The following is a 417480-nucleotide window of genomic DNA, read 5'->3' on the forward strand; positions in this document are numbered from 1 at the left end:
TGACTTTTATCTTGTAATATGACCAGAGATAGAACTCTGGATATCATGCTTGGATGCCAGCATGAGAGACTGATAGTATGCTAACCCTACAATTAAAAATAAGCTATAATGTTTTATCAATTTTATCTCAGAGTGTATAGGTACTTAAACATTTTCATCTCTTATAGGGTAGACAGAGTCAATTATTATGAGACTTGAAGTGTAGGTTTAGCGAAAACGGTTAGTGACAGAATTAATGATTGATGAAGATTAAGCGATATATTAAAAATTACGATAGCTGAAATACACAAATTTCACAACTAATAAGCATTTCATCGCTAACAGCCTTTAAACAATCAATTGAAGTGCAAATTTGCCGCTATAAAATTTTCATTACACATACCCGGGCTATAAACGAGCAATCATGTTATTTAATGCGACGACCTTTATTAAAATTATACGACGGATCGGACACTTATTCACGTTTCGAGCCCCTCTCAAAAATGTAGGGCGAGCATTATGTACTAAAATATGGGGCAGGCATAAAACGTAGTCAGCGCGCCTGGTTGCAATTTGTAGGAGACACATCATTTTTATCCGCTATGTTAATATGGAGAACAGTACGTATATGCCTTTACACACCTGCTTCGTGAGTGTAACTTTTAAACAAAAACATTTCATACTGTTGATATACTTAATTAGTCTTAAATACTTATACTTACGTTAAGTTGAACTCGATTATACAATCGATGATACATAAATCAACAAAATATATAAAACGATTGTGTTACTAACTCACTAATAAAAACGTACAGCAATCCTTAAAGTAGGCTGATGTTCGAATAAACGATTTTCCAAAATTTCCTCAGTAAGAGCACGTAGAGTCATAAATGTATATACTAGAACGGAAATCTTTATTCCCGTATTTTACTTACACAGGCGGATCTGACGCCGTATGCGAGTTTTAAATAATCCAACGCCCGAAAAGTCCTGATCGATCTCTCCCCATTCATCACTCAACAACACTATTCAATACAGCGATTTAGTGTGGATATTGATAAAGTTTCAATTTACGGTTATATTTTTCTATATATACCTATATACATATATTTAGAAAACAATACCTTAGCTAAGATAACTTTTGGTCAACGTTTTTGATTTTTTAACGCTGTATGCTATTTGGTGATTATTTTTAGTAATAAGTAAGTAAAAAACTAAATTGAATAAATCATTGAAAATGGTAAGTAATATAAAGAAGTCAGAAAAATATCATGGATAATTATTGTATGTAAATATCACTTAGACTATTTATACTCGTAGTACTACATTTGTAGCAAATGAGTCACATACTGAACGTAGTAAAATCAATTTGAATTCACAGACTAGACGCCATTACACGTAAAACATTTTCGACAAACATTTAAATCGGATTATTCTCGCGGAGCTAGCATTTAGGGAAGCGATCAAATAATTTTACCCATTTTTATTACTCGAAACCGATTTGGCATGTTGATGCTGTGAAAGGTAATATTTACTATATATTCTAGTAGCCGTGTTGATGTGCTGTGTGGTTCCCGGCACTCCATCTCTTTCCCATGGATGTCGTAAAAGGCGACTAAGGGATAGGCTTACAAACTTGGGATTCTTTTTTTAGGCGATGGGCTAGCACCTGTCACTATTTGAATCTCAATTCTATCATTAAGCAAAATAGCTGAACGTGGCCATTCAGTCTTTTCAAGACTGTTGGCCCTGTCTACCACGAATGGGATATAGACGTGACCATATGTATGTATGTAACAATATATTATACGTAATAATAATTTGTCGATGATCAACAGTGCTCAAACGATCAAAAATGGCGAATCGTAAATGGCGCCTAAGGGAGTAGTAGCACATTCATCTGTTGCAAGCTTCCATGCTGCTGTGATGGCTTGGAAAACCATAGTGTGTGCCTTGCGTTGCTTCTATTCATCTGCAGATTGCATAAGTCAATCAAAGAAAATGCATAAGCCTTTTATAAACTTGGGATTCTCCTTTTAGGAGATGGTAAAAAATATGCGCATGCATAGTATAGGTCTCTAATTTGAATTAATTAGGTCCAAATTATTATAAGTGTTTATTAACTACTCATCCTTACAAAAATAAATGAAATCCCACAGAAGAGTCATTATACTAGAACAAAAAATTTCATTCCCATAAGTATTACTCTTTTATGTGTCTATCTTTTTTATGTATTAATGTCTAAAAAGTCTCGTCCTAATAGATCAGTTCGTATTTATAGCTCTGACAGGTAACAGCTACAAACAGCTGTAACAATGTTGTTTTCTGTTACCTGCGTGATACGTATAAAACATCTTTTAATACTATTATGAGCACAATTTGCCAACAAAATATTGTTTTAGAAAATCTTTAATTACAACCGGGCAGGAAAAGTTTGAAGTAGGTACACACGGGTTCGGAATTTGGTGGGGAAAATTGATACGGAAATATTTTTCACTCAAGGGCTCTTACCACACACACTGTAACATAGGGAAGTTATCCTACTTAACTTTGATTTTGTTTCTGTGTATTTTATATACATGTACATACAGGAGATGTTATTGTTGACTGTCTCTCGTTATCGATCTCGTATCTGTTAAAAAAAATAACGATCTATTTGATTAACAGAAACCTGAAACATAAAGACTTTTAAAGTTAGTTATTAGATATTTCTATAGAAGTAAGGCCCGGGAATAAGCTAGTACAAAAATAGCCTTTAAACAAAACCGACTGTACCAAAATTATTCACAACAAAATTTCCAGTTAATAGAATTAACCATGTTATCAATATGCCGTATGGTTCCCGGCACCAATAAAAAAGAAAAGGACCACTCCATCTCGCTCCTATGTATATCGTAAAAGGGATAGGCTTATATACTTGGGATTCTTCTTTTAGGCGATGGGCTAGCAACTTAGCCAAGCAGCTGAACGTAGCTTATCAGTCTTTTCAAGACTATTTTTTCAAGAAAATTGTAACTGACATCAAACATCAACAATACAAGACATCTCTCCGAAATAATGTTGTGATGCAGTAACTCTGTGCTAAGACAAACTACGTTGCAACTTGCTTTTCTCCGAGCAACGTTTCCACAAACTTCAAGTTTACGATACAACTGTAGGATTGAACTGTGGTATACACAGATCTAAACTTCGACAGATTGCTTCTAATACATTTAGAGCAAAACATTTTATTTCTACATAACGTAGCGATAACAATCAATATGACAAAATGATTGCCACTCTAGGTTAGCACTATTTAAATCCGAATTCCATCACTAATCCATAAAGCTGAAAATGGCCTTTCTGTCTTGAAAAACTTTTGGCTCTTTCTATCTCGTAAGGGATGAAGGAATGGGAAAATGCCTCAATAAGGTGTCATTTGAAATAATTTAATTTGAAAATTATAAAGTCAAATACCTTAATTATATTATACAAAAGTGATTAAGAATGAAAGTCGGAGACTTTTTAATTTACCTTTAAATTATACAATCACCTTTATCCATAACGTTAATGAAAGAAATTAAAATACTTAATCAAAAGAAATGCAATCGTCTGCCACCTGTCACATCGTCCATAAAACTCCAAACGACGTCTTCGTAAGTCGAGATGTCGATTCAAGTTATTTCCAAGAACAAAACTAATTAATAAACGAACCTTTCAACTTTCTTATTTTTAATGGGTATTAAGGTATCCTCTGAAATATTGATCAGACGTGACACTAAAAATTTAAAGGAGTGTTAGTGAAAAAACCTCAACCAGATATTTTACGGTTACACTCATTTTTTTTTATTATTTTGCAAAAGGCCAGATAAAGATTATGAATGTGCATGAAGGGAAACAAATATGCAGAGATCGTGGCAGATAAAAAGTTGTAGTCTCTGCCTACCCCTTCGGGAAAATGGCGTGTTTTGTATACATGTATTTTGTAAACTTATCGTTATAAGCTGGACTGACTTAAGTAATCAGCAATGGGAAACGTGTGATACTGCGCAAGACAGTCTGCCAACAGGCAGAAATTGCGGGAGATATTGCTACATATTGTTTACTAAAATCTAGAAAACTATTACTTGTGCCGTGTGGTTCCCGGCACTATTACAAAAAAGAATAGGACCACTCCATCTCTTTCCCATGGATGTCGTAAAAGGCGACTAAGGGATAGGCTTATAAACATAGGATTCCTCTTTTAGGCGATGGGCTAGCAACCTGTCACTATTTGAATCTCGGTTCTATCATTAAGCCAAATAGCTGAACGTGGCCATTCAGTCTTTTCAAGACTGTTGGCTCTGTCTACCCCGCAAGGGATATAGACGTGATCATATGTATAGAAAACTATTATAGAGATGAGCAAGAAAAATATATTAATTCTTCTAGCGTTAACGCAAGGATAAGATGCAACCTTCCTGGTGACGAACTCGGGATCCGCGTAAGGTAACGATCTCTTCTTCCTCGTGGTATTAGTCCCAGTCACATCCTCAAATTTCTGAAGAGCTCGAGGTGCGCCTTTGACAACAATCTCTCCAAGACTATAAAAGGCCATCTAGAATCATCAATTACAACGGTGACAAAAACATCTTAGGATAAAGTTATCAAAAAAGCAAAGACATTTAATAGTGTCAATGTCAAGATTATATAAGTTATGAATTATTGATCTAGCGTTTACGACATTGTGGGATGGTAATGGCGTGATATTATTACCTAAATAAGGAGCGTATGCCTCATAAAATTCTACTTCCTCGAATCTGAGAAATAATCAAAGTATTATTGAGCTATAAATCTTTATCGTTGGTTTTCACGAGGATATTCAAGAATATGTGAACATATTTGCGTAGTTTTCATCGGCAACACGCGTATCATCGATAAATATTATGTGTGGAAGTTTAACTTTGATGGGCCGATCGCACAGAGATAGAAATCTCTTTCAGGAGTAAAATCAAGTCAAAGCTAGTTAGATAACTAGTTAAATAAATGAAATACATACCTAAAAGCACGCCTTCTTCCCAGAGGGGTAGGCAGAGACTACATCTTTCTACTTACCACGATCCCTGCATACTTCTTTCGCCTTATCCACATTCATACTCCCTTCAAGCAACCAGTTTCTGATACTTTTGCCCTGAGCTTTTGCCAGAATATAAATGACACTGAAAATAACCATTGTTTTATCGTAGGCGAATTAATTTTAATGGTTCATTAGCTACAACAGTTGCATAGGACTACGTACATACATACTGACGTCACATCACGCTTATTGCTCTGACTAGACATTCGTATGCATACTAAGACGTCGGATTTCCATGAAATGGGATACCGTAAATTATAATTTTAGACTGAATTGCAAGTAAAATGAGACGCCTAAATTTCCACCTGGCGTAGTTTAATGTAATTACTTTATGCAATATGAGAACGCTCGCTGCGACTGTATTGCAGGTTGTAACGTTTAATGGGATTTGGTTATGTAATGATTGGCTCGAAACTGTTTTCCATTGGAATCGAAACAAAAACCTTCCTATTTTTGTGAAAACAAAAAGGGTTAATTTTTTAAAGCAATCACTTTATAATTTTGTTTATTAAAATCGGAAAACAAATTTTATGCCGTACAGGCATTCTATAGAGTGAGAGAGACATCTTTCATTCTAAAGGTAAAACTAAGTTACCCAAAGGCCTTGTGATGCCGGCAGAGTAGAATAGCACTACTCCATATCTTCCCGAGGGTAAGTAAGAGGCGATTAAGACATTAAGCGGGGAGTGGGCAGCAGCGCCCCCTACGCTGACATGACAACATAGTCTAAAAACAATAGACACTGCGGTCCCAGCCCGCCTGCTCAGCGTGGTGACTATGGGTAAAATCCGCCCATTTCTGGGGAGGCCTTAGTCCGGCAGATGGACTTTTAAAGGCTGTTACAAAAAATCGGGCCCGTTCCAACTTTCTAAGGTGCATATTAGTACGACAAACTAACCGATGGTCTATGGCGGTAAGGAAAGACATCGTGAGGAAACCTGCCAACTTAATGTGTGTCCATGACCCTAGCTTGGCTACGTTTACTTGCAAAGCTGAAAAGTCAGGACCTTATAATATAACTAACTAACCCACTCCTGGATCAGGCTCACAGGTATAGTTCTCTCCAGAGTGATGAGAGCGCAATCGGCACTGACGCCAGTGTGATTATGATGAAAAGAATGTAGGAGTGTAGTCATTATTTTTTTCACCAAACCGACTTTACAAGCTCAACCACCACAAAGAGATAGCTAGTACGGGTGTTGTACCTGATGCAAAGCGGCATCAACGATATCAAGACGAAGGTTGTTTAAGAAAAATGTAGCTATATTCACTTTTGTCCTCAATAATTTGTTAATATTATAAAATGTTATCTAAAATACTTAGTACTTATAAATACAATAATAACATATATTTTTTTAATTTCAAGTGATTTATTTCTTTAGTAACACTTTACTTTTAGTTGTAACTATACAATTATTTTAGGTACCTATTATATTGTTTTCATCAGAAAACTACTTGAGCGATTTAGAACTGTTTTCTGTTGGTGGCCTTTAGCGTAGATATGTTGCCACACCCACGTTATCATCTTCCAACAATTACATTAGCTAGATTGTATTTGAAAGGGCAGTGGTTGTAGCCATAAAATGAATTCCATTTCTAAGTAATCCCGCAAGCTATAATTTTCTACTCAGTTTACGAGTATTTATTAAGGACAATCAAAGATATAAAGTACTAGCAAGACGGGCCACTTATAAAAAAAAAACAAATATATTATATCAAACGTGAACGAAAACAATGAGATTTAATTTGTTGGACTTAAGAACACCTTTCTGAGAGGGTGTTGGGAAATACTTAATTATAAGAATTTTATCTCTTATGGACGAACTTATGCTATAAAATTGGTCTACAGATATTGTTGTATTTTTTAAATAAATAATGACATTATAATTATTAGAGTGACAAAATGGAGATCGGTTATCTAAAATATTTTGCAATAAAATTAAAAGATTCGTTCTTAAATTTATTAAAATTATTTAATGAGAAATCACCTCATTTGAGTGATGTCTTAATTTAAATTATTAGCAAGCAAGCAAATTAAAAACCAAGAATTAGTTTATCAAAATTTGTTTACTTCTTGTAAATCTTCACAAGTTTGATGAAGTTTTGGTAACTTCTGGAAAATTTGGCTGAAGTTAAATTTCATTGGTTTATTTTATTTGAGTAGCAATAACAAACTTAAGAGTGCTCCCAAAGTGAAATTCACAGAAATTTTGCATCATTATTTCTCTCTATCAACATTATGTTTTCTAGTTCTTAGCTGTTATGCTTCGAAGCCCAAAGTCTGTTCAACTTTGCATCAAAATAAATTACCATAATGGCTTTCCGATGAATCCCCTAATTATGGTTCGATTTCACGAGACGTTCCAATGCAAAACAAAACACGTTCAGGCATCATTTTGTAATTATTATTATACGAATCTAACATTTTTTTTTTAAACAGAGCTAGCAATTTATCAATATTTGTTTTCTCTTATGGTGCAATAAAGAGTTTTATCTATCTATCTATCTATCTATTTGAATATCAATTCCATCATTATTAAGCCATACAGCTGCACGTGAACGCGGCCTTACAGGCTTTTCAAGAGTGCTGGCTCACCTTCCTTGTACGGGATAAAGACGTGATTAGATTTATGTAATGTACTAGAAATACTTGATGTTAATGCTTCATTTGACTACTACGTCGATTCCCCATTAGCGAATCGTTTAACCTATTCTATTCTAGCGGAAATCAGACAACTATACATAGATACATAGAAATCGATTATCAAGACAATATCAATTCACTAATTACTATAAAAATATGTGATCAAATAAAATCTTTTATTAGTTTCGTATAAAACTGCAATAGTTATTTGCTATTTTTAATTGGCTATCAGAGTAATTTGAAACGTCAAACGATCCAATATCGTTGTACAAACTGCGGTAAACCATAAACAAATACTGCGAAGCACCAAGCCACTAACCCTGACTACTAATAATAAAATTGTAAAACCATTTACATATGAAATAGCATTGATTGACACTTTAGTGGTTAACCCGCGGAGCCCGTTGGGATTTATTTAATTGTATTTAAAAATTCGCATTTTAAATTAAAATTGGTATATCCCAACAAATCCATGATCTACGTACTAATTTTATAAATACTAAAGTTAATCTGTCAATCGTTCTGTCAAAGCTGAACAAATTTTGATGAAGATCGCATTTCCATGCGAAGCCCCGGGAAAATATCATTGAAACGACTGACTTCCAAATAATTATTATTAAGGATATTAAGTATTTGTTATTTCTGTCCAAAAAAGATTTAGATTTTAGCTTACATACACATACATACATAAAATCACGCCTCTTTCCCGGAGGGGTAGGCAGAGACTACCTCTTTCCACTTGCCACGATCTCTGCATACTTCTTTCGCTTCGTCCACATTCATAACTCTCTTCATACAAGCTCGGCGGTTTCGGGTACTTTTGACCTGACCCTTTACCAGGACGTCCTTAATTTGATCAAGATACGTTCGTCTAGGTCTTCCCACTCCGACCTTTCCCTCCACACTCTCCTTGTATATCTGCTTAGTCAACCTGCTTTCATTCATCCTCTCCACATGACCGAACCATCTTAACATACCCTTTTCTATTCCTGTAACTACATCTTCTTTCACATCACAACATTCCATTTTAGCTTAGATTTAAATTTTTCAAGGCCATTATTATAAGATGAACCTATAAACACCCTAAAATATCTGGAGCATTACCTGTACAAGATGAAATGCAAATAAACTTTCCACCTAAGCAAACATTGTACATTAATCGGTCATGAAAAATTATGTGGTTCATCCATCACCACCATAATTTTGAGGCGGCCTTAACTCTTTCTCATTGGTTATTTTAATCCGAGCGGCGCGAGCGAGCGTAGCGTATTTATCACAGCGGTATTAAATAAGGGTCATAATGGAATAACAAATGTGCCGTCGACGGCGACAATACAGCGCTATATCGCGGAAACCTCGAGATTTACCCATTCACCTCCAGAAATATTTCCTGAAAAATTACTACAGTGATGTATTTTACGCCGCTTTTTTACGGAAAATAATCGTTATAAAGATGTCAGCAAGATTATTAAGTAAGGGCCGTGATATACTAAGCTTCATGAGTTGATAGTACCTACGTGCCTACTCATCCAGTGTTTATGAGGTGGGATCTATCAATAAGTGACTCATCAATATTTTCACAAATAAGTATAATTAGTATCAATGATGTTAAAAATGTTTGGCAGCTATATTTCATTAAAAAAATGTATAAAATTAACTGTTTCAACGTTTTTGTAAGAAATGCACATTGATGTAAAAACTGAATACAAGAATCGAATTAAAAAAATTGATAACATTAAAAAACTATTAAATCATTTTTAGTATGGGCTCTTATACAGGTTATGCTTAATTACCGCTTTTTCAACATTTCCCTAATTTTGTGTGAAAACTACCCTTGTCGTAGTTATTTTCGCTACATAGCGTACATTAAGGCTGTTCCACACGCGTCGCGCGTTATCGCCGTATATTTATCAGCGTCGCCGATAGCTGCCTCGCTAAGCCAACGATAAGTCGCTTTGCTGTATTCTCTATTGATCCCCTGAAAAATTCCCGAAGAACAAATAAAAATTAAAGATAATATCTAGGTGAGATCAGCTGGTTCAAGCACGTGGAGACGACTGAAGAATCGTGCTGTGAAATAAGCAAACGTGGCACAAACAAATGGTCATTGACTAATAGACCTCTTTATTTATCACCTCGAGCGTAAGAGAGGAATTTTAGGAGCTTCGGAAAACCAGAAAATGAGTAACATCTAGTAGATATAAACTTTTGCATTTTATAATGAGTATCTAACCTATTCTAGAAGGAATATGAAGTATTTCAGTCGCACGAGTTGAAAAATTTAAATTGTAACCTGCCTAGGAACCCCCGACGAAAGATGTGTATTGTGTGATATAAGTTTGACGGGTCTGTGTATTTCATCATAGCTTCTGTACGCATGACGTAATTTTTTTTTTTTGTTCCTGTATTAAATTTTATGTGTGTTATGTTCTTTGGTTTGGTGAAAATCAGTACAAGTGTTGGATTACATATTCTGTCACGACTCCCTCTTTTTGTACCTTATACTTTACACTACGGCAAGAAATAGTACGGGTTGTTAAAAATTTTAGATACCTACATTGTCAAACATGGGGTTGATTCCCTAGCTACGTAGGGAGCCTCACAGCACAACACGCGATCCTCGTATGTCGGCGACACAGTCTCGCACGATGTACAGCCAGGATAAAGGATGTTTGCCGCGATATATATTTGTAAGGTGAGGGTGGAATGCCTAAATACTAGGGGTAATGATTTCTAAGCCTTGTATTTGTTTCTATTTTCGCTTGTTTCGGTAATAATCGTCCACTAAACTGAAAAACATGCCAGTCTCGGAAATTATTCCTTTTTCATTTTTACTTAAACAAGATCAGAGAATCGGGAATATACAGATTGGGAAACAACGTCTATATGTGGTATAGGCTATACACTAAGTGCGTTAGTGGTTTACACACACCAAAAGGATTAAGGTATATATAAAAATTTGCAAACAAAATGCTACACAAACACATGTGTGATGATCTAGACATAAGACAAACTCCTCATTCTGTAGTGTAATGATCTCTAAATTTTAATTTAACGTAACTATGAGACTTATAAATGGATCTGTCTATATTTACCCCGAATGATAAAGAAAAACATACATATTATGACATCTTTATTCCTTACGGCTTAGATAAAGCCAGTAGTCTCGCAAAGACTGAAGGGCCACGAAGGAATGTTTAGCTGAATTGAGATTCAAATAATGACAGGTTGCTAGCCTAGCCTAGCCTAGCCTAAAAGAATAATCCCAAGTTTTTTAGCCCATTCCTTAGTCGCCTTTAACGACATCCATGGGAAAGAGAGGGTGTGGTCTTACTCTAAAGTACCACACGGTCACGGTTTATTAAGGGTAATAGCGTTGGCGACCTAACACAAAACCTACTTAAAGAAATATCAATATCATTTCATTCCAACACTTTTATAGGTAGTTACCTTTTTAATACAAAAAGGACATTAGCCGATCGATCATTACTTTCACTAATCTTTCTAAGGGGATTATAACCACTCGGCCGGAGATAAGAACCGGGCGGCTCGCATTAAGTCTTTCGTTATTGTTCATTAAATATTCCAGATAAGTGTTAACGGCTTACCAAATGGGATTACTTAAATTAATTTCATCTGTAGCGAAAAGTAATTTTAAAAATTGTCAACCTTATTTCCTTTAAAATGCCTTTTATCGCTATACTAACGATGGATTCCCTTTCTACTTTTGTCTCTCTCTCAACTTTTAATATCATCATCGTACTGCAAATTTAGTCCTGGTTACATCGTTTAGGGGCCGAGGGAGGAGCTCGAGGTGTAGTTATGAACACGATTTTAGAATGGATGAGAAAATTGCAAGCATGCAAACAAAAATCAAAACTTTATATTATAACGATATTTATGTCGACATCGTTCAATTTTTTTAAAAGGAATAATCTTTCAATTTTTTTTTCCTTTCCACGTATGCACATGGCTTTACCTGAGCAAAAATAGGCTTGTACTATTTTCTGTTTCCAAGGCGTGTAAATATAATAAAAATAGAACGGTCCTTAAGGAACTTGCGATTAAATCTAATCTGTTACTAAGATTCTGAGAGGAAGAATTTGTAAAAGAAAATTAATTTAATTCCGATACAAATGTATTAGTTTCCTTCTAAATAAAGTCAAAGAAATGTCCTTTTGCATTCATGGACAATCCCGAAACATCTCAATTTCGGAGCCAACCCTCAGGCTTTTCATCTGTAAGATTAATTTTAAATTAGATTAGATTAGGATCCACGAAATCCCCATCATTGTAATTTTTATTTCATTCTCGTAATTTTCCTCGAATATATCCCCGCAAATTTAAATACATGTAAGCTTTAAGAGAAAAATAATTGGTTTAGTTGACTGTTTGTTGTCATGAACATTGGATAAAAAGACTTTCTTCCATTTTTCGCTTGTTTATGTTTTTATCTGGCTCATAAATATATGGTAATAAATTATAATTTATTGTTGAAAATCAACACCTGGGCTTGCAGTGTCATGTGTCCTGATACCCACTTGATGAACGAAAAATGTAGGAATTCTATAATTCCTACATTTTAATCAATTCTCAAGTGCTATAATTAAGATCACTCTCAAATATCGATTTATACTCAAACATCTCCTCATTACAATACAAAATACCTTTATTAACTCTTCGCATCACTACATTCTCCTTAATTAAATGGAATTACAAGCCTAAATACGAAATCCCAGACTAAATTAAAAATCGACGAAAGGAAAGGCAATGCACGATTTAATAAAATGGAGCTCACTAAATGTAATTTATTGAATCTTCTGGAAGCTAGATTTGGTCTATTCGTCTTTGAATCAGTTTAGAGCTAATTCCGCCGAGTTTGCTGATCGTAAAAAGATTTCGTCGAAGTGAACTGTTAAAGTATAGAACTGACTTAAGAATGTTAAATCAGTTTACTTAAGAACGAAGCTTTTAGTGATTTTTGAAAAACGTGGTTAGCCTATCTAATAGATGCATTCATTGATTGAGCATTAAATTTTACATACTTACATACATATAATCACGTCTATATCCCTTGCGGGGAAGACAGAGCCAAGAATCTTGAAAAGACTGATAGGCCACATTCAGCTGTTTGGCTTAATGATAGAATTGATATTCAAATAGTGACGGGTTTCTAGCCCATCGCCTAAAAGAAGAATCCCAAGTTAATAATCCTTTAGTCGCCTTTTACGACATCCATGGTAACGAGATGGTGTGGTAAGTTTCAAGTCTAAGATTATACATTTTTATTGATGTAAAGTATGAAAATTTATTTTCAGTTTGTAACCGAAGAGTTTTATCTAAGTAGACGTTGTTTAATTTATATCTTTACAAAATATTACTACGATTTTTTTGGTAATTTAGTCTATCTTTAGTCTAGTCAACCATAGGGCTCAAGTAGAAGAAGCACAGTAAGTAATCTTACTGTTAGAATTGCAGATTTAATTATTCTCATCGGTCGATTTGAAAACAAATTTATGCAAATAACTAAATTTTAATCCATATAGAAACGATAATATTATGAGCGTATGTGTTTAAGCTTGATGACAGTATTAATAAATGTTACGACGTTGTAAAAGGAAGATTGAGGAAAGTGTTGACTTGTATGGGCGTTAATTTGAATACTTCATTTTATTAGACGTAAAAGAGTTAAGTATCTTCATTGTAGACAACGGTAAAAACGGTTTTTTTCATATTACACCGAATAAATAAAGCATATTACATTTGCTTCATCCGTTTGTTTAAAAGAACAACCTAGAACACTGTGATGTGGTAAAACCAAGCGGGTGAATTAAGGGTCCGAAAATTGGTATGCTATATAGATCCATGGTTTATAATGTCTCCTGTTAAAATACTAAACATAAACAATACTTTGACAAACTTGAACTGACTTTATTTACTTATTTAAACATTATCTACCAGTCAATCATTCAATCACGATAATAACTTTAACTAACCCCGCAGAAAAATAAGAAGGACTTTAAAGAGCCGTTCTTTGGCCTGACGGCTTAACATAGTCGCATAAGTATGTAAAAAAATACAAATTTCCTACACGTTTCGAATACTTTAATAGATTCTTCACTAACAATCTCTACAATTTCGTTTTAGTTATGTAAACAAAAGCTGGCATTAAAAAAAACATACTTAGTATTGTCTAGCATACGAAAGTAATAATAGAAGTACCACTCCATTTAACAAGTGAAAATGGCGCGGACGACGAGTACCTAAACTGAAATAGTCACGAAATGGTATCATTAGGTAGATTCCACACGTGGCCACATAATTGAAAGGGACCGGTGGTTGTGGGTGGATCGCCTCAACATAAAATAGATGTGATAGAAGGTAATCTAAATAAAAAACCCCGAATTTGTGACAAAGTATGAATTATTGTAGAACCTGTGAAAGAGACGATGGGGTACCCGAATGAAAATGTATCACATGAAAGGTGGTTTACAGGGAAGCACGGGTTTTGGTCATACCCACTACTGGCAACTGGATTTGCAAACATCCTAATTCCTACTAATATTTAAATGCGAATCTTTGCAAAGATATGTTGCTATGTGTGTATTTTTTACTCCCTCAGCAAAAACTAATGAAACGTTTTCATAAAACTTTGTAGTAACATAGCTTAGACATTGGAAAAACATACTTAAAATTTATAGAGATATTTTTATACTTTTTTTTGTTTATGCGAACGAAGTCACAGGTAACAATTAATGGGTTAGGTTCCATTGCAAATATTGCCGAGGTCGGACGCTTAGTGTGAAACTTGGATAAGTCACGTTTTCGCGCACCCCGAATTCCTCTCTAAAGAAGTAAGGTTGTAACCGGGAATAGCGCCAGGAGAATGATGATTCTGAGCTTACAGGTTTAATTTATCTTTGTTTGAAGTGTGAAGAACTATGATTGCTCTCCCACCAGCCAGACAAAGAAGGGTCAACGCGGTTATTGCAAGCAACCAACCAACATTATCTATTGCTTTTACTATACTGTGGTGTATGGTTCACAAGAGTGATGTGAATAATTTGTGGCGCAATCGCCTCTCAGGTGCGTCGCTTCTAGAAGCCAACTTTAATGAAGACGCATGGATTTAGGCAATGTTAAACTAAATGTTTTGTTTACTAGTACTGTAAAGCTGGATTTTTAGCATTTTGGTCTTCTTCTTTTGTCACATAATTACATAAATAAATCATGTTTGTTTTTTTCGGGACAAACAGAGAAAACAGTCTGAAAAAGACTGTAAGTCGATTCGATTAAGTAGTAGTACCTATGTACGCAACGATTTAAGAAGTTTTTTTTTTATAAAACCATGGAAATTACGTGGCGTAACGTCATATTCCTGCCAAACCTTGGGGTTTAAGTATCGTTACTATGTTGTTTAATTTTTAATCCATTATTTACCGTTAGGAAAACAACACAAATGGATTAAAATTTTCATAAGCCACTGAAAAATATGGGCTGTTAAATAGATTTTAAAAGCTTGTATTTAACCGAGCCCATATTTTTTATTTACATTAACACATTTTATTTTTAATTACAAGCGTTGTAATAAATAAAAAAAGATTTGCGTTGCAGTGCTCAGTAGGAAATGACGAGAATGAGAGACACTCGACGCGCGGCTAAGCTTCTCAAAGTAAAATTCTGCGAATAAATTCTTTAACAAATTTATGAATAATCTAGAGCCAACATTATGAGCTCTAATTAAGTAGCAATATTTTCAAAAGAACGTACTTGCTTTGAGGTCCACAAGTCTCCGTAGGGTCTTAATTAATGTTGATCTTAAGATAATAAGCCACGTGTTTTTACTAATTGGTGTTAATTCAAAATGCTTTTTTAATTGTTTTACTTATAAATTAAAATGCTTATATTTTTTCTTATAAGCAATAGTATAACAACATGTAATTGTTTGAATCTCTTAAGCCTATTGCCCTCTTGTTAAGCCATACAGCTGAACGTCACCTTTCAAGAATCTGTTTACCCCGCATCTTCTATTTTTTATAACATAACTAGCTTTCCGCCCGCGGCTTCGCCCACGTGTAATTCGGTTATATATAGCGTTTTTTAATGATCTCGACAGGGCTTTTTCTTCCACAGGCTGAAATCTTGTTACAACTGGAATTAAATATAGCCTGTGTTACTCAGGGATGATGTAGCTTTCTAATGGTGAATGTTTGAAATCGATTCAGTAGTTTCGGAGTTTATCGATTACATGTGTAAACAAACTAACATATAAAAAAATAGATTGTTCCTCTTTATAATATTAGTATACATACAAATCTATATAGAAAAAGTAAAGCGAGACAAAATCATCGTCTCAAAAGAAAAAAAAACAGGATTTATAGGACGAAGAGGCCTTACAGGATTTCCTTGTAAACAATATTTTTAGTTTTTTTATTATTTACTCTCCCTTCCGTTCCACCCAGAGCGGGAGAGGTCATTTGATGATTTCCCATCCTTAAAAAAAAAGACTTTGTATGACTAAAACCCACCTCGTTCCTTCAGTTGCCCTTTGCGTTCCGGGGCCACGGTATCTCGTTAGAACTTTCCCGCAGCCCCGGCTCCCGTTTCCCCCCCTTGGGGGTTGACATTTCAAAAATCCCTTCTTAGTGCTCACTTATGTTACTAAAGGAACCTCTGTTCAAAATCTCAGACTCCTATACCGAGCGGTTTCGGCTGTGCGTTAATAAATCAGTCACCCAATCGCACCCCCTAAATCACGATTGGAGGGTAGTTTGAAAAAACTTATAATGTCAAACATATTTACTTGCCTATGTACGTGTTCATGCCAAGTTTCAAGTTTATAAACCCAAGGAATAAGATTTTTCATAGAAACGTTTTTACCCCTTTTCCCCCCCTTGGGGGTTGAATTTCCAAAAATCCTTTCTTAGTGCTCCCCTACATATCCCAAGGAACCTACATTCCAAATTTCAGCTGTCTACGACCAGTAGTTTCCACTGTGCGTTGTCTGTCAGTCAGTCACTCAGTAACGGAAGAGTTTTATATATATAGAAGATAGATAGAAGATTTCGTATTGAGAATGTAACTTACGCTATTTTAGATTGTTCATTTAAATTAACAAATTTTAGATTATTACATAAGATAAATAAAAAAGACCCTTTCACACTCCAATCTCTTCCAGACAACAGTTCATGACTGAAATTATATTTAGCACAAAAAGTGGCGGGTACGTCGCGAACTTTGTGTGGCAAACTTATTGCAGGTAGTTAGGTATTATAGGTGTTACGTAGTATACTTTTCTGTGTCAACCATGCTTTACAAACTCTTTCTGGCTACAATTAAAACATAATATAAAAGAATAACAAATGTGTATCGTCCCAACTAATATTATAAATGCAAAAGTAAGTTCATTTATTTGTTTGTTGCCTCTTTACAAGATCTCTACTTAACCAAATCTTCTTGAAATTTTACGTATGTATAAGTAAAGGACAAAAGGTTTTCTCATCACTGTAAAAACTACAGTTCTCATGGGATTTGCGTAAAATTTGTCGGTGGCGCTAAATTCATGCGGGTGAATCTCCGGGTAAAATCTAGTGAAAACCAAAATTGTTTTTAAGTTATTTCCATAAATATTTTCAAATAGATATAAGGGGATTTGTCGTGATAAAACTCTTTATATAAAGCTTCGCGACGATAGAATTTTTCCGTAAGCGGCTTAACCCACACCAGTCAGGGATTAAATTATTTGTCAATACGCAAAATGGGTGGCAACAAGAAATGTTTCATTTTTAGGAAGCAAGAAGTCTTGAACAAATTTCTTGAACTTAGCCACCTATATCTATATCGGTCTGTCCATCTTTTTCTTCTGAAAAATTCAAGATAATTTGACAAGAACCTACATGATATTTTTAAAATAATACTATACACAAAAATAAACACAAAATAATATATTATCGTATGTATTGATTTGGAGGTTGATATTTCATATAAGATAAATCGAATGTACGTACCTATTTATTAATTTTACTGTTTCGTAATTTAAAAAACAATGACAAATACAACGAAATATTAAAATATGAAAAAACAAGAATATTGACGAATTAAATAAAAACTCTGGCGCGTAGAGCGTGACCTCATAACATTTTCAGGAGCACTCTCTTTCCAAATTTAAAATTATAATGCAATTCTTCATACGGTACCCTATTAGCGCTTCCTTTGCCCTCCCTTCGTTATAAGTTAGACATGGACATGTACTAGTAATGAAGAGAGTCGAGATATGCTGGACGTTTGTGGTTTTCTCTTGTTTTGCTAACTACCCCTTTAGGATGAATAGTTTCCGAATAATTTATGATTTTAGTTATGAAATTCAGTAGTAAATTTCAGTCCTTCATCCTCCTGATGTTAACATTATAGTTTTCGCAGAACACAATCAAAAAAACTTAAATTCTGTAAAAAAATCGTAACTGAGTAAAAGAAAACATCGGTAAAGTATATTTAACCTCAAACTTTTTATAAATCAGTTAAAAATACATCATCGAAGTTCACAATACAGATTGCGTCATGTAGTGAAAACTGATAGCGAGATCGCAAGTATCTGCGCAATAACATACGACATCCCTCGAGACAACGATGAAATGGGCCATTCGTTCGATCGCTTGCGATACTAACAGACTTACGTCATGGAATAGTGAATATAAGGCTAAACAATATATTTTACGAGGGAAAACATTGTGAGGAAACTTGCACGTTTGGTTTAGTGAAGGGTTAATGCGAATTTTACTCGATCAAACTAGTCGAACAAGTAAACGCGAATTTATATGTGATTTAATCAGCGCCAGCTAGTGGTACGATGGCATTAATTCAATTCTATATACATTCTCGTTTACTTGTCCGGATTCATTTGATCGAATAATACTCGCACTAAGCCCACTGGATGGGTAACCATAATTCATATTATATATTCATATGGAATAAGTAAAATTCCAAAATAAAGGTTACATAGGTCACACGAGAGATGCTCTTTGAGAGATGTAAAAACACAGAATCCTAGCACCCTGGGCTCGTTTCAAGAGAATAAAACCCGCAATACGAGGGTTTTCATTCCCGCAATACTAGTGTCATTCAAACGACCCGTCTCCCGAATCCCTAATGAACTTAAATCGAATCTTTGCTAATTATCTATGCTGAATCCTAATTTAAAGAGCTGAGTGAAGTCTGGAAGCCTAATCTAGTTTCGGTAGTCTAGCCCAGACGTGTTGACATCAGAATACTGATCATATTTTGAGCTCGGGCGAAAAGCGCATACGAGTACTCTAGATATGCTGCAATACCTAAATATATAATGCTGCAAATATCAATATACATATTTTTGCAGCCAATTTGTGCAGAAACTTGCCAATTATTTATTTTTATATTTCAACTTTATGCACGAATAATATACAACAGGTAGACTCTGTTGTACTCATTTGTCTCTGTCAATCCTTTATACCAAACTGAGATGTATGAAAAGGTGGTGAGATAACTGTAATATTATTATCCAAGCTATATATTATATTTTAATCACTATATAAACTAACTATTTATGAATACAAAAATTTCTAAAATAAAATAATATTTTAAAAAATACTAAATTTTTATAGAACATTTCACCAATGACGTGGCATGTCTGTCGCCGGTATCAAGATCCATTATGCCGTCTGCGGCGGAACCTTCCAAAGGTCTCAAACCTCATTGAGTCTCATGCACAATTTCACGATAAACCCTTCATGGTTCAAGCTCATTGTGAAAATGCAACCGTGGCCAGACGGTTAATGACATAGTGGATTATATGACGAGAATTAAATGATAGTGTCAATGCGAGGGTAGTGCTTTGCTGATCATGTCAATAGTTTTTATCTGCCAAATACGAGGCTACTTTATAAGTTTCGTCTAGGTAAAGCTGTTTATACAAATTATTATACAAATCATTTGAGTTATATTTGTATTTTATCGTAGCCAAGGTAAGTCAGCTTTCACCTCAATTTTCGATCTCTATATACATATAATATAACGAACCTCTTGCGCTATTATCAAATGGTTTGAAGGCCGAAGGGCACTATATTAGTGAAGTGACGGCATCCATGCGTGTGATTGCTGTGTGCTCGACCGCAAGATGGAGACAAAACTAGTGGACCAACAGACTTAAAAGAAATTGGTCTGAGAACAGTAAGATGCCAATTAAGTACTACATATTGCTTAAAACTTTCAAATCGATTCATTATAAATATTAACCTATATTTGACACATAAAAATTTGCTTATTAGATATCACACTAGAGCCTTCGTCCTTTCTTATTGTATACATACATACATATGGTCACGTCTATATCCCTTGCGGGGTAGACAGAGCCAACAGTCTTGAAGAGACTGAATGGCCACGTTCAGCTAATTGGCTTAATGATAGAATTGAGATTCAAATAGTGACAGGTTGCTAGCCCATCGCCTAAAAAAGAATCCCAAGTTTGTAAGCCTATCCCTTAGTCGCCTTTTACGACATCCATGGGAAAGACATGGAGTGGTCCTATTCTTTTTTGTAGTGGTGCCGGGAACCACACGGCACTTATTTTATATTAATAAGAAACCGACTAAGTTTGAAATTTACTAGACCCAGCAGTTCGGGCTGTGCGTTGATATGTCAGTCAATTTTCTCTTTTATATATTAAAATAATTAATAAAAAGTTCCACTACAATGTAACTACGAATATTCTGATCATTTACGATACAAGTAGAACGAAAATGTGTTCCAATTCCTAAACTGGAATCCATAGGATTTTTTAACTATACCAAAATGGGAACAACGAATGTTGAAGGCTTGTTGCCAAACGATCCGTGTAAATGGTTCAATGCGAGCCAAATCCCTTGTGGTAAAGTCATTTATTACAAGTATTAAATATTTAGATCATACTGATATCGGATTATAGACGCATTAAAAAGCGCCTTCGTAAAATGCAATTTCAGTTATTTTATTTTAACAAAATTCAGGATTTTCACAAATTGGAAAATATGTGAATATTTGAGGGTGCGTTTTTAAATTCTCTACATATCACGTCTTAATCGTTAATGGGACAATGATCACGATGAAGGTCATTATGATCACATCGACAAAGAGAAGAATTGAAAGTTACAAAGTAACGACCCTTTCGATTGTTCAGTATTTACAATCTGCACGTGCAGAGACACAAACCAGCATAAATAAAATAAATTACATTACCAAAATTAACAAAAACGCTACAAAGGCAAATACATACATACTTGTTTATAATATAAACCATTCAGTCATATTCCTATTAAAAATACGAAAATAAATCGATTTAAACATCGAAACGGACGTTACGTGTGCCCAAACATTTCCTCCCGTTGTTCGAGAGTAACGATCCATACGCAGTGCATTTTCAATCAGATTTACATTTATTAGCCCCTCGGCAATATTTAAAGGCGCAGAATAGCGCAACTTACCGCCGAATGAATCCTAATAAAAACTCAATAAATAACGTCCTTATTGCAAGTACATTACATACGTGAATCCAAAAACAAAATGTCTCCTGCCTTCGCAGAATAGCACACGCGACGCCATTTTTATCGCGCGAAAAACTATCGCTGTTTCGCTTTTTATTAAGACGTGAAAAGGGACAGCGATGGTTTGCATGCGATAAAGAAGGCGGCATGCTTCGGGGGCTGCTATCTTGCTCGTAATAGCGGATAGGTACTTCAGTTAGCGGGTACAAATGGGGCGTACTGATAGTCTGATATATAGATAGATAAGTAATGAGTATGTTTTTTGTTATGCAGCAGCTTAGCTGTGAAAATATTTTTAAGTTATGACTTTCGCTTAACACCATGTATAAGTAATCAGATAACTTTGTAATAAGTTTATGTAACTAACAAGCTATACAAATACACACGCTTTATAGCGTAGCTAACATCACAGTGGATTTCTGACTTTTCATGAGAGAGGATTAAAATTTTAACGAGTCGTCGTCATACAGGCTTTTCCCGTCTTTGTGATACACGGCTTTGTTAAAACATGTAATAGGGAAAATAACCAATTTCATTGAAAATTTCGGTTACGTAAAATATCTTACCTTAATGAGCAATCCTGATGATATGTAATATTCAGTGATAATACATGAGGAAAATTGAAGTTCTTACTTGTTACTTTTGATGAAGACTTTTGGCTTTGTGTGTTTCCAAGAAATATTCAGTAATTAGGAAAATTTCTGTGATCGTACTTAGATGGAGTCGTTTTTTAGATTCAGTGAACTGTTAAAACACGTCCTTCAATATATCTTCTTTTTTTAATTGAAAATAAATAAAAACAAATACCTTGTTATGTGATACTTTCTCGTTTCCAAATTAAAATTATTACATACATACATACATACATATGATCACGTCTATATCCCTTGCGGGGTAGACAGAGCCAACAGTCTTGAAAAGACTGAATGGCCACGTTCAGCTATTTGGCTTAATGATAGAACCGAGATTCAAATAGTGACAGGTTGCTAGCCCATCGCCTAAAAGAGGAATCCTAAGTTTATAAGCCTATCCCAAAAAAAATTCTTAAAATTATTCCCTAAACTTTTCGCCACTTTGTAAATTATTCTTTAGGATCTGAATCCTAAATCCAGCACATGGCGCCTAACATTGTGACTACAAACCGTGCTTATCCCAAAAGGGATAAAATCGTGATACACATATATTTATAGTTCTCAATATTAAATCACCTGCAATTTGTTTGAAATAGTGATGTTTTCAAATCTAAACAACGGGTGTACTACAAGTAGGTATCTCTTTCGGAAATTGCGGCCCTCCATATAGCTTCCGTGATATATTCGGGCCATTGTTGGCCCCAACTCGAACATTTGTTATTCCAATGCTACCGTTATTTAATGCGGCCTAGATAAATATTGTGAACCTTTTTATGGCCGCAAACGTATGTGGACTAATTTTAGGCGATTGATAGAATATTTTACTGTTGCAATCTAAAAGTCGAGATCTTACATAGGGAGCCGAACCGGAATTTTCCTCAATTAATTAAAAATATGTGCTTAGTCTGAATTGCGACGTGGATTTTAGCTGCTCTGTGAATTTTGCCTGTAGTTTCTAAGGTAATTTCAACTTAAAAAGCAATTGATCGTAAGTCAAACACCAGTTCCTATCCTACAAATTGAGGATAAAAGGAAACATCATTGTACATGTTAGTAACAATAAATTCTTTATGAACAAACTGCGAAAAGGATAAAAGATGCCTTCTATAGCTGCTTAATCTTATGCAATTGTAGGCTTAACCTCAAAATTCGTATTAGAATAACAAAATTCGTATTAAATTAGAATAATACTACCTTTGTCTTTTCGATATAAATTATCTGTTTGATACCAAAAGTATTATTAAGACGCATATAGAATCGGCCTATCTCAGTAAAATACTTCAATGTAAAGCAGATTCGCTGAACCATTGAAATTAAATTAGACATCAAACATAAGGCCTTTACAGGAATGTAATTATCAAAAGGTATTAAGTGTACATTAATAGAAGTTCTCTTTACTACTACAAAGCCGTCACAAGGCTGGCTCGGCTGAAACTTAGCTTAACATGTTCAGCCAGCTTATGTTTTCACTTTAGATTATTAAAGTAACTATGAATATTTCCCTATCGCCTTTAGATTAAGGTTGCTTTTATGTTTGTGGAATGTTTGAGAAGTGCTAATGTTATTTTGTAGGTGTGAACAAGTAGAGCTAACTGTCATTGTCATGCACCATGCTTGACCTTTGTGCTGCCAACTGGGCTGGACTAACTTGATCCATGCTCTTATATGCGCAATTACTCAACCTTACTTAGTGTTTAACTAAACTATAAATTTACTACTTTAAACTTAACATTTTTCCGTAGGCCTTTTTCTCTTATGAATTGAATCTATTATTTCTCGATTATGAATGACGATATTGTCATATTGTCAAAATTTATATTGACGCTTATGTACCTATACATTTTCTTAGTAACATAAGAAAATCAATCTATATTCTAACATTATGAAAAACAAGGCAGGTATCATACGTACGTCGGACAAAATATAGTCCATCATAAACTTTTCCAGAAAAAACTACGGCATATTAACCGTATACCAATTACAATTATGTTAACTAACAGGAAAGTGCTTTTATACGGGTAATTGGGCGGTTACAAAATGATTAATTACTATGCACGAGCACGTGCGAGGGAGCCTACTTCGGAATTAAGTAAGCTATAAATAATCCGCTGTCAGTGGCCTAAAAAATTAAGGCTTGTTTACAATCCGGAAAAGGCTGGTATTTAGAATTCCGGCTTCTGGACTCCAGTTGACGAGGTTTCTGACATGTCAAATGAACTGTGTTACAAAATATAACAAACATTTTCAATGTATGAATTATTAAATAATTTCTTATGTGTATTCATTAATTTTAAAATATTGATTTACATTATATATATATTATATTTATGTTTGATTTTGTGTATTATCTATGACTGTGTGAATTGGCAAATAAAATCAATAGTCACAAAAATTAGACATTGAAAAAAAAACAACTCAAAAATTTTTATTAACTTGATGGACTATTATTAGGTAACTTTAAAAAAATTTTAAACTATGTTTTTTCTTTGCTATCAGACCAATATCAATAATTTATTCAGAAAGTATTCTTGTGAACTAAGCAAAGTTAAAGCACTTTTACAGATATCAATCGAAGGAAGGTATGGAGGGCGTGGGCGTTGCCTAACCTAGACCCCCGCTATATTTGTTTAATTAATATACCGGGTAAAAAATTATATTGTTGGAAAGATAAGCACAAGATGGACGCGCGGATTTTCACGGACCAATACTTCGTATTCCATAACGGTTTGAGCCTCAACATCTTTACAAAACATTGAATTCTGAAACAAGCCCCGTCTAATGTTTACATAATATTTACATAACAAAGGTACATTGAGTTCCGAGCTCAGACGAGTTATTTTTGTTGTGTTGGCAACAACTGTTGCTATTTCTACTGTAGATAACAAAGTCAACAGAACTGTGTGTGGGGTTGTGCTTATCTAAAATGAGTTGCCTCTGGACATATCCCCGTGACGACGGATCAACAAAATAAATATTAGAAGAAAACTGGAAACTCCCGACGTTTTATAAAGTTAAAGAGCCTGTACACTTACAAGTGAAGAAAGATATCAAACCAAAACTAACAAAGAGTGTCCGTATTTTAATTAGACGATTCATATGTCATAAAACGGCATGTCAAGTTCACATTGGATTAAGATTTATTTGAGAATTGAATAAGATCCTATTCTTACTAATAAACTAAATTATAAATACAAAAGTTTGTAAGGACATGTGTCTGTTGTAGCGATTTGCACTCTTCTTTGCAAAGTTTAATGAAAATTAGTACCCGTTAGAATATTTAGTGAAATAACACATAGGGTACTGTTAGGGAAGCGCCGGGCGCAGCTAGTAATATATAAGGCTCTGATACAACACAGCTTAAAAAAACAACCAAGATATGTTTCACAATCTATGTTTCTTTTTTTAAACAAAAAGTCCATTAAATATACATAATTTATAAAAACGAAATTCTCAACTAAATAAACCTTAAAAAAAACATTGTTAAAACTTTCTTGCGTAAATATGCATGCACCTTATGAATGTACTTATAGTTAAGCCCCTAATTATCCGACATCTCTTGTAAGCTTTAAAAATACATGAGAATATTTTAAACAAAATGGCAGATTCGTTTGGAAGCTGAGGGACAAGTTGCCACCTTTGAATTAATACCATGATTAAGGAATGCAATTACGTTAATGCCTGGCACAATGTCTTTGATAACATGATCAATTACAATCATATACAGGTTGAGAGTATAGCTATTATGTCGCCATATGTGGTGCATACATATTGCAGATATACTTTTTAATAGTGAAAAAATCTATCGTGGTTGGTTCAGTATTTCCGAAGTAGTCAGAATATATATATAATACTGAATTTAAATCTAAATCTTTATAGCATTAGAATAGATAAAGAAGGTATTAAGGATGCGGCTGCTGATGAATTTTCAGTTTTATTACAGTAAAACTTTTATTCGGTAAAAAAATAATGAATCGAAAAAGTGAACAGAATCGAAAATAAGTAGTCTATCGTTATGATAGTTAAAGTATCGTACGTATTTGATTACAAGGGGATTTATTCCGATCATAAGAGATTTTTTTTCTGCTTCCAACGTCTACAAAATGTGGCTGTTTTTCAGTCACTTATTTTAGTAAACAAAGAAGACTTTAATATAACTTGAAGATACTAGTCAATTAATGAAAACTAAAAGGATTAACTGAGCTCGGAAAGAAATATAGAATTATTGAAAATGTCCGTGCTTATTACATGCATTCGATCTTTTTCCTTGAGAGGCTACCTTTTTCCACTTGCTATGATACCTGGTTGCTTCTTTCGCTACATCCACATTCATTCGTTCGTCGGCTCATCGGTTTCGGATATTCGTATAATAAGAAATCTCTTCCTACAATTATACAAACGGTATAACAAATCCTACAGGATTGTAGATCGAAGCATTTTTGTCATTCCTGCACAATAAGCCAGCAGCGCTCGGCGGCGCGTGATCTCATTGACACTAAGCTGAATGTTTCCATTATTCATTGCGAACGGACAGCGGTTTTCATAAGTCACAAACGTGAAATTGTCTGAAAAGAGATAGTTTGATGTTAATATCTCAAAGAAAAAATACAAAGGGACTGTCTTATGTAGGTAATGTAAGTTATTCACGTGGTATTAAAACACTTTCGCATACTTTATCTTGTAGCAGGAGCGATAATTCTACTCGTCCGCCACCAAAGATCGTGTGTGTCCAATTCACGAAATCGTTGCTTGCGCGATTTAGACTTTTCGCTGTTTTTGACTGATAGCGTCGCGTGATTTTGTTCTGACTTGTAGCGTAGAGATGCCGCCACAATCTACTTTGATAGTTGCATCTTAATAAATATAACGAGACAATAGTTTTACCCTCACAAATCATGGTAAAAAGAAGCATGGTATTGGCTTTGTCTTACGGTAAGTGCGCTAGATAATAATGACAGTGAGGCGATAGATATTAAAAATGTCGAAGTGTCGAAGTCACTAAGCCCCCAAGCATTGTGGCGGAAGGTTTAACTGAGAACACGCAAAGATGAGAGACCGGTTTATAAAAATCTTTCTGTAACCAGAACTGATGCCAAAGAAAAATCCTCCTACCCAAGTGTTAAAAATCCTTCAGTTTGAAAGAAAACAATGAAAATTTTAGCACTATATCACAGGTATCAACGCAATAACTCCGCAACAATGTAAGACAAATAGACCGGGATCGCAGTGTCAATTGCACGCGACCTATTTACGGCACTACCAACAATGCAGCCTTACTCCGACCTGAGATGGAACCATCGATTTTGTAGATTTGTAAGAAAAGGTTTATTCTTAAAACGTTATGTATACCCTTATATAAATCTCAAGTTATGTCTCCTAGCCGTATGGGTTATATGAGTGAGCTTCTATGCCAGCTGTGCAGATTGTAAAAATCAATCAAGGGTAAGGTTTAAGCTTAATTTTTTAGGCGATAGGCTAGCATTCTGTCAATATTTGAAACTCAATCTCAAAAAACTGAACGTAGCCTTCCAGTCTTTTTCAGACTGTTGGCTCCGTCTACCCCTTAAAGGATAAAGCAAGGATTCTACGTACCTATGTATGGAAATTTATAAACATAAATTGCGCAGTTAAGAAACAATCGCAACGATATATAATTTCGCATGTAACTAAGGCATGGTTTCGTTATATTTGGTATAAATTTAGATTTTTTATTATATTATATTCTCCATTTTTTTTTCAAAATTATCGTGGCTATCACATTAGATCCGTCCGATGTCCGTCGATTTTCAAAGATGTCTTTTATCAATTTAAGTAATTGTAGCGTAGCATTTCGTAGAAATCTCCAGAGGTGTGCACGGGTGAAATCGTATTTATCCGGGAAATAAGTTGGCACGATGAAAGACAGATAGATCCGGCCGCGGTGTCAATGGAGCTCGACCTACATACGGATGTAACACCACACGAACAATGAAACTTTACAGAGCTAGTATTTGAAATAAATTCGCTTTTGATTTCATTTACAGAATAAATGTTATGTTCTTGTGGGGGAATTTCCGAAATTCTCTATCTGCAACCCTAGACCGACTAGAAGGAAGCTGTATCTGCTATTCATAAATGGATAACGAATTCGAAGGACCAGTTTTTGTAGACATTTTTAGACAATGCTTCATACTGAAGAGCAAGATAATTTTATGAATACAAATGTAATCAAAAGCTAGCACAGTGACCTTATTAAAATTTTGTATAAAAAATGTACCCAATAGTGTATAAATTTTTTGCGCAATTGCGAGACTGACGAACTATCTGTTCGTCAGTCTGCACGAGCAGCCGAAATTATTGAATAGCGAAAAACTGAATTTGGCATACATTTTCGAATATAAATGTATTATAAGTACCTACATATATAAACTCACGCCTCTTTCCCGGAGAGGCAGACAAAGACTACATCATTTCTCTCTTCATGCAAGTTCATCGGTTTCGGGTCCTCTTGAACTGACCTTTTGAAATTGGAAGCACAAAGAGAGAATATCCCAAAAAGTGTACAAAAACAGGAAAAAAACGAGTGTTTCATTTTATTTTAAGAAACCAATAAGTTACATCAAACATTTACCAATTAGTCTTTTTAAAGATAAAATAACAACACTTTTGTTTGTTTATCCCATTTTTATCGAAATGCCGAATAAGGATTTTAAATACGAAATTCTTAGGTACATACCTAATTACCGAGTAAGATCTTGAAATGGCCCGCAGCTACAGGTAAACACGGTTCGTATTTTCGCTCCCTTATAATTGAATAACAACCCCTGCTGGTTCAGCGGATGCTAGGAAAAATAATTCTATTATCTCCCTTCCCCGTTCACTTGGTATGCAATACTTTAAACAAGATCTTATTGTTTTGCGCAACGGGTCGTCATTGTTGGCAAAAGAAAAAAATATGATTGCTTTTAGTCACAGTTATATACAAACTAGCGTTCGCCCCCGGCTCTGCCCGTGAAAAGCACCCTACTTACTTCTCTGTATTATATAAAAATTTCATGGAATCGGTTCAGTAGATTTGACGTTATACTTACTTTCACTTTTATTATATTATTATAGATATGTTTACATTCTTCTTCTATATAGTTCTAGTATAGTTTCTATATAGTTCTAGTTAGTTTCTAGATAAGTTCATAAAATTATGTGGCAACGCTAAATTTCAGTAAACAAAAAAAAAACATTGTATAAAAATCATTACAATAGACAAAAAGTACGAGCATTCTATCCTCATGTTAAAATCGCATTAAATAAGTGTATTTATTCAAGCAAAATGACAAGAATAAAGACTAATTTACAGAAATTAATCTGTTTGTACAGAAGGTTAACTTTCTAAAGCTCTAAAATTAAATCGTAAAATCTCCTCGGCATACATCAAAAGTAACGTAAACGTAAAGGAAGTATAAAAAAGCGGAGAAAATACTAAAACAGCCCGAAGGTAAAAGAATTCAGGAGGTTGTAACTCGAAGAATTTTCTCTAATTACGAGTGCAGGGATACTTTTAATATATAAATTTAATTATGAAAGCTGAAGCTCGCTCGAACGTCTGAAATAAAATTGCGACCAATTAAGGAAAACAAGGTGGCCGTGCCGTTGGATTAATAACCTTAATTAACGGTTAAGCCAGTGTTGCCAACTCCTCATTTTTAACTGATGTCTACAGTTTTTTCGATGGGTAATCAGTTTTTAGTTTTAACCTCATCAAGTTGTTTCCATTTAACAATTTTATAAAAACAAAACTCATTCGACGAATAAATTCAAGGAAAGCGATCAAGAAAAAAATAAATATTCCGCCAAAAAAGTGAGTGGAAAGGGACCTTAATGAAAATATTAGTAGAGTTTTCAAAAGAGACTTCTACAGATTTTTGAGAGCTACAATTTAACTCTACATTGGGGTTGGCAACACTGGCTAAGTATGAAAACGAACCATCGCGACTGTAAACCAAGTCGTAACTATTGCGTTTTAGTGCTTTAGGCCCAGCGATCAAATGTTGATTCTATCTTATAGCACAGTCTAGTCTGCAATTTCTTGACATTTTCCGCTCTATTGAAACTATTTACTTAATTGACTCAGAGAGGTGTGACCTCTTCAAATATGTATGTTAGGTACAAATACACTTGACAGAAAAACGCATTTAAGGAATGGAAACAAAAGGACTAATATTTCACCTGTCTGTACAAGTGCAGACAGATAAAATAGCATTCCTTACCTTCGCTCTCTGCCTGCAAATATATTCAAAATCCAAATTGTGCCACGACAAAGCATTTCGAATTGGAACCATTGTGATTTTAGTAGTCTGATCAAAGTTTGTGTTCCGTTTCCGCTATCTTCAATATTCTAGTTTACACGAAGCTACACTGATTGGGTTAGTAAGACATCGGTAGGATACCTATAATTCTGCAAACTGTTGACCATTAGTAACAGAGAAATGGTTCTTGGAAATATTAAGGAGAGAGATACGTCATTAGAAAGTTTTGTTGCTAAAATAATGAAAAATAAGACGTTATAATATAGACTTTATACGGGCTTTGATTAGTTTAGACACCAGTCTCTCACAATCTTGTTTTATATAGATGCCAATGTTAGTACAATACCTATACATTCAGTCAGAAAAGTATCGGGAATGGATTATTTATTTATGGTTCCAAATTCAAATTTTTGTTTTTTTTGTTGTTGTTAGATTGGCACAACTGTTTTCCATTTTGGCGCGGAGTTTGAGTTGCATCTGTTGTTTACATTAAATACAGTGCTATTTTTAGTTATATCATATCTAGTGTGTATTGCTAATTTCATAATGGATAAAAACATCGAACAAAGAGTTTGTCTTAAATTTTGCATTGCCAATGGAATATCGTGTTCGGAGTCACTAAAAATGTTACAGAAGGCTTACGGTGAATCGACTTTATCAAAAACTCGTGCTTATGAGTGGTACAAAGCGTTCAAAAGCGGTCGAGATGTGATGGAAGATTTGCCTCGCTCTGGTAGGCCAACGTCTGCAACTGAAGTTAACATCGCAAAAGTGAAGGAAATAGTTACTGAAAATCCTCATTCAACTTTGAGAGAGATAGCCACCGAACTTTCTGTATCTCACGAGTCGATCCGTACCATTTTAACTAATAATTTGGGTATGAAACATGTTGCCGCTCGGCTAGTCCCAAAAGACCTGAATTTTTTTCAAAAACTCAATCGCATGAGAGTAGCTGAGGACATGCTAGAACGAGTCAATTCCGACCCAACATTCATGAAACGCATTGTTACTGGTGACGAGACGTGGGTTTACGAGTTTGACATGCAAACTAGTCAACAAGCTTCGGAGTGGCGCCTTCCAACTGAACCGAAACCGAAAAAACCACGCCAAAGTCGTTCAAAAGTCAAAGTCATGTTGACTGTTTTCTTTGACTATCGCGGTGTTGTGCACTCGGAATTCTTGCCGGAAGGTCAAACGGTAAATAAGGAATATTATTTGAGTGTTATGCGGCGTTTAAGAGAGCAAATCCGACGAAAAAGGCCAGATTTGTGGAAAGAAAATTCTTGGATTTTGCACCATGATAATGCACCTTCGCACAAGGCCATCATTGTGAACGAATTTTTAACCAAACACTCAACAAATACCATCGAGCAACCACCACATTCACCAGATATGGCTCCAGCCGACTTTTTTCTTTTTCCTAAACTCAAATTACCACTTCGTGGCACCCGTTTTCAATCGGTAGAAGACATAAAAGAGAATTCGCGGCGAGAACTGACCTCAATTCCGGAAACAGCGTTTAAAAAATGTTTTGATGATTGGATTATTCGTTGGCGTAAGTGTATCGTTTCTAAAGGAGCATATTTTGAAGGTGATAAAATAAATTTGGATGAATAACAAACAGTTTGTGTATTATTGATCTTTTCCTGCTACTTTCTTGACAGAGTAGTATATCTATTCAGTAGTAGGAAGAGATTTTCCTGTCTAAAATAACTTGAGAACTTATTTTATTTTCATTTTACATTGTTATCATAAAGTACGGTTATACTCAGAGAAGGGGGAAAGGATCATTTCGTAAATCTTTATCATTAGTCATTAAACCACACGAGAGGAAGTCTATAATCCATCTGGTGATCCTATGTCAGGAGAGATATGCAACACTTGGACTTCGCGCATAAGATAACCCAGAATCGTCAATTTTTGCGCTAACAAGGAGACCCACGTACGTGGGACGAGAGGAGGAAAAGTTAACATGATGGAAATGTCTTTACGAAATCCAGGGTATATGAGCGACGCCCGATAGCATAGACCTGATGACGCCGGGAAATTATCCAATCTAAAAACTACATAATTTAGAATCTGTATGTTGTATTAGGTACGGGGCAACTCGTAAACTTTATTGCGACCATAAAATCGGCAAAATAATCGGAAGTTAGAATGACGTCCGATTGTAAATAGGGTCAATGCACTCGTTAGTTTTCCCAATAGTAATAATATTGGTTGAATGATTGTGCAGTTCCTTAATACAGGAACAAAAAGATCAAAATATGTGTAGCTACAAAACCGAAATTACGTAATGCAAAAACGTAAAAGTGCTCGTGAAAATATTGTCCAATGTTTCTACAATGCAAATTAGGAACTTTGCACAATGCATTGAATTCTGTGATAGAAATTCAATAATTATATTTTACTTTGGAGAAAATAAAAAAGCGAAGGAAGTATGTAGAGATCGTGGCAAATGTATGAATGTATATTTTACTTTATTTGAACTTTTCTTCGATGACACATATTCTATCATCAAGCCAAAAAGCTGAACGTGGCCTATCAGTCTTTTCAAAACTCTTAGCTCTGCCTACCCCGCAAGGGATATAGTCGTGACTATATGTATGTATGTATATTACAATTATAATATTGGGAGTAAGTAATAAAAACAAGTAACGGTATAGATCAGAAGAAGTGGATGAATATGAAACACATATTGAGCAAATAACAGGAATACTTCATACCTACAGACAAACAATAATGTTTTATCCCTTACAGTAGTTTAAACAGTTGTATGGCTTATCGATGGAAACTACAAATTAATATATGTTATTAAATTTAACTTTAGACCAAGAGATAATATTATTCTCAGAATAGAGAAGAATAAAGGACCATTAAAATTAACTTCACCTGAAAGAGCTAACACTTAAATATAAAAAAGAAGATACAACTATGAATAGCAGAAAATTATGACGACACAATTATTGAGGCAGGGATCGATGCCGTAAAAATAAATGATCATTTTTATGGCAGTGGGGTCGAACTTTACGATGTGGGAATTACAGTAGCCTCACAGCATAATATTACGCTTATCTTCGCTATAATAAATAAAACTACGCGGTCAAGTTCTAACTTTTGTATAACAATTTATTTTGTTTGGCTAAATGATAGAATTTAGATTCAAATAGTGACTGGTTGCTAGTCCATCGCCTAAAAGAAGAATCCCAAGTTTATAAGCCTTTCCCTTAGTGGCCTTTTACAACATCGATAGGAACGAGATGCAATGGTCCTATTTTTACATAGAAAGGTATAGGTTACATAGAAAAATGACAAATTAAAGTATCTTTTTAGAAAAGTTCACCTACGACGTAAAGAAGCCCAAAACAGCGATAATGAAATTGGTCAAGTCAAGTTTGGCTCCAAATTAGCATTCACACCGATTGGCCATGGATGAAATTAACTTGTCTGACCATTTCTACAATCAATACAATTCTGTTCTAAACTTAGCTGGGAATTATAAATAGGTGTGATTGTAGGCGCAGTGATTTTAGGTATGGTATATTTGATCTAGTTTCAAAAATTGTGAATCGTCACATAGATTTAGAGAGAAGAGTTACAAACGTAATTTTTTAAAATGATTATATTTATATTATTCGTATATGAAATGATTTATACGAATATTTATTAGTATGATGAAGTATGATTTATTATGTATGTAATTTTTCTATAGTAACTGAGAAACACATTTCAGGCCTTTACTTTAAAAACCACATTATATATCCGACAAAGTTCTTAATAAAGACCAACGTATGAATGTATGTATGTAAATGATTCCAGATAATATCAGTAATTTACATGTGAAAAAATACTGCAACGATAAAAACAGCAGTCGAAATAATTCATTGATTTAAATTTTATTCCTGCAAATAGAAACACGTGCATTTACGTTGTTACCATTTGCTTTTTCAACGAAAACACAATTAATATGAAAGATTTTTGCAATAAAATATTCGTATGTTTTGCTTGTATGTCGGCACTAATGAATCACAGCTTTTGCTAGCTATTTTCAATGTAAACTGGACAATGTGGCAAATACAAATATTACATTTACACTTCAACAGACTTGTTTATGTTCATCGTTTTACAGCATATTTTTGAACAACATACATACATATAATCACGTCTATATCCCTTGCGGGGTAGACAGAGCCATCATTCATGCCTATTGGCTATGGCTATCACCTGTTTTAATTTTATTATCTTGCGTAAATACTTTTTTTCATTTCTGAAGTTTTTTTAAGTCTACGATATTATCGTATGGAAATAAGTCTACTTATCTTGGCAGAGACGGATTTCAATATATTTATTTCGAATGACGACAAAATTCATTGCGTCACAGGAAAATTGAAAAGACGGATACTAAACCGTAAAATTTCCCGCGATATCTTGCATTATGAACGCACTTTACGAGGTATTTCTGTGTGATATGTACGCGCCAACAAATTGCATTCCTCTCCTCTACGCTACATATTTCGCCCTTCCATACAAAGGGGATATGACGCTGATAATAAATTGTCTATCCATAGTACCGTTGCGGACACGATAGCATTAAAATGACAAATTGTTCTTACCAACCATACCATTTTTCACCGCGAAGGAGGTACGTGTATTAATTCGCGTGATTCAATTTTCGATTGAGGCAAATTGACAGAAAAAAAATGTTCAAACATTTTCATGAATTTACCCTGATTGGCACACGGCTGATTTAGCAAGTTCACGGGGAGCTGAACACAAATCAATATACACTGGTAGTTCAAAAGCAATCGCTTATTAAATTTCATGAATTAACATTGATGTTGTTTAAATAGACATTTCCCCTTGATAAAGAGACCTTTCCGGCTCGATTTTTTTAACCCACAAAAGCAATATTCGAAATATACTTATTTATAGTAAATGTGAGACCAGCTGATTATGATTTAGAACGAAAAAGTGTCTATTTTAAGCAATTTTTAAATTTAACCAACTTTACACAGTCAAATTAAAGTTCGCGTAGTAAGAAATGTTCATATCAAGGTGGTGAAATATAAAGTTTCTCAAAATTACGTGGTGTTAATACGTGACGCACTCTGAATTCGTAGCCGAAACACGCTAAGCATGTCCTACGTGACCCATTTATCATCAAGTTAAGGATATACATATCAAGTCACGAATATATTACATAGAAATTGATGCAAAACAGGTAACAAACAAACAAACTTCCTTTCGCATTTCTAATATTATTTAGAATGAAATGGGATTGGCATTACCTACATAGAAATTGATGCACGGTCCCGGCAGATATATTATATTTTCTATTTATTAAGATGATATTTTAGAAGATATATCACTCCAAAATCGCTCCACTTCACTCCATCTACATTCTTATCAACCACAAACTTATTGCTTTCAAAATAAACGACAAATAGACTTTATGACAAATAGAAAATAAATACAAAATCACGATGTGGGGCATTAATAAGGTCATAAAATGGTAAATCGATGGGGCGACCAGAAAAGCATACAAAACGACCTAAACAAAGAAAGTTGATGATATTACGAAGGGATTAGATCCCACATAATTGGATGAACCGTTCACTTGAGTGTTATTTGTTCCGGGATACGATCAGCACCATATTATGTGCCCGGCTTTTTGTGAAAAACTTTATAATTAGTTTTATCATGCGCTAATTGAAATAAAGTAAAAGCAACAGCGCTTAAAATGCAAACTCATTTCCAGTTCCTAAACGTTGTATTAGTAATAATGTTTCAAAACGAAAACTGTTATAGAATTTTCACCTTATATCCCTTTATTATCATTAAAAGGTTATAAAAGCTACAATGAAACTCCATGGAAACATTTCAATTAATTCAGACTTAACTGAAACTTAAGTAACGTTGGAAAAGCTTTAAGGTAATATTACACGTATAACATTGCTACTAGACACCGCATTAATACGAAGGGAGGAGATAGCTTCGGCCGTGAGCTTTGCTGGAAATGATGTCTGTAAAAGCTTGTACGCATTTACACCGAAGCGAGCACGAACGAAAATGTTCTTAATTAGTAAATGATTTGAAAACAGGCGTAATAGAAACTTTTTCTAGGTTCTTTGCCCTTAATCTAACATTACAGTAGATATCTAATGTTTTAAAGGTAAAAGTGCAACTATTATTATTATTATATTATTTAATCTAAACATTGGACCTGAGGAAACACCAAAATTCACGAGAGACAAATTTTTCTTTTCATACTCATTCTCCTAACTACAGGTAAAGGCAAATTAATATCACACTTGAAGAGCGACGCCTGAAATGGCTAACATCATTAAGTTTTCACGGCGAGTATGCTGGATTGATTTTTATCGTTTTCTTAGACAAAGTGACGGGTAACGGCAAATTTATAAATTAACATATTCGGACACCGAATGTTCGCTTCGGTGGTATTAATCTTACATAAAACCGCTTAAATTCAAATCGTCGTGTAGGTCCCGCTGCGGTCGCGTAGGATTGAATCGCTTAAGCGACAATGTCGTTTCGGTACGCCTCAAATTACTCCAATGGGTTTTCGATATACCACCCATTTGAACGAACCCTTTCATTCGAGTGAGCTGTCGAGTGAGTTGAGCAAATTGACGCAAATATTGTACCTGTGTTAGGGAGTAAAATGCGTGTTTTTGTACCTAACGAAGCAGATAGAGCCAATATAGCCATAAGGTTTTAGATAGGGACAGGTTGCTAGACATCACCTACATTTAATACTGAAATATTGCCCACCATATTACCGCGTAAAAAAATATCAGAAAAACTCAATTTCAGCAGTAAACGCCTTTATACAATCACTACCAGACTATGTCATCGTATGATAGCTCTGGTATAACAAGATTTATACCTACGATTTTACCACCAAACAAAAAGCCAAAGTTAACAAAACTTTCATTAAAAGTGGTAGCAAAATTTTTCATAGTTTGCACCACCCCTTTTTGACCTAAATATTGCGGTTCCTTTCTTTCACCTAAAAATAACAAAGTATCTACCTACGAGAATTTCGTCGGTGTTGATTTGGGAAACTTTGAAAATTAAATATTTTGCCGAGCCCAAAGTAAAGCAAAATATTTTTTGAGTAAAGTTTTCTGTATAAACAATGTCTGGAACTTCTCCAAAATAAATTTTAAACCCTTAAAGGATCGTTTGAGAGATGGAAAACTTTTATTTGAGTTTAAAAACGCAAAATAAAGAAACAATCGTTGTTGTCTTTCAGTTTTCCAAACTTTGAAGGTCCGAAACCTTCATATTTATCAAAAACTTTTGTTATTACATAAAGAAAATATAATTTTACAGCAATTTTAAGAAGAAAAAAGGTTTAGGATTTGACGGAAACACTTGCAGAAGTTTTGCCATTAGTAAAATCTTGAAACCTGAACCTTATATGAAGCATTTTCTAAATATTTTACCGAGACAAAGAGAACTCTTTGCCCTCCAGACTTTTAATAATATACATATATAACCGAAATTTCAAGAAAATTGGTTCAGAAACTAACGCGTTCAGAAAAAATAAACAACAAAAAATTTTCTTTTCCATTTATAATATTACTAGCTGTTGCCCGCGACTTCGTCCGCGTAAATTTCGACTTTTTCCTCGAAAACGTTTTAGCCGGCAAACTCATGCCTTGAGTTCATTCAGATGACAATAACCTTTTTTAGTCAACTGATTTTGATGAAATAAACTTTAAATGTTTTTCTGAATTAAAACAAAGCAATTGATGAAAGTGTTAAGTACACAAATCGGTTTTGTACTTTCGGAGATAAGCGTGATCATACATACAGACAACAAAAATTTGCTTTCCGTTATTCATTCTAAGTGTCCCTGTATCCATTTCAGTCAAAAATACAAAATGTACAGACAAAATATTTTTTGTCTATACATTTAAACTAAATGATGAATGAGAATGAGATGGAAGGCGAAATTGAAATGTTCGAAATTGTGGAAGCACTTAAGAGTATGAAAGCGGGAAAGGCTGCTGGGTGTGATAGAGTGTCGGTCGAGATGCTTAAAGCAGGGAAAGGCGTAGTAGCTAGTCAGTTGTACTGCCTTTTCAATTTGTGTTGGAGAAGCGGCCGAGTACCAAAAGATTGGTGTAAGGCTGTTATCGTGCCACTTTACAAAGGAAAAGGGTCACAGCTGGACTGCAAAAATTATCGTGGTATAAGCCTGCTTAGCGTCGTCGGCAAATTGTATGCTAAGGTATTGATTAATAGAGTCAGGAATGAAACTGATGACAAAATATGGGATGCTCAAGCGGGATTTCGAAAGGGAATGGGATGTACTGATCAGGTCTTTTCCTTGCGGTGCATAGCCGAAAAGTTTTTGGCCAAGAGTCAAAAAGTCTATTGCACATTCGTAGATCTGGAAAAGGCCTATGACAGAGTTGAGAGGAATGAATTGTGGTCAGCACTTTCTATGCATGGGGTGAGCAGTCTCTTAATACGAGCACTGAAATCCTTATATGAGGATTCGAGTGCTTGTGTCAGGATAAACGGAGCGCACACTGAGTGGTTTAAGATTGAGAAAGGCGTTAGGCAAGGATGTGTTGCGTCACCGTGGCTGTTCAACCTATTTATGGATAGCTGTTTGACAGATTTGAAAGAGTCTAAAAGTGGATTAAGGATGAATGAGTTACTCGTCAAATGTCTGCTCTATGCCGACGATCAGGTTATACTGGCGTCATCAGCGGAGGAGTTACAGGAGATGGTAAACTGTATGCATGAAGCTTTAAAAGAGAAAGGAATGAAAGTGAACGTAAGTAAAACTAAAACACTGATTTTTGAAATGGAGAAAGAAATGACAGCATGTAATATTTTGATTGGAGGAGAAAAAGTGGAGCAAGTGAAAGAGTTTGTATATCTAGGATCAAAGTTTACATCAGATGGCAAGTATGATAGTGATATTGAAAGGAGAGTGAACGCGGGGAACATGGTGAATGGAGCTTTGCATGCCTTTATGAGCAGTCAGAAACTATCCAAAAAGGCTCGACTGGCTGTGCACAGGGGCGTGTTGGTCCCGACATTAATGTATGGGAGTGAAAGTTGGGTATGGCAAAAGAAGCATGAAAGCAGAATAAATGCAGTGGAAATGAGAGCGTTAAGGAGTATGATGGGTGTGAAATTGAGTGACAGGATAAGGAATAGCGTGATAAGGGAATGTTGTGATGTGAAAGAAGATGTAGTTACAGGAATAGAAAAGGGTATGTTAAGATGGTTCGGTCATGTGGAGAGGATGAATGAAAGCAGGTTGACTAAGCAGATATACAAGGAGAGTGTGGAGGGAAAGGTCGGAGTGGGAAGACCTAGACGAACGTATCTTGATCAAATTAAGGACGTCCTGGTAAAGGGTCAGGTCAAAAGTACCCGAAACCGCCGAGCTTGTATGAAGAGAGTTATGAATGTGGACGAAGCGAAAGAAGTATGCAGAGATCGTGGCAAGTGGAAAGAGGTAGTCTCTGCCTACCCCTCCGGGAAAGAGGCGTGATTTTATGTATGTATGTATGTATGTATTTAAACTAAATTCTGTTTTATTATATGTATAGATTTGTATGGATTTAATCCATGAAATTTCAATCCTTTTTTACTATTCTTTTATTGCGTTCGCTTCAACAAGCTCAACATTAGGCAATCGTACTACCTCTTCAAGCGTAAAATTCAATACTTATTGTCAATCTCGGTGTGATAATACTAAATATTTTTATTTATCTCACAGTTATCTATAAGATAAATAACCCACGTCCAACTTTTAAGCCACAAATTATTGGTCCGATAAATTCAGCCTGAAACATGCGCAAAACATCAACAATTTCAGATAGAAACTTGACAGGAGGCAAATTAATGAACAGCGGTCAGAGTGGATTTATTAGGGTTCCCTAGGGAGTCCATCGATTAGCGTACTCTAAAGAAATCCCAGCTTTAGAACGTTTCTCTAACAGGAGCAAAAAGGAAGTAGTAGAAAAAGAAGCTGTACGACGTCACCACGTCAGGAATGTTTTAATTGTGCTGCATAGACTTCAGAGTAAAGAAGCATAAAGTTAGGATCAGATAGATGGTAAAATAACGGTTGTGTCCGTTGATATAAATTTAGTGCGTCATATGTTCCGATTCATTTTATCAGCTCCATGAAGTGCACTGAAAACATACCCTTAATTATTTTGTTTTAATTTCTATTTTATAGTTTTCCCAAAAATAAAAATGAAAAGGGCCTAACATATTTTTAGGTATCTAAGTATTGTTAAAATTTCACCATCAATGGTACTGACAAACAGTACAGGTGGTCCAACGAAAAACATTAATAATTTCATCCTATTGGGACATTTTAATATTGGTTAATTTATAAATCAAAATTATGATTTCTAGGATCACTTTATGCAGTTTGTTTTTTATAATTATATATTTTAGCACATTACTTTCAGAATCACATATAACTTAGAAGAACAACGGCGGACTTATACGAGTACCATTAAACGGCTAGTCGGTATTTCTTAATCTGATTTTTACCTCATTTCAGCGCTTCTTAGCGTTCCATAATTCCGAAGTCTATGTCGTGCTGGCGACAGTAACAAATGATGCACGGCGTTGTACGCAGGATTTCCACTATCTTACTTGTAGTGTTATCTCTGTAGTTTCAGATCAGATAAACTTAATTTATGGACAAACTACAGAAGCTGTGTTTATAGCCAACCGTTTTGGTCCCAAAAATAACAAACACGCTTAATACCCAATTACGGACACTTTTAAAATAGAGTGATTAAAATCATAAGTGGGTAATAATCATTAATATTATTGACCTAATTCATTCATTAGTTCAGTCATAATCGTATTTGGGTTAACTACGAATATAAGTAGTTCAAAACACGCAAAATACAACACGATTTACTTGTTATTTCTGAAACGGCCCAATACAGTTTAGATCCTACCACTTCGTACGAACGTGCTTCGAATGGACTTCTAATATTCAAATAATATTCACTCCGTTCGATTTTCATCTTTAGTTCAAACTTCATAAAGAATGAAACAGCTAGTAGTCAAATCTAACTCGACCTGGACGTTTCCTGCTATCTCTAAGGTCTACAAGCATTCCTTAATTCAGTCGGACGTAGAGGAATATTTTTTCCTCTTTCGTCTTTTGATGTAGGCAACTGGCAAGATTTCTTATAGGATAGAAAAAATAAATAAAAATTATTGTATGAATGTTATTGCTTTGATCTCGACCTGTCGGTAATTTTGTATTTGATAGGATTACCATGATTCTGAGAATAGCGCTGGAGGTAAGACGATAAAAACTAAATAAGCTTTTGCGAAAAACAAAGCTATATTTATTTTTTATGCCTACTTCAATTAATAACATGATATAGCCAACAATACGAATAACACATGAAGAATAGTAAAGTCTGTGATGAGTTCATAAATTTTTAACATTTATGATCGCAACGATTGCTAACTAAAGAACTGTGCTATTTATATTCATCAAAAATTAAGCAATAACTCCAAAAAAATATTAGCACTTTATCAAATATTATAACTTATGTAATAAAAACTTAATCTTTATAAATAAATACATCGCGTGCATTATATCAGAAGTCGAACCATCGCATGGAGTATTATTACGAATTCATGGAACGAAAAACTGTGAATAAGTTATGAAACATAATGCAGGATTTAATGCTGTAATTCACAATGGCATACGATATAAATCCTAGCACTTAACGTCACAAGACCCGTCTTTAACGTAGAGAATATTGGAGCTGCAAAATCCACCAATATTTTGTAATAATTGGTACGAGTATGAACGCAACCACAATATATACACCAGAAGTTGACTTTCAGCCGAAATAGCAGTTTTAGATAGATATGGGGACGATCTCTATCGAGCAAAGATACATTATAAAGTAATTAAAAAAAGAAACATTTATTCTGGTTTAACATAGGTTGTTACTGTTACTATTAAATAACTCTGTGGAGGATCCAAGAGTGGTAAACGAAAAAAACCTGTGGCCGTATTTACAACCTCACACTAAACTTCGTGATTACGCATAAGTCGATTAAAAAAGAGATTGTTGGTTGTAGATTGAGAGTACACATTGTGCTTGTGACCTATAGATATTTAAATCAGTTCAGATGACTTTCTGTCTGTACTCGTATACTACGACGGGACGCACAAGTCTCTCTACAAAGCCATCGGCATTCGCCCTGGATCCGTTTGCGCCGCTTCTGAAGCTCAAATCACGTAAGAAAGGGATTTTCTACTCAGTCTATACTGTTGTTTATTGTTCCACCAATCTTTGCTTTGCTTTTGCGAACCCGATATGGATGGATCGGAAGCTTATTTTCTATCGAGTAATTTTAAGCTAGACTTTAAAAAAATTTGACTTGAGCTGTGCTGTTCTAACATTGCAAGCGTCTTTTTGGTGTTAGTTCCGATTGCTTTACAAACACTGAGCGGAGGAGCCCTAGATGCGCCTAAGGCTGCTATTAAACCTGTATTGCTTTCCAGTTTTGTTGATAACAATTTGCGCTGAATGTTACATATATTACTGTGATAAATAAAGAACTTTTGACTTTTAAAAATGGGAACACGCAAAGGTGAGTAATACCTACTAAAAAAATATGTCTTAAGGATCGCTGTGTTTCAAACTATCCCGTATCTTTTAATAGCATCAAGTAAATATTTAAATGACGCAGAGAAAAACTTTATCTAATACACTTACGTATTAATACTTTTACGTAGAATTTCCTTCGGGTAAAGAGCACTGATGAAGTTTTGTCCATAACTTTTTTGTGGTCATTCAATATTTGCCGTCCACCCTGAACCCAGAACTTTGCAAACTTATACTTTGCTGGGTTGCCCCTTATTGTACAATTTTAAACATTCGAAGGAAGTCATACAACTTAAACTTGGACGCAAAGTTATACAAATACATGCTCTTACCAAACTTCTTAGTTTCTTTCCAAGCTGCGATATTGAGGACAAATTGCGATGAAAATATCGTGATTTTCATAACGTTTTACCGTTACCAAATAAGGGCGATTTTGACATGTCAATGTGCTATCGAAGTACAGAATCATGCCAGAAGCTGTTTTGAGAACGACACATTTCAGGAACGCGCTTGTACGACGGACTGCTGAAAAACCAGTTACATGTTTCGTAATGTACCTACGCTCTTCGAGCGAGTCAAGAAAGACTGCGCTGTTAAAGAAAGCAAACGCCAGTGTACCCCAAGTCTGCGATGATTCGGCTCATATATTTGGAAGGTTGGTAGGGCCATGGATGGTGGTGGGCTACTGCGTCCTTCGGCAACGCTGGAGAGGAGACGAGGTACCTTTCTGATCTCGATTGGGTTACGTATTTACACAAAGTGACTTCCCGCGAACCCATAATGGACCACGGTTAAATCATCCTGAAATCTTGTTATTCAAACTAGAAATTACTTAATTATATTTATCCATAAAATATTCTCGAAAGATATATTTTCGCCAGATCCAACTGGCTTCATCCTTAATATAAAAACATCTAAACCGATAATTAAACCAGCAGATGCGTATAAAGAAGTCAACGGCAGTAATCCAATTGTCTTTTGTCTGAAGACTCGAGATATATAGACCAGTCCATTAATAAAAGTAAATCACTCCAATCCCGTATGAGAATGGCACATATAGGAAAAGCCCATAGATGAAATCGTAAAAGAACTTGAGAACCACCGTAAAAATGACAAAAGGACTTGACATGAGGAATCCTTTTCTATTTATGAAGCTTGGAAGGTCGTAAAATGTCAAGCCTACTTAAAAATAGACTATCTCCCTCTTTGTGATTTGCTCTATAAAACCTTTTATATTAGAAATGGTAGTAAGTACTCCTAAAAATGTTTCATTAGTGGAGGACTAACTACGCTAATACTACTTTCTAATACTTTTGTGGCGGTCTGAAAAGATAACACAAGTTATAAACGAAGGCTTTTTAAAAAAATCCTATCTAGATATAGAGTTAGTTTTAGAGGTAGCTTTAGAAATTATACCTACCTAAAACCATTACATATAAATTTTAAGGAATTTTTCCAATTTCTCTGATTTCCTATCAAGGACTTGAACAAGGAATAATCTTGAATGTGAAATTGAACAAAAAAAAAAAACAAAACATGGATTAAACAAACCAAGTATTCACAAATATAAACATACGGTTTTGAAAGTGGAACACTACCTCTATTGCATGCAACAGCCGGATATTAGAAGAAACTTTACCACAACTCAATTTTAAAGTCCATTTGAATCATGTGATGACTCACTGAGCTGAGAGGACGCGAGTTGTTTAATTGGTCTGAAATATGGTCCTAGGAGGCCAACACGGTCGCCTTGTAATCCAAATACAGCTAACATTATAACTCAAAACTAATGCCAAGTGTAATAAGGGATTTGAATAGGTTTCGCTGGAATTAACCTTCAATAACTACATAGGTATCAAACTTTAATTATTGTCTGGAGACTAACTGCATACAGTAATTTGCTTTGACGAAGATGATGCCGACAAATGAATCGAACTATTAAGGTTCTACTTAAAAAGTGTAATGCATTAGTTCGAATCGTGTCGCGGCCACGTACTAAAAAAAATGAAAATTGCTACATGATGTCCTTACGGTAAGAAAAGCATCGTGAAGGATACCTGCACATTCAGCCAAATGCATATGTAACATGTATTAGGATCTCCTACATGGCAGGTCAAACAAAAGTCGCTTTGTGTTAAAATCTGATTTACCCACTCCCGGGATCGTGGTAAACATATGTGTCCCGGGCTGGACAAAGGTGATGATGTAATCTGGACTAACGACAAGCGACTTTCACTGGTCCTATTGGTATAAGATGGCCAGCCATGACCACCAAGAAACCGTGCAAAGGAATGTACTCTATGTCGTACCATGTAGTTACCGTCACTTTAGAATAGAACCACTACATATCATTAATATGGATGTCGTAAAAGGCAACTAAGGGTTAGGCTTATAAACTTGGGATTCATGTAACCGATAGGCTAGCAACCCGTCACTATTTGAATCTCGATTCCATCACCAACTTCTTCAACACTCTTTTCACGTCTATTTGCTCTGTCTACCCCGCGACATACATAAAGTCACGTCTATATTATAGACGTGACTACATATATGTATGTCTATGTCATATTAGCTGAATTCAGGCCTCTATTCAGTAACGGCATACTTACATAAAAATCCGAATTCTGATTTCATACAAGTCGAAATTAAGACACTCGAGGTTATTTTCATGACAAACCTTTTATCTAAATAAACTTAAAATTTTAAACTTATTCAAATTCAGAATGAAGTGAGCTTTAATCGAAAATAAATCCTTATTTGACCATGTAACTTTCGATCCACAGACAAAACAATTGGACCATTTAAACTTTTACCTCGTAACTATATTGAAACTTGTATAACTGTAATGAAATTCAACTGGCAGCACTTGTTAGATACACTTCAGGTTCAACTTTCTGGTAGCGTCAGCAAAACCACGCCACAGCTACGCGAAAACTATGTTGGCTAAAAAACGATAGTAAAGTAAAGTTTATACAATAAATGCATATAATTCTGATTTCACTTTAGCCAATCCCGCAATAGTATATAATTTATTAAATTATGATAAATGAGTGAATGAAAAGCCGAAGCGAAATTGATAAAGTCGGTAAAAGTTCAATGTGTTCCCGTCAAAGAGGCGGCCGGAACGATTTGTCTTGATCAAACTGAGCGAGGGACTTTAGTTATTTATTTCTAAATAGAAACACGACGATTAGGCACCGATCCAAAGATTATGCTTCAGACCTACCCCTTGAATTTGGTCGACGTTATGAAAGAATACAGTTTAATTTATAACTATTGCCTACGCCCGCTGCGTCGCCGCGTAAATCAGGATTTCTTTTTCAATATAATAAATAAAAATTTTTGATGTCAAGTTTCGCAAAATTAATTAATTTCTCACTTTTGACAAATTGGAAAGCAAAAAAGAAAATATTGTTTCTTTTTTAATCACCGAACTTCGCAGCCAGTAAGTAAGACAGTTTTGGATTTTAAATGTCTTTTGTAATAATTTTGGCAAAATGTGGAAACACGTAAAATGATCTTTGATAAATATAATCTAAAATACGATTTAATTAAAGAATGATAACTAGGAATATCATATTTTCAGATGCAAATTTTTACTGTACGTTGGCCACGTTTAATTTACCCAGCATGTTTGAGGGCTGCGTCATAACAGTCTAATTTCGACGATAGTGTGCACAAAAGTTGTTCTACGAATTGCTAACTTTTGCGAAAATACGTGTTTTCGTAAATTCCATAATTAAAGCCTTTTGAAAAAATATCGTTATATTAAGCGCATTCAGACAAAATTTTTTGTTAGTGTTGACATAGACAACATTTAGCATGCATGTATGTTGGGAAATATAGCGGAGTACCTGTGGGAGTACAGAGGATATACCGAAATTCCTACGGGAATGGAAAACATGTCGACGGAAACAGGTAATTTTTACTTTTAAACATTAATATAAAACACAATATATAAAAATATGTTTTGTGGAAGTAATACATAAGACATTTAACACGGAATGACGACATTTTCTTAGCGAAATCCATATAAATCTCAATAAAGCATTTGCTCTATAAGCGTTTTCAGGAAACCTTTCATGTTCCTTGTGTGTTTTATGTTCATTTGAGTGAAACCTCTATAAATCTAGCCGGGGATATGCGTTTATCGGACTCCACCACCCGGATATAAAATAAAAACATTATACAAAGGATAATCCTCGGATCAATGCAAGTTGAACGTCGATGGAAATGTATTGAAAAAGTGATGTGAAGTGAAGTCAACCAATTAACACAACAGAAACATTGACGCATAGAATATCATTTTTTACCCTAACAGGGAAGACAGAACTAATCGTAAGACTCAAAGGCCACGGTTAACCAATTAAATGAGGAATTTTTAGCTTTTAAACGGTATAAACCCTTCCCTTGATTGACTCTTACAACGTGTATGAAAAAAGCATTAAAAGTTCAACATTTCATGTTCTATATCACACGAGAAGATCAGTTTTTTATTAAAATTAACTTTCTTTTGATCTTTAACCTATTCTTTAGATTGTTTGTTTTGATTTGATTTTTGATTTCTATTAAAATAGTAAACATAAATTTGAAGCAGCAAGTAAACTTAGTTTTTCTCTTTTCCCTATGAGACCTAGAACCTTCAAACTAGGATGATGATGTTATTACTGGTATCGAAATACCCGTAATTAAATCACAAGTAGTATCCCTGGAGCATGATCCGACCTCGTTAATTTAATAGGCGAAATACAAAACTCAACGACTGAACATTGCACACTTCAGTTATGTCAAAAATAATGAAACGACAAAAGGATACCGCGTTTTGGTAAGTATTTTCATTAGGTCAGAAACCGTGTGGTTCCCGGCACCAATACAAAAAAGAATAGGACCACTCCATCTCTTTCCCATGGATGTCGTAAAAGGCGACTAAGGGATAGGCTTATAAAATTGCGATCCTTTTTTAGGCGATGGGCTAGCAACCTGTCACTATTTGGATCTCAATTCCATCATTAAGCTGAGCAGCTAATCGTGGCCATTCTGTCTTTTCGGGACTACTGGCTCTGTCTACCCTGTAAGGGATATAGACGTGACTATGTATGTATGTATGTTAGAAACGCTAAAAATGATTTTAAAGCAGTTTAGTTAACAATAGCCCTTTCTCCTGAGTTATCCATAGTTATTTTATTTACCTTATAATTATTTCGTTTCATAACTGAACAAATGTGATCCGGTTCATTTAAAAGCGACTAAAGACCAAGTCACACATTCAACTAAAAAAGATAATCTCGAAACTACCAAGATATGTCATTTCACAAACAAGAATCAATTAAAAATTTGCCCAGAAATACAGTGTAATCTATCCTATATATGTACATATATTCATTTATTTATTTGTAGTTTTTACGTTGTAACAATTCTGCAATTACATTATTTTTTATCATTTAAGCTGTACAATTAAGAAGGCAGGTATTTCACTTCCAGGCATAAATAAATACGCGATATTGGAGCTACTAGCGAAAACATTTGAACTAATGAATTACTGCATATTAATTAATTTAAAGGAATTTCCCAAGGAGAATTGATGGCAAAATGCATCCGACCGTAAAACCTTTAGGTACCCAATGATTTCACAGATTTATCATTTATGGCTAAGTATATACTGTTTGTAGCAAACCTTTGGTACCATTATTAATAACAAGTTCTCTGCATCAAGTATATTGTACTATGGCAAAATATTATATTTTATACAATAAAGTATTAACAAATAACATGCTCGGGGATTCGCTCCCGTAAGAATTTCTAGAAAAAAAAACCTTTGCTTGACTTTACAGGCAATTAGCTTATATACGAAATTCATTTTGTATTTGTCAAGGTGTTTAGCCGTGACACTGACAGACTTTCGCTTTTATAATATTACGGACTTACCATGTTTAATATCCAGAAAAATAAATTTGCATATTTCGTTTCAGTATTATTTTGAAATATAATATTATATGCTAATCAAATCTATCAGGCCCAGAATCCGACCCTTCACGGGATCTGCTTAAGTTAAAGGTCAGACCTTCTCTAAATTATACAATCCTGTAAAAATTCTAGTCTCGCTCCCATGAAGCGCTGTCTCACCCAGTGATTTCTCTGTGGATTTCAATCAGTGGTACTGTAACATTTTTTTATATTATATCATTTTAACTATTTATTATTTTCTCATGCGAAATTTGCCGCTTAATGATATTTGCACAGTAAACCTATTTAAATAAAAATAATCCTATAAAATTACAAGTACTCGCTATGTCATGAGACTTGTGACCCTGCAAGCTTCTCATATATGTAACAATCTCAAGTCTTCTATAGCCTTATTGAGATACGCCTCTATTAAAATAATACCACATTACATTTTGTTATTCCCTAATATTTTTTAAATTAAGGTAATAAGCCCTCTTAATAAAACTATTACGAGGGTTATAAACTGCTATTTGGGGTATTATCATAGGTGTCATTGCTATACATAGATGCCTAAAAGCAACGATCCCGTAAAATTTCAACACACTTAGTGATTTTTTACCCATGTTAGTCAGTAAATACGACCCGCTACCCATGTTCGTACTGTAAACAGGCAATCAGCATAAAGTTCAAATAGCATTATTCAGAATTCAAATTCGCTTATCAACATTGCGTCTCATAAAATTCGACGGCGAGACGAGACGGTTACGATAGGTTAGGAATTCTCCCTCGTGTCATAGTATGAATTAAGTATTAGAAGAACTGTGTTTTCTTCATATCAAATGGAATATTTTTTTTTCTTAACAGAATAAGAGGTGCAGCCTTACAGTTTTGTTAGAAAAATTACCTAACGATGTTCCTTTAAAAAAAATTATAATGAACTTAACAATACATATCGCCACATAGTTTCCAGCAATTAGAAAAAAATACTAAAAATTTGTTCAGAGCGTTGGTAATCGAATCTTTAAGGTCCCCATGCGTGTATCTCATAAGGGCACAGTACCAATGACTATTTTCGAAGTTATGTACATTGGATTGATAACTAACCGATGCTCTTACGGTAAGGTGAAACATCGTGAGGAAAAGTGCACATTCAAGAAACTGAATGTGTAGCCATATGATCTAATACGGGTTAGGTTTACCTGAAAAGGATCCATATCCTTTTAGTAATTCCCGTCTGATCTCCATAGATCAGACGGGAATTGCTTCGTGTAAAAACCTGACTCATCCAATCCATGATCCATGATCAAAAGCACACCCCCGGCTCCTCTTCAAAGTGGTGAGGATGCAACCGGGACTTAAGCCAGGAGGAAGAAGAGACTTAAAAATTTATTCATGGACATCGTAAGAGGTGACTTTAGAAAAGTTTTAAGCATTATTAACAATTGACCACTACTAGACTTAGTCTTGGCCTTTTCTTTGTGGAGGTCAAATGACACTGCATTAGGTATTGGCATCTGGACTCCAATGTAGTTCTCGCTGATGATGACGAAAAAATATCAACGCAATTTTAAACATTCGGGCTGGGTGGAGGAATTCTTCCCAATTTCCGGCAGAATATAACAGGACCACTGCATCTCTCAATATTTAAGTGAGTAGTTTTAGTTTGCTCAACAATTCGCCTAATAAATAAATGCTTCATACAGTCTGCTTTTTATTAACCCTGTGACTATTCTTGCGATTATGTGCCAAAACTACAATTAAAATATAATAGTGCATTTTTTCTTACAGAAGAAAACCTTTGCAGAAAATGGAAAGCTCACTACCAGTGAGATGAAACACATTATAAGAATAGAGTATCTGCTTACATTAACTTCTGACATCAAATTTACTATGCCCCACTATCCCTCTGATTCGCTCCCCAAGGATCTACAATGCTGACGTAAAGAAATGAGGGGAGATAAAAAATTGCCTCACGACTGTGACCGAACGCAGCTGAGACCGTTGCATGTGCAACAAGCAATTTGATGAATTATTCCGAATCCAAAGTGATGAAATTGCCCTTCACAGGAGATTACAGCCCTATGTTGGGAGCCGGTGATTGGAGAGGAACAATGTCGTAATTTTGAAGAAAATAATGACGTTTGTCAAAACGATAATGTCAATATGTTTTATTTACGTTCACAACAGATCGACGTTACTCGTACTTTAATGCTACATAAGATTTACCTTAATGCGGCAATTTTGGTAGCAATAAGTAATTAGTCTTTTTGCGTTTGCAAAATTATTTTAACCGAAAGAAATACCTATATTTTAATAGGTAGTAACATAAAGGCAATAAATCATAATAAATAATAGTGCCGTGTGGTTCCCGGCACCAATACAAAAAAGAATAGGACCACTCCATCTCTTTCCCATGGATGTCGTAAAAGGCAACTAAGGGATAGGCTTAAAAACTTGGCTTTCTTCTTTTAGGCGATGGGCTAGCAACCTATCACTATTTGAATCTCAATTCTATCATTAAGCCAAATAGCTGAACGTGGCCATTCAGTCTTTTCAAGACTGTTGGCTCTGTCTACCCCGCAAGGGATATAGACGTGACCATATGTATGTATGTATGTAATATGTACACTTCGTCAACCATAAGTGTTGGTACAACGCATAAAAATTATTGCACTATTCTTTTCGCTCTCATCAATACAATTAGTACGGAACTTTTATTTAATAATCCGAAGTGTAATAATAACAATACAAGGACAAAAACCTTATTTCCCCTCGAATTTGTAGTCGTATAAAACGCATTGATTGAAAAAGTACAAGAAGACGCTGGCATCCGTACAATCGCTTTATGAAGCGAGGCTAAAGCGAACTACTGAATTGATTTGCATCGCGAACAAAGCCGGGAGCTCGAGCAATGCAGCAATTCACTCCTTGAACTAAATCCTAAGATTAGAACGCGGACGGCAAGCACTATGGAATTTCTTTTAATGAATGTAAAAGGAGATTGCTTTGAGATGTAGTAACACTTTCATTATGAACCGACAAAATTAAATGTTCTCCAGCTGTTTGAAAGGCTTTAAATTTAGTGCAAAAATATTATAACTGCAATTATGTAGTACCTACTCGTCTTTCATCAATATCGCGTTCACCCAATTCACCCAAAATAATCTTTAACTTACACCAAAAATCTCTGCTCCTCACGTTTATTAACATTTATTCCAATGAATATCATATCACGTACTGACAATATATGATCGACTTTCATAAAGTATGTAGTAAAACTTAATTTAGTACCATCAAAAGCATGACCAGATAAATTAAAAAATATAGTAATTAAGTATAATAAAGTCGTAAAAGCCGTTGAAATTAAGAATTCTGTCACTGTATTTTAAATTTTGTTTTCATAATATACTTTTTGCAACCATAAGTGAATTATATTTAATATTTAACATAAGTACATACACATTTAGATAACCAAGAACAAACGCGATACAACAAACCGACTCTACGCAGTCATAATAAGTTAAAGGGTTTCTCAAACAACGCTGTTGCATATGCACTGGTGTAAATAACTTCATTAATTCCATTTAGAGGGAGGATATTGCCCCCGAGTACAACAGAAATGAATAAAAACGTAAAAATATCTAATTGAATTTTTCATCTCAGTCTAGGATTCTTTTGCGCTTTATTAAACTCGTTGAATGGAGCTGTGAGGGGCAATCGGCGCCTGATTTGCATTATGGGGATGAAAGTACAAAGCAGGAAAGGAATCCCTTAAGAATTCAATGCAGTCAAGGGACTTCTTGAGGACCCTGTAGAACGTCCATGTCGTGTTGGAGACACTGTACCAAATGGCACTGAATGCAACTTAATTAAAAGCCCAGACATGTTTTATAGGGCTTCTAAGCGATATCAGCTTCATTCAATGTGCTTTTTTAAAATGAATTTGATAACGTTCGCAACTTGGGGTTATTATTTAGTTTGTTATGTCAAGATGCAATAAAAAGTGAAGAATACTTGGGTAAACAAGTTGTGGGTTAAGTATATTTTCACTGAAGGCGAATATATTTTTCCACAAGTACTTCTAAGAACAATACGTAGTATTAGAGAAAGAGAATAGTATTAGAGAAATAGAATACGTAGTATTAGAGAAAGAGAATAATAAGTATTGTTCCTATAATTTTACCTACTTATATTTTTTTTGAGTAACGATGTTATTTTGCAGTTTGAATATTTGTACTGTTTTTCAAGGATATTCCTCTACAGTTCTCTATATTTTATATTCAGTTTATTTATATTTTTATCTCCCGAACCAAATGGTCCAAGCTTAATAACTAATAATATGGTTATTTATTACTTCTTATTTTTCATACATAGACTTGTGTACGCAATTAAAATAAAGTTTCTTCTTTCGATACCTACGCAACTCTGCAAAAAATTTGGTTCGAAATATCGATATTTCATATTAATCTAACACACCAAATCCCAATTTACCTAACTACATCCACACTTGACCGCAGTTATATAAAATAATTGACAAATAGAGCTTTTAAGTACGATATATACCCACTGAATATTGTGGATTTTACACAATGACACAAAGGCCTATTTGTATCGTCATTCAAGTAAGCAAAGAGCTATGAAATAATAAGAAAACAGAAGTAGAGTCGTGTAAGCAAAATACTACAAAAAGAACGACACATTATATCTTTAAATGTTCTCTAAATACTCTGTGGCGCAGCGGTAGTACGCTTGACTGTGACACAGTACTTAGGTCCTGGGTTCACATCCCGGTCTGGTCAGGATAACTTTAACATTAAATGGCCTGGGTCTTGGATGTTTAGTTTTATTATAAAACATAGTATCTAGTAACACAAGTTTCGAACTCACTTCGAGGCTAACTCAATCTATGCAATTTGTCCCGTACCTATTTATTTAATCTAATTATTTTCAGCTTCATCACGTCTGGTAGCGAAAAAAGGTAAAGGAATACATGATCTACATGGTCTATGTGTCTTGACGATAAGTTACTGCCTTTTTTTGTTACACACAAGGCGACTGCCGGCAAAATGTTATAAAAATAAATGCCACTTGATGGGGATTAGGTATTTTTTAATCCAAACATCACACCAATATTGATGTAAATATAGTATTTTATCAGGATGTTAATCGTTAATACCATAGTCCTCTTAAATATTTATTTGTACATCGTTGTGATTAGGTATATCCTCTTTGGCTAATTCAATCTGTATAGCGAGTCACAGTTCTACACTTTCCATGTTTTTGAAGAGCTAAGAATAAAATATGACGGAGAATTTAGTTTCCCATTTACATAAAGACAGCATAAAAAAATAATATTCTAGGTCGAGGTTTTACGTCCAAAGAAATGAGATTTTGACGACCTATTTGATAGAACACAATAAAATGTATGGGAAAACGCAGGTGGGTTATCGTATAGTTTTATTGAGCTTATATTTATTTATATTTATATGATTAATAAACAAATAATAAATCAATCATTTTTAAAGAAATATAAAGTTCTCCACGATTTAACTCAACGGAAATTTTTACGAAATTTTCCACCATACTCACAACTTTTGTTGATATAGACTTGTCTTATCAACAGAAATATTTTTATACTTTTACTGTAAAATATGTGCCTATTACTATAAATAAGTGCCTTGTGGTTCTCGGCACTTTAGAATAGGACGACTGCACATCTTTCCCAAAGATGTCGTAAAGGCGACTAAGAGTAAGGCTTAGCTACTTGGAATTATTTTTGTAGGCGATAAGCTAGCAACCTGTCACTATTTGAAACTCGATTCCATCATTAAGCCATATAACTTACCGCGGCCTTCCAGACTTCAAGACTGTTGCTCTGTCTATAAAGACGTGATTTTATGTATGTATGATACATATCACACCTGTACAAGATCACGGGCAGACGCTTGTAAATTTTTCTTTATAGACCAATAATACTTTAAAGAGAATTAAGCCGTTTGGTAACACGAAAACAAGTGTTACGCTGTTTGTGTGATTTATACAGCAGTTTATTGACAATGATAAAGGTCTGTGTGCAGTTGACATTTTGTTATGATGAAAAATGGCATTATGTCAGCAAACGCTTCTCGATTTTCATGGCACGTCTAATAATAACAGATATTATGTAGGTATTTTTTTTTATAAAAACCTTATAAGAAGTAGAAAAAGATAAGTTGAAGAAATATATATACGGGACAAAAAAAAGTCCGCAAAGAATAGCTAGATTACGATATAACAGTAGTCACGTAGTACACGAATCAAAGAGTAGAAAACTAACATAAAAATTTACAAAATAAACCCAGAAATGTGCATCTGCTCTTCAAAAATTTTTCAAGTCTTAGGTCCAAGATAACAAAGTCCATTAAGACATTGAAACTTTCATGTTAAATTTCAAATCTCTAAACAATTTAGGCTGTGCGATGATATTTCAGTCAATTAGTCAGTCATCATACACTTTAATATATTCAGATTTAATAGAGGATTTTCACATCCGCTCACACGACCTTCGAATAACTGGGGCATAAAAATGTAATATATTATGAAAACCAGGTAGTTCTGATTGCAACTTGGCAACACCTGCGCTCACACTTTCGTCGGAAGTTAGCTCGACTGATTACGAAAATTTGCTAGAAATTTGCGTTACTCGAATGAAATACCCGTAGGATGGCAACACTATTCTAACTGGTTATTACTTGTTACACTTACAAATATTATAGAAGAAATGAGAAAATTGGCGTTCTACATCCTATTAAATGTAAAGGAATTCTAATTCTAACTACTGTTCATTCTGTTCTAAAAGTTAATACCACAATTTATTATAGAAGGTAAATGCGTAGTCAGAACTTACTACCTAAACTTTGTAAGAAATAAAATAAAATATCGAATAGTTATTCTTGTTTCAACACATCAAATGAGGGAGCCTCCCCACTTTGCGTCACCTTATAGATTCCCCTGACACCCTAGGGACGCATTTTGTAAAACTTGTACTACGGGAGATTTTATCTGACGGAATCATACGACTTTTAAAGCCGGTACTTAGTTACAGGTACTTGGGCTTTTACAGGCTTTGGAAAAAAGATAAAGTTTATATTTCCCGGGCCGTGTTTTTATGTTATGGAAACTTGTGACTTAAAATCTAGCAATTTACGATTCGTTTTTATTATTACTTGACAATTTCTGTTACCTTGGAAAGTTTTTGAAAGAAAGAAAGTGACAATTCATAGCGTCTAGAAATTGGCGAAAATATTTTTGTAATAGACAAAATATGTTAAACTCGCCCCAGGACATGTATATAATAGTGGGTGCTAGTTTAATTTAATACTCAAGTTTTCACTTGCCAACACTACACAAGCCAACACTGTTAGAGTTCAACCCGATGTTCTTTTTATCTATCGCTTACTAAATGATATCCCAAAGCTTCTGTGTAACGGGCCTAATAATTTCCATTAGCTATACAATTTCAGGCAGAGCACACTGGGTGTAACAAAACACCAACTTGCTTATTACGCTCGCAGCAATGTTGATGTTGCAGCTACTTTGTGTACGGAACCGGTCTGTTTTCCCTCCGAAATTTATATATTTACCCTTGAACAATACAGAATTTCGTTACATGAGCTTTGGAAAAATCTTGTTATTTTGGGCCGAAAAAATATTATTCCTAATGTGCACGCTCGAACGATCTGTTATTTTAAACGTAGATAGAAAATGATGAACAAATATTAATATAATGTTCTGGCTCTGGCTATGTAAACATAGATATACATCTATCAGTATTCATTTTCTTAGGAATTTTTTTGGTGATTTATGTATGTAATTATTATGTTCAAATGTCTCTAATAGATGTATTTTAAGATTATTGACCGCAATTTTCAATAGATTAGAACATGGTCTTTTTAGATTAGAATATAGTACAAAGCCAATTCGATCAAGGGTCAGTTTGAAAAAAAAGCCTGCCTTGGATGATTTTTTATCTACATAACTTTTAACTATAGTATATAGTATTGTAAATATCTTCTAACACAACGTCTCAAACTTACATTTGAGGTATGCATCTGTGTGTATTTGTCTCCTATACATATTCAGTTATTTAACCACTTATATATCTACTGTTCATCTTTCTAATTTCCTTTCATTCTTTCATTAATTAGTCCTGCAAAACTAAAGTGGCATCAATGAGTAGGCGTCCATTCACAAATCACAAAGATATGTAAGCCACCGAACAGCCGGTCGGCTGGACCCTCAAATTAAGTTAATTGCAATTGTAATTGGCCGCAGTGAGGGCCGCTATAAAAGCGAAAATATTTTCATTCCGCGCGCCACGCTGTAATGCCATGGAATTACCGAGACTGGATGAGTCTTATTTAAAACTAGTTAGTACCCGCGACTACGTACGTCAGCGTGTTTATGAATTCAGACTTAGGCTTCAACAGGACGAAAACGATTTTTGGCAATTTGTTGTACAGACACATTAAACTATCGCGCTAGAAGGCTTATTCTGTGACCAGGGTGTTTGAAACTCCTCATTTTTGTGTCCTGTGACCGTCCTCATCGCACACGCCGCCACATCACATCCTCTAATTACGAGACGTGATTACATCAAGACGATGAACATTATTATTACTATTGATCCCTGCACACTCCTTTATCCAAAGATACTATACTTATTCTCCCTTTAGGTGGAAGAAGACTTTTATGTTAAGCTTGCAGTCACAAGCTTTCGTCAATATTATTCTACTTCCTGACTTTAGTCCCGGTTGCATCCTCACCACTGTAGAAAGGAGCCCGGGGCATGCCTTTGACCATGGATCCTGGATTGAGTGAGTCAGGTTATTACACGAAGCGACTTCCACCTGACCTTCGCAACCTTTGCAGGGGAACCTAACCCGTATTGGATTGATTACGGTTACACATCTACTTGCCTGGATGTGCAGGTTTCCGTAAGAGCATCGGTTAGTTTTAAAACTAGGCATATGCCTAGGTGAGATTTGAACCTGTGCCTTTTATGCGCATCACGTATTTTAATCCTACCGATTCGACCAACGACGCTCTCAACGCTTTCGTGATATTTATTATTCCAAGAAATATGACAAACTTTGATTGTTACAAATATTCAGTGAAACCCTTCCAGGGCCCTTTGTTGCTGTAACTGGCTGTATCATGTTCCCGAATATAATACAAATTGTTGTGTTTAGTGTTCGTACTAATTACGTTGTATTGTTTAAGTGAATTTAGTAACTGAATGAGCAATTTAAGATTGTTAACCCAAAAATACTTCGAATAAAACTTTACGTAAGCTGTTTAAATTTATATAAATATGAATAATCCGTTTTGAAGTCCTAATGGCTAGAATTGGAGATGTGAAAAAAATTGAGACAATTAGTAGTTTGTGTGATTGGAGATCCAAACTCATTAACAAATTTATTACCTACTTAAAAAAAATCTGAATTTTATTTGTAATAGGTTTAGCCTAGCCTTACCAAAACCACCCCATATATTTTTTTGTACTCCATATTAAAGGTTAATAGTGCAATAAACTGATCGTAAGCATCTTTCTAGACTAAATTTATTTATAAATTTCAGCAAATGTATTATGCTTTTTTACACACAAGCAAATTCATGGTTTAACTGATTTTAAACTTTCGCGTAGCATTATACTATTTTAGTGGTGAGGATGTGCCCGGGGCTTAAGTCGGGAAGAAAATGCTGAAATAATATGCTATGCACAAGTACCCGCATGCAATGCACATCACTTTTTTCTGCGAGTTCACCAGTTTTCATTGGGATACATGCCAAATTAAAATAGTATAAAAAGAATTCTATTTCCAAACGAACAACAGCTTCTACTCAATTAATGCTATTATCTAATTAAGTCGATGGCGGCACGTAGTCTGTTTGAAATAAAAGAAAAATATTATCATTCCGCCGAGGAGCCTCTACAAGATTGTCAGCGAGTGTTAATAGGCTATTCTCGACCATTTTCACGGTTTATTCAAAGGGTTGGACAGTTTTATTCGCTTCGTTAACGGAACTGGAATGTCGGCTCTGTTTATTTGATTTTTTATTTCATTATGAACGTTGGAAACGCGCGGAAAGAGAGTAAAATATTTTTGTTCTGTGTTTACGTTAAATTTTAAATTATGAAAAAAATATCTCTTAGGTATTCATCTTACAAAGGAACTTCTACAAGAATACAATCCATTATGTTTGACGAGTTTATCGATGTTTGTAAACACTCCAGGCTTTTATTGACGAACGACTTGACAAATTTTATAGAGATAGTAATATCAAGAAAAGTAGCAGACAAAAAGCTTAGAAGACTAAGAGAGAGAGAGAGAAAGAGAAAACGGAGATCCGAGGAAAACTTTCATGCTGTTAGATATAAAGATTATATGAACATTTTACTCTAGATACCAACACATAGCGTCTACATTACATTATTGATCATGCTCTGAATCTTCTTAACCATTTCATTACCCCATAAATCAGGAAAATGGGAAATTCGCGGATGCTATGTCGCAGCCATCGTTATCAGTCATTCATTTCTCATATATTCTATAGACAGACTTACATAGGAATAGATAAGACAAGCGCAAACCCTTGAAGCACCGCTGCGAAAATAGTTCTTTCACATAAGCAGGTACATATTATTTGTACGCTGAAAATACCAATAAATATAAGAATACAAAATTTATTTTTTAAAGTCTTTGCCAATAAAACAAATTCATCTCCATATTAAGCGTTCGCACATTTTATTGTACTTTTTTTACACGCAATATAATGGCAGAAAATCCTGATTAGTGGTCTAAAGTATACATACTTGCATACTAATGATTAAGTGTGTCTGTCCACCGCTAAGCCGGAGTACATGAAGTTTTGCATACATATACTTATTGTGAAGTACGGAAAAAGACATAAGGTTCCTTTCTTGCGGGCAAAATTGCGAGGGAAAGTTAGTGTGGTATAAGGCCTTAAGACAGGGTTTCTCGAAATTTGGGACGGGAGACAAAAATAACGCGAGTTTTCGTTTTACGTTGGCGAAGCCTTGAGCGTATTCTAAGTAATTAGTTTATATGTACGTACAGGGAGTCTTTGTTCTCTGCCGTTATCCGAGATTTGGAATCGACACCCGAATTGCAGTCGCAATATCTATGTCTCTGCCCACCCCTCCAGTAAAACCTCCTATGATTTATGTAATAAAGGTTAAGGTGTAACTTATACTTATGACAAGAATGAGTGAGAAAGTAAGACATTAACACAGTCTCTATTCGAATTGTTTGTCTTTTAATCATTTTATGTATATGTCACACGTACGCATACATACGAGTTGCTATAGATACGCTAAGCATATAAAATATTTCATCTTTAGGCATAGGAATGAAATTCATGCCTTATTTGCGGAGTTAGGTTGAAAAATTTTACTTCGGAACATCCATGATACGCTCCCATACTGAGTCTATTAAAATCTGCGTGTAATAACGTGGACATACGTAATGTACTAAAGTCAAAACTGTTGGAACGAAATTTGTTGATAACTATTTTGCTAAATACTATTTCTCTCTACATAAAAACACACATGCGAGCGAATGCAGTTGTATGAAATAATTCTTAAAATTTTAAGCTTCAAATGAAACTTGTACACGAGCTATATTTTTTTAAATCAAGTCAGTCTGTTGGAAAGTTTACAAGTATTATTAGAAATTTAATAAGTCAAAGTTTTCATCTCTATTTACGGGTTCAGTCAATTATTCGTAAGATAAAAACGTTGCGCATTCGTTATTCAAAGAAACTATTTTAAAATATGGTGTATATGCTTTTGTTAAATAGAAAGAAATACCCCTTTTGATACGTTATTATACTAATATCTTAAATGTGAAAGTAAGTTTGTTTGTTTCTCTTCTCAGATTAACCATGACATTTTGAATAAACATTAGTATGGAATACGGAAAAGGGCATGTAGTACTTTTCACGTGGGTGGAACCTCGGGCTAACAAAATTAATAGAAACCATATATATATATATACATAATGATGTAAGATATAACGATGTAAGAGAAATGTGTGGAGTGAAAGAGGATGTGGTGACCAATTTTGAAAAGAGTATGTTGAGATGGTTTGGACATGTCGAGTGAATGGATGAGGACAGACTAACGAAAGGAATTTATAAGGCAGAGCTGTAAAAGTGGGACAGGGCCGGCCTCGTCTAATTTTCAAGTACCAAATTTCGAATCACAACATAGTGTAAAACAAAGCCGCTATTTTAGTCTGTTTGTCTGTATGCTTAAATCTTTAAAATTACGCAACGGATTTTGATGCGGTTTTTTGTAACAGGTAGAGTGATTCAAGAGGAAGGTTTTTATGTATATTAACATTTATAATTTTGCACCCGTGCGAAGCCGGGGCGGGTCGCTAGTGTCTTATAAAAGGGAGTTAGGGGTACCCGTTATGGTCGAATATGCATGAAAAGAGTAATGAGTGTGGAGGAAGCGGAGGAGATCTGTAAGGATAGTAACAAGTCGAAATCGATAGTCTCTGCCGACTCTAATGGGAAACATGCGTGATGATATGTAGGTATGTATGCATATACATATATGTGTATATGTATATATACACATAAATATTACATTAAGTAGCGTCAGTCGAATACTACCTATAATATTCGTCAGATCCGAAGATATGACACGAAATCTGTAGTAATATCCGTTGCCACATCTTAATATCCGGCCCATCTGTCATTCAGGTATTTTTGGTTTGAGTTAATTTGAATTTCGACGTGCAATGTTGATTTTGCCAGTTATAACGTTATTTAGGTGACCAGTCTTAATGCCATTTTAAAAACAAACATACCTTCCTAAAGGTTTTTCTTTCTACTTCTCTTCGTCCTGGCTGCCCCGCATCGTGCGCCTATGATCATGGATACTTGATTGTGTGGGTCAAGCTTTCACGTTTAGCGATCCCATGAGACTTTCACAACCTTTGCAGAAGAACCTAACCCGTATTGGATCACAAACTTTGGTAGCCAACAAGCCATTAAAAAAACATGTCCAAGGTTTACTAGCTACCACACTTGTTGTTGAAATTTACGATAACGAATATTTCGAATAGTACATTTCACATGAATAACTAAATTTCATCATCTCTTTGAAAATACCTCGTATTTGTAACCAGGAAACCTATTTTTGGTTAAGCTCAATTAGTATTTCGACGTACTGGTTAAATTTTGCCAGTTGGAATATAGGTAATTAATAACTCTAATTAAACGGAATTATAGTCTCAAACTAATAATTATTTAACTGTAAATCATAACATTCGTACGTAATATTAAACATTTCCGTGGCGCAGACGTTAAAAACCAGTCTACCAAAATTTTCATCTTTATATATATAGATAAAAAGAAAGATGACTGTCACTTATCTATTAACGGTTATAACAAATATTCTCTGTCGTAAATTTCCAAGCGAAATGTACAACTTTATTATAATTATTTAAAACCTCATTAAAGGTTTTGCTAAGACGACATTACCTTTATAATAAGACAAGACAAAAACACATTGGCTACATCGACAAAACACCATGAAAAGGGGCTCACGGTTTAAGCGCAGTAAATAGAACGGCAATACACAGAATTCAGGCGATTAGGGCGACCACAATATTATTACGTGACTTGCTCCCAAAGCGGACAGGCAATCTCTATAAAGAGGTATTCGGGATCCTAATTTACACCCCCTTTTGCAATATTCTCGCGTCGGTTATAGAGGTCCAGTAGGGATCGAAGGTGCTTACCTATCTATGTAATACCTATACGTCGGAAGATATAGTTTTATTGATTTTTAAAGAATGTTATTAGTAGACGGTGTGAGTACTTCTCGTGGGGTTTATAGGCTTTTCTGTGACATGGTCGGGGTTCCTATGCACAGTCAGGTTATATATAATGAGAGCTTTTCTTATTGTTCTTAGAAAGTACCTAATAATCTGTTGGTATACAAATTATCCGCACCCATTTTTAGTTTTTTTTTTGTTGGCATCGATGTAGGTACGTCTGTTTTGTGATAACCAACTGCATTCGTAAGTCGTGGCTACGAGTTGCGTAGACCCTTTACGTTGCTACAACGATATAATACTCCATGATGCACTGCACATTGGGTTGCTACGACGCTTTAATACTGTATGCACATTGTAGTAGCTGCTACGACAGTAGGAATACTTTGTTTCTCTCCTAGCCTATATAAGGTTTTATGTTATAAACCCCTAGAAATCTGAATATCATTTAAATCTCATGTATGTTTCTAGAAAGTGTAGGGACTGAAGGATGTACAAAAATTTCTACAGCAAACAAACGAGATTCAAAGTTAAGCATTTTGCCTAAGAAAACTCTTAAAAAATATTAAAATAAACTTGGGGTTCTTCTTCTACTAGGAAACTTTTCATCCCGGTAAAAGCTATAATAGTTCCCGTGGGATTTGTGAAAAACCTGTCTTCTTTTATAGGTGGCGGTAAATTCGCGCGGGCGAATCTGCGAAAAGCTAGTCTTTTATAAATATCACAGTGTAGGCGCTAAATGCCACGGCCTTTCGAAATGGAAGGTACTTGTGATATAACTGTCTGTTTGTTGTGTTATCGGTAACATGGCTTGTGCCAGGGGCTTCAATTTCATGAAAATGTCTTTGAAATGTTTTAATTATCAAAGTAAAGAAAATATATTTTTGTGTTGTAATGTCCTGACCCCTTTTTTAATAAACAATGTTATAAAATACTGTGTGATAATAGAGTGGAAGGTGGCAATAGATATTGAAATGTTATTTAGATTGCACATGCTTCCATTCCCACGATTTGATCAGCTGACATGACAACTTTAATAACAGAAATAAGAGGCACGCAACGTTAGTAAAGTTTATTCTTTTGTTTTTGCTTTCTTCATTTTCCTTAATCATATCAACCTATTTCCCTCACTTTTGGTTAGGTCTCATTTCAATATTTCGTATAATTTAGCTGGACCATGGTGCTACAACAGGTGTTTCAGATATTCGATTTTTATACCTCATCGCAAAATGCTGAAAGACTTTCGTTAAGGCGTCATTTCTATATTTATTGTAGTTTAGCTGAAACATCGTGATTCTCCATTAAGTGTTCCATTTTCAAAATAATTCAGCCTTTATGTTAACCGAAGCCTATATAACAAAATTTTTCTAAACTATCTGTCGAGTAGTTCAGGAAATTTACGTGTACAAAAAACAGGCAAACAGTTATTTTTGTTCAAATGTTTATAATTTTTTTATAAATATATTTAATGTACAGAAATTTCTGCCTGGAACATGCACGAAGGATGTGGATTATGGTAAAAAGTCTTACTGCATACAAGAATCCCAAAATAAATTCATGAAGACGATAGGGTACCTACCTAACTCGAAAGTCCTTCTATCGACAAAGACCACCTCTTGTTATCAAATCAATATGATCCACCATCAAAGGAAATCGTAAAGCACGTTACATTTGCACAAACAGCTTGAGTTCAATACAGTTCCTAACACGAAAACGGCATGTATATTCATCCTTTGGTGACGGTCCGTCGCGTGTCAGCTGACGAATGCCACAGCGGAGTGCAGGATTAATGGCACACCATGGCACCATGGACGAAAAGGATTTCTGTCGGAACTGTCGACAACATGTGCCGTGCGGTGTGATGTATCACGCCCTGTTTGTTGTTGTAGAGACAACTTAATTTTTTCCAACTGATTTCAAAAAGGAGTTTCTATATTTGATGAGTTTCTTTTTGTAAGTTGTTCGCTATGAATGGTAACCTCACCATTATCGCTAATCCATTTTCCCGGTTATGTTAGGTTCTTCTGAAAGATTGCATATTGCGGAGGTCAGACCGCAGTCGCTTCTATGGGTACGTTAATCAGGTATTTACACCTATACCAGACTTGTGGCGGTTATTTTACTATCGTGGCTTCGCCCTCATAAAACGAAAGATCCCGTCGATATACGTCCCACGGGAATTTCGGAACATCCTCTTGTGACGTCGTGCCGCCCTAGTGAACCCCTAGGTTTCCGTAAGGATCATACATACCGAATATTAAATCAAGACCCAGGGAATGTCCTGGCCTGTGTGTTGCAATGTCAGTCAATCAGGGTCTTCTTTTATATATATCAACTAATTTGTACCTACGACAATGTAAGGGTACCTACCCACTGTTTGTACATTCTGTGATTTGAGCCTATCATTCCGACAGGCATTTTTACTCGCCATACTATTGTCCTACCTGCGTCCCCGGCAAAAGTTGAATGATTGAAAAAACTCAATTTTCGTGTCTGGCCGGGGGATTTTATCTTTTTTTGCGTCGGTCGGTCATTTATAACGAAGTAAGCGCCCTCTATTCACATCAGCGATTCATCCATCAAGCACATTGTCCCTGAGTCGCCCCAATGGGTTGATAAACCCTATCACAATAGTGGGGACTCACTTCGATTCTTTTAGTTCAGCCTTATGCTGTTGGTTGTATTAATTGGAACAGTATGATAATAAGGTAGTATCAACAGATTGATAAATTGCCCGCATTATAAATCGTCCTCGTTTTAGGATAGAAATAAGACTACTAAATACAAGAGAGAGTACTGTGTTACCTGTGTTCAGCTTGTAGGTACAATAAACAGGAGAAACTAACCTCATTTTCATAGGAACCAGAACCATGGGTCAATTTACATACATATGTATGTACTGTACATAAAATCACGCCTCTTTCCGGAGGGCTAGGCAGAGACTACATCCTGAAACGATACTTGCATACTTCTTTCGCTTTATCTTCGTTAAAAATTGCCTTCATGCAAGCTTGTCGATAGATACATACTCGTAGGTAATAATATGCTTAGAAAAATTACGTACTCGTAAGTACATTGGCATTATTCCTATGTACCCTGAAAATAGTATTTAATTATTATGTTAATAATACTAATCGTTCGCCGCGAACTTAGACCTCGTGAACTTTAAATTTAAATAACGACGTAGCCAAATTTGTTGCCTCACGAACTTAAAAATTATATTGCAACATCCGACATATCTTTTAAATTTCATCAAAATCAGACAAGCGGGTCGAAAGTTATCGCGTTAAAATATTACATTACATACATACCAAAAAAATATTTTGGTCCCAAGTTAATTGATAACATAAGTCGGTTCCATAAATACTTATATCCGTTGTCAATACTTAATAATCTAATCTGTGAAATGTCCACATTATTCCCTGAAATAATGCGCTGTCAATCATAATGCTGGCCTTCGAATTTTATATGTAGAAGCGCTCTCTAGCTATTATTCACGGAACTAAAAAAGTATGGTACCCGCTCTGGCAGCTTCCCTACAACTTTACTACCTAATATCAGTAGTACTTTCTAGATGGCGCTGCAAGTCCATTTATGTTCCCTTCTGTTTCTCTAGATGGCAGCACGTATTTAATTAGTATGTTTATTTGAAAGTAAGTATTTGGCAAAAACAAAAAAATATATGTATAGTAAGTATCTTTGGTACCTATGTATTTAGAGGTATCTGATAAGGTTGGTTTGACACGTAATTATTATGTACACTACTAACACACACTGTCTACACAGGATAATAAATTAAAGTATGTTTTGTTATTTAGCAGTTTACTCCTTCTAAAAACTATGTATATTTTATTTCTCGTGGGAATTTCGGGATGTCCTTTTTTAGTGCTCCCTTGTAGAACTTCGCACACATGCTATTTCAGCTTTTCTACGCTAAGAAGCTCAAAATAAATAAAAGATTAATAACAGCAGGTCTAAAAAATCGGTTTGAGAAATTATTCTAATAGTTGGTAATCCCACTGCTATCCTTTTAAACTACCCAGAGAATATAGGGGTAGTAGTTTCGGCTGTAAATTATTTGCTGTGAAGCAAAAGGTTTTTTATTGTATCAATTGAATGATTTTTTAATGCTTCTACTTAAAAGTCTTACGGTACACAGATTATATAAAACACATAAGTAACCCGCGGTGCTCCGGTAGCTACAATGTAACAGCACCTATAATCGAGATAGAAAGTACATTCAATTTCACTGACAGTAGTTCAAACGTTATATCATTAACTCGTCCAGTAACCTCCTCATCAGGTTTGGATAGGTCATTATGACGAAGGTTAGCCTTAGGCACGCCTCGCCTTTCAAAGGGGCCGCAGATGACATATAGGAGAAAACGTGGAACACTGACCCCAATCTACGATGCGAACCCCAGATTTGACCCGCAGCATTCTTATAAGGAATCCGACCGTTACTTATTCGCCATCGATTAGGGTTGTCATATTCGCAATTTCTTTTTATACCCATTTTTGAACCTTGTTACCGAAACGGGTTATTTTAATCAAACCTTTTCGTTGATGCCGACGAAAAATGAAAGAAAAAGTGGTAATGACGGAGTGTTAAAAACTAATTTTCATTCATCATGCGTATTAATTATGAAGCTGGAAGATCGATGGTATTGAGGGGTTTTCGGCCTTTCAAATAATTTATAGCCACTCGTTAGTTTCGGTTGCTCATAACTGCTCCTTTTAACGATAACGTATAAGCCAGTTGAGTATGTTTGAACCTTATATTTGGTTAAACCTTGAATAACAAGGCCAGATATGTACTGATCCTTGCAAAATGTCTGCTAGATTCGTCAAGCTATTAAGAAATATGGACATCAGACATAATCAATTTCTAAGAAAAAAAAATTAACTAAGTAGTTAGGTAGGTACTTTGAAGACCGGAATTAGTTTCATTTCTTAATTAAATGTATGAGATGTATGACGTACTTATATTTTACAATGCCTTTTCTACAATCCATACATAAATAAGTTTTAATTTGCATTGAATGGTGATTTTCAAAGTTGACAGTTTCATTTCAAATTATTGTTTTCTACTAGGTTTGGGACGGACCGCTGAAGCGCAACGCAAATAGAAAACGCTTGTCGTTTGAATTTACATTCAGAAAAAAATAGACCCTATTTTACTAGACTTTTATGTTTTAATAATTTCAGTAAAATGCTTCAATTAACTCGAATATACCTACCAAATTGAGCAATCAAAACAGTGAGAAGTCTGGCTTCAAAACATTATTTTTATTGTTCTTCAAGTTGATTGGTCGTTGGCGATTGTTCTGTGTTGGCAAAACAAGTATTCGGCAACCCTGCAAATTCGACATCTAATCGCCGTTCTGCATTACACCGTGGGATCCCAACGTATCAACCGCTCGCAAGTACCAAGTCCATATCGGCTGGCTTTTGTACTTACTTTCTAAGGATTTCAGTTAGTTTAAAGGTTCTTTATGGGATTATACTAAGACTATTTCTTTCTTACAACGACAGACTTCTATTTATCCATTTTACAGAATTGAGACTTGACTTGGGTTAAATAAACAGTGTGTGTGAATACAAACCGTAGAGTAAGAAGGCCTAAGACGAACGTACCTGGATCAAATCGGGGACGACCTGGCGAAAGATCAGGTCAAGAGTACCCAAAACCGACGAGCTTGCATGAAAAGTTTTACCTATGAATGTGGCGGGCTCATGACAAGTGGAAAATTATAGTTTCTTCCTACTCCTCCGGGAAAGAGATGTGATTTAGTTAGAAATTAGCTATAGAAAAATATTATTGTACTTCACAAAAATTTGGAATGTTGACCGCAAGATACCTTGCCTTTTATTGACATAAGATAGTGAACCAAAACACAATATTTATTTTCACTTTAAACTCTACAATAATCCGCACAATTTCCAAATGGTGAGTCTATACCTGTTATCTCCTAACCGCAAATCAAGTGCTAGTTTTTATAACGACCAACTGGGTCGAGTGACTCATGAGTTCGTTACCATTCCGACTCGTAACAGTTTTTCTTTTCTAGAACAATATACATAGGTGGTTCATTTCTGTAGGTACTGAAAAAAAGGTTATAAATAAACTGCATATGGCATTTAAACCGACTCTAATAAAGGAGGAAGGCTCTCAATTCGACCGTGTTTTTTTTAATGTTTTTGGTAGAAATAATCCAAAAATTATTAATGGTTAATAAACAAAGTATTTTATTATGGCACCTGTTATTTTATTTTATTTTTTCTACTTCAGATGAAATTGAAAATGTATTGTTCAACAAAAAACTTAGCAAGATCATGAACCTTTTTCTTAGTACCGAAGAAATAAAAAGTCCATTTCATCTTACAAAAAATATGCAGTGGTAATTATACGGACTTGGTATTCCTCACAAATGTAAGGAAAAGCGTAAGTAAACTTTTATTGAAACTATCTGTACGAGCACCTGATGTGCTAAATAGTACCTTTCTAAATTAGAGCGAATGTGAGTGATCGATACCAAATGCACGTGTTAAATCGATAAATCTTACGAATTGGCTCGGCACAATTTTTATTTCTCTCTTCAAATGATAATAAATGTTTAATGTTTTTTTACTCAAGAATAGCTTAATAAAAGTCTACACCATCTGAGATAAAAACATACTCTTTACATAACGAAAGTGACTAAGAGAAAAGTTAATAAGCTTGGGATTATTCTTGTAGGCGATGGGCTAGCAAATTATCACTATTTGAATCTCAATTACGTCATTAAAGCCATACACCTTTCAATCTGTTTAAGACTGTTGGCTCTGTCTATCCCGCAAGGGATATAAACGTGATTTTATTTATACATACATACATTTATATAAATTAGGAGAGAACCACAGCGAGTCAGCCCGCGTAAAACGGGCTAAATTCCCGCGGGAAATTTAGCTTATTTCTTAGTGCACCTCTAGGCTACGAAGGGCCATACATGCCATATTTGAAATCTTTAGACCCAGCGGTTTAGAGTGTTTGTGTGTCAGTCAATGAGGCAGTGTGCTCTTTTATATATTTAAGTACATTAACTTCTTCCTTTAGTATAAATAAACAGTTAAGTAACCTTACCAAATTGCTTTAGAACAAAGGTCATCACACAGTCGAAATAATAACATCAAGATAAACCAATTCTCATACATCTCTCACGCACGGCTTCAATGTGTCGCATGGCGTCAATCTTGGCATCAATTATGTACCGCAATGATTCGTTCGACTTCTCATTTTCAAGCAATTATAACATACTTTACCCTGTTTCTGGTTATGTTTAAAATGATGTATTGTCGGACGTCGTTTAATATAAAGTTTAATGCAAACTGTGTTTTTCCTCTACTTTGTTTGTTATGTTCACGATGTGGTTATTATAAAATCTGCAAGTACTTTTAACGACTGCAAAATGTTTCAATTTATTTATTTATTCAAAGATCACATGATGTCAAAAGTACCTATAGAAAGATACATTTGCTATTGCTTACTATTAATAAACTACTTTCAGAATGAATATTCCTAATATCTAAGAAGCAAATGTGATAAATTTTTAAGGAACTCATGAGCTTGATCTATTCTTGGTTCACGAGACGCGGTACACGTAAGTCATAATGATTCACATACTTTTAAAACATTTGCGTACATATATATTATATCAAGTTTTTAAACCTTAAATGGTAGACAGGGCCAATAACCTGAAAAAGTCTCAAAGTACGTGGCGTAAGTACATCTTTACACGTAGTAGTAACTTATATCCGATCGATTTCTTCAGGTGGGCCTATATAACAACACACCCACCACAATTTCCATAAGATAGAAGGTCGGTTATAAACACTCCAAATTGACGGCCCAAGACCAACCCCTGATATAGTGAATGGATGACCAAACCAAGCCCAGACCGTGGCCTTCTAGTCAGCTGTCCTACCCACAACCATTGAGTCATTCGCCCACTATTTAACATTCGACTCCTGTTGGTCACAAAATACAGAATGTATAGAGATAATTAAGCGTAATAAAGCAACATCAGGCGGATGATGGAACCTTAAAAAATATGTCAAATATAGCTAAGCAGCTAGGCAGAATACTTGAGCTAAATGGTGCAAGCATAGAAATCAGAATACTGTGCGCGCACATATCTAAAGGGCTAACCCTAGTCTGGCAGAAGGCACGGACATGGTTTATTTGAAAAGATAAGGTTTAACATATTAACTATGTAATTTATTTTATCTTCAATGTCAATATCATCTGGTCTCGTGAACTTTTCAGCAAATATTATAATGGACATTCGGAAATTAAGTCCATTAAACTAATGTAAATACAACTTAGGTCCTGCTGAACTTTTAATTCACAAGGTTTATTAAGACACCGACAATATAACAAAAACAGTGTGGTATCCACGCGCCATGTATATATTTCCATACTTACTGTGATTTATATGTTAGCTTTGTATTAATATTAACGGCTTTTTCAACCTTGGCTTTAAAAATTCTGCTAATGTTAATGCGTTGAGACTATTTTTATCAATTCGGTCGAACTATTATTCACATAATTTTATGGTAAATTTAAGTGTCATTGAACATTGACACTTAAATTTACGGATAAAGAAAAATTAAGAAATATTTTACTCATTAAGATCTTATTTATCCCTGTCAAGTGTCCTCGAAATAGGTGTTGTAATGGATCAAAATCATGATATACGAGTATATCTGAATTAGCAAAAACTTTTTACTTCTAAGTTTATATAATTTATAATTTTGCTAAATTTCATTCAGTTCATTATCGCCTTCGAGTCCTGTGATTGTGACTTTCGACTCCATTCTAAGGTTTATTTATTTATTTAATCATATGACATTCAAACCAGTCGCTCAATTATAAAAATATAATACGAAACTATTAAACTTAAATAAATGAATAAATATTTATAAATAAATTAATAAATATTCATAATTAAATGAATGTCTTCAGAAGAGAGGTTTAGAGTTTCTCCAGGGAACTCCTTTTGTAAGGTATAAATATGTATGGATGGATGCCATGCCATGGATGCCTTAAGGATTTATGGATTATTTATTACATAGAAAAGTAACAGGATGTGGTGGAATCCTCCTCGTTACCTCACCAGCGGCGTATGGCGCGGTTAGCATTTGCACGGCTAAATTTGGACTGTCTGCTGACTTACAGCCGGACGTCGTAAACAACAGGAACCATGTGTTAAAACTTACCATTTGCTTTACTGGTTTTGGCGTTACTTTTACTATATAATGAGCAGAAGCCCGCGGCTTCGCAACCGTTAAATCTCGAAATGGGAAATTTGCGTTGGAGTTTCAGGTAATCTTTCCTTAGTGCTCCACTATACTTTCTAATGAACAAATATGCCAAACTGTTCACTATTCAAATCTGTTAGTACGCAAAAGTTTTAACGATAAAACGCTACGATATAATTTGTTCCGCCGCTTATTCTATAGTAGCCCTTTGAACGGCGCAGTAACTTTCATCATAACATCTTTTAGCCCATGTTGAAAAATAAAACTATATGCATATTCATTGGTTAATTGTACTAATATTCTAAATACAAAAGTTTGTGAGCATCCTCCATATTTTTTTTAAGTATCTCTTTCATGTAAAGTCTACTGAACAGATTTGCTCTGGTCATGTGCTGTCTGGCACCAGAATCAACTCACCGCGTGAGTCATCGCTGTGGATTCCATGTCGCGCCGATGAACTTACCTTCGCGGCACACTTCGTCGCCTCCGCTAATTGCTGCACGGTATAACTGACACTGCCGTCATTATGATTATAACATCGACTTGCTGCAGCATTCTTTGCATTGATAGTTATTATATTCACTAGCTTTTACCCGTCTAATTACAAGATAAATACATGATATTTTTATGTACTAGTTTGCGCACGATAATTCATATACGCAAATTTCCCAAAAATCCTCATAGAAAGCTCTACGACCTAGAGCATTACAAGCTTTATAAGAAAATACATACTGGATTTCAACCTATGCGCCCGAGTTATTGCTTTTTTATCAGTCAGATATTAACGCGCTCTCCCCAATGCGAATGCTACATGTCGAAAATGAGTAATTCACAGCGAACTGACTTATCCTTTTAACTCATGTGAACACAAATGTGACTGCTATTTCTGAATGCGTGTGGTCCGCAATCTGAGTGATTGATTGCTAGAAGTGCTCTTGCGTTTTGACATACGATTGTATTCATAGAGAATTGTTCGCGAGAACTCACGAGCGGCTTGGGAAATAAATTCCGAATGGCACTGCAATATTTCACATGGCATTAATTGATGCATATGTTTAAAATGTGTAATGGATATTTATTAAATATTAAAATTTATTTAAACTCCATAAGCGTCACAAGCTACTTTTAGAAATTAGGAATAAAATTTTTTGTTTAAAACTTGTAAGCAACATGAGGTTTAAGGTAGTACATGCATGTTCAATAAAAACCTCATTTTTGCCTCAAAATCCCTAACGCGAACTGACTTGACAAGAGAGACAGACGAGAGAGGATTTCACTCCCGTAAGAATTTTCAAACCAATCTTTTAGTTGTCAATGATGAAATTTCGCCATTAAGAAATCGAAGTAACATAAGATATCTCTTTTTGGTATTCGAATTTCTGATTAACGTTTAAATTTTTTTTAGACTTGGTGAAAACGGCGGTTTCATGTCAGATAGTGGATAAATTGATTAATTCGGGTTGATTAGATCACAGTTGTCACTGTTCATTGAATAATCTTCACAATACAATATAATATCACGTAACAGCATAATTTGTTTCTGTTAGTTTATTTATTTGTTAGAATTATTTATAAGCTTTAGATAAAATCGTGACTTAACACGCGATTAAATAATTTTTTTTATAGTTTTAAGACATTCTTGCATTTTAAACGACTCTGTGAAAAAGCCTCAGATTTTTACTTACAGAATAGTCTGGTGTCCAACCTGTTGCCTATAAAGACAAGATTATCTATAGAGGCCAGGTTCCCCTTAGAAATTTCTGTAAATACTTACGCTTTTGGGAAACTCTATCTTATAAGTAGGTACTAATAGTTTCTTCTCAAAGAATTCGGAAATTTTCTGCGTAGTTTTTACAGTTTTATAGCTGAACCATCTAGTTAAAATTCCTACAAGTGAATTAGACATTGTTATTCATAAATTAATTGAGGCGAAACTCGATGAAAGCTGCATCTATCTTCACCATCCATCACGCTCACATGTTTATGTGATATTTATCAATCGATCCGCCCACTCGTAATATAATAGTTAGGAATTGTTTTTATAGGTACCTAGTCAACCAATTCTTAGTAACTGACTTAGAAAATCAATGCATAAAAGGTTTTTGACGCATTTACATTCCTTTATATAATAGGGACATTTAGTAGCTGGATTTAATTCAAATTGTGATGTATTTGCGAGGCAGATAAAAATCATTTTTTCCCATACTTAAATGTTTGAACAGATTTTTATCAAAATGTCACAGACAGACACAGAGATGGAATTGTATATTCACACGATGTAAATACCTATTTCATAATTAACCAATGGACATTCAACACTTTCCAACATAAACGCCAGTCTTCTGTCGCATATGATTTCTAAGAAAAACCCAGATCTGAAGATCCCGGATCCTAAAAAAACCATACTATATTTTTCCACTTTTATAGTTTGCAAACGATTGGTTGTTAACTTAATTATACATTGAAATTTTTACTGAAGCGTATACGGACGCCAATACTTCCCTAAAGAGTAATTAGAGATATTTAATGTACCTAATTATAATAAATATCACAATTTGTCTAATTTTTCAGTTCTACAACGCCGACTTGATAATGGCTCTCATGAGATCATATATTTGTTGATTAAAAAAACATTTTCTCAAACAATGTACAACAACATTGTGAATGTTATTATGTAAACAATACTTAACAGCAAAAACACTTCATCATTCTGTGAATTAGTAAAATAACGATAGTCACTCTCCATTATGAGAAATTGCTCTCCAAAATATTATGTCTGTCAACGCAACATACGTAACCCCACTGACGCATTCCGAAAAGGAAAGGCTTGTTACTGCAGTTATTTATAATTGAATCATCGATTTTTTAAATTCAATAGCAACAGTGGTTGATCAATCATTTTCTCCGCAAACTTTCACAGCAGATGACCAATGAGTTACAACAACCAAGACCACTTTTTCTATAAACGCATGACGGTCTCAACATATGGAAGTGTTTAATTAATAAACTTTTGATTTTACGCACCTGTCATTTGCATATTACAAATCGTACAGATTGATATATCCGTTCTCAGTCTTTTTGCGAGGATTCAAAAATTTCTAATAAAGTTATCGATTTTTTAGTGTTATGATGACGTTTTGAGTTCCCAACTTCAAAATAATATATTTTGAATTCGACAATTTGTTGTAAGCAAGTTAAGAGTTTATAAATAAATTAGTAAATGCTTAAGTCAAGAGATAATTTTCCAAACATCGCCCAAGTTACGCCAATCAGCAACAAAAAGCGGTCATTATTTTTACAGATTTCCAAATCCAATTGCACGGAACAATAATACAAATAACAATTGCGAAATTAAAACAGTGGCACAGTCTCTTTATGAATCTGTCGAAGACGACCGTGGTCCGGAACGACGGAATGTTGTCAAGTTTATTATTATTACAGTATCTCAACATAATAGTTGTTCTGAAACCTCAATAATTCCAATACTATTGAGAATACCGTAGGGATAATATAACGTTTTGAGATCAAAAAAATCAAATTAACCATAACGCATCCAAAACCCCAGACCAGAAATGGAACTAAAGATATCTAGTGTTTCTTTTTACACATAAGTTAAACAGATCTCTCATGTAACACCTATTTCAATAACTTAAAACATCAGTCATCTCATGAGACTATTTCACAGACGTGAAAATATCACTGCAACACTTGCCAGCACGCCCCTCGGTCTAGAAACGTCACTCATCCGTCCAGGAAGGTGTATTTTACCTGTTGTTGCGTTATTGTTTCGGTAAAAGGATTCAGGGAACACTTCTATGAAATCTGTACCAAAATGATCTAAAAACATCCTGATTTCTGAATAAACTGAAACATAAACGTCGTGCATTAACTTGCGAAATTATTGGCACGCAAAACTTCTGTTATGGAAACTGTATTGCCGGTCTAACAACATCTGGCAAAACGTGAGAACGCCCTCAATGGCTTGAATCACGCGTTTAAAAATAGCTATTCCTATCACAACATGATTTCTTAAAACAGGCAACCAGAATAGAAGCAAAGAAAACAAATGGTTTGTGGTTCTTAAAGTTCCTAAAACTCAAACGGATGTACTTTTATAGAAAAGTTTGTTTGTTGGTTTTCATTTATCATTCTCATTCAGCATTATTGGAGGCAAGCCAAGACTTTTAACGTCAGACCACATTACGTCTTAACACATTCTAGACTACCTATCCTTCATATAGTAAATTGCATCTTAAGAATATATGTATAGTTACCTACCTACCTTAATATATAGTACCTTAATCAGCATAAAAATTATTTTAGAAGCAAACAAAATAAAGGTAGAGTTCAATGGCTTATTAAGTTCTCATGAAGTCAGTGGGCTTCTTAAAAACTGTAAATAACTAAATAGTCATAGCATGCTCTGTGAAACGATGAGATTTATTTCGATAAGTAATAAAAATGATGTGAAGTAATTAATTCAGTCGGATCATCAACCGGCATGACGGAGAGTGTTGGGAAACAAATAAATGATACTAACAGATGTAAGGCTTTATAATTTCTGTAAATCTGAAGCGGACCGTAAGTTAACTTACAGATAACGGCTACGCGGCTATGAGGTATGGTGAATAACGTGATATATTTTACATAACCTTGGGCCTGCTGGAAGAAATTTCTCTAGAAATAAGTAGTGCCCTTGTACTGAATTTCTCTTTATTTTAAGTTATTTTTGCTTATTTTTCTTGTTGTACATAAATATATAAATAAATAACAATTGATAACACGCTACAAGGTATCAGGTTCATGTAATAGTACACCCCATTATGAAAACATAGTTGCGCATCTGTAGTTTAGGTACTTTGTTCGAGTCTGACCGGAAACCACAGGCCGCAGGTTCACAGAAACGCACAAATATTATTGCGTCGACGCCACTTGGTTATTGCAGCAAAATGTAGGCTAACATTTACCGCTACCCGATGAAGTATTGGCAGATTCCTGGTACACGTGCCATTGAAATTCCCTAATCCCGTTAAATTACACTTTAAAAAAAAAAATCGACAACTTCTCTCAAATATTCTTTAAAAAAAATTACTAATGCTCGAAGCGTTAGTAATATTCTTAACTTTCTAATCGCCGTGTTAATCATTCGTCATGATGGGTATTACTTACTTGCTTTTCTAAGGTTTCCTGTGAAAGCTCAATCTTTGGTCAAACCAGTCTACCTATATGTCACTGATCTATTAGCAGTAACTACGATATCGTCGCGTACGCTGTACTCACCTCAAGGCCACGATATTAAAGTGATTTCTAAAATTGTTTGGTGACACAATCAGAAACATTTTCATAATTCCACAATAACGACATAATGAGACAACGCCACATTGTAAGCACTGTCAAACTCATACGCATCTTCCAACTGGGACAAAGCAAATGCATCTCCAACTAAAATAGTAGATTTAACGGTGCTTTAAACAGTCACGGCCATATTAACTTGCATAATGTTTGTTCCAAAATGACTGTAGTTACTTCGAGTACTATCATTAACGCAGAACACAAAACCGAATGTTTATTTAGGTTACAAAGTTCATCTCTGCCTTGTTTACAATTTTCATGCTTTCTTTCTTGCGTAAATATTTTAAATGTAAATACAAAAAGACGTTGCATTTTCTCTTCACATGGAAAACAAACTGTCAACAAAAATAAATAACGATTTGCTTTCTGGTAAAGACCTTAAACAATAATTTATGTAGATCAATGTTCTGTTTTACTGAAACAAAGAAATACTTTCCACGATCGTGTCCGGCAAATCCTTGCTTTTCAAGTGGACGTGTAGTGGGATGGTCAAAAGCAATTTGTGTTAGATATCCCTGCAACCTGAGACAATAGCTGTCGACACGTCGCCGACAAAGGCTCGAGCCATGACGCTATTAGTCAGGCATACAAGTGGCATGGACAGGCATACAGATGAGACACGGAGACACAGGATATTCAAGTCAAAGACATCGGTCAGCGGTGACGTACGCCTCGTAAAAATATATGAATACAGGAACTTACAAGGGGACACAGAGCGATATGGACTTTATTCAATTAAATAACATTTTAAATAAGAGACACACGGTATGTTAGAATGATTTTTTATTGGTGGTTACCGGCACCAATAAAAAAAAATAGGACCACTCCTTCTCATTCCCATAAATGTCGTAAAAGGCGACTAAGGGATAGGCTTACAAACTTGGGGTCCATTTTTTTACGATGGGCTGGCAACCTGTCACAATTTGAATCTCAATTATATCATCAAGGTAAAAAGCTGAACGTGACCTATCAGTCGTTTCGGGACTGTTGACTTTGTCTACCCCGCAAGGGATATAGACGTGACTATTTGTACGTAAGTATGTATGTGATGCACTAACTATAAAAATTTCCAGTATATTCATTTTCATACAACATTTTGCCTCTAATGTTAGGCACAAATAATTTAACACCGCGCCGTATAGAATATTTAGTGCCAATGACATTATTATGTGTTAGTGTACTCATTGTTACTTATATATTGTGAAGCTCAAACAATAGGTTTAAACTTTAACATCTCCGTGTTCTTGAGCTACGATTTTATGCAAATGATTATTTTTTGCATACAAATTATTAACCATTGCTCTCTAAGTTTTGAGAACTTTGACGTCATTATCATTATTAAGTATTTAAAGTAAATAGTTAATAAGAGGCATCATTTTTATGGTTATAGGACTATAGGTATAAATAATATCAGCAAAAGAGCTGATCAGTATTGTTCATTGTAGACTTGACCTGACCATAAGTATACTGCTCTCTCACTTTTTCTTATATGACAATTACCGTAAACTTTTTGCTATCTCTATATTCTTACTCTACCTTACCAACATAGGTTGTATATGTAACTATAATTCACTAAATATTAATAGCTTAAAATCACGACTTTATAGGCAATTTTATTATAAAACATCTGTAACTACGACTGATCCCAAAGATTATAGTGAAAGTGAATTTATGACCAATAAATGCAGCAATAATAAAAACTAGTGGCACATGCACATACTATTCGAGTCATTTAAGGGAGAGCTGCTGGTCATGAGAAGCAGTAATAAACTTGATTTAAGGGCTTATAAATTAAACACCTTTCGATTTTAACTTTCTTTCCTACGCCTATTCCAAAGTTGTGTTTGTAATCTTGAATGATTATTTCATTGCATGGAACCGAGTAGGTTTCGACTATTAAATTTCTAATCCGTTGTATGTTTGTAATATTTCATTGCTAAGGATTGCCTAGCATCGTCTTTATTTTGTGGATAATGGTAACTAATAATGATTTGTATTTGCATTTTTATTTAAGCAATTTAGCTACAGCTTTCAGAATATGTAAATAGATAAGAACCTATGTAACTATTTCCTAGTTGTTTAGTTAGTTCTTACAGAAATTCATGAGGGATTCCAAAATTTTCTTCAGCAGACTTTGATACAGACCATACAAAATATCACACCTCTTTTTGAAAGGGTTGCCAGAGACTACATCTTTCCACTTGCAAACTCCCTGCAAACCACTCTTCATCCGCATTCATGCCTCTCAATCAATTAACTTCTTAATTTCACTTGATACAGACATACTTGCACATCAACAACACAAGTTTCCTGGAATGATTCCCATAACGCTTCGGTTCCCGGTGGCGATGACTCACAGGAGGGTCAAGAGCGCGGCCCGAGTCGGGCGTGTGTCCCAAGCAACAAATAATAATTAATGATAATCTGTAAATAACCAGTAACAATAAAGAATACCTTAACATAGAGCGGGCCTTAACAGGCGTAGAGCACGTCGAAAAATTTGTCTCTGCCTAACCCTCTGGAAATAGGTCATGAAATAGAGTATGGATGTATGAAAGTAACTAACATTCTTTTCGGAAATTCATTATTTTTCTCATGTTATTTTCTTCCATGCCAGCTATCTGGCATAAATTAAGAAGATAAAAAATTAAGAAAAGATGAACATTCCTAACTCTTTGATGCAAGTTGTAATGGGAACGAACGTTGTCCCTGCAAGTATTTCGATTCATTCACCCACCTTATTACCCTTAATACTTTAAAGTACTTGAGTCACGGCCATCTTTATCTATTTTTATCTTTCTCTTGGCACTTTCTTCCAGTTAGGGCCAGCGGAATACTTGATGTAATCCACTCAACTAAATGCAGGACGGCTTCTCCCTCACTATTCTGCCGCCAAGCGATTCTCCAGAATGTATTGATAATAAAAGCATATTTTTTTAATTTGTAGGCACTTGTTGTTTCCCATGTTTGGCGTTAAGTAGTTTATAATTTATTCTTGGAAACTCAGGCTGTTACTATCTTAAACGCTTTCTGCCAATTATTAAAAGTTTATGCATCATAACATTTACATATCAATGGCGCCGACAAAATTAAACTTGAATAACGTGAAGTAAGTGTTTAACAAGTAAACTACGAAGACAAATTATATTCTCTTGAAATATGTGGTTTATTAATTTACAATAAACTTGTAATAATTAAGAACAGATAAATTTACCAGAGTCCTTTTTCAAGTGTCAACATTTAATTCACCTCTCACATTATCTGTAAAAGGAAACTGATGGCTCGAAAGTAAAATCACTTAATTTACTGCTAGTTAAAATGTTAATTAGAATGAATTGTTGAAACCTTTTGATTTATTCTAAATCGTGAAGTCTTTTATGGTACTGTTCCATCTTATTGTTATAGGTTTGGGGCCATTTTTTGGTATAGCCTTAATAAGAAATAATGTACTATCCAATTCATATCATTATTATAATAAACATTTTATTGTTGGAGGCAGAGAGCAGAGACAGATATTAAAATTGTAAATCTTAATACAACATTATGTTAATACTTTGAACTATCCAAATTATCTCAGGGTCCATAAATACACACTGAAAATACATAACTATATTTAGCTACTTTTACGAGTATACTTTCTTTTGTGTTTGATTACTTCATCGTCTAAAACAAAGAAAACTTCGACTAGGTATATAACTTATCCGTCGCCGTCTTTTATGTATTCATCAATCCAACTCCAAAGTGGACATCTGAGTGCATCAATCTTATCTATGAGTAGTCTGTTGTCACGGTCTTTTCTCACGGACCCAGATAGTCACTATCATAGGTGGCTCGTTGACGCCCACATTGCACTTTCGTTTCGAGTCGGCTTCTTAGACCCAGACGCGATAGTCCAAAAAGTAACATAAAAACTGGACGCATGCTCGAACGAGTTATAAATAAAAAATGTAATTGATATTTTTTTTGTGTGTGAACAATATTTTTTTCTTCGACGAAACGTTCTAAAGTAGTGAAAATAGACGTTTCTACAGGTATTCTAGCTTTGGTTTGGTTGGTAATTACTACAAAACAGTCTAAAAATCTAGTTTATCATAGTAGGGATTACATGTAGGTACTTACATACCATATTCGTCCACCTGATGAAAGTTACGTAAAAGTGTTTAAAAAATATAAACAAGTTATAAAAACTGTGCCCATTTGTGTTACGATAGTACGTACTATAATTCAAAGTTCAGGTTCATTGTCAATTAGCATCTTATACTCGTACTTATTGATCTGTAAATTAAATTACTAGCAAGTAGTACGTTGACTAATTCATAGTACTCAATCTAGCACCTACCAATTAGTTTCTTTATAGCAACATTTTCGTAATTCATCCATAGATAGATAGATAAAACTCTTTTTTGCACCATAAGAGTAAAACATACAAAACAACATACCTTCATACTCAATATCACAAATGCGAAAATCTGTCTATCCATCTATCTGGCTGTTACGCCTTAGCCGCAGGACTTTATTTTGAAGAAATAATTATGCATGAACATAGTAAATTTTTTGATACTTCAAAAGTCCGTTGGAATTAAATACGTTAACACTTTAATCACAAATCACTAAAATAAACATTTACGTAAATAGACTGCTAAAGTAATATCTTATCTAAATCACAACAACATCATGCATGAGCATAATTGTCGACAGAAACATATCTATACGAGAACATCTTTTATGCAATTTGTAACAAAATAAATGTCCGTTCAGATTATTCAAGTTACGTTTCCTGCACAATAAGCAATGGAGATAGTATCTTTGTTGTTACCGAAACTGTGCTCTTTATTGAAGACATGACAATACCTTTGACCGACAGTAGAGGACACGCCTCTTATTTAAGACGTTACTATATAGCTTTTTCCAAGGCAGTAGGGATTTCGGGGAAAACTAGCCTTTATTTATCTTCGCCGTAACGTCTGCTATTATCGCAGGTAGCATGCACACAAACAGACATTGTTTACCTACCAATGCAATTTCAACTACTAATCTGTTTAGGACATACAAAGAAATCATAACACTCTATGATAAAATTAAGTTAATTCTATCAATAAATTATCATCGAAAACTATTAGTATCCCAAACTGTGATTCATGACTCAGCGGGCATACAGACTCAGAAAAATATTTAAAATTCATAGGATATCATGCAATATATTTATGTACCTAACTATGTTTATTATAGATGAAATCCCTTTCTGATTACTTAAACAAAGTATATATCCACTTTTAATCATCCACTCGATTGATCACAAACTTTAAAATTTGGTTCTTCTGTACATCTTAAGTTTGTGCGGTCAACACCGTTATTTTTTTCACGGCGCCTGCGCCGGGCTTTATGGACGGAACCTGTTTAGGGAGAAGGGAGGGCCACACACCTCGGGTATGATACTCATGCGCATACGTCGGGTTTCAAGGGCAAAGGACTGTACGTCCTCACCATTCGAAATAAGAAATCTTCGAAGCTTGTAACATATATTTTACTACGAGTATCATGAATGTAAACTGTGAAATAATGAAAATAAGGTGAACTGTATAATGTATGAAAGTCTATCCGTCAACGCGGTCAGTTTATCCTGATAAAACATGATAAGACAAGGTATGGGAAAGTCTGCAAAACTGGGGCAGATAGCACCTGTCGACAATATTAATAACCTTTTGCAGGATTAGATAAATTTGTGTGAAAAGAACATTAATTTTAGGCAAATAACCAACTCTATATATTTCCATATAAATACAGAGTTATACAACGTTCCCATCACTTAGTGGGTTATCAGGCAAAAAAACAAATTAAGCAAAATCTTTATAGCTAAGAACAGCTCCATAGTTATTTAATACCACTCTCCAAACATAACCGTTTATCTAAATACAACCATTTACATCTAAGTGATTACCAAGCGAAAGTAAATACATGGGTATTTCATTTTCACGATATAGATACGAATGTCTTTTTAAGCCACCCGTTGCTTGTACAGCTCTTCTGATGAATTACAAGAAATTATTCTGAGTACCTTCTCCATAATCTTCATCGTTCGCACACTTTCGCTGAGACAGTTTGGAGTCGCTAGTATCATGTGGCGCTTGCGACCACTATGATTTGAGCTATGATATGTAAACAAACTCTTCTTGGACATTATTCGTATAAATGATATAATGTCACACAATACAATGTTCATAATTTTGTCTTTAATAGAATAGTCTTAAGCTATGACGTAAATCAACTCGTAGACTTTTATACTCTCACCAATGGTAAAAATTTTTGCTATCATGGTGACTAAACTATCGTCTGTTTAGAGTGATTACACTGACATTTTCGATCGGCAGGACACTTTTTTGATGAAAATAATGAAACAAAAATAATATGAAATACATTGCAAAAGAATCATCAAAAATATGGAAAGTAACAATAATGGATGTAATTTTCCCAAACATATATGAACCAATATTTTTTATAGAAAATACCGGGGAGTCCAGTAGGTATGGCAGAAACATTTATATGATGTTTGAGATCTGTAAGGCTCAGACGCTAAGCTTATAATGCGACACGTCGCAAATTTGCGCAGAAAGCCACATTAACTGGTCGTGTTGAAGATATCACATGTACTGGACCACCCAGGCGGTACATCTCAGTGTGTCTATATGCTCTATAATCTTATCTGCCTTAATGATCGCTGTGGTCTCGTTATAGGATCGTGTCGCCCATTTTTTTTTTCAATAAATTGCCGGTATAACTTTTATATAACTTACTTTACCTACCTAATTTCAACAAGAAAAGACATTAAAATTTTATTTAAGAACTTTATAACTTGTAACATTAAAACTCTATGATCCAGATCCAGATTCAATTGTCAAGAGATGAAGATAAACCTCTATGTGTTGAGGTTTATCTTTTGACAATTGAATCTGGTCGCAAGTAACAAAATCAATGTTTTTGTAGATATTTAAGTATAATGTTTACTTGATATCAACTTGACATAATTTACCGCGACTGTAGGTCGAACATTCAAAAAATTTACGCAAAGTGCGTTCCAGATTAATACGTGAGAATGGTCAACTGCCTTACAATCCGAGATGTGCGTGCAAGACTTGCATAAAGATATCAATTTTACGAGCAAGTTTAATTTTCTGTGTACTACATATTGCGAAGCCGCTCTTGCCTCCTGCGGTTTAATATCTTTTCAGATAAAGCAATTGAATTTTTTTTTTTATAATGATATTGTCTTTTATAACCTTGTAAGACACATATATAAAAAAAGAAAAGAACGTGAGAAGACCAAATCTTCTGTGCCTCGACACGGTTGTCGCGAGAGTACCGACTATCTGTATCTGAATTAGTGTAGACGTGAACTATCCACTCTACCCGGTAGTACCTTCTAGTGTTAATTATGTGGTTTTGTTCAGACAGACGAACCTTGGAAACATAAAAGATGCTTAATTATCCATGGTCTGAATACTCAAAACAACGAGATTCGTACTAATGATTGTGGTTTAGCTATAGATTGATGAAATCCGGCGGACTTCCCTTTTGAAGAACGGATGTCATTGTGAAGGTTACGAACGTCAGAACTACTTCGATGTTATAATTGTTATGTGAAGAGGTATAAAGCCAAATTTTAATGAGAGTATATTGCTCTCTGCTCTCTGATTTTATATGATTTTTTGCTTTAATCAAAATTTATAAATGCTAACATTAGAATTAGAAGTGCTATGGACTAAATTATAAAAGGATAAATAAGCAGCAAATTTTGCTTTTCGTAAGAAGGAAATACTAAAATAGCAAATATCGGACGAACCATAAAACAACATCAATTTGCCTTCATACGTTTTGCTTCGTAATTTCTCACCAAGTGCGCACTTGTTCGTCTGAGTGTTTGTAGAGCTCTCGCCGTCATTCTCACATATCATTACACAATTGCAAACAAGAAATGTGAAATGTCCGTGACCTTCTCTCCCAAGCTGGCATGTCTTCAAATAAACCTTGGGCTGTTTATTTTTCTTTTACTTCTTTTGATCTTGGTCAGAAATACCGATGCATTATAAAATCACAATTTGTATGGATTTATTTATGCAAATCATTTGGATGGTTGTTGCAAAATAAAATGTTCTTTAGCAATAATTTATCAATTACTTTAGGTAGGCACTTTGTTTTTGCAAACATTGCGTTTTCTATTAGCATAAGCAATAAGTAACACGGCAATGTGCCAACATTTAGTGCGAGACTGTTGTAACAAAATTAGCATAATTTAAAAATCAAATATGTTGTCTTAATAATGATAATGAAGTCTTTATACATCAGTAGGTTGTAATGATGGTTTTCATAGGTTAAGAGTGCCAATCATTTCCAATATTCGCAGATGTGAGATAGGTTTTTTCACCGTGTACTAAATCTCTAAAAAACGGAATATGCTTTTATGGAAATTATAATTAGTAATTGTACTTTTTAAATGATTAATACGTTAGACCCAAAAATCCCACGGCTAAACTTCAAACGTCACTGCCCTCTGACCTGAGTACCGACTTGAGCAAACATGATATGATGGAACAACCAGATAGTGTAGCTCCTACAACAAACTAAGAAAGCTTACTTTAGTTCCAACTTATAAATTAGATAATGTATAGTTGGTGCAACCAACTAGAAATATTCAATATAGTCTGTTAGAATCTTTCCAAAAGTGTTCACTGTATGTAAATTACCAATGATAACAAACACCAGTTACCAGTAAGTATTAGGGATACCGAACTTAATTTTCTTATCAGTTTTAAAACTATATATCTTTTAAGTAATTTGAGTCAGTTCAAAGCTCTTAATTTAAGACCATTGTCTTTGATGTTGACTATGATAGTCGTCACAAAGCAGTTGTATATCACAAGCTCTACTCTAGGCTTACCTCTGGCATACATACCTACATCTGCGAATATTGCAATTGCAACTTTTACAGTAGTCAAAACAAAACATTAAAAAAACCAAAATAACATAATAATTGAACGGCGTAAATCCTAAACTACGTTATAATCCTGAATTTATTATTGACTGACCTCAATATGTTAAATGTAAATGGGAAGATATAAAGAGGTATAATGCTTTTCAATGGAGGGGTTTAAAATTTACAGCAGTCATAAACTGAAACTATAGTTAACTTCGCAGCACAATAATGTGGTACATAATAGACAGTACTTTAGAAGGTAATCGATTGAATTTGCATCCCAAAAGCACGAGGCAGACACCTGATTTCTCAAACGCTTTCTCATAAGAAATTTCGCATAACTAGTAACAAAAATAACGACTTTTCCGATTCTTTTGTAATAAAATCTACATAAATTTTTATAGTACATTTGCAAATCTAAGATAATTGAAGAACTTTAACTTTAAGACTTAGCTTCATCAGACAAACAAAACCTTAATTACATTCAGCCTTCTAAGACTCCTTTTGCATGGCGCACTCGTAACACTGTTGTATAAAAACAAATCAATAAAAAGCAAACCTTTCTCTAATTACAAGTTATCAAGAGTTCGCTTCGGTCCATCATCTTAAAAAGGCCTGTTAACAATATGCTGATTAGGTAACACCACTGACGGTGCATTAATTCGCAAACTACAGGTTGTTCACCTCTCGCTTAAGCTACTTTCTTGGCTTTTTTTACTTTATATATTAAAACAAATCATCCTTTAATGGTAACTGCCCTCACTTTTTTACTCACGGATTTTCTCCTCCAGAACGCAATGATACCTGTCACAATCAGTCTTAGAAGGAGCCCAGGGATGAAATCCTAGAAAGATGATGAAAATTAATCGGTGAAAGATTCAAATATCTAAATCCCATCGAGAGATCTAACCGAGAGACATTATCACAAAAGTAAGTACTGAAAATATTAGTATCTTCCGAACGCGATTAAAAATAACTGGTTGATATGGAGTGTAATTTTCAAATTGTACACTGATAGTTTATACACGGCCTACCGTCTACGCTAATGTATTTTTTTGCAATCATTGCAAAAGATAAGAAAAATTGGTATTGGTGATTGTTTATCACAATAATTAATTAATAAAAATCTACAATTATATCTGACTAAAACTGACACAGTTCCTTTTTTTAAAAAAAAGTCATTGGGAATTCTCCTACATTCCACGTACCAAGATTTTACTCGGTCAACTTCAAAGACCTTATCGTTAAAGTAAGGTCAAACTTGTCCTACAACTTAAGTGAAACCCTCATGTTTTATGTCGTTTTGAAATCAATTGACAATATATCAAAATATATATTTTTATACTCGAATTTGAGATAAGATCACATCATTAGAAGCGTAATTATTATTTGATGGCTTTCCGGATTTCCAAAAGCTCGTTTCTGGGAAGTACTTTCTAAACAAACTACCTTCCTAGATTTATTACAAATCGGGAACCAACAACATTTAATATATTCAATAATAGTAGTTAATGCCCGCGCCTTCATTCGCTGTAAAAGTTTGCTAAGAGAGCTGATATCCTGAATTGACACTTAATAGGGTGCGAGCAGAATTTTTGTATACCTTTATATTTTAAGATTACGATAATGATTAGGTTCGACACTTAACTTTTATATTTTAAATTTGCGATAATGATTAGGTACGACATCCATACTATCACAAACGCATTTCCACTTTTTTGAATTGGTAACAAACATAATTATACCTATATGTATGTTACCAATTCGAAAAGTGATTGATTATAATCAATCACATTACTTTATCGTCATCATTTGCATTTTAGCAAAAATCCTGTACGTCTTACCCAGCAAAATGAGATACCCAGAACATTAATTATGATAATGTATGAGATACATTTTTATATGATAGCTTAATTTTTATTACTACGCTTTTATTAGCTTGGGTTGTATGTATGTATGTATGTAACGGAATCTTTGAGCTTAATTTTCACTGATTTCTAAACGTCTGATCAACTTAAAACTTTGCACACGTATCAAGGACCGATGACAATGCAATATTTTGATAAGAGTTTCTCATTATCCTTATTAAAACTGCCAGGATTAATAAATTCATTTTTAGATCCTTCGTATGAGAGTAAGAGAGACAGAGATAGCACCATTGCCAGTAATCTCTATACAAGAAACCAAGAAGTTCTGACGTATAAGGAGTCCAAAAAGAGATGTAATATATTTCCATATAATGTTACTATTAACCTGAGGCTTTTTTATTTCATCGCATCGCCCCATTTAGAATTACCATTAGAAACAATAGTAGAATTAGTAGAATATTTTAAAACAATAAAAAATATATAAGTAATAAAACAAAAGTAATAAATGAAAATTGAACAACTAAATTTACAACAATACAAGAATAAAGTTACTACCTACAGAACTTTGTTATATTTAATACGTATTTAACATATTAATGCAATTCTTGAATTAACATTAGGTATCTTTTGCCTATTTATAATAGCAACACTGTAATACTCGTTTAAGAAATGAGTGACATTTATTTATGTCAAATAAGTTTTGCAGTAAGTTTCGAATTCGATTAGAAAACCTGTAAACTTTCTTTCTGTTTTTTAACACCGGTGCCTGTGTATTTACCTATTTGCACTTGGTTTTGTGCTGATAACTTTTCGTTATTTGTAGTTTGGAATCTTCCGTTGAGTCGAGCTTTGTTCTTCCGGATATTCGTGTGATTTTATCATCTGAGATTGGACTCTGACTGTGTTCACTGTGTTGTGCAGATAGGACTCCTGTAAAAAGTACCTGATTATTTGAGATAGGAGTCCCAAGTTTGTGTTTGTTTTTGTGAAAGACAGTTTTACAACGAAAGTGACACGATGTCTTCCGATAAACATTGTTGCGTTCCTGGTTGTAAAGGCAGTGGAGGTATGTTTGAAATATTTTTGTTCCTGTATCAATCTGCCTCTTAATCTTGTGGTTTGATTCCTGGCAAGGCCACAATCGAAAATTATTATGTTTGCTGGATAGTCAAAAATATTATTAACAGTGATTTATCACTATAAAATTCTTTTCAACTGGGTTTAACAATCATCATACATACATATAATCACGTCTATATCCCTTGCGGGGTAGACAGAGTCAACAGTCTTGTAAAGACTGATAGGCCACATTCAGCTATTTGGCTTTAAGATAGAATTGAAATTCAAATAGTGACAGGTTGCAAGCCCATCGCCTAAAAAAGAATCATCATTATGAGAATATTATGAGATTTAATCCAATCAGGCCATATATAACTTTAAGAAAGTTAGTTGTGAAAACCTCCGGCGATGGGCGCATGGTTGCGAAAGTTTTTTCTAGTAAGATAGTTATACTAGAAGTGTTAACTTCCAAAAAATAATTGTATAAAAAAACTAAAAAACTACGCGTTTTATTGCTAATCGAACTAAAAAATAGAAAATAAATAATAGTTTAAAAAAAACTAAAAAACTACGCTTTATTGCTAATCAAACTAAAAAATAGAAAATAAAAATTAATGACAAAGGAATTATAAAACAGTAGTAGTAAGTCGAACAATCAGTTATAGTCAATTACCTCTGATTAAAATAATAACAAAATTAAATTTATAAACAAAACAATTTAAATCTGAGTAAAAAGCGTGGGGTGCCTGATGTAGTAAATATTAAAATCATTCTATTAGCATATATTTATGACAAGAGAGTTATGAAAATGAAGTAAAATGCACCCCACGCTTTTTACTCTGATTTTTAAATTGTTTTGTTTATAAATTTAATTTTGTTATAATTTTAATCAGAGGTAATTGACTATAACTGATTGTTCGACTTACTACTACTGTTTTATAATTCCTTTGTCATTAATTTTTATTTTCTAGTTTTTAGTTTGATTAGCAATAAAGCGTAGTTTTTTAGTTTTTTTTAAACTATTATTTATTAGTTACCATGTTAGAAATAATGGTAGTAATAGGTTTCCTCCTACCGTCACCTGGTCGGATTGCCGTTTGGGATTACCTTCTCTTCTCATTTATTATAAGTTCTTCCGGATGTTCAATGCTTCGGCGAGCTATGTGGCCAAAGTGTTGGGTTATTATAAAAGAGGCGCTATACATGTTTAAGCTCCTGAAGTATTAAGACGTCATTACAACTACAAAACATAATTGTTGGGTACCCACGACGGTAACCCACGTATAGTGTAGGTGCGTAGGTCATTACTAAAAAGTCATGTAGGCTGTGAAAGGCAGAACAAAGCAACTATTACATTATTAAGCCACTGTGTCCTTTGGCAAATATGGTTATCTAAAAAATCGTGGAATACGTGCAGAAGCAGATCAGCAGTTTGTAATACCGAATGTTGCAGAGATAAGGTTGGAGAGAAGTAGGCGGTCACTAGAGAAAACTGACCAGTTATAAATATATTGTTCTGAAGCTGTTAAAAAACTTATAATTGGTAAAAATAAGCCAATACGACGAATGAGAAAAAATTTTATTCGTTCACATCAAAATGCGAATAAATTATGTACTAATTATAATATTCTTTGCAGTAAGTCCGCCTTTTGTGCCATTTTCTTATCGCATATTAGTCCAGATAAAGGTTAAATAAAGATTTCATATATATTTGTAATTGAAAATATTGCTAGTTTCAACTTGTAATATTTGCTATCTCAAGAGCACTTTATCAGTAGTTTATAAATTTAACAAATGTTGCTTGCATGAGTGGCTTAGCACTTAGCACTCCGTTATTTATATATAAGTTTACCAACGCTAAGTTATTGTTATCTATAAGTAATCTACCTGTTATTGACGATATGCATATAGGTACTATTTCCTCTTCCGTACTGTAATGTACTAGTATATTCATTGTTCGTTTGAATCCATAGAACTTTTATTGAAACCAATTTTATATGTTTACATAGATTTATCACGTATTAGGATTAGGAGGATAATATTCAAATAATACTAACAATAATAATTTGATAAAAGATAAATAGTTTGTAATAAGTATTTGTTCAGATTCCAATTCTGTCATCATGGAATGGCAAGTTATAGTCGAGTTGAGAGAACGAATAATACAAATTTACAAAGCGAGTGTAAATGCGAACTTTAAGGGAAGGTCAAATCAGTAACGTTCTAGTGAAATATCGGTCATAACTTCAAAGGAACCTTAAACCTAAGAGTTACTATATGGTTAATTAAAATAAATTTCAAAAAACTCTACTCAATAATAGCTCTTACAAATGTGTTAATTGGTATTTGAAACTAAAAGATGATCTATGGAACACATAAATTAATTTTTAAATAGTTGATGTAATTCACTAAGGCCATTGCACAAAATAAATCAGGCGCTCTGACACTTCCGCGCAATTCGTTATCCAGTTCCAAATCGTCGCCTTCACTGATTCTTGTCTTTCCTGACTGAGTGATTGCACATACAAAAAATGGGCACACCTACTCGGAAATAAGTTCACAATAGTCATGCGATCTTCAACGATTGAAACGACCCGAATACGCACAAAAGAAAAGTGAAACCTCGGGTCATTACCAGACTTGATTAATGTTGTGTCATTTAAGATACTAGAATTCTAAATTGAAGAGATTGATTTACATGCACAATGATAAAAATTATCGGTGATTCGTGACATGTAATGAATGCAAATAATATTTTTGCAAGCTTGGACATTGGAGTGGTGCGCGATGCGAATGATGGACATTTGCGTAACGATCCAGTGACAAATTATGGCCAACCTCGACCTTGCCGCACCTCAGACTACGAATATCAAAAACTTACAGAGTAAGCAAAATTTGCAGTAATCCAGCATCTCAATGCGCCCACATGTACGAAACTGTTATTCGACAAATTAAAACACACGCGATTTAAATTTTGATGGCCTTTTAGACTTTATTGCCACAGGTTTTAGTTTAAGGTCGCCCTGTTTTTTGTGCATTATTTTATAACATTAAGTAGCTTCGTTTAAGAATTAATTAACAACCGATTTGCCGTAACAGTAGATTAACCAAAAAAATTTAAAAGTCTACTGAGTCTGATTCTTACAACTATCTTAAACAAAGTCTTTGACTGTATAGCCATTTATTTTGAAAGAAGACCTTGAATTTCCCTGTGATATAAGATTAATATTGATATAATTTTGTTTGGGCAGATATAAGAGTAGCAAATCATCTATTCTATAAGGAGAACAATTTGTCATCAATCGTGATAGTATCAGTAGTGCTTCCAATGCTCGGCTCTGCAGAATTAATTGCTTCGGCTGAATTAAATGTTATTGTGTCAAGGCTAGGAGTAATTTTATTTCATTCAGTACAACGCTATGGTTAGCCATGCCCCACATTTTAAATTAAACACACCCATGATGGTACATTTGCCTGATTGAATGAAAATAAGATTTTATTGTGTAGTTGCAAGATATTTTTTTCTGATTTTTTAACAATGTTATCTCTAATGGAGTTAAGGACGGCGCCAGATTACTCGTGATTCTCACATTCCTAGACGTGTTGGCCAGCAATATTTTTTGCTAGCCATGCTTCCTTCCTTAAGATTTCTGGGGTTCTAATGTAAAGCTTCAACTTTATTATTATTATAATTTATCATCACCACCATCCTCCCGTGAAGATAAAAGTTTTTATTTATTTCTTTTTTTACAATTCTTTTAAATCAAATTTTTTCTACCTTTTGTGTTAAGCATGATTTGTCCTAAGGTGGTGCACACAAGGTCAAATAATGCTTATTCACTCTTGCCTTGAAATTGGCATTCGCATTTTAAAATTATATTTTTGTTAATGATAAATTATTTTAATATTTAAATAGAGAAATCAAGAATTGTATAAGTAACTTCTTATTACTTTTTTACTATTAGCTTTCGTCCGCGGCTCCGCCCACCTAAAAAGCCTTTTTGCACACATTCAGGTAGTTTTCAGGTTTATTAACTGTGAAGACGAAACAAACAAACTTCCATTTAAAATATTAGTTGGTAAGAGATCAATTACACCAAAAAGCTTATTCTTACGAATTGTAATAACAATTCAAGTTAAACTAGCTTACGCAATAAGATATGAAATTCGCTATAAATACTTATGGTACACGAAAATCATAAAAACGCCCACATGCTAATTAAAGACCCCTTAACTCGCCGCACGTACCCTTCAGATGAATGGGCGCCGGAACAATGATACCACCGAAGAATTACGTAACTATCGAAAGTGGTCATGCCCACTTATGAACGATTGATGCTTTATCGAAATTTCGATTCGGAAAGGACAAAAAGTAGCTTGAACATAATACAGAAAGTTGTCACCAAAACAGGAGGCTTCCCATTCGCTTTCGTCGGTCGAGTATGAAAGTACAGTATTGTAACCATCAGGTTTTCTGACCTTGGTATTACAGCAACGGAATAAGGTGCTATCGCGTGACTCCACTTTGTAGAGCAAAAAAGAAATCATACGCGAAATTTTTGCAAACTAATCTCGAATAGATTGATCTAGTGAAAGTTCACTTCCTATAGTAACACTTACGCACGTACATACTGACACACCTAAAAGTATATCTAAATCATTATCAAACTTCAATAATACAGTATTAACAATGAGTTTCGTGGTACAGTCGCCTGATAGTCAGCAGCTATTATTTCCAATTTGATCAATAGATTCTGCAACGAAGATAAATGGACCATACGGTCTCGCGCTTTTAAGTATTTGTTTAATGAATTGCTATACCAAGTTTAGCGACGTCATCTATGAAATAAGTTAATAGCACAAATAAGTGCATATTTATATCTTACAACTTTATTAACTAACCTTACCGCGTCTTTTATATTTCTTTCACTCTAAGTGAATGTTCAAATTTCTAACGCTTAAAATAAATCGACAACCGCTCAATTAAAGTGCAATAGCTACGCATATATAGTATAAATCGCGGAATTACTCCTCCATATAGAGGTATTGGTGGCCTAAGAACTTCTCACACGCCGTTGAATAATTTCACATAGATATTACGACTATTATCGATTCTATCTATTGCTTAAGCAATAAAATCTGCTGGGTCAACGACCGAAATGTTTAGATTTTAATTTGAAGCTTACTATTGAATCGAGAAATACGCCTAGAGCACTGTGCTTCGGAGGCGGCTAATAGCAATTTCTCAGTGACTAAATTACGTAACATTATTTTTCAATTACACGCTCGTAACAGGCATATCTTTGACAAATATCAATGTTCGGTCCAGGGACAATACAAACTTTCCTGGAACTTCATCATCATATAATAACTCTATCAATCAACGAGATTATTCTATTACAAATATCACTGCATTCATATTAGCGAAGCGTGACCGTCGTTGTACAACAATACGCAAGTCCATGGTTGGTGTACTTTCACTGGTGTTATCAGCTAGCAGTGTGAGCCCCGGAGGTCCGGAACCCACCGGATGGTCGGCTGGTGTCGCGGAACGCACGCCTCCACGCCGACAGGTTACATAAACAACAAGCTTCAAGCAGGCGGCAGGATGACTGTCAAAATCTAAGAGTTTTTACATTCTTTCTAACCATGTTGATCATTCTGCAAATTGCTTGTTGTAAGATTAAAGATAAAATGTATTACGTGGGCGCAATGTCTCAGAATTTGTAAAAAGAAACTTAATATAATTTATGTAATTTACAAGTTGGAGGAGGTCAGTTAATTTGTGGTCTAGTCATAAGGAAGTAACTATTTAAAAAAACTAAAACAATGAACTTGTCATTGAACAACAAATTTGTTATATTTGGGATTTGCCAAAAGCCACTTGTATCCTTTATTCATTATCACACTTCTTAGCCAGAGAAGCAGGCATCTACATCTTTCCACTTGCCACAATCCCAGCTTACTTCTTTTTTGTTCCGTATACATACAGTGATGCTGAATTAGCTAGAATCTTTAGGTCATAATGTGAGAATATAAATTTGATGGCATCCAGTTCGGAAATAAAGAAAGACCATAAAACATTTCTCATCTTAGTTATAAAATCTCTAATAGCCTAAGATAAACATCTTTGCGTCAATAAATTAGACTGGCGAATGAACTTTATAGACTAAAACTGGTTTCCCGCTTACGTGAATAACGTAACACAGACCTCCGTAACATTCTATCTATCGAGGTTTTTGTGTATTTTGCTTGTCTTATGATCTGCTTTTTATAACGACGAAGACTTTGTTGTGATTCCACCACAAAATCATCAGCACATTAATATTTTATATCATATGGTCTCCATCTGGCAGAAAGGTTAGGTCAAGACTACCCGAAACCGATGATCTTGTATGGTAAGCGTTTTGAATTTGGATGAAGCATGCTGGGATCGTAGCAAGTGGAAAGATGTAATCCCGTCTCTGCTTACCCCGCCAGGAGGGAGGCGTGATTTAATGTACCTACTATGTTTTATCAAATACAAATTAGGCACAAGATATCCTAATCAGGTTGAAACAAGTATTATAGAGATTATATCCCAATTCGGACAAGTTTAAAACTATTTTGCAGAAAATATCCAAAAAAATGATTTTCAACATAACCGTTAGAACATACATCTGTAATCAACGTAATCTCGTTTGGAAGAAGAAGACCGTGTGTCGCCTGAATAAAAATCAAGATTATGAATGACAAAGCTAACACAGGCACTTGAACGATAACTGTTGTTGACAATTCAGATAAGCTGAATCGTAAGGATATAATCTTCATTCACAGTTATATTACAGTTTGCTGGACAAACATCTATGTAGCTTCACAAGTAGTTTTTTCACAAAATTTTTCTTTTCACTAGATTACTTTCTTATATTATAAAATTCAAATCTTGTCAGTAGCAAAATTAAATTGTCTTACACCTATGTCTTACATATGTGTAAGACAATTTAATTTGTTAATGTTTTGATGTTACCTTTTTCAACTCTATTAAATATTTTTTCAGTAACTTGTGTCTTTTCTTTTTCGACTGATATTTTATATTTTATCTTCCGTCAAAATCAATAACTTTGTCATTCTTTCGTGCCAAGGTGATTACCTTACTCCGGACGATTGTCCGGAGTTACTAGAACGTCTGTTATATGGAATAACTATTCGATTTCACAAATAAATTTCTGCATAGACGTTAAGAACAAGGATAGCCTTTCACATTCAAATTTAAATTCAGATTTTTTATTCATTATTATGGGACATTTTAACATCACGTAATAGTTGTCATATCTTTTGGTAGAAGAAGAAGTGGTAACAAACTGCACTGCAGCATTTTCATTAATAGCGTCAACTTAACAATTGACTAAACTTAGAATAGAATTGTGGACGATAGAATACATTGTTATGATGAATCTGTCAATACGAAATTTGAGTGTCAAATTTAAATAAAATTTTGTACAGTGTGTACTGAACTACAAATCTTTACGAAGTTCCTGCGCCAAGCTTAAGCCAAATGTTTTTATCACTCAGGTCAATCATCAGTCACATAATAAGCCTTCTCACAAAGTACTTTCTTTACATACTCTTTGAATTTCAGGTCAGACATATCAAAAACCGACTCCGGCAACCTATTATAAAATCGTATACATAAACCCATTAATGATTTACTGACTTACTCTTTACATCTCTCAACCTAAATATTTAACAAAATAATTTTATAATTTTTTCAACAGAAGACGTAACAGTCATAACGAAGGCATTGAACTTGCTTTGCTGTGATCATCGAAACCAGAATACTTTCACTGCGGCAGTTATCGCGCGGATGGGTTTGACTACGAAAAATTACAATAATTAACGATTGTATAGCCGTGAGTCAGCTGATGCTCGATAAGAAGCACTCGGTGTCATCGGATCTTGTAACTATTATTGTAGTCAAAAGCAGATAACTATGTTTTAGACATGTGAATATCTATTCTTGCTTAATTCTTCCTTCGTGCTTGTCAATTTGTCTTATGTTCAATTGGACTCGGGAGACATACCTTACTTGCTTGTTTTTCAATTGAGTGATAAATTAATTGACTCTTTACTTCTTAGTATTTTATACTTTACTGTTGCGTTTATACGAGTCATTTGTTATTTTTCTCCAATGAAACCTAAATGATCTTCTATACATCAACATCTACCCTCTTTACAAGAATTTTCTTTCTTTCATACTCATTATATAGCTTATCCTTTTGATCGATAACTAAGAAATGTAAATCCTATAATCTAGGTATTATCTGTTGAAATATAAAAGACTAACTTTCAAACTCAGACTATTTGTAAAAAATGAAAGCATAGATTTCTTTGTGTTTAATGAGACGGATTATCATTCGCACGGTCATGGGAGCGCCTTAGATTTTAAAGCATGTATTTTTGGGTTATTGTTTTAGAAAGCAATTCAATGAATATCTCATTTTAAATATATAGTTGCCATCATCTCATCCGCAAGAAGCTTTACAGCTTGGCATAAATCTACTCTAAAGTTGTCTTTACTGATCCGAAGCGGTTATAAGTCTTATATGCGCGGTTCATTGAAAACAATTGCTATCCATTATATCATAAACATTATGTTACCATCAGTAACGATTAGCACGACTTTTTCCAAGTATTTTAAGCGGTTCCCATTGATCGGATAAACAGACTAATTGAACAAAAAGTCCTCTTAACTATGTTGCAGTTGCAGTGCAAGAAAAACTCTATGATTATTTTTATCGTTACCATCAGAAGATCATCATTGTCTTATGTTAACTTTGCAGCCCGAGGCTATTCAGCCGTGAGAATAATCTTTCTTTATCGAATGCCTAGTATTGTTAAACCGATGTTTGCAAAATTAAGCGAAATCATCAAAATGTTTCGTAGATCTCCGATACGATATACATATATATCAATATAACTTAAAAGCTTTATAAAATTTATCCAATTCTTTAACTGTGGAAGTAGTAAACACCGTCCACACACCGTTCTTATTACTTTGATACTTCCATCATGATGTTTTATGTTCCAGTAGTTACATTCCCATTGAGTCGTGCCGCTCCCATAAATTTCTCTAAATTATTAAATACAAAAATTATGATTGACTGGTAATCGTTACTCTAACCGTTACGTAACCCGCCTACGACACCAAAAATACCCCATTATGGACTATATATTATCGACAGTTAACAAACGCGGAAGAAATAAAAGAAAAATGGCTTACATGCGTATAGCGTATGTAGCTCGCAGCTAAATTCAATCAATTTATTCATTTGCTTTCGTGATTGTTACTTTACTATTAATTTTTAGATAACCCCTATGTTCTGTAAAAACAATCAATAGAATTAAAAACTGCTGGTTTATTTGCAGTTTGTTATAAATTTATAGAAAACTGTTATGATTAGATCCGGTAGAATGATTAGAAAATCCCTTCTGTCGAGGATAAACTGGGTTTTCTTATCTTTGTCACGCTTAACTCATCTCTATTCATAAAAATATTGCCTACGCAATACCTTCTTCCCAGAAATATCTGTAGTGCATTGTAGTACCTTTAGTAGTTACAACTATAAAAGCTGTTTGTAGTAGGTACATGAAATACGGTTCTAAGGAGTTAATTTATTTTTGAATAGCATGCGCTTGGTATAGCGTTTATTGATGAAACGAATTTATTCTTGATTGTTATTTTTCTCAGCTCTCCCATTTAATAAGGCTTGACAAATAATATCACTGGAATCTGGAGATTATAAGGGACAAAATAATATACGTTTCAACAATAAACGCTATACTATCCGCGGTGGGTCCAAAAAATTAGCTCTTTTGTAAAATATTATAATTCAAAACTATTTATTTAATTTAATGAAGTACTTTCGGGATTATAGCCGCATGCAGTATTCATTCTTTATTATTTATTCAGTTAATGTAATACTATGTAAGTACGTCCAGAAACTGTTACATCGGTTAGTTTCGTAACTAACACTCGGCAATACAGACATTTAGTGGGAACTAGTTATTACACTATCGAGTTAACGATTGGAAGTTAACCGCCCACGATCCAAAATAATCAAACATTTTCTTGCTCCATATTAATATTGAAAATTATTATCTTCAAAGCGGCATATGCTATAAAATAAAAACTTTATGACTTTTCAACCTTAACTTTCTTTACTTTATACATACTATAATCACGTATATATTCCTTGCGGGGTAGACGATTCCAATAGTCTTGATAAAACAGTTAGGCCACGTTCAGCTGCTGGGCTTAATGATAGAATTGAGATACAAATGACGGGTTGTTAGCCCGTCTAAAAGAAAAATCCCAAATCCCTATACCTTAGTGTACATATTATTATTATTCTTTAATAGGTGAATTTTCTTTTAACACAAACAATCCAAACACAAAAACACACCCAAAAAAGCCATTACTGACAATTCTCATGAAACACGCGGATATTATATTTCACAAACTAAGCAGAACGATATCGATAGAACAATGGAATTTCCTCAGCCATTGAAGCAAAGAATTAAAAAAAAAAAAGTGCATCGACCTCCGACCCTACGCCGTCACGGATTGATAAGGCGGATTTAATGGTCCGTGTAGCAGGGTTACAATACAAGCTATTGATATGCGCCATTCATACCATAATGCCATTAGTTGGTCGAGTGAGTTATTGGCTTTATTGGATTCAACTCTTTTGTTAGGGTTGAACGATTTATTGAAATTGAAGAGATTACACACCTGATTTGTACGCGTGATGTGATACAGTTATTAAGAGGATGTAAGTAAGAACATGTCTGAATACTATCTTATGTGTTATTACAAGTATTGTCCTATTTTTCGACACATCAAAATATAAAAAAAAACAGTTAGTTGAAGAGACCTAAAAATTATAATGATCACCTAATAAACTGCTTTTAACATGATAAAATCCTTGTAAAGACCACCCCTTTTTAAATAATATTATGAATTAAATCTTATCAAATATTCTCATCGCTTAGAAAGTGACAAATGAATTTTATTATAAAACTCAGATTTGCATATCATTTACATAATTATTAATTAATTCTATATAACACTATCGAGATATCTTCATAAATCTTGACGTGTTAAATAATAAGAATATTGTGATTTTTAATAAAAAACGTTGCCTTTCTGTCATGATTTTTGTCTCTTACCCCAGGAATACACACATGGTACTATGTGTGCGTGTGTTAAAGGGTTATCTATACATACATAGCACAGTTAGACACATCAGAGCGCAGCACCTATATTTAGTTATGGATGGATTCCAGTATTAAACTCACATTTGCCTTTTACCAGTCGCAAAGATTAAACATATGCCGCCCTAAATGTATTTAATAAGTCATCGCCTGGTGCCGAAAACCCGGGACAATGATCACATAAAAACTTTACATAAAAAATGTGAAGGAGCGCGTTTCCATAAGAATCGCATGATAAAAACTTCATCTCATCAATCACACCTCTTTCCTGCAGTAGGCAGAGACTACACGTTTCCATTTCTTCTTCTTTCATACCATCTTTTGGTCCATTCACACACTTAGTTATTATTTACTAATCTAATTTTTTTTTAATTGCTTTGGTGTTAATTCAAACAACCCACTACACGAGAGTGTGCAATACGAGTATCACTCTCGTGTAATGGGTTTCTTTCAAAACCTAAGATCATTGGTCTTTTTGTAATTTTTGCTAAGATAACCAGTAATTTCGTCTTTCTCAAAAACTATTGGTAAGCTATTACTAGAACATTCTACGACTTGGCTTTCGAGATTTCACTGCGGTAAATACAATGGAAACAAACCGCACTTTGCCAGCTCTGAATCGACGGAAGTCGCCACGACGACGCGATATTTTGAGCAAGGCACGTCGGGTATGCGACTTGTACGGTATAAATAAATTTTGTTCCTACTGCTTACGCACAAACAACGCTCAATTCTAGAAATGACCACAAACAAAATAAGACCTATAACTGTTCTATAAGATGAAGACGAGGCTTAGTTTATAGTCAAGTTCCGTCGCTTCTTGCGTGTAAAATTTAATCACGGAAATTTAGTCTCCGTTAAGAAAACTTTGCTTAAAAGAATGAGAATAATCGTACATAATCACAAACTTTACATTTTCATTAGAAGACTTGTCCTTGCTCTCAGATTGTTATACGTTATACTTACCCATCTCAAACCTTTTCCTTTGAATATATATATTCTGCTTACTTTGTTAATGGCTTTGATATGTCTAATTACTTAGGTACTTTTATAAATAACTAGTTAGTTAGTTATATATTTTTTCTAAGTTTTTTCTCTATGAGTCTAAGTTCTTAATTCTAAGCACATTTAATTTAAACCTTTGCAGCTGCACATCTTAAATCATACATAGCGTTAATAGTACAACTATTTTTTAAAAGTACATGAATTTTTTTATAATTCTCTTAAAAGATATCTAGACATATATTATCCTAAAATGACTATGCTAAAGCCCAAATCCAAAGGTCTTGTAGATTTTCCGTTAAGTTTTTTTTTCAAAAATTTAGTTTTGATAACACAACCCACGATTTTTCTATAAGAAACTTAAAATGATCACTCCTTAGACTTAGAACAACAATTGCTATTACGTAATATTAGGTAGGTAATAATAGTATGAGTACCTACTAAGTAGATTGCAAAATCTAAATAGCATACCAACAAACCCTAGTTGACCGAACACCCACACAGGTATAAATAAACACGATGACAAATTACTACAGGGCACAGGTATCTGTTTAGCATTTATCCTTGGGCCGAAACTGAAAGGATATCCGTTTGAACTGTGCCTATTATTTAGGAACTTACTAGGTATATACTTATTGTATATATCGTTTGCAAATAGTTCATAGTTTGAAACGGACAATTATTTATTGTTCTTGTCGAAGTTTCCACTACATAAATATCTAATTGTTTGGCGTCGTATTCCATATAATTGTATATGTAGGTACATATATAATATGTATATGTTTTGAATCAATATGCGATATTCACTAAATGTATGCAAAACATTACTATTTTTATTTATTGTGATGATGCTAGTCGGTCATTGATATAAAGCGTAAAAGGAGATAAATTTTAAACAATCTTAATGGAGTGTGATTAAAACAATCATCTTGTCATTATAACAGGTGTTTTAAAAAGCAGTAGCGTGTCGTAGATATCTTCAGAGAGCGGAAACATTAATCTGATGAGAGAGCATCATAATTATTTAACAATTTCCATTTCATCTAATTAAATATGTAAATAAACTGGATTTAAAGAAGCTGCCAATGAAATTCACACGTTTATTTATAGAATCGAATTGTAAACCGAAATAAAAAGTTCAATAAGTTCCGGTCCCAATTCACGGTGTGCTTTCAAGGACGCGCCCAGCCCGCACCCTACTTCCGTTCCACGAAATAGGGTAAAAGCATGTTGTGGAGCAAAAACGGGTCGTAATAGGTAGACATATGACTCTCGAATAGTTCAGAACCTTTTATAACAAGGTCTTCATTCAAAATTATTTACGCTGAGCAAGATAATTCATTTAATGCATTCGCATATTACAATATTGCCATGTGGTTCCCGGCACCAATACAAAAAAGAATAGGACCACTCCATCTCTTTCCCATGGATGTCGTAAAAGGCGACTAAGGGATAGGCTTACCAACTTGGGATTCTTTTTTAGGCGATGAGCTAGCAACCTGTTACTATTTGAATCTAAATTCTATCATTAGGCCAAATAGCTGAACGTGGCCATTCAGTCTTTTCAAGACTGTTGGCTCTGTCTACCCCGCAAGGGATATAGACGTGACCATATGTATGTATGTACTACAATATTTGTTACACTCCTTATAAAGCTTTCCACATACTTATTTAAACAAAAATAATGTTTAAAAGACATAAAACGTAAGTAAGTCTGTGGAAAATGTGGAAATCTCGGATCTCGTAACGTTAGGAGCACAAGTTGTGCAACAATATACGTGATATCACGATCAATTTAACCATCCAATTACATTGTAAACCTTTTAACACGAGGTCAGAGACAATCGAGGGTCCTCTTCCCGGTTCGCGTAGAAACCGACGATACACTATGATCAAGTTGTCGCATTTAACACTTCACTTTCCCCGCAACCGCGAATTTCGTGCATTTACTCATCTGCCGGCAATCACCAGTAATTACAGACGTGGGGGTTCTTACCTCCACGGTAATAAACTGGGGAAAAGTATAAGTGCCGGATTCATTGATAGATAGTCAAGGATTTAAGTATAGTACTTTCACGAAAATTGAAGGAAAGTGTGCCGTGGGATTTTTTATTAAAAATATGCAATATGCATGCAGATTTCCGTCGAAGGCCAACCACTGCGCGTGCTTTCATCAGTCGGCCGATGCTTGTTTATATTTCCATTCGCATGCCGCGTTCCACCAGACTCGTTTGTCCACTTCAATGATCGGTAAATTCTGAGTGAACGTTGAACGCTGTAGAACGTCTTGTTGAACGGAGGTGCAATGCAATGCGCAAGCGCATAGCAAACGCAATAGGTATACCTATAACCGTATAATATTATACAGATTGCCACTCCCACTGCTCCCACAACATTCATTGCCTTACATGCGACCACTAATAAATCCGAGTGTTTGTTCTATGAACTTGCAGGTACCAAAAGTATCTTAGTCCCGAAAAGCATGTCAGTCAAGCATTTTAATCTTTAAAATTATTTAATAATCAATCAATCTGAAATCCCAATGTGTTTAATAACTTGCGAGCAGTTTTTGCAGTTGAGCAGCGACTTCGTCCTCTCCGAATCCCAGAAATTAACAAACAAAAACACCAATAAATAAAACTTCCTAGAGACCGACGTTGCCCGGCTTTGCTGATTTGGACTCACGAGCACTAATGGTAGGTACCTAGAAGTTGAAGCTGAAGAATTTATTTTTTTATTTATTTACCAATTCATGTAGTTACAATGAATGTACATATGAATAATACAACTAAAATTTAAAAGATACACAAAACTTATATAGTTTTCAGTAATTAGTGCCCAAGAAGAAGCTCACCCGTAGAGCAAGCTTAGAGTAATTAGAGAACAAGCTAACTACTATAAGAGAGGAAGTGATGAAACAATGTAAGACCCCAAAGTCTGAATACAAAAAATGTCAACAGAGCAGGTGTTATACCCAAATGTAAGACCAAACTGGCAGGTAAGTATGTCCGGCCACAATGTATGGCGACCTGGCAACCGTAATTCTGAATTTAGTGACCTTCTATCTTTTTATCAAGCTACCTACAAGCTGGTCGACGTTTTCATTTGATTAAAATAAATCGCCCCCCAACAACAATCGCAAACCGAACGCAGCTAACTTCGAAATAAAATAAAATGAATGTGATGTGAAATGAAATGACTTGCGAGACGGACGAGACGGGAACGATAGGTGGCGCGGTTGTGCTCATGCCCCTCCACCCGCCTGCACACCCGCAGTCGGATCGGACGGAGCGAGAGGCGACACCAGCAAACCAGCTGCGCGTCTTGTGTTTTTCTGATTTTGTAGTGCGGTTGACGTCTTATTATTTTCGTCCTTACTTTTTATACAAAATAAACAAATTGTTAATATACACGTGTCACATATTGAATTGTTGACAGTCTTGTCCTATTATTTGTGGATGTTTGTGACTGTGCGCGAGTGTTCTGACTGTGTTCTACATGGATACCAGTGCCTTTTGTCTGTAAAACAGTGGATTATTATTTTATTGGTGCAGTTTAGTTACTCTACGTTCCTGTAAGATTTGTTGTGGGACCACCAGTGTGAACAGTGATTGTTGTCGTGGCCGGTTTCCGTGGTGGAAACTTTCGAAACGTGAATAAAACAGTTGGTAATGCTTTCTTAGCGAATGCGGGCCCTGCCTGCACGCATTCCGTAGGGAAGCAAGTGCCGGCAATAAGCATTTTACGGTGAGTATACTGCACTCAGGTTCATCGCACTTTCAACACAGGTTGACCTAAAATTGTCGTATCTTGACTTCGATGGTGTCAAATGTCAACACCTATCGTGTGCTTGAATGTGTCAAATTCTATTACTTGATAAAGTCATATGAAGACCATTAGCAGCATGTTGCTATTGCCAAGCCAGTTTTACTCTTCATTCTCTACTCAATATTCCATAACATAATCAGACAATTGCTATTAAATGAGAAAATATTTTGTGACTATTAGGATTATCTGTTCCTGATTAAGGTAACCCATTAATTTCCTTTTAAACTCTACAAACGCCCCTATAGTCTAAATAGACTAACACCAAAATGTTTAATGACCATTAATTAGGTAAGTATTCTGTGATATTGTAAACAATCCATTTAAATCAAAAAGTGACAGATATTAAGCACATCCCCAAATTTCATTTCTGTTTTCCTTCTGAACCTATTCTTATGCTGTCTTGATCATTTTATCTTTACAATTAAGATAACAAATACATGATGAATCGATTTTGCTGAATTATATTTAGACCACTACTGAAGAATGATTTGCGGCAGTAGGTCCCATTGAACTGTTTTCAAGAAAAAATTGGTTTAAAAAGACCACCCACATAACAACATTAATTTCCCAATAAACTAATTCAATTCAAGTAGAACACTGATAACTGCAGTGGAAACAGCTGCACGGTTATTTAACATTTTATTATCACCCCATGTTTTAGTTCCCCCTAAAAAACACACTATACTATTTTTATCTTGAACTGAAATGCAAGCTTGTTTCTGTACTGTTATACCAACTTGCATCATAAAATGAGGAATTTACATGTTAATGCCCTTTTTGTTTCAAACTGCATTCAAGCATATCTGAGAAATACTGTTTCTATTAGTAATTTATTTAACACCTTCTAAAGACTTTGCTCTAGATGTGTTGCTCCAGTGGGACACCACTCCACAAAAGATCGAAAGATCAATTCTATAAATCAACTAGAAAGTTGATTCATAGATTTAGCAGAGAGAGGGGAAATCACAGAGAGAGTTAAAACATACAAGGATAGACTTCAGCTTCACCCACATATACATGCAACTCATTGCATATTCCCATGTCTTTGCATACTTAAAGGAGAGTACCACAAAATATACTCTGACCTGTAGAGGAAGAGCATGTCACTAGACATGTGCCTCACCGAATATCTGCACAAGAAAGAAATATTGCCAAATTAAAAATACTGACAGATTGCAATAGAAATGGAGAAAAAAATTCATAGATAAAATAAAATAATTTTATACCTACACACCAAAGACACTAAAGTTTAAAGCATCCTGTCTGTCTTGAAATTTGGGCAATTTATTTATTTAATCAAATTGGTGTCGATAGAAATTCCCCATGAAATCGGGAAAGAACATATTTTCCGGAGTGTCTAATTCAATGTTTGTTTATCAAACTTCAACTGGTTATTTGTTTCAATTGCAGCATCCCTATATGCCTGATGCTATTTTTTCCCACTGATTAAGAGAAACTTCTTAAAAAAACAATTAGTTTGTAGTTTTACTTCTTACTTGCTGATGTTTCTTTGTATGTAAAGGGTGAGGTTAATCTTTTGTTTCACCATAGCTCCTATAGGAAACAACACTGCTGTTGGTACAAACAGACATGCATATAATCACGTATATATCTCTTGTGCGGTAGACAAAGCCTACAGTCTTGAAAAGACTGAATTTGACGGGAACGGGAACTGAATCAGAGATTCAAATTGTGACAGGTTGCTAGCCTTTTAAGACATCCATGGGTCATATGTGTATCTGAATGACTAGGTAAGCTCACAAATTTTACTAGGTACCTTAGTTTTCTTATCTTTTTAACTGTTGGTTAAAGAGATTAGAAAACTGCTCAAAAATTTGTCATTATCATTAAGAGCTTGGCTTACTAAATATTGATTTAAGTCACTTAGATCCATGTTTAAAGAATACTGATAGCAGCCTACTAATAGGTTATTATTTATAACATTTAAAAATGCCTTTGATAACTCACTTATGTATTAATAAATTCTAGTGATTGGAAAATAGATCTATTTACCAGAATATAAATAGTTTTACACACCTATGCATATTCTCAATGGGTTATTTGACAGAGACAACAATTTGAAAAGACTGAAAGGCCATGTTTAGCTGTATGGCTAAGATGAAATTGAGATTAAAATAGTGACAGATTGCTAGCCTATCACCCACAAGAAGGTAGGTACTTGGTAAATCTCATAATCATTTAAAGAAGCAAGCCAAATGTTCTGTACTGCTCTTATTAAAGGTTACTTGCGTGATATATTTTTTCCCTTAATTATCCCCAAACTCAATAACTGCTCGATCTGGTTTTGTTGACAACAATTTAAGTTTGGAGCATTTATTGTATATATACTTTATACCATTTTTTGCATAATTCAGTCTGTTAAGTAGATGGACGAAGACTTTTTACTTGGCTACTGCTGAAGCCAATATGTCAAAAAATATTAGCATAATCATAAAACTGGTTTGCATTACTATTTACAAAGACCTATGCAGGTATTACGAGTACCTACCAAAAATCGCTGACCGTAGCACTTAAATAAACTGCAGATAAATACGGACAAGCGAAATTATAAGGGTTCCATGTAACCTGCTAACGGAACCCTACAATCACTAGTCCGGATCCATACGATCATATAAAATTTATTACAATCACATAAAATTACGGTATACCACAAATCCCTAAGGTTGTAAGTGGTGTTTACGGCTACGGATGGCCTCTTTTCGCTGGGTGGGCCGCTAATATACCAGTGACCTGCATCGTCAATACGCACACGGGCATTTGATCGACTGCATGATCGGATTTGAGCTGCATACTAATCCTGGACTACTTCCGTGGGGGTATAACGGTCTCCTAAGAAGTACTGATGCCAAGTGCAGTGTTACAAGATTCAGATCAGCAATTGTTGACAAAGAGTTGCAGATGATCTGAATGGTAAATTACAATATAGGTGTTAATCTTTGGGCCATACTTTAAAGAAATTTTTATCGATGGTTCCAGGGCGCCCTGAGTATCCCTGATTCTATGAAAATTTTTAATAACTATACCTAAGTTGTAAGTTCCATTACGTCCTATTACAAATAATTCCTGTCTATAACATTAGCTTATTTATTTAGAATAAGTACCTATTTAACGAATTAGGTTTGTCAAAAGATAGTATAGTAGGTGATTAATTGATCCATTCTATCACTCATAGTGAGTTGATAATGAATTTCCCGATTGAGTTTCCAATTATTTAAAAATGATCTTGGAGAATCTGGGCCTGCTGAAAACGCTAGTTAATGATCTTACTTGCTGTGAAAAGATTTTGCAATATGTTTACGTACACAATCATCATGTCATCTTTAAGAGGCCTTCATATCTCTTTATCGTGGAGGCTACAATTATTCCGGAAATCAAAAAGAACGCTGAAAGGCCTTTTGGAGCGATTATGGAATGTATTATTATCCTTCTATTTCCTCCAAAAACCATTAACAGAATCTTTGTTTTTCTAAATTTTATAACGCCTCGCGGTCAACACGACTGCGTTCTGTTTATTCCCGCTTGCTTACACCATATTCCCGGTTCAAAAACTTACAAAGGCAGCGTTTCATGGAGTTAGATGTTTGTTTGTTATGCTTTCTCGCTTTAACTACTACAGCACGCCACTTTCACGTTAGTAACAGGGTATTGTTTTCATTTTATTTGACGACTCCGTGTGGTGTGGCGAATGGATTATTATCTTTTCTAAGCGCACCGTTAAATATATATTATCACGATTAGCTCGATGAATAGTAAATTGATATATCTATTGATTTCTTCACACCTGTTATTGGTTAGTCAGCTTCACCTACTTAAACTGGTTTTCTTACATTCGTCGTTAATTAAATGGTCGGGCATTAGGCCCGATTTACTTACATAAATCGGTTTTTTACTCCTCATATGAAAATCCCATCAGGATTGTGACACATGTTTTTCTTTTGCATTATATGAATACAACAAGGTCTTTAACTTATATAATACTAGCTTTCCGCCCGCGGCTTCGCCCACGTGTAATTCGGTTATATATAGCGTTTTTTAATGATCTCGACAGGGCTTTTTCTTCCACAGACTGAAATCTTGTTACAACTGAAATTAAATATAGCCTGTGTTACTCAGGGATGATGTAGCTTTCTAATGGTGAATGTTTGAAATCGATTCAGTAGTTTCGGAGTTTATCGATAATCGATTTGTAAACAAACAAACATATAAAAAAATAGATTGTTCCTCTTTATAATATTAGTATACATACAAATCTATATAGAAAAAGTAAAGCGAGACAAAATCATCGTCTCAAAAGAAAAAAAAAAAACAGGATTTATAAGACGAAGAGGCCTTACAGGATTTCCTTCTGTTTAAGTATTTGCGTCTGATAGTCATCATCCCATGTGAATGAGCTGATGATGGAAGGTACAACTCCTCAACGGTTAGGAGTTGAAAGAAAATTCTTACGAAGTTATACGTACATGTGAGGCTATTAGGTTGACCTGATAATAAAAAGTAAATCTCATTAACGTTAAGAATTTAGGTGAAAATGGATGCGGACAAATTTCGTCTCTTCACTTGTTTCCTTTTAGCTGTTTGTATGGGTAGAGTTAACACAAAATAGGGATTTAAAAGCGTGATGTTATTAATGTTATGCATGTATGTACATAATTATGTACATATGTGATTATGTATGTTAAAGAGACGACTGAAAGTTGTCATACAAAGTCTTTTTTTTTAAGGATGGGAAATCATCAAATGACCTCTCCCGCTCTGGGTGGAACGGAAGGGGGTGTCAGACTTTTACTGACTAAAACCCACCTCGTTCCTTCAGTTGCCCTTTGCGTTCCGGAGCCACGGTATCTCGTTAGAACTTTCCCGCAGCCCCGGCTCAGTTTATCCCGTTTTCCCCCCTTGGAGGTTGACATTTCAAAAATCCCTTCTTAGTGCTCACTTATGTTACTAAAGGAACCTCTGTTCAAAATCTCAGAATTCTATACCGAGCGGTTTCGGCTGTGCGTTAATAAATCAGTCACCCAATCGCACCCCCTAAATCACGATTGGAGGGTAGTTTGAAAAAACTTATAATGTCAAACATATTTACTTGCCTATGTACGTGTTCATGCCAAGTTTCAAGTTTATAAACCCAAGGAATAAGATTTTTCATAGAAACGTTTTTACCCCTTTTCCCCCCCGTGGGGGTTGAATTTCCAAAAATCCTTTCTTAGTGCTCCCCTACACATCCCAAGGAACCTACATTCCAAATTTCAGCTGTCTACGACCAGTAGTTTCGACTGTGCGTTGTCTGTCAGTCAGTCACTCAGTAACGGAAGAGTTTTATATATATAGATAATCATCTTCATCACCAGACATCCTTTGATTCTTTAATATTCGATAATGTAATTTCTTAAAATCATATTTAATGAGTACATTATTACTATAACCTAGTAATAAATATTAAGCTTAACTAATCAGATATTTTCTAACTACGCATACCTCTCCGGAAAAGTAAATTAAAAAGGAAGAAACTATTTATTTGGTATTTAAATAAAATTACATAACGAAATAAGAGGCATGATTTTATTTTATGTATTATAATATTGAAATCGGTTCAGTAGTTTTTGAGTTTATTCGTTACAAACAAACAAAAATACATATTTTTTCTCTTTGTTAATAGTGTTAACCACACTATTAGAAAAAAATATGATTTATTTTAGGTACATAAGATGAACAAAGAGATTTTAATTGTTTTAATTTTGTTTTACAGGGAATCGAGCGGCGCGGGTGGCGGGGTGGGCAGCGGGGGACTGCTGACCATGAACGCCACCCAGGTGCAATGCGAGCCCCACGACCCGGTCGTGCTCATCAAGTGTAAGTAGCCAAAAGTCAACAAACATTTTAACGGAAACGAGTAAAAATTTGCTTACTGTGACAAAAAGCCTAAAATACGTAACGTACGGTTTCGTACGTACTAAATCAAGACTGAACCAGATCCGGCTTAGGCCTAAGAGAACCTAACTCGTCTTCATTCATTTTTCGGTTACACATTGTCTAAATAAACTAGTTTCCTCACAATGTTTTTCTCCCATCGTAATATCACGGGTTAGCATTCAAACTACATAAACATATTCGTCGTAATTGAAGTAGTATGTGCCTCGAATGTCGGATCACGGTAATGATAGTCGCGGTGCTTGGTGTATTTTTGGAGTGCGCGAGCAGCGGTCTCCAGTGCATGCGCATGCGTCAGTCGGCGACTGGCGCACGTTGTTTTGTTGCACTAACCTAACATAACTGGTAGTTATTATATAAATTATCCAATAATGGATATAAGGCATTTCTTTATATTCCTTACGGGTCTAGGGGAATTGTTCAATTATATTTTTCAAATAGTGTTCTGTTTGACCCTTCGGGTGAATTGTTGGATGTTAATATCGCTTGTTGTTAAAAGAAAATACAAAATGATACAATCGGTGTGGGACAGAAACGTCCCCATGATTTGTAATAAGTAAGCAAATTCAGGCGAGGTATAAGATTGAGAATAACTATGCATGTATACAAACATTGCAAATTCTGTAAACTTTACTAAAAATCCTGAATAAATTGTTGATTGGAAATAAGGAAAATCAACCAAAATTGCTAGCTTTCACGGTTAGTGTTGGCATTTCTAGAAATAGCATCAATTGTATTTATTTCCGTCACCGAAAGTCCCCCGTTGGGCTCATGTGATGTTAAAACATAAAGATAACAGAAACAACGCTGCTCTAGAATCCTCTGCCGATCTCTAAATATTAAATTTAAATTCACTTCCTTAGTAACTTATAATATCACTAATGTCATCATAAGATTTTTGGTTGGCTCGGACGTTGGCTCATTCTAGACTGCAAAGTATAACGACGTATAAATACCACCAGAATAAAATAGTTTTAAAAATCTAAATGACGGGCGAGGAAACTGAGCACAGTGATCTATTGCCCGCCGTTAATCATGAAGTCTTAATTCTGCGGTATCCATATTTTGCAGCAACGCTCCCAATTGATGCGGGAGGCGAGCGCACAATTTAGCTTTGTTTATGAGGGTAAAATAGTAATAATTACTGGCCTGCCGCCAATGTTGATATTAATTTTTCAACATGGCCGTATAGGCCGACCAATTGTCGCAATTATGTTAATTCGGGTTAGTTTTAAACGGTCCCTGCAGACTGCAGCACGTTGACGATGCATCCTAGTTGTGGTGTGGTGAGAAATTGTGCCAGTGCTGTGGGACGATGCAGTTCACGTTGGTGATTGTCGTGAACAAAGTAAAGCTTTGTCCCGTCATAGAGGAGCCGGTGAAATCTATAGGTATTTAGAAACATATCCCCATATATAACTTTATCTTATTTGACCAACGATGATGAATGTGGGTGAAGCGAAATAAGTAGGCATAGGTCGTGGCAAGTGTGAAACATTTATTTTAATAAATTAGTCTTTAAACTTACTTAATCCCATAAATGTGTCCGTCGGTATAATTTGGTTATAAAGATGAAAGTTTAGTTGAAGTAGTAAAGCAATCACTATCACTACATATGATAGAGTCCTCCTATTTTTTCTGTCTGTATGTATGCGCTAATCTCAGAAAGTGAAAAAATTTGAAATGTTGTAAAGAGAGTTTTCTGAGGAAGATTTATATCCATAAATACTTAAATGTATGCAGCTTAATCAGCAATATTTTACTTGCTAATTCGTTTTCTTAAGACCAACAAAGAGAAACACATTTTCACTCTCTCTGACATACAGGCGAAGTGTTAAATGAATAAAGAAAGCGAAAGCCAGTGAAAAATAATCACTCGTCACTGCATTTTATACTGTAAAATGCCATTAATCATGCATGCCATTAACAAATGCTTTAAGGAGTTCAGTTATTTTTTAATAAGATTAGGCATTTTTTAAAATCATTTGTGTTCCCGTAATTCAAACCAATTTCGAAACAAACATTCGCCCCACATACTGTGGGAATAAATGTTATCACAAGTCATGTCTCGTGGTTTATAACATCGTTATACCAACCATTTCGTATATGTTGTTAGACTAAATTGCTAGAACGATTTAGCACAATAAAAGCCGCGACATAATTTAATTCTTATTCAAACAATGAGACAACCGGTGGTAGGTGGACGCCTGTGTGTGGCAAGAGGCAATATTGTAAGTGACATTCTTAACCATCTGAATAAACGTAATTGAACAATTCCTATCAACCCATTGCCCTTATCTACTCCCGAGATTCGGTGGGTTCCTCATTCGCTACTATTTCAATTGGTCCTAATTCTTGTTACAATGCCATTGGACATAAAACGTTCCAATGCCTGAAAATTTTCAAGAATTATCACTCGTTGTAATAGTTATAAAGAGTTCGTGGTAAAAAAAGAACACAAAACATAACAAAATTAATTTCATGAATGATAAACGAAACTAGCATTTAACATTTGAAAAATAATAATAATATCTTCGCTAGAATGATGACCATAATGATGAGCCAGAGTACCTCAGGGAAAAGTCATACCTACAGGTAGAAAAGTCAATTTAAAAACAATCTGTATTTTCCCGTATTGCTTTCTTATAGTAAATCGACACTGGCAAATAGAGAATAAGCAATTGGCCACTTTCGAATTTGAACTCAAGAAGCACAGTCGTAGCTGCTTATCATAATTAAAGATTTTCCCGTATTGGTTTCTTATAGTAAATCGACACTTTGGCGAATAGGGAATAAGCAATTGGCCAGTTTCGAATTTAAACTCAAAAAGCAGACACAGTCGCAGCTGCTTATCATAGTTAAAGAAACGATCTCAGAAATAGGCCGATTAGGTAATCGATTGCTCGTATGGGAGATTATGCAGTTATCCTTAATTGTTTGGACAGAGAGAGCATTCATCATAAGATTGTTGTATTATTGCGCCAATAATGAAACTCAGTCAGTGGTTACTCTGTTGATAAAGCGCATAAATATTTTCCTTCTTGCAGTGCCATCTTCAATTGTTTGGCATGGTAGTATTAGTGTCTTCTTACTTTTGTTATAAATTTAAAGGAAAACTTTTGTTGATTACTGGTTAGTGTATTTCCAGTGTTTAGTCATCACGTCCAACTCATTTGCCATTAATTAATCATTGTTTCTTTTGAAACGTTTCTGTACTAAAGTTTGTATCCTTACTGGTTTATCCCAATTGGTTTAATTGGTATCGGTTAAGCTTCGCTTGTCATTTTTATTTAACTTCGCCATTTAAGTATGTTTTCAAAGATATGAAACGCTTAGATATTATAAATAACACATTTTAGAATTGCCTCTTTATTCTCATAAACTTGGTGAATTTACAACATACAACAAGTTGAATTGACAAAGCATGCTGCTTTAAACTTAAACCCCAACATTACCAAATCACTGACTCATGTCTTCGCCTGCAGTCTGATAACAACATAATAAACCCGTATAATCCTGCACACAACGCTTTTAGAATTGTGTCAAACTCACAATGCCCTGTACTTGCGATTGTTCGCATGCTCGCCTGCAACGGCCTATTTGCTGCATTCTTATCTCGAAGCAGACTTGATCGTATGAATCATAATCATCTAGGCAGTTGAAACAATGAGTATGTGAGTGACGGGGCGCACCCAACGGCGGTACAGATCTCGATTCTCGACACAGAGATCTCCTGATACTGGCCAAACATAAATCGAATCTTGTTATGGTATTACTATACAACCTGCCTGTACTATTTACGCCTATACATCAGGTTAGTATTCCATCTTACGAGGTTATCGGCCAGTCTATAACGGTATAAGTACCTATTTGTGCTCTATTGCTATCTACGACGAATGTAATCTTCATTTCGTATCGAGCAAAAAGATGAAAGCAGACTGCATGACCGCCCATATTCGCAGTAAGTTATCAACTCTGGGAACGCTATCTCCTGTGATTTATGTTTACATAGCCCCCGCTATCTAGAGTAGTGAAAGGGAGGTCAACACTGTTCAGGATGTGTACGTCTTAATTCCAGCCGCGGTTGAGATAAGACATGATGAGTCGTACTAAGAACTAGGGTTACTCCAGACTTTTTTTGTATATACCCCTTAAATCTGAGAAAAAGTAGAAGAAGAAGTCATGTCTGTGCAACAAGCATGTCCGCTGGCCACATGAGTTTCTCAACCATATATTACTTTATTGTTTGCTTCATGGTTTTCTTCGTGTATGGTTCTTTATTTCGTGCAAAAAAAATGAAGGCTTTTTTTTGTGTGGAGATATTTTGTAAAACGAAAAGTTTATTTAAATCGGCGGATTTTCATATGTGCCCTTAAATAATATCTAGCGGATATAATGAAACCTTATGCTTATGTATTTACACACTTAGATGATGATAATAATGATTATCACAGTTGAGTATTTGACCATATTATAAGCCTATTAGCCTATCTAACAGTTAACGCTGAGACAAACTTTAATCATAAGAAATTCAATTCATTAAAACATGCTGATAAGCATGAATGAGTATTCTTTAATTTCATAACCATTACAGTATTTAAACATCTGCGCTAATATTTACTCTAAAAGCAATTATAAGCAGACTATGAATGGGTCGTCAACCCTGGTCAAGATGGCCCCTAGCCTCGGTACCAAAGTACAATCATAGGCAATCTTATTAACTCGAGATACTATTAACTCCTCATTGAATAGTTTAAGTTAGTTTACGATCAAGTCGTGTAGTGCCAACACGTGGATTTGGTTTCTTTGTATTAAACATGCGTTGGTGTGAGTGAATGAATTAAAAAAAGTATATAAAGTGATATATTTTTGGTGAACTTGCTTGCTAAAATTCGCACCACTGATAACTGCGACAGTGTGAATCCTATTGCTTTAGAAACAGCACTATCTTGGTGATCTAACAATGCTGTGTTACACAATTTAAAAAAATAATTGTGATGGAAAAGCGACGTGAAGATAGTGGAACAATGAAACGCTCAAAAAAGTGTGATAAACTGACTAAAATTAAACACAAGCTGATAAAGAAGAACAAATGTAGGTAATTTATAATCTTTCTTTAAATTTTTTTGAATTTATAATATGGTCATTGTGACCAGATCTAGTTATGCAAGAAATTTCAGATCATATGTGAACTGTCATTTTGGTTGTGGCTTCAATGGTACTAACCTGCTTGCGAGGAACAAATTATTGATTATTTGTGAAGTAATTTTGACGTAGTCTTTTGAAAATTGTGTTGCTTTACTAACTGTTTTGCCAACAATAAAACATACCTACTTCATTATAACTTGAACACGTGGTGTTACGGCATCATGACTTGGCTTGCCACCCACACTGCGTTCAAGGTCTCGCAACATTCATAAATAATTGGCAGTTGGTAAAATACAGGGTGAACTGGAAGTACGTAATTTGTCACATTCGGTTGTATAGTAGGGTATTTGGAAATAAGATTTCTTTTTTGATGGTATCAGGCCCTCGACAGACTTACTGTTACACTGAATACATATTTTTATTTGCGGAATGTAGCAGGCTAAATTTTCCCTAAGTCTTTACCGTAAGAAAATGAATGAGTTTCATCTTTTGCCTTTACTAGGTCTTTTGAGTCCACACCCTTACATCCATTGACATATTGCCACATAGTTATTATCGTGTGGCAACAGCAAGGATTATCTTTCATAAGTAAGTGTGACTTCAAAGGATGCCAAAGAGATTTTACTTCGCATTTCATCTGCGTAGCTTTGGATCCAGAAATAAGATTCGGTGCGTCACAATGTATTTTATTAATATACAAATAAAATACATTGTGGAGGAATGATCCTCTATCTGTAATTAACAACCCATGTGCTTTATAATGACGATTACTTATGATTTAAATATAACTTGAACTACATTCTTTAGAGTGTGGGCGATCAACTGTTTTATCAGATATTAGTAACACCATGAGGCAATATTTAATTTTTTTATGAAATCTCATGGTAACCACTTCTCAGCTAAGTTCGCTTGTTTATTAATATTTTAAAGAATAAGTAAATAAATAATTAAGAAGTCATACCAAGATTGTCAAAATCTCGATATTGTTGCTATGATGTTCGATACATCCATTTGTTTATTTTTCACAATCTTAAATATTCCTTGTTTCTGCATTATTATTAAAGTCATGTTATCAGGTCATTTCAAACTGTCTACCAGACAGCATGGGTACCTACTACGGTCATAAAATGAACTAAAATTGCATGCGTGCGGTCTTCATGCATTCTGTACGTAGAAACACTAATCACGCGTCATGTTTTAATAAGCAGGTCCCGGATGAGATACTTCCTGTGATGTCCCATGTCCGGTGTTTACCCCGGGATAGTCACTGGTTTACTGTTTGACCAGCTTAATTGTTAAGTTAGTTGACACAAATATCTGTAATTGTCTAGAATTACTGATTTATCATGGAAAGCCATTTTAATTTTGATAAATTTTAAAGTTACACACATCGCATCATTTCATGCTTGCATTTCATTTAATACTTGAGACCTTGGCTCTCTGCCAGAAAGCGCTTTTGGCGAATTATAATGTTGTGTATGTGACTGTGAGACAAATTTATGGCCTAGTTATCTAAAATCTTATGAGTTGACGATCAACACTATTACACTCATGTGTGGTGTTACATGTAACATCACACATTGTTTTCTGTATGAAGGAAAAGGTGACTGACATATCTAGCAACCACTAAACTGATTTCACAAAAATTTGACAAACAGATTGCACAATGACCCAGCCACCTTCAAAAGAAGTACTTTTGGGAATTTCAACTGGAGTGGAGCACCTGTCAAATAGCTATAAAAATTGTTTATAATATAAAAACTGTAGATTGTAGGCAGTTTGAACCATATTTAATCATATTCTGTGAATTCTCCTGGAGCTATGAAATCCTTCATTTAATAAAAGGACTTAATTTTACAATAAATTTTTTGATTCCTCGAAAACTTCCCTAATAAGGGAACTTTTTCAACTCCACCATAAAATTTTCTAAATCTTAATAAATTTTCTTAAATTTCTTTTTTTTTCTGCAGATGAACACCGGACTGCAGGCGGCAGCTGGGAGGAGCCGGTTAACTCTGTGCGGAACACCCCACTCAGGCGCTCGCAGAGACTGAACTCCACCCTGGACCATAGGTACGTGAAATTTCTTCATTTTTGATTGATATTGCTTGATAAATAACTAATTTAATTGAATATTAACCTAAGACATAAAAGGATCTTGCTTAGGTTAATATAAAAGTTATACCTTGAAGACCGAGACTAACTTCAAGTGAGTCTAGGTCTCTAAGGTTTTCCTTTTTGTGTTATAAAATATTTATAAAATCAAAAGCAATAGTTGTGCTATCAAAATGTTTACTTAAGCATAATTTTCATGTCATGTTCAAAATACATATTGGTTTTCAAAATATTCTTTAAACGAAGGAAGTAGATCGTATGTTATCAAGTGCAACAGTAAGTGAGATTGATGACCGCTCTAAAATTAGAGCCAATTTTTCCTTTCTAGAGGGGAGGAATAAGACTTGCTTTTAAACCATACTGTTTTATTTGAAGATCAATTTTGGGTTTGTGTGTGTAAAATTTTAATATTTTAAGTTAGAGATGATGATGTTATGATTGTTATTAATTCACAGTTCTCATACCGAATTTTTACCTGATACTGTTACGGGGCCATACCATAGCTCCGAAAACGAATAACCTCTAAAAGGTCACCGAAAACTTTTGTAGATAACATTATTTTATTATTTACATAAATGTACCTTTGCAATAAAGAAAGAAAGCATTGCAAATTTACTGCAAAGAATTAATGCAAAATTTCCTTTAAATCGTGAGGAAGTGTTAGAACATGGAAATCTGGCTGGTTTCACCTGTTACACGCCGCCATGTTGACAGTTGGCATACGCTTCCCTTGGTCTCGGTGTGGTCTCAACAATTAGCGGCCCTGGACCAATTAACACGAATTTCCTGCGCTCAGGGCACTGCCTTCGAAACGATCGTTCACGCGTTTAGCCGGGGCTCGTTCCAAGAAATTTCCGTCTAAACAGTTGAGTGGTCTATATTGAGCTAGTTTAAATAAAATGGTATATTAGTTGAACTGATTCATAAACGATACCACTCCTAGCCTTAACTTGTGTTATTTAACAACTATCACTTAACACTATTATTGTTTATTTATTATTTATTTATTTACTAATTTATGTACACAGAAACATCGCTTCAATGGTTTTTTTGATTATAACTGGAATCTGAAAGAGTTCTAAAATAGAACTAACTTAAAGCAGAATTTTCTTCCCAACACTGTCACTATTAATTTCAAATAATACGAGTATCTATAAATTCATATTAAAATAAAATAATTCTCGAGTACTTGACATAGCGATTATAAAAATATGTCAAGGCAAACTTCGACCGTGTGCATATATTCAAGTGCTGCTAATGATAAGTGATCCGCATTGCTGTTTTTAAATATTACAATGTCTTTTTAAATGACCATCTATAACACAGAACCTTGTTGCTTTCACCCACTTACAATAGGTTTATGGACTTGTTATCGAAACACATATAACAAAGAGCAAGTAACATCCCTTCCGGAGATGGTGTAACAAATTAAATAAAAAAATTGGTAAAAAAACTTTTTAAGTTAAACGGTTTTATGTTAAACATACATTGCAATGTTTAATATAAATGTACTAAAAACGAAAAAATAATAAAATAGATACAGTCGTGGGAATTATAAACATATGCATAGACTAGACTAAAATAAAACCGTGGGGCACGTCAATTGTCTACAAATTATAGACTTAATGTGCGATAGAAGAATCGTTTAATTCGTCGTTAGGCAGTTGGCCCGCAGACGGTGCGCAAATTACTTACTATTTTGCTGGCTAGCGAGGAATCGTTTCACTGCTCGTAGTTTGTCTTTAATCGACAAAACTTATGATAAAAGTACTACTCGCTCAACATTATGAAACCCTAAAACTCGCTTAATCGAGCTTGCTAACTTGTTTCCACATTCTAGCCCTACTTATCACACGTCCATCGTTGTCGGTTGAACAACTGCCTAATTATAGTGTAACATTACAAAACAAACATTTTAATCAACGATTGTAGACAATTGACGTGCCCCACGGTTTTATTTTAGTCTAGTCTATGCATATGTTTATAATTCCCACGACTGTATCTATTTTATTATTTTTTCGTTTTTAGTACATTTATATTAAACATTGCAATGTATGTTTAACATAAAACCGTTTAACTTAAAAAGTTTTTTTACCAATTTTTTTATTTTTTGGTTTTTAGTACATTTATATTAAACATTGCAATGTATGTTTAACATAAAACCGTTTAACTTAAAAAGATTTTTTACCTATTTTTATTTGTTTTTGTAACGAATAAACTCAAAAACTACTGGACCGATTTGAATGAAATTTGACACAGGGATAGACTTAACCTTCAGGAGTAACATAGGCTACATTTTATCCCACTGCTTAGATTTTAATTTTGAATAGTAAATTGTATTCTACTTGTTGAGACCTTTCATTTGATACCCATGTTGATGGGATTGATAAAACCTAAGTTATCCGCCATTTTGTAGAGGCCGCCATCTTGGATTTCAATTTTTTATAGTATATTGTATTCTGCTTGTTGAGCCCTTTCATTTGATACCCATATTGATGGGATTAATGAAACCTAAATTATCCGCCATTTTGTAACGGCGGCCATCTTGAATTTATAATGATAATGAATAAACATAATTATATTGTCACCAAAATCCAAAGTGTATACAAAATTTCAGATTAATCGGTTGACAGGAAGAGGGTGAAATTTGAATTACTAAATTTGACCCAAGAATAAATAAAACAAACGGGGTGAGCTAAATAAAACCGTTTAAAAATAGGCAAGTTGTCGATGGATAAGGGGTTGGTTGAATGTAATTCATGCAAATGAGAATTTTTCATTTTTTTCAGTTTTTTTATATCCACTAAAGTCAGCTATCACATCGCATGCATGAGTATATACTCGTACCATAATGTTTTACTGAAATAGACACTTTATCAGTAGTTTTCATTAAGACTGATTGTTTTGTCATTGGCTACAGTTTTTTTTGTCTCGTAATTGGGGTCAAATGCCTATCAAGTCTACAAGCAAAGGCGGATTCGGGAATATTTGCTAATTTCAAAAAGAAATTATTATCACACCACATTATTTATTCCTGCATGATTAATAGTAGTTATTTCACTTAGTTTGTATTTGGGTATATAGAATACGTAGTAAGAACTTATTATTATAAACTTTACTGTAAGCCTAAATTCTATTTTGTTTTGTTTCTCTGATTGTGTCGATATCTATATATTGATAAAATTGATTCTTCTAACTTTCACACCATCAGCTTTTAATTTTTTTGTTACACATAATGTCAACTGAAATCACTGTACTACGTGCGTTAATTTTTTTTATGATATGTAGTACCATATCATAAAAAAAATTACTAGTACTAATACTAACTCAAATTTGAGAACCATGAAAAATTTTGAATAGCAAATACCTCTCACAGTTGTAACCCAATTACCAACCCGTTGCGTAATCATGCAGAAAACTTACAAAGCAGGTCTTACGCGATATCCTGTTTCACCTACATCGGAAACTAGCTAGATTATAATAATCTCACTGATAACGCTGCAAGTGCCGGAAAAAGTGTGACTTTATCAGTTTTCTTTGTAAATTCCTCAAGCCATGCAGCAGTGCCCTGTCCTGGTATAATTATTCTTAATCCTTAAAACCCACTGTGTCAGAGTTTTTTTTATGATTTTAATTTTCTTTTGACACGTTTCTAAACGAAAATAGCCTTATGTATATTCGCTTAAAATTTTAATTCGTTATTGTTTGACTTAATGATGATCTATAAGTATTTCTGATTTAAAGTTTCGTAACTAATATCAAGTAGGACCGTCCCTGACTATAATTTCTAACAATCTTTTTGTGATCATCACATACTGGGAGGTCTCTGCGCCGAAGACAATGGCCATTTACTATAATAACTCTATCTTATCCGTGTAAACACCTTGCAATATTACGACACAGATAAGCTTATGAGGTAAAACAGTGTAATGCAAAACTGTCAAGGTGCGATATGATATGTTAATATGTTTCTTCTAACCGTTTTTAAAATTCGTCATTAGTCACGATATTGTTTTTTTTAAGCTTCTGATAAGACGTGAGATTAAACAGGATGTAGTGACAAGAATTTGAAAACAAATATTGGGAAAGTAAATAGATATTTTTTAACATTCATTCCTAATTTATCAATTTTTTATCCGTTTGGAATAGATTTACTGGCAAATTTTTTTTTTGCTTATGCATATGGTTCTATAAAGTTTTTAATAAATACTTTCAAAGTTAGCGGGTATTAAATTGTTTGGAACTTCTTCACCGAACCTACTCTATGAAAAATAATATGAAGATCAATACAGAGATAACTTTCATACTGGAGCGAAGATAGAAAAACATGAAAATTTGTAATAGTAAATAGAGATAGCAATACTTCCTATCATAATGTAATAGTGCCCTATGATATATCCATAGGATAAGCTTTAATAATTGAATCAACACAGTTGCACCACTCGATTCCTATCTAAACTACGCCGCTTGCAAATACCTGAAACTATTCATAAAATTACCACGTTCACAGAACTGCACGAATTCCTGGCAAGTGGCAACATGCCAACCTAGTATTCCGATACTGTTGTATTAATTCTTATTGCTCGTTAAAGTTGCCAATAAAGAGGTAAATTGCTATGTTGCTGTCAACGTAACGTATTATATAAAGACTATAAATCGTTAAATTGAAGTAATAATCTGCAAACAAGCAAGACCCGGCGATCGCCTCGGGCAAGGGGTAATACTTAATTGGCATAATCTCGATGGGTTATCGAAAAGGCAAACTTGCTTACGAGATTCGCAAGTCAAACCGACTGACTTGACCCGCGGATCAATAAGCCACCTCCCGTCACTGATCCGTCAATTCTAAACAAAGAAAATCTACGTGATCATATGTGAATGTAAACAAAGAATGCCTTCCCATTTAAAAATTAATTATACAATGCAAACCATACCTTACGAGTTTGTTTGTTAAATGCTCCTTTTAAGGAAACGATTGAATATAAAACTACTTATTAACATTTATGTATGTTGTAAAATGTTTCGACATCATAAGTATTTATTATAATATTAATTTGATCAAATCGAGTACCATACGTTCCCATGTCGGTTATGGGATAATGAAGTTTATTCCTTTTAAAGCAGTGTTAGTCATTATAGAGATATTCGTGTTTAAAGATTTTAAAAGCGAATTAAATGATAAAAAAGAATTAGCGATTCATCTTCTGAATATTTCAAAGAAAAAGGTGATTGACTTGATGAGGTTTCAAAAGTATTTCCGAAATTACACGCGGGTGTTGTATAATACTCATACCCCTGGAAAATTGTAAATAGTTATATTATACCATGTATTAATTTAATTGAATTAGTTACAAAGCCAACGAATGAACAGTTAGACCACACAGAAAATGCGCTTTAACATTGTGGTTTCTATTATTTATAAGAAGAAAACGGTAACCTTGGAATTGCCGGTGATTGTTCTACATTCGGAAGATACCTAATGCACCAAAACACGTTACACAAACAAATCGTTATCTATAATATGTATAAAATTTCGTTGTCTTACACGATTAGGCAATCACAAATAATGTTACCGTACGTACAATAGCCTGACCAAAATGAACTGTAATGCTTTCGATTTATTGTTTATGCTTTAACATTAATACCTACATTCTCAGCAATTGAGAATCTCAGTAATATGTTTTATCTTTTATTTTGTTACCGATCGATTTAATGGACATAGAATGTTCAATAATAATTGTCTATTCCACATGTAACCTGAATCGGTAAAAATTCTACTAATAAGTTACGATGAAAAAGATTGCTTGTTGGTAATGCCATATAATATAAACAAGGATTTTTTATGTCTTAACGAATGGACCAACGACATCTTCGGTCTTTGTTTAGTATTTTGTCAAACTAATTGCTCTATTGTTATTTTATTACTGTTGATCAATCATTTAATTTGATGGTTTGTTTAATCTGCAATTATGGTATTGCTACTTCGTACAATGACATCACCAAAAGCATCGAACTGCCGCTAAATAATAGTCATGTTTCTAGAAAAATATTATCTAATAGCAAATAGGGTTTACTTATTGTATCGAATTCAACTGGTTAGCCAGTTATCTAACAGCTTCAGTTTAGTTTCACCAATTATTGTTGTTTTCTTTCTTTAATTGAACTTCTTCCGCGAATAGTTTAATTGCTTACATCCTATAAATAAAGTGGCATCAATTAAATTAACTGTAATCTTAGTTTAGTTATAAATATTTGTTGTATACTCTCATAACGGGCTAGAGTTTTATCTACGATGATAATGTTCGTCGTTACAACATTTTCTTTTACAATCCCCAATAACTTAAGTATGTAAACAGCGTAGTCGCAAGATAATTAGCTCTAAGGGCCCTTTGTTTTTGTTTATCTAAGATCTTTACATAAAATAACCTAAACATTGTATTACTAGCCTTAAGTTCCTTGTTTACCCCAACTAGCGTATTAATAGATAGTTATCTTGTGTCAGGAGCACTGGACAACTGCGCAACACGCTAAGCCGTGCGCGGGAGTTATGCGAGCGATGGCGAAGCGGCGTTGCGACTCCCGCGCCTCCAGCACCTCCCCCTGATGATGAGGGCGGAGGGAGGTTGGCAAGATGGTTCAGCATGCGAAGAGGATCAACCCATCAATATGACATGCATTCGCACGAATCTGATAAAATTCCGAAATTGCCTGCGGTAAGTTTACTTGTACATCATTATATTTTACCTGAAACCACTAAAGTCTTATGACATATGCTCATTAAAATGTCTGTCCTCAAATTCAATGTATTTTAGTATGCCTAATCCCTCGATGTTGATGGATGTTGTTTTTAAAGCTGTATGGATTACATCGAAAATAGATTCGTTCATTACGCCATAACTCTAAACCCCTCGAACACCATGACTTATTTTAGACTTGTTAACTGACTTGACATGAAGGCGTTTGATAGATGTTGAACTAACGACTACTGTTATTAAAATTGAACTTAATTTATAGCCTTGAATAACTTTTTGATCAACAACTAAACATGACACAGTTTAAAGAACGTACCCCTTTTGTATGAATTTCAATAATGCAGTAAAACGAGCTTTTTGAGTTACACCTAACAGTACTAGTAAATATAAATATGTCATAGACCAAACTTTGACACTCAAGTTAAATACTTTAGCCTTGTTAGCATGAACTAATCCATGAAATCTTTAGTGACTCATCTCGAGACCAACCATGCACAACGACGGTTGACATTAGTTTTCATAGATTTTTTTCAATAGCAAATCAAAATTTACTGATATTGCATATTACTATTATTGTTTTTTAACTTACAAACAAACAATGCTGTTCATTTCGTTTACGTGGAATGTTACAACATCGGGGATAAAAACTATGTCAAATTCAATAAGTCTTAACACCAAAACCAGTTCTGCACTGAACCTCGTTGAAACTATATCAATGAAACAGGCGTACACTCATAAAACATTGGTCATTGACTCCCAGCTGTACAATTTCTGGAATTAAACGAGTCTTTCCATTGGCCTCTATCTTCATTTAACTCGGACTTATACATTTTAATAAGTATATTCCTTGTGAATCACAATTATATGTTAGATGATTCACCATCGGCCATTTAATAGTCAGTCATCAACAAACACAGTAAGCGTGGACGCGTGTCAAACGCGCGCGCAAGGATCCTACAAAAAATAAATAATGTTGATGCAGCCGATCCTTAGATAAACAAATAATGGTGCTAAGTTATGTGATTAACGAATATACATCTTTAAGAGGTGATACGATGATGTCAGAATGGTGTCCAGTACTACCACGCAGCCACGCCGGATTAATGTACACGATTGTAATAGTTTTTTCTCTTCAGTATGTCTTTAGTGAGAATCCGTGAATAACGTGTGTTTTGTAAATGTCAAAAGTTGATTCAATGTTCTATAGATTTCGTAATGTTTTGTACAAAGTTATTGCGCGAAAAAGCTGACTATTCATTGTTACACTTTGACGTAAGTTCTGGGTCATCGCTTTTGGCATTTGCGTTTACTTGGAGACAGTGTGTTTGAGTGGTGACGTGATTCCGCCTCGTGAATTCGACCGGTAATGACGGTTGGCTACGCTAGCAATACAATTTTACGCTCTTGAACACGCGGAGTTATTTTGGACATACGCGAAGTTAGTTACAACTGACGGGATTCCTCTTTCACACGAATAAAACTTTGAATAATCTTAATAATTGCAACAGATTTTCAATGTCAAACTCAAAGCTATGCCAGCGAGCTAAGAACAAATTGCTAACCAGTTGTATTGAGATGTAAATATTGAATTCATGCGTTAGAATCACGTCATCAGTCATATTTGTCCCACTCCACCGGTCGGCGAGGCCGTGGCTTGCATGCAAATCATCACTTCCATTCTGAACTTTATTTAAAGCTTTTATTTAATCTTTTGGATGTTAGTACAAAGAATTTGAGCACTAATATTGCATTAATTGCATTAATCTTAACCAGCAGCGGCAGAATACTTATCTTATATAGGTTTGCCTTTTTGATATCATATTTTCTGAATTCTGAACTAAGTATTTCCAAAACGAAACCCCTATTCCTTATATCTATATGAAGTTATACTATATACTTGGTGTTACCTTTAATGTTTGATAAATAAATGTTTGAAATAAGTTGCTTCAGATCATTAATTGTGCATTTAGGGCAAATTGGGGCGAAAATACATTTTTGTATGTATGTTGTAAATTTAAAGTTATCGCAAGGTCTGAGTTCGCGGTGAAGGACTAGTATTAAGTACTACCTGTAATCACTTGCATAGCTTCCATGACGTTCGTTTCTGTTTCAGTTGGAAGAAGAGCTCCTGTCATGTCTGGGGGAAGTCAGGAGTACGAGAGTACCGCCGCCGTCGCTGGGGGCTCCGCCGGACTCCCTCAGCTCAGTTCAGATGCGCAGGCGGCATGTCGTCGCCGCCATCATTCACAGCGAGAACTCTTACGTCGCGACGCTGCAACGACTGGTTAATGTTAGTAAACTGATATTTACTTTTTACTGATATTTACATCTTAAATAGCTATATAAACAAATGCCCACACTTCTCCTAAAACTATTTATGTAGAGTAATTTACCGAACAACCATATTTTAAACGTTTCTTTGCTTTACATAATTACAATAAATGAAATCAATTGTATTATGTCAACTTAATAAAATGTATCATAATATCAGGCGTCGTGCAGGGTAGACATCTTGGACCTGGGCTTTTTTATTCATTCGCATACAAACTTGAGCCCCTAATGACTTAACAAAAACGTATTATAATGAAAAATAATCTCTTTTTATAAAGTTAAATTAAACAACTGCATCTAAATCATGGCATTGCAAATAAACAGTGAAATACTTATATAGAACTTGTACCTTATAGTACAAGACAGTTTTCTCTTTCCGACCTATTTAATACAATACTTTCTTAACGTGAACCAAACGCTGGCTCATTCACCAGAGGTTACCATCACCTAATACAAAGTTCAAATTCAATTTGCAATATCCTGCACATGCAATACCTATTCCAGCCCGTTAAAGCAACGTTTACTGTGATTTAACATCCTGGTATATTATACGTTAAACAATGGCGCAGTTGCAATGCTCCGAGCAAACGCACGAACGTTATACAAACAAAGTTCGCATTATCTGGATGTAGGGTTTCCATGATTTTCTTTTAGACTTTCCAATGGATTTATGTCCATATCAACCTTTTCTTCCGTTTCAATATCAAACACTATCTGCATGATAATTAATAACTAATGGGAAGAACAAGCTTATAATATTAATTTTTAAAACTATTGAATTAGTTAGTTTTCCTCGTAGCTGATCCACACTTATTTATGAGGCAAGAAATCAATGATTTTATTTCATTGTTTGATTTTTGTCTAAAACAATTCCGAAGTGGTAGCCCTGTTTGGACGCGCAAATAAATGACCAGTAATAACTTACGCACGGACATCTCAAATATTTGCTTTGTGCAAATTGCCAACCGAAATAACTACTGTAAATAGTCTTGGTGGCTAGAGAACACACCGGTTCTGCTTTGACACTGCCAACATCTTATTCTTAGGTACTAGTAACAAAACATTAAACTTCTATAAAACGTTTAATGTTTTCTTCATTGTCATCATAATAGAACTTAATGCCAATATGACATTTTCGTATTGCAAAATTAGTGATACATAACGAGAACGATTTGTTGCTGTCTGGCCCAACCAATACAGATGTCCCTATTGTGTAATGTGAGCCCAACATCGGTTCTATTCCTTCGAGCGTACGTCTTACATCGTCATGCCCGGCCCTATCAGGAAACGGTCTAACATACGCTGACATTTTCCCATGACTCTAGAGAGATTCGTGATCGGGAAGGAAGTCTGATGGCAATAGCCAATTATTTAAGCATTATAAGAGACAGTTGCTATTACGCAATTCGTCAAGTAAATTGATTCAGTGTTGCCACTTTGTTAGCCGTCCGGAGGTGTGACAAGTTTGACAGTGCGCCTAATTAAGTCATAAGCTGACAGGTTGCAAAACAGTTGGGAGATTTCAGATGCTGTTAATAAGATTAGACATATGGAATGTAGTTTGAGGATGTTGTTAAACTCTTGAAATTTGATTGGGACGTGACATCTATTACGTAATGAATATTTGGTTATTACGCGATGAAAACCGTTCAGATACAGGTATTTCCATTATGTACAGTACCTGATTCTTATAGTAGCTGATCCTTTTATTTGTTACTAGCGACCCGCCCGGACTTTGCACGGGATAGCATTTATAGTATTAATTATTCTCAGAAACATTTCAAACAGGAACAGAATCAGATAGAAAATAGTGGGACTCTATATATTGTGCAGTGATTTATATGTTTCGTTCTACATATCATTTAGTGTAAGGTTTCAAAATAAGCCAGGAGCCTAATTCAAGCACTTAAAGTTTACCGGTAGAAATGAAAATTAACAATTTCTATTCAATTTCTAAGGCAACACGTCAAATTAGGAAGACGGTAGCCCGTATGACGTGTTTCCAATTGAGAGCATCACAAAATTGTTTAATTTCCTTATTTTAATTTTAGTCATTAAATTTTATTTCTCCGATGTTTTGATTGCATCAAAGCTTGAAGACCGCTGAGCCTTTACACGTTATGAATATATTTAAAAAAATCGTCTTGGTTGGCTGCCTTTTGCCACCTTGGGAATTTTTCATCATAACTTTTAATATAGTATCGATACTTAACTTAAACTGTAAAATTGTCAAACATCTGCCAACAATTGTTTTAATCAATTAACACTCAAATAACGTGAGGACATTTTTTAATTCTCATCATCCTGGAGTTATCCCGGGTAACCACAATTCATTACCACAAGACTGATTGGAACTTTATCAAAAGTTTCATAGGATTCAATGCCGTATTGAAATTGTTTGAGATCATCACAGCAGAGAAATCACATTAACAATGGGTTAGCACTTACTTTCTCAGCAAACTCATGAATTTTCAATGACACTTCCTAAAACAAAGTTTTGTAACTCTGTACACATGTCAAAAATCCTGCATGTAAATGAAAACCTGCGTGGCCCACTTCTACATTGTTCGCCCACTATTCATGTAACGTTTATTTCACATGGGTTTAGTACCTGGCGTTATGCAAATATTATGAATTGCTAGTAATAATTGCAATTGCTTTAACAACCTGTTTATCATACAGTGTAAATGGTTTGACGGTTAATATTGTGGTCATTTCTGAACGTTTGTGTAGTTTAAATTTAATTATTCCTACTGAAAGAATAAAACTGGTTAAGGTTGTCAAACAAGCCACGCGAAATGTTGTGTTTTGGTAGCATTTCGTGGCCCAAATGAAAATTGTCTATGTACTCACAACACCATATTTTCAAACACCTATCCTTTCGTACCATTATATCAATTCATGCGAAATAACAGATTTCTTAATCCCAAAAGTCGCTCTCCCTACGAGCTGCAAACGGACAGACAGCCAGACTACATGCCGAAAAAGTATTTGACTCATGATTTAGTTGTGGCTCTCGTGTAGATCGTACTTTGTAAATTTGCATATTAGGAAGTGGGACATATTGAATAGTGACTATTTGCGAGTCGAGAGCACGAGGTCAACTCTGTTGTATTAAATAGCGCCATTTAATGTGGCGAATCAGTTTTTGTCTCCCAAACTACTGTTGTACTGTTTGACGAATTGTGTATGTTACTAGGCGGTTGATTTGTGCGAAAAGCATATCATTATAGTAGTCTGGCAAAAACTGTTTTGTTTAATAAGATATTCAATGATTCAGCTGAAACTCAAGCACTTAAAATCGATTGTTTTAGTGTCTCGTTCGTGTTTTTGCATGCGTCTGCGTCTCCTTGTATGCTTCTATGGAACTTGATAATGTAATTATAGATTTGAATAAGTTGCTCGCCGCTGGACCAGCCGTACCATTAGTCAGAACCATGTTAGTACAAATTCGAATCTAAAATAATTCCTTGTTGAGCTGAACAACTTTAAAATAGTGCACTACAAAGTTGAAAATGCGTAGTTGCAATATGCAGGGAATATTATTAACCCATTATTAATTTGATGATTAAACTGCAAAATACAAACTACCGCGGCTTTGCCTACAGGAATTCATTTACAGAACCAATTGTTTCTGTTGATGATTAACCATACAATTTAATTATTACAAACGATTCGAATCATTTGTTTTGAATTAATAATAAAAACACAATCACGACAAAGTAAAATCCATAAACCCGTTAAATTATAAGCGTTCATTTGGGGCAGTCGGGCAAAATAAACAATAAGCAGTAACTGTCAAGTGCTAAAGGTATTACCTATTGTCATCCTTCACCTAGATATCTACCCAGCGGTGGACGATCACCTCCACAGTTATTATGAGGGGTTTTTATTCACAAATACTCATCATACTTATTTACGAAGTTTATGTAGGTATCGATCAAAAATATAACCTTAATTTTTCTTTTTCAAAGCCTGGAACTATACCCAAACTGTAAAACACCAACTTGTTTTAAAAATACATTTAAGTTTGCTGAACTGTTCTAAGTATACTGATATGCAATTTTATCTGGTGTTAATTAGTTTTGTTTTGATTTATGTTGACAAGATAAAAAATTGCAAAATAGAAATACACGTATATTTCATTGTCACATATTGTCTTGAGATAAGACGGGATAGCTGAATAGACCTAAAAGAAAAAACAGCAAACGAGAAAAGATATAGCGTAGCGATGTCTAGATAAATTTTTCTGATTTCTTATTTGAATGACTCGGTTTGACCCTCAGGGCTCATTAAATAATTTCCTAGACATGTGTCCATTGTGCTCCATCAAACCGCGTGACGGTACGTGCTAGCTAGGCGTGACGTCGTGATAAAGCATTAATACTTTTTGTCGTGTCGATTGGATAGACTTTTCGCTTCTAAGAATAGATTGTCACCTGTTATGGTGGTAAAGATTAGGTGGATTTCTGTAGGTCAACCAATCGATAACTTTATTTGTAACTGATAACGTTTTTAATCAGATTTTAATATTTTTAACGAGAAGAAACGTTTCATTTTTGAAAACAAATGAAAACATTTAGGTTTGCCTCTCCTTTTTTGTATGCGCGATTTATGTTTACCGTCGTGTTCTGTCTTATGTTAAGGGCGCATACATGTAGCTCTATTTCAGGTCCTCGCTAACATGGTAGTAAATTTTATATTTACGATGAATACTTCGTTTGTTTTGAGCCTTTGTCTATCCAACGAAAAGTAAATAATAATGTTACCGTTGTTAATTTCAAGTTTCTTTTAGTACATTTCTTCGGTATTGTAGGCTAAGGTCAAAAGCATCATATAACAACTTAATTCACAATACGTGCGTAAGCTCTGCACGCTTCGTGAGTGTTAACAAGCCGTGAAAGGTTTTATTTTAGTTTTTTTTGCTAATATTCTGCTCACGGTTTCGCTTGCGCGAGTGAATGCTCATGCAAAAATAAGTCTGGATATAGATAATTGTTTTATTATTTCCTCTGGCGTATGAATGAACTATTATGTTCAGTACTCATTATTGGTTCCCATACTTGATACCAGTACGTCACCATACTTGATGCCACTGCAACAAAGCTTTAAAAAACGGTGAAACATCCTGCAAATTTTGAGAGATGACTTCAGAATCAGATGACTGGTCGTATGACGGATTTCCATTTTTTATACCCTCGCTATCGCACTTAGGTGCAAGGTTTGACGTTTTAATGACTTGATTAACTTGAATGTCCTTGTTATGAATGGTATTAGCTACACATTATTTAATTATGATTAGATCTCATAATATGGTAAGATTATTATGCTAATTACTTCACTTAGTTCGGTAGCTATTTGCAATTTTGTGTGTGTATAAAATATTATGAAGAAGCCTTGAATTACGAATCATATTGTCAGTCATATTCATAACTAAACCTTATTATAAAGTCATAATTATAAGAAGTCAGAATTAGGAAAAATTTACTCGCTAAACAGAAAACACGAACTCAATAAACAATAACTTAAATGTACATTTCATTGTTTATTAAACAAAAGCAGTGCATAGGCCCTATACCTACTAATACGCTATTCATAATGCTAAGTAGATTTACCTATGAGCGCCTCCTTAGGTACCGCACGTAACAGACAGTAACCATTAAAACTCCTTATAAAAAATATCAAAATCATTAAATGTTTTTCTCATTTAACCAGGACTACAAGAAACCGCTAGAAGAGAGCAGCCCCGCGATCCTGAACGCCAGCAAGATCCAGACTTTGTTCCATCGGCTACCAGACATACTACAATGCCACCTGCACTTCCGCACCGCGCTCGCAGATTGCGCCAGGACGTGGGACCGCGATGAAAAAATTGGTAGGAATTTCCTTAATATAGTTGTATTTCCTTAGCCGTATGGTTCTCAGCACCAATAGAAAAAAGAAGAGAAGAAGGGATAGGCTTATAAATGTGGGATGTTTTCTTTTATGCGACGGGCAAGCAACCTGTCATTATATGAATCTCAATTCTATCATTAAGCCAAACAGCTGAACGTGGCCTATCAGTCTTTTCAAAACTAATGGCTATGTCTACCTCGCAAGAGATATAGACGTAATTATATTTATGTATATATGTAAAATCTGAATATATTTTATGCAAATTGAGCCAGTTTCAGAGTAAGCTTGTCGTGAGAACCTAAACAAATTATGTAATGATCATCTCTCCTGTTTGACCAATTAGATCATGGTTACATATGCAACATTTTCCCTCATAAAAAGCATGAGATATCAAATAATGTACTTAGAAAATCCTGCCAATTGCGTCTCGGTAAAGTCTCAGTACAATAGTTTTTGTCATTCGGTAATCTAGAGATACCGTAATATTGACCACAAAATGTCAAAAACTATTGATATATCAATGTGACTATGGACATCGACACATCATTAGTACATTTTTTTCATACTTGACCTCCAGGCCATTCAGATAAAGATTCATTTTTTCTGGAACCGTCTTAAGAATTGAACAAAGCAACCTTGTGTGTAAGATGAACGTTAAAACAAACAAAAATGATGATTCCTTCCAAGGAAAAAATTACATCTAAAATAACACATGGTTATAAATACCATCAAATAAAAAAGACGAAACAGTACCGCCAGGATTACCCACTAGTTTATCTTTAACTTTGAAGATTTTTTACCAATAAGAATGCAAAAGGTAAAAACTACAAAAAACTTTTTTGTGTGGTTTAGTCATCTTTTTTAACCAGCCGCCTGCATAACGCCTATTCTTATTGAACATAAGTTTAACGAATTTCAATTTGAAGATGATTCTGAAAATGTAATAATGTAAATAAATGTAGCAGTTGTCTGTCCCAAAATCTTTCGTCCATCCATACTAATTTTATAAATGCGAAAGTCTGTCTGTACGTTTTGTTAGGTATTCACGACTGAACGACTGGACCTGATTCGATGAAATTCTGTAAAGATATAGTTGATAAAGGAAGGACAAACATATGCTACTTCTTCAAATGTGTAAAAAACTAAGAAACAGCTCTTAATTATTAATGTCTACGAGCAACTTATCGTGCATTGTTAAACTTCCGTGTTGATATGATATCGCATCTATATCTCTTGCGGGGTAGACAGACAACAGTCTCGAGTCAAAACTGATAGGCCAAATTCAGCTGTTTGGCTCAATGATAGAATTACAACAAACAACACAGAACTTGCAAATATATCGCGGACATGCATGCTAACAAATTTTCACACATCGGTCACATACATGTTTGTATTTATTCAATTTCGTCAATTTTGTTTGAATAACCCGCAGCCGTGTTTATCATATCATAACCTCGAGTCGTGGACATTAAAACAACTGGAATACACAGCATTGCTTCAACATTCAACATGTATAAATTTATTTTGGACGATGTATTTATAACCTTTGAATAAAATGAAAGTACTTCTCGGTAATTTGTCAATTGAAGTTTTTGTCACTTTTTGTTACCTTGAAGAAAGAGAGGCAAACAAAGTATAGGCGTTAAAAGAAATAATGAAGTAAAATAAATCCTTATTATATAGTTAACTAGTTTTTGCCCGCGACTTCGTCCGCCGTAAAAGTTCCCTGGAAATGCTGATCCCCTGTATTGCCATCTACATGGGTGGGGGGAGAAATTTTTGTATGCCTATTTTTAAGTTCGACCACGCCTGTGTTAGGCGTGGTCGAACTTGGAGCGTGGTATCTGAGGAAATCGCATTAAAATCGGAGAATCAATAGTTTTTGGCCTATTGGGCAAACATACAGATAGGCAGAAACTCTAACAATCACATTTTGACTTCTGTTGATCTTATATCGATTTTTTGCCAATATCTTTCAAGTACAAACGTGAAATGGATTAATATTAAAAATAATTCATGGGGCATATGGATATTTTAAGCATAGTTGACGAAACAAGCTTTGTTTTCTTTATGGAGTGAGAAAGGTAGCACATATTAATAAATGTAATGTTCACGAAGGGGTAGGCTAAAACATCTTCTACTTTATCTTCATCCACATAAGTTCCTAATTAATATACATACATACATACATATAGTCACGTCTATATCCCTTGCGGGGTAGACAGCCAATAGTCCTAATTAATATATTTTCCTTTTTTCAGGCGAGGTCTTCTTAAACGCATTCTCGAAAGCAGTGGTGCTGGACGTGTACTCAGATTTCATCAACAACTTCTCAATGGCCATGGAACTAGCAAAGATGGAGTCGAAGAGGAAATCGGCGCTCGCGGACTTCTTCAAAGTCAAGCAGATCAGCGCCAACGACAGATTGTCCTTCTTCGGCCTGATGGTGAAGCCTGTGCAGAGGTTTCCGCAGTTCATCATGTTTTTACAGGTAGATGTTATCTTGTTTTATCATCTCTGTAGTATATGGGTTATCATGCCAGTTTGCTAACTCGGTGATCCTGATGTTCGGATGTGTAAAAAGGTTTTGAATTATCAATGATTATAAAATTAGGTTTTCTAAAAGTGTGCCACAAAGCTTTGCTTTTAATTGAGCCATCCCAAAATAACTATATTCACAGAGCATGACTACTCTTAACATAAGCAAAAATATTTTTTCCCCTCTCTTATTTTATGTCATTTAACTTTGGACCTCTGATAAAAACAATTTATATTTATAACATAAATACCTACATTTGCATGACACAGTCACATTATAATAAAAGAATGAAAGCACAAACAAAATAACATTCTTTCTTATCTATTTGCGAGACAGCAAAAACATATTTATTAGCACAATTCACTTTATTACGACGTAGGTATGTATTGATCATTGATCCCTCATGGGTAAGCAGAGCTAATAGTCTCGGAAACTGGAAAATCACATTCTACTGTTGGCTTTAGGATGGAATTGAAATTCAGAAAGTAAGCAGTTGTTACCCCTTGGCTTAGAAGAATATTTCATTCCGCACTGAAAAACAAGCAGCTGGTACTCATTATGTTAAATTACAATGATAAAATTAAATACAAGATCGTGGCAAGTGGAAAGAGGTAGTCTCTGCCTACCCTTCCGGGAAAGAGGCGTGATTTTATGTATGTATGTCAATGCAATCTCCACGCTAATCTTCTTCTGGTGTCAACGACATACACTGGAAACAGATTGAGTGGTTCTAAAGTGCCGAGGACCACACGATGTCTTTAGAATACAAGAATGATTACGCTTATTAAAGAATATTCCACATAACCTTGCAACCCGTTATGTAAGGTTTAATCACAGTGAGTAATAAGACTTATCGTGACACGCCGCGGCCATTATGTGCCCATTGTATGGGCAACAATGAACGGAAGAAAAAATATTATGTATGTAAAATGCACGGCTGTTTGTCGAAGCTTGTGATGATTTAATAAAATCTGCCGTAAAGATTCATGACTTTGGAATTTCAATCGGAACTTTAGATCACATAGCTAATAAACTTGGGATTCTTTTTTAGGGCTTGTGGGTTAGCAACCTTAAACTATTTGAACCAGCTGAACTTGGCCTTTCAGTCTTTTCGATACTGCAGGCTCTGTTTACCCGTTAAAGCATAAGGCCGTGACGTATGTATGTAGAAATAAAAAACAAACCGTGTGCGGCAAGTATTGTTTAACAACGGCCTGATTGCATTTCCTAAGACTTCATCAATAAAGTCTACTTACATATACTTGGAATGCGGTTGACAACAAAATATCAATAAAACATGTGTGGTAAAGCAATGTATACCTTTTTCAAATAACAAACTTTACGACCAAACAACTGACTCAGCGAATTCTCTGAAGTATTTTTAAACCTTCATTCCTGAGTAAATGCTGCGACCAATATCACTTTATCATGCGATGCGTGAAATTTATACAAATAACTTTCACATCGATGTTCACAGTTTATTTATTTTCTCATTGATTCATTCCGACTTCCTGTTGTTGGCGAGAAATCACTGTTCAATTACATATTTCATAGGCAGATCAAATGTTAAAAGTTCACCAGATTATCACTCATTATGACGTGTCCCGGTTCGCATTCCAATAAAGGTCGGGTTCCCCTGCAAAGGTTGCGGAGGGCAGACGGGAGTTGCTTCGTTTAATCCGACTATTTCAATATTATGTAGAAGCGTGTTTATACACGGACCCCGAGCACCTCTCCACAGTTTTCTCGATATCACAATATCTCTAAAGTAAGCAGCTAGCGATACATGAAAAGATTAAGCAAAGATTTTATGGGTGACGACTATTTAACACCAACCCACCTGTTCGCAAGATTATGTATGCAAATTACCCAATCAATTAATCATTCGCGCGAATAACAATTTATAAGCAGAAAGATACTACTGATAGCTTAATTTACTAACTTTATACCTATATAAGGTTTTTAAAATTCATCTTTATTAGTAATTCGGCATTCATATTTAAATAAGATGGCCACTTTAACCTTTTCTTGGGATTACAAAACTTTACTTTCTAAGCGTTTCTTTGCCATATGTACCTATATGGAAACTTAACTGAAAAGCTAATTTGAATATCTGTATTTATGTATTGATTAATCGGTTAATGACTTTTCTTATTTTGCGGTTTTGGTTGTACGTAACTGGAAAGATGAATCAGCCAGTTCTTTTCCATTAGTTAGTATACCTACTCAGAGGGAATTACGAGTCACAGATTCGAAAAATAAATTATTGGATTTGTTTGCTAATCAATAGTAATTTAAATAATTAAAAAAATAACCTGAAAAATTGCCAATTTATTTGCTCCGTTCCCGCGTTTTAGATGTTTATTCTACATAATCTGAAGCTACTGATAAACAAGTTAACAACCAACTGAAGAGATACTAGTGGGTTTATTATTGATCCGCCTATTATCTCCTAAAAGATTAGAAATTTGATGAAATTTAAACTTAGTATTATAAGTTCATAGATATTTTTTAAGAAATTAAATCATACTCTCTCATTGAACGATCTATAAAAACACACTCCACTTTTAAGAGCTTTAGTATTTAATCTTACTCTTATTTTACAGGATCTTCTAAAACACACTCCACCTGGTCACGCCGACCGTGTCGCCTTGCAGCGAGCATTGACAAGGTTGGAGGCCCTGGCCGAAGCGCTGAACGAAAGGAAACGCGACGCCGAGAGGACGCAGGTAAAGTTCTAGTTGTTTTTTTAACCCTGCTATAAAAGGGGGGCTTCACTTTTATCTTACAAAATTATTATTTTTTATTATTAACGTCGTAATTCTTGATTAGTTGTGATTTAATGAAAAATGTAAGTGTTTACAATTGCACAGATCAGATATTTCTTGTGGCCTATTGGATGAGAAAATGCCGTTTCCTTTTGGGCATACTTATTTGCCATAGCGTTGATGCATTCAAAAGTTTAGTGCTCTATTTTACGTTTATTCCTTATCGTGGTAAATAGCTCGAAATCTTATTACCAAACAGAGTTCTGAGACTCTTATGAAAATAAGAATTCGAAAGTAAATAGGTAACACTAAATGGATCAACCGACAGATAACGTATTCCAATGATCTATTTAGCTGACATTTCAATAACAATAGCACAAGACTATTATGTAAGCTATGTCCTCTACGTGATCTATGTTGCAAAATCACAGTATTGTTATGTTTCTTTATGGCGCGAACTACATGAGAAGTAGTTATGAGATAGGTAACGTTTTGGTACAGGTTTAATTCTTTTTTATAATTTATAATTTAAATTAACAATTAATGTGAATGTGAATTTATAGAAAAGAAACCTGATACGACTGACATATCAACACACAGCCCGAAATCTCATTTACTTAAGTAAATACTGTTTTAATCTTAGTTTGTTTTTTAACTTTATAAATTTCCGGTTTTCTCAACCGTGACCTCCACAAAAAGTGTAATAACATTGTACAAAACATGAATATTACAGGATACGTTAATGACATCATTGTCATTAGTAATACTATCACGAACTATAAAATAAGTCGTTATTGCATTACAAACCACGCAATTTTATTCATGTCAGGATTTTGTATTCAAAGTTTGTATTATAATTTAGACGTTTGAATACTTATGATATTATTTCTATTAAAAGAAATAATATCATAAGTAATCTATTAAAAGGAAAAAAATGGGTATATACCTTATTTCTTTACTTTCTTGTCCAACTTTTTGTTTACCTTTATTCATGGAAACATAAAAGGTGAATTAAAGAGTGAACTTCAAACTATTATGTTATTTTTAGTCTATATTTTGTTATTATATCGAACTTGATTTTTGCCACATTGGTAGTTTTTTGCCAGTAAATATTAATTAATTATTTCTTCTACCCAGGCGTTCCGGGCAGCGTTACGTCGCCTGACCCGCGGGGGCGTGGCCGGCGCGGGGGGAGCGGGCGGCGCGGCGAGGTTCGGTGCCGCCAGGCTGCTGGCCTCGAGAGCCGATAAGAGGCATCTGTTGCGGCAAGACGACCTACTGCAGTTGGTAAGTGGGAGGCTTGGAGTATGCAGATATTCTGGAAGATCATGTGCACGTAATGTGTAAATCAATAATCAATAAATCTTATATGGAAACGTTATGTCCAATTTTGAAAGCAAAAAATGTCTTTGAAAAACCCTTATATTTCTATTTCCATATTCATTCTTATTTATACAGGTATCGTTCAAATTTGAAACAATCAGCATGTGAATAGTGCATTACAAGATTGGGCAGTTTTTAAGCTTCAATGTGGAATAATAAAACGTAACTATCAAAGTAGATTTATCAAGTCCAACTAATTGTAATTGCAGATAGTCCCAGCAACTGTGCATTTTTTTTTTAAATAATTGATTAACACATTTGTATTTATTCCCCAGGAATTCAACCAAATGGGTAGCGTGACGAAATGCAAGCCGCGCCGACTTCTGCTCCTAAACGATTTAGTGGTTTGCGTGTCAGTCGGCGGCGGCAGCGGCGGTAGCGGGGAAGACGAGAGGCTCGGGCTCAAATGGGCGCATCCCGTGCAGGATGTGGAAGTCTTGGATACTGGAACCTCGCCTACGCTTAGCAGGGTGCTAGCTCAAGGTAAAAAAAATAAGTTAATGTCTCTATTACACACAAAATTTTCTCGGGATATCCCTTCAAAAACCTATGACTCTGCAAACTTCCCTATAACCGGAAGATTCACAAATCCAAAACAGTTCAAATGTGTCCAGGACTCGCTTTATTGCTAAGTTTATTCAATCTTAACATTATAAAAAACTATCATTCAATTGTTTTTATTCAACAGGCATGAACCGCAGTGGCAGTCTCCGTTCAAACTCTAGTAGTAACGGGCAACTCAACTCGACTACCGCGGATTCCCTTTGCAACGAAATGTCCGCTCTAATGCACGACTATGAGACTGTATCGAGAATGGCGGACTTGGCTGCTTCACTACGCGCGCCTTACCCGGAGTTAGCACCGGAGACTTTCAAAACGCTGTTGCAAAATATCCAGCAAAGTATTCAGGTAGGTGTATGTTGTTAAAACTCCAGCACAAACAAAAGTGCACGCTATTGTTATAAATCCGTCCCTTAGCCTGCGCTAAGAAGACCTCTTATTACAGTTGCAGCACAGCAGTACTGTCTCTTTTGGCTTTATCGATTTCATTAAGTGTTCAATGAAAACAAATATCTCTCTAATCATTAATCAAAAAAATATCCTTATTCGCACATTATTATAAAATACTTGGGCTAATTTAAGCTTTACAACTTTAATTTATAGCGAAAAGACGACGAGATGGCATGGGTCGACTCATGCTGCCTCCAACTTACCATCCGAGGCCGGGAAGAACCCCTCACATTCCGCGCGAGCGAACCCGGGGCGCGACTCGCGTGGGCTACGGAGCTACGACTGGCGCAACTCGCTACGGCTACGGCCAACACGCCCGCGTGGCGTCTGCCGGCTACGCAACACGCGCCGCCGCACAAGATGCCACTGTTCGTAGCCGCTACGCCGGTCTACTCTTCCAAGTGTCTTACTGAGGTGAGTCATATGACTGTAGCCTTTGATACGGCTACGAAGCTACGATTGACACAACTCGCTACGGCTACGGCCAACACGCCCGCGTGGCGACTACCGGCTACGTAACACGCGCCGCCGTACAAGATGCCACTGTTCGTAGCCGCTACGCCGGTCTACTCTTCCAAGTGTCTTACTGAGGTGAGTCATATGACTGTAGTCTTTGATACGGCTACGGAGCTACGATTGACACAACTCGCTACGGCTACGGCGAACACGGGCGTAGCGTCTACCGGTAAGGTAACATGCGCCGCGGCACTAAATACCTTTGCAGCTGCAACTCTTCAAAATTTGTTACTGAGGTGAGTTAGATGACTGTTGGCTTTCATTTATTAGTCTGATGTTCGTTGAATTTAAATTTGATGTTTGTCTATGTTGCATCGACACAAGGAGTCGCTTGACTATCAGCTACTAAACACATCACTCCCTTTTTCTCTAATTTAACTTAACTCTTGTTATCAGTATAAATCATCCAGCATATTCTAAATCAAGTCCATAATTTCAGGTGCGCTGCGGCTGTTTCTACTCGTCAAACGGCAGCTCCCGCGGCGCCACAACGCGTCGGTCTCGTTCGCTGCTGTGGGTGTCGGCCGGCGGCGGCTCCAGCAGCCACGTGGCTGTGCTCACACACCGCGCCGCCAAGCTGAAGACTCTGGTCACTTTGGACCTGCCAGATACCAAGGTATACTATACCCTAGTCACTTAAATAACAACTCGTCAACAAGGTCTATATTCTATGACGTTGTTCACGAATGTTTCCAAGTCTTATGGCTTCTGTCTCCTTCCTAAGTATCTCTTTACTTGCGCGACATCAAGGTATATACCGCTTCTTTGTGACATGGCTAGCCTTATCACAAACGATGACAAAGCTTAATCTTTTGTGCTCTCCGATAATATAGAGAGAGAAAATACAACATATGCCTTATCATAATTCGTAAATAGACGCACTGCTCAACGTAATTGATTCGATTACCCACTACTTGAAGATCAGGACATGCCCAGAACAAGAAGAGACTCATACCCAATTTAAGCATTCTAATGGCCAGTAATATTGGCCTATGTGATTTCAATCACTAAAGATATCTTAAAACGATACTGCTTCGAGATCTACAGTCTTTTCCTCTTAAGATACGAAGTTTAAGGCACAGGATTCATTTTCACATTGGTCAGTGATATAAGTACAATTATCTGTTTCAGGTGACTTCAATGGAATACGCAAAAGGAGTTCGACAAGTGACCACGCTGTGCGGCGACACAGTGTGGCTCGGCACTGAGGACAAAAAGATCATCATATTCTCCGGAGTCGAGCCGGAGAAGCAGGAAAAACTGACCGAGGTCCCGACCATAGCGGCCGTCACACAAATCAGGTTCCATTGCGACTCAATGTTCGTTGGCCTCTCAAACGGAAGAGTCTCAGTCTTCAGGAGGAACCACGACGACTCCTGGGCATTACAGGAACCCCTAGCCATAGAATTAGGAGACAAACCCGTTCATTGCCTATTACCAATTGACGGAATCATATACGCGACGTGCGCCCGGCGAGTCTTCGCCATTAACGCGCTGACGGCTGAAATATTACGGATCTTAGAACTGAAAGGAGACGATGACCGCTCCGTTAGATACTTAGCTCATTCCGGAGTCGGATTGTGGACGGCGTTTTCTGATTCGACGTATGTCAGCCTGTATCACGCAGAGACCTTCGAGCATTTGCAGAATATTGACATCGCCGCCGACGTGGCGAAGACTATTGGTGCTAGGGAAGGTAGTAAACCCGCCCACGTATCAGCATTATTGGCCGGACAAGGATTACTATGGGTAGGCACTACGGCGGGAGTCACTGTGACAGTACCACTGCCCAAGTTAGAAGGGCTGCCCTTAATCGGAGGACACATTGCGGTGTCCTATCATGCGCACGCGGGACCTGTAACTTTCCTACTGTCGCTGGTACCAGAATCGAGGGACGTTGACGTGAACGTCGTCAGAAGAAACTTGTCCAACGCCCGCGCGCTCGCTAATACTAGCACTTTACACGAATTCAAAGAGGAGGAGATGAAAGAAGATAATGAGAAACCCAAGCTCGAAAGAAGGATATCCGAGGAGAACAGTCCCTATCGACCACAGCGCGTTCAATCAGCTGTCGTTCGACGGAAGAAACCGGGAGATGTTCGCTTGAGTAAAACTTTACCGAAATGCGCGAATTTGAACGCGTGTGATGTGTACGGTCTATTCGGAGATCTGATGTTCGTAAAGGACTGTGTAGGAGAAGGGGACGTGAGCGGGTCCGGCGGTGACGCTCTCAGGCGAAGCGATCCCGAGCTGGCGGCTATTCCGTTTCGAGTCAGCACGCTGGACCGCAGGATCCGCATGCGCGCCGGCCGCCCGCGCAGCCTCGACTTGTCCAGCTGGTCGGTGGACTCCCGCGCCTCCAGCCTGTGCACCTCGTCGGGCAGCGAGGAATCGATGGCGCTTCGAGGCGTTTCTAGGAATAGCTCCGGAGCTTCGGGCGCCGCTTGTCTAGCTCCCGTAGCAGTGTCGACCCCGGACTCTACCTCTAGCAAGTCTACATCCTCTGATCGATCAATTTCGAGAAGCGATTCGGCCACGAACAACGAAACTAGACCGCCACCGAAAAGTGCGGCGAGAAGTCTTCGAGGTGCCGATTATATTGTTGGCGAGAGTGCCGCTAGGCGGTCTGTCGTGACAATAGTAGGAGGACGAGGGTATGTCGACTGGAGGCAAACCGCTGACGCGGCTGAGAGACCCGCCCCCGCCGCGGATCCTAACCCCAAAGACGCACATCTCATCCTTTGGGAAATGCGCTTGTGACCTGTGATTCGCCTTAGTTCGATTCTAATGTTAATACCTATATAAGACAAGACGAATCTCGTGTCGAATCCGACGACGCTAACTAATTTGAGACTTGTAAATTCCATGTTTAAAGGGCTATTATAGAATTTAATTAGGTTATATATTGTGCTAATGTGAATCAAATGCCTTATACTTTGCGACTGTCTTAGAAATAATACCAACTTATTTACATGAGAATCAAAATTTACACAGAGTGTAAATATAATGTGATAAGCTTTAAATTATTTTTGGAGGTTTGTGATTGGCGTCGACTCTGTTGGCCCGGCGTTCACGATGGTTTATTGTATAGTATTTAAGTGCTGGTGCATTATTTTTGTGATCATTTATATTGAAATGTTGTAGTTATCAAGATAATAAATTTAAGTCATTGTTGAAATAACTGTTTCACTCATTAAATTGCCGTCAACCGTATTTCAAAAAATGCATATAAAATAACCCATTCAAACAATTAAATACGAATTAAATAAATTAAAATACAAAGCCATATTAATTAAGAATGTAAATTATGGATTGTGAAATTTAACGTAATTTTCATTAATTTAAAGTTATCTTTTTTATTTAAAATTAACAACTTATATTAACGGTAATTTTAAATCGCAACCTAGTGGCCTTAATTTGCATAAATTTCCAGTGTGATGGTAATCGTTCGTTTAAGCTTTATTGTTAGGCATAAATTTAATGTCGCTTTAAGAATAGACTGATTTAGCTTAAGCGTTAAAACGTATTATTAGTTGAATTTTAGTGATAAGACGAATTATACGACACGACGAACGAAAAAAAACGGGTTTTGCATTATCAATACGTAATGTTATTCTTAAAATACAAATAATTTTGAAAAAATATAAATGTCCAAAATATCAATTTCTCACTTTCATTCAGTGTACACGAAACTAATTATACATTTTGAGAAACAATAACACGAATACTGTTAATTACCATAAATTTGATTGTTCAAGTGTTTCCCGGTTGTAAACCGTATTTTATGGTTGTCTGTTTTGTCACAAATATGTTCTTTGTTTTATATTTATACAGTTATCCGTTACAAAGGTTATACCAATCAGGTTAAGCGTCTTTCGCGAACGTTAACCTTATATAGCTATCCTTGTTGCTCGCCCAATTCAGTATGGTTTTATTTTTATTCTGTCTTGTTTTATCATATTAAATTTGTATAAAAACATTGTCTAAATCAGATGTTTTTTTTTAAATAGCAGGAAGGCTTTCGTTATATCCTTAATGTATGTTTAAGTTCTTATGATTTCTCGGTCAGTATTCATTTTCATCATGCAATTCCAAAGAAGGTTATTTAGCTCTGGCATTATTAATGGAAGTATATCGTGGTAAATTTCAGTTTTACCCACAGATTTTCAATGTGCCAAACAGATACCTACTGTGTTAAATATTGTATATTGATTACTAATTAGTTGTCAGGTTAATGTGTACAATTTACTTTTGTATGTGTAAATTTTTTTTTGTTAAGTTATGTATAATATCAGATTGTTTTACTCCAATATTGAAGTGCCCCCGATTTTTATTTTCTCGAATTAGAAACCTATGTTTTTTAAGTGGTCCCAAATCTTTATTTATACTGAAACGTCACAATTTGTATGTACTATGGTGTAAATAAATTTTAAGTTTATATGTATACACCTGTAACTTTGTCTTTTATTATGTTCATTCTACATGACATTTTCCTTTCACTGTGTGTCGATATTCACTAGAGCAGTCTGTTAATCGAATCGTAATCTGTAAATTACATGAAAGTCACTGTAATTTAACTTATTTATATCACTGCGATATCTTGATTTTCTAGTTGAATATCATTGCAATTTTACACATACTATGGCTCCCCTGTAGATAATGAAACAGTTTATAGATTATAATTTCTTTATTGCTAAATTATTATTTTTTGCTTATCATATGGAGCATTTTACGGTATCCCTGAAACAAAGATATAAGTTAGATAAAAATAACGAATGATAACACGATATCTGTTTCTCTGTTTAGTAATATAATAATAATAAGTAATCAATTCACTTCACTATTTTTCATGTACGTGTTTTAATGTATGCTAAAATTTTTAATCTTAATTTTCGTATTAGGAAATTTGAAACGACTTCGCAAAGTCACACATCCTATCTAGTATATGGTATATATAGTTAACGTGTCCCTAAGGATATTAAAACTGAAAGGGATCTGAAAAATTCAGGATAGCACACCAGCGCACACTTTAAAAACATCATATTAATGAGTACAATGTACTTTTTCTCATTGATTATGGTAAAACATACGTCCATGACACCTACATTAAAGTTGCAAGATCTGAAGTTCAACTTAAGCGAAGATAAATCGTAATGTGTGTGTTGGGTTCTTATCTTCACGTGCTGATAGTAAAAGCATTAAAAAACTTGGGATTCTTTTAGGCGATGAGCTAGCAACCTATCCACTATTTGAATCTCAATGCCATAATTGTGCCATATTGCTGAACGTGATCTTACAGTCTTCGAGACTATTGGCTCTGTCTACGCCCTAAGGGATAAAGACGGGATTATATGTCAAATCTTAGTTGCAAGGTTGTCCATTAAAACTGCAAGAAAATACATACGGTTGCGTCGTTTGCATTCCTTCAGCGCCTCATTGAATTGTTCGCATTCCTGTAAATTGTCGCGGTTAGCAGCGCATTGCAGGAAGGTGGATATCTCGAAAGCACAAGGCCCGGTGGGTTCAGTGCCAAGCTGATAGTCCTGCGGTAGATGCCGGACCACCTCCTCTCGTCTCCTTCCAGAGAACAAACTTGTTATTGCTTCACCAGCTACGTGACCCTGAGATCATTTCAAAATATTTTTATTTTTATCTTTTTGGTATCGAATGGGAAATCCTTTTTACGGACAACCCCCCGGGTCTTCACCCGGGAGAGTGTGGGACTCCTGGCACCTAGTGTACTAGCCTACCCACTAAAACCCCTCCGTGCGCCCTTCTTGCCATTTTAAGGGCATCATCTATCTCAACTCTTCCACTCACTATACATGCAAACCCACACATAAAACGTATTTATCCCTTACGGGATGGACAAGGTGGGCATACAGTTAAAAGTACCTATTAGCATTAGTAGCGACAGGTTGGTAGCCCATTGTTATTTATATGCACAGTGCATACCAAATCAATTGGTTAAATCAAAACTAAACTTTGTATCAATGAACTTTGCTTCTTCGACCAAAGTCCTCCCTAAAAATATCACACGAAAAATTATTCTCTCAAGTTCTAATGACGTAAGAGAAAATAAAGAATGTTATTTGCATACCGCTGCTGTTCCAACGGTGACACCTCCCGCAACTGCGGCGGCATCCCTGAATATAGAACGGCGCGGCATAGGAGTCACTATGATGGGGGGAGAGTGCGCAGGCGACCGCGCCTCTCTGCGAGAGTAGCCCCCTGATGATCTACAAAACCATCATCATTTAACCTGACAACGTTTACCCGTGTTCCCATAACGTAGTCTCACCAGGGGAACGACGAAGATAATTTACAATAACCACAGCTTAGTGGCACGTAGGACTAGTTGTGCATAACAGTTGAGTCTGAGGAAAACGCGAAAAGCACACCAAAAACTATACTAAAATATGGATCATACTCTTGGCGTTTGTGTCCTGTTATAGGTACTTCTTTTTTTTATTGTTATTATATTAATAGGTTGGTTTTTCGCCAAATTTTTGCCGTTTTTCAATACACTTATATTTGACTATTCAGGTTCCAAGGACTTTGCATTCCCTCGTCTTAGGATACTAGTGAACGACGGGCTATGTCGGCTCAAATTAAACACAATGTTGGGTTTAAGGTTTATTGTCTGTAAAACTCACTAAAAATTACGTAAAACAAACGGATAAATTGAAATAATAGATGCTTTTAATTCTAAATCACAATAACAATGTCTTAAACAATAAAAATAAAAGGACTAACATTTACTAAAACATTTAACCTCCCATCCCTCCCTCCAATACGATCACATTCGATGGTATAATGTACTAGGAAGGTGTTGCATATGACAGCTAATTGAGAATATCTTGATATTAAAAAAAAATTTGCAAAACTGAACAGAATTTGAAATCCTATGGCATAATTTTTGAATTGAGCTTGTAAACGAAAAGTTCATAGTGGATGATTTTTGTATCAGCAGCACCTTCCAAATGCTTATTTAGATGTGGTTGTTAACTTTGCATTGTCTCAGAGCCTCGTTGAAGCCCTCACAAAGGGAAAGATCGTGCTGTTGTTGAGCGCACTCGAGGAATTGTTTTATCTCCCAGGCGCACGGGCCCTGGGGAGTCTGGTTCTGGTACTGGTTGTACGTCTGCGCTGCCGGCTGTTGCTGCGGCGCAGGCTCGCTACTGCCTCCACCACTGAACATGCCAGTTATTGCGCTACCAGCCATATGGCCCTGTAACAAAATATTTTTAACATTTATTTGTGAATTAATGTAGGTAAGGTACCTAGTCAACATATTGTTATATGGGTTTCAAACGTCAGTCGTACCTCAAACCCTCTCGACACTTAGTCTTATTACCGGAATGTCCAGTGGGTTTGTAACAGCCATTTACTTGAACGTAATTTCCCTGAATGTCCTTTTCCCTGAGTGTCTACATCCCAGAAAGCAGATGTAGCTAATTGAAATCTTTCGAATAAGTTCCTATATTTTTACTTTAGATTGACTAAGCATTTATCCACAACTTTGTCCACCATAAATCTCTATTAACTATCATGTTATACTAACAACAAGTAATTCCAAACTAAGTATCAAACATTAATTGTCAAAAAAAAATATGAAAATAAAATTGACATATACACAAATTCTGTTAAAAAAAAGAATCCGGCAACAAGAACCACAGGTCCAGTTGATAGTGGTCCAAGGAGTCTGTTAACTGTCTCACTATGCATATTTTTTACGTGTGAGTGTTCTTAGACATATTTGATCAACATGAGTTGAGCCATTGAATAATTGTGCAAGTTGAAAGTGGTGAACAAAGACCAGATGTCGGCAAATATACTTGAGTAAAAGGGTACTGATAGAGAATATTGGTGATTTGAGGGTTCCTAGCTTAACCCCCGGGGCAAAAAAAGAGATGTGTTATAAGGTACCTGTTTGTGTCTGTTTGTCTATATGTGTGTGTTTGAGTTAACTGAGAGAATATTGATGGATTGATGACTTAATCAAGAGTGTAAAAAATTTTAACAAGAATATACAGAAAATGTAGGTATGTAAAAAGTATGAAATAAAAATTTTTATTAAAAATTCTAAAACCAGCCCATACCCAAAAAATCAAATACTTAGTCTTACCTTACTAAACAATTTACTTTAACTTCAACAAAAACGGACACAAAGAAAATGTATATAGGTGTGTGATACATATAAAAAAAATTGGTAAAAAAAAATTATGAGCAGTCCCCCAACACAACATTTCTTAGGTCATTGCTTAATATTGCTTAATAAATACTAAAGTACTTAGAGTTTCTTTGATTATTTCTTACTTTCTAAAGGGAACAAAAATTGGGTTCAAAATCATCTTTCATATCATAATTATTTCAAGATTCTTTGCAGTATTACATTGTGTTGAAGCAAGTCCACTATCTAATGTAATGATAAGATATTAACTTATAAACACACTTTGAACATACATACATACATACATAAACTCACACCTCTTTCCCGGAGGGGTAGGCAGAGACTACCTCTTTCCACTTGCCACGATCCCTGCATACTTCCTTTGCTTCATCCACATTCATAACTCTCTTCATGCAAGCTCGGCGGTTTCGGGCACTTTTGACCTGACCCTTCACCAGGACGTCCTTAATTTGATCAAGATATGTTCGTCTAGGTCTTCCCACCCCGACCTTTCCCTCCACACTTTGAACTTACACAATAAAATCAAAGGCTTTGACAACTAACATATTTTTAATAAAATGCTTATCAAAAACACAATAAACTTTAAAATAATCTTGCAAGTCATCAAACATATCCAATTTATTTATTCCCTATCAAAAAATAAGGAGCAAACACTCAACGATAATATTAGTTATTAAAGTATAAGATATTGCATATAAGTACTTAAAATACATTTATTTCATGTTAAGTGTTATAAACAATAATAGATCTTCATGATGATGAAAGTATGATGAAAATTTGTTTACTATAAAAATATGACACAAACAGTGTATTGAAAATAAAACGTCATCACAACATGTGACCATCTTCAGGTCACTGGGCTCATTGCCAAGTTTAGTCATCTAGAATGTTTTGTCACATTACACAAAAATTGAAATTTTTAAACTTTCTGCCACTTCGAAAATTGAATAAATGAGTTTGAATTATCCTGTTATGTAATGAAATACATACCACAGCTGATCCGACTGCTACTCCTCCAGCTGTAGCCGCCATTTGACCAAAAAGGGATGGCTGCTGAGGCTGGGCAGCTGCCGCTGGTGCAGGGCTCGATGGAGGAGCATGTGCTGGCACATTACGACTCGGTGGTGGCGAAGCCCTGAAAGTTAGGTTATAAGTGACGTAAATCTACGCAGAATACATTATTTGGTAACTTGGAACAACAAACAAGATTTATTGCTTACCTGCGCTGTGGGGCCGGTGGCGGACTCGCTGATCGTCCTCGGCGGGGCATTTTTCAATAATTTATGTCTCTCAAATATTCTTCAGTGCTTCCACAACGAGTTTGAATTTGTTACTGACTGAATGAAACAAGAGATGACGTCTGTCATCAATGACATTTTCCTTTCTAGAAATTTTGAATGTAGAATGCGGTTTGAATGAATTGAAATGGTCAATGAAGTTGTTCAATATGTTGTATCTCCTTTTATTATCAAAAATTTTTGACATTTAGACAACGAAAGAAATATGTTTCAAAGCTGCTCTTTAAACAATGAAATAATATTCTATGGAGGTGCCCTAATTGTTCAACTTGACTCAGAAATAAAAACTGATATATCTGTCTCTTTCTCACAACAGTGGTTTAATGGGAGAAAAAACGTTTACACTCTTTTATCAGCACCCTCTTCATTGGCTTCGATGTGTTTGTGCTGGAGCACCGCCATCTTAAGTAGCCCGCTTAGCTTACTCGTGGAAGTTATCACCGTGAGGATTTTACGTTTTTCCGAGGAAATCCCGTGTTTTTCTACTGTTTACCAAGTTGTGCTTATATTAATCGATAATAAACAACAAATGAAGTGTTCAATAGCATATTGTGGCTTATGCCAAAGCAAAAATAGGCCGAATTTAACCTTTCACCGGTAAGTGGTTAATATTTGGTTAAATTATGGTCTATCATACAGTGTATTTAATGAAATGTGTTTAAAAACCTTATTACTTTTAATCTTCTTTGTTGTGAGCTTAAAAAAATTGTAATATTCTCAATATTTCATTCACATCGAAAACATAAACACGTGTGCTAGTGTTGAACATCATCGAACATAGAATCTTATCGATAAACTAGCTGTGCCCGCGACTTCGTCCGGCAACCTATTTATGGATAGTTTGACAGATTTGAAAGAGTCTGAAATTGGATTAAGGATGAATGAGTTACTCGTCAAATGTCTGCTCTATGCCGACGATCAGGTTATATTGGCGTCATCAGCGGAAGAATTACAGGAGATGGTAAACTGTATGCGTGAAGCTTTAAAAGAGAAAGGAATGAAAGTGAACGTAAGTAAAACTAAAACACTGGTTTTTGAAATGGAGAAAGAAATGACAGCATGTAATATTTTGATTGGAGGAGAATGGAGCTTTGCATGCCTTTATGAGCAGTCAGAAACTATCCAAAAAGGCTCGACTGGCCACAGCCAGTATAGGGGCGTGTTGGTCCCGACATTAATGTATGGGAGTGAAAGTTGGGTATGGCAAAAGAAGCACGAAAACAGAACAAATGCAGTGGAAAAGAGAGCGTTAAGGAGTATGATGGGTGTGAAATTGAGTGACCGGATAAGGAACATCGTGATAAGGAAATGTTGTGATGTGAAAGAAGATGTAGTTACAGGAATAGAAAAGGGTATCTTGAGATGGTTCGGTCATGTGGAGAGGATGAATGAAAGCGGGATGACTAAGCAGATATACAAGGAGAGTGTGGAGGGAAAGGTCGGAGTGGGAAGACCTAGACGAACGTATCTTGATCAAATTAAGGACGTCCTGGTAAAGGGTCAGGTCAAAAGTACCCGAAACCGCCGAACTTGCATGAAGAGAGTTATGAATGTGGATGAAGCGAAAGAAGTACGCAGAGATCGTGGCAAGTGGAAAGAGGTAGTCTCTGCCTACCCCTCCGGAAAAGAGGCGTGATTTTATTTATGTATGTAATTATATTTGATTTCCAAACACTTTATCAGAATGACATAGGTAATAGATACAATATTGTTGGACCTTAGATTATAGCAAAGATAGTAAGGATTCCCGATGTAAATTTTTTTTTTAATAAATTTAATTCGGAAATAAACATCTTAACTCACTCGTCCATCGATAAAATATTATCGACTAAATGAACATCTCTAGTCCGCCATGTTTGTATCCGGGTTTGTTTATTTAGGTATGCAGGAAAAGTACATGCATAGGGCACTTCCATAGGATTGTTCTTCTGAGTCTTTAAACAGTGCCCGCAAGGAGACAAGAATGAACAATTTAATGAAAATCCGTCGCAGTGTTGCCAATTCTCATTGTGAAAAAAGCGCAGTGACGTGATTATTGCACTGTAGCTGTAGGCTTAGTACATTATCTAAGATAGGCCTACGTTGGACCAAATTCCTAACAATATTATAAATACTTAAGTACCTCTGTATGTCTATTACGCTTTGACGCATACACCACTGAAGCTATTATGATGAAATTTCGTACAGTGATAGAGTTGACCATGAGAAGCTATTTTTATTGTATTAAAACTCACCACCAGCCACCACACGAACGAAATCGCTGCAAAAGCTAACATTCCATAAAAATGACAACTAGTTTTGGTCCTCTATTTCAAGCGCTCCAATGAGTTTCCGAGTTACAGAGGAAGAATTGTATATTCTTAATTTTCATATCAAAACTGAAGCGTAGAACTTTACTTTCACTTTATTTTGACTAATTCGTTTCATGTTTGTTTTCAACGACGTCAGAAAAAAACATAAAAAGTGGTAAAATCATAAAACCATCAATAAATAAAAATGTAAAAACTAATAATTAAAATTTCAACGACATCTTTGATTATTAGTTTTTACATTTTAGAGCAGGCGAGTACTTATATTGCTCGTTTAATGGAATAAAATAAAATGTGCTTAGGTGAAATCCTGGTTTGAAAATTAGTCTTCTTAAATAAAATTATGCCAAAGATAATTTGACCGATCACTTTATTACCCGTATGCCTATTACGATACAAACTTTTTTTATTTTAATTATTGATACAAATTGCTGCACACACGTAAACAAAATTTAACTAATAGATTTGTGGATACGAAGGGATGCTCATGTTAGTAAATAGAAGACGCCAGCCAGCACAAGTCCAAATGGACGTTTTCGTGTAAAAAACTTGCTACTGGGGGAAAATCAAGAAATAACGACTTTTTACATTCGTTTCAGTGGTAGCCAAAGTTGTAATGGTGAGGGAAACCATAGTGCGGAAACCTGCACAATTTAAGTTGAAAAATTGATGTTATCTCACCTGCTTCTGCTTCTAGACATTATTTTTGTGATCGGCGTATCTTTTCTTCTGTGTTTTGTATCGTTTGAGTAATAATTTAGCAATAAAAGAATTTATATCCTATTAAGTATCTACGAAAGATAAACCAAAGTACCACTAAATATTATAAACTGACAAAGATTGCTGACAAATTTATATTTTTACTAGGTTTTATCTTAAAAATTTGCCAGTATAAAACATTAAAAAGTTTTCATGTCAAACTGGCCCAACTCCACTTGCTCATTTATGATTAGCTCATCATAGACCATTTTCACAATTTATCTGCAAAATAAGCTAATGAAGAAGTTTGTTTGCCATTACACATTACAATAAAATGGTGATTTTTACGAACCTAGATAGATGTTTCCATTCATAGATATAATCAAGATAGATGCAAAAAGAGTCAGAGCTCATCCTACAACACAAAAAAAATATACATCGTTGGAGCCGCGGTTCCCCAGGCATAAAACCTAGCCTGGCGGAAGATATCCCCTTTGGCAGGGGTCAAGCCGAATCATCGCTACCGCTACAGATTAGTTACTAGAGTTTTTTTTTAATTCGTAGTATACCTACCTATTTTAATTTTTTTTATTAAAAGAAATACTTTAGTTTATTGTCGAGTCTATACTAATATTATAAAGCTGAAGAGTTTGTTTCTTTGTTTAAACGCGCTAATCTCAGGAAGTACTGGTTCGAATTAAAAAATTATTTTTGCGTTAGACTATTTATCGAGGAAGGAGCAAAAAAATAATGGAATATGTGAAAAAAACGTGAATAATTATTCATCCTTAAGGTCTTCAATGATGCCCAAAATAATCATTCTACGTGGATGAAGTCGCGGGCACAGCTAGTCATTCATAATATAATCACGTATATTTGTTGAAAAGACGAACCTCTTTAAAGTTTTAAAGGGTTCTTCTAATTTCATCTTTGATTTGATTCTATCTTTTGATAGATTTTGTTTTAACATCCATGTCATGTCTCTGCCTCTCATCTTATATGTAACTTAAAATAAAATATCTTTTATTTTACTGAGTGCTCCGTTATTTCAAAAACCAATACTCTGCTTGATTAATACCTACTAGAGGCCGCCCGCGACTTCGTCCGCATGGAAACCCTATCAATCTCGCGGGAACTCTGGGATAAAAAGTAGCCTATGTGTTATTCTGGGTCTTCAGCTACCTACATACCAAATTTCATGGTAATCGGTTCAGTAGTTTTTGCGTGAAAGAGTAACAAACATCCATACATCCATACAAACTTTCGCCTTTATAATAGTAGTAGGATATCTCTCCAAACCTAGAGGTATACTAATAACATTCCTTGTGGGGTAGACAGACAGACTAGCAGTCTTGAAAGACTAATATGATAAAAGGCCACGTTTTGCTGTTAAACTTAATAATATAATCCTAAGTTTATAAGCCTATCCCTAAGTCGCCTTTTACGACAACCATGGGAAAGAGACTAAGTGGTCCTATTCCAAAAAGCATGGCTCACGTCAAAGCGCAATCAGGGTCAGAATGATAAAAATCATGTGATCATTTAGATCATTTTTAAAACTCCATTACGAATAAGTACATTACAGAAGGGTTAATGCGAGTTTTACTCAAACGCGTCAAGCAAGTAAACGCGAATTTGTATGGAATTGCCACATATTTCATTTCATTCAATAAAAGATTCGAATGATGTTACAAGTTTCATTCATTCAATCTGTCAGATTGCCTTGCTTTGCTCGTAGTCGCCGCTTGTCAAGTCAATGTGAATTTAAACCGCGTGATTGTATCCGCCGTGTTTTTGATTTCTGTGTACATTATAACGATTTGGTGGTGTTTGAGTGAAAATGGGCGACATTAACGCCGGTCTTAACATGAATGTGTTCCTCTTGGCAGGAATTACCTTAGTTGTATGTGTAATATTACACTTTATATACAAGACTATCTTTGGAAGCAAGCAAAAGGAGACATCAGAAAATGCAACGGAGAGTAATTTGGGTATGTATAACTTGTATACCAGTTAAGAATGCATCTAGATCTTGCTGTTTGAAAATAAACCGAGACATTGTTAAAAGAGCGGTTGTACAATCCCACGTGCGTTGGCATCACTAAGCCTGGTTCCCATGGCACCAACTTTACGTGTGTGTGTCTTCTTGCGGTTTTTGTTCGATGTGAATGGATATTTTACTGTTAAACGTATGGTTCGAAACGCAGATGACACACTTTCATGAGAATTTAGTGTTATTTAGCATTTTTACTTTCATTAATTTGAATAGTGAAGGTAGATATTTCTTTATTATAGATATTATACCTAGGTTACTCCCTACCCACTTAATTCTTAATTCATAAAACCAACTTAATTCATAAAAAACATTTATTATTTCAATATCCACCAATTTCTTGCATTAGATTGTATTAACTGTATTTTATATATTTAATTTATTCTGTAGGTACCTATTTAAATTGCACTCATGGTAATTTCTTGAGAAATACTCCTTTGTTAGTCATGAAGGCTTTATCTTTTTCTGTGCCAAATGTTATGAAGATTTGTCCAGTTCTTTTTGAGTTTTTGTTACAATCATAAATCTCTCTATCATGGGTTGTAAAGAATTGTATATACTTATAATTTTTCTTCCTCTACCCTTTTCTGTATATATTATAACAAGTGTGAGTTGTAGTTATAGAAATAAAGCTTTCTCTTTTTACATTTGAAGTTCCAGTTTTCATATCTCTTGAGCATCATGTACAAAATATTGCTGCACCTATTTATTTCTGTATATTGTTTAATTATTGTAGTTTTTTGTATGTTTATTATATTTTGTGTGGGTATTAATATATTTATTTAGTTTTACCCCACATAAAGTTCTCTGTCAGACCCAATGGTTGACTGGTTGATAATGCTTCAAGCATTAAGTCCATCCATTATGCTATACATTTGCATTTTGTGCAATGAAGTTTAAATAAATAAATAAAATATTTTATTTCATCCAGAGACAGTAAAAAACATGTGAAGGTTACAAATTCTTACATTGAGTTGAAAAGTCTATAAACATAATATTGCTTTAAATATGTAAATATTCATAAACTAGTAGGTATTTGAATAGTAACAGGTTTCCTATTTGTAGAAATTGGTTCTAGCATCTAACTGTATATTCTGTCACACCCAATAGGTATCTATTGAACTTTGAAAAGAAGGTACTTTATTGAAAATTTTTCTTTAAAAAATTAAGTAGCATTAGGGAATTTTTTATACATAGGTAAGTAATTTTAAATATTATTTTTATATTTTGAATAATTAACTATAACATTTTATTCCAATCATCAGATATATAACTGAGATAAACTATGAGGATATATATATCTATAAAAATGAATAAAAAATATTATTATATAAATATTCTTCCATGACTCCAAATACTTAACTTCTAGAAACAAATTAAAGATAAAAATTTAAGCCCATCAATGTTAAGATATACGTAAAAAGTAGCTTTGTCTGTTTTTTGACATTGTTTGGCTTACTTAACAATAACAAAATATTAAGTCAGCAATTTTATAATAAACCTGTTTCTTTTAAAATATCTGCACCACTCATGTCCTTGTAACTGTTTTGTTTTCTTTATATCAATGGGCTAAGTAAACAAAAAAACGTTTAAAACTTAATCAAAAACCATTTAGACATTCCAGATCAAAGAATATTATTTTCAAATTTTTCTGAATAAATTTTAAAATGATTTATAATATTTTTGTAAATATTTTTCCTTGATTTCTCATAGTGCCCATTCTATTCTTTTTTTTCCAGTATAGGCAACTTTTAAAATTCTTCTGTTGCTAACTTAATACACTGGAAAGTGGCTGTAACTTGATTTTAAAAACATTCAATTACTCAAGTGTTCATAACATTGGCCTGTATCTTCACAGATATAGGTATCTTACAAAACTATGTCATGTGAAAAAAAATATCGACATATCTGTGAAAAATAGTAAAAGTCTTTTCCCGCTTAAGGAATTCTTTCTCACACTCTGGATGCAAAACTTTATACTATAGGGAATATGCGATTCACATTTTTCTTCCATAGAACAATTGTAATTGATTGCACACTAAATTGCGCATAATTTAGTGCCTGCTCCAATGACACGCGGTTATATTTTTATTTAATAAACCAAGCATTGTACACTTGTTCAAACATACAGCAACAAAGACGCAGAAAACCTGGTTTTGACATGAAAACAATGGAAGTTTTTCAGTGCAATGATGACTCAATTTGTTGTAAAAAAAATATATATAAATAAATATACTTAGTATAGCTTGTTGAATACTGTTTGCATAATCCTGCATATCTTTTTTTACAAACAAATTTTATATTTAATAAATATTTTAATTAATAAATATAAAATTTGTTTGTACGTATTACGTCTTTCTCCCTTAAATGCAAAGATAAATGACGATTGCGCGCACTAATCGCGGCGTAAAAAATCCCAATTGTAATTATTATCTTTTGGATTAACTCTAGTACAGCTGTTGCAATACCTATTTGAAAGTAAAGCCCCTCTATTTTCTCGGTCTGTATGTATGCGCTAATCTCGGTAAGTTTTGGGCGAATTTTGTTCCTGTTTTAAATGTTACTATAAATATTGAATGTTAGGTTTTTTGAGGAAAGATTATATACTTTGCAGGATGTTTTAATGAAATAGCATAAGATGTTTGAACTTGAGTACGAATCATAACAAAATCGAAAATAGAGTGACACCAAGTAAAAGTAAATCAAAATAACTATAGACAAGTAAAAGTGTTATGTGTGTCTCAAAACGAAACAGTGATAATTTGGTGTAGAAAGTGCGAATTCGTTCACACATTTTCTACTGCAAATTCTAATATATATTTTGTTATTGTTTTTTCCATCGAATCACGGGTCTTTAATTCCAAATACCCATGCAAAAACATTCCAAAATCGATCAACACTTAATTTTCTCTTTTTCAATATTAATTACGAGTAGTTCAACATCGAGGGGCCAATTAGGTTATTAAATAACAAATCTGACTTTTTCGGGCTAAGCTATCGCTTAGTCTACTTCAATATCGTCTCACTTCCTTTTTTTCCGGTTGAGTCATTTTCACTCCATGTTATGCACGTTTGTATCAATAAACCATGAACGCATCATTGGAACCACGCTAAGCGATGTATGATTCATTTCTCACAGAAATAATTCCAGGTAAGATAAAGTAAATATAATAGTTAAATGAACTGACACAAAGAGGTGATCATTACACCATGGCAATTACCGCTCTGAGATTTCAAAATACAAAAAGAGCGGTTACTGAAAAAGAGGCACAAGAGTGGTTTTATATTTATCAATAAAATTTCCATTTCTTCGCCTAAAAAGTTGTTGCTAACACTGTCAATAGATGACTGATATCGCTTGCAATATAAATTGTACTCACACGCTTACATCATAAGTGTAATTCCTATCCGGATATCAGTTACCGGTAACTGATTTGATAATAGTAATGAATCAAGTGTTCATGTACTAATAATAATTGATATCAAGATTAATGCGATAAGGGGACTGTGTGCTAAACTTGTAGCGAAAGGATTTTCCTCTCTGACGTGTACGATATGAATATAACTTTTTTTGGATTAGATGGAGTCAGATTTAAGTCTAGCTTGTCATCATAATAGTAAATTATTTAGTTTAAACCTCATTAGTAGAAAGTGTGTAATTTCGAATTTTAAAATAATTTAAGAATAGAGAAGACGAACCTAAAAAAATAAAGCAAAGCGAACAAGACATGAGACAAGCAAGATAACTGAAACATTCTGCGTGTAAGATTAAGTTAGTTGTTTTTTATTACATGAAGATATTAAAACATATATTAATCAAACAAAAGAACTAATCTCAAATGGAGAATCAATTTAACCCGTGTTAATGAAAAGGGTTAACTATAAAACAATGAATGAACAAAGCATTAACACAATGCAGAAACGCATTACTCAGAGTGCAAGTATTAATAGATAAAACACGTAACTTAATGTTACAATTACATAGTCGTAAGTCATAACCATAACTCTACGTAACATGATCCAATGCAATCGTGGTTAAAATGGAAATTACGTCGTAGTCCCAACGCTTCCGAACGATGCTTCGTTCATGTGAAGTTGGATGTTGCCTCTAATCATTGCAGCGGATTATTTCCTACTTTAATATTGTGTTCGTGTTCTTTTTATAGATAATATTATAAGAACATTTGTTTATACCATCAGATTATTCTGTTATTTACAGATTCAAGTTGTCTTGATTAACTTAGAAATCGAAAGAAAAGTTATTTCTTTTCTTTTTCGTAAATCACACACTAAAATTAACCAAAAATGGTGTAATATTGTTAAACATCTTTTATTTTCTAGATGCTCCGACCGAAGAGGCTATCTCGGAGACTACAGCGCCTGAATACAAGGCCAGTGGAAAGAGTAAAAAACGTGCGCCTTGGAAGGGCAAGACCGAATTCAGCCATCCTTGGCTATTGAAGAATCTCAAAGGACATCCTGGAACGGTTCTCCTTGTTGACTTTTCTGCTAACGGAAAGTTTATGGCCGCTACCTGCGATGGTAAGTTTACATCAAAATTCATTTAGTTATATGTAATGACGAAAAGAGTAAATGAAAGTGATGTTGAATCGTGCGATGTTGTGGTAGGTCGCGAAATTATTCGTCAGTTAATTTATGGCGACTGTTGCAGAACAATTTCACGCATACATTCGGTCTCAACTTAGTAATATATTTTTATTGAGTCGTGACATGCTACATTAGCGCACGATGTTGATACGGTTCCAACGTTCAGTCTTTTCACTGATGGCTTCAAGCCAAAATGATTGACGACAACCAGCTGTCGATTGTTCGCAAAAACAGACTTCTCTTTCGTTTACTCAAATATGTGTTCGTCGCTTCAAAGTTCATGTAAAATTATATCCTTCATCAGCCTTATTTATAAAAGTTACTTAAATTTTAAGACACACTTTAAGTCATAGAGAAACGTTGTTAGTAACAGGATAATTTGTCTAGAAAATTTCCCATGACAGGAAAATCAACAGAATCATTTGAAGCGATTTACACGTGGCATTCTTAATGATAATGGTCTCAATGATGTGAAATATTTGTTGGTTTATCGTTCGTATTTCCTGCATAGTATTTCCTCATATGTCGTATAAGTTTTAATGTCATTTGTTCATTCATCTTCATTGAACTTTTTAATGAAATTTTACTTTATATTTGGGGCCATTATGATGAAGCAAAATTTATCAGTGTTTTTAATATAAATACGCTTTTGCTGAACAATTTTAGTGAGTTGGAAATTATACCTTTCAACTCATTATCATTGATTGAAATACGCAAAGCCACCGGCGCCTGCAGATTTTCATTTAACCTTTGAAGTTTTAACGATGTATTGTGGCAGTGTTTGTGGCTTCGCGTATCTGATGTTGAATGCATTTTCTAGCCGCGAAGACCTTTAGTGTCTCTATATCGGGTGAGTAGTTAATGCATCCGGTGTCATCTGAAGTGCAGCCATTAGAGAAATATTAGTACCCAACGCCATAAAGTACTCTGTTGAAACAATATATAATGACGATGGAATAATTGAACGTAGGTACACCATTATATTGAATTCAGGAGTATCTCTATCTTTGTGAATACATTTCGGGTCTTCAAGAATATTCAGTATTTATGAAGGTCTTGACTAATGGTTGCACTCGGAAGCGCTGGCTTCTCTGAGGCCTTGCGCTTTTTGTCCCACTCCGCTTCGCTACTGTTATGTGTAATTTGGAGGTCCGTCGGTCTAAGCCAGAAGGCTAATTTGTACCAGCATTTATAGAAAATACCATATATAAGAAAAATTCTAATCATGAAGGTACTTCGTAAAAATTTTTATGACCGAATTGAACCGGAAGGTAACTTATAGAGTGTTAATTTATTGATAATTAAATGACTCTTAGAAACAGCTTTGATGTTTGAACTAATCCGCAATTTTCAGAAGTCAAATGAAAACGTTACGAATAATTTTTTTTAATACCAAAGACATATTAATGGTTTTATTGTAGCTTTAAGGCGTGGCCTTGGAAATCATGGTATTTCTTACGCCTACAGTACATTGGTGAGACTGAAACCATACTTTTGTACAATTGTTATAACAAGGGAACAAATAGACAACGGCAACACGTTTCATATTATTTATTTACAATGAGGACATTTCGACGCATTTCAAGTGCAAATATTCAATTTCGTCTTAGTATTGAACCGATCGCTGATTGTTATATTTAGTACCTACTACGAGATAACAAATTATTATTGACCTCAATTAAAAGCTGGCAATAAATATTATCGACTTCCGACTTTTTGAGAGCCATTGATAATGTTATTATTTAACCTCCTGACACTAAAGGCGATGAAAAAAGCTAAGTGATGAATGCGTGATTATAATGCTGTATCCATGTATCTGCAGAAATATCTTTTATGATGTTTTATTGTTTTCATACTTATGCGAGATTTTATTACTTTCTATCTTATCCTGACATTTAAAAAAAATATATGCCCGAAATCGTTAAAATTTTTTGTTTCTAGTTTAGTTCAAAAACTGGGAACTACCAAAACGTGTGAGAATTAGGTTTTCACACTTTTATAACAACGAAAAAAAAAACAATTTTCCCGCTCTAGTTGTGGCGCGTTCGAGTTTCAAAGTGCACACCCGACGTGTTCGCGACAGACCACACCGCCAGCGGCCACTATAACCGGAATGATTGCTGTGATAGCGCGGTCGCTCACCTCACAGAAACGTCTGCGACCCTGTTCTGCTTTGTTTACATTCACACTGATAGGTAGCAGCTACAACTAGGCCAGGTTCTGTGTTTGAATGAAATATTTGGTTAGTGGCCACTATTCTCTGATGATTATAGGCGAGCGAAAGTTGTAACTTATAATGTAACTCCTGAAGGTCCAGTCTTGTCAAAGCTGCAAATTCCTTAAAAATCTATCCTAGTTATTGTGTTTTTCGTTAACAAACAAAATACAATTCTTTCTTTATAAAATTGAATTTCATTGGACTTAGAATCAACAAGATGAGCATATGCTTATAATGAAAAAATCTAATCATGAATATATTTAAAGTAAACTAAAACAAATTTGTTAAAAGTTCGCCGTAGAAAAAATTTTGTGCTATAAAGAAGTCCAATAATCATTGACTACTATAAAGATTGACCCTTTAGTCGGAATCGGAACATTTCAAAATCAAACTTGAACCCTTTGTCAAATAATCGCGAGAGCATTCGCCGTAATGTGAATTAGTTCGAATTGAGTCATAATATCATACATTTATATTTGATAATAATATTTATAATTACACAGGATTAAAATTAAGTCGCAATAGTCGACAATTAATATTTGATTGCTGCGTAGATAAGGCAAGGTCGCGAGTATGTGAAATAATTAAAACTAATCATTGGTGAGAAAGTCAATTATTCATTCCCTTAATCGCCATAGTCTACGATACGAACGCATTGAATATTGATTGATTCCTATAGTCCTTACACACCGTAGGTGTCTTAAACACTAAACATTGAGCGTTATCAGTATTTGCTCAATTTTAGTATACTTTTGAACGTAAGACAATGATCACAATAATATAAAGATCTTATCTCACGTAATATAATTCTTGTAACAATGTAAGTGTGATGACGCGTGAAGTTTGGCCATGCCGCGACCTAGGGCGTTTGTCCTCGCCGCACACTGATCGACCATAACGTTACTTATTTCTGCATTTAATAATGACAAAAATACACTCGACACAAAAATAACAACAAAAAATTAAGTTCCGTCAATATAGAAACCGGAATAAAATCTGTTAAGGATACGAGTAATTAATTATAAGAACTAATAATAAATGAAGAAAATAAATAAATAAAATACTGTAGGTGTAAGTTTAGACTACGCTCATTATTGCTTAAAAAGCATTAGATGATTCTTAAATATATTTATGTGGGATTTTAGACACATTTTACAATCAATTGTAATTGCTTCTGTGAGTCATAGTGGCATTAATCATATAGAAGTACATGTTCCATAAAAAAAACATCGGGCAATACACTTGATGTGGGTGGATGTCAGAGCGATGATAGACATAATGCCCATATAGCAAGATGTATCACGACAATTCGATTTTTTCCTAATTGAGTCAGTGTGGCAGGCAGCCGACCGTCAAAACTTTTCCAAATTTTTTCGCAGTGTTTAAAAAATACTCGGATGAGACACGCGGGCTGTAACAGACACTAAGTTTTAAAGAGAGCAGAGAAAGCCGATGAGAATAATATTAAAAGGATCTTTAAGATGGAAGTGGAAATTGGATTTCGAAATAGAAGTTCGAAAAAGAGACAGATGCATAGCGCGAAGGAAATTACGAGTGACATGACAAGTGACAAAAAGTATGGGAAGAAACTAACTATGTTAAAAGATACATTAAGAATCATGTGTAGATAATAAGATCCGGCTGGGGTATATGACATTACGTGATATTGTGAATTGTAATAAATGTAAGCCGGTGCAACTGTTGGTGAAATCGGCGATTGCAACCACTCCTGCAAGTTACGTAAGTTAGCGAGCGTTAAATAAAATCATGATGTGATTGCTGGATTTTAGAACGGCGCTAGATGCTGAGCCGATCTTTATAGACTGGTTAAAAACTGTGCCAACTTTATGGCAAAAAATACTTCTGGAAAAATTAGTAATTAGTAACATTTCTAAATAGGCGATTGGCCGGAAGCACATCGTCCTTTGCACTTTTAAGAAATTGTTAACCAACTCAAGATTTTTTAAACCTATCATGGTTTTTGTTAACCGTTTCTTATATGAGCTAGCTATTGTCGGTAGAGTTAAGTAGGCCGTCTTAACCACGATGTAAAAAAACTGTTACCACCACATAATAATGAAGACATAACAATAACCCGAGTACATTAGAACACTAAACAGAGACCACGCAAATGAAAAATAGTTTTAATTGTTAATTTAGTTACTGTCGTAAGAGGTACGTGCGTAGTCGTCCCACTGATATGGGGTTATCTGGCGTCGCATCATTGCTGAAACCTTGACGGTTACTTCCTACTTTACATTGTTGATTTTGGCACGGCATTTAAGCACTTGTCTTATGTAAGACTAGCGATCTACCTCGATTCACACAGTATTAATTATTAGGTATAACTTAGCAAATACAAGTGGCTTTGTTTTTTTAGCTTAGTGTTAATGATATACATAGTCTTACTAGAATTCACAAGGCTTGAATTGAAGTTAAACATATCACTTGTAACGTTAAAATGATTTTTTGCCGAAATACGAGTACTTATAACCTTCTGAATTTGTTTTTGTGTTTAACATAATACAAAATATCATATACCAATATTTACTTGGTGAAAATCTTGGGTTCAGTTTTATCGTTCTTGTCATGGGGACCACACAATTGATGACAAAGTGTGACTAATTGTTCGAGACACATTGATGTCAAACAATAGATCATTATTGGATACTTTAGACTAATTGTATAGTTTTCTACCATACATGCTAAGTCTTTGATCTATCGCTTTAGTTGAGCTACCAATATCTCTTGGTTAGAGCTGTGTGTTGACTAGTTTCTTAATAGTTTTTTTGTTAAATTATTAAAATTTATTTTGTTGTTATCAAACGTTTTGGATTCTTTAAAAAAACACTTTCACTTTACAAATTCATTGCAAGACAAATTAAATTATTTTGCTGATATCCATTACAATATGATCTATAAGACTTTATAAAAGCTTGTTATTAAATGAAATCCTTGCTATAAATAGTAACGTATTTATTTGTCTAATTACATTAAAAGCGGATTTAACGACAGGCTGTAATCATTTAAAGTGAAGTCTTAACATCTCATTAGAACTGGACGATTGCCTTGACATCCTTACAGAGTATCATCTCTCAAGTCTATTGTAAAAAATACTTCAGAATCAATTTACAAAGTGTTGTTAACTATTTTATCGTTTGCACTTAATTGTGTAACATCATACTATTCGTACACATTATTTTTATCATTTCATTAAAATCACTGTCATCGCATTAGTCTGTTGCGGATATGATAAAAATATAGTTATATCAGTCTGGTCAATGAAACTGTGATTCTGTAATAACGGATTAAAGGTTATTTGGATTACGTATTAAATATAAATACATCTCAATGAGCTTTGTAATTGTCTAAACTCTCCATCTCATGTTTGCGTATTGCCAGTTGCACCCCATCCTGGAGTCCTCTTGGCAGAAATAGTAGTACAGTCGCTATAATAGAGGCGAATTTGGAGTTAATTTGGTCGTACTAGTTTCGTTGTAGTCGTTACGCACATACTTCTCCAGCTGCTTTCTGTTCTCAACATTGAGCATCAGTATAAGATATTTTATGCCGTCCCAATTAAATTAAATACACGATTTTTAAAAGTCATATTTGAATCTTTTTTACTATCTGAAAAAATCATTGCATTGTTATCAATACCATATCTCCAAAGACTTGTGTCGTCACCTCACGACGTGATTTGCCCACGGCGCCGATTTCGTGCTTTGTTTCCTAGTTATTCGATAATTATTACTTCACTATTTCGAAATCCATGTTATATGTTATTATTGATTTTATGGGTTCTCGTGTTCGCAGTAACTGTCCACAAATTGTTATTTCTAGTATAATAATACTCGTATAAGGCTATGCTTTAGTCATTCCCGAGTTTCACTTGTCATCTCATGTTTATTTGTGTACATACAAATCTTCCAAAGTGGTTTTACAATCACAATTTCAATTAGACTTAAGTTAATATCATGCTGGGTTTAATGTTCAATTTCTATATTAATGTAAAATATAAGCTCGTTTGCGTTACCTCGTTACGATTTCGTAAGAAGCGATCTATTCGCACGGGCGAAGCTGCGGGTAAAAGCTAGTCAAATATATTTTTAAGATCGGATTCCGATCGTTATTGGCTAAATAAAAATAGAACGTCTGCACACTTTTTGTAATATCCGTCATATTTTTTCTGTGAATAATTAGTAGCTGTAACCTAGATAATAAATCACATTTAATTTTGTATGTTGGTGCAGGTAATATTATAACGTAATGCAAAAAAATTAAAGGGGTTTTGTCGCTCATATGTACAATTAATTTCCTGTATGGTATTGAAAATACACAAAAATCAATAATTTGTTGAATACATATTTCCTGGTAATATAATCGTCTGATTTCAAAAGATGTTTCAGCATTACCATTTAATAGTTAAGAGAGATAGAATACATAAAGGCAATGTATGTGGGTAGTAATATAAGCATTGTCATTGCGAAACATTGACAGTAATTAACTGGACAACGGAATTAATATAAATACTTCTTATTAATGACAATATTATTTTGGCTGCAAATGAGCATTTCGAAAAGTTCAGAGAATTTCTACTATAGCTCTTTTATAAATTTCCAAATAGTGTAAAGTATGCAAAATGTGCTTACAAATATCATATACCTAATCTGTATTTTGTGGCCCTGAATGTGGCTTTGAAATAAAACCTTTTTTTTTTAATAACAAAACTGGAAACGTCTCGTTTGTTTACATTCGGTCAAAACATTTCATATGTATATTGTATAGGTTACATATTCTATCCAGCGTTGATACATAAAAGTGATCAGCGTCGTGAGATCACCGTCGCCGATGACGGAGACGCTTTAAGGTCAACGCTACAGAGGCCTCTGACGTACCGGCAAATGGCTACTATAATTAGCCAAATATGCTAAGTACGTTCGATTGCATTTAGCGCCGTTGTAGTACCATTTACTTGGTCTGCGTTGTTATTTTTAGAACTGTGTTGTCATTTACTGAACTCGATTATATGAAAGCCTATAAAATTTTCTGTACCCAAATTGAGATTTCAAACTGTTTCTTATAAGAATCATTATTAGGTGTATGAAAACTAGTCTGGAGAAAGCTCTAAAATCTATAATATGCATTACATAATCTCTTTTAAATAGCCGTTGTTATAAGACAGACTCGAAACAATATTTGTAGCATGTCTCGTAGAATTTGTTTCAGAAACATTTTTTTGGAACTAGAACGATATCCCTTCCTTGATCTAGTTATACAAATCACGAATGAGTTGATTTAAAAAACAATCTCAACCAGCACATAAAATTTTATTCTAATACTCATAAAGCCAAAAATCGGATGATAAATTTTCGAAGAAGTGCAGGCATAATGATAAATATAACATTATCATTCAACTTATAACAGGAGGAAGTTAACTTATTTTAGGTTTGAATAAGCACGTGACGTAACAGGAAAACTAAATAGTTCGACGCGAAAAATATTCATGGCGTGTATGGCAACAGCCAGCTTCTTCATTTGTATGTATTACCAGATTGTGACCTTCCATTGTTTGTGTCCGCAAATAGAAGTGTTAAGCACAAAGACATGATAATTTGGCTCGCACGGGCACGGTTTCCGCGGATGCTGCGCCGGCGCACACCGAAAGCGAAAGGAGATGCGTTGCAAATAAATTGTTATTTTAGCGGAGCGAATTCATACTAACGATGAGCAGTTCCGCTCTGGCTATCAGCAAATGCAATTTACGAAAGCATTTACACAACAATATTATTTTAGGATTCTTGAGATGAGTACAAGTTTTCAATAATACCTTGGAAACTACTCTGGCGCACGCGTATATTACCAGTTTTGTATTTTCAGATATCCGTATTATTTACCAAAACCGTGTGATATAATCGGAGAGGCTGCTTGTAAGGTTATATGATATAATGTATGCGCGCGGCGCGGCACGGCGCCCCGGACTACTTTCTCTTGAATTCGGTCGCGAAAGTTGTCTCGCTGGCTGCAAACTTTCTATAGTTCAGTGCATTTTAGTGAGTTAGGTCCTGCATGTCAATTCCGCTATTTTATTTTAATCCGAAACGGATCTGAAACGCATTGATGACAACTTTTGGTATTCTACTAACAATTTGTCAAAACGAAGCCGAAACGCATTGGTTACGCAGCCGAAACGGTTCGTTTGTCGTATTCTGCTAAAGGACAAATAACCTTCCGTTTGCCGTTCGGCTATTATTTCGTATTCTGATAAGTTTTTGACAGTTGGTCCGGCCGAAACGCAACGGTTTTGCATTGGTTGAATTGTCCAAAGTTACGGTTTTGCATCGGCAGCAAATAACCAACCGCTTCCGTTTCATTTGCGTTTCAGCTATCAACGTAAAGTTACTGGAATACCGTTTGACAATATAAACGCAACTGCAACCAAGCTGAAACGCATCCGAACTTTTTCGGTTAACAAATAGCAGAATTGGCCTGCTGTTAGTCTTTGCATCTGAAGATCCTTTTACCAATTCTTCAACTATTCATTTCTAGAGGCCAGTTTTTTAATTGCTCCGTATCTTATTGAAACACCTTATCAATATGAACTTGGTTTTACGATATGTTTTCTATACACGATACAAATAATTTTCCACATCATCAGTATGGATTATGTAATTTATTTAACACACAGGCGGTTAATGCAAAACGGCCCTTTTTAAGAAATTCATTTTAATATCGAATATATTAGGCGCAATTGATAAAAATAGTATTATGTAAGTTATGTTTGATAAAAATTTTAGATTATATAATTTACTCAATCATCATTCATATTATGAAGAAATATCACTTATAGATACCATGCCATGTCCATAAAACTTTGCTTTGATAAACATGTACAAATATTTGTACACGTTTAAGGCAAAATGCAATTTTAAAATTTTTTATTACTTATCCAATTCTGTTTGGAATACACACTTTTTATATATGTGATTTGTTGACGAGAAGAATAGGGAACACTCTTTAATCTTCTCTCATGGATGAAAGTCCAGAGGCTTGAAAAAAAATGCCAATATGCAACCTGTCACGATCTGGTGGTCATTCAGGTGGACTTCAGTATTTTTGGAGCCCGTTATGTATGCTGTACGAAATAAAGAGGTGAATATACATATATATATATATATATATTATGTGTGTATGAAGGTGTTGGTATAATTAATCAACGTTGGCGTAATATTTTAATTGTTTACAAGAGGTAAGATAGAAAATCAGTATAACACAACAAAATCACATCAAACTCAGCGTTCTTTATACATTGGAAAGCTGCTCGTAGGTGAAATGCTGGATGAAGTTAGACCATGCCAGATTCACTTTCACCCTTTACGCATTTAACCGTGTTCGAAGACATTAGTTTCGGTACGGTATTAGCAGTTGATTTGAAGCTAGGGGTAATGACATAGAAAGGTTTTCATTATTATTTTTTAATCTAATGATAGTTTATAACAGTCTTAGAAAAAGTAGTTCTAAGTTTGACCTGTATGTATGGATGTTTGTCCGCGATTATTTCGCGTTTCGCCGAACCAATTTAATGCGGTTTTCAGGACACTTTTGGTCAGGACAGGACGTGTTTGTGGCACTTAGGAGGTTTTAAAAATAACCGACTTCTAAAAATGAGGATATCGATTGGTCGCGGTTCTAATTTACAAAAATAGTTATTGTTGCATTATTATCTTTCCATGTGGCAGTTTGTATATTTCAATAGTAAACAGAATAGTATTGAGTCAATACACGTAGTAAATTATATCAGTGTTCTGCTTCATTGAAACTAGTATTGCATTACATGCACTCGTAAGTACACTCATTCTAATAGGTATGTCATCAAGAATTATCTACTTCCTTCAAATATTTTTATTGCGAAATTTGTTGGGATGGGTGAATAGTTATCAATCCATAATCAATAATAAGGTAATATTCAAATTTCTTGAAAAGTACATACATGTATATAATCACGCCTCTTTCACGGAAGGGTAGGAGACACTAAAGTAGTCGTCACGATCCCTGTATATCTACTTATTTAACTTCATCAACATTCATAGTTTTCTTCAGGCAAGCTCGGCGGACGCGAGTACTCTTGACCTGAACAGGTCGTACTTGATTTCATCTAGTTACATTCGTCTAGTCGTCTAGGCCTTCCCATTCTCATATTGTGGATGTTTTTATTAATTGTGACATATTAATTAATTGCAGAACATAATAGCACTTTCTTTTTTAAATTTCATCATTCGTATATAAAAAACTACCCATTTAATTATCCCTCTTCTAACGGAATCTGGTTTGTTCTGATATTAAACACCTAAAAAAATAAACTATTACGAACTGTACAAGTGTATATTATGTCATAATGTTATTGCACACATTGGACAGTTGTTGTTTGGCGTCAGTCTACTAATACCATGTGCTAAAGAAAACTATTGCTACATTTTATTTATTACGATTTTGATTCATTCATTTGTTTCGCATTCGTTTGCCTTTGAGTAGTGGTTTTAAAAACAGCATGAATAATTAAGATACATATTTAGTTTAAGCTGGTTAAAAAATATTCTATAGTAAGTAAGTATTTTTTTAAACTAATGTTTCCGGCGTTATATAGTTTCATGTTATAAGTTTTAACGCTTCCAACTGTTGTGCTTCTCTTATCTCGAGTCAAAGTCTTAAACTTATTTTCGCATCTATGATAGTTGTACTGTGAGTACAAATTATTTTTTTATCTGAATAGAATAAAATTTTAATAAAATATGTACGACATAAGCCTGCCATCTAGTATAGCACTGCGTAAACAATCTGCCTATTTGAAGCGTGACGTGACGTGACTAAGGTTAATTCTGACTACAACTAAAGGATGGCGCCACTATATCGAAGCTGAAAAACGCGGGAAAAGTTTTTACCGGAATATATTTTTAAATAGAATATCACAAGTACAAATAACAAATTTCTTGTTTGTTTTGGAATTAGTTACATGTGTGTGTTTCACTTAAAGCTGCATTCATAGGGAAAATAATGTAAAATGTTTAAAATATTCTTGAGCTAAACGGAATCTCGTAGACCTGGATGGACTTCAATGGTGTTTTTTCCTTTGCCCTGATTGGGCAATGTGAAACACTAAAATTTTCACTTCCATGTTTAAAATATGAGAACTGAGAACCTCCTCCTTTTTTAAAGTCGGTTAAAAAAGTAGCTCTTAAAGTCCCTACATTATATGATCTAAGATTATCTTAGATCATATAATTTTTCGTTTATTTTCGTTACTCTATTAAATAATATTTTGGAGAGTTTATTTTATGCATCTTAGTAGGTATTAATTTATATAACTATCCAATCAATAGAAACAAATCGAACGTTTTAACTGTAGAGATTGTAATTACCGTAGGTGTGGAAAAGTCGAATGGTCGATTGTTACATTCAAGGGCGTTAGAATTCACAAGAACCAGGAAAAGATCAGCCGAGGTCTTTCGTCGCCAAACGTTGGCTTCGCGTCACCCTGCGCGCGGAAGGTCCCAGCCTGCAACCTTGACCGCTACAGTTACTAGTTACTAATTATTCGCTGGTTTACACGGAAAGTCTATTTTTTTATTATTTTACTGCAATCGGCTAAGTAAAGTTTTCCTAACATACAAATCTCCTATTTTCTTTTCGAAAGCGAAAACTGTATTTGATCATCCCTATCATGTTTTTATGAAGATTTTCAATCATAATTTTTTTTTAGTATTTGAAGCGTGACGTCATCTTAGCTGGTCATTGCGTTGTGTTTTATCATAGTTAACCACTCATCAATTTAAAACCTATTAAATAAAATTTGTTAACTAAGTCATTTATAAATGTTGGTCTCCATTTAAATAGTTGCGTATAAGTTGTGTAGTTGTTGTAATATGTTCCATAAGTTGCGCATTTTAGACATTGCTTCTTCACATCCCTTTATGAGTTAATGCTTCTGGTTGCATCGCAAAGACAATGACAATACATGTTATTACGTTTTCTTGAATTTCTACGACCTTACCTATTTGTAATGTAAACATTATTGTTTTACTTACTTACCTATTTGTAATGTAAACATTATTGTTTTACTTATATTATTTATTCATATTGTAAGGGGATTTTCCATGAACGAAATTTTTTTTTATGTAAAATATTCGATGAATGAGTAACTTAGGCGTACATGATATTATTTATGCATCTATTTTATTTTAATACGATATTTTTTGGCTCTGTACGGAGAAGCCCGAATCCATTATTGTCTTTGATTAATATGGGACCAAGTCGATTTGAGTAATTTGTATCTTAATGATATATTTTTCTTCATTGTCACTCTTGTTTACTAAGCAGAGCAGTCTACATGTAATTACATAATTTATCTTAATCTCTAAGTTTGTATTTTATTTATGAATTCTTTATTAATTTTCTTCATACAATTATTTAAATGTTTTTATTATTTACTTATTTTTAAGTATTTTATTCAATGACCTTATGGACCATCGAAAATGCACATGACAGACTAAAATAAAATTAATAAAAAGTTACTTTATTGTAACTCTTTTTCATCGTTTGCTTTACTAACACAATGGTGGCGGTTAGTTAAGAAAATATTTATTTTTTAAGATTTTTCATATAGCTTTTATAAACAAAGAGTTGAGTTATCAAAATTTTAATGTTTATGTAATTTATTTATGTTTTTTTTATTTAAAAAGCTGGAGACGTTCAGTGCAGATGACGTACCTAAATAGTCACGGGACAGATTCTAATATATACGTTTTAATAAATAAATATAAACCGGACTTATACAGATTGAGCTATCCCCAAAGTAAGTTCTTGAGTTAAGATTACTCGTATAATCAATGTCATTTATATATAAACTTAGGGTTGTCATTTATATATAAACTTAGGGTTTTTTCAGTTACTACTTGACCTTCGTTAACGTTCACTGTTAATTTCGAATAAATTGTCTATTTATTTTCCATTTATATTATTATTTCTTGTTTGTTTGTAATATCTTAATTGCACAGACATTTACACAGTTAGAAAATAAATAACAACTTGCAATAACTTCTTCATAGAAAATCCAATCAAAGACGTAGGTTCAGGATCAGTGTAGTAGGTACTCTTGTTTTCTCCGTAAGTCTACATACAAAAACATTTTCTATAATGTGAGGAGTATGTTTGTATTAAGAGTAAAAAAGTTATGATTATACCGTGACGGATAGTTTGCATAAGATCAATGTCAGAAGATTCGTGTCTTCTATCTGCGTCAATAGAGGATCAAATCCTTCATTTATTTCGCAACCTGTCAATAGCACGAGTAATTTTGAAAGATTAAATTGCCACGATCATTTCGTAACAAGACGAATTGACCTCTAGAATTATTCCGATAAACGAATAAAAAATATAAGTAATAGAGAAATTATTTGTTGTGATTTTACTGTATGTATGATTACGGAGCCCAACCCAGAGCCCATCACAGACCTGCTAAAGATCTAATTTCCCAAATTATCGACTTTAAAATCCAAAACGGATAATAGGATCTCCAATAACCTCTAAAAGCTAAAACTGTACCTGCAGTTGATACAATAAAAAATTTGATTTCAATAAACAATTGTGAAAAACAAGTGACACGCAACATAACGTTAGTGTTTTGATGTCCGTATGACAAACGCGTAGGTACGTTGGTTATATAAAAACAAAGGCTCTTATTAGCCGTTCCGTTACATCCGTCGACGTCACGTGCGGATGCTGGATTCTGCATGTGGGTAAACAGCGGGCTTCCGAATGACCTAAATTTATACTCGGCACCAGATGAAGCCGGATACAATTACTAGTAAGTAATAAACGCTATTGCTGAATTAAGTCATTAGAAGATCGGTAAATATTCCAATATTTACTGTTAAATAAAAAAAACTTGATTTTATTGGTAGAAACGGGAGGTACCGGTGATCTTGTTTGCGCCTCGCGCCTCTTTGAAAATTGCTATGATTTGCTTTTTTCCCCCACAATTGGATTTTACAATATTGATTCGCAGTTTCAATTTCCTAGAATTACAAAAAAAAATCTTTCATTGTACTTTTTTTAATGACTCTTGTGATTTTTGATTATTTTTTATATAATACGGTTAAATAGAAGTTTAATTTTTAACAAACTTAAAAAAAAAACTTAATATGACCATATTTTTTACATATGTTACGGTATAATAAAAAAAAAGATACCCGTGTGGTCCCATAGAAATTTGGTTATGATCTGGTATTAATGTGGAAGATATTTCAGGAAACTCCTCACAAATCAACAGAAAAAGCTCTGCAGTTAAATTAATATGTAAATAATGGTGTATATGGCAAAGGCCTCTTCTGAAAAGGAGAAGGGATGACCATTATACGCATTTACCTAACCGTGACTAGTTAAAACTAGTAGCTAATACAAAAAAGAGAGCACATGTCAAGCACTAATCACTTATAGCATAGTTCGAAACAAATGTTACTTAAAATCTTACATTTTCTTTATTTTGAAATTAAATTTGCATGAGCTTACAGTAAGCTCCGGGTACGAAGACGAATGAATAGTTTTTATTTTGTAGACTTTTAGCTTATATAATACTTATACGCTCTTACACTGCGTAGTAAGGCACGTCGCTTTGTTTATGTTTATTATTTTCATTATATTCTAAATAAATATCGATTCATAGAAAATGTTATTTCCTAATTCATTATCATTGAGCAACAATGTTTGCACATTATTTGTACCTTTTACGCCGTAATCATTGAACAAATACCACACAAATGTGGACAGAATAGAAGCGAGTTCTTTGCAAAATGAAGGTTTCCATCGAGACCTTCAGTCTATTACATGGATGACGGGTTAGCCAATAATATTCGTTTATACGCACCGCTGTTGTTTCCGTTAGAAACCACTGATTTGCCAGGTTGAGCAATACTGACGCCTGCTCTGCCGTCTTTATTTTTTTTTACACCATGACTTGATGAAGATTCAACGCTACTTTTAGAAAAAGAAAGAAATCGAATATCCATTATTAGAATTTTGTTAACATTCATTTCGTTAATGTGGTTTGCATTACTTGTATCAAAATCAAAGTCTAGTATCAAAATCAAAGTCCTGGAAAAATACCTTATAATTATTATGTTACTTGAGTATCTTTGACTTTTTTGGATAAATGAACCTCAAAAGAATCTAAAAAAGCATTTTCTTATGTGAATATATATATAAAAAAAGTAGGAAAGGATTAGTAAGATTTTAAACCGTCTGCATATTTACAGTTATTTTTGTACATTTCGAAGGAAATAAGTACAAGATACGATCAGACTATCAGAATAAGCCAGGCGTGTTTGTTATGCAACGGCCATTAGCCCAAAAATGAGTCTTTCTTTAACATAATAGTGAAACCCAAGTAGAAAAAGATGTCGCTATGTCAGTTAAGTGTGCTACGTTGACAGAGACAAACTTGTTGCTTTTTGTTACGGTTATGAGGTTACCTCGCTGAGACACCATTGAACACTAGATTGCATGTCACTCATCGATCATGTATCGGCATATTGTGGAATATTATTTCTGCGTTTGCAAGAGGTTATAACTAACGATGATAAATAGAGAGTGACCCATAAATTTCTGCGTCATCTTTTTTCATTAAACTACCAAAAATATTCAATAGACTCTTTACTATTGCTGCGCTAAAAACAAAAGCCCCTAATGAATCTTGTTTATTAAAGAACTGTATGAAATTAAATTAAGCATTCTAAAGAATATTCACATGACATTGTTCTGCCTAATATATGAAATAAGCGTACCGCGATTTACTATGATCGCCACTCATTCACCACTAACAAGGACGTTGACCGCTGCTATGACCGCCGCGCTAAATGTCTTTTTAGTGGTAAGTACTACAAAGATGATATCACTGACCCATACTAAATAGGTCGATTAGGTCGTTAATTTGTAGTACACACTCATTGATCGTCTATTTTATTTTTAACATTCTTATTTTGATATCTAAAAATTGTTTGATTATGATTAAAGTTATCGCTAGTTGTTTTTTATTTATACTAACTTTTTATATTTGCAATGATTTCGTCGAAAATGATTGAACAAGCCATGGAAAACAAAACATTTTGATATTCAAGGAAATTATGTAATTTTAGTGAGCGGATCAATAAAATCTTGGAAGCAATCTGATTCATATAACGTACCTGATTCGGTAGACGATGAATGTCTACAAGATATGACGTATGTGTTTGAATGAGTTGTTACGTATCGCCCGCGCCGGGGATTCCGTGTCCGTGTGGATATTCCTATGGCATGGTTATAAATAGTTTATTTTATGTTTTCCTTATATTAATTTTATTTGAATTATTCCAATCTCAATTTCATCTTTGAGCCGTATAGCTGAGCGTGGCCAACCAATTTCGAGACTATTCGGTCTATTACGTAAAGACATGATTATATGCTGGATTTTATTTAATTTTAAAAATAATTAATAGGTGACTCAAGAATTTTGTTAATACATACAACAAATTCACCAATTTCATATATCGAAATAACATACTTTCGCCAATTCTTTTTTCTTTATTCATTGATGGAATCACTTCTTCGCTGTCTTCCTCATTCCACCTTTATGCGGACGACCTCCAAATTTATACAGCTGCTACACTGAATAATTTCAACCATGCGATCAGTGTTATCAACTCCGATTTGGCTCGTATTGCTGAATGGGCCAAATCCTTTGGTCTATTGATCAATGCGGCCAAGTCTCAGGCCATTGTTATAGGTAGTCCTCACTTTATCTCTAAATTTAAGTCATTGGTGTTTCCCAAAGTTGTTTTAGGCAATGACACTATACCTCTTGCTTCCAAAGTCAAAAATTTGGGAATAATCATTGACGAAACTCTTTCTTGGTCCCCTCAAATCAATGAACTTAGCCGGAAAACTTTTATCTCCTTGCATTCTCTGAGGCGATTGCAACAGTTCCTACCTTCTGATACTAAAGCGCTTTTGGCTCGTTCATTGCTCCTCCCTGTTCTCGATTACGCTGATGTTGCGTATATCGACCTGACTGAGGAACTGTTAAATAAGCTTGAGCGGATACAGAATATGTGCATTCGTTTTGTTTTTGGTCTTCGGAAATTTGACCACATATCGGAGTTCCGCTCACGTTTGAACTGGTTATCTATGAGATCACGTCGTAACTTACATATTGTCTCCTTTTTGTACAGTGTTCTTTTTAATCCCCTTTTCCCTAAATATCTGTCAGAAAAATTCACTTTTCGCATCCATGATCCACGCCTTCGTTCCTGTAATACCCTCCTTTTACAGATTCCTGACTACCATTCTCAAACCTACGGTAAGTCCTTTTCCGTGTTGGCTGCTCGCCTTTGGAATAAACTGCCCCTTCTTATAAAATTGTCCCCTTCTTCTAATTCCTTCAAAAATAAACTTAATAAATTCTTTCTCGAGTCTTGAATTGGTTTTGAAGTTAATTTAGAATATTAAATGTTTATATATTTTCTTTATTTATTTATTTGTATTTTACGTATATAATTGTTGTGTCTTAAGGATAATTCTAGTAAAAGAACTGTTGTTCACCCTTGCCTCAATTTTGTTTATGATCCTCTTACTGTCAGGTTGGCTGGAAGAGATCCCACTTAGGGATAAGCCCGCCTTTGTACTGTACTGTTTTTATTTGTAATGTACTCCTTTAGTGAACAATAAAGCATTTACTTACTTACTTACTTACTAACATTGAAATTTATTTGTTGTGTTCATCATCGTCTTTTATCAAGAAAGTGTTATCAAATCTATTAGAAAATCAATCAGAAAGTGATCAGCTCCAACTCAATTAGCTAGAGTGAAACCCAGCTATTATTATAAATGCGAAAGTGAGTTTATTTGTTTGTTTGTTACGTCTGAGGATCGTAAAAGGCTTTCTTATAAAGATATTAAAGTCACCTTTTCCATATCCTACTACTATTATAAAGGCGAAAGTTTGTATGGATGTTTGTTACTCTTTCACGCAAAAACTACTGAACCGATTACCATGAAATTTGGTATGTAGGTAGCTGAAGACCCAGAATAACACATAGGCTACTTTTTATCCCAGAGTTCCCGCGGGATTGATAGGGTTTCCATGCGGACGAAGTCGCGGGCGGCCTCTAGTATTCTAATAAAAACAATTATTGATAATTATAGCAATTAACAAAATCATATAGTCAAATGTCGATATCCCGTAAAAAATACAATACTTACCTAATACCTAACCTACTGGAAAACACGTTGAGAATATTTATCTCAATAGACATTTACGCGCTAGGAAAATACGTATAAATTTACATAAGTACCTTAAATCCATTACGTAATTAAGACAATGTGTCACTATATTAGCCGAAGTTATGGTTTTGCAAAATTTTGTTTACTATAGTTGTGCAAAATTATGATAAGAAAGAGTGAAAAAATGTGTACAGTTAAGATAAGTGTGTAATTGTACCTACTTATTTATTTATAGAAAACGCATAGAATACCGGTTTCAAGCTGTTACGCGTAGGATTGATAAGCATATGAATAATAATGATATACAACAACTTTGACGTATTAGTCTTGAAGCGGTTACGTGTAAATAAAATAATCCAAACAAACTTATCTTGTGACTTATTACTTATCTTGTGACACGTGTCCCTTAACTATTCTACAAAGTTCCTTCTTTATTTAGTTATTTCATCCGGAAAGTTTTATGGCAAATAGGTATGTATGCTCATTATTTCAAATTATTGGTCAACTTTAAACTCTTTCCGTCTAATTTTTTGTATGATAATAATGTCATCCTTCTTTTACTAGTTAGTGTCTTGTGAAATTTTCAAGTAAGGATTATTCGTATAAAGAGATGTTTTGTACCCGTTACGTATACGCAATAATTTTCCAAGCAACAACAATCGGCAATGTCACCTTTGTTTCTGGTCATATTTGCTGATGTAATTAGGTCAAATGTTGCATATTCCAATGTTTTTCTGATAAAATTTAAATCACCAATAGTTAACTTCTTTGGTCATTAAATAAACATCAATCGATACAATATGTCGCAGAATACTGTTTATTATTATTATTATACAATGAGAATATTTCACGGTGTATTTGTACTGCAATCTTGTTAAATCAGATAAGAAAGTATTAATCTAACTTTTTAATATTGTCTTATAGCGTCTTTGTTTTGACATCGATAGGGATCCTAAAGTGATAATTATCTTATCTATCCAATGGAATCATACTTAAACAACTACATATAGGCAATGTTACATTCACCGTGTTCAAATTTCATTGGTTGTAACGATTTTGATCAAATATTATACCTGAGCTGTTATCGACTATCGCCTTTGTTAATCGCCACGCAAAAAGTAACACTGATTCAATCAATAGTTTTTATAATTTTATTGTTGACAGCATACCTGTTCCTGTTACTCGTACCATTCACGGTGTTTTACGGAATACATTGTTATGTGACTGATTCTTTTTTACATAATTCTTGTTTTTATCCCTAACAGGCTAGGTAGAGATAACAGTTTTTTTTAGCTGGATTGATGATTATGATGGAATTGATATTAAGAAAGTGATAGCGATAAGCTTTTTATTGCTACAAATATATTATACAACATAGATTCATTTATTATTAGTTCTACATTCATTCATGTTTTTTAATGTAGACAATGTACATTCGTCTACGATTTAGATTTCAGAAATCTTATTTGTAAATTGACGTCCGACGAAAATGCTGTAGTGTAGTTTGTTCCGCCGTTTCTTCTACACATGCGCTTTGGACGCGGTAGTAGTTATATTTAGATTTATGTAATGTGACGTCAATAAGTGATATCTTGAATCCAATTTTGAAAATAAATTTATTCTATTCTATTGTAGATTGCTGCTTATTTTTGTCAAATACTTTTTAAACCCCTTTTTAATTTTAAGTACATACTTAAAAATGATTTAACTTATTGCTGATAATAAATGTTTTAATTAGTAATCTTCTATAATGAGCGCACATTATCTAATATGAAATCATTATGTGAGGCATCTTTTTTCAAATTTAAAAACAAAAAGCCCACAGACTTACCTGAATGATCTCATCATAAATATTTTTCATTAAGAGAAATAGCTTTAAAAAATAGAATGTTAAAATCATCATTTTCCTGATTTTAAGCAGTTTAGTTTGGGTCTCAATCCTGGGTAGACTGAGTTAGATAATAATTATATAGGAAAGTACCAGTTACTTGAATTTGCAGGTTACCTCACGATGTTTTTCTTCAATATATTACAATGATGGCATATACTTATGTAAAAAATATAGAAATGGATCAAGGTGAGACAGAAAAATAATACGTTACTAACTTTTATATACTAGGTACCTAAAGTTCCATCCGCCATCTAATCAGTCACCCAAAGACCAAGAAAACTACATTTTAAATAGGGAATCTCTAGATCCACACAAACAGGTGTGTTCTCATTTATTTCGTGCGACATAATGATACTTGGCTCTCTTTCCTGGATTTAAAGATTTTTTTTTAATTGTGAGTCTACCTTGTAAACAAATAAAGTACAAATATATTCGTGCTGTACGATATATAATTAGAGTTGCGTCTCGTAATAGGCGATTCATGTACACGCCACCTGCAGACGTGCCCCAAAAACGTTGTATTCCGGTTTGGGTTTTGGAACATTCAGACTAGTTTTAACCTTGTCACAAATCACCGTTATCTCAATGGACCTTCTACTTTTTTCTAGAAGTTTTAAGGTTCCGTACTAAGGAACTAAACTTTAACTCCAACGTCACGATTTTTACGAAGTTTGAGTTATAAAATCACCCGTCTCGTTCGTAAATTTACGGCGACGGATTGCGAAACTCTTTGCCACTATTTCACAGACTTTGAATTTTTGTTTTCCATCAGCTTCACGGATTTCCATTTATTTCGTTTCCATCTGAACAAAGATATACATGATAAGTAATGCATAAAAAATGTGTAAATTCAAAAGAAGTTTAGACGATAACACTATGCAGGTGGTCATTAAAAAGTTTTTAAAAAACAAGATAAGAACGTGACCTGCAGCATTACCTGATCGGGAAATGCATTTGTAATGAAACAATTTAGTTAAGTATACCTGGAAGTTTAATATAACTATTCACGAAATAATGTGAGATGAGAAGTATGGTGATTTTTGGTGAATGTACCTATTACGTGGCTTGACTGAGAAAAAGTAAAAAAATCTTTAAATCGCACTGCATTAAGTTCTTTAGCAAAAGTTCGCACGATTAGATCATGTTACTTTATACACATTTGTTACAAGTTTCGAAACATCATTGAATACTGCGAACAAGTTGCAGTAATAATTTGATTTACCTATAACCCTTACGCTGAAGTTAGTAACAACGTGAGCACCTTGACCCGCTTGGAAGTTGTGACGCTGCCCACTGCAAGCATGATGATGATGTCCAACTTTCTCCCAGACAAAGCCAAGACGACGACGTGCTATATTCCCCGTGACTTTTCCTTTTTAGGGTTCCTTGCATAAAAGGTAAAAACGGGACCCTATTTAATAATTTATTTATTAGGAAAACATACAATTGTTATAACTGTAACAATATTAACCTGCAGACGTGCCTCGAAAACGTTATATTCCGGTTTGGGTTTTGGTTATACATTATTTCTTTTAATTTCGTCCACAGGCGTAGGGTTACAGACAAAATAAGAAAATGTTGTCAGTAGGTATAATTGGTTCTTCTGGATATCAGATCAAACAACTCTTAGCCTCCGTTGTATATCTGTCCGTCCGTCTGCCTGTCACCAGGCTGTATCTCATAAACCATGATAGCAAGAAACCTTAAAAAATTTCACAAATTATGTACTTCCGGTACCACTAAACTCGTCCCAGACACAAAAAAAAATCATGCAATGTCAGACAATAAACGTGATTTCGTATTATTTTTGCTCTATACAAATAACGGTAACAGGTAGACGCTTAAATTTTTCTCAGAATATTAACTAGTATATTTTATACCTTTCAAAAGAAGTTACCTTCTTCCAAATTACCTTTTATTATACGAAAAATATCAATAAGAATATTTTTAGAAATAGAGATAAGATACTAATACCCCGACTTTTTTTTCACTACCTAACTAAAACGATCGGGACAAAAGCCAGAGAGATGATTATTATCTCTTTAACAATATGAGTAATTGGTACCATATTTTTAAAAGCTTTTGCAATGTATGTTTGTATATGATCGGATGGAATCTTTTAACTCAATTTTGAAGTAGATATCTCAACCGATTGAGCTGAAACAATATCATAGATATACTTACTGTGTATTAAGAGGTGATATGTTGATAGTTAAAAGTTAATGTCGTAAAAATTCTTCTAAGTAATAATGCTTTTTGTAATGTTGCACAATAGAATTGCAGCAAGGGTGTAGTTGCAAATATACCGAGCTATATAGATCAATAAAAATGTCGACATTATTGCCAACAATTCGCATTTTTTATAGCCCGTTTACAGTCCAGGTATGATAATATGTTAGCTTCACTTTATGGCTAAGTATGAATCTTCTAGGACCGAATGCCGTGCACAGCATATTGTCCACAATCAAGGTCACCTTTATTGATTTCAAATATCTTAAATTGAATTTAAGTTCCGGTAATACTGTTGGCTCTTCGCTCGCCGTGGCCTACTGACCGCGATTCTTGTGTGCTGTTTGTAGCACATCACATGTGGCGCGTGCGCATATACGCAAAACTGGTCTCAGTGCAATTATTCACCATAAAATTGTATTAGAACTGTTATTTAGCCCTAAATTTAGCATCCCTAAAAGACATTTCAATCATTTTGACATTTCTTAGACGACCTTTTGTTTCATTCATAATGTTTAATTGCATTTCTTTTTTCATAATTTTTGAATATTAACTATATTATCATATGATTATGTCTGACTAAAGTGATCGATAAAATTGTAGTCTTACAATGTAACAAGGCTATTCATGTTATTTATAACTGATTCGGAACAAATATGGGAAGATAACAATATCAAAAAATCATCTATTTGGTAGAACATAATTTTATTATTGTATGGTATTTTAAAGGAACATGATTATAATTAAATAGAAGAAGCTAAGGAAAACACATATTATCTTTTTAACAACTTTCTTTCCATGCATGCATGTTACAACTTCGTCATTTGATGTAATCGATAAATTTGCTACGTTTACATCGTCTTCAAGTAATTTCGTTTAATTATAGAAATAACAACCATATTATTACTTAAAAATAAGTTTACAGCCGCTTTAAAGCGTCAGTGCAGAAGAAGCGGTAACAAACTGCATTGCAGCATTTTCTTCAATATATTAATATAAATATGGATGTGTGTGTGCTCTTGCAAGAAGTTTAATCAAAATACAAAGCATGTACTACATTTTGCACATACATCGGCCGGCCGCTCTTAAAGTTCTCGATAGAATTTAGATGTTATTCTGTCGACGTACATGGGCTCATATCGGTGGGATTGCTGCGGTTTCCACGTAGGTAGTTGTGTACCGTTTGTTGGATGCGCATTTGACATCGATTCGAAGGTTATCGCCGCCGGTTCAGCGACCAGCCAGCCGCGCCCACGTGCGCCTTTGTATACAAACAGCGACAGTACAGCACACATATTCACCGTACCACGGCCACGCATCGTTAGGGATGTTATCGTGGTTTTACGTTAAGAAAAAACGCACGCCAATTCCGTCGAATCGAATATTCGTTTTGTTTAGCTATAGTTTATTCTAACTCTCCGTTGTCTTTTTCATATAAAGTCCATGTACGCTTTTACAATTAAAAATATTTTGTTTTTTCTTGGTAATCTTTTTTTATAGAATGACCGCGAAAGGGCATCCCAGCCAAATTCGTTCAGGGGTTTCAGTTCTGCTGTGCGTTGATATTAGAGGTCGGCGGTCGGTCGGCGCCAAGGTCGGAGTGGAAACCGATGAGGGACAGGACCCCTACCTCTGGCTTGCCTTAACCGGCCGGTCAGAGTGGAGTCGCGAGAGCTATACGCTCGAAGGATGGAAGTGTAAAATGTCATAACGCCGGGGGTGCCTGACTGGATCACCACGATTTCACGCCCCGCAGTCTCACCTCTCGACATCCTTAGCCACCCATGCCGATGTTGCCCCTTTGTTGCTTATCATGGTGACTGATTTGAGGGGCCCATTTAGTGAGTGGCCAGTCACCACCTGCCACATAATAGTCACCTATTCATGATTATGGCAGGTGTCCGAACTTCTCCAGCAATAGCCCAGTCTAAATCCATCCAAACGTCAACTCCATAACCCATATTCCTTTCCCTTATTTTGTAATAGCTCCACCTCCTGCCGAGACCTGTTCATGGACATATCGTCTATTGATATGCCCGGGAACGGGGTTTGGCAGGAGAACAACATAACATCAACTTCTCCAAAGGGCCTCTACGTGTTGGATTTATATCCCCACGCAAGCCTCTCAAAAATCCGGGGTGTATAAACCCGTGAAATCTAAGAGGAGAAAAATAATAATATAAATGCGGTGTTCTCATCTGGCCAACGGCGAGTACTTGCACTGACATAACCTCGTAGCCAGGATTATTCACCAACAACTTGCTCTTCGATATAGCCTTGTAGAATCTGAGGTACCGTGGTATAAATACGCACCGGTGCCAGTTCTTGAAAATGATCAAGCGACCCTACTGGGATCAGTCTATCATTACTCTTTCTTTCTTCTTTTCTTTCTCTACAGGCCTAACTACCGGTAGATTAAGTCCAATTACGCTGCTGGTAGATAACTAAATTCTTTTTTGTAATGTTTCTATTATTTATATATACATAATAAATAAATGCGAGAGTATGTTTGCCACCTCTGCACAGTTAAACCGATGTTATTAGAGGTACTTAAACTGTAGGTGACAACTCAACGTCACATGCCCTCGAAGAGTAGCTTAACATGTTTCAATAAAATTATACTACAGCACCTCAAAGTTTGACCTGACTAGGATTCTATCTTCTTGGCAATTTTAAATTTGTAATAAAAGTATTACCATATTTTACTCTTGACGTATTATAATTCATAGTGGAGTTGTCCTTAACAAAGAATATTATATAAAATCTTTACTTAACGTGCCGTGTGGTTCCCGGCACCAATACAAAAAAGAATAGGACCACTCCATCTCTTTCCCATGGATGTCGTAAAAGGCGACTAAGGGATAGGCTTACAAACTTGAGATTCTTTTTTTTGGCGATAGGCTAGCAACTTGTCACTATTCGAATCACAATTCTATCTTAAAGCCAAATAGCTGAACGTGGCCTATCAGTCCGCTCAGGACTGTTGGCTCTGTCTACCCCGCAAGGGATATAGACGTGATTATATGTATGTATGTATGTATGTAATCTTTACTTAACATATCTCATTAGATAAACGGTAGTCAGTCCTTGTGCGAGCGTCTGTCTGAATGTATCAGTCTCCAGCTCCGAGCTCTCTCAACTCTTTGTTTATTAAAGCTAGTAAAGTAAAATGCAACACTTTTGTAATAAATTGCACTGTTTTATTTTGTCAAGAGAGCGTCACGACGACAGCGGACACTGGCAGCATCGCAGAGCGGCGGCCACGCATCAAGAATCGAGAACGAAAGTCGGCGCCGCCGGCGCGGCCGCCGTCACCGCAGTCCATTTTCATGGAGGAACTAGCAGCAGCCCTACAATCGCATCTTCTTTCGCCCAAACGTATGTGGGAGCTTGGTTATCCTGTGGAAATCGAGCCAAATTCTACAAAAGCTGTGATGTATATAAACCCGCCGCCGCAACGTAAATTATTCATGTCTTGGGACGTCAATGCACCCGAGTTCGTGCCTGGGTCGCAAAATGACAGTGGCAGAGGATCGTTGGGTTCGACTCCACCGCGCTCTGACAGTGATGAAGAAGCGGATGAAGTGGAACATTTATGTGTACGTTGTGATAAAGTGTTTCATATGACTCGTGACGGTGAATATTTAAAGCAGGATTTTTGCTCATATCACTGGGGTCGTGTAGTCGAAAGACGCTACTCCTGTTGTGGTAAAAGTGTTGGATCGACAGGTTGCACTTTGGGCCGTTTTCATGTATGGAGCGGAACAAAGCCTGGAATGAATGGACCAATCGACGGTTTTGTACGGGCACGCTTGCCTCGCGGAGGAGTGTATGCGTTAGACACAGAGATGTGTTACACAACCGCAGGACTGGAGTTAGCCAGTGTCGCGGTTGTAGCTGCTAATGGCCGACTTGTATACAAAACACACGTGAAACCAAGTTCGCCAATACTGTGTTATAACACCCGATTCTCAGGCATCAGGCCGCGAGACTTGGAGCGCGCAACTAAGACGCTACGAGATGTACAGAATGACCTCCTTGGATTTGTGGGCACGGATACAATATTGCTTGGACATGCCCTGGAAAATGATCTCAGAGTGTTAAAATTATTGCACAACGCAGTTGTTGACACGTGTGCAATGTATCCTCACGCTAGAGGATTTCCGATGCGTCGGTCTCTGCGTGCTCTTTCTGAGGAATTTTTAGGACGAAACATACAGCGTAGCAGTGCGGGCCATTCTGCTTTAGAAGATGCTCGTACGGTAATGGACTTAGTATTGTTGAAAGTAAATGAAGAGCGAGCATTCAGAGAGCGCCTTCCGATCTCGAATGAAATGCATTTGTTGCAACCCTATGATCCTTTAGTCAATGCCGCCTAAATTTGTGATATTTATAAGACGATTGTTTTTCTGAACATAGACAAATTTTGATTGATGTTATAATAATTAATGAATTGTGAAAAACTGACAGAAATTAGAGGTTAATTAATTATGTGTCGCGTTGCCGAAGTTCGCATACCTGTATGTAGGTATGTGTCTCCGAATTGCGTTAAAGCAATAAACGTAATATTTTTAACGATTGCCTATTATTTTAACCTATCCTTTATTGAAATTGTTTATGCTCATGCATTGAAATTATTTTATCATAGTGAGAGTTAGGTATATATAGAGATACATAATATGTATCAATGCCTAAGTAATTTGGAATAACACTAGGGAGCAGAAGGCGTGCTACTGCCTATTTATATATAGTAATAGCATAGTAGAATAACGGAACTATACGTCATTGCTTTCGTGCAAAAATGTGTGTGCAATAATATAACACTTCTTTAATATACTTGAGTTTGTAATCAAGTTAGGTAACTATCATGACAATTTTTTTTTATTATTGAATACAACTATACTATTTACTATCGTTATTATAATGTGCAAAGCGACAGAGTTGAAGGAATTCAGCGACGCTTCTTAAAAATCCTGAGTAATAGGAGTGGTATAGGTGCATTTTCGTCCTATGAAGTGCGTCTAAAGTATTTTCATGTTATCAATCGTTAATTTAATTTTATTTTCGCTGTGTGTTAGCCTCTCATACTTGCCGGGGGGTCTTATGCGTACGATTGTTATACCAATTGTCAAAAATAAGACGGGTTATCTGGCAGATAGGGCAAACTACAGACCCATTTCGGTGGCAACCATTGCGGCGAAAATATTGGACGGCATGCTTAATGCTCAGCTTAATAAATATCTGAAATTGCACGACAATCAGTTCGGATTTAGATCACACCTGTCCACAGAGAGTGCAATACTGAGTCTAAAGCATACCGTGTCGTACTACACGCGTCGCAGAACTGCAGTGAATGGGTGTTTCCTTGATCTGTCCAAGGCTTTTGATTTGGTGTCTTATGACCTGCTATGGCAGAAACTGGAGGACACAAAAGCCCCTAAGGAACTTACAAACTTATTTAAGTTTTGGTACGCAAATCAAATTAACACTATTAAATGGATGTCAGTGTACAGGATGGAATGTGGTGTAAGACAGGGGGGCTAAGCTCTCCGTTTCTATATAACCTGTACGTGAATGCGTTGATCGAGGCTCTCGCGTGGTCTTTAAAATATTGGTAAGTTTCTAGGTACAGAGAGAGTACTAATAAATTTTATTTCTTCTAGTTTGTCTTTTCACGCGTTATATATTTAACCAATCAATTATCTTGAAATTTCACATGTATATAATTAACAGTCTGGAGAAGGTCGTATAAGATACTTTTTATCACGGTAAAAACCTATTTCCCGTGAAATTTGCGAACAATCTACATTCTTTTGTAGGTGCTAAATTCGCGCGGGCGAAGCTGCAGGTAATAGCTAGTTAATAATAATAATAACAAATTTAAGAACTAATTTATCACTTTATCAAAGTCCAAACGTCAAATAAAGTTATGGAATCGATAAACGAAAATAAATCGTCAGTTTACTTTAGTTTAAACTGAATTAAACTGATGAACTGATGTTCAGAAACGAAATTTGACAGTTATCGAACCAATAGCGCTATTTACGGTTCATCAGTTAAACTCCGTTTTAACTAAGACTTAACTGACCATTTGTTCTCGATTATCGATCCCAGAAATATTATTATGCGTAGATAACGACGAACGATCTCTCTCTCTGCCTACCTTTCCGGAAATGAGGCGCGATTTAATGTATCAATATTGATGGTTAAAGCCATCAATGCCGTATTTTATTTATTACTTACTTATTTCATTTAATGTCATCTTTTTAAAAAAAAAATGCACATTTAAATTATAATAAACTATTTGGAATTAACATGTGTCAAGAGCAAAATAACAAACTTATGTAACGCCAAGTTCGTCTATGGGTACCGTATTATAACATCAGATCGAGAATCTGGTGTTATAACACAGCATCAGGCCGTGCAACGTGCAGCACGCGACCAAGACTTTGCGAGATGTACAGAATAATCTTCAAGGTTGGACATGCCCTGGAGAATGATCTCAAAATGTTGAAATTATTGCATACAGATGCCCCATGCTAGAGGATTGCCGATGCGTCGCTCTATGCGTGATCTATCTGAAGAATTATTAGGACGAAACATACAGCATAGCATTGCGGGCCATTCCTTAGGCCTTAATACTGCTGAAAGTGAAAGAAGACCGAGCGCTCAGAGAGCACCATCTGATCTCGAATCAGTTACATGAGTTCCAATTATTACACTGTACCCTTTAGTCAGTGTCGCCTAACTTGTTGATATGATAAATAAGATGGTTTTGTTATCTTGTTTCTTTCACGATCTGACACGCATTTAATGTAAAAATTATTGAATTGTGCAAATTGAGTAAAAATTAGAGGTTTATAGGTCGCATTGGCGATTTCGCATACCTAAAAAGAGGCATGTGCGTCTAATATGATCAACTCATATAATAACAATAAATGTTATTTATGTATTTGGACATTTTGAATTTTTTTTAACCTTTTCTTTATCGGGATGCTTACTAAAATTAAAAAATTTGCCGCTCATGCATTTATAATATTTGATCATTACAGTAAATGTAAGCAAAAAAGCAATAAAAATATTCAAACTAAGTAAATCAATGCTTACGCTTCGAGCACAATAGCGGTGATGCGTACAATTAGTGACGTGTTCAAACCTGCATTGTCTATTTTTATTATCCTTATTATTTTTTTTCTTAGTACGATAAGATTTGGAGTGGTTGGTTCTATTGTAGTTATGACCCGTAATTACGACCATCTGTCGACATTACCTCGTTAAAGAATTCGGTTCTGACGCATCAAGGGATGGTGCCTTTCAACAAGAACAGTAAGCGTTCAGTACACTAGTAAGCGTCCCAAGTGTCCACACGTAGTAACCTCAGAGCCCAAATCTATCACTTTTAACTGTTAAGCAGCGAATGAAAGTGCAAAACTTTTGTGAGCAATATTACGGTTCGTTATGTCAAGAGGAGGGTGCCATATCGACAGCAGACAACGCCAGCACCGCAGACCGTTGGCAACAGATCAAGAATGATATGTCGGCGTCGCCGTGGCCGCCTTCACCGCCGTCTGCGCAGACCATCTTAATGGAGGAACTAACAGCAGCCCTACAACCCCATCTGCTTTCGCGTACACAGATGTGGGAGCTTGGTTACCCCGTAGAAATCGAGCCAAACTCTACAAAAGCTGTGATGTACATGAATGCGCCGCCGCCACGACCTACAATATTCACCTCCTGGAATGTGAATGCGCCTGAATTTATGCCCGGTTCGGAAACTAACAGTGGCGTAATTTCAACGGGATCTACTCCGCGCTTGGACAGTGAAAAAGCAACTGAAGAAGTGGAACATTTATGTGTTCGCTGTTGTAAAGTGTTTCATATGACCCGTGACGGTGAATATTTAACCCAGGGCTTCTGCTCCTATCATTGGGGTCGTGCAGCGGATGGATATTACGCTTGTTGCAACGAAGGTTTTGGTTCCAAAGGTTGCGCTTTAAGCATTTTTCATGTATGGAACGGAACTAATCCTGGTATGAATGGACCACTCGAAGGATATGTTCGGCCACGCTCGCCCCGCGGAGGGGTGTATGCAATAGACACAGAGATGTGTTATACAACCGCAGGACTGGAGTTAGCTAGTGTGGCGGTCGTAGATGTAAATGGCCAACTTGTGTACCAAACTTATGTGAGACCAAGTTCGTCTATACTGTGTTATAACACTAGATTCTCGGGCATCAGGCCGCGCAACTTGCAGCACGCGACCAAGACACTGCGAGATGTACAGAATGATCTTCTTGAATTTGTTGGCACGGATACGATATTGGTTGGACATGCCCTGGAGAATGACTTCAAAGTGTTGAAATTATTGCATACAGCAGTCGTTGATACCTGTGCGATGTATCCCCATGCTAGAGGATTGCCGATGCGTCGCTCTCTGCGTGTTCTTTCTGAAGAATTATTAGGACGAAAAATACAGCAAAGCAGTGCGGGCCATTCCGCTTTAGAAGATGCTCGTGCAGTTATGGACATAATATTGCTGAAAGTGAAAGAAGACCGAGCGTTCACTGAGCACCATCTGATCTCGAATCAGTTACATGAGTTCCAACCATATACACCGTACCCTTTAGTCAGTGTCGCCTAACTTGTTGATATGTAATATAAGATGTTTTTGTTATTTTGTTTCTTTCACGATCTGACACTTTTTTAATGTAAAAATTATTTTAAGGTAAAAATTATTAAATTGTGTAAATATAGTAAAATAAATAGGTTTAAATTTCGCATTAGCGGAATTCACATACCTACAAAAAGGTATATATGCCTCCAGTTTGAGTTTAAACAATAAATGTTATTGGTTTTTTTTTACATTTTGACTATTTTTTTTTTAACCTTTTCCTCATTGGGATGCTTACTTAAATGAAAAAATACGAAATTTTCAGCTCATGCATTGATAATATTTGATCGTTACAGTAAATGTAAGCAAAATCATCGAATTAAATTAAATTTCAGAAAATGCAATGTCACATACTCACACACATTGAGAGTACGCGCGCGCACTTCTGTGTGTGTCGTGTTTTTATTATTTTATTATTTTGTTTATTTTGGCACAAACAGTCATTACAACATTTTTACAATTAGAATTACATATTAAATAGACAAATAGCGCCGAAAATTTTACAAAAACATATAAATTATGCTAGTGTGTTGACAACATAACAATTTACAAAATAGCTAAATAAATAACTGGTTAACGTAATACATTACATTACATAAATGGTTTACACATATAAATTAAAGCAGAATTTATCTAATTATTTTACGATGCTGTTGAAAGTGCTGGGAATAATTTCCTTTTTAGAGTCTGCAGCGATTGCGAGAAAAGGTCAATGTCAGTGAAGTCCTTGTTATAGCGTTTCAAACTGCGGTAGAAGAAATTTATTCGAGTGTAGTTCTTGAGAAAGCGAGGTGGCACAAATATGTTTAGATGACGAGTGTTACGAACCGGAAGACGAGCTTTACTAATGAAATTAATCTTTGACAAAAGAGTAGGAGAATCCACGAAACTGTTAAGAATTTTGTACAAAAATGTTATGTCGAATTGAGTTCGACGATCTTCTAGGGAAAGTAGCTTATGGTGAACAAGGGAATCATTGTAAGAGGTATTTATTAAGCATGTTCTAAAGTTAAGAATCTTCAAAAATTTCTTTTGCACTCTCTCAATTGCATCCACATCAACCTGATAATTAAGATTCCAGATGCTACTGCAAAAGTCTAAAATGGATCTTACAAAGCTGAAATAGAGGATCTTGATAGTGTCACGATTTTTAAAGGGCTTGGAGATTCTATTAATAAAGCCGAGATTTTTGAAAGCTCCGCGGATAATGTGATCATAATGATTTTTAAAGCTTAGTTTACTGTCCATCATGATTCCTAAATCTCGAAGTGAGTCAACCCTGGTCAACGGAGTATGATTAAGATTATAATTATATTTAATACAATTCTTTTTACGAGTATATGTTATCACCCGGCACTTTTCGATATTTAGGAATAACTGATTATGACCACAATACCCGCACAGTGAATCTAAATCTTGTTGGATCTTATTACAATCATCAACACTAGCAACAACTCGAAAAATTTTTGTATCGTCAGTGTAGAATAGTTGATTAGTATTTTCGAGATAAACCTCCAAATCATTAATATATACAGTAAACAGTAACGGTCCTAAGTGAGAACCTTGTGGTACACCTGACGGGATAGGCAAGAAACCAGAACAAAACCCTTTAACACATACAGCCTGACTTCGATTTCTTATATAAGAGTCGACCCACCTGAGTAAGTTGCCATGCACACCGATTTTCCCAAGTTTTAAAATTAATGAATTATGGCTGATTTTATCAAATGCTTTAGAAAAGTCAGTGTACACGACATCTATCTGCATATCTTTTTCCATAGCATTTGACAGATGATCAACAAAAGCAGCCATATTAGTTTCTACGCTTCTACTTTTGAAAAATCCATGCTGGTTAGGAGATATAACGTTCTTCAGAGCATCAAATAGCTGCATAGTGACAATTTTTTCAAAGATGTTAAGATTTTTCAAAGATTTAAGATTTTTGTACGGAGCTATCGTAATTTACGTAAAAATGACGGACATAGTTAAGTGTAACGTTTGTAATATAGTGATTGATGAAATGTTATCGTATATTCAAAATAAAATATCGTTAATAGATGGGGAGTCTCTAGTGAGAATTTGTGTGTCGGCTTTTACGGGTAAAAAAAATAAAAAACTCAAAGTAGTTGCTATTTAGTGCAGTAAGTACCTACGGAGCGACGCAAAATACAGCGAAAAAGAAAAGGAAAAGAATCCCGTAATATGGATGACACAATTATGCTGTTCAAATCAACAGATCCAGAAAATCTGCCGGTGTTTGTTGCGAGACAACTGGAAAAACCCCCGCCGGTCACATTTGATCATCTAGACTGCACTAAACTGTTGAAAGATCTTACACGAATGTCAGCGGAGATTGAAAACATTACAAGTAGGTACATATGCAACGTTAAGCCAGTTAGTTAAGCAATTTCATAACTCAACATTGAATGAATCTCATAGCTTGAATACATCTAGATGTGATGCTAATAACGATAATCAGCAATATCGAAGTAGGTATTAAAGAGGGTAGCACGGATACGAACTGGTTTAGGTCAATCTTTTGAAATATAGTGCGCAACTATAATTGGCACGTAAATTCCTTAGGGCGACCGCCATTTTGTTTTCCAAAGAAAGTGCATAATTATTAGCATTTTCTCATTTTAATACTATTCCATCTTTATTTAATATTATTCTCATTAGGATAATTTATGCGTATAAGGTAGGAAATACCTCGTTGAGTATTCGTACGTAATTATTATTCGTACGTAATTATTGGTACGGAAATTCGACAAAGTGATTTCACCTGTCGCCATATTATAAAATTTGTCATAATTGCATAATTTTAATCATATCCCCTTAACGTTATTTTCGGTTTTCTGATATTATTTTATACCGAAATAATCAATAATAATTATTTATTGGTTTTGTGAAATACCACAAGACTTCATTTATTTCATTTCTATCTCCATAATGGCTTTATCCGATGTAATGGAGAATAATCCCGAAATTGCCCTTTTGAATTCTAAAAAACAAATGCTTTTTTCCCGTATTAGTGATATATTTGAACTTTCAAAGAAAGTTACTAGTTATACATTAAAATCCTGTGAAAGTTTCATGGCCACGTCAGAGACAATTGACGATTTGCGTGGTAATTTTGAAAAAATAATTGATAAAATTAATTTGCTAATGCTGGAAGATAACCCTAAATTTGTTCCTAATTATCAAGAGTTGGCCGTCTTTGACGATTTGTACTGTCGTATCAAACGTGTTCGTAATAACGTAAATGACGAAGTCAAGGTCAAGGAGCCCACGGTATCAAAATGTAAGTATAAAACTCATATTAAACTTCCTGCCGTTGAGATCGCTAGTTTCGATGGACGTACTGAGAACTGGCTTATTTTTTATGAGTCATTTAAATCTAATATTCACAATAATACTCAATTGTCAGATTCTCAGCGGGTGCAATATTTAATAGGTAAATTAACGCACAACGCCCTCAAGATCACGGCCGGAATCGTACCTACTGGCGAAACCTATAGAATAATATGGGATAGCTTAATTAAACGATACCAAGATAAACGCACGCTAGGTGCACATTATTTGTCTAATATTTTTGATTTGAAAAATACTTCTTATACTGCACAGAGCTTAGAGATATTCATTGAGAAATACTCTGCTTCTATATTAGCATTAAAACAGTTAGGGATTTGGGAATTGTCTGATTTTATTTTCCTTAATTGTGCATTACGTAATTTAGACACACAATCTGTACAAGCTTTCGAGTTATCGGTACGTGAGAAAGAAATACCGTCCTCTGATGATTTAGTTACATTTATTCGTGATCAAGTTTAAATATTACAACGTTCAAATAATTTAAGCTCTAAAAATTCGAACGTCAATAAACCTCTTTCTCAGTCTTCTAATAACTCGCGTAAGAAGAATACGTACACGTTGTTGTCTCATAGTGACAACACTGTTGATTCCGTGTCACTTGAGAAATGCCCTTGTTGTCATGGCAATAAGCATGCCTTGTATCACTGTTCATCTTTCCGCAATTTAGATTCACCCAAAAGTAGATATGATTTTATTAAATCTAAGAACGGTTGTGTTAACTGTTGTGGATTAAACCACACTGTTTCCAATTGTAATTCGTCAGCTGTTTGCGGATTATGTAACAAGCGACACCATACTTTGTTGCATTTCGATAGAGTACATAATTCTGAGCAAAATGCTATTAAAAGCAAAACTCATTTCCAAACTTCGCAAGTCGGTAAAACTGATTCTTCATCTCGAGTCGAGTGCGCGTGCACTAGTCAGCGGCCCGCTTGTCAGGTCGTAGAGAATGTTTCGAACCTGAGAATGAACTCCGCCATTGGCGCGCAGAACCCGCCGTATCAACCCGCCCCTATGACGTCATCTTTGTTTACCGATGCCGCTTCGATGTCTTTTAATACTAAAGTGCATTCGAGCGCTATTTTGCTAGCTACGGCACAGGTCTACGCTAAGGGTAGGGATGCGAGTAAGATGTTGCTTCGTTGCTTAATTGAAAATGCTTCAATGAATAACCTTATAACAACCGACACTTGCAAATTATTGAACTTACCAATAATTCCATTAAGTAATTCTTTTGTTAAGGGAATTGGTATGTCAACACGTCCTATTCATGGGCATGTTGTTTTAAATATTGAGTCTCGTGTAGACAGCAAACAGTCATACCAAATTAGTGCATTAGTGGTTGATTGTCTTACGGATGAATTGCCATGCCATCCTGTTTTATTGATAAATCGGATTTTACTCATTTAGAAAATATTTGTTTGGCTGACCTTACCTGGAACATTCCCGGGGATATACACTTAATCCTTGGCGCTCAGCTATTCCCCTATATTTACCTAGGTGACAGAGTTGAATCAGGCACTAGCGCGCCACCCGCTGTATTGACTACCTACCTACTACCTTTTGATGGGTGATGTACCCAAAACATCCTCTGTTCCTTCGTTCACTGGGTTCGCTCTTAACGATGTCCTTCAGAAATTTAGGGAGTCAGAGGAGATACCGCAGATTAAATATTTAAGTCCGGAAGAAACTGAATGTGAGAATTTGTTCACATCTTCAGTGTCACGTGACAAGTGTGGTCGCTATTCCGTTTCTCTGCCGTTCTGTCGCACGCCTTCAGAATTAGGTAATTCAAGGGCTATTGCTCTTCGTCGATTTATGGCTTTAGAGCGAAAATTTAAACATACTCCCGGGTTAAGGGAGAATTACACATCTGTAATGCATGATTACATCGATAATGACTATTTATCTGAAGTTCCCCAATCTTCTTTAAATGTTGAGGGCTATTACATTCCTCACCACGGGGTTATTCGTGCAGCCAAGCAACAAGCCTATGCCTCGTATAGTTTTGGATCCTACTGTTAAAACTCATACTGGTCTTTCTCTGAATGATATCTTTAACGTTGGCCCTAATTTACAGGCGGACATATTTTTATTACTTATTGATTTTCGATTGTTTCCAATAACTATGACGGCTGATATGAAACAAATGTATTTACAAATTAAAAATCCCGAAAATGATCGGAAATATTGGCGTATTTTGTTTCGGTTCAATGAGAACGAACCTAATCGTGCTTTTCAATTCAGTCCTTTACCTTTTGGACTGAAGTCAAGCCTTTATCTCACTATGAGAACTGTTAAGCAGTTAGCCGAGGGTACGTCTCATGAGTTTCCTGAAGCAGTCGCTGCTTCTAAGAGTAGGCTTCATATAGACGATTTAGTTTATTCAGTGCCTAATGATAAAATTGCAGTTTCTTTGTCCAAACAATTGGTTTCCCTATTTAAGGCAGGATCTTTCGACCTTGTCAAGTCGACTAGCAACTCTTCTGAGCTGTTGTCCCACTTACCCGAGTTTCACCGAAGTACGGTGAATATTTCTAATGGGGGGAATTTTTCCAAGGTGTTAGGTCTCGCGTGGGAGCCTGGTGATGACAAGTTGTTTGTTACTGTTTGCGATGTACATGATAAATGTACTAAGAGGAATATCCTCTCTATTGTAGCTCGCTCACTCGATGTTCAAGGTGTAAATGCCCCAGTCATACTATATGCTGAATTATTGATTTCCAATAGCTTGTGGTGGAATTACCTTCCTTGGTTTATCAACCCACCAAATATGGATTCTTTATCTGAACTCAAAGTCAATGTTTTAACTTATCAAAATGAATCGCTGAAGATTGTTTTATATGAGTTCTCTAAACGTTTTTCTTCCTGGGAGAAACTTTTGCGTACTACGTTTTATATATTGCGTTTCAAAAAGAAGGTGTCAGTTATAAATATTAAGGCACATTTAATATGTGAAATACTTTTACAACGTGTCGTTCACAGTGTCCTTTTCTATAAGCATATAAAGTTAATCAAAGCTGATAAACTTCTTTGTTTCGGTTTAATTATTTACATTCTTAAACTAAAGTTCGGGATATTAGATGCTAGAACTGTCGTAAGATTTAAACTTAAAAAAAGTAATACTTATTTCGGGTCTCATCTCATTCACTTCGCTCCATTTACTTGGCCTATAGATTTAATCACAAAAGTATATCCGGGCAATGATGGAATTGTCAGAGTTGCCTTAGTTAAAACAAAATATGGTGTATATAAAAGACCGGTTGTTAAATTATATCCTTTATCAACTCAATAAATCACTTCAAATACATTTGCATTATACTTTAATTTTAAATTACGTTAATGGTTTAATTGTCTCTTGGTTTAGCCACGTTCTCTCTTAACATATATTTCAATAATTAATACCTATAATCGAACTTAATTTTCTTTGAAAGTTCTTTGAACTTCCAAGCCGGGGAGAATGTTTGGACCGATATGTCCCATCTTTTCAATTTTATTTTTATTTACCCATATCTTTAGGTTTTTCATTCAAGGCTAGCACCATCTAGGTAGTGGCGAGGTACCTCCTTCTAAAAACCTAATGCGGAAGGCCTCTTTGGTTAGCGTCTGACTGGCCACATGAGCGATAGTGTGTTGTTTTTCTTTTTAAAAACATGCCAATATCTTTAATGTCGGAATCTTCCGAATTTTTCTCTTCTCCGTTCTTTTAATTGATCTTCGACTGGAACTGTTAATTTATGAGTTTTATTTAGTCGTTAGTCATTATACTACTTCGATTTGTGAAGTGAACATACAGACATTTGGTGTAATCAGTAATATTCAAGGACTTTACAATAGCCGGCCGGCAGAACTTAGAAGCCTCCCAGAGCCCTGGTCAGCCTCACTGCGAGGATTTCTCCTGCACGGTGGATGTTGGTGAGTATCTTTTAAACTGCCTAGTTATACGGTCGTCTAGCCTTGAATAATATTATATCTTTCCATTTCCTTTTTCTCATACTTTTCTTTTCGGTTACGCTCCCCGCAGGATAGGCCCTATTTACACGGGCTATCCAGTAAGTGTTGTAAACCGTAACGGAACCGTCGGAATTCCACCGGAATTCGGAATATTTAAAATTTTATTGCTAAAGAGATATGTAAAAGCTCGAATCTAATATAGGTATAATGGAACGAAGGTGACTGAATCATCAATGCCCACACATTCATGCCACATGACTCATAAATGCCAATCATTACTTACAGATTTTGACACTAATATTTGACAGCTCCGAAATTAAAGATCTTTTAGGGAAAATAACGCATTTTTCAAGTATTCGTCAATTTTTCAGTATTTTTAAGATATATTCTGCTATTCGGGGCGGAGACAAATCCAACAAATCAAAAACCATGAAAATTGGTCCAGCAGATCTCGAGTTATAAGTGTTGTAACAAAGCCGACTTTGTTTTGTATATATAGATGTGTATGTCAGGTATGATGTCTTATGGTCAGATCATTTGCCCCTAATATTACAATGTAATCTCAATATAGTTAGCAAAAAACTGAACCATTCACAAACAAACACTGTGAAGAATAAATTTGGATGGGGTCATAGAACCGATAATGAAAAAATATTGTACCAAAATGAATGTAATAAAATGCTTAAGTTAGTCAATTTTCCTGACATATTTATACAGTGCGCGGGCTGTTACTGTGATGAACATAGTCATAGGCTTGATGGCGTACACCTCCTGGCAGTTGGGAGTCCGGGCCAGGAGGGTGAAGAAAACGCATCCACTCGGCCGCTTTCAGCGGACGATCTGATGGCAACCCCCCGCACCTCATTTTCTTTGAGGCGCAGGTATACGGCCATCCACTGGGCCAACCCCGGCGACAGCCAGTTCCCCTTCACCAGCCGGACGAGAATCTCCGCGTCCCTCTTCATCCATCCCTTTGGGGACAGGGACGCGAGGGGCGCGGGTGTGGATGCGGCGGCGGCAGCGGCGAAGGCGGTCCTGACTGCCGCGGAGGCGGCGGTGGCCGTGGTGACGGCGCTGGCGGCGGCGGAGGTGGCGGCGGCGGCGGCGTCGGCGGCAGAAGAAGTGGCGGCGGTGGTGGCGGTGGTGACGGTGGTGGTGACGGCGGCGGTGACGGCGGCGGCTACATGGGATGTTGCTGCGGTCGTTGTCGTCGCCGTGTTGACATTCATCTCTGCGGCGGCGGCATCAGCGGCAGTAAGGTCAGCGGCGACAGCAGCGGCGGAGACGGCGGCGGCAGGCGCGTGAAAAACGCGCGTATGCGTTAGGGCGAGGTCGGGGGAGGGGTGCGGGAGACCCGCACCTACCCCTTCCCGGGAGGGGCTCCATTCCGGAGCCCGGACGACGCGCGGGAGTCCGCCCGCTGGTGGGAGGCCGGCTCGGATTGGGGTTCGGTCGCTTTCGGCTTCTCCCCCCCCTCCTGCGTGTGCGGCCCTTACAGTTCGCACACGTGGCGGGGGCGTCGCGCGGGCGGGGGCATTCGCTAGCGAAATGCGAAAGAACAGTAAGCGTTCAGGTTCAGTACACTAGTAAGCGTCCCAAGTGTCCACACGTAGTAACCTCAGAGCTCAAATCTATCACTTTTAACTGTTAAGCAGCGAATGAAAATGCAACACTTTTGTGAGCAATATTACGGTTCGTTATGTCAAGAGGAGGGTGCCATATCGACAGCAGACAACGCCAGCACCGCAGACCGTTGGCAACAGATCAAGAATGATATGTCGGCGTCGCCGTGGCCGCCTTCACCGCCGTCTGCGCAGACCATCTTAATGGAGGAACTAACAGCAGCCCTACAACCCCATCTGCTTTCGCGTACACAGATGTGGGAGCTTGGTTACCCCGTAGAAATCGAGCCAAACTCTACAAAAGCTGTGATGTACATGAATGCGCCGCCGCCACGACCTACAATATTCACCTCCTGGAATGTGAATGCGCCTGAATTTATACCTGGTTCGGAAACTAACAGTGGCGTAATTTCAACGGGATCTACTCCGCGCTTGGACAGTGAAAAAGCAACTGAAGAAGTGGAACATTTATGTGTTCGCTGTCGTAAAGTGTTTCATATGACCCGTGACGGTGAATATTTAACCCAGGGCTTCTGCTCCTATCATTGGGGTCGTGCAGCGGATGGATATTACGCTTGCTGCAACGAAGGTTTTGGTTCCAAAGGTTGCGCTTTAAGCATTTTTCATGTATGGAACGGAACTAATCCTGGTATGAATGGACCACTCGAAGGATATGTTCGGCCACGCTCGCACCGCGGAGGGGTGTATGCAATAGACACAGAGATGTGTTATACAACCGCAGGACTGGAGTTAGCTAGTGTGGCGGTCGTAGATGTAAATGGCCAACTTGTGTACCAAACTTATGTGAGACCAAGTTCGTCTATACTGTGTTATAACACTAGATTCTCGGGCATCAGGCCGCGCAACTTGCAGCACGCGACCAAGACACTGCGAGATGTACAGAATGATCTTCTTGAATTTGTTGGCACGGATACGATATTGGTTGGACATGCCCTGGAGAATGATTTCAAAGTGTTGAAATTATTGCATACAGCAGTCGTTGATACCTGTGCGATGTATCCCCATGCTAGAGGATTGCCGATGCGTCGCTCTCTGCGTGTTCTTTCTGAAGAATATTTGGGACGAAAAATACAGCAAAGCAGTGCGGGCCATTCCGCTTTAGAAGATGCTCGTGCAGTTATGGATTTAATATTGCTGAAAGTGAAAGAAGACCGAGCGTTCACTGAGCACCATCTGATCTCGAATCAGTTACATGAGTTCCAACCATATACACCGTACCTTTTAGTCAGTGTCGCCTAACTTGTTGATATGTAATATAAGATGTTTTTGTTATTTTGTTTCTTTCACGATCTGACACTTTTTTAATGTAAAAATTATTTTAAGGTAAAAATTATTAAATTGTGTAAATATAGTAAAATAAATAGGTTTAAATTTCGCATTAGCGGAATTCACATACCTACAAAAAGGTATATATGCCTCCAGTTTGAGTTTAAACAATAAATGTTATTGGTTTTTTTTTACATTTTGACTATTTTTTTTTTAACCTTTTCCTCATTGGGATGCTTACTTAAATGAAAAAATACGAAATTTTCAGCTCATGCATTGATAATATTTGATCGTTACAGTAAATGTAAGCAAAATCATCGAATTAAATTAAATTTCAGAAAATGCAATGTCACATACTCACACACATTGAGAGTACGCGCGCGCACTTCTGTGTGTGTCGTGTTTTTATTATTTTATTATTTTGTTTATTTTGGCACAAACAGTCATTACAACATTTTTACAATTAGAATTACATATTAAATAGACAAATAGCGCCGAAAATTTTACAAAAACATATAAATTATGCTAGTGTGTTGACAACATAACAATTTACAAAATAGCTAAATAAATAACTGGTTAACGTAATACATTACATTACATAAATGGTTTACACATATAAATTAAAGCAGAATTTATCTAATTATTTTACGATGCTGTTGAAAGTGCTGGGAATAATTTCCTTTTTAGAGTCTGCAGCGATTGCGAGAAAAGGTCAATGTCAGTGAAGTCCTTGTTATAGCGTTTCAAACTGCGGTAGAAGAAATTTATTCGAGTGTAGTTCTTGAGAAAGCGAGGTGGCACAAATATGTTTAGATGACGAGTGTTACGAACCGGAAGACGAGCTTTACTAATGAAATTAATCTTTGACAAAAGAGTAGGAGAATCCACGAAACTGTTAAGAATTTTGTACAAAAATGTTATGTCGAATTGAGTTCGACGATCTTCTAGGGAAAGTAGCTTATGGTGAACAAGGGAATCATTGCAAGAGGTATTTATTAAGCATGTTCTAAAGTTAAGAATCTTCAAAAATTTCTTTTGCACTCTCTCAATTGCATCCACATCAACCTGATAATTAAGATTCCAGATGCTACTGCAAAAGTCCAAAATGGATCTTACAAAGCTGAAATAGAGGATCTTGATAGTGTCACGATTTTTAAAGGGCTTGGAGATTCTATTAATAAAGCCGAGATTTTTGAAAGCTCCGCGGATAATGTGATCATAATGATTTTTAAAGCTTAGTTTACTGTCCATCATGATTCCTAAATCTCGAAGTGAGTCAACCCTGGTCAACGGAGTATGATTAAGATTATAATTATATTTAATACAATTCTTTTTACGAGTATATGTTATCACCCGGCACTTTTCGATATTTAGGAATAACTGATTATGACCACAATACCCGCACAGTGAATCTAAATCTTGTTGGATCTTATTACAATCATCAACACTAGCAACAACTCGAAAAATTTTTGTATCGTCAGTGTAGAATAGTTGATTAGTATTTTCGAGATAAACCTCCAAATCATTAATATATACAGTAAACAGTAACGGTCCTAAGTGAGAACCTTGTGGTACACCTGACGGGATAGGCAAGAAACCAGAACAAAACCCTTTAACACATACAGCCTGACTTCGATTTCTTATATAAGAGTCGACCCACCTGAGTAAGTTGCCATGCACACCGATTTTCCCAAGTTTTAAAATTAATGAATTATGGCTGATTTTATCAAATGCTTTAGAAAAGTCAGTGTACACGACATCTATCTGCATATCTTTTTCCATAGCATTTGACAGATGATCAACAAAAGCAGCCATATTAGTTTCTACGCTTCTACTTTTGAAAAATCCATGCTGGTTAGGAGATATAACGTTCTTCAGAGCATCAAATAGCTGCATAGTGACAATTTTTTCAAAGATTTTAAGATTTTTCAAAGATTTAAGATTTTTGTACGGAGCTATCGTAATTTACGTAAAAATGACGGACATAGTTAAGTGTAACGTTTGTAATATAGTGATTGATGAAATGTTATCGTATATTCAAAATAAAATATCGTTAATAGATGGGGAGTCTCTAGTGAGAATTTGTGTGTCGGCTTTTACGGGTAAAAAAAATAAAAAACTCAAAGTAGTTGCTATTTAGTGCAGTAAGTACCTACGGAGCGACGCAAAATACAGCGAAAAAGAAAAGGAAAAGAATCCCGTAATATGGATGACACAATTATGCTGTTCAAATCAACAGATCCAGAAAATCTGCCGGTGTTTGTTGCGAGACAACTGGAAAAACCCCCGCCGGTCACATTTGATCATCTAGACTGCACTAAACTGTTGAAAGATCTTACACGAATGTCAGCGGAGATTGAAAACATTACAAGTAGGTACATATGCAACGTTAAGCCAGTTAGTTAAGCAATTTCATAACTCAACATTGAATGAATCTCATAGCTTGAATACATCTAGATGTGATGCTAATAACGATAATCAGCAATATCGAAGTAGGTATTAAAGAGGGTAGCACGGATACGAACTGGTTTAGGTCAATCTTTTGAAATATAGTGCGCAACTATAATTGGCACGTAAATTCCTTAGGGCGACCGCCATTTTGTTTTCCAAAGAAAGTGCATAATTATTAGCATTTTCTCATTTTAATACTATTCCATCTTTATTTAATATTATTCTCATTAGGATAATTTATGCGTATAAGGTAGGAAATACCTCGTTGAGTATTCGTACGTAATTATTATTCGTACGTAATTATTGGTACGGAAATTCGACAAAGTGATTTCACCTGTCGCCATATTATAAAATTTGTCATAATTGCATAATTTTAATCATATCCCCTTAACGTTATTTTCGGTTTTCTGATATTATTTTATACCGAAATAATCAATAATAATTATTTATTGGTTTTGTGAAATACCACAAGACTTCATTTATTTCATTTCTATCTCCATAATGGCTTTATCCGATGTAATGGAGAATAATCCCGAAATTGCCCTTTTGAATTCTAAAAAACAAATGCTTTTTTCCCGTATTAGTGATATATTTGAACTTTCAAAGAAAGTTACTAGTTATACATTAAAATCCTGTGAAAGTTTCATGGCCACGTCAGAGACAATTGACGATTTGCGTGGTAATTTTGAAAAAATAATTGATAAAATTAATTTGCTAATGCTGGAAGATAACCCTAAATTTGTTCCTAATTATCAAGAGTTGGCCGTCTTTGACGATTTGTACTGTCGTATCAAACGTGTTCGTAATAACGTAAATGACGAAGTCAAGGTCAAGGAGCCCACGGTATCAAAATGTAAGTATAAAACTCATATTAAACTTCCTGCCGTTGAGATCGCTAGTTTCGATGGACGTACTGAGAACTGGCTTATTTTTTATGAGTCATTTAAATCTAATATTCACAATAATACTCAATTGTCAGATTCTCAGCGGGTGCAATATTTAATAGGTAAATTAACGCACAACGCCCTCAAGATCACGGCCGGAATCGTACCTACTGGCGAAACCTATAGAATAATATGGGATAGCTTAATTAAACGATACCAAGATAAACGCACGCTAGGTGCACATTATTTGTCTAATATTTTTGATTTGAAAAATACTTCTTATACTGCACAGAGCTTAGAGATATTCATTGAGAAATACTCTGCTTCTATATTAGCATTAAAACAGTTAGGGATTTCGGAATTGTCTGATTTTATTTTCCTTAATTGTGCATTACGTAATTTAGACACACAATCTGTACAAGCTTTCGAGTTATCGGTACGTGAGAAAGAAATACCGTCCTCTGATGATTTAGTTACATTTATTCGTGATCAAGTTTAAATATTACAACGTTCAAATAATTTAAGCTCTAAAAATTCGAACGTCAATAAACCTCTTTCTCAGTCTTCTAATAACTCGCGTAAGAAGAATACGTACACGTTGTTGTCTCATAGTGACAACACTGTTGATTCCGTGTCACTTGAGAAATGCCCTTGTTGTCATGGCAATAAGCATGCCTTGTATCACTGTTCATCTTTCCGCAATTTAGATTCACCCAAAAGTAGATATGATTTTATTAAATCTAAGAACGGTTGTGTTAACTGTTGTGGATTAAACCACACTGTTTCCAATTGTAATTCGTCAGCTGTTTGCGGATTATGTAACAAGCGACACCATACTTTGTTGCATTTCGATAGAGTACATAATTCTGAGCAAAATGCTATTAAAAGCAAAACTCATTTCCAAACTTCGCAAGTCGGTAAAACTGATTCTTCATCTCGAGTCGAGTGCGCGTGCACTAGTCAGCGGCCCGCTTGTCAGGTCGTAGAGAATGTTTCGAACCTGAGAATGAACTCCGCCATTGGCGCGCAGAACCCGCCGTATCAACCCGCCCCTATGACGTCATCTTTGTTTACCGATGCCGCTTCGATGTCTTTTAATACTAAAGTGCATTCGAGCGCTATTTTGCTAGCTACGGCACAGGTCTACGCTAAGGGTAGGGATGCGAGTAAGATGTTGCTTCGTTGCTTAATTGAAAATGCTTCAATGAATAACCTTATAACAACCGACACTTGCAAATTATTGAACTTACCAATAATTCCATTAAGTAATTCTTTTGTTAAGGGAATTGGTATGTCAACACGTCCTATTCATGGGCATGTTGTTTTAAATATTGAGTCTCGTGTAGACAGCAAACAGTCATACCAAATTAGTGCATTAGTGGTTGATTGTCTTACGGATGAATTGCCATGCCATCCTGTTTTATTGATAAATCGGATTTTACTCATTTAGAAAATATTTGTTTGGCTGACCTTACCTGGAACATTCCCGGGGATATACACTTAATCCTTGGCGCTCAGCTATTCCCCTATATTTACCTAGGTGACAGAGTTGAATCAGGCACTAGCGCGCCACCCGCTGTATTGACTACCTACCTACTACCTTTTGATGGGTGATGTACCCAAAACATCCTCTGTTCCTTCGTTCACTGGGTTCGCTCTTAACGATGTCCTTCAGAAATTTAGGGAGTCAGAGGAGATACCGCAGATTAAATATTTAAGTCCGGAAGAAACTGAATGTGAGAATTTGTTCACATCTTCAGTGTCACGTGACAAGTGTGGTCGCTATTCCGTTTCTCTGCCGTTCTGTCGCACGCCTTCAGAATTAGGTAATTCAAGGGCTATTGCTCTTCGTCGATTTATGGCTTTAGAGCGAAAATTTAAACATACTCCCGGGTTAAGGGAGAATTACACATCTGTAATGCATGATTACATCGATAATGACTATTTATCTGAAGTTCCCCAATCTTCTTTAAATGTTGAGGGCTATTACATTCCTCACCACGGGGTTATTCGTGCAGCCAAGCAACAAGCCTATGCCTCGTATAGTTTTGGATCCTACTGTTAAAACTCATACTGGTCTTTCTCTGAATGATATCTTTAACGTTGGCCCTAATTTACAGGCGGACATATTTTTATTACTTATTGATTTTCGATTGTTTCCAATAACTATGACGGCTGATATGAAACAAATGTATTTACAAATTAAAAATCCCGAAAATGATCGGAAATATTGGCGTATTTTGTTTCGGTTCAATGAGAACGAACCTAATCGTGCTTTTCAATTCAGTCCTTTACCTTTTGGACTGAAGTCAAGCCTTTATCTCACTATGAGAACTGTTAAGCAGTTAGCCGAGGGTACGTCTCATGAGTTTCCTGAAGCAGTCGCTGCTTCTAAGAGTAGGCTTCATATAGACGATTTAGTTTATTCAGTGCCTAATGATAAAATTGCAGTTTCTTTGTCCAAACAATTGGTTTCCCTATTTAAGGCAGGATCTTTCGACCTTGTCAAGTCGACTAGCAACTCTTCTGAGCTGTTGTCCCACTTACCCGAGTTTCACCGAAGTACGGTGAATATTTCTAATGGGGGGAATTTTTCCAAGGTGTTAGGTCTCGCGTGGGAGCCTGGTGATGACAAGTTGTTTGTTACTGTTTGCGATGTACATGATAAATGTACTAAGAGGAATATCCTCTCTATTGTAGCTCGCTCACTCGATGTTCAAGGTGTAAATGCCCCAGTCATACTATATGCTGAATTATTGATTTCCAATAGCTTGTGGTGGAATTACCTTCCTTGGTTTATCAACCCACCAAATATGGATTCTTTATCTGAACTCAAAGTCAATGTTTTAACTTATCAAAATGAATCGCTGAAGATTGTTTTATATGAGTTCTCTAAACGTTTTTCTTCCTGGGAGAAACTTTTGCGTACTACGTTTTATATATTGCGTTTCAAAAAGAAGGTGTCAGTTATAAATATTAAGGCACATTTAATATGTGAAATACTTTTACAACGTGTCGTTCACAGTGTCCTTTTCTATAAGCATATAAAGTTAATCAAAGCTGATAAACTTCTTTGTTTCGGTTTAATTATTTACATTCTTAAACTAAAGTTCGGGATATTAGATGCTAGAACTGTCGTAAGATTTAAACTTAAAAAAAGTAATACTTATTTCGGGTCTCATCTCATTCACTTCGCTCCATTTACTTGGCCTATAGATTTAATCACAAAAGTATATCCGGGCAATGATGGAATTGTCAGAGTTGCCTTAGTTAAAACAAAATATGGTGTATATAAAAGACCGGTTGTTAAATTATATCCTTTATCAACTCAATAAATCACTTCAAATACATTTGCATTATACTTTAATTTTAAATTACGTTAATGGTTTAATTGTCTCTTGGTTTAGCCACGTTCTCTCTTAACATATATTTCAATAATTAATACCTATAATCGAACTTAATTTTCTTTGAAAGTTCTTTGAACTTCCAAGCCGGGGAGAATGTTTGGACCGATATGTCCCATCTTTTCAATTTTATTTTTATTTACCCATATCTTTAGGTTTTTCATTCAAGGCTAGCACCATCTAGGTAGTGGCGAGGTACCTCCTTCTAAAAACCTAATGCGGAAGGCCTCTTTGGTTAGCGTCTGACTGGCCACATGAGCGATAGTGTGTTGTTTTTCTTTTTAAAAACATGCCAATATCTTTAATGTCGGAATCTTCCGAATTTTTCTCTTCTCCGTTCTTTTAATTGATCTTCGACTGGAACTGTTAATTTATGAGTTTTATTTAGTCGTTAGTCATTATACTACTTCGATTTGTGAAGTGAACATACAGACATTTGGTGTAATCAGTAATATTCAAGGACTTTACAATAGCCGGCCGGCAGAACTTAGAAGCCTCCCAGAGCCCTGGTCAGCCTCACTGCGAGGATTTCTCCTGCACGGTGGATGTTGGTGAGTATCTTTTAAACTGCCTAGTTATACGGTCGTCTAGCCTTGAATAATATTATATCTTTCCATTTCCTTTTTCTCATACTTTTCTTTTCGGTTACGCTCCCCGCAGGATAGGCCCTATTTACACGGGCTATCCAGTAAGTGTTGTAAACCGTAACGGAACCGTCGGAATTCCACCGGAATTCGGAATATTTAAAATTTTATTGCTAAAGAGATATGTAAAAGCTCGAATCTAATATAGGTATAATGGAACGAAGGTGACTGAATCATCAATGCCCACACATTCATGCCACATGACTCATAAATGCCAATCATTACTTACAGATTTTGACACTAATATTTGACAGCTCCGAAATTAAAGATCTTTTAGGGAAAATAACGCATTTTTCAAGTATTCGTCAATTTTTCAGTATTTTTAAGATATATTCTGCTATTCGGGGCGGAGACAAATCCAACAAATCAAAAACCATGAAAATTGGTCCAGCAGATCTCGAGTTATAAGTGTTGTAACAAAGCCGACTTTGTTTTGTATATATAGATGTGTATGTCAGGTATGATGTCTTATGGTCAGATCATTTGCCCCTAATATTACAATGTAATCTCAATATAGTTAGCAAAAAACTGAACCATTCACAAACAAACACTGTGAAGAATAAATTTGGATGGGGTCATAGAACCGATAATGAAAAAATATTGTACCAAAATGAATGTAATAAAATGCTTAAGTTAGTCAATTTTCCTGACATATTTATACAGTGCGCGGGCTGTTACTGTGATGAACATAGTCATAGGCTTGATGGCGTACACCTCCTGGCAGTTGGGAGTCCGGGCCAGGAGGGTGAAGAAAACGCATCCACTCGGCCGCTTTCAGCGGACGATCTGATGGCAACCCCCCGCACCTCATTTTCTTTGAGGCGCAGGTATACGGCCATCCACTGGGCCAACCCCGGCGACAGCCAGTTCCCCTTCACCAGCCGGACGAGAATCTCCGCGTCCCTCTTCATCCATCCCTTTGGGGGCAGGGACGCGAGGGGCGCGGGTGTGGATGCGGCGGCGGCAGCGGCGAAGGCGGTCCTGACTGCCGCGGAGGCGGCGGTGGCCGTGGTGACGGCGCTGGCGGCGGCGGAGGTGGCGGCGGCGGCGGCGTCGGCGGCAGAAGAAGTGGCGGCGGTGGTGGCGGTGGTGACGGTGGTGGTGACGGCGGCGGTGACGGCGGCGGCTACATGGGATGTTGCTGCGGTCGTTGTCGTCGCCGTGTTGACATTCATCTCTGCGGCGGCGGCATCAGCGGCAGTAAGGTCAGCGGCGACAGCAGCGGCGGAGACGGCGGCGGCAGGCGAGTGAAAAACGCGCGTATGCGTTAGGGCGAGGTCGGGGGAGGGGTGCGGGAGACCCGCACCTACCCCTTCCCGGGAGGGGCTCCATTCCGGAGCCCGGACGACGCGCGGGAGTCCGCCCGCTGGTGGGAGGCCGGCTCGGATTGGGGTTCGGTCGCTTTCGGCTTCTCCCCCCCCTCCTGCGTGTGCGGCCCTTACAGTTCGCACACGTGGCGGGGGCGTCGCGCGGGCGGGGGCATTCGCTAGCGAAATGCGAAAGAACAGTAAGCGTTCAGGTTCAGTACACTAGTAAGCGTCCCAAGTGTCCACACGTAGTAACCTCAGAGCTCAAATCTATCACTTTTAACTGTTAAGCAGCGAATGAAAATGCAACACTTTTGTGAGCAATATTACGGTTCGTTATGTCAAGAGGAGGGTGCCATATCGACAGCAGACAACGCCAGCACCGCAGACCGTTGGCAACAGATCAAGAATGATATGTCGGCGTCGCCGTGGCCGCCTTCACCGCCGTCTGCGCAGACCATCTTAATGGAGGAACTAACAGCAGCCCTACAACCCCATCTGCTTTCGCGTACACAGATGTGGGAGCTTGGTTACCCCGTAGAAATCGAGCCAAACTCTACAAAAGCTGTGATGTACATGAATGCGCCGCCGCCACGACCTACAATATTCACCTCCTGGAATGTGAATGCGCCTGAATTTATACCTGGTTCGGAAACTAACAGTGGCGTAATTTCAACGGGATCTACTCCGCGCTTGGACAGTGAAAAAGCAACTGAAGAAGTGGAACATTTATGTGTTCGCTGTCGTAAAGTGTTTCATATGACCCGTGACGGTGAATATTTAACCCAGGGCTTCTGCTCCTATCATTGGGGTCGTGCAGCGGATGGATATTACGCTTGCTGCAACGAAGGTTTTGGTTCCAAAGGTTGCGCTTTAAGCATTTTTCATGTATGGAACGGAACTAATCCTGGTATGAATGGACCACTCGAAGGATATGTTCGGCCACGCTCGCACCGCGGAGGGGTGTATGCAATAGACACAGAGATGTGTTATACAACCGCAGGACTGGAGTTAGCTAGTGTGGCGGTCGTAGATGTAAATGGCCAACTTGTGTACCAAACTTATGTGAGACCAAGTTCGTCTATACTGTGTTATAACACTAGATTCTCGGGCATCAGGCCGCGCAACTTGCAGCACGCGACCAAGACACTGCGAGATGTACAGAATGATCTTCTTGAATTTGTTGGCACGGATACGATATTGGTTGGACATGCCCTGGAGAATGATTTCAAAGTGTTGAAATTATTGCATACAGCAGTCGTTGATACCTGTGCGATGTATCCCCATGCTAGAGGATTGCCGATGCGTCGCTCTCTGCGTGTTCTTTCTGAAGAATATTTGGGACGAAAAATACAGCAAAGCAGTGCGGGCCATTCCGCTTTAGAAGATGCTCGTGCAGTTATGGATTTAATATTGCTGAAAGTGAAAGAAGACCGAGCGTTCACTGAGCACCATCTGATCTCGAATCAGTTACATGAGTTCCAACCATATACACCGTACCTTTTAGTCAGTGTCGCCTAACTTGTTGATATGTAATATAAGATGTTTTTGTTATTTTGTTTCTTTCACGATCTGACACTTTTTTAATGTAAAAATTATTTTAAGGTAAAAATTATTAAATTGTGTAAATATAGTAAAATAAATAGGTTTAAATTTCGCATTAGCGGAATTCACATACCTACAAAAAGGTATATATGCCTCCAGTTTGAGTTTAAACAATAAATGTTATTGGTTTTTTTTTACATTTTGACTATTTTTTTTTTAACCTTTTCCTCATTGGGATGCTTACTTAAATGAAAAAATACGAAATTTTCAGCTCATGCATTGATAATATTTGATCGTTACAGTAAATGTAAGCAAAATCATCGAATTAAATTAAATTTCAGAAAATGCAATGTCACATACTCACACACATTGAGAGTACGCGCGCGCACTTCTGTGTGTGTCGTGTTTTTATTATTTTATTATTTTGTTTATTTTGGCACAAACAGTCATTACAACATTTTTACAATTAGAATTACATATTAAATAGACAAATAGCGCCGAAAATTTTACAAAAACATATAAATTATGCTAGTGTGTTGACAACATAACAATTTACAAAATAGCTAAATAAATAACTGGTTAACGTAATACATTACATTACATAAATGGTTTACACATATAAATTAAAGCAGAATTTATCTAATTATTTTACGATGCTGTTGAAAGTGCTGGGAATAATTTCCTTTTTAGAGTCTGCAGCGATTGCGAGAAAAGGTCAATGTCAGTGAAGTCCTTGTTATAGCGTTTCAAACTGCGGTAGAAGAAATTTATTCGAGTGTAGTTCTTGAGAAAGCGAGGTGGCACAAATATGTTTAGATGACGAGTGTTACGAACCGGAAGACGAGCTTTACTAATGAAATTAATCTTTGACAAAAGAGTAGGAGAATCCACGAAACTGTTAAGAATTTTGTACAAAAATGTTATGTCGAATTGAGTTCGACGATCTTCTAGGGAAAGTAGCTTATGGTGAACAAGGGAATCATTGCAAGAGGTATTTATTAAGCATGTTCTAAAGTTAAGAATCTTCAAAAATTTCTTTTGCACTCTCTCAATTGCATCCACATCAACCTGATAATTAAGATTCCAGATGCTACTGCAAAAGTCCAAAATGGATCTTACAAAGCTGAAATAGAGGATCTTGATAGTGTCACGATTTTTAAAGGGCTTGGAGATTCTATTAATAAAGCCGAGATTTTTGAAAGCTCCGCGGATAATGTGATCATAATGATTTTTAAAGCTTAGTTTACTGTCCATCATGATTCCTAAATCTCGAAGTGAGTCAACCCTGGTCAACGGAGTATGATTAAGATTATAATTATATTTAATACAATTCTTTTTACGAGTATATGTTATCACCCGGCACTTTTCGATATTTAGGAATAACTGATTATGACCACAATACCCGCACAGTGAATCTAAATCTTGTTGGATCTTATTACAATCATCAACACTAGCAACAACTCGAAAAATTTTTGTATCGTCAGTGTAGAATAGTTGATTAGTATTTTCGAGATAAACCTCCAAATCATTAATATATACAGTAAACAGTAACGGTCCTAAGTGAGAACCTTGTGGTACACCTGACGGGATAGGCAAGAAACCAGAACAAAACCCTTTAACACATACAGCCTGACTTCGATTTCTTATATAAGAGTCGACCCACCTGAGTAAGTTGCCATGCACACCGATTTTCCCAAGTTTTAAAATTAATGAATTATGGCTGATTTTATCAAATGCTTTAGAAAAGTCAGTGTACACGACATCTATCTGCATATCTTTTTCCATAGCATTTGACAGATGATCAACAAAAGCAGCCATATTAGTTTCTACGCTTCTACTTTTGAAAAATCCATGCTGGTTAGGAGATATAACGTTCTTCAGAGCATCAAATAGCTGCATAGTGACAATTTTTTCAAAGATTTTAAGATTTTTCAAAGATTTAAGATTTTTGTACGGAGCTATCGTAATTTACGTAAAAATGACGGACATAGTTAAGTGTAACGTTTGTAATATAGTGATTGATGAAATGTTATCGTATATTCAAAATAAAATATCGTTAATAGATGGGGAGTCTCTAGTGAGAATTTGTGTGTCGGCTTTTACGGGTAAAAAAAATAAAAAACTCAAAGTAGTTGCTATTTAGTGCAGTAAGTACCTACGGAGCGACGCAAAATACAGCGAAAAAGAAAAGGAAAAGAATCCCGTAATATGGATGACACAATTATGCTGTTCAAATCAACAGATCCAGAAAATCTGCCGGTGTTTGTTGCGAGACAACTGGAAAAACCCCCGCCGGTCACATTTGATCATCTAGACTGCACTAAACTGTTGAAAGATCTTACACGAATGTCAGCGGAGATTGAAAACATTACAAGTAGGTACATATGCAACGTTAAGCCAGTTAGTTAAGCAATTTCATAACTCAACATTGAATGAATCTCATAGCTTGAATACATCTAGATGTGATGCTAATAACGATAATCAGCAATATCGAAGTAGGTATTAAAGAGGGTAGCACGGATACGAACTGGTTTAGGTCAATCTTTTGAAATATAGTGCGCAACTATAATTGGCACGTAAATTCCTTAGGGCGACCGCCATTTTGTTTTCCAAAGAAAGTGCATAATTATTAGCATTTTCTCATTTTAATACTATTCCATCTTTATTTAATATTATTCTCATTAGGATAATTTATGCGTATAAGGTAGGAAATACCTCGTTGAGTATTCGTACGTAATTATTATTCGTACGTAATTATTGGTACGGAAATTCGACAAAGTGATTTCACCTGTCGCCATATTATAAAATTTGTCATAATTGCATAATTTTAATCATATCCCCTTAACGTTATTTTCGGTTTTCTGATATTATTTTATACCGAAATAATCAATAATAATTATTTATTGGTTTTGTGAAATACCACAAGACTTCATTTATTTCATTTCTATCTCCATAATGGCTTTATCCGATGTAATGGAGAATAATCCCGAAATTGCCCTTTTGAATTCTAAAAAACAAATGCTTTTTTCCCGTATTAGTGATATATTTGAACTTTCAAAGAAAGTTACTAGTTATACATTAAAATCCTGTGAAAGTTTCATGGCCACGTCAGAGACAATTGACGATTTGCGTGGTAATTTTGAAAAAATAATTGATAAAATTAATTTGCTAATGCTGGAAGATAACCCTAAATTTGTTCCTAATTATCAAGAGTTGGCCGTCTTTGACGATTTGTACTGTCGTATCAAACGTGTTCGTAATAACGTAAATGACGAAGTCAAGGTCAAGGAGCCCACGGTATCAAAATGTAAGTATAAAACTCATATTAAACTTCCTGCCGTTGAGATCGCTAGTTTCGATGGACGTACTGAGAACTGGCTTATTTTTTATGAGTCATTTAAATCTAATATTCACAATAATACTCAATTGTCAGATTCTCAGCGGGTGCAATATTTAATAGGTAAATTAACGCACAACGCCCTCAAGATCACGGCCGGAATCGTACCTACTGGCGAAACCTATAGAATAATATGGGATAGCTTAATTAAACGATACCAAGATAAACGCACGCTAGGTGCACATTATTTGTCTAATATTTTTGATTTGAAAAATACTTCTTATACTGCACAGAGCTTAGAGATATTCATTGAGAAATACTCTGCTTCTATATTAGCATTAAAACAGTTAGGGATTTCGGAATTGTCTGATTTTATTTTCCTTAATTGTGCATTACGTAATTTAGACACACAATCTGTACAAGCTTTCGAGTTATCGGTACGTGAGAAAGAAATACCGTCCTCTGATGATTTAGTTACATTTATTCGTGATCAAGTTTAAATATTACAACGTTCAAATAATTTAAGCTCTAAAAATTCGAACGTCAATAAACCTCTTTCTCAGTCTTCTAATAACTCGCGTAAGAAGAATACGTACACGTTGTTGTCTCATAGTGACAACACTGTTGATTCCGTGTCACTTGAGAAATGCCCTTGTTGTCATGGCAATAAGCATGCCTTGTATCACTGTTCATCTTTCCGCAATTTAGATTCACCCAAAAGTAGATATGATTTTATTAAATCTAAGAACGGTTGTGTTAACTGTTGTGGATTAAACCACACTGTTTCCAATTGTAATTCGTCAGCTGTTTGCGGATTATGTAACAAGCGACACCATACTTTGTTGCATTTCGATAGAGTACATAATTCTGAGCAAAATGCTATTAAAAGCAAAACTCATTTCCAAACTTCGCAAGTCGGTAAAACTGATTCTTCATCTCGAGTCGAGTGCGCGTGCACTAGTCAGCGGCCCGCTTGTCAGGTCGTAGAGAATGTTTCGAACCTGAGAATGAACTCCGCCATTGGCGCGCAGAACCCGCCGTATCAACCCGCCCCTATGACGTCATCTTTGTTTACCGATGCCGCTTCGATGTCTTTTAATACTAAAGTGCATTCGAGCGCTATTTTGCTAGCTACGGCACAGGTCTACGCTAAGGGTAGGGATGCGAGTAAGATGTTGCTTCGTTGCTTAATTGAAAATGCTTCAATGAATAACCTTATAACAACCGACACTTGCAAATTATTGAACTTACCAATAATTCCATTAAGTAATTCTTTTGTTAAGGGAATTGGTATGTCAACACGTCCTATTCATGGGCATGTTGTTTTAAATATTGAGTCTCGTGTAGACAGCAAACAGTCATACCAAATTAGTGCATTAGTGGTTGATTGTCTTACGGATGAATTGCCATGCCATCCTGTTTTATTGATAAATCGGATTTTACTCATTTAGAAAATATTTGTTTGGCTGACCTTACCTGGAACATTCCCGGGGATATACACTTAATCCTTGGCGCTCAGCTATTCCCCTATATTTACCTAGGTGACAGAGTTGAATCAGGCACTAGCGCGCCACCCGCTGTATTGACTACCTACCTACTACCTTTTGATGGGTGATGTACCCAAAACATCCTCTGTTCCTTCGTTCACTGGGTTCGCTCTTAACGATGTCCTTCAGAAATTTAGGGAGTCAGAGGAGATACCGCAGATTAAATATTTAAGTCCGGAAGAAACTGAATGTGAGAATTTGTTCACATCTTCAGTGTCACGTGACAAGTGTGGTCGCTATTCCGTTTCTCTGCCGTTCTGTCGCACGCCTTCAGAATTAGGTAATTCAAGGGCTATTGCTCTTCGTCGATTTATGGCTTTAGAGCGAAAATTTAAACATACTCCCGGGTTAAGGGAGAATTACACATCTGTAATGCATGATTACATCGATAATGACTATTTATCTGAAGTTCCCCAATCTTCTTTAAATGTTGAGGGCTATTACATTCCTCACCACGGGGTTATTCGTGCAGCCAAGCAACAAGCCTATGCCTCGTATAGTTTTGGATCCTACTGTTAAAACTCATACTGGTCTTTCTCTGAATGATATCTTTAACGTTGGCCCTAATTTACAGGCGGACATATTTTTATTACTTATTGATTTTCGATTGTTTCCAATAACTATGACGGCTGATATGAAACAAATGTATTTACAAATTAAAAATCCCGAAAATGATCGGAAATATTGGCGTATTTTGTTTCGGTTCAATGAGAACGAACCTAATCGTGCTTTTCAATTCAGTCCTTTACCTTTTGGACTGAAGTCAAGCCTTTATCTCACTATGAGAACTGTTAAGCAGTTAGCCGAGGGTACGTCTCATGAGTTTCCTGAAGCAGTCGCTGCTTCTAAGAGTAGGCTTCATATAGACGATTTAGTTTATTCAGTGCCTAATGATAAAATTGCAGTTTCTTTGTCCAAACAATTGGTTTCCCTATTTAAGGCAGGATCTTTCGACCTTGTCAAGTCGACTAGCAACTCTTCTGAGCTGTTGTCCCACTTACCCGAGTTTCACCGAAGTACGGTGAATATTTCTAATGGGGGGAATTTTTCCAAGGTGTTAGGTCTCGCGTGGGAGCCTGGTGATGACAAGTTGTTTGTTACTGTTTGCGATGTACATGATAAATGTACTAAGAGGAATATCCTCTCTATTGTAGCTCGCTCACTCGATGTTCAAGGTGTAAATGCCCCAGTCATACTATATGCTGAATTATTGATTTCCAATAGCTTGTGGTGGAATTACCTTCCTTGGTTTATCAACCCACCAAATATGGATTCTTTATCTGAACTCAAAGTCAATGTTTTAACTTATCAAAATGAATCGCTGAAGATTGTTTTATATGAGTTCTCTAAACGTTTTTCTTCCTGGGAGAAACTTTTGCGTACTACGTTTTATATATTGCGTTTCAAAAAGAAGGTGTCAGTTATAAATATTAAGGCACATTTAATATGTGAAATACTTTTACAACGTGTCGTTCACAGTGTCCTTTTCTATAAGCATATAAAGTTAATCAAAGCTGATAAACTTCTTTGTTTCGGTTTAATTATTTACATTCTTAAACTAAAGTTCGGGATATTAGATGCTAGAACTGTCGTAAGATTTAAACTTAAAAAAAGTAATACTTATTTCGGGTCTCATCTCATTCACTTCGCTCCATTTACTTGGCCTATAGATTTAATCACAAAAGTATATCCGGGCAATGATGGAATTGTCAGAGTTGCCTTAGTTAAAACAAAATATGGTGTATATAAAAGACCGGTTGTTAAATTATATCCTTTATCAACTCAATAAATCACTTCAAATACATTTGCATTATACTTTAATTTTAAATTACGTTAATGGTTTAATTGTCTCTTGGTTTAGCCACGTTCTCTCTTAACATATATTTCAATAATTAATACCTATAATCGAACTTAATTTTCTTTGAAAGTTCTTTGAACTTCCAAGCCGGGGAGAATGTTTGGACCGATATGTCCCATCTTTTCAATTTTATTTTTATTTACCCATATCTTTAGGTTTTTCATTCAAGGCTAGCACCATCTAGGTAGTGGCGAGGTACCTCCTTCTAAAAACCTAATGCGGAAGGCCTCTTTGGTTAGCGTCTGACTGGCCACATGAGCGATAGTGTGTTGTTTTTCTTTTTAAAAACATGCCAATATCTTTAATGTCGGAATCTTCCGAATTTTTCTCTTCTCCGTTCTTTTAATTGATCTTCGACTGGAACTGTTAATTTATGAGTTTTATTTAGTCGTTAGTCATTATACTACTTCGATTTGTGAAGTGAACATACAGACATTTGGTGTAATCAGTAATATTCAAGGACTTTACAATAGCCGGCCGGCAGAACTTAGAAGCCTCCCAGAGCCCTGGTCAGCCTCACTGCGAGGATTTCTCCTGCACGGTGGATGTTGGTGAGTATCTTTTAAACTGCCTAGTTATACGGTCGTCTAGCCTTGAATAATATTATATCTTTCCATTTCCTTTTTCTCATACTTTTCTTTTCGGTTACGCTCCCCGCAGGATAGGCCCTATTTACACGGGCTATCCAGTAAGTGTTGTAAACCGTAACGGAACCGTCGGAATTCCACCGGAATTCGGAATATTTAAAATTTTATTGCTAAAGAGATATGTAAAAGCTCGAATCTAATATAGGTATAATGGAACGAAGGTGACTGAATCATCAATGCCCACACATTCATGCCACATGACTCATAAATGCCAATCATTACTTACAGATTTTGACACTAATATTTGACAGCTCCGAAATTAAAGATCTTTTAGGGAAAATAACGCATTTTTCAAGTATTCGTCAATTTTTCAGTATTTTTAAGATATATTCTGCTATTCGGGGCGGAGACAAATCCAACAAATCAAAAACCATGAAAATTGGTCCAGCAGATCTCGAGTTATAAGTGTTGTAACAAAGCCGACTTTGTTTTGTATATATAGATGTGTATGTCAGGTATGATGTCTTATGGTCAGATCATTTGCCCCTAATATTACAATGTAATCTCAATATAGTTAGCAAAAAACTGAACCATTCACAAACAAACACTGTGAAGAATAAATTTGGATGGGGTCATAGAACCGATAATGAAAAAATATTGTACCAAAATGAATGTAATAAAATGCTTAAGTTAGTCAATTTTCCTGACATATTTATACAGTGCGCGGGCTGTTACTGTGATGAACATAGTCATAGGCTTGATGGCGTACACCTCCTGGCAGTTGGGAGTCCGGGCCAGGAGGGTGAAGAAAACGCATCCACTCGGCCGCTTTCAGCGGACGATCTGATGGCAACCCCCCGCACCTCATTTTCTTTGAGGCGCAGGTATACGGCCATCCACTGGGCCAACCCCGGCGACAGCCAGTTCCCCTTCACCAGCCGGACGAGAATCTCCGCGTCCCTCTTCATCCATCCCTTTGGGGACAGGGACGCGAGGGGCGCGGGTGTGGATGCGGCGGCGGCAGCGGCGAAGGCGGTCCTGACTGCCGCGGAGGCGGCGGTGGCCGTGGTGACGGCGCTGGCGGCGGCGGAGGTGGCGGCGGCGGCGGCGTCGGCGGCAGAAGAAGTGGCGGCGGTGGTGGCGGTGGTGACGGTGGTGGTGACGGCGGCGGTGACGGCGGCGGCTACATGGGATGTTGCTGCGGTCGTTGTCGTCGCCGTGTTGACATTCATCTCTGCGGCGGCGGCATCAGCGGCAGTAAGGTCAGCGGCGACAGCAGCGGCGGAGACGGCGGCGGCAGGCGCGTGAAAAACGCGCGTATGCGTTAGGGCGAGGTCGGGGGAGGGGTGCGGGAGACCCGCACCTACCCCTTCCCGGGAGGGGCTCCATTCCGGAGCCCGGACGACGCGCGGGAGTCCGCCCGCTGGTGGGAGGCCGGCTCGGATTGGGGTTCGGTCGCTTTCGGCTTCTCCCCCCCCTCCTGCGTGTGCGGCCCTTACAGTTCGCACACGTGGCGGGGGCGTCGCGCGGGCGGGGGCATTCGCTAGCGAAATGCGAAAGAACAGTAAGCGTTCAGGTTCAGTACACTAGTAAGCGTCCCAAGTGTCCACACGTAGTAACCTCAGAGCTCAAATCTATCACTTTTAACTGTTAAGCAGCGAATGAAAATGCAACACTTTTGTGAGCAATATTACGGTTCGTTATGTCAAGAGGAGGGTGCCATATCGACAGCAGACAACGCCAGCACCGCAGACCGTTGGCAACAGATCAAGAATGATATGTCGGCGTCGCCGTGGCCGCCTTCACCGCCGTCTGCGCAGACCATCTTAATGGAGGAACTAACAGCAGCCCTACAACCCCATCTGCTTTCGCGTACACAGATGTGGGAGCTTGGTTACCCCGTAGAAATCGAGCCAAACTCTACAAAAGCTGTGATGTACATGAATGCGCCGCCGCCACGACCTACAATATTCACCTCCTGGAATGTGAATGCGCCTGAATTTATACCTGGTTCGGAAACTAACAGTGGCGTAATTTCAACGGGATCTACTCCGCGCTTGGACAGTGAAAAAGCAACTGAAGAAGTGGAACATTTATGTGTTCGCTGTCGTAAAGTGTTTCATATGACCCGTGACGGTGAATATTTAACCCAGGGCTTCTGCTCCTATCATTGGGGTCGTGCAGCGGATGGATATTACGCTTGCTGCAACGAAGGTTTTGGTTCCAAAGGTTGCGCTTTAAGCATTTTTCATGTATGGAACGGAACTAATCCTGGTATGAATGGACCACTCGAAGGATATGTTCGGCCACGCTCGCACCGCGGAGGGGTGTATGCAATAGACACAGAGATGTGTTATACAACCGCAGGACTGGAGTTAGCTAGTGTGGCGGTCGTAGATGTAAATGGCCAACTTGTGTACCAAACTTATGTGAGACCAAGTTCGTCTATACTGTGTTATAACACTAGATTCTCGGGCATCAGGCCGCGCAACTTGCAGCACGCGACCAAGACACTGCGAGATGTACAGAATGATCTTCTTGAATTTGTTGGCACGGATACGATATTGGTTGGACATGCCCTGGAGAATGATTTCAAAGTGTTGAAATTATTGCATACAGCAGTCGTTGATACCTGTGCGATGTATCCCCATGCTAGAGGATTGCCGATGCGTCGCTCTCTGCGTGTTCTTTCTGAAGAATATTTGGGACGAAAAATACAGCAAAGCAGTGCGGGCCATTCCGCTTTAGAAGATGCTCGTGCAGTTATGGATTTAATATTGCTGAAAGTGAAAGAAGACCGAGCGTTCACTGAGCACCATCTGATCTCGAATCAGTTACATGAGTTCCAACCATATACACCGTACCTTTTAGTCAGTGTCGCCTAACTTGTTGATATGTAATATAAGATGTTTTTGTTATTTTGTTTCTTTCACGATCTGACACTTTTTTAATGTAAAAATTATTTTAAGGTAAAAATTATTAAATTGTGTAAATATAGTAAAATAAATAGGTTTAAATTTCGCATTAGCGGAATTCACATACCTACAAAAAGGTATATATGCCTCCAGTTTGAGTTTAAACAATAAATGTTATTGGTTTTTTTTTACATTTTGACTATTTTTTTTTTAACCTTTTCCTCATTGGGATGCTTACTTAAATGAAAAAATACGAAATTTTCAGCTCATGCATTGATAATATTTGATCGTTACAGTAAATGTAAGCAAAATCATCGAATTAAATTAAATTTCAGAAAATGCAATGTCACATACTCACACACATTGAGAGTACGCGCGCGCACTTCTGTGTGTGTCGTGTTTTTATTATTTTATTATTTTGTTTATTTTGGCACAAACAGTCATTACAACATTTTTACAATTAGAATTACATATTAAATAGACAAATAGCGCCGAAAATTTTACAAAAACATATAAATTATGCTAGTGTGTTGACAACATAACAATTTACAAAATAGCTAAATAAATAACTGGTTAACGTAATACATTACATTACATAAATGGTTTACACATATAAATTAAAGCAGAATTTATCTAATTATTTTACGATGCTGTTGAAAGTGCTGGGAATAATTTCCTTTTTAGAGTCTGCAGCGATTGCGAGAAAAGGTCAATGTCAGTGAAGTCCTTGTTATAGCGTTTCAAACTGCGGTAGAAGAAATTTATTCGAGTGTAGTTCTTGAGAAAGCGAGGTGGCACAAATATGTTTAGATGACGAGTGTTACGAACCGGAAGACGAGCTTTACTAATGAAATTAATCTTTGACAAAAGAGTAGGAGAATCCACGAAACTGTTAAGAATTTTGTACAAAAATGTTATGTCGAATTGAGTTCGACGATCTTCTAGGGAAAGTAGCTTATGGTGAACAAGGGAATCATTGCAAGAGGTATTTATTAAGCATGTTCTAAAGTTAAGAATCTTCAAAAATTTCTTTTGCACTCTCTCAATTGCATCCACATCAACCTGATAATTAAGATTCCAGATGCTACTGCAAAAGTCCAAAATGGATCTTACAAAGCTGAAATAGAGGATCTTGATAGTGTCACGATTTTTAAAGGGCTTGGAGATTCTATTAATAAAGCCGAGATTTTTGAAAGCTCCGCGGATAATGTGATCATAATGATTTTTAAAGCTTAGTTTACTGTCCATCATGATTCCTAAATCTCGAAGTGAGTCAACCCTGGTCAACGGAGTATGATTAAGATTATAATTATATTTAATACAATTCTTTTTACGAGTATATGTTATCACCCGGCACTTTTCGATATTTAGGAATAACTGATTATGACCACAATACCCGCACAGTGAATCTAAATCTTGTTGGATCTTATTACAATCATCAACACTAGCAACAACTCGAAAAATTTTTGTATCGTCAGTGTAGAATAGTTGATTAGTATTTTCGAGATAAACCTCCAAATCATTAATATATACAGTAAACAGTAACGGTCCTAAGTGAGAACCTTGTGGTACACCTGACGGGATAGGCAAGAAACCAGAACAAAACCCTTTAACACATACAGCCTGACTTCGATTTCTTATATAAGAGTCGACCCACCTGAGTAAGTTGCCATGCACACCGATTTTCCCAAGTTTTAAAATTAATGAATTATGGCTGATTTTATCAAATGCTTTAGAAAAGTCAGTGTACACGACATCTATCTGCATATCTTTTTCCATAGCATTTGACAGATGATCAACAAAAGCAGCCATATTAGTTTCTACGCTTCTACTTTTGAAAAATCCATGCTGGTTAGGAGATATAACGTTCTTCAGAGCATCAAATAGCTGCATAGTGACAATTTTTTCAAAGATTTTAAGATTTTTCAAAGATTTAAGATTTTTGTACGGAGCTATCGTAATTTACGTAAAAATGACGGACATAGTTAAGTGTAACGTTTGTAATATAGTGATTGATGAAATGTTATCGTATATTCAAAATAAAATATCGTTAATAGATGGGGAGTCTCTAGTGAGAATTTGTGTGTCGGCTTTTACGGGTAAAAAAAATAAAAAACTCAAAGTAGTTGCTATTTAGTGCAGTAAGTACCTACGGAGCGACGCAAAATACAGCGAAAAAGAAAAGGAAAAGAATCCCGTAATATGGATGACACAATTATGCTGTTCAAATCAACAGATCCAGAAAATCTGCCGGTGTTTGTTGCGAGACAACTGGAAAAACCCCCGCCGGTCACATTTGATCATCTAGACTGCACTAAACTGTTGAAAGATCTTACACGAATGTCAGCGGAGATTGAAAACATTACAAGTAGGTACATATGCAACGTTAAGCCAGTTAGTTAAGCAATTTCATAACTCAACATTGAATGAATCTCATAGCTTGAATACATCTAGATGTGATGCTAATAACGATAATCAGCAATATCGAAGTAGGTATTAAAGAGGGTAGCACGGATACGAACTGGTTTAGGTCAATCTTTTGAAATATAGTGCGTAACTATAATTGGCACGTAAATTCCTTAGGGCGACCGCCATTTTGTTTTCCAAAGAAAGTGCATAATTATTAGCATTTTCTCATTTTAATACTATTCCATCTTTATTTAATATTATTCTCATTAGGATAATTTATGCGTATAAGGTAGGAAATACCTCGTTGAGTATTCGTACGTAATTATTATTCGTACGTAATTATTGGTACGGAAATTCGACAAAGTGATTTCACCTGTCGCCATATTATAAAATTTGTCATAATTGCATAATTTTAATCATATCCCCTTAACGTTATTTTCGGTTTTCTGATATTATTTTATACCGAAATAATCAATAATAATTATTTATTGGTTTTGTGAAATACCACAAGACTTCATTTATTTCATTTCTATCTCCATAATGGCTTTATCCGATGTAATGGAGAATAATCCCGAAATTGCCCTTTTGAATTCTAAAAAACAAATGCTTTTTTCCCGTATTAGTGATATATTTGAACTTTCAAAGAAAGTTACTAGTTATACATTAAAATCCTGTGAAAGTTTCATGGCCACGTCAGAGACAATTGACGATTTGCGTGGTAATTTTGAAAAAATAATTGATAAAATTAATTTGCTAATGCTGGAAGATAACCCTAAATTTGTTCCTAATTATCAAGAGTTGGCCGTCTTTGACGATTTGTACTGTCGTATCAAACGTGTTCGTAATAACGTAAATGACGAAGTCAAGGTCAAGGAGCCCACGGTATCAAAATGTAAGTATAAAACTCATATTAAACTTCCTGCCGTTGAGATCGCTAGTTTCGATGGACGTACTGAGAACTGGCTTATTTTTTATGAGTCATTTAAATCTAATATTCACAATAATACTCAATTGTCAGATTCTCAGCGGGTGCAATATTTAATAGGTAAATTAACGCACAACGCCCTCAAGATCACGGCCGGAATCGTACCTACTGGCGAAACCTATAGAATAATATGGGATAGCTTAGTTAAACGATACCAAGATAAACGCACGCTAGGTGCACATTATTTGTCTAATATTTTTGATTTGAAAAATACTTCTTATACTGCACAGAGCTTAGAGATATTCATTGAGAAATACTCTGCTTCTATATTAGCATTAAAACAGTTAGGGATTTCGGAATTGTCTGATTTTATTTTCCTTAATTGTGCATTACGTAATTTAGACACACAATCTGTACAAGCTTTCGAGTTATCGGTACGTGAGAAAGAAATACCGTCCTCTGATGATTTAGTTACATTTATTCGTGATCAAGTTTAAATATTACAACGTTCAAATAATTTAAGCTCTAAAAATTCGAACGTCAATAAACCTCTTTCTCAGTCTTCTAATAACTCGCGTAAGAAGAATACGTACACGTTGTTGTCTCATAGTGACAACACTGTTGATTCCGTGTCACTTGAGAAATGCCCTTGTTGTCATGGCAATAAGCATGCCTTGTATCACTGTTCATCTTTCCGCAATTTAGATTCACCCAAAAGTAGATATGATTTTATTAAATCTAAGAACGGTTGTGTTAACTGTTGTGGATTAAACCACACTGTTTCCAATTGTAATTCGTCAGCTGTTTGCGGATTATGTAACAAGCGACACCATACTTTGTTGCATTTCGATAGAGTACATAATTCTGAGCAAAATGCTATTAAAAGCAAAACTCATTTCCAAACTTCGCAAGTCGGTAAAACTGATTCTTCATCTCGAGTCGAGTGCGCGTGCACTAGTCAGCGGCCCGCTTGTCAGGTCGTAGAGAATGTTTCGAACCTGAGAATGAACTCCGCCATTGGCGCGCAGAACCCGCCGTATCAACCCGCCCCTATGACGTCATCTTTGTTTACCGATGCCGCTTCGATGTCTTTTAATACTAAAGTGCATTCGAGCGCTATTTTGCTAGCTACGGCACAGGTCTACGCTAAGGGTAGGGATGCGAGTAAGATGTTGCTTCGTTGCTTAATTGAAAATGCTTCAATGAATAACCTTATAACAACCGACACTTGCAAATTATTGAACTTACCAATAATTCCATTAAGTAATTCTTTTGTTAAGGGAATTGGTATGTCAACACGTCCTATTCATGGGCATGTTGTTTTAAATATTGAGTCTCGTGTAGACAGCAAACAGTCATACCAAATTAGTGCATTAGTGGTTGATTGTCTTACGGATGAATTGCCATGCCATCCTGTTTTATTGATAAATCGGATTTTACTCATTTAGAAAATATTTGTTTGGCTGACCTTACCTGGAACATTCCCGGGGATATACACTTAATCCTTGGCGCTCAGCTATTCCCCTATATTTACCTAGGTGACAGAGTTGAATCAGGCACTAGCGCGCCACCCGCTGTATTGACTACCTACCTACTACCTTTTGATGGGTGATGTACCCAAAACATCCTCTGTTCCTTCGTTCACTGGGTTCGCTCTTAACGATGTCCTTCAGAAATTTAGGGAGTCAGAGGAGATACCGCAGATTAAATATTTAAGTCCGGAAGAAACTGAATGTGAGAATTTGTTCACATCTTCAGTGTCACGTGACAAGTGTGGTCGCTATTCCGTTTCTCTGCCGTTCTGTCGCACGCCTTCAGAATTAGGTAATTCAAGGGCTATTGCTCTTCGTCGATTTATGGCTTTAGAGCGAAAATTTAAACATACTCCCGGGTTAAGGGAGAATTACACATCTGTAATGCATGATTACATCGATAATGACTATTTATCTGAAGTTCCCCAATCTTCTTTAAATGTTGAGGGCTATTACATTCCTCACCACGGGGTTATTCGTGCAGCCAAGCAACAAGCCTATGCCTCGTATAGTTTTGGATCCTACTGTTAAAACTCATACTGGTCTTTCTCTGAATGATATCTTTAACGTTGGCCCTAATTTACAGGCGGACATATTTTTATTACTTATTGATTTTCGATTGTTTCCAATAACTATGACGGCTGATATGAAACAAATGTATTTACAAATTAAAAATCCCGAAAATGATCGGAAATATTGGCGTATTTTGTTTCGGTTCAATGAGAACGAACCTAATCGTGCTTTTCAATTCAGTCCTTTACCTTTTGGACTGAAGTCAAGCCTTTATCTCACTATGAGAACTGTTAAGCAGTTAGCCGAGGGTACGTCTCATGAGTTTCCTGAAGCAGTCGCTGCTTCTAAGAGTAGGCTTCATATAGACGATTTAGTTTATTCAGTGCCTAATGATAAAATTGCAGTTTCTTTGTCCAAACAATTGGTTTCCCTATTTAAGGCAGGATCTTTCGACCTTGTCAAGTCGACTAGCAACTCTTCTGAGCTGTTGTCCCACTTACCCGAGTTTCACCGAAGTACGGTGAATATTTCTAATGGGGGGAATTTTTCCAAGGTGTTAGGTCTCGCGTGGGAGCCTGGTGATGACAAGTTGTTTGTTACTGTTTGCGATGTACATGATAAATGTACTAAGAGGAATATCCTCTCTATTGTAGCTCGCTCACTCGATGTTCAAGGTGTAAATGCCCCAGTCATACTATATGCTGAATTATTGATTTCCAATAGCTTGTGGTGGAATTACCTTCCTTGGTTTATCAACCCACCAAATATGGATTCTTTATCTGAACTCAAAGTCAATGTTTTAACTTATCAAAATGAATCGCTGAAGATTGTTTTATATGAGTTCTCTAAACGTTTTTCTTCCTGGGAGAAACTTTTGCGTACTACGTTTTATATATTGCGTTTCAAAAAGAAGGTGTCAGTTATAAATATTAAGGCACATTTAATATGTGAAATACTTTTACAACGTGTCGTTCACAGTGTCCTTTTCTATAAGCATATAAAGTTAATCAAAGCTGATAAACTTCTTTGTTTCGGTTTAATTATTTACATTCTTAAACTAAAGTTCGGGATATTAGATGCTAGAACTGTCGTAAGATTTAAACTTAAAAAAAGTAATACTTATTTCGGGTCTCATCTCATTCACTTCGCTCCATTTACTTGGCCTATAGATTTAATCACAAAAGTATATCCGGGCAATGATGGAATTGTCAGAGTTGCCTTAGTTAAAACAAAATATGGTGTATATAAAAGACCGGTTGTTAAATTATATCCTTTATCAACTCAATAAATCACTTCAAATACATTTGCATTATACTTTAATTTTAAATTACGTTAATGGTTTAATTGTCTCTTGGTTTAGCCACGTTCTCTCTTAACATATATTTCAATAATTAATACCTATAATCGAACTTAATTTTCTTTGAAAGTTCTTTGAACTTCCAAGCCGGGGAGAATGTTTGGACCGATATGTCCCATCTTTTCAATTTTATTTTTATTTACCCATATCTTTAGGTTTTTCATTCAAGGCTAGCACCATCTAGGTAGTGGCGAGGTACCTCCTTCTAAAAACCTAATGCGGAAGGCCTCTTTGGTTAGCGTCTGACTGGCCACATGAGCGATAGTGTGTTGTTTTTCTTTTTAAAAACATGCCAATATCTTTAATGTCGGAATCTTCCGAATTTTTCTCTTCTCCGTTCTTTTAATTGATCTTCGACTGGAACTGTTAATTTATGAGTTTTATTTAGTCGTTAGTCATTATACTACTTCGATTTGTGAAGTGAACATACAGACATTTGGTGTAATCAGTAATATTCAAGGACTTTACAATAGCCGGCCGGCAGAACTTAGAAGCCTCCCAGAGCCCTGGTCAGCCTCACTGCGAGGATTTCTCCTGCACGGTGGATGTTGGTGAGTATCTTTTAAACTGCCTAGTTATACGGTCGTCTAGCCTTGAATAATATTATATCTTTCCATTTCCTTTTTCTCATACTTTTCTTTTCGGTTACGCTCCCCGCAGGATAGGCCCTATTTACACGGGCTATCCAGTAAGTGTTGTAAACCGTAACGGAACCGTCGGAATTCCACCGGAATTCGGAATATTTAAAATTTTATTGCTAAAGAGATATGTAAAAGCTCGAATCTAATATAGGTATAATGGAACGAAGGTGACTGAATCATCAATGCCCACACATTCATGCCACATGACTCATAAATGCCAATCATTACTTACAGATTTTGACACTAATATTTGACAGCTCCGAAATTAAAGATCTTTTAGGGAAAATAACGCATTTTTCAAGTATTCGTCAATTTTTCAGTATTTTTAAGATATATTCTGCTATTCGGGGCGGAGACAAATCCAACAAATCAAAAACCATGAAAATTGGTCCAGCAGATCTCGAGTTATAAGTGTTGTAACAAAGCCGACTTTGTTTTGTATATATAGATGTGTATGTCAGGTATGATGTCTTATGGTCAGATCATTTGCCCCTAATATTACAATGTAATCTCAATATAGTTAGCAAAAAACTGAACCATTCACAAACAAACACTGTGAAGAATAAATTTGGATGGGGTCATAGAACCGATAATGAAAAAATATTGTACCAAAATGAATGTAATAAAATGCTTAAGTTAGTCAATTTTCCTGACATATTTATACAGTGCGCGGGCTGTTACTGTGATGAACATAGTCATAGGCTTGATGGCGTACACCTCCTGGCAGTTGGGAGTCCGGGCCAGGAGGGTGAAGAAAACGCATCCACTCGGCCGCTTTCAGCGGACGATCTGATGGCAACCCCCCGCACCTCATTTTCTTTGAGGCGCAGGTATACGGCCATCCACTGGGCCAACCCCGGCGACAGCCAGTTCCCCTTCACCAGCCGGACGAGAATCTCCGCGTCCCTCTTCATCCATCCCTTTGGGGGCAGGGACGCGAGGGGCGCGGGTGTGGATGCGGCGGCGGCAGCGGCGAAGGCGGTCCTGACTGCCGCGGAGGCGGCGGTGGCCGTGGTGACGGCGCTGGCGGCGGCGGAGGTGGCGGCGGCGGCGGCGTCGGCGGCAGAAGAAGTGGCGGCGGTGGTGGCGGTGGTGACGGTGGTGGTGACGGCGGCGGTGACGGCGGCGGCTACATGGGATGTTGCTGCGGTCGTTGTCGTCGCCGTGTTGACATTCATCTCTGCGGCGGCGGCATCAGCGGCAGTAAGGTCAGCGGCGACAGCAGCGGCGGAGACGGCGGCGGCAGGCGAGTGAAAAACGCGCGTATGCGTTAGGGCGAGGTCGGGGGAGGGGTGCGGGAGACCCGCACCTACCCCTTCCCGGGAGGGGCTCCATTCCGGAGCCCGGACGACGCGCGGGAGTCCGCCCGCTGGTGGGAGGCCGGCTCGGATTGGGGTTCGGTCGCTTTCGGCTTCTCCCCCCCCTCCTGCGTGTGCGGCCCTTACAGTTCGCACACGTGGCGGGGGCGTCGCGCGGGCGGGGGCATTCGCTAGCGAAATGCGAAAGAACAGTAAGCGTTCAGGTTCAGTACACTAGTAAGCGTCCCAAGTGTCCACACGTAGTAACCTCAGAGCTCAAATCTATCACTTTTAACTGTTAAGCAGCGAATGAAAATGCAACACTTTTGTGAGCAATATTACGGTTCGTTATGTCAAGAGGAGGGTGCCATATCGACAGCAGACAACGCCAGCACCGCAGACCGTTGGCAACAGATCAAGAATGATATGTCGGCGTCGCCGTGGCCGCCTTCACCGCCGTCTGCGCAGACCATCTTAATGGAGGAACTAACAGCAGCCCTACAACCCCATCTGCTTTCGCGTACACAGATGTGGGAGCTTGGTTACCCCGTAGAAATCGAGCCAAACTCTACAAAAGCTGTGATGTACATGAATGCGCCGCCGCCACGACCTACAATATTCACCTCCTGGAATGTGAATGCGCCTGAATTTATACCTGGTTCGGAAACTAACAGTGGCGTAATTTCAACGGGATCTACTCCGCGCTTGGACAGTGAAAAAGCAACTGAAGAAGTGGAACATTTATGTGTTCGCTGTCGTAAAGTGTTTCATATGACCCGTGACGGTGAATATTTAACCCAGGGCTTCTGCTCCTATCATTGGGGTCGTGCAGCGGATGGATATTACGCTTGCTGCAACGAAGGTTTTGGTTCCAAAGGTTGCGCTTTAAGCATTTTTCATGTATGGAACGGAACTAATCCTGGTATGAATGGACCACTCGAAGGATATGTTCGGCCACGCTCGCACCGCGGAGGGGTGTATGCAATAGACACAGAGATGTGTTATACAACCGCAGGACTGGAGTTAGCTAGTGTGGCGGTCGTAGATGTAAATGGCCAACTTGTGTACCAAACTTATGTGAGACCAAGTTCGTCTATACTGTGTTATAACACTAGATTCTCGGGCATCAGGCCGCGCAACTTGCAGCACGCGACCAAGACACTGCGAGATGTACAGAATGATCTTCTTGAATTTGTTGGCACGGATACGATATTGGTTGGACATGCCCTGGAGAATGATTTCAAAGTGTTGAAATTATTGCATACAGCAGTCGTTGATACCTGTGCGATGTATCCCCATGCTAGAGGATTGCCGATGCGTCGCTCTCTGCGTGTTCTTTCTGAAGAATATTTGGGACGAAAAATACAGCAAAGCAGTGCGGGCCATTCCGCTTTAGAAGATGCTCGTGCAGTTATGGATTTAATATTGCTGAAAGTGAAAGAAGACCGAGCGTTCACTGAGCACCATCTGATCTCGAATCAGTTACATGAGTTCCAACCATATACACCGTACCTTTTAGTCAGTGTCGCCTAACTTGTTGATATGTAATATAAGATGTTTTTGTTATTTTGTTTCTTTCACGATCTGACACTTTTTTAATGTAAAAATTATTTTAAGGTAAAAATTATTAAATTGTGTAAATATAGTAAAATAAATAGGTTTAAATTTCGCATTAGCGGAATTCACATACCTACAAAAAGGTATATATGCCTCCAGTTTGAGTTTAAACAATAAATGTTATTGGTTTTTTTTTACATTTTGACTATTTTTTTTTTAACCTTTTCCTCATTGGGATGCTTACTTAAATGAAAAAATACGAAATTTTCAGCTCATGCATTGATAATATTTGATCGTTACAGTAAATGTAAGCAAAATCATCGAATTAAATTAAATTTCAGAAAATGCAATGTCACATACTCACACACATTGAGAGTACGCGCGCGCACTTCTGTGTGTGTCGTGTTTTTATTATTTTATTATTTTGTTTATTTTGGCACAAACAGTCATTACAACATTTTTACAATTAGAATTACATATTAAATAGACAAATAGCGCCGAAAATTTTACAAAAACATATAAATTATGCTAGTGTGTTGACAACATAACAATTTACAAAATAGCTAAATAAATAACTGGTTAACGTAATACATTACATTACATAAATGGTTTACACATATAAATTAAAGCAGAATTTATCTAATTATTTTACGATGCTGTTGAAAGTGCTGGGAATAATTTCCTTTTTAGAGTCTGCAGCGATTGCGAGAAAAGGTCAATGTCAGTGAAGTCCTTGTTATAGCGTTTCAAACTGCGGTAGAAGAAATTTATTCGAGTGTAGTTCTTGAGAAAGCGAGGTGGCACAAATATGTTTAGATGACGAGTGTTACGAACCGGAAGACGAGCTTTACTAATGAAATTAATCTTTGACAAAAGAGTAGGAGAATCCACGAAACTGTTAAGAATTTTGTACAAAAATGTTATGTCGAATTGAGTTCGACGATCTTCTAGGGAAAGTAGCTTATGGTGAACAAGGGAATCATTGCAAGAGGTATTTATTAAGCATGTTCTAAAGTTAAGAATCTTCAAAAATTTCTTTTGCACTCTCTCAATTGCATCCACATCAACCTGATAATTAAGATTCCAGATGCTACTGCAAAAGTCCAAAATGGATCTTACAAAGCTGAAATAGAGGATCTTGATAGTGTCACGATTTTTAAAGGGCTTGGAGATTCTATTAATAAAGCCGAGATTTTTGAAAGCTCCGCGGATAATGTGATCATAATGATTTTTAAAGCTTAGTTTACTGTCCATCATGATTCCTAAATCTCGAAGTGAGTCAACCCTGGTCAACGGAGTATGATTAAGATTATAATTATATTTAATACAATTCTTTTTACGAGTATATGTTATCACCCGGCACTTTTCGATATTTAGGAATAACTGATTATGACCACAATACCCGCACAGTGAATCTAAATCTTGTTGGATCTTATTACAATCATCAACACTAGCAACAACTCGAAAAATTTTTGTATCGTCAGTGTAGAATAGTTGATTAGTATTTTCGAGATAAACCTCCAAATCATTAATATATACAGTAAACAGTAACGGTCCTAAGTGAGAACCTTGTGGTACACCTGACGGGATAGGCAAGAAACCAGAACAAAACCCTTTAACACATACAGCCTGACTTCGATTTCTTATATAAGAGTCGACCCACCTGAGTAAGTTGCCATGCACACCGATTTTCCCAAGTTTTAAAATTAATGAATTATGGCTGATTTTATCAAATGCTTTAGAAAAGTCAGTGTACACGACATCTATCTGCATATCTTTTTCCATAGCATTTGACAGATGATCAACAAAAGCAGCCATATTAGTTTCTACGCTTCTACTTTTGAAAAATCCATGCTGGTTAGGAGATATAACGTTCTTCAGAGCATCAAATAGCTGCATAGTGACAATTTTTTCAAAGATTTTAAGATTTTTCAAAGATTTAAGATTTTTGTACGGAGCTATCGTAATTTACGTAAAAATGACGGACATAGTTAAGTGTAACGTTTGTAATATAGTGATTGATGAAATGTTATCGTATATTCAAAATAAAATATCGTTAATAGATGGGGAGTCTCTAGTGAGAATTTGTGTGTCGGCTTTTACGGGTAAAAAAAATAAAAAACTCAAAGTAGTTGCTATTTAGTGCAGTAAGTACCTACGGAGCGACGCAAAATACAGCGAAAAAGAAAAGGAAAAGAATCCCGTAATATGGATGACACAATTATGCTGTTCAAATCAACAGATCCAGAAAATCTGCCGGTGTTTGTTGCGAGACAACTGGAAAAACCCCCGCCGGTCACATTTGATCATCTAGACTGCACTAAACTGTTGAAAGATCTTACACGAATGTCAGCGGAGATTGAAAACATTACAAGTAGGTACATATGCAACGTTAAGCCAGTTAGTTAAGCAATTTCATAACTCAACATTGAATGAATCTCATAGCTTGAATACATCTAGATGTGATGCTAATAACGATAATCAGCAATATCGAAGTAGGTATTAAAGAGGGTAGCACGGATACGAACTGGTTTAGGTCAATCTTTTGAAATATAGTGCGCAACTATAATTGGCACGTAAATTCCTTAGGGCGACCGCCATTTTGTTTTCCAAAGAAAGTGCATAATTATTAGCATTTTCTCATTTTAATACTATTCCATCTTTATTTAATATTATTCTCATTAGGATAATTTATGCGTATAAGGTAGGAAATACCTCGTTGAGTATTCGTACGTAATTATTATTCGTACGTAATTATTGGTACGGAAATTCGACAAAGTGATTTCACCTGTCGCCATATTATAAAATTTGTCATAATTGCATAATTTTAATCATATCCCCTTAACGTTATTTTCGGTTTTCTGATATTATTTTATACCGAAATAATCAATAATAATTATTTATTGGTTTTGTGAAATACCACAAGACTTCATTTATTTCATTTCTATCTCCATAATGGCTTTATCCGATGTAATGGAGAATAATCCCGAAATTGCCCTTTTGAATTCTAAAAAACAAATGCTTTTTTCCCGTATTAGTGATATATTTGAACTTTCAAAGAAAGTTACTAGTTATACATTAAAATCCTGTGAAAGTTTCATGGCCACGTCAGAGACAATTGACGATTTGCGTGGTAATTTTGAAAAAATAATTGATAAAATTAATTTGCTAATGCTGGAAGATAACCCTAAATTTGTTCCTAATTATCAAGAGTTGGCCGTCTTTGACGATTTGTACTGTCGTATCAAACGTGTTCGTAATAACGTAAATGACGAAGTCAAGGTCAAGGAGCCCACGGTATCAAAATGTAAGTATAAAACTCATATTAAACTTCCTGCCGTTGAGATCGCTAGTTTCGATGGACGTACTGAGAACTGGCTTATTTTTTATGAGTCATTTAAATCTAATATTCACAATAATACTCAATTGTCAGATTCTCAGCGGGTGCAATATTTAATAGGTAAATTAACGCACAACGCCCTCAAGATCACGGCCGGAATCGTACCTACTGGCGAAACCTATAGAATAATATGGGATAGCTTAATTAAACGATACCAAGATAAACGCACGCTAGGTGCACATTATTTGTCTAATATTTTTGATTTGAAAAATACTTCTTATACTGCACAGAGCTTAGAGATATTCATTGAGAAATACTCTGCTTCTATATTAGCATTAAAACAGTTAGGGATTTCGGAATTGTCTGATTTTATTTTCCTTAATTGTGCATTACGTAATTTAGACACACAATCTGTACAAGCTTTCGAGTTATCGGTACGTGAGAAAGAAATACCGTCCTCTGATGATTTAGTTACATTTATTCGTGATCAAGTTTAAATATTACAACGTTCAAATAATTTAAGCTCTAAAAATTCGAACGTCAATAAACCTCTTTCTCAGTCTTCTAATAACTCGCGTAAGAAGAATACGTACACGTTGTTGTCTCATAGTGACAACACTGTTGATTCCGTGTCACTTGAGAAATGCCCTTGTTGTCATGGCAATAAGCATGCCTTGTATCACTGTTCATCTTTCCGCAATTTAGATTCACCCAAAAGTAGATATGATTTTATTAAATCTAAGAACGGTTGTGTTAACTGTTGTGGATTAAACCACACTGTTTCCAATTGTAATTCGTCAGCTGTTTGCGGATTATGTAACAAGCGACACCATACTTTGTTGCATTTCGATAGAGTACATAATTCTGAGCAAAATGCTATTAAAAGCAAAACTCATTTCCAAACTTCGCAAGTCGGTAAAACTGATTCTTCATCTCGAGTCGAGTGCGCGTGCACTAGTCAGCGGCCCGCTTGTCAGGTCGTAGAGAATGTTTCGAACCTGAGAATGAACTCCGCCATTGGCGCGCAGAACCCGCCGTATCAACCCGCCCCTATGACGTCATCTTTGTTTACCGATGCCGCTTCGATGTCTTTTAATACTAAAGTGCATTCGAGCGCTATTTTGCTAGCTACGGCACAGGTCTACGCTAAGGGTAGGGATGCGAGTAAGATGTTGCTTCGTTGCTTAATTGAAAATGCTTCAATGAATAACCTTATAACAACCGACACTTGCAAATTATTGAACTTACCAATAATTCCATTAAGTAATTCTTTTGTTAAGGGAATTGGTATGTCAACACGTCCTATTCATGGGCATGTTGTTTTAAATATTGAGTCTCGTGTAGACAGCAAACAGTCATACCAAATTAGTGCATTAGTGGTTGATTGTCTTACGGATGAATTGCCATGCCATCCTGTTTTATTGATAAATCGGATTTTACTCATTTAGAAAATATTTGTTTGGCTGACCTTACCTGGAACATTCCCGGGGATATACACTTAATCCTTGGCGCTCAGCTATTCCCCTATATTTACCTAGGTGACAGAGTTGAATCAGGCACTAGCGCGCCACCCGCTGTATTGACTACCTACCTACTACCTTTTGATGGGTGATGTACCCAAAACATCCTCTGTTCCTTCGTTCACTGGGTTCGCTCTTAACGATGTCCTTCAGAAATTTAGGGAGTCAGAGGAGATACCGCAGATTAAATATTTAAGTCCGGAAGAAACTGAATGTGAGAATTTGTTCACATCTTCAGTGTCACGTGACAAGTGTGGTCGCTATTCCGTTTCTCTGCCGTTCTGTCGCACGCCTTCAGAATTAGGTAATTCAAGGGCTATTGCTCTTCGTCGATTTATGGCTTTAGAGCGAAAATTTAAACATACTCCCGGGTTAAGGGAGAATTACACATCTGTAATGCATGATTACATCGATAATGACTATTTATCTGAAGTTCCCCAATCTTCTTTAAATGTTGAGGGCTATTACATTCCTCACCACGGGGTTATTCGTGCAGCCAAGCAACAAGCCTATGCCTCGTATAGTTTTGGATCCTACTGTTAAAACTCATACTGGTCTTTCTCTGAATGATATCTTTAACGTTGGCCCTAATTTACAGGCGGACATATTTTTATTACTTATTGATTTTCGATTGTTTCCAATAACTATGACGGCTGATATGAAACAAATGTATTTACAAATTAAAAATCCCGAAAATGATCGGAAATATTGGCGTATTTTGTTTCGGTTCAATGAGAACGAACCTAATCGTGCTTTTCAATTCAGTCCTTTACCTTTTGGACTGAAGTCAAGCCTTTATCTCACTATGAGAACTGTTAAGCAGTTAGCCGAGGGTACGTCTCATGAGTTTCCTGAAGCAGTCGCTGCTTCTAAGAGTAGGCTTCATATAGACGATTTAGTTTATTCAGTGCCTAATGATAAAATTGCAGTTTCTTTGTCCAAACAATTGGTTTCCCTATTTAAGGCAGGATCTTTCGACCTTGTCAAGTCGACTAGCAACTCTTCTGAGCTGTTGTCCCACTTACCCGAGTTTCACCGAAGTACGGTGAATATTTCTAATGGGGGGAATTTTTCCAAGGTGTTAGGTCTCGCGTGGGAGCCTGGTGATGACAAGTTGTTTGTTACTGTTTGCGATGTACATGATAAATGTACTAAGAGGAATATCCTCTCTATTGTAGCTCGCTCACTCGATGTTCAAGGTGTACTAATGCCCCAGTCATACTATATGCTGAATTATTGATTTCCAATAGCTTGTGGTGGAATTACCTTCCTTGGTTTATCAACCCACCAAATATGGATTCTTTATCTGAACTCAAAGTCAATGTTTTAACTTATCAAAATGAATCGCTGAAGATTGTTTTATATGAGTTCTCTAAACGTTTTTCTTCCTGGGAGAAACTTTTGCGTACTACGTTTTATATATTGCGTTTCAAAAAGAAGGTGTCAGTTATAAATATTAAGGCACATTTAATATGTGAAATACTTTTACAACGTGTCGTTCACAGTGTCCTTTTCTATAAGCATATAAAGTTAATCAAAGCTGATAATTCTTTGTTTCGGTTTAATTATTTACATTCTTAAACTAAAGTTCGGGATATTAGATGCTAGAACTGTCGTAAGATTTAAACTTAAAAAAAGTAATACTTATTTCGGGTCTCATCTCATTCACTTCGCTCCATTTACTTGGCCTATAGATTTAATCACAAAAGTATATCCGGGCAATGATGGAATTGTCAGAGTTGCCTTAGTTAAAACAAAATATGGTGTATATAAAAGACCGGTTGTTAAATTATATCCTTTATCAACTCAATAAATCACTTCAAATACATTTGCATTATACTTTAATTTTAAATTACGTTAATGGTTTAATTGTCTCTTGGTTTAGCCACGTTCTCTCTTAACATATATTTCAATAATTAATACCTATAATCGAACTTAATTTTCTTTGAAAGTTCTTTGAACTTCCAAGCCGGGGAGAATGTTTGGACCGATATGTCCCATCTTTTCAATTTTATTTTTATTTACCCATATCTTTAGGTTTTTCATTCAAGGCTAGCACCATCTAGGTAGTGGCGAGGTACCTCCTTCTAAAAACCTAATGCGGAAGGCCTCTTTGGTTAGCGTCTGACTGGCCACATGAGCGATAGTGTGTTGTTTTTCTTTTTAAAAACATGCCAATATCTTTAATGTCGGAATCTTCCGAATTTTTCTCTTCTCCGTTCTTTTAATTGATCTTCGACTGGAACTGTTAATTTATGAGTTTTATTTAGTCGTTAGTCATTATACTACTTCGATTTGTGAAGTGAACATACAGACATTTGGTGTAATCAGTAATATTCAAGGACTTTACAATAGCCGGCCGGCAGAACTTAGAAGCCTCCCAGAGCCCTGGTCAGCCTCACTGCGAGGATTTCTCCTGCACGGTGGATGTTGGTGAGTATCTTTTAAACTGCCTAGTTATACGGTCGTCTAGCCTTGAATAATATTATATCTTTCCATTTCCTTTTTCTCATACTTTTCTTTTCGGTTACGCTCCCCGCAGGATAGGCCCTATTTACACGGGCTATCCAGTAAGTGTTGTAAACCGTAACGGAACCGTCGGAATTCCACCGGAATTCGGAATATTTAAAATTTTATTGCTAAAGAGATATGTAAAAGCTCGAATCTAATATAGGTATAATGGAACGAAGGTGACTGAATCATCAATGCCCACACATTCATGCCACATGACTCATAAATGCCAATCATTACTTACAGATTTTGACACTAATATTTGACAGCTCCGAAATTAAAGATCTTTTAGGGAAAATAACGCATTTTTCAAGTATTCGTCAATTTTTCAGTATTTTTAAGATATATTCTGCTATTCGGGGCGGAGACAAATCCAACAAATCAAAAACCATGAAAATTGGTCCAGCAGATCTCGAGTTATAAGTGTTGTAACAAAGCCGACTTTGTTTTGTATATACCTATAGATGTGTATGTCAGGTATGATGTCTTATGGTCAGATCATTTGCCCCTAATATTACAATGTAATCTCAATATAGTTAGCAAAAAACTGAACCATTCACAAACAAACACTGTGAAGAATAAATTTGGATGGGGTCATAGAACCGATAATGAAAAAATATTGTACCAAAATGAATGTAATAAAATGCTTAAGTTAGTCAATTTTCCTGACATATTTATACAGTGCGCGGGCTGTTACTGTGATGAACATAGTCATAGGCTTGATGGCGTACACCTCCTGGCAGTTGGGAGTCCGGGCCAGGAGGGTGAAGAAAACGCATCCACTCGGCCGCTTTCAGCGGACGATCTGATGGCAACCCCCCGCACCTCATTTTCTTTGAGGCGCAGGTATACGGCCATCCACTGGGCCAACCCCGGCGACAGCCAGTTCCCCTTCACCAGCCGGACGAGAATCTCCGCGTCCCTCTTCATCCATCCCTTTGGGGACAGGGACGCGAGGGGCGCGGGTGTGGATGCGGCGGCGGCAGCGGCGAAGGCGGTCCTGACTGCCGCGGAGGCGGCGGTGGCCGTGGTGACGGCGCTGGCGGCGGCGGAGGTGGCGGCGGCGGCGGCGTCGGCGGCAGAAGAAGTGGCGGCGGTGGTGGCGGTGGTGACGGTGGTGGTGACGGCGGCGGTGACGGCGGCGGCTACATGGGATGTTGCTGCGGTCGTTGTCGTCGCCGTGTTGACATTCATCTCTGCGGCGGCGGCATCAGCGGCAGTAAGGTCAGCGGCGACAGCAGCGGCGGAGACGGCGGCGGCAGGCGCGTGAAAAACGCGCGTATGCGTTAGGGCGAGGTCGGGGGAGGGGTGCGGGAGACCCGCACCTACCCCTTCCCGGGAGGGGCTCCATTCCGGAGCCCGGACGACGCGCGGGAGTCCGCCCGCTGGTGGGAGGCCGGCTCGGATTGGGGTTCGGTCGCTTTCGGCTTCTCCCCCCCCTCCTGCGTGTGCGGCCCTTACAGTTCGCACACGTGGCGGGGGCGTCGCGCGGGCGGGGGCATTCGCTAGCGAAATGCGAAAGAACAGTAAGCGTTCAGGTTCAGTACACTAGTAAGCGTCCCAAGTGTCCACACGTAGTAACCTCAGAGCTCAAATCTATCACTTTTAACTGTTAAGCAGCGAATGAAAATGCAACACTTTTGTGAGCAATATTACGGTTCGTTATGTCAAGAGGAGGGTGCCATATCGACAGCAGACAACGCCAGCACCGCAGACCGTTGGCAACAGATCAAGAATGATATGTCGGCGTCGCCGTGGCCGCCTTCACCGCCGTCTGCGCAGACCATCTTAATGGAGGAACTAACAGCAGCCCTACAACCCCATCTGCTTTCGCGTACACAGATGTGGGAGCTTGGTTACCCCGTAGAAATCGAGCCAAACTCTACAAAAGCTGTGATGTACATGAATGCGCCGCCGCCACGACCTACAATATTCACCTCCTGGAATGTGAATGCGCCTGAATTTATACCTGGTTCGGAAACTAACAGTGGCGTAATTTCAACGGGATCTACTCCGCGCTTGGACAGTGAAAAAGCAACTGAAGAAGTGGAACATTTATGTGTTCGCTGTCGTAAAGTGTTTCATATGACCCGTGACGGTGAATATTTAACCCAGGGCTTCTGCTCCTATCATTGGGGTCGTGCAGCGGATGGATATTACGCTTGCTGCAACGAAGGTTTTGGTTCCAAAGGTTGCGCTTTAAGCATTTTTCATGTATGGAACGGAACTAATCCTGGTATGAATGGACCACTCGAAGGATATGTTCGGCCACGCTCGCACCGCGGAGGGGTGTATGCAATAGACACAGAGATGTGTTATACAACCGCAGGACTGGAGTTAGCTAGTGTGGCGGTCGTAGATGTAAATGGCCAACTTGTGTACCAAACTTATGTGAGACCAAGTTCGTCTATACTGTGTTATAACACTAGATTCTCGGGCATCAGGCCGCGCAACTTGCAGCACGCGACCAAGACACTGCGAGATGTACAGAATGATCTTCTTGAATTTGTTGGCACGGATACGATATTGGTTGGACATGCCCTGGAGAATGATTTCAAAGTGTTGAAATTATTGCATACAGCAGTCGTTGATACCTGTGCGATGTATCCCCATGCTAGAGGATTGCCGATGCGTCGCTCTCTGCGTGTTCTTTCTGAAGAATATTTGGGACGAAAAATACAGCAAAGCAGTGCGGGCCATTCCGCTTTAGAAGATGCTCGTGCAGTTATGGATTTAATATTGCTGAAAGTGAAAGAAGACCGAGCGTTCACTGAGCACCATCTGATCTCGAATCAGTTACATGAGTTCCAACCATATACACCGTACCTTTTAGTCAGTGTCGCCTAACTTGTTGATATGTAATATAAGATGTTTTTGTTATTTTGTTTCTTTCACGATCTGACACTTTTTTAATGTAAAAATTATTTTAAGGTAAAAATTATTAAATTGTGTAAATATAGTAAAATAAATAGGTTTAAATTTCGCATTAGCGGAATTCACATACCTACAAAAAGGTATATATGCCTCCAGTTTGAGTTTAAACAATAAATGTTATTGGTTTTTTTTTACATTTTGACTATTTTTTTTTTAACCTTTTCCTCATTGGGATGCTTACTTAAATGAAAAAATACGAAATTTTCAGCTCATGCATTGATAATATTTGATCGTTACAGTAAATGTAAGCAAAATCATCGAATTAAATAAAATTTCAGAAAATGCAATGTCACATACTCACACACATTGAGAGTACGCGCGCGCACTTCTGTGTGTGTCGTGTTTTTATTATTTTGTTTATTTTGGCACAAACAGTCATTACAACATTTTTACAATTAGAATTACATATTAAATAGACAAATAGCGCCGAAAATTTTACAAAAACATATAAATTATGCTAGTGTGTTGACAACATAACAATTTACAAAATAGCTAAATAAATAACTGGTTAACGTAATACATTACATTACATAAATGGTTTACACATATAAATTAAAGCAGAATTTATCTAATTATTTTACGATGCTGTTGAAAGTGCTGGGAATAATTTCCTTTTTAGAGTCTGCAGCGATTGCGAGAAAAGGTCAATGTCAGTGAAGTCCTTGTTATAGCGTTTCAAACTGCGGTAGAAGAAATTTATTCGAGTGTAGTTCTTGAGAAAGCGAGGTGGCACAAATATGTTTAGATGACGAGTGTTACGAACCGGAAGACGAGCTTTACTAATGAAATTAATCTTTGACAAAAGAGTAGGAGAATCCACGAAACTGTTAAGAATTTTGTACAAAAATGTTATGTCGAATTGAGTTCGACGATCTTCTAGGGAAAGTAGCTTATGGTGAACAAGGGAATCATTGCAAGAGGTATTTATTAAGCATGTTCTAAAGTTAAGAATCTTCAAAAATTTCTTTTGCACTCTCTCAATTGCATCCACATCAACCTGATAATTAAGATTCCAGATGCTACTGCAAAAGTCCAAAATGGATCTTACAAAGCTGAAATAGAGGATCTTGATAGTGTCACGATTTTTAAAGGGCTTGGAGATTCTATTAATAAAGCCGAGATTTTTGAAAGCTCCGCGGATAATGTGATCATAATGATTTTTAAAGCTTAGTTTACTGTCCATCATGATTCCTAAATCTCGAAGTGAGTCAACCCTGGTCAACGGAGTATGATTAAGATTATAATTATATTTAATACAATTCTTTTTACGAGTATATGTTATCACCCGGCACTTTTCGATATTTAGGAATAACTGATTATGACCACAATACCCGCACAGTGAATCTAAATCTTGTTGGATCTTATTACAATCATCAACACTAGCAACAACTCGAAAAATTTTTGTATCGTCAGTGTAGAATAGTTGATTAGTATTTTCGAGATAAACCTCCAAATCATTAATATATACAGTAAACAGTAACGGTCCTAAGTGAGAACCTTGTGGTACACCTGACGGGATAGGCAAGAAACCAGAACAAAACCCTTTAACACATACAGCCTGACTTCGATTTCTTATATAAGAGTCGACCCACCTGAGTAAGTTGCCATGCACACCGATTTTCCCAAGTTTTAAAATTAATGAATTATGGCTGATTTTATCAAATGCTTTAGAAAAGTCAGTGTACACGACATCTATCTGCATATCTTTTTCCATAGCATTTGACAGATGATCAACAAAAGCAGCCATATTAGTTTCTACGCTTCTACTTTTGAAAAATCCATGCTGGTTAGGAGATATAACGTTCTTCAGAGCATCAAATAGCTGCATAGTGACAATTTTTTCAAAGATTTTAAGATTTTTCAAAGATTTAAGATTTTTGTACGGAGCTATCGTAATTTACGTAAAAATGACGGACATAGTTAAGTGTAACGTTTGTAATATAGTGATTGATGAAATGTTATCGTATATTCAAAATAAAATATCGTTAATAGATGGGGAGTCTCTAGTGAGAATTTGTGTGTCGGCTTTTACGGGTAAAAAAAATAAAAAACTCAAAGTAGTTGCTATTTAGTGCAGTAAGTACCTACGGAGCGACGCAAAATACAGCGAAAAAGAAAAGGAAAAGAATCCCGTAATATGGATGACACAATTATGCTGTTCAAATCAACAGATCCAGAAAATCTGCCGGTGTTTGTTGCGAGACAACTGGAAAAACCCCCGCCGGTCACATTTGATCATCTAGACTGCACTAAACTGTTGAAAGATCTTACACGAATGTCAGCGGAGATTGAAAACATTACAAGTAGGTACATATGCAACGTTAAGCCAGTTAGTTAAGCAATTTCATAACTCAACATTGAATGAATCTCATAGCTTGAATACATCTAGATGTGATGCTAATAACGATAATCAGCAATATCGAAGTAGGTATTAAAGAGGGTAGCACGGATACGAACTGGTTTAGGTCAATCTTTTGAAATATAGTGCGTAACTATAATTGGCACGTAAATTCCTTAGGGCGACCGCCATTTTGTTTTCCAAAGAAAGTGCATAATTATTAGCATTTTCTCATTTTAATACTATTCCATCTTTATTTAATATTATTCTCATTAGGATAATTTATGCGTATAAGGTAGGAAATACCTCGTTGAGTATTCGTACGTAATTATTATTCGTACGTAATTATTGGTACGGAAATTCGACAAAGTGATTTCACCTGTCGCCATATTATAAAATTTGTCATAATTGCATAATTTTAATCATATCCCCTTAACGTTATTTTCGGTTTTCTGATATTATTTTATACCGAAATAATCAATAATAATTATTTATTGGTTTTGTGAAATACCACAAGACTTCATTTATTTCATTTCTATCTCCATAATGGCTTTATCCGATGTAATGGAGAATAATCCCGAAATTGCCCTTTTGAATTCTAAAAAACAAATGCTTTTTTCCCGTATTAGTGATATATTTGAACTTTCAAAGAAAGTTACTAGTTATACATTAAAATCCTGTGAAAGTTTCATGGCCACGTCAGAGACAATTGACGATTTGCGTGGTAATTTTGAAAAAATAATTGATAAAATTAATTTGCTAATGCTGGAAGATAACCCTAAATTTGTTCCTAATTATCAAGAGTTGGCCGTCTTTGACGATTTGTACTGTCGTATCAAACGTGTTCGTAATAACGTAAATGACGAAGTCAAGGTCAAGGAGCCCACGGTATCAAAATGTAAGTATAAAACTCATATTAAACTTCCTGCCGTTGAGATCGCTAGTTTCGATGGACGTACTGAGAACTGGCTTATTTTTTATGAGTCATTTAAATCTAATATTCACAATAATACTCAATTGTCAGATTCTCAGCGGGTGCAATATTTAATAGGTAAATTAACGCACAACGCCCTCAAGATCACGGCCGGAATCGTACCTACTGGCGAAACCTATAGAATAATATGGGATAGCTTAGTTAAACGATACCAAGATAAACGCACGCTAGGTGCACATTATTTGTCTAATATTTTTGATTTGAAAAATACTTCTTATACTGCACAGAGCTTAGAGATATTCATTGAGAAATACTCTGCTTCTATATTAGCATTAAAACAGTTAGGGATTTCGGAATTGTCTGATTTTATTTTCCTTAATTGTGCATTACGTAATTTAGACACACAATCTGTACAAGCTTTCGAGTTATCGGTACGTGAGAAAGAAATACCGTCCTCTGATGATTTAGTTACATTTATTCGTGATCAAGTTTAAATATTACAACGTTCAAATAATTTAAGCTCTAAAAATTCGAACGTCAATAAACCTCTTTCTCAGTCTTCTAATAACTCGCGTAAGAAGAATACGTACACGTTGTTGTCTCATAGTGACAACACTGTTGATTCCGTGTCACTTGAGAAATGCCCTTGTTGTCATGGCAATAAGCATGCCTTGTATCACTGTTCATCTTTCCGCAATTTAGATTCACCCAAAAGTAGATATGATTTTATTAAATCTAAGAACGGTTGTGTTAACTGTTGTGGATTAAACCACACTGTTTCCAATTGTAATTCGTCAGCTGTTTGCGGATTATGTAACAAGCGACACCATACTTTGTTGCATTTCGATAGAGTACATAATTCTGAGCAAAATGCTATTAAAAGCAAAACTCATTTCCAAACTTCGCAAGTCGGTAAAACTGATTCTTCATCTCGAGTCGAGTGCGCGTGCACTAGTCAGCGGCCCGCTTGTCAGGTCGTAGAGAATGTTTCGAACCTGAGAATGAACTCCGCCATTGGCGCGCAGAACCCGCCGTATCAACCCGCCCCTATGACGTCATCTTTGTTTACCGATGCCGCTTCGATGTCTTTTAATACTAAAGTGCATTCGAGCGCTATTTTGCTAGCTACGGCACAGGTCTACGCTAAGGGTAGGGATGCGAGTAAGATGTTGCTTCGTTGCTTAATTGAAAATGCTTCAATGAATAACCTTATAACAACCGACACTTGCAAATTATTGAACTTACCAATAATTCCATTAAGTAATTCTTTTGTTAAGGGAATTGGTATGTCAACACGTCCTATTCATGGGCATGTTGTTTTAAATATTGAGTCTCGTGTAGACAGCAAACAGTCATACCAAATTAGTGCATTAGTGGTTGATTGTCTTACGGATGAATTGCCATGCCATCCTGTTTTATTGATAAATCGGATTTTACTCATTTAGAAAATATTTGTTTGGCTGACCTTACCTGGAACATTCCCGGGGATATACACTTAATCCTTGGCGCTCAGCTATTCCCCTATATTTACCTAGGTGACAGAGTTGAATCAGGCACTAGCGCGCCACCCGCTGTATTGACTACCTACCTACTACCTTTTGATGGGTGATGTACCCAAAACATCCTCTGTTCCTTCGTTCACTGGGTTCGCTCTTAACGATGTCCTTCAGAAATTTAGGGAGTCAGAGGAGATACCGCAGATTAAATATTTAAGTCCGGAAGAAACTGAATGTGAGAATTTGTTCACATCTTCAGTGTCACGTGACAAGTGTGGTCGCTATTCCGTTTCTCTGCCGTTCTGTCGCACGCCTTCAGAATTAGGTAATTCAAGGGCTATTGCTCTTCGTCGATTTATGGCTTTAGAGCGAAAATTTAAACATACTCCCGGGTTAAGGGAGAATTACACATCTGTAATGCATGATTACATCGATAATGACTATTTATCTGAAGTTCCCCAATCTTCTTTAAATGTTGAGGGCTATTACATTCCTCACCACGGGGTTATTCGTGCAGCCAAGCAACAAGCCTATGCCTCGTATAGTTTTGGATCCTACTGTTAAAACTCATACTGGTCTTTCTCTGAATGATATCTTTAAAGTTGGCCCTAATTTACAGGCGGACATATTTTTATTACTTATTGATTTTCGATTGTTTCCAATAACTATGACGGCTGATATGAAACAAATGTATTTACAAATTAAAAATCCCGAAAATGATCGGAAATATTGGCGTATTTTGTTTCGGTTCAATGAGAACGAACCTAATCGTGCTTTTCAATTCAGTCCTTTACCTTTTGGACTGAAGTCAAGCCTTTATCTCACTATGAGAACTGTTAAGCAGTTAGCCGAGGGTACGTCTCATGAGTTTCCTGAAGCAGTCGCTGCTTCTAAGAGTAGGCTTCATATAGACGATTTAGTTTATTCAGTGCCTAATGATAAAATTGCAGTTTCTTTGTCCAAACAATTGGTTTCCCTATTTAAGGCAGGATCTTTCGACCTTGTCAAGTCGACTAGCAACTCTTCTGAGCTGTTGTCCCACTTACCCGAGTTTCACCGAAGTACGGTGAATATTTCTAATGGGGGGAATTTTTCCAAGGTGTTAGGTCTCGCGTGGGAGCCTGGTGATGACAAGTTGTTTGTTACTGTTTGCGATGTACATGATAAATGTACTAAGAGGAATATCCTCTCTATTGTAGCTCGCTCACTCGATGTTCAAGGTGTAAATGCCCCAGTCATACTATATGCTGAATTATTGATTTCCAATAGCTTGTGGTGGAATTACCTTCCTTGGTTTATCAACCCACCAAATATGGATTCTTTATCTGAACTCAAAGTCAATGTTTTAACTTATCAAAATGAATCGCTGAAGATTGTTTTATATGAGTTCTCTAAACGTTTTTCTTCCTGGGAGAAACTTTTGCGTACTACGTTTTATATATTGCGTTTCAAAAAGAAGGTGTCAGTTATAAATATTAAGGCACATTTAATATGTGAAATACTTTTACAACGTGTCGTTCACAGTGTCCTTTTCTATAAGCATATAAAGTTAATCAAAGCTGATAAACTTCTTTGTTTCGGTTTAATTATTTACATTCTTAAACTAAAGTTCGGGATATTAGATGCTAGAACTGTCGTAAGATTTAAACTTAAAAAAAGTAATACTTATTTCGGGTCTCATCTCATTCACTTCGCTCCATTTACTTGGCCTATAGATTTAATCACAAAAGTATATCCGGGCAATGATGGAATTGTCAGAGTTGCCTTAGTTAAAACAAAATATGGTGTATATAAAAGACCGGTTGTTAAATTATATCCTTTATCAACTCAATAAATCACTTCAAATACATTTGCATTATACTTTAATTTTAAATTACGTTAATGGTTTAATTGTCTCTTGGTTTAGCCACGTTCTCTCTTAACATATATTTCAATAATTAATACCTATAATCGAACTTAATTTTCTTTGAAAGTTCTTTGAACTTCCAAGCCGGGGAGAATGTTTGGACCGATATGTCCCATCTTTTCAATTTTATTTTTATTTACCCATATCTTTAGGTTTTTCATTCAAGGCTAGCACCATCTAGGTAGTGGCGAGGTACCTCCTTCTAAAAACCTAATGCGGAAGGCCTCTTTGGTTAGCGTCTGACTGGCCACATGAGCGATAGTGTGTTGTTTTTCTTTTTAAAAACATGCCAATATCTTTAATGTCGGAATCTTCCGAATTTTTCTCTTCTCCGTTCTTTTAATTGATCTTCGACTGGAACTGTTAATTTATGAGTTTTATTTAGTCGTTAGTCATTATACTACTTCGATTTGTGAAGTGAACATACAGACATTTGGTGTAATCAGTAATATTCAAGGACTTTACAATAGCCGGCCGGCAGAACTTAGAAGCCTCCCAGAGCCCTGGTCAGCCTCACTGCGAGGATTTCTCCTGCACGGTGGATGTTGGTGAGTATCTTTTAAACTGCCTAGTTATACGGTCGTCTAGCCTTGAATAATATTATATCTTTCCATTTCCTTTTTCTCATACTTTTCTTTTCGGTTACGCTCCCCGCAGGATAGGCCCTATTTACACGGGCTATCCAGTAAGTGTTGTAAACCGTAACGGAACCGTCGGAATTCCACCGGAATTCGGAATATTTAAAATTTTATTGCTAAAGAGATATGTAAAAGCTCGAATCTAATATAGGTATAATGGAACGAAGGTGACTGAATCATCAATGCCCACACATTCATGCCACATGACTCATAAATGCCAATCATTACTTACAGATTTTGACACTAATATTTGACAGCTCCGAAATTAAAGATCTTTTAGGGAAAATAACGCATTTTTCAAGTATTCGTCAATTTTTCAGTATTTTTAAGATATATTCTGCTATTCGGGGCGGAGACAAATCCAACAAATCAAAAACCATGAAAATTGGTCCAGCAGATCTCGAGTTATAAGTGTTGTAACAAAGCCGACTTTGTTTTGTATATATAGATGTGTATGTCAGGTATGATGTCTTATGGTCAGATCATTTGCCCCTAATATTACAATGTAATCTCAATATAGTTAGCAAAAAACTGAACCATTCACAAACAAACACTGTGAAGAATAAATTTGGATGGGGTCATAGAACCGATAATGAAAAAATATTGTACCAAAATGAATGTAATAAAATGCTTAAGTTAGTCAATTTTCCTGACATATTTATACAGTGCGCGGGCTGTTACTGTGATGAACATAGTCATAGGCTTGATGGCGTACACCTCCTGGCAGTTGGGAGTCCGGGCCAGGAGGGTGAAGAAAACGCATCCACTCGGCCGCTTTCAGCGGACGATCTGATGGCAACCCCCCGCACCTCATTTTCTTTGAGGCGCAGGTATACGGCCATCCACTGGGCCAACCCCGGCGACAGCCAGTTCCCCTTCACCAGCCGGACGAGAATCTCCGCGTCCCTCTTCATCCATCCCTTTGGGGACAGGGACGCGAGGGGCGCGGGTGTGGATGCGGCGGCGGCAGCGGCGAAGGCGGTCCTGACTGCCGCGGAGGCGGCGGTGGCCGTGGTGACGGCGCTGGCGGCGGCGGAGGTGGCGGCGGCGGCGGCGTCGGCGGCAGAAGAAGTGGCGGCGGTGGTGGCGGTGGTGACGGTGGTGGTGACGGCGGCGGTGACGGCGGCGGCTACATGGGATGTTGCTGCGGTCGTTGTCGTCGCCGTGTTGACATTCATCTCTGCGGCGGCGGCATCAGCGGCAGTAAGGTCAGCGGCGACAGCAGCGGCGGAGACGGCGGCGGCAGGCGCGTGAAAAACGCGCGTATGCGTTAGGGCGAGGTCGGGGGAGGGGTGCGGGAGACCCGCACCTACCCCTTCCCGGGAGGGGCTCCATTCCGGAGCCCGGACGACGCGCGGGAGTCCGCCCGCTGGTGGGAGGCCGGCTCGGATTGGGGTTCGGTCGCTTTCGGCTTCTCCCCCCCCTCCTGCGTGTGCGGCCCTTACAGTTCGCACACGTGGCGGGGGCGTCGCGCGGGCGGGGGCATTCGCTAGCGAAATGCGAAAGAACAGTAAGCGTTCAGGTTCAGTACACTAGTAAGCGTCCCAAGTGTCCACACGTAGTAACCTCAGAGCTCAAATCTATCACTTTTAACTGTTAAGCAGCGAATGAAAATGCAACACTTTTGTGAGCAATATTACGGTTCGTTATGTCAAGAGGAGGGTGCCATATCGACAGCAGACAACGCCAGCACCGCAGACCGTTGGCAACAGATCAAGAATGATATGTCGGCGTCGCCGTGGCCGCCTTCACCGCCGTCTGCGCAGACCATCTTAATGGAGGAACTAACAGCAGCCCTACAACCCCATCTGCTTTCGCGTACACAGATGTGGGAGCTTGGTTACCCCGTAGAAATCGAGCCAAACTCTACAAAAGCTGTGATGTACATGAATGCGCCGCCGCCACGACCTACAATATTCACCTCCTGGAATGTGAATGCGCCTGAATTTATACCTGGTTCGGAAACTAACAGTGGCGTAATTTCAACGGGATCTACTCCGCGCTTGGACAGTGAAAAAGCAACTGAAGAAGTGGAACATTTATGTGTTCGCTGTCGTAAAGTGTTTCATATGACCCGTGACGGTGAATATTTAACCCAGGGCTTCTGCTCCTATCATTGGGGTCGTGCAGCGGATGGATATTACGCTTGCTGCAACGAAGGTTTTGGTTCCAAAGGTTGCGCTTTAAGCATTTTTCATGTATGGAACGGAACTAATCCTGGTATGAATGGACCACTCGAAGGATATGTTCGGCCACGCTCGCACCGCGGAGGGGTGTATGCAATAGACACAGAGATGTGTTATACAACCGCAGGACTGGAGTTAGCTAGTGTGGCGGTCGTAGATGTAAATGGCCAACTTGTGTACCAAACTTATGTGAGACCAAGTTCGTCTATACTGTGTTATAACACTAGATTCTCGGGCATCAGGCCGCGCAACTTGCAGCACGCGACCAAGACACTGCGAGATGTACAGAATGATCTTCTTGAATTTGTTGGCACGGATACGATATTGGTTGGACATGCCCTGGAGAATGATTTCAAAGTGTTGAAATTATTGCATACAGCAGTCGTTGATACCTGTGCGATGTATCCCCATGCTAGAGGATTGCCGATGCGTCGCTCTCTGCGTGTTCTTTCTGAAGAATATTTGGGACGAAAAATACAGCAAAGCAGTGCGGGCCATTCCGCTTTAGAAGATGCTCGTGCAGTTATGGATTTAATATTGCTGAAAGTGAAAGAAGACCGAGCGTTCACTGAGCACCATCTGATCTCGAATCAGTTACATGAGTTCCAACCATATACACCGTACCTTTTAGTCAGTGTCGCCTAACTTGTTGATATGTAATATAAGATGTTTTTGTTATTTTGTTTCTTTCACGATCTGACACTTTTTTAATGTAAAAATTATTTTAAGGTAAAAATTATTAAATTGTGTAAATATAGTAAAATAAATAGGTTTAAATTTCGCATTAGCGGAATTCACATACCTACAAAAAGGTATATATGCCTCCAGTTTGAGTTTAAACAATAAATGTTATTGGTTTTTTTTTACATTTTGACTATTTTTTTTTTAACCTTTTCCTCATTGGGATGCTTACTTAAATGAAAAAATACGAAATTTTCAGCTCATGCATTGATAATATTTGATCGTTACAGTAAATGTAAGCAAAATCATCGAATTAAATTAAATTTCAGAAAATGCAATGTCACATACTCACACACATTGAGAGTACGCGCGCGCACTTCTGTGTGTGTCGTGTTTTTATTATTTTATTATTTTGTTTATTTTGGCACAAACAGTCATTACAACATTTTTACAATTAGAATTACATATTAAATAGACAAATAGCGCCGAAAATTTTACAAAAACATATAAATTATGCTAGTGTGTTGACAACATAACAATTTACAAAATAGCTAAATAAATAACTGGTTAACGTAATACATTACATTACATAAATGGTTTACACATATAAATTAAAGCAGAATTTATCTAATTATTTTACGATGCTGTTGAAAGTGCTGGGAATAATTTCCTTTTTAGAGTCTGCAGCGATTGCGAGAAAAGGTCAATGTCAGTGAAGTCCTTGTTATAGCGTTTCAAACTGCGGTAGAAGAAATTTATTCGAGTGTAGTTCTTGAGAAAGCGAGGTGGCACAAATATGTTTAGATGACGAGTGTTACGAACCGGAAGACGAGCTTTACTAATGAAATTAATCTTTGACAAAAGAGTAGGAGAATCCACGAAACTGTTAAGAATTTTGTACAAAAATGTTATGTCGAATTGAGTTCGACGATCTTCTAGGGAAAGTAGCTTATGGTGAACAAGGGAATCATTGCAAGAGGTATTTATTAAGCATGTTCTAAAGTTAAGAATCTTCAAAAATTTCTTTTGCACTCTCTCAATTGCATCCACATCAACCTGATAATTAAGATTCCAGATGCTACTGCAAAAGTCCAAAATGGATCTTACAAAGCTGAAATAGAGGATCTTGATAGTGTCACGATTTTTAAAGGGCTTGGAGATTCTATTAATAAAGCCGAGATTTTTGAAAGCTCCGCGGATAATGTGATCATAATGATTTTTAAAGCTTAGTTTACTGTCCATCATGATTCCTAAATCTCGAAGTGAGTCAACCCTGGTCAACGGAGTATGATTAAGATTATAATTATATTTAATACAATTCTTTTTACGAGTATATGTTATCACCCGGCACTTTTCGATATTTAGGAATAACTGATTATGACCACAATACCCGCACAGTGAATCTAAATCTTGTTGGATCTTATTACAATCATCAACACTAGCAACAACTCGAAAAATTTTTGTATCGTCAGTGTAGAATAGTTGATTAGTATTTTCGAGATAAACCTCCAAATCATTAATATATACAGTAAACAGTAACGGTCCTAAGTGAGAACCTTGTGGTACACCTGACGGGATAGGCAAGAAACCAGAACAAAACCCTTTAACACATACAGCCTGACTTCGATTTCTTATATAAGAGTCGACCCACCTGAGTAAGTTGCCATGCACACCGATTTTCCCAAGTTTTAAAATTAATGAATTATGGCTGATTTTATCAAATGCTTTAGAAAAGTCAGTGTACACGACATCTATCTGCATATCTTTTTCCATAGCATTTGACAGATGATCAACAAAAGCAGCCATATTAGTTTCTACGCTTCTACTTTTGAAAAATCCATGCTGGTTAGGAGATATAACGTTCTTCAGAGCATCAAATAGCTGCATAGTGACAATTTTTTCAAAGATTTTAAGATTTTTCAAAGATTTAAGATTTTTGTACGGAGCTATCGTAATTTACGTAAAAATGACGGACATAGTTAAGTGTAACGTTTGTAATATAGTGATTGATGAAATGTTATCGTATATTCAAAATAAAATATCGTTAATAGATGGGGAGTCTCTAGTGAGAATTTGTGTGTCGGCTTTTACGGGTAAAAAAAATAAAAAACTCAAAGTAGTTGCTATTTAGTGCAGTAAGTACCTACGGAGCGACGCAAAATACAGCGAAAAAGAAAAGGAAAAGAATCCCGTAATATGGATGACACAATTATGCTGTTCAAATCAACAGATCCAGAAAATCTGCCGGTGTTTGTTGCGAGACAACTGGAAAAACCCCCGCCGGTCACATTTGATCATCTAGACTGCACTAAACTGTTGAAAGATCTTACACGAATGTCAGCGGAGATTGAAAACATTACAAGTAGGTACATATGCAACGTTAAGCCAGTTAGTTAAGCAATTTCATAACTCAACATTGAATGAATCTCATAGCTTGAATACATCTAGATGTGATGCTAATAACGATAATCAGCAATATCGAAGTAGGTATTAAAGAGGGTAGCACGGATACGAACTGGTTTAGGTCAATCTTTTGAAATATAGTGCGCAACTATAATTGGCACGTAAATTCCTTAGGGCGACCGCCATTTTGTTTTCCAAAGAAAGTGCATAATTATTAGCATTTTCTCATTTTAATACTATTCCATCTTTATTTAATATTATTCTCATTAGGATAATTTATGCGTATAAGGTAGGAAATACCTCGTTGAGTATTCGTACGTAATTATTATTCGTACGTAATTATTGGTACGGAAATTCGACAAAGTGATTTCACCTGTCGCCATATTATAAAATTTGTCATAATTGCATAATTTTAATCATATCCCCTTAACGTTATTTTCGGTTTTCTGATATTATTTTATACCGAAATAATCAATAATAATTATTTATTGGTTTTGTGAAATACCACAAGACTTCATTTATTTCATTTCTATCTCCATAATGGCTTTATCCGATGTAATGGAGAATAATCCCGAAATTGCCCTTTTGAATTCTAAAAAACAAATGCTTTTTTCCCGTATTAGTGATATATTTGAACTTTCAAAGAAAGTTACTAGTTATACATTAAAATCCTGTGAAAGTTTCATGGCCACGTCAGAGACAATTGACGATTTGCGTGGTAATTTTGAAAAAATAATTGATAAAATTAATTTGCTAATGCTGGAAGATAACCCTAAATTTGTTCCTAATTATCAAGAGTTGGCCGTCTTTGACGATTTGTACTGTCGTATCAAACGTGTTCGTAATAACGTAAATGACGAAGTCAAGGTCAAGGAGCCCACGGTATCAAAATGTAAGTATAAAACTCATATTAAACTTCCTGCCGTTGAGATCGCTAGTTTCGATGGACGTACTGAGAACTGGCTTATTTTTTATGAGTCATTTAAATCTAATATTCACAATAATACTCAATTGTCAGATTCTCAGCGGGTGCAATATTTAATAGGTAAATTAACGCACAACGCCCTCAAGATCACGGCCGGAATCGTACCTACTGGCGAAACCTATAGAATAATATGGGATAGCTTAGTTAAACGATACCAAGATAAACGCACGCTAGGTGCACATTATTTGTCTAATATTTTTGATTTGAAAAATACTTCTTATACTGCACAGAGCTTAGAGATATTCATTGAGAAATACTCTGCTTCTATATTAGCATTAAAACAGTTAGGGATTTCGGAATTGTCTGATTTTATTTTCCTTAATTGTGCATTACGTAATTTAGACACACAATCTGTACAAGCTTTCGAGTTATCGGTACGTGAGAAAGAAATACCGTCCTCTGATGATTTAGTTACATTTATTCGTGATCAAGTTTAAATATTACAACGTTCAAATAATTTAAGCTCTAAAAATTCGAACGTCAATAAACCTCTTTCTCAGTCTTCTAATAACTCGCGTAAGAAGAATACGTACACGTTGTTGTCTCATAGTGACAACACTGTTGATTCCGTGTCACTTGAGAAATGCCCTTGTTGTCATGGCAATAAGCATGCCTTGTATCACTGTTCATCTTTCCGCAATTTAGATTCACCCAAAAGTAGATATGATTTTATTAAATCTAAGAACGGTTGTGTTAACTGTTGTGGATTAAACCACACTGTTTCCAATTGTAATTCGTCAGCTGTTTGCGGATTATGTAACAAGCGACACCATACTTTGTTGCATTTCGATAGAGTACATAATTCTGAGCAAAATGCTATTAAAAGCAAAACTCATTTCCAAACTTCGCAAGTCGGTAAAACTGATTCTTCATCTCGAGTCGAGTGCGCGTGCACTAGTCAGCGGCCCGCTTGTCAGGTCGTAGAGAATGTTTCGAACCTGAGAATGAACTCCGCCATTGGCGCGCAGAACCCGCCGTATCAACCCGCCCCTATGACGTCATCTTTGTTTACCGATGCCGCTTCGATGTCTTTTAATACTAAAGTGCATTCGAGCGCTATTTTGCTAGCTACGGCACAGGTCTACGCTAAGGGTAGGGATGCGAGTAAGATGTTGCTTCGTTGCTTAATTGAAAATGCTTCAATGAATAACCTTATAACAACCGACACTTGCAAATTATTGAACTTACCAATAATTCCATTAAGTAATTCTTTTGTTAAGGGAATTGGTATGTCAACACGTCCTATTCATGGGCATGTTGTTTTAAATATTGAGTCTCGTGTAGACAGCAAACAGTCATACCAAATTAGTGCATTAGTGGTTGATTGTCTTACGGATGAATTGCCATGCCATCCTGTTTTATTGATAAATCGGATTTTACTCATTTAGAAAATATTTGTTTGGCTGACCTTACCTGGAACATTCCCGGGGATATACACTTAATCCTTGGCGCTCAGCTATTCCCCTATATTTACCTAGGTGACAGAGTTGAATCAGGCACTAGCGCGCCACCCGCTGTATTGACTACCTACCTACTACCTTTTGATGGGTGATGTACCCAAAACATCCTCTGTTCCTTCGTTCACTGGGTTCGCTCTTAACGATGTCCTTCAGAAATTTAGGGAGTCAGAGGAGATACCGCAGATTAAATATTTAAGTCCGGAAGAAACTGAATGTGAGAATTTGTTCACATCTTCAGTGTCACGTGACAAGTGTGGTCGCTATTCCGTTTCTCTGCCGTTCTGTCGCACGCCTTCAGAATTAGGTAATTCAAGGGCTATTGCTCTTCGTCGATTTATGGCTTTAGAGCGAAAATTTAAACATACTCCCGGGTTAAGGGAGAATTACACATCTGTAATGCATGATTACATCGATAATGACTATTTATCTGAAGTTCCCCAATCTTCTTTAAATGTTGAGGGCTATTACATTCCTCACCACGGGGTTATTCGTGCAGCCAAGCAACAAGCCTATGCCTCGTATAGTTTTGGATCCTACTGTTAAAACTCATACTGGTCTTTCTCTGAATGATATCTTTAACGTTGGCCCTAATTTACAGGCGGACATATTTTTATTACTTATTGATTTTCGATTGTTTCCAATAACTATGACGGCTGATATGAAACAAATGTATTTACAAATTAAAAATCCCGAAAATGATCGGAAATATTGGCGTATTTTGTTTCGGTTCAATGAGAACGAACCTAATCGTGCTTTTCAATTCAGTCCTTTACCTTTTGGACTGAAGTCAAGCCTTTATCTCACTATGAGAACTGTTAAGCAGTTAGCCGAGGGTACGTCTCATGAGTTTCCTGAAGCAGTCGCTGCTTCTAAGAGTAGGCTTCATATAGACGATTTAGTTTATTCAGTGCCTAATGATAAAATTGCAGTTTCTTTGTCCAAACAATTGGTTTCCCTATTTAAGGCAGGATCTTTCGACCTTGTCAAGTCGACTAGCAACTCTTCTGAGCTGTTGTCCCACTTACCCGAGTTTCACCGAAGTACGGTGAATATTTCTAATGGGGGGAATTTTACCAAGGTGTTAGGTCTCGCGTGGGAGCCTGGTGATGACAAGTTGTTTGTTACTGTTTGCGATGTACATGATAAATGTACTAAGAGGAATATCCTCTCTATTGTAGCTCGCTCACTCGATGTTCAAGGTGTAAATGCCCCAGTCATACTATATGCTGAATTATTGATTTCCAATAGCTTGTGGTGGAATTACCTTCCTTGGTTTATCAACCCACCAAATATGGATTCTTTATCTGAACTCAAAGTCAATGTTTTAACTTATCAAAATGAATCGCTGAAGATTGTTTTATATGAGTTCTCTAAACGTTTTTCTTCCTGGGAGAAACTTTTGCGTACTACGTTTTATATATTGCGTTTCAAAAAGAAGGTGTCAGTTATAAATATTAAGGCACATTTAATATGTGAAATACTTTTACAACGTGTCGTTCACAGTGTCCTTTTCTATAAGCATATAAAGTTAATCAAAGCTGATAAACTTCTTTGTTTCGGTTTAATTATTTACATTCTTAAACTAAAGTTCGGGATATTAGATGCTAGAACTGTCGTAAGATTTAAACTTAAAAAAAGTAATACTTATTTCGGGTCTCATCTCATTCACTTCGCTCCATTTACTTGGCCTATAGATTTAATCACAAAAGTATATCCGGGCAATGATGGAATTGTCAGAGTTGCCTTAGTTAAAACAAAATATGGTGTATATAAAAGACCGGTTGTTAAATTATATCCTTTATCAACTCAATAAATCACTTCAAATACATTTGCATTATACTTTAATTTTAAATTACGTTAATGGTTTAATTGTCTCTTGGTTTAGCCACGTTCTCTCTTAACATATATTTCAATAATTAATACCTATAATCGAACTTAATTTTCTTTGAAAGTTCTTTGAACTTCCAAGCCGGGGAGAATGTTTGGACCGATATGTCCCATCTTTTCAATTTTATTTTTATTTACCCATATCTTTAGGTTTTTCATTCAAGGCTAGCACCATCTAGGTAGTGGCGAGGTACCTCCTTCTAAAAACCTAATGCGGAAGGCCTCTTTGGTTAGCGTCTGACTGGCCACATGAGCGATAGTGTGTTGTTTTTCTTTTTAAAAACATGCCAATATCTTTAATGTCGGAATCTTCCGAATTTTTCTCTTCTCCGTTCTTTTAATTGATCTTCGACTGGAACTGTTAATTTATGAGTTTTATTTAGTCGTTAGTCATTATACTACTTCGATTTGTGAAGTGAACATACAGACATTTGGTGTAATCAGTAATATTCAAGGACTTTACAATAGCCGGCCGGCAGAACTTAGAAGCCTCCCAGAGCCCTGGTCAGCCTCACTGCGAGGATTTCTCCTGCACGGTGGATGTTGGTGAGTATCTTTTAAACTGCCTAGTTATACGGTCGTCTAGCCTTGAATAATATTATATCTTTCCATTTCCTTTTTCTCATACTTTTCTTTTCGGTTACGCTCCCCGCAGGATAGGCCCTATTTACACGGGCTATCCAGTAAGTGTTGTAAACCGTAACGGAACCGTCGGAATTCCACCGGAATTCGGAATATTTAAAATTTTATTGCTAAAGAGATATGTAAAAGCTCGAATCTAATATAGGTATAATGGAACGAAGGTGACTGAATCATCAATGCCCACACATTCATGCCACATGACTCATAAATGCCAATCATTACTTACAGATTTTGACACTAATATTTGACAGCTCCGAAATTAAAGATCTTTTAGGGAAAATAACGCATTTTTCAAGTATTCGTCAATTTTTCAGTATTTTTAAGATATATTCTGCTATTCGGGGCGGAGACAAATCCAACAAATCAAAAACCATGAAAATTGGTCCAGCAGATCTCGAGTTATAAGTGTTGTAACAAAGCCGACTTTGTTTTGTATATATAGATGTGTATGTCAGGTATGATGTCTTATGGTCAGATCATTTGCCCCTAATATTACAATGTAATCTCAATATAGTTAGCAAAAAACTGAACCATTCACAAACAAACACTGTGAAGAATAAATTTGGATGGGGTCATAGAACCGATAATGAAAAAATATTGTACCAAAATGAATGTAATAAAATGCTTAAGTTAGTCAATTTTCCTGACATATTTATACAGTGCGCGGGCTGTTACTGTGATGAACATAGTCATAGGCTTGATGGCGTACACCTCCTGTCAGTTGGGAGTCCGGGCCAGGAGGGTGAAGAAAACGCATCCACTCGGCCGCTTTCAGCGGACGATCTGATGGCAACCCCCCGCACCTCATTTTCTTTGAGGCGCAGGTATACGGCCATCCACTGGGCCAACCCCGGCGACAGCCAGTTCCCCTTCACCAGCCGGACGAGAATCTCCGCGTCCCTCTTCATCCATCCCTTTGGGGACAGGGACGCGAGGGGCGCGGGTGTGGATGCGGCGGCGGCAGCGGCGAAGGCGGTCCTGACTGCCGCGGAGGCGGCGGTGGCCGTGGTGACGGCGCTGGCGGCGGCGGAGGTGGCGGCGGCGGCGGCGTCGGCGGCAGAAGAAGTGGCGGCGGTGGTGGCGGTGGTGACGGTGGTGGTGACGGCGGCGGTGACGGCGGCGGCTACATGGGATGTTGCTGCGGTCGTTGTCGTCGCCGTGTTGACATTCATCTCTGCGGCGGCGGCATCAGCGGCAGTAAGGTCAGCGGCGACAGCAGCGGCGGAGACGGCGGCGGCAGGCGCGTGAAAAACGCGCGTATGCGTTAGGGCGAGGTCGGGGGAGGGGTGCGGGAGACCCGCACCTACCCCTTCCCGGGAGGGGCTCCATTCCGGAGCCCGGACGACGCGCGGGAGTCCGCCCGCTGGTGGGAGGCCGGCTCGGATTGGGGTTCGGTCGCTTTCGGCTTCTCCCCCCCCTCCTGCGTGTGCGGCCCTTACAGTTCGCACACGTGGCGGGGGCGTCGCGCGGGCGGGGGCATTCGCTAGCGAAATGCGAAAGAACAGTAAGCGTTCAGGTTCAGTACACTAGTAAGCGTCCCAAGTGTCCACACGTAGTAACCTCAGAGCTCAAATCTATCACTTTTAACTGTTAAGCAGCGAATGAAAATGCAACACTTTTGTGAGCAATATTACGGTTCGTTATGTCAAGAGGAGGGTGCCATATCGACAGCAGACAACGCCAGCACCGCAGACCGTTGGCAACAGATCAAGAATGATATGTCGGCGTCGCCGTGGCCGCCTTCACCGCCGTCTGCGCAGACCATCTTAATGGAGGAACTAACAGCAGCCCTACAACCCCATCTGCTTTCGCGTACACAGATGTGGGAGCTTGGTTACCCCGTAGAAATCGAGCCAAACTCTACAAAAGCTGTGATGTACATGAATGCGCCGCCGCCACGACCTACAATATTCACCTCCTGGAATGTGAATGCGCCTGAATTTATACCTGGTTCGGAAACTAACAGTGGCGTAATTTCAACGGGATCTACTCCGCGCTTGGACAGTGAAAAAGCAACTGAAGAAGTGGAACATTTATGTGTTCGCTGTCGTAAAGTGTTTCATATGACCCGTGACGGTGAATATTTAACCCAGGGCTTCTGCTCCTATCATTGGGGTCGTGCAGCGGATGGATATTACGCTTGCTGCAACGAAGGTTTTGGTTCCAAAGGTTGCGCTTTAAGCATTTTTCATGTATGGAACGGAACTAATCCTGGTATGAATGGACCACTCGAAGGATATGTTCGGCCACGCTCGCACCGCGGAGGGGTGTATGCAATAGACACAGAGATGTGTTATACAACCGCAGGACTGGAGTTAGCTAGTGTGGCGGTCGTAGATGTAAATGGCCAACTTGTGTACCAAACTTATGTGAGACCAAGTTCGTCTATACTGTGTTATAACACTAGATTCTCGGGCATCAGGCCGCGCAACTTGCAGCACGCGACCAAGACACTGCGAGATGTACAGAATGATCTTCTTGAATTTGTTGGCACGGATACGATATTGGTTGGACATGCCCTGGAGAATGATTTCAAAGTGTTGAAATTATTGCATACAGCAGTCGTTGATACCTGTGCGATGTATCCCCATGCTAGAGGATTGCCGATGCGTCGCTCTCTGCGTGTTCTTTCTGAAGAATATTTGGGACGAAAAATACAGCAAAGCAGTGCGGGCCATTCCGCTTTAGAAGATGCTCGTGCAGTTATGGATTTAATATTGCTGAAAGTGAAAGAAGACCGAGCGTTCACTGAGCACCATCTGATCTCGAATCAGTTACATGAGTTCCAACCATATACACCGTACCTTTTAGTCAGTGTCGCCTAACTTGTTGATATGTAATATAAGATGTTTTTGTTATTTTGTTTCTTTCACGATCTGACACTTTTTTAATGTAAAAATTATTTTAAGGTAAAAATTATTAAATTGTGTAAATATAGTAAAATAAATAGGTTTAAATTTCGCATTAGCGGAATTCACATACCTACAAAAAGGTATATATGCCTCCAGTTTGAGTTTAAACAATAAATGTTATTGGTTTTTTTTTTACATTTTGACTATTTTTTTTTTAACCTTTTCCTCATTGGGATGCTTACTTAAATGAAAAAATACGAAATTTTCAGCTCATGCATTGATAATATTTGATCGTTACAGTAAATGTAAGCAAAATCATCGAATTAAATTAAATTTCAGAAAATGCAATGTCACATACTCACACACATTGAGAGTACGCGCGCGCACTTCTGTGTGTGTCGTGTTTTTATTATTTTATTATTTTGTTTATTTTGGCACAAACAGTCATTACAACATTTTTACAATTAGAATTACATATTAAATAGACAAATAGCGCCGAAAATTTTACAAAAACATATAAATTATGCTAGTGTGTTGACAACATAACAATTTACAAAATAGCTAAATAAATAACTGGTTAACGTAATACATTACATTACATAAATGGTTTACACATATAAATTAAAGCAGAATTTATCTAATTATTTTACGATGCTGTTGAAAGTGCTGGGAATAATTTCCTTTTTAGAGTCTGCAGCGATTGCGAGAAAAGGTCAATGTCAGTGAAGTCCTTGTTATAGCGTTTCAAACTGCGGTAGAAGAAATTTATTCGAGTGTAGTTCTTGAGAAAGCGAGGTGGCACAAATATGTTTAGATGACGAGTGTTACGAACCGGAAGACGAGCTTTACTAATGAAATTAATCTTTGACAAAAGAGTAGGAGAATCCACGAAACTGTTAAGAATTTTGTACAAAAATGTTATGTCGAATTGAGTTCGACGATCTTCTAGGGAAAGTAGCTTATGGTGAACAAGGGAATCATTGTAAGAGGTATTTATTAAGCATGTTCTAAAGTTAAGAATCTTCAAAAATTTCTTTTGCACTCTCTCAATTGCATCCACATCAACCTGATAATTAAGATTCCAGATGCTACTGCAAAAGTCCAAAATGGATCTTACAAAGCTGAAATAGAGGATCTTGATAGTGTCACGATTTTTAAAGGGCTTGGAGATTCTATTAATAAAGCCGAGATTTTTGAAAGCTCCGCGGATAATGTGATCATAATGATTTTTAAAGCTTAGTTTACTGTCCATCATGATTCCTAAATCTCGAAGTGAGTCAACCCTGGTCAACGGAGTATGATTAAGATTATAATTATATTTAATACAATTCTTTTTACGAGTATATGTTATCACCCGGCACTTTTCGATATTTAGGAATAACTGATTATGACCACAATACCCGCACAGTGAATCTAAATCTTGTTGGATCTTATTACAATCATCAACACTAGCAACAACTCGAAAAATTTTTGTATCGTCAGTGTAGAATAGTTGATTAGTATTTTCGAGATAAACCTCCAAATCATTAATATATACAGTAAACAGTAACGGTCCTAAGTGAGAACCTTGTGGTACACCTGACGGGATAGGCAAGAAACCAGAACAAAACCCTTTAACACATACAGCCTGACTTCGATTTCTTATATAAGAGTCGACCCACCTGAGTAAGTTGCCATGCACACCGATTTTCCCAAGTTTTAAAATTAATGAATTATGGCTGATTTTATCAAATGCTTTAGAAAAGTCAGTGTACACGACATCTATCTGCATATCTTTTTCCATAGCATTTGACAGATGATCAACAAAAGCAGCCATATTAGTTTCTACGCTTCTACTTTTGAAAAATCCATGCTGGTTAGGAGATATAACGTTCTTCAGAGCATCAAATAGCTGCATAGTGACAATTTTTTCAAAGATTTTAAGATTTTTCAAAGATTTAAGATTTTTGTACGGAGCTATCGTAATTTACGTAAAAATGACGGACATAGTTAAGTGTAACGTTTGTAATATAGTGATTGATGAAATGTTATCGTATATTCAAAATAAAATATCGTTAATAGATGGGGAGTCTCTAGTGAGAATTTGTGTGTCGGCTTTTACGGGTAAAAAAAATAAAAAACTCAAAGTAGTTGCTATTTAGTGCAGTAAGTACCTACGGAGCGACGCAAAATACAGCGAAAAAGAAAAGGAAAAGAATCCCGTAATATGGATGACACAATTATGCTGTTCAAATCAACAGATCCAGAAAATCTGCCGGTGTTTGTTGCGAGACAACTGGAAAAACCCCCGCCGGTCACATTTGATCATCTAGACTGCACTAAACTGTTGAAAGATCTTACACGAATGTCAGCGGAGATTGAAAACATTACAAGTAGGTACATATGCAACGTTAAGCCAGTTAGTTAAGCAATTTCATAACTCAACATTGAATGAATCTCATAGCTTGAATACATCTAGATGTGATGCTAATAACGATAATCAGCAATATCGAAGTAGGTATTAAAGAGGGTAGCACGGATACGAACTGGTTTAGGTCAATCTTTTGAAATATAGTGCGCAACTATAATTGGCACGTAAATTCCTTAGGGCGACCGCCATTTTGTTTTCCAAAGAAAGTGCATAATTATTAGCATTTTCTCATTTTAATACTATTCCATCTTTATTTAATATTATTCTCATTAGGATAATTTATGCGTATAAGGTAGGAAATACCTCGTTGAGTATTCGTACGTAATTATTATTCGTACGTAATTATTGGTACGGAAATTCGACAAAGTGATTTCACCTGTCGCCATATTATAAAATTTGTCATAATTGCATAATTTTAATCATATCCCCTTAACGTTATTTTCGGTTTTCTGATATTATTTTATACCGAAATAATCAATAATAATTATTTATTGGTTTTGTGAAATACCACAAGACTTCATTTATTTCATTTCTATCTCCATAATGGCTTTATCCGATGTAATGGAGAATAATCCCGAAATTGCCCTTTTGAATTCTAAAAAACAAATGCTTTTTTCCCGTATTAGTGATATATTTGAACTTTCAAAGAAAGTTACTAGTTATACATTAAAATCCTGTGAAAGTTTCATGGCCACGTCAGAGACAATTGACGATTTGCGTGGTAATTTTGAAAAAATAATTGATAAAATTAATTTGCTAATGCTGGAAGATAACCCTAAATTTGTTCCTAATTATCAAGAGTTGGCCGTCTTTGACGATTTGTACTGTCGTATCAAACGTGTTCGTAATAACGTAAATGACGAAGTCAAGGTCAAGGAGCCCACGGTATCAAAATGTAAGTATAAAACTCATATTAAACTTCCTGCCGTTGAGATCGCTAGTTTCGATGGACGTACTGAGAACTGGCTTATTTTTTATGAGTCATTTAAATCTAATATTCACAATAATACTCAATTGTCAGATTCTCAGCGGGTGCAATATTTAATAGGTAAATTAACGCACAACGCCCTCAAGATCACGGCCGGAATCGTACCTACTGGCGAAACCTATAGAATAATATGGGATAGCTTAGTTAAACGATACCAAGATAAACGCACGCTAGGTGCACATTATTTGTCTAATATTTTTGATTTGAAAAATACTTCTTATACTGCACAGAGCTTAGAGATATTCATTGAGAAATACTCTGCTTCTATATTAGCATTAAAACAGTTAGGGATTTCGGAATTGTCTGATTTTATTTTCCTTAATTGTGCATTACGTAATTTAGACACACAATCTGTACAAGCTTTCGAGTTATCGGTACGTGAGAAAGAAATACCGTCCTCTGATGATTTAGTTACATTTATTCGTGATCAAGTTTAAATATTACAACGTTCAAATAATTTAAGCTCTAAAAATTCGAACGTCAATAAACCTCTTTCTCAGTCTTCTAATAACTCGCGTAAGAAGAATACGTACACGTTGTTGTCTCATAGTGACAACACTGTTGATTCCGTGTCACTTGAGAAATGCCCTTGTTGTCATGGCAATAAGCATGCCTTGTATCACTGTTCATCTTTCCGCAATTTAGATTCACCCAAAAGTAGATATGATTTTATTAAATCTAAGAACGGTTGTGTTAACTGTTGTGGATTAAACCACACTGTTTCCAATTGTAATTCGTCAGCTGTTTGCGGATTATGTAACAAGCGACACCATACTTTGTTGCATTTCGATAGAGTACATAATTCTGAGCAAAATGCTATTAAAAGCAAAACTCATTTCCAAACTTCGCAAGTCGGTAAAACTGATTCTTCATCTCGAGTCGAGTGCGCGTGCACTAGTCAGCGGCCCGCTTGTCAGGTCGTAGAGAATGTTTCGAACCTGAGAATGAACTCCGCCATTGGCGCGCAGAACCCGCCGTATCAACCCGCCCCTATGACGTCATCTTTGTTTACCGATGCCGCTTCGATGTCTTTTAATACTAAAGTGCATTCGAGCGCTATTTTGCTAGCTACGGCACAGGTCTACGCTAAGGGTAGGGATGCGAGTAAGATGTTGCTTCGTTGCTTAATTGAAAATGCTTCAATGAATAACCTTATAACAACCGACACTTGCAAATTATTGAACTTACCAATAATTCCATTAAGTAATTCTTTTGTTAAGGGAATTGGTATGTCAACACGTCCTATTCATGGGCATGTTGTTTTAAATATTGAGTCTCGTGTAGACAGCAAACAGTCATACCAAATTAGTGCATTAGTGGTTGATTGTCTTACGGATGAATTGCCATGCCATCCTGTTTTATTGATAAATCGGATTTTACTCATTTAGAAAATATTTGTTTGGCTGACCTTACCTGGAACATTCCCGGGGATATACACTTAATCCTTGGCGCTCAGCTATTCCCCTATATTTACCTAGGTGACAGAGTTGAATCAGGCACTAGCGCGCCACCCGCTGTATTGACTACCTACCTACTACCTTTTGATGGGTGATGTACCCAAAACATCCTCTGTTCCTTCGTTCACTGGGTTCGCTCTTAACGATGTCCTTCAGAAATTTAGGGAGTCAGAGGAGATACCGCAGATTAAATATTTAAGTCCGGAAGAAACTGAATGTGAGAATTTGTTCACATCTTCAGTGTCACGTGACAAGTGTGGTCGCTATTCCGTTTCTCTGCCGTTCTGTCGCACGCCTTCAGAATTAGGTAATTCAAGGGCTATTGCTCTTCGTCGATTTATGGCTTTAGAGCGAAAATTTAAACATACTCCCGGGTTAAGGGAGAATTACACATCTGTAATGCATGATTACATCGATAATGACTATTTATCTGAAGTTCCCCAATCTTCTTTAAATGTTGAGGGCTATTACATTCCTCACCACGGGGTTATTCGTGCAGCCAAGCAACAAGCCTATGCCTCGTATAGTTTTGGATCCTACTGTTAAAACTCATACTGGTCTTTCTCTGAATGATATCTTTAACGTTGGCCCTAATTTACAGGCGGACATATTTTTATTACTTATTGATTTTCGATTGTTTCCAATAACTATGACGGCTGATATGAAACAAATGTATTTACAAATTAAAAATCCCGAAAATGATCGGAAATATTGGCGTATTTTGTTTCGGTTCAATGAGAACGAACCTAATCGTGCTTTTCAATTCAGTCCTTTACCTTTTGGACTGAAGTCAAGCCTTTATCTCACTATGAGAACTGTTAAGCAGTTAGCCGAGGGTACGTCTCATGAGTTTCCTGAAGCAGTCGCTGCTTCTAAGAGTAGGCTTCATATAGACGATTTAGTTTATTCAGTGCCTAATGATAAAATTGCAGTTTCTTTGTCCAAACAATTGGTTTCCCTATTTAAGGCAGGATCTTTCGACCTTGTCAAGTCGACTAGCAACTCTTCTGAGCTGTTGTCCCACTTACCCGAGTTTCACCGAAGTACGGTGAATATTTCTAATGGGGGGAATTTTTCCAAGGTGTTAGGTCTCGCGTGGGAGCCTGGTGATGACAAGTTGTTTGTTACTGTTTGCGATGTACATGATAAATGTACTAAGAGGAATATCCTCTCTATTGTAGCTCGCTCACTCGATGTTCAAGGTGTACCTAAATGCCCCAGTCATACTATATGCTGAATTATTGATTTCCAATAGCTTGTGGTGGAATTACCTTCCTTGGTTTATCAACCCACCAAATATGGATTCTTTATCTGAACTCAAAGTCAATGTTTTAACTTATCAAAATGAATCGCTGAAGATTGTTTTATATGAGTTCTCTAAACGTTTTTCTTCCTGGGAGAAACTTTTGCGTACTACGTTTTATATATTGCGTTTCAAAAAGAAGGTGTCAGTTATAAATATTAAGGCACATTTAATATGTGAAATACTTTTACAACGTGTCGTTCACAGTGTCCTTTTCTATAAGCATATAAAGTTAATCAAAGCTGATAAACTTCTTTGTTTCGGTTTAATTATTTACATTCTTAAACTAAAGTTCGGGATATTAGATGCTAGAACTGTCGTAAGATTTAAACTTAAAAAAAGTAATACTTATTTCGGGTCTCATCTCATTCACTTCGCTCCATTTACTTGGCCTATAGATTTAATCACAAAAGTATATCCGGGCAATGATGGAATTGTCAGAGTTGCCTTAGTTAAAACAAAATATGGTGTATATAAAAGACCGGTTGTTAAATTATATCCTTTATCAACTCAATAAATCACTTCAAATACATTTGCATTATACTTTAATTTTAAATTACGTTAATGGTTTAATTGTCTCTTGGTTTAGCCACGTTCTCTCTTAACATATATTTCAATAATTAATACCTATAATCGAACTTAATTTTCTTTGAAAGTTCTTTGAACTTCCAAGCCGGGGAGAATGTTTGGACCGATATGTCCCATCTTTTCATTTTTATTTTTATTTACCCATATCTTTAGGTTTTTCATTCAAGGCTAGCACCATCTAGGTAGTGGCGAGGTACCTCCTTCTAAAAACCTAATGCGGAAGGCCTCTTTGGTTAGCGTCTGACTGGCCACATGAGCGATAGTGTGTTGTTTTTCTTTTTAAAAACATGCCAATATCTTTAATGTCGGAATCTTCCGAATTTTTCTCTTCTCCGTTCTTTTAATTGATCTTCGACTGGAACTGTTAATTTATGAGTTTTATTTAGTCGTTAGTCATTATACTACTTCGATTTGTGAAGTGAACATACAGACATTTGGTGTAATCAGTAATATTCAAGGACTTTACAATAGCCGGCCGGCAGAACTTAGAAGCCTCCCAGAGCCCTGGTCAGCCTCACTGCGAGGATTTCTCCTGCACGGTGGATGTTGGTGAGTATCTTTTAAACTGCCTAGTTATACGGTCGTCTAGCCTTGAATAATATTATATCTTTCCATTTCCTTTTTCTCATACTTTTCTTTTCGGTTACGCTCCCCGCAGGATAGGCCCTATTTACACGGGCTATCCAGTAAGTGTTGTAAACCGTAACGGAACCGTCGGAATTCCACCGGAATTCGGAATATTTAAAATTTTATTGCTAAAGAGATATGTAAAAGCTCGAATCTAATATAGGTATAATGGAACGAAGGTGACTGAATCATCAATGCCCACACATTCATGCCACATGACTCATAAATGCCAATCATTACTTACAGATTTTGACACTAATATTTGACAGCTCCGAAATTAAAGATCTTTTAGGGAAAATAACGCATTTTTCAAGTATTCGTCAATTTTTCAGTATTTTTAAGATATATTCTGCTATTCGGGGCGGAGACAAATCCAACAAATCAAAAACCATGAAAATTGGTCCAGCAGATCTCGAGTTATAAGTGTTGTAACAAAGCCGACTTTGTTTTGTATATATAGATGTGTATGTCAGGTATGATGTCTTATGGTCAGATCATTTGCCCCTAATATTACAATGTAATCTCAATATAGTTAGCAAAAAACTGAACCATTCACAAACAAACACTGTGAAGAATAAATTTGGATGGGGTCATAGAACCGATAATGAAAAAATATTGTACCAAAATGAATGTAATAAAATGCTTAAGTTAGTCAATTTTCCTGACATATTTATACAGTGCGCGGGCTGTTACTGTGATGAACATAGTCATAGGCTTGATGGCGTACACCTCCTGGCAGTTGGGAGTCCGGGCCAGGAGGGTGAAGAAAACGCATCCACTCGGCCGCTTTCAGCGGACGATCTGATGGCAACCCCCCGCACCTCATTTTCTTTGAGGCGCAGGTATACGGCCATCCACTGGGCCAACCCCGGCGACAGCCAGTTCCCCTTCACCAGCCGGACGAGAATCTCCGCGTCCCTCTTCATCCATCCCTTTGGGGACAGGGACGCGAGGGGCGCGGGTGTGGATGCGGCGGCGGCAGCGGCGAAGGCGGTCCTGACTGCCGCGGAGGCGGCGGTGGCCGTGGTGACGGCGCTGGCGGCGGCGGAGGTGGCGGCGGCGGCGGCGTCGGCGGCAGAAGAAGTGGCGGCGGTGGTGGCGGTGGTGACGGTGGTGGTGACGGCGGCGGTGACGGCGGCGGCTACATGGGATGTTGCTGCGGTCGTTGTCGTCGCCGTGTTGACATTCATCTCTGCGGCGGCGGCATCAGCGGCAGTAAGGTCAGCGGCGACAGCAGCGGCGGAGACGGCGGCGGCAGGCGCGTGAAAAACGCGCGTATGCGTTAGGGCGAGGTCGGGGGAGGGGTGCGGGAGACCCGCACCTACCCCTTCCCGGGAGGGGCTCCATTCCGGAGCCCGGACGACGCGCGGGAGTCCGCCCGCTGGTGGGAGGCCGGCTCGGATTGGGGTTCGGTCGCTTTCGGCTTCTCCCCCCCCCTCCTGCGTGTGCGGCCCTTACAGTTCGCACACGTGGCGGGGGCGTCGCGCGGGCGGGGGCATTCGCTAGCGAAATGCGAAAGAACAGTAAGCGTTCAGGTTCAGTACACTAGTAAGCGTCCCAAGTGTCCACACGTAGTAACCTCAGAGCTCAAATCTATCACTTTTAACTGTTAAGCAGCGAATGAAAATGCAACACTTTTGTGAGCAATATTACGGTTCGTTATGTCAAGAGGAGGGTGCCATATCGACAGCAGACAACGCCAGCACCGCAGACCGTTGGCAACAGATCAAGAATGATATGTCGGCGTCGCCGTGGCCGCCTTCACCGCCGTCTGCGCAGACCATCTTAATGGAGGAACTAACAGCAGCCCTACAACCCCATCTGCTTTCGCGTACACAGATGTGGGAGCTTGGTTACCCCGTAGAAATCGAGCCAAACTCTACAAAAGCTGTGATGTACATGAATGCGCCGCCGCCACGACCTACAATATTCACCTCCTGGAATGTGAATGCGCCTGAATTTATACCTGGTTCGGAAACTAACAGTGGCGTAATTTCAACGGGATCTACTCCGCGCTTGGACAGTGAAAAAGCAACTGAAGAAGTGGAACATTTATGTGTTCGCTGTCGTAAAGTGTTTCATATGACCCGTGACGGTGAATATTTAACCCAGGGCTTCTGCTCCTATCATTGGGGTCGTGCAGCGGATGGATATTACGCTTGCTGCAACGAAGGTTTTGGTTCCAAAGGTTGCGCTTTAAGCATTTTTCATGTATGGAACGGAACTAATCCTGGTATGAATGGACCACTCGAAGGATATGTTCGGCCACGCTCGCACCGCGGAGGGGTGTATGCAATAGACACAGAGATGTGTTATACAACCGCAGGACTGGAGTTAGCTAGTGTGGCGGTCGTAGATGTAAATGGCCAACTTGTGTACCAAACTTATGTGAGACCAAGTTCGTCTATACTGTGTTATAACACTAGATTCTCGGGCATCAGGCCGCGCAACTTGCAGCACGCGACCAAGACACTGCGAGATGTACAGAATGATCTTCTTGAATTTGTTGGCACGGATACGATATTGGTTGGACATGCCCTGGAGAATGATTTCAAAGTGTTGAAATTATTGCATACAGCAGTCGTTGATACCTGTGCGATGTATCCCCATGCTAGAGGATTGCCGATGCGTCGCTCTCTGCGTGTTCTTTCTGAAGAATATTTGGGACGAAAAATACAGCAAAGCAGTGCGGGCCATTCCGCTTTAGAAGATGCTCGTGCAGTTATGGATTTAATATTGCTGAAAGTGAAAGAAGACCGAGCGTTCACTGAGCACCATCTGATCTCGAATCAGTTACATGAGTTCCAACCATATACACCGTACCTTTTAGTCAGTGTCGCCTAACTTGTTGATATGTAATATAAGATGTTTTTGTTATTTTGTTTCTTTCACGATCTGACACTTTTTTAATGTAAAAATTATTTTAAGGTAAAAATTATTAAATTGTGTAAATATAGTAAAATAAATAGGTTTAAATTTCGCATTAGCGGAATTCACATACCTACAAAAAGGTATATATGCCTCCAGTTTGAGTTTAAACAATAAATGTTATTGGTTTTTTTTTTACATTTTGACTATTTTTTTTTTAACCTTTTCCTCATTGGGATGCTTACTTAAATGAAAAAATACGAAATTTTCAGCTCATGCATTGATAATATTTGATCGTTACAGTAAATGTAAGCAAAATCATCGAATTAAATTAAATTTCAGAAAATGCAATGTCACATACTCACACACATTGAGAGTACCTACGCGCGCGCACTTCTGTGTGTGTCGTGTTTTTATTATTTTATTATTTTGTTTATTTTGGCACAAACAGTCATTACAACATTTTTACAATTAGAATTACATATTAAATAGACAAATAGCGCCGAAAATTTTACAAAAACATATAAATTATGCTAGTGTGTTGACAACATAACAATTTACAAAATAGCTAAATAAATAACTGGTTAACGTAATACATTACATTACATAAATGGTTTACACATATAAATTAAAGCAGAATTTATCTAATTATTTTACGATGCTGTTGAAAGTGCTGGGAATAATTTCCTTTTTAGAGTCTGCAGCGATTGCGAGAAAAGGTCAATGTCAGTGAAGTCCTTGTTATAGCGTTTCAAACTGCGGTAGAAGAAATTTATTCGAGTGTAGTTCTTGAGAAAGCGAGGTGGCACAAATATGTTTAGATGACGAGTGTTACGAACCGGAAGACGAGCTTTACTAATGAAATTAATCTTTGACAAAAGAGTAGGAGAATCCACGAAACTGTTAAGAATTTTGTACAAAAATGTTATGTCGAATTGAGTTCGACGATCTTCTAGGGAAAGTAGCTTATGGTGAACAAGGGAATCATTGTAAGAGGTATTTATTAAGCATGTTCTAAAGTTAAGAATCTTCAAAAATTTCTTTTGCACTCTCTCAATTGCATCCACATCAACCTGATAATTAAGATTCCAGATGCTACTGCAAAAGTCCAAAATGGATCTTACAAAGCTGAAATAGAGGATCTTGATAGTGTCACGATTTTTAAAGGGCTTGGAGATTCTATTAATAAAGCCGAGATTTTTGAAAGCTCCGCGGATAATGTGATCATAATGATTTTTAAAGCTTAGTTTACTGTCCATCATGATTCCTAAATCTCGAAGTGAGTCAACCCTGGTCAACGGAGTATGATTAAGATTATAATTATATTTAATACAATTCTTTTTACGAGTATATGTTATCACCCGGCACTTTTCGATATTTAGGAATAACTGATTATGACCACAATACCCGCACAGTGAATCTAAATCTTGTTGGATCTTATTACAATCATCAACACTAGCAACAACTCGAAAAATTTTTGTATCGTCAGTGTAGAATAGTTGATTAGTATTTTCGAGATAAACCTCCAAATCATTAATATATACAGTAAACAGTAACGGTCCTAAGTGAGAACCTTGTGGTACACCTGACGGGATAGGCAAGAAACCAGAACAAAACCCTTTAACACATACAGCCTGACTTCGATTTCTTATATAAGAGTCGACCCACCTGAGTAAGTTGCCATGCACACCGATTTTCCCAAGTTTTAAAATTAATGAATTATGGCTGATTTTATCAAATGCTTTAGAAAAGTCAGTGTACACGACATCTATCTGCATATCTTTTTCCATAGCATTTGACAGATGATCAACAAAAGCAGCCATATTAGTTTCTACGCTTCTACTTTTGAAAAATCCATGCTGGTTAGGAGATATAACGTTCTTCAGAGCATCAAATAGCTGCATAGTGACAATTTTTTCAAAGATTTTAAGATTTTTCAAAGATTTAAGATTTTTGTACGGAGCTATCGTAATTTACGTAAAAATGACGGACATAGTTAAGTGTAACGTTTGTAATATAGTGATTGATGAAATGTTATCGTATATTCAAAATAAAATATCGTTAATAGATGGGGAGTCTCTAGTGAGAATTTGTGTGTCGGCTTTTACGGGTAAAAAAAATAAAAAACTCAAAGTAGTTGCTATTTAGTGCAGTAAGTACCTACGGAGCGACGCAAAATACAGCGAAAAAGAAAAGGAAAAGAATCCCGTAATATGGATGACACAATTATGCTGTTCAAATCAACAGATCCAGAAAATCTGCCGGTGTTTGTTGCGAGACAACTGGAAAAACCCCCGCCGGTCACATTTGATCATCTAGACTGCACTAAACTGTTGAAAGATCTTACACGAATGTCAGCGGAGATTGAAAACATTACAAGTAGGTACATATGCAACGTTAAGCCAGTTAGTTAAGCAATTTCATAACTCAACATTGAATGAATCTCATAGCTTGAATACATCTAGATGTGATGCTAATAACGATAATCAGCAATATCGAAGTAGGTATTAAAGAGGGTAGCACGGATACGAACTGGTTTAGGTCAATCTTTTGAAATATAGTGCGCAACTATAATTGGCACGTAAATTCCTTAGGGCGACCGCCATTTTGTTTTCCAAAGAAAGTGCATAATTATTAGCATTTTCTCATTTTAATACTATTCCATCTTTATTTAATATTATTCTCATTAGGATAATTTATGCGTATAAGGTAGGAAATACCTCGTTGAGTATTCGTACGTAATTATTATTCGTACGTAATTATTGGTACGGAAATTCGACAAAGTGATTTCACCTGTCGCCATATTATAAAATTTGTCATAATTGCATAATTTTAATCATATCCCCTTAACGTTATTTTCGGTTTTCTGATATTATTTTATACCGAAATAATCAATAATAATTATTTATTGGTTTTGTGAAATACCACAAGACTTCATTTATTTCATTTCTATCTCCATAATGGCTTTATCCGATGTAATGGAGAATAATCCCGAAATTGCCCTTTTGAATTCTAAAAAACAAATGCTTTTTTCCCGTATTAGTGATATATTTGAACTTTCAAAGAAAGTTACTAGTTATACATTAAAATCCTGTGAAAGTTTCATGGCCACGTCAGAGACAATTGACGATTTGCGTGGTAATTTTGAAAAAATAATTGATAAAATTAATTTGCTAATGCTGGAAGATAACCCTAAATTTGTTCCTAATTATCAAGAGTTGGCCGTCTTTGACGATTTGTACTGTCGTATCAAACGTGTTCGTAATAACGTAAATGACGAAGTCAAGGTCAAGGAGCCCACGGTATCAAAATGTAAGTATAAAACTCATATTAAACTTCCTGCCGTTGAGATCGCTAGTTTCGATGGACGTACTGAGAACTGGCTTATTTTTTATGAGTCATTTAAATCTAATATTCACAATAATACTCAATTGTCAGATTCTCAGCGGGTGCAATATTTAATAGGTAAATTAACGCACAACGCCCTCAAGATCACGGCCGGAATCGTACCTACTGGCGAAACCTATAGAATAATATGGGATAGCTTAGTTAAACGATACCAAGATAAACGCACGCTAGGTGCACATTATTTGTCTAATATTTTTGATTTGAAAAATACTTCTTATACTGCACAGAGCTTAGAGATATTCATTGAGAAATACTCTGCTTCTATATTAGCATTAAAACAGTTAGGGATTTCGGAATTGTCTGATTTTATTTTCCTTAATTGTGCATTACGTAATTTAGACACACAATCTGTACAAGCTTTCGAGTTATCGGTACGTGAGAAAGAAATACCGTCCTCTGATGATTTAGTTACATTTATTCGTGATCAAGTTTAAATATTACAACGTTCAAATAATTTAAGCTCTAAAAATTCGAACGTCAATAAACCTCTTTCTCAGTCTTCTAATAACTCGCGTAAGAAGAATACATACACGTTGTTGTCTCATAGTGACAACACTGTTGATTCCGTGTCACTTGAGAAATGCCCTTGTTGTCATGGCAATAAGCATGCCTTGTATCACTGTTCATCTTTCCGCAATTTAGATTCACCCAAAAGTAGATATGATTTTATTAAATCTAAGAACGGTTGTGTTAACTGTTGTGGATTAAACCACACTGTTTCCAATTGTAATTCGTCAGCTGTTTGCGGATTATGTAACAAGCGACACCATACTTTGTTGCATTTCGATAGAGTACATAATTCTGAGCAAAATGCTATTAAAAGCAAAACTCATTTCCAAACTTCGCAAGTCGGTAAAACTGATTCTTCATCTCGAGTCGAGTGCGCGTGCACTAGTCAGCGGCCCGCTTGTCAGGTCGTAGAGAATGTTTCGAACCTGAGAATGAACTCCGCCATTGGCGCGCAGAACCCGCCGTATCAACCCGCCCCTATGACGTCATCTTTGTTTACCGATGCCGCTTCGATGTCTTTTAATACTAAAGTGCATTCGAGCGCTATTTTGCTAGCTACGGCACAGGTCTACGCTAAGGGTAGGGATGCGAGTAAGATGTTGCTTCGTTGCTTAATTGAAAATGCTTCAATGAATAACCTTATAACAACCGACACTTGCAAATTATTGAACTTACCAATAATTCCATTAAGTAATTCTTTTGTTAAGGGAATTGGTATGTCAACACGTCCTATTCATGGGCATGTTGTTTTAAATATTGAGTCTCGTGTAGACAGCAAACAGTCATACCAAATTAGTGCATTAGTGGTTGATTGTCTTACGGATGAATTGCCATGCCATCCTGTTTTATTGATAAATCGGATTTTACTCATTTAGAAAATATTTGTTTGGCTGACCTTACCTGGAACATTCCCGGGGATATACACTTAATCCTTGGCGCTCAGCTATTCCCCTATATTTACCTAGGTGACAGAGTTGAATCAGGCACTAGCGCGCCACCCGCTGTATTGACTACCTACCTACTACCTTTTGATGGGTGATGTACCCAAAACATCCTCTGTTCCTTCGTTCACTGGGTTCGCTCTTAACGATGTCCTTCAGAAATTTAGGGAGTCAGAGGAGATACCGCAGATTAAATATTTAAGTCCGGAAGAAACTGAATGTGAGAATTTGTTCACATCTTCAGTGTCACGTGACAAGTGTGGTCGCTATTCCGTTTCTCTGCCGTTCTGTCGCACGCCTTCAGAATTAGGTAATTCAAGGGCTATTGCTCTTCGTCGATTTATGGCTTTAGAGCGAAAATTTAAACATACTCCCGGGTTAAGGGAGAATTACACATCTGTAATGCATGATTACATCGATAATGACTATTTATCTGAAGTTCCCCAATCTTCTTTAAATGTTGAGGGCTATTACATTCCTCACCACGGGGTTATTCGTGCAGCCAAGCAACAAGCCTATGCCTCGTATAGTTTTGGATCCTACTGTTAAAACTCATACTGGTCTTTCTCTGAATGATATCTTTAACGTTGGCCCTAATTTACAGGCGGACATATTTTTATTACTTATTGATTTTCGATTGTTTCCAATAACTATGACGGCTGATATGAAACAAATGTATTTACAAATTAAAAATCCCGAAAATGATCGGAAATATTGGCGTATTTTGTTTCGGTTCAATGAGAACGAACCTAATCGTGCTTTTCAATTCAGTCCTTTACCTTTTGGACTGAAGTCAAGCCTTTATCTCACTATGAGAACTGTTAAGCAGTTAGCCGAGGGTACGTCTCATGAGTTTCCTGAAGCAGTCGCTGCTTCTAAGAGTAGGCTTCATATAGACGATTTAGTTTATTCAGTGCCTAATGATAAAATTGCAGTTTCTTTGTCCAAACAATTGGTTTCCCTATTTAAGGCAGGATCTTTCGACCTTGTCAAGTCGACTAGCAACTCTTCTGAGCTGTTGTCCCACTTACCCGAGTTTCACCGAAGTACGGTGAATATTTCTAATGGGGGGAATTTTTCCAAGGTGTTAGGTCTCGCGTGGGAGCCTGGTGATGACAAGTTGTTTGTTACTGTTTGCGATGTACATGATAAATGTACTAAGAGGAATATCCTCTCTATTGTAGCTCGCTCACTCGATGTTCAAGGTGTACCTAAATGCCCCAGTCATACTATATGCTGAATTATTGATTTCCAATAGCTTGTGGTGGAATTACCTTCCTTGGTTTATCAACCCACCAAATATGGATTCTTTATCTGAACTCAAAGTCAATGTTTTAACTTATCAAAATGAATCGCTGAAGATTGTTTTATATGAGTTCTCTAAACGTTTTTCTTCCTGGGAGAAACTTTTGCGTACTACGTTTTATATATTGCGTTTCAAAAAGAAGGTGTCAGTTATAAATATTAAGGCACATTTAATATGTGAAATACTTTTACAACGTGTCGTTCACAGTGTCCTTTTCTATAAGCATATAAAGTTAATCAAAGCTGATAAACTTCTTTGTTTCGGTTTAATTATTTACATTCTTAAACTAAAGTTCGGGATATTAGATGCTAGAACTGTCGTAAGATTTAAACTTAAAAAAAGTAATACTTATTTCGGGTCTCATCTCATTCACTTCGCTCCATTTACTTGGCCTATAGATTTAATCACAAAAGTATATCCGGGCAATGATGGAATTGTCAGAGTTGCCTTAGTTAAAACAAAATATGGTGTATATAAAAGACCGGTTGTTAAATTATATCCTTTATCAACTCAATAAATCACTTCAAATACATTTGCATTATACTTTAATTTTAAATTACGTTAATGGTTTAATTGTCTCTTGGTTTAGCCACGTTCTCTCTTAACATATATTTCAATAATTAATACCTATAATCGAACTTAATTTTCTTTGAAAGTTCTTTGAACTTCCAAGCCGGGGAGAATGTTTGGACCGATATGTCCCATCTTTTCATTTTTATTTTTATTTACCCATATCTTTAGGTTTTTCATTCAAGGCTAGCACCATCTAGGTAGTGGCGAGGTACCTCCTTCTAAAAACCTAATGCGGAAGGCCTCTTTGGTTAGCGTCTGACTGGCCACATGAGCGATAGTGTGTTGTTTTTCTTTTTAAAAACATGCCAATATCTTTAATGTCGGAATCTTCCGAATTTTTCTCTTCTCCGTTCTTTTAATTGATCTTCGACTGGAACTGTTAATTTATGAGTTTTATTTAGTCGTTAGTCATTATACTACTTCGATTTGTGAAGTGAACATACAGACATTTGGTGTAATCAGTAATATTCAAGGACTTTACAATAGCCGGCCGGCAGAACTTAGAAGCCTCCCAGAGCCCTGGTCAGCCTCACTGCGAGGATTTCTCCTGCACGGTGGATGTTGGTGAGTATCTTTTAAACTGCCTAGTTATACGGTCGTCTAGCCTTGAATAATATTATATCTTTCCATTTCCTTTTTCTCATACTTTTCTTTTCGGTTACGCTCCCCGCAGGATAGGCCCTATTTACACGGGCTATCCAGTAAGTGTTGTAAACCGTAACGGAACCGTCGGAATTCCACCGGAATTCGGAATATTTAAAATTTTATTGCTAAAGAGATATGTAAAAGCTCGAATCTAATATAGGTATAATGGAACGAAGGTGACTGAATCATCAATGCCCACACATTCATGCCACATGACTCATAAATGCCAATCATTACTTACAGATTTTGACACTAATATTTGACAGCTCCGAAATTAAAGATCTTTTAGGGAAAATAACGCATTTTTCAAGTATTCGTCAATTTTTCAGTATTTTTAAGATATATTCTGCTATTCGGGGCGGAGACAAATCCAACAAATCAAAAACCATGAAAATTGGTCCAGCAGATCTCGAGTTATAAGTGTTGTAACAAAGCCGACTTTGTTTTGTATATATAGATGTGTATGTCAGGTATGATGTCTTATGGTCAGATCATTTGCCCCTAATATTACAATGTAATCTCAATATAGTTAGCAAAAAACTGAACCATTCACAAACAAACACTGTGAAGAATAAATTTGGATGGGGTCATAGAACCGATAATGAAAAAATATTGTACCAAAATGAATGTAATAAAATGCTTAAGTTAGTCAATTTTCCTGACATATTTATACAGTGCGCGGGCTGTTACTGTGATGAACATAGTCATAGGCTTGATGGCGTACACCTCCTGGCAGTTGGGAGTCCGGGCCAGGAGGGTGAAGAAAACGCATCCACTCGGCCGCTTTCAGCGGACGATCTGATGGCAACCCCCCGCACCTCATTTTCTTTGAGGCGCAGGTATACGGCCATCCACTGGGCCAACCCCGGCGACAGCCAGTTCCCCTTCACCAGCCGGACGAGAATCTCCGCGTCCCTCTTCATCCATCCCTTTGGGGACAGGGACGCGAGGGGCGCGGGTGTGGATGCGGCGGCGGCAGCGGCGAAGGCGGTCCTGACTGCCGCGGAGGCGGCGGTGGCCGTGGTGACGGCGCTGGCGGCGGCGGAGGTGGCGGCGGCGGCGGCGTCGGCGGCAGAAGAAGTGGCGGCGGTGGTGGCGGTGGTGACGGTGGTGGTGACGGCGGCGGTGACGGCGGCGGCTACATGGGATGTTGCTGCGGTCGTTGTCGTCGCCGTGTTGACATTCATCTCTGCGGCGGCGGCATCAGCGGCAGTAAGGTCAGCGGCGACAGCAGCGGCGGAGACGGCGGCGGCAGGCGCGTGAAAAACGCGCGTATGCGTTAGGGCGAGGTCGGGGGAGGGGTGCGGGAGACCCGCACCTACCCCTTCCCGGGAGGGGCTCCATTCCGGAGCCCGGACGACGCGCGGGAGTCCGCCCGCTGGTGGGAGGCCGGCTCGGATTGGGGTTCGGTCGCTTTCGGCTTCTCCCCCCCCCTCCTGCGTGTGCGGCCCTTACAGTTCGCACACGTGGCGGGGGCGTCGCGCGGGCGGGGGCATTCGCTAGCGAAATGCGAAAGAACAGTAAGCGTTCAGGTTCAGTACACTAGTAAGCGTCCCAAGTGTCCACACGTAGTAACCTCAGAGCTCAAATCTATCACTTTTAACTGTTAAGCAGCGAATGAAAATGCAACACTTTTGTGAGCAATATTACGGTTCGTTATGTCAAGAGGAGGGTGCCATATCGACAGCAGACAACGCCAGCACCGCAGACCGTTGGCAACAGATCAAGAATGATATGTCGGCGTCGCCGTGGCCGCCTTCACCGCCGTCTGCGCAGACCATCTTAATGGAGGAACTAACAGCAGCCCTACAACCCCATCTGCTTTCGCGTACACAGATGTGGGAGCTTGGTTACCCCGTAGAAATCGAGCCAAACTCTACAAAAGCTGTGATGTACATGAATGCGCCGCCGCCACGACCTACAATATTCACCTCCTGGAATGTGAATGCGCCTGAATTTATACCTGGTTCGGAAACTAACAGTGGCGTAATTTCAACGGGATCTACTCCGCGCTTGGACAGTGAAAAAGCAACTGAAGAAGTGGAACATTTATGTGTTCGCTGTCGTAAAGTGTTTCATATGACCCGTGACGGTGAATATTTAACCCAGGGCTTCTGCTCCTATCATTGGGGTCGTGCAGCGGATGGATATTACGCTTGCTGCAACGAAGGTTTTGGTTCCAAAGGTTGCGCTTTAAGCATTTTTCATGTATGGAACGGAACTAATCCTGGTATGAATGGACCACTCGAAGGATATGTTCGGCCACGCTCGCACCGCGGAGGGGTGTATGCAATAGACACAGAGATGTGTTATACAACCGCAGGACTGGAGTTAGCTAGTGTGGCGGTCGTAGATGTAAATGGCCAACTTGTGTACCAAACTTATGTGAGACCAAGTTCGTCTATACTGTGTTATAACACTAGATTCTCGGGCATCAGGCCGCGCAACTTGCAGCACGCGACCAAGACACTGCGAGATGTACAGAATGATCTTCTTGAATTTGTTGGCACGGATACGATATTGGTTGGACATGCCCTGGAGAATGATTTCAAAGTGTTGAAATTATTGCATACAGCAGTCGTTGATACCTGTGCGATGTATCCCCATGCTAGAGGATTGCCGATGCGTCGCTCTCTGCGTGTTCTTTCTGAAGAATATTTGGGACGAAAAATACAGCAAAGCAGTGCGGGCCATTCCGCTTTAGAAGATGCTCGTGCAGTTATGGATTTAATATTGCTGAAAGTGAAAGAAGACCGAGCGTTCACTGAGCACCATCTGATCTCGAATCAGTTACATGAGTTCCAACCATATACACCGTACCTTTTAGTCAGTGTCGCCTAACTTGTTGATATGTAATATAAGATGTTTTTGTTATTTTGTTTCTTTCACGATCTGACACTTTTTTAATGTAAAAATTATTTTAAGGTAAAAATTATTAAATTGTGTAAATATAGTAAAATAAATAGGTTTAAATTTCGCATTAGCGGAATTCACATACCTACAAAAAGGTATATATGCCTCCAGTTTGAGTTTAAACAATAAATGTTATTGGTTTTTTTTTTACATTTTGACTATTTTTTTTTTAACCTTTTCCTCATTGGGATGCTTACTTAAATGAAAAAATACGAAATTTTCAGCTCATGCATTGATAATATTTGATCGTTACAGTAAATGTAAGCAAAATCATCGAATTAAATTAAATTTCAGAAAATGCAATGTCACATACTCACACACATTGAGAGTACCTACGCGCGCGCACTTCTGTGTGTGTCGTGTTTTTATTATTTTATTATTTTGTTTATTTTGGCACAAACAGTCATTACAACATTTTTACAATTAGAATTACATATTAAATAGACAAATAGCGCCGAAAATTTTACAAAAACATATAAATTATGCTAGTGTGTTGACAACATAACAATTTACAAAATAGCTAAATAAATAACTGGTTAACGTAATACATTACATTACATAAATGGTTTACACATATAAATTAAAGCAGAATTTATCTAATTATTTTACGATGCTGTTGAAAGTGCTGGGAATAATTTCCTTTTTAGAGTCTGCAGCGATTGCGAGAAAAGGTCAATGTCAGTGAAGTCCTTGTTATAGCGTTTCAAACTGCGGTAGAAGAAATTTATTCGAGTGTAGTTCTTGAGAAAGCGAGGTGGCACAAATATGTTTAGATGACGAGTGTTACGAACCGGAAGACGAGCTTTACTAATGAAATTAATCTTTGACAAAAGAGTAGGAGAATCCACGAAACTGTTAAGAATTTTGTACAAAAATGTTATGTCGAATTGAGTTCGACGATCTTCTAGGGAAAGTAGCTTATGGTGAACAAGGGAATCATTGTAAGAGGTATTTATTAAGCATGTTCTAAAGTTAAGAATCTTCAAAAATTTCTTTTGCACTCTCTCAATTGCATCCACATCAACCTGATAATTAAGATTCCAGATGCTACTGCAAAAGTCCAAAATGGATCTTACAAAGCTGAAATAGAGGATCTTGATAGTGTCACGATTTTTAAAGGGCTTGGAGATTCTATTAATAAAGCCGAGATTTTTGAAAGCTCCGCGGATAATGTGATCATAATGATTTTTAAAGCTTAGTTTACTGTCCATCATGATTCCTAAATCTCGAAGTGAGTCAACCCTGGTCAACGGAGTATGATTAAGATTATAATTATATTTAATACAATTCTTTTTACGAGTATATGTTATCACCCGGCACTTTTCGATATTTAGGAATAACTGATTATGACCACAATACCCGCACAGTGAATCTAAATCTTGTTGGATCTTATTACAATCATCAACACTAGCAACAACTCGAAAAATTTTTGTATCGTCAGTGTAGAATAGTTGATTAGTATTTTCGAGATAAACCTCCAAATCATTAATATATACAGTAAACAGTAACGGTCCTAAGTGAGAACCTTGTGGTACACCTGACGGGATAGGCAAGAAACCAGAACAAAACCCTTTAACACATACAGCCTGACTTCGATTTCTTATATAAGAGTCGACCCACCTGAGTAAGTTGCCATGCACACCGATTTTCCCAAGTTTTAAAATTAATGAATTATGGCTGATTTTATCAAATGCTTTAGAAAAGTCAGTGTACACGACATCTATCTGCATATCTTTTTCCATAGCATTTGACAGATGATCAACAAAAGCAGCCATATTAGTTTCTACGCTTCTACTTTTGAAAAATCCATGCTGGTTAGGAGATATAACGTTCTTCAGAGCATCAAATAGCTGCATAGTGACAATTTTTTCAAAGATTTTAAGATTTTTCAAAGATTTAAGATTTTTGTACGGAGCTATCGTAATTTACGTAAAAATGACGGACATAGTTAAGTGTAACGTTTGTAATATAGTGATTGATGAAATGTTATCGTATATTCAAAATAAAATATCGTTAATAGATGGGGAGTCTCTAGTGAGAATTTGTGTGTCGGCTTTTACGGGTAAAAAAAATAAAAAACTCAAAGTAGTTGCTATTTAGTGCAGTAAGTACCTACGGAGCGACGCAAAATACAGCGAAAAAGAAAAGGAAAAGAATCCCGTAATATGGATGACACAATTATGCTGTTCAAATCAACAGATCCAGAAAATCTGCCGGTGTTTGTTGCGAGACAACTGGAAAAACCCCCGCCGGTCACATTTGATCATCTAGACTGCACTAAACTGTTGAAAGATCTTACACGAATGTCAGCGGAGATTGAAAACATTACAAGTAGGTACATATGCAACGTTAAGCCAGTTAGTTAAGCAATTTCATAACTCAACATTGAATGAATCTCATAGCTTGAATACATCTAGATGTGATGCTAATAACGATAATCAGCAATATCGAAGTAGGTATTAAAGAGGGTAGCACGGATACGAACTGGTTTAGGTCAATCTTTTGAAATATAGTGCGCAACTATAATTGGCACGTAAATTCCTTAGGGCGACCGCCATTTTGTTTTCCAAAGAAAGTGCATAATTATTAGCATTTTCTCATTTTAATACTATTCCATCTTTATTTAATATTATTCTCATTAGGATAATTTATGCGTATAAGGTAGGAAATACCTCGTTGAGTATTCGTACGTAATTATTATTCGTACGTAATTATTGGTACGGAAATTCGACAAAGTGATTTCACCTGTCGCCATATTATAAAATTTGTCATAATTGCATAATTTTAATCATATCCCCTTAACGTTATTTTCGGTTTTCTGATATTATTTTATACCGAAATAATCAATAATAATTATTTATTGGTTTTGTGAAATACCACAAGACTTCATTTATTTCATTTCTATCTCCATAATGGCTTTATCCGATGTAATGGAGAATAATCCCGAAATTGCCCTTTTGAATTCTAAAAAACAAATGCTTTTTTCCCGTATTAGTGATATATTTGAACTTTCAAAGAAAGTTACTAGTTATACATTAAAATCCTGTGAAAGTTTCATGGCCACGTCAGAGACAATTGACGATTTGCGTGGTAATTTTGAAAAAATAATTGATAAAATTAATTTGCTAATGCTGGAAGATAACCCTAAATTTGTTCCTAATTATCAAGAGTTGGCCGTCTTTGACGATTTGTACTGTCGTATCAAACGTGTTCGTAATAACGTAAATGACGAAGTCAAGGTCAAGGAGCCCACGGTATCAAAATGTAAGTATAAAACTCATATTAAACTTCCTGCCGTTGAGATCGCTAGTTTCGATGGACGTACTGAGAACTGGCTTATTTTTTATGAGTCATTTAAATCTAATATTCACAATAATACTCAATTGTCAGATTCTCAGCGGGTGCAATATTTAATAGGTAAATTAACGCACAACGCCCTCAAGATCACGGCCGGAATCGTACCTACTGGCGAAACCTATAGAATAATATGGGATAGCTTAGTTAAACGATACCAAGATAAACGCACGCTAGGTGCACATTATTTGTCTAATATTTTTGATTTGAAAAATACTTCTTATACTGCACAGAGCTTAGAGATATTCATTGAGAAATACTCTGCTTCTATATTAGCATTAAAACAGTTAGGGATTTCGGAATTGTCTGATTTTATTTTCCTTAATTGTGCATTACGTAATTTAGACACACAATCTGTACAAGCTTTCGAGTTATCGGTACGTGAGAAAGAAATACCGTCCTCTGATGATTTAGTTACATTTATTCGTGATCAAGTTTAAATATTACAACGTTCAAATAATTTAAGCTCTAAAAATTCGAACGTCAATAAACCTCTTTCTCAGTCTTCTAATAACTCGCGTAAGAAGAATACATACACGTTGTTGTCTCATAGTGACAACACTGTTGATTCCGTGTCACTTGAGAAATGCCCTTGTTGTCATGGCAATAAGCATGCCTTGTATCACTGTTCATCTTTCCGCAATTTAGATTCACCCAAAAGTAGATATGATTTTATTAAATCTAAGAACGGTTGTGTTAACTGTTGTGGATTAAACCACACTGTTTCCAATTGTAATTCGTCAGCTGTTTGCGGATTATGTAACAAGCGACACCATACTTTGTTGCATTTCGATAGAGTACATAATTCTGAGCAAAATGCTATTAAAAGCAAAACTCATTTCCAAACTTCGCAAGTCGGTAAAACTGATTCTTCATCTCGAGTCGAGTGCGCGTGCACTAGTCAGCGGCCCGCTTGTCAGGTCGTAGAGAATGTTTCGAACCTGAGAATGAACTCCGCCATTGGCGCGCAGAACCCGCCGTATCAACCCGCCCCTATGACGTCATCTTTGTTTACCGATGCCGCTTCGATGTCTTTTAATACTAAAGTGCATTCGAGCGCTATTTTGCTAGCTACGGCACAGGTCTACGCTAAGGGTAGGGATGCGAGTAAGATGTTGCTTCGTTGCTTAATTGAAAATGCTTCAATGAATAACCTTATAACAACCGACACTTGCAAATTATTGAACTTACCAATAATTCCATTAAGTAATTCTTTTGTTAAGGGAATTGGTATGTCAACACGTCCTATTCATGGGCATGTTGTTTTAAATATTGAGTCTCGTGTAGACAGCAAACAGTCATACCAAATTAGTGCATTAGTGGTTGATTGTCTTACGGATGAATTGCCATGCCATCCTGTTTTATTGATAAATCGGATTTTACTCATTTAGAAAATATTTGTTTGGCTGACCTTACCTGGAACATTCCCGGGGATATACACTTAATCCTTGGCGCTCAGCTATTCCCCTATATTTACCTAGGTGACAGAGTTGAATCAGGCACTAGCGCGCCACCCGCTGTATTGACTACCTACCTACTACCTTTTGATGGGTGATGTACCCAAAACATCCTCTGTTCCTTCGTTCACTGGGTTCGCTCTTAACGATGTCCTTCAGAAATTTAGGGAGTCAGAGGAGATACCGCAGATTAAATATTTAAGTCCGGAAGAAACTGAATGTGAGAATTTGTTCACATCTTCAGTGTCACGTGACAAGTGTGGTCGCTATTCCGTTTCTCTGCCGTTCTGTCGCACGCCTTCAGAATTAGGTAATTCAAGGGCTATTGCTCTTCGTCGATTTATGGCTTTAGAGCGAAAATTTAAACATACTCCCGGGTTAAGGGAGAATTACACATCTGTAATGCATGATTACATCGATAATGACTATTTATCTGAAGTTCCCCAATCTTCTTTAAATGTTGAGGGCTATTACATTCCTCACCACGGGGTTATTCGTGCAGCCAAGCAACAAGCCTATGCCTCGTATAGTTTTGGATCCTACTGTTAAAACTCATACTGGTCTTTCTCTGAATGATATCTTTAACGTTGGCCCTAATTTACAGGCGGACATATTTTTATTACTTATTGATTTTCGATTGTTTCCAATAACTATGACGGCTGATATGAAACAAATGTATTTACAAATTAAAAATCCCGAAAATGATCGGAAATATTGGCGTATTTTGTTTCGGTTCAATGAGAACGAACCTAATCGTGCTTTTCAATTCAGTCCTTTACCTTTTGGACTGAAGTCAAGCCTTTATCTCACTATGAGAACTGTTAAGCAGTTAGCCGAGGGTACGTCTCATGAGTTTCCTGAAGCAGTCGCTGCTTCTAAGAGTAGGCTTCATATAGACGATTTAGTTTATTCAGTGCCTAATGATAAAATTGCAGTTTCTTTGTCCAAACAATTGGTTTCCCTATTTAAGGCAGGATCTTTCGACCTTGTCAAGTCGACTAGCAACTCTTCTGAGCTGTTGTCCCACTTACCCGAGTTTCACCGAAGTACGGTGAATATTTCTAATGGGGGGAATTTTTCCAAGGTGTTAGGTCTCGCGTGGGAGCCTGGTGATGACAAGTTGTTTGTTACTGTTTGCGATGTACATGATAAATGTACTAAGAGGAATATCCTCTCTATTGTAGCTCGCTCACTCGATGTTCAAGGTGTACCTAAATGCCCCAGTCATACTATATGCTGAATTATTGATTTCCAATAGCTTGTGGTGGAATTACCTTCCTTGGTTTATCAACCCACCAAATATGGATTCTTTATCTGAACTCAAAGTCAATGTTTTAACTTATCAAAATGAATCGCTGAAGATTGTTTTATATGAGTTCTCTAAACGTTTTTCTTCCTGGGAGAAACTTTTGCGTACTACGTTTTATATATTGCGTTTCAAAAAGAAGGTGTCAGTTATAAATATTAAGGCACATTTAATATGTGAAATACTTTTACAACGTGTCGTTCACAGTGTCCTTTTCTATAAGCATATAAAGTTAATCAAAGCTGATAAACTTCTTTGTTTCGGTTTAATTATTTACATTCTTAAACTAAAGTTCGGGATATTAGATGCTAGAACTGTCGTAAGATTTAAACTTAAAAAAAGTAATACTTATTTCGGGTCTCATCTCATTCACTTCGCTCCATTTACTTGGCCTATAGATTTAATCACAAAAGTATATCCGGGCAATGATGGAATTGTCAGAGTTGCCTTAGTTAAAACAAAATATGGTGTATATAAAAGACCGGTTGTTAAATTATATCCTTTATCAACTCAATAAATCACTTCAAATACATTTGCATTATACTTTAATTTTAAATTACGTTAATGGTTTAATTGTCTCTTGGTTTAGCCACGTTCTCTCTTAACATATATTTCAATAATTAATACCTATAATCGAACTTAATTTTCTTTGAAAGTTCTTTGAACTTCCAAGCCGGGGAGAATGTTTGGACCGATATGTCCCATCTTTTCATTTTTATTTTTATTTACCCATATCTTTAGGTTTTTCATTCAAGGCTAGCACCATCTAGGTAGTGGCGAGGTACCTCCTTCTAAAAACCTAATGCGGAAGGCCTCTTTGGTTAGCGTCTGACTGGCCACATGAGCGATAGTGTGTTGTTTTTCTTTTTAAAAACATGCCAATATCTTTAATGTCGGAATCTTCCGAATTTTTCTCTTCTCCGTTCTTTTAATTGATCTTCGACTGGAACTGTTAATTTATGAGTTTTATTTAGTCGTTAGTCATTATACTACTTCGATTTGTGAAGTGAACATACAGACATTTGGTGTAATCAGTAATATTCAAGGACTTTACAATAGCCGGCCGGCAGAACTTAGAAGCCTCCCAGAGCCCTGGTCAGCCTCACTGCGAGGATTTCTCCTGCACGGTGGATGTTGGTGAGTATCTTTTAAACTGCCTAGTTATACGGTCGTCTAGCCTTGAATAATATTATATCTTTCCATTTCCTTTTTCTCATACTTTTCTTTTCGGTTACGCTCCCCGCAGGATAGGCCCTATTTACACGGGCTATCCAGTAAGTGTTGTAAACCGTAACGGAACCGTCGGAATTCCACCGGAATTCGGAATATTTAAAATTTTATTGCTAAAGAGATATGTAAAAGCTCGAATCTAATATAGGTATAATGGAACGAAGGTGACTGAATCATCAATGCCCACACATTCATGCCACATGACTCATAAATGCCAATCATTACTTACAGATTTTGACACTAATATTTGACAGCTCCGAAATTAAAGATCTTTTAGGGAAAATAACGCATTTTTCAAGTATTCGTCAATTTTTCAGTATTTTTAAGATATATTCTGCTATTCGGGGCGGAGACAAATCCAACAAATCAAAAACCATGAAAATTGGTCCAGCAGATCTCGAGTTATAAGTGTTGTAACAAAGCCGACTTTGTTTTGTATATATAGATGTGTATGTCAGGTATGATGTCTTATGGTCAGATCATTTGCCCCTAATATTACAATGTAATCTCAATATAGTTAGCAAAAAACTGAACCATTCACAAACAAACACTGTGAAGAATAAATTTGGATGGGGTCATAGAACCGATAATGAAAAAATATTGTACCAAAATGAATGTAATAAAATGCTTAAGTTAGTCAATTTTCCTGACATATTTATACAGTGCGCGGGCTGTTACTGTGATGAACATAGTCATAAACAGGCTATCGATAAGTTGTATAGCGAAATAATAGGCTCTCTTAAGTAGGGCGGCCGCTGTGACTCGTAGTTATCAGTGTAAGTGTAAGGGACGTCAGTCAGAAACAGGGTGGAACTAACATGTTAAGCCAGCTCACCGGGAGGCCAGGCTGCGGTTTCAAATTTGGCTACTTAATGGCAAACCGGAATCAGGAAATTTTTTTAATGACATGTGTGTGACCCGAAACTTTTTTAAATCGCGTCTTAAGTAGTGTCATAACCATAAGGATTTAATAAAAATATGGAGAAACTCACGACTCAACATAATAAGAAAGAGTTTGGTTCTTTTTCGAAGGAAACCAAAAAATTGACGCCGCGGCCGTGCCAACCAGTCGGTGTAGAGGGGGTGAGCGACCCGAAAGAGATTGCTGATCTTTTCAGAGAATCTTTTCCAGTTACGTCATCGTTGGGTCCCTCGCGGAATGAGCGCAGTGCTGTGCCCATCGGTGAGAAAGTAGACATGCAGTTTAGTGCAAAAGACGTAAACTATGTGTTAGGGTCAATGTCACGTGGAAAGTCACCAGGTCACGATGGGCTCAGCATTGAGCATCTTCAACGCACGGGCTCCCACATTTCCAGAGTGCTGTCTCTTTTATTTTCGCTGTGTGTTAGCCACCCATACTTGCCGGGGGGTCTTATGCGTACGATTGTTATACCAATTGTCAAAAATAAGACGGGTGATCTGGCAGATAGGGCAAACTACAGACCCATTTCGGTGGCAACCATTGCGGCGAAAATATTGGACATGCTTAATGCTCAGCTTAATAAATATCTGAAATTGCACGACAATCAGTTCGGATTTAGGTCACACCTGTCCACAGAGAGTGCAATACTGAGTCAAAAGCAAACCGTGTCGTACTACACGCGTCGCAGAACTGCAGTGAATGGGTGTTTCCTTGATCTGTCCAAGGCTTTTGATTTGGTGTCTTATGACCTGCTATGGCAGAAACTGGAGGACACAAAAGCCCCTAAGGAACTTACAAACTTATTTAAGTTTTGGTACGCAAATCAAATTAACACTATTAAATGGATGTCTACCTTTTCTGAGCCGTACAGGATGGAATGTGGTGTAAGACAGGGGGGCTAAGCTCTCCGTTTCTATATAACCTGTACGTGAATGCGTTGATCGAGGCTCTCGCGTGGTCTTTAAAATATTGGTAAGTTTCTAGGTACAGAGAGAGTACTAATAAATTTTATTTCTTCTAGTTTGTCTTTTCACGCGTTATATATTTAACCAATCAATTATCTTGAAATTTCACATGTATATAATTAACAGTCTGGAGAAGGTCGTATAAGATACTTTTCATCACGGTAAAAACCTATTTCCCGTGGAATTTGCGAACAATCTATATTCTTTTGTAGGTGCTAAATTCGCGCGAGCGAAGCTGCAGGTAATAGCTAGTTAATAATAATAATAACAAATTTAAGAACTAATTTATCACTTTATCAAAGTCCAAACGTCAAATAAAGTTATGGAATCGATAAACGAAAATAAATCGTCAGTTTACTTTAGTTTAAACTGAATTAAACTGATGAACTGATGTTCAGAAACGAAATTTGACAGTTATCGAACCAATAGCGCTATTTACGGTTCATCAGTTAAACTCCGTTTTAACTAAGACTTAACTGACCATTTGTTCTCGTTTATCGATCCCAGAAATATTATTATGCGTAGATAACGACGAACGATCTCTCTCTCTGCCTACCTTTCCGGAAATGAGGCGCGATTTTATGTATCAATATTGATGGTTAAAGCCATCAATGCCGTATTTTATTTATTACTTACTTATTTCATTTAATGTCATCTTTTTTTAAAAAAAAAGTGCACATTTAAATTATAATAAACTATTTGAAATTACATGTGTCAAGAGCAAACTTATGTAACGCCAAGTTCATCTATGGGTACCGTATTATAACATCAGATCGAGAATCTGGTGTTATAACACAGCATCAGGCCGTGCAACGTGCAGCACGCGACCAAGACTTTGCGAGATGTACAGAATAATCTTCAAGGTTGGACATGCCCTGGAGAATGATCTCAAAATGTTGAAATTATTGCATACAGATGCCCCATGCTAGAGGATTGCCGATGCGTCGCTCTATGCGTGATCTTTCTGAAGAATTATTAGGACGAAACATACAGCATAGCATTGCGGGCCATTCCTTAGGCCTTAATACTGCTGAAAGTGAAAGAAGACCGAGCGCTCAGAGAGCACCATCTGATCTCGAATCAGTTACATGAGTTCCAATTACACTTACACTGCACCCTTTAGTCAGTGTCGCCTAACTTGTTGATATGATAAATAAGATGGTTTTGTTATCTTGTTTCTTTCACGATCTGACACGCATTTAATGTAAAAATTATTGAATTGTGTAAATTGAGTAAAAATTAGAGGTTTATAGGTCGCATTGGCGGAATTCGCATACCTAAAAAGAGGCATGTGCCCCTAATATGATCAACTCATATAATAACAATAAATGTTATTTATGTATTTGGACATTTTGAATTTTTTTTAACCTTTTCTTTATCGGGATGCTTACTAAAATTAAAAAATTTGCCGCTCATGCATTTATAATATTTGATCATTACGGTAAATGTAAGCAAAAAAGCAATAAAAATATTTCAAACTAAGTAAATCAATGCTTACGCTTCGAGCACAATAGCGGTGATGCGTACAATTAGTGACGTGTTCAAACCTGCATTGTCTATTTTTATTATCCTTATTATTTTTTTTCTTAGTACGATAAGATTTGGAGTGGTTGGTTCTATTGTAGTTATGACCCGTAATTACGACCATCTGTCGACATTACCTCGTTAAAGAATTCGGTTCTGACGCATCAAGGGATGGTGCCTTTCAACAAGAACAGTAAGCGTTCAGTACACTAGTAAGCGTCCCAAGTGTCCACGCGTAGTAACCTCAGAGCCCAAATCTATCACTTTTAACTGTTAAGCAGCGAATGAAAATGCAAAACTTTTGTGAGCAATATTACGGTTCGTTATGTCAAGAGGAGGGTGCCTTATCGACAGCAGACAACGCCAGCACCGCAGACCGTTGGCAACAGATCAAGAATGATATGTCGGCGTCGCCGTGGCCGCCTTCACCGCCGTCTGCGCAGACCATCTTAATGGAGGAACTAACAGCAGCCCTACAACCCCATCTGCTTTCGCGTACACAGATGTGGGAGCTTGGTTACCCCGTAGAAATGGCGCCAAACTACAAAAGCTGTGATGTACATGAATGCGCCGCCGCCACGACCTACAATATTCACCTCCTGGAATGTGAATGCGCCTGAATTTATGCCCGGTTCGGAAACTAACAGTGGCGTAATTTCAACGGGATCTACTCCGCGCTTGGACAGTGAAAAAGCAACTGAAGAAGTGGAACATTTATGTGTTCGCTGTTGTAAAGTGTTTCATATGACCCGTGACGGTGAATATTTAACCCAGGGCTTCTGCTCCTATCATTGGGGTCGTGTAGCGGATGGATATTACGCTTGCTGCAACGAAGGTTTTGGTTCCAAAGGTTGCGCTTTAAGCATTTTTCATGTATGGAACGGAACTAATCCTGGTATGAATGGACCACTCGAAGGATATGTTCGGCCACGCTCGCACCGCGGAGGGGTGTATGCAATAGACACAGAGATGTGTTATACAACCGCAGGACTGGAGTTAGCTAGTGTGGCGGTCGTAGATGTAAATGGCCAACTTGTGTACCAAACTTATGTGAGACCAAGTTCGTCTATACTGTGTTATAACACTAGATTCTCGGGCATCAGGCCGCGCAACTTGCAGCACGCGACCAAGACACTGCGAGATGTACAGAATGATCTTTTTGAATTTGTTGGCACGGATACGATATTGGTTGGACATGCCCTGGAGAATGATTTCAAAGTGTTGAAATTATTGCATACAGCAGTCGTTGATACCTGTGCGATGTATCCTCATGCTAGAGGATTGCCGATGCGTCGCTCTCTGCGTGTTCTTTCTGAAGAATTATTAGGACGAAAAATACAGCAAAGCAGTGCAGGCCATTCCGCTTTAGAAGATGCTCGTGCAGTTATGGATTTAATATTGCTGAAAGTGAAAGAAGACCGAGCGTTCACTGAGCACCATCTGATCTCGAATCAGTTACATGAGTTCCAACCATATACACCGTACCCTTTAGTCAGTGTCGCCTAACTTGTTGATATGTAATATAAGATGTTTTGGTTATTTTGTTTCTTTCACGATCTGACACTTTTTTAATGTAAAAATTATTTTAATGTAAAAATTATTAAATTGTGTAAATATAGTATAATAAATAGGTTTTAATTTCGCATTAGCGGAATTCACATACCTACAAAAAGGCATATATGCCTCCGGTTCGAGTTTAAACAATAAATAGTATTTGTTTTTTTTTTACATTTTGACTATTTTTTTTAACCTTTTCTTCATTTGGATGCTTACTTAAATGAAAAAATTCAAAATTTTCAGCTCATGCTTTGATAATATTTGATCGTTACAGTAAATGTAAGCAAAATCATCGAATTAAATTTTTGAAAATGCAATGTACTAGTAGCTAGTACTCCAGTTTATATCTAGACAACTTATATCAAAAATATTTCTTTCATGATATAGTTACCTTGTCAACCTTCATTACAAACTCCATACCTAATATTTAAAGTAGAAAGAAATGTAATTTTATTGCTAACACATTTTTCTAAGTAAGACCGACGTAACGACGTATAGTTATAGCTTTATATTTTTGTTTCAAGTTAACTTAAACTCAAAATGGCAGGAATGTTGCACCGGAGGGGTTCTAGTCGGAAGGCTGACACACTGGCTTAATTTTATAAAATTGAGAATCAAATATAGACAGGTTGCTAGCCCATCGCCTTAAAGAACAATCCCAAGTTTATAAGCCTATCCCTAAGTCACCTTTTACGGCATCCATGGGAACGACATGGAGTAGTCCTATTCTTTTTTTTATTGCTGCCGGGAACCACACGGGATATACATATGTACCTAAATAATATACAAAATATACATGGACAAAAAAATACCTACGTGTTATTTTTGTATTCCAATCAGTTCAACGACCGTCCTTCCGTTACCGCCTGCCATCATCTCGGTTCCGAATTGAGATTCAAATACTGACAGGTCGCTAGCCTTTCGCCTCAAAATGAATCCCAAGTTTATTAGCCTTTCCTTTGATTGACTTTTACAGTCTGCAACGGCAAAAACGCAACTGGCACTTATTATACATTTAAAATATCCCGTTTATTTTCGTTCCTGCAAGAATTTCGTGGAATTCCCTATTAGTGAACCCCTTGACTTTTCTTATGGAACCTTCATCACAAATTTTAAATCTATAGACCCAACAGTGTGGGCTGCTCGTTGATAACATCAGTTAGTGTCCTCTTTTATATTTTATAAAGAGACTTATTAAATTTAAGCATTTGTTAAGAGCCATTTCACAAAAATCATCCGCTCGTGTTTAGGTAAAACAGTGCATTATTGTTTATGTGTGCGTTGTTAGTCATATAGTACACAACACTAACAGAGTAAAGCTGGCATCGAGATGGAAAAAAAATCTTGAGCCATGATCGCAATAGAATATACCTAGTTATTTTTTGAGATCAGTAGGGTTTAATATTATTTACCTACAGACTTTTTTAAGGTAATACTTATTAAAATGTAAGTGGAAGTTTAGATACATACATACATATGGTCACGTCTATATCCCTTGCGGGGTAGACAGAGCCAACAGTCTCGAATAGACTGAATGGCCACGTTCAGCTATTTGGCTTAATGATAGAATTGAGATTCAAATAGTGACAGGTTGCTAGCCCCTAGCCCATCGCCTAAAAAAAGAATCCCAAGTTTATAAACCTATCCCTTAGTCGCCTTTTACGACATCCATGGGGAAGAGATGGAGTGGTCATATTCTTTTTTGGATTGGTGCCGGGAACCACACGGCACAATTAAAGAAGTTTAGATGTTTGTTATCAATCTCGTTGCAACTTCAGACGCGTCCGAGAAGCTGTGGAAGTAAGACCTGCGTCGTTTTATTTTGCATGCCCTATGTGTGCGTGTGTTGCGAAGTAAAACGCGTAAATTATTTTTTTATATTTCGTCAATTATTGTAGTTAGAACTCTCAGGATGCCCTTAAAAAACTGGCAACATAAAAGATTAGTTTGTATTGTTTATTTGTGTATGTTAAGAATACAGACAAAAATGCAACACTGGATGTACTCTTGTGCACTAAAAAATGAATAACATTTTCATTTTCAAATTTTAACCCTTTCGTGCCTACTGTTTTTTTTCATAAATATGTATAAGAAATCAAATTTATCATTTTTATCTATCAATCATTTTATTTATCAAACATATTTATTGATAGTAGAGGGATTTTTATTGTCAAATGTTATAAAATTTTACAATATTATAAAACAAAATAATGTATTCGGATAGGTATTTTTTTTTTGTTTAAAAGAGCCATTGATTCATCTGGGTCTTCTTGGTATGTTCGTACTTATATGTTCATTCTCTTACAAAAACAAAGAAATGAATAATTAAAAAGTAACATGTAGTCAAGTATAAAGAGTAAGAAAATATATATAATATTATTTCAAAAAATGTATTTTTATTAAAATCCAGGAAAATGAACATAAACGCAAAAAAAGAATCTTCATTTTGACAAAATAATAAGGATAAAAAATAAGTCCAGATTTTAAAGTTACCTATTACACGTGGTCACAAAAAAAGAAAATATCATCGCTGCGCTGGTGACACGTTTGCACTTTTGGTTCAATTAGGCTCTGCCACGTGCCACCATACAATTAAAACATACATACGGCAATCACTTTCCCGGAGGAGTAGACAGAGATTACATCTTTTCACTTGACACGATACTTGCATACTTCTTTCAGTTCATTCACAATCATAACTAGTGATGGGACTCGAATCACGTTTAATTCGAATGATTTGAATGATCGCAGTCATTACCCCATTCGGATTGTATTATATATTGATTCGATTCATTTTCATCGATTTTATTCATTTTTGATTCGATCAATTTCTCTTATTCGAATCTTCATTGCTCAGCGAACTTACCTACCTTACAGGTGAGACCACTAGGATATTTTCAAGTTTGTATTGCGATTTTAAATATTTTTGAAGTTTATATCGTGTTTAGTTTATATATATATATATCGTGTTTAGTTTATATATATATATCTCGAGTTTAGGGTTTAACTGGATTTGTGTTATACATAAAGTGTTAGTGGGTACACTAAACTTGAACACCGTGTTGTATAGGTAAAAAATATGGCACCGCCAAAACAAAGGATTGTTTGGGACTTTTTTACGGCCTCTGTGGCGCAACGGTAGTACGCTTGTCTTTAACACCGGAGGTCCCGGGTTCGAATCCCGGCCAGTGCATGATGACAAAACGAACTTTTTCTGATTGGCCTGGGTCTTGGATGTTTAACTATATAAGTATTTATTATAAAATATAGAATCGTTGAGTCAGTATCTCGTAACACAAGTCTCGTACTTACTTCGAGGCTAACTCAATCTGTGTAATTTGTCCCGTATATATTTATTTATTTATTACCAAAAATGAAGAAAAAGCTACATGTAACATTTGTAAGACTTCTTACAAAAGTTCAAGCACCACGCCTCTCGGTTTTGGTATATAATATATAAGCTAATTTTTTTTTTGTATATTTTCATTGCTTCGATTCCTTATTTGATTTTAATTAATTCGAATTATCATATCGATTCGAATTGATTCGAATCATCAGTTAATTCGGATCAAAGGCTTATTCGAATCGTCGAACCGATTCGTATTGATGCGAATCATCAGTTAGTTCGAATCGAAGGCTAATTCGAATACCGATTCGAAGTTTTTCCTGGTGATTCGAACTGATTCGAGTACAGAATTTCGATTCGAGTCCCATCACTAATTCATAACTCACTTCATGCAAGCTCGTTGGTTTTGGGTACTCTATTACACCAATTTAAATCATATCGCGTTTCTTTTTTGTCAATGTCACGATATACAGCACCCTTTTTATTGCGAACCATAGCAGAAAATGAATAAAAGTATGATATAAAAACGTAACCCTGTTTTCTCCGGCAGTTGAGTAAAAAATATAACACAACTATAATTCAAATAATGAATCAAAACTTATCTCAAGTAACAAACCTCCAAAAGATCAAATGTGTTTAGTCGTTGTATAAACGTGTAGCCACAAGTTTGATCGTAAGGGTGATAAATCAACATAGAGCTATGAGCTATACTGCGCTGTGCTATGTTTGGTCAACTCGCTCGTCTAATATTATAATGAGAATACAACCAAACCTTGCTGTGCTGCTCTGTGTGAGGCTACGCTCTGTTTAAAAACGCAGTAGTCTCGAGCGAGGCACGCTACCCACCGTGCTGAGCCGCGCTGTGTCGAACTGTGCTATGTGTTTTATGGAGCTGCAGAGCTCCATAAAAAACATAGCACAGTTCGACACATGCTGCGCTGTATCGAGCTATGCTATGTTTGGAACACGCTGCGTGCCCCTCCATCGCCTTCAGACGTCTTTCTCAATTTCGTACTACTATCTCGCTCGCACTTGCGTATGCGCGCACAAAGAAACAAGAACGAACGAGTTTCAAAAGTTAAAAAACGTAGCTTAAGAAACACAGCACAGCACAGCGCAGCACAGCGCAGTACAGCGCAGCAAAGCTCGATGTTGATTTGTCACCCTAAGACAGGCTAAGGGAAAAAATGGCACAAGCGCTCGCGCCGAATAAATGGGCTCCATTTAGTACTTTCGTATAGAAATACATATAAAGCAATTTAACTGATATTCACATGGATTTATTGGAGTGCAAATATTAAAATAAAAATGCTATAGATTAGGAATCTAAAAAGAACAATGTTTAATTTGAAATTATATTTGTTTTTGTTGTCTACTTTAACCGAAAATCACGATAAGATCACAGCGTTTTTCTTGAAAATTCGTATTATATTTGTTCATTTTTTTCTAATAATTGACAAACATATTCAAAAATCTGTTACGTTATTTTCTTAAAATATATATGTCAGATGACAATTATATCTTCTTATTGTTGTTGTATCAATATTGTAATAGATTAGTGATCCCGAAATTGAGTCTGTGGCTGATTTACAATGAATTGGTTGCGGAAGATGGCGCATTAAATATTAATGAAATTCATTTAACTATTTGTACTCTTAAATATGGCCAATATTTTTCAAATTTCAAATATTTTTTATGAGCTACTAAAGATAGTCAAAGTCGAGTCCGAAAAACGTCGAAATCCTAGAACTGCGTGCGAAAGTGTGAAATGCCTCTTAACAACGGTGTGGCGATGTATAACGAAATTTTTATTCCAACATTTTAAAAGCATTCAATGATTCTGTTTATTAATATCATGTACAAAGTTCTCGGAAGGGATAAAAACGAGACATTATGTATGTATTTACAAAATAAAGTAGTTAAATGAATAACATACATAATTAAGATAAATAAGTTACTGCAATTAAGTACAATTTCAATCTATAAATTTAAGTAGAGTAGGTACAGCCTTTATTTACATCCGTCGTTCATTGAACGTAGTGTACGGGTACCGCGGCGCCATGCTTCCACATCAGCTGATCGTGTAAATAAACAACACGGTTTGTTGTCACTGCAGTCACACGGTCGAAAACGAAATTTAAATTTTATAATTTCCTATATTTATTCATTCATAAACCTTTTGGATCTTAACTTTAAATAGACAACAGGAGTTTTAATATTGTTTAGAAAAAGGAGAATAGGCCGGTCGATCGGCATTGTCCCGTTAAAGAGCTCGCTACCTAGGTCGTGACGTATAAAGCGTAGGCGCCCGCCCCACCAGAACGTCATTAGTACAGCGTTCGAGCGCGCGTTTGCACGTATCTGACTCCGGCTCCGCGCTCTTTTAACTCTATGTTTATAAAAGCAAGTGAAGTAAAATGCAACACTTTTGTAATAATTTACACGGTTGGTTTTGTCAAGATAGTGTCATGTCGACTGTGGACATTGCCAGCATCGCAGAGCATCGGTCACGCATTAAAAATCGAGAACGAAAGTCGGCGCCGCCAGCGCGGCCGCCGTCGCCGCCGTCGCCGCAAGCCATCTTCTTGAAGGAACTAGCAACAGCCCTACAACCGCATCTGCTCTCGCCTAAACGTATGTGGGAGCTTGGTTATCCTGTGGAAATCGAGCCGAACTCTACTAAAGCTGTCATGTACATAAATCCGCCGCCGCAACGTAAACTATTTACATCTTGGGACGTCAATGCACCCGAGTTCGTGCCTGGGTCGCAAAATGACAGTGGCAGAGGATCGTTGGGTTCGACTCCACCGCGCTCTGACAGTGATGAAGAAGCGGATGAAGTGGAACATTTATGTGTACGTTGTGATAAAGTGTTTCATATGACTCGTGACGGTGAATATTTGACGCAGAGTTTTTGTTCCTATCATTGGGGTCGTGTAGTAGATAGACACTACTCTTGTTGTAATAAAGCTTTACGATCGACAGGTTGCACTTTGGGCCGTTTTCATGTATGGAGCGGAACAAAGCCTGGAATGAATGGACCAATCGAAGGTTTTGTACGGGCACGCTTGTCTCGCGGAGGAGTGTATGCGTTAGACACAGAGATGTGTTACACAACCGCAGGGCTGGAGTTAGCCAGTGTCGCGGTTGTAGCTGCTAATGGCCGACTTGTATACAAAACACACGTGAAACCAAGTTCGACAATACTGTGTTATAACACCCGATTCTCAGGCATCAGGCCGCGCGACTTGGAGCGCGCGACTAAGACGCTACGAGATGTACAGAATGACCTCCTTGGATTCATAGGCACTGATACAATATTGCTTGGACATGCCCTGGAAAATGATCTCAGAGTGTTAAAATTATTGCACAGCGCTGTCGTCGACACTTGTGCGATGTTTCCCCACGCCAGAGGATTTCCGATGCGTCGCTCTCTACGTTCTCTTTCTGAAGAATTTTTAGGACGACGCGTACAGCAAAGCAGTGCGGGCCATTCCGCTTTAGAAGATGCTCGAGCAGTAATGGACTTAGTGTTGTTGAAAGTGCATGAAGAGCGAGCATTCAGAGAGCGCCGTCCGATCTCGAAGCAGTTGCCGTTGTTGCAACCCTATGACCCTTTAGTCAGTGCCGCCTAACTTTGTGATCTAGACTGTTTTATTTTTGGACATGGTATTTGATTTTTTTTAGTAATGTGTAAACGGAGAGGATATGTGTTACGTTGCCGGAGTTCGCGTACCCTACATAGAGGTATGTGCCTTCGAATTGCGTTAAAGCAATAAACGTAATATATTTTTTTACATGTTGTCTATTATTTTTACCTTTTTGAAATAAAAATTATTATATTGAGTTAAACCTTTGTAAAAAACATTCAAGGTGGCTGGTATCTATTTTTCAAATTAAAAAAAAATATTTAATTAGGCAGGCATAGCCTTATCTAGATTTTCCTTTATACTATAAATATGCACCAAATTTTTCTTTAATTGATCTACAAAGAATCGTATTACTTTCACTGCGCTAAGTTTTTTTACTACCTAACAGTCTCTTGTCCACGAAGCACATTTAAGTAGGTATGTAATCTTAAGATACAATGGAACACTGGATTAAATCCCTGTGAAATAGAAATGTTGCAAACTGCCAACTTATACTAAGTAGGTACTTCAAGTCATTACATATCTAGAAAAACAATTAGTTTATATGTTGGCCATGAAGTATTTAAACAATTATTCATAAAAGACAAATTGCTTTTTCTATCATCATTTGTAATCTCCAAATTATGTTGCATGGCGAATAACTTAAAAAATTCAAGATATTGTTCTTGAATGAATAAGTAACAAATCAAATGCATTTGAATTACCTCTTAGACATTATGGTTAACAATAACAATCCTGATTTCGTGAAACAATAACATTGCGATATTAAAAATAATTGTCCGAATCTTATCATATTAGTGCATACTTTTTTATGAATGATTACACATGCGCGCCGTATGTGACTAAACGTATCACCTCAATATTTTGCCAAGAACTGAGTCAGAGGAAATTCTCTCAAAGCCGATGACGTAGCTTCATGAAGTAGCGCTAAGTTCATATCTTGCAATCAGTATCTACCTAATTATAGGTTGAATTATTAATCCAATTCACGTAGAGATTAGCATAAGAACAAGATACCTATGTCTTAAATTTAATTTGATAATAGCCTGGTTTTTCATAGTTTCAAGCTGAACCATCAATATAAAGCTTGTTTAAAATGTTAAACATTTAATAAATTGCAGACGTATCTACCGGATAGATAGACAATAATGACTATTACTATCAATGTCTGTATATTTTGATATATTAAAATAAGTATCTTTATTATCAGACGACCGTGTATTTTCAAGTTTACATAATCAACTTACATAAAGTGATGACGAAATGGCTTGTGGATGAGCAAACCAAACGACTTCCACCTTGGAACCAAGCTTGAGAAATCATGAGGAGAACTTAGAATTTCCAAACAGTGATATACATATTACACGCAATGTTATGGTCACAAAGTAATAATTTAATAATGGTTAATGTTTCAATAGTAACTAACTATGCATTTGTTAATGGTATTTGAGTGTCATGACGTTATTTCATAATAGATGGGTCTATATTTAAAAAATATCCCTTTTGAAAACATAAATATTGTAAATTTATCGGAAATACTTCGATTATCATGGAGCATTGCCCTTATGACCGGTCGTTTGTTAATAACTCGCAAAATAGACCCAAAATAAAGTTAGCATTCATTTAAATCAACTAAAAATTCAAGAGTATAAAATACGTTATGTAGAGGACACAATACTAGTATTTGCGTAGACACAGATTAGGCACAATATTTACGCTAATCAAATAAGGACACGTTATCTGAACGCGATAAATTGAGGGCATACCGTCTCTACTTCCCAAATAGATAGGAGATAGTATTGTATAATACGAGTATACAAGCTTAGCGTCACACTAGCCGCTAAAATTAGCCGTATTATTGTTGCAAAATGCTAATACGTATGTAGCGAACACATCAATAGGATCAACATACGCTTATCTGTTGTTTTGTTTGGAATCTATGACTTCATCTTGTAATAACAAACAACACATCATGATATTCAGTTGTTGCCAGAATATAACATTGCAAGGTATGTATGGCAAAGTTCTACGAAACGGATATGAGTTGAGAGCGCCGTTCGTCATCGAAGAAATGGCTGAAAATAGGATTGTAAGTATACTGATAAATCGACGTTTCAGAGAATCAGACGCTTTGTCGCCACTTACGTAGGTATATGTACATTAATCAAGTATTATAATAGATATAGTCATGATTAAAGTAAATTTTTCGTTGATTTAACAACATTCTAGCATTAGTTACATGTAGATATGTACTGATGTAATTTTTACAATAATCATTGCTTGAAAACTTAAATAATCCATGAGCCCTTAAAATACTTGCAATATTTATTATATATCATATGTATTAATTTTCTCGGGAGTTGGATCCTTCGGATTTCTCTTTTAGGGAATGGTATATATACACTTATCATTTCTTTATCCCTTACAGGGTACAGGTATAAAGAAATGATAAGTGTATTATTAAGTATGTAAAAAATCAAGTAACTATATTACCAAACCATGCCTCGAAATTAACCAAATGGGTTAAGCCGAATGAAATTCAATCAGGCAATATATGAAAATAGAAATGTCATATTGTTTTTCCCCACAGATTAATGGCTCTCAAAAAAAATTTAGATCCTACTACTATTATAAAGGCGAAAGTTTGTATGGATGTATGGATGTTTGTTACTCTTTCACGCAAAAACTACTGAACCGATTACCATGAAATTTGGTATGTAGGTAGCTGAAGACCCAGAATAACACATAGGCTACTTTTTATCCCAGAGTTCTCGCGGAATTGATAGGGTTTCCATGCGGACGAAGTCGCGTGCGGCCTCTAGTGCAAAATAAAAACGTAATGGTGGGTGACTGATTGTGGTGATTACAATCAGTAGCAATGGACGACACATACCAGTGCTTAACACTTATCTTTTAACATTAACCTGATGGTGGATTAACCTTATGTTTATAAACAAAACAATTTAAGCGACAGCTGTCAGCCGTAGGCGCCACTGTTGCAGGCCTGTGTCTCTGTCAATACGTCTTTCACAATAATACCTACTTGCACAAAGTGAGATTGTGTTTCGTCATCGTAACTACTCCGACACACCCACTGTAACCCCGCTTTGTAATGTGAAATGTTAGTTGTAAACCAGTTTCGTACTATGATCAGAATCTGAGGAAATGGAGAGATTTCATGATGAAATATTCATGAAATATTCGAATGTATGATAAAGTAAAAAAAAATTTGATGTAATGTAAGCAATCTGTCTAGTAACTAAACGTTGTGCATATAAAAAATAACAAATTATCGTCGATAAAAAAATTATCACTTTTTGTTTTCTCACTAAATACAGATAATTAATTTCCTCCATCATCTATATCAAACGAAAGATGTACTAATGATTTTCAATTGTATTTTCAATTTCAAGAAATCATATCAATCACATACGAAGATTGTTTTACAAATGTATAAAAAAATGTGAAAAATGGTTGAAGGTTGTATATGAGTTGTAAGGAAAAGATACATCAAAAATACTGAAATTTCTTTGAACGGAATTGTACGGTAGTCACCTGTTCCAAAATTAATTTGGTGTCATTAACCTTTTCCGATGAATCACTCCGTGATAATGGCATGTCCTTGTCTTCTGCCGTATATTTTTCCAAGTACATGGGGCACTGGCCTGAAATTCCATATGTGTCTGCCCGCAAATTTGAATCGACATTACCTACCTTAGCCTGACCTCAACGTACAATGCCTCAGAACCTTGAATTTCTTAGACACGAGTTTTTGTCTTAATACGGCTCGGATAAGTATCGCCGTGTTCATTATGTATGTATGAACTGACAATCGTGATTATTTAAATAAACACAAATTATGTATGTAACCAACACTGATGATGACTATTGTGGATTCGAGTTTTTGTGCCGCCTTTATAACGCAGACTTCCTAGTTCCCTTGAATCGGCCATTGAACGAGAATTTTCAACATGGTGTGTACTCAAACTCGCCTTCGCCTCGCACGGCTCATGAGCTAAGCGCCGATAAGTTAACAGATGGTTAAACCAGACCATTTTATGATATTACGTAGGAAATTAACGTGTCTTATCTGAATTTCATGCGGAACTGTCGATAAAAACATGATTACTTACTTAGGTACGGTCCCACTGATTTCGACTTGCTATCATCATTGTGTACAAAGATCAAGTCTCATAAATTTATGCGCCATCGCGATCAGCGTCCTTATTGCGCAGTCATTCATTGATTGCAACCAGATTTTGTTGAAAACAGTTAATTAATTTGTCATCATCATTGAAAATTATTGATAAATTTATCACTATGTTACATGCTAGCTGCTTCGCTTCCTATGCGGACTAAAAGTTAATTAAGAGAATTTCCAAAAATCTTCGAATTCTTTTAGGCGATGGGCTAGCTATTTATCAGTATTTGAATCTCAATTCCATTATTAAGCCATACAGGTGAACGTGGCCTTTCAGTCTTTTAAAGACGGTTGACTCTGTACGGATTAAAGACTGTATATAAAACTATCTGCACGGAGAGACGAGCATTTACGTACATTGTTTTTTTAACGCTAAACAACACGGCAATGGACAAGCAAAGCTGCGGGCAAATGGTTCTTACAAAAGCAATTTCCAATAGCAACGTAAACCGTGAAATCGGCGAGTAATGTGGCGTCAGGAGTGTAACAGTCTGAAATCAAGGCCTTGGTACAGTAACTTAGTTTCGATACCAATATCGAGCTGTCCGTTGACCTTTTGCAGCGGCGTTACTACCGCTACTGAACGTTTGTTCGACGCAATATTTTTTTACTCATATCACAAAGGGATAGACAAAGTCACAAGAGTCCCAGCAACTTAATGTTTACATGGAAGCCATGAATAATGAAATTGAGAAGGATAGTGACCGGTTGCTAGCCCGTCGTCTAAAAGATCCCTCTTGGCAAGACATCTAGAAACAGGGAAAGATGAGAGAGAGAAAAGTGCAAAGTTCCTACCAATTAATAATAATCTAATCTTTCAGTGCAGTTTCAATATCAAATTTTTAATCATTTCAAGTTATTCTTTAAATTCTGAAAAAATATGAACAATACAAACTATGAAAGTAAAAAGCAATGATTTGCATTTTAGCTGACTTCGCAGGAGGACGTTCTAAATTTGATCCATATGTATTGTCGGTCTATTTGTAGCCTAATAAAAACTGATTTACATGGCCAAACTGAGTCATTGCGGTGACGTAAGAATGCAAAATATATACAAAACATGTACAGGTACATTTGTAATCCGAAGGCTCTATCATCTCATTACATGGAAAACTCAGGTTTATATACGTAAAAACTTGAATAATAAAATGGTAATTTGGTTTTACATATTTATTAATCTTAGTTAGATAATCTAACGGTAAATTAGGTAACTCTTCTTTCTAACCTAACCCATATTGGGTAATTGTAAAAATAACTGCACTAAATGAACATGCCGATTCCCTTATTTTCCTTTTACTACATCTTTAAGAAAGAAATGGATTGGTCCAATATTTTTATATGCCAGAAACCATACGGCACGTAATCATTATTAAATAAATTAGGTGGAAGTAAATTTGTTCATTTCAAAGATATTTGTGTAGGTCTATAGTAACTATAGTCCAAGTATTGTATTAACTTTATAAGCACTAAGAAACTGTATTACTATAGTACAAATGGACATTATAGGTAAGTAAGTATTTTTATTTATTCGTATCTATCGATGCATTAGTATTTACAATAAGAGCGAAAGTATTCCCGTCGGACCGCGTCACATTACTGTAAAAGTATTCATACTTTCATCCTCACTTTCCGCAGTGAATACTTTACTAATACTCGTATAATAAAGAAAGATTTCTTAGTTGCAACAACTAATAACCACCAATAAACTCGACAATTACGAGACCGACTTGACTTTCCGAAGTATCATAATGATACTTCCACCACGTCTCTATCCCTACAGGGTAAATAGAGCCAATAGTCTCGGGAATATTATAATGCGTTCCCGTGTGATTATTACGAGTATTAATGAGAATGACGTCACAAAGTTATGTTTTCGGTTTTGATAAGAAAGAAGGAAATCATACATTTCTAATTGTATGTAAAAGAAAACATTGAAATGTATGATAAAAATACGGAAGCAATAATAGTATCCGTCCCACATGCTACTGAATATTTAAATTCTAGGTATTCTTGAAAATAACACTTTCCGTGAATCTGGTATTTATAGATATCAAGATTTTAGAGTTTTCAACCTTTGATCAATGATTTGCCTTGGATTGTGTTGTGGTCAAGACGCCAAATAAATGTTTTTCATTCCTGAGAAATTACAAATCTACTTTGAATATTGATTACGGCGATCATCTTCCTAGCTAAGCTGCAGAAATAGGCTCCCGTGGAAATAACAATTCAATAATGTTTAATAATTTAATAATATCTGTAAATTTGAGTTAAAAAAAAAAGTACCTAGCTACTAACAATTCAAATTCAAAATTCAAATTCAACCCTAACCCTACTCGTACACAGGTGATTTAAAATTTAAGCGAATATTAGGACAATCTCATAGTAATTTTTTTTTGTACACAGATGGTTCAGTGATCCTCTGGGACATAAGAGACTTGAACCAAAAGGAACACAAGACGCTCCGTGTGAATATAGAATTCGACTACGCTTCGCATGTGGCCTGGAGCCCAGACTCCAAGGCCTTTATCGTCCATACAGTTAGGGAGAACCATATCGTTGTCTACAAAATTGAGAGGAAAAAGGATGGCGTTATAGGAGCTGCTACTCCGGTCATCACATTTGATAAGGTAAGTTTTTATATATCAAATTAAAAGCTTTACTTATCTGTAGCAATAACAACACATTCATTTGCGATAGGTACCCCAGGAATTGCCATAACTTCGTGTCATCAAGAGTTTATTAGTGTCAGTGAGTGTCCAAGTCGTAGTAAAAATCTCGGATAATGATAGTTGTTAATATAATATAAATTTGTTAGTGGAAATGTTTGTGTATAATATAACGGACTGTTATTTATGTTATAACTGTATGCTCTATTATATAATAGTGCAAGTAGCTTATCAATGCCGTCATCATAATAGGCAGCTGCATCTCGCCAGGCTATCTCTAATACACGCAATACTTAATATGGTCACATCACATCCAATTTCGCGTGTATCTGTGGTGGGTCATTAAATGATATACTTTATTTCGTAGTGATATGTAATAAAACAGTGTCTATTGAGAACTTGCACATTGTAACGACCTTAAAATCGAAATAATAAACTTTGACGTAATTATGACATACCTACTATCTGTGATGTTTAATGTCCTTTTCAATCCTACATTTCTACATGAACATTTCTCGTTCCGTGGAAAGGTATTCTCTTGCATTATCATTAAAATTTAAAATTGCATAATTCCTTGCTTCTCTCGGACATTATAATTAAAATTATAGAAATGATGTGTTGCATTCTGACAACTCTCTCTTACTCCGATATCGTAAAGTTATTTGACAGCCACATATTTGATAACCATAAGGTAAATTAGTACCTCCAGTTAACGACGACACATTTACCACTAGTTACCACTTATTTTTATATTTATTTAATTCCGAATTCTAGGGTACGCACGATTATAGGTACCTAACTCATTCATAATGAGATGTAATAAAAGCAATTTCTTATTGAGAACTGACATTGCGGCGACATTATTACCCGTTACGACTTGTGAGTGAAACTTGTAAGCTAGCATTGTCTTCAAGCGTTCAAAGTGGAACGTAGTACAGTATATATGCAGATAATTAGGGAAATCTGTGACGCGTGACGTGTACATATAATAGTATAGTTTTGAGTTCAAATATTAAGAGGACAGACATTTTACTAGGTTTTATCACAAAATATTAGTTCAATGAAAAAAAAATTGACTAAGCGTCAGTTCATTTTTTATTTATTGCTTCGTAACTTCATTCGTTGTTAGTAGTATAGTACATTAGTTTGAGTGCTAATGAATGGAGGCAAAACATCGCGAGGAAACCTGCACATTCAGGCAACTGAATGTGAAACTATTATACGGGTGAGGTTCTCCTACATAAGTCTACGTATGAGAACCTGAATCACTCAATCATGGTAAAAAAGTCGGACCACAGGTTCCTCTCCACTCCAGAGAGGTCAGGATTCTTCAAAATAATACTGTAGGTACAATGTTGTAGTGAGTCACTGAATACCACACTTTTGTGTGGTATGGGTATCCTCAACGCTTATTCTCCTAGTAAAATGACTGTTACATACAGACAGAGACTGGACACGACGAAACTTGCTTTTGTAAGGGTTCCTTTTTGTTATTTGTTTACGGAACAATAAAAAAGAATACATTAAAGAACCATTTTTTTTTACCTTTATTGATACCAATATAATTTACCATAACCAATGTTTATTTTTTACACTTTTAATAACGTTCTAGCAAAATGTCAGGTCAAGATTACCTGAAACCGACTAACTTGCATGATGAAAGTTGTGAATGTGGAATAATGTGGATGAAGCGAAGGCAACACTATAGTGACTCGTATAATCGTCTATCTATATCAAGTTTGTGAAACCAAAGAGCCCGGAACTCAAGTAATAAATAAGAACCATGAGCGACTGCTGCCTGACCTCTGCGACCGTTTCGCTAATAGATAGTATGGTTCCAGTATTGATTTGATATTGATTTATAATAAAGTGATATGTAGGTCTTTGCCTGTGTACTAACAGTTAATGCATGTTTTACTTGTACCTATTTACATTCTTCTCTCTATACTGAAAATGTTCTGAAGACTTTTTCGAGGATTCGCCTGTTTATGTAGTTCAATGCTGTGTCACTCGTATTTTGATCAGTGTCTTGTTTATATATCTGTCGCAGGAAAATGATGTAACCAGAGATTTCGCGAAATCCCCAGGGATATTACGAAATCACGGCATATGTTGAATATTCTTATTTACGACGCCTTCTTACTAAAATAGTCAGTGAAATGTCGTTTCACTAAATTAAATCCAGTGAAATGTCAGAAAAACGGATACCTCCGAGTAAAAATCGTCCAATTTATCTCTCTCCCTCTGTCTACCCAAACGTCCACAAGTGGGAGCGGAAGGAAGCCGCTGTGGAAGCGGCCGCCGCGTCACGAATATGAGCGAGGGCAGCTCATGCTCCTAGCAACGAAGCGGTAGGCGATGGCACCGTGTGGTTTTAGTGGGTTCAAGCCCCACATAACCCGTCCGGCTTTCCGTACCCGGCCGGGTCGACGAAGGTCTTTCCACGCGTAAAAAAAAAGGTTAGGTTAGGTTAATAATTATGTGAATAATTTTAAAAGGACTTAGCACGAACCTTTTTCATTCTTTATTTCACTAGATTGAGATGAGTGAAATGATATATCACTAGATTGAAATAGTATTTTGTCATATCACTAATTTTTTTTAGTAAGAAAATGTATTAAATAGGAATATTCACCATCTTCCGTGATTTCGTGAAATCTCTGATATCCTCATTTCTCTGCGACATATCGATCCCGAAGTCCGGTTTTCAGGGACAGTTTGTCGCAATACAGATTGGAGGATTATATTTAGCGAGGCCTGAATTAGGTGGGCGTCGCGTAAACGCATGGAGCAATGTCCGTACTACCGGAGTATCATCATTCTAACCTCATTTTAATACTTCGTTCATACGTCACGTCTTTATCTCTTGCAGAGTAGACAGAGCCAACAGTCTTGAAAAAACTGATAGGCAACGACTTACTTGACGATGGATGATAATAACACTGGTAAACATGACTTTTTGCCGTAAATTAATTTATGTATTTTCGGTATCTCTCATATATAAGTATACTAGCTGTGCCCGCGGCTTCGTCCGCGTGGATAAGTTATTTTGGACATCATACATCATCACACATGATGAATAAAATTCCTCGTTTTTTTATCACATTTTCCATCATTTCTTCGCTCCTTATAATTGCAGCGTGATGTTAGATAGCCTACAGCCTTCCTCGATAAATGGTCTATTCAACACAAAAATAATTTTTCAATTCGAACAAGAAGTTCCTGAGATTAGCGTGTTCAAACAAACAAACAAACTCTTCAGCTTTATAATATTAGTATAGATTTAAAAAATAATAGTAAAAACAATCTATTACATCGAATTATCTAAATAAACGATTTAGTTTGAATTTGACAGTCTATCGAAAATAAGTATTGTGGTTGACCATTCTAACAAAAACAAAACTGATATTTGTAAGAACACGATATACCCTCACATTCGTGCATATTTAGTGTATGTTATTCTTATTTTGTTATCGCGTTATATCGATAATCAACACTAGACGACGTTCAATTTCTAGTGTTTTTTCTTTTAAACTGTTTATTGAAATTGTCACTAGATCTTTTCTGTTTTTTTTTTTAAGTTTCAGTTTAAAAAAAAGAAGACAATATGAATCGAAAGTGCTTAAATTCACCGGACCTCTTTTGTTTTATTTGTGGAGAGCTTAAAGGCATGGATAGAGAAGGTTTTTTGTATTTAAAAACATTGTTCCCTAGACTGAGTGAAGCTAAATTGAAAGAAGGAATTTTTGTAGGTTAATAAAAGGAAGGTCATAAAAGATACTAATGTTTTCAAAATTAAACAAAAAGGAAAAAACTGCATGGCTTTCTTTAGTTGAAGTGACAAAGAATTTCTTGGGAAACAAAGTCTGCGAACTATAAGGAGATAGTTTCTAAGTTTCTACAAGACTATAAAGATTTAGGATGTAATTTGTCTTTGAAGATACATTTCCTTCATTCCCATCTAGTTTTTTTTCCCTAAAACTTGGGTGCAGTAAGCGATGAGCACGGGGAAAGATTCCATCAAGACATCATGGCGATGGAAAGAAGATACCAAGGAAACTGGTCGCCGAGAATGCTTGCAGATTTTTGTAGGACACTAAAACGAGATCTTCCGTCTTATAGTTACAAGAGGCAAGCAAAAAGAACAAAAACATCTTCAGAATAAATTCTTTTAAAAAAATATTTACGAACGTCAGTAATTTTGGGTTACTTTTAAATAAATGTATTTTAGATAACTTTGGGAAATAATTTCTGTTTGGTTTGTGTCATAGAGCGAGATTACTGGCATTGGTTATTTTACATTTCTTGTTTAAATCAAAATTATTAAAGGGAGCTTTTACCACAAAGGTTCTTTGTTAAACAGTAAAAGGTTCTTTGTTAACCTTTGTGTACATTGTTTCTAACGTTTCTAAACCCAAAATGCACAGTTTTGCATTTGGGAGAGATTTTTTCGGGAAAATTAATTTAAAGGATTTCATCATTAAGAGATAAGAATTCATTAGAAGCAGCCATAATAACCTTAAACTTAATAACATCTATATCCCTTGCGGGGTAGACAGAGCCGGCAGTCTTGATAGACTGATAGGCCACATTCAGCTGTTAGTCTTACTGATAGAATTGAGATTCAAATAGTGACATGCTGCTAGCCCATCGTCTTAAAGAAGAATCCCAAGTTTATAAGCCTATCCCTTATTCGCCTTTAACGACATCCATAGGAAAGAGGCTGAGTGGGTCCTATTCTTTTTTTTGCATTGTTACCGCGAACCACACGGCTGGATTAAACTATGTGTTATTTTTTTATTGCGGCTAAAAGACGCAATGCCATGGCCAGCCAGTGTGACCGTTGACTGTTGACCAATGTATTTAGAAAATGGCGTCATCTTGTGAAGACATCTTTTGTTATCAACATCATTGGTTTAAATGATATTTTTAAACGTTCCGCTTATGATAGTCACATTCGTCTAGTCTAATCGGGAATGACGCGAGGAAGAAGATTTTTAAAACTCCCGCTTGCTCATCTATATCTTCCTATAAGGGGCTAAAAATGAATAAACACTAAACTATACAGTAAGTATGCGAAATGATTCATATTTTGCATCATAGTAATTGATTGACAAGATATTTAAGAAATCGGAAGTTGTAGCCGCTGAACCACATTGTTGTAGCCGACAAACCACATTTTACAACACCTACTGTTATAAATATAACAAATTGTAATTATAGTATGATTCACTCCTAGTTGGAAGATAATATATGCAGCAAAACTGTGTTAGTTTAATTCATTAGAGGTCACTCATTAACAAACCAGCATCTGTCTTCCGTGGGAATTTCGGGATAAAAAGTTTACATCAGTAGGATTCATACAAGATATTTCAATTTCATTTTTATACATTTTGAGGAATCTTCTTATACCAGCAGTAACCCATATTGATTTGAACCCAGAAACAATATTCATTTGCATTAATCTTCTAAACAAAGTTTCATGATTAAAATGTATAAACATTATTCAAATAAGTCTACCTATATGCATAAGAATTAAACACGTCAATCACCACTCAGTCACTGATTGCAAAAAAATATTTTTGCCCAATTATTTATTGCAAAACCAATCCAAAATAACCTCTTTTCAAAGCCTAAACACGAAATCTTGTTGGCCTTACGAAAGAGAAGTTATAGGTCTAAATTTCTAAATTTCGTGGTCACTGCCATAATTTTATTTTACTTCTATCCGGTGACATTTAGAGACTACTTCTAGGCTAATTTTCTCCACAATCTGGTATAACATTTCTTATTTATAAAATTCTATTTATGTTTATGCTCTACCTAAGCTTCTTTTAAATTAAAAATTGTAATAATTAGTTCTCAATATTCAGTGACGGTAAAAATTTATTTTAATATACATAAACAACCACATGTTTATCTCTTACGGGATAGACAGAGCCAACAGTCAACAGCCAAAATACTGAAAGGCCATGTACAGCTGTATGATTTAATATGTGGCTGTAAATATTGACAGTTAAATCAAAAATTCTCAAGAACATGTCTTAGTATCACAACCCGAGGTAAAGCGCAAGTTACGAGTCTTGTTCAGGTAAACTGCGTTTTTTTCTGTTTAGTTTTAAAACTAAGATCTCAAAAAAGAAACACCACAAATTATTCAGAAATTCTAAGAAAGTTCCATGGTAACAAGCCCTCAGGGTTGAGTCATTTGTTTTTACTGCCCTTAACATCTTCAACAATAGGCAACTAGTTATCATTTCTACCTGGAACCCTAAAAGCTAATTCTTAAAACTTTCAAAGGCTCGTTTTAATTACACTACGAAATTATTACAGATATAATTTAAAAAAATAGAATTATTTTAAGTTGTAAACTTTATGGCAGAAGTATGCAGGTATAGGCTATTTGACTGTATTAAAAATATACATTTCTTTTATGTCATCAGTCTTAATATAATTTTTTTGGAGCGATTTGTATTAAGGCGCGATAAAAATATTGCATTATTTTAACAAAATCCGTCTCAGAAAATTAGGGTTTTTTATGCAGCTGTCACGTGACTAAAAACGAACGTGATTGGCTATTTCTATTATGAAGTCAATTATCCATAAACAGACTGTGGATCGTACCGTTCCTTAGTGTTCGCTATTATTTTTCAAGATTTTATAAGTGTTTGATCGCTCAGGATTACTCAGATAACATAGGTATTTAATAATGGAAACCAATTCCGCGAAAGCTGACAGTCGAAACCTACCAAAAGTGGACGCAATAATGGTTGGCGTCTTTTTCAAAAACAATCCAGATTTCTATGCTGCCGAACTGTGTGCAATAAATCGTAATCTTGTTTATTCATAAACAAGATGCTGATGCTGATGCTGACTCAGTCGCACGATAGTTCATCATTTGTTTTATTTCTGCTAAATGTGTGGGCAATACGTAAAATAAAATTGTTAAAGAAGTTATTAACTTTAGCACGGCGTTTGATCCCATCCATTTTAGAAATTCTCAGCGGATACCTACTTATCGTCATTGTCATATGCATCTATACATATGTATATACCAAATTTCCGGGAAACTTGTGACAGTACCTTATCCTGGTATTTTTTGGGTTTCGTAAATCAACCTGCCTTACCTGTCCCTTATCCTGGTATATTTTGGGTTTCGTAAATTAACCTGCCTTACCTGTTCCTTATCCTGGTATATTTTGGGTTTCGTAAATTAACCTGCCTTACCTGTCCCTTATACTGATATATTTTGGGTTTCGTAAATTAACCTGCCTTACCTGTCCCTTATACTGATATATTTTGGGTTTCGTAAATTAACCTGCCTTACCTGTCCCTTATACTGATATATTTTGGGTTTCGTAAATTAACCTGCCTTACCTGTCCCTTATACTGATATATTTTGGGTTTCGTAAATTAACCTGCCTTACCTGTCCCTTATACTGATATATTTTGGGTTTCGTAAATTAACCTGCCTTACCTGTCCCTTATACTGATATATTTTGGGTTTCGTAAATTAACCTGCCTTACCTGTCCCTTATCCTGGTATATTTTGGGTATCGTATACAATGAAATCAATCTGCGTAAAAACTATGAAGTCTGGCAGCGGAGAAAAAGAAAAGTGAGTGCCAGCTGGAGGAGAAAATATATGTATGAATTAATCAATTTATCTGTTGACTTGACATTAATATCATTTAATATCGCTATCGATCGATACCGCTCCGGCCTCCACATTTCTCGTCGAACCTGAATAAGTACCATTTTGTATAACCATCAATGCCACCTTTGAATTCAGTTGCATCTTCAGCGTTCAATTAAAACGGTAATTATTTAACAATCAACAACATAATGAACACCACAATTACGGTGTAATTCTCCGAAACTTCCGCTATTGCAGCGATTGACCGGCGGCTGCGACGGACACTTGATTGACGCCCGGCGCCAAAACGGCCGAATATTATAGCTTTATAATGGACTAGCTGCGCCGCGGCTGGCTTCTGTGGGATTTTCGGGAGTAAAGGTACTATTGGTTATTTCAAGTTATATTCTACCCTTGTACTAAATTTCATCAAAATCCGTCGAATACATTTTTCATACAAACCTTCGCATTTAAAATATTTTAAAAAGTAGGACTAATATTTGCGAGGGGTTTCGCCTCTGTGATTAACATAAAAAGTGTTACCCGCCAATATGCCAAATATCATCTAAATCGGTCTAGTTATTATCTCTCTAGTTAGTTTCCGACAACTGGTTATTGATATTTATTAAACGAAACTTAATAATTTTTATTTTACTTCTCTGAAACCAAAGTGATATTGTAATAGTCATTTGTGTTAGGGTCGAGGCTGACTGAAGTAGAGTCAAGGATAACGAAGATCTAACTAATTTTTGTTTAACTTACCTATGTTTCACTACATATAAACCAACAAACCAACTTTGAAATTGCTACCATGGGAATTCCCAACATTTATTCTTAGTTCTACTAAAACCAATATCTGACACCCATGAATTATTTTGAAAAATAACATATTTGTTTTGTGTCTAGGTCTACAACAATGATCCTCATAAAACTATACTTTTCGAAAGCGATTCTCATCTTGCAAGAAATGCTATTTTCATATTTTAGTCATATCTAAGTTTTCAATATCAATGTCGATATCAAGGTGTATTTGGATCCTCGTTAGTGAAATACAAATTCAAATTTTATAACTCTGTTTAGTCATCATTGGCGCGATATTGATAATAATACGATAATTTCGTAAATACTTGTATTTTTAAATGATTTTTTGAATGACTGTGACGAAAACGCATGTTGTAGGTTAAGTGTGATGCGTCACAGCGTCGAATTGCAATCAAATTGGTTGTACTTGGACTAATTAGTCATAGCAAAACGAGGGCAGGCAAAACTGTGTAATTGTAATATTGTGCGGTAACAAAATATTCATTACCGTTTTAGGAATCATTAGTCACAACATTTCTAGGCCATGCAACGCGAAGGAAAATGACGAAAGTGGATCAACGAAGGAGAGACAGACGACGGAAATATTTCTATTCAATTAATGTTTCAAAAAGGGTTAACTCAGTTTGGTTCCATATTTTTCATTAAAAGAAGTAAATCGATTCATTCATTCATATAATCATGTCTATATCTTGCGGGGTAGACAGAGCCAGCAGTTTTAAAAGACTGATAGGCCTCGAGTCAGCTGTTAGGCTTAATGATTGAATTGAGATACAAATAGTGACATAGCCCATCGCCTAAAAGAAGAATCGCAAATTTATAAGCCTATCCCTTAGTCGCCTTTTACGACATCTATGGAAAAAAGATGGAGTGGTCATATATTTGTTTATATTGGTGCCGAGAACCACACGGCACAATCATGCCCACTAGCTTGCTAGCTACGTAAATAGAAACAATTAAGTAGCTAATAATACTAATCATTACAAGCCCATTGCACTCACCCTTTGTTACCCAAAATATTTTTCATTCTTTATATATTTTTAACAAAGCCTTGCGTGGGAACGAAAACTTCACTGGAAAGGTAATAAATATGAAATGACATCAGTGGATTCCATAAATAACTTTCTGATAATAGATTTGTTGATTTTACATATTTTATAGTATAATGGCGATATAAGAATTGTTTGTTAACTGGATAAGAACGTTAACAATTTATCATACAATTGCAGATCTTCCTTGGCTATATTTTTGCAACGTATTACATTCAGTTTGTATAATAAATTGCGTAGTTCTTTAATTTACGATTACTGTTACACATTCGCTCTCTACATCCGTGTTAGCGAGCAATAGGTACAAGAAAATAAACAGTACCTTACGTGTTTTTTCAAGCTAATATTCTTCCCGTGTACATTTCATCAAAATCCGTCTAGAAAATTTTGCGCGAAAGAGTTACAAACACAAAATCCTTATTAACAACAAATTAGTAACACCCAGTAAGTATAGTCTCATATTTAACAAAGAAGGATTTCATAACGTGGCACTGGAATTAAATCACGCGTCCATTAGGTGAAAGAAGATAAATTCCTTCCTTTTATGGTGTGAGGAAACATCGTGATAAAACATGTACTGGGTCGAAAATAGGTTCCCTGCATGGGATGCAGTTGTACACAGGAGTCGTCAATTGGGTCTAACACCAAGAGGGTGATAATAATTATATTCATGTCTTAACTTGACTTCTCTCTCATGTTCGTGTGTTTTTCCCGGTTGCACCCTCCACAGATATTTTTGGGGCCTGGGTCCGCTTAACTTTACCATTATTTATTAAAACCTGATCATAGCGCACAGTAAGGCACCATGACCTATAAATTTTCTGTGACAATCGAATGACACGAATTTCTTTCGATTAACTTTTAATTCGTTGTTATGCAATGATGATATTTTGTCTGGACTATTTAGCACAATTCTAATTACCCTGTAGTGCTGTTTCGCAACGGTCCGTTCGTAATGTAGGTAACAAGACAGACGGCTAAGCAATTGGTTGCCATTATCAAATCTAAGGTGTTACGAGTATAGTAAATTCATTTGTGGTCGAATTAATACATTAAATTCAATCTATTCAATAAAATATTCTAGATTTAAATATTTCCGATACCTACTTAAGATTTACAGCGCCTATCTCAACAGTTGCTTGTTTTGTAATATTATATTTTATGTTTTAACGGTTATGTTTCCGTTTTAGTATAATTAACTTTATAAATCAAAAGGTCTAAAAGATCTGTTACAAGTTGATTACTAATAATTAAGAGGGTTTATTACTTCGTTTGCGCATATAAATTTGTATTAATATTATTTATATTTATTATTTTGTGTACATTATTACTGGCTTGCGAATTAAGCGCCACCTACAAAAGGTTTTTCGGAAATTCCACGGAGCTATAGTTTTTTTATCGACTTGTAAAGTAACCTATCTCCTTCCCACCCTTCTCCAGACTCTTAATACCTACGCAAAATTCCAAGAAGAATTTGGTTGTTTCAGAGTTTATTTATTTACGTGAGATTTTGATTTTGATGCACGTCAAAATGTCTAATTAAAAAATATACTTGGCTAACTATTTGGAACGACGGTTTATTAATACATAGACGGCAAATTTTCATAATCTTATGATAGAAGCGGCGACCTCTGATCATAACAAATACCCACTTATTGAATTGACACAGTTCGGCGCGCGCGCAGGCACAAGGCAATTCCCAGGTGGCAGACATTCTGACTCACTGGCTGATAACGCCCATTGTGTTGGAAGTCTGATAAAATTTGCATAGGTATTGCTTTTAATTGCCTTTGACGGCCGAATCAGTTTCATTGTTGAATCCCGAACTGTTATTTTCCAAACCGTGGTGATAAAAGAATATTTACCAAAAATATGGCTGACGTCACGAGCATAGACATAGCAGCGGATTTTTAATAGAAGTGATAAATTAAGAAAAAGCAAATGATTATTTAAGAACGGATTTTTAATATAATAATCATTTGCTTTTTTTTTATTTATGACTTCTAAGTTGTACATGGTCGTGCCCGCGCCAAGACAAGCCAAGCGAAGCTCAAGGGCACCACCTACCTTTTCTCGAAAGGATTCGCTGTTTTGTTTTAATTAAACTTTGATATGTCTGAAATTTAATAAATTAGTAGCAACGATTATTATGTAAAGAATAAAGAATGAAAAATGTGCTCTTTGTTTTGTTTTGTTTTCATTTCTATCATCACGTCTTTATCAATGACAGATGACTATTCCATGTCGAAAACAAGATTATTATGTTTGTGTAGTTTTTTGATGCTTATTATGACGTGAATTACTTAAACGATCGTAAGATGACAATCGTCACATAAAATTGTGTCAAACCGGTCGTAAGCACGTATGGTTTATGTTTTTGACGTACTGAATAAAAGTAAGCACGACACGTATTTTTGTTGAAAAATACACATTGAAATCAATTTATTAAAGCAGTAAGAAAAAGCTAATGAAAGTAGCCATACCTACTTGATTCTACAAAACATATTTTGTCAATAAAATATCAATGTATATAATATATCCTGTATCAAGAAATATATGGTCATAAATTGTGACCCATATTTTTTTATCAAGGTATTGTCTTAACTCGTGTGACCTCTAGGTTGGTCCAAAGTAAATTTCCTGAAAACGTTAAAGAAATAAGATAAGAGAGACCTTTTAAGTTGTACAATAATCAAAATATGCAAACTTTTTACTAACTCCTATGAATTTAAATAATAGAGTGGCGAAGTAAAAAAGGACGAAATTTAGGTAATTTAAGACATCTGTAAAATGTTTTAAGTAATGATAGAATAAGATTAGAAATTATTATTGATTATTATTGAAAAAAAAATACGAGAACAAAGAGGTGATGTAAAATTCACGTATATAACTATATATTCGTCATTGGTCTTTAATCACGCACGACACGTCATTGGAAAAACATTTAGTGTAACTTACATTTTCTCCTTAATGATATAATTTTAATTAATTACTATATTGTTTTTGATGAATGAATTTGATAAGTATTGGTAACGTGGAAATCTTAACAATAAAATTCCGATTTCTGTGATTCGAAGAGTCGAAGGTAAAGTTTAATACAATTTTTAAGGTTTCGATTCGAAGTTGTGAAATGAAGACCTTTAACATCAAATAACTTTTAGTAAACTATTGACTCATTAATTGTTTCTCTTGAGCATTACGTGCGCACGTAGAATAAACGTGCATTAAAATATTGTAATTTGTAATAATTTCATTAAAAAAAATATGCCATTTTAAGCTGAAGAGTTTATCGTTCTTCCTACGAATCAAATCATGGGACATGCAGACTTTTTTATTTTTTTTTACTCTACATAGATGTGCACGCAAGTCGCAGTGAAAACCGAATCCTCTTTTTACTCTGGCGTTAGTCCCGGTTACATTCCAGTCCGACCAGGGAGCAGGGAGCAGGGAAGACCTTTGTGGGTTACTCATATTGGATCATGGTTACATATTAAGTTGCCTAATTGGTGCAGGTTTCTTTACGATATTTCTCCTCAACTTAGGAGCATCGTTTTACTAATATACTGTAACTCAAAAAAGCGTCACTGGTAAATGTTATAGGTAGGTAGTATCTAAATCTGTAAGTGAAAACCTAATGAAGATTTATAATAATTAACTCTAAGCATTGTCAGTGTTGTAAAAAGTTTTGTTTCTCTTCCTAACTGATAGGAAGTGGCGTAATGATCTTAACAATGCATTTTACGCGTAGCATGAATATATCTTCTTACGTAAACAATACAAGGTATCGATAAGAGCATGCTTTATTGTAAAATTTAAATACTTAGTAAAACGATGTTTTTTTTTTCTTAACTACTAATTGATTTACATAATTACCTAATAATGGCTTCTTACGTAATTGCTATTAGTTAGTTTAATTAATCTTGTACGTATAAGTAAATGATGTCACGTCGGTCTATCCATTACTTAATTACAATAATGATTTTCGCTAAAATACTTATATTATATGGCATACACACGTATCGGGTTAGGTATTTTAATTATATACCTTTCGGGGTAGACAGAACAGTCTTAGCCGGTTGACTTAATGATGGCATTTGAAATAATAACTACATTGCTAAAATTGTTTATAGACAAAGACAGATCATGGAGTACATACGAGTACCGATTATTAGTTTGATTATCACATATAGATCGAGATTTATAGAAAAATCCGACAGGGCTTAATATGGTTCGGTTTCTTAATGCAGTTACAGATAATCACAGCAAATGTTCCAATAAAAAACGTTACAGGAAAGGGCCGGATGCCTTAAGATTTTGTAACATGCAGGCTTTCTGATGTGCAATCCAATTAAGTAATTTATCTGCAATAAATCCTTTCTCTATTTAATAGTTTTAATTCTTTCACTCAAACTGCACCCCTGCCTGCAATAAATGCAGTAAATTCTGGCTTCACCTCTCTGGTGAGGATGAAGCCAGAATTTACTCCCAAAAGGAAGAAGAAAATCGTATCGTATTTTTTATTTCATTCTCAGCTGTTAGGAATTCCCTACAAGTGATAAATTAAATGCTGTGAAAACATTACACACACACGTTAAGGATGTGATGTCGGTGACACCAATGAGCCTATTATTTTTTCTTTTTCTTAGTGTAAGAACAATCTAAAGTTGAAACTGATTACGTTATAAATAGACATAAACATGTTTTTTCAAATTAGAACAGAATAGTTACTAATTAATTCATAAAATGTCGTTACTTAATAATTAATTTATAAACCCGTTTAGTTTTTGTGGTATTTTGATGTCAAAATACAGGATACTAGCTTTTACCCGCAGCTTCGATGCTCGAATTAAGCGCTACCTAAAAAACAATACTTACAGGTTTTTCTCCAATCCCACGGGCACTTTAGTTTTTACCGGAATAAAATGTATCTTATGTCCCTCTCCAGAATCTTAGTTATATATGTGCAAAATTTAAAGAACATTGGTTCAGTAGATAACGCGTGAAGAGACAAAAAAAAAACAAATAAACTTAGTTTCGCATTTGTAATATTAATTGGGAAGTTGAGATGAGATGTCGTTGTTGCTATTGTGAAGATTTCCAAAACAATTTGAGTTGGTTGTTATAAATTAAAATTCGCTAACCTTGTGTGATTCGACAATGAAACTTAACAAAAAAATAGAGGTTATACGTAATTCAATGCTTCAGTTGAGTGAATGTACCCAAACAGTTGTAAATCCGTTAGTGTTTGTTATTCTTATATCGTGTATTCGTTTTGCGTGAAATATCATGTCATTGAAGTAACGGTACAATAACAAGATTTCGCTTATTTTAACTGCGAGAAAAATTATTCCCACCATAGAAAACTTGATATGAACTTGTTTTCTATATTTCCAACAGCGATTGCCTATTGTTGCTCGTAATATTAACCGAGCAAAAACTAGTGCTCGCTTCCCATATCGATATTGCAAACGACATGCTATAGATACTCCATTTAAATTTATATCTTTTTTTTGGACTGATTTAGAGAACAAAAAAAATATTTATCATTACCACAAAAATTAGGCTAACGCGTTGAAGTTTTTGTTCAAACAAAAGTCTCTAATAAAATAATCCTTTAGCACTAGTATGACAATTTTAAGCAGGTTTGCGTCATCCGGGTCATGTGTGATCAAGACTTGACTGACGCGTATTTCAAGCGTAAGTTAATGTAAAGACTAAATTTATGGAAAATCATTAAACAATACACGCAGACTCGATGCGGGCAGACGATTAAAAAGACCTTCCATCGGAACAATGGCTTGGTGCTTTGTGTACACTGCAAGCGATCTTCGACCAGACGGTAGTTTTTGTTCCGCCTTATATTTTATCTGTATAGTGGCACGTTCTGACTTCAAAGATAGGTATAAGATCATACGATGATGCGTTTCCAATCGAACATGGTTTGTATCGCAGCACGCGCAGCCTCGAAAATATTTTTAGCTGCAGGAAGGTTCGCCGGTCGTTTTCCTTACTCACATACGCTTACATAAAACATGATGCGCCGGCTGATTGCATTGCTCCGCTGCGCATACAATACCAGCTCCCAGATATTATTTATCACAAGATTTCAAGGAACCGTCGGGCGCGCGTTCTGCCAATCGCTTTGTTTTAAACTCACTTTGAATATAAACGTTATCTTTTCGGGTCGTCAAACCCATCTAATGCAATAAAAGCACAAAACAATGACTGAGAGATTAAGGTCAATAACACAAAACATTAATGAAACTAGCCGGCGTGATTTTAATCGCGGTTGTTATGTTTCAGGTGCACGCCGATGACGTGGTCGGCTTCGGGATATCGAGCAACGGGAAGTTCATGATGTCCTGCTCTTGTAAGACTGACATGGTTATTTGGGACCTGAAAGGACAGCAGTTGGACAGGGTGGATACGTATTTAATGAGTACATACTCTGCAAAGATATCGCCTTGTGGGCGGTTCGTGGTGGCGACAGGGTTCGCGCCGGACGTGAAAGTGATGGAGGTGTGTTTCACGAAGACGGGGGAGTTCAAACAGTTGACAAAGGCGTTCGAGCTGACGGGCCACACGTCGGGCGTGTATGACGTAGCGTTCGACGTGGACACGTCACACATCGCCACCATATCGAAGGACGGCACGTGGAAGTTGTACCACACAAAGAGTAAGTACCTATTGAATTATTGATGCGCATGTGTCACTTATCTTGCACAGTTTATAACTCGATGAATTGCGTGTTTGTCATCGCATCTGTTTACTGCAGTTAAATATAAATTTTGCTATACAAAATGCTTGAACATAAACTAATATACAACTACCAAGTGGCTTTTCACATATCAATATTTAAATCATGACGGGTTTGTAAATTAACACATTGTCAGGTAGATATCATGTTATTTAACATGGTTATGATTAAGTAGCAATATAATTTTAAATCATGTGAATTATGTTTCTATAAATTTTCTTGCAAGTTAACGTTACAACAACATACCAATTAATTATAAACAATTATAGAGAAATGAGATGAATGAGCACGCTTCACTTAACTCCATCGGCAAGAGGCAAGAAATTTAGATTTAATAATGGATAAAATAAATCTTCATCAACCAACACAATGACAAATGAGAAACTCCGAAAGATGCAAATTTAACAAAACATAAATATTAGAAAGTTAGTTAACCTTGCAAATGCAATGGTCTCGTAATTTTTCTGTAGGAAGTATGTAAATTCATTTAATAATTATTTTGTAGTTAACTTTTATTTTCCATAGAATCCTTAAGTCAAAGAATGTCTGACTTACCTATATCGTATGCAAAAATATCCGTTTAAGTCTTTTGAATTATGGGAGGAACAGACTTACAGAATCACATTTCTAAGTATTTTGAATATATAATTTGATCATTTCAAAATCGAAAATATTTCTACTGTTACCTGTTACCTTTGCTTGAAATGAACCGAACCATTTCATCTCTTATTATATTTTGATGCCGTGTGGTTCCCAGCACCAATACAAAAAAGAATGGGACCACTCCATCTCTTTCCCATGGATGTCGTAAAAGGCGACTAAGGGATAGGCTTACATACGTGGGATTCTTCTTTAGGCGATGGGCTAGCAACATGTCACAATTTGAATCTCAATTCTATCTTAAAGCCAAATAGCTGAACGTGGCCTAACAGTCTTTACAAGACTGTTGGCTTTGTTTACCCCGCAAGGGATATAGACGTGATTATATGTATGTATGTATGTTATACTTTGATGGTGATTATTTATGGTATATGTTAATAAGAAATACGCAATATAATGCTGATCTAAATATAGACTGAATTGTCTTGGTTGAACGAATGCACGTCACTGCTCATCATATCTTCTGTTTTTACTTAAGTAAAGTTTATCGCACGTTTATCCGTAATAACTGTCAACAAACCCTTACTTTGATTGATATTTGTAAACAATTACACGTGTTAGCAGCAGATCTCAGAGGTCATAAAAATCTTTGACCCCGCTTTTCCTTTCGTTGATTTCATGTGTCGCTAACTCTTGTAAATATATTGTACATATTCTTTCTTTTTTTGTAAATAATATTTTTTTTTAATCTATAGGAGATTATAGATTATATATATAATAAATCTGTTATTTAAAGGTGAATTTGCCATTGAACAGATATACCTTTTAAGCATACAGATTATGTAATAGTACGAAGCGTATATTATTTATTTATTACAATAAATAAGGAAGGATTTTTGTAAATTCTTACGTCAACAAAATCCCAGCAAAACTACCAAATCAGTTTCCAAAAAACACGCAAACACCAAAAACATACGAAGTGTCAGTAACCCATTAATATTTTTTGCCTCTAAAATCGTGAATATTAAGTACCTATGTTATTGGATGATTTCGTATATTTCCATTATTATAAAAAAGCATATTAAAATGTGCTAAATGGTGTTTACGTCTTGGCAGTGGGAAAAAGGTAGACGACCTTTTTTTACGTAGTTACTCAGAAAAATGATAACGGTCGTCGTCATACACTTCAATTGCTGAATGATACGACGATATCTTACAAATCCTACTACTATTATAAAGGCGAAAGTTTGTATGGATGTATGGATGTTTGTTAGTCTTTCACGCAAAAACTACTGAACCGATTACCATGAAATTTGGTATGTAGGTAGCTAAAGACCCAGAATAACACATAGGGTACTTTTTATCCCAGAGTTCCCGCGGGATTGATAGGGTTTCCATGCGGACGAAGTCGCGGGCAGCCTCTAGTAATCTATATGACGAGTCGCGATTGACAAATAACTATTTTTACATCACTTTAATATTTGTGAAAAATAAAACATTTGTCACCGGGGAATAAAAGACTTTCATTAAGAGTACTATTAGATGCGTACGAGTATTTTGATCAAATCGGGGACGTTCTGATGAATGGTCAAGCCAACAGTGCTGTGAACCGACGAGCTTGAATAAAAAAAAAGTTTAATTAATGTCGATGAAGCAGGAGAAGTTTGCAATGATCGCGACGTGAGTGTTGAGAGATGTAGACTCAGCCTCATATTATTTAACATGTTTAAATGTTAGGATGTGAATTTCGGATAGTTTTGATATTTAATCTAGGGAGAGGCTAATAAACTTAGAAATCTTTTTGTTAGGCGATGGGCTAGCAACCTGTTATACTATTCGAATTTCAGTTCTATCATTAAGCTATAGCGGTTAAACGTGGCCTTTCTGTCGTTTTAAGGCTGTTGGCGCTGTCTACCCCGTAAGGTAAAAAGACGAAATTATATGTAAGTATGTATGTTTGTGCGGTGTAAACACTTGAGAATTCACTGGTGTTATGTTTCATCTAATATTAACCTAACAAAACCTCTTTTAGACGAACGTTTCGATAATATTTCGGTGACATACAAGTTATAATGGTTCTGATGTGGTTGTACGATACTGTAGGCGGGCACGTAGGCGTGTACCAACCTTACCTATTGTGTTTCATATGAACAACCTTCTATGGGTAGCTTCTGCCGTATAAAACTATGGAAATAAAGAATACAACTTTATGTTTTAAATAATATTATTTAGTAAAACCAGTTTAATTTTGACGTAGAGAAAATGAAGATAGAGCCTTATATATCAGTCGAACCAGTCTGCAAATTATAGCGAATCGAGTTAAGCACTCGTTTAGAATAGTTAATTATTATAATACTTACATATCACAAAATCATGTTGCTTTTTTTTGAGGTAGGCAGAAGATTGCGATAATCTCTGCTTTTTTCGCTTCATCCACTTTCACCATTTTCTTCATGAAAACTCTTCATTGTCACTCGTTATTATTTGTACGTCGTCCACATCGTATAAAATAATTTGTTGTTTTTATAAAGTCAACATAAAAAAATAACATCAAAGCAATTGTGGTTAAGTTTTGACATTTGCACTAGGGGATTACTGCGCATGCAAAATTTCAAGCAAAATCCGTTAAGTGGTTTCGGCTGCGCTTTGATAAACATGTCATCTTTTATATGCAAATTCTGTGGTTGCGATAGCTTTCACCAATACAGGATGTTGACGAAGTTCGTATAGGTATTAATGGTTTTAGATTTTACACACATATGAGAGATGGGATTCAGTAAATCAAAATACAGCGAAGAATTTTTTTTTACCAAAATGTGTACATCTTTGATTGACTACGAATCACTCAGAGGGATTTAGAATGTCATATTTTGCATCTCTCTTACATTTTATTAGTTAGCCGAAGTAATAGAGAAGTTAAGAGAAATTAGACGTATATCTTGTCCGTGTTCGTGAAATTACACGGGAATGGGAAAGTCAGTTAATTAGCCTACAGTTTGGATCATGGTTAAACATTCAGTTACGAGTAGTTTCCATACGATGCTGTTTTCTCTTACTATTAGTCAATTCTATTCCTCCCTTTTTCCATTTTCAGTCGAGTACACGCGTGGCGAATCACCCCACGTCCTAGAAACGGGGACGTACACGCAGACAGCAAATCACCCTCACATCGCCCTGTCGCCCAACTCGGAAGTGCTGGCGGTGTCCGTGGACTCCAGCGTGGAGTTCTACGACACATACACAGGGAAGCTGTATGACACCGTGGGGAATGTTTACTCAGGTATGCACCTTCGATCCCTACATACTTCTTTAGCTTCATCTACATTCTAAGTCTCTTATACTAGCTCGTCGGTTTCGGGTACGCTTACAAAATACATGACAGAACACAAAACATTTCGCGTAAGACAGTAGGGCCGTGTTTGACACTCAAGTCAAAATAATGTACTACATATGTGTTTCGTGTCACGCATGCGCCAGAATAGCAAAGTGTCGGCCTGGTTTCGAAATAAAACGAATTTACTGACCCACACTTAATGAAAATTAAATTGCGACGCTGATAATGCGTGGTTATTTGACCGCCTTTCAGATAACAATGTGTGTTATCAGTTAATCGTTACTAATATTTATAATTTAGTTCACTGCCCCTAATTACTTTTCAATAAATAATTTGCTAATGATTACGAAAATTGTAAAAACACGAAGAAATATTTCTAAGGACATTAGCTCGCGGACTTTAAACAATAAATTAGTGTCATTTATTTATTATATTTTGTGTGTTCTACGTCTCAGGGCTGTTTGCTTCCAAACTATTGATGACCAACTCCGTGATGATTGATAAATATTAGTTTAAATAAAACAGTTTCTTTAAAAATTAAAACTTGTTTGCTTTCTTTATATTTAATCATTATACGGTTCAATAAGACGCAGTGGTATAGATCGATACGCAATAGGTTAACCTTTTACGTCTCATATTTAATTACACACAGGATACAATAACATAAATATTTTTGCATGGGATTCCTTCTACGTATTCAAAGTACTATGAAAAACAAAACTATAATGCCAATAAATTACTACCTTATAGAAGGAAAACGATGTCGTGTTTGTCTGTCCAACAACATGTTTTGTGACGTAAATGTTTTCCATAAATACAACTGAATCATTGAATGAATTAGAGTAATATGGGGCACCGTATATTAAAGTAGTGATTGGTGATTCATAGCAGGGGAACATTATGGGTTCACAGCTTGTTTGTATTGCGATTCTTCGTATAGTGTATAATTGAAAGAATCATAAATAGGTCAATATGAATCAATTTGTTTTGGTCGATAGTCTTTGCTACACTCGCTAAAAAAGAAAGAATGGCAAAATGATAAAGAAGCCGTAGTCTTTAAATCCGCCTTTTACATTCATGAACTGAATAAATAAATAACGTCGTAGTCTTAAAAAAATGACCCCTACATCTCTTAGCCGTGGATGTGGTAAAATGAAACTAAGGGAACGTGCTAGAAACCTGTCACTATTTGAATTTCAATTTCATCACTATGCCATAAAACTAAACGTAACCTTTCAGTTTTCAAGACTGTCAGCTCAGTCTACCCCGCAGGGGATACGGACGTGATAATATGTCTTTTTTACAATTGCCGCTATAAATACACCGAGGCTATGCAGTGTCATGCCACCATCAAGCCGTGAATTATTCAAGCAAGACTCAAGGCATCGTTATCGACCGACCAGCCCTTACGTGTACAATTGTGGTCGCTCTGCTCACATCATGTGATAAACGTTACCATGAAGAAGGACGTTGAAGTAGCCTTTCTTACTGTTCGTGTCGCCGGCGTATAAAGCGTAATTACTTTAATTTTCGTTCCCACGAAATATCGAGAAATTCTCTATATTAACTCTCTATAGAAGGATGCAAATGTAATGAGAGTTTTACATGAGCGGTTAGGGAACAGTTTTATCTTTATTTAGTAGACTTACAAATATTGTCAATAAATAATTCTCCTTGCAATAACGTGAGATGTTAATGAAACTACCCACACAGTTTATGCAAGATTTAGTTGAGGTTTTTTAGTGGGCGGGATGTTGCAAGAGGATTGACAAGGATATTTAACTGTTTAAGGATATTTACTGGTTCCCCAGATACGTTATAACTTACCATTTTCCTGATTTATTTACGTAAATCTTCGTAATTTAATAAGGAAAATAGTAAGGTTGAGGTTCTATCTACTTTTAACTTACGTAGAATGTTGGCCTTCGTGAGGAAGTGGTAGGGTGTGTGGCGACATCTCTACGCCATAAGTCACAACAGTCAATCACGCGAAGCTTTCGGCCAATAAAAGCCTAAATCGCGCAATTTAAGATTTCACGGGTTGGAGCATAAATACAACCTCGGACACAACATCTGCGCAGCCGCGGTTCTGCCCTGGTTACACCTAGCCTGGCGGATGATCTTCCCATTATGGCCAAACATCCCTCCTGTTACAGGTGCTTGCCTCTGAGGCATAATGACCCCGGTACAAAACCTGGCCAGGGCATGATGAACAATCATTTTTCTATTTGGAACTTGGAATTTATTAATAAATATAGTATATCTAGATAAAACACAAGCTTCGAACTTACTTTGGGGCTAGCTTTGCCCGTGTCATATACGCCATATTAAAAGACCTATTTATTTTTTGCAGGGTTGATAAATTACATGAAGTTTGACGCCAGTGGGAAGTATCTGTTCGTGTGTGGCGACCGTGCTGTGAGGATCCTCCACAATGTGTGCGGCTACTACACCATGATAGGCAGCTGTACTCGTTTGCTCGGCTCCAAGCAAACTTCCGCCACTGTGGAACGCCTTAAGAAGACCATACAAGACTGCAAAGATACTCTGGCTACGTTCGGGAAGTGAGCTGTGAATTGATTTTTTGATGCATTTTTTTCGATGCTCGTACTGATTTAATTGGTTTGGAAAATTTAAATAAATTAATGCAAAACTAGTTCCTGATGTTTGCCTAAACATGAAACCTTTATGCCATGCAGAAGTTGTTTGAAGTTGACACACATTGTTTTTATGAAAGCTGACGAAAAATATTTTCACACTTACTCCTGGACTTTGGTCAGACAAAGGCTGTGGTATGATTATACACCCTGTCTTGTTAAACGCCTCAGTAAGGGGAATACTGAGGCAAAGCGAGAGGGTGTGTTGATTTCGTTGACAAATAATAAATAATTGACAAGTGGCAATATCCTGTTTGAAACGCCATTGACGTATTAAACTGTCGAAGATATACCTAGTCAATAAAACACATTCAATGTTGTCAGACCTGTCAAAACAAGCCTGTCAGACTAAGCTATAATTAATAGGTACCTATAGCTATGTATCTATGGCGTCGCCAAAGTTGACTATAATCTTTAAATTCTAAGACCGTAATATTACTTCACTATATATATATATACTATAGCTACGTCCGTGATAGGAAGGTGGTGGGCTAGATGCGGTTTTCTAGACCCAAATTATATTATTGTCGACCAACTTGTACAGGTTTCATGTCTGGGCTACAATGGTGATTATAATTGTATGTAACACGTCCAACATATTGCATTTTTCTTTTACATTTAGGATTAATGAATCGGGAAATTCAGTATTATTTTACACAAACATTCTCGATTGAACACAATAAAAAAATTCAACAGCTAATTAAATGGTTAAATCACTGCGCGCATCGAAAATATACTCTCATGTGCATTTATTTTGTAAAACAACTATTTTTATATATTTAGTTAGGACTTTACAATGTTCTTAGGTCACAAATCTAATAAGCTGATCTCTGTCCAAATTTATATTTTAAGAGTAGACATACCTACATACCTACCAATTTTATATAACTATTTGACAAAGATTTTGATAATTATGAGAACTTGTCTTTAATTGCTTGTCTTTAAAAACAATTAAGTTTTATATTCTTAATTCATTTATACTTTGCCTATACTCAGTTCCAACACAAAATGCAGGATCGTTTTGTGTTAATCGGATTTTTGAAGTATAAATTTAACTTATCGAAATTTTGAAAAACCACAGATGGGATCTTACAATTTGACATTTAGGTATGCGAATCCCATAACATTGTTTAACTAGTGTAATCAGCCATTTCAAATAGTAACTGAAAACCAGCGAACCGAATGGTTTCATTGGATCTTACGAGTATGTTTCACCATATAGGTACATAACTACCTTTTGAATGAAATTATTTGACTCGCTGGTTTTAAGTGAACCATCACTACTTTATAAGACCCTGTAGAAGTGGAGACTACATGTTAACAGTTTTATGTTTTACTTTAAAAATATATGATTATTGTATTACTTTGATGTCTGACCTCGTGATTTGCAAAGACAGAACATTTTTATAATTGTCAATTATTGATTTGATTTCTCTAATAAATATTTGTGTTAAAATTTTTAATGCACTGCTTTAATTTAATACCCATCTTAAAAATACTATGGAAAAGGAAACTCAATGAAACTACGTAATAATTTTCACTTTTTATTGTGTTCTGCACAAAGTAACATAATAGATACACTGAGATAGTAGATGTGATTTTATTTATAATTTAAGTACAGTTTCACAGCTTTAGATAAAATACAATTTGCTTTGAGATAACTTGAATGAGTTACAGAATCAATTCCTACAATTTTGTCATAAAATACTTGATTTGCCAAAATATATAATTCTGTAGTATTCAATAGAAACAAAACGGAAAATATGTTTAAATAGTAAGCGTTAGTTTTCATATATTCAAAGAAAAACATGTCTAATAATGAACACTTTATTTTTGTACCAATATACCGTTTTCACTGAAGTAACATGGAACTTTTACCTTCTATATGCAACAACCCATTTCGTTCATCAAGCTGAGTAATAAAATAATGCACAATTAAATAAGCTACATTTATGGTTACTTTCGCTAAGAGGCTTATCTTGCATTGAGGTCAGTACATTGGTAGTTTAACAGTCACGCAGTGGTATACTGATGGAAGCGGTATTTGCAAAAGTTGACAGAATAAGGGAGAGACGAGACTTAAGGTATGTCTCGTCTTTCCCTTATTGTGTCAACTTTGAACTCTGAAGGCGACCGAAAAAAAATTGAAAGAGAGACCCCACCTCTTTCTCAAAGCAGACAACCACTACACAAGCCACCGACGACTTGCACTGATAACTAATATCCTCCTATCGTAAATAACAAAAGTCAGCCATCTCTTGAAATACAATATACCTGTGTGTACTATGTAAATGCACTGTATATGACAAAGGCAGTGACGTATGGGTTAGTTTGTGACCAACAAGACTAACTAGCTAACTGTGCTAATTGTAAAGAACATGCGAGAAGCCTACAGAGTAGATTTTTGTTTGGAATAGCAACTAAGTATCTTGAAATTTATACGGAACAACGCGTCGCAGATTTACAAACATGGTAGTCGTAATGAATCTATTCTGAATATCCATACTTTAATTAAATAGAACACAGATGAGTGTAATTTACATCTAAATTGTCCAGCTACCTAGATCAATCGTTTGAATGTTCTCAAAATATAAAAAGTAATAATTTAATTAACAAATAATACAGAAACCGAAATGCGTTCATTGGTCTATCGTATATAAACGTGATGTCTAACACTACACTGGGTGTTCAAGTATGGCAGCTAAGATTAAATGGACATTCTGCTTAAAAAAAAACATTCACTTTCAATTCAACTATATCGCATCACTTTCATTAACATAAAACATTCTATTACGAACTTTACAACTAAATAACATAAGCCTCGTACGCGGTGATAACTATTTCAACAGTTATTTGTAACATGAACTACCGATTTTTTTCATAATTATTATCTTATAAGTATTATTGTGTCTACGGTAAAAGCACCGTTCTGATACATAATAATTAATTAAAAAGGTTGTTAAGACACGACCCTATCGGTGTTTTTATTAAAAGTAAGACTTAATTCTTAATTCGGTACGCTAGAAACAAATAAGGATGCCCGTTTATTGCAATTTGTGCAGATTAAATGATTTGTTTGGGAATGCGGATAGCATAGTTAGAAATTACATATATAGACTGCTACGATACAAAAATATACTTTATTATTTAGCCCAATGCGGAGAAACCGCAAAAGTAGAACAACTGAATGTAATTTAAGAGAAAAGTAAATTCAAATGTTTGAAATACATTTTTACTCTTCTTAACTGTAAATATTAACGTCTTGACTTATTAATATTATGTCGTAAAATATGAGATTTATTTGCCTACAAAAATTTCCTCAATTTAGAGCAGGTATGGTATATGTGAGAAAAGTTATAAAATAGATCTAAAAGCGTGATCGTTTTGGAAAATTGAAGCGTGTACATAAGATGTGCTGCCTGATTTTGAATTTGATAATTTGTACGTTCAAAAATATTTATTTATTTATCTTATGAGCCGTTATTTATTATGAAAATATTTATTCCCAATCGTTTTACTACCGACAACACATAATTCAAATATTTACGAATAGAGTTAATTAAGTAGTAATCATTTTGAATATTGACTTATTTTAAATTGATTATTCTGACCCAATCATAACAATTCTAGCGAATTATGACGTCTACTTTCTAGCAAAATGGAAGCAATTTCTCATGATATGGTGTTATAGTCCCATTGAGCAATGTAATGATGCAGTTATTGTAACAAATCATATATTGTAATGATATAACGATAATTATTAGTGATAAATTTGTCCGTGTGTTCGTGATACTGCTACGTAGTAGTCAAAATCACAGATAAAAAACTCATAGCGTTATGAGTCGAAATGTAATAAGAATGATTTTTGAAAGTATAGGTAATTATTTTAAATGGTGTCATGATTTCAAACTACACGTTTAGCCCTTGCTTTGAAAAATATAAATAAACTGGGCTATGACTTATTTTCTATTTATTAATCCTTGATTATGAAATTCAGTAAACATGGCTACACTGATAAATGACACGATTTATTAAGTAGTTTTTTTCCTCTACATATTGTCGTGAAGTCTTACAAATAAGTGAGATTAATCCGATTTCCTCTCTTATAAATATAAATAAGATATCAAATAGTAAAATAATTTTCGATTGAATAAATGCCACTGTTGTACGACTAGTAAGAAAAAATTATAATTGCCAATAAATTTTTTGAAAATTTCTATAAATAACATATAATGAGATGAGTGACTTCACCTTTTGATAACAAAAATATAAAAAGAAAAACTGAAATGTGACGTGTACTTATTAAGGTACAGTCGCCAAAATAGTAATGCAAAATTATTTTTGACTTAGTCTTAGGACTAAAAGCAGTGTGCACCGCTTACATTTTGACGATTGTAAAACTAAAGTCACAAAACATAAAAAAATCAGTCGCATTTGTCAAAATATACACGATGAACGCCGAGTAAACTCGACATAAAAAAAAATAAAAACAAAATTAGCTTAACCGACTTAATACGAAATAAATACTGTAAGTACTATGATTAATGTAGCGTTCGCCGCTAGACTTTGGTGCAAGTACTTTCCGCTCGAATATGGCCAACGGTTCGATTCCTTTATAATATTGGACTAGCATGAAATTCGATAACGATTGCCACACGGCATCAGGCTTTTCTCCTTGGCTGATATACACTGTCCCTGAAACAAATTCAATTCTTCATTAAAGCTTTTTTTTGCAAAAAATAACTAAAAAAATAAATTTAATAAGATGTATTCGATAAAATCTAGTCGATGGCTTTAAAACCGAGGATAACGAAGTTCGCAAATAAGACTAAGTGGAGAATACAATGTCAGAAAGTGTCAGCACAGGGTCAAATCATAATCACGGCCATGTACCAATGATCTGTTTCTGAGTTATGTACACGTTTGAGTGGTGACCAATGCTCTTACTAGATTAATCCATGAATGGATGGACCATGCAAGGGACTTCAAGTTGTGACGAAGAATTGGCCCCGCCAGCAGCGCCAGCCCCGCCACCCGCTCCACTCACCATCACCAGTAGGAGTGCAGCCGCAGGCAGTCCCCGGCGAGGTCGGCCAGCAGCGCCAGCCCCGCCGCCCGCTCCACTCACCATCACCAGAAGGAGTGCAGCCGCAGGCAGTCCCCGGCGAGGTCGGCCAGCAGCGCCAGCCCCGCCACCCGCTCCACTCACCATCACCAGTAGGAGTGCAGCCGCAGGCAGTCCCCGGCGAGGTCGGCCAGCAGCGCGCGGCGCCCCGCCAGCAGCGCCAGCCCCGCCACCCGCCGCGGCCGCCGCTCCGCCAGCTCGCTCGCCGCCAGCACGGCCCCGGACGCCGACACCACCACGAGCCCCGCCCGGCCCCGCACGGAACGAGCGCACACTATCCGAAGATCTTCCTCGGACTCCTCGACGGCTATGCCGCCGTAGCCGCCGCGACCTGAAACATTTCAGTTACATCAATCTCCTAGCGTTTGTTGCACTTAAAAAGGGAACCTGCTTTTCACAAGTCTGGAGACTATGTGATTGGTCGATGGCTTATAACGTTGTGATATAACAACTGATATTTTTATTCCGCAGATTGCTTTCGTAAAACATGACTATGACGGTTTTCTGACATAAAGGCTGGCGTAAGAGCGGAAGTAAGATGATGACGCTGCGCATCACAAATTAGTTCAGAATCCTATATTACCTTTAGGCACAGGCGCCAGCGTATTTTTGAGATTCCCCTCCAAGTCGTAAACTTTCACAGCAACATCAGCCACTATGAGCAAATCTTGCGACAGCGCCAGCCCTCCAACCAATCCTAGTTCGCCACTTCCCACCTGAAATTGTATGATTAGAAATAGATATACGAAATGATAACTCTCTTGAAAATATATTGTTAGGAAAGAGTACCCAATCCAGAACAGTACTTGATTTTTTTGGATGAAAACATCGTGATTGTTACGATCTAATATGCCGTACAGATGATATTACAGATTAACATGTGGTAAATGTAAGATACTCGTTTACTGCATGAAGATTCTGTGGGAATAGTCTATGACGACGTAGGCCAAGTCTTATTTGAAAGAGATACAACTAAAAGTGAGATTAAAAGTGATAAGTGCGATTAACTAGAGATAACCCATCGACTGTGAGATAAGCGGACACCTGCCCCCGTAGGATGGCACGCGCGACGCCGTTTTTATGGGGCGAAAACTGACGCTGTTTCGCTTTTTATTATGACGTGAAACGGGACAGCAATAGTTTCTCGCGCGATTAAATCGGCGTAAACGGGAGCTGATCGTGTTTTGGACATTGTTGTGTGGACATAGTGGTAGTCTTATCAGTATCAAAAATTTAGATAAAAGCATTTATTCCGTGACAATATCATCAGCTCAGCCATCGTCATGATTATTACAAAAAAAAAAACACCTCTTTAAATAGAAAGGGCTGGTACGTTCTGTTTTTATTTGTTTTGTCAGTATTATATCAGACACTTCTGATCTGGTGGGAGGTGAAACTCCGTTCTGTGTGTAATTCTATTTAGTTTTATGAATACGAAAGTAAGTTAATTTTTTTGTTACCTCTTCAGGCGTTGTCTCCTGAGCCAATCTTGCGTAAATGTTGCGTATACATAAATAAGATTCTGGAGGACATAGTCGCGTCAGTAGAATGCTTCAAGTAAAACTCGATGTGGTAGGAAAGATAATTTGTTCGAATCATCACGAGTTATAAGTGTTTTACACAAGCGCAACCGCGAATTATTATGCACACAACGCCATCTAGTAGGCGACCAAGGAACTACATCACTGCATTGACTGAAAATTTCTTAACAATTTAAACAAAAAAGAAGAAAATATTTTATTTGGAAACAAGAACAAGTACAAATCAAGTAACATAGGTTAACGGTGACATCTGCAGAAGTTATGAAACTGTGTCGCAGATGTCAACGCCCACCTCCAGAGACAATAGACTTTTGTTGGTGGCGCAAATTTCGCGGGCGACGCTGCGAATAAAAGCTAGCTAGTAAAGCAACAAATCCCGACCTCCCTCTCGATGTTCCCCTGGGCGTCGAACAGGAACACGGCGCGCGCCCCGTTGTCGCCCACGGCCAGGCGGCGCGAGGCGGGGTGCGCCGCCACGCACACCGGCTCCACGAGGCGCTCGGAGCGGATCGTGCGCAGTGTTGCGCCTTCCGTGTTTACCTACGTCATCAACACCACAATTATTAGAAAAAAAAAATTTTAAAAAACAAAAGGTAACATCGTCATTATCCGAAACAAAACTTGTATTAAGGTCGTTATTATAATGTAAGTTTAATGTACTTGTTTTAAGATTGTTAATTTATTGAGTTTTCATTCGGTTTGATAGTAGGTTCCGCTGCTATTCAGCGCCTTCTAATATTGCTAAAGCGATTTATAAATGTGGACTTTGTCATAGGTATATTACAGACTAGCTGTGCCCGCGACTTCGTCCGCGTGGAATAGTTATTTTGGGCATCATATTTATTTTTACAAACATCCTCCTCGGCTTTATCAATTAGGTATAGCTGCTAATTGTTATGCGACTTGGCGACGACTTGGCCCACATCATTACCCGTGACGGAACGGAGACCGTATAGTGAGATGAGAGGCCTTTGCCCTGTAGTGGGATCTTACAGGCTGATACTTTACTTTACTTTAAAATAGTAATATCTTCTAAGATGTTCATTGAAATTAAGTGATATCAAAGACAGTTGTGTTTACAATGAAATACTCATAATCAACAACAATCTTAAAAGATAGACATAATTAGTTTAAAAGTAGGTAAGAGGTAAAAACAGTACCTATCTATAGGTATGTAGGAAGTAGGATAGAGCAGGGCGTCAGGCGGTCACGCGTATTAGAAAGAACGCTGGTTCGCCGTATTAAATGTTTCGCTGCAAATTGCTTATAACGACTATATCTCAAAACCTATTCGTCTGATTTATATACTGTAAATGGCAATTTAAATCTACATGAAAAGCCGAAAATAATAAACATATTTATTTGGATAAGGATTAATACTGAATTAAAGAAAATTGGTTTCAAAATAACTTATGTTTATAATGAAAAAATAATCTTAAAAAATGAACATAAAAGTGGTTATTGTAAGTAAACCTTAAGAGATAGATATATGCTCTCGCGGACTTTTTTGTGGCAAAAAATGAGTACTTCACATCTTTAGTACATTGTTTTACTATATCTTTGTTGGTTTGCGCAGCGTTCGCGTGGAAAGCTCGCAAATGGCCGACTCGTTCAACTTTCACCTGCATTGTTGACGTTTCCCGTAGGAAATCCGGGATAAAATGTAGCCTATAGCCTTCCTCGATAAATAGACTATCTAACAGTGAAAGAATTATTCAAATCGGATCAGTAGTTTCTGAGATTAGCGCGTTTAAACAAACAAACAAACAAAACAAACTCTTCAGCTTTATAATATTAGTATAGATACAATTACATTACGATATTTTACTTCACCGTAAGATCATCGGTTAGGTAACTAGTTAAGTCAGTTTATGCTGAACGGGTACGCTTTCTAGTTCGGCGAATGACTATTAAACTCTGATTCTAGCATCAAGTTCAGTTCAATAAATAAATATAACAGCGTGGTTACCTACCTCGGTGAGAGTACGGGTCCGCCAATTGACGACCAACACGCCATCCGCCGTTACCGCTATACCAGTGCAACTCCGCCCTGACAAACCTGCAATATATAATTTAAATAAAGAAGGGGGCATACAGACGTAGAAAAATATTCAGACGTAGAAAAATATTCAGACGTAGTGTGGCTTGAAAAAATGTGATGCATCGTAATGGTGGTATTTTACGCATGTGTGAGTGGCAGAAAACTTGCCATTTCGTGAGATAATCTATGACGTAATGGCGGTCATGAAACGCTTATTGAATTGTATTTTTTTTACTGTATATCACTTACCCTCATTAACAATATGTGTTTTGAACGCAAACGTTTCTTCGTCCAGCACTTTGACTCTGGAGTTTCCGGCGTCCAGAACGTAAATCTCTCGGCGTTTGGGGCACCTGCGAACAAATTTATTTCATTTTAATGTCTCTTATTTCTTAGCTCTCCCTAGAATAAGCGGTATAATATACAAATAAAGGGACGATAACGAGAATTTGTATGGAGTCAAGAGAAATATTATGCAAGAGTAGCCTCTTGATCCCTTGATTCTTTACGTGTAACCGAAGATGGTGGTATTGAATTGAAATGCGTTGTTGTATGACAACTGACTTCATATTTGGCCGGGTTGTGCCTCTGACCCAAAAAGGGCCGGGTTGTATGCCATTTCAATTTGATAAAGATGCGGCGGTTCTAGCCCAGATCGACCTTGCAGTCATTCTGATATCCGACTATCTATCTGCCGGTTTGCCTACGCATCTCATTTCTGCCCGACGTGTCCAAAAAAGATTTTGATCATGATCACTACAGCACACGGTACCTCGCAATGGCGACGGGCTGGCTCAGCTGGTCCTTGCCGGCGCCGCGCGCGCCCCACACGGCGAGCGGCGCGGCGGCCGCCAGCACGGCGGCGCGCAGCGGGGAGTCGCGCACGCCGCGCGCGAACACCAGCACGCGCACGCACAGCGCGCCTGGCGACCACGGCCGCAGCGAGATACTGTATATAAAGGGAGAACGTGCCTATAAACTTTGTTTTTTTTTTCGCTTTAGTCCTACTGAAATCTCAGCCAAGTTGGTGTTTTATCTGACGTCTTTTTTATTTCGTTTCATTGACCTACAAGAAAAGCTAGAAGAGAAGCAGTTAGGCGGCGTCTGAGGCGCAGCGGTAGTGCGCTTGTCTGTGACATCGGAGGTCCCGGGTTCGAATCTCGGCCAGGGCATGATGAGAAAAGAACTTTTTCTGATTGGCCTGGGTTTTGGATGTTTATCTATATACATAGGTAAGTATTTATTATAAAATATAGTATCGTTGAGTTAGTATCTCGTAACACAAGTCTAGAACTTACTTCGAAGCTAACTTAATCTGTGTAATTAGTCCCGTATATATTTATATTTATTTAAAGTTCCTTCACTACAGAGTAAATACAAATGAACAGACCGGTAGAGTCCGGAGTCCATGTCGGTGACGGCGCAGGGCAGCGGCGCGTCGTCGAGCGTGGCGGCCGCCGTGACGGGGTCGCCGCCCGTGCTGCGCGGCTCGCCGTGGTAGTCCACCGTGCGCAGTATCACTACCACTTCTAGGCCGCATACGCATGATGACTCTGCCAAATTATTTTTGAACGCCGTATATTACTATCACTTTTATGAAACCATGAAATCTCAATAACATAACGACCGAATTACTAGTATGTAATTACATCAAACTTAAAATTCAAAAATAAAATGTATTCTGCTATCTCGCTCATAACGCGCACATATATGCTGATAGGATTAAATATTATCGCGCCATAAAAAAATTTTCTTCTCATAATCAAAAATTAAAAGAAGGGAAGCGTAATAACTATGGCACGACCATTTTTTTAAAGTATTAAAGATAAAATATAACGACTCACCTAACTGTAAAGTGCATAGGCCAGGGAATGTAGTACTGGTCCGGACTCTGCCTAACTCCACCAAAGCCTCCGCGAATCTTTGCTGAGCGTCGTTATGGCCGAAGTCCACAGCCAAGAACGCGTTCTCCCTTGGCTCGGCCAACGCGGCGGCGTCACTGAGCCTTGCTCCTAGCGCCGCCGCACGGCTACTCACTTCGCGAACTTCCACTTGCTGCTGTAGGCCTGAGCATTCCGCTTCTACCTGCAAATTAGTTAAGGGTTGCACATGTTTAAAACAAACGTGAATTTATCTATCTACTTTGTGGCAAACAAAATACCTAGACCAAGTTGGACGGCCAAACCTTGGAATTATCTAAGGTGGAGGAAAAGGGAGGCGTACGTCATAAAATATGCCGCTGGTGATGTTGATTTACTTTTAATTTTATGTTGCTTCTGCATTAATACAGCTACTGGTGGCTTACCTTTGACTTTTCAGCATCAATCAGCTTTAGTTGTTCTTCCAACAGCTTCCGTTTGTGTGTAGCGGCGGCCGCAGCGGCCGACTTCAGTTCACTGTGTCTTTTATCCAGTGCCGCCCTCAACTCCGCAAAATGCCTGTCAATCGCTTCGTCGGCCGCCGTCGCAGCAGCTTCCAACCTTCGTAGCTCATTCGCCACCGCCTCCCTGGCAGAACCCAGCTTACTGAGGCACTCATTCGCTCTGTACAATAGTATCTCGGACATTCTTTTCAAGGCTATTGAAAACGGTACGACAGTATGATCGCACGGCGTGTCGCTGTGTGGGCCGTCAGCACAATGCCTGCAGAACACGCAATCGCAGGTCTCACAGAAGAGCAGTTCTCTTCCTGGATGTGAGCTACATTGAGGTATAACTTCTCGGCGTTGTCTTGCCATTAAATCGAGTAGTTGGTTGACGAGGAATGAAGGGGGTAGAGCGGGCACCCCGCCCCGTGGTATGGTGATAAGTTCGCGGCATATGGGACATCGGAAGCTGCCTGCGTCCCGCGTCTGGGAGGCAGCTATACGTGTGAGACAGTGTAAGCAGACTGTGTGAGAACATGGCAGAAGTTTGGGCGTGTGCTCTCCACCGTCGTAAGTGCCTGAAAAATTCAAAGGTTATTTTTTCATAAGACACCTGAAACCGAATTTCAATTCATTAATAATAAATAAGATTGGTTAAAAAAAAGGTAACACATAATACTAATACTATTGTAGAATGTTCATATGAACGCCTTCATCTCTTTCGAGTCCATAAAAAACAGGCGTGACAAAATGTGTTAAAGAATAAATGAGCAATAGTTAAGTAAAGTGGCTAAATAAATATATGTATAGCTAAAGTTACACAAGATTTAGGTCACCGTTGTGAACTTATTACCACTCAACTCATTAACGCCTACATACAAATCGTTCAAAGGTAGCATAGGAGTGTCAACCGGACGACATGGAAAGACTCTCTAAATAATTACAGAAAAACATTATGTTAATAATTGTTGTTTCTGGCTGGCTGCATTTAGCAAATAGTGTTATTTTATAAGATAATTATTTTATTTTATACATTCAGTTCGCTATATTGAACAACTAGTTATGTTTTAACTAAAAATCAGATTTCAGGGATGAATTTTGTAGTATTCATGACATAAAATAATGAGAAAACCAGGGAAGCTATATCAATATTGCATTTTCAAAAAATACTTTAACTCGCAATAGGAATACCTGACTTTAAACTTTCACATATAATACCTGTTATATTATAAATAAGAAAGAAAATTATCTAAAGCAAGAGAAAAATATTTAAAACGAACTAAAGAATAGGTATACTTATAACTTACATAAACACGTGCCACAAGTGAGAAAGCTCTCATTGAAGTCCTCGTAGTTAATGGAGACGGTCTCGACGAGCGTGGAACTCATGCTCGCCATCCCGACGCCCAGCCGAGAACTAGACGTAAAACTATTTAGTTACAAAATCATCTACACAGAAAACGTAATTATAGGAATTATATATAGTATTAACCATTGTTTATAGGTATAACATACATATTATGACGCCTTAAACCCTTACGGGATAAACAAACCCAGCAGTCATGATAGACTATGTTTAGGATTAATGATGGAATTGACATATAAAAATGTGCCAGGTTGCTAGACTCGCCTCTTCATCTTCAAAAAAGCCGTAGCCGGCAAACACTACATTTTTTCTTTGTTACCAGACCAGCATTTCATTCTTCAAGACATTTGGAAGGTAAGGTACATTAAATGAACAGTCAACAGTCACAAAAGGACTAAAATTATAATAATGGGATAATAATGATGGGGTGAGATCTACAATTATTTCAAAATATACAAATAAACATTTGTTAGAAAAATTAATATGATACAAACAAGGTATCAACTGGTGCTATTCTGATATCCCACCAGGAAAAAAATTTTTACTACATGAGATGATTTCTTACTTGTACGTTTATTATAACATGGGTTATTATATCTGCAAGGTCATTATGAGGAAAAACATTGATGTTTTTTTGTAAATATGCAAGTTAATTAATTGCTTTGAATTCAAAAACAGCTATAATAATTGTATAAACATCTTCTCTTGTAGAAAAATAAAAAAAAAATACTTTCTAGATAAATCTAAACATATAAAAATAATAACAAATGGGGATTGGCAAATGTGGGTTTATTTCTGTTCTGAATATTTTGTATATAACAAATTTTGACAAATGTTGATTGTCTGTAAGTCTGTCTATTATATAAATACTAGAGGCCACCGCGACTTCGTCCGCATGGAAACCCTATCAATCCCGCGGGAACTCTGGGATAAAAAGTAGCCTATGTGTTATTCTGGGTCTTCAGCTACCTACATACCAAATTTCATGGTAATCGGTTCAGTAGTTTTTGCGTGAAAGAGTAACAAACATCCATACAAACTTTCGCCTTTATAATAGTAGTAGGATTGCTGTACAAAATTAAGATAAAAAATTACAAGGACATAGGAATCTTAGACCTGATAAGTGCAGTGCTTCGTATGAACATTATTTTGAACCACCGTGTGGTTCCTGGCACCAATAAAAAAAGAATAGGACCACTCCATCTCGTTCCCATGGATGTCGTAAAAGGCGACTAAGGGATAGGCTTATAAACTTGAGATTCTTCTTTAAGGCGATGGGCTAGCAATCTGTTACTATTTGAATTTTAATTCCATCATAAAGCCAAACAGCTGAACGTGGCCTATCAGTCTTTTCAAGACTGTTGGCTCTGTCTACCCCACAAGGTATATAGACGTGATTATATGTATGTATTATTTTGAACAATGAAGGAAATGAGATCCGAGCAACCATTGGGTGACTCACCAATCATACATGCTCTGGATTGTAATGTGCTTCAATTGGTTGATGTGCATAATTAATTAAATATTCATCATTCACATTTAAAAAAATTAAATTTGAAGTGATTTGTGTCTGTAATAAAAACACCAGGTTTGTTGTGCTGTGGAATGTGTTATGCTAAGGAAAAAAACACAGTTATCTACTGCAAGCTCTCATGCTCGTTTTGAAGTGTAGTAAAAATTCAGTATATGCTAACTGCTAATAATATTCATATTGAAGTCATTAATTTCATATTTATTTACAATTTTTTTTAATGTAGACAATGTGTAGTTTGTTCCACTGCTTTTTCTACACAAATGCACGAGGCAGCAGCAGATATAATTAGATTTCAGTTATATGACATTGATACCTTGTTTGTTGTGTTTATCCCTTATGGAATAGACAGTAAACAAGAGCTTGTTTAGTGTAGCTTTTACTAGGAACTGTTTAAAAAGTAATTAAACTTACAAGAGATAATCTCATTAAAACACCTGCATAGCTGTTATGTAAGCAACTTGTTTAGACATGTGATAAGATAGAGCTTAATTTGATGCTGCCCTATGTGAAGGTTATTAACCTTTTAAAGAAGGAGGTACTTACAAACATATTATGATAATAAATGTGTAGTAAGAACACTATACTTTGGCATACATAGTGGTATGCCAAAGTATAGTGTACTGCAATATATTTTTTGTTTACCCTTATCTTTCATTCATTCATATAATCATGTCTATACCTCTTGTTTAGCTGATATAATTTATACTTTGATATTTCTTAACAGCATTTGAATGTAAGTTTTTTATGTACTGTTTCTAGGTTATTTACATTAATTACATAGGATATACTTATTTGCTATCTGTTGAAATGAAATTTATTTTGCTTTTTTATAAAGCACATTCAATGCATTTTGTGTATGTTATGATGGGTAGATAAATTTGAATAACTTATCCATAATTTTACAGTGAAGATGCCATAAGTGCTCCTTAAAAGTAGGACATGCACAAAATGAAATATGAGATAAAATACTTACAGGAAAGAACAACAATACATGGACGTGTTGTATCTAGATCAATCACAGACACAGCTCAGTCTGTTTATCTCATTTTATGTGTATATTTGAATTTGTGATTTAATTTTATGGTGATTTAAATATGTTTAACTTGAGACTAGTGCACCGAAAACACACGATAGGAAAATGAACACTCACGAGAATTACCACAAAGCCCAATATCTTGACGCAAGCACATTTAAGTACTACACAATTTGCTTAGGTATTAAATATATTGCTTCTATTCACAAAACAATGTAAAAACGCGCTTTCGTAATCGATCGATATGTAATAGGAAAACTATTCTCATGACAAAGGAACTTCTGAACACTGTTTTTAACGATGTTATGACGATACAATAGAAAGAAATAACATAACAACTGGACTTTGACGCTCTTAAAATGTTTAAACTTTGTTTTCACATATTAAATTAGTACAATATCTTCGGTCCAAATATTTATCAAAACTATTTTTGTCGTCCATTAACCTCACCACCATAACATCGAACTGTCACTGTTCTTGACTTGACAGTTGACAGGGACAGTAGGGTTGGGCGATGCGATATTGGACATGTAAAAAAATCGATTTATAAGTGAAATGTATGAATCGATAAACTACAATAAATACATAAAAAAATAATCCTTTATTACATTATATTAAATGAACTCAAAAATATATTTTTACTGAATAAAACAATTCATAAACGATAAATTATTTTTTTTTTCTTAAAATCGATCAATTCGACCATATCCACATTAGCCACCTAGCTAAACGTACTCTTTCAGTTTTTTCGATACTGTTAACTGTGTACTTCGTAAGGAACAAAGACGTGATATTTGTAAAAATAACAGTTAGTTACCTAATTTTAAATAATACGAAAGTAAGCGAAAGCATACGGGTCCACACACAGTTTTCAGATGATACTGACATTTGACTCTGCTTTTGTCCTCCAGTCGCTTCCTACGATATCCACAAGAGATTGAGTGAAGCAGTGCTTTCATGGTCCGCAGTTCAATACCCGGGACCAGTAGTACAGTACTCTGAACTATCGGTCCCGGGTTCGATCCTCGGTCAGATCATTATGAAAAACTACTTTTTTGGGTACTTATAACATCGTTCGTTGATTAGTTTATCGTATTGAACTAACTTTGGTCCTAGTTTAGCCTGTCTCACATTTTATTTGTCTGTACGATGAAACCTCATTGATTTTCTCTTTTCAGCTGGTTTTCTTGATTTAGTTCAAAGAAAGCCTTATCTGATGTAAGTACCAGCGTCAATGTATCATTACTGCAATGGTGGAAAATATTAGTCAAATAAGGCCCTTATTACAAAAGGTATCAGTTAAGTAGGTATTATCTATATATGTTCAGCGATTGTGAACAAATAATTTAGTATTCGTCATAGCGTATGTGAATTTACACGTACCTATTTGATGTGAAATTTGTGTTAATAACATACTTACTTATAGATGTAATAAAGATAGCTTGAGTCGTAATGAATTACAAGGCAATTAGTAAGTCTATAGACATACACAGAAGGTTAATAAATATAAGGTAGTTATTATGTTTGTTATAATGTTACGGCTCGAATTATAGGTATTTATTAATCCATCATTATTCACGGTCGATTTGGGGGAGGCCTCCACAACAGAGGGTGTATGAGGTTTTTTCTGGAGATAAGACATAAGTAATAATAATAAATTGATCCGTACGTACATTGTCTTAAAGTTACTAATAATAAAAACTAATATAGAGTCGGCTTCTTCGTTGCTCGGGAGCCTCTAGAATTCTAAACCTGGCCTTGCCATTGTGTTTTTAATTCAACAACGCCTGATGTTTTCAGACATGGCGTCCAGCGGTCGTACTCGTCAGGCCAGCCGAAGCCATTCGAATCAATACCGGGGCTCTCGTCTGTACCTGTCTTGGGTACTCTGCACCATTTTCTGCCTGTTATAGGTTTGTTAACTTTATATTTATATTACGTCACATTACATTTACTTACCTATTTTAATTTACAAGGGTAATAAGCTAAATAATCATTCATTTTCAGGTTCAATAGGATCCAATTTGAATTTAGTTCAAACCTTTCAAGTCTTGAACGAGAGATATGGCTCAGTAGTAAAAATGGATGGATCATTTTCTAAACCGAGTATGCTTCTTCTTTTTGAGCCTGAACTTTATGAGCAGGTAACATTGTATGTAACACTGTCTATTAATTTAACAAGTACTATGTAAATTAAAAGCAAAGAAAAAGAGCTTAAGGGCCCACAGCGTCCTTATTACATTAGCGACTTTCCACTATGTTTCCACTCTGACCACAGACTGACCAACAAAACATACCAATTGGAATAAACTTCATTTACATTGTTTCTCTCCTGCACAATTTTTAACGAGATTGTCGACTGAACATTAAGAACCAACAATTATTCCAAAACATATTTTTATTGGTAAAAAGAATTAGTCCACAAGCCGAGCATACCGCGTGAATACTAAAAAAAATAATAGATAGGTACCTTGTTAATGTTAAAGGTGTTTAGAGCTGAGGAAAGTAATCCAATACGGCCTGGACTGGAAGCTCTGGCTTATTATCGGGAACAGTTGAGAAAATCCACTTTAAAAGGTGTTACTGGACTAACGGCCTCGTAAGTATGAATTACTCACTTTTATTATGGTATCTAGCTTTTTCATATAAGCAAACTCTTTTCATTATTTTGTAGCAGTGGCAGTAAGCTTCAGTGGAATTTTAAAGAATTAGGTATAATAACTAAAAACCCAAAATAATAATGACTCTAAGGCAATCCAGTTAAATACCTACCTTTCATGATTTTAGGCAAGGAGATAGCTGGAGAAGTTTTCGAACCAAGGTAAATCCTGCGTTATTGAAAATTAAGCTACTGAAATTATATGCGCCAGCATTGGAGGAGATTTCTAAAGAAATGGTAGACAGGTAACATCAACGAGAAGCTTAAATATTGTTTTACGTGTTCCCCAAAGCACACACAAGTCTTTTGTCGTTCTTGAAAATAATATAAAGTATACGTAATTTAAATGAAGAGATTCACCATGTTGCCTTTGCCATTGAAACTTTATTATGTTATGCAAAACACAGAAGATATTACGAACAGCTAAAAATTTAAATTTTCAGGCTAATCAGACTTCATAGGGAGGGCGATTACCTAAAAGAAAATTTTGATCGAGAGGTGATAAATTGGGCTTTGGAATCTGTCGCCTTCATTGGTATGGACACAAGGCTGGATTGTTTGACCGATAAGCTTGGTCCTGACAATCCCAGTAAAAAACTGATGAAGTGCGCAACGGACATACTAGATTTGTCATTCAGTTTGGAAACCCTGCCGACTACTATGTGGAAGAAGTACCCAACCAAAACATTAAAGAAGCTCGTGGAGGCATTCGACTTGCAATGGCAGTAAGTATTTGTTTAGAAGAAAGTTAGGCAGCGTAACGAAAATATGGTAACATGCTAAAATCGACAATAGGTATTCTATTTCATTAGTCTATCCTCCTTATCTCTAAACAGCGCCTTTGACCACGATCTAGTAATTATTAAACTCCATAGGATAAAATTACTAGTACTTAAGCTGCGTCTCCAGATCACAGTCTTCTTGGATCTATATGAATATTTGACATAAAGGATAACTAAGTAGGTAATGAGACATTGATTCCAGATAAGATACCTTCAAAAACGATATTTTATTTGATGATACATTTAACATTTCAGAATAAGTAGCCAATACGTCGAAGAGGCCGAGAAACGGATAAATGAACGAGGTTACGACGTCCCCGAGGAAGAGAAGACCATAGTTGAGAGGCTACTAGCCGTTGATAAAACAGTGGCTATCATGATGGCAACCGAGATGCTGCTCGCTGGTGTAGACACTGTTAGTAAAGGCAAAGAAATCACCACCAACTGAACGCTCAATACCAACACTCTAAAAACATATCGGAATTCTGATTTGTATAATTATACATATATCTTGCGGATTTAAAAGACGAAAAGACGAGCTAAGCCGAAGTGAGAGCTAAAGATTTGAATAAAATATTTAAAATTCCTCATGTCACCTACACCAAAGAATGAACCCTTGTTTTCTACTTCAATCATTATCCTCCTAATCAGTTGACCCCTGCAATCTTTGGGTTGGATCGAGTTGCCTGAATGTGCAAGTTTCCTAACGATTTTTCCCTGATCGTAAGAGCATCGGCTTAGCAATAAAACAAATAGTATAGGTACTTCAGAAAAGAGTTTTCTACTTTAATATTGTTTCTTATCTGGCTTTCAGGTATCGTTTACTTTGATCTCGCTTTTGTACGACTTGGCCATGAATCCTGAAAAGCAGGAGAAACTTCGCGAAGGGCTGTTTGCTGAGAAACCAAGCAAGCGATACCTGCGAGCATGCATGAAAGAGTCGCTTCGATTGTCGCCCGTTGTTGCGATCAATGTTAGAAGGACGGGAAAGGAACACGTTGTAGCCGGTTACCACGTTCCGAAAGGGGTAAGTTTATGATATATTTAAGTGTCTGTCAATGCAACTGATTTCTTCAGAGTCCAAGTTTACCGCAATAGTTAGTACCTACCTATGTCATATATGCAATCAATCAATCATTTCTCATCTCGGTACAGTGAGTGTCTTCTTCCGTAAATATAACGACTTAGTGACGGACATTTAACGTACATCGAGTGAAATAATTGAGTGATCTGAATTAATTTATTTATTTAAAACTTTATTACACAAAAAAATTTACAAAAGGCGGACTTAATGCCGTTTGGCATTCCCTACCAGTCAACCAGCTGACCAAACAGAAAAGCTTTAAGTTGGTGGTGCAATAAAGTGCACATGCATACTGCAAAATACATATCTACATTACAATAAATACATAAAATACATATACATCTATACTTATAATAAATCTGTAGAGAGGTCAATTCTGTACATGGAATATATTTTCAAAATAACTATCAGGGGGTGATTAGTGATCGATACTGATGCCAAAAATGCAATCAGTAAAATTTTTGTCTGTCTGTCTGTCTGTATGTTCTTTATAGAAACAAAAACTACTTGACAGATTTTTACGAAACTTGGTACAGTTATTCTTCATACTCCTGAGCAGGTTATAGTATACTTTTCATTACGCTACAATCACTAGGAGCAGAGCAGTGAAAGGAAATGTTGGGAAAACGGGAGAAGTTACTTGATTTTTTAAGCTTCCGTCGCGTGTGCAGCCTTAATGGTTAAAGATACAGCGAAACCATGTATAACGGAAATATTCTACATAAAATTATTAAAAAAATATCCCAAGACAGCATAAGTCTATCTTTTATGGTTGACTCACAATAACACGTGTAATTCCTAATAGCTTAGGAGTTCGGAGATTTCTGATTATATTTCTTTACTCTAATGTTTATAATACCAATAACACTTACACTCATTCGTAATTCTTAAAAATTAATATAAGTACCTATTCAATAAAAAAAGAATCATCGAAATCGGTATAGAAACACCAAACTTATACATGAAATAAAATACCCTAACAAGCCATCGTGCGTAAATACTGAATCATGCTATAAGGATTATGTTTGCGTAACGGTTGCCGCGCTCGACGCGGCTAGCGGCGGCAGGGTATAAAAGGGGCAGGAGGCGAGCGCAAGCTTCATGACCAAGGCAGCCAGGGGGAGACCTCACGCAGTTCTCTCCTCCAGCCTCCCCCTGAAGACGAAAATCGGGATCTACCAAACGTACGTCAGATCCCGCCTCACGTACGCGGCCCCGGCGTGGTACGCATTCTGCTCTAAGAACAACAGGAGAAGACTCAGCGCCCAAGAGAACCAAAGTCTCAGAGCAGTCGTCGGAGCCCCGCGCTACGTGAGGAACTCGACGATCCTCAGGGACCTGAAGTGGGAGAACTAGATATTCGAGAGGGCGGACGCGTCATCACACAGCCACCTGCGCGGCATCGCGCCGCTCCACGCCTGCCCTCCGGGCCGTCGGGTGAAACCCTCCCCTCGCTGCCTTGCGGCAGACGTTGTCGACCAGTGACAATGCCGCCGCCGATGGGAACTTCCAGTGTTTGAAGACGTGAAGACCCAGGCCGTTACGGCCGCCCCATCGACCTGCCTACAGTCGTAGGCAGCGATGATGCCATTGAAGAGGGCCAAAAGCCCTGACCAAACTACTCCGACTCCCCTACGGGAGTATGGGAAGACCCGAAGACGGCAAGATAGTATTGCACAGGCGTTTCAACTTTATTTTCATTTCTTTTGTAAGTTGTAGGTATATATTTCTGGGTATAATTCTATTAGAATATTTTTTTAGTTTAAATAGGCACTTAGATTTATCTATACTGATATTATAAAACTGAAGAGTTTGTTTGTTTGTTTGAATGTGCTAATCTCAAGAACTACAGGGTTCAGTTTGAAAGATTATTTTTGTGTCGAATAGACCATTTATCGAGGAAGGCTTTAGGCTATATAACGTCTAGCTGCAACTATTAGGAGCGAAGAAATAATGGAAAATGTGAAAAAAATCGGGGAAGGAGCATCCTTGAGGGCTTCAATGATGCCCAAAATGACTATTCCACGTGGACGAAGTCGCAGGCACAGCTAGTACATAAATAAATTGGTATAAGTAACCATGTAACAAATTCATTTACGTCAGGCAGGATTATTTGAAATTTTCTCGTATTTTACCTTACCTTGTATTTTACCCTATTTTTATAAGCAATGCGTGTGCTATTTGACCGAAATCCTTTCAGTTTTGTGTGAAGAAATGCACACTCCTTTAAAGCGAATTATGCAGTAGGTACTTCATTAATAAGTCATTTTGCTTTCAGATTGACGTGATTGCGCCAAATGAAATTCTGACCAATTCAGATAAATTCTTTCCAAGAGCAAAAGAATTCTTGCCGGAAAGATGGCTTGTGGATAAAAGTGATCCCTTATACTACGGAAATGCACACCCTATGACTAGTTCACCATTTGGATTTGGTATAAGATCATGTATAGGTCGTCGGATAGCAGAGTTAGAGATTGAGACATTTGTAGAGAAACTGCTGAGAAGTATTAAAGTGAAATGGGAAGGACCCCCTCTAGAAGTCACAACAAGAATTATGAAAGTTCATATCAAACCATTTGGTTTCAAATTTGAAGTTATACCTAACAGAATTTAACTAAAATATATTTATACAATTTTTATTGTCTTTTCTAATGCATTTTTATTTTGTCTCATTGTAACATTCGTCCATTAAAACAAAAAAAATACATACATACATATGGTCACCTCTATATCCTTTGCGGGTTAGACAGAGTCAGTCAGTCAGTCTTGAAAAGACTGAATGGCCACGTTCAGCTTTTTGGCTTAATGATAGAATTGAGATTCAAATAGTGAGAGGTTGCTAATCCATCGCCTAAAAAAGAATCCCAAGTTTGTAAGCCTATCCCTTAGTCGCCTTTTACGACATCCATGGGAAAGAGATGGAGTGGTCCTATTCTTTTTGTATTGGTGCCGGGAACCACACGGCACAACAAAAAAAATTACAGGAAGTAGGTATACCTGTAATAATGGCGATTACAATTAAACTGACTGTAATGAAATTATGTATAGAAAAGGTTGCAATCCAGACACGTCTGCCTGTTTACTTGACGTGGGCTAGGAATTTTTCACACTTAACTCTTCCTGCGAAGCCGAGGCAAGTCGCATACAAAATTAAGACAACAATCATAGTAGATAAATAAATACATAGAGACTGGCAGGAATGATTCAGCAATTGTTTTATCAAAGCAGATAACATAGGTGTCCTGTTAATACTTACTTGCTCAAGGTCATAAGAATCGGATCTATTTTCGTGCCACTCACGCCCAAAACATTAACAATTCAGTACGTTATTGGCCGCGAGCGAGGTCATATGTGTATTTTGTTAGAATTCAATATACAGCTTGAATCTAAATAATACGAGTATAATGAAATATAACAAATCAATTAGCAAATCCTTAGAGCTTATAAGGAGATCCGCGAAAGTAAGGTATGTTTCTAGTAATACTATCAAAAGCATGATCATATAATCGATGCTCAGATCTTTAGATGAAATGAAATCATAATCTAAAAGTTGTACCTACATAAAGACCCGACAAAAAGGGCAGTAGGGCATAACAGTACCTAGGTGTCCATTACAGCTGTCCAGTCCATATAGCTACGTAGTTTTAGAGAATGTTAATGACTCTGTTTCTAAGATGAGGCCCAACTTGAGTCTGTTGTTAATTACTTCTATTACAGTGTATTATATAAACATGATTTAATAAAATAAAATTTATGGTTTCAGACATGGCTTTCTGCGCGCCTACTCTACAGATCAGCCGAAACCATTCAAATCCATGCCGGGGCTTTCTTCATTACCTGTCATTGGACCTCTACATCACTTTCTTCCTCTGATAGGTTCGTGGATAACTATTTACAAAATTATATTCCTTTTTTTCAATTTATTATAAGGAGTTCATAAAATTATCTAGTTATTCTATTTGTAAATAACAATGCCATTGTACGTTTCTCCAGGCTCAATAGGGTTAAGGTCGAATTTCACGGAAACTTTTGGAGCCTTGGGTGAGAAATATGGGCCAGTGGTGAAATTGGATGGAATATTTGCCAGAGCCAGTATGGTACTCTTGTTTGAGCCAGAACTTTATGAACAGGTATAAGTAAGTTTATTTACATTTAACGGTAACGGTTTAAAAACACATTAGAATTTTTCTCATATGTAAATTAAAAAAGTAATTAAAGACGTATATTAAATGTGTTTTCTTAAGATTATGATAATATTTTAGGTATACAGGTCAGAAGAAACGAATCCATTGCGGCCTGGATTTGAAACTCTCACTTATTACAGGGAAGTTATGAAGAAATCCACTTTTAATGGTGTTTTTGGCTTAACAACAGCGTAAGTGGGTGTCGTTTATTTTCTTAAAAAGTGATTAATTCAAATTCAAATTTTTATTTGCATAATATGAGTACAACAAAGTCTTAAATTTACATGTATGCCAGATCTTCATATTTACCCGCTATTATATTTTTTAAAACGCGATGAAATGAATAATAATAAATAGATACTTAATTACTTTATCGACAAGTAAATATATGATGTCCTCTGTTTCTAACCACGCTATGTATTTAAAAAAAAACAGTGCAATAGAAATGTTAAAAATTATAATATCGAAAAGATAATAGAATATCAATAAATTAAAGATAGTTTGGTTTAATTAATGATGTCTCTTATTTTTAGACAAGGAGATGATTGGAGAAGTTTTCGGACTAAGGTGAATCCTGTGTTGTTAAAGATTAAACTTATTAAATTATATGCACCAGTATTGGACGAAATAGCTGATGAAATGGTGGACAGGTAACTTTTTTAACAATAAAATTAACAATATTAAATTATTTAAATTATCTTAGGTAAAGCAAATCAAGTACATACATATGTACTTGATTTACTTTTACTTTGAGTAAATCAAGTAAGTACCTACATTTAAATTGTCCATTTGACAAAACAGTCATTCTATGACAAAATATACAAAATAATTTTAATATATGTATCTACGTGACGCTGATGATATCAAAGCTTATATACGTATTCAAAGGCGAGATTTTTGTTTTGTAGTTGATTGAAAATAGATCAGATTTTTTTTGTAACTTTTCTTTTTCAGGCTCATCAGGCTTCAAAAAGAAGACGGCTACTTTAAAGAAAATTGGGACAAGGAAATTACCAAATATTCTTTAGAGTCCGTCGCCTACGTGGGTTTGGGTAGTAGACTGGGCTGTTTAAAAGATGGCCTGGGCGATGACCATCCTAGTAGACAGTTGATTCAATGCGCAAAAGATATAATATCTTTATCTTTTATGTTAGAACTTTTCCCGAGTTTATGGAAAATATTTCCGTCGCCAACTTACAAAAAGCTCGTTAAGACATTCGATTTGCAATGGGAGTAAGTATATTATTTGAGTACATCTATACGAAATTCTACAAAGAACTAAAAAAAATTAATTAAAATCTCATAACTAAGACACGAAAGGAAATTCAATAAGTTACTCAACTCAAATAGATATTTATGGCTAAGACATTAATATAAAATTCCAGAATTAGTCGAAAATACATAGCCGAAGCGGAAAAACGGATAAAAGAAAGAGACCATGATATTCCGGAGGAAGATAAGAGCATAATTGAGAAGCTGCTAGCAGTCGACCAGACTGTCGCTATTATGATGGCTAATGAGATGTTACTGGCTGGTATTGACACAGTAAGATCCTATATTTTTTTAGATTAAGAAGAATGAAAGGGTAATCATCATTTCAATTTCCTGTCATTTTATTCTTATATCTTATTCGGTGTCATAAAGCGATCACATCGTTTTTGTGTTCACCAGTTGGCGCCACTATCGACCAAGGTCCAGAAAAAGCTTTCTCTATTATATTTGACTACTAGCGACCCGTCCCGGCTTCGCACGGATGCACAGCCGATACTAAATATATCTCTATTAGAACTAACTAAAGGACCGCCCGCAAAGCGGCTAACTAAGTCTTGCTCCCGGCAAAAGTGTCACTTCTGCCTGCAGTCCCGCAGTGCAACCTGTTGTTTTAGGATACATAACAAAATCATTATAGAGCTTCTCTATAAACAATATTTGATGTTGAATTATTTCACCACAACTTATTATCTACATAAACTGTACTTATTGATGAAATGATTTATTTTGATAAGGATTAATAGCATGAGTAAAAAAAACGCGTTTAAATGTAGACCAAAAAAATTCAAGATTTTTAAAACAAAAATGTGGTTGTTGTGCCTCACTTGACATAGATAGGTATAGTGTGTCGCGGACTTTTTTGTAGATATTTATAAGATCTACAATTAATTAAAACATTTTATGGTTCTATCTTTTGTAGTTTAGGCAGCGTACGCAAAATAAGCAACTTTTTGGTTGATTTTTTTCAGTTTGTGTCCGAAAAATCCAAATATATTACGGAACCCTATTTTTTTCCAAAATAAAATATAGTCTATGTTGATTGTCGAATGGTGAAAGAATTTTTAAAATTGGTCCAGTAGTTTTTGAGCCTATTCATTACAACCAAACAAACAAAGTTTTCCTCTTTATAATATTATATATATATATATTATTATACTATTCTTTCTTTCTTCTACACTACATATGACGGCCTCTGTGGCGCAGCGGTAGTGCGCTTGTCTGTGACACCGGAGGTCCCAGGTTCGAATCCCGGCCAGGGCATGATGAGAAAAGAATATAGAATATATATATAGTGTAGAAGAAAGAATTTACGACACACTAGCGCCACTAGCGGCGAATCATTCCCTCTAAGCGATATTTATATTTAACATAACTGTAGCTTAGTTACATCAATGCGAGAAAAGTATATCTTTAGAAAAAAATATTACTACTGATAATACTACTGCATTTCAAATTCAATGTATCATCAAATTATAGGTGTCATTCACTATAACCACGCTACTATACCACCTGGCTACGAACCCTGAGAAGCAAGAGAAAGTACGACAGGACATTCTATCTAAAGAGACTAGCAAACCATACTTGCGAGCGTGCTTGAAGGAATCACTAAGACTTCTACCAGTTGTTTCAGCCAATTTGAGAAGGACTTCGAAGGATCATGTTGTCGCTGGATATCATATTCCGAAAGGGGTAGGTTAATTTAAGACATTCTGTTGTAATTTTAACATAATATCTGATGTCTAGATTCACACCACACTCACATAATTGCATCAATATCCCTCCCGGGGTAGACACAGTGCTCATGAAAAGACTGACTGGCCACATTTACTAGTATAATGGAATTGCTTAATAATGAAATTGAGATTCAGATAGTGACAAGTTGCTAGCCCATCGCCTACTAAAAGAATCCTTAGTTTATTAGCCTTTCACTTAGTCGGCTTAATGATACCTAGAAAGTCTTGATTCAAGATGGAATATAGTGGTATACTTAGTAAACAACATTGTAAACATAGCAATTAGTGAATATGATGAGACAAAAGTATATAAAATTAGAGACCTAATCAAAAATCAGCCTTTTTATATCGTAATCATGATTTCAGATCGACGTTATAGCGCCTAATGAATACCTATCTAAACAAGACAAATTTTATCCCCGCGCCAAAGAATTTATACCCGAAAGGTGGATAGTTGACAAAAGTGATCCACTTTACTACGGGAATACGCACCCTATGGTTACCTCACCTTTCGGAATGGGGGTTAGATCGTGCATAGGCCGCCGAATAGCAGAGTTGGAGATTGAAATATTCTTCAAGAAGCTGTTAAAAAGAGTAAAAGTAAGCTGGGAAGGGCCACCTCTCAAAATTGCATCGAAAGTAATGAATTCACATGTTAAACCTTATGGTTTTAAGCTGGAGGTAAAAAAAAAATCTTGAATAACAATATGTTTGTAATAAACAATAAATTATCAGCATAACGGAAGGCTAAGGCATTTAAATTAATAAACATATAAATTATTATTTAATAATCTATAATAAGGTTTATTATAACTGTAAGTTTATATTAATTTGTTTGTGCTCTCTGTTAAAAAATTTTTGTTTTATAAATTTTTTATTTAAAAAAATAATTAACAGATAATTTATAAAGGTTTTCTGTATTTCCCTTGAATCCATATTCTGTACATAGTCAACATTTTACCCCTGTTTACTTGAAGTCTTCTGTCTATTAAATTTTGTTCTTCTAAGAAACCTGCATTTTTGAATAGGCTTGATATCTCTTCTTGGGTGAAGAAGTATACCCTAGTGTTATCTCCTCTTGCATAGAAGTTATCAGATAGACAGCGGCCTTTCTTGAACCGTAGTTGAGCCAAGTCATACTTGCCATAGTCTCGAAATACAATGAGTCCCCCTGGTCTCAAGTATTTGTATATGTTGCTGATTACAGTTGGCATTCTGAAACACATAAAGTTACAAAATCAGGAGGGTTCATTTAACTCACAGACTTTCATGAGAAGAAAGTTTGTTGAATTAGTCTTAGGTGTCCGAAAGTGTTAACTATGGCACTAGTTTTAATTTTTTTAATAAAAATATTTATAAGAATAATTGGATTTATGCAAACTTACTTGTTGGGATCAATGGCAGATAAAACAAATATGAGCACAATAATATCTATCGAGTTTTCTTCAAATGGCACCTCCCAATTTGTAGCAGTAGCATCCATGACAAACACGTTACACCTCTTTGTATTATACAGTTCATTCTGTTGCATGATATCAATAGCTTTTGATGAGAAATCACAGCCATAAATAAATAAATTTGGGTCCTGGCTGTATTGTAAAATAGGGAAAATAGTATTGCCCACACCACATCCAATTTCAAAGATGTAGTGTTTTGTTTTTTCATCTTGTGACAATGTGGTTAGGGTTGGAGTGTTTGTTGTATCAGTTTCAGGGTATACTCTCTCTGGTGCAGATGTATTGTCTGGAGCCAGCTCTGGGAACTCAGTAAATAACCAGTGTCTGTCTTTGAAGAATCTAGAAATATTGATGTAAGAAAAGTTAATATTTTTTAGTATTATGAAAAGGTGTCATTGATATATTACACATATGTAGAGAATATAATTACTGTGTTAAGAAATGATGCCTACATACTTGGTTAAAAATAAAAAACAAGCTTAGGTTTACCTGTTCTGATGTATGTCATAGAAGGCATCCCAATGTTTGTCAGCATTCTCTTCCAAAGACTTAACATGATCCTCAGAAAATGTCACCTGTGAGTTTTGTTGAACTTTGGCTTTGGCAGCATTCTCTTGCTCTGAATCCCATTGTACATTGTCCCTGTAACAAAGAGATATATGCTAATAATAAAATGATTTGAATACATAAAATAAATTTAAGGTAAGTACGAAGAATTTATTGTGTTTAAGTACCAAGCATTAAAAAGATAAACATCAGATTCATTTTTTAGATATCTTGAGCCACCAGCAGGCTTTTTCCTATGTCTAGTTTTTTCTAACTGTTCAATATATTCATGACAACATTTTGGTTTCTTAGAGCACAGTCTGATAAATGTAGTGAATACAATACCACGCATTATGTTTGAAGACCTCGTCAACATTTTCCAGATATCTGTTTCCGAATTGTGGTCTCTTTTCTATGTTTGTTTCATCCATCAGAATATTTATCTTATTTATTTATTATTTAGTCTCTGCCTACCCCTCCGGGAAAGAGGCGTGATTTTATGTATGTATGTATCAGAATATTAATTTGCTTGTTTTTTTAAGATTTTTTATAAAGCTAATATTGAGTATATTAAGGTAATACAAACAAAAACCAAGAAACAAGTCCGAACCAACACACAAATTTTAACCTCAAAATTAATATACCTAGTTATAATTTTGATATCTTCCATCGAAATGTCATGTCATTGTCAACTGTCAATCTTAATTTCAACAAAACGACTAAGGAAATAAGATGTGAAGCCAAACCTTAATTGATTTAATCTTAAAATAAAAACCTAGGGCTCATTACTTCTTCATAACTCGAAACTCAAATTATGAAAGAATGAGTGGGTTTAATGGCCTCGGTTTACCCGACATAGACTGAAAGAGATAATAAGTCATGCTTTGTCAACATGTCAACCATATTCGTGAATATAGGGGCTGCATGTACTAATACATTTTTACTTATGGGAAGTCAACCAACTAAAGTATGTATTTTTTGGCTAATAAATTCAAATCCACCAAGCTTTCACGAAGAGAGTGATGAATTATGGACGAAAAACGAAACAAAAGAAGTGTGTAGGGATCGTTACAAATGGAAATACGTAGCCTCTGTCTATCCTCCGGGAAAGAGGCGTCATTTTATGTAGGTATGTACATCAGCAACGTTTAGCGTACTTGCTCTGTGTATACAGAGCTTTGCTATACGCTGTTATATGCAAAGGATGTAATCTGGGGGCACGGCAGTGCCTACGCCAAGTTGAGCAAAAAAAAGCGACAGCCGTACCATTCTTTTCTCGAAGCAATTCAGCCTATTTTCGACCCCCCTATAATTTCGTTGTGGATAAAACAAGAAGCCTGAATTTTCAGTAACTAATCAAGCATTATATAAACACGGTATATTTAAAATTTCAGTCAATTTGAACCTGTAGTTTAAAAATGACAACAAGTTTCTGAATTTTGTCACTCACTGACTAGCAGACATAGAAGCTTCAAATTTAGATTAAAAATAGAGTTTAGTATCTTCATCATGAGAAAACTTAAATATTTTGTAATTTCGGTCCAGTTTTCTAAATACACCAACTGCATGAGTAACTTTGTAATCCCATTTAAATGTATAGCATTACAAGGTTACATTTGCAGTTAATGAATCATTATTACTGTATAATAGACAATAATAGGTGTAGATAGGTACCTACTATATGAGGCATAACGGGAGGGGGTACTTTTATGAAAATTGTAAGAGTATACCTATACTTACCGACATACCTTTAGTTAATATAGGAACCTATCTAGCTTTTGTGCGAGGCTTCGCTTTTCTATCTCGTTACCAAATTTCGCATCGTTACCAAAATCGATCCAGTTGTTTTCGAGTTACAAACAAAAATAAAAATCTTTTGTTGATTCTACTTACTTATTAGTCCTAAATATATTGTTGAGGTATGGACGTACGAAGCTGCACCCGAGCAAAATCAGTTATTAAAGTACTTATGGCTTTACGGTAGCTTTTGGCAAAGCTGAAGCATGAAATTAATATATTCATGGACCTAAAATGCGTTAGTAAATTATTTTTCAATACAAAACGCAATTTCAAATAAATATGTAGGTTGGTACAACATACTTTTTATTTTAGACGCATTGAAAATTTTCTCGGTATACGGAAGAACATCCAATTTGCTGTTGAATTTCGAGTTATTGCGCCATAAAAGACATTCTGATGCTGCTCTCTGATCAAAGTAAACATCATAAAAACGATTCCACGGGTCATTAATGACTCCCGCAAAGGAAATAGCTGCACGTAGAAATGTACATTGCTTCCTAAATAAAGATGTTTAGCGCAAACCGCAATGTTGGAACAAGGTGTGATCTAGGAATCCTGAATCTCAGTCTTCACGTTATTTGTATAAGGCAGTCACTACTATAGTTAGTTAATTAACCGAGAGGCTTATATTTGTAAAAGTACCTTTTGTGGTGGTAATGATTGCATCATCACAGCAAGCATTGAAAAAACCTCATAATTTTTACGTACATGGAGCTCATAGGGCATATCATGTATATTATATCTATTAATTTAGAAAGATAAAAGGATACGGAACCTTTCGAACCCTTCGTTAAACGTTGTTTAATTTAGGTTTTTATTTTACATGAAGTGATTTCCGCCTGACCTCAGCAACCTATGCAGGGAAACCTATGATCCAACATGCTTGTATTACCAGTTGCCTCACGATGTTTTCAGGGGTAGGTACCTAACACACAGGACTAATAGGTAGGTTAGGACTTGCACTTTCAGGCAGTTCAGTGAAGGGTTTCCTTACGATGTTTATCCTCCCTGAACGAGTATCGGTTAACAATCAAAATGTACACCTATTGAGACTATAAGATTACATATCATCCCCGACAGCGTCTATTCTACATGAAGTTTATGTTTCGAAATAACTCGCGACCATCGCAATAACATGTGCATTTAGCGGGGCTATGTTTAAATTAGGGATGTATGTAGCTCTCTAACCGTAACCGAAAAATTATTCGAAATCAAATTTAATTAATATGCGAGTAGTCCTATATTTTTATTTTAAAAAGTCTAAATGTGCAGTGTGGTTCCCGGCACCAAAAAAAAAAAAAAAATAGGACCTATCTCGTTTCCATGGATGTCGTAACAGTCGACTATGGGATAGGCTTATATACTTGGGATTCTTTTAGGTGATGGGCTAGCAACCTGTCACTTTTTGAATCTCAATTTTATCATTAAGCCAAACAGCTGAACGTGGCCTATCAGTCTTTTCAAGACTGTTGACTCTGCCTTCCCTGCAAGGGATATAGACGTGATTATATGTATTTATGTACTAATTGTTGTTCCTACTTAATACCCGTAAGCGAAATTAACGGATATTCACAAATAATTTCATATCCATATCCGGTGAAATAATCATTTCTATTCGGATATAATACTGACAGCCTGTTTGACGCAGTTGGTTGATTCTTGCACCTGAACCCAAAGGCTTCAGGTTCGATCCCCGGTCTGGTCGTTCTTTAATTACTTTTTCTTATTGACCTGGATCTTGGATGTTTATAATAAAATATATACTACATTTTTGTTGAGTTAGTAACCAATAACACAAGTCTCGAATTAACTTCGGGGCTAGCTGAAGCTGTGTGATTTGTCCCGTTTATTTATTTAATCTGTATCCAAAATTTCATATCCATACCAACCCTGATAAACAGTGCCTATGCATCCAGCCCGAGGTGTTGGTACCTACTGCATTTGTGACAGTTTGCGATCGACTACACAAGTTGTGCCCCGAAGTTTTGGAGTTGCCGTCGTTTATGCTATACTTAACTATATATTCGAAACTGAAATACAGTGTTAGTGTATCGATTGATATGAGGTGAGGTATTATTACTAACTGTATATTTTGGGGATTGGCCATAGTGGCCTCATCAGTAATCAATTAATATACTAACTGACAGACAACAAAAATTAATGACATTGCATCTACGAGTCGGTCTACGAAAAAGTCCTAATGGCACAACTAGTGAAAACGTGATAGGCAGAGCTAAGAACGTAATCAAGAAACCTAATATAGAGCAATCTGGTGACAGAAAATATCGGTAAAAGTTTATTGAAGTAATAGACTGTGAGTCCATCCTCGTAGCACGCTGCTACGAACTCGTAGACATAGGCTATGTCAGGACTAGAGCGAAGGGACGCGTAGCGTTTAATAAAAAATAAATTCAGGATGGTAAGTTCTTATTTTATAAAATTTTATTTTAAAGATTTATAAGAAGTACTTACCTATTGTCGTAAGGAAAATCATATGTATATTTATATTTTGTAAATATATAAACAAGTAAAATTTATCAGTTGATATGTACTAGTAGTTCTATGAACTGTTCGAATTCATAGATTCCAGATTTACGTACGATATACTCGTAGAAGATGAAGGCATACAAACACACAAGCTTTACATCTTCGAAGAAATCTTTTCAGTTCCTTTACTTAACTCTATGTAGTAAAAGCAAAGATTACATGAAGTATGAAGTGACTAAAGCAAAAGCTTGAATATATTGAAATTGTAAACTGAATACAAACGAGATGAAAATGCTCTCATTCATATCTTCACGCGGCCGCGATGAGACGTGAGCGCACCGTTCCGTTGCACGCAGCCGGCGGCGCTGCATTTCCGAACGCATCGTTCAATATCCGCGAGGATTGTTTGTCGAACCCCCCGCAATCCCCGCCCCCTTTGCACCCATCCACAAAATATTAAGTATACAGAGCATGTACGCTAAACGACGGATGACGAATAGACGGCAAGTCCATTATTACATAAAATGGCGCCTTTTCCCAGTGGGCTAGGCAGAGACTTTATCTCTCCACTTGTCACGATCCATTTATACTTTTTCGTTTCATACACATGCATAAGTCTCCTCCATGCAAACTCGTTTGTTTCGGCTACTCTTGACCTAAAAGTATCTTTAATCCTGCAAATACGGTTACAATAACAAAATATCGTGTCGTGTCGTGATCCAGTATGGGTAAGGTTTTCTGTAAATGTCGAGGATGCCAGACGGGAGTCGCTTTGAGTTAAAGCCCGATTAACCCTCTCCAAAATCGTGGCCACACTAGCATCTCCTTCAGATAGGTAACAACGTGCCCGTAAAAATTTATATTATGCTTCACTGCATCAAGCTCATCACATACTTATAAAGTATTATTACCTGCGTTAAGAATGCAGATTTTCATTATAATAAATAAAAAATCAATATAGATTAATAATAATTTTTGACTTTAGATAGATAAATATTGATTAATAACGATTAAACACTAGTAATCAGACGGGGATCAGAATTTAAAACTCCTTGTTAAGGTCAGTGAAGGATGATCTTATAAGTGATTCTATCTGTTTTCTCGTTAATGTGCAGCTCAGCCGATACCACCGCCTCTAATGGAGCTTGTAGGGGTGTCTAGTTTAGAAATAGACTTTCCTATATAGCTAGATTTTCTTTTGAGAACTTTAAGACGAATTATTGGAAAAAGATTTTACTATCATACTTTTTTATTTATTTCTCTGGTGGTTATTCAGTATTGTAGATTAGGAATATTCTTTTTCACGTAGATATCGTTAAAGTTGACTAAGGGAATGAGGAACATGCATCTTGTGAAAGCTTGCTGGTGCTAAATAAGTTAAATATACTAACTTGAAGTAGATTTATTAGCAAAACAATTTACTCGTAATAATATTTTTTATTATCTCTTAAGACGTTCGATTTAAGGCTAGGTTGACGAAGTGCAATGACGTAGTCTCTGCCTACATCTCCGGGAAAAAGGCATGATTTCGAATGTATTTTTTTTTACTAAGTAAAACTTAAGTTAGGAATGTGCAAGTTCTAAGCATAAGTTAGATAGAAACATTTTCTACGGTAAGAACTATGGACACTAACTATTAGTAGCATAGTAGGTAGGTAGGCAGCCATCTGTTGCGGTCAAGTGCGCCCCTTCTGAAGTGGGATGAGCCTCCATCGCTCAGCGAATAGATAGGGAGAGTGCAGAAGTAAAGCTTACGGCTGGTACGCAATTAAATAGTAAAATACTAGCTTTCGCACGCGGCTCCTCTGACGTGTTATATCCTCCCCTGTGCCCTTCTCCGTATTCTAAACTATATGTTATTTCATGGCGATCGGATATTTGGTTAAGACGTGAAATACGGCCAAACAAATACACAAACATACTTTCGCATTTATAATATTAGTATATGGATATACGTTTACGAAGTTGCCTACACAGTACAAAAATGGTTAACACATTTGTCCTTACTTTACATAAACTTATTAAACTTTAACTAGTTATTATTTAGAGCAGGGTGAATTTTTATATGTAAAGGAAATTTTAACAGCATGTTTGAATGATGAATCTTAGTAGATTTCCCTAGAACAAATAGTAAAAAGTGGAAAAAATAAGCGGGTGGCGTCACGCACATTCTCTATCTATAATTTCTATGATTAACCTAATTTACCAGACAATACTGATTTCATCTACTAACATGAATTGATAATTAAACTTTAACTTTATACTATCATTAGTTTGTAACTTAGCGGGCGAATAAAATGCTGGAAAACTTACGGAACACTTAACTTTACACTATGTACTTTTTGAAGTTTTTTTTATTGTGACTATAAACTTAGTTAAGTTTGCTGATTAAATATGGCAATGTTAGCGTTCATTTCGGTAATGGTTTAGCCATATAATCGTATCTAATCTATTTAATTTTGTAGTAAGGTCTATCTCAATCTAATTTACACCAGTCTCCAGTTTAGAACTCATGATATGAGTAAAGAGTATTTAAAACTATATCGTAATTTCTTTCACTATTTAAATTCTTAAATGCAAATTTGTTTAATAAGTTGCAGTTTGTTCGTTCGTAGTTTTTTCTTGTTACACTACAGCGACTTTATCAAAACTCACAAACCTAACCTACGAGTATATACGAGTATTTACGGGCCACAATTGTAAATCAGAAAAACTGCTAGTGACTCCTAAGATAACTGGATCCCTAGTGCAAATGTAACTGCGTGCAGACACTGTATTTTGGCGTCGCTCCAATGTTGCATTCGCTACAGCTTGATATTTTATACTTATAGTTTGAGATAATGTTATTTGAAACCCCCCTAAATAGGACAAGACTGACATCGTTTAGTCAACCACGAAATATTTATCGAATCAGGAAACGATTTCATTCTTGAAAAGACTGATTTGGTGAAATAACGATAATTCTATCTAAGGTTCTATTTAGATGGCTTCATGATAAAAAATCCGCGAATGATGCATATGTAAAACTTTAGGTTTATTTTCCGGCCGGTCGTCTTCATGCTTCAGAATAAAAAAGATTGAGATTTAAAAAAAAAAATTAAAATCTTGAATTCTGATTTCCTAGAAACTACATCGTTGAAGAGATCATTAAATGACCAACAATCGATGCGTCCTCCCTACTGCCACGCCACTTGTCTTTACTAGAGCTACGTTAGGCTCAATATGAATACGCTATATAAACCTTTACTGAACACGCTATACCTATATACACGCACTTGCATTTCATAAAAAATCACAAATATTAAGATGAAACTGATGATAACTTTCAAAATATGAAAGTGGCGGATTTGTAAGTAGGGAAAATTCACAGTTTATGGAAAAATAAAGAGTCTAAGCAACTAACAGAACGATTGGAGAAAACTTTGCCGAGCGACCCCATATACATGATTTATTTAAAAATAAAATTACCGTTTAAAATACTACATTCTTACCGTCGGTTTCGCTCTCGTAGGAATAAAATTACACTACATTACTGAAGGTTTTTTCTATCTCCGTATTCCATCAATATTTCACAAAATACAAATTAACAACAGTACAAAACTCTTTTCATAATTCGTATGGATGGATGAATTAATATAATATGGTAAGTTTCCCCTACCGAGTCACCATTTGAGCTGTAAGAGTACCTAAGGCCGCCATCACATTAGGTCGCAAGTAGTAGCTGCGCAGCAGCCAACAAGCCTTCTTAGTACAGCCGTGTGACTCGCTCATTGTCAAATTATCTTTGAACGTGCGTTTGCAACACTTGAAGCTGCCGACTGATCGCACTCAACTATGAAAAATCATGTGTCGCGCGGCTATCGCGTTGCTCTTTTTATTAGCTATCTTCATATAGAAATTTGTGCCGTCTGTGAACAGCGCGACTGTCGCGCTCCTAATATCGCGTGGATTCTGCACTACTTGCGACCTAATGTGAAGGTGCTCTTACGTAGGAGGCCCTCGCGCTCCAGCTGAACGTTGGAGTCCCGCCAGGCCCTCGTGCGGAGTGCCCTCGCACCCGTTTGACACTAATTGCTACAACTCTTACATAATTATCTCAATTAAACGAATTATTAATGAGCTTACATAATCAATGATTTTTATACACGAAATGTGGTTTAAAGATTTCGATAACATACATACATACATAAAATCACGCCTTTTTCCCGGAGGGGTAGGCAGAGACTACCTCTTTCCACTTGCCACGATCTCTGCATACTTCCTTCGCTTCATCCACATTCATAACTCTCTTCATGCAAGCTCGGCGGTTTCGGGTACTTTTGCCGGTTTATTATTTTTCCAAATTCAAATACATACTTTGTTAATATTAATAAAAAATACCAAAGATTTACTCTTTAATATGCATCTTTATTTTGAGAAATAAGAAATCCATATTTTCTTAACAAAACAAAAGCAATACCACAAAAGTACACAAGTAAACTGTAAAATTCCTAATTTGTAATAAATCGCAGTTTAGTCGCCTGAGAAGGAAAATAATTAATTTTAATGCTGTAGAGAACAATTTTACGACTTTTTCATAACGTCTATGTAGTTGTAACGTTGTAATGCAAGCGATTGAGCTGCCAAACTGGAAATTTCTTAAGTAACTTGAAAATGTCCAACCCTTATATATTTAGCTATGAAGCACGGAAGGAACTAATGCTTAACTAGTAAATCTATTTATAAAAGAAGTTGCTGACTGATGGCGTGGCATTTCAACGCACAACCCAAACCGCCTTGGTCTAGAAATTTGACTAATCTTTGCCCGCAGCTTCGCTTGGATACATTGACGCTTATTCCACAGGCTTCGCTCGCATATTTACATTATAAACATTGTAAAAGTTTTAAATTCAAATGTCGCCAGCTGATTGATTTTTGATATTATTATGAAAATAATATCAAAAATCAATCGATTTTTTGTCAGTCTTAACTTCATATAGACAAAGATTGGAACTTATTTATAGAAATTATGTAATAATTTTAAGGCTAATAATGTCAAGGCAACATGAAATTAACTTCCGTTCGTTTTGACGAAGCAGCAGCTGAAATAGGATAAAATGGTGAAAGCTAGTTTGCTCGCTGAAAAAACAAGGAAGACTCCTCCTCCTCGGCGCACCTTTTAGTAAAAATTTAAACCTCTTTGATAGTAGTAATATAATTCGAACGGCGACGACGTCTGAGTCTCAGTGGACTGCTTCAATGAAGTTCTATTATGGTCGGCTCTGTATTTTATGCAGTCGCTTACTTGGTTCTATTTACTTTGATAAAATTTTATTTTAAACAATTTTCTAAACCGGTTTACATAGATACGACCATCATCATCCTCTTGGAATTAGCCTTACTCCATAGATGAGTCCTGGGTCCGCCTATAACCACAATTCTGTATTGGCTAGGTAAATCTGTTTTTACCAAACTAAGTATCTATTTATACGGATTGGATAAAAGACACTTTATTTTCTCTGTCTGCCATCACAGCTTATATGTCAGTATGAGAGCACAAAAAAAGCAAAGTGTGCGCTAGCCGCTTTTTTTTCCGCGCAGATTGTACAAGAAAACTAAGGTAAAGACTTATAAACTTGGATTTTTTGGAGTGTAAAAGGTATTATTATAATTTTAAACAAAGAAGCAGATAAACGACGAAATGCATTTTTACTACCGAATAAAACCTTTTTAAACAGCGATTAAATCGTATGAACTCGGCACTGGGAAGCGTCGACGCGTAACCAGAAATTACAGTTTCACTGAGTCAAATCGATAAGCAAGACGTCGGAACAGTTTGGAAATACGCCAGGGCCCTCGACCTCTGCACACTACTTGTCCACTTCACCAGTTGACGTAAGAGTCAGTGTGAATTTTGCCGCCTCTATTTGCATGCTTGCGCTCTTTAGTCTTCACTCACGCGTGTTTGAGCACGTCAGAAGTTTAAAATCCGAGGAAAATTTTATGAAGTTCAATTTTTTATTTTCCTGTGCTGGATAAATTATTTAACTTTTGTACCTTTGTAGGTGTTATTAGAATAAAATGTAGTTTGAATTATAGAAAATGCACTTACCTATCCTAACCTAATCATGTGGATTTCTTAGTTTTAATTATTATATTTCAATGAATGAATGATAAGAGTACCCGAAACCGATGAGCTTGCATGAAGAGAATTATGAATGAAGCGAAAAAGGATGCAGATATCGTGGCAAGTGGAAAGATGTCGTCTCTGCCTACCCCTCCGGGAAAGTGGCGAGATTTTTATGAATGATTTGTATAAATCGTATATTTTCTTACTTAGAAAAAGAGTATTTTTTTAATTATTGGCCTAACTTCAAATATTATCTTTTTTATTAAGGCCCTGTCCACACAGCAGCATATAAAAGCACCGTTCGTGTCGCTGTGAGAGCCTGATCCGCGGGCTCTCCTCGAAACTTGTGCGGGCAACTTTGCCGGCCACGGAAACTTCGTTTCGCATTTAATTTTCCCGAAATGAGTGCAGCTTACAATATTTTCAACGCCTGTAAACTTCGAATTGAGATTTTGTTATAAATTGCATAGCTAGCCGCAGGCTGTGTGACTTTACCTTAACAGTAAACCACTTAAAAACTCAGCGCCAAATATCGCCAGAGCGGTGGTTGGGAAATGTAATAATGTTTCCTATTTTATGAAGTCGCAGAGTTCTATGTTGAGGATTTTATTTAAAGTTCGGTAACTATGCTCTGATTTAGGGTTTTATCAATAAATCGGGATAGAGGGATAAGCATTATAGCCCTTGATGCCTGCTTATTCAAAAAGTTCTTGTTCAGTTTAAGGAGGATGGACATGGATTTGCAGAGTGATGTTATTGGAAATACGCAAAAATAAAAGAGAGAGCCAACAGTATTTTCAAGACGAAGACGAAGAAGTGCGAGTCGGACTCGCGCACGACGTGCCGTACCATTATTGTGTGGAGTCACTAGTGGAGATGTTTTTTATTTTTAGTATTTGTTGTTGCAGCGGCAACGGAATAAGTATCATGTATCACATGGGTAATTTGTGAAAATTTCATGTTTTATAGCTATCACAAATTCAAATTACAAATTTTTATTTATTACTATAGGATACTATATATCGCTTAATAATTGCCAAAACGTATGGTTTAACATCATTGGTTGACGTCAAATAAATTACTTAAAAACTATGTTTACTGCCGCTTCCAAGGCGTCAGTGCAGAAGAAGCGGTAACAAACTGCACTGCAGCATTTTCTTCAACAACGTCAACTTCACAAGTTTATGAGATACAGGCTGGTGACACACAGAGAGACAGACAGCAGTGGCTTTGTAATAAGTTTAGTTTTTACCCTTACAGAACCCTAAAAAGGTGGATTATTTCTATCAAGCTTAGAGTGTGCAGCCGTGCGCTTACGCTCCAATACTCGTGCGTGTTAGCGCTGTCTCGCAAAGCCTTTTTAGATGCGGGCGCTCGTTCCGGCCGACGATAAGGCCTGCAGGGCTAGACAACTGACTTTTGTTACAAATATTTACGCTGTAGAAACTGAGCGGTAAAAGTATATTATTTTATAGTTTGTGGAAATGACAAATTTTTAGATGGATTTCTGTTTGTGGTTTTCAGTAATCAGTACCAACCAGGTACTGAAAATCAATATTAACAATTTGTCGTTCGTTTTGGCGAGAATAGAGACAATAATTTTTTTAAGCAGTTACCACCGATCAGCTGTTTAAGAGAGTTGAAAGAGAAAAGTCGGAAAGCAGAGCGCACCCCAGAAGCGGCGGAGGTTGCAACTAGAACAAATAGACCACGATCAGCTGATTCACGCCGTCATTTTTTTTAAACGTTTTAAATCTAAGACCAAAAAATATAGTTATTTGCAGGGTTGATAAAGACAAGAAAATGCTGGTCAGGGTTTTGAAATTCGCTTACATGAAGTTCACGTGATTTCTTAAAATTCTTTTTTTCCTAGGGATTTTTTTTAAAAATTTGTGTTTTGTCATCGATAACAAATACAAACGCGTGTGCAATTTGTCTAGGGCTCCTGATCTGTAGAAGACAGTGCAGCGTGCAGCAGACGCGATCGATATTGCAACGCCCTGCCCCCCCACCCGCCACCCTCGGCTGAAACTTTCGCGATAAGTACGGAACTAGCGCGTGGCGTACGCAATGCAATATTGTTAGCCGGTTACGAGTTGAAACAGCGGATATTAAGGCTACACAGACTCCGGCGTCCCGTTTTTACATTGTGCCCGAGTTTGAAATGAATACGGAGTTACGCTGCATTGTATTAATTCGTATTACTGTTGTGGGGTGTGCTTATGTGAGCATGATAGTAATAACTGTGGATTAGCAAGGTAAAGAAGAAATTTAAACAACGGCTCTATAGGTATATATAGGTTTTGCTGGATTACGCGTCCGTTCTTTGAATGAACTTTCTTGACAAAAATATTCTATTTTGTAAAACATTAAATGTCTTGTAGATAAAAGTGATTTAATTTTTACCATATAATAATCGATTTAGATTTTGTTTTACCAATTATGAACTTTATTTCTTTATTATATGTGAAAACATTTACTCCACGTGCTTGTTCAGTCCTTTCAAGACTGTTGGTTTTAGCTCTGTGTACGCGATAAGGGATATAGATGTCTTTATATTTATATATTTATGTGATAACATGACTCAAGTATGCCTGTAAAATAACAGATATTGAACAGCGTAGGTTCTACATAGAGAACAAATCTTACAAAGACCTCTTTTTTTAGAAGAATCAAGTTTATCTATAATTCTATTTTATAACTATTGTATTTCTCGCTTGCATAAACTGAGGCGAAAACTTTTCGATTTTACCGAATGCAAATTTTCTTCCGCGAAACTTTGTTTTTATTTACTGTAATTATGATAAAATGTCCAAGTAGTTTCGTACATTTTGCACGGACGTTTCTCAGAAGTTCGCATATTGCACCAATAAAGCATCGAAAGAAGAAATTTTGTCGTTTCGGTGCACCAAGTCGTCCAAGTTTCAGCTGCACGCTGACATATAATAATTTACTCACTGGAGTTAAGAGATCGCCCTACCGATTTTAACATGCCCGGAATCATAATGTTTAAATCAGACTTCTCCACCTCTTTCCCATGGATATCATAGAAGGCGAGTAAGCGGTAATCTTTCATCTAAAAGGTCCATGCTGGTTGTTTGTATGGGTAGAGCTTTTGTTGCCGAGTAAATTACATGTTAAATTAAATAATAGTAAAGACTTGGGATGGAAACTGGGAAATAGTTTTAGGCGATGGTTAAGCAACTTGTTTATGCTATCCAGGCCATATCGTGGGTCAACATGGCCCTCCATTCTCTTGTGTCTTGCGATTTTTAAGCTCTGTTAATTTCATGTAGACTGATATTTTATCTAGCGTGTTTATTACAAGTCGGTGTGTTTTTCGTATGGCCAACTTCGTAACTACGCCGCACATACAACTCGCAGTCGCCAGATGTGACATTTTTAACAGATTAAGCGAGGTTTTGTTTTGTATTATAATATAAGGGAGTTTTATATATGAACCTGGCTAAAACGTACTCGTGAAAGGTCAGGTGACCTTATTCATACATGTAAAGTTTGAAGAATGTGATTAAAACAAATAGAGTGTGTAAAGTATGTAGCGAACCATGGCTATACGTACGAGTATATATAGATTGATAAAGTTTCTGCATATACGTTCGGAAGAGGGGCCTATAGCATAAAGAGAATTTGTGCAATAAAGAGAACAAACAAAGAACAGACGGGACCACTACCAAATATGCAGAACCCGGAGATATTTCCTCGTCTATGTCTCGTCTGCCTGTCTGTCGCAAAACTTAGATGTGAAGTAGTTCTTTATGTAGCTATTTCGATAGGGTTTACATAAATACAATTGTCGTACAAACTAGCAATTGACCGCTATAGCTGGCCTATCCTTAAGGGAGAATACTTGAGGCACATTTCTCTATTAAGATCAAATAAAAATTAGTTTAAAAATATGTCACAAACCGTAATGTAACATTATTTTAAAACCAGTTTCACCTTTTCAAGTTAAATGTAAACAATGCACATTCAGTTGTCTCAGAGACAATCAAACCAGCACGGCAACACTAAAACGTTTTTAAGAGCAGCATTACGTGTAGTGAACGCGCTTAATTGCAACCATCCAGCCATCTGCTTTCCACAAATATTATTCTACGGCTGTTCTTTTTTTTAGGAAACGCGTAATTAAAAGAACTTTTTGAGCAGAATCATCTTTTAAACTGATGTATCTGCAAATAAATATATACGGACAAAACAGAGGCTGGAGGTTTGAAACTTACTACAAGCCTTGAAAATAATAGTGAGTGTGGAAGAAGCGGAAAAAGTCTGTAAGGATCGCAGCAAGTCTCTGCCTACCCCAATGGGAGACGGACGTGGTATGTATATGTTTTAGCCTTGGGTTTTTATTTCTTGATATAATTTTTTCAAGGGGTTTTGTCTTTTTGACATTTAGTACGAAAAACAAAAAAAAATACTAACAAAATTATCTTTGTTTTATTTTGTTCTTCATCTATGAGTAAACCACACAATAACAGCAATGAATAGAAACTGGGACGTGTTATTCCAATTTCTCTAGAGAATTGTTCGTATGTAAGCATTATGGATAGAAATACTCACTTTGAACCGCTAGAGTCGACATGGAATTTGAATATTCTTTCCAAAGCTATTCACATACATAGTGGAGTACGGACCTTATTACGTAGAAGGTAAAATTCATAAAGTGCTTTTAATCCAAATAAACTGAATTTTTATCATTAAGTAATTTAATAGGTCCATTAAACCTATTGTCAATCGTCATTACCATAATTGTCGAGTTTGTGTGAATAGAGATGAGCAGAAACATAAGAGATACGGAATCATATACATTGAATGCCTATCCCATGGGGTATGAATGTCATGTTCATTCAAAAATCAAGTCAAGTCTTACCGGGCTGTAAATAAATTGGTTCTCAGGATTATCGCTATGAAGTGCGCCCCAAAGCGATCTAACAACCTATAAAGTCTCTTAAAAGGTAAACTGGGGTGAGGGAATCGTGATTTCTGTGACGAGATGTTAATAAATGGGGCGCTTACACCTTATAATTGGGAAAAACTGTCGCGTCCTCCTCTCAGTTACAGATAGGAATAAATCTTTATGTAGACGGTATCGGTGGTGCGTTACAGATCAGGAAAAAAGAGATATGGAAATATGTTTAGTACCTCATCAGACTAAGGGTGCGCTGGTTCTTTGTATACTTAAATATACCTAATATAATTTGATAATTACTTATATAACCTATTATTACAATCCATCATTTAGTTATACAGATAGACGTGGCTTTTTAGTCTTTGCGAGATTAAGATGTGATTTTATTTTATGTATGTATGCATGTATGGACTGCACCTCATGGAAATCAAAATAATATATAATATAAATACATAAGACAAGTGCATACACACATATAGAATAAAAGGCACTTTGATTTTATAAGATACACTAGGCTGGAATTTGAAAACGCTGTATCTTCATTATTTTTTTAAATCTACACATCGTTCAATTTCTGTGATCGTAAGTCTTGGGTCCTGGCTGTATTCAGGACACGCTCGCACTCTGTCCCCTGAATATAAGGAATATAAGGCATCGCAGCCATTTATTGCATGTCGAGTCTTCCCCGCTGAAGATGTTCAAACTACGCCAGTAATTAATGGCCGACGTTATTGTAGGGAAATTTTAATTATATCATAGTAACCCATTGTTTTTAATTTTGTATTGAGGAAAAACGTACATGAATAAACCATCAAGTCTTACCAGTCATGTAGACATGAAGGCACAGCACATGTTAAAATTCTACGATTGTTTTCTGAATTATGTACATAATTCATATTAAGTTTAATTGCAAATATATGTTGTTAAGGTTAGGAAAAACATCATCAGGAAACCTGCACATTTGGGCAACTCAATGGCTGTAACCCCTAATTTAATATGTTTTAGGTCCCCTGCAAAGGCTGCGGATGTAAGTTACCCAATCAAGGTAATGCATGATAACAGACGCACCTCGGGCTTCTCTCCATAGAAGTGAGTACTATCGTCAGTAGGAAGAAGAATATACATGATTAAATTACTTAGCTTTTGAAGCACTGGTCATCCTGACGCTTTGTCATTCCCGTAACTGCGCTTACTTACCGCTTACCGTTTATCAAAGTTAATGAAAAGCGAACAGTAAGTACCAAGTTTATTCTGAATTTATAACGCAAATTTTGCGCGCCACTTATCTCTTGACACCTTCAAATTATCTTTATTTCTTTTTGACAAAATGTATGGTAGGTATTGGTATTCCAAGTTCACAATAAAGTTTGTTGAATAAACAAATGAAGTTTGTTAAAAAACCGATTATTTATTTTATATTCAGTAATAGATACAAATGCCTCTTCTTGCTATTGTCACATTTTCTTGGTACAAGCATCTGAATAGGCAGGCGTTCATATACGTTTTGTTATCACTAGTGCATACAGGAAGGTATACGTTTGGGCAGTCGCCGCAGTCCCTTCTTTCGAGTAGGGGACGTAAAACGTGAACATAATGTCTGTCGAACCAGTGCGTCCTACGAGGTCGTGACGTTGTTGTAGAAGCGAGCCAACTCTTGTCAAAAAAGGGACTTTTCTGATTCGTCCATACTATTCTTATCGGGACTGCGTGCTTGCAATATGTAATCGCAAATATGAGTATCGCCGGAACTGAAAATAAATTGTACTATAAATAAAATATTAATTTGTGACTGAGTGTTAAATCGAAAGAGTACAAAAATCAAATTCGAACAATTTAGTGTATGGTTTATTTATTCCTAAAATTCTAAACCTACTACAAAATTTTATCTACTCCGCTCAAATGAAAAACTAATACGAAATATGAATTGTTATTTTTTATAATCTGGTAACTCTTTTATTTTTTTTATTTTGTCTAGTCTTTTGATTATTGGCTCTGTCTGCCCGTAAGGTATAAAGACGTGATATATGCGTGTGTATGTAAATATTCTCACCCAAATACATGATCTACTATGGCTGTGTTGACTACTTATGTGCAGTAAAATACACCTAAGAGTTAATCAAGCAATCCAAATTGCTAATAACCTAATTTTATTGCCATATGCTTCTATGCTGGTTCGGAAGTGAAAAAGAAACATAATAAAGCAAAGGCCATCTGATTTTCTACCCGCCAAAATTGCTATAAGGTTATTGCCGAAAGTTCATCATTCGAAAAAGGCTTAAAATAGGTACTTGGGGTCTTCTTTTAGGTGATAGACTATCAACTTGAAATCAAACATGGCTATTAACAATTTTTTTAATATACTTATAAGCTTTGTCTGTTCCAAAACTGATCTTGTCTGTGTATAGAATTTATAAAATATAATATACCTATAACGTTTCAAAGTAGGATGTTTCTTTATTTATTTACGGGATTTCATAGTGATGGAGAAATAGAGCGGAATAAAAACACCATCGCCGATATTTCCCATAGTCCTCAAAAATTTACTAGAAATGGTAAGTAATAAATCGGGACACACTTATCGCGTCACTTATTACATGTCATAAGAGTTTTCTCATTGCGTATTCAGACGGCATATGCGGTACTCTGTGAAATGAGCAGGAGGAGGCCGTTGAGGCCCCCTTAGAAATGTGACATTCCTTTTTTAAATTTAAATTGTATTGAAAAGGTACTTTAAGTCTTATTATCAAATGGCTACTAAACTTGGGATTCTTCTTGTAGGCTATGGGCTTGTAACCTGTCACAGCTGAACGTGAACTTTTCTACAATACTAAGTACTGCAACGTCTTGTTAAAGCAATGATTTCTTATTGCGAAATTTTGATACAACCAAGAACATAAAATATCTACTCAATGTTAACATGAAAACATTTTACTTTAAGATTTTGTTTACATCCCTTTGCAAGAAATAATGGCGGCACATCAAGGAAGCCTTTTTCTCGCTGTTTACTTAAGCATAGTTTCAGATAAGTTTGCATGAGAATGTTGTGTATTTCAGCGTGTGTTCGTCTCCACTAGTTCCATATTTATGGCACGCAAAATAAAATGATGCCGCTGTTGTTGTTGTTGTCCCTTTGGTTACAGAGGATCGTCCCTAGTAAAACCTTGAAGGAATTATAGGCTTCTGTTTGCTTTGGAGTCACTGACTCTGTGAATGTTTTTAAAATTGTACTCCATTACCTAAGTAGCCAGTAGTTCCACCCGCGTAAATCGCAAAATCTTGTTCTTTTCCCTACAATTTCAAAGAAACACACAAGTCAAATTTTAGGTGATTCATTTAGTATAGTTTCCTCTGAACGTACATGTTTCATTGTCTGTCTGTTAGTTAGTCAATATTACAAAAATGCAAGAGTTTAAAATTTTAATCATTTTCTAACAAATAGTAAACTTTTGTGTGGAGAAATTTTATAAACGTATATTATTATAACTATTCAAATATATGTATACTTTTCATACAGTAGCAAGAAGACATTACTTAGCAAATAAATGTTCGACTAACTAAAAATACATACAATATCCTCTTCTTGCGACTGTGACATTGGGTATATTTAGGCACCTGAATAAGCAGACATTCATGAAAGTACGATTATCCGAAGTACAGATAGGAAAATAAACATTAGGACATGTATGGCAAGGCCTGCGAGCTGTCGGTCGATTATTTTGTGCTCATAATGGCTTGAACGGGTTGTTGTGGTGGAAATCCAAGAAATATCAAACTTTGGGTCCATTTTGTTCATCCAAACTATTCTTATGGGTTGTACTAGGGCATACTTCCAATATATCACACATAATAATGTAAGAAGACTGAAAACTGAAAAACAATATTCGATAAATGAAATAATATGTATTTTATCTTGTGGGACATTATATAAAATACTTAGCAATATATTTATACTTTGTAGGTAATCTGGCAGTTTTTATATTTTTAGGAAAGTATTTGTAAAAGGTATTTCATTAAAATGATAGAGAAGTTAATTTGAAACTCTTACCTAAATTGAACATTACCTACTATAGAAAATATACTTATATACTTCTAATCAGAATGTTATTAAAATTATAGTACGTAAATTGGACAAACATATTTTTGGCTTACTTTCGGCTTCAATTTTATGCAATTTTAATTGAAGTTAAATTCAACCATTAATGTTTGCCGATTAGTGAATATTTTTATTACACCATGATCATTACGTTTTATATACACTCAATTGCAAGAAACACTAGAAAATTGTTTGTCTCAGATTGTGAAATACCTCACTCTACAAAAAGATGACTACTAAACTCTTTCTTATATCTTCACAACCATTGAATCCAAGCAATGGGATAACCCTGAACGCAAGTTGGGAGTATGGGCTGCTAAGGACACACTTTTAATTTCTAAATACATTTCGACATTTATTTATATTCCCAAATAACTTAGTGTATTTTTATATAAAGCAAAAGCCAAGCGCCATGTTAGCTTTTGTCAGTTACAGATTATCAGTTTATACCTAAGAGTAATAGACTATTAAGTATAATTTGATAATCTGTCATCTTAAGTTGCAGGCAGTCAGTCATACGTATAGAATAGACAATGCAATAGATAATGCGCAGAAATGCACAGGTTCAAATCTCACCTAGGCCATTAACAATGACATTTTTCGAAGTTATGTACATTAGTTTAAATACTAACCAATGCTTTTACCGTGAGGGAAAATATCGTAAGGAAACCTGCACATTCAGGAAACTGGATGTGTAACCATGATCGATGCAATACGGGTTAGATTCTCCTGCAAAGGTTGCGGAGGTCAGATGGGAGTCGCTTCGAGTAAAAACCTGACTCGCCCAATCTAAGATCTATGGTCAAATGCATACACCAAGCTCCTCTCCAGAGTGCTGAGGATGCAACTGGGACGAAGGAAGAAGAAGATTCAAGTCAAAATTAAGACTCATTAAAACGTACCTATACAAATATATTATATTTTGTTAATTTTCGTAAGATAACTATTCAGAAGTTATGGTACCAATGAGATAATACCTTCCCGTCGAAGCTTGATAAAAATGCAAACCGTCGCCGCAGGCTCGCTGGTTCCAACGCCCACTGAATATGGGTATCATGAGGAAGACTAGATTACATTTAAAGACTTATGTATGCTTTGAAAGATATTTACAGCATAAAGGCATTTCGAAGGCTAATCTAAAGAAAAAAAATACATTTAGTTATGCTACTATTTTAGCATTTAACATTAAATAATCTGACGGTAACTATAATTTGTGTAAAAAACACGTAAAATGTGCATTTTACGATTATTCTATAAACACTTAATGTTCACAATAAACAAATGTATGTTTATTTTATTGCATGTACAGGGGAGTTTAGGATTTTCTTGTCGCAGCTTATTGCTGCTCGTAAATTTATTTCCTATATACCGTAACGTTAACTTGCATTTCGTTATGTTTGTTGAAAACTTTATGTTTACGTCAATTTAACGATTTAGATTTTATACGAAGTATTAGCTTTGCCCGGGGCTTTGTTTTTGGTTTATGTAACACCTACAGATCTACCTCTGTGCCAAAATTGCATCAAAAATTATTAATTTTATTTTTAAATATTAATCACATTTGATGCTATGGAGAATTGCTTTTTCTATTTTTGTAGAAAAACGTTTTTACATTTCAGTCAATATATTTTAAGTTAGAGAGCTTTATAAATAGGCTTTCGACGTGATTATTTCGAGGGAGGTCAGCGGCAGTGGGGGGCGAGTGTAGATAGTATCAGGCGGGAGTAGCGGAGCCCACCTGGCCGGCAGGCGGCGTCAGGTAAACATTGTAACGTGCCCGACCACGTGCGAAACATGTGGCCTCACATCTACACCTCTCACTACTTATTTATCTATACAAAACCAATAACCCCCGAACAAAATAAACGTCCTATAAATTCCTAACCCGACACCAAAATTAATGATTTTTACCCAGTTTTATTTTATCGAATTTCCAGTGAGGAAGCGCAGTTGCCGAGTTGAACCGGTGGGCGTGTTCCAGACAGTATTGATCTAGTTCGCTCGTTTCTCTCTAGCCGGTATTAGTGATGAGTGTGTGAGTGGGAGGGCTAGTAGCACTGGTCGGCTCCTAGTGTGGAGTTTCCGCGTAAAGCCAGCTGTAGACGCGAAAGGCCTTAACTGAGGGATGAATGAAACCGTGGTGCGAGTGCGATCCCGAAGCGACGGCCGCTGTCGGCGCTCGCTTCCGGTAAATCCGTTCTACAACTTCGTGCACTTAGTTTTAAACAAAACTGCTCCGAGCGCTTTTTAAACGCAATATTTTGCTATTTTTGCAAATATTGCAGTGTTAAAATGCGTTCAAAGTGACGTGTCATTAAAATTCATCCTCCGTTAATTTTTTTTTTATTTCTTTTTTTATTATACGTTACCTCTGCAATGTCACTTGTAAGTAGGTATATATGCCTGGGTTTTCATTATATAGGCCAATACATAACATATAACGTGCTTTTTTTTGGAGTTTTTAAAAATATAGCTTTACCTTAAGCCAACTTAAGTTATAAAATAATTTTACATACTATAATTTTTCAGGTTTAGAAGGTGCGCTGCAAATGTGCCGTCGTCGTTGGAATTGATGAACACAACACAAGTGTCACGTTGGGGCCATAAAATCACGCTGCAGAATGAAGGCGCATGTTGTACAGTCAACACGACATACAACTATCCTTCCTAGATCGTTCTGGGTATGTGGCGCTCGTTGCCAAATCTGTATGGACAGCATAATTAGGATTTCTGTAACAATTGTTGTATTTGTGGTAGCGCGGAAAGCAAATAAACCTACTGTCATGCCTAAAGAAATGGGAAGACATTTATTCCAATTGTTATGTTCATGCCCCAGCCGCCTAATTTGTAGTAAGGTAGGAGTGGGAAGGCCTAGACGAACGTACCTTGATCAAATTAAGGACATCTTGGCAAAAGGTCAGGTCAGGAGTACCGAAACCGTCGAGCATGCATGAAGGGAGTTATGAATGTATGTAGATGAAGTGACAGAAGTATGCAGAGATGCAAGTGGAAAGATGTAGTCTCTGCCTACCTTCCGGGGAAAAGGCGTGATTTATGTATGATTGTTGACCTTTATTTCAGTACCTAAAGAAAAGGTCTTTACACCTCTTGTGTTGTTGACTGTACTAAATATTTACTGTGAAGTAGACACTCCGAGTTGTGAGAGCTCTTGAGGGCACGAACGACTTGCGTGATGTTAAATTTGCTGTAGTTGAAATTAAATTACATAATAACTTATCTTAAACAATTTGAAGGCGTGTGGCAAAAGAACAAAAAATGGGGTAAGATTTATGTTTCCGTTTAATTATTTTTACCTACGATCTCTTATAGAAGATAAAAAAACCTTAGTACTTCTCTCTTCATCTAAACCATTCATACTTTATTACGATCGTTAAGTAAGTATCGAATGTTAAAATCAATGCTTTTTTTATTACCGCCTACCAGACCATGTGTAACAGAAAAAATGCCATACATTTTCATATTCGTATATATGCAGGCACAAAAAATTCGGACACAGTACCTACTCGGATCCTTAGATATTTTTTTCTTTCTCTATAACAATATCATACCAACCTCAAAACAAGATTATCTTCTTTAAAGGGATTTGAAAGACGATTCTCTTAGCGTTCCCCTTTAAAAGTTTCTGAGATATGTTCACAAATATTGGTGTGAAGAGCCGCGGCGCCCCGGGGGGCAGGAGTTTTCATCCAATACCGCGGTGCTTGTATGAAGTAAATACACAAATAAAATATATTATTAAGGAATTGAGTATGAATTAGAACTTTTGGAGTTGATCGTTGAAACTGATCTTGGTCAGAATGTTATTCAGGTAATATAACAGAACGTTGGACTTTTTTTAAAAGAAATGTATCTGACAGTCAATGTAGAGCCGAAACTACTTAGTTTAAAAAGCTAAAATTTGATGAGAATGTAAGTTGGTACTTACCTGAAAGAGCGTAGGTAAGCGTTTTTCCTAAGGGACTGAACGGGATTTTAAATTAAATGTAAGTGAAACCGCGGCCAGTATTTATAATGAACAATCAACGTCTATGCAATCTAATGAAGCATAAATGATTGAATTTAGTGAACATTAAGATTGATCCAGCTGAAGTAGACATAAGAATATAGAAACGCCGTAATAGCTCATTTCCAGATAACAAAAGATTCGATCATGCGGATTGAAATCGGTAAATTGCTCCCACTTGCTCCAGAGAGGTAATTATTGCTAAGTAATTAATAAAATGCTGAGGACCGTGGGCAGACGAACGGTTAAGGTACCCGAATAAAAAAGACTGCGGTACGTTTTGAACTTATAAAAAGCATTTTACTAAGTTACACGTTTACAATATTGTATGAATAGCCAATGGCTCTTTATTTAATTATGATTGGTTTGATTCAGCCAAACAACAGCTGAACGTGGCCTATCAGTCTTTTCAAGATTGTTGCTGTTGACTCTGTCTACTCCGCAAACGACGTAGACGTGATTATATGTATGTATTTATGTATAATTGGTTTGATAGCTAACCAATGGTTTTACGGTGAGGGAAAAATCGCGAAGAAACCTGCACATTCTGGCAACTAGCTATAATGTCATGATCCAGTATACGTTTGGTTCCACTATAAAAGCTGCGAAGGTCAAACGGGAATCCCTCCGTGAAAAACCTAAGTTAAAATTAGAAAAAGAAAATAAGGAAATAAAACCTGAAGGAAATGAATAAAAAAAACTGTGGAAAAACACGCTTAACTCAAAAGCAAACAAAATATGTACACGAAGATTACTTACTTTTATAATACTAGCACTTGGATGACTGTAGTCACAATAAGAATAATATTTTATTATTTAAGAGAGGTTTTTTCAGTCCGCACTTTATTATAAGTGTATATATAAACGCACGAACATGTAAGTTTCAACAGATTGCGTATCAACAATATGCTAGTGTAAATATTCGACGTTCAATATTATATTTACGGCGCCTCCATGAATAGGTATAAAAGTTTGTAGACTCCAGCTTTATGTGATGTGTGTACATTTGAATTTTTATAGGGCCGCGTGAATTTGTTGAATACGAAATACAGTATGTTGGCACCTCGCCTTGTGAACAAGCCTTTATGGAAATTGACCACCCACTGCTACACACCTAAATGTGTGTACGCAGTTGTTACCGATGCATAATCATGCTAATATCACTAGGGAACCTTTGTTTGTCCCCAAGGGTCGAGGTGGACTGCCTTTGATTGACGCAACGTCCACTATCAGTTTGTGTTCTGTTCTGAAATTATAACTGAATATGTATTTTTAAGAATATTTTAAAAATGAGATAAATTTGGACCTGTCTTGCACTTTGAAATTTAACTTTTTTTAAAATTAAAACGGTAGGGAAACATATTCTAGCGACAGGTTCATTTTACGAAAATAAATGTGGTTCTTTAATGAAAATAAGGAAGTGTCGGTTGTCGCTAAAATGGCACAAATTGCAGTTCCTTTAGTTACTTACTTATTCTTTTAGTTGTGTCACGATATTTCAAAGAATCTACGGGGCATTGTTGAAAGCAAAAAAATTCAGGGATAAATTCAGATAATCATCATGACTTATAGTTATTTTTACACATAATGATTGTGACCTTAAGTAGAACATATCCTAGTACGACTAGGTGCAACTGTACCTAGATAACTAATTTCTTTTTTTTACTAAACCTAGGTAGTTTATACGTTGTATTGTATAAAATTACATAATTACTTGTAATATCATTTTCATTACTGATAATTTCATTCTTCGATAAACTGTGTACAATAATAATTACATGTTCGGGCTATGCTATAATCGTATAATTATTATACAGTGTGATTAGTTTGTCCGCAACAATGTGCTTGTACTAGTATAAAGACTCTCAGGACACTGCAATGAGTTTAATATTTAAAAGTTGAGTTGTCGGGAAAAGTACAAATTTTACTCATTTTCCGAAATGTGTGCGAGAATGAATTTTTATGTGTTAATTGTGATTTTGGCTTTAGGCTACTCAGACGCAAAGGTAAATATAGTGATTTTTTTTGTTGAAAGTAAAGACGACGAAAGGTGCTTCGGAGAACGCTGTTAGTTCTATGAATTATCTTAACTCCAGTTAATTCTAAAAACATATTTTCATTTCACGAGGACGTCACCTCTTTAATAATAATAAATATAAATAATTACAAAGGTGAAAATTATACATTGCTATTATAGCTAGTGTGTTTGCCTTTCCGGAAAAAAAAACTACATATTTTACTTAATACAACTAAAATTAATTGTGAAAAATTAGTACACGTGGTTTAAATTAGTACGACTAAAATTTGTTTAGTATGGTTTATCTAAAATTCTTGTTAAGTATTTGTGTGACTAAGATGCCTTCTTTCTTTTCAGAAACTAGTTCATTTACCAACAGAGAAATCATTTCTAATCTTGCCACAGATCATGAAATGTGCGGATGAAACAGGAGTAAATTTTGAAGAATTAAACTATTTATTATCCGAATCCAAAGATCACCATTTAGATAAAAATGCTGGGAATTTCATCAGTTGTAGTTTCAGAAGAACCGGATATGCGAACAGTAAGGGAAACGTGAATATGGACAAATTTCTGAATTTATTCCCGAAGGAAAACAGGGAAGCAGTAAGAAAAGTAGCTGTTGATTGTGACGATATTGATTCTACTAATGTATCGGAGAAATTGTACAAGTTTGTGGTTTGTTTCTTAAAAACTTCACCAGTACTGCTAATGTTGTGATAACAGGGAATATTTCCTTTATTTTCTGAAGAAAGTTTAATTTATAAAATTTGATCTTGGTGTGTGTTCTAGTGAGGTTGATAAAAAAAAAGAATAAATAAAGTGTATTCACCTACATCTGCCTTTGACTTCCCATCATTTACGTATCTACAAAAGGTAATGTGATAAAATTTTAATACAGGATTTTATTAAAATATATTTTCTTTAGATAGCAAGAAATAATTGCTTGCCATATTGACGTAAAAGTTGTATTTGTCGAGCTTCTCTTTCATTATAGAGACTATTTGTGGTAAGCGCTGGAAAGAGCGAGGTCAAGCTATTTTTATACAGACACCAACCCTTAAAATATAAAGAGAATCTATATTTCAAATGGGTCTGATTGCCCAAACGGGCTATTTGTGGAAATACCACCTGGATTTAAAGTTCTTAAAATCTGTATTTAATAAAGGGGCACCTTTCGAAATACCCGTAAGTAGGTATATCAGATTTTTTAATGATGAACCGTGTTAACCCAGACTGCTTAAAGTTATATGGTACTAATATGTCTAATATTTTTATCTTATTTTTATCTTAGACTAGAGGCCGCCCGCGACTTCGTCCGCATGGAAACCCTATCAATCCCGCGGGAACTCTGGGATAAAAAGTAGCCTATGTGTTATTCTGGGTCTTCAGCTACCTACATACCAAATTTCATGGTAATCGGTTCAGTAGTTTTTGCGTGAAAGAGTAACAAACATCCATACATCCATACAAACTTTCGCCTTTATAATAGTAGTAGGATAGTAGGATATATATTTTATCACTTACGACCACGATGAAACTCTTCGCACAAATTGTAAGGTATTCTAATATTTTAATTTGTATATTCATTTAGTGAACGTTAACCATGCTTTTATTCTATAAAAAATCCAGACCTGGGACAATCTAAAAAAGGTCTCCTTGGTGGCTGAGGATACGAAATATGAGGTATGAGAATAAATTTTATTTTCTGAGTACTACTTTCAATACCAATATATATTTAAAAAAAAATTCATGGAGCACAATAAAGCAGCACATTATGGCACGTCATTTCTTGTGAAAAGACTATTTCTCTTTTTTATTTCAACGAAATTGAGGCTCCTTTTTAATTTCCACCCCAGACCAGACTAGCAGTAATAAAGAGGCAAACCGAATTCGCGCCCTCGCGTCATCTTGATTAGAACAACACAACTCAAGTGCTTACCAAACGACTGCGGACAGAACAATGCGCACACACTCGACGGTCCTTCATTCTTCAACAACAAATCTTGCCTCGTGACTGTAGTTTGTTCATTTGGAAGAAATGAAAGAGGGAGCCCAGCTTTTGTTGTTCTCAGTAGCCATTCTACTAATTGCGACAACCTCCCATTGTGTCGTATAAATTAGACGTGAACGTGAATCGAGGATATTTGGGTCTCGTTGTGGGTAAATGGTCTAAGCCCGTTGTTATCCCATCCCGACTTTGATTGCGAAAAGGAAAGTGAGTTTATATATTTTTGGGTGTTATCCGTTCACGCTTTATTCTTTAAATCAACGCCCGGCTAGGTGCTATGCCTGTGGAACCACGGCTCCAACGATGTTGTGTCAGAGGTTGTATATATGCTCCAATGCGTGAAATATTTGCTTGCGCGATTTAGACTATTCACTGTTGTTGACTGAGAGCGTCGCGTGATTGGTTGTTGTGACTTATGGCGTAGAGATATCGCCACATTTGTATATAATAAATATTATATCTGTAATTAAAATAGATAAAAAGAATACAATAGCTGTAGGCAAACATGGGCCGTTATATTAATTTCGAAGTTAAATTTCATATTTTTCTTACAAATAACTACAAACATGTTGTACAATAAACTACAACCTAAATGGGGAAACTACAGTGCAAAACCTGGCCTGCTGCTTACGTAATGATTTATTTGCTTAAAACAGTCTAGGTAAAGCAATTTCGAACAAATATAAATCTCCTAAGTTAAACTCGCATGCAATTGAACTAGTCGGCGACTTAGCAACACATTATTATTCCCCTCGGCTGGACGCAGACTACTCGCAATATATCTATACACATCAGTTTGTGCACATGGCTTCACTCTTGTAAAATGTATAAAAGGACAACGAAATGTGTAAGAGTAGACTATATGTATAACCCAATCAACCACTGGGTCCGACAGAGAAGTTAAATTTCGACAAAATAAATTTATTATAATTTTTAATTTTACTTATATAATATTAATATATTTATTTAGTTGAAATATAATTGGCAGTGGTTGACTGGTAGGTGATATTATGAAGTATACTATACACACTTCTATTTTATACAATCAAATTTAAATGAACATATTATATCCAAAATTAGATAGTTTATCTCGGGAAATCCCATGGGTGGTTGCAGCTAAAGGGTACAGATACTAAGGTATAATATCAATTGATTTTACATATTGCCTTTTGATTGCGGTAATTTTGAAAATGTAGTTATGGTTCCGAGAGTCAATCCGGTTCAAATTAAAAATTCACATAATCTTTGCGTTGCAATTTTGTTGTGGTTCTGTGTCCACAGCCGTACTCAAATTATTTGTATTTTTTTTAATATGTTCAAGATTCTAGATATTCCTTTAAATCGCATTTAAAGGAAGTATGCAGAGATCGTGGCAAATGGAAAGATGTAGTCTCTGCCTACCCCTTAGGGAAAAAGGCGTGATTTTATTTATGTATGTATGTATGTTAAAGAACGGTAGTATGATGTCACACAAAATGAAAATGTTTGCATCTTAAAAGTGTCTACTTCGACTTATGAATGTGTATTTTTCGTGTTCTGCAAATTTTACAAAGCTGTAAATACGAGTAGATTCATCAAGATGTTTTTGCATACACAGTTTGAATGATGGCGGCGCATCGAATACAATATCAAGACATTAAATTCTTTCTTAGTTAATGTATATTTTTTTAAACATTACACCAATATTTCCTTGGTATACTTTATAAATGAGTGTACTACAGCAGTGCCTATCATTTCCTCAAGCCGGCAGAGTGTCAGCACGCCTCGAGTTTCCGTCGCACACACGACGCGCACACGGAAATGATGGCGGCATATCGAACTACACGTTGAGACATACAGACAGACTTATACTATAATATGTAAGTATGGTTATTTTTGGTAATATGGAAACTTTAATAGATACCATTGATTCAATTTTAGTTAATCCCAACTTATATTATAAATGCGAAAGTACCTAAGTTTATTGTTCATTTGTTGTCTCTTTACATGTTATTTATTTATTTATTGTTTATTGTAACAATTACAATTTGTATAAAGTACAATAGGCGGACTTAATGCTATAAGCATTATCTAACAGTCTACCATTGGGTTAAGCGGAGAACTTTTGTGTGGGTGATAATAATAATGTATAATAAACATACTTACTATACGATATATACTAAAAACCTATACATAATATATTAGTTATGTACTGAACGGGCCGAGGATCTAGTGGGTCAGTCACAATAAAAAGAGATTTTTTTTTCAGATCATCGTTAAAGGCGTGTCTTGTCTAGTCGTCGTCTCAGTCCAATCGATAGTGTTTTTTTTTCTAATCTGACCGACAGTTTTATTCGTGAAAATTGTCAAGTCAGTTAAGTCTGTCCATGGAGGCTGAACGGCCGCCACATTCAGTAATCAATCGTCTTGAAATGCGTATATATAAAACGAAAGCGAAGCTACGGATAAAAGCTAGTATCCGATATATTGCCCTCGGATATTCAACTACAACCATACATCACTACATACATATACATATGTACAAAATACCACTTTTGTAAGTAGCCATACCTCTTTCACGATAGACTATGCAGGTATCTCTTTGCCACGGATTACTTAAAACTTGTTTGGGGCACTGCTTATCTTTATTCAAGCTCGTACCTTTTGGGTAAATTACCCGATTTGCTAGGCACGCTTGTTTTGAGCTTACCTTTCCAACGTTCCCATTTACACTCGCCTTGTAAATTTTCTAATTAAAAAGTTGACTAAACCATTCACATTTAATATAAAGGGAAATGATTGAAAGCGTCCCACGGATACAAAATCATTTCAAAATTATCGCACTGAATCTATTCACGTATATGTATCGAAACTTTTATACTAATAGTTTGAATAACTGTAGGGTATTCAGGATGCTAAAAGCCATAGGTAGGGGATAGATAAAGTAGTTGTGCAGTACCTACTTTGAGCTACTTATCTATACGGATATCTCGATAGCTTTAATCTTTAAATTGAGAGGGTGTAAAAGCGGTGTAACTACTGAAAATATAGCGAAGTATTACTTTTAATTAAGTATTTAAAAAATTACAATTGCCCGTATTTTAAGTAACAATTGATTTGAATATTTATATATACATTAAATCACGCCGGGGTAGGCAGAGACTAGGGATGCGTTACACATTCATAAGTCTCTTTATACAAGGTCGTCGGTTTCGGGTACTCTTTATCAAACCTTTTGCCAGGACGTCCCCGATTCGATCAAAATAGTTCGTCTAGGCCTCCCCACTTCACCGTTTTCCATTCACATTCTCTTAGTATTATATAATTGCTTAGTCAGCCTGCTGTCTCTTTCATCCTCTCCAAATGACCAAAATCTAAGCATTCCTTTTCTATTTATGTCACTCTACTTTCTTTCACATCACAGCGTCACAAATATTTATTTTAACCATTAAACTAAACTAACAGAAGGAACAAGAGTTCTCTGTGTAATCTTATCGACAATGATGACACGTTATTTCTGTTTATTTCGATTTAATTCAAGCACTAAGCTGTTTCTTTTTATTAAGCGAAATACTTGACTAGTAAGATTCTCCTGGCATTCTCACCTCTCCAGAGAGGAACCCGCGGTTTGTTTGTGGCCAGGAACGACGACATGACGACTTTTCACACAAAGCGACACCCGTCCGACCTTTACATCTATTGGATCATGATTAGAATAAAGACATAAAATTTATATAGCCCAGTAGATTTATTTGATTATAACGCAGACAGTTTCCACGAATGCCCTCATTGTGAGGAGTTAGTTACTCGACACGGAGAATAATGGCGAAGTAATTCGTTTTTGATGTCTGTCTCGTAATATATGGCGCGCTAATCAAAATATATTGCCGGGCCTTTATGCTGTGTGAGTGGTGCCATTGTCACAGGTTTCAACAATTCGTGACACTAAAACTGTAAATAAATCTCTTCTGAAAAGTAAAACAAACGTTTTAATTTTGACGTGCATTTATTTATTCTTGTAAACAATATTGTGAAAGGAAATTTTGTTATAAAACATCTACGGAAAAGTAGTTTTACTTTTTGTAAATTCTGTATATTTTACAAACAGAAGATTGAGAAAATTGTACATCTAAACGATTATCAGTTTGACCACAAGCAAAGTTGAAATAGAAATATATGGTTTGGTAGGATTTTATTTCATCGATTTGCTTAAAAAGCAAATTGAGCAAATCGATAAAATAAAATTCTAACTTAAAATCTACTGCTAAAAAAACTTAATGGTTAAAATGGCAAAAATATATGTAATTGAGATTAGGCAAAATTGTGAATCCTAGTTTAGTTTTACTAGTTTCCCTATACTCTCATCGTAGCACATATTCAAAAGAAACTACATTATAAAACTGAAAACAAATTTGAAATCCGTTTATCAAGCAAAATTAAAATAAAAGTTTTATCGTAAAAATCAATGTTCAAACTTTTACTTAAACGCAAAAGTTATTCATCTATTTTGTTAAAAAAATCAACCTACAAAACCGTAATTAAATAGGATCGAAATAAAACGGCAATATGTCGCGAAAGTATAACTTTTAACTCAATTACAAGTTTAACTATAAATCAATTCGTGGCGGAAAGCCTCGTGGAAGCGGCAACGCACCCTCCGCCTCACTCGCAGCTTATTTTTGCGCAGACGTAATGATTGCGACGGTGGCGCCGCGCAGTGAAAACCCGCAACTTTTGACAACCGGCTAAAATGGCCGCGTGAATACGCGATCTGCCACGCTGTAGCCGCTACGTTCGACACGCAAAGTTTTTACTTATTGCCGGTGCACCGAATTATGTTATAGTGCTTCTTCGGACTATATAAGAAGTTTTTAATCATTTCTGAAATGGCTCTCCATCTCGAGACTGCGTTGCAGCGGAGGCTGAACTTCAAGATGACCACGGTAAGTGCATGCCGCCCGCCTAGTTGCGTATCGATCGCTCGCCGCGTGGTCTGTCTGAACATATGGTCGCCGCTACGAGAGCGTAGCATATAACCTACGACCGGCTTTCTACGAAGCCACACTAATTTCCATCGACATTTTCCGGCCTTTCGAATGCGGAAAGAAGTTTAGTTGGAATGTTTTTATCTGAATGTTTGTATGTACGGAGTGAATAGGTAAATAAACACTTGTAGAAGTCACGCTACGACGAAGTTGTATAGTAACATGAGGTAGGCTTGTACTATCGTGATAAAGTATTTATTCATAACCACATTTAAACTCAAAAATGTATGAAATTATTTCTTGTACTTTCTTTAATACTTTCTTAAATAATTTATAAGTGCTTACTTAGATTGTATATTTATAGGTACTTATATCTGTATAGATACACATATTCAGTCTAATGCGTTTTGACATTATGTTTCATTTGTATGATTTAAAAACGCGGGGTCGGGTCCATAACATTAAATGTAATTGGCAATTTACTGCCTACGCAAGTACCTTTTTGCCAAAGGTCAGATATACAGACTGAGGTTTTAAGTTTGCAATGCCTAGGTTATAATTTAAGAAAAAGACATCAAATGTAAGATAATTAAAATAAAATAATTTCATAAAAACAATCGCAAAGGTCAAATTGGAATTAACCACGACAAATCTTAGTATAATAGAGGTTTTAAAAATTAAAAGAAAATCATCGCAGTTTTATTTTTTAACTAGTTATGAAACGGGCATCGACCAACACAATGGATGTTTTCTACGACAATTTTTATTTTATTCAACTGTTTGATATATATATTCTCATATATTAGATATATATATTTGATATATATATATATATATTCTCATATATACTATAGTTTAAATAAACATTACAAACAGAAAAAATATCGCCTCATTTTAAATATCTATGAACATTATTATTTTTGTAATAGATTTTTGTTATACCTAACTTATTGCGTACACAACACATGTTTCTTCGATAAGGCAGATTCATTCATGAGAAAAGTTGTGTAATTTTTGTTTCGTTCTGTGAGTCATCTGTCAGTCAAACAAATTACTCGGAAAACTTGATCGTTTATGGCAGAAACAAAAGCACGGTAGTTTATCAAAATAATATCATTATTTTGATAATATCATTATTTTGATAAACAACCTACATGTAGCCGAAATATGTAAAAATAATAGGAAAACTGTCGGTGGTCTTATCGGTAAGGTGCCGTGTTTTGTGATAAGCAGGCAAATCTTCGTTTTCTATTAAGACTTCGTTTTTTTAAAAAGAAAGAAGGCCAACGAATAGCCGAATCTACTGACGCTGTAATTTGGCGTATAGATGCTGAAATTTGATGGTTTCGTACCAATGCGAGAAGATAATACCCATATAAGAAATCCTCTAGTATTAAACTATGTACTTATACTCATATCCATCCCAACAAAATTCAAACAAAGTATTACGCGATTTTTCTTATGTAAATACATATACTTATTACAATACCTAAAATTGCCAATGCTGTATATAAATGCAAACATAACACACAAAAAAAAATAAAAAACAAATAACCAGTCTTTATGAAGATAAATGTGCGAAAAAGAACAAAAATGCGTCGAACACATTGTAATATTGTAGAGGGTAGCCCCTAGAAAATGGACTCGGGGTCATGTTCCCCCCACTATATTATTGAGGTCAAACGACAGGTCACGATGTAATATAGATTTTGACATTTATTATAGGGCAGGATAACTGAGTGTGGTGTGTAATAATGCCTTAAAGAAAAGGCCGAAATATACAAAAAATGCGTTTATGTATGCGTCTATTGTAATTTAGCCTTTCGCTCAAAGGAAAGCCAGTCGACTATAAAATGTATTTTGAAGTTATGTGAGCACAAGGAATGTGTTAAAGAATCTCTTTTCGTGAAAAGAATATTTATTTTTTAATGTTAGTTACTATTAAAAGTTAACGTATAAGTTATTTATCAGTAACTGATTAATCCATCAGCATCCAAATTTTAAATAGAGGAAACATTATTTGTAGAAACCTTACATAGAATTTAAATGTTATTCCTATATCTAAAAAAAATGATTTCTAAGCGTGGTTTTTTCTTAATTTCTACGAAAACGGTAAAGAGTGGGATATGATGAATGCAAACGCTACAAGTTTATATCTATACTAATTTCCATTTCAAATTAGATTCGAGAACAACAAATGTAGCTAAATAAAACATTAATCTCTTGTAATAGGACGTTTCTGTTAGCAGTAAGGCTGCGTCTAAGCGCATTACGTTTTATTGCTTATCTGCAAATCCGTGAGACGCACATGTAAAGGTGAGCATTGGAGTGAACCCAAACGGAAGGGTCGCTTCAGCTACGGTCCTCTTATTAAATGACGCTTGTCCTAACTTGTTTTCGAAACACAACATGTCTAGCATTACGGGAATTGCTATATTACATATGAACATTTTATTTATGACGGTATTTTATTTATGCTACCCACTGTGGCGTAGCGATAGTGCTGTGGTCTTTGTCACAGACGGTCCCTTATTCGAATCGGTTTTTATTTATATACAAATTTATTATAAAATATAGTATGGTTGATTTTGTACCTCATAACAAGCCTTGAACTTACTTCGGGGTGAATTTAATCTGTGTTATTTATCCGGTAAGTTTTACATAATTATTTTTTACGACAATAGTGTGGATCGTGGGAGTATTAAAAGATTTTTCTCAATAGTTTATGCTTTAGAATTTTTCCCGAATACCTAGTTTTTTTCCAGCTGACATTTTCTTGACCTTTAGAATAAGAACAGAAATTCTCGTTTCTTTTCCAGACTTACCATTGATATTATTGCAAACTAACTCTATTTTTGATAGGTAGTAAATGTTGAAGTATTTATAGTAATGAAATAAACAGTAGTATAAAGCTATTTATAACGAAGGATACACCTTACCACTGATTTATTTACTTTGCATAAAACCCAAGATTTAAACCATTTTTTATCTGTTAATTATATTTGAATTTACTAGTATAGTACTAATAAATTCATGATTCAAGACAAAGAAAAATAAAGACGCGTATAGGTACACATTTTATTGATAAATTTAAAAACATACAAAAAAATATTTTTCGGCAATGCTCTGAGAAATAAGATCTCTCCCATTAAATAGATGTGCTCCGCAGAAATGTATGGACATGAATTGTACCATTTTTTTTTTTTCAATCGCATACCGCAGCCCTAACAAAAGATGGCTAAAAACATAAATCACTCTTACCTTTTCCTTATGAAATGTAACTTGGGGCTTGAAAATATTTCTTTTTAACTGTTACCTCGCCCACATAACTTTTTCAAATTCAGAACGCTATCTTTATTTTTGTTTCTAAAGTTCAAAAGCCCCTTATTTCACATACTGGCAACATTTAAAGTTTAATTAACTTCACCAGAAAGTTAATGAACAGAAGTTCTATATATTCAACGAAGTCACAGCTTGTAATTTCCGTGTGTTCTTATCATGTTAATAAAGCGAAGTGTAGGAGCCCTTAGTCCATTGATAAAAAGGTACACATCAAACATTTCACATTAACATTTAAATAAGGTTCTGATATATGTGCCACGAAAAGTTTATATACAAAAAAAAATACACGTGACCTTCAACTCTTGTGAGACATATCATGTGTATGTGTGTAAGAACAAATTACAAGTTACAAGTTACTCGACATATACATTCATACCTAGTAAGTTTATATTTCGCATATGTATGTCGGCACCTTTACGTGAAGTTATTAAAGTAGGCGTCGAGAGAATGTTTGTTTAATGAAAGTCTGTATGGAAATCGATGTAACTTTAGTGTTTTATTTAAGAGGCGAGTTTCGGCAGGCTTCTACACGGAAGCCGATTAGTTCCTCGGATGCCTCTCAGCGGTACTTAGCTCGTTGTTTGTTGTTCTTAATGAGCACTGCCAGCCAACTTCGGACTGTTTTCGCCTCAATTAAGACTAAAACATGACTGGAACTCGTCGCAAAGGTTTGCTTCTTTTGACGTGCTTGTTACAGCATTCCAATTGCAAGTTAGGTTAGGGTGTATATTATAGTTACGTTTCGTGCATTATTGATATCCTGAATTGTCAAAATTCTCTTTTTGTTATTTCCGCCCAGTTATCAAATATATTTTCTATATGTAAGCGAAGCTTAACTTAGTACCTACTACACACCTAGACAGAACGGGTTATTCTGATAATCAAAATTGTAATTAATTAAAAATTACAATAAAGAATGAGTACCCATGCCACAAAAATGTAGCAGCGTTTAATCTCACACTGCCTTATCGTGACTACAAATCCTGCTCATTTTCATTACATTGCACGTGCAAGTGTTTAATTCAGCCAGCATTCATCGTACAGCACATTTCAACGAACTCACCATGTTCCCAGACGAGTTATTTATTACTGGCCTGTCTCGTCTGAACTTTCTCTTTTTTGAACCTCGAAATACCTATTCCATGTGTCGCATATGTTGAAAAATCGATACCGAATAGGTGATTTTGCACCTGGCATCTGCTCTATGAATTGTAGTGGGGAAGACCAGATGCTGAACGATTTCATTGCATTTTCCGTTTTCTATTTATTTTGAGACTGAAAAAAAGGTAATGGTAAAAAAAGGGATTTTGATTAGATTGTATTTGGAATTTATGCATCCTTGTAACAAGTTATGCGTAAACAAGATGCTTTTTTGCATTCGTTCATCTTTGAGCAAGCAAACTATTTCTAAGCTTTGCAAAAAAAAATGCAGCGATCTGCGCAAACTTAACTTCACTATGACACCTGTAAACGTGCACAACACGAATCACATCACCACCGCTTGAACCTGATAGGTTTATTTAAATTCAGAACAGAACCCACATCGTGTTTCGATAATCGATTAAATTCTTGTTCGCCGCATCGTTTGTTCAATTAAACTCATTTGAACCAAGATCGGTTGCAAGTCAAGAGTTGCGTGGTCCATTCTACATGAGGTCTTTGCCCCCGTTCCACGTGCGAATAGCCGCCACACCCGTAACGGTATATACCGTTCATAATTCCACATCTTTCGTCTATGTATAAACTAAACACACAAAAAACTCGCGTCTGGAATACGATTTCCTATAATATACCTTGCTAATTAGTGTGTGCGCTCAATTCAATGTACAGTGGGCCGCACAGGCAAGTATACCATCTACAGCACGACTACCTTATGAATGTGGTATACTTTTGATTGTGGTCTACTGTAAAGCGGATCTAAGTGGTCAAACTTGAACAGGTGTAACAATGTTATAAAAAAGCTGTAAATTGTTCGATTAAACAAAAATAAGACTATGTTGACCACTTTTAAGTTTAAGCCAAATGGATCTTTGGAATCATAAATTACCTAGAATTAAGATAAAATCCGGCACAAAGAAAAAACATATCTTGAATTTGAGAATAATTCCTTCATTCATATAATTGCGTCGATATTCCTTGCGGGGTAGATAGAGTCAGCAGTCTTGAAAGCCTGATAGGCTGCGTTCAGCTGTTAGGCTTAATGATACAATTGACATTCAATTAGTAAAAGGTTGCTAGTCCCTCACCTAAAAGAGAATCCTAAGCTTATAAGCCTATCCCTTAGTCGCTAATTCATTTTGTACCACTTTTACCAGTACTTTGCATAAGTAGCTGCATGCGACGAAAAATGGAATAAAATAGAACAACCGTTCGTTTATTTTAACCATTATTGACCCAGTTTGACTATTATCTATGTGTAGATATATCTAGGGTGACGCCATGACTGTAAAGCTATAAAGCAAACATGATTTTCGCTTCCCATTTTAACGTGGAAAACGCAAACACGTTTGTTTGCGCAAGCGCCCTCTATGTTGTAGGTATTTATAGGCAGAAAGCAGATAGAAATAAGTTTAGGTAAATAGAACTCAAAAGGATTATCGTAGATACAAACATAAAATCATGCCTTTTCACAGGAGTGGCAGGCATACATCTCTCCATTTGCCATGATCCCTGCATAAAAAATCGATCATCTCTCTTTCGTTCTTTCCTTCTTCTAGGCTTCTAGGCTCTCTCTACCCTACCTACCCCGTAAGGGACAAAGACCAGATTGTATATATAAATGATGACGATTGATACACAAAGAAAATCGGTATGCCCATTTTAATTTTCACTAAAGGAAAACGAATCTCAAAATATTCTTTCTACAATTATTCGTTAATTAATATTTATTTTCATCAGATATGTATATTTAAGGAAAAGTGAATATTTACCAATGAAAAATTAACGAGCTTTAAGAGGCTTTTTATCTCCGGTGTTCTAGATGTTTGTTTTATGTTATTTTATATTTTTCATCAATTTAAGAGCGGTTTTGATTTAGTGGGCGAAGTTATGTGTGGCAATTTAACAAGTGAAGAAAGAAAGAGATTCATCATTGAATGCAGTTGAATGCAACTGCTTCGACAATAGCTCGCCCTTAACCTTTGCAGTGCGTGGGATGAGGCTGACACAGTCCAACATATTTGCGGTGCACAAAGTATTATGACATTTGAAGTGATAAAAAGTAGTGCCGTAGTCGACTTATAATTATGACGCACATATACTTTTTTACTTTTAAAATGAATTGGGTATGATATTGTACGTATGTCTAATAACAGCAAATTATGGTAGTCGCATAATAAAGTACAATATGACGTTTTGCCGACAGTATCTAACTATACAAATGATGTCTGCACAATTTAATAAAGTAATAACTTTTAAACTTTTTGTCCAGTGTGAACATGAATATCGTATTTTGTACGCGTAAGTATATGAAAATCATATTATTTTAGATTAACTTTCGTTTAAATTATGAAACTTACATATTGATTTACTTGCAATGCCGGGATTGCTTTGGTAATACTACCTTTGTAAGATTTTTGCTATATATCTTAGAAACATAAATACATTTATTTAATATACAAATTAATCATTAAAAGAGGCATGAAGTCACGTTTTATAATAGTGAATAAAGTAGGGTGTAGAATAGGTGAGCTGCATTCATCAGACTGTGGTTAGCCGGGCGGGGGCGCGGCTGCCCACGGCGATGCTTAACTAACGAGATCGCAGTAAATAAGCCATTGTATCTTATATCCAATTTAATTATTTGTTTCAGCATTTTAAATAGTACGACTGTAATAAAAGAAAATAGAGACGCTTCTTTAAATAAGCTACGCCAGCGTTTCCCGTTTATATCGTTCTCGTGAGAATTCCCAGGAAACTCAACTTATGATGATTATATGTATGTATTTATGTATTAAACATTCGTACGTACATATTATATCAATATCCAATAAGCCAGCCAATATCCTTTGCTGGAACAGAACCAACAGTCTTAAAAAGACTGATAGGCCACGTACGGCTGTTTGGCTTAATTATAGAATTGTGATTCAAATAGTGACAGGTTGCTAGCCTGTCGCCTAAAAGAAGAGTCCCAAGTTTATAAGCCTATCCCTTAGTCGCCTTTTACGACATCCATGAGAAAGAGATGGAGTGGTCCTATTCTTTTTTCTAATGGTGCCGTTAACCACACGGCAACTTTAATCGCATAAATTAAACCGTGAAAGCGTAAAAGACAGATCTATAGACCTTTCACATTTATAACATGTACGTATGATGAAAGATGTCTCTTTACTGAAATTTAACATCGAATTTGCCATATCGCAACATTTGTCGTCTCAACACTAACTTAACAAAAAACAACTATTTACTTGCGGCAATCAATATTTTATTTTCCACTCAAATAAAAGAAAAGAAATTTAATCTGGACCAGTTTTGTCCATTTACTAGCTGAGATTACAGTGAACGCGGCCGTGCATCTTGAATGCAATCTTCTCTTACCTTCATTTATCTGATACAGAGCAAATTCTAAAGATAAATCCCGCGCTAGTTTATAAGGCTAATCCTGCGACATTGTTGCTACTGTAAATGTACCAACTCGAAGCCGGGAAAGAGTTTGCATAGCTGAAATAAGCGAACTTGGAAATTTTTATTGTTAAACTACGGGAGAAATTGTAATATTTTTATGGCACCTTTTGATCAGGTAGTAGTAAGTTCGTGATCTGTGATCTTACACATGTATTTAAGTATGTTACATTACATAAAGAAATTATTGTTTCCTCGCTCTAAATAATTGATTTATGATCTTAGGAAAATTTCGCCAATATTCTTTTTTCCTACTTTCGATAAAGTAAAATTCTTAACTTTTATTTCAATTCAATTCTATCCTTTCCAATTTACGCTCACGGTTAAGCCAAAACAAAATAGTATTTATAAAGGAATGAACATTGTATATTTGTGTGGTAATACTGACAATTACAGACGCATCCCGAATACCTGAAAGCGGGCTAACCGCAATGCTGGCACGGCCATTAATCGGGAATAACAATAATTGGAGTTAAACAATCCATGTTTACAGATCAGCGCGTAATCCCCGCTACCAGATAAACGTAATTTCAAATTATTGTTTCACACGTATTTATTTTTAAATAGTATTTTTTATAGTATTTAATATGATAAAATTTATTTTAACAACATGATATGAAATATCTCAGTTTTCTCACCCAGTCGTCCAGCTAATAGAGTCTATTCGATGCTAAGAAAATTTTGTTCAGGACTTTCCAAATATTACTACTATTCCTTATGGAATGATATCATGCCGTGGGCAAATCTAGTTTTATCCGTTAGCATTAATACTTAATAGAATACTCACTTGTTTCAATATAGCCATGCCTGCCATTTGTGGTACGTAAGTATTTTGTAAAAACTTGAAAGAGCCATAAAATAGCAATATATCTGTCCCGTCTACACAAAAACTTGACAATGTTTATATATTTTGATAAATGTGTTTACTACCGCCGTCGTTTAGTGGGTTCAACAAAGAAAACGTGCCACTTACGTTTGAGATTATTTTTATACCATTCAACTTATAGTCAAACAAGCCAATGTACTGAGTATATAAAAGTGTTTACTATCCTATTGAGAAAAGAAAGCAGGGAAAATCGCTATAAGGATCGAAACACAGGGCTGGTAATGTCAATAAAAGTCACATAAACAATTAATTTTATGCTTAAAAGGCAAACTGTAAACTAATGTACGTAACGTTTTTATAGATCGTAATACAGGTAATAAATCTGTAGTATTGAAAATATTATTACAACGAAAAAAATTTGCTTTTTTTTTAATTGACTAGCAATTATCATACTTTAAGGATTAATTAAACTGAAGATATGGTTTAATTTTTTACAGATATAGGTATGTTCAAAAATAACATCTAATCCTGCCAAAATAATAATAATTTTCTCGCCCGGTCGCACACAATCAAAAATTCATCAGCGGCGCAAGGAGCACGAAATGGTCAACATCGAAAAATAAACCAAAACGAGAAGGGTACAGAAATTTCAATCAAATTTTAATATCACAAATGAAATCTCGGTGGTTATAATAGTGGTCGGCAAAATAGAATAAAAAGGCGCTTAGGGCGCGATCTTCTTCTGTGGAGCATTGATTGCGCCCGCCATAGCTTTGTAGTTGAATAAAAAGTCGCTTGGTAGAATGCCAGCACGATGAAAAGAATAGCCGGTTGACTATAGTGAAATATTATGAAAGCTCTAAGCCCAGTCTACACTGCCTTTTAAATATAAAATTAGCTTCAGTAAAATATATTATATATTATGATTTGCATCAATAATTATTAATAATGGCATATTCCAGACGCTAAAGGAAACACCGCACAGTGTGTAACATGGAATACGCAAAGATATGAGAGAGGAACACAGACATGTTTGAAATATCCCCGAAAGAAAACGACTGCTCCCTTGCGGGGTAAACAGATACCTACATACACGCGGGCGCAACCGCGAGTCAACGCTAGTTTCGTAATAAAGATGGAGAGGGCTATACAGAATTGTATTTATAACCCTAATAGCGATAAGTATCTAATTTGTTCAATATTTTCAAGAAATTAATTAAGACAGGAATATATTCAGATGTTAGTGTCAATTATTTAGTCTTTGAACAAACTCCTTAATAAGGTTATTCAAAACCCGGGTATAGCTTTCATCGTGTATACTATATGAAGCCGATATATTTATCGCTAGCAAGGGCGCCGGCGACTGTCGCCTTGTGATCAGCCCACCCTAGACCTAGGGTCAAGGATCCCGACGCGTGGGTAAATGTTAGTGAGGACTTTTTCATATAAGGATGAAGTTTTCCAGCTAGCCGATCGTCTTTTATGTTTTATTTTATTCTCATATTAAAAATGTAAGCTAAGATGTTGGGAGGATGTTCCAGCGTTAATTTTGTAGCATTAACACCTCGTTGATTATACAAATACTATAGAAAAGTGTTCATGAAGTGAAAAAGCCTTAGTAGATTAAATATTGTAGTGATAATTGCTTAGATTAACTAGTTAAGTCGCAATTATTGCTTTAAATACTTTCATTTGGAAGTTTTCGAGACAATACCTAAGTGTACAGCGACAAAAGATGGGGTTGTCTATACAAACTTTAATTATCTCAGCCCTTTGATGGCAGCCCGCCGTAGACCTTTTATGCTTAGTTTATGTTTGGTTAGTATCAACGTATAACGCTAATTTATGTGCAAACTAACTTTCTATAAGCGCTTAATCAATCTGAATATAACATTTAACTCTTAAATGTATTTTTTTTTGTTGTTTGCTGTTTTTATTAGCAGTAGGTACGTGTATTATGTTGTTAGTACAGGTACATAAACATCACGTCCGTACCTCCGACAGGGTAAACATAATCAATAGTCAAAATATAACATTATCGTTGTTAGAAGTACTTATAAAAGTTTCTGTACCTACATATCTAAGTATAAAAGGTTCTGTCAATATTTAAACTGATTGCATATGCCTATGATGAACATAGGTATTGTAAAAAATATCTGCATTCATATGGAATACCTAGTGTTTGAATAATTATTATCTCGACTGTAGCGACATAAAATATTGAGAGGATACAAGAATAATACCAACATGCGAATTATAAAGAATTATCAGTGATATTCTTCTATCTGCCCGTAATGCCGGTAATCCCGGTCATCCTCCGCGATCCGCGCCCGGGATGCGCCTTTTAAACATGGCCGTGGATTGGGTAAGTGAGATTTTTTACCTGTCTGACCTCCGCAACCTTCGCACCTAAACCATATTGGATCACGATTAAAGTTCCGCAAGATGAATACGCCTTTTTCCTATAACGCCTTTTACGACATCCATGGGAGAGAGATATCTACGGTGATCATATTTTTAAGTGTCGGAAACCACATGGCACAAGCAAGATTACGAAAATATTGACTCATTATATCGGAAAGATAATAAAAGTGACGTAATCCGTACTTTCCTTATTTTTATGTTAGTGTATTGAGCGCCGCCCTTCGCCCACGCTAACTCCAGTACACCCACGCTTCTCAATTTGTTATTTATTTTCATCTGCCATACATAATTTGTAGGCTAAAAATGAGTGATGATTTTGATCTCGGGAGTTGAGAATTTGCACGGCTTTATTTAGAGGTAATTGGATGGGATTCTCCGGTTATACGGAGTTTCTTACAAGCCACAGAGCACTGCAGTGTCATTTTTCTGTGATATTAACTTGAATTAAATTTAGACTAATATATTTTCATGCCAGCCTGACGATTTGACGTTTGGATTACTTTTATCCCGTTGTGTATTTGCGATTTGAATCAATTATTCAACTCTTTAAGAACATGCTTTAAGCCTTTAAGTAGCAGGCTTTATTTCTGATAACGAAAATATGTTATGAGCTAACCCACAGTCCTAATAGTGAAATGACAGTAATACTTTACACCTTGAACACTCCACGCGTTGCAACATTTTAGAACCTCTTATAAATTTGGCAATAGCGTTATAACGCGTATAAACCTCATTGCATTCATGTCAGACCTAAAACTGTGTGACTACTCATGAGCAGGACTGTGGTTTTTCGTGGTCAGATCCTAAGTAAAATCTCTAGAACCAGCGTTTTGGGCTGTGCGTTGATAGGTATGTCAGTCAACCAGTGCCCCCTTGTATACATCAGGATATTTTCAGAAGAGAGAGACGGACGATACTATACAAATTATAAAACCAACGCACAACCGACGTAAGCAGATAGTAATATAAAAGAAAACACTATATCACACTAGCGTTGAATGTTATCTGACGTCAATCCACTGGTTTCCTTTTTCATACGTTCGCACTTCGCCTCTGTATCCGTTATGTAAACTCTCATTGACGATTCCCTGTGCGCGAGTTCAATCCATTCGACCCCACATTTAATTGACAACGCGTTATTTAAAGCAACTCGTGTAGTTATAAAAATTTAACGCTATCTACATATGTGATAGTGCTTGAAAGAGATACGTGTTTAAACTGAAAACAAATTCGATTCCTGTTCGTTTGTCATATATGTAGGTACGATGTTATTCATTCATCCCGGCATTTATATTGGTTAAATCAAAACCTCTCTGAAGAGGAGTCCAGGGTGCGCCATTTGGCCATAATGCTGAATAGGGTAAGTCTTAAGTCAAGACTCCCCCATGAATGTGCCTATTCCCTTTGTATGTAAGCAGTAGGTGAACTGTGTTAAAGTAAATGTGGAAGCTGGGGTGGATCGCTATAACACCTCTTATTATCATTTAAAATATTTATTTGTGGTATTGTTTTTTCATCCAATCCCCATTAAGTAAACAATATTCGTGTTCCGGCTATTATTAGAATGGATTGTTTATAAGTTATTTTCGTTCATTAGCTACGGTTGCCTAAAATTATCTGGAAACTACCTACAGCTTTTTTTACGTAAAAAGAAAAATGAAACCTGCCGGGTTTTCATTTCCAACATCATAATGAGAACTGTCATGCTACAGTTAGTAGTGAACAACAGAGATATTTTCAGATTGAAGGCTCCCTTTGTAGTTTTGTTTATAAAAGTGATGTCCTTCGTTACTCAAAAAGAGCAGGCGAAAACTTTGTATTTCCTTATACAAATTCACTTACCTTACATATTGCGCGTTCGTAAATGTAATCCAATTGGTTACGTAGAGAGATGCTTGTTTACTTTTCTGTGACAATTTGGAGTCACGTAAAAAGTATCACATCCATAAACATTTTATCTTTGGCCAGCTACGCGCCACTAGAGGGCGCCATCAAATTACGATTTATTTTTCAGAGCGCGGGGCGCGGGGGCGCGGTTATCGTTCCGATCGAGACCGCTGATGGATTCCCACTGTCACAGGAGAGATACGACTATTTAATTCGAATTTGCGTCGCGTTTTTGCGAGATTTTTCTTCTCTCGATCCGGTGTTTGTACCGCAATCCCTGGTTCTATTACATTTTTAAGCGATTTGCAGATAGTCAGATCTGAGGGTAAAATTTTAATAGAGAAAATTGTGTGCCGTTATGATGTTTTGCGAATACCATGTACTACGACTGATGGACAGTAACCTACCGTGTTAACCAACTTCGATTCTTCCTGTAATTAAACAATTACATTTTTGAGTAAGTATGTTTTATAGTGTTTATGGCTATTGTTGAACATGTCTCATCATCATCATCGCGTCATCTATACTATATAAAGATCCAACATTCATTCATCCGTTTAAGAAGCATCTTCTATCACGTAGGTATAACCGCAATCCAATCTGTCAGACAACTGTTTGCATATCATAACCGTCGGTATAAAGTTATGATGAGCATTGATCCCACTGAGCGTACAACAAAAAGGTCTAGCATCAAACACAACACGTTATGTTGTTTTGGTAGTTTGTTCGCCCCTTGTCGGTCGTAAGTAATTCTCTCCGACGAAGAAAAGTTACAGCAGAGGGAACCCTACTTTACACAACGCTCTAGTTTTTTTCTTTATTTTTGTAAACGTATAATTCTCACTTTACTGGGTAGAAAACCCGCGCCGACCCGACCCTTTTATTGGATTCCACACTCGCTTGCCGATGGGAAGTTGAATTCCTTAACTTAATTCTTTTAAAACACGTCTTCTTAGGTGGTTGTAGTACAAATAAATAATTAAAAAGAACTAGACTAAATAATAAAGCTGTCCTTTTCTCGCTTCCACACAACACCGATTCGCATACTCCTTGACTGGTATAAGAAATTTTCATTCATCGATGGAATCTTTTGTTTCATCCATATTCATTCAATGCCGTGACCTCATATTCCGCGGAAGTTATTTGTTACGATGGTCTCTTACAGTAAATTGATTAAATATCTTTCGCAAATAAATCTAAGCAAGTAAAAAAATTAGGACTAAAATTTTTAAAACATTTATTTCCATAAAACAAAAAGATTCTTTGCGTTGAATTCATAATAGGTATTTCAATTTGTTACATGCGGCTTCATACTCATTTAAAGTCATACAGTACGAGTGAAACTGTGTGTTGTAAATGACGTTTTCTTTGTTATATCCGTGTCAAACCTAGGAAAGAAAGTCCTTGCGAGTGGCATTGCAACGCGGGTGCATTGTTCACGGAGCACGAGCGCACTGACGTACCTACATACGTGTTTGGTACAAGTCAATAGATATCTGATTAACTGTACAAGATTTTCACCACTTTTACCCATAGATGAAACTGTGTGTGAACCCAAGTTAAATTGTGTAGTCCACTACAGGAAATATGTCATTAAGATTTTTAAATATTGAATATTTATTATAAATTTAATTTATCTTTAATTTTTTTATCATTTACTTGTATGAGACTCACAAAAACTCAACTGACTGTTATCATCATCATATTCACACTATAATGTAGTGGAAGCAATTATTTAATAATTGTCAGATTTATTGTTCGCCAAGAAATATTTAATAACAACTTAAAAAGAATATCAAGCATCTTATTTGACACTGGATAAGTAATCATCAGAATTACTGTTTTTCTATATTATATTATTTTTTTATCCTGGTGCCGGTAACATACTCCAAAAAGATTCCTTCTATGAATTTTCTATCAGATAACAAATTCGCGGAAGATATACAAATAAGCAAAGATTGATATAAAAAATAAAGTCTACTTAATTATTTCAAGATAAAGATATTTATATATTCAATATTTGCGTAGTTCGTGTAAATAGGTAGGGGCGGGCCATGAAATCACGCAACTTTAATAATTCTTTGACTAAATTTCTAACTCATTTTCGTTTTTCCTGATAACGAATTTCAAGACAACTTTCCAATTTCTTGTAAAAAAATTATACAACAAATTGGAACTCAGATTATTGTCTATTACTTAACTTTAAACCTTGTTAGATATTTGACACTGCCTTAGTTAATTGCTATAGCTGATAAAAAAATATATTTAAAGATATACATATATCACATAATTTATATTTTCCTATTTATAAGTCGCTTTAGCTTTTGACTTGGACCACAAGAAACGGTATCTGGCTTACACATCCCTATTGCAGTCTCAGCCAGCTGCAAATACAAAACGATTAAAACAAAACAGACTTCAAGGATTTTCTTTAACATAGGTAGTTTTTGTTAAATATGGAATTTAGATTAACTTATCCTGTCTCGTTCATACAAATCGAAATATACCATCTCAAAACATGATGCAGCTCTAAAGCAAGTCAGTACCTGTAAGTATAAATATATATAACTAACGTACCAATAAACCCTTCTATTTCAATCGGTTAGGTTAGTTAATCAAAATGGTACAACCACCATTATCTGATGAATTAAAAATTGATAGTTGGCATAATAGAATAATTTTATTTTAAAATAATAATAAATATTCATCATTCTTGGAAGGCTTATGACATCACAATGATGTAATAAACCAAGCTGTGACCAGTATCTACCTGGAAAATATTCAACGAACAAATGACATGAGAACACAAAATAATTATCTGTTGTTATTCTGAAACCCTTTTGGACCCAAAAAAATGCAATAAAAACATAATGACAGATAATGAACTATACAAACTTGTCGTTATGAAGATCGATTTTAAAAATATAGTAATTAAGCTTTATTATACGTGTGATATTTTGAGATAAGTCTTGGGATAAGGGTATGATGGTCTCACTGCAAATTAATGAAAAATTAAAGATCGCTCATATGTTCAGAAATTTTTTTATAGTTTTTATTTCTACGTGACTTCGATTTTGCATGTGTACTTAGTTAATTTTTAGTTAATGTATTTTATTGATCTTAAATGCTTTGCTCGCATTAGAGTTGGATGAAAATGAATATGGCAAATCTGTTCATGTTCTGACCACAAAGACATTCCAAAAATTGTATGGTTTTCTTAGAATAATACTTTCGAATCCAACCACGTCTCTATTAAGGAAGTAAATAAATCTTTATAAAAGAATAAATAAAACAAGGTGACCCTGAGAAATAAACTCAGACACAAAAGACATAGAAGAAAGCTTTTTTTTACCAGTTCCTTTAACTCGTCACTAAATACAAACGGACATTTATTTTAAACGTCGATATAAAAATAATCTTATCCCTCCTTATACGAAACTGAAATAGGGGAAGACAAGATCGTACGAAAAGAACATTTGATCGTGAGTTATTCATTTGCCCGTACTTAACTGCGGTAGCGCGGATGTAAAAGCAATTCGTCATCCATCAGTCGGTGTGGGGACGCCAAGTGCAGTCCCGTGTCGACACTGACTCATTAGATAATCGATCCTGCCGAAAACATGGCAACAAAGATCTCGGCAAAACCAAGGCCTCTTTAGTCTAATTAAATATATTACACCCAAGCTGGCCCTGTATCGAAGAAAAAATATAATGTGTGCCTGCTATTCTTTCCAGCACATTGTAAATGACAATCAAAGCAAAAGCTTAAAAACTTGGCAACCTTTCGGCCGAGCAACTAACTAAGGTAAAAGCTCCTAATACGGCGGTAGTCAAAATCGCTTCCAATTACGGTGGTATTTATATTTCTTAGTTTTATTCCTGTTCTATTCAGTGTAAGTACATCATAACGCAAATGTGTTATTCTAAATTTATTACGTCACGACTTAACTGACATTTGCAACTACAACACATTGGCAACACAACAAAATTAATCAGTTTGTGTCAAGGCATCGACGGGACAGGTGTTTTCATACAAACGCGGAACAACAAAAGTAAGCACACTAATATTTACAAAGGCAATTTTTCGTATTAATAGGCCGTTCAAGTTTGTTTATGAATAACTTATAGCATTTCCCTACTTTTAAATTTTTAAATTAAATAGCTTGTTTCACGTCTGTAACTCAGTTTTTACCCAAAAAATAAGAAATAAAATACCGCCGTAATAGGATACGAATTTTATAGACTAATCCTAACTCGGTGGTATAACTCCGTAATAGGAAAAATACTGATAAAATTTAATTGTTTATAACTTTCAAATTATTAAGTTTTTGAATTAGTTACAAGTTCAATTGAAATAATTATTAATCTCATAAATTAAAAACCATATTCTGAGGTATGTGTTCTCAATTAGAAATCTAGTTAAATAATAAAACTGTTGAGTACAAAATGTTAGTTTCTTAGGAGGGGTAAAAATTGAGAGGTGTGTTTTAATTTATCACAAATAATATCCTGTGTATAACTGTTACTTCAGTTTTACACATCTTAGCCACAAAATAGTTGTCGTTTGATTAAAAATTTACACTCTTTTGTTAATCGGAATTTTGATGGGTCAGAATTAGGATTATTAAAAACACGAGTAGTTTTCCTAATACGGTGGTAGTTATTTCCAGGTAACTCTGTATTAGGTAATATGGTTTCCTATTATGGCTTTATTAATTAAACAGAAAATCACAAGATTTTAGGGTTTCGTAAATAAATAAAAAAATCGTCTTTTTTCTGATTCTTATTTTTGATAAATGTTTTTTTTTTTTGTAAAATCAAAAACATTGAAATAATTAAATATTTTAATATCAATTAATGCAATCTACGTAATTGTTCTTTTCATTTTTTCATAGCTCAATTCAGGCAGCAGTGGCAGCGGGCAGCATTGACGCAAGTTTTAAAAGAGTTTTAAACTTTATTTTCATTATTTTATAGACCAGTAATCGCTCGAAAAAATAAAACTGTTGGTGACTGATGCGGCGTCGGTTGCTGACGACAGCCAGCAGTTTTGAAGCGAAGCTAGTCTAGTAGCGAACGTTTAAAATTCTTCCGAAGCTGTAAATGCTCTTCGGGCTGCTGTCGACCACTGTAACTGCAGCCTGAATTGACCCTAAACTTTACTTGGGTATCTTATATTAAGTTCACTTACCATTACTAAAGTGATTATTTTTTAATATGTAAAACTTTTAGTTACAGTTTACTATCCTCTGCGGAGTGTTAGTTTTTGAAAGATTGATGTTATAAATATATCATTATTGTTACTTTTTGTTCCTCTACGAAGTGTTGATTTTTGAAAGATTTTAGATGATTGTTATTGTTCGTCATTATTTCTTAGCCAAAGTAACTAATTGTAATAAAAAATAAAACTTAATTCCTAAATGAACCTGCATTTTTAATATTGTTAAATCCGTGAAAGCTGTACACACGCGTGTAGAAAACACTAAATAATAATATATACATATATATACTTTAAATAAATAATATACTTTAAATTCAAAGTCGTCTTTAATTTCATTAAAATGAAATAATGTAATTAAATAGTCAATGAACGAAAAACTTACAATAAAGGTACTTACACATTTCTATTATTGTTATACATATTATTTGTACGGAACCTAAATTAATGTACTTCCTGACCCTCCGTATTAGGAGCCGTCTACCGCAGTAATAGGCTCTGACCAAAATCATACCTCCGTATTAGGGAAAATCGACCTGCCTTTTTAAATATTTTTTTTAAATAAGTAATCGCATGAAAGGATACTTAGACTCAACAGCAATACAAAATTTAAATTTCATTTTAGATAATAATTTTGTTTGGAACCTTTTAAAATACTTACTTATGCTTATTTTTGCTTCTTACTTTCAAATGTTGCGAAATACCTCCGTAATAGGTGCTTTTACCTTAAACATTGACAGTATTTCTAAGTCTCAATATCATTATTAAGCCATCGGGCTAAATTTGGCCTTGGCTATTATTGCCTCTTTTGAAGCCGTAGGGCATAAAGATGTGATGTGTGTGTCTGTTCCATTTCATGAATAAGAATTACCTTTTTGCTGAAAGACAATTTTGACATGAAAGCAAGGCTCCTAGTTTGACGAAAGACAATTCATTTACAATAATCCCTTATTTCCAGTCCCTCCGATGTAGGTACATTCTGTTCAACCCCAGATTCCCCAGAGATAGTGCCTGCCTTGTCAATTATCCAATTACTCCTACTAATCTAATAAAATTGATTGTAATATTTATTTAATTTTACATTCCCTGCCAAAACAAAATTATTAAAGTCTCAACATCTGTCATTTCTAGTTATAAAAAAACCTTCCTTGCAGTTAGGTAAAAATAGCCAAGAATAGTTAGCTATTAATCTGTTATAATATATGTTATATCAAGTGCCTGCTTAGGATTCCCAAACTCTGGTTTTAAAAACATTTTAGTACGTTATGTTCAAACAGAAAATTATGAATGTTTCAGCGTGTTTTAGCGCATTTCAGTCGCGTTGAGATAATTATTTGCTTCACGCGCTAACTATTTCGTACGGGCTAGATTAATAGTTGGCTGTATCACGCAATAGCTACAATATGCCGAACAAAATACTTCCACATTGAAACTAATATGAGCATTAGGCGCATAATTAAAAATTCTGAAGCTAAATTATGGGAATGTCATACATAAATGAATTGATTATAGTTATTTCAGTTTTCCAATTGAAATAAGTACCTACCTAATTAATTGAGAAAACAAAAGAGATTTCTAGGTAGACACTACAGATTTCTACTTGCTATGATCTTTTCAGATCGAATTTATTTCAATTACACTCATTACTCTGTTCATATTATCACGGTGTGGCTACAGGTGAATTCCAACTTTATTTGCCGTTCCCTTGATTGATTTTTACAATCCGCACGGGAAGTGAAGCAGCTGGCACACACTATGTTTTTACTTTACTACCAGACCAGCATGGAAACACGAATACTCCTAACTCCTCGTTTAAATACAAATTGTTAAACTCCAGTTAAATTAAAAAATCAAAAGGAAAGGAAGAAACGTAAGTGGCGGCGCCTGGAGACAGACTCCCTTCTTATTTTCCCACAAGTAAAGTGATATGGCGCGGCGATGGCGATATTGGTATGACACTTCGTATACGGTCAATGACATTCCCTGTTATACTTTTTTGGGTTTAAACATTTAATTTTGTTGTTTGTATAATTTTTTATTCAAATTAATTATATTTAATTTACCGTTTTTGATATTTATTAGTTAGGTACTTATTGGATAAAATTGTTAAGTCTTAGTCTAGATTAGTCACCATGGTTTGGTGTTTTAAAGGCCACATTTTATTTTACTTTTTATTTATTTAAACTTTCCACAGATTTATAACGCCTTCTGAAATTTTGTTACACAATAAAAATTAGCACCAGTCAGTATTACTAAGTCAAACATTAATGCAAAACAATTTAAAAAAGTACAAATTTGTATGTATGTGTATATAATATACAAATTTTGTATGACGATAAATGTGTCATTGATCATTGATAAACTCCGGAACTACTGAATCGATTTATAGGATCTAATTATTTTTTAAGAAGAATTAAATTATCGCTTATTTTTATTCAATACATGATAAACAGCAAATATATTTTTTAGAAGTTAAAAGAAATAGGTGCGTATTTTGTTGTAGGTCTCTAAATCAGAACTCTTAAATTGTAAGCTGTAATATCTTGTTAAGGGAAATACTGCAGTAAACTATAAATAGCAGTGGTTTAGTGTGTTTATCTGCTTTATGCTGAGTGTGGTTCGTGACTCAAATAAATTACTGAGAGTTATTTCCCCATTCAATATGTATGACACACTATTGTATTGTCTGTATTATAGTTATCTTCTCTAAACAGAGTATGCCATTCGATTTTTGCGAAGGAAACGGTCTTTGTGTGTCTGCAATTAGACACCACGTACTCGCCAAATGTGACATAAGTCTTTTTTTAAACCCACTCTATATTATTTGAAGATGGTTAAGTATTATTCGTACTTTATTTTAATATTTTAAAGGTAATTCTAGTTTCTTTTTAATAAATGTTTAGGTATCTCTATGTTCTGTTTATTTTATTATTTGACAATAATATTGCAATTCGTAGAAAAAGTTCTTATAGGTATTTCATGGAAAACCATTTTTTCTTTGTCTCTCCCTCAGAAAAAACATCAGTAGTTTCTGATTTTCATTGATGTAATTTAAATCAGTTATTACCTGAAGCTAGCTTTTACTTAAAGCTTCACCATTTTACTTCTACTTGAAATACATATTAAAATGTTACATTCTTGACATACCTTAAATGAAAACTATAAAACGTATAATTAAAATAAGTTTATTTATAGCTACAGCTTTTCTAATTACTATTCCTTATTCACCGTTGGCTCCGTTAGTAATCCCGACACACGCTTCACGGATACAGAACGTTGTTTCCGATTCACACATGGCTGATGTCAACGTAACATTTAATAAGTACACGTGCCTAGCCATATTTGTACTAGTTTAAACGGATGAAAATAACTTATTGTAGTACCTAAAGTTATTTGCCTCTATCACACATTTTACTCGTTTTCCTAAGTGTAGGCTAATAGAAAATGATAATTGATATCCAAATCCAACCCGGAAATCCATTGTTTGTAATTAGGGTTCCTATTGCATCATCATAAATGTGAAAATTCAGTCTATCATAATAATTATTAATGTACTTCAAGACAACTTTTTTTACTCAGTAAGCAACTTAGATAAGAAAGGAGAAAACTTATTTGCAATATAATACTTACATCACGAAGAAAATGCGGACAGAATACTTCCATTCAAGTTTTTTAAGTTTCTCCAAGTTCTTGGTGAATCCGCATAGCGTCACGGGCCGCTTTGTTCGCGGACAATGGTCCGCATGTGCAGTGCAGAATGGCCAGCTCATAGAATCAAGGATATTTGTCATATGAGCATAGTTGTAGCCCTTTATTTCCCAGCGTAAGTAGTCTGCGAATGCATTGCGGGTTCGCGTCTTTTCAATGCCTGTCGTGATTCAAATTACTGATTGCTCAGCTATTTGTGACATTGTGGGTAATAGCTTTGAGAGAGTGGATATACGAGTAGTTCCAACGAAAGAAATGCTTACATTAATCAATTCAAATATCAAAAAACAAAAAAAAATGTAAATTCTTTAATATTTCCGACTCAGAATGTTGAAAATTTTTCACGGTCTATAACAAAAAGTTTTAGTTAGTCCAAAAGTTGACTCTTTTCCATTTTATAAAGAATATTTATCTTCCATTTTTCGGATTTGACCAACAAGGAAGCTTAAATTTTCGCAAATTGTACCTATACCAATTTATATAAATAAAATGCTTTTTCTTATACATAATTGACAACTTGCACATACACCTCTCCATTACTGATAAGCTTGCGGTATGTCAACTATGTTACTCAAGCACGGATTGGTTTAGATACATTATCCCGATAATATATTCTACAGGCTCCAGCCGAGCGATAAGCGCTGGTCGTGGAGGCATGCAAATATGCACGATAGTGAGCAAAAAAAAATCTCTTTTCATCTTAAATAAACACCCGATAAAATGTCAGAAAATAGCATCATTTTTGGTATCATGAAAGCAAAAATGGCGCTTTTATCGCTGTAATCTCTCAATTCGATATATCTCTATTGTCAGAAGTTTGTTCGCGATTGTATTCTTAGCTGTGGGTTCGCTAAAGGGTGCATTTATGTGATCGATCCTAAAAAGATTTGGTAAAGATTTTACGGTTGACTGCTTGGCTTACACCA

The 417480-nt window shown here is 36.1% G+C and overlaps 20 protein-coding genes and 1 pseudogene across 27 annotated transcripts; 17 read left to right on the top strand and 4 right to left on the bottom strand.

Moving 5' to 3' along the window:
* The first annotated feature begins 116218 nt into the window (after positions 1-116218).
* LOC106132121 (rho guanine nucleotide exchange factor 10) lies at positions 116219-146119 on the top strand. The gene is made up of 14 exons (XM_060947404.1): positions 116219-116307; positions 118332-118434; positions 124979-125189; positions 127342-127518; positions 133275-133434; positions 135716-135945; positions 138600-138722; positions 139899-140048; positions 140420-140627; positions 140833-141053; positions 141309-141569; positions 141693-141746; positions 142111-142287; positions 142803-146119. Exons 1-14 carry the CDS (start codon positions 116241-116243, stop codon positions 144429-144431), a joined length of 3771 nt encoding a protein of 1256 aa, XP_060803387.1. The 5' UTR covers positions 116219-116240; the 3' UTR covers positions 144432-146119.
* A 245-nt stretch (positions 146120-146364) lies between these two features.
* On the bottom strand, positions 146365-154238 carry LOC106132084 (coiled-coil-helix-coiled-coil-helix domain-containing protein 10, mitochondrial). Its single transcript, XM_060947558.1, has 4 exons — positions 154154-154238; positions 147772-147910; positions 147076-147292; positions 146365-146411 (listed from the first exon to the last, which is right to left on the bottom strand). Exons 1-4 carry the CDS (start codon positions 154171-154173, stop codon positions 146401-146403), a joined length of 387 nt encoding a protein of 128 aa, XP_060803541.1. The 5' UTR covers positions 154174-154238; the 3' UTR covers positions 146365-146400.
* On the bottom strand, positions 148295-151245 carry LOC106132061 (coiled-coil-helix-coiled-coil-helix domain-containing protein 2). Its single transcript, XM_013331375.2, has 3 exons — positions 151086-151245; positions 150856-151000; positions 148295-148902 (listed from the first exon to the last, which is right to left on the bottom strand). Exons 1-3 carry the CDS (start codon positions 151133-151135, stop codon positions 148663-148665), a joined length of 435 nt encoding a protein of 144 aa, XP_013186829.1. The 5' UTR covers positions 151136-151245; the 3' UTR covers positions 148295-148662.
* A 1655-nt stretch (positions 154239-155893) lies between the features above and the next one.
* LOC106132098 (transducin beta-like protein 2) lies at positions 155894-334838 on the top strand. 2 transcript variants are annotated; one of them, XM_013331418.2, is made up of 6 exons: positions 155894-156162; positions 160566-160766; positions 310261-310484; positions 326331-326703; positions 330479-330664; positions 333072-334838. In XM_013331418.2, exons 1-6 carry the CDS (start codon positions 156012-156014, stop codon positions 333284-333286), a joined length of 1350 nt encoding a protein of 449 aa, XP_013186872.1. In that variant the 5' UTR covers positions 155894-156011; the 3' UTR covers positions 333287-334838. The 2 variants fall into 2 exon arrangements, with proteins under 2 accessions (XP_013186872.1, XP_013186871.1); XM_013331417.2 differs by lacking the exons at positions 310261-310484; positions 326331-326703; positions 330479-330664; positions 333072-334838 and adding an exon at positions 186692-187987.
* On the top strand, positions 190896-192119 carry LOC132902396 (exonuclease GOR-like). The gene has a single exon (XM_060947365.1). It carries the CDS (start codon positions 190896-190898, stop codon positions 192117-192119), a length of 1224 nt encoding a protein of 407 aa, XP_060803348.1.
* On the top strand, positions 201111-202357 carry LOC106134362 (exonuclease GOR). The gene has a single exon (XM_013334387.2). The coding sequence runs from the start codon at positions 201134-201136 to the stop codon at positions 202355-202357; it is 1224 nt and encodes a 407-aa protein (XP_013189841.2). The 5' UTR covers positions 201111-201133.
* Positions 211349-212595, top strand: LOC132902398 (exonuclease GOR-like). The gene has a single exon (XM_060947366.1). It carries the CDS (start codon positions 211372-211374, stop codon positions 212593-212595), a length of 1224 nt encoding a protein of 407 aa, XP_060803349.1. The 5' UTR covers positions 211349-211371.
* Positions 221587-222833, top strand: LOC132902399 (exonuclease GOR-like). The gene has a single exon (XM_060947367.1). It carries the CDS (start codon positions 221610-221612, stop codon positions 222831-222833), a length of 1224 nt encoding a protein of 407 aa, XP_060803350.1. The 5' UTR covers positions 221587-221609.
* On the top strand, positions 231825-233071 carry LOC132902400 (exonuclease GOR-like). The gene has a single exon (XM_060947368.1). It carries the CDS (start codon positions 231848-231850, stop codon positions 233069-233071), a length of 1224 nt encoding a protein of 407 aa, XP_060803351.1. The 5' UTR covers positions 231825-231847.
* On the top strand, positions 242067-243313 carry LOC132902401 (exonuclease GOR-like). The gene has a single exon (XM_060947369.1). The coding sequence runs from the start codon at positions 242090-242092 to the stop codon at positions 243311-243313; it is 1224 nt and encodes a 407-aa protein (XP_060803352.1). The 5' UTR covers positions 242067-242089.
* Positions 252297-253543, top strand: LOC132902402 (exonuclease GOR-like). Its single transcript, XM_060947370.1, has one exon. The coding sequence runs from the start codon at positions 252320-252322 to the stop codon at positions 253541-253543; it is 1224 nt and encodes a 407-aa protein (XP_060803353.1). The 5' UTR covers positions 252297-252319.
* Positions 262535-263781, top strand: LOC132902404 (exonuclease GOR-like). The gene has a single exon (XM_060947371.1). It carries the CDS (start codon positions 262558-262560, stop codon positions 263779-263781), a length of 1224 nt encoding a protein of 407 aa, XP_060803354.1. The 5' UTR covers positions 262535-262557.
* Positions 272779-274025, top strand: LOC132902405 (exonuclease GOR-like). The gene has a single exon (XM_060947372.1). It carries the CDS (start codon positions 272802-272804, stop codon positions 274023-274025), a length of 1224 nt encoding a protein of 407 aa, XP_060803355.1. The 5' UTR covers positions 272779-272801.
* On the top strand, positions 283027-284273 carry LOC132902406 (exonuclease GOR-like). The gene has a single exon (XM_060947373.1). It carries the CDS (start codon positions 283050-283052, stop codon positions 284271-284273), a length of 1224 nt encoding a protein of 407 aa, XP_060803356.1. The 5' UTR covers positions 283027-283049.
* LOC132902407 (exonuclease GOR-like) lies at positions 295394-296609 on the top strand (annotated as a pseudogene).
* LOC106132099 (exonuclease GOR) lies at positions 302346-303852 on the top strand. Its single transcript, XM_013331419.2, has one exon. It carries the CDS (start codon positions 302424-302426, stop codon positions 303639-303641), a length of 1218 nt encoding a protein of 405 aa, XP_013186873.1. The 5' UTR covers positions 302346-302423; the 3' UTR covers positions 303642-303852.
* Positions 334839-334874: 36 nt separating the features above from the next.
* On the bottom strand, positions 334875-348840 carry LOC106132097 (tripartite motif-containing protein 3). Of its 3 annotated transcripts, none has more exons than XM_060947451.1 (12): positions 348498-348840; positions 345755-345864; positions 344388-345025; positions 343927-344167; positions 343473-343635; positions 342855-343031; positions 342332-342435; positions 342015-342100; positions 340423-340581; positions 339084-339216; positions 338585-338831; positions 334875-338070 (listed from the first exon to the last, which is right to left on the bottom strand). In XM_060947451.1, exons 2-11 carry the CDS (start codon positions 345843-345845, stop codon positions 338587-338589), a joined length of 2037 nt encoding a protein of 678 aa, XP_060803434.1. In that variant the 5' UTR covers positions 345846-345864; positions 348498-348840; the 3' UTR covers positions 334875-338070; positions 338585-338586. The 3 variants fall into 3 exon arrangements, with proteins under 3 accessions (XP_060803434.1, XP_060803433.1, XP_013186870.1); XM_060947450.1 differs by having other exon boundaries at positions 334875-338064; positions 348321-348840; XM_013331416.2 differs by having other exon boundaries at positions 334876-338070; positions 348321-348840.
* An 879-nt stretch (positions 348841-349719) lies between these two features.
* Positions 349720-355553, top strand: LOC106132045 (cytochrome P450 CYP12A2). 2 transcript variants are annotated; one of them, XM_013331359.2, is made up of 9 exons: positions 349721-349891; positions 350181-350293; positions 350388-350524; positions 350867-350979; positions 351168-351284; positions 351483-351764; positions 352077-352236; positions 352636-352848; positions 355184-355553. In XM_013331359.2, the coding sequence occupies exons 1-9, from the start codon at positions 349833-349835 to the stop codon at positions 355517-355519; spliced, it is 1530 nt and encodes a 509-aa protein (XP_013186813.2). In that variant the 5' UTR covers positions 349721-349832; the 3' UTR covers positions 355520-355553. The 2 variants fall into 2 exon arrangements, with proteins under 2 accessions (XP_060803435.1, XP_013186813.2); XM_060947452.1 differs by lacking the exon at positions 351168-351284 and having other exon boundaries at positions 349720-349891.
* Positions 355554-356194: 641 nt separating this feature from the next.
* Positions 356195-360913, top strand: LOC106132111 (cytochrome P450 CYP12A2). The gene is made up of 9 exons (XM_013331435.2): positions 356195-356371; positions 356669-356781; positions 356899-357035; positions 357168-357280; positions 357623-357739; positions 358044-358322; positions 358475-358634; positions 359838-360050; positions 360461-360913. Exons 1-9 carry the CDS (start codon positions 356310-356312, stop codon positions 360791-360793), a joined length of 1527 nt encoding a protein of 508 aa, XP_013186889.2. The 5' UTR covers positions 356195-356309; the 3' UTR covers positions 360794-360913.
* On the bottom strand, positions 360542-403749 carry LOC106132112 (tRNA N(3)-methylcytidine methyltransferase Mettl2). 4 transcript variants are annotated; one of them, XM_060947454.1, is made up of 5 exons: positions 403733-403749; positions 362286-362537; positions 362041-362193; positions 361480-361890; positions 360542-361309 (listed from the first exon to the last, which is right to left on the bottom strand). In XM_060947454.1, exons 2-5 carry the CDS (start codon positions 362471-362473, stop codon positions 360997-360999), a joined length of 1065 nt encoding a protein of 354 aa, XP_060803437.1. In that variant the 5' UTR covers positions 362474-362537; positions 403733-403749; the 3' UTR covers positions 360542-360996. The 4 variants fall into 4 exon arrangements, with proteins under 4 accessions (XP_060803437.1, XP_060803438.1, XP_060803439.1 ...); XM_060947455.1 differs by having other exon boundaries at positions 362443-362537; positions 403733-403743; XM_060947456.1 differs by lacking the exon at positions 403733-403749 and adding an exon at positions 362609-362750 and having other exon boundaries at positions 362443-362526.
* On the top strand, positions 387180-388328 carry LOC106132082 (uncharacterized). The gene is made up of 2 exons (XM_013331398.2): positions 387180-387543; positions 387912-388328. Exons 1-2 carry the CDS (start codon positions 387478-387480, stop codon positions 388272-388274), a joined length of 429 nt encoding a protein of 142 aa, XP_013186852.2. The 5' UTR covers positions 387180-387477; the 3' UTR covers positions 388275-388328.
* Positions 403750-417480: the final 13731 nt, after the last annotated feature.

Source organism: Amyelois transitella, chromosome 13 (assembly GCF_032362555.1).
Source record: "Amyelois transitella isolate CPQ chromosome 13, ilAmyTran1.1, whole genome shotgun sequence".
Taxonomy (NCBI): Eukaryota; Metazoa; Arthropoda; class Insecta; order Lepidoptera; family Pyralidae; genus Amyelois; species Amyelois transitella.

Bases quoted from the DNA above. Each gene is read 5' to 3' on its own strand.
- LOC106132099 (XM_013331419.2), top strand. From the start codon at position 302,424: ATGCAACACTTTTGTAATAATTTACACGGTTGGTTTTGTCAAGATAGT.
- LOC106132098 (XM_013331417.2), top strand. From the start codon at position 156,012: ATGGGCGACATTAACGCCGGTCTTAACATGAATGTGTTCCTCTTGGCA. The intron at 156,163-160,565 runs GTATGTATAACT...TTTATTTTCTAG, and splicing joins TGCAACGGAGAGTAATTTGG to ATGCTCCGACCGAAGAGGCT. The intron at 160,767-186,691 runs GTAAGTTTACAT...TATTTTGTCAAG, and splicing joins TATGGCCGCTACCTGCGATG to AGAGCGTCACGACGACAGCG.
- LOC132902400 (XM_060947368.1), top strand. From the start codon at position 231,848: ATGAAAATGCAACACTTTTGTGAGCAATATTACGGTTCGTTATGTCAA.
- LOC106134362 (XM_013334387.2), top strand. From the start codon at position 201,134: ATGAAAATGCAACACTTTTGTGAGCAATATTACGGTTCGTTATGTCAA.
- LOC106132061 (XM_013331375.2), bottom strand. From the start codon at position 151,135: ATGCCCCGCCGAGGACGATCAGCGAGTCCGCCACCGGCCCCACAGCGC. The intron at 151,001-151,085 runs GTAAGCAATAAA...CCTAACTTTCAG, and splicing joins CCACCGGCCCCACAGCGCAG to GGCTTCGCCACCACCGAGTC. The intron at 148,903-150,855 runs GTATGTATTTCA...ATTTTGTTACAG, and splicing joins TAGCAGTCGGATCAGCTGTG to GGCCATATGGCTGGTAGCGC.
- LOC106132082 (XM_013331398.2), top strand. From the start codon at position 387,478: ATGTGTGCGAGAATGAATTTTTATGTGTTAATTGTGATTTTGGCTTTA. The intron at 387,544-387,911 runs GTAAATATAGTG...CTTTCTTTTCAG, and splicing joins TAGGCTACTCAGACGCAAAG to AAACTAGTTCATTTACCAAC.
- LOC106132097 (XM_060947450.1), bottom strand. From the start codon at position 348,340: ATGTATTGTTGTTCTTTCCT. The intron at 343,032-343,472 runs GTCTGTTCATTT...CTTTATATACAG, and splicing joins ATGGACTCCGGACTCTACCG to TATCTCGCTGCGGCCGTGGT. The intron at 342,436-342,854 runs GTACCGTGTGCT...ATTTGTTCGCAG, and splicing joins CAGCCCGTCGCCATTGCGAG to GTGCCCCAAACGCCGAGAGA.
- LOC106132084 (XM_060947558.1), bottom strand. From the start codon at position 154,173: ATGTCTAGAAGCAGAAGCAG. The intron at 147,911-154,153 runs GTGAGATAACAT...ATGGTTTTGTAG, and splicing joins ATGTCTAGAAGCAGAAGCAG to ATCATCAGGGGGCTACTCTC. The intron at 147,293-147,771 runs GTATGCAAATAA...AAATGATCTCAG, and splicing joins TCACCGTTGGAACAGCAGCG to GGTCACGTAGCTGGTGAAGC.
- LOC132902406 (XM_060947373.1), top strand. From the start codon at position 283,050: ATGAAAATGCAACACTTTTGTGAGCAATATTACGGTTCGTTATGTCAA.
- LOC106132112 (XM_060947454.1), bottom strand. From the start codon at position 362,473: ATGTTGACGAGGTCTTCAAACATAATGCGTGGTATTGTATTCACTACA. The intron at 362,194-362,285 runs GTACTTAAACAC...TCTTTGTTACAG, and splicing joins GTTTATCTTTTTAATGCTTG to GGACAATGTACAATGGGATT. The intron at 361,891-362,040 runs GTAAACCTAAGC...CAATATTTCTAG, and splicing joins TATGACATACATCAGAACAG to ATTCTTCAAAGACAGACACT.
- LOC106132121 (XM_060947404.1), top strand. From the start codon at position 116,241: ATGAAACGCTCAAAAAAGTGTGATAAACTGACTAAAATTAAACACAAG. The intron at 140,628-140,832 runs GTAAAAAAAATA...TTTATTCAACAG, and splicing joins TAGCAGGGTGCTAGCTCAAG to GCATGAACCGCAGTGGCAGT. The intron at 141,054-141,308 runs GTAGGTGTATGT...TTTAATTTATAG, and splicing joins ATATCCAGCAAAGTATTCAG to CGAAAAGACGACGAGATGGC.
- LOC106132045 (XM_013331359.2), top strand. From the start codon at position 349,833: ATGAATTACAAGGCAATTAGTAAGTCTATAGACATACACAGAAGGTTA. The intron at 350,980-351,167 runs GTAAGTATGAAT...TCATGATTTTAG, and splicing joins GTTACTGGACTAACGGCCTC to GCAAGGAGATAGCTGGAGAA. The intron at 351,285-351,482 runs GTAACATCAACG...TTAAATTTTCAG, and splicing joins TCTAAAGAAATGGTAGACAG to GCTAATCAGACTTCATAGGG.
- LOC132902402 (XM_060947370.1), top strand. From the start codon at position 252,320: ATGAAAATGCAACACTTTTGTGAGCAATATTACGGTTCGTTATGTCAA.
- LOC132902399 (XM_060947367.1), top strand. From the start codon at position 221,610: ATGAAAATGCAACACTTTTGTGAGCAATATTACGGTTCGTTATGTCAA.
- LOC106132111 (XM_013331435.2), top strand. From the start codon at position 356,310: ATGAAATATAACAAATCAATTAGCAAATCCTTAGAGCTTATAAGGAGA. The intron at 356,372-356,668 runs GTATGTTTCTAG...TTATGGTTTCAG, and splicing joins AGGAGATCCGCGAAAGTAAG to ACATGGCTTTCTGCGCGCCT. The intron at 357,036-357,167 runs GTATAAGTAAGT...ATAATATTTTAG, and splicing joins AGCCAGAACTTTATGAACAG to GTATACAGGTCAGAAGAAAC.
- LOC132902405 (XM_060947372.1), top strand. From the start codon at position 272,802: ATGAAAATGCAACACTTTTGTGAGCAATATTACGGTTCGTTATGTCAA.
- LOC132902404 (XM_060947371.1), top strand. From the start codon at position 262,558: ATGAAAATGCAACACTTTTGTGAGCAATATTACGGTTCGTTATGTCAA.
- LOC132902401 (XM_060947369.1), top strand. From the start codon at position 242,090: ATGAAAATGCAACACTTTTGTGAGCAATATTACGGTTCGTTATGTCAA.
- LOC132902398 (XM_060947366.1), top strand. From the start codon at position 211,372: ATGAAAATGCAACACTTTTGTGAGCAATATTACGGTTCGTTATGTCAA.
- LOC132902396 (XM_060947365.1), top strand. From the start codon at position 190,896: ATGAAAGTGCAAAACTTTTGTGAGCAATATTACGGTTCGTTATGTCAA.